The following is a 576,716-nucleotide window of genomic DNA, read 5'->3' as shown; positions in this document are numbered from 1 at the left end:
TCTTGCTGTCATTTAATACTTGGATGCTCTATTCTATAAGGAAACGTGTTCATTCCAGAGACTCCTTCATGGAGAAGCAGAGATGAAATAAAGTCCAAGAGAGTGCCAACATAGATATTCAAGTATGGATCTGAACTTTCCCTTCATTTGGAAAAGTTCCCAATTCAAACTTCTCTCAATGGCTTTGCTGTTTAGGATAAGACAAGGCCTGCTTGGATAAGCAAGGAATTATACTGTAACAGAATGAGTTCACAAACGATGACAACTCAGGTCAGTTCAACATGGGGCTCTCTGCTACCCAGAGGACTATCCCTAATCACACTGAGCTAGTGTGGGGCCATTTTATCAACTCTCTCTGCTAGTGTGCTCAAAAGAGGACTAAGGCTGTCCAAGAGACAAAGAACTAACAAACCTCAAGAAGATACTTGTTTTCTGCAAGAGGATTTCCTGGCTCTCACACCAAACAATATACTAAAACAGCAGTCCTACTCTAGCTAAAGTTTATGAAATCTGGGTACTCTAGCTGTGAAAAAAGTTGCAGCAGCACAGCCACGTAGGCTTGACATACCCCAGCCCTTGGGGAATCTGGACCCATTACAGCCCATTACAGTTCTTTTCTATCTAGACCTATCATGATATAACATGGTGACCTGGGTTCTGCTCTGCAGCAACAGTTCCCTCTGAATTCAGAGGAAACATCTGACAGCTAAGGATTCAGGTTTCTGGATTACCAACTGCTTGTATCCCTATGGCATTTATTTTTCTTATTCAGCATTGCTGTTTTCCATATGAAAGTGTAAAGTCATTCAGTATAATTTGACACTCTCTCATAGCATTGCTTTTCAAGGCCAAGTGGTAGTAAAGTCTTCTTCAAGTAGGATTTAGGATTATTTTTTGGAAATCACAAGAATTATGCTGCAAACTCAGATTATTTTTATAAAGAGTTTCTTTCCATATATGTTTCCATTACAGCTCTTGCAAACCTAAGCAAGGTGAAAATTACAATAGAACAACACATACAAGACAAGCTGGTGATCTGAGACAGCCAGCACGGCATCATTAATGACAAACTGTGCCTGACCAATATGGTGGCCGTCTATGAGGGAAGACAAAATGGTGTCATCTACCTAACTTTCTGTAAAGCCCACGACAGTCTCACAGAACATCCTTATCTCCAGACTGGAAATGGACATGAAAGTGAAGGGTGGGCTATTCAGCAGATAAGGAATAGGCTGATTGGGCACAGCCAGAGGGTTATGGTCAGTGGCTCTACATTCAGGTGGAGGCTGGTGATGAGTGGCGTCCCTCAGGGCTCTGTCTTGGGACTGGTGCTTTTTAATATCTTTATCAGTGGCACAGACAGTGAGATCAAGGGCAGCCACAGCAAGTTAGCAGATTACACAAAGCTGAACGATTGTTCTGTACCAACCCCAACCCCCCTAAAAACCCAAAATAAGTAAACAAAAAAAGGGACCATACCACTCACATCACCATCTCTCCCCTTATTTTTATCAATTCGGCAGTCACTGAGCTCCACAAGCCCAAGCAACACTCCATTGACAAATCAAAGGACAAGGAGATAGCACAAATAAAAAATTGACTTCTAACTTGAGACCAAAGTTCGTAATCAGCCTGCAATCAGAATATATTTTAGAATCATTTCAATGTTTCATCAACTGAATTTTCAAAGAATACCGGTGGATTCTTCATTTAGTTCTTGATCACGGAAGAGAAACAAATCCTCTTTTAAATAATTTATCATCTGCTTTTATGTGGGACTTCTATTCCTCAATGTAGAGATCACAAGAATGGTCAGTCAAAATGCAGTGTAATCAGGTAAGCTACACTTTCTCCAAAATTTATGTCTAGCTGGGAAAGCTCTTTTTGTTACATTTTTTGTTGTCACAATGTGGAACACTTAAGAATATACCTTGATAATTAATTCTGATGAAGTTTTTATTTTGATTGTAAACTCTGATTAGTGCTCCAACATATTGACAGTGACAGATATGTCATAACAGTTCATAAAATCATGGTTATTCTTAACTTACCCATATCCTGGAAAATACTTGAGTAACAAGCCTAAAGATCACTTTTGTTTTTAAAACATCTGTTTCTAAACCCATACTGTTTAACCTGAAAGATACAACTTACCTACTGAATTAGGGTTCCTTAGAGGTTAAGCAGGTAATCCATGGAGACTGTTCCCTAACTTTTCCTTAGCTGCCATTCCTTAAATATGTTCCATCTCAGGAACTATGAGTCATTTCACTTTTAAGCACTCTTATTTCCTTTAAATTTACCTAAAACTTTATTAGACCCAGTCAGTACTGCCCTGAAAGACAGCCCGCATACATTTAAAACATTCCCAATGGAGAAGAATACAACATTTAAAATCTATATTTGATCTGACAACAGTATTATCATGTTTAAATTAGAAACAGATTAGACATAATTGAAGATAAAGAGGACACAAGCATCACTCCCATTTTGGTGGAGTGGGCTTTAAATTATCAGATTCATTCAGAATACATTACGCAGAAACATTGAATTGTTAGCTTTAGACAGCCTTTTCTAAGAGTTTACAATTTCTCAGTTCAGTGAAGCTTGCCACTGGCTTGTTATCAGAACAAAAAATGAAAAATCATTTGGTTCAGAGCACAGAACTGATCTCACCTCCAAAAGTACACGTTTTCTTCTGATAGCCAACACTTCTTTGGACTGTAGAGGTACCGCTTCATGCTTTACAGTGAAGTCAATCTTTTTAAGATTCTTCCATGTTTCAGGTAATTCCTAACCACATTACAAGTAGATATTGTTTGTCAGTTTGCAGAGCCAACAATCCCCCCCCCACAAACACACATACTTTCATTCTTCCCAACTTTCCCTGCTTTTTTCCTTTTTTTGAAAAAATATTAGTTGACTTTGTGTAATTCCTTCCCTATTGTTCTTATGCAGTGATGAAGATGGACTCTTTGCTCAGAGTAATTTGCTAAATTCAATTTATGGAAAAGATTAAAGTTTCTTTACAACATCCTGCATTTTCTAGTTAGAACATGTTTACATGTATTAAATTTGGAAATTATCCTCAGCAGCACAAAAAACACCTCAGTGATGCAACTCATGATAAAATAGTTTGATAAATATATTATTTTGACCCACCCATAAGAAGGGTGCAAAAATGCACATAGTAACAACTGAATGTATTAGTAAACCCCAAACATGTTAAGTTCTTCTGCTTAACCTGCTTAGCTCTTAACAAGGGTGTGCTTGAACCCACTCTGGTCCAAAAAAATAAAGCCATATTCCTTACATTGCTCTTAGACATCCCAAAGGTTCATCTGCTCTATGACCTATACCTGTTGCTGACAAAAAGGTCAGCCACAAGTGTAGTTGAATATGGACATGGACTTGCTCACAAAATATAATTAGACATAGTAGTTCAAAGGCAAAGATACACAAAGATAAATGGGTTTTTTTATTGTTGTTTTGAAAAATTTACACGGGGTTTTTGCAAATATTTGTGTTTAGTCTGAATCTCATTCAACTTAATTCCACAATTCTGTGACACAGCTGAACCTCATTACCTCCTTGCAAGTTATATTGCTCAGAAAAGTTTCCTATCACTGTTTGAAGAAAGTGGCTAGAAGTTTAATAAACACTAGCAATCCTTTGACAGTATGTAAATAAGAACACTGTGAAATACCTGCCTATAAATTGTACTTTTAAATGGATATTTCCATGCAGGTGAAATTTATTTTTCAGCTGCATTAAGAGGCATGACAGATTAGAAATGAATAGTAAAGAAATTATTTGGAAAGATTCCCCATTTTCATATGCAGTGTAAGTCTTCGCATTTCCTGCAAATGATGCTAGGGAAAAAATAACTACAGAAACACATTTAGTCACTTGGAAAAATCAGGTTGATAGCACAGCTCTGATTCATAAAGAACCAGTGTTTTACAGACTAAAAGAGTCAAACATTATAATGGTGCTATTTTTACTGCTTCAATTTTTGGTCTGCCAACACTTCCCTAATTAAAGTTACATTAAAAAGCATGGCTCAAATTTTCAAGAGGATTGCCTTCAATCTGCATGCACCATCTCTGCACCATTTCTGCAGCTCTGTGTGCAAACAGGCACACATCATGGAGCAGCAAGAGCTGGCTGCTTCCCAAGGGAAGGTGAGCCAGAAGCCAAAGTTACCCCAGCAGACAACATCCTCATTAACCTGTCCCAGAGGGCCTTAAGCATGGCAGCAGTGCCAGCTGTTTGCAACTGGGTGCATCAATAGCCCCAGACACAGTCAGCAGAGAAACAGATCCTGGGTCCCACCAGCAAGTACAGCCAGGAGTGGTAAGACACAGAGAGGTAAGGGCAAGCAAGAGCATACAGACTCTGGTGTCCATCCAGGAGAGTACACCTGGAGCACAGGTCCAGAGCCAGGTCCAAGCACCCCCAGGGGGCAGGGCTGAGGAGAGGCTGCAAGAGGGGAACACCCTGTAGCTCAGAGAAAGTGAGACCCCAGGGCTGAGCTTCTGGGGCATCCCCTGGGTGTGGAGTAGAGCCCCTAGAGAAGCTGGTCAGGGCCATTATTACTGCACTCAGGACACTGATAGTTTGCACACCTGCACAGTGATTAAGCTGCTAATTACCTGATCTACCTGCACAAAAAAAGGGATGTCCTAATCCTGCAAGGTTAAGATTACTCTGTAGATTTTTACAGTGACAGAATTTAACCTGCCTCAGGTTATGCACAGAAAAACCTGTTAATTTTGGGGCAGAGGTGAATTGAGACATTTTCAGTATTTGTTTGCCAAATTAAAATCATGTGCTACCTGTGAGTTTCTTAGTTGAGATCATCTGGAAAAGGAATTTTCATTTACCAAGAAATGTTCATGTTCCAAAAACTATTTTTGTCCCAGCAGGGCAGTAGACAGAACCATCTGAAAAAAGGGAAAACCTTTCAACAGGTTTTATATAAAACTTGTATATATCAAAATGCAGCAGTGGATTTCCCCATGTTTCATGCATTCATCTCGAATATGAGAGAGCACCAAGACCAAGGTTCTGCTGTAATCAGACAGTGGATTAAGTCCACTATATCTCACATGCTGTGCTGAACCCCCTGACCAAGAATCTTTAGCTATTTGAGCCATGTGATCCCTATGTATCCTTCAGCTCTGCTCTTAGCGCCAAGGAGAGGCATTGGAGAGGAGAAAATGTTACATTTTTTACTTCATTTCAGGATTAACTGAAATGCAAGAACAAACACAAAAATAAAAGCAAAACCTTTTAGGTGGGCCTTCTAGGACATATTTGTGCAATGTGGAAATCCTATTTTGTGAAAGGCAGACCACATAAACTAATGGTCCTGTCTGGCCTTGAAATCTATGTTTGATTAATAAAGGAGATCCATAGTTAAAACCTGACATCAAAAATGCCTTTAGCATATGACTATTTAGTTGAAAACACTACCTTCCACTGACAAATAAGTTTTTCTTCTTATCATTTTAATTGATTCTTAGGAGGAAAATGCTGGTACAACATTGATAAACACTTCTTATTAAGTCTCTTGAATGAAACTTGAGGACACTAAGAAAAATGTCCTATTTTGGACACAATTAAGTCAACAGAATATTTACCTTAGAACTGGAAACAAACAGCAAATATCATTATATTTTTAAATATATATTCAGTAAAAGAAATGTCCAAGGAAAAGAGCTTTAAAAAAAAACCCAAATCAAATGCATTTAGTGTTATTTTTATTTCACCTATATAAGGGTGTACCAAAATTTAGAGCTGTTATGTTGCACCCTTACCTCCAGTTCTTCATGGGAACCTCACCCCCAGTTCTCCCAGCTGCTGTCTGAAAGTTCTCAAGAGGTCAGTTTCAAGACTCTGAAAATGTAATCTATGGATTACTGTTTCTACATAGACATTGGATCACTGAAGGAGTGGCTAATCATTGAAATAGACTCCCCAGGGAAGTAGTGGAGTCACCATCCCTGCAAATGTTCAAAAACCAAGTAGACATGGCACTTCACCATAAGGCTTAATGGGCATGGTGGTATTGGGTCAAAGGTTGGATTTAATGATCTTGAAGGTCTTTTCCAACCTTTATGAGTCTATGGATGTCCCATTATTTCACCCAGAGCTGTGTACTCTCCTCCTCACACTTTCTTAGTCGACCTATCTCTGGTTTCATGAGTGAGCCTCTACATTCAGCAACATGTAATGTAAGAAAACATTGAGGTAATTAGCACAGAGCACCTGAAAACTTAAAGCAAACCAAACACATAAAAATTAGTAATGAACAAATAAATTCAATCAAAACACAGAAGCATAGTGTTAAGGCATAGTTGGTGGGCTCCTTTTTCCTCTCTTTTTAAGCAAGAGGGAAATGCAATTCACATGAGTGACAAGTTATTCTTGAGAAATATCATGGACTCATTTACACTTGACCATCTCTTCCTTTTCTGCATCTACTGCACATGGTCAATAACCCTATTCAGGTTCTCAGTGCTGCAGAACCAGGGGCAGGGACTTCCTGTCTGATAGCAAGAAATAGTTTGGATGGGCATTTGAGGGGATGGGTACAGCCCTATGATCCACATCCGTCTTTTAGAAGAGTCCAGGATTGCTATTAATTTCAGAGTTCCTCTCCCAAAGAATGGATCAAAAGTCTGCAAAATATCTCTATTGTCTCATGGCTTAAAGGGATGAAAGGGGCTTAAAGAGATCATTCAATCCATCCATCTCAATATAAATATATATATATATACACACATGTAAAGAGGAGGATTTCGTATATGTACATATATATATGTATTTGTGCTTAGGTATATATAGATAAAAATCTTTCTTAAACAGAAACTAGAGAAGCTTGAATAAACCTGAGCTGTTTTCCTTAAAATTTCAGGTTCCTTTATAAATTAAATTCACCAATTAAATTTAAAAAGCTAATGGTCAACTTGATCTGAAACAACTACTAAAAAATTGTTCTGATTTGAAGATTTGTTAACTTATGTAGAATATTGGTCCTAAAAAAAAAAAAAGAAACATGATGAACAAGAGATTTCAAACAAGACAACAAAATAGTATAATGATTTACATTTCATTAATAGACACAAGAAATGAAAGCAAAGGAACCTCGGCAAAAAATGGAAATACCTGTTCTTTAGAATACAGGAAGTCTCATGAATATTTTAGAACCTCAGAATTCTAATAAAATTCCAGCTTCCCTTTACTAAGAAATTTTCCACAGAGCAGAAACTTCTTCACACATGCAATTTTATCATCAATCCATTAAGTACCACTCTTTGTTAAAGTGTTGTTCCAGAACACAGACAGTGACCAAGTCTCTCTTCCTCATAGCTACTTCAATTTATTTCTTCCACATCTGATCTACATCATGCTAAATGAACATCCAAAAGTGAAAAAGCAGTAGAGGCAAAGATTAAATTCAAGAAAGAAAAGACATCCTTAAAGCTAAGTCACATGCCAAGACCCAAGATATTGCACCGATGGCAGTGACAATTATAACTTGTCAGTTAGCAGCAGGTTTCCTGTCTGCTCCCTGAAACAACTTAATAGGAAATGACTGCTTGGATACATGTTTCTCAAGTATTATAATTTCTGTTTCATGCATCACACTAACATCAAAAATTTAAAGTACCTACTGTCATCAGCTAGACACAAAACACTGTATTTGTTATTACTCACATCCTCCAACATGTTGATTTAACTTGCAACACTTGCTAGTGAGGTGGACTGTGATTCAGATCCTTATGACCATCAGCGTCACTTTCCAGTAGAGCTTCAAAAAAATGCAGTATTGTGCCCAACTTTGTCCTTTGTTTCCTTTTCACTATTGTACAGTGTAACCAACTTACATTAAATTTATTTTTGCCTGTGTAAACTGTGATTTTGATATTTTTATTTATCGATATTTGTTTCCATCTCATATTAAAAAAACCTGCAAAAGGAAGCAATTGCATAAATTTTTGCATGTCCTGCTAGTCTGGCAAAAATACTCTTGCACAAAAACTTGCATTAACATTAAATTTCTAGCAAAATTTTTTCACTGTAGTTCACAAAACACTTTTGTCCGCTATCTGTGGACATAACTTCACAGCTAATAGAGAAAGAAATTATTGTGGATACATAGCTCAGCTGTACTCACAGATCTAGGAGCAGAAACTGTATCAGGTGTCCTGATGAAAAGTAGTCACCAAGAAAGCAAATATCCAACCAATAATCACAAAGAGACCAGCAGTTCTTGAGAAATACCCAGCCTGGAATATGTAGAAGTCATTTGACACCAAATGCTCAGTAAAACAGGCACTGTAAAGCCAAAGACTGCCTGTGCACAATGCACAAGTGAAAGTAGAAGGCAAATTCATGAACCAGCTTTGCAGAAAGTCCACCCAGGTGCAGATTTCAGTGTGTGTTAGAAAGGCACCCTCAACTGGGCAAGTGAACCAGAAGTTGTTAAAAAGAAGTTAGCTAATATCATTCAAAGAATATGTGCTGATGGCTGATGGAAATGATGGGATACATTCATAAAACAAGAGAAGCAGAGGTTAAGGAGAGCAGAATATGACAGATCATGGGGAACAGATGTGAAAAGTCTTCACAGCCTCTCTTGAGATATTAGCCTTCTTGGCATAAGCCATTGGATAGGGGTGAGTCAGATGGGAAAACAGTTACATTCAAATGCCTAGAGGAAAGGTCAGTTGTGACACTTGAAAAAAAAGGAAAAAAATAAAAAGAAAAGTAACAAAAGTAAGAATAACTGGAAAGGGTCTTTTCCAAAATATTTGACAATCTGTCTTCAGATGATGCAGTATCATAGCTGTTTTTGATTAGTCCCCCCCATAACATCACAGAAATTGCCATTGATATTAAGTCCAAAGAAGGTTTAAAAGTTATTTTACTGCTATTAAGAAAAAGCTGCACTTCAAATAAAGGAGTGGATTTAAATGTTGCCTCAGTGTTTTTATTCAGATACTGAAGAAAACACTTGATAGCTTTGAACAGCCCATCTACAATCATGTGTTCTATGTATTCAGGGTAGAGTTTCCATTCATCAGAAAGAGGATCTGTCTGAAGCAAATACTGATTGTCCTGGAAAGAGTAATTTAGAGAATCAGTAACAGGGGTTTAGAATTGCTCTTCTCAGTGTGTATTTCTTATTCCAGTTAACTGAGTCCAGGAATAAAGAAACTCTCACTTTGATGAAGAAAAGCATTCCCACTATTTACAACATAATTACCTTTTCATTGTAACTTTTACAAGTACATCTGGAACTAGTTACTGAAAACTATTTCCCTTTGGAGTTAGATTTGCATCAGCAAGTGCAAATGTTTGAAAACTGTTCTAGCTTTTACTTAGTCCTGGCTTTCCTAAAAGTATTTACACCTATTTAGTGACAATAGCTACTCCCAGAACAAAATATGTACTGGATCTACTATCATGCAGACTATCTGGCAAATCTTTTCCACTGTTTCTTGAATTGTACTTCGTAGAGGTTTTTTTTTTAAACCAATGGATAGAAGAAAGGATTTCTGTCATTTTTTTTCTTGACAAAAAAAATGTTTGACTCACTCTGTACAACATCGAGTTTCACATTATGCTTGAATATTCTGATTCTCTCATTCACATTTTAAGCAAGTTCTCCCTTCCTGTTCATTATGATCACAGAGATCTGCATTCTGCCAAGTCAGAAGCAGACATCAGTTGTTTGTCAAAACTCTCCAAATCATGTATTCTACTTGGCTTTGCAGCACAGTCTTTCACAGCCTCTGGCATAGATTTTAAATACAGTTAAATTTGCAGTATAAGAAGAGTAAGAAAAACTCTTTTCTTTCTAAGGTTATCAGAAATATCTTTAAAAAGATTCCTTCCTTCTTTGTTCAATCCATTCTGTACCAAACCCAAATTTACCTGTTATGCTGCAATAAACCATTAATCTTTTCACTTGGGAGGAAAGACTGACAATCAAATGTGCTCAGTCTTCTTGTTTTAAAAACACCTTATGCCAGGTTCTCGGTGGATTCAACCTTCTTATTATGATATATCAGCTGAGTCTGCATCCTATTTATACATTAGTAGACAACCTGGCTTTTAATGTAAACAAAAAGTTCCAGGATAGCCTATAAACCTGAATATTTCTCACTCTCCCTAAGATGGATGACTGGACAAAAGCAGGACAAGTTCCTGTTACTGCAGCTCCTCCTCTTTCTATCACAGCTTCTGTGTGACATACCCAGATTTTAGTTCACTGATAATGCAGCCAGACTGGTAGAAACATGAAGGTGAACATGACCCTGTTTTGAAACTGGATGATATCAGCTTGTTTGTATCATATAACAATGTGGTTTGACCCTACGAAAGTCTGTTTTACTGGTTGTCCATATGCAAACTAGAACCATTTTAACTAAAATCAATCCAACATGGCAACTTTGATTAAAAAGGTTCAAGCTAACTTTTACAGAGAAACGCAGTGTATCTGCCTGATACATGAGATGTCATTTCCATCAGCAGGAAGAAGTGCCATTAGATAATTTTTTTCTTTGTTTCTATGAGGGAAACTCCCACTACTCACCCCAGTTATGGCAGTAGTTTTGTAAAAATACATATCTGAGAACTGGACTAAAATCAACAATGGATTTTATTTCAGTCCCTGAAAAGCATTTTGCTCAACTTAACAGTGGAACTTTCATCATCCTTTACTAGGCTCATAAACCACTTTGGCTTGATTTCATAAATTTCCTGGCTGAAGGAACTAGTTTTATCCATTCATTTAATAAATGAATGCATTGGAGGTCAGCCTTTTGTATTGAAAGAAAAGTATACCTACACTCAGTAAAACTACAATGTATGATTAACTACAAACTACAGAGTAACAACCATCTCACAGACAAGATAATTCCAAAACATAGTTGATCATAGTTTGGTTTTGGTTTAGTATAGATGAAAATATGAGATTACTATGGTTTTGTCAATTTTCTACTCTGTTTTTATATTCCCATACATCTGTCAAAAAGAATCTTTTTTTATTTACCTTGCAAAGTGCATCTCTTGCGATATGAAAGCACCGCAACCTCTTGGTGTTAGAAGGATGTTGTAAAATCTCAACATATTACACCCACTGGAGAAATAGCAGAAAGCTACAGAATCACAAAAGATTTTGTTATTCAGAAAAAAGCGATCAGACACCAAAAAAAAACCTCTTTCTCAAGTTACCTCATTGTAACTACAGAATTTACTGAAGCAGAATTTATATCAGCCTCCTGAGAACAAGAGCTACAAGTGTTTGCCATCTGTATCCTGCAGTGTTGGTCTCTTCATTTAGATTTCATGTACAATATCCTTTTTAAAAAATGAAATCTGAATGGCATTTCTCTCATTCTAAGCCACTAATGCTTCTCAGGGAACATGTGTAGTATGAGCACACAATCCTGTTATACTCTTTTGGACCCTGAAGTAAAAATTCATGACATCTGATACATAACTTGTATCTTGTGCTTATGTCTAGAATGAAAGAGAACTTTTACCATAAAACAAAATAACTGCTAAAACAATTCAAAGAAACCCTTAATGTCATGCAGTGAATTTACTATTGGGTAACTTTCTAACTAAAATTACTTCATACCATCCAAATGCAGAGATACATTTCACAGAATCACAAACTATGTTAAGTTGGAAGGGACCAATCTGGATTATTGAGTCCAACTCCTGGTCTTGCACAGGACATCCCCAAGAGTCACACCATGTGCCTGAGAGTGCTGTCCAAATGCTTCTTGAGCTCTGTCAGGCTTGGTGCAGTAACCACTTCCCTGGGGAGCCTGTTTCAGTTCCCAACCACCCTCTGGGTAAAGAACCTTTTCCTGATACCCAACTTCAGCTTCCCCTGGCACAACTTCAGGCCATTCCCTCGGGTCCTGTCCCTGGTCACCACAGAGAAGGGATCAGTGCTGCTCCTCCTCTTCCCCTCACAAGGAAGCTGTAACTGCAGTGAGGTCTCCCCTCGGTCTCCTCTCCTCCAGGCTGAAAGACCAAGCGGCCTCAGCGGCTCCTCATACGGCTCCCCCTCAAGGCCCTTCACCATCTTCGTTGTGATTCTTTGGACGCTTCTCTGTAGTTTATTACCTTACACTGTGGTACCCAAAAGTGCCCCCAGCACTCGAGGTGAGGCCGCCCCAGTGCAGAGCAGAGCGGGACAATCCCTCCCTTGCCCGGCTGGCGAGGCTGTGCCTGATGCCCCCAGGACACGGCTGACCCTCCCGGCTGCCAGGGCACTGCTGACTCATATTCAACTCACCATTGACCAGGACCCCCAGGTGCCTCTCTGTGCCACTGCTCTCCAGCACCTCATTCCCCAGTCTGTCTGTACATGCAGGGGTGCCCAATCCCAGGTGCAGAACCTGGCACTTCCCTTGCTGAACTTTACACGGTTGGTGGTTGCCCAGCCCTCTAATCTGCTGAGGTCTCTCTGCAGGGTCTCCCTGCCTTTGAGGGAGTCAACAGCTCCTCCCAGTTTTGCATCATCTGTGAACTTGCTTAGTATCACTTCCAGCCTGCATCCAAGCCATTTATGAGGATGTTGAGGAGCACAGGGCTGAGGATGGAACCCTGTGGAACCCCATTAGTGACTGGACACCAGTCTGAGGTCACCCCACTCATTATAACCTTTTGTTCCCAAATTGTGAGCCAGTCACTCACCCACTGCATGACGTGTTTATCCAGCTGTGTGCTGGACATTTTGTCCTGAAGGATACTGTGAGAGACAGTATCAACAACTTTACTGAAATCCAAAAAGATTACATCAACTGGCTTCCCTTGGTCAGCTAGATGGGTTACTTTGTCATAAAAGGAAATCCGGTTTGATAAGCAGGACTGTCCTCTCATGAAGCTGTGCTTGTTGCAACCAGTGACTGCATTGTCTTTCAGGAGTTTTTCAATACGTCCCAGAATAATCTCCTCAATAATTTACTGGGCACTGAAGTGACACTGATAGGACTGTAGTTTCCAGGGTCCTATTTCTTGCCCTTCTTGAAAACTGGGATGATGTTTGCCAGCTTCCAGTCAGCTGGGACTTCTCCAGATTCCCAAGATTGCGCAAAAATTTTTGAGAGATTATGCAATGACATCAGCTAGCTCCTTGAGGATTCTTGGATGAATCCCATCAGGCCCCATAGATTTGTAGGGATCTGGAGCATCAGATCCCACATAATTTCAGGGTTGACTGGGAGTTAGTTGATCATTCTCACAGTCATGATCCTCAAGCTCAGGACGCCCTTGGTCCACCATCCACGTTGAAGACAGAAGCAAACAATGCATTAAATACCTCTGCCTTGTCCATGTCCCTGCAGATATGGACACTTACTTAAATAGCAGAGTGAAATCTAATTTCTGCTGTAGCTGCCAAGATAGCCAACTGCTCTTTTTTTATATTTGTGTTAAAGAGAACAAGTTTCTTCAAACTTTGTGCAGAAATTTTCCTCCTCTTCCACATGATCCCTGCAGAAATTAGAGACATCAGGAGGAAAAAAATTCAATGAGGAGTATACTTACAAGTATGATTCAATGCTCATTGAACAGATTTTAAAAATCAAAAAGCATCCTATGAGAACTTTGTGAGCACATTTCCATATTTTTCACACACGTCAAAGTATACCTTTAATTGCTTATATAAAGATGTGCAGATCTGAGCTTTTAAAGACAGGAAATAGAACCAAAATGTCACGGGCTACGTCAGCTTTCTTGTACATCTATGCAATCTCTGCTGTAATTATTTTCTATTGGGATTCTAAAGAACTGGATAAAGCCTGTCAACTTTTTGTCTAAAGTTTAAGTGTTTTGCTTTCACTGAATTTCATCAGAAGGTAATTTGGTTGTGAAGGAAAAAAAAAAGACATTCTAAGCATCTGCACGTTCATTTTAAAGTGGAAGTTTAATATAATTTGAATTTCAATGAAATAAGATGAGAAAGTGTTCAGATTTCAAGTATTTTTAAATTTCTCATGAACGTTTCAGAGCCTCCAGAACTTGTTTTTTGGTTCACAAGAGCATCTGCTTTTTAAAAATCTCCCAGTTTCCTGCTACTATTACTGCACAGTCAAGTTCCTTTTTATAGTATCGCGTTTCCAAAATCCTAATTCAGGGGGAAGTGATCTTCCATACTCCTGAGTGTCTCATTTCCACACAAGCAATAGATATCATTACAAACTTGATCAGTAAAGAGAGAATTTAAAAATTTCCATGGCCTACATTTTGGCCGGAAGGATTGGTGAAATACAACAAATCCTCTGAATGGTACAGTAAATATCAGAATGAACTAAATCGTTAAATTCCCATGAAATCTGCTTGTAATCAGGCTAAAAATACTGTGGGAAAACTGCCTGTCTCATGGTTTCTTCAATAATTCTAATTTTGGTTTTGTTTGAAAGTCAGAAGTGCCTAACCTGAAAATGCATGGAAATGTTCCAAAAGCCACGGCAGCATTTTGAGAAAATCAGCAAAAAACGACGGCAAGTTTATTTTGATTTCAGTTCAGCTTTCTCCTAAGTCATTTGACTAATTTCAGCGTGTGTGGAAATATGTTTCCTTACTTTGTGATTACTTTAGAAACAGTTATTACTTTAAAAACAGAGAACACAGAGAATTTCATCTCTCATAGTAATTGCAGGCTTAAAAATGAAGACACTCCTCCAATCAACTTCCTGTTTCTTTGAAGGAGAAAAGATTTTTAATTTCTATCACTGAGGTGTGAAAATGAACAGAAAAAAATTTGCTCTTCTAGTTATTATTTAACAGGTACATAAGTATGTACTTGTAGAACAGTCAGACTACCAAAAACACTGCACAGCAGGACCTATGAAAATACAGCATGTGTCTAATGGGAAGAGAGAAAATAGTAGGTATAATCCAGAAACAGGCAAAGAAAAGTACTGTGTTCCTGAGACTGCACATAAAACTGTGAAGAATATAGAAAACAATTGAAAATACCTAGCTAATTACATAAAACTTATTTCAAACCCCAGCTGAAATATAACATATCCCTTTGAGAAAAAAAAATATTGAACTATACTAATTAATTTAATGAGTAACAAAATGTAAGCAAATTAGTAATTTTAAAAATAATAATTAAATTAAGAAGAAGTGGGAGATTTTTCCTACTTACTGTTTTTTACTCTCAAACATCTCCTTGTATCAGGTAATTTCCTCATCAAACATTGACAGAACAACAGAAAAATTGGGATAAAAGCTAGAACTGGTGGCAAGCCTTTCCAGCAGATTACTAAATATCAGCAAATTTGCAGAAAATTCACTGAACAATAAATAAAGAATTGCAATTTTATTCTAAAACATTTTAGTCTAAAACCTGCATATTTCCCAGAAGTTATTCTGTTAAAATAACAGAATAATTTGCTGATTAATTATAGGGGAATTTTTTGTTTGTTAGTGGGGGTTTTTTTTGTTTTTTTTTTTTGGGGGGGGGTTTGTTTTGTTTTGCATGTTTGTTTGTTGGGTTTTTTTGTTGGTGGTGGTTTGGTTTAAAGTTTTTTTGCTTGGAAAGTAAATTAGGAATTGCACATGGGAAATATACATAGAATCCTGGTTTAGAGTTACCTTTCTTGCCTCTTCAAATGCAAGATTAACATTTTGTGTGAATAGTAATGGTGTTGAGGAAGAGATTATTAAGAACTGGATGATGGGAACTAATTTAATAAAGTTATGAAAAATTAAATATAGAAAAACAAAAATAGTGGAAAATATAGGTACTTTTAGAATGAATAGAAGACATTATCATAAAAGAAATATAACTATATATAAATGCATAAGTAGATAAGAAAATAATATATGCCTTATTTCTATAACTAATTATTAGAATAAACTTTATCTTTGCTCAGTTTGTAGGAATGTTTCTGAGAGGCAGTTAAGAATGGTGACTGGAACAGCTGGTGAAAGACACGTGTCTTGTGCTACTGGAAATCAGACCATATGCCAATCAGACAATATGCCCAAAAAATACCTCTTAAGAAGAAATGAAGTACTTGCATTATCCATTTCCAAAACAACACAGGACACAGAAGCAGCAGTCATAAAATGTGAAGAAACACTCTGATGTAGCATTGTGAAACAGTACTGCAGCCTGGCAAGTGGCACTGGCCAGGAAAAGCTTAAGGGCCTTTTTAGCCCTTAAGCTACAACAGTGGGTGAAAAAGCCAGCAGTACAAAGCTCTAAGGAAACCATGAAAACAGCTGTCCTAAAGCACTGGACACACATCTGTCACAGTTTCTCCACATACCCAAATAATGGAATGAGATAAGAAAAATTATTTTTTCCTCTGATCTGGTTGTACTTTGAGTTAACATCACTTGGAAAAAAAACCCGTGCTATAGAAGCCATTTCTAGAGCTATTGTGAACCTCCTGTTGAATCTGTGACAATCCAGTCTGTCCAAAATAAGTATTTTTACTCTAACAGAATCATAGAATGGCCTGGGTTGAAAGGGACCTTACAGATCATCTACATCCAACCCCTGCCGTGGGCAGGGATACCCTGTGTAAATGTAGTTATAATTATTTCCTTGACACTGTGGGAAATGGCACTGAAGCTACCACTTCTGCAGATGTCAAGTATGCAAAAGGCAAATTGCAGATGCCTAGAGGACAAATTTAAGAAATACAACCAAAAAGTTTATAGTGTGATTTTATATAATTTTTACCAATAACATGTTTGCTGCATTTGAATATGTATTACCAGCAGCAGTCTCAGTTTATGACAGTTCATGCTTAAATACCCCATAAAAGCTAACTCACTTGTTCTATTTTGAACTCGCTACACTCATGCTGACAGCCCAAATTACAGTATTTTATTATATTGCATCTTTACTGTGTATTTTATTTATCTCTGTTGTACCCTTTAGTATTTGGCATCTATTCAAAATCTTTACCTGTGTTCTCCTGCTGTTCTGGGGGTTTTTGTAGCTTCTTTTGATTTGTACTCAGAGCATTTTCTTTTACTTTCACACTGTACAAAGTTCATTAGTTTGGAGAGCTTATGCAATCTCTCAATGACACCAAATCCCATTTGTTCATCTGATTTGCCACACAGCTGCAAAGATAGCCTGTGTATTAAATCACCAGTTGTAACCACCTGTAAAACACTGCTTGTAAATATGCCCTTCAAGGCATAAAGCCAGCTTAATGTAGCAGTTAAATTTTTAAATGAAATGTCACAGGAAACACGTATGTTCCCTATAAGCAATTCACAATTCAACTGGTGTGCATACTGCCCGTTTACTGTTTGTTAAAATTCATGTCTTGATTTTTTATGTGTCTTCATAATTTCTGCTAACAGAGCATCCATAAAAACTGGAATTTTTCATAGGGCATCTAAGTCTAATCCCTGCTGCAACAGCTACATTGACTTCATTTTTCCTGAATTTCTTTGAAATAAGATATTTTCTTAGATCTAAAAAGTTCTTACAATGCCTTGATTTGGCAAGACAATTCATTGTGTAGCTCTACAGAGTAAGTACTTTGTCTTTGATTAACTTTGGTTTTCCTCTAAAGTCTGAAATTATGGCCTAATCTCAATATGGGCATAAAATAACATTCTTCTATTCAACAGTTGCATGGATATGAACAGTCAGTGAGCTTTGTTTGGTGACATTTAACTTCATCATTCTTCCATACCCATTGCAAAACCTTGCCTTCTCCCTAAAGTTCCAAAGACAGTTTTTATCAACAACTTTTTCTTTTTATGTATTTCCTTGTCTCTCTGGAAGACCATTTCTAAATAATAGCTTTTGAGGAGAGAGCTTTTCTCCATTTTCATTTGGGTGAGATTTTACAAGGGTCTTAAGCACCTTCATCTTGTAAAAGTGAAAGCAACATAGATAGTTAGTAATGGCCCTCTCTTTCTTTTAAAACTTTCTAACAGGTTTGAAATCTTAATGAATTAGAGAATCTACAACATTTGTATCAGAGAAAGTTCTATGTTCTATTGCAATACTTTTTATGGAACTAGTGAGTTATTTTGCTGAATGCAACTGCTGAATAAAAAAATCCATGCTGTGAAGAGTTAGTTTGTCCCTACAAGAATTACTCTGATCAGCATCACCCTTCTTCAACAGAGAGAGTACATGCTTCCCATGTTTCTCAGGCAGCCATATCCTATCAACTCTCTGCTTTCTTCCTCCACCACAGCACAATGTCCATTTTCTCCCGTATTTTCCTTCCCCCCCCACCCAGTTCTCCCTTTGTTCTGTCTGTTCTCCATTACGTGTGGTGTGTTTGTATGCTTATATAAACTCCTTCTCCTTATTCCTGATTTTATGATGCATCTATTTTTGTTTGTTGTACATGTTGGGATGCATTTGTACAGCGCTGAAAGTAAACCTCTTCTATCTCAGCAGGAAGCTGTTCCTCAAAGCAATTATGCCTGATGGCTCTCTTTCCATTTTCCATCAGCTTCTCAAGAAATTGTATTTCCTGAAACCCTACAAATTCTGCTTTAGAATCTTACATAACTCTATGTATTCATACATCTCTTTTTCATCCATCTTCTCTTTTTCATTATGTTTTTCATTTTGTTAGATATTTGGCTCATTTATTCATACATTATCTATTCTGATACTTTATATTTTCCACCACTATTTTGATTGCTATTTTCTTAGAAATTTACAGAGTTTACATAGGATCACGGCACACAACTCCCACTGACTTTAGTAACTCCCACTGACTTTAATGTGAGTTTTGTGGCTAACTCCCTGGTAACTCAGAAAATACAGGGTCTAGTGGGTATAATCTGAGTTTAGAATCACTTATTTAGAAGAATAAGCTTTTAAAAGTTTTTTCTGGTTTTGTGGTCTTGCATTATTACAACTTTTAATAGCTGAGGGACCAAAGAAGACATTTTCACGTAAATTAGAGTATTTGAGGTCTACATGTCAAGATTCAGAACAAATTAGGAAAGATTAGTCATTTTCCCCTGAGTCACCATCAAATTTTGCCCTTGCTTTTATCATTGCAGTCTATGGTGGTCTTCTCTCGTCTATTGCAGATGAAAAAACACGACTTGAATAATGAATGAGTCTATGATCAAAAATATGCAAATCTTGTTCTTCATTTCAGAATTTGGACATATCAACTTCAATTTCCTAAATCCTCTCTTCTAACTCAAGCTATTAACGATGCTAAGACAATTATCTAACTCTACCAGACTGCCTATTGTTCATTCAGCAGAAACCTCTATTTTTAAAAGAATGTCAAACTATTTCTGTAATATTTCATATATTATTTCATTTTTCTTTCACAGTCTGTGTCTTAAGTAGTAGCCAGGGTGTTCACAGCTACCAGATAAGGAAGCTTTATCTGAAAAAGTAACATATTCTTATAGATCATCTGATATAACTAAGAAAAAAAGGTGAGCTTTTAGACTCACAACCCCTTCATCTGTATCTTAATCTTGTGTTCTTTTCAACAGGACTAAAATCTGCTGTTACTCTTTGGTCATCTAAAAAATATATCCCTTTTTTCCTCTTTCTTCATGTATCTCTAAAGGCAGTTTCTCCAAACCTGGATATTTGTGCACCCATTTTCCATTCCAGACATCAAGCCAATTCTCACATAGCTACAATCTCTAGTGCAATTGAAGACAGCGGGTTTTTGCTGTTTGTTATATTTGCTTTTAAAGTAAATCCACCAGTTTACAAAACATAAATCTGAACATTAGAAATACCTACTGTAAATCAGAACATTAAGTCCTTATTCAAGGCCAAACTGTGATTATCCTTTTTGTAATTTCAAGGGTAAAAATAATACAAGTGCTTTATATCAAATATATACTGGCAGCCAACTACTGCTGTGGTCCTGAATACTTCCAGTGATCAAGGTGTTGGCAGAGTCCTGAGTCACCTTCTCAGACGAGTAAGGAAGCTGGCCATGAAAAAGATACTTCAGATTCCAAAATGGCCAGAGGACCTTAAAGCAAAAACCTTTTTGCATCCTGGGTTTCAGAGAGGTAGTACCTGCAGTATCACTTGCTGTGAGTAAACAACAGGATTACATTCACTGTCTACTGTTGCTCCTTTGTCAAATAAGCTGTGATTGGAGCCAGGGTCACTGTATTTCCCTGCGTACCAAGTGACTTGCAGCCACAACGACTGGCATGGTCTACATCTATCTGGTCTTCAAACTGTTGCAAGCTTGTGTTGTAAACACCTTAGCATTGATTTTAGTTGAGGCTAAGGAGATATATCTCATTTGTCCATATTTTCTTTTCCCACTTTTTTTTTACTGGGGAGAATTTTATTCCATGTGAAAGTCTTATGTAAAAGTTGATAGCATTTATCCAGCAATAAAAGTCTTGAACATTGAAAAAAGAATATTTGACAAAATTATTCATTTCCCAACATTTGCTGTTTAATTGCATGAAGACTAAAAGGTCTGCACATGAATCAAATTTAAATAAATCTTTAAAAATCAAGCTGTGCAAGTACAAAATTTAAAAATAAAAAAAAAGGAAAAGAAAATAAAGAAAAAAAAAAGAGAGAGCAAAACCCCCAAACCTGTAGCTGTGAAAAACAGGCTAGCTGCAGCATGATGTATTTTCATTCTGCCACCCATTCACACTATATTAAATTTTACCTCTGAGTCCTGAAAATTGCTCAAGGCAGCTAAGTTTTCATTGGAGGTTTGCCTAGAGCCTTTTTCAGGATCAAGGCCTGCCTCATCAGGTGTCCTACCAACATGAATTGCACTAGTTCAAAGTATAATTCTCATACAAATTAATCACAGCACGTACTCAAATATTTATCAAAATGTTTCTCAACCTAGTAATTTCACTCTATAGAATTTTGATATATGAAATAGATTAAATATTTTACCTTAGAAGCAGATTCCAGTCCTTTTGACTCTTGAAATGCAGGATTTAATATTGTTCCTAAGTGGTGACCATTCATTTGCCAAGTGAATCTCACATGATGAGAGAGCTTTCTGCATTACAAATGTATGGAAAGTTCTATCTCAAAATTCAATTACAAATATCAATACTTGCTATTCAGAGCAACAGCTCCAAAATAAAGCTCTCTAATTTCAGATTATAATTGAAAATGTAACCAAATTATTGTACATTCTATTGCTTTTGACACCACTGACAAATACAGGAACTAATCCTGTACCTGCTACTCACATTATCACTAATGCAAGTAATCCCATTCAAATTAAGAACGTGTAAACAAAAATTATTCATGTAAGTAAAAAGTACAAGATAGAGTGGATAAATCCCCTGAAATTGAATGATACAATCCATTTATTTAGTTTCTTTCTCTAAGGTATGTGGTTTCACATGCCCAGTTGGAGCTGAAAGTACAACTGAGACTACAAAAGCTTAAATAACAGATACTGCGCAAGCAGAGCTGATACAGATGTTGATCTTATGAAAAATGCAGCTCCCGGGATCTCCCTGCATTCCTCAGTTCATGATCTCCTGCATGCTTATAGTCCAGGAGGCTCTTGACTCAAGCAGAGGGCTCAAACTTATGAGCTACTACATAAGCAGGCATAGCCTACTTCCACAACAGTCCCATTAGAGGAAATGAGACAGAAACAAACACTGACAGGATTATACATAAAACTTTTTTCTCTACTTTCCTGCCTCAGTTTTAGATCCTCAGCCCACCACTACTCAGTTACAGCACAGATGACTTACCAAGAAATGGCATTATAACCAAGATAATAACATCAAAGGAGCATTTCAGTAAGGAAAAGTTTTAAAAGTCAACACCATTCTCATTAAAAAGGGCTGAATAAAAATGCTATGGATAAAATCACTTAGACTACAGTTGTTCAAGCTACCTGATATCTTCAAATATTAAAATCTTGCCATGCACAGCTCCACAAGCAGTATTGGACTATTCTAACCATACTTCTGCCACATAGCTGAGCTGATGGAGACAGGAATGAATTTCTCTGTGAATTTTCCATGATTTCTAGTCACCCAGAGCCATCAGGCATGATTCAATCTGCCTCTATTGCAGCTGGACTTCTTGCCAGCTGTTACTGACAGTCCAGTACTATATGAAAGTGTCAGTCCTTCAAATGGTAAGGTAAAGCCAATTAGTTCATAAGGTTAAAAGCAGAGTTTTGTGGAGGGACATCCTATTTTTATACAGTTTCTTTAAAAATTAAGCAAGCCATATCTAGATTGAGCATGTGTCTTCTGTGCAAGAGTAATAGTCACATTTCACCAAAAATTGAATAAGTCTATTGTGTAAATGAAGGACTCCCTAAGCACACATTAACAAGAGAGACCATAGCCATCTATCATCTCAACGATCCCTGAACAACAGGATCTGTAAGTAATTTTGATAGAACAGATTGTGACAGCTTCATAGGAATTACTGCAAGTTGCATAGGCAAAAATCTACAGAATAAAAGGAATAGAAATAGGATGTAGGTTGTTCTGTCAACTCACATATGATCAAGCATTGAAAGCAGCCTTGCTAAAATAAGTATTTTTCTCACTAGAATAAAAAGACGCAGGGATAGTACAGGAGTGCCTGAAGTGTCACATATGAGCTAACTATACTGAGAAAATCAAATAAAGATCTTGTTGCTAAAAGAAAATATAAATAAATGCAAAATATTTCTTTTCATGTTTCAGTAAAAGCAAAAATAAGCACTGTATTTCTCATCATATATAAAAACATTATACATATATATCTATACCTATATCTATATATCTTAGCTTGACTGGCTTCCCAATCAACCTATCAGTCCTATGAGTAAAGTGTAAGAACAGAAAAATCTGGATCTATTTCTTAAGAAGGTAAGGCCAAGTTATTAATGCATGACAGAGTCTGGTATAGGTGAAGTAAGTATTCTGGCATTATTTCAGTCATAAATCTTTTACCTCACCACCTTCATTTGTCCTTGTATATCATCTTATACAGAGATAGTCAAAAGAAATTTGACAAGTAGGGCAGTGCTAGAAAACTGCACTATCCTTTTCTTTGAGGAACAATTCTGATTTTCTCCATCTTATGGAACTCTCAAACAAGAGACTCACAATGAAATGCTTCAAAGACAGTGAGAGCATATGGCAAAATGCAGCCCTCTCATCTCAACTTCTCTGCAGAAGAACTAAGAAGTTACTGCCTATGAACGATTAGAATTTATCTGCTAGCCCATAGCTGTGAGTAGTCAGAAAAGAGATAATTTAGAATAGTTCAGAAATGCTTATCCATGTTAGTCTAGCCTTTCATGCCAAGACTTCTTTTACTACAACATAAGTATATCTTGTCAAAAGGGAGGTGTTTACAATTCAACAATTTTGCACAAACAAAAAGAAACAACAGAAAGTTTAAAAAGACAAGCTGAAAGGAACAAAAGGTAGTATGTCAATGCTCTAGCAGAAGGCCAGTTTTTTACTTACAATATGCTACCTAAAATTTAGCACCTACATGTTAAATAAATAATTTGTATTCTCTCCTCTGCTAAGAGACTGCTCTGTGTATAATGAACAAAAGCAATTCAGATTGATACAGATCATTTTATCAGTACCTCACTGCACTTCACAAAAGCTACTAATGACCCTTCCTCTCCCTTCTGTAAAGCTCAGTGGGAGCTCTGCGACAACGTTCATGGGAGTTGGAGGTGTCTCAATTCTCAGCACTGTTGTGAGAGGTATGAAAATGGTTCACAACTGCAACACATTACAGGAAACTTAGGCCACAAGATGGTGTTCTGAATGCACATTAGAAGCCAAACCAGCAGATCCCAAAACACCTTAATAATGACTGATTTATCTAAATTTTAACACCTCTTTTCCACATTTTTCTGAAACTTTGATGTCTCTCAGTGTTACTAGCCACTAAATTCAAACAACTTTTGTAAGTAAAGCACACTAAAAATGAAAAAAGGCATATAACTTAGAAAAATGTGATAATAGTAAAACAACACAATACATTGCATCTAACAGTTACAGGAAGAGCTCTATGGGAATGTTACAGCATTTGTATTTACTAACCTGTTGTAATCCAGTGGGCCGTGCTTACTTTTCTGTGTTTGTCTTCCAACACCAATGAAACTCCTCCCTCATGAATAAACTTCTTCACTGTACACTTTTGCTCTCTGACTCCCAAGTGCTGTTTTCTCCAGCTGAGATGAGTAGCTGGTGTGAAAAACTTCAGGGAACAGCAAAACAGTTTGAGACATCAAAGCTGCTTCTATCCTCTTTCACCAATAAAATGTTTAATTTGGGCTATTTCAGCAAAAGTGCCTTCAGTGACTATCAGTGGCTTCATTCAGTGTTAGTGTCACTAACACTGAAAAATATTTCTGGGTTTTTTTACCCAAGAAACAAGTGTGCTAAAAAATGCAGATTGAGACAACCAAAAAGTAACTGCCCACCTATAAAAGAGTTTTGGCTAGCTAAAACATTTATGCTTCCATAAATTTTGTTTCTAAAACAGCATTAGTGTTGGCAACCTACTCCTTGTATCTTCTATCATATGAAAACTAGAGCACTCAGTCAGGAATTTGAGGGTATTTGAAGTCACACATTTGTCCCCTGTCTGCCCTCCCCAGAGTGCCATCTCTGAGAATTTCCCCCCCCATCCCTGGGATTTCAGGTGGGAAATTTCAAGAAATCAGTTTTTCTCCACTTCCTTTTCCTCCATTAAGTTATCAAAACTCATTTTCCTAATTCAGGCAACCCCCAACACATTTACAAAAGGTAAATCTAACTGTAATGAATACAAAAAGCACAAAAGGTGAACACTACAGAATGCAAACCTGACAGGGTAGTGACTTTATCCTGAAGAGAGGATTACTTGGCACCAGGTCACAAACTCAGTGCAGACACGAAAGTGAGACTACAACAGTTAGGGTCAGACTCAAGAATTTAAGTTTTCACTGAAACACCTTCACTGAAAATCCAACTGTGTTTAATTTCAAGACACAAGTTCTTCTACTCTCTGCTTCAGGGCAGTCAAATGCAATTCAGCTTTTGATCCAAAAACCTTATATTGTCATAGCACATATAAGCTGAGGTAAAAAAGGACTTAAAACAGCTGTAGAGCTTTTGGTCTGAAGCATTTTGTCCAGAGCTCAGAACCTCTGGCTGTTAAAATCAGTCTGCACAGGGAGAGACAGCTTGATTCACAAGTTTATAGTTAAATACTCTTTCCAAGTAACTTGGAAACCAAATCCACTTTACTAAAGCCACTTTTTTGAAACAGCCCCAATATGATAATGGGATAATTTTGATTAATCAAATTTCAACGATTGCAAACAAGCCATTTTGAAAAGCAGAGTCCTTCTCCCCAGTAACTGCTAATTCCAACCAGAACATTCTGGCTTTCCTTGTCTCAAGTGAACATACACATTGTTTTTCTGACAATTAATACATCATGGACTACACTATGTTCCTAAGTCCACTACTTTTTAAAAAATATAGGACATAAAATTGTATTTAATTGTGTATAGAGCTTAAATAGTAAAGTGATTACCCCAGCACACAGCAGCATTTCAGAAATTTTATTAACAGAAAATACTACTGTGGAAGAAAAGTTCCACTGGGTAACAGCTGCCCCCTTTTCTAGGGTTCCAAGTATTTGTTGTCTTTTAAATACAAAAAACGTTCTTAAAACTTCTGAATGCATGCACTTTGCTGGACATTTTCTGTTCCTTCTTCTAGGTCTATTTTGAGAATCTCTGCATAAGCTCATTTCAATTTCCAAGAATACATATTATTATACTCACAAGTTTGAAATCTTGGCACCTCTCTATTTCTAAGCATAAGATTCTAGTTAATCACATAACTGTACAATATCAGCCTGTGATAGTGATGATGCTCCTGTAAAAAAAAAAAAAAGTTGTTTTGCTTTTCAGTGATCGGTGCATAAAAATTAATATCCATTTTGTTCTAGAAATGTATGAAACACAGAAAAACATGTAAGTTTTGACAGACAAACTGAACAGAGATGCATGTGCATTAGTATAACAGGGCACATACTTAGTGGTAGCAAGATGATCTGTGGTAGAGTAAACTGAACAAAGGAAACAAATATCTAGAGCAGAAAGGAAGGCAGAAGTAGCAGCTTTTCAGGTTTTGAGGAGAATCTCTTGTATGAATAAAATCCCCATGGATTGGCATCAATGTGCAAGTATTTTCTATCATTCTGAAGATTGTTATCCTCCTTCTTTTTCCAAATAAACAAAAAACACCAAATAAATTACCCCAAACCCAAACTAACCAAACAAAAACTAACACAAAAGAAACACTTTTAAGAAAATAAAATTTAAAAAAAAAAAAAACCAGAAGAAATACTCAATATCAGATGGTCTGAGTTTTTTCTTTTAATTTTCTTTTATTTCTTTCCAGACAAAATCCTTTGCCAACGTTGAGCAAAAGTTAGGAAAGGTTTGAGGTTTTAAGGGCTCTTTTTATGATGAGTACACTATGAACAGCAGTAAAAAACATCATCCTACCCTTCGAGCTATCTTTTCCTCAACATTGTGCAAGATGTAGTAAATATTTACATCCTCATGCTTCACTCTACTCCCCTGTATAATGATATGCTGCCATACCTACACTGTCTTTATCTAACGTCTGATTCATTAATGATTGTAAGGAACACTGAGAAGCTCACTTAAAAGCATAATATCAGAAACAGCTTTTGCAAGGAGCATCATAAATGAAGTGTCATTATAATAAAATTCAACTTTTCTATAAGAAAGGGTACAATTACATTCATATATATTTCCTACACACTAGAAGGAATGATATTGAAAGTTTCTAATCAACAAAAATGCACTGATATCCGTGTTTAAGTACAAAAAGGATCATTCAGTAATGACTCTATTTTTAATATCCCATATTTGTGAACTGGAAGCCAAGTACAAGAACAGGCTTAAGCTGATCCTTACCAGACACCAGGCCACTAAGGGTTACAATCTGCATCTCTGCTTTGTTCCTGCTCTCCTATGCCAAGGTGCAACAGAGAGGCCTAGCTCCAGGTGATTCCATGTGCCATATGTGCTACACTTCCTGCACACTCTAGGAGCTGGGAACAGGATTTCCAGATTTATAGCTAGTCTGTTTTTCTTGCTTTTTGCCAGTTAAACTCTCTCCTGTTATTTATACATTTTATTTAATTTGTGGTTGTTTTGGTTTTTTTCCCCAAATACCAAGGACAATTAAAAACATACAACAGACAGGCACAGCAGGGGAAATGGAAGTATGCTCTCAAAGACATACAGCCAAATTTAGCCCTTTGGAGAATCTGATCACAGAAGCATGAAATTTTCACAGATGTCTGAGTAGTGAAAGGATAGCATGACTGACATGTTCCACTGTCTTTGCTATCCAGAATATTTTTGTGGATGGCTCTAGATGTGGGAGGGGCTTCCATTCATTTCACAGCATTTGAAAATACATATCCACATAGCCGTTTCCAAAAGAGGAAGACATATACTAAAAACGCTGACCCACATGCCAAGCTTTAGCCTCTCTGAGTGGTCCTGCTGGCTTTGAAGGGGCCATTCATACGGAAAATTACATTATTTAGCATGGGCTTAGTTGTATGGCCAGATTTTAGGATGTGTGCCAGCTTTGCTGAGGCATCTCAAACTGATTAACAGCTCTGCCATGGAGGGGCAACAATGAACACAGGAGGCAGAGACACTGTGGGTCATGCTGCAGCTGTGCTCTAGAGAGCTGCAGCACTGGTGATTCTGGCATGGGAAGAAAAAGAATAGGGAGACAAGACCATGCAGACAACAGTTTTGAGGCTATTATTAGAGTGTGAGGAACTACCCTTTGCATTAGAGTGTTCTAGTAAACATGCAGCACATGTCTACTAGAAGAACACTAATGCAAAGGGTAGTTCCTCATACATAGACTCTTCATGGAGCAAGCATACTCACCCAGGTTTGCAGAGGCAGTAAGATAGCAATCACTGGCAGTAATTGTTCTCCTTCCAATTAGCATTTGGAGTGATGATGGTCTAAACACTGCCAGGAACAACAGAACAATAAGATAAACCCAATGCTACAGACTAATCAGTTCTCAGATTAATTTGTAAATTAAAAGTCTACAAAAGCAACAAGCATCAGTAAATATTTTTCATTTGTTACAAGTACCATGATCCAGATTTTGCCCTCTCCAAACATCCCTATCTCTTAAAAAAAAAAAAAAAAAAAAAAAAAGACCAAAACATTTTAAAATAAATTCCATGCAAAAGCCTATTTTTAGCAACTGAGTCTACAAAAACAGGGCTCAGGGTCAACGGCATTAATCCAAAAAACACTATTTGCTACAAAACAATATACTTAACATCACAACCCTATTTCCACGTTCTTGTCAGAAAGACAGTTTTCTGACCACATTCACATAATTAAATAACAGTGAATCTTTCATTAAATACAAGGCCTTATTCTCATCTCACAAGAATTGATGGCAAAGTTGCTAGCTGAAGTTTGAAAACAATCACACTCTGTTTATATCTAACATACATAACATGCTAAGTTTGGGGTGGGGAGAGGGTCAGTGTGTTTGTTGCTGTTTTCTGTTCTTTTTTTCCCCACAGGAAAAAGATCTGGCAGCGTACATCTATTTCACAGTAAAAACGAGATATTAATATTATCCAGTAATTCAGCTGCTTCCCAGCCTTTGGGCAAACTTTGGTGAAGAGAGCAGACTCCCTCTTTTCATACTTGTTAATCTGCCAGTTTCCTCCTCAGGAATTTACACGCGAATATGTTCATTTTCATGCAAGTTAGAGTCTGGTAGGTTTTTTTTTCAAATAGTTTACCAGAGTAATAACTATCATCTGGCTGTAAAGCTACACCCTGCACTATGAGTTAGGTGCTGAGTGTCTGCTTAGTAAAGAAAATATGGTAAATCAATATCATAATTGCACAAAATGGAATCCAGATACAATTCCAGAAAGTTACGTTGACTGCTGATCACTGGGGAAAAATTTAAATCTTTCAAACAAAAACTCACAGCAACACTAGAAAAAATATAAACTTATAAATAAACTGAAAAACAATTGCTTTATGCACTGAACTCATTTACCCCCAAAAGATGAGAAAGAGCTTTCTCGTTATAGGAACCTACACTGGGGTAGAAAATACACATTCTGAAATGCCAGATGAAACCCAGAAAATGAATGTTTTCTATTTCTCCTGGGAGACTTTTTAAATTATCAAGGTAGAGACTCAGTAGGAAGCTTTTTAACATGCCAGTTTTATCAATTTTTTCTGCCTTTGGAGTGAAATTGCTGTCCTTGGCTGCCTTGATTTCAGCCACTCTGACTCTCCTTTTGCCAGTTACCAATCATTCTTTCAGTGTATCAGCACAGGTCAAAAGATGAAGACATGCTTACATTCACTACTCCCACACTTGCAGTTCAGAACAGGCTATGGGAATGCAACATTTGTACTGCCAGGGCTCTGGGAAAGGGCCTTTGTATAAATGAAATGCAAGTCTTCAAGTTATGGCCTAGGGGAGACTTAAAGAGTGCTGACACCTTTCAGTTACCCTCCATGTGTATTCTCAAACCATTGACTGAACTCCCAACGTCTTGTCCCAGCACGCACAGGATTCAGTGCTAAGCCTGGAGCTCACTGCCTGAGTACAGTTGTTTCAAGATCCCAGTCAAGTGACTCTGACACAGCGATAGATCCTGAAAGCCAAAGGTTCACTCTTTCAGTTGAATGGATGAAAATCGCTTCTTGAAACCAGGACTACAGGTAACCTAAGACAGTTCTCTCTCTTGAGGAAAAAATGAAGCTTGTGTGATATATTCTGGGATACCCAGAGTTATTCTTCCGACAAGAAATTCTAACACTGTTCAGAGATGATCTACATGGTTCAGAATACAATGTAATATGCTCCTCCTAAAAGAAGTTGTCAGTATCTGGTAGGTTTTTATTACAATTGCTCACTATAAAATGCACTATTTAATTACTAGCATGAAAGGGATTCTAGGATAAAGGAAGAAGGTGAAATGAGACCTCTCCACCTTTTCAACAGTTAATGTACTTGTGCATGTAAAATTACAATGCTCTCTCATTTGCATTTTTAATGATGCATTGCTTTTTCTTAGATCTGTGGGATGTAATTTCTCTGTTAGTGTCCTTGGATATGATGTAATACCTAAAGGAATATATGACCACAATATATAATTTAAATAAATCTAGACTTCTTAGGATATTGGTCAAGAAAAGATTTGTGATTTTGTGCTCAACTTGACCGTCCATTAAATGGCACATGCCTAAGTGCTCAACTTCTAAAATACACTATCTTTTCTAAGACATTTAATGTTGAACTTCTAAAATTAGACAACTACTTCCAAAATGCTGAATTAACATTTCTACAATGCTGTGTATAAGCTGGAACTTTACATTTTTTTAACCAGACAACCAAACTTCAAAACATCCATTCTTCAGGTACTATAATAAAGTAGTTGTCAAAATAAGCAAACTTACACAGAACGTAATGATAGAAACCAAATATTTTTAACAGACAGTGTCAGGTTTTCAATAAAATAGAGCACAAGTCAGTTCATGACAAACAGGTATTTTTAGTGTGCATCTTAGAATCTACAAGCTGTAAGCATATACAGCCATTCAATATTTATATGCACTATCAAAGAAGCAACTGAACATAATGTGAATTTTCCCTACCCTGACTGAAAACTCTTGTACCAGGACAACCATATCCACTGGGAAAGCAGTATTATTTGGAAAAAGGCCAGATCAGACAGATGGCAGAGAAAAGGGAATCAGTAAAATGTACAATGTTGAAAAGTTTCAGTAGCAATGTAACATGCTAAAAAACAAAGAAATTGGTCAGTCTCTTCATCTTCTGATATTACTAAAACCAAACAAAGGTATAGCAGAAGCAAAATGTATTTTTCTAAATTAAATATAAATATAAACAAATAGAAAACCAAATAAATATAATCGTCTGTGATTTTGAGAAAATGATCTGAAATATTCAGTGAAATAAGGTATTAAACAGTAAATTTTTCTCTATACATGTAAATATATTCATGTGTTTTCCAAATAGTATGCAGTATATTAAAAAAATGCCACTTAGCTACCTTAATTTTTAGCATTAGTCTTTGAAGCTAGGGTAATTTGATTCTCACAGTTTTTATGAACTGTATGACCACCTGCAAGTTTCAAATTTATAACTTTGATAAAAAACCAACAGATTTAGTTCAGGTGCATGATCAATAGGCTATGCCCTTCAAGTCACTGCTCTTTATTTGATGTAGTGCTGCTCACAAAAAACTCAAGACAGACACTGTCTGCTTTCACGTTTCATGCACTGAGCTTAGGGATGCCCAGTGCAACCCCTAAAGAAAAGATTTAACCAGATCTAATTATCTGATCTAAGATACTAGACAAAGATTCGAGCAGATCTGCTTCTGTTGCAAACAACACACAAAATGTTGATGTGGTTCCATCATCCAGTCACTTTTATTTCCCACTTGAATAACTGTGGAAGGTTGATAAATTTGGGAATGAAACTCTTAACTACAACAACTGCATCCCTAGGGGTCAGGGAGATAGGTGGCAGTGAAGCACGCAACAGGCACCTGCTGAGACACTGGGGGCAATCCTGGTGAACTACAGCGAAACCAGTTATCGTTTGCAGACCCTCTGAGCAGTTCAAGGAAAATATTTTAGATAGCCACACTATTAGGGCTCCTGCAAATTTTTGTATCAACCACAAGTCATGTATCTATACATACTCTCTGTATCTGCTGCTATCCAGCACAAATACATGGACAATATGGATCCCACTGTGCCAGTCATCATGCTATTCAACTATTTTCATTTGTGCTGCCACAAATAAAGAATTAAATATAAAAGTGGTACCTCTGGTATGAAATCTAGCTTTTGTTGTCAAGATTATTTCCTTGCCCAGTGACATAAAAGTGATCAGTATGCCATTATGTGGATAAAACAATTAAAAAGTTTCTCAGAACTAACTCTGTCATCTTGGACAGCAAAATTACTGCTGCAAGGAGCCACCAGCACATTTGTTTTCATTGTAATCAAATGCATCATCCTCATCAAAATGGTAATTTGACAGGGATTTTTTTGTTCAACTCATGACAATTTATCCATGTCAGTATTTATTATCTTACTGTCATGAAAGCTCCTATGCAGACTGCCACTTCATTATCCATACATGAGTTTAAAGCAGTAGTTTGCCTGATCAGAAGTGCCAAGTAGCTTATCATTTTATATTTGCCAAAATTATTTTGTAATAGGTCACTGAGTTTTCCTCTTAGAAAGCAATCTGTACTGAGTATTTTCTTAAAATATTAGATAGCCAATGCCTCTACTGGATTAGTACAGTTCATTGGAGTACAGTGCTATTGCTTCAATTGAATGTATCTTGGAGTAAAAATTTTGGCTAGTTGTAATGAAAACAACTATCAATTCTCAACCATATTTTCTATTTAACACCTCTGTAAATTCTCAGAAGTAATCTCTTTTGTCCACTTATAAGAATATAAAGCTGGAAAAAGTGGATTTATTATTAGCAAAACACCAAGATTAATAAATGCTGAGTCTTGGCAAAAATCTGAACATTTTACATACTCCTCTGGGAAAGTAACAAAGGCACAAGAAAATGTACCAACAAGGATATAGCCAGGTAATGATATACAGAAAACTACATTAGTGATGAGTATTTCATTTATGAGGGAATTGGACTTCTGGCTGCAGTTTGTTCCTTCAAATGTTAAAATATTTTGTCTGTAAAACGCCTTCTTATATTCTCTGTAGAACATTTTCCTAACCACCACCAACCCTCAGTATGTTCACCTTTGTATGATGCTGGCATGTACTTTCTAAAGTTGTTTCCATCTCTTCTGTCTGAATTTTTTCTGCAGTACACCATCCCCTGACTTACTGAGTTGACCTCAACAGTCAGCAACAGTCTTCTTGATGCACTGGTCTTTTTTGACTGGGATTATTTCTAATATCTGCCTGCCTTTGCAGGAACTCCATGGATAAATTCCTGTGATTATGCCCTCCAGTTTGCCAGCTTTCTGTCAGGTGTTTTCTGTCCTTGTGTTCCCCTGTCTGCATCTGAACTCTCTAATCCTGTATTTACACTGCAACTTCTTTGGGACTCTGGTTAGTGTTTCCCCCACCCCCAGAAATCAGCTGTTTAAACTTCAAATATAGTGTACACATGCCAACACAAAGTACTTCAGTTCCCTAACACCTGCATCTCTCAGTACATGCATTCTCATCCTTCCTCTGACAGCTCTCTCTGGATCACTAGCTGAAGATCATTGTGGCTGAAGCAGAGCTGCTGCTATCCTCACCCTTCACTCTCTCCAAGTTAACCTTGCACAAGGTCTCCTGTCATAATACTGCCATCCTGCCAATCCTTCAAACTCGTAATTCAGATATCTTCAACTTAGACTTCTCTATAGGTCCTCTCCTAATAGCTATATACAATATTTACAGAGCCTTGCATCTTAGTGCAGGAGGTGAAGTTTTTCCCAACCATCCATATAGACAAAAGTCTCCTCCAAGCTCTTACCATCTTGGTTTCTTCAAATCCTGCCAAACGCCATCCTGTTGGATGGTCAAATAGTGACACGTATATTTAGCTACGCTGCTTTCCATGCTTGGGAGGAGATTTTCAGAAATAACTGTGCAGGACCATGTTATCTTCAAATCCTTCCTTCAAACGTCTTTGTTTTTTGGGCTTTTTTACCCCTATGTCAGTTAAATGCTGAGAAAACTGCTGGGAGAAAACTCCCAGATCTGCACTTCCATTGGGTCTTCTGCTTCCTGGTTACACCCACACTGCAAGGTCTTTGGAGCAGGGCCAGCTTCTTGTGTTTGTACAGTGCCACCCCCAGCAGAGCCCATTTGATGGCTCGGACTCGTGGAGGACGTTGACCAGTACTGCAAACCACAGCAAAGCATCACTGCGGTAAGAGCAGCTGGCTCTGTCAGTGTACCTTTCCTTGCTGCAGAAGGGAGAGAACCCTCAGCAGACCTCTCTTCCCACACGTGTCTACTGCAGCTTCTCTTAACAAAACAGTGTCTGCTTGACTTGGAGGCAGTTTCTCCGAGGGACAAATCAGTGTCTCACTCTTTGAAGCTTGTCTAGCAATCAACCAGCTCTTTTTTCTTCATCTGAGAAAGAATATAAGGTAAAGCTTTAAGAGACAGAGCAAACAAAAACTGTCAAAACAAGCAGGGGTAGATCCAGAACCTATTATATTTAAAGGAAATGCTAAATTTACTGTAATGGGCTTTGACAAAAGTCCCCTGTCACAAAGAAAAACAAGCTGAAATTGGCTGAGTCATCAGAGTAAGAGGCAGAGCTCTCATAGTCCCACCACTGAGTTATCCAGCCATTCCCAGCCACCTGCTGGCAGTTCACACTCCCTCTCCAGGCTGCCTTCCTGTAAAACTAACATATTCCAGCTGTTCTGCAATCCCAGGCCTTAACCCTTTCTTCCCCTCAGTGAATACTCACTGTCTTCCACTGCATCTTTGTTTTTCCAAAGGAATTTCATGTCATGGTCTTTATACAACTCTGTGATAAGGCCTAAGAGGACAGGTGAACTGTTTAGATTGCAGAGTAAAATAGACAAATAAATAAGCCCCAAACTAGGATCTTCTTCCTTTGAATTCAAGCATGGGAATTCTAAAGGGGCCAATGAAATAAAAATGGTGATCTCTTCTGGATCTGAACATTTTGCAATCACTTGGTATTTTAATTCTAATGAGAACATAAAAATAAATGATAAACAGGCCTTAAGCATTTCCCTTTCAAATTTCTGTCTCAGGAACAATATTATTCCTTGCCACCCAAGTTTTATATATATACTCTATCCATACTTTTCATATATATATATATGGATATAAATTTCCTTATGCTAGTTCTATAGGAAAATTGCTACTTTGGTAAATGTGTAAAAAGCAGATACAGCCTTAGTACTGTTGCCATGTGTTACTGGTCATCATGAGGACAAAGTCATGGAAAAAACCCTACAGTTTCTCTATAAAGACAAAAGAGAGCCTTATTTTGACTTCACTAAACTAAACAAAAAAGTATTATTAGAATTTCAGAGGTGTCTTCTTGTCATACTCATAACCAGATACAGTATCAAGAATGAGCTTCATCTGTGGTTCTCTCCTATTAGGGGAAGGTTAAGTAAGTTCTTGCTGCCATTAATTCTTCAAGAAGGTTGCTTTACTTTGCTGCTTTTCAAAATGTATTTTCACACCCTCAGGCACTGTGTGTGGCCAGCCATTTTAACTGTTTCAGTTTGAGTAGAATCTGTCAGTAAGTCAAACGCAGGGACATAATTTAGGTTCTATAATGTGAATCTGGGAGATGATGGGGGTAAAATACATTTCTGAAAGAAACCTCTCAGCAATAGGAGGTCTACAATGACTGTACAGACACCAGAATAACAGCAGCATGCCTTTAAACCCACCTTGCATGCCAGCTGTTCACATAGGAAGAGTCAATTCATAGTCTGTATGTAGTGTCTGTTTAGTGACACATTACAAAGTCATTACCTGATATACCTTACTGCAGGACCAAGGTACTCTCAAATGCTTACATTTGGAAAGAAGCACTTGGGGCTGCAGTGAAAATATCCATGAGGGATAGCATTGACTTGCACCTTATTGGAGGTGTTTACATGAGGCAAGCCAGCTATTAAAAGGAGAAAGCTGATTCAGTGCTCTCTAGAAGGACTGAAGACGTTTTGAGAAATGGCCTCAGTTATTAGGAACAACGAGGTTTTGGTCATCATCAAACATCCTAACAGGAGGCTAAAGTGCACCTGGGACTACATCTGAACTTTCATGTAGTTGAGAGTCCTTATCAATCAATAAAGCAAAAAGGATTGGAATAACAGTTTTTACTACAGAGAAATAAAGCAACAACATTCATTCCAATTTTAACTTTTTTCACTTGTATGCAGTGATAGATATCTACATTCTCAATCTTTAAAAATAATTTCTACATTATATATTACTTGTAAGGGTAACAGAAACAGTACAGCATGAAAAGCAATTAGAGCACTGTATATCCATAGGAAGTACTTCAACAGATAGATGTAGAGAAAGAGGAAGAAAATGGATTACCCTAAAGCATGCAGGAATTGGTTCAGAAATGTTTCAAAATTCTGCAATTGAATTCTGAAGGCAAATATGGGAAATCCTGTGCAAACAACAAAAAAAATTCCTGTGGATAAGAACTAATCTGCTCCACTAAGCCTATATCCAGAGCCTATTCCCTGCCCTTAAAAAAGCTAAACAAGGAGATATGGAACATAATTTGGATGTTTATTTCCAGATCAAATATAAATTACTCCTTAGTTCCTTTTGCCTTTTGCAATGTGGGGGGTTTAGATCCTGCCTCTTAGGTTTTCTAAACTCAGAGTCCATCTGAAACTTTTCACTGTGATATGAGCACCCTGTGAAAGAAGAGAACTGTTGGTGTCTATCAACTAGACTAGAACTGACTTTCAAGACAGCTAAGATGGCAGTCACAAGGGGCTTGGTATATGCTTCATTTGAAGATGCTAAAATTCTATGTCTGAAGAGTGGCTATTCGAGAATTATTGATTTTAAGTCTGAGTTACAAATCTCTCCAGTTTATTTTTGTATTTGACTCTTTAGGGAGACTTATAGGGAAAATGAAAATATGAATTTCCTACTTAAACTTCTTTTTATGTAAAGTGGTATGCCAGTAAAATAGCCTTCAATTGCCACACCTCTAAATGGCTGCCAGAGGTCCAAGATATGGGGACACAGGGCAAGAGACATAACTTTGTCTGGTTTTTTGAGTAACTGGTGACCTTACTCTAACCTGTGTCTATGTTGATGATTATATCCTTCTAATATACAATACAACAATAACATTTAACAGAGATTAAACATTAGCCAGCTTTAGCCAGCTCTTGCTAAGCAATGTATCAACTACCAAAAGCAAAAGCTGACCAGTCTTTACAAGTTGTTAAGTAAGATGTTTGGAAGTATTTAAAAGACACAATCTCCAGGCTAGCTGAAGATATTTTCTAATTTTTTTCTTACTCAGATAGCTTCAAATGGTGATTTGGGCAGCTGGAACCTGGGGGCATATTTGCTTCATTACATACATTATTTTGTCAGCTGGAGCTCATTTTTTGTTAGCATACAGATGGACACAAAAAACCTTCAAAGACCTTAAAAATATATTTTGTTTTAAATGTAAATACCACCCTGATATCATTAATAGCCAAGCTAGCTTGTTTCTCTTACCATTCTACACCCTATATGCCAATAATCTCAGGGCTTTATTTTGCCCTGATATAAATTTTCATTAAGCCTGCAGAGGGCTCTTTCTGTCTTTCCTGACTGATAAGGTTTAATTGGCCTCTAAGGATAGTAAGCTGCTTGAGGGTTCTTTCAGAATCTGTGTTCCTCTGCTTCTTTGCCAAATATTTTTTATTTCATCTAGTGATTTGTTTCCATCAGCCTCTTTTCTCCATTTTTGTTGCCAAAGCTGCTACATTTTTTTCTCTCATAATGTAAGCATTCCCCTCCATCAGTGTTCTTGGAAGAAGATTTTTCAGGTAGCTCCACCTTTTCTCTCGAAGTCCACTATGTTATGTCCAAAAAAAAAGTTTAGTTGGAAGGTTTTTTCTATTTGCCTCCACTCCAGTCTAAGTGAATCTCTGTAATAGATGTGTGGGCTGACCATGCCATTTAACTTCTTTCCAGCAAGGCCAAACTGAATATAAGGAAGTCAGAACATAACTGAATCTAAGATAAAGACAGGATGAAAGAAATAGAAAACAAAAAACCCCCCCTATTATATAAAAAATTCAAAATTATACAGAAAAGTACTGTCTTTCTCTTTCTTAATAACCACATAGTATTCTTGAAACTTTTTTTTTCTTCTTTCTATCAGGGAAGACTAGGATTCTTGTATGATTTCCTTCAAACTGAATTAAGAGCTTTGCTATCCTTCTATATTTTCCTGATTTTTCATTCTCTTCTGTGTGGATACAGAAGCCTCCATTTCAGCAATATTCTATTTCCATAAAGAGTACTGAATCTATTATTTGCTTGCTGTACCTCTAATTGTGCTTTTATAGTTTCAGAAACCGTTCCATTCTGCAACAGTAGTCAGCACATCTCTAAGCTGGTAGCTCAGTTTTTGGGCTCCCTTTGTAGCCCGTAGCCCTCTGTTCCTCTATGCAGCTTTATTTAATTAACAGATTTCCAGCCATAAAGTTTGTAGCAGTCAAAGCCATCTTTCTTTTCATAAGTGGGCACAACTTTGAAATTAATGGCCATTTCATACAGCTGAATACTCAGAGAGCCAAGCTTAGCCTGAGATGGATTCTGATTTTTCACAGATGATACTTGGTTTTTCACTAGCGCAAACCCCAAATTTTGAACCATGACATCCTCAAATATGGTCACATGTTCATGTCATATTCTGATGTTCAAAAGTCTTTTAAAATGGAAGAGATAACTGCTCCAGAATTTAGTGAAGTTCTGGATAGTAACAGCAGAAATTTTATCAAAAGGAATCTAGCAAAAGTCAGTAATGCACTGTACAATATTTTTTAGGTGTAAGAACTAAAAATTGCTCAGAAAGGCTAAAGCAATATACTCTTTATACTATCTAAAACAGGGAGAGAGAAAGGCAAGACTCCAGAGAGATAAAAGTCATGGGAAATAAATAATAGGAAGGAGATAGATAAATAAAATGTTAAGACAGAGAGATGACTGACAGAAACAGTCTGTCTGCTTCTGATCCAAATGTGGCAGATGCGCCCATTAAAGCAGCTGTCTCAAATTAATAAACACCTTGAATGAAATTCTGCATCTCCTAAACATCCAGGGGGAGAAGATTCCACACAATTCTTGACTGCCATTAGCATGCCTTCTGTAGTCCTTGAAATGAAAAGAATGAGAGAGAAGAGCACAGAAGTAAAGAGTTTAACAGTTTCATGCAAGAGTTTATGCTTACCTGGCTGAAGAGAATCAGGAAAGTATGTGCTCCTAGCTCAGGTGCTTGTTTGTAGCTAGTCTTGGACTTCTCCATTTTTCTTCCTTAGCACATACGAAACTTTCATCCTTCAAGAAATAGGGATCTGAGTTAACAAGCAATGATATATTTGCCTTAGTAAATTTACAGATACAAAGGATATATGTCAACAGGTACAAGATCTCGTTCATAAACAACAAAGCCCCACATTACCTGACAACCCTCAAATACAGTACCTGTTTCTCAGCCTGGTTTTGAAGTCTTGGGACTGTAAATTCATATTTCACTTGTCTGCTATGCACAGGTCATCTGCACACAGTAAATGGACATATCAAAAAGTGTGCTGTCAAACATAGAACCTAAATGAGAAAAGAGTAGAAAACTTTTGGCCTCTGTGGCATTTTCCAGTTATGCTACATCAAGTGTTCCTCAGATTAAGCACAGGTTAAAATATACTCAAAGAGAAAAGTCAGTTTAAATTGCAGGGATCACTAATATGTACTGAACAGTGCACTTGAAAAACAAATCACATTTTGCATGCACACTCCAGTCTTTAAACATTCAGATTACAAACTCTTTATATTTGACATGCCAAGTGGAGGGGGGGAGGAGGGTTGGTGTTAATTTTTTAATAACTTAGATAACTATTATTTTTAAAAGAAATTTGTTGTAATCTTTTACAGTTGCTTACATGCTCTTGTTCTGAAATCTACACTCTTCCTACAGTATTTGGTGCTGAGTTTCAAAGCTAGTCAAAAGTATGACAAAAGTCATGAACACTGGGAGAAAATTCAGAGCCCTCACTCAAAATAATAAAAGTGTTTCACTTGACTTATTTTTTGTGGTATAACACTGAACTGAGCTTTAATATGGCAATCCCTTTATGACTTTTGTCATAAAACTTACCAAAACAAAAGAATATAACTTGTGTGTAAGCAATAGATTATTTATGAACTTGTAAAGATAATTATATATTTTTTTAGAAGTGAGAATTTTCTCTAATTGTATAGGCTTTATTGCATGAAATTATATACATGGGATAATGCAGTCTTGAATAAGTTTTGAAATCTGTGCATGACTGAAGATTAACAAACAGCTTTTTTAACCTCAGCATTCCCAGATACAAAGATCTCTTGAAGTGACATCAGGCTGGTTAACTCTGCCCCCTTTTTACGTGTTCAACATTCAAGAACAGGGTCCTCAGTTTGTTTTTTCACACACTGTCGCACTCATAAGCAGGACAGAGCGAAGTTTTGACCATTTCTACCCCAAAGCTCTCTGCCTTCCAGAAATAAACAGGAAACATCTGTTGCTCTTGCTTGAAGAGACAGGAGGAACAAAGAGGATTCTAAGAAATTTGGAGAGCTGCAGAAGAGCCAAGTATTAAGTGAGACTGAAAATGGAGGCAGTGAGGGGATTAACACTGGGAAGTGACAGTTCACCTCCCTTACTCTGCTCCTGAAGTTTGAGCTTGTTCATGATTATTCCCACTCACTAATGTTCAGTATTGTACCTGTACTGTAAAATTTGCCACATCCTTCAATCCTCCCTCATTTGAAATATTTTTTATAGCTACTTCTTCCTCTGAGGATTGTTAAGACTTCCAGGGAAGCTGGAAAACACCCCTCTCACTCCAAATCTCAGATGAGCAAATACATAACTGTCACATAAAAAGCTAATTAGCACAACTGAAAATGGCACTATTTTACCTCTTCAGGTAAATACTGACTGGGAAGGTAACGTGTTTTTTTAAGGAAATGTAAGAAAAGTCCCAAAATGACATTAAGAATTAATATAGTTTTAAAAGGTTTGTTATTTACAGAAAAGACTTGAATAGCTCCTTTGGAAGCATTTCAAGCTGTTAAATAATTATGTATTTAGGACACATTGCATGGAGTAAAAACAGCTACAAATGTACATGGAAAAATTATGATTAAATCCCATTATCTCAGACAGCAGCTTTGGCACAAATAACCCCAGACAGAACTCTGGATTTAATTCAGGAACACAAGGCTATGATACCTATGAGTGCCTATGACACCGCCTCACCTCTCACCGGCATGGCAGGACAGCGGCCAAACATCACTTAAAAACAAAGGCTGCCAATGCCATACGGTTGCACCCATGCCTGTCGCCTCCACCCTCACCATCTGCTCGCCCTTCTCCCTCTCAGCAGGACCTGGGCAGCCCTTGGGGATGGTCCCCAAAAGCAATAATATTACTCGAACTGTGCTCCATGTGCGTGTCAGTGTGCACAGGCCTGTGGCAGCTGTGGGGCTGTGGAGATGGAGGGGTCTGTGGCCCCACGCCCACCACCAGCGTCCTGTGGGGCCTGGACCATCACAGGGTGGCTGCAAGAGCCTTGGAGACCAGCCCTCACCACAGCAGGGAAACAAGGCCTGTGGGGCTGGGCAGCTGAGAAATAACCTTTTCCTCAGACAATAAATAAAACCAACATGCAAAAGGACTGCAGAAGTGAAGAGGCAAGCAAGCCTGATGCTGGCACAGGACCAACCCACTCTCCCGTACTTAGTTCCTAAACTAGACACAGTATCCTTGTACTTCACATGAAAGGAATCAGCCAAAACATGGCTCAAGCAGCACAGTTCAAGCTTCAACGCATATCTGTTTTTCTCCATCATAAATCATTTATAGCAGTGCGTATTTCCAGATACAAATTTCATTCGTTCTCAAGCAATAGTGCATACTATGGCAAACCTCAGTCTAGCATGTGGGCTTCTGCTGGGATTATGGTATCTATGACCTCGCAGAATTACAAAAAGACAGAGAGGGGCACAGGTCAGTAAACAACCAAAAGGCAGTAAGGACTGCTGTGAAAACATAATAAGTGTTAGAACACTTTATGCAGCTCTCAATTTATTTTTTTGAGCCCCCTTTCCTTGCTTTATTGCATCTTGTGTGACTCATCAACAGCCCACCCACCACACAGCTTCAGTCACACTTGTCTGGAGAACTCAGACCCCAGAAGGTTTCAGTGGAGCACCAGGGATTAGGATCCATAAATTATATTAACTCTTACTATTGTGTGTCTCCACAGCCTTCTGCAACCCTACTCCAAGTCACTTATCCATCTGTTCCTAGCTCTTTCCGACCATCCTCACTTTGTCCTTATGTTCACAAGTCTTCCTACCAGTCCACAAGAGCACTCATTCCTTACCTGCTTGTTTGGTACAAGCTGCTTTTACCAGGTCATGTACTTCAGGTCTTCTTATGCACTTCCCCATGCTGCTCTTGGAAACTATGGCAAAGGGCTGCCATACAGCCCAGTGTCTGTCTGCTCCAGCCACATTTGAACATTCCATTTCTTTATGCAAGGCTATAGCTGAGGTCCCATCAAGGAGGCAATGATTACATAGTAAGGGATGCAGCTGTGCCAGATTAGCTTGTGCTCAACCCCTCTCAAACAGGCAAAGAGTATAACCAAAAACAGCAGGAGTTCAGAAAAGTGGAAGGTCCCAGTGCAGGTTGCAGCCTAGCTAACAAGATGGGGCCACTTCCCTTTCGGGAGCCATTGTTTTCACTACTAAACCTTCCAGCAGTACCACCTGTAGTACTAGAATCAGCATCTAGTACCTTCTTCTATGGAGAAGAATGGGTGACAGAATTAAAAAAAAAAGTTTCTGAAACCACAGTGGCAGAAGCAATAGGATCTTTTTGTATTCTACTATTTTCCCCATCTACTGATAATGATTCATGCAGTGGCCTAGAGAGAGGACAGAAATTAGGAATCAATTCAGCAGTAAATGTAGAACAGTCCTATCAAACATCATCATGATGTCTCCACCACAGGGTAATCACATGAACAGAATCCCATTGATTTCCCTGCAAACCTTATGCCATTTCTTCAGATAGCAACATAATGGAGTAGACTGTTAGATTCTCCCATGTTTGTCAAATCAAAACACATCCTGATGGAAGAAAAAAATCCAGTTAGGAAGCAACTGTGATGAAGCAGCCATTTGTGGTGCTTCTGCATAAATTATAAATAAAATTGTGTGAATACCTTACATAGAGGAGCAGGTTCCATAGAAACAGAAGGGAGGACTTAAGAATGTGGGTAGGTGAGTGGTCCAGCATACGTGAAAGTCAGGGACTCCTTTAGATGATATAAGATTTCAGTGATATTTTGTCCATGCCTGGAACCTAGCTCAACCACCTCTCTGATGGTTCTTCTCTTGTCAGGGGCCACAAGATTCCTTCCTGAAAGACCTTTCCAGAGAAAGGTGTGTTGAATTATGCGATACCACTTATCAACTGATTTTTGCTGTTTGAAAATTATTTGCTATGGTGATCTGTCAACCTACAATCCTTGCAAAGATACTTTCTTCAACTAGTTTTGTGAAAAATGCAGCTATGTTTAAGATATATAGAGAAGTAAATTTTGTTATATCTGTAGGCACGCCAGGAGCACGGTCAAGATTTGAACTTTCGGAGGCCATAAGAAAAGCAGTGCTCAAGCAACAAAAATAGTTTCAAATCTTGCTTTGGAACATTTTCCTGGTGGTGCCCATCTCATGTTGAGCTCAAAATCTGTGTAACTGAGTCTTCTGACTAAAGAGAAACCATAGCTGGGGAAAGAGGGTTATTCCTTGCAGGTAATTTTCATAGCATTCTTCTGCCAACTCAGCAATAGAGAAGGGTACCAACTTGTCCAGACAGAGGCTTGGTCAGTGTCAAGATGCCAAAACGAGCTCTGGAATTACACAGAGATTCTGTTTTGAGTCAGAAATGGCTTTTTTCCTTAGTTCCAAGATGAAAGAAAGAATTGTATGTAAAATGGCTTGTAAAAAATGCTTCCTTTTGATACCACCTTTTAGAAACTACAGCACAGAACAACACGATGCCAACCACTAGTTCCCCACCATTGTGGAAAATGGCTGCTATTCATGTCTAGTTAACTCAGCCACTCATCTTCTGCCCTTTTCTACAGTACATGCTCCACACTCCTGGTGTTAATGGTAGTGGTAAAAACCTGGAGGAAAGACAGACAGCTGCCCATTAGTTCTTTACTTAAAGAAGCCAAGAACCACTCTTGACAGGTGACTATTAGCTCCATTCCTTCATTCCCCAATATCCAGGAAAACTTGTGAGAGAACGTATCAGAGCTTTCCTGAAGCCATTGGGAAGGCTTATCTTATTGATTCCAGCTGCTCAAAATGCCTAAAACCAAGGCCTGGTATTTCTTGTTCAGACAAGCCCAGAAAAGTGCTCGGCAGTCCTGTGCCAGAGGAAAATCTGCATCATCAGACCAGAAATCCTGCTCCTCACAAGCTTTTCAGTGATGATATTATCCTTAGTCATATTGCTCCTTGACCTGATAAGTAACTGATTAAAAGCTCTTGTTCTCTGCAAGAATCACTGTTAGTTTGTAACTTGCAAGGATCAAACCATCAGTTCATTCAGGAATGAACACTTAAGACTATCGCAAGTGTACGGACAGGCCTTTTACTTACTGAAAGGTGAACCACTGAAATTGGTAACACGATGCTCTCAAGCTCACGCTCTCTTGCAGACCCAGTTTTAAGGTCTTCTTAATTAGTGGTTGTACAAGACTGCAAGAGATAAAAACCAACCAAGGATCTAAGGGCTCCCATACCAAGAAACTATACAAGCGAGAAGTCCGACATGAAAATAAAGATGTAAAATGATACAGACTGTACCAGTAAGAAGCAAGAAGCACACCAAGCAACCATTGTCATGAACCCACGAAGAACTGGAAAGCATTCCACAAAATGCACTCTTTTGTCTTGGTATCACATGAATGCCTGGAGGAAAGCAAGCCATGAGGTAGCAACAATCCTAGATAACCAAAGATCTTACACTTGGGCTCGTGAATCCTCGCCCTGGAGATGAGCAGGAAGCTTTCAGAAATTACTATCCCACAACACAAACACTATGGCTGTGAGCCATGAGGCAGACAGCCCTTAGGCTGCAGGCTTTCCATGACACTTCCAGAGTTACTTTCTTCCAAAACATCTACCTTCTGAGGCTTCTTAACAACTACATATCTTTTTTTAGAATGTGCTACCTAAACACTAATTAAAGTAACCACTTGATGTAGTGAGCATAAAAGTTCTGCGAAATAAAGCAATCTCATCTTCAGCAATGAGGCATCAAAACCCTTGACACCAAAACACCTTCACCCACAGATGAACATCAGTGAAAACGTCATTCCAAAAAACTTGTGAAAAGCAGTTTGAATAAGAAAGTAGCCCTCTTCCCTCCCACTTAAAATAATGCACTAATACAGCTACTGATGGCTAAGAGATGAGAAACAGAACCTAAGTATCAGAAATATATTAATAGGCTCTGTATACTAAAACAGCTTTTGAAAACCAAGCTCATTCACCTGCCTAAAGGAAGTGGATTCAGAGTATGTTAATATATTGACAACATCCATGGAACACTGCAAGTCTAAGCAGAACTGTCTTCCCTCAAGCTGCTGCTCTCATCCCAACCAATTTCATCCTTTCATTTTATTAAACAGACGATTAAACTGATGGTGAATTAACTCCCTTTTCTCTGTACCTGTGAATTCCTGTTGCTCTGAATCTCTAAAAGATTTGCATTAATTATTTTTTTCCACTAAACTGCAAATTCAGAAAATCCTTCCTACATGACTTCCAGTTCTCATTTTTCTAGGCTGAACTCTGCTGGGTTTATCCTAAATTATCCTAGTCTGCCCTCTGTCATTTGATACTCCAAGACGTTAGACTTCACAAATAAAAGCTTTTCATTTTAATTAGAGCATCATATACAACTATTACTCTCTTTAATCTCATAGTTCTCAGTCACAGCTCCTTATTAATCTCCAGGTATTGTGCATGTGTCAGAGGACTTAAACGCAACCTATAGGATGGGGCCTACATATTCTTCATGCCCTGCTCAGCAGAACACCAAAACGTCCCCACGACACCAACACAGCACATTCGTGTCCATCACATACAGATGGGGGCTTTTGAGCAAGGAGGTGGAAAATTACCATCTCTGTGCCCATAGGGAGAGGAAACACTGTTTCTGCTTCCCACCACCTAGTGCAATAATAAAACATCTCAGGCTATCAAAACATATAATGAAATTACACCTTGTTAGTTAACAAGAATCACAGTAAACTCAAGTCAAAAGAAAAAAAAATAGTGTTTTATTAACTACCACACTGTTATAATACACTTTAAACGTACAATAAGGTAGCCTTTAAATTTGAGGTGGTTTTAAGAATAACAAATGAACAGATTTCCAAATGTTTGTAAATAGGTGAACTGCAGTAATTATTGTTGTACATTTTTTGAAAATGGTATAGCACTTACAGACTGGCTATATAACTTCATTTTGTACATTTTCTATAATTGAAAATATAAACAGTAATTAAAAAATAAAAAGAAAATTCAGCATAATAAAAAACATATATGTTTATCAGTTAAATGTACTGGATACATACAATTTTTAAGGGAAGAAGCAAAAAAGGAAAGATGGCTGATATTTAAATGCAGATTGACTAACCAAAAACTAAACAACAAACAAATAAAAACCTCATAACCCCCCTAGTTCACTATGACTATATCCATATGTTTGGGAGTACTGTCAATATGGAAGTGATTTTTCTTTTGTATTTGCATATGTTATATTTTACTGGTAATTTACACGATGGCTTTTAAGGCCCTGGCAGACAGATGTTTTTTTGGAAAAAGGTTTCATAAAAATCACTGCTGAGACGCAATACACCTTATTTTTGGTCCTCCAATGTTCAAAAGAAGGGATATACTTCACTATAACATTTGCCTTACCACCCAAATGCTTCAACCTATACATATTTATTTTTCTTAACATTTTAAGCTTTTTAAACATTGGTTATATTGCCCACCTTGGTTATTGAAAGAATATTAACAAGACATCATTTTGGCAAATTAAATCTTAAACATGGCTTTTCAACAGGATTTAAAAGGTGACTATCCCTAGAGTTCCATGTTAAAATGTAGTTTGCAAAATCTTACAAGAGTAATGCTTAAAATATTGTACATAGTTAACCTAATTAAAATAATTAGCTTCAAAATGACAAGTTGATGAGCTAAGTAAAGCCTACACTATGTAACATTTGCTTGGAAACTTGATTTGTCAGTTATGCATAATAAAAATTCCAGTCATCAAGAAAATTACAAAATTTCTTTTATCATAATGTGATTTCTTTTCACCCATCAACTTCTTTTATCTTACAATAGATAAATACCAACATGTTCTCGTTTTTTTTACACTAAACCACACAGGATTGATGCATTTGGTTAGACTACCATTTCCATCGTTAAATTCTTTTTTTTTTTTTTTTTAATATAACTTGGTAAAATTTCATCTCTTCTAGATTCCAAAAGTACCTACAAAACCCATGCAATTTTACCATTTTAATATACTATGGAATATCATACAAAGTAAGGCATTTCAGTGTCATGTATAACCAAGTTACTGTCAATCCAAAAATTTTTGCACATCAATAAAAAGATATCTAAGAACTTAGGAACAATATTCTTCTCACTACTGTATAAAAATAACCACAATTAATAGGTATCTTGTGTAATATTTACTCCATTGTCTCGTTTCCCGAAACTGTGACAAGCTGTAAAGGTATTTCAGTGTTGGTAAGAATATCCTGATTGCTGGTGCCAGATGTATTAACAGTTCCTATTCCTGAAACAGAACCTTGTTGAATATTTGCAAGGATAAGTGTTGTTCCTCCTGCAGTAATCAAAGTATCATCAGATGTTGCTTCTACTGATGCCAGCACTGTACTGCTAGAGTGAATACCTTTTTTATTCTGATGTGTTTTAATGTGTTTGGCAAGGTGGTCACTTCTCATAAAGCGTTTTGAACATTCTGGACAGACAAATTTCTTCTCACCTGTCAAAGAAGAAAAAAAAATATTCAAGAACATTAAAAATTAAATTAAACTTACTGCTTTTTAGAATCAGAATTCTAACAAAAACTATACTTATACTGAGGAAGAAACTGATCCAACATGATAGACTTGTGTATTACATTTCTTGACACCCATACAAATCCTTTATACAAGAACTAATTTAATTTTCTGTGTCACCAAGTTTGGGGAGATCTTTCAGGCATGCTAGAGAACATAGCCATCTCATATCCTCAGCATGTTAAGTTTCACTGCAATTATTACCAATAAATAACTTCTAGGAGGAGAACAAAACCTACCAAATGACGGACAGGGAAGACTATGACCTAGAGCAGAATCACACTTAAAACTGACACACAAGCACATTGGGTAGTTCAGGTTTGAAAGGACCTCTGCCAAGTCTGTGCTCTGATCTCTTCCTAAACAGTCACCTATGAGATCAGATCTGATTGCTGAGGAATTTATCCAGTTTTCTTGAAAACTTTTAAGGATGGAGACTGCAGGAACTCTATGGGCATCCTCTTCCAGCACCTGGCTATTCCCACAACTATAGTTTTTATTTATAGCTGTTCTAAACCTTTCTTATTTCAACATACATCTGTTGTCTCTCATCTGTCAATGAATGCACCATCAGGGAAAGTAACTTTGCCTTCTTAAGGGTGGCCTTTGCAGGTAACTAGAAAATTACTACTAAGCTCCCCCTGCCATTACTGTTCTCCTTGTGCATCTGAATCCTACAGCCTTTCCTCATAAGGCAAGTGTTCCAGCATCCTGATCATCTTGGTCACTCATTACTGAACTCAATCCTGTCATCAATGTCTTTCTTATATTGGATGCTGAAAACTAGATGCCATGTTCTAGATGCAGTCTAACCAGAGGAGGGAGATAATCACTTCCCTGGGACTAGGGTCTTTGCTTCTGTTGATACAGCTCTGGGCATCATTGCTGCTGGCTCTTGATCATGTTCCACTTGTCTATCAAGACTCCCAGGTACTTTTCAGTAGAGCTGTTCCCAACCTCTCCATGCTTAGCCTGCATTACTCTAAGTGTTAATTCCATCCCAGGTGCAGTACTTTGTGACTATTCTTGCTGAATTTCCTAGGATTCCTTTTAACCCATTCCTTCAGCCTCAGTCCCCCTGAACAGCAGCCTTGCCATCAAGTGCATCAACTGGTCACCCCAGTTTGGGGTCATCCACAAACCTGAGAAGAGTAAACTCTGTTGACTCCTCCAGGCCAGTGATAAATATTTTAAAAGAGGTCAAAGGAGAGATCCCTGCAGTTCTCTACTTTTTACTGGTAGGCAGGCACACTAGGAGCCATTAACCACACCCTCTGAACTGGATCATTCAACTCGCCTTTTTTTAGAAACCATCAGTCTGTCCATCCAGACAAACTGTAACATCCCAGCTTGGCTTCAAGTATCCAAAATGTCTATACAAAACCACTCCATTAACAACAACATGGAATATTTTTCACAGACATCCAAAGACATTTTTCTAGGCAATGTAAATGCTGATAAGCACAAAAATTATTTATCTATGGGTTTTTCAAATACTATGATTTTAAAAGGTAAACATCCTGTAGAATGCAAATATGGATTTAGTTTGTAGGAAAACAGGTAAAACAGACAATATTATTTTAAATTAGCTGCTCCTTGAAAAGGTGGAATATCTACATTAATTTATTTTCTTCATATTAGACAGAAGGAGAAATGTGAAACTGAAGTTCCTAATGGGTGGTCTAACCATGAAACTAAAAGATGTAGAATGATGCACCATCACATGCTCTTCCTTGATCTTAGCAATGATATCTAATCTCCAGGCCACCTAGTTCTCTATTTTTCTCTTATTGAAGTTTTAAGATAAAAAAAGAGTTATAATCTGGTTCCAAAAAATGAACTGCATTGCTGAGCCTGAATCAAAGTATTCTGATTAAGCTACATTAAACACTAGCGTAAATGTCAGTTCTGAATCGAGAGGTGGCTGTTTTATCTCCTCAGTCAGACCTGCCAAAGATTCCAAAGTGAGTGAATATCAGTAAGTATTAGCTGATTTTAGAGAAATCACACTGCATTAAAATCAATTCAATTCAAAGAGCTGTTCTCCTCTTACAAGTTATTTATCCAAGCCCTGTCCATAGCACTGCTTTAGTTAAATACAGCAGAATCAAAGACTGGAAACCTGTGTGCGTTCTTCGGTGTCGCTGGAGCTCATCGCTGCGAGTGAACCTTTTGCCACAGAACATCCAGTTACAAACAAATGGACGCTCTCCAGAATGCCAGCGGAGATGAGCTCTCAAATGTGAAGTTTTCCCATATACTTTGCCACATCCTGGTATGTGACAAATGTGTTGCTTCTTTTTTCCCAAGTTGGAGCCTCTGTTTAAAAAAAAAAATAAAAAAGAGAGAGGGAAGTTATTCATTCTAATATATTCCTCCTAAATACTGGTCATACACATACAGGGGGCTACATGTACCACAATGGATCTGCAAACCAACCCAAGCCAGCTTCATGTTTTTGTTTCAAATACAACTGGATTCCAGTATACTCCATAAGAAGCTGAAAATAAATTCTATAATGCTATCCCAATGCCACAACAAACTATAAATTCATCTGTGTGTGAAATGTATGTGACAGAAGCATAATCTTTAAGAAGCATACATGTATATGAAGTTGGAAATACAGTTATTACAGCAGTTTGTACCACTTTGATGTTGAAGTGCCCATATTTTGCGTTTCTCCAAGTTTCAGGTTTTACCGTATCAAAGATAGTTTTGGCCAAGAAAAACACAAATTACTGCAACTGCTAAAACGGACACTGGAGATTTTGGCAACTGGGTAGAGAACAGATGGGACTTTTGGCATCTTGGGGAAACCTGAGAATCAGTTTGGGGTTTGAAGACAAGCATACTGACCTGAATGCTTTCACTAAAAGAGGTGGAAGCTGATCTTGCTGACATTTAAATTAATTCCTTGGGTTTTTTAGTTAAAAAAAAAAAAAAAATCCACAATGAACACTGAATTCACAGATTGTATAATCCGGACTAAACTTGATGCTTATTTTAAGATGCTGTCTCACTGAAATGGCAGGTGATTGATTCAGGGAAAGAACCTGATACAACAGCCTAATTTTTTTTTTTTTAATCAAATCACAAGAGATAGATAAGAGAACACCCAGAGAAAGATCAGTCTGGCCAGTGCAGGGCATCATGATTGATTTTAGCCAATTTAAGTGTTTGCTACTGCTGAAAGGGGCACTTGAGGGAATAGGTCTGGCTGACAACACAGCCACATGAACGGTAAATGCTGGTGCAAGGGAGGAGATTGGAAAATGCAGCCAGGCATAGGCCACCTTATTCATCAGCAACGTTAACTTAGAACACTCAAGTGGATTCTGAAATCACAGTCTTGGGCGCTCCATCCTCCATGACTGATTATACAATTTTCAGTTGCCTCCCTAGGGCAATTTTTTTCTTTAAACTGGGTGCTTTAGCTTCTGGTTTACATCTAATGAAGGTTCAGGGTAAAGTGCATACACACTTCATGGAGCTAGCAACTGCAGCAAGCATTTCTCAACATGCACAGAAATGAACTCACAGGATCTAAAGGGAATTCCAGCCTAATCACATATGTACCTAAAGCATTACAGACAGTGCAGGAAAGTAAGGAGATAAAATCCCATTAAGCCATAGAAAATGTTTCTAAGAATTCTCAATATAGAACAATCTTCATAGTGCTTCATTAGTCATTTTGTCTCAGAAGAAAAAAACATCACTTTTACCTACTAATTAATCTGTCATGACAAATATAAGTTTTGATTTCAGAACAAATTCAATGGCAGCAGAAGCAGAGTCCAAAAGGCTTTTGATCCTGCTTTTGTAGCAGGATAATCACATGAGGACTTCATCCTCACACCTTCTCCAAATATAGTATCTTCCCTTCCACAGTAATCTGCACAAATATTTTGTAACTTGGCATGATATAGTACACAAATTGGATGAAATCACATCAAAATTCCCCTAGAATGATTTTAAGATTCCCAAGTCAATAATTTGAAATTGCTTCATTGCACCTTTCATCTAGACTGAAGGAAACCAAGGTTGAACCCATGGTCGTTACCGAGCATAGGTGGTATAGAATATGTAATCCTAAATACCTCACCTAAGTGGTGACAGAATTCCTTAGCAGACTACATAGTTCAAAGTGAAGGGAAAATTAGGGATCCACAGAATGAAACCCACAAGACCACTGTGAATTAGCAACTAAGTGTATTTTTTCTACACAACTTCATATGGGCATCTGCATGTTTGCTTCATGTGTGCTCTAAACTGACAGGATATAAGCCAAATTCCATCTGGACACTTTGCAGCTGTGACAGTCTGGCACTATGCCCTAATACATCATGCTAAGAGGCCTTTCTTGCTGCACTGGCCAATAGCCATCATCACTGAATAAATGCATATTACTCCAGCCTACTCCTTGAGTGGAGTCTTAAAAACAATTAATATTAAAGTACTTCCATGGAAATGACGTTTCTCAACAGCCAGGCAGACTGCAACCGTTTCAGCAGGAAACACCTTCATCCACTGAGAAACTGGACTTTATATTCCACAGTATTTCCAGGAACAACATTAAGTATTTCAAGGGTAAAACACACACTTACAAATTATTTTAAGAATGTGGTTTTTAGAGTTACATACCTGAAGTGGTGCTCAGAAGCACAGTTCCTCTATAGATCAGACAGTAGTAGTTATATCTCAATGTAATTGCAGATGTAATTGTTAGGAAGGTGAAATCTCTAGACGTAACTGAGAAGAGACTAAACTTTCTACTTAACTTCAGACACCCTAACTAGAAGCTTAATATATTCTCCTTGGAACCAGAGTCATCCTTTGAGGCATGTGTCTCTCTCTCTCCACTTGCTTACTCCCCATGTACTATGTAAACTTGGGGCTAAAAGGTGTTAATTTACAAATCTAATACATCATCCTCCTTTCCTACTTTTCCTCCCACCAAGTAAGGCAAAGATAATAGTGGCTTCCCACTTCATAAAACTGGTACAAATCTGAAGACTGCAATGTAGTTCAATTCCAAAAGCCAACAGCAAAACCCAGAAAGAATTTTTCAACTTGTCCCTGAATCCAGAAAACAGCAAATGCAAGAAATACCAAAACCAAAGCTATGCAATAGATTAAATTATCATGAAGTCTGCATATGTGAAGCTATTTTCCTTTTCCTACTCCATTCAGAGCATAGGAGCAATAGTATTAATTGAGTGAAACACTATTCAGTTTTTTCCCATTGATTTAAAGTGCTTGTTTTACTAGTTACATATTATTTATGAACTGTGTTATTTGAATATGAACAGAATTATTTATTTCTCCAGGGTGTTTTTTCCTCATCGTGGGTACTGACAACACTCACTCAGAGTGTCTAAGGAATTCACAAACATAATGGCTTTATCATCTTAATGTTTCAGTATGGTGAACCTGAACTAGTACAATCACTCTGTACATCCAACTATGGGGTAGAAAGAGATTAAGGCCAAAATCATCAAACACCCACCAGAGCTTGAGGTGTCAAGTTCAATGTAGTAGAAGCATATATTTTTAGAGTACTGTAGATGTTGTTCACAGTCTGCTCAATCAGCCTCACAGGAATTAACTCAGTACTTCTGCAGTGGAAAAGGTGGGGTATATAGATATATACCTCCAAGACTTCTGAGCCCTGTTGCTGCACTCCTGTATCTCATTCCCTAAAGACCTCCCAATTTCAGCAATAAGTGAAGCAAGTGACAATCATTACACAGCCCTGATTCACTCCTGTGTATCAGCCATACCATCCACCAAATGGCACTGACAACATATGAAAAGATAGTATGCAGTCAAGTAATTAGAAGCCAACTGATAATGTATATGCACAGGGGATTAAATTAAAGTTGCCCAGAATATCTTAACTTAAATCATTTGCTCAATTTTAAATTTTGTAACTTTAACATCATTTTAAGAATTATGAATGCTATCTGAAACTCTGCAAATCATCATCAGCAGAGTTGAAAGATAAATCAAAACTTAGAATTCCAGCACTAGGGATAAACAGCTAACTCTAGCAGCTATGGAACATGATCAATGCTCAAATATTCCTCCAAGTGGGCTTATTCCTTTCTCCTAAACTCTTAAAGGAATTCTACATTCTGGTGGGAAAGTTGCTCTAGCAACTGTAAGCACTTTCACTCTTTTCTGTTTCCCCACCATTGTCTCCTTCATTATCCTGTTTCTCTTTCAGTTCTAATTCTTCTCACATCCTGACTTCTTGTCCTACTTTTCCTAGTTACTTTGTATGTTTGATGTGTCCAGGCCTTCCTTTACAGTGGATTTCAGTGGATCTAAACTCTGTCCTAGTTCTTATCTCAACTCTTTCCCAAAATCGCATATCTGAGTTTTCAGTCAGCCTACACCCTTCTCCAGACTTCCCAAACCATTTCTCAAAAAGATTCTCTCTTGGGCTGAAACTTTAAAATTTCATTTTGTAGCAACTGGAAAGAAGAGGATTTTACAGCAAAGATTTCTAAATTAAAGCCACTGTAGTTTGGAACAGAGCATGAGGAAAACCAAACACATGGAATCTCTGTTTCCTAAGAGTACAGGCAGTGCAAATTACATTTTCAGACTTTTCTCCTGAAATGAAACAAATCTCAACCCAGGGTGTACTTTGGGCAGATTTTCATGGCAGAATCAGAGTTCAGCAAGAACTTAGCAATGTCTGTGCTATGTTGCAGTGAACTACACATAGAAATTTAACAAGAGGAATCCAATAGCTGATGATGTATAACCCGCAAATATTATCACTAGCTTTGCTGGTGGTGTAAATGTATCAGAGTCTTTCTGTCTTAAACATTTAATACTTACTTGGCATGGCTGCCTAAGATATTATCTCCCCGTGCTTGCAAGGAAGGTATCTAGAATATACAGCAAGAACTGACAAGAGACTTGACAAGAGACGTAACTCAGCCAGTGCTATTAGAACTCTTAGTACCACTGGAGACTGACAGGTTCTTTACAGACATTTTACAAATTTACACTATAGTTCCCAAATAAATAAAGATTTCCATTTTAGTGAAGAAAGTATTATCAAAATGGACAAATTTTAGTGCATTGGAAAGCAGCCCCTGCACAATTCTATCAAGCACAAACACAACTAAATATTTTCACTTGTAAAAGGCAGCTTATTATCCCCCCTTCCCCTTCTATATCCATAATCAAGACGTTTAAAATTAAGTGTTTTGAAGTAGAATAAAATCTTTTTTATAAAAAGATGAGTAATATTTTAATGAGATGCACAATAATAAAGCATAGGTTCCAATGCAAGACTGAAGTTTAATGAATTGGAACTTAGTACCTCTTTGTTAGTCAAATCTCACCAACTTTGACTGAAAACAGTTCAAAACTTGTTATTTAGAGTTATTACACAAACCTTGTTTTTCCTAGGAAACCAGTGAATAAGAAAACTAGGAAAACTGTATTTTTGTAACACTCTAAACAATTAAATTATGGAAAAAATGCTCAATCATTGAGGAAACGCAGGAACACAGGATTTAATCAAGTTCTTGACATATGATAGGAAGCCAATCACAGATGTGCACATTCCAAACTATTTAATTTTCATATTTTTAAGGGCAATGTTTTATCCCCCTCACTTGTACTAGGTGACATCTAACTCCAGCAATGGAGTAACTCAGAAAGGATGGAATAATCTGCTTTTTCACCTGCAAATCCAAAAATGAAAGTGGTAGTCCTTTATTGCATAAACTCTTCTGCATAAGCTTCTACTTTCCTCTCACTGCAGGCAACAGAAGGTCCTTTTTTTCTCACTCATTATTTGTTTTTCATCATTATATGCATTATATGACACGGAATTTTACATACCTTCCACCACCTTCTTTGCAGTTGGGACATGTACATGCTACTCGTCGCAGTCTTTTTCCCTCCTGATGTGGTTGGTCCCCTTCATCATCTACAACCTGTACTCTCAAATGTGTTAGATCATTAGTATTCAGTGTAGAATCACCACTGAGCTGCCACTCTTCTGGATCAGGATCCTCTTCTTTAATCCTAATATCTGAGAAAAAGAACAAACACAGATCCATAAGTAGCCCATTAAATAGACAGAAGGAAACCAAAACGATCAAATCTTTTTACTCTTAAGAGCACTTTGTCAGTCAAAAGTCAACATCCTTAACCTCATACTGACATTGCTTCTGTGCCCTTGTAACCTGTAATGTATTTTAAAAGTTTATCTTACTATACATTTCAAAGTTGAAGATAAGCTATAACAAAATATTATAGTTTAAGTTTGAACTGTTCTTGGTGAGGAATGCTGTCACCAGGAAAATATTGTTTGCTTGAAACTTGGGAAAAACTAAGGAAAAAGGTTGGACACGGGTTGAAGAAAATGTAAACATATGTTTCAAATGATCCTGAGTAGCCATTCTGTTCCCACAGCATTTCTGAATTAGTGTCACATGCAGTAAAAACAGCCTTCCTCAATGGTCTTCAGAAGTTTTCAGTATGCACAGAGATATATAAAGTAATGTGAGAAATCAATCTAATAGAAGGTTTTCACCTGAGAAAGACCAAGATACCTAAGGAAAACAATTAAATTAATGTTTTTGTTCAATTTTCCCCTTTTCACCTGAAATTTATGTCTTTTGCACATTACACAGAAAAGAAAACATTTAGGAAGAGTGTTATTCAGCATTAGACAGAGATAAGCAACACATGAGCCACTTCAACATTTTGATATACCAGCAGTCAAAACAGGTCTTAGCAGTTTCCTGAATGCAAAAAGGCCTCCTACTTATTCCTTATAGGATGGACATTTGTAAGTATGTGTGCCCTCTCCATACAGAGCATTTATTCAATCTAATCAAAGAATTAATTACAGCATCATAACAACTGTTTTAACAAATTTACATTTTATTAGGAACATTTCCTCCTCAAACACTATTCTGTATTCCCAATGGGTTTAAAGTCTGGATTGCAAAAAAGAAAAAAAAAAAAAAGACAGTTTGTACTATCATTTTAGAAAGGTAAACCCCAGTGCCTTCTTTGGTTCAGCATAGTTTACTTTGCATTTTTTCTGTGAAAATGATTACCCACTAGCACAAACTAATAAGCAAACAACAATAATTGGGTGGGGAGTGTTATTTATTTATCTTATTTTGTTGAAGCTTTGAACTAACATCTGTGTGTCTTTCTGGATATATTCAAGAGATTGCTTTTTCGGCAAAACAAACTCAATTATCACGTAGACTTTTATCCTTAAACACTGAAACCTTAACTGAGCATTGTGCCCACTCTAAGCTCTTTCTGGGAGTCAGTGCATAAGCCATCATCTTTATAATAAAGACAAAGCTTCACAGATTGCATGATAAAACATCAGAAAAATGGTGCAGGGTCATATGATAAACAGCATCCTGTCCCAGTAGAGATCAGGAAAGAACCAATGAAAAAATATGTAAAGAGTAACAGTTACCTGGTCTACCTTCAAAATCATCTCCAGCATTCATCTGTTTAGAGACAAAGGATATTGCTACACAAAAATCTGCTTGATGCTAATAAAGTCTCAGCCCAGTCATCCCCAACACCACAGCTTGCCTTTCTTTTGCACACATATAACCATATGCAGGACAGTCCTGTACCCTACATCACTGATGTAACTACAGTTTAAGTAATTCTCTAGGAAACCACTGCCTTGGGAAGAGAATTCCAGGTCAAAACCAGGGAAGTCTAGAATGCTTATCTGGTTTGGCTGCAAAAGCCAATGCTAGAAATTGTGTGAATGTGATGCTCTGCGCTGTGGGAATCCAAGAGCAAGCACACTCACTTCTGGTGATTTTTTACACGCGTAGTGCTACCGTGGTAATCTTGCCCAAAGTCACCAGCACACTCAGCTTCACTGTTACCCTAACAAGTTCACAATTTCAGACAGCACCATAATAAATATCTTTCATGTGAAGTCCTAGAAAACCTGTGGTGATTTCTGGTCTTCTGTATAAGCCACCAAACTACCTTTCCTACCAAATTAAGCCATTTTCTGAGACTCACCTAAAAAATAATTATTATTCTAATTTATTATCTGTATGTTCTATATAAAATTAATTTTATACAAGCAAACATTAAACCACTATAAAACATAAAGTTTATAGAATTATCTTTCAAATAAGTATACTAATACATTCACTTAGAGCAACTTAAGAAAAAAGCAAAAGCTTGATTCACTCTTGCACAAAAGGGTACATAACAGGAATTTAAATATAGCAAGGCAGCAAGGCTGCCAGCACAGGCCAATGCAAGTCTCCAAGCAGTTCTTTAGGACTGCATATGTTACACACAATACTCAAAATTCTTTCACCAATCAAATGTAGCACAAATGTACACTGTATAAATTCTGGTTTTATTTAAAATAAGGATTAAAGGATTGTTAACAACATAACACAGTGTTTTAAGAAGATCATTTCAGTATGATCTCACTAACACTGGACAATGGTATATATAGTGTGCCTACAAACTCAGTAGCTGAATTCAGTTAAGACTCCGTCCATATACTTCAAAAGACGTATATCCTAGCAAAGGTGAATGGAACAAATTAGTGTATGGATCTATGCTGCCAAGACCCAACTCCACTACTGAAGTCAAACATTCCATGGAACATGATTTCTCATATTATACTGACCTCCAAAAGTCACACTCTAATAACAGAGATAACACCTAAGAGTAGAAGCATGTCCAAAAAGTCTATTACTACCTGCCAGTATCCATGACTTTCTACCTTCTATGCAATGTTTGTTCCACTTAACAAACTTTTGTCGTGAGTTCCTTCCACTTTTTCATTAGTATCTTGCTATTTCCAGTTTCTCCCAATCACCACCAGCAGCACAGAGATTTATTATAGTTTTATAATGATAAAGGCATAACTGAGAAACCTATCTGGACCAAAAAAAAAAGAGGAACAGACAAAGCATTCCTAACAGTTGAGGATACGGGAGAAGACAACAATTTACATAGATATACAATAGTTTATAGCATTATTTTTAAAAATGCAAAACTGAAATGAACACAAAGTAGTATGGTGTTTTTAATTTTGTGCTGTGTTTCCTGGTTATCTTGGTAAGGCAGAAAGTGTAGGTATTGCTTTAGTTATTCATCAGAAGGACTATCTTCTACTCCAGGCATACAGAAAAGTACCACATAAACTGGAAATTTACAGACAGGACTTCGTAATACTTATTTATGTAGACTATACTTTAAACAAAACACAGTTAAAAGAAATATCAACAGATAAAGTGTTTATCTAGCCTCTCCAGGATGCAGTATAGCAGAGAGTGGATTGCATCAAAACCCACAGTGAATGTGATTGCCTTAAATGAGGTCCTTAGAACCAATGAGTCTGTTGCTCTCCAAGTAGGTTTCACATTATTGCAAGAGATAAGGCTAAAATTCCACCAGTATTTTTTGGAGGGAGGAGAAGTGCTACTCATGAAGATGTTGAAAGGGCACACTATGGAGAACAGCTACAGATTAAGTCTTCTCCAATGCAATGGAATTTGAGAATATGAAAATTCATGTTGAAACCAGAGACTATGTTTCTCCCCTGGTGTTCTTCTAGATGTGCTCTGCTCTAACTCAGCCTCAACTGAGAGACTTAACACATATCCTGCAAAAAAAGGGGCCTAAAAGAATTTATATAATCCCTAAAGTCATGACAAGCTGATGCAAACACTAGCAAATTAGAGGCAACTTTTGTCCTCTACCAATTACACATAGGCTAAATGAAGGTTACATTTTCTCCACTACTCTTTTATTTCCATGCTTTCAAATTTCTATATGCCCTTACTTTTAAAGTACAAGACTTAGTTCTAGGTAAGTATGAAGGTGAATTTTAGACAAAGATACTGCTTCAAACTGCAAACAGATTCTGAAAAATATACATTGTGTTGAAGTTCTGCTTCCTGTCTAGTGTGCTAGATTTGGTTTAGGTTTGGCTTTTCCAAGATGGAAATTCAGATCTTGGTGTGCAACTGTGTTCCAAAAGTAGTATTTCATAGTCATAGAAAGCCCAGAGCTGGCTACAATATGGAATAAGATTGAGTGTATTTGGCAAATAAAACGAATAACTAAGAGATCTGTTTAAAGTGCTTCAGAGAAGAGTAACTAAATTGACAGGATTAAACAATGCAGATGTAAATGCAGTTTAAACTATTCTTGAGTACATGTGAACTAGGATCTAGTGTGGAGAGAAATACTGTTGTCCACTGCTATACCCAGGCCATTTACCAACTTCATCAGGTATCAGATGAATGCCTCAATTAAGCTTCACATTATGTCTTGGTCTGTTTCAACCAGGACTTAGGAACACATTATTTTCTTTATCTATCAAAAAAGATATTAGTTTGCGTAAGAGCCACAGAAACAGGGATAAAGGGAGAAGGGAAGAGCATGCAGATTTCTTTTAAATAGATCTGCCTTTGCAGAATGTCACAAAGACACACTCAGTATTACATTGTAACACTCTGCAAACTGCGAGCTTCTAGTTTAGCTGCTTCTCCTAGATGCTGAAAGCCACCCTGCCTTTTAACTCAGCCAAGCTTTACAAGCTCCTGATCTGAGATGCAGAAATATGGTCTTTGAACTGAAAACAGATTTGCAGCAGCCGTGCACATACCTTCACACCTATTTCCTCATAGAATCACAATCTGTCTGCCATTTCTGTTTCTAATAGTTTATTTTTCCAAATAGATGCTTCCCTTCCTACCTTTCCCAAGAAAACAGATCTTAATTCGCACTTCCTTTCCATCCTGTCCAGTTAATTTTGTTTTCTGTTTCCTCTGCAGTTCAACACACATTCCCTTGGAATCTTGACTCATCTTGCCTTAACCTCTAGATGTGAGGAAGCCTTAAGACATTTAAATTTCTTAAGACACTGTTCTTGTTCTTTTCCATCTAAACTAAACTATCTAAATTAAACTCTCTCTACTAGTTGACCAACTGTGCAAGTCTTTCAGACAGGAAACTCAACAGAATTAATGGTTTTTACTCTGACTTGCCCCCAAATCTTAAGTGTGAATTTACACATTTTTATTACACAATAAATTACAAGGTAACATAAGGTACGCTTCAAAATGTCATCTTGAAATACTGATGAACCTCAACTCAGAAGGAAGACTGTCACCTAGATTCAATAGTTCTAAATCAGATTTTAAGTTTCTGAGGAAAAACAGCTGTTGTGTACAAGTCTAAGAGCAGGACCTTACAGTACTCAAGCGGTACCAGCAGAATGAGTAAAAACACAGCAACAGACCTTTTCCTCGCAAGAAATACCACATACTGTATCTCCAAGCGATCCTATTCATTATTCTAAAGCAAATATTTAAATATTTGAATCATGAAAGTACTTTAGCCAGTGCTACCACAAGGAGCACATTATGCATCAAGGAACAGTTACTTGCCCTACAGTAACTGCACTCCCTTGAGATGTGCTGTCTACAGATTCAAGATTTTGGATTCCTACAGACAGTAATGCCTCCTGCAGCATGCACTTACTTTTTCTATTCTTCTCACAGCTGAAAATCTAAGAGGGTTTAACTAAATAGGGGGAAGAAGAGTTGCTCATGCTTAACACTGAAGAAGCCAGAAACTCCAGAAATATGTAAGGAAAGCAAGAGGACACAGAGAATTCTCTGACCAGCAGGGCTAAGTATTTCTACATAGAAGAATATCAGACTGCTACTAGGGTCAAACAACAACTGTCAGCAGTAATTAGGGAAGACAGAACTGTTCTGTAAGGGTTTCTGTCCTGTATTTAGGTAAAAGCCAAATAATTGCCCTACTACTACATGACAATGAAAAGCTTCCCACTGACAGTAAGTCAGGAAGATATAAAAACTGCTACCGAAGCAAACAATAAATCAACAGATTAGAATAATTTTCATTTGACACTTTTTAAGAGAAGGCTGAAGAGCCCTCTGCAGTTTTAATGCTGCGAGCCTTTGACCATGTGAATGCTCCAGTGGGTTAGAAAAAAGCTAGTACTGTGATAATACTGAAAAAGAGTAAACAAAGACTCAAAGAAGTAGGGACAGAATTAGTGCACTCAAAATGCGATTATGTGAACAATTAGATTAAAAACTAATTTTCTTATTTAAATCAACGATGCCACCGTTGTCGGTGTAATATACTTGAGAGTTCTGCACAGCAAGTGTCTTACTAGGGTACAGAAGAACATTTCGATTAAATGAAGTACAAAACATACTTGGAATACATGAATTAAATACTGGCATGAATTTAGATGCAGATTGAGAACTATCATTTCTGTATGGTAAATTATGACAACATCATTGACAATGTGTATTTTTATCTCCTTTTGCTCTTGAAAATTACTACTTTTGAAAAAAAAAACTGTGCCTTTTACAAGCAGTAAAAGACAACCCACCTACAACCCAGCCTGATCTTCAAGAGGGCAATCACAACTAAGGTCCTGGTGAGTATTCCTGGCATTATAAAAAGGCTGTCGTTGTCCTTGGTAGAAACTTCAGATACTTTCTATGAGCCAGATGCACTGACAAGTTTGGTTTTGATCTCACAGATCAGATACAAAGTATATGATCCTGCCAGGAGGTTCAAAAGGCAAGAAAACTGCACAGAGCCTGAAACAATGGCCATAAAGTGCTGAGACTGCAAAAAGACAGAAGACAAGTTTCCAGACTTCTTTTTAAGTTAGAGCAGTACTGGAAATAAAACTCCTTCCCTCTTTCACACCATGGATACTTGCCATACATCCCCAGAGGTGTATGAGAGTTTTCGTTTTGTGTCAGGAGTAGCTTGTAAAAAGGGTATTTGAAAAATGAAAAAGGAATGCGTACCTGAAACTGGGTAATACATTCTTTTGTGAACATCCTGAGGATATCTGAGACTAAGGTAACTCAGGCTCACCTCCTGAACTCTGAGAATCTAAGCTGCGCCCCCAGACACTCAGCATACACAACACACATGCAACAAACTTTCACCTTACCACCACCACCTGTAAGAAAAATCATTAATGAGCTGTTTTGGAGCAAAGGGCAAAAAAGCACATGAAGTACTAATGCAAAGAAAGAATGTGACAATTCAGTATTTTCAAGAATTTGAAGAAAAAATGTAATTCTATTCCACAACAGTAGATATTGCACTAAAAAATTAACCAGACTAACTGAAGTTCTGCAAACTTTAAGTGAGATAATTTACTATGTGCTGTTATAAGCATGACTGTGAAACACGTACAAGCATGATCATCTAATTCTTCTACAATTTATTAATTTCCTTTGAAAATGATGCTAAAATAAGGAATGTAATTTAAGCATGCTGACAGCAAACTATTTACACAAGATTGGTACATAAATAGCTCTAATTCCTGCACTAACTTAAATTCATCAGTTTCCAATTTAATTTTCATATTAAAAAAACAGTGGGGAGAATTGTTTTCTACTGTTTTAATTTTATAACATGCAAACTAAATGCCTCAAATGAAAATCGGATAGCTGTAGACAGATGTTGTCAGATGAAAATATTTACTTAACATCATTGCTTCAGTTTACTTCATGCTTTTCATAAGACTTCCTTATTTTTTAAATCAGATTCTATTTCATAATGATACCACGGCCTTGTCTCAAAGTCTTGGTATAAAGAATGCCTTAGACGGAAAAACTGCATAATTGAAACTAAAATTAATGAGGTTGAAAACTGAAACTTAAAGAAAAAAACTAAGCTGTGTAACACTGAAAACCAGCCAAAACTTTTAAAAATTTCTAGATGCTGGAAGAAAGCCATGCTTTAAGTAGCATTCTGCACTACTTCATCAGAAGCACTGAAACATTGAAACAACCATCCCAGCAAGTAAAACTGTGAATACTTAACTTTTAATTTTGTTCATTTCAGCATTTATACTGTTTTAGGAAACAGGTATTAGACCAAAGCCTTACAAGGTACCAGCAGATGAATGATAAACTGTCACTTGGGCAACTATTTACCTTGAAAACTGTCAGCCAATTTTTTGGCCAAATTTAGAGTAGCTAAATTACTCCAGCATGACAAAGATGTCAGATTCCGACAGGAATGGAATGAAGTTGCCAGCACAAACAGCCAACCACTCCCACTCACTATCAACTGGTGTTAAGTTAGTAACTGGCCTGACTCTAAGGTCAATGGCAGCAGGCAAATGAGTCCTTAAGTAGCTGTTAACACTCCTGCAGAAGAGGAGCTGGGAAGAAAGATGTAGAAATGAAGACCTCAGTTCTGGAGTGACACTTCAGTCAACTCTTGAAAGGAATCCCTTTGACTTGATTCCAGCTGTAGACCAACCTGGAAAACTATTTGTAGGGTTTTTTTTTTTCTATTCAAATAAATGAATCTTCCAGCTGAGTGTGTCTGGGTTGATAAGCAGCAAAGTCAATTCTCAAGCCAATGCTACTTTCTTTCGGGTGATTTGCTAGTGTCTTCAGATGCTACTGTAATGGTCAAAAGAAGTATATAAAAAAAAATTATCCAGCATCCTATAACAAGTTATGGAACCTATATAAGACCTAGTAAAATTGTCTTTTTTTTTCCCCAGGAAGTAACAAATCCCAAACTGGTTCAGTACATTAATAAATTAGCTGAGACACTATTACAATTAGATTTTGATTAACACCATTAAGTTTCCTTCAGCTGGACAACGGCTTGGGGGCAGAGGGAAAATCCAGTAACTTAAAAATTCTTCCAAGCTGACAAAACTTACAGTTTCAGAAACATGAAAGCCAAGTTGGTACATTTCAGTTCCTGACAATTTTCCAAAATAAACACTACTTTATATGAAATGTTTGAAGAAGAAATCTATATAAACATGCTAATAAAAAACTCCACCTTTCTTGATCAGGCAAATCATTAGAGTAATGTGAACTGAGCATGTAGTGGCTCTTTTTGTTACACACAACGCAGTATTTTATTACAAACTGCCAACAAAAGAAGTACACTACTAGAGAGCTTTCTCAGGTTTAATTTCCTCTCAAGACCAGAAGACCGAAGCCAAAACACAAGTGAGAAAGCTATCTCTCCACCAGTTCTTCCTATAGAGATACTATCTGATACAGCTTTTTGCTTGAAAAGCAATGCTGAAGAGTTTCAGTTGTGACTGACCAATACCCTCCCCTTGGTCACCACAACACTAAGCACAATGAAGAATACGAGCTCTAATAAACATCCTAAGACAAAACAAGCTCGGCCAAGACTTTTCAGAACAAACTCATTGCAATGCAGGTCTATGCATATGTATGCATGGTAAAATAGATATTTTGGTAGAAACATACTTACTGACATTTTTCAAAGAAAACTGTATACTTACTGGACAAAGCTGTTAGCTTTGTATTAGTCTTTCAATGGCTTTCCATTATGTAAACAAAATGTAGGATCTAGGTAAAGACATTTTCTTCTTCTCACACACTCACAAGCACAGTAAAGATGTCCTCTGCTGCCTACCTGGGGAGTGAGCCTTGGAAGAACACCTCTCACACAATGGGCTGTAGCAACAAAAACCTAAAACCTAACTGTTTTCACAGCTACGGTACTAACAGAACAAAGTACATTATTAGGACTTCAGATAATTACCAGCCATCTCTGACTCAAGACTAGGAATATGTTCTTTTTATTTTTGCCTCAGGTAGACAAATTTTCTTAAATGAAAACAGAAAATATAGCCTGACTCTACTTGGTATGAAAGGAGTGCATTATCCAGCTTGGGGGAGAAAAGACAGGGAAACCCTTCTTATCTTGCTTCAAAGCTTGTTGGTAGTTGGCAAAAAAAAGAATCAAGTAGCTTCACACCCTTTAACTTCTCTCATTCTGCTATCTCTTCCACTTACCTTCCTGTTTCAGTTTAAAATTAAACAGTTTTTCCTTATTTGCAAAAGAACAATATACTTTTGACTGAAAAAAGTCTATGATTTCACAATCTGCTTCTAATTGCATATTTATTCTCCAACCTGAAGAAAGGGTGCCATACCATATTGCAAGGGGTTATAAATAAGAAGGAAACACCACCGAGAAAGATGGAAAAGACACTGAAAGTCAATCAAGATAATTCAGTCTGATTCTGTTAGAAGCAGTGTCACACTAATCATTACTGTGGGAAAGTGAATTTCTTCTAACATAAAGGAGGGACCAATTACATTCTCCCCAAATTTAGGGAATGGCAGTTTTAATACCTTCCAATCCATTTATTATTCCTAGACAAGTAGGAAAAATGTCACTGTAAATCTCCATCTTATCTTTAATACAACCAGGTGTTTATAGCTATGCACTTCAGGCAATAGTTTCTGCTACTCATCTAGTACTTCCACCTATTTAATCACATTTCATATATCCTGTTTAAGTCTCTTGCCTCCCCATGTGGAATTCCTTATAGGAGAATACAGTTAAAGAATGCTTGAGGGAACTTCCATGCATCTTACTATAAACCACCATTGAAACATTCTTGAGAATGATCAATAGACAAAATTATACACAGCACAGACCAGACTCAACTTCTTTCTCATGTGCCTAGCTGGTTTTTTTGTTTCTTCCTTTCTCTCTTCCCAAGTTTCTGCTACATTACTCCACAAGCAATAACATTACCTACATGATCCTACACCAAATATAAATCTCAGAAATAATCCTCCTTTTATCAGCCAAAGGGCTAATAATAATTAGTAAAGGGTCCTTTTCCCAAGACTTAGATTCTGACATCTGAGTTTAGCTGCATTAACATGCAGACTACATGGTTTTGGTTACTGATGTCTATACTCTCAGAGGTAACAAGGTGTGATGGAGATAAACCAAGATTTTCTGTGGTCACTGTAAGCATAAAAATTTAAGAATCAAGATCAGCCAGCAGAGTAAATGCTGTGAGCAGTGCACATCTGTTTGGTGCTGTTGCCTACAAGCCAATGAAGAGCAGGCTTCTCTAGAGCTCAATAGCTTTACTTGGTGGTAAGTTCACAATACAGAAGTCAATTCCAAAACAAAATGAACTAAAAAACATCCCAGCGTATTATTTTCAATTCAAATTTTAGATTCCAAATGGGAAAGCAGGCTTCTTGACATAGAATACAGAAGTAACTATATAGGTATTATAATCACTAGCCATTTGAAACAAAACTCAGCAGGTCTTCTAGGCATGTTTCACTTAACATTGCATTCATCTCACAAGCTTAAATAGACAAAACAAACATATAATACAAACCATGTATGTTTTACTTAAATATTTATGCTTCAGTATCTCGATGAACCAGAGGGCTGGATCTCATGATGATAGTGAAACAGTGATTCCCAAGCTACTTTGTGCAACAGTTCCCTCCCAAATGACCTCTACTGCTCACTCCGCCCCTCATGATTAGCCTGGGCACAACCCAGTAATGAGTTTAAATGGCTCCTGGTATATCAAAATCTCCTGAACCACAATCATCTCTTATTCTTTTTTTTAGGTAGTTATGCCCTGAAATTTGGAATGCACTGTATCAAATTTACAAAAAATAAACAGGCATGTTTATTTTTTCTCACATAAGAAACACCCATTTTAAGAAGATAGTATTTCTTCTCCACCGAGATAAAACACTGAGATTAATTATTCTACTTTAAAACATAATGCAAGTAAGCAGTACTGAAAATTCACACATTCTTAAGCACAGCCTCCATTTTGATATTTACATGCTTGTTTCACTGCTGCTTACACAAGTTTCCTACATCATAGTAATACTGATAGTAAGCCAGTAGAAATTAATTTAACAAAAGAGCAGGGGGATAGAGCACCTCAGGGGCTCTGAAAATTTTCAGGGGAAAAAAAACCTGCATAAATAGAAGTATTTGGATTTTCCATAGAAACTTCACCTATTCAGGACTAGGGTATGTTAATGATACTGATGCCTTACAAGAGTGGCAGCTGATAGCCAGATCTCCCCCTTTTCAATTTAGTATACAGATCTTCTCCGTGGTAAGACTTATAAGCACAAACACTGAAGTGCTGTTAACAAATACAACCACTTGGGAGTTTCATGAGCTTATCCTAAAAGGAGTGAGGTAGGACTATGTTCTACCATTACAGTTTCTAATGGAACAGCAGTTTCAAATAAAATCTATCATCACTGTGTTTAACCCACTGTGTTTTGTCGGCTTCAATAGCAAGATGATGTTCTCATTATCACCATTTAAACCAACAACATGCAGTAATAAAAAACAATTTTCTGCAAAAAGAGTAAAGTAAATACCTGCAGGACTGCCAGCATTTTCTCCTTGATGCAGCTGAATACCAGCAGAATCTATAGAGTTTACTGTAACTGTCTGTAGATTTGGCAATTGAGCAGTGCTTAGACTAACTGGAGTTGATGTCAATGCACCACCTGCTGCAACTTGACCGAGAGTGAGAGTCTGCACAGGGGTCAGAGTTATCTGTTGACCAGGTGCATTCTGAATTTGCAAGTTCTGCAAGTTCTGAACTCCTTGCACTTGAAATGTCTGCCAGGTTATCTGCCCAGAAGGCGTCACTGTTTGTGCCTGAATTAGGAAAGTTCCAGGATTCAGCTGCAGTTGAAGATTTTGAAGAGCCTGTTGAGATATACTTTGACTTGCTTGAACACCGTGGATTGTCTGTTGCGCAATACCTTGTACAATCTGGGCTTGACTGGTTGGCTGCTGCGACTCTTGTAGCTGTATGTGTTGTACAATTGGCTGTGCTGTGGAGACCTGAATATTCTGAGCCTGTGTGTCATCAGAGACTGACGTCTGGATGTAATTTCCCTGAAGATCAGAACCATGAACTTGACCACTAGTTGTGGTCAAGTCATTTGCATTTTGTTCCAATATACTTGAACTGTCTATGGTAACGGGCAATTGTGATGAAGATGACGTTGGCACAAATAAGTCATTATCAGTGGCAGTTTCTGTAATTTCAGGAGAAACTTGCTCACCAGTCCTTTCAGAAGTATCTGAACTATCCATGGCCTGTCCAGTATTTATCAAGTGCCCATCTGCATTAATGCCTGCTGTCATGGTTTGAGAACCACTGCCAAGTCCCAGAGAATCTAGATCAACACTATTGATGGGTACAAAAGTAATATTTCCTGGCAGTCCAAGAGGGACATTAGCAACTACTTGTGCTTGGCCAGGATAAGATGAACCACCAATTGCAACTCCCTGAACCTGGACTTGACCAGACTGACCAGATAAGATATTCTGAATATTAGCTGAAGATGTTCCAGAGGCAATGATGGTTTGATTAGAGCCAGGAATGATCTGAATTTGACCAGTTTCTTGATTTATACTGCTATTATCAGAAGAGGCTGCAAAGCCAAGTTGAACCTGCTGACCATCCGCTGTCTGGATCTGGGGTATTACTTGGTATTGTACATTAGACACTGTACCATTCGATGAATCTGATCCTGGTGCAACAGAAAAGATTTGTTGATTTTGCAAACTCTGGATAGGAAGGACATACTGCGCACTTGAAGTTACTGTGGCAGCACCTGGAATCTGTACTATGTTACCAGCTTCATCCTTTATAGTGGTAGGAGCTGCAGACAAGACCTCCCATCTGTTTGGAGCTCCAGCTAATTGCACAGAAGCCAAATCCCCTGTCTGAATAAAAAGAAAAAAGAAAACACAAAATTAAAACAAATGTCATACAGACTATGTGTTAGACCAGTCATGTAATTAAACACTAGATATTGATACACTACTGGAAAATATGCAGTACAGCTCATATGACCACCAGCAATTGGATCAAAACTATGAAATATAGATTTTGTAAGTGATCTAATGCCTAAGTCAGGGTAGTCAGCCTGTGGGTCATGAGCTGCACGTTGCTTGTGAACATGTCAAATGCAGCTCTAATGTCATAGCTATGTCAGGTGACCAGCAATAGGGTTATTCTGGTGGCAGGGCTGCTGGGTGATCCAAACCCCTGGCTGTGGGAAGGAGGGAGCTGGCAGGGGCTGCTGGAGCTCTCATCACCAACTTACCCTGGGACTCAGAAACACTCTATACCCAGCCTGGCACCTATCACACAGAAGTGAAGGAATCATGGTGAAGCCAGTGTTGCCTGTATCTTCTGGAGCTCCACAGCTTTTCAACTCTCTGTTATATTTGATACAGGTGAGCATGTTGTGACTCTTAGTACAGGGAATGTTAAGAGGTGATGTAGTCACACAGTTGGAAAGATAGGACAGCCTCAGCTTGTTATACATATCACAAAGCTCCAGTATTTATAAGCTTGTAGGAGTTAGTGTTTCGCTAGGGATGAAGACTTCTAGACTAAGAACTTTTACACTGAAATCATGTTTGGATTAGTCATATGCATCAGCTAGGAGAGAAAAAAAAATCTTCATTAAGTTGGAACAATAGAAAAGGCCAGAGCAGACCCCCAGATGCTTAAAGAAACCATTATGCATTTGTTTGTTTTTCAGTAAAGAAAAGGTAAATTGCACTTACCTTTCTTTACCAAAGCAAGCTTTTTCAGAATAGACTATTAAGAGCTAGATTTAACATCCTGCAATACTTAGCACAGACTTGCATAGCCAACCAACTTGGTATTGTAAATAACCATTAATCTAAAAAATAGGAAGTGAAGTTTCTCCTTATCTGTTTTACCATACTACAGTAAACCAATGGATTACCTTAATATTAGCAATAAGTAACTAACTTGTCTTGCAATCAATTCAGCTCTGTGAAACAAATCTAGTCTCTCTGGCAGAGTTCAGAGGACATAGAAAGAAAAGCTCTGGTTTGTCCTTCCACACAGATCTTGTGATCACTCCTGGCAGGGAAGTTACCAGAACATACCGCAACTTCTTTCTGATGCTGCATTCTGACTTCCTTTAGAACAAAACCAGGACACGCAAAATACAGCACACATCTAATTCTTTCCTAACACAGCATTGAGACCTAGCCAGTCCGAAAGAATCCTGCAGGTATGCACCCGAGTGAATTTAGTCCACAGCATTAGATGGGACTTCTCTAGTTTCACATTCTTATCCTATTCCTATAGCCCATGACACTACAATGTTTACATGTATAAGAAAGATATTTAAGTCTGTGTACTTATTACAGAAAAGTTTTACTGTGCTTATCAAGCTTCATTTTCAATAAGGAAATGCATATCATGGTTCTAAATTCTTCTCAAGAACTGTAAAAATAATTACTGTGCAAAAAACAAAAGAATGCTAGCCTTCTTCAGCCCTCAAAGATATGGGCCATTGACTCTTATTAACAGTTGGACTCTGATCCTTCCAGCTCAAAATATTCTGTGGTTCTTAAGTGTGATTCATAATTTTTCAGGTAATTTATCAGTAAACAGATTTAGCATCACCAGAACAAAACTAATTTTATGGCCTTAATGCTTCAAGGAAAAGACACAGAAAAAGGAGAATAATAATTCTCTTTTATTATTTTCTTTTCCTCTTATACTGATCAACCTTTCATTTTAAAAACATGTTTAAATTTTTTAGTCTTTCAAGCTTGTAACCTATGACACTAGAAGAAAAAACATGTAATATTCCATATCACATATCTTACCTAAAAGAAGGCTAAAAATTCCATTTTCCTCTGCTACCACATTAGCTTTATACACTTGTGTTTAGTCTTGTTTTCACATAGATACCAGCTGCTGAAACATTGCTAAGAAAGTTCATAACTATTCAATTTACAAGCATATAAATACCTATTAACTGAAGGTTTCATAAAATATCAAAACACCCATAGAATTCATCGGTAAACATCAGTCAGAAAATACCTAAAGCAAAAATATGGTTGTTATATGCTTACAGTGTGTCATTATAAAATAAATGTATACTATAATGTGCTGACAGTAGCTGTTAGAACAAAAGAGAAAGGAAAAGTAATGTAAAACATTACAAGTCTGATATAATTTCTCACTAATTGAAAACTACGTACAAGCAAATGTTGAAAGCTTAGGCTAAAACTGGACTGATCTAATATGCAGTAACATGTCTATGTCTACTCCTATGTAATATCCTCCACAGAAATACTTCAAAGGGAGTCTGTCTGCTTCGTGATATGGGAATGACCTACTTTATTCTTCTCTCAAAACATATGTTGATTTCCATATTGGCATTTTCATGTTAGGCACACATCTCACGTTTTCATGATCTAGTGAAATCTTCCCTCAAATTCTGCTCTGTAATGATTTTAGCACAATAGAGCCACTCTTCTAGTAGATGCACTTGTCAGTCCATAGAGAAGTTCAGGGCAGCCATGCACAAGGATATGAAACTATACTACACATACAACATAAAATGCCTGTTATTCATATTGCTCTTACAGCTGGCTATATCAGACACCACCGGCTGAATCATGTGGAGGGAGGGGCAAAAAGAGGATGATGAGGCTTTCAAGAAGCTATCTGGCAGCTATCAAAATTACTAGCATTAAAGCATGAAAAAACCCCATATGGTAAAGAGTATTTGAGGATGATCTCTAAACTCAAATGGTCATTGGCCTCTCATAACAAGATTGACTGTTATGGTCTTTCTCAAAGTCTGTTGAGACAAGACATTTCTTGGACTTCTCTTCCTACTAACTGAAGAATAATAACCTTTCTCTACATCCACAGGCAGTTAAGCACTTTTGTAGTAACTCAAAATTTCTGCCACTGACACATGAGCAGCAACATCTGCAGCCCATTCGCTTACTGAGCTTTACATTCAAAATACACCAATTTGTTTGCTGTCTCAGCCATCCCTGAAAATTACTCATAGGGTAGAGATAAAGTAACAGTTTCCTTATCAACTGATACTCAAGCAGCAGTTATTTGGAAGCTGTTCCTTTAAGAGAAGGCTGGACTGTTTCAATCCAAAGGCTCTGTTTCAAGAGGAAGGGACAAGGATCTAAGGAAAGTTCAGCACTACTCAGCCAAGGAGGAGAGAACAGGAAGCAACAGGGAATTCACTGGAAGCAGCATCAGGAAACAAGAAAAAGAGATGGGAACAGAGCAAAGAGAGGAGCTAACACAACGCATAGGACAAATTAAAATCAATTTATATGTCCACCTGAAGAAAGGTCAAGCACCAACAAAGAGAAGAAGCAACAGCCACTGTTCAGCCTGTCTTTTGATTCTTTAACAGGCCTTGTATAATTTCCAGTGGGTAAAATAAAGAGATGTCTCTGAGACAAAAGTCTCATCCCTGAAGAATCACAAGCCATGATAAATAAAAATCTAGTCATTGTCTTGTTCAATATGTTTAGAGAAAATTAAAGCAACATTAAGTCAAATGTGGGAGGAGAAAAGAGAAAGACAGGAGATAAAATATCTTTCAGAAGTGATCTAAACCATACTGAATGATAGGACTTGAGTTAAAAAACCTAAAATATGCTTCACCAAAGTAAAATAGGGAAGAGGAGAAACACCCCTGTAAGAAATGCTATCTGTTGTAGACACCTGCATCTCAACATGTCAAATGGACACGTCATTAGCCATCAGTATTTTATTACTGAAGTCTACCACATATTTATCTGTGCTGGTGGACTGCTTTTTACTGCACTTTTCAGAAAGTCACTTTTGCCTCATTTAGTCCTGGAGCAAAAGCATCAGCCAAACAAGCAGAGGTGGACAGATAATGAGTCACGAGCTCCTAAACATTTAAAAATCACACACCTAATGAAGGAGACTGGACACTGCCCCATCCAAATTGTTGTATGAAAGAGTTAGGGTTCTAATGCACAGGTTTAATAACACCATGTGTTTACCAAGCTACAGTAAACTATCTGTGCATTCTTAGGTCGTTACAAATACAAGATAAAATGCACTTGCTTCAACTCTTTCATTAAAGTATGAGCTAATACATTCTATCTTGTATTTGCCATAGGTTAAAAACATGTTCAACATCAGCCACTGTGGTTCAGCTGACACAAAGCTGTTTCTTAAGGCAGATTAATTCTGTTGCATATTTGAGCCCTCTGCCAATGAAGCCACTCAATTTAGAGAAATACTTTTGCCGAAATCAAATGTTTGGAAACATTTAACCTTCAAATAACCTTGAGGGGAAAAAAGCTAGTGTTCAGAAGTAGTCAGCCTAGACTTAAGAAGGGGAAATAATGCTGAAATAACTAACCTCACAATGCTCTATGGTGAGAAGACTAGCTTGGTAGATGGGGTTATGCAAGGTATATATTTATCACTACATTAGTTAGGCTTTTGACTCGGGCCCCCATAATGTAAGAAAAAGCCTTTTTTTTTCATACCATGTGGGTTATCAAACACTGGAACATGCTGCCCAGACGGATAGTGGAATCTCTATCCTTGGAGGTATTCAAACCCACTGGACACAGCCTTGAACAACATGCTCTTGCTGACCACTTTGAGCAAGGAGGGGTAGACCAGACATTCCCCAGACATCCTTACCATCCTCAGCTTTCTATGAAATCTAAGACTTCTTACTAGTGTTTAATATTTGTCTGTGCTATTTTTAAATATGGATATGTTTTAAACTATACATTTCCTTCATTTTCCCAAAACTATAAAGAGAAATAAAACAAAATTTTTAAAGAACATCCCTAAAGCACCTTCTTCTAAAAGAACTTCTACACTTGGTTCTGATCCAGTACTAGAAAGACATAATTGGAATACAAAAACCAAAGAACATTTTAAAAGGTGAGCTTCTGGACAGCAGCAGGGCAAATACACTGTTAGACATCACATTCTACTGAAACTTCTTTGTTTTGCAAAAGTATAGAACAGAGAGAAGCAAGACAATTCCAGGCAGACTTTTCTACAGTGGCAGAACACATTCTGGTGCATCTGTGCACATCCAGAAACACAGCATCAGGAAGCTATCTTATCACCCACAAAAGTGGAAATGGATGTCAGATCAATTTTGAGCTTCCCCAAAATGATCATACAGGCCAGAATACCAAGTAGTATGGATAACTCTGACACATGGCATTCATGCATACTTTTGCCTAGTGGAAAACATGAAATTTGAAATGTCTTCATCTTTCTCCATCCTGTGAGCACTATTCCTATTTTCTCCTAAACTGAGTTTAAACTAGGTGCATCTCAGATGGTTAATCTTTTGAGGCATAAACCTACTAGAATTCCAGACTTTCATTAAGTTCTGTGAAGCACTGATACTCAATTCTAAAGATATGCCAAAGTAGTCTTAAAACGCTCCAACTTTTACTTGTAAAAGATACAAAGAAATGCTTTGCCTACAGCAGAGAAATGATACTCATCTTCCCCACATATGCTAACTATTAACCTGTCCAAACGTTTTCCACATCTTGTTGGTAAGCAACAACACAAATAAATCAAATAAATCATTCCTCCCAGCCTTTTTCTCCTTTTTTTTTATTTTTTTGACTAGCAAATCAGTGCAGCCCACATCACACAAGATGCAACTACACACCTCAACTGGGGCAGTCATCTCTGGCAGCTCCCATTCTCTGGCGGCTGTCAGAGCCAACAGCTTTCTCAGCCAGCCTGCCACTCTTCCCAGTTCAGCGGCCTTCCAGACCTCCCACACAACCCCCCCCATCAGTCTTGCACTGTATCCTAACCTATCCAGTCCCACCCAGCACAACCATAAAAATGGCCCTTGGCAGCATCAAGATTTCCAAGACAGCCTTTAGCTTTGCATTACAATGAAGTAAGAGAACATAAACAACTGGTTATCATCTCAGCTTTGTAGCTTCTTAAACAATCATCTGATCATGCTACAACCATGCAGCTGACCATCAAGGCTCTGTTTGACCTAAATCTGTCTGCTCTTTCGTTTCCTCCCTTATGCACATCTTTACCACCTTCTGCTTCGCTTCTCCTAACGTTAAAATTTTTTCACCTTTGTTTTCACCTAAAGTTAAAATCTTTGCAGATGTTTAAACTGGAATGAAACTAGAGTATTTATAACTAAATGAAAAAGAATCCTAAATATGAAAGTTTGAGGCAGAATTATTGGTCAAAGATAAACAGAGAAAAAGCAAGACCCAAACTAAAACTTCTCAGATTTTAAACTCCCAAGAGAGAGAAAGACATCCTGAGGGGTCAAAACATGAGCTGCCATTCTAGATCAGGCAGTAGCACATAGCATCCCAGCAAGACTCTCACACAAACCAGCAGGCAGCAATATTCAAGGCAAAGTTCCCATGGCAAGTGTTTGAACCAACCATGGATGCAGCAGTATGGCAACCAAGGAAAAGGTTCTCAGGTAAGCAAGTCACAAGCTCAAGACCATCTGCATTAATATCAAACACCATCAGGCAACACACTGGTGTTGGCTGATCATTAGGCAGAGTAAATCATAGTGTCAAAGCTGAAAGACTGCAATCTTCATCAATGCACAAAGACAAGATCAGCAGTAATGCCTGCTAGTGCTCTCATCCAAAAGTAAATACAGTTCTAACCAGAATCATGGGCCAAGCTGAAAACCTGCGGTCTAGAGACAGCCTGCCAGGTCATTGACAGGATGGAAAGGAGAAGAGGGTTGAGTTTAATTCTGCCAATTGCCTTCTTCACTTGCTTTTTATTACAAGCAGCTGCCATTTTCATTAGTCTTTTTACTTCCTCACTAATTCTTTCAGTGGCCTAACAGCAATGTCCATTCAAACAGTAGGCCTGGACTCAGATACCAATACAGAATCATAGGATAATTTCAGCTAGAAAGGACCTCTGAAGGTCACCTGGTCCAACCCCTGGGCTCAAAGCAGGACCAACTAGATCGTTACAAACACAGTCACATTTGCTCCAGCTCTTCCCCAAATCTCAGACACACAATATTCCCTGCATTCCTATGGGAGTTTCGCTGTTGCTTTTAAATCATACTGCTGGTCTCTTGGGGAGCAGCTGCAGTATACCACTTCAGCCAGGACAGCAGTATGCTAGCCCAGCATGCTGGCTCCAGCCCTGCCAGTTTCTACCAAGCAAATGTCAGTAAAACAGTAACAAAACAACCCCGAAACAACAGCATCGGTACCCCTTTACATGCAGGCTCTTCAACCGGTTCGAAGAGGAAAGATCTAGTTTGACTTCTACTGTCCATTTGTATGGATTGAGAGTTCTATCAGATGTTCAGCCAGCAGAACTGCAGTCCAGGTAAAAATACAGCAGGAAAGAGCTGCTTTCCCACTGCTACATTAGGCACCATCACCCATGCACAGGTATCAAACTGATTGATCTATATTCCTGGGAAAGGGAGGAGCATCACAAACTGCAGGAAGACAATTATTAAGTCTATGCATATAGACTTCATTTTCCATATGACTTATGAGGTACCTACAATTTAAGCCTTTTTAGCTTCTTCCTCCTTCTTCCACCCTCCAATAAGATAAACACAAGGGACCAGAAAAAAAAAAAGAATCTTTATTGCACCAAATCTCTTTTGCTCTTCTGTTTTTCACAAGGAATGTATTTCAGGGCCTTTAGTCCCTCCCTTCTCTTTATTAAGGTCATCTTAATTAACTCCAGTGTCTAGTTCAGCTACTGTTAGGTATCTCCTTCAATTTATATTTAGTTTCCACCCAAAATATTCTGAATCATTCAAGAGTTATGTTGTAGGAGTGTAAAAATTACCAGAATGCTATAACCTAACTCACAGAAGATATGTAGGAAGGGCCTATCTGCATGTATGGAAAGTAGTGAGTGAGCTTATAGTCATTTAGTTTTAACTAAGATTTTGGCTTCTCTTGAATTGCACTTGCTTTCCCCTGAAAAGCCTCTTATACATAAATACAACAACATATTAATTTAACAGGAGTAAAGAAGCACCACAGCAAAACTGCTTTGCCCATTTTGAACTGCTGGGAACCATTTGTCCTGCACCAGCATTCTAGCATCCTGTCAGACCTACTGCCCATCCCAATCAATCAATCCACCCCCAAGATGCAAAATTCCAGCTGTACAATGAGAACAACCTTAGAGGTGGATATAGGAAAGCAAGCAATCATTTAAACATCATTTATTTTTCAGTATGTCCACGCTTTTCAGCACTGCATGCATCTGGTATTATGAAACAAATCTTAGAGGTATCGGGCACTTTACAACATCTAGAAAGATTTTTAAAAACATACTGCTTGAGCAAATAAATAGGTTTAGCAGAAAGGATGCTTGAAAGGGGTCGCAATCTTAATACATTTTCAAGCTCTGTCATTAGTCTACAACCTGCTGTATGACCTCAGATAGCTATTTTGCTTTAGCTTCCCTTCATGTAAGGTAAGCTGTAATGTACAGATGAAAAGTATTTTGAAGTTTAGCATGCATTTAGAAACTTCTATCACTAACACTCTGACATTTGTTAAAAGCTTGCCACAGCCACTTCATCCACCACTACAATGTTTTGCAGTTTTTCTTCCTAGTCACAGAATCCTAAAACCACACAAGGGTGTTGTACAGCAAGTTTAAAAAACAAGACTTGCTTTAAAAGAAGAAAAATGTTTGGGGTTTTTTTGCTAATTTTAAAGATATTTTTGTAAAAAAAAAAAAAAATTAGAGGTAATACGTGTAATTTTCCAAGGGCTAAGGCCAAAAAATTACATCATGTCATTTTAGAAGATATTTTGGAACTCTCTTTTAATATACCAATATTCTTAGGTATCATTTATTTAAAAATGCATAATCTCTTTGAATTTTATGAGCATATGTCAACACGAGATTTAGCTAGACCAATTAAGGAACATGAGTTTTCATTAGGCTTTTGTTATGGGAATTGTTAAACTAGCTTCAGCAAGAATACGTTTCTAGTCTGCAGGATCCCTCTCACCACACAAGGTCCCAAGGTCATCAAGGCTCCTTTCAGAGGCGACGGCGCATAAGAGATAAAGACAGAAAATGCTACGAGGAACCGCATGATAACTCTCCCTAGAAAAACAGCGTCGATACAGGAAGCAGCCTTCCACCACCGCGCTCGCTTCTAAACAGCCATTTTACTTCACTACATCCTTCCCCACAGCCAGCCTTCATTTTGTGTTCCTGGCTGGCTGCGCGGTTCCAGGCTGACAGCCTGGCGAGGGTACCGGGGGCGCGCTCAGGTGGAGGTGAGATGCCTCCCAGCCTCGCCGGGTGCCGAGCGAGCCGTTCCGGTGCCAGGGTCGGGGGAGGAAGGCTTCCCGCCTCCCCCCGTTTTTGAAAGTAAATGAAGGCGCCGCTCCCAATGGCGGGGGAGGGGGGAGCTTGGCTCCCTCCTCCTCCCGGGAGCCCGGCTCCTCCTGGAGAGGCAGGGGAGCCCGGGGACCCCTCTCCTGGCAGGTCGGCCCTGCTATCGTCCCTCCCCCCGGGCGGGCAGTGCCGTGTGTCCCGTCCCTCCCCCCGGGCGGGCGGGCTGGCTGTGCTGTCTCTCCCCCCGGCAGGCCGTGCGAGAGCGGCGGGGCGGGCACTCACCGCTCCGGCAGAGTGAGAGGCAGCGGCGGCGGCGGCGGCCTCATCCTCCTCCGGCGACGGCGGGCCGATCTTGCTGCAGGTGGCCGCCAGCAGAGCGAGCGGTGACGGCTGCGCGTCCTACCCACAATGGGCGGGTTCAGGGAGAGAAGGGGGGTGGCGGTTAGTGCGGGACAGCGACCGGGCTCCTCGCAGACGCGCACACAGGAAGCGGCGGCGGCGGCACCGGCTCCGCACCCGCTCACAACGTGTCACCCGGGGGGGGGGGGGGGGGGGGGAAGGGGCCCGGCCGGGCCTGCGCTCACCTGGGGGGCGGCCGCCCCGGCGGAGGCCGAGGCGGCGCCGTTGCCGTGCTGGAGATATTCGCTGTGGCTGCTGCTGTCCACGTCTAAGGCAGCCATTTCCTCTTGTTTCACGGGCTTCTCGGGAGCTGCGGGCACAGCGGGGAGGGGGAGGGGAGAGTCACTGACGGGAGCGATCACCCCCCTCCCTCCCTCTCCCTCCCTCCCTTCCTCCCTCCCTCTCCCCCCCCCCTAACCCCAGCGCTCCCCCCGCCCTCCCGCACGGAGCCCTCCTCCTCCTCCTCCTCCTCCTCCCCGTGCTGCTGCCCCTGCCCCTCTTCTCCCTCCTCCCCCTGCTCCTCCTGCTGCTGCTCTCAGTGCCGCTCTCGCCTCGCTCGCACACGGACGCTCCGGGGCCGGAGCGGGGACGCGCAGGGCCGGAGCAGGAGCGGGGAGCCCCCGGGGCGGCTCGGTCGGTGCGTACGTACCGGTCATGGTGTGAGTGCGAGCGGCCGGCTGGCTGGCTGGCTGGGCGGGAGGCAGGCAGGCTGGCTGGCTGGCTCGCACACAGGCCCTGCTGGCTGGGGCTAGGCGGCTGCCGCCGGGGACATGCTTATTGTGCTCACGGCGGGCTGAAGCGGCGGCGGCGGCCCGAGCCTACTCCGGGTTTTTTTTCCTATTTTGATTGACGGTGCGGGAAAGCCGAAAGGTGGGGCTTGCCGCGGGAGAGGGGGCCCGGCCGACACCGCCGCCCGCCCGCCCGCCTGCCAGCCCGGAACTCCCGCCCACGCCCGCGCGCGCGCACCCTCATTGGCTGCGCCGCGCCGCCGCCGCCGCTCGCACGGGCCGCCCGGGCTGCCAGTCACCCGCCGGGGGCGGGGGGGGCGCCCCATGCCGGGGCGGCTTCCTGTTTGCCAGGGCTGGTGCGGGGAACAATGAGCGGGACCCGCCGGGAGCCTGCGGCCCGCGCCGGCCCGGGACCCGCCGTCCCGGGAGGCGGCCCTGCCGCCGCGCTCCCCTGACAGCGCCGGGCCCGCCCGCCCGCGGGGGTCAGCGCATAGACACAGCTGCGTGGCGGTGGCGCTATCCCCCCGGCCCCCGCCCCCCCCGCGCCCCCGTCGCTCTTGTGCCCGGGGGGCGCCGGGCCAGGGCTGCGATCTTTCGAAGTGTCCCCGCCGGGGTTGTCACTCACGGCTGGCGACAGCCGCGGCTCCGAGGCGGCGGCCGAGCACCGCCCGGCCGACACAGCGCCGCCGCGTTTTGTCCCTGCGGCGCTAAGATGTCGGCGCGCCGTACCCAGGGGAGCCGGTCCGCCCGGGCGGACCCTGCCCGGAGACTGCCGCTGGCCGCCCCCCTGCGGGACGGGGCGTCCGGGTCAGCGCCGGGAGCAGCGCCCGCCTCAGCGGGGCCGCTCCGCCGTGCCGCCGTTGCGTAAGCGCTGTGGCGGGCTCGCACCTGCCTGACCCGGGCGGGGGAACCTAAAACCTCCGCTGTCTCTAATGCAGAGCAAAACCCGTCCAGGATAATGCCGCGAGTTAGATCTTAACGCGACACGTCTTCCCAGCGGGAGTACCTGCCCTGTGCTGGGCAGCCGAACCTTGGCACGGATCGAGCATTTGTGCCAGGAGGCTTTATTTTGATCATGTTAAGGAGAATTAGTAAGATTTCCCTTAACGTCAGGCTGGTCTGTTTCTCATGTTACGCAACACAAAGGAAACTGGGAGCTCTCTGATTGTTAAACTAAGGCAGGAAATATGTTTAAATCGTTACATAAGTATATGATGATACAGGAATGATTATTAGTGGGGCCTGTTTCTCTGTTACACCATGTAGCTTGTGAAGGGTTCCTGTAAAGGGGAAGAATTTGGGCTTGGCCTTCCGTCCCATTTGAGTGCATGTGCAGGGTCATAGGAGAGTGTGTAGGTTGAGGCACTGATTTTGACCCTTAGCTTAGAAATTCTCCCGAATAATGAATTTTTCATGGTTACCTTTAGTGTGGTGTTCCAATGAGTGAATGAGGCCAAAAAACCCTCAAACCTACTTTCCTGTTACAATCTTTAATGTAATTAGAACTGAGGATTACCTAGGAGATACAGTGAGCACAGTCCATATGTCCACAGCTGGGCTGAGTATGTGAAGTTCCAGGCTCCTGAGATAAACTCATGGCAAAGTTAGTAACTTGGAAACCCAGCAGTATGGTCAGGATTTTCAACAGCCTCTCTGAGCGGAGAATAAACAGTGCTTTTTAATCAGTCCCAGCACTATGACCTTGCAGTAACTGCCCAAGCTTAGCTTAGACACTATTACAGAACAGGAAAAAACACACTCAGGAAAATGTGAATTTAATATCTGGAAGTTATGATGGAGGACGATTGAAGTATTTTGCTGTCAGTGGAAGATTGTTCTTACTGTGTGATGTTTAGTCTTATTTCTAACCAATTTACTTTTGCTGGTATGTTGAGAGTACCTTCAGGTGACTTAATAGTAAATTGTAAATTAATCCCAAAGCTTTTTGTCACAATTTATTTTTTCAAGGTAGTTAAAAAAACCCCAGCCAAATACTTCTGTTTGTTAAATGTCTGTATTTGTTTACATAGTCACTTGTAATTCTACTTTAGAATCAGTTGTTGGTAAGATAGATAACACAGCCAGAAGGAGGAAGGTTTTCTTGCCATTTGTATTTTTTATTTTAATAAGAAGCAGAAGTAACTTGGAAAAGAAGTCAGGGTTTTTTTAAACAGTGTCAGAAATAATTTTTTGCCAGTGAAAGCTAATATACACAAGATCTAAAAATGCATCAGTATACATACATAAGGACATTTCAAGAAAAAATGAAACTGCAAAATTACCTGACCATTGTAGTATTTTAAAAAAAAAAGTCTTCTACAACTAGTATAGAACTTGCAGTTTGTTTGGCAATATCAGAAGTTGCTAGTGAAACGTATGAGAGTCTGTCATCCTGGAACCAGAACTATTAGTGATTACTTTAGACTTTCAGTAACTGAGGTGTTCCTTTAAAGACTGATGTGTAAGAGAAATAATTCCTGTTTATATTCTGTGAAGGGGAAAATGATGTTAAAAACCTGCTGTTTAGCAGGGTATTGCCAAATGGCAATGGCATTTTGCTTTAGGAAGATTGTGTTGTCTAGGACTTAATCTAAATATGAAAGTTGTTCTTTCTTCTACAGCTGGGTGCATGTTGAGAGTTGTCTGACTTAAGTGGGATGTTGTCAATAGAGTAGTTTACCTACATGGATCTGATTGCAGGCCTGGGACATAACTGCAGTGCTTTAAGACAGAAAGATTTGAGTACCAATAATGGGATTGATTTTATATATTAAAGTTTTTCAGTGCAATAAAACTCAGATGTAATTAGGCTTGACACTAGTGGAGGACCCTCTTTTTCTAGTCAAGTATCTAAAATTAAGGGGGACACTGTTATGGTATTACTAAATTCATATAAAGAACTAAACTAGAATATTAACAGACTATTTAAAAAGTAGACAAAAAAATCAAAATAAATTACAAGAAAGTTGTAAAAAAAGATCTGCTATTATGAAAAAAAGGTGTAAAGAGACTCAGAATTGTTAAATAGAAACTGGCTGATAATAGGAATCACGTGTGTCTTATTTACCACTTCCCAGTGGAGATTAAGAACACATGAGAAGAAAAATAAGTTTAAAAAAAAAGACATTATTTGTAGGGTTTTCTGCTTATCGATATAGTAGCATTAAGACACTCACTAGAAAAATCCTGGATACATGAGGGAGATGCTGGTATCGAAACTGGACACCTGAGTTCCTGTAGGTGCTGGTCTTTCTTGCAGAGTTAACACTGTGACAGTATCCCCAGAGCCTGAGCTCTATGCCCAACTGGAGGAGCCATTGTTTTCTCTTTCTTGAGATTGCCCACCAGATGTATTGTATCCAGATGTGATCCGAATAAACTAACCAGGACCAGTTTACTCTAAAAGAGCCTTGCCTCTTTAAGCCCTTGCCTCCTGCTTCCAGGCTGTTCCTGGTTAACTGCAGGTCCTGGGATGAATTAATTCTCGATCAATTTGCTGAAAATGGTGTGTTGTAATTTGAGCTGTGTAGATACAGAGAAAGTAATACTGCTCTATAAATAATAAGAATACCTCTACCAGATACCAAAATGCAGCAGTTTCAGAACTAAGATGCAGCCTTTGGGGTAAGTAGCAGTATAATGTGGGAGAGGAAACAATGTCTACCAGCTTCTGATGAAACTTGAGAGAAGGTTTTGACAGATGAAATCAGATCCAACTTGGAAAGAACTGTAAAACTTAATACCTACCCTGTATTTCGGTTGTAAGCTCAATGCTGTATTTGTCCATTGTAACTTGTATCTCATTGGTGTAAGTCTTGGAGCTCAGTGTCTGTGTCATGCAGTACAAATTCAGAAGGAAGTGCACTGTCTAGCACAACTCCCATCCTGCGCAGTGTCTGCTATACTTGGAAATAGCTTTTCTGTCTCTATAATCCTTTGAAACTTTGGAGCTATGGCATGTTATTTCTGTCTTTAGCAGTCCCTTCTATTGGTAACCCTGCACTTCTTTAAAGGAACACATTATTGAAGGATTGTTGGTATGTGGTCCAGTTCAGTTTTCACAGTTGTGGTACTCCATTCCTCTGCAGAGTGGTGGTTTTGCCATGCTGAAGCCTAGAATGCAACGGGACAAGACGGACAGGAATGCATTCTGCTGTGACAGAATGTAACGCCAGGAAAACTCAGGCTCAGGTCACTTTAGTTTGAAAGGGTGGGTCTGAAATGCCATTGAAGAATTAGGAGGGATTCCATTCAACAGTCTACCTTAAAACTTGTCCTTTACTGGAAGGACAACTAGCAAGATTATCTGTAAATCTCATACCTCAGAAAATAACTAGAACACGAAAAAATCTAACCATTCAGGAGAGGTATATCTTTTTGAATCTGAGGTACCTTCTTCTGTTTCAGTAATCTGTCTAAAATTTTAGTAGAATCTGGAAAGCCATGTTTTCTAAGTGCTAAGCATCTACATGGTACTACAAAACCCAAGATAATTACAAGGTATTGAATCAGACTTCTTAAACTTCGTGGAATTCAACTTCATTCTGAATTTCAGCCTTCATTTGCAATTTGTTTAAGTCTTACCAGACAAGAACAAGAATGTAGCTATCAGTCCTGCACTCTTAATTTCTACATCCTGTATGGGTCCATTTGCTTAAGAATATTGGGTCATCTTTCCATAGCGCCACAGGCAGGACTGACAGGAAGTTGACCTGCGAGGTTTAGTGAGTCAGCATATAGTAGTTGAAATAGTTGCATGACTTGAGTTCATCAGATAGAGAAATGAGCCCTTGCCTGGTATAAAACCAGCAGTGGTTCGAGAAAACTGTTGGCTGGCATTGTGTCATCATCCTCCAGAAAGCACCTCCCTATTCTGACATGAGTGGCTACAAGAACACAAATTTTGCAGGGGGGGAGCAGGCTGTAGCAGTAGGTTTGGTCTACCCAGAAGCTGAGCCAACCTAATAGCTCATGGACATCGCTGTAAGAAAACAAATCTTGCAAAAATACTGCTTCCCATATTGCAAGGTATATTGAATCAAACTAGACACTGAGAACAACAGAGCTCCATGGGTGGGAGCAGAGGAGGAGACGTAAGGCTGCCTTCAGCAGCTGCAAGAAGATTAATTCAGGGTGTCAAGCTTGCTGGACAACACAGGAGTTTGCTTTTGGCTATGTTTTGTGTCAAGTGTCTTGTCAGTAGCCCAGGATTCCAAGCCTTTAGAGGAGCACGGATGGTACCTGAGAGCATGTGAAATACCAAGGCATTTGTATAGTCCGCTGCATAAGTGGGATGGTATCCAAGTGTAACCGTATGGAAGACAAATAATATGTGGGGAAATTGGATTTTAGGAGAGCATTTTTTCTGTTTTAAATGGGGAAGCAATTCTAAAAATACTGGTCTCTGCTTGAAACAACTCCACTAAAGAAAGGTCAAAGAGAAATCTGTGGTACCTGGATCCAGCTGTTAGCAGGGGAGACACTTGATTCCACTGGTCTGCTCCCATTCAGTAGAAGCTGTTGATGGGATAAAGGCAGGCCTAGCAAACTCATGGGCAGCACAGAAGCCACAGCAGGAACGTGCCAGCTCCAGGCTCTTCATGCACTTCACTGGAGGTCTGAAACATGCTGCCTGGTAAGAGGAAGAAACTGTAAGTAAGTAGCCTAACAACCCAGTCTGGGCACAAATCTAAAGGCTGTGACTCTTCACTGACACAGATGACTGATCTTCAAGGAATGGGGGCAACAGAAAGTCTGTCCAAGCTCTACATGCACCAATATGTGAGGACAGACCTCTGGAACATTGTTTTCAACCTAGTCATTGTACTTATGAATATTTTTGAGTAATTGGGACAAAATAAGTCATGTTCCTTTTTAGTCAGAAATTCTTCCTTGTTTGTTATAGCTGTAACTCTCCCCAGGTGATGTATTTTTTGTATATTTTGCAAATTTTCAAATTCTCTGGAGACATCTAATATTTGACTGGTAAACAGGTTCTGTTCTTAATAACATTAGAGAAAACTATTTCTGCTGGTTTTTCTTTCTTGTGTTAAACTATATCACTACAACAGGGAACAAAGTTTGGTGTAATTGCACAAGGGGTTTTTTTTCCCATTAATTTCATTATCTTGATTTTAGTTGTGTAAAGAAAGAAATAAAGAGTATATTAGTTAAATCTTCCTTGTAAAATATGTGCGGGTTTTATTCAACTGGCAGCATCGTCCATCTAAGAATTTTTTTCATTAACAGTATTTCTTACAAAGATGGAACAAAGTCATCTGATCTCCCTCCCCTTTGGGAAGAGGCACCAGGAAGAAGCAGATCAGTACATAGCTGAAAACTTGCCATGTAGCAGGCTAATCATTCTTTCATTTCATTGCTCTTAAATGAGAAATAATGTTCTTTTTTTCAAGCTTCCTAAAAGTTACTGCCTTTGGGCCCCATCATTATCCTGTTTGTTTATGCTTAATTCCTGCCCTTCAAGGTCATCACAACAGATAAAATATAATTATAGAAATAATTGGGGGAAAAATTGTAGATCCTTCAGGTAAGGTTAGGAAAATTGTTCAGAGGAAGAGGCTGCATAACCATGACTTGCAGAATCAGTAATACAGCATCTAAGGATCTTCCTCCATAACCCATCACAAAATTGGAATGGAAGTAAATAAATAGACACATAAAGTATAAAGCCACCCAAATGGAAAAAAAAGTCTTGTGTATTTCTTGTCTTGTGTAATTCTTTCTCACAATTTGGCATTTTATTTTTAATAGTACTGATAGAAAAATAGGCCAGTGAAATGAAAGAGACTAGCAAATTATATACATGCACATATGTTTGCTGAAAAATTGAAAACATAATAGCAGGAGTTACACATTCTGAAAGGAAATACTTCTGGAGGGAAGAAGTGACTTGCTTTTATGAATCTCAGTCTGAACTCCCATTCCCGAAACAAAAGCAAGCAGGACTCTGTGGCTCCCTCTAGGAGAAGGAAGTCTGGGGCTATAGTCCAAACCACATCATCCCGTGCTTTCTCTGGCAAGTCTCAGTTCCAGCAGCCAGAAGGCCACAGTGTGGTCTGAACAGTGAGAGATCAAATGAATGTAAGGTCATTTGGAAACGTGTATGACAGTTTTGAATTCTTACATATCTTCAGGTGAGGAAGGGTTTTTTTTCTTAGGGGGAAAAAAACCATCCCTGCCAGGATCTTTGAAAAAGGAGTTGTGGGTAGCAGCCTACAGAAGAGGGCTGGACAGGAGATGGTATGACATCAGAACCTTCCCTGAGAGGTGTCTGATGCAAGGAATAACCTGACCTCTCAGGGATTCTCAGCATTTTGTTTTAATTGGTGCTAGGGGATTACACACAGCCCATGTCATCTCGACTTGGGGGCTTAAATGCCCCCACAGTGCCTGGTCCACTCTCCCCGTGAAGAACCCCAGTTTCTGAAGAGAGTGGCATATAAAACTTCTGTGGTCTTTCCTAGCAGGATCATTTTATTAGAGTAGACAAAACCGTTAAGAGGCACAGAACAAACTAGGTTTGTGCCTTTCTACTCACTAACTTGGAAAGAGGTGGAAAGGTCTAGGGTTTATTTCACATTTTTCTGTGTCTACATTTCTGCAAAGTCAAAATATAAAATTTGGACAAGACCTTGGTAACAGAGGCATTCCCCTTAGCTCTTACCATCTTGCATTACCACAGGTAATACTCAAACTTCATCACAAATACCAAGGAAGAGAAAGCCAAGTGAGATACGAAATTCCAGTTCTGGTCATAAAAGAAAATTGTTTAGGGGGAGGGGGGAAGTTACTAATTAAAATTTATCTAAGAAATGCCTCAGTTAAAGAATCATCAATCTGTTTCAGCTTAAGTCTGAAAGAGGCACATTTGAGGCTGAAAATGATAATTAACACACTCATGGTGCTGACTTAAAACACCAGTGGATGCTTTTTAACTGCTAATTAACCTCTGGCTTCTATAAACATCCTTAAAAAATGCACATCTTCATCACCTTTATTGCAGCTCACTAGCAATCATATACTTTACTTCTCAAACGATGCTGCAGATCATTCCTGGTCCTTTTGACCTGTTTCAGTTTCCAAATTACTGCACAACCTTCCCAGTCTAATGACACTTGAAAATATCTGCACGTGCTGCAGGTGTCCTTCCTATTCCTAAAAATTAATTAACAAAAGTTAATTATTTTTTAATGTATTGTTTCTCTCTCTTGTGTCAATTAATATTTGAGTTATTGAAGTGGATCATTGCTATTAGTTTGTTTTCACAAAGTTGGAAAATTCAAACTCCACTATCATCTTAATTACTTACAAATGAAGGATAAAATTCCTTCTTTTCTGTGGCAGAGCTCCAAAAGACATAATGAAGATGGGATGCCGTGGCAAGCCTGCGTTCCCTGTGCATTCCTCCAGTCTCAGCAGGACCACTCTGGCACCGGAGGCAAAGTGTGCATGCCGTGCACAAGCATGACTGCAATTCCAGGACACAGAGCCCACTACATCTTTTACTTTTTAATAGTAGTGCCAGATTTTCAGCAACACACCTTATGTTTAAGCAAAGTGGTAATTGAGTATTCTGTCTGCTGCATAAAAAAACAGAATTAGTTCATTCTCCTTTTCCTCTCCCAAAGAAGGAGCATTGCAATACTTTTTTCCCTAGCCTGGATTCCTACAGAAATTAAGAGGGGCTTGAGATCGTTATCTCTTCATACGTATAATAAATCTCTGTGTGTGCACACACGTGTGTGCACACATAGGTGCAGGTACACACTTGCATGTTGTGCAAGAGAGAAGGAACAAGAACAAACAGTAGCCAATTTTAACCACATCTGACAGAACAATAAAAGGCTGAAAATGCTACATTCCTATACATTTCATAAGAACAAGCTGCTAAGTAAAAGGGGACCCACCGAAGTTTGAGTTAAACCCTTATTAAACACCAAGAAAGCTGTGAAGATGAAAAGATGTTATGAATACCCACCCACAGGAAAAGCTGCAGTCAGAGCTTCCAGCTGTACAGACCTAGGAGAATCCAAACAAGATTTGCCGAAGGGAAACCAAGCCCCATCAGATCTGCCCCTCACAGGTCCGTGCTGGATTTCTAATCCATCGCTATCCAGCTTTGATGACGGCATAGTCCACTTTTGCCCTTTAACTTTGGGGGAAAAAAAGACTGGTTTTTTTTCCCCCCCAGATTTCTCAAACCTGATGAGCTGAAACCCAGCATGAAAGAAAGGACCAGATTTTGTTCTTAAGGACCCCATGGGATACCCTCACAAGAATCTACATATGCAGCACACTAGACAAAGAGAAAACAGCATCTTCCGGTTCACAGCAGACTAGAGATAAAATTCATGCCCTGGCAGCCTGGAGTTTGATCTTAAGGTAGCAGGAACCAGTGCTGGTGAAAAGCCTCTCATCCCGCTTTCTGATCTGTCCATGGGTCTAACCATTCTTAAAAGTTTGGTGAGGGGCACACATCTTGAGCCTCTTAATGTTCCTGGTTGCTCTGTAATACAGCTGTGGTAACCATGCAGAAGACACAGCTGAAGGAAGTTAAGTCAGGGTTCTTGGCATTGCTCACCCTTGTCAGTGCAGTGTAGGGCCCTCGGCTCTGCTGGTCTGCCAGAGACACTCCTGCCAGTGTCACAACTCTCTGGCACCTAAATCCTAAAAGGAAACTCAGAGAGGTCCAAGCCCAGTGCTGCACTGTGTATCAATGGACACACAATCTTCAAGATACCCCTTAGCCACTACAGTGCTTGTCTTAGTCACATTTCTCCCTCTTCATAGCTTGGGAGTGTTTGACAAGGTTTGTTTACTTCACCCCAGGGTTGTGTGTTCATCACCTGTCAGCAACACATCTAGTGGCAAGCTCTGGCACTCCCAACATTCACAATCCCCTCTAGATGACTGCCTGACATTTTATGTTCTAGTCACAGTAACTCAGCTTTCATCTATCTCTCTCTTCTGCACTGTATATGTCAGACCCTCCTTGGCTAAGCATGCTTACCTCTCTAAAAATACAGTCCAGGAACTTTCTATTCTATACTGTGTAACAGGGAAATTTGTCTCTCCAGCTCAGCAATCTCACTTGTAGGTGCTGAAGTAATCAGTGCACCTAGGCTGCCTTGGATGCCTGTGGCCACATCTAGCAGTGCTCTGATTCACTGTCCTTCATACCCCACACAAAGGAAAGATAATTAAAGGATTCAGCAGCCAAATTCTGCTATTCCCCTCTTCTCCCCAAAAAGATTAACTCCAGAAAAACAGAGGTGCCCATTCTTGTCACAGGGTGACAAAAGGTAAGTGTGTAGCATAGTTACTCTTGCTGCTACATGTTTGTGATCTTATCCTGAGATTTTTAATGAACTTTTTTTTAAGCTTTTGTTGCTAAGAGAATAATAATGACCTAGCAAGGCAATAAGAATCTCCAAGGCTTGGAGCAATAAAGTCTTCCAAACTCTTAACTACTCTAAACTCTTACAGTCATCTAAACTAGCTACCTTTTGCAATTTTATGGGAATATAAATACCCATTCTATTCAGTACGGTATACCTGCCATTCCCTGTTTTTTCTAATCTAAAATAAACTAGGTGAGTAGCCTTCTTTTTGTGCTTTGTCATTCATTACTTAAGGATATAGGGAAGAAGTTAAGCATGTTTTTTAAATAAGTAAATATTTAACAAGTTGACTCTGATTTTAACAGTCAAAGGGAAACAGTTTTATAAAACCTCAGGAAGTTGGCAGTACTCATTGTTTACATGACACTCAAGTTCATCATTGGAGCCATTTTGTTTCCAGGACTGATTACACCATTTCTATAGTACGACATTCAACATAAACGCCTATAATAAAATAAGTCAATTAAATCTGCAAGTTATTTCTAGTCCAGAGGGAGAGAGCTGCCTTTTTCTTATTTACTGTTCCCTAAAGAGTCAAGGCCCCAGAGCAGTAGGATTCTGCAGAAACTCAAAGCTAAACACACACTTGATTTCTGAGATTCTGGGACCCAGACCCTCGCAGTTCTGTTGTAATTCACATTTGGAAGTCAGCAAACATTTCCTTATTCCCGTGATTTTCAGGCAATGGAGGAGGCAGGCTGGGAAGCAGATATCTAAAGGCCACAGGAAAAAAAAATAGAACAAAACCAAAAACCCACAACAAGTTTTAGGGGTTTACAAATTATCTGTGAAACTTTGTAATCTGCCCCCAAGCTTTCCATGGGGAGAAGAAACTTATTGGTCGAAGTCAGAATAAAGGACCTCAAATTTTGGCTTCAGTTAAACTGTGAGTTAGATACCACTTTTATCAAATAGAAATCAATAGGAATTAAAGTATGTTAAGGGTTTCGGGGCGGAGAGGCAGCCACTCTCATCAAAAATGAGTGGCAACCAACGTGTCAGTGAGCTGATGGTCCTTTCTCCCATTTCCTCATTGGGTTGTCCACCATTTGTCCACAGTTGCTACGTGGTCATCAGTACGAGGGTTATAAGCAGAGACTTCACAGAGAACAGAAGTGGCTGTATCCTAAGTGAAAAAGCCTCACCCTGCCCAGTATCTTGTGTTTAATTCAACTCCCCATTCCAACCTGTGCCAGACCATTTAGGGTGTATTAACCAAGTCTGAGAACTCCCAACTAGTGACTACACAAAGTAATTTCATTGCTGCAGCTAATCTACAAAGACAAATATTTTTGTGTTTACACTGTGAGAAACAAAATATCCTTATCTATCAATAAAAAACATTTGCACTTTGTTGGATACCAACACTGTTCAACTCCAAAACTGTTTGAAATCCTGCCTTGTTTCTAATCTAACTCAGCGGTGCCCATAATAGAAAGAAATCAGAGAACTCCCTCTGATACCACTCTACCTCTCTGCTTGAGGACTCAAACCATTGAGGATGTTCTTTTCATAAAATCTTTTTTGATCGTGGAAGAGATTATCCCCATTTCACAGACATGGGTGAGATGTGCAAGAGCATCAAGAGCCTTGCCAGAGGTTACATGTGAAGTCTCACAGCAAAACCAAGAAATAAATTCCCATTTTTTTAAATCCCAGTCCATCCTCCATTTCACCATCTTTCTATCTCAAAGAAGAATGGATCAACATTCTCCCTTGTCCTCTCTTCTGACTAAGAATCTAATTTGACTAGTGCTCCATTCTGTTCTTTGGAAAACATTTTTCCTTCCTCTTGTAGATTTTCCACATACCTTCACAGTTTGCAAAGTGCTGCCACACAGCATCGCTTGGCATTCCTGGTCATAGCAGACCAGCTGCAAACACAGCTTCCAAGTTCAACCAGCCCAGGTTCTGCCTGTACCATGCACCTGTAGTTACGCAGAAGGAGAACAACTTGAGGCGTTAATGGTGAGAGAGGCTCTGAATTCAGCAGCATCTCAGTGTCTTCTTGGGTGCCTCAAAGCCTGAGCCTGAAATCCTGCAAAGCCCCCAGAGATCCTGCTGCTGCCTGGACCACGCTCTCTGCTTTGGACCACTTTGCACATGCTTGTGTGTATGAAGTGCCTCTTTACAGCCCCATGGCATTAGAGCCAACTTGAGATTTTCAGCCTGGATGTTAATAGAGGCCATTCCCAACATTTTTTCAGTTAGTTCTACTGTCAAGGTACTGGCTGAAGATAAATTAGATCTGGTTTTCCACCTTTTTATTTAAGGTTGTCCTGTACTTAATGAAACACCAAAACTAATTTTTCCAAGCCCACCACCTCTGCAACATTAGTAGCTGTTTCCTTGTGGGACAGTGCTCCTCTCTCAGTCATTTCTGTATGGTTTTCAAGCCTTGCCACTCACCCATCTAAGCTGTTAATTCTCTCTGACATTTACCTGTATTTTTTTTTTGGAGTAGGAAGAGACCATTGAAGAATATAATGCAGAGTCTCAAGCAGTTCCCAAATTGATTCCTCAAGGCTCAGGCTGGTGTGAGGGCAGCACAACTCAGAGGCACAGCCCAGCAGAATTTGTGGAGAAACCTTTGACCAGCAACATGCTACTTGAAAAGCCTTTCTCCTTCAGACACATTCATGCCTTGAATCACTCACTACCAAACATAGAATGCATTCTTTAAAAGATACCACTTTCCCCACATGAGGTATCTAAAACAGTTGGAAAAAGCAAATCTGAAAAATGCAATACCCCTGGCCATATATGAGACGTGATTAAATCAAAATGCCCCCACAGGCTGACCTGGTGGCCATACAGACCTTCCCTTCACTTTCCCTGGTTGGCATACGAGATACACCCAGGCTCCCAGGGGTGCTGAGGCATTCCCACTCTGCCGGCTGCGTGACGGACCACGCAGGCACGCCTCGCTCCAGCAGCCTGTCCGCATCTAGGATGGGGCATTCAGCAGGATCCTTGTTAATAACAGGAAGATATTAAAAGTAACCAAAACAAAGATGCAACATTCTCTTGTCAAGAGGCACCAGCTGTTTCACAGTTGCTGCTCCCGCTGCCATCTTATCTGGCCATTACAAAAATGGTCTGTCTCAACATTTGGTCTCTATCACACAGAAAATTGTCAGCTCCTCTCCCAGGGCTCCAGTCCCAGGCACCCAGTGCTCCCTTGGCCCCTGGCTGTTCTGTCCTGTTGCTCTGTGGCTGCTCCTGCAATGCCAGCCCTGCAAGCCATGGGCAAGGCAGCAGCACATGCCTTAGGCACACACACTCACTCATAGAAGCCCAGAAAGAGCCATATGTTTTTACATTTGAAGTGCAATCATGATATTAAAAAAAACCAATTTGCATGGTTTACGTAACATATCCTTTAATCAGGAAATGTAGTTCCTAGGAAAAGGTAACGGATGAGTAGGAGAAGGATAAAGTTCCTCCTCCTACCTTTCAACCCCTTTCTTGCTGAATATGCTTCCTTTTTCCATCCCAGGAAGCAGACTTGCATTTTAGGGGCAGTTCTTACTCCAGAAAACATTTTAGATTCCTTCACACAAAGAAGAAGAAAATGTTTCTGATTCAGTGCTTACACTGGGTAGTTGTTTTAGTCCCCAACACTGTGCCCAGCAGGACCAGGGCAGTGATTGTCCCCTTGTACTTGACACTGACCACATCTCAAAGTCTGTGTTCAGTCTTGGGCCCCTCACTACAAGAAAGACATTGAAGTGCTGGAGCGTGTCCAAAAAAAGGCAATGAAGATGCTGAAGGGTCTAGAGAGTATGTCCTATGAGGAGCAGCTCGAGGGAGCTGGGAGTGTTTAGCCTGGAAAAAAGGAGGCTCAAAGAGGACCTCGTGACTGCACTAACCAGAAAGGAGAGAGTAGCTGAGTGGGATTCAGCCTCTTCTCCCAAGTAACAAGTAATAGAACAAGAGGAAACAGCTTGAAGTTGCACCAGGGCAGGTTCAGATTGGACATTAGGAAAAAATCTCTTCACTGAAAGGGTTATCAAGCATTGAAATAGGCTGCCCAGAGAAGTGGTGGGGGCACCCTCCCTGGAGGGATTTAAAAGCCATATAGATGTGATGCTTAGGGACATGGTTTAGTGGTATACTTGGCAGCAGTGGGTCAGTGGCTGGACTTGATGATCTTAAAGAACTTTTTCAACCTAATAATTCTATGATTCTAAAAAAGGAGGAATAACTCTCCCTCTCTTTGTTTATTTTTCACTTTTACCCAACCTCTCATCTACTTCCCCTGTGGCTGATCTCATCTCTGTGTTTTTCTCACATATCTTGTGAGATTACTCACTCCATCCATCACCTGTGTAGTTGACATACATTTATTTCCATGCTGAAGTCCCAAATGAGCTCTGTTATGTAGCACAAACCAACCCAAAGTTGCAGTCACCTACCTTGTGTGCCAGCACTGCTTAGACTTCTCTCTCTTCAGGTGTGTCCTTGATGGGGGTTTTGGGCTGATCGAGGCCTTGCTATGGGGGCCCAAAGCTGGTGATCCAAGCTGAACTCATTTGCTCCCATCCAGCAGTGCTGCCCTGAATCCCATTAAGGCACAGCATCCATCAGGAAACCCTGACCTTGAGCAACTTCGCTGCTGCTGCTACATGAAGTGTGAACAGCAAGATCACAAACACCACTCTAATAAGGTATTCTGGATTTTGATACACAATTCCTTGAACATTCAGAGATCCCAGCTCATCTCCAACAGCTTTCAGACTTTCAGTCAATGTTTACCTTGGTGTTTCTTTACCTTGTACATAAAGACTAACTCTACATAAGACAGTATTCAGGCCAAAACTGAAGGCTACACAAGCAAATGGACCCTTCCTTTGTTGCGTAGTGTTTAACCATGGTACAAATTGAGCCATAAGAAAATGACAGCCATTTACTGGAATTAGCACATTTAGAAATAGATTAGGATAGTCATAATAAGAAGATGCAACTGATATACTAGAAAAGCCCATGCTTTGGGTTGTGTGCATCTGATGCAAAATAGCACTGAAATGCTGCAGCACTGGGTGGTCAGGCTGCTTGGTTGAATGAAGGGAAAAACATGGAGTGGAGGAGGCAAAGCAAACTGTCCCCACTCCTCAGGTCAGAGCATGCCAGTCTGCCCGCTCTGTTGCTCCACCTGAACACCTGAACTTGATCACACTTGAACTCCTGGGACGTGACTACAAATACATCCCTTAGATGCTGGCCAGCTGATCATTTCTCTTGCAACATTTTGCACATTAACTTTGGTATCCTTTTATTATAATGCTGATAGAAGTAGTCCAAACATTGAGGAAGCCAGAAGACCCAGCAATCTTCCATGCTGACTTTGCATTCCTAAAAGGTAAATCTAGTTAAGGCAAGTCTTACCCCCCTGCAGGAACTGAAAGAAAACCCCACATACTCCTAGTTTATAGCTTTGATCCTCCAGCTTTACACATGGAGCACAGCATGTCTCCCACAGAATTCTGCTGAGGGCTATTTTCCCCTCGTGCTGCTGGTTGGGAGGTACAGTGTGCATCTGTTCCAGCTGCAGGACAATAGCTGGGGGTCAAGAAAATCAGAGGCAGAAGGGGCATCAAAACTATTTTCTCACTCATCACAAAAAAGCAATGGAGGAAAAAATATTTTAAATCCTCTCAAGATGTTTTAATATTAAACATTAAAAATTATACAGATGTGATACACGTCTCTCCTAAATAAACAGGAACTTTGCAAGCAGCTATTAGGATACTACACAGTTTGTAGTAACTCTATTAAAATCCCCAAAATATTTATGGTCTTCCCTTCTAACCCAGGGGTATACCAAAATGCAAAAAAATAATTCTGGTAACAAGAAGACATACAGACAAAATGGTCTTGCAACACTTCCCAAGCTGTGAATAGTAGAAATGCATTGGAATCCTGCTTGTTCACAGGCATCATTTGAGCAGCAAACATCAAGTTTCAATATCAGGTCTCATAATAGGAGAGACACTCTACAGCTCTTGTAGGCCGTATGCCACTGGGCATCTCCCACCTTGGTCTCAAAGAACTTAAAAGAAGCAAAGGAAACAACATACCGCACTTCATTAATGATCTGTTTCTAGCTGCTCTGAGTAGTAAGTTTCTGAGCATGAACCAATACTAATCTTCCCATTTCAGTGGTGCAAAGAAAAGTAGCTGCTCCAAGCTGGATAGGATTTAATGCTGAACACAGTGCTGACAGATAAGCAGAAGATATAATCAATCTATTTCATTTCTAGAATCAGACAAAGCGTGGGATTCTGGGGGTAGCCTATGCAGGTCTTTCCTTTGCAATGCAAGGCAAGGATCCAAGTATCTCCTAAGTGAACTCTGCCTTTTGGTGCTGATTTCTTAGCTGCTATACTGGATTAACCACTAGGGACTGCAAAGGAAATTGTCCCATTCTGCTGGAGTCTAGTCAAGCAGGCAGCAGCAGGACTACCACAGTCACATCCAAGCAGCGTGGCACGGACAGGCACCTCAACAGGGCTGTGCCATGGCCAGTGTCCCAGTGACCAACAGTGATCATCCTATCACGTCTTGTGGTTTCTTACATCCCACCCCAAAGTTCTTGCTTCACTTTCCTGACCCGGTATCATCTTTGTGTTCCCTGCATCCCTAGCTATTCTTGGTATTTAGAGAAGTTCTAATTCTCTTCCTTCAGCTTTGTTTATTTTGTTTTCTTATTTTTATCAATATTTCCACCCAAAGCTACATGCTTTCTCCTGTCCTTTCAACTTGCACACTTGGAACAAACAACCTCCCTGTGAGCTCTGTACTTATCCTTGCACAACCAAGGAGAAGAGAGGCATCAAGTAGAAATGAGAAACAGGGAACGAGGCTGACTTCATTGCCGCTGCTGTGCTGCCTCTGAGTGAGGCTAGTTCTTCCACGTGAGCCTAGAGCCACCTACCTGCTTCATACCAACAGCAGTGACTTCAGCAACCCAAGTGTCTCAAGGCTTTGCCTCCTCCTGCCTGACATTCACATAGTGGAAGGCACATGGGAAAGAACTCACCCTCTAAAATAACACCTTCAGTGGATCTTTCCTGAAGCCTCTAAAATGCCAAGCGACTGCAGTGTTTGCAACCATTCAGTGCAGAAAATACATGGCTCCCTGGGGTAACTTGCCATTGTTCCCAGCTCTTCTTTTCCTGAATTCCCATGAATCCTGGTGACCCCAGCATCCCACCCAGCCCAAGCACGGTTCCAGCTGGCACTCTCCTACTGTGACATTGCACTGGATCCTGCCAGGAAAGCTCCTGTGTAAGGTCCCAGTAAGGTCCACCATGCTGGTATGGAGGAAGTGAATTGCTGCCTTTGGCTGGCAGCCTCCAAGTGCCCCTCAAAAACCCCAGGGAGATGAATGGGCCTTGTGAACTCTTGCATACACCTTCCTTGATGTGACTGGAGGGTCAGAGACTTCAGAGAAAAACAGACCGGTTCCTCCTGTCTACCCTTCAGTCAAAGTAGTCTTAGAAATTCTTTTAAGTAACAGCAAGCTATTTTTAAGTGGCTGATGTCTTTCAAACACTGAGTGGTATCACATATGCAGAGAGCCACAGCAAGGTTTTTTGTCTTGAAAAAGCTTAATTTCCTGAAGCACATATCAAAATCCCACCCTATGAATCCCTTCAGTGCAACAGAACTCTCCTAGTTAAAATTCTACACAAGCATATTTCTTTCCTACCTGCTCCCTCAGGTACCATCCTCTCTATGTACACTACAAAAACAACTGCGCCTTTACTAAAATTGAACACAATAGCCAGGTCTTTGTGGAGGATAATTAACAGCCAGCAGTGAATCTTTGTGCTGATTCAATGGGATATGAATGGGTGATGAAAATTCTTCTTTGCTGGAGAGGTAATGGGATATTGTTACGTTTACATATGCTTTTCCTCTTGCATGATAGCATATTTATGGTGTTCCTAGTTTAAAGTCAGAAATACGTACACAGATATTCTGTGTTTGTATTCAGGCACTTATGTCTCAACATGTTTGCCTCTCTTTCTGTCATTAACGAAATCCCCGCTCCATCTGCATCTAATCCAAATGCCTCGTGTCCATTCTGAGCAGGATGAGTAGACCTGAGCCTCTCCAGCTGTTCCTAGAGATACGAACGTTCATTTCTGGAATTGAATTTCTACGGTCTTGCGTAAACTATCTAGGTTAGTGCCCTCACATGGGATACTTCACAGAGCACTTGGAGGTAAATACAGTGACATCACACAGTTCTGAAATATGTGGACCCCCCAGATTTTTGTGTGCTTTTCATTTCATGATAGAAAACTCTCAAGCTATTCTTTCCTATTGGATAGATAAGTATGTGGGGAAAAGCAGCAACTCTCTTTTGAAATACTGCATAAATATCTATTGAGTGTACTCATTCACTACATATATAGTACAGGAATATCTCTCAACTCTAAGACTAGAAAACAACAGTAAAATAATTGGAATGAAAGCATGGTCTTTCTAAAGTAGAAATACTAATGACCATTGTTAAAAAGGCAAAAGGAAGAAAGTATGTCCAGATATATTTAAAAAATAATTAGTAAATAAAAATTTATAATAAGTATTTTAAAAAAACAGCTCTCACCTGGCTGCAAATTGCAGGTGAACTCCTGCATCACCAGGGCATATCAAGACACTGATGCTTGAGTGCAATGGCCAGACAGAGACGTGCCCAGCTTTGTCACTGCTGTTACCTGGTTTTGCATAGCTAAGCACACAAAAAAAACTTGGGAATGCTGCCAGAAAAGGAGCCTTTTCATCTGACCGTAGGCCTGTGAAATGGTTGGAAAAGCAATAACACAATCGCTGGCACATCCACCAGTGTGCTAGGCATCTGGGCTGGTGTAGGAGTCCTGGCTGGCAAGGGGCCTCAATGGGGAATTTCCCATTGTAGGTCAGGGTTTGCCCAAACTGGAGAGATGGTTGCACCTCACACCAGGGCTCCTTGCAACAGGCCTCACACCATTTCTGCACTTGCTGCTGAATAGGTGGGGCTTTTCTTCTCCCCTGGAACCTCAAAATCCCCTTTCAGTCTAGTGAGATATTCACACTGAAGGTGTGTTTCCAAAGTGGAGAACTAAAAAGAGGGTGGGGAGTTAATAAAAACATCGCAGCCATTGGCTGCAGACAGCAGCCCTCTAAGGTGACCTCCAAAGGTGCCCTCAGAGCCTCTGACCTCCCCCACCCTTGCATCATATTTTAAAGAAGTCTTGAATTATATTTTTCTTTGAAAACTAACAGGGATATTTAAGAGCTTTTACAGGATGGTTCATTTGTTTGTTTTTCTTTTGAAATGTAGGTCCTGTCTCTCCCAGAAGGGATTCTGGCTAACTGGGTAACTAATGAAACAATAATATTGTCTGAGATGGGAGAGTCAAAATCTGGAGGGGAAACTTTTTGGTTTTGTTTTTAATCTGACTGCTTAGCATTCCTTCTTCCTGGATGATGTCTACTGGAGTTTGCTCATCAAGTGTCATTTTGGGGAAAAAAAAAGCTTTTTGTAAAATATTTAAGAGCTCCATTCCTCCTAGCAAAGCTTCCACACTAACACACAGCTGCCAGACCACAGAACAGTGTTTCAGGCAAAACCAGCATTTAGTACTGTGCGCATTTTAGGGGTTAAACAAAGCAAGAAAAGGGAATTTATCTTTTAAGTATCTATGCACTGCCTTTTTAACCATCATACAAAAGAAAACAATAAAAAGAAAATAAGAATTGCTCTGTAAATCACCTGTGGACAGGAGACATGATGAGTAGGAGAGACATTTAGTTCATTTGGAAGGATTTCTTCCACGCATCGTAAAACATGTGCTCTGTAGTCCCTAGCAAATGTATCCTGCTCCGTGGTATAAATGAATGTGAACAGTTTGAACTGCTGGCCAGAAGGGCAAACTCGACAAGTGCTGCACTTGAAGTTATTCATTGCACAGACGAGTTTAAAACGAGTCTGATTCTGCACAGGTGCAAAAAAAAGCCACTCTTTGTACAGGAGGGTTTTTTGACATTAAATTAGTTTCAATAGATGATGATGGAGATGCACATAATGAATTTGTAACTATGGGGAAGCAAAGCGTTGCTTCTGACCCAGATAAAATCCGAAGAGCTTTGCTGATGTCCGCTCAGGAGGAGCCCTGCCTGCCCGCCCGCCCCTGCGGCCACGGCCCCACAGCTCCCTGCCTGGGCTGACAGCGCTCCAGCACCTTTCCCAGCTCCAGCAGCCTCGTCACAGCCACAAACACAAACACGGATTACTACACTGAACACGTCAGGCTAAGTCAATAGTTTAATAACCACTATTAAGGCTTTTCCAAATCCATTTAACAACTGTAAATTATTCCAAAATAAAATAGCCTCAGCCAATCAGCTGTATAGTCACTGACCCACAACTATGTGCTTATTTCTCAATTAAGCAAATGTCCACATGCTGGTTGGCTTCAGCTGCTTTTGTGGTTTTGTATGTTGCAAGTTTCAGTATATAAATCCCCGTCCCCCGCCTGAGAGCCTCAGCTATTTCCAACAGCAGGTACTGCAGCTTCACCCTCGCTGGAGGCGAGGCAGGTGCTGGGATAAACCTCTCCGCTCCAGCCGTCCCCTGCCTGACCGCCCTGAAGGCCCCGTGCTTACCTGTGCAAGGAGAAGGGTCGCCCACTGGCTCAGGGAGCCATCCCTGAGCTCGCTGGGGCCGAGCGGGGCAGCTACCCTCACCTCTTGGAGCAGCACCTCGGCTCCAGTCAGGCTCCAGAGCTCGCTGGGTCCCGGCGCTTGGCGGGCACCAGGGAGCCAACCTGGCAGCAGCGGCAGCGCCGGGAATGGGGCGGGAGCAGCGCCGTAATGAGCCCGTGGCATCGCTCAGGCGTTCACAGCCAGAGGGTCTATGGTAGCCAATCAGCCCGTCGGGGGGAGCGGGGACAGCCCGGCAGGCACAGCAGGAATAATTGGAGGGAGCTCCTAATTAATTTGATAATAACCCTATCCTGTGTTAACACGCTCCACATGCAAAAATGGCTAAAAAGTGCCAATTAGCAGTGAAAGTGAAAGTGAAAGTAAGCACGTAATGGGGATTCAGGGAACCTCGCAGCCAAGACCTGACGGCACACAGGTGTGCCAGGCCCTCAGAGGCGCCGTCCCTTCTCCGGGACAGGAGCGACATGCCTTTACAGCCCTGTGTCTGCTGTGGCCTGTGTCTCCCATGGAATGAGTTAGGTTCCTTCTCCATACTTGCATCCAACAACCAGCTGTAGATGGGTTCATGATACATTTTAGGGGCGCTCTAAATTCTTTTGCTGGCTGGTTTTGCAAGGCCTAAGATCCTCATCCTCCTCAAATGCAGGGGAGTCTCTGGGACCTGAGTGGCTGCAAGCCCTGGGGAGAGGTAGAGTCAGTGTCCAGGGCCTCAGCTTCTTCGATAGCAGGGCTGTAGCTGTATGGCCAAATGGCATCAACAGACAATCTTAATCCTTCCACAGCCATCAGCTTTTTTATTTTTCCTGCCACTCATCCAATCCATCCTTTGGGAGGTTTGGGGGGAAGAGGGCAGAGCAGTCCCACACGAGCTCCCTGCCCAGCTGGTACTGCTGATGGTGCCAGCAGAGCCGGCCCGAGGACAGCACCTGCAATGCTCTGCAGAGCCAGGACACACATAGACCTCGAAGCTGCCCCTTGCCCCCTGCAGTACTCATCACAAGCTGCTGCTAGTCCACAAATCAGATTTAGGATTTAATTTCTAAATACTCATGTTGGCTTGCCACCAGAATTTAAGATAGCCTTTTTATTTCCCTTCTTCTATTAGTCTGTGTCAAGCTGTTTTGTATTTTTACTCCTGAATTATCTCAAAACCTTCTGTATTACAGTCCAATCCCAGGGCCAAAACTGGCAATTTTAATATATTTTCCAGAAAATAGACAACTTGGATGTCATGGTATGCTGTTAAAGTTTTGCCAGGTATCTTGTGATCACCACTTACAAAGCTTCCATAAAGCATGCAGCTATAATGAGTTCCAGCCTGCTTTCCAGGCAAATATGAAAGAGGAGTTTTTTACTAATATTTGTGAACGAACCAAAGTCCATGCTCTATGGATGCTGTTGTGATTGCTGGAACACACAGATGGCTGGTGTTTTACTTGTTTCCTAATCCTGCAAAGCAGAGGGCAGGTAGAGGCATTTGTGTATACCCATCACTGAGCAGTTCACAGAGCTAACAAGGAGAGGAAAGCAGGGAAGAGACAGGGAGTTGCTGTTGTTGGGAGTACAGCAGAAAAAGGGCACCTGAGTCCAACAGGCAACCTTACAGCAGCTCTGCGTTCACAGAGCATGAGGTAACTTCAGCCACTCAATACCCAGCACGTGTTTTCAGGCGTGGTTGGGATGAAACAGGTGCCTCCAACACAGAGTGTCCCACGTCTCAGATTTGCCAGCCCCTGGGAAAGCCAGCCGGGGGTAGACGGATGAGTGGACAATTGCGGGTGGGGGTGAGCCACACCCCAGCACCCTTGGCACACCCTCGTGTCCTCAGCTGGGCTGAAATCATGTTTAACAAAACCTCAGAGGAACCCCCACCCTTCAGGAGCCCCCCAAGCTGAGGAAGAGCTCAAAGAGGGAGCTCCAAGTCGCAGTGTGCACAGGAGTGAAAAGTGGGGTTTGCACCTGTGCAGCAAAGCCAAGCAAGACTCCTCTCTGCATGTGGCAATGTCTAACACTGGGGCCAAATCTTGGGTTTAAAACAAAGCCAAAAAGGAAAACTCTCTCCAAATATTCATAAGCCTCTTTAGAAAGCTTCAATTTAAGACAAATCACAGAGCAGGCACCTTGCCATGGGACTGCACTGCTTTTAGCTGACCCCATATATAATGGCAACCTGAGCAGTCTGTTAAATGCTTTAATGCAGCCCTCTGGCCCCCAAGGCAACTTCCTCCTGTGAATGCCAGAGCCAAATCTCTGCAATAGCAAGCTTTAAATCTGGAAACACAAACTACCCTCCCATCTCATGAGAGAATCAAAGTATTCACTGGGACACAGTGAACAGTAAATTGAATGCCCAAGTTAGGGACAAGGGAGGCTACGTCTCTCACTGCTGTGAGAGCACTCATGTTTGGGAAGTGTCGTTAAATAACAGTGGCAGCACTTGGTCACAGCATAGTCTGCCTTCTGCCTTTTAATTAAATAATGATACCAAGAGGCTGTGCTTCCTACCACGTGCAACAGAGAAGGCATTGGTTGGGAAAAGCATCCCTGCCACTGCTGTCAGCTCCTGTACCAGCACACTGCACAGAAGGAGGCATCTGCTCCTCCTTCCCTAGAAATGTATTAATTTTAGACTGCATTGCAGTAGAGCAGATTCACCCCCCAGTAGAAACAAGAAATAAAACACTCTTTCCTTAGAGCAAAGAGACCAAAACTGAAGCATGGGACAAAGTTAAAAAACCCCAACACACATAACTTTGATGTATTTGATGCAGGAAATGACATGGTTTCTCTAGCTACATTGCTATGAAATCTTAAGTGAAAGATTGCTTCCAGCAGAACACACTGATTAAATCTGAAGAGATTTAAGAAAAATTGAGATTCCAAGGCCCAATTAATTTTCTGATTAAAAATCAAGATGGGTAAGGAATTGGGAGTGGCAGCTGAGATGCAAGTCTTTCTCCTTGATTGTGCTTCTGTATATTAAAGAAGCTTTAAAAACCAAGGTACAGGAGAATAAAAGGCTGACCTTTGATCTATGTGATATGCCATAAACTAGAACCAGTCCTCCAGATTTCTGTTTGTCAGCTTTGCATTTATGAAACAGAAGCTGCCTTTGAATATATTTTAACATGATTACAGGTCTTTCTATGACCGGAGTTCTCTCTTAAAAGAAGTAGCCTACATTATTGCCCCTTCTTCCCTCATGGAGTTTAAAGTAAAAAGAAGGTCTGAAGGGCTTGAGAGCTGTTGCTTCCTACTTGCCTCTTTCCTGGAATCTCAAACTCATGCAAAATCTTGTCCTTTTTTGCTAGAGAAATTTATAGATTATCTTGGCTTCTCTGTGAGGGTAGAGGGGCTTCCTTGCTCCTGTGGAAAAGTAGGAGAAAGACAGTTCCTCACAGAGAGAGCTTTGCTTATAAATGTACTAGTAATGACCATAACAATGAAAAGAGTATAAATAAGAAACATTTCTGTGTGCTGAGCAAGGATATTGTGCACTTGGCAGAAGTGAGCCCATATCCTCCAGCCAGCCACAGAGTCTCGCAGAACAGATGTGCTGGTTCAGTGTTTAAGAACATACAACTGAAAAGCAAAAGCCTTTCCAAGATCTCCTTTACACATTAATAATAAAGCAGCATGTTATTTTCAAGGAATAGTGACTAGAAATAATTTCTGCAGAACCATGTTCCTAACAAAACCTAAACTTTTAGCTGAAAAATTTGACTACAAAGGGGGAAACAAGCCACACTTAACCCTGTGATGAGGAGTTTGAGAGATGTCTCCATGCCCGAACCAGCCACATGCAAATATTAGAATAAGGGTTTACCTAAAAAACTGGGGGGAAAGAGAAGTCACCCAGGAGTAAAGTCAACTCTAACTGAGATTCCAATGTACTGCAGGCAGTGAAAACTGTCTAACCCCCTGAAGTTTGCAATCCTCATCTAAAGTACTGTATACTCCATAAGTAAAACCTCCTGCCCCAGAAATCCAAGGGAGGGTGAAAGAACTCACTTGAAGGTTTGCCTCTTTGAAAAAGACCTAAGGAAAGAAAAAAAGGTCCATTTCAGGGCTCACAGAATAAGAGTATTTAGATACTCCTCCTTAAGAAAGGACCCAGATGCAAGCAAGGTTTGTGCCATAGTTTAAATCCAGGTTCCCAGGAAAACTTGCTTACAGAAAGATGAGAAGATCTGAGGATCATTACTGCAGAGGATTCAGAGAAATTATCTCCTAATACACAGTTGAAGACAGAACTAGTCTTGGTCTCTCTTTGGCTTGAACCTCTACTGAAATTTAATGCTGACAAATCAAAAAGGGATATATCCAGAATCTGTAACCCTGATAAAAATGGGAAATCTGTATCATCTTAATCAAAGGATATGCCACCCCGAGCTGGATCTGTGTCTTGTCCCTTGGCCTCATATGACTCCTGTGTGCTAGAGGTTAAGGGTTTGTTAAAGAATATCGGTTTTGATTAAGTGTCACATATGGTGTAAAACATCCTCTTTATCACTGGCAGTGAAGGTTGGGGGCCAGACAGTGCCTTTTAGTGAGCTTCTAATATAAATTAGGTGTCTTAGGTAATGGGTGGTTTTCAGACAGGATTGATCTTTCTATGGTCCAGTGAAAGTAGGTGTGTTTGGTGAGATGTCACAAAAGCAGCTTCCTGGCACCTATACTAATGGGCTGGTTACCCCTTTTGGAGTAGGACTTGAAAAATGTAGCACAGGAATCCCCCCCCTCCCCCTTCCTAACTTTTTCATTTTCTTGATGTAATGGGCAAAGGTCTATATATCCTTTACTCCTTTGGTATTTCAGTCCTTGTATTTGCAGTATCACTCAGTGAATCTTAAGCCACTCATCCTTTTAGTCACTTACACCTCCCTAAACTTGCATGAACTTAAAGATGAAGTGGTTATGAGTAGACTGGGTTACTTACTATTTTTATCAGTGTACAACCTTTAAAGAAAAACATACCAAGGACACCATCGCCACCACAACCAAATGATTTCTATTCCCCATTAAGTCCTTCTCAGAAACTTTGATGGCACAGAAGCCTAAGAAGAGCTGTGGAGATGTTAAACCCTAAGTTCCCCTGCCTCAAAAATAAGAGCAAACATGCATTTCTATAGACATCAAAACGTGTCTGTATTTTCCTCTTTATGAAGCAGAAATTCTCTCAGCTTTGTGCAAAGAGTGGCATGATCAAAAGCACAAACTGAACACATGAGATCCAGAAGCTGTAATGCAGAGTCCAACTATGGACCTCCGGTAAAGAGGGGATACACAAAATAAACCTTTCTTTTATAGTTCATCGACATGTTGTAGTTAAAACTTTTCTGAAAAGTTTCCATGGGTTTATGAAGAAGAGAAAGCATAAATGTTGGTATTGCAGGCTCATACACCCAGCTGCTGAACAAAATCCTCAAATCTTTAAATATGCAAGAATATGTCACAAACACTTTAATATTTCATTGCATTTCCCACATACCCACTCCTCGCTGGAGCACTGGTAAATATCACATTTGTTAAAAATATTTACATACAGAAGTCTATTCTGATTCTGGCCCAGAAAGGTTTCCTTGGACCCCAATTTAACTAACTGGGATAACAAAGATTTAAAGCATGACTACCCTTAATTTGGTTATAAAAATGTATTTGTCTTTAGGCAAAGATAGGCACATCAGTAACTCCAAGAACAGAGTAGTTTCACTGTATACAGTGAGATCATTATGATTAAAATTGCATTTGTCTGAAAACCATAACAGAACTGGCCCTAGATATGGCCTTCCTTTTTGGTTATTTCAGCTATAAAGCACAAAATCTCTTCTGTTAGCACGGGACACCGAGACAGCATTTTCTCTCTCCTATCTCAGAACCTCTCCTGCTTATTTTTTCTTATTTCCTCATTGTTATGATGAAGGAGCTTTGTCAAAGTGCTTTTGAATATCTGTCTTATTAGAGATACTTTCCAAAAAATGGATTAACTAGTTGAGGTTTGGGTTTGGGTTTTTTAATACCATCAGATGAAGGACACTTGTTCCTACATCCCACTTGGATGGGGACTCCTAAGGGAACCAACAGGCTTGCCAGGCACTGGGGTCCTCAGCCAGGCCCCCAGCAAGGCTCAGGCACCAAAACACCTTCGGTCTCCTGGGCTGGTCTTTGAGCCCCAAAAAGAAAACAGCTGTCTTATTTCGTAGGTGCCCACTGGGACTGTCAGGGATAGAGCATGTCTTGATTTCTAATGCATTTAAAGGTGTTTTGTCCCAAGTAAGGACATCTAGTGGAACACAAATAACATATGTATTCTTACTGATTGCTAGAAATAATCCATGTGTACTTCTAAGATACAATCTGACATAGTATTAAAATACAAGTCATGCAAATAGACCTCCACTGCCTTTGAAAATAGTACTGATTTCGGAGTGAACATACTCATCTCAGAGGTGCTGCAATGCCATTGCCCTTCCAAACCATTCCAGGAGCTTACTTAGAAGATAAAACCACGTTTTTCAAGCCTGTCTTAAATGACACCTCATGTTATTCCTCATAGAAGAACTGAAAACTGTTTCAAAACTGCAGTTTGCCAAAATAAGTCATTTGCCCCCCAGAAACACTCCCAGCCCTACAGGAACAGTGGCACAGCAGCAGTTCCTGCCATGCTGAGCACCACTTAGCTTTGCCAGTTTGCTGTCACTGAGACCATGCCATCAGGAGCACACAGGACACTTGTAAAAGCTGATGCCAGAAGCAGGGGAGGGAGGCATAGCCACTGCAGCAGAAGCTGCCTGAGCTCTGGCTCTGCCTTGGGAGCTGTAGGCAGCCTTGGGATCGCACCCTCTGACTCCCATCACCATCCTAACTTCTTGTATTTTTAATTTGTTTTTAATGCCTCAGGCATAATTTCAAAGAGCTCTTGTACCCTAAAACTAATGTTACATGTTAACAACGCCTGATTTGTTGCAGGAGCACCCCTTCTCAGTGGAGAAATGGAAGGTGGTGGTGGGATGGAGCACGACTGTGCCGTGCCCACTGCTCCTCTCCCAGGCACCGGGCTGGGGACTGGCACAGAGCCACAGGAGGTTGCTGGTCAAGTTGCTTCTCCATCCTTTCCAAATGTACTTCCATACAGTCTGGGAATTACTGAAGAAGAATGTTTCCAACAAGGATATACTGGTTTATTCCCAGCTTGCCCTGTGTGTGTCAGCAGGGCAGGAGTAAATTAGCTGTTTGCAGGACCAGGAGCAGCCTGGACCTCCCTGCAGCCCCATTTATCCAGTGGAAAGGGAAGGTTGCCTGGGGCTTACCTTACACAGCCAGGATAGCAGCAGCATCCCAGCAGTGCCTTCTGGCCTGAATTGCCATCCTCTGTTTCCCAGAAACATCACCTGTGTGTGGTCATGAGGAGCACACCACAGGATTCAGTGCCTGCCAATCCATTTCCTCTGTTCCACAGCAAAATTACTGCAAAGACAGATAATAGAGATTTATCACTGCTGCAAAGGATTACAGAAGTATAGGAGGCTCTCCACATATTTCCCCATATGGAAATTTTGTGCCTCCCTTCTGTTATTCAGATAGGCAGAGAGAACAAGTGCTGAAAGGGTAACATAAAGCAGAAGTTGCCTGAAGGAGCAGTTCTAGATTCATTACTCTCTTCTTTGTGCTGATGCAAAAAATAAAATTAATGAAATCTATGACCAAAAAAAAAAAAAGTGATTGGATTCCTAGGGTTTCCCTGTTCATCCTGTGACCATGAAAGAGTGGGCTGATCTCCTGGTGAGCTGGCTGCCCTCACCCAAGGTGTGAAGAAGGGGAAGTCCATTCTGTTTGGGAATGAAGCATGGAGAGAGGGGAAGATTTAAGACCCACTGCCATAAGAAGTTTATGGGGCCTTGCTGGTGGTCCTAATTTAATGTACAATAGCATGTCCCACTTGATAGGCCAACCAACTTTAATGCCAACACAGCTTAAAAAAGAGCAATTAAATGCAGCTTGATATACCCCATCCCTTCTACATACCCCTATAAAGGGACTCTCCTGCAGTCCTCACCAGTGCAAAATTGCTCTGTACAGAAGTAGCCCTTCCAGGGTCTGATGGTTTCCTATTTATGAATGGATGAGAGGAAAAATAAGGCCAAAACCCCTTGACCTTTAAAGAACGGGGCTGTCAAATTCAAGGGACAATTTTCATGAAATGGAGTGTTAAATTACTCAGCATTCTCCCAAAGCTCAAGGTCCCCCATTACTACCCTGCACCCACTCTGGGTTTATTAATTTCTAATTCCTATTAGTCTTTCTCCATTAGGTGGGGGACGAGTGGGTTTCACGTTCTGTGGTACAGATCCTCCTCTGCTGTGGAGGCAAACCAGAGGCCAACCCAGTCCCATGGGAGCCCTGGCTGCCCAGCCCAATCCTCAGGTGCCCAGCCCGGAGCATCGCTGCACAGGAGGCCTTTCTGAGCTGCATTGCAGCACCTCTGCTCCTTTGTGCCATTCCGGGGAGTGCCAGGCTTTGCCCGAGGCTCCTGTGGCACTGGTGACAGATGAGCTTGACAGCCTGCTCAGTCCAGGTGACTGAGCATTAGCTCGCCTGAGAGTGCAAGCGCTAAGTAAATCTCATTCCTAATCCAAATTGCTTTTGATAAGAACAAAAGCTGTGTGCAAATGAATATTTCCATCTTATTTCAAATTCTAGGTTTCAACTGCAATATTAATGCTATTTTACAGTGTAATTTACTTGTAATAATATGTCATTATTGTCATTTTACAGTTTTCTCTTAAAGTAGTAAAGAAAATGTTTTAAAAGGCACAAATAGCTGGAGCACAAATCTCCATTCAGCCTAAGAATCTGTGCTCTCCCATCAGAATGGCATGTAATTGAAAACAGTGACATCCCGAATGGGCTAAACACTCCAGTCATTAACTCGTTTTTATTTTGGGATAAAAGGGAGTGCTTACAGCTTTTTTCCCAAATAGTAAATATAAATTAAACATTTCTCTTTCTTTCCCAGAATGGCATCTGCCAGTGAAGCCAGAGATGACCTCTAACACTTTCCACAAGCGCATCTCAAACCAGCACCCTGGTGTTAGACACAAACCTCCTCCAAGTGAAGGGTTTCCTGCAACACAGCACGTAAAAGGTGGTTCACAATAGCAGAAGTGTCCTTATTACATGGTGACAAGTTCCTGAGCACCAGGTGACTGCACTGCTGGGTTGGAAGGAATTGCAGAAACCTCAGGCAGCCGTCAGAGGCCAGGCTGTGTGCAAGGGATGGTGGTGTCACAAGAAGGTGGCATCATTTAATGAAGGTGACGTGTGTCACACAGGTAACCGTAAACCAGCTGTGATTCCATCTCTCCTATATACCTGTGGATGGAAACTGATGCACTATTAGTACACTTGAGGACTGAGAGAACCCATCAAAGACTGTCACAGACTTCCTGTCCTTCTCCAGGAGGATTCCCACCACTCTTTCCCCATCACGACACTCCACAGACTGATGAGGTCAAGGCTATTTGGGATCCAATTGGTCAGGAGGTGTAGGTTACACATCAATTGTCTCCTGCAGGCTGGGAGTTTATCCCAGCAGCAACTATTGTTGAGCAGCTGTGAGATTTACACCACATTTCCAAAAATATTATTTCTCAGTGTGATTTCTGTCTGAATTGGGCAGAAAAATATTTAATGGCTGGCAAAACATTAGTAAATAAAAGCAGATCAAGATGATGTTGTTACAATAACAGATTACATTACTATTCCCTGTCCTTAGGAAAACCCTGATTAGACCAAGATCCTCACGGGGTCTTATGAATAAGTCAGGAAGGGGCTCTAATGACCCCACGTGAGAGTGCATGAGCTGCAGCACAGCCAGCAAGGTGCCAGGTGCCTCTCAGAGCAGGCACTAGCCTGGATGACTAACAGCACTCATCACAGGGGGGTTTTTGATTTTCTTTAATACTTTGGGACAGATTTTCTGCTAACATAAACTAGTACTGCTTTGTTGAAGCCAGGAGAATGCTGTCAATTTGTAACAGCAAAAACTGACCTATAATCTATTTTTAATCTCTTTATTCATCATTATCTTTTTGAAGAAGGGTACCTCAGGCTGACTACTTCCCACTAAAGAGAAAAGCAACAGACTTTTCTTGTTAATTGGTGTATCGGAAACTCCAATAGCTGACGTATCCTTCCACCTTTGCAAGCACACCTAGCATTGATTGCTGATCTTATATCTTGAAATGCCTAATATTACTGAACTAAGAGAAAATTACTTTTTGCTTGTGAGTGTCAGGACAGCTCTGAATCCATGAATGACTCACCCTCAGGCACTGGTGTTTAATTTATGAGTTATTTATCTCCTTGCACACACCCCAGCACAAACAATTATACTTAGTAATTTGTTGATCTTATCAAGGCTGTTTGATGTTAGTATTGCTACCTCCAATGACGCTTGTGCTTTGAAACTTAAACAGGATTTATAACCAAATTTGGATACTTCACACATGATTCATATTACAGAAAAGTTTAACTCTTCAGCAACTAGAGGGGTTTGCATGCAATTTTCAAAGAATCTTTTGCTGACAGATTTGGCAAGGTGGCCCTTCAGTGGCATGAGAGCCACTGGTTAGAGCTGGTTCTGTCCTTACACAGCATGGGTGAATGTTCCTAGCACAGGACAAGAGAGGGAAGTGAGTCCTGGGCCTGGGCCAGAGCAGCAGCACCAGCTCTGTGCCCCCGGCCCACGCCTGGGGCCGTGCAGTGGCCTGGTGAGATCAAACCCCGCAGTGTTCACATGCCAGTCTGCAGGGTCTTCCCTCGGCGCCTGTACGGCCCTGGCTTGCTCCTGGGAACCTTTTTATGTGGGCAACAGCCTTCCTCATTACTGAGCAAGGACTTTATTAACCCTTAAACTATTACATGTTTACTATAAACAGCTCTACGAACCCCTTTGCACAAGGTAACTCTCTGTTGTCAGGTGCAGGTACGGAAGCTGGGGCCGCACGTGTTCACCACGTGCTGTGCTTCAGGGGCAGGCAGCTCTTCTGTGGCCACGGCCATGGGGGGTGAAGGTTCCTCACAAACAGGTTTCCCAAATCACCCTCTTAAACCCTCCTCCCTCCCCCTAGCATGCTGCTGTGATCATTATGCCAAAATACAGCAAGTGAACTTGGTATCAGAGGTACAAGCAGTGCAGGGATTTCACAGAATCACAGAACTGGTTGGATTGGCAAAGACCTCAAAGACCTCAAATTCCAACCCCCAGCCTTAGGCAAGGACACCTTCCATTACACCAGTCTGCTCAAAGCCCTATTCAACCTAGCCTCGAACACTTCCAGGGATGAGGCATCCACAGCTTCCAGGGCCTAACCACTCTCATAGTGAAGAATTTTTTCCTAATATCTAATCCCAACCTCTTCCAGTTTAAAGCCATTGTCCCTTGTCCTGTCACCACATGCCCTTCTATAAAAACATTTACTTCAGCTCTTTTGATTCCAGACTCAAGTACCTTGAGGCGTGGTGATGCTGCCTGGGAGGGGTGGAGGATCTCTGCCTGTGGCTGTGGCGGGGCTCTGCAGCCAGTGCTCCCTGCTCCCAGCTCTGCTGGGGTGGGCCTGGGTCACTAGGGATGAAAACATGATCAACACAGAGCAGTACTTCTTCCATCCCCACTCTTACCAAATAGCCCTTGGTATGTTATCTGTTTGGAGAAATCCCCGTATCCAGTCTTAGCCTTGTCAATTCCCCTGTTGTGCAGAGTTCCGGCCCCTCGGGGCCCAGCAGAGCGAAGCCAAAGCCCTGCCCCTCCCACAGCAGCAGCAGAGCCGCCAAGGGCAGGAGCCCGCCATGTTCCTGCTCAGCCAGCCCCGGGCGGTCAGGCACTGACTTTCCGAGACTCAGGTGCATATATTTTGTTAACTTACACATCCCACACACTCTTGCAACAGCTGCAGATTTGATTTGCTGCGTGCTTTACCAGTTTCTGTGCTGAGCACGCACATTTGGCATGTAGGAAATAAAACGCTGCAGGCATTAACTGCGCAGAGGCACGAGGAGCTCCGACGGCAGCACCGGCCCGACGCCGGCTCCCGACACAAGCACGCACATGTAACACTCCTCCATCTGCAACACGCTGCCATACGGGCCTGTGCCCATGGATCCGGAATGGGCACTACCCGTGCAGAGAAGCCAAGAAATAACTGCTCCAAAGACAGCCTTGAAATGCAGAATTTACTGTAAAACTGTCTAAGCCCAACCAGCACACCACTCTTTCAATCCACAGGGATACCTGATGAATTACTTCGATTTTTTTTTGTTGTTGTTTTTTTTTTTTTTTTAAAGCCTCCAGTGGTTTTCCTGTTTTAATGGAACTGAAATTGTGGAATAGCATAATCAAACATTTGGAATTAGTAGGGGGCAGTAAAAGCTAAAAGAAGTGATTATTAGTTCTAAACAATTACAAATTTCTAATGACTTTCCCTGCTTCACCCTCTGTGAGTTGAGTTCATGAGTGGAGAGAAATGGTAAAATTTAGCTAATACTGTTCGAGCTGAAAACTTTGCCAGACACACGGAACTTTCAAAACGCAATTTTATGCTCCTATCCTGCAGCTGGTAGAACAAATGGTGTTTAAACCACCCGTTGAAATGGGGCATGCAGCATCCCTGCCTCGGTAAGGACCGCCAGAGCTCTGCACGGGCAGTTTGAACAAGCCTGGTTGCCACAAGACCATGAAACACTGCACCAGGAACGCATCTCCCTGATGTTTGTGAAGCTACAAGGGTGATTTGCTGGAGCAGAGGAGGGAGGGGAGCACAGTCACAGGGCTGGGAGCCTGGGGACACATGGCCTGAGCAGAGCTGTCCCTGCCCACAGCCATCAATGAAGTGCCAGGAGGTGTTCAGTGAGTGACCCCAGCTGCAGTGCTGCCACTCCAGCTGCAAGCCTGTTCTGTGGGAAAGGAGGGAAGGAAAATATGGCTTACAGCACAGCATTCCCAAAGCAGGCACTCTGTCATACAGAGTCCTTGACAGGCCCTGTGGGCTGGGAAGAGATCAGGGTGAACTTGGGTGATGAAAGAGAAAAGGTAGATGGCAAATTGCAGCAGGGAAGAAAGGATCCTTCAGGAGAAGTAAATCCTTTAAAACAACTGTGGCAATTCTACCAATCTCTACAGGGCTGGACACAGTCAATGAAAGTACAAATAGACATGAAATTAAGACAATACATCTATGTTTTATCTGATACATTAATCCACACAGAAAGGCCAAACCTGTTTCCGGTATGTTCTGGGAAATGCCTATTAGAGCAGAAAACTCTATCTTATACATGAAATACCTATGGGTACAAATAGTCTTCAAAAGTTAAATTTGTGGGGGTTTTATGCTTCTTAATGGTCTGAAATGTCACATCTTGGGGTCCCTAAGCACATCACCTTGATATTGCTACTGATTCTGCCAAAAGCCACCAGCAGTAAGCCCTTGGCTACAGCATTGTTTTTGTTTGACCAGGAACATACCTTTAAAAGTAAACCTCCTTATCACACCTCTTCACACACACACTCCCTGCCTGCTCTGCACCACACAGGACTCCCACAACAGGCAAACTGGCTACACCTTGGGTATCTTACAGCGAACTGGTTCTTTTGAGACTGAAGTGGAAACTGCCCTCAGAACTCCTCATGGGACCAGCCCTCCACTAGCCCAAGCAGCCCCTCCAATACCTGCCCTGGGAGCAGCAGCTTCCCCAGCCAACTGCTTCACTCTCCAGATCTATGCCTACAGAGTAAGCCCAAAGGGCAGTGCAGGCACAGCCACGTTCACTGACATCTCCACATCACTTTGGGGCACTCTCTTTTGGTAGCTTAGAGCCTGGTAGCAGCCTTTTCCCCGTTCCACTAGTGTTTGCTTAATCCCAGAAACATGCCATCAATGTTAGGCTATTAGGCACTGAGGAACGCCAAGTGAAGAGGAAGGGTTAGTACTCCTCCTCCCTTGCAAAATTCCCTACTTTCTGTATTTTGGAAGAGCAGTGCCTACAGTGTTTTTTCATCCTTCTCCAGCTGGAGAAACAACATGTCTCCTACCCACTGCCACCATGCCAGTGGCAATGAAAAGTGTGCAGGCAGATTTCATGTTTGTTTTTTTTTTTTAAATAGCAAATGTGAGTAGGATGGATAGGTTGCACCTGGAGTACCCTATGCAGGTTGAAATGCATAAATGATGTGTGCTTAGCTTACGCTAAATCACAATTCTATTTTAAAAAGAGTACTTTACATTTGCTACATATATCTGCAAGTTTTAAGGAGTTGTACATCTTGAATGCATAAACCCACTAAGGAGAAACATGGGCTGCACATATTTAACACGGCAGTTGTCACAAGTCACCAGTGACAGAAATAACAGAGCTTCTCAGGTTATTCTTTCTTTTAACAAAATTTGGGATTATTCTGGAATAATTTATTAGGTTCAGTAGTTAAAAGAACCTAGTAAAAACAGCTGAAGAGGTAACTATTCAGGCAAATTAATAAACTGAAACATAAAAATATATATATTCTATAATGTTTTAAGATGTGGTAAACATTTTTAATTCATTTTCTATTTTCAGGATATTGTAGCAACTTCAAAAAACCCTGTCTACCAAGAACAACTTAGTTTGATTTTTAATTATTGTTATTTTTAGAACAGGGAGGTATCATGAAGTACACACAACCAAAAGAAACAATTCAGGGCCACAGGAGTATTTCGGAAACCAGAACAAATTTCAGCCGGGACAAGAGAACACATTTCAGTGGGTATTAGTGCAGTAAAAAGGTTACTTCTCTTTCAGCAGCACACATACTCCACTTCTCACTCACCTTTCATTGTGTCTAAAACCCAGCATGAGCCCTTCTCTGTTACTAGCACCTTGCTGACTTCCAAGAGAAACAGGTAGGCTCTGTTTTCTTTTGGATTTGACTTTTAACACAAGATTTGATGGTCCTAATCTTTTCTCAATTATGTAACATCAAAATAACGCCAGGAACAAATACTAGCCACACCAGGGAGACGATACAAAGGAGAATTTCAAGTGTTCCAATACATCTGAAGCCCTAATTTCTCTGCTCTACAATACTGTCCCCACTCCTGCCACCACAAAAAAAGGAGATGCTCTTTAAAACAAAATCAACAACTACGTATTGAAGTCATCTGCCCTCCCTCTTTCTCCTCGGTGCAATTAAAGGCATGATGCCAACTTTTCAACAATGAGGCTCATGGCTCTGGCTGAACCATGTCTTACTCTCTCAGAAATGAGCAATGACGCTCAAAGGTGGGATCTCGAGGGAATGTCTCGGAGCAGGATGTGACCAGTGCTCCCAGTGCCTTACACACCACAGGTTTAGCCAGTGGCAAGCTGCCTTTTCAAAGTTCATCGCTAGAGAACTTATCACCGTGACACAAGAGGCCTGGCACACCAACAAGCCACAGGTAGTAACAGCGTCTCTCCCAGCCCTGACCCTACTGAACCTATGGCTGAAACCCCCAGTACATGGGCACTCAGAAAAAAGTCAGGCTGTTTTAAACACACTAAACATACTGTGAGAAAGGGCAGTTCTACGCCTCACATTAAAACAACAAACTTCGTTTTATTTTTGCCAACACCTTATTTTTCTGTTACCCAAAGTGACCAGCTCTCCTTCATGGTGAAAAAGTAAAGAGGTAAAAAGGTACTGCCAGCTGCAACCTCATTTCAGCAGAACAACTCACCTATCCAGCACAGTGTGACCTCTTCCTTCAGAGCACTATCTGTTTCACCCTCACCTGGCCTCAAAGCCAGACCTCAGAGGACAACACACAACTACAAGTACTACTGCTCCATCCTCAGTGATTTATTAATTTCAAGGTAAGAGTGAAATACTCTTTCAAAATTATTTGAAAAAAAGCGCCTCAGTCTCATAGATAACATCATTTTTCGACATATATTTCCTCTCTCCAGTAAAAATCATTTATGCTGCCATCATTATTATCCTTACTATCATCTTTCAGTGAACGTCCATCTACAAATTCATTAACTTTTTTGAGACAAATCATTGGCATCCTAATCTTCTGATTCCCATGAAAGACTCACTTTCAAGATACAATTGCAGCTGCCCCACACTGCCAGTTACTGTATCATACACGTCTTAAAATTCTGTAATCAGCATCCACCAGGTGCCGTATCGCATTCAGCACACCACAGTCAGTCAATACAGACATCCCCAAACACACCAAGGCTGGTTTTGTCAAATGTTTTATTGAGTGTAGACATCTGGAGTACTGTAAAACATGCATTATCTGTAGATTCAAAAAGGAGCAAGCCACATTGTCCTCACTGTCAAACGTGTCAGGCTTGGCATACATGATGGAGATTAATGAAGTATCATGAGAGTAATATGGTTCCCGAAAAGCTTCTACAATTTGGAGTAGGGTCTTAATCGTTTGAAATGCAAAGCTGTTCACATTTAGTGAACTTGCATGTTTGCTGGAGGTGCCATATTTTAATTCAAAACAAACAAGAATAATTTCACTGGGGGGAAGGGAGGTTCCCTAGGTAGAAACTGTATGCTTTTTGTTTCCAGATATTCCAATTCCAAATAAAAATTCATATGCTTTTTGAAGCAGCACAGTTCATTTCTGAGCAAACAACATCTGATACTCATTTCTTCTTGGGTTGTTGAGGTGTATTAAATTTAAAGAAGATAATATCTCCATCCTCTACTACGTAATTTCTGCCTTGTTGTCTGTATTTTCCAGCAGCCTGTAAATGGAACAGACAAAAGGAAAATGGGTTATTTCATTAGACATTTTATAGTATTTTCAAATGGCAATTATTTAAATACATTTTGTAAAGAAATGGTAATACTTCAGCTTTAGAGTTTGACAGTCACAATACTCCTCAGTTTGACATCACTTGGTTTGACATACATATAAAATATATATGAAAGTAATTTAGCCTCCACTGGATCTGTAGTGCTTAAAGTGCACCTGCATTATATAGTGGTAGAGCCTGGCAAGACAAAGGACACTAAAACAGTTCCATTTTTTTTTTTTTTTTCTTTTTTCAATTTGGCTTTCTTTTCCTTCATCTGAAAACCCTGCAGATGGCAAACACTGGTGGCAGGAATGTAAAGCAGCGTTGCTGGAAAGGGCAGTCAGCAGCAGCCCGTGCCATGGCTGCCCAGCTTCCCGAGCGCCGGACAGGAGGGCCCTGTCCCCACTGACCATGGGGACGCCCTGCAAGGGGCACAGCTGTGCTGGGCTCGGGCTTCGAGTGGGGCTCTCTTGTCTGCTTGTGCCCACATAATGAAGGGCTGAGGAGCACAAAATGCAGGCTCAGCTCTACTGTCAGAAATTTCCTTTAGAAGGAATTTGCTTCAGAAGGACAGATAGAAGAGGAGATAGGCTGTGAAACGAGGATACAGGAAAAGGCATATGGACCAAAGACATGAAAAGAAAATTCATTATTAAAATGCTGTACTTGAGGAGAGCAGAAAATAGGCAAGGAATCTATTAAATATCAGTACTTTCCACATTAGAATTTATTATTATATTTTTCTACTGTTATCTCATCATAATTAAACACAGTATTACAGAGGCTGTGGCATCAGGCCTGACAGGCTGGGCGGGAGGTGGTCTGCAGAAGCATTTATCTTGAAAAGTGTCTACAATATGGAAAAGTTGAGAGCTTCTGCTTTAGTTCAATAACCATTCCTGTTTTGAAGTTTTCTCTTGCAGGAGAAAGTGCTTCCATGCAAGACCTCACTGTGCCATTATTCTCAATGACACTATCACAGTGGTGGCATGCTAAGATCCCATTACAGGAAAGCTGTTAACTAATGACCTTAGTTGCTGTAGAACAGATCAGATTAATGGTACACAGTTAACTTGGACACCTTTCTTTCACAAAACCCGCTCTGAAAAGCAACACATTTCCCCATATTGCTGCCTAGAAATTTAGAGGCTTGATAACCTTGTTGCTGTCATTCCTTATTTAAATGTTGTTCCCAGTGATGCTAGCCTATGGAAAACTGCAGCTAAGATAGCCCCAACAATAAATATATACTGAAATAGTAATTGACCTTACCCCATGCGACATTATTGATACATAAAAAATAGTACTTTGCAAATGCTTTCCTATTTCTTTCCCCTGGAAATCTGTTTAGACTGTAAAATGTTCCCTTTCAAGTTCTTTCCTTTGAAGATCCTAATAATGCTTAAAGTCAAAAGTAATTAGACTAATTGATGGCATAAATACTAATAAAACAGTGCTGTAAAAATCATCAGAACACGTAAGCTGCAGGCACAGGTACAGAAACATTTTACAGCTGAATACATTTATTACTCACAAATATTTGTAGAAAAAACTGTCCTCCACAAAGTAACACAACAGAATTTTTTAGCACAGTAGTGTGCACTATCAATGTGGCATAGATTTCTTTTATTAAATACATTTTGATACACTAATATAAGTTTATGTATTTTTGTTACCAGTTTACAGTTAATTAAAAGTGACAGTGTTCCTTTAAATTCTCTAGAGACCATTTAATCCATTTCCATTGCTATCAGAAACACTGGTTGAAAAAATCAATACCCATTTGTGAATCTTGAGTATGTATTAAACAAGACACGTCTAACCAGTTCATTTGCACTTGAAAGCAGCCATCTGTAGAAGCCAGCTTTGCCTAAGCAGATATGATTGCTAATAATGTGATATCCCTGTAGACTACAAAGCCCACACAGAGCTATTCAGTGTATAGTTCACAGCACTGGCATTAAATTAGTTATGCTGTACTGGTGTTAAACACACACAAAATCAAACTTAAAAATCGATCAACTTGATAACATACAAAGCAAGCAACTCCCATTACCACTGTTATTTAAGATGACTCCTAAAACTGCCTAAATTTAATTTTAAAATTTACCAGCAATATAAAAGTAATTAGTATTGTCTACAGCATGAAACACTGTATTAAATGCAAATTAGAAAAGACCAGAGGAATATGACACTTTATTCCAAGAACTAGGTTTTTTTCCTAACCTTGATTTTAAAACTGAGTAACAAATGAAAATCTGCTTGTTTTATAGATACTTCATAAACAATAAAAATTTAATCATTAAATATGATTTTAGCATGGAAGCTTGATTTTTAGAATTTCACATTGTGAAAAGCAAATAAAAATATAAAGCAAAATACTGATTAATTTAATAGGTGTTAACTGATGCAGCCTCTCAAGGAAAACACTCATATTTGAGCATCAAAAACTGATGGTGGCGAAATTTGAATCTCAGTTATGTGAAGTGGTTTCTGACTGCAGAATATTAAATTTATTTATAGCTGTGGTTTCCCTTTACAACTACAACTCTACTTCCCTTTTCACAAAGCAGTTCACATGCCGCAACGAACCAATTATACAGGATTTTTTCCCCTCACTTCCTGGGGTTCAAACAAACCTATTAAAGTCCCGCTGCTCAGTATGATCTTCCTTAGTGATACCACTGAGAATAGGCTGAATTTGAAATCATAGTTTTGCATACCTTTCAAGCTATCAAATAGCAAACAATAAAGCTGAACCTTTTAAATTCTTTAACACATTATTGTGTGCAGGAACCTTCAAATACTGAGATTGAGTAAATCAAACTAATGTGCTTTGTAATTGCAATTTAATAAAATACAAATCTTAAGAAAACGTCAAAAATGCCAAATGAGAAATCAAATGTGTACGAAATAAAGGTAAGTTTCTCTCCTTAAAGAAGGAGGAAATAATGCATTAGCAATGCAGAGAAGAGCAGCTTTCCTTATGACATTTTTTGCCATGTACAAGTTCATTTCATACTTAATAACATTCAAATCAGATATAATTTGTCAGTTCTAAAAGGGCACAACTTTGGGCACCCGAGCAGTCTCTGCCCTCTAGTGTTGAGAAAGCAGATGAAACTCTTCTCAATACAAGTGTCACCACAAAGAAACAGGCTCAAGGAAAAAAGTTTTCCATTAAATATCTTCACTGCCTATTCAGCACATAGTAGCCACCCTGAATGATCAAAGTAAGGCATAGCATTTTTGAGTAAGACATCAAAGGGCAATTGAATGAAACACTGAAACAGTAATTTTTAAGGTCCTAATTATGCTTATCAGAGCCTAGAAGTGGAACCCACTAATCCTGAAAAAAAGGGTACAGTTTTATAATATAGTATTTTCTTAACCATTTGCATCTGACATTTATACCTTTATTCCAAGCTCAAAACAAGAGGACACATTTTTAGAAGAAACAGATTTTCTATGTTTCTTGTTTCCTTTTAGAAGCGATTCAAAAAATCTCTCTCATCTTAAAAATCTGACTTTTCAAAACCAAGTTAGTTTTAAAGCATATTTAATTCTGAACACTAATACGTAAACAGAGAGAAAAACACCCCAACACATTAGCATAACATTTGGTCTTAGTGCTGACATGTAGTCCATGCACTGTTATATCTTGGATACTGAAATAGTTGCATTCCTGTCCAGTAAGTTGTTGCATTTGAACTCTTTCTTAAGTAAAAGATGAAAATGGATTTTGGTCTATTGCTAGAGGTGACTGAAGATTCACTTAGCATTAAGAACTTTCCAGCAAAAAATCAGATTTGAAATGGAAAAATGGTACATATGGAGGGAGAAGAAAAAGATGGGGAGCTCACCTTGACAGCAGCCTCTGAACCTCCTTCTTTAAAATCTTCATATTTCATTACTTCAGCCATAATGAATCCCTTTTCAAAATCTGTGTGAATCTTCCCTGCTGCCTGAGGAGCCTTCGTCCCTTTCTGTCAAAGGAAAGACCAGAAGAAAATTAATTGCATTTAAGAAGATTGATTGCAGGGAAGAGGTTTCTCCTTTTTTATATGCTTTCAGGATCTGCTGAAACTTTGTTTCATATCAGCTAAAATGTCACACATGCAGCTGGGCAGTCCTCAATACCAGGACACAGACAGTGCCTTCGTCACAGATAAACCAACCGACATTAAAGAACAGCAGCTTTGTTTTTCCTAATAGCTATCAACAGCAGTATTGATTTTAGAAGCTATGACTGTGTTTGTTGTGAGATTCGCTTCGACCCCCAGCTTTCTACACAGAAAGTGAGGAAGATAAACGTTTTTAAATAACTTTGAAATCTGAATTACTCAAGAGTTTCGCTTACATCCAAATAATTTCAATTAAATGATAACATTCATGGCAAACAACATTTGCAATGAGAAATGACATATGGATGTCAAGCTGTACACATTAGCTTATTTTTATTTCAGAATAATTTTAGTAAGTTTGATATAGAACAAACTTGAGTATTCTTACCCAAACATCAACAATTGAATCACTAAAAAATAAAAAATGACAGACAACTATATGAAAATTTAAGTTTATGCAATAGAGGAGAATGCATTATAGCTGCATGCTTTAAATTACAAGGACATACATTCTGTGCACATACAACCATGGAAAGAAATTTGAGCAATAATGGTGACCTAAAGGCTGCTTAATAAAGCATGTTAAAGTGCTAAGGAGTCTGACACTGTAAAGCACAGTTTTTACAATAAAAGATGTATTGGGTTAATATGGCTACTCACTGATGCTTACCTGACTAAATATCTTTGCACATTAAATCAAAGATACTCACAATCAGTCTTAAGACAAACCAGCTTTCAAATTCTCTAATAAAGAGCAAGCACTTCTCCTACTGAAAACAGTGGAATTTCACAATGTGCTTTTAAAAACTACAGCAAGAATCAGAACAACAAAACTCCTGCTTTTATATTATTCTGGTTGCTATTTCAGGGACTTTAACAAGCAGTTATCATGTAAACAGAGATGAGGGAAAAAAACTAAAAAAAAAAAAAACACACATGCTTATAAGAAAATAAGTTTAATGTGCTAAAACATACACAAACATCTGTAGCAGTACTATTAAAAATATAAATTTACAGGAAATTATGTTGATTAATGAAAACAAATTAATTCCAGTGAATGAAATTAAATACAGCACTGAAACTCATTGCACAGCCCTAAATACACTGATGCAAAAAACAGAAGCTCAGAGACTGAACTGCACCTCCAAAAGTTGACATTGTTGTAATTTTTAAGTAAGTGTTTGCAACTGTACACATTCCAAAATATTTTTTCAGTATGAATCTTTATATTGCAACATATTTACATTCAAGGGCAAACCACTACAGCTCAGCTCTTACTGTCCTCTGGGAATAAATTAGTTGATCTCTATGGCTATAACCATTTTACATCAACATTTAAAATACATAATAGCATTTTAGGCATTACGTAAGTTCCCAGATAAACATATAAAACCACCAAAATAAACTAGGTCTAAATACTGAAGCCAGTAAAAGACCTGAATTACTGCACACTGATTTTAGGATTTTGAGCCCAACTGTGTATCCACGAGGAATATAATGACGTTATATTGCTTTTATTGCTGAAAATGTAATCCCAGCAAAGCACAGGAGGAATGAACCATCCGCAACCCAAACAAACTTAGTGAATACAAAATGAAAAGCAACATCAATTTCACTGCAGACAAACCCAGTCACACAGATTAAGCAAGCACAATACTGGTACGTCTTATCTCTGACCACAGGAGGAGGGTAGACAGATTCTACAGGATGAAGAAATTCAGACTATGTAATAGGCAGAATCAATTGTTACCTGCCTCAATCAATGCAGCTCCACTTTCACTGTTCAGCAGCTCACAAATAATTAAAGTTATCCTGGACAAAAACCTCATCTGTAATGACTAGCTAACCGCCACCATGACAAACTTCAAAGTCAGTGATATCAATCTGAATTCAATAGTGTGGAACTGGATATAGCTGATGAATAAGTATGAATCTTACCCTGATGGTCCATGCACGCACTTCATCTGGGCCTGCAGTGAAAAAGTATTCTAGTTGGAGTGCTGCATATCCAGCCTTAATGATCTTTGCTAAAGCACTGAAAAAAAAAGGGGGAAGGAATCCAATTCATTCAGCACGTACACATAAAACAGCTAAATGCGCCAAGTAATCAATTTACGTGGAAAGACATCACATATTTTGAAGATCCTAGGTCTACTTTTAAACAGAGCAATAATTGCAGTAGCCTTTTACTTTGAACTCTCCTCAGAAGAACTACTTTTTTACTGCAGAATTGTAAAGATAGTATTTTGATTTGTTTATTTGGCAGGCTACAGAAACATGGGATAAATATAAATCACCCTATGAGGCAGCACTCTTGGTCCCAGGCAATTTTCAGGACTCCAGGTCATGAAAGCGTATCTGTTTGACTGAAATTCAATATTGAAACAATTTATTATAGTACTTCAGAAAATTATGACAAAATTTTCTCCAGTGTCCTTATTCCCCATGGATGACGAAACAGTTTTGGTGATCATTCCTTCTCAAAAATATACATAACTAATACCTATGTTATAATTAAAACACTGTACAGAGATGACAGATGACAGTTAAAAACTTAATTTAAAATAAATCTTTTCACTCTGTCTCATGGTAAAGAAAGGAGAAGATTCTCTCTTTATAATGGTAATTACTCTGTCATTTATTATTCTATCAGCGCAAGCAATTAAATTACTGCAAGGAAATAGTTGATAATAAAGTGTAGGGAAAATGAATGCTAATTAACCTTTGTGTCATGTTCTCTTCCAGATACTTCTGTTTCTCCTCAGCACTCATATCTTGCAACTTGAGTTCCAAGGCCCCACTAAAAGGAATGACCAAAGCACCCGGGTCGTGCTTGTCCACCCACTCTTTAATTTTTATCAACCTGTAGACAACAAAGGGCACAACATTATCTTGTAGTGCATGCATGGCTGTACCACATTCATTATTATCAAGTAGCACATACATATTCATAAGAATCGCACGGATTTATGATGCCATCTTTTTGTGTATTGCTTTCCAAGGTCAAGGCATTAACAGGCAGCAATTGCTTCAGGTGTACTCCATTAACATTTCACTGTTTCTTGGTTTCTGTTTGGCATTTAATCTATCAGAAATAGGCATAATTTGGGACAATAACTAGGTGTTTGGTAGAGGTTAAGTACTTGCAATCTAAAAAGTGAATAAAACTTTCTGCGAGAAAAATGTACTTCCAAGAATGATGTTTATCAAATGCGGTAAAACTGAGGGCTTTCAGTTTTTCCTAACTTTTTTTTTTTCTAATTTAAAAAAAAAAGGCATTTCAGGAGGTGAGGCTGCTGATGTTAGAGAAAGAGAAGAACACCACACTCCTATACAGCAAGCTGCACCTGCTTTTTCTGGCTACTGATCTTGGAGTATGCCATAGCTGATCAATACATGTCCATGTTTCTACTAGTTTTTCCCACCTTTCTACTGTTGTCCCAGGACAAAGCTTCTGGACACTATAGTATGATTATTTTTAAATAAAGAAAAAAATTCCCTATTCCTCTTCATCTTCAATAACTGGCAGCATTCACAATAGTTTATTGTTCATAATTTTTTTTAGTTGAATGAGACAACAAATTTAGAGCTACAAATGTATGGTGTTAGTTCTTGAATGTTCATTATCCTACTCTAAAGTTAACAAAATTGGCAGCCTCCTGGCAGCCAGGAGGGCCAAGCGTGTCCTGGGGGCCTCAGGCACAGCCTCGCCAGCTGGACAAGGGAGGGATTGTCCCACTCTGCTCTGCACTGGGGCGGCCTCACCTCGAGTGCTGGGGGCACTTTTGGGTACCACAATATAAGAAGGTTATAAAGCCCTTAGAGAGGGTCCAAAGGAGATCAACAGAGCTGGTGAAGGGCCTTGAGGGGGAGCTGTATGAGGAGTAGCTGAGTAGCTGCTTGGTCTTTCAGCCTGGAGGAGACCGAGGGGAGACCTCACTGCAGTTACAGCTTCCTTGTGAGGGGAAGAGGAGGAGCAGCACTGATCTCTTCTCTGTGGTGACCAGGGACAGGACCCAAGGGAATGGCCTGAAGTTGTGTCAGAGGAGGTTTAGGTTGGGTGTTAGAAAGTTTCTTCACCCAGATGGACAGTGCTCTCAGGCACATGGTGTGACTCTTGTGGATATTTTGTGCACGGTCAGAAGCTGGACTCAGTGGTCCTTGTGGGTCCCTTCCAACTCAAAATATCCTGTGATTCTGTGAAAAATTTACAGCAATGGATGGTGTTTAAAAAGTCTTTAAACATAAGCATCATATTCATGACTGCAAGTATTTATTGTAAGTTTAAGGGAACATTTATAAATTACCTGCGAGGAGTTCACTACTGTTAATAGGACACTTTCTGAACAGGTATGAATGGTAAGAATGACAGCTCTATGCTCAGGAAACACAAGTGCCACAGGAATACTTCCTGTACACGAATAATCAAATTACAAAACATACTACTTTGGGTGCCAGCGATGTTTCAGACCTGAAGCACCCACCATACAGCACAGGGCTTTACGCTTGCTAAGTTCTTTTTCTTAGTCCTGCTAATCTGCAAGCTTTAGACTAAGGTTTTAACTGCTATTATACTAAAGTGCTTTGAAACTGTGGCCTGCAAGCCTTTAAATAACCAATGCAAATGTCACTTCAGAAAAAAATGAACTGAACCACAAGTTCATCAACACACATTTGTCAAAGAAAATAGCAGGGGATCAGAGCTATTATGAGATTAAGTGCATGGCCGACTGAGTAGGGTTTTAGATGGGACAAAGAATATAGAAGTTCACTCAACAGTTTTCACACGTTTGTTATATAAGGCTGGTCTTCTATCATTTACTTATGTAAATACCCGGCCAGTGTTTTTCAATCCTCATTATACTAATCTTTTTTTACCTCCAGTTATCCAGTGAAAACATAGTCTGGTATCCAGGATTGATACTGAAATACTACTGCCTTCAGAAACATCTGAACTGAAAATCACAATTAAGGTGTGTTTCTCAATGTGACATGTGACATTTAACAGCACTTCTAAGACTGACATTTATAGTTAACTAATTTATTTTGGCTAACAAATTGGATATGGAAGTTCAGAGCTTATAAATGCCAACATTTTACAGAAAATACATCTCAAAATGAATCTACAAGTTGTAAGTGTACTTCAACATGTGTGTACATCCTTTATAGATGTTTTTTTAAGGAATTATCTAACACTGGTCTCTAGACTAATTAAATAATGTGACAAGTGAAGAAAGATGGAATGAAATGTGTAAACTTGAAAAAGTGAAATGAGCATGAAAGTAATGTCAAAAATTGGATTCAAATTCTGTTTGGTAAATATGGTCATCATAACTAATAAACTAAGAACTATTGTGGAACAACAAGATAAGAAATAATTACTTTGGCTAAAACACCAATTCAGAATAGTAATAGTCTTAGACTGTCATTTTAACAGCTTTTCTATTGAGTCCTTAGAGGGATTATTTGCATTCCTCAGGTATTCTATTGTACGATTCAGATGAATAAAGACTTACAAATCATTCCTCTACCGCCAGTGTGAGACTTTGATCCAGTGAATACACCATTGTACCTTAACTATAATTGGCAAAAAACCTGACAGTGTAGAGCATCACAAGCTTAATAACAAAGGAGAAAATCTCAAAGTGTTGACAGACGATCTTCATAATGCAGGAGCAGAGCTGGTACATTTTAGCAGTAAATGAGCACTGAGGTCTAAAGGTCTCTGAAGTGACTGACATCAGACCTGCTACAGCCTCACTAAAAGAATAAGGTACTGCATCCCACTCTGTACAGTCAGGTTCTCTGCCCGAGTCTTTTACTTCTGTGACTTTCAATGTCACAGGAATTACTAAAAAGCACCAAGGAATTCTCCTAAATGTGATCAAAATAAAGAAAATCAACAAAAAAGTAAACAAATATAAATATTGATATATTTCAAAATTACATTTTCCCCAAAGCAGAATGCTTAACTAATAATCAATAAAATAGTGGACATTTGCTTTCCTGTTAGGGATAACCAAGTGTGCCAAACAGAACAAAATGGTCTCAACAAATAGTAACAATTATTGTCAAAGTCTGTTTTATTTGAGCACATAATTTTTCCAAAGAAAATTATGTATGTCTGTAAAAGGACAGCATTAGTACACTCATTTTTGGGCCTTTGTTAAGATAAGCAAATTCTGGAGTATCTCTCCGTTATTTCATGCTATACTTGAAAATGAATAATGAAGAGTATTGGATTTTATGCTTAAAGACTTTTGACACTTAAAAAACTCCACTGCACACTAAGATGTAACAAAATGAAAAGTAAAAAACTATCAAAAAGTAGAACTGGCAGCACCAATGACCATGATTAACCACTGAAACTACTTTAAGAAACAAGAAACTGCTCAAGATGAAAAAACCCTTCTTAACAAAGTAAACCGAAAACCAAGTGAAACAGTGTAACAGCACAGGATTTCTTCAACATCCAACAGACTTTCCTGACTGAGGTGGCTTGGTTCCTCCCTTCCGCATGGAGAAGAGTGTGCCAACAGCAACTACAGATGGTTCCTGAATTGAAATCTGATTGATGCCAAAAACCAGACAAAATATATTTTCTGGAAAAAAATACAGACCCAAGAGACAGCAAGACATCCATTCATTCTGTGACAGCAAGCAGAAAAGCATATTACAACTGTGTAAAAGCCTGACACAAGAACAAAACCAAGGCAAGTGCAAAACCAGATCTCATCAACTTGCAAGTGAAGGCAGCACTCAAAATTCTGATCAGGGAAAACACTGAATAGGAATTCAGATGCTCATTTCCACCTAACACTGTGACTGTTGTTTGATAAGGACTCAAGGAATATCAGCAGCATTATCAGCCTATCTAGTAAACCACAGGTGCCAGTGACTTCAAGTGCAGATGGATCAGGACAACTACCAGAGCTAACTCCTAATCCTAAATCAGGATGCAGAAGACCTTGTAGAAAGGTTTAAAAATGAAGGCACTCACTGAGAAGGCCAATAAGCAAAGAGCACCAGAAAGGGGAGCTGTGCAGAAGGGAGTGCCTTCACTTTAAAATGGTGATGCTTACTGAGGCAGAAGAAACCAAAACCTGCAGCCAACCAAAATAAAAAGGTATAAAAGTTGCAGAATGTACATTACCTACAAATCAATATTTGAGAGAGTTTCACATGAGAGATCCAGCTGGGAACAAGGACAGAGTTCAGATGGAAATCTGAAGTAGTGACGGAAGAGAGAAGCTGCAGAGAAAACTTAAGCTCAGTGGACACTTGTAAGACAAGATGATCTGAAAAACTGACCCCTGAGAAGAAAGGTGATTTGTCAAAGTATGCTTTTGTACAAGCAAGACCAAAAAGAACATCTAACTCATGGAAGAGAAACAATTGTTTTTCTGTTCTACACCTGAACTATGAAGAGAAAATGGGAGAAACAAAAGAGCATGGCAGGGAAAAAGAAAACACCAGGCAGCACAAGAAGGAAAGAAACAAACGTAGGTAAGATCAAACTAAATGATCAAAATACACAATAGAATGAAAAGAAATCCACAGATAGGAATGAGAACAAGAGGACTTAGAAATTCCAACAGGCTCTTCCTGTTGGCAGTTCTGAGCAATCCTGATTTTTAAAACCCAAACTCAATTTGTTTAGTGCTTGCTCCCTACTGTTGAGAAGTTTTCCATAGGTGTAGCCTAAGCTACCTTTATTTTAGTTAAACTGAGCCTATAGGCTGTGGACCTGGAATAAATGCTCCCTATTTATATCTTTAAAATTTTAGGCAGTTTTTATTTTGAGCTTTTCCACATATTACTTCTAACTTCAAACCTTTTTTTTTGGACTCTCTTCAATTGGTCGAAAAGTTTCTGAAAGCATACAGTATCTGATGCACTTCTCAGAGCTTTCAATAATGTCTTATAAACATAAAAAACATCTAGAGGATTAACTCATTTTTCAGGTGATTTTCCTGTTTATTAAACCCAGTCTACCATTTGCTTTTTTGTGACAGCACTGCAACATTATCTCATGCTCAGGTTTTAACTTATTGCATGACCCTGTTTGACTAGCTATTCTTAATACTATGTTTGCATAGTTGATTATTCCTGTATAAAATCCTTCTCAGGAGTTGCACTGTGGCTGTTTTTTCCTAATGATTCCTTCTATTTCTTGAGATGCTCCTAAATTCTAATTTTTTTCTACACATATATGGACATCTCCTAGATTGAGGGGTATCTACAGATTTAACAAGAGTGCTCACCATCCAGCTCATTAATGGAAATACATAACAGTATTCAACCAGTAGCTGCTTCTGCAGATCTCACAATGAGATATCCTTTGTTTGGAAAGTGTACCACTGATAACCATGCTCTGTGTATCATCTTCCAACCAGTCTTGCACATTCAACTTCCAGTAGTTTCCATCTAGCCAATATTTCCTATCTTGTTTTTGAGAATGTTGTAAGGCACTGAAGCCTTTAAAGGCTTAATAAAAATCCCAATATGCAGTATATTTTTTACTACATGCATTTAAATTTACCACAAACAAAATATTAGACTCATCTGACAATCTAGACAAGTAATGAACAATCAACATGAATTTGTGAAGACAACTGGGTTGCTTTTAGGGGATTAAGAAATTGAATTGTTCCAACATTTTTCTTGAAATGGAAAGCAAATACATCAACTCAAAAATACCTTGTTTCTTCTCTCTTCTTTGTGGATTTCTTTTTTCTTTTGAAACCTCATCCATTATCCACAAATTATCTAAAATGATGATGAGTTAGGCAACAATTGTTTCTTTTGCCAAGTCCCAAAACTGTGAGGACCACTAGGCTTAGTTGATTTGGTAGGATGGGAGAAGATCTAATCTACCTAAGCACCAGTACTGCATGGCACAGTGCCTAGGTGATGTCCTTCCCTTCTGTTCTGGTAGCATGCACAGACTCCACAGAGATTGCTGTTCTCAGTGCTATGCACAGATGAGGATAATACGTATATGTACTCTTACAGAGATCAGAAAGTCACAGCTTCAGTAAGCTTTCGTTCCAAATTTCTATAATTAACAAAGGATAGAACGGTAAAAATAACAGAACGAGTGTATATAATGACTCTGTATCACAGAAGTGGTCTGTGGCAGAAGTGAAGAAGGGGAAGTGGAAAGCACAGGTGGTTCTCACTCCTATGTATTGGAGCACTGTGCTCTAACTCTTTATTGCTACCTGCCTTTCTCTGACTATCCCTTTCTTCTTGCATTACATAAGGAGAAAGGATGACAAAACAGGAAAACATTATGGAGTAAAAAGGTACCTTCTTCCTCACCATGATAAGTTTTTTATGAAGATGACAAATCTACAGAAGGTTTGTGAGTACTTATTACAGACCTTGGCAATCACATCTAAACTCATCAGTGATGCTTGTAAGATTATTTTTTTATTCCCTGTTCCCAGCTGGCTAGATGAAACACAGCAATCCTTTGATTTCAAAAGGCCTTTTCCCAGCCCTCACCTGCAAACGCTTTCTATAACTGGTTCAGAAAAAAAACACTGCCTCCACACACTGGGCTGCTCTCTGGCCAAGCGCCTCCTCTCAGCCCCTCAGGACAAGAGCTTCAGGAACTCAGCACAGCCATTTGTCCCGCACATCCTGAATGCTTTAAGCTCAATACTTCCCCCAGTCCGATGTCCGTATCACCTCCAGTGTTTAGTCACTGCATCCAGCTGAACCTTACAAGAGGCCCTCGTGGAGAACCCATCTCACACATTAGATACCACTCCCATCTCCTAACACAGACTGACTTGAGCCTTGAAACAGGAAGTGGAACAGTCCTTAAAATTCTTTACCTTTTGGGGACTTGCCACACATCCAACGATCTCAGGAATCTTATGACAGAATGGGTATATAAATATTTCATTCTACCAGATCCAGATTTCACATTTTTTAACTTCATTGTAATTTCAATTTACACTGATCAAAAAAGAATCATAGAGGTTCCTGATCAACACTGTCATTTGACATTTATTATAGATGGGTTTATAACTCCTTAGCATTCTCCTTTGAAATGTAAGTAATCCCAGGTTCTCAGCCTCATGTGTGTCAAAGCAAGTTCTCCCAGAGCCTTGATCTCTATCATGGCCATTATTTTAAATCCCCAATAATTCTGCAAAATCATTTGTTAGACAGGGTGACTAGTATTGCACCTACTATTTTATTCATGTTGCATCCCAGATTTTAAAGAAACATTTTCAAAACCTGGACATGAGCTTCTCAGACCATTCCCTACTCGTCCAGATGTTACACTTGCTTTTCTGCTATCAGCTGCATGTGAAGCAGGGCCCCTACCAGCACTTGCTGTAGGCATATTCAAGCTGTTCACCAACAAAAATAATCCAGTAAAAAAGCAGCTTTCAGAGGGAGAATTTAGTTCTTTCATAGCCCCCCTCTCCAGCTGTTGTCTTTTAAAATGGACCAGTTCACTTTCCCACATATTCGTAGAACTGGCTGTGCCAATATAATGGAAGGGTGCTGCAGGAATGGGTGAAGACTATCAAGGACACCCTACAAGGTGTAGGTAGGCATCTTAAGTTAGCCTACCACCCAAAAGACACCAATGCCATGGAGCCAAGTTCAATCAGCAATTTTGTTATGTATTATTGAAGAATTCATATAAATAGCAGGACTCCTGAGCAGAAATTATCCCATATGAGACCACTTATAAATGGATTCTTCTAGGCAGAAAACACTGGTTGACAGGGGAATTAAAAAATCAAGCAAATATTCCGAAAATCCCTATCAAAGTACTTTATGCCCTCAAGACATAGTTCTGTTAACAAACTAACATAATATGGTAGTAGGAGAGGGTTCTCAGCTTACCTGGTCTAGAGAACTACCCAGAGACAGTAGCTGTTTAATGGTATGCTAAAAACACATCAGGACACAATACTTACAACTCTATATGTATGACCAACCACTTTTTGAATGTATTTCATATAAAGACTTGGCTTAACTGACACGAAACTTTTTTGGTTTGCAAGATGTGGTAACTGTGAAAGAAATAATACCACAGAACATGAACCTGTAAATCAAGTACAGACAGTAGTTAATGGACAAAATATTTCTGTATCTAGGAGATATAAAGCATGCATGACAAAAATCAAGTTCATGGCCTACAATCACTTTGAATTAAAAAATATCAAGATGGTGAAAAGACAGAGACAAAGAAGTAAAATAATCCAGGATGACTTTTTCTGCTGATATATACAGAGCTCCCAGTAAGAAAAGATTTTTCAGTACATTATACATCTTATATAATCTAACAAAAGGTCAGTCAAGGTAACCCTATTTTAAACATTTGTAAGAAGTATCATTCATGAAGAACAAATATCTTAAAATCCTTTCAAAAACCTTCATTTCCGATCTAATTTCCAAAACCATAGTAATATCTCTACCCAAATTATGGTCCCCACTAAAGCGATCAAAACCAATTAAAAATTGGTATCACAACCAGAATCAATTATGACTTAAACAATCAGGAGAATGGTACTACACTGCCACTGTAGCACCTGCTGGCATGTGAAAAGCTTACAATCCAGCTCTCCTTGGTCTGCCAATTGTGAAAACTAATTCTGTCTTAATTAAAAAGACAAAAAAGAGATGGCTGTTGCTGTCAGCAAGGATCAAGAACAGTCAAGACCAAACTACTGATATAGTATATATAACAACAGAGACTACAACAAACTGTGCATATTACATTTCCTAGTTATAGGCACAACAAGCTCCACTTGAGCACATATACTTTGGACCAGAAAGATGCTTTTAAAGTTAAATCTTGTCATTCCTTCTGCTAGCATTTATAAAATGCATAGTTTAGAAAGGTTATCTTGAAAACTGTAACAAAATAATTTAACAATTACTCAAACTATAGCAGAAGGAACAGATCACAGTCACAAGACTTCCGTGCAAAATGATGATGACTGAGATACTATTACAGATTAGTAGAAAGAGTTCCTATTCCACAGTCAGGCCTATGCTATGGCATGATAATTTTAAGTTTTGTCTCTTGACAGGACTTCTTTATGTCACATGGAAAACTGTATTCTTAAGAGTCCTGGACAACGCAAGACAACTTATATCAATGCAACTATAGTAAAGTCTCAAATATATAAACTCATAAAAAGTTGCAAGCCATTCATAAATAGCCTGTTGACAAAAAAACCCCAAAGAGGTGATGCCTTAACAAGAGAAAGTTTATGTGAAATACACGATGGACAACATAATTTTAAATTCATTTTATAAGTCATTTCATTATTTATTATTTTTAAAATTATTTTATTCTTTAATTCTTTTATATACTATGTGCATGCAAGCACATACCAAGCCATACTCCCAGACAAAAAATAAGATCTACATAAAAATCTCGCGTAAGGAAATAAATATATACTAACAATACTTGAAATAAGACACTATAAAGACTAATTGGTAATGTATTTCTCTATTGTTAATTAAAAATCTTGCAATGAGTAATACAAATGCAGACTGTGACATTGTTAGTTTTGGCTTTCACTGAAGTCACACAACAATTTAATGAAACCTAAATAAACTGTGTCAGCATATTTCCCCCTAGTTCTCTTACTGAAATATCCTCTCCTTCTCACAAAATATAGAGGGAAATGCCTTCCTCACTTCTTCAGAATTAGCCTGTGTGATGTTAATTGCAGAGCCTCTCCAGACCAAAGAATTCACATGAATGTTCTCTTCCTCTATCAGCTGTTAAAAATTACCTAAGTATTAAAATTGCAAGAGTCAAATATTACTACAATAAGAATATTTGATTTAAAGTAATAAACCCTGCTTACTCCCCCTGCCCCCTTGGGCCATTAGCAACTACTTACAAACATTTTGTGATCACACAATACTACAATTCTATGTTTTAAGAAACAATTTTAATGAGATGAGTAAAAAGAATCACAGAAGCTGGCGACACTGGGCTAAGTTGTGGGGTTTTTTGATGAAAAAAAAAAGATCAAACTTGCTATTAGGCTATTAGCCTATTCCATAGGCTACTCAATAAAAGAGAAATTAACTTTGGCATTTATCCAGAGAAAGAACATCCCCTAAGCTCTCAGTATAACAAAAAAAGTGTTTAGTTGAATGGTTAATATTAAGCCTAGAGCAACTCAAACAATGCAAGGCTTTATTTCAGACCCCTGATTTAGATACCTAATCTTGCTCTGCTCCTTATATAGTTAATGAAGTAGGAGGCTCTTCTGAGAGCAATTCAGACGACTTAAATTAGGGTTCCCTTTCTCATTTTCATCTTAAAGCATCTCCCCTCTCCTCTTTTCATAGGCTGCTTTAGAAACTAACCCTCACCTTATGTGCCTAAGACACTCACATAAAATTATGTGATGTGCCTCCATCTTGCCTCCTGCTGATAAACTTCCCCAAAACAATGTCTAATAAATACAACAGCATATACTGTACTGTCATATGAACATGTCCATGTCCAAGTAAAGCACTAAACGAGTTCAGGACTTTCACAGCATGCAGAGATGCCTTGTATGAATTGTACTTCACTAATTTGAAAAGCTGTCACAAAAATGTTCAATTCCACAGACACAGTCTGTTTACCTGTCTAAACTATGGTGAAATGAAAAAAAATTAACAATGTCTGAATCATGTACTAAAACATACTTGTCCTAGGGGAGCAGTAACTTTGATTTTTTTCAGAAGCCAGAATAAGTATCTGGATCAGTGTCATGCTTCATTTATCTGACAGACTAAAGGATCTGTTAGACAGAGATTTTTAAGGCTGAAAATGGAATGACAAAGTAAATTTCTATCAGAAGTAAATAATCTTATTCTGTGGATGGGTGTGCACAAAACATTTTTATTTGCAAGTACAAAACTAAAATTTGATTTATTATAAAACTGTTAGTTTACCTATCTTCATTTTTTCTATCAGTTACAGGATTAGGAAGCATTCAACACTGTCAGCAATTTCAACAATAAAAAAATAATTTGACTGAAAAGAACTCCACCTTGAAGTTACAGTGCTCTGTGGTATGTTTTACCCTTACAAACACTAGAACTAACAATAGGATCAAAAAGCCAAATCAAAAAACCAAGTTACTTTTATTTTTGTGACTTGGCCCAGAAACCCTTTTTCAATAGAAAGTCAGAACATAAGCCCAAAAACATACTAATTCATGTTCAGTCTCTTCCAAGTAAAGAAAAGGCTCCATGTGTGGTGGCAAACATGATAGTTGTCAACATAAATGAAAATGTTCATGAATAAAAAACAGGCTGTTATAAAGAGCTAATTATAATATTACTATCAATTGCTAGCTTGCGCTTGCAAATCTTTCATATCATATAAATGCATTGTTTTTGACGTTTCTCTGTAGCTAAACATCACATCATTTCACTTTTTCAAAGTAGTTCAAACATGCATGGGATATTCTATAAGGAATGTGATCTGATCTACAGTTACACTGAAAAGAAAAACTATGACATAAAATGCGTGGTCATTAAAAATGTAAAACATTAATCATCTCCCAAGGAAAAAAAAAAAATCTAGACTTCTAACAGCCTCTACAAAATGATTTCTACTTTCTGTATATTCATTCCTGCTATCCAAAACAGCAGTTGAAAACACTTCATCCAATTAAGCGAATGATGACTAAAATAATACATACATCCAAAGCACTACTGACATTGTGAATTATTCAACTTGCGTCCAGAGGCTTTCTTATCATTAGAAATGCTCTTTATTTGCTTAAGGCAACCACCCACACTCTTCTGGTACATACATTTTGAGAAATGTTTCAGTAACTATGAACATTTCAATGACATTTTCAATGAAAAGCACTGTTCCTATTTTAATGCTCAGATGTTTTCTTCTGTTTTAGAAAGCAGCATAGAATTTAAGTTTGGAAAAGACCTGCTTAACAGGGAAGAGCCCTAGTAAGTAACAGATGGTTAAAAGTAGGCCTAGCCAAAAGAAAAATACTAAAAAATCATACTGGGCAGTTGTTCCAGGACATGATAGTCTATACATTTCTCCACCAAAGAGTCACTTAATCAACATACACAATGCAATTTTAGTCGTTAGACACCATCAAATAAGAAATGATGACAGAAAATAACCTTGGGTAAACACAAGTAATTTGGTTTAAAGGAAAAAATAAAGCATGTCCTGATAAATTTATTCCCTCATTGGTATGACACATGATTTTCTGTGCAGGAGAAATACATCTATAAAGTACTTGATAGTGTGCTGTGTGTGAAACTACTCATTCAGCTGGAGAAGAAGGGAAAGTGGATTTGTAGAGACTGAGGACTGAGCAATGCCCTGGATATGATAATAGGAGAACAATTTGCTCTTTTAGGGTGCTAAATCAAACTTCATCAGGATCAAACAACTCAGGACTGATCTTGTTAAATACATTAATGACCTTGACACAAACATTAGTTGCATGCAAATAGTATGTTCAATACAGGAGCAAGTCATCATCATTGTCAATTGAAAGTGACATAGAAGGGAGATCACACTGGGTTAGTGTTCTTCAAAGCAACTCTAAGCCACCAGGACAATGCAACAGGGAAAAGGCAAATATCCTCTACAGATCCCACTGGAAATGCTTCCTTTTGCTTAACAGGATGCATTACATCTGCATACAAGGTATTCCTGAAAGCATATGGAGCACTACGTGCAGCTGTGGTCAGCTAAATTCAGAACAGGTCTAAGATTATCAGAGAGATGGGAACCTCATGTAAATGACAGAGAAAATTGATAATGCCTGCTTTAATTAACTACAGGAGGCAAACACCAATTAGATAAGATACTATTTAGTCTACAGGACAAAGCTGCCTGAACCATCAATGAAATAAGCCAGCCATGGAAAAACATAGGCTGTAAATTAGCAGAACATTTTCAACCCAAGGCAGCAGCAAGGTTCTGTGAACTGCTTCCCAATACTAAGTGCAGAACAATCACTACTGTTAAAAAAAACCAAAAACAAACCACCACCTTAATTAATTTATGTAAGTCATTATACTGTGTAGGTACCAACAATAACTGGTTCTGTACTGAATGCAGAGAAGGGATTACAGTAATTTAGGGATTACCATATAGTTACAAGGAAGCACTACACTTTGTGAATTCAGAAGTACTTAAACACTATGCAGAAACGCACAGGAGGACAAAGTGGTCTCAATTTCATACAAATCAAGTTCCTACACCTTTTGTAAGAAACAATGCCTTCACTGGGAAGAAGGCAGAAAGAACTCCACCCCCCCCACATACTTGACTTGGCTAGTGCTGGCCAGATGACCAGCAGCAGCAGGACTGTCAGACTGATGTGTTCAGTGTACAGAATATGATGCTACCTGTGTTCAATGCCTGATGTCACTGCTTTTTAAAGAAGGAGTATAAATTCGGGATCACTGTCCTAAGGAAACAAGACTCAAAACTCCTGGACAACCAGACTTCATGAGTTCTGCTCTTCCAAAATAAAATGTAAATAAAGTCAGAAGTAGCCCATTATACCATACATAGTTACCAATACCACTCACAAGGACAGCACAGGTAAAGCAGAAGAGGTGGCTGCAGTACTTGTATCATAGCTTGGCAGTAAGTCATCTCATAACTTGGACAAGGTACAATTTTTAAAATAGCACTAATAATAGCACTAGACCACCCCACTAACTGGTCAAACAAAGAAAATTAAGAGCAGTGTAATTTTAAAATGTGCAAAAATTTTAAATGAAATTTTCCTACTTGGTATCACAAACAGAGACCTAAAAGAGACAAAAGTAAAATCCAGCCCCTCATCACCAAATCACCAGGCGTGTTAAAATGCCTTTAACATAAGGCCTCCCTTCTACAGTCCCACATCAGTATCGAGTTTTGCTGCAGAAAAAGGGAATCCCATCCTCATGAGTCTTGTACCTACCAACCCTACTGCATCTTCAAGAGCAAGCTTGTCCTTTTCATGGAGCAAGGTTGGCTGTAAAGGAAAGGTACACCCCTAAGCAGACAACAGGACAGGGCAGGACACTGATTCTGAAATGCACTGACAACCTTCATTGTGACATTTTCTGACTTTGATGTGTCCCATTACAGCATTAAGACACTTAATACAGCAGCACGTAATTTCCAATTTATAAAAAAGCAACCAATAAACATGCTGAATTCCAAACTGAACGTACTCATTATATATCCATTACACAAACCTATCTTTGAGCTAATGGAGCTACAGTGAGCATTTGCCCCTCAAAAGACCAGAAGCTGTTCTGCTGCAAGGTATCACAGGTACTTGCTAAGAGCACAAGAAACAAAAAGACATAGTACCTCTGAATTTCATGCCATGCTTTCCAAGGAGAAAAATCTAGTGAGTACAGTCTCTTCCAATCCTTTTCTTTAAAACATAGCCACTTTCCCATCCAATAACTCTTCACATTCTGTTTCTCACTCTGCTTTCCTCTCCCAGTGTTACTCTCCAGTCTTCAAAGCTTTCCATCCTGGTCCAATGGCTCTTTAGCACGATGCTCCCAAATGAAACCCACAGAACTGACACTTCTTCACTGAATTCACACCTCCCTCCTACCCTTGCTTTGGTCACTCCACACTCCTACTTCCTTTTTTCTCATTTGCAGGGCTACCAGTTCTGATCCTAGTCACAGAGGCACTTCCTGCTCAGTTTCCTTCATGCTTCAACACACAGAGTACATCTGAGGAATTTCCAAATTCCTATTAGGTCTGCTCAATTCTTAAATTTAGCAACAGCTATTTCAAAGAAAAATTCCTTAACCCCTGTGTATCTCACAGTATTTAGCATGATGTTAAATATCTACCACTGTACCTTCTTAGTTTGTTTAAAAATAAATAATGCAAATACTGACATTTTGAAATTTGTTCTGCACAAATCAAATGCATACCGATGATCTTTCCCACTAAAAAGAGGGCAAAGTAGTTATGTATAGGCTAAAATAAACAAGGCTCAGGTATAAAATATCAATTTAATAAACAAAAAATCCACTGTACAGTTTAAGTACCAGAGACACAATAAAGATGAATCATACCAGATATATACAGTAATATATATTATAAAGAAATATTAGATACAAGTCCTTCAGTAGAGTCTAGAAAAGCACCGAGCATATCACTGTACTTCCAGTGCTTCCACTTAACGAGATAAAATCTTCTCTTCACACAGGAAAAGGACAAAAAAAAGTGGGAATCTAAATACAGCAATCTGAAACATGGTAACACTAACCAATACTGTATCTTTCCTTAAAACAAATATTTCTCTCAGAAAAAGATGCAGTTGAGAGTTTCTCCAGCACATTCACACTTACTGTATCTGCACTTCTGGTACAAACCTGTGGAGCCTGCAACAAGAAATGCCAAGAGTGCAAAAGACTTCATATGACTGTATTCTAGTCATAGCTGTGCACGTCCTCAATTTTGCTTCTTACCACAAAGAAAGCCTAACTATGCATTATAAACCAATCAAAAAGAGGACATCTTTTTTTATGCTTTAATAAAAATAACGCAAAGCATGGAACTTCACAGTGATGAGATGCCTAAACCAGAAGCATTTCCCCAGCTCTACTGCAGTTAAGAGATTACATAATAATCCTTTACAGAGAAAGCTCTTACTGAATTTGAAAAAAACCCTGTATGTTGCAATTTTCAGAAAAGCACCACGCTAAAAATGCATTCCGTTCATTCAGAAGCAACCCAGATTCAGTACTATAGAAGCTAAAGGTACTGCTCAATGCAATGATTCATAGTTTCTCTAATAGGAAGATTCAGCAGTTTTCAGACAAGACCTTTATTCCCTCTCTGAATAAATGATGCCTGAAATTTTTATTCTTGTTCTAATGGAATTTCAATGGCCTTCACTGCAAATCTACTGGAAATTTTCGCATATTAAGTGGAAAAAATTAAATGATGTTAACCACATTTTAATGTGATTAAGGCTGACAGGGTCATTATTTCTGCTAATCACTCAGTTTAAAAAGCTCAAACAAAACTTTGTAACAGCCAACATTTTTTTCTGTTTTTCTGTATGTCTGCTGTAGTTGAGAATTAAAGCCACTACTGGATATGAAACACAGCACGTATCATAAAAGGATATATCAAATGTTTTCTGCAGTTTGTACATGGATTTAATCATAATTTAAAATTTAAAAAAGGGGGGGGGATCATTCTTTCAGAACATATAGCCCTTTACTTCTTTTGTCTTCCTCAATCAAAAGACAAAACAGAACAAGGGAATATATATATTTCTTTTTCTGTAGGTCCTATTTGCTAGCGAAAAAGAGAAAACATTTCTGCATGTCTTTACTTAAACCAAAAGGTATGTGTAATCACAGAAAATTTCTTAGAGCGTGTCTGTTAGGCTCTGCAATAAGGAGAATGCTTATTACCATTGTGGGTTGGCGTAAGCTAGAAAATGGGCCTAAAGAAGTAGAACAGAGGCATGTAGCAGCAATGAAGAGCAAAGATTACATAGTTTTCAGAGTGTCTTGTAGTTCACTCTCATGAGGGATCAAGAATAGGACAGAAAATTAAGCAGACTGCTGTTCTGGTCACGAGCTCAGCTCAAGAGGTATAGCCTTACAGCCAGCCCTCTTGCCCAAAGGTTTGGCACCGACAGCAGCAACTGTCAATGGAGCAACTCCCTAAGATCACAGAAGCTCTGAGGGTGATTGAACAGGGCAGAAGGACTTCAGCTAAAAAACAGACATAAGTTTGTCTTGTTCATAGTACCAGAGGAAGGGACATGTTGTTTGTGGGATTTATATTTTGTTTTTTTCTGAGTGGGAGGAGGCTGTTCACAGGTTTTCTTAGGCTTGCATTTTAGGCTTTTTGAGGGATCACCATTTTCTGTAAAGATGACCACTGTAATGTTTACTGCCTGCTTAATAATTAATACCATCCCCTGTGAATCATCATTTCTGGATGACCTGTACCTCTCATGCCATGTTATCTCTTTCCTCACAACGCCCAAACTTACAGATTATTTAAAAAAGAGAGAGGGAAAAAAAAGCATTTCAGCATTCATATTAGATTTTTCTACATAAGTAACTTAAATATAAGCAAGTTACTTTGGAAGAAAAGGAGAGGCCAGACTGATTCACATTGATCATTCCCATATGGTTTAATAGATACATTTCAACTCTACTGAATCACTAAAAACTATAGTAAATAAGATCATTACCTTATTAACCTTAGGGTATGTGAAAAAGAATATTTTATTTCCTTCCCATTCCTTGGCAAAGTATCTGAACACAGAAACTGTTAGATTTACTTCATGATTACAACAAAAAATGCTAAGTAAAAAGATAGTAATTAATTACACGCAAGTCTTTTCACATAAGACTTTACTTCTACTTTACTTCTTCGTAACTAGCATGTACTGCTAACTGCCAGCTGCTTTTTTTCCTAACAAACATTTGCTTCACACTTGAATACTTTCCATAACATGAAAAAAAGTCCAATGACATTAGATGACTTACTATCAAGGAACAAACTATGTTAACATTGATACGTTACAACTGTAGTTTGTGGTGTTCTCAAAAAGAAACATTATTGGTATTGTTGCACTTTCTAGTTTTAGTGTGAAGCCATGCACTAGAGCATCAACTAACAACCCCCTGAATTCTTGTGCTCATCTAAGAAGGGACCCTGCTGAATGTCCTAATGCATCTTATTGTGAATCTTCAGCAAATAAAACTTCATGTATGAGCTCATGATGTGCTTTGCTGCTGGAAAGTCACAGGCTCTGTGGGAAGCTTTTTATCTTCCCAGCAGTCAGTTCTCTGAGAACATCAGTGCAGCTACTGTAGTTACCTGTAGATTACTTGTATTTTCTCACATCTGTGTCCAGCAATCTAAACCATGATGATAAAGGGTCATTAGGTTTTGAGTGAGGAAGGGGATGGACTAGACAATTTGCTCTGATAAGCTCCTTGTTGCGAGTGCCAGTTTAGAATGTGAAATGCGGGGTTATGCACATTCTCAACTCAAATCCCAGTACTCTCAGAGCGCCAATTAAAAATCATACTCAGCCCATCTTAAACTACATGAACATACCTTACCTGAAATTTTTACAATTGAAATATTGCAATAAACTAATTCTGTCATGGTAAGAAGGACATCAACTGTCTATTAGCCACAAAAGAATTCAGGTACAATTACTAGGATAACTGCTGTTTGGAGCACAGCAAAGCAATTTCCCACAGTAGGGCTTACAGTTCAATTTACCAGTTGGGCAAATATTTTGTGCTCTGTAGTGGTCCACAGAGTTAACAGTTACCTGTAACATTTGAGTAGTGTTATACTTGGAGAAAACTTTTTTCAACATAAACAGGTGTTTCGGCTTTATCCCTTCACATGAATACAGATTTTTTTTCCAACACTTTTCTAAGAACTCTTTTAAGATTTTTCGTTTAACATTAAATGCAAATTTTATGAAAGAGCCAATGGGTCTATTTTCCCATTCCAAGCTACTCACAATGACATCTTGTAAATGATAGGCTACTTGGAAGAGGAATGAGAATAAGCACAATGTCACCTATAAAATTATGTTAATCCTCAAGTAACTTGATGAGGTGGTAACAGGCTTTTTTCCTTTTTCCTTATGAGATATTCTTAACTCAGTAAAAAACAAAAAAACAACCAACCAACCAAACAAAAACTAAATTAAAAAACCCCAAGCACATGAACTAAACAGTAATGAAAGAAGGCTGCATTTTCTTATGAAGCAAACCCAGGTTATACCATGAATACAGTATACAGTTCCAATGACATGGCCAGTGACAGAACTGTGAGAAGCCTTTAAAATATTTATCATGAAGTTTTGTATCAAACTGCAGAGAGTATCATGGTATTATGTTAGCAACAGATAAATACATGGAAATACAAATTAGCCATTGAATACTTCTTGGTCAACGTACAAGCCATCACAAGAAATTCAGGGATTTAAGAGTATGAAGAATGTAATTCCTACACTTCTCTCTTCTTGAAGTTAAAGATTAAAATAATTACCATTCAAACACTAACTCATCAGCTTACATAGTTCAAAAGGGGTTTTCTCCATTGCCCTTGCAGAGATGATGATATCCTGCTATGTTGTTTTGAGTCTTAATTTCAAGTCAGTGAAGAAAAACAGAAGGCTGATATTTTACATTAAAAGGTCCATTTCCAAATTAGAATGATTGTAACAATACATGAGCTCATAACGGATTTTCTACCAAGATTCAAAGACAGCATTTGAAAAAGAGCTCCTTAATTTTATCACTTAATTTTATTTCATTCATATACATCTTTTAGTTCTGACTGCTGCAAGAGAACTAGCTATATACACAACACTGGTTTGGTTTTTTTTTAATCACTCCATGGTCTTCAATGAAAATGCATCATTGTGAGAACATTAACACTCTGCATTATCAGAAAAAATGAATCCTTAATAATTATTCATACACCAAGTAGCTGTAAACCCAAATCACTTCAGAAGACCTGAATGTGTCAAGAACTTTGACAATTATGACTGGAGCCAGGAAACTGTAGCACTGCAGAATTTCTTATGAATTTTTCTAGTTACTTTTTATAAATGCTGTCCTAGATGACAGCTTAATGTGTACCACATGCAATATTTATTCTTCTTCAGTGTCAGACTGTCTAGCCATCCAAGGGAATACAAAGAATGTCACTTATTAAGATAAAAGCACAAGGAAGGTAATCAAGGACATATGTAACATCAGCCAATCATGCCCTATTTCAACATCCTATTCCATTCATAACAGTTCAACAATTATTTGCTTACTGATAACTTGCTTTCAGGCTGTTTGTGTTCCCCATAATGGTGGTTTGCATTTATTTTGCTCTTTAGAATTGGACACTTGCTGTGCCATGCATGTTTGTCAAAACTTTCTATCTTCTGCCAGAAATAGCTTTAGTATATCAAATAATTTCTGTTTGTCAGAAATCACTAATAGAACAATCTAGTTACCTTCTATGTCAATAGGGTACTAACATAACTAGAAACCAGAAACAAAGGCTATCAGACACCACACACTACTGCAAGGCAGGCAGCTAAACCCATGTTTCTATTTACTGTTCTTTGATCATATAGCTGTGTCTTCATGAAAACCTAGTACAAAAAATTAGACTCTGAATGGAATGGAAATGTACTTCAATAAAATGTTGTCTGTGCACAAAGACATTAACCTTGCTTTTAAGCTTGAAAACTAAATTTCTTACTAGTCCTCCATGTCTCTTTACCCTATTTCTACTTATTTATTCATTTTACCAAATGCCTATATGAAATACTTGTAGACATCTTATCTGCTGACTCTAATCTAAATGATGGATCAAGTTATGAAAAAGCATTAGTTCACATAGACAAGTAGAGACAGGCAGATAGAGGGAGCCAAAGACAAACATTTACCCTCCATAAAGTTATTTTTAAATAATGCTACTAATAATAATTTTTGAAAATCCTATGGGAAACTGAACACACGTGCACATGCATGCACACTTCATTAATCTGAATATCCTGAGACATAAAGATTTTATTAAATAAAAAACAGGTATGCATTTAATGAGCGTCTGAAATAAAGCACAAGCTGGAAGTACCATCACATGTTTTAGATCGGCAACATTGTGCAGGTTTTCAATGTATTAGGTGTAAGATTTTATTTTCTTTTTTTTTCTTTAATAAAAGCCATTTGGATTTAAATATATTTTCGCTTCAGGAATGCACTACTGTGCCAATGCATGAGAACAAGAGGAAGACTCAACATACAACGAATCTGACTAAACCCAATGAAGTACAATGCCAGCACATGCACTGAAGTCTCTTTCAAATATTTATCTTCTAAACATCTCTTCAGGCTTTAGAAACTAATACCAGAGCACAGTAAATTCCAAACATTCTTTGGATTTACGTTCTATTTAACTCCTCTCCAAATTACTAATAATTAACCTCAAGCATTGGTAATAAAGGATAAGAAGATACCCATACCCAACACCTCATCTGACAGTTCTTCAATTAAACATATATAATGTACAAACTTTCCTCTCCAATTTAAACATGAACATGCATCTATTCCTGGTTTCAAGACAAGGATACCTGGTTCCATCCACTGTAAGACTAGTGACTATCAACATCTGAACATTAGTCATCCACATCAGTCATTAGAAGAAACTCTAGCTGTGAAAATAAAATACTATGCCAAAACTTTAGAAGGTAAGATATATGCTTCTTGGGAAAAACAAGCAGTTAAATGAAAACATATTTCCATATACTTAATACAAAAGAATGAGCTGTAAACCATAAAATTAAAAGGAAAACTATTTTTTTTAAATGCATTAGATTTCAAAAATAATCATTAATGAAAAATGTCTGTCAATTGTGAAACACAGAAGTCACTTAGAAAAAGGAAATTTTAAGAAAGGGTGCCAAAGCCAGAGGAGCCTACATTTCCAACCATGTAAAAGAATCATCCTTCTCAAACATTATTTTTCCATTTATAACAAATGTTTGACTGCCTGATGTTTCCATGTAGCTCCTATTTATAGAAAACAGAACAATGTTACACAGTATATTCCCTCAGAGGAGGAGATGTTGCAGACCATTCACAAAGAACAATTTCAAGATGAGTATTTTTTCCAGACCCTACAGGTATCTCAAATATCGTGCATCAGAGAAATAAATGGTAGGTGAAATAAAATTAGTTTCAACTGTGAGAACTTAAAGATATTACTGCAATTCTGTAGGAAGCGACAGCATGAAATGTTTCAAGAAATGAATTCAATAAGCAGAATTTTAGAGAGTTATACAGGTACTTGTCTGCAAAGCAAACACTGCAATACTGAGAAACACATCATGAAAAGAAAGATACTTATTAATTGGGACATTGTTTAAGAGGTAGTATTAGAGCAATACTGATTGCAGTGCCCAATTCAAAAAATCAAAAGCAATATGAGTGTATTCTCTTGCTATTTCTTAACATAAGACAATATTATCAAAGGGTTTTTTGCTTTAAAAAATGTCTAAAATCAAAGCTCATGTGCCAGTTATTACAATTGTTGATGTGCCTGACACGAGGGTGAAGGACTATCTTTCCTCTCAAAACCCACCAGTTACAGGCAGCAAGGAGGTATCAGATCCTCACAGAGAGGAGGAGCTACTCCCATTGTATCAGGTGAGACCACAGCCACTCACCTCAAAAGTCATTCAACAGCCTCCTCTCCATCTTCCAGATTCTCAATAGAGCCCCCCACAAAAACAACTGCTGGTTTTTAAATGCTCGTCAGATACAGTAACCATGATCCGATAGGTAGGGACACGTGCTCCTGGTATCTATTTCCTCCTCAATTTGAGAGAGAAATGTACTTGCTTTAAGGACTATACACTACTTCTATGTTGTCTAGTTGACAAAGACAGGCTAACAATGCCCATTCATTCTGAAAGGCACAAGGCTTACTAAATTAATAATAAGAAGAAATAAGTAACTTAATATTCCGTAACTTAAAAAAACCCAAATCCTACTTTCTAATGTAAGACCTGCTCATTAATGGGACATTAATGAGCTCATAAGAGAAACCACAGCATTGCAGATCAGTCTTTATACTTCTTTATACTTCTTTATACAGTCTTTATACTTCTTTCTCTGCCAAAATTTCCCTCATATCCAAAAAAGCAGAAAAAGGTAACCTGATAAACTAGTGCATATTAGGAGATAGCATTTTAACTCCAAGGAGAAGTGTAACCAGACCTTTGTAATTTGCATCACAAGTATTTTTGTAAATCAACAATAAACAGAAAAATGCAGTAGAACAAAGCTCAGTCTCCAAGAAGATGTAGACACTCACTTGCAATCAAAGAATAATCCTAATCCCTGAGATACTTAATTGAGGAAACTGTGTCACCTTACTTTATTCTCATTTCTTCATCACAGTTATAGCCAAAAATTACTGCAGTGAAGGTGGCTCAACAACCCAAATGAGTACTGAAACAAAGTCTGTTCTACTTCTTCATTACTAATGATGTTTCTCATCAGGATCTTAAAATGTGAGAGATTTTGACATGAGTATCTACAGGTTTACATGAACAGTCAAACTGCTTTACTCTATAATAAGTAAGAGTGAAATTCACTACTGAACTATCAACCATTGGAGGTAGGATTTGAAATCTGCATCTGAGATAATGATCCAATAATGAGATGACAGCATTGGTATTGTGGTCAGTACCCTAGTCTCCTCCAAACATTTCTGAGGACCTCTTGATGAAGTCGTGTTGATAATGCTCAGGACTAACAACCCTGGACTGAAACGTACTGTAAATTACAGAATCTGGTCCTCAATATGAAAGCTGGGGTCTTAAGCTGCTTACCTTCCTGCTTTCTTCCATTCTGTAACAGACAAGTGAGTAAAGCACAGTCTCTCCTTCATTTTTCCCATTTCAGTGTTCAGGACATCACTGTCTTGGAGTATTATGAAAGAGAAATGCCTATTGTCCTAAATATAAGCTAGTCTGAATCTAAAAACATAGGACGTAAAAAGCAAGATGAGACACTCTGAAGCTAAAAATCTCACTTAAAGAGTATTAAAAAGGTATCAAGCCACTGAAAATCCCCAAACTCATTTAGTTGTCAGTAAAACTAATATAGCAAACCTACACTACACTATGCACTGTCAAAACTATGCTCTAACCTACCATAAATAAGAGGGAAGCATTGCTTAGCCAGCTAAGGCTGTGACAGCATTGCTCAGTGAAGGAAAGCAGCTACATACAACAAACACTTAAATGACTGAGCACATTTGGATGGCCTTTGAAAAAGAGGACTGACAGAACACAGTGTCCTTGCAGACATCATTCAGGAGATAAACGACTGATAACATTCCAGGAAAAAATGCAATTATTAGACAATATCAGTATTTTTATTGGGTAAGTTGATTTTAAAGTAGACAACATTTCCCAAAAAATTTTGTCTACAATTTCATCAGCACCAAGACTTTTAGAGAAATAGTGAAGAAAACTGAGCCATGAAGCACAAGTTTCTCCACAGTGGAAAGTGAGCAGCAGAAAACTGAAGGAAGCTCTTTACACAGCATACTGGGAAGAAGAAGAACAGTTACCCACTACACACAGTAACAAAATTTATACTTAAAAGACATCTCTGCATCTCTGGTTTGCTTCTGAGCAATTTAAGCATTCTCTGGTTTTAAACAAGACCTAAGTTAAAAAAGGATTTTGTACCCCATTATGCACCCAGAGTCAGAAACGTCACATTGCAATAAGCAACAAAATTTACATCACTGTCTTTGAGAATGTCACCACACAGCATTTTTTAGTGGAGGTCCTCTTCTGAGCTGCTCATGATTTAAACACTGAACAAATCCAAGTTGTGTAATTAACTGATTTGGAATCTAGTGCAACATTATTCTCTCCCTTAGTATTTTGTATCTTAAGCAGTATGTGTTTATTAAAGAGACAAATACATTTATTCCAAGTACCAGTTGCAATGAAGACCAGGGAGAAACAAAGCTTCTAAAGTGTTCAGAGAGTACATACTAATAAAGATGCCCTTTCTTACCCTGCACAGGTTTGGATAATTTTTTAAGCAGTTACGTTTTTTCTTGTTGCAAGTTAGCATCTGCTACTTTAGATTGCGCCTATGAAAGTCCAAGTGTTTAAATAAAATATCACACAAATTACTTTATTCCTCAACTGCCATGGCAGATTAAAGGAAGCATCATTAGCAATTCGTAAGACTACACAAGCCAACTATAAAAGTGGTAGGGCATCTAAACTCATAGCTGCAGTTGATCAACACTACAACTGAACCCACAGAATTGTGTATAAACAGATCAGAAACTACAGTGATGACAGCCAAAACAAAACTTTAAAAACATTGAGAAGAGCATCTGCAGAGAGAAGAAAAGGAAGAGAGGATGGGAAGCAATGCCACACTTTTCAAAGGGAGGTTTGGATGACATGCAGCTGATAAAACAGAGATCACACACACAGCAATGAAGTTGAGAAGTTGCTTGTAGCTGCTTTCACTCAGCACAGCCTTTCTGATACGAAGTGTTAATACACAGCTCTTTTGTACTGCCCTGACAGTACAATCAGCCGGGTGCACACGGGTGCTCTCAAGAGTATGAGAGGCCTGGTGGGTCATGGCTGCTGTGCTGGGCTGTCACGTGTCACTCAGAACACCAGAGAGACTGCCCTTCATTTCCCTGCTCACTCTGCTCCCTACAGTCCGCAGCCTTTGATGAGTTCTAAGCATAGTGTGATAGTACCTTTATCTGCCCAGAATAGGCCTTCCCGAAACCCAGAAGGTTCCCCTCTACTATGACTACCCCTCTGTTTACCAGTTCAAGACTCAATGTATCCTAAGTAAATTACTGAGGTTTTATTTCCTGACTTTGCAACCTACACTTTAGATATTTACTAGTGCCATGTTGTAATCAGGTGGACCAGAATTTCTGAAAAAGCTTCACCATACAACACTGCCCATTTTTAAAACATACAGAAACAATTTATTTGAAAAATTTTACTGTCCTAATATGTAGGAACCAAGACATTTGGCACAGAGCAAACTTGCTATCAGAGATAAACCATCACACTTGGGCGAAAGGTGAACACTGAAGTTAGACTCCGGGAAGGTGCATTTGTGTCTGGGGCGAGGTTACACACTGAAGCTGAGAATGGGACCAATCTTTCCATGCTTAAAGACATGTCCCCAACACCTGCTATTACCCAAACAATATGCATTCACATTCAAACAGACAGGAGACTCCAGAGGGGTAGGCAAAAGAAAGCAAAGCAAAGCGGGAAGTCTGGTGAAAGAAATCATCCAGACCAAAGGACTGGACTGGAACTAAGCCAGCAAGAATGGGATGAAATCAAAGGAGAGGGAATTTGGCCAAGATCCATGGAGAATACATCAGCTAGGAAAACGGTAGGGAAAAAGTATGGGATAAACAGAACAACTAAATGAAAAGTCACTGGAATTGGTAAAACAGAAGACTACAAGAAGTCAATTGGCAATGTCAGGACACAGTGCTGGAAAGAAAACTGATGGACATTTGATTGATGGATGACTAATTAATTTGTATTCATTCATTCGTATCAGAAACACTAAAGAATAACTGTTTATTAAGCAAACAACATGCACTATCCCCTATAACACTAGGTAAACGCTCCATGAAAAACATATGCAATTCTCTAGTTTCAACGGCCTAAGCTGTAAGATACTCTCAGTCAGGCAGTAAAGATGTAGCAGGATGCCTAAATTCTGGATCTGGTTAACTTTAAATATCTGACTTCTCAACTTGTGTGTGCAAAACTTTACTTATGCCCAGATAACATAAATCATCTCCTAATATTCTTTTAAAGCATTTCAGTTGTAAGGCAGGAACAAGAGCGGTAATATTTTTTAAAATACTATTTTCTGAATTTGTCAGCATAGAAGACAACCTTAAAATCATTATGCAGCTATGTCAAGAAAACATCTCAATGCCACCTTAGCATTACAACTTACAATTTTAAAATTTCTACAAATAATTTCTCAAATACATTTACAGGAATAAAAAGTAACCACCTAAACATCCATAGCTGCAGAAATACAACCAAGAACTCCAAGTCCCCATTTATTACCATAAATGGTAATAAGTAACTCCATTTATAACTTTGTTTCCTACTAGTTTAAAAGTGCAAGACGCAGTGAAACAGATTAATTCATTCTCAAACCTATTGAGTGTTCCTTTTACTTGACCCTTGATATTTCTTTCTTCATGTCAGATTTCCCTACCCCCTCCATCTTTTTTTTTTTTAAATATTCAGAACATCTGAAGCAATATGAAAAAAGATGAATAGAAAAGGATTATTCACTCTCATAATACAAGATCTAAGGAGCATCAAATGAAATTATGATGTGGCAGATCCAAAACAAGCATAAGGAAGTACTTCTACATATAGCACATAGTTAAGCTGTGGAAGTCCCTGTTCCAGGATATTGGGATGCCAAAAAGTATACTTGGGTTCAAAAGGTCAATGGCTAAATTTATAGAATAGAAATCAGTCAAAAAGTATTAACCACAAGTATATCATATCTGGCTTAGTCAGTTCTACAATAACAGATTGCAAGAAGCCGGATGCATATACTCTGTTTGCTTAATCTGTTCCAATAATCTTCCCTGAACATCTGTTAGTGGCCTGTCAGAAACATGATATCAGAAAAGATAGACCTTTCATCTGACCTAATTATACCTCTTCTAGCTTAAGAACATTAAAAATGCTACAAAAATCAATGAGCAAAATTTTATTTATTATGACATACATGTCACTTCTCTAAATACCCAGGAGCAAAATACTAAGTCCCCTATCCTATCAACACCGATCAACATTTTTAACAGAATGCCTGCCATAACATTTTGAGAAACAACCCCTTAAAATAATGTTAACACACATTTAGATATTCAACAAGTCTGAATTATATTAGAGAAAACCATGTCCAAAAATCCATAATTAAGTCTCAGATTTTTAGTTACAATGCTATTAGCTACAATACTAGAAAATCTTTAGCAGCATAACTGCCTTTTGAACTAAAGTCTAGGCATAGGATGAAATTCACTTTATTGGACCTGAGAAGTTGAGTCAAAAGATCAGTTTATGTGGCATTAACATACACAATATTCCTGGTGCTTGCTGCAAGTCAGTCCAAAATACCAAACCGAACACGATGCTAAGCATGGTCCACTACATTCACTCATTAATTAGCTCAATATATTCCATAACTGGAATCCATCCTATGAGCCACTAGAAGCACCCTCTTCAGCAAGAGTAAAATGTAAAGCTTTAATTAGATGAAAGGCTGATAAATCTGATATCCTGGATTTATGTGACATCCTGTGACTCAGAATGCAGTTTTAACTGATAAACATTATTATTGTTATTGTTGCTATTAATATCATTATTTTGAATATTTTCATGGTAAAACTTGAATACATGTACAACATGGTTAAGGTACTAGATTCAGATAAAATACCAATTAGGAATTATTAAAAGAAGAGTTTAAATATTACTCTTTAAATATTACTCATTTAGAGTACAGCAATATGTATTAAGAACAGTTTCAGTGGATTCCCTCATAAACGTCAAGATTACTGTCATCTGATCATAACACAAGTGCAACTAACACAGCTGCCATGTCAGCTTCTCTTCAGGGGCTAGGTCTTAATCATAAATCAACTGAATGACTAATTCAACATTGTTAAAACCAGCAAGTAACTGCTTGGAGCCATTCCAGTTTTTACATATTTCAAAAGGTCAATACACCTACTCAAACACACAATAGTCCTATCTTTCACAGTGTTTTCTTCTTTTCTTGAATTGAAAAATAACACACTGGCACTTAAATATAAGTGTGTTTTAACTAACTATTAAAATATTCATTAATTCTGAAATAGTTACCCAGTAAAACAAAAACAATTTTAGTTTTCCTCTTCACCCAAAATCAAAAAGCCTCTCCTCTCCTTTGCTGTTTTAAACACTTTTATAGTTGCAAAAGTCTGATGAAAACATTTTATGGCTGAGTATTTCCTGCATTAATCTTACCTTTGTTATAGTAATATTACAAATTAAGCTCAGAAATAAACTTTTTTGAGAAAAATGACTACGACTTAAATGTGGCTTGCATTTCAAATATGAATACCTATCCCTCAAAATAATAAAAAAAAAATCACAAAGTAGCATCTAACAGTAAAATATATTCTAATAATTTACATCTGCTTGCACCACACAAATGACAGAAGCCTACCGTTAGCATCCTTCATAGAAAACATTTATTCTACTCTTAAATATAAAAGCTATGTTGCATAAACAGAGGATTTAAGGCTGTGGCAGAGCAGCCGAAGGAAAGGAAATGGCAATCTTTCTGGTTCTAGTAGATGCCTTTCCCTATCACACAATGTTTCCCACTCATAAATACATGACAAATACTTCCTCAATCATTTTTTACGAGCAGGGATGCACAGGGGGTAGTCAATGGCTAGCTTGAGGGAAAATAGGAACAGCAGGAGGCAGAAACTGTACTGAAAATGGCTATGTGGTAAATTCTCTTCTGGAACATCACTCAGATACCCAGGCTTTGATCTTTCAGCTACAATTACACTCACATCCATGAGATCTGGGTACACTTTTTAAAAACTAAATCATTAATTGTAATAGAAACAGTTAAACTGTTTCATTATATGACTCCTCAACTCAAACATCTGATTTTTTACAAATTAAAAATTGAAATTTATCCAAAGATTTGCTTTCAATTGGGTTTAACTATGTCATCATCACAACTAGTCTCACAAAAAACATGGGGTGACTGGCGACAGCTAAATCACAGACTGGCGTCGCCTAAGTAGTCTGGCTACCATTAGGGTCTGGGAAATGGTATTTACTGTACAATTAGAGCCAGTGAGCTCTACCTGTAATCATCCAAATACAGGTGTGAGGATCCTTTTTTTGGACAGGGAAACCGACTCATCCATTTTCACATAAACTTCCACGTCTGTACTGTAACAGCAAACCTTACGAAACCACAGCATCGGTACTTTGAAAAACGCAACACAACACAAACAGAGCAAATGTGACTATGCTGATTTTAAATACTTCCTTGGGTAGAACCACTTCTTATCTTTAAATTGTCATACCCAAAAAATATTTAGAGAAACAAATTAATTTAAAATTATAAAATTTGGCCAAACATGAAGAGCTTACATTATTATATTGCTTATCAAGTCTATTCTGAAGTCTGTGTTTGGGACTGAGAGGGTTTGCTATTAAAATACATTAAATTTTGTTCTTTAGTACCAACACAAAATGTCTTGGAGTATCAAAAGGACAGTTTTAGTTGCAGTAATTTCCCAGAATTTATTCTAATGATTTATTGGAGTTAACCATCTGACATTAATTATTGTTTTGGCTTCCAGTCTATGAATGTTTATTTTTCAGTTTAAAGCCTTCTCACTCTTTGATATCATATGGAAATGAGAATTTTTAATGGAAAATTGAAACCATGTGCATCTAAGTACTTAATGAAGTACAGGGAGAAACAGAGGGTGTACTTTAGGAGAATTCAGATATTCCGCTTTAGATACTTTTGATTTGTTTGGATGAGTTACATGCATATATCTGCTCACAAACATACATTTATACATCTTCAAAGTATCTCACAAGTACAGTGTTTAAAATTCTGAATTGTAAGAAAAGATTTGATGTTTGGTTGGGTTTATTTTAAACTAAACACACTGCTATATCAGATTTTCCTTCATCATATACTAACTACCTAATCTGTTCCCTCCTCCACAGAGCAATATTTATGCCATCTAGAGCTTCCAGAGACATGCTAAATGCTGTACTCTCAACAGCGGATTCCCACCATATGTCTACCATGTTAGGACTGGATCTTCATCCAGTTCACTGAATGTCTGATAGATTGATTCTGTAACCGTCATGTACTTGAGTCACAATACTGATGTCAGAAATACCTGACTAAAACCTGAGCTGTTCGTGGCATTAAAGCCCATCAAAAGAGGCCTGTAAACCACAAGCAACACACAAGCAGCAGCAAGAAAGCCAGGCACCTGGCTGCAAACAGAAGAGTAATGTTAAAATGTGCAATTTTGTTTGAAAGACTTCTGTGCAACTCACATAGCTTTAGTCTTCTGGCATTCAATTAATTCCTTAGGAATGAAAAATATGCTGTTCAGACAACCAGCATTATAGAACATGATAAAGCCATATGTTTATTTAAATTAGTAGTTCTAAATCAAATCTATTTTCTTCACAGTTAATGGATTCATGTTAAAACGTAAGGAAGCATACTCTTTTCTGCAGTTTCAGTTAAGGTTTCACCATATGCATTGTACTCAAGCAGCAGTCAATGGGAGCACAAGTAACAGAAGAGCACAATTACTTCATATTGCTATTTTAATTAGTATCCTTGGTGATCTAAATGTGCAAGGAATTACTGACCATGGAAAAAATATGAAACAGAAATATAAATTTACACATTTAACCTGTACACACTCACCACTTGTTTTTCTTTCTAATGTAGTCTTTTTCAGAGAGATTAACCAAGTAGATCATCGGTTTTGAAGTAAAAAACAAATGTTTGTTTAAAACATCAATCTGGAAGTGAGAATAAAGGGGGAGAATTTTTAAAACAGTTTATATCAACTTGAATTAATTTTACGATCATTTTCCTGATGGCATGTCTGAGAAAGCTACAGAATTCGAGTGTAATACATAAATCACAGATAAGCATAGATTCAGCTAATAAATTTAACATTTAATACACTACGAATATGAAATCAAGAAAACAACAATAACAACCAACTTTAAAAAGAACCAGTAACAGGTAGCAAAATTAGAAGTCAACTCATGGAATAATATTTATAGCCTACCTCTTTGTCATTCCAATCATGGTAGAAGCGGACAGCTTTCTTTTCATCTATTACCCATGTCTTGATTTTGCACATTACATCCTATGCAAGATCAAAAAAAAAACCAAAGTCAAAAACTCAGCTGGATATCAAGACTATTCTCTTCCATAAACAAGGCATATATACATTAAGATTCAAAACATACACACAAACTAAAAATTAGATAATACCTTTTAGAAACAAATTTTTACTCTCCCAGAAAAACAGAAATTGCTGCTTTAAAAGTCGCTCAAGAGCAATATGGATTATTAAAGGCATCCAAATCCCACAATTAGAAAGTTAAATACACAATACTCAAGTATCATCTCTTGTCACCCCAAACATCAGCAGAGCTCATAAAATACATGTAAAAATCAGTACATTTTAGATTGCTTTTCAAACTCAGTAAGACGCAACATTTCAGCATCCAGCGGGAGAGACCACGTACAATATAAACATGCCATTAAGAAAAGGGAATGGGTGGGACAAAACACAGCAAATATCTTTTTTTTTTTTTTTTTAAATTGTGAGCAAAAGAAATGGAGCCTATTATTGATGATCCACCCTCGAGAAATTAATTCAAATGGCCAAAGCCCTTTTTATTCCACATTAATTTTTCGCCAACACCTTCTCCCTCCCCCCCCAAAATGAAACCTGCCAAAGCCTCCATTACACAATGGCAAGAGCCTTGCACTGGTGACCTCCAACCAGCTGCATTCACTTTCAGAACATCTCTCTCGGCAGGAAATCTAAAGGCCTTTTAGTTAGCAAGCTAGTGTGCATTCAGAAGGAGTAACTGCAGGAAGAGCCCAATGTGCTTTGTTTCTCTGGCCTTTCTTCACAGAAAGATTAATCATCTGTGAAATGGAAACGGCAAACAGCAAGTGACACAAACTGAACCCTTCAAGCCTTTCCTCATCAGTTTTGTGGTCGTGAATCCGAAAGCTGCGTGTGGCACGGTTCTCCTTACAGGCAGGTGTTAATAAAAGGCTCTTGGGTCTGAAAGGTCAAACTCTGCTCTTCTAGGAGTAGTACATTTTAGAGTCGCCTATTTTTTGTTGTAGATAATTTATGATCACGCTTTAAATAATGCATTTTTTAAGTTGTAATTGATGCAACTAAGCATTAAGAACTTTAAAATACAAGGAAACATTCCCTGAACTGTTGAGCACACAACATTTTTTGCACTTAATGCTATGCAGTTGAAGTACATTTATAAACAACCACAAATAACATCAGTATTTACTACCGTCTTTTCTAGTCTTGCAGTAGCTTTAGTGGAGGAAAAAAAAAAAAGCTCTTCTAAATCTTCAGATCCTGATTTGAAACCCTCCAGGAACAGGACTCCCCACAGGTTTTAACAAGGAAGGGGCAAGCTAAAACTTTTAATGAAATCTAACATGTTCTGCCTAAGAATAATCACTTTTACTCTCCTATAACTGAATTTCACTCATAAATGTTTAAAAGTGGCTAATATAACACCATTTCCTACAAGGAGAAGATCAAAGTGCTATATTACAAATGCATTATGATTAAAAAAGCACTGTGCAGCTTTGCTATTAACTGTTCTTTAAACCCTAAAAGGCTTCCCATAGATCTCACTTGGCACTGCATATACAACCTTTGACAAGTAATGTAGACCATTTTTATTCATTGCCTAAAATTGTAGGCAATTATGTGCGTCACACTGGCCACCTGCAAATTCTGAATGCCTGCTCCAGTTGTCAGAGCAAAAAACTAATGTCGGAGGGGATTAATCTAGGGGGAGAGAGTCCTCTTTAATGGCTCCAGCAGGTGAAATGGCCCAGCTGGTTACTATGATGAGTGGCCAGAACAGCTTATGTAGAGACATGCAACAAGATTACACAAAAAGAAGAAAACAGTGGTACCATCTTATCTTTAACCCTATGTGCTTTTTATTTTTTAATTAATCAGTATAAACAAGATAAGGGAAGCAATTCTACCAGTAAGGACTTTTCACTTAAGATCTTTATCCTCAGCTTCTCTTTAAATAGTACATATAAAAATCAACACAAACACCAAGATTCCTGTTCAGCAGTGAAGGAATTCTGGTTACACGCTATTTTAGGTTTTAAACTAGTTCTGTAGGCACCTACCACATGGCTTTCAGCTTTACAGTTTCTCCCACAATAGCAACGCACTGTTACATATAAATTGGAGTCAATAAAAATTTGACAGAAAAAACCCACTATAGCACAAACAGCCAAACTTTTAGGCTTAAGCAGAAATGAAAGGAGAGCTACATAACACAGAACATCCTGAAAATTTCAAGCATCAACACAGCAAATAAAGTTTGGCCTTTCTAAAGCCTATCTAAGCACAGACCTGCCAATCAAAACCTTTTTTCACATTCATTTGCTACTTACAGTGACACACAGATCTAAATCCATTTTGGCACTTTGCTACTTACAGTGACACACAGATCTACATCCATTTTGGCACTGACCTAATTTTAAAAAGTTCTCGTTTACATACCTGACTTGATGCTGTTTGCAACTGTCATTCTAAAGGAGTGATTACAGGGACAATTTCCACACGTAAGGCTGACCTACAGCTGAATATGCTGGGGAGACCTGACAACCATATTCTTGCCATTTTATTTTGGTTTTATAGAGAAGCTGGCAAAGTATTCGAAAACTTTCTTTAGATAAAAGGATGGAAACCTGTAAGCAAATACAGCATTTTTGTATGAAGCTGATGAAGCAGTGAGACACAAAGAAGTTCTCTGATGGACTATCTGGGCAGCAGTCACACCATGCAGAATGTAAGGTAAACAGTCCAGAAACTTAAAAATGGGTCAGCTGAACTTAGATTCCCCTGCATCAGTGGTGGTGTTCCACTGAAAGGAGACTTTATATAACTCCTTAAACAAGAAATTGTTAAACACAAATGACAATATGAAGAAAGGCAAGTGTTTCCACATATCTCTTTTTAACTCAGCTGCCCCAATACTCTAAAGAAACACTCAAATAGTGCATTTTTAGGTTATTTCTCATCTAGCGCCATTTTTAGTTATTTGCTTCTATTTAGGACTGGTGAAAGAGTATAACCCAATCTTTTTATTATCTCTATCACTGTAACAGTCATTTAAACACATTTAATTACTACTCAAGTAAACTTCGAAATGCTTAATAACGGAATACAGAGCAATGATCCACTTTCTTTCATTAGATCTGGCCTCCCCAACTGCACACTTTGAGGTCAATCTGTCCCCAGCAGAATGATCCACTTCACCTTCTTTGATGAGAGGGGTACTCTTTGTTTTTCAGTTAGCAACATTATTACAGGAACCATTTAGAAAGCCACCAAAAATCCCTCCAAATTCCAATTTGCTTACATTTGTCAAGGCATATGAAATACAGCAAACTTCATGAATATCAAATATTAGTTTTAAAAATCAGTTAATTTCTGACTATATTAAATTAGCACATATGAATACAGTGATTTTAATTTATGTGCTGCTCTCATTTTCCAAATAACCACAAGCAGTCAATCCACAAATGCTAAGCAGGACATTAACAGTAAGTCCAGCAGTATAAAATAGGGAAATACATGTAAATTGCATATAGCAGATTTACCAAGACTTACTCATGAGACACTACTGTGTAGAAAAATGTGCATACATTAATAGACTTTCTGGATGAATGATAGTAATAATGTGTGCCAATGCCAAATTCTTCTTACAGCATGAGGGACTAAACTGAAGCTTGGAAAACTCACTTGCCTACTTGGCATCAGAGAATTGTGATTTTTTTGTTGTAAATTAGCAGGGCATGTAATTAACTTCCGCAAATTTAATAAAGAAATAAGCAGTTGTGAGGATTATCACTTCACACTTCAAAGTGCAAGCGAATTCCCTGTGATCTTGCAGGCAGTGCAGAAGTCTCCACTACTACAGAGTAACTGAGTACAGTAGGGTTTTTTCCCCCACCAAGGGAAGTATGGAGTGTTTTCAGCACCTTATTCAGTCCCTTCATAACTTCCAAGATCTAAAAACTTACCATCTCCCTGTAAAACTTCAAAAGCAGTTAAATCCGTTTTATTAAAATGCTTCAATTGTCTAAAATTCTATCATTTACACTGCTCTGCTGCTTGGAAAAGCCACAAGGAGTACCTAAAACATTATCTGCAGCTCTTAGTTAGTTCCCCTCATTTCATACTGAAGTCCAACACCATTGCATACCAATAATGAAGGTGGTAGTGTATAAATAACATATTCTGACTTCCCTAAGGAATCTGGCTCAGTGGCAGAAGGTATTTCTTTAATAAATCACTGCATACACCAAATGGAGTCAACACCACCTAACCAGTAGGTCTCAGAATACAACTGTAAATAAAAACCCCAGTGTGCATGTTTCTGGTGGCACTCCAAACAAACTCTTCGCATTTCACTGTTACCACCTTTCAACAGCCAAAAAAGACCATATTAATGACACATACATTCCGAGAATAGTAAATTACTAAGAATGGGAGCCTATGTAGGGACCAGGACTGCCACATAGCTTTAGTGAAAGCAAACAATGCTTTTCAATACAAAAACACTGAAGTTCATACACTGCTGGGCAGGGGACAAAGGGAAGATGGATACAGTATTTACCAGCAGAGGACTTCCCTCTTTGCGAGAGTGACTGAGAAGCCAGGAGGCTCACAAGCAAATGAACTGTACTGTAACTAGAAGACTAATGCAATCTTGGAGTATATAAATAGCCTAATGTCCAACGGGAATAATTCTGCACTGATCTCTGCTGAAATAATGAAAAACTGAGAAAAAACAGAGGTTTTGAGAAAGTGCTTATGCATGAAGACTTGATGTTCTTAAGTTCTATGCTTTTATTCTTACTGCATTTTATATACATATAACAAAAACTTCACATATACAGGGTTTTTCACACTAGCATAGGGAAATCAAACGACTGCTGAAGCCTGACAAATACAGACTAAAGCTGTGTTTTATTTCTAAACAGTAAAGATAATTAATTACTGGCATAGCTTATAGAAGTTAAAAGTAATTTATCTCCAGCGAGAAAACATTTCAATAAGGGTTAATTCTTCCCATAAGAGATACATTCCATTTTAACCACAGCTGTAAGAACTAAGTTGGGATATACGAGAGATCAAACTGGATAGTTATTATTCCATCTGGCCTTCAAAATTTCTGTCATGATTTTTCAGATACCGATAGAAAACAATGCTATCTGAGGTACTCAGCTAGCTTAATTGTGCTGCACCAAGAGCAATTTATTGAGTACACACATTTTTCCTTGTTAACATGAGGTGTATGGAGTGCACCACAGTCCTTCCACTCAAGGCTTTCCTTGGAAATCTTTTCACTTCTATTGAGCATAGCCTCAGCTCTCTGCTTTTCCTGGAGGTTTTCTGGCAATTTACAAAATTGAGGCTGAAGTGACACTGTAAGAATTTATGCTAAAAGCACTGTTTAAAAACAGTGGTATTTTAAAGGACAATTAAGACAAATTTTGCAGTTTAAAGAAAAGGCTAGATGATGTTTTTTCATTGTGGTAAAGCGCTTAAATAAGCTGTAGCTGCTGGGTGCAGGAAAGAGAACAAACCAGGTACTGCATCAACTGGAGTGACAATGAGCTCCTCTGTGGTACAAAACAATGTCTAATCTCGTACAATTCCCTTGATCACTGACTTTAATAAAAATACAATGGGACAAGTAATGGATTTAGGACAAGTGTATTATCCTTTCTGCTACTTAATACCTTCTCACAGAGCCAGTACAAGCTGTACATGATGTAAGATTTACTTAGAACTAGATGCCAATAATGTTTATGAACCACAACACGCACTGTCACCCAAAACATCCTACAGGCATTCCAGGCAATGTAATTCATGTCAATAATCCCCAAATTCTCCTGTGTGGGTCATTCTTGTGGGCTCTACAGCATTATACATAAAACAACCCAGTCACTTGTCGCTTCTCAAAGAAAAAAGCCAACAAGAATACAGAGAGCAGTCTAAAGCATGCTATCTACAAGTGATTACTTCCAGCAGTTCAGAAATTCAGAACAGGGAAATTGCACTGAAAAGCAAAATGAAACATATTTTGCGGAGTTTCACTCAACTTTTCTTATTGCATTAGCCTATACACAATAATTTCCAAATAAATCCATGTGTGAATGCATTTGTTGTAGATGTGAATTAAGCCAAATGAAAAAGGTGTCTTTCAGAATACAACTATTCGTATACAGTATTATTTTGGCATATGCACAAACCATTTAAAATGGCTTGGATCTAGACATACCCAGAGATACATGATTTACAAAATTAATTACTTTAAGCCACTTGTCAAATCTACACAGGAAAGATCAGCCTTGACAGAAAGTAGTTAAGAACTGACTTCTCTTTGTCTACTGATAATACCAAAAAAATCCAAACATGTGTTTTCACATTATGTACTTTTAAGTCAGGCTTTACTACCAATCAATTCACAAACATCTGCCATGCTACATTCAAAATGTTCTCCAGAATGAACTTTAATTTCCTCTAAATACCACATTAAGCACAGTAAATGGTCCGCTCAAGATTTTAGGCATAATTATATGCATTAAGAATTTAAATATTTTCTTGATTCCCTATGATTTAAGTTAACAATTGTAAAAGCCATCAGCAGAGAGTATGTCAACAGTGTACGTGTACACTGCTCCTTTCTTTCCACCTCTTGTGGAACAAACTGGCCTCTCAAACTCTCCTTGCGTACGGAGACCAAAGAAACTGGCAAAAAAAATTATACAATTCATCACTGTATCTATCTTCAACTCACAATGAAAGAAAGGTGAACATTCCCAACTGACATCATCAGTCAGAGGAAATAAGAGTTCAGCCATCCGTGACAACTCTGGCAAGCGCTTGCAGCAAGAGGTCAGTGAAGTCTGCTTGGCACCATCCCATTCATCAGAATATTGCAGGAAGGAAAGATTTTCATCTTGTATATATAGGTAAGAAGAAGAAACGGAATCTACCAGCTCTTTGGTGTATGTGAAGTATCTCCCATACCATATCGGTGGTTTTAACAACAAATGATGAACAAAAGAGCATCTTTCAAACAGTTACTATATTCTCAAGACAGGACCAAGACATTAAATATAAGGCAGGAGAATGGAAGGGATTAAAGCTACATCATTAGGAAGATTTTGCTTCATAGTACATATATGCTGACAAATACAATGACCATTGGCAGAGTGTGAGTACTCTAACAGAACAAAGCTTTCTTTGAAGTTGAATATGCACTAGATGGTTCTGGTACCATTACACTAAAAAGGAGTCTCTAACTGCTCTTTTCATAACTACAACTGCTTTTCCTCTTACAAAATGTGCTTGATTTGATAAACTGATCTTATTTTTAAAATGACAGACTTTACAATGGAATTCATGTATCTTGCAGGACTTGGGAAAGCATCCCGTTTAACCAAACACTGGAAGTTCAAGTGCAGCGAACGCTGATCTGACCTACTGCAGCAGCCACCTCTCAACTGAAAATTGGAAGTTCAAACACTGTGCACATTGATTCTGACCTAAAGATTTTGTCTTCATATCACTAATATAATTTTGTCTTCGTCAATAATCTGCATCAACTCAACTACAAACAATACCCTTGCGGTCAGATTTATATATCTCAATACTGTTAATTTAACAATTCTTGCACACTGGAAGTCAAGATTTTGGGCACCAACAAAGGGCTGAAGGAATAGCTATCTGTTGCAGAGCTATCAGTTTCTGAGGACTAGAACTGAATCAGGCTGGAATGGTATTGGAAGAGAATCCTACAATAATGTTCACCTAACTGTATTAGAAGATATTAACTTGAAGACTTCTGTCTCTCCAAGACTGAGAAATCCCATTAATTAAAAAATATTTTTTTAAATTTTATAATTTGAACATTCTGATCCATGAAGTAATACATATTTGAATTTTATTTTTAAATCCCCTGCTATCCAAAATGACAGATTAATAATAAGCTAATAATGAAGTTTAACTCAGTATCTCATGTCTCTGCATATACCAGCATCAGACTGATTTAAAATATAAAACCAAAATTACTCATATTGCTTTCTGAAATTATATTTGTTCTGTTTTAATACATGCAAATAACAGGAGTATTTTTATTCTATAACGTCTTTAGAAGGTTAGAGCCAAAATAAAGGTATACCAATCTGAAAGACTAGTACCCCTAGTAATAAAAGTCATTTCTGAGAAGGCAGAGGGAATACTTGCAAGACAGACAACACATGTGTAAAGGAAGCTATTCCAAGCTTATGTCAGCATTACATGTTGGTGATCTTGGACCATATTGTGCCATTGATTTTTAAGTAGAACTTGAAAATTATTTCATTGATAGCTCCTTAACAACAGTCAGCTATTTTATTTCTGCTGACAGGGGATTGAGAAATCAATTCTCTGAGAGACAGGACAAACAGTTAACACTATTCAACTGCCAAGCCAGGTCACTGCACTAAGGTGAATTTACCACCTGTAGGCAATGTGGGCTTAGACAGAGGAAAAATGATAATTAACAAGTTATAACACCATGCCAGAAGGCAGGCAGTCAAGTACAAACCTCAGATTTAAGTACTGTTGACTGATACACACGGTCAATTTTCTATTTTTCTCCTCCTAAACCTTTTGGAGATTTCGGACTATCAAGTTACAACTGTGGTAGCTTACTGATAAAGCGAATCCCCTAAAGCAGACAATTCGTATTTATGAAACAAGAGAAATGAATTCTGTAACTCTCAACCAGTTGAAATTCTTAAGTCATTCTCAAGTGTCTTCACCTTGAATTGTTCCCAAAAGAATGGGGGATAGAAAACAATAAAAAATGAGACACGAAAATTTTAACATTGTGCTTAAAAACAAAACCAAAACAATCTAAAAATACCAAGTTTTTTCCTTTGCAACCTCCTAGTTTTCCTGAAAGGAAAAATGACTGGTAACACTCCATGCATAGACAAGAGCTGTTTGTTCCACATCTCTGCTATAGAAGAAGAATACTGCTAAGAACAGAATATTAGCCATGGCTGTGCATTATACTGGCAAATATTTTAAAAAGGCAAATCCTGAGAAGTTCTCTCCCAGTCCTGTCCCATCCTCCCTTTTTCTGAAGACAAACTGTGTGGAAATAAGTATTAATTTCAGGCCATACTGTCTCTTAATGATTTTTTTGCCCTGGAAAGAGGAAGCCTTGAACATTAGCTGCAAGCTGCATGGAAACGTTACTAATTGTGCTGGAATGCAATGGATTTGGGAAGTGCAGACTGATCAAACAGCCAAAATACACTCCTAACATTTGACTACCACTTTAGGAAAGAGGCATAATCTTTAACTGCTTTTTTCACCCATCCCACATGGTTTCCCTCCTAGACCTGTAAATCATTTACTGCACAGTCAATCCCACTATACTATACCAGTATATTATATAGAATGCAAGCACAGGCCTTCTCTGCAACACAAAACGTGAAAGGGAAAGAGGCGAGGCAAACTGTACAGGAGTGCCTCACAACCCAGTGGATGAACATTTCCAGCCCAGCAGAGCTGCTGCCATAGTCTCACAGCTACACAAACCTATTTGTAGAAGTTGCATAACTGGACCTAAGGATTGATTTACCAGGAGAAGGAAAGAGCTTTCACAAGCCTTCACCATTAAAAAAGTCCATTTTATGAAGTTGAGTGTATACCTTAGAATTCAAGCATATAAGTCAGAGGGGAAGACAAGCAAGTCCAAGGTCAGCAAGACTCACAGGCATTATGCCACACAACACTTCCTTGAAGAGATTCCCTAGTGACTATAGCTCCTATGTGCAGACTTTGTCTCAAGGGAAGCATTAATTTGTGCCTCCCCACTCTGTTCAGCCACCCCTTCCCATGAAACAAAGGAATTTCATGCCTTTGAAACCTCTATTGTTGTTGACAAACTCAGTTGAGACTGGTCATGTGTAACAGCTATTATTGGGAACAGACCTGGCAGAGCAATATGACTCCAAAAACTTGATGTTTTCTGTGCATGTGTTTGTAAAAACAGTATTAAAAAAACCCAACAAATGACAGGAAGTTACAAATACAAGGTGACAAAATCATTTTGACCAGTGAACTACAGATGATGTAGTAGTAAGGAGACTGAAGGAAGAGGCAAAGAAATGGATGAGAAACTGAAGCTGGGTAAAGATAGACTAATAATAAAGATTTGAAATTTTTCTTTAATTAATCTAAATCGCATTCCTAGAGTTCAGGTTTTTACTTACTGTCTCCCTTAATATGAGAATAATCTGACATTTTCTGTTTTCAAACACATACCAACTTCCTGTAGTTAAAAAATGAATAAGAGTAACTTGTCATACAATCATAACTGTACCTACCACCCATTAAGTTACACGATCACTATTACAAATTCTATTTAAAACACACTTCAGCTATGATTCTTTGTAATCACAAAAGTACCAACTTCTTCCTTAGCACAGGAAGAACACAGATTGTGATATAAAATCCTCAAAGCATCCAGAGAGGTACACTCAAAAACTAGACAGGAACGTTCCATCACAAGGAGCTGAGCAAAGCTGTTTCCAAAGACAGCCACACAACAAAGTGAGTGAGAAGAGCTCGAGGCTGGGGCAGAACAGCATCACAGCACTCCTCATTTTCATCATGTCATACCAATGTAAAATTTAGCCTTAGGATGAACTTTGAATTCCCTACGGGCAGGATTTTTGCTTGCCCCTTTCTTTAAGATGAATTAAAAGGTGAAATACTGTGTGGATGCTATTTGAAACTGTAGGCATAAACTGCACCGTTCCTCTAAGCACGTGAAACCTTTTGTATAAGATAAAAATCACTGCCCACATGTACCCAGGGCTGGGTTCACACGACAGATAAGACCTTAAATGAAGCATGCCTGGTTCTCTCTCTCTGGGCTTACATGAAAGCCTTTAAATCATCCAACAATAGCTATTTTTTCTGGCCTAGACCAATCAAGGAATAAAATACTTTTCACACCAGATGCGGACTAGTTCTTCACCAACAGAAGCTACCAAAGAAGTGCTTTTTAACACTGCATCATGGAGCTGAACATTTTGGAGGGGGATGTTCACTTTCAGTTCCTATTTGTTTCCAAACACTAGGTAGGGCCAACAAATTTCACTGCACTTCAGTACTGATAAATTAACCAACCAGCACCAATATAACAATGTTTTTCTTACTACCTGCTATCGAAAAATCCATCTGAGAAAACAGTATTTTTTAATACTTACTTGCTAGACACAAATAAGCTACTTCATACTGATACACTGCTATAATAATTAGAGAATGCATTTTATGTACCACCTGAAATATTTATAGAATACTAATGACAAAGAAAAATGGATAACTAGACTACTGGCAAAGTGCAGGGGACTCAAAAGACAAGTGGCAGTAAAATAAAAATTAGCAAAAAACATACATTGAAGTTGATAATTATTGTACATCACCAATTTACAAAGAAACACCACTGCTACCCTGTGATAATTGAGCTCATTTAAGTAGCTTTCCACAACAACATCCTAAAATTAATTTCAACTAGCAGTCTTTATTTAACATCCACTAAAAGACATGAAGTACAATCACACCAAAAAAATACCTTCACTTGTTGGCTACAGGAATACTAGTATCAACATCTCAGTAGAACTTAACAGCAGGAATAAGTCAGAAGTGACTGCTGAACTTTGAATTACAACTAGACATTGATGTAAGTTTGACAAAGGATTGGCAATTCTCATACAAAGCTGTGTCAGAAAGAAAATAACAGTTAAATTTCAACACTTACAATTAGCTACATCTATGAAATCTTACACTGACAGTACAGCAAGTCATTCTAGTATTTTTTCAACTCCTAGTAACAATTACTTTAAAATACATATAAAAATAGTAGTAGTGTTTTGTATTACGAGTGGGATCAGTAAGAAAACCCAACAATACAAGTATTTCAATTCAATGCCGAGAGTACTTATAGGTCACGTACTTACATATTCAGGTTTTAATTTCTTGTCTCCTCCTCTTACAGCTACTTTTTCAAGCTTATCTATGCTCTGCATGATCAGCTCCTCATCCTTAAGTCTAAGTTCTTCATGTATTATTTCAATGTCACGAACAGGATCTACGCTTCCTTCAACATGAGTGATATCATCATCTTCAAATGCTCCTAAAACAAAAGAACACTTAAATTACCTATTAAGATAAAAAGACAAGAAATAAATACTTAGAACATAGTAATGAGTCAAAAAAGTTTGAAATTGAAGTCACATGGTCATACCACCCATGCACAAGTGTCATGTGCAATGTTTTAGATCATACTTGTTTAGTATATTAATTTACATATCAACTCCAGAATCCAAAGCTCGCTCTCTGTAGATACAAAGCATAGCACTGTGCCATTTCAGGACAGGACTTAAAGCATTTAAGAGTTTCTCCCACAAAGGAATAGGCTTGAGCAGTTTCCTGAAAATAGCTGGTGTGTTTAACAATATCTAACCTAGAAGTAGCAAACATAGTAGCTAAACTGAACATCGCAGAACATTTTAATACACACAGTAATGATTACAAGAATCATGGTAAGAAAACCTTACAAATCACCTTGGCAGACCTCATCGGCTGACCAATTTTACGCATTAAGAAATGAAGAAGTTCTAGACAAAGAATTCTGAAGTTCTGAACGACTCTTAGTGTTTCCAAGGGAAACAGGGCTTAGAAAAAAAGGCCTGAAATCATCTGGCAGACCTCGTCCCTGTTTCAATCTACTTTATCACTGTGGTTCTGACGGTGATTAGATAATGAACCACTCAGACACACAATTTACACAGCAGCTAATTTCATCGGCCTGATTTGAGGGTATGGTTTTTAGGGGGCCATCAAAGAAGCAGATGAAGGTGCATTTGTCATATATGAGTGACAACCATTCACAGTATCTGAACAAAATGGTGCTGGCCCTTATTAGAAACACATGCTATTATCACATATTTAAAGTGCAGTTGAAGCCATAATTTCAAATTGCCAACTGGCAACATAAGGTTAAAACAACCAGATATTACTGACGCATGTGTGCTGACTTCATGCCCTTCTGATGACAATCTGGCAACATAATTCAACTAGGATTGAAATTATCAGATAAGCAGCATTGCTTAAAAAAAAAAAAATCCTGCTCCCCCCCCCCAAATCAATACATGTTTTAAAAATAAAAATATTAACAGTTAAAAAGAGTTTATTACTTCTTCCTGGATCAATTTTCAGAGTATTTGCATGCCTAGCCTGTAATACTAAAGATATGTATGAGAAATCAACCATGAAAATAATGTTATTTGAACAATACCAAAATTAAAATCAACTGATTTCTTACACAGGAAAAAAATCCAAGACAGTTTTTGAACTGAAAAAGATAGGAAACAGGGTAAACAACAAACAATTCCTTAACTGATATACAGAAAGTTGTGGGAGCTCTTTGTCATCATGCAGATCTTAAACTTCATCTTTTCCTTTAACTAACTGAAAACCCTGGTTTTAGCAACAAAGCTCTTATGCTCTTATTTGTTTTATCAACAAAGCTCTTATCAATGCACATGGAACACAGATTTAAAATGCTGTTCATAGTTAAATATCAAAAACATTTTTACATAAACTTATGAATAGGCTTTCTAACAGTGGTTACCAGAAGTTCCCTCCTCTCTCATTAACTTTTTCTCTCAAAAAATGATCAGTGAGCTCCCTTGGTACAAGCAAAATTACCTCAGCAATAGATCCAACTCTGATACTGGCCATGATGGGAGAACAGGCTGCTAGAGCAGGGTGTGGAAAGTCAAATGGGAAATACTCCACACTAATCTATACCAATGCCAGGCAGTCAAGGAAGATACCACAGCCCTTGTCTTCTTTAAATCCTTACTTGCACACCTGACTGAATGAGATACAGGCTGTTCAGATGAGCAAATACTAGAAAACAGTTTAACAGCTCTGTTCTAATTTATGCAGCTAAAAGTTTATCTTTCTTCCTTGTATCAAGAAAAAAAACCTCCATTACCATGTAAATAATATATTCTAACAGCCTTCTGCATTTGGCGGCCATGGGTTTAAAAAAAACCAAAAATCCCCACACTGTTAAGTCAGGAGAATAGCTGCATGCCTATGAAGATCTTGCATTTAGAACACAAAAATAAAAAGTAGTAAATAGCTGGTTTTGGTCTTAAGGAAGAATGAGGCTTTTCTGAAAAAGCAAGTGTAAGGTGAATTAGTAACAACAAAAAACAGCTTATATATTAGTTATACTTTTCTATTTTCTTCAACAATAGCAAAATACTTCTCCAGCAATTATCTTCATTTCTTCATATCTTCCCACTCCTTTTCACAAAACCATTCTTTTTCCATCCAAACCCAATTAATTATGTTATTTCCACCCTGATAAAATTGACTCTATACACTTCATCTTTGCTCTCTTCTCAGTTCACTAAAGGCTTTAACCCATGGACTCTTCAATGTTCTGCCAGAGTTTTCTTCAGGTCTCCTCCTTCCATCACGCCTGGGTGTCATAGGTTAGCAAGCATAGTCCCGGAAGGGATATCCTTGCTAAGGGGTGCTTACAGCTTCCTCTGGGACCTGATAGAACCTATCAGCTGGCCAGTTTGAATATGGACAATTCTTTAAGCCACTTAAAGTGGTGACCGCCTCTGTGATCCACACTTAAGAATAGACAAACTCCCACCCCAGCTCTCTCTCGTTTCCGGCGCTGGGACAGGTGGCTGCGGGCCCCGTGCGGGGGCCAGTGGGCCCGGCCAGGCCCTGCTTGGGCCAGGCCGGGCCGGGCCACGGCCATCCTGGAGCCATGGGCCTGCTCCAGCCATGGAACCCCCCCCCCCCCCACTGCCTTGCCGTGGGCAGCCGGAGCGGCTCGGAACCCCCCCCCACTGCGGCCGAGATTCAGCAAAGCGGCACCTCTGTCCGGCAGAGGCCAGTGACCAACTGCGATAAGCCACATTCCAGCTGCAAGGCCGAGGTGAGATTAACCCTTTTATTGCTCTGAAGAGCTGAAAACCTGAGGGAAGAGAGAGAGGAGATGCTTAAAGCTGAAAGTCTGCTGTGAAGCTATGATATACCAGAGTATCCCGTTGTAATTTCATGAAGATATGGGGGGTGGAGTGTTCAACTCGTAAGCAATAGGCAGATGCTGCCACAGCTGTAATTTCATGAGAAGTTTGGACAGAGAGAGATGAACCAGATGAACCAGATGAGGACTTTTGCTCCAAAGAGGAAGGGAGAAAAACCTCAATTCCTAGAGATGCTTCCAGAGATAGTCTTAAAGATGAAGATGACCCTTGCTCCCAGGGAAGGAGAAGGGCCTCTGTTTTTTTTGTTTCTGAACAGCTCAACCTTAAAATTGTACCCCAGAAAAACTTCAAGAGTGGACCCTCGAAAGCAGTTGCGGGAAAAGCTGCAAGTCGGGGGAAGGGACTCACATCGTAAGCAGAGAGACTCCTCTTCCTGAATGGACTGAGCAATATTTGGAAGTGGGTGGCTGTCTTGGTGTGATACTGTTTTCATAGCATGAGCAAAAAGAGACTTCTCTTTCTAAATGGACTGAACAAGGTTATTATGGAAGTGGTAAACAGACTGAACATCTTAAAGGGTTGTCTTTACATTGTCAGTGGGAGAAGGGAGGAAGGTGGGGGGAGGAGGAGAGTTCCAAAGGTGGTATAATTTTTTTCTTTTCTTCTTTTAGGTCTGTTAATAAACTTCTTTATATTCATTCAAGTTGGTGCCTGCTTTGCATTTCTCCTAATTCTTATCTCACAGAAGATAAACAGTAATGAGTATTTTAGACCAAACCACTACACTGGGTCAGCAGCCATCCTGCAGCTCATTCAGGCAACACAATGACAAGAGACCTGTGTCTCTCAACAGGCGGTTGCTTGCTTGGGTAAAAAGCCCCTCTTACTGAGCTGATGATTTCCCACTAGAGGCAACAATTTTAACCTTCTCTCCTCCTCACTGGGTTGCTTGACTCTTCTCATGGAATGAATGAACACTAGTTATATATTCCATTAAAGCCATGGATTTTGAGTTTAAATTTCCAATTCTACATTCAGAGGAACTCCCATTTAGACAGACACAGTTCATAAGAAAGTGGTAGCTTTATACACAAAAGACCAGACTGGCAATAATGTCCACATCTCGGTACAAATGAGAGATTCTTCAAGGCAACAGGCACTGAGCTTTATTTGTGAATCTTGTTCAGAGCTTGTCAATGTCAACTTCAGTCATCAACCTAAACCAGACCATCCTCTGACCAACAGCCTAGCTAGAGACATGGCAGGAGGATACTTAAGAAGAAGGGAAGGAAAAGGCAGAGTGAAACTACTATGATGAAAGAGCCTTAGTTACAACTTTGTCTCAATATCCACGTGGGATGTATCTTGAACAATTTATTATGTCAGCCTCCGGCCTGCTTTGTAGTGATGGTCTGGTACAAAGCACACTGAGCACAGTAGGGAATTCAATTCTGGTCTGCAGAGCTGCATGCAGACATAGCAAGTCAGAACTGGCGGTAACCTTAGGAATTAGGCTTTGGGCAAGAGATGAGATCTCTTGGAAAAAGTACAGCTGTGAGAAATTCGCAGTTAAACTACTAGAAAAATGTTTTATCCAGTACCAGATTTTTATAACAAAATGCAAAGTAGTAGGAAAAAATGGAGTTAAAAAAACGAGTTTATAAATAAGACATACAAGAAAACGTGCATATTATTTACAACTTTCAATGATGAAAATAAGAACTATGACCTTATTCTATAAATCTTACCTGAAATAGATCGCTAACAGTATATTGCTATTTATTACTTTGTCTTTCTGCCTTTGTGTGAAATCTCCCTGTCAAGCAAGGCCTTTATCACTCTTTTGTTAGGGAAGATGATATGATAGCTCCACCTTCCCTGCAGCATACATAGCAGCAAAACAGAAAACCCAAAGGCTTTATTTTAAAGTACAAGAAATGGGGTACTAAGAATCCCATCACTGTCCAATTAAAGACAGTGCAATAGCTGTACATTGAACAAGATGGACAAGGTGGACACAGGCTATGAATGCTCAGTAGCACTAGCCTAAGTAGATGATACCGTGCACTATGTAGAAAAGCAGCCTGATGGAACTAAAAGCTGCTGAATTGGAAGAAGCAGGGAAAATGGGATGTGGGTCTTGAGATACAAGATGATAGCAAACAAATGAGAACTTTGTTTTTCTAAAGGAACAGGTAAAACTGTCTTGGGTATCAGGAAAAAAAACCCAATACCAGTTAGTTTATGGACACTGAAGAAGAAAAATGAGAAACAAACATTGACAAAGAAATCCTCAGATTGGCTTGTCTGATACTGCTCTCTGATTAGAACAGAATCCATGAGAAAAATAATGGGGAGAAGGAGAAACAGACATTTGGTAGTCTTGTTTTGATCTCAAGCTGATTATAGCTTGAGAGACAGCTTGGTAGAAAAACGAGGGAGCAAAGGTTCCCCAAAATTATACTAACAGGGCATCCAGGTGAGGAAGCAAGCAAAGGACTAGAATGGGATAGTTGTAAAATAACAGAGACAGCAAACATTGTCATATGTCAGAGGTAAAGCCCATTCTGGCAATGAGGAGTGTTTAAATTTGATGAACCTCAAACACACCATGTCTGTCTTCTTATTGACATAATGAGGCCTCAACTTCTGTGAACAGGAGGGACGTTTACAAGGTTAGCAGCTTGTTCACACAACATCCTCTGTAGCAGACTCACACCGGCCAGCTACTGGAAGCTGAGCTCTGTGCCCTAGCATGCAAAGTCTTCATTAAGAAATCAATTTTTTCAAAGTTGTGCTAAAAAATTTGTCTTTAAAAAAACCTGTTGCGATATTTTGGAATTTCAACCAACAACAACCTGAATCTAACTACTTCATTTATTTTAAAGTAATACTAATTAAAAAGTATATTTACAATTAATATCTCCAAAACTAGCCACACCACTGTGTTCTCAAGACAGTATGACCTATGGACAATGACCTTCCCCAATGAATATAATGAAAATCCATTGTACCTCCCATGTCGTCATCAATGCATTTGCTTTGAAAACATAAGGACTCAGCATTCCTTGAACATTACCCCAAACCACACCACCTTCCTTTTGGCTGCTTTCTTGAGTTATACTGCCTATGCTCCAAAACTGCCCTCTTTCTACTACAGCAAACTGTGGCATACTACTGTAAGAGGAAAAAGGAATTAATCTGCCCTGTGGACAAATAATACGTACATAAAATAGACTTACCCAAGAATCTCCCCAAGGAAGCATCTGTTTGTCAACAGGTAAGCTAACCCTACAGCAGTACAGGAAGGTCAACTGAGAAACCCAAATCAGTAATTTCATTATTTAAAAAATTATTATAACTTCTCTGGTGGTCTCATTCATGTATCCTACCAGAGGTAAACTATTTTACCAGAAAATTTTATCAGAAGTTTGTCAAAAGGAAGTTGAACAAAACCATATTTTTTATTTTAAGTATCCTATAAATATAAGCCTTTTTTCAAATAATCTCCCATAACATACTGATAGATTTGCACTCTATCTTTAAAAAACCTTGCCACTTCCTTTAGTGTAAAAGAACAAATATTACAGAGTTAGAAACATCAGGCTCACTGCAAGTAAACATTTGCTGTGCTAAATTCCCATAATGTTTTAGCAGTATCCAGATACTGCTATTAAAACAAGATAAGTATTTAGACAGGAAAATGGTAAAGCACAATACAGGAGGAGCAGGATTCACTTTTTCCATCTAACAGCCCCAAAATGATGATTTAAACTGAAATTATTAGAAGTGAGGAGCTTAGAAATTATCACTGCCACACCCAGCTCCCTCTTCTGTTGCCATTAGGTTCCAGCTTGAAATATTTTTCCGTTCTGGGGAAGGGTTTATCTTCAGCTGGGCACTTTATCTGGGATGTCTGGGTCCAAGTGTGGCAGGGCAAAAAATAATTTTTAAAGTGGCATTAAAGATATAATGCAGCAATAGCTGGTTCTGCACATTTCTTTCAAGTGACACTGGATTTAAACAAAATGCAGAAAACAGAACAAATGGATGGAGAAGATGTGCAACTTGACTCTGTTTTTTTCCCCCACAAAAGTGCAGGAACTGTCAATTTTGTAAAGTCTTGATGGCAGCCAGGACACACAGTCTAGATCTGCTCTTGACAAGCAAAAATAAGAGTACATAAATATGTATACAGGACAGCCGTAACAAATGTCACTTTTAAACGGTATCATCTAATGGCATGCACATTTCTTCCCATTTCTTTCAAAAATCAGCTTCAAAATTCCTTTGACAAAATTTACCTCTCAGCCTCCAGAAATTTTTGCATTGCTTATGTTATACCTGTCAAGATCTGATGACTGTATGTTATGTATTCATCTGAACAGAACCACTACACTTAGTTACAGGCTATCATCAACCAATTCATTCTCTTGCTAAAATCAAGTCATCCAATTACTCCTTGACTAATCAAGGCTGTTTTGGCTTTTTCTTTTTTCAAAAGGTACTCAACAGCATAAACAGTTCACTTACAAGAAATGGAAAGGGGCTAATCAGCAGAATTATTGTTTTGCTGCCACAATTTGCAGTATTTAAATGTAGTTGCTGATTGGACTGAAAGTTTTATGATATAGCATATAAAACTAGTTCCACATAAAAACGAAGAAGCTGCCTATAGCCTGAACCTTATTGTTTCTAGCTGCTCCAAGCTGCCACTGAGATGGTAAAATCCAAATCAAAATGCCACTTTTAAACTTATCTTATTCTGCTCCTAATTGCAATTATGGAAATTAATTAATATCTTAATTAATTTATATTTGATGTACCAGTTGCTTCACTTCTCTAATTATCCTTACCCTTAAAGTAAAATGTAACCAAATATTTGGCTAATACCTGCTATTATTAAGTCTCGCTATTACCAAGACATAATAGCATTCTGGCATCTTGCATTCATTCACAAAAGGTAAGCAATGTATTGGTATATGTTATGCTGTAATTAAGAGGGATATTTACAATTTGATCAGAATTTGAACTGCAGCACAAGCTGAAACTCTCATTGGTATTTAGGGTAATGACCAGCATTTTTGTCAATAAACTATAAGGGAATGTTTAATAACACCACCACAAACCAGACCGAGAGAATAATTGGTACTTGCACTTCCTCTCCCACATACGTTCAATGACTGTTATCAAAAAGAGCTGCTCGGCACAGACGAGCACATCACGGTACACACACACACACCCTGTTATAAGCCCTGAAATAAATGAGCAATAATATCTACCTGGCCACTTACTGGTGGGAATGGGGGAGAGAACAAAATGAACTAAAATACAGTAACTTGGGTGGGGAGCAAGAAAGAGGGTATTTCTTTGAGCTATGAAAAAACAAGACTAGAAGTGTCAAAAGAAAGCTAAATTGTAAATAATATCTATACTTAGACTAGCTTGACATGCTGTCATCAGTATTCCAAAAATTTAAACAGTAAAAGATACTGCTATTTCTGACTGAGGTACAGGTATATTTAACATTACAGAATGTACTAAACTTTGATGATAGTACATTTTACTATGCATAGTCATGATTAGAAGGACAAAATAATACCATCAGAATCAACATTTTACAGCGTCTTAAAGTACATGTTAACAAAAAACCAACAAATAAAGTAGGTTTAGTATGTTTTCCCCTTGTAAGCTAATTTCAAGTTAAATTAATCACCTGTAACACAAACCTAATATTCTTTAAGCAAAGTAATTTTCAGCTGAAGAAGGTGCACCTGCCTACATCTTCAACATAAGCAAAATCAAGTACAAAAAAACATTAAATAAAACACTGTAGTAAACCTTGACTTCTGAAGAAAGAATTTTTTCAGACATCTTTTGTGGCTTTGTTTTGTGCTACAGCCCCTTAAGTTTTGTCTTCATAAAGCCCTAACTAGTTGTAATCATTCGCAGTCTAATTGTGGACATTTATCTGCTTTTCTTATGCATAGAACATAGCTATTAAAGCTGAATGGTGATGGTGTGAAGTATAGGTTAAATTGGGTGAAATTAAAGCAAATTACTCTGGGATGTGGAACTCTGAAAATAGAAACTGCCAGTGATTTGCAACCCTCTTGATGATCAGCTTCACAGAACCCTAAATGACAAGAAAACTTACATATTTTAAAGTTAACTAGATTTTTAAAAATAATATGTATAAATTCATTTTAAATGCAAGCAGTCACTGTGGCAATAATTATTTTGTTTTATCTGCATCGTAAAAATATAAGAAAAGGTTTTCATTTCCATTTAAAACACTTGTTTTTATTCTCAAGTTTAGCTGATTTTTAGCAACAAAAAACCAGTTCAGAATATTAGGTGCAGCATTAATGACTTTGAACACAACATTACAGTTTATGTGTACCACATGGCTATACAGACACAGGATGGTAAAAGCAGCTGCTTTGGGCTGTCTTGAGTAGTGCAGTATTAGGACTTAATTCATTACCTATCTATATAAAAGATAAGCAGCTACATTTACCCTGCTGAGCTCTAAAACCCCACCAGTCAGGAGAGAGCAAATCAAGCACCGCTCCCCGAAAAGTCTGAAATAGCAGCTGAACAGCAGCTCTTTCAATATCAAATCTATTGGGAGTATTTGACAAAAAAGGGCACGTCTATTTCTGCACCAGCAGACACACAATGAGAGCATGGAGCAGCAATACAGGATTCTAAATGACTGTAGTATCAACTTCTTAAGCATACAAAGAATTTACATTTGCATAAAGGTACTCGTCAAGCAAGTACTGCACAAGGTCAGAGATGAGAATTATAATCTCTCCGGGAAACACTGAGGCAAAGCAATTCACTTCAGGACATGAGAGTCGGCAGAAGAAACCACAATCCAGTTCCTGATGGAAGCAGTTTTATCAGAGAAAAGTTGTTACCAAGACAGTAATTCCAATGAGCTTATCTGTAAAATCCTGCTCCAGAGCTCTTACTCTTGAGTGTGTCTGACAAATATTAGCAATTTGTTTCAGATGTAAAATGTGTTTACTTGCCACTGCTTTCATCCTGGCACCACTGGGCTGTAGTCAACACTCCACAGACAAAACCTTCTACCTGCTGAGATTTGCTATAAAGTTGGTCATGCTGGGTAAAGGACATTATTTGACAGCTAAAGCAATAAATCTTTGAGCCCTTTGTCCCTCCATTTGCCAAGGGCTTGCTCTGACCGCCCTCAATTATGTATTTTAAATACTATCACTGCACTGCCCACCAAATAGTTGGGACACAACTGGGACACACTCTTTTAATTTCCTTTCCTGCAATACATGTTACCCAAGTAATTCACACAGATTCGCTATCAGAAGACACCTTGGGAATGGCAGCACTCAATGTAAAACTTTTTGAGATGGCTGGCAGGCCACATAAATTATTTAAAATTCCCTAAGAAAAATAGCTCTCTCTGTTCAGATTTTTACAAACCACAACTGCGTTAATTGGAAGAAGGGGCAAATTAGGAACTTAGCCTGGTCAAAAGCCTCAAAGGCTGAAGAATGCAAATGCTTGCTTCAGAGACAAGTGCTCTTGTCACCCTGAGCTCAGTCATGTTCTATTTTATGTTACTTTCTGTTCTAATGACTGAAAACCTTCCTTTGTGAATTTAAGTCATGAAAAGAGAAGCAAACAGGAGCAAGGGGGATTCTCCACCGTCCCCAGCGAGTGTTCCGCAGCAGCACTGCCTGCATAAAAGATACAGCACGCAGGAAGGTCTGGTCACAAAAACACCAGTGCATAACTTCTAACATGCCTCTGTGTACCATATATCCAATCTTCCTACTCAAAAGTAAACTGAAACTCATGTCTTTGCAATCTGATGGCACCTACACCGTACAAAAACATGGCTCCTAAGCAGAAACCACCTGGAAAGTAGAAATACGCCCATATGTGTAAGCGGGCATTCATAGTACTTCCAGAAACACCATATTTCCGTGCTGCGTTTTACCCCTTCTTTCTAAAGGTCAGTCATCCTGGTCTTCTCTTTAGGAATACTCAGTGTCAAGCTCTATGGTGTCAGTCTTAACTGGCATCTCTGAGGGTCACTATAATAATGTAATTGCTAGCAATAACTATGTTTTTAAGACAATATATCCACAGAGATCATGAATAGCAACTAGCAGCCACTAGCAGATACCCACAGGGCAGTTCTACCTGGCTTTGAATGACCAGATATATAGAAAATATTTTAATTGTTCATTAACTATTTAGCTGGGTCACAGACTGATTATGTCAAAGATACAGAAATATAAAAACCCCAGTTGAGCTCTGAAGTTTTTACTGGGTCTGGAATAGCACTACTTAGCCATTACCATGACTGTACTCCTACTGAAGCACTCTGAACTCCTAATACTACACCAAAGTCCAAGCCACTAAACTCTGCTGAGCCCACTCTGACTCCTGTGCAGAGACAGCACATCTCCCTGTCCCACATCCTTCAACAACCTGGAAGGTTATTGGTCTTTGCAAAATAATGAACAGAGAATGAGTGGTTCAGTTCCGCACAGAATGCAAAACTACAGCCCTCCTGAAACCCACAACAAAGAGTATAAAATTGTTTCAATAGAGCAACTTCTTTTCAAAAGCATTTAAAGCAATAACTTAAGATATATAAATGCCAAGAAAAAAACTCAGAAGTTTTCAGCTACAAGAAATTAGTTATCCAAGTAGATTCCAAATATTCCAAAAGTTAAAATGACATTTTTGTTACGATAAAACAGCCCTACAAAACCATCAAAACCCGTTGCAGTGGCTTACAAAAATGCTATAAAAATAGATTATAGAATTTGACAGAGCAGGGAGAAGAAAGCCATGTTTACAGAGCAGTCATTGTTTACCAGAAGAGTAAGAGAGCATTTAGAAGAAGAGTACTTATAAGGAGCTGTAAACTCAGTCCATCACATGTTAACAAATAACCTTATTCTCCATTATCTCAGTGTTTCTCCTTTGAGGATCTATTTCGTTGCACAATGGAGGTGTGGAGGAGCAAACATACTTAAGGGAAGACCTGCCAATGTACAACAAAAATGAGAGTTGATAAAGACTTAAACCAGCAAATATTGTTTTATCAGTGCCATTAGGTATGCACAGGCCCTATGTATAGTTTGTAATGAAGTGCAGTGTTGCTAAGTGAATAAAATAGCTTTAAAAACAAAAGCAAAATGCCTCTCAGTAAATTTACCTTATAAAAATGGGCCCCATCATAAAGCCTTCCTTCTGGACATTCTGACCCACATTCATAATGTAAAACAAACTTAATGCAAAAGAAGCGGTACTATTAATCCAGATTTATCCTTTGCAAATCAATTCCAATTTTATAACAGTGCTGCCTATGGGTTTCTCGTAATAAAATTAATAATCATTTAAAAAATATACCATTAGCTACATCATAAGGTTAAGAGCTTACTATTATTATTTTCACATGTTTACTTTTCAACAAATTAAGAGATGTCACAGTTTTTAAGACCTCACATAACTGTACAGGCTTGGAATTATAAGAAATATCAAATGATCTTTTTAGAACAGAATCTGAAATACTGAAAACACAAGGTAATACGTAATTTGCATCTTATCTGAGATGTTAAAATTGATAAAGATTTTGCAACATTTCCTGTTCAATGTTCAAATCTTAATGTAACAGTTGACCACATAAAACTCAACACTAATATTTCATTTTGGATGTTAAGTCTCTTCCATTTCCTTTATAATCAAAAAAACATCCCAACAAAAATTTAATAAATTGCTTGCTATAGATTGGCTGGCCTGTCACATGGGAAGTAAAGAATTAATTTTGTATATTATTTCAGTAAAGTAATCCCTAGCCCTCCAGACATTCACTTTTCTTTCTAGCAACATTCTACTTAAATGGCAACTACACTGTGGAACATGTCAATTGTGTTCTGTAACTATCTGGCACCATCTAGTAGCCATTGGTGTCTTCTTTCCTAGAAACCATTAAGAGATTTTGTTAAAGGATTGTGAAAGGGTGATATTGAACAGCTATGCAAGGAATAGTAACTCAGACTTCTCTAATTGAACATTATATGGTCAAGAAAATGTTTTATGTTCAATTAGGTAGGCAGCTATAGTCACTACTTGTGCGCTGTGCAAATGACTTCTGCCTTCCTGAAAAAAGTACATTAAATACTTGTGCGTATGTTGGAATTTTCAAGTAATCTAAGAACCTGCTGGCAAATTTTATCAACAGTTGACAAAATGCATTGTTTTATACATGTGTGCAAACATTGGCCCGTTATTCCCTTTTCCTATCCTCAAAACACACAAATAAATTAGAAACTAAGAAAGAAAACATATCCTTTGATTAACTTGACTCCTGGATGTACAGGGTGTTTTTTCCACAACTGCCAGAGCAGAGTGCCTTGTAGGCCCTAATATTGGGGAGGGGGGATGGAAGAGGAGTAGTATGAATATATCAAGGCTACTTCATTACATTCCCAAGGTGTGACTGTGTAGAAATCTTTATTTCCAACTGTATTACTCCTTTAGCTTGAGAGCAAATAGAAATATGCAGCCCCGCCGTTGTGCTCCTAGCAAAATAAATATATAAATGATACTTTTGCAACATCTAACCACAGCTTTTTAAACTGAAACAGTTGTTCTTCTTTTACTTTAGATGTCAAATCCATCACAGAAAAGAATTTTGTTTTTAAAAGACCTCCTCAATGAAGCAGTTCGTCTCTCTGACATTTAGCTCACTATATTTTTACAAGCACCGGGCTGAGCAAACTATGATTGAGAGAAGCCATCTTATGCACATTGCTGTTGTCCCACATCATTCAGAACAAACCTTTTTAGATCGTTAACTACCACAGGAGTGCTGATTACACAGGCACCAGCAATTTCCTAACCAATGACCACCTGAACAATGATGTGTTCAGCTTCTCAGACCCTGAAGCCTTTCAGAGGTGAATCATTTCACAGTTTGGAACTAGATCTCCATAGCAACTTCCCTTTGAGGGTTTTAGAATCACCATCCCGTAATTCTATGATCATCAAGCTCAACCATTCCCAATGGTTCTTTTCACAGCAGATGGAAAAGGAAGCCTTGAAATTTTACAGTCTATTTCAAGCAATTCATCTGGCAGCCTATTAGAATTCAAAATATTTCGACCTTCAATCACAAAGCATGTTATCTGAAGCTGTGGTGATCTCAAGTCAAGACAAGCAGACGTTTTAGTCTAATCATCCATGATGAGAAGAGACTGACAAAAACTCTTAATTCAACCACCATCAAAATGCTTATTTTAACTGCATGAAAGTCTTTCAACAGGCAATGAAAACACACCATGTACCATTTTATCACAACCTTCCATTCAAGGGAAATACGAATTCTGAATATTGGCATGGATCTTTGCACTCTCTGACTGCTTTTGAACAAATATCTCCTCCTTGAAAGTCAGTATAAATCCAAATCTACCACATTATTTTTTTTTTCAACAGCTGTCAAGAAAAATGATAGAAGCAAACTGCAATTAAACTTCTCATGATTGAGTACACTAATGCTGCAAATTAGTTACTTATTGATAGATCCAGTTCGTTATAGGCATCTTCTAAGAAATACAAATCACTTACTACCCAGAAAAAAAATACCCATTAAATTATGAACATAGCATTGGCTAAAATCTTGATGCAAAGCTCAGTTTCATGATAATCATAATCAGAGGGATGTTTAAAGTTGGGGATTTTTTCCTTTTTCAGTTCCCGGTTCCCAACTCAATTTGGAGTTAAAGAAACATTTCCCTTCTAAATGTTTCAGTCAACCACTGAAATAATAATCCCATTGGGGCACAAAAGCTTTAAACTTGAAAATATTTTCACCTAAAACTCCAGGCTGATTAATTCATATTTATCAACCTTAAATACAAGTTAAATTCTATTGGTTTAAAATCTCACCTATACACTGCTATACACTATGTTATTAGTATCATTATCTGGTGACTAGAGAATCTAGAAGACTTCTAACTTTCTATATGTCAAAATGCCACTAATAGAATTTTACAAAATGAGCAGTAAGTTCACTTTAAAAAAAATTTTAAAGAATTACCATTTACTGACTTGGCAGTGTAATGCTGATACTTAACAACTGCTGTAAAATGCATCAAACTTAAAAGGAACAAGAGAAGGCTCCCACCTGCACCCAAGCCCCAGTATCCACTAAGAATAGTGAAATAAGGGGAATTAACATATATTTTATAATGTTCGTAGAGGAAGGAACACTTAATTGTTTTACTTTGCTTGAATGAAAAAAATGCATATTCAGTGTCTCAGTAGTTACTTAACTGCAAGAGCAGCCACAATTGAGACCCTCTCTACAGCACTTAAAATGCCACATTTTATTAGCCTACAGGGAAAAGAACAACAACCCTCTCCCCCTTTGCTGACCTTACTCTCCTAGGTATCAGCACTGCTGAGCCATACTCTTACTCTACTTCGAAGAAAAACTCTTTAAAAATTAGAAACTCATCAAAATAACTGCTAAAAGATCTTGAATATATGATTTACTGAGTGGTGGCTTACTTAAGAGTTAATATATTGGCAAAGTAATTTTGAAAAATTACTGTAAAAGAAATGTTGATGAAAATCTTTGGGGGAATGAATTGGCACAATACAGGATTTACCTTCATATATTTTGCACCGTTTGCAGTGTCTCGTGATCAGAGCTATACAGCTGCTCACACTGTACTACTCGAAGATCTGAGGGGAAGGATGTAAACATACCCACAACATTTAACTACGGATGAAGCCAGAAGTAAAGCAAATGAAAAAGTTGTGCATCAACTAAAAATGTAAACTGTTTACTTCTATGTACAACTGACTGAAATAAACACGGACTTTATTCTAGCAATCCGAGAAAGAAACACCATGGGAAAAAACCTTGAGTATGTTAAGTACCATCTCCTGCAAAGACCAGAGATTACGGCAATTACACATGAACAATATTAAAATTCTTAGTGGTTTCCAATGCTAGATCAGTTACTACTGCAAATATCTTTTTAAAGATACAAAGCAGTTACAGGATACATTTTACAATACTCAAAATTTTTGCTCAAGAAAATTTTCAACTTTTTTTATTTTAATATGGAAGGCAATCAAATACCTTTGTTATCAGATGTTTTAAGTCATCTATAAAGCTTAGCTTTCTTTTGTCTGTTCACCAAACCTAACATAACCATCATGTACAACCTTTCCTTTAGCATTTGTTCTAGCTGAAATTGAAAATAAAACTGCCCATGACCACCAAGTTAATTAAACATCTTGCTAACTAAAAAGTACAGCTGTCGCTGCAACAAAACCTACATGTGTAGACAGAACTACATATATGTAATTTTGAAATGTAGCTATTGCTAAATGTAATTTGAACAGGAGCATTTTTAAAAAATTTTAGTAATAGTAAATTAGAAGTATCTTGCATTGTACAATTAGACTGTCAGCAAAGGATGCCTACTAGTAACACGTATGCACATAATCCTAGAGTTACATCTTTACAGTCTATTCTAAGATTATGCACATGTTTTAAAGTATTTTCATGGTATTTTACTAGATATTTCTCATAAATAGTAATTTTCAAAACTAGAAGGCAGTTCTTAAAGTTGCCTTCGTATGTCTCTAAGAATGAGACTGCACTTCCAGCTTTTCCTCCTCCCAATATTCCCACCACCTTATCTAAAAAACCTCATCTTAAGCACAGTAGTTATATATTAGCTCACCGTTTAACAATCTAGAATAACCTTAAGTTTATTTCATAACATATAATCAAGCAACATACAGTAATTAAAGCACACTGAAAACAGCAGTTACTAGCTAATTAACATTACAGAAACACTTTTCTTAATGCTAGAAAAAGACAAAGATGTTGTAAAATACTGTAGCATAAGGAAGATTCTGTTATGAACCTTTTTGTTTAAAACATTAAAAACTTCAACTTAGGAATTTGAAGTTAAATTACATTTAATTCATGAATTCAAAATGTCACTGCAAGTTATGCATGATTAGGTAAGCCATTTAGGGACTACCCTTGCACCACATAGTTCATGTAGGGCAAGGACCATTCACATAAACTGCCGCAACCCTCAGGACAACAGCTCACCATCCACAAACATGCCCAACCTCTACATTATCCTTATTCATGCAGAGTTGAAGAATTAATACAGTTTCACGATTTTCATGGCAGTGGGAAGTATTTTGGCATCACCACAGCACCTAAACTGCAGCTAGGGACAAGCAGCAAAGGCGAACTCAGGCTGTGACAGTGACGAGCAACCTGGGCTGGAGATAGGGGATGGCTGCCAGACAGCCTCTGTGTTCTTCTGAACACACTGGTTTGCAACGCCAGTAGAGCAGGAGACTGTTAGATAGTTATTTTCTGCTGTGCTATTAAATTACCACTTTAAAACACTGACAATATTTTACCTCTACATGCTATTTTTAAACCCATCTTCTTTTTATTACATCATATTTTATATTTCATATCTGTCTGTAGTAAGAGTAATGCCTAAAAATGCTTATGAGGTAAAACTGTGTGCACACTCAGCTCTAGCAAGCAGTCTCTGTGGAGACCAACACTTTCATATGAAAATATACTCTGATTTTTTTTCCCCATTGTTTGTATCACACCATTATTTACCAGCTTCTATATATTCTTATCTGTTCTGATATATTTTTATCACTTAACAAAATTTTTCAATGTCAGGAATTATTTTGTGCTACATGACATGTTTTCTAAGCTTTCCAAACACAGTGCATAGGAAGGTGTATTATCTTTCCACTCTGTTTCATGATTACTAGATAGGCAAACATAAGGATTACAGCTTGTGTAAAAGTAGTTGTTGGTTAGTAGTAAATAATATGGCATGCAACTTTATGGTTGTGTGCCATAAAGCCTAGCACACAACCACAGCTAATTTTGTGCTCACATAGGGGCACAGAGCAGTGCACAGGCCAAAATGTGGCCAACACCAAACCAACAGCAGACTGCCTGTCTCAGCAGCATTGCCTCTGTTTCCTAGTCACTATAAGCTGGCAATTCTACATACACCTCTGCAGGGTTCTTTATATTTTGAAATCCAACAGATGTGCTTACATAAAGGTACACTCAAATTCTCAAAATTCTCTATATAGGAATGTCAGTATGAACATTTGTATCATGCAGCAAAGAAGTCAAGCAGGCCACCTCAAATTGCCTTTTAGCATGAGGAAACATGTAGCTTTAAAATATTTCCTCTCTGATTTAGAAAAAAAGTATTTTAAATTCAAGCATTCCAGAAAGAAACATAAATACTAATGTTATTATCCTTCACTAGATCCCTGCCTTTTTAAACATCACTGCTACTGCAACTTCTTCAATAGGCTGTGATACAAGCTGTCAAACTCATGGGCAGTGAGACACTTTCAGAAAAACACTGAAATAGACAACACTAACTGCTAATTCCAGAACAAAGCACCATTTGTTCACAGCTTGGTTTGACACTGGTCTCATTTTCCTGATAAAATAAACCTAAAAATCATTCTTAGACAGAATGAAGATTCTCTCCATCTCAAAGCACTCAAAGAAACTCTTCAAAAGAAAAGAATCATAGTGGCCATCATGCTTCTAGCAATTTTTGAAGTCTCTGAATCAAGTCCTTGTCCATCAGCACTTAAATCTATTAGAAAAAGCTTTCATCAAATTATTGTAGGAAGGTTCCTTGCAATTTTTCCACAAAAGCTATCATGTAAGCATTTGTTTTGGACCTTATCTACCCTGCAGCAGCTATCATTATTATAAAAAAAGACAATTATTTTAGGGTTCCTAAAACTAGCAGACTCTCAGAAGATGCTGAACCACAATACATGAAAGACGACAAAACTCCCCAAATTTCAAAGGATATGCAAAGGGCGTATGCAGTAGTCAAGCATTTCCATAGATGCTTCTAACACTACTGCTATAGATGTCCCCCAGACCAGCAAGTCAAGCACCACCATCACTTCATGCAGTTTGACTCAAATCACAGCCTGTTCACCCTTTGCCCACAGCACAGAGCTGACAGGAGCAAGCCAGAGGCCAGAACTGTTCTAGCAGACTTCACGCCCTTGCTAATTCAACAAGAAGAATCTGACAGAAAAGAAGATCCCTTAAGAGCTACATCCTATTTTTAAGCAACCTTGCAATTCCAAATGAGTTTGTTAAAAAATTAAAGTTCACTCCTTAATTTTTCTCTTTTTGTAACAACCCTGATACAGAATGCTGTGTGTACTTTTTACATAATGTCATGTTCTAACCTGAATTAGATCAGGGATTAAAATAAAAACCCAACTATATCACATAACACGGAATGAAAATGTTACTATTTCCTTTTGATATGACAGGAAAACCTTATTCCAGATCTTCTGAAAATATCACGCTTAAACTTTGAAAAGTTTAGAAGAGACACAAAACAAATCAGCAAGAGACTTTTCTGCTACCAAAAAAATAAAAGAAGAGTTTGAAGGAAGCATAGCTGCTGCAATGCTATGAAAACAGGATGCATTTTATTTTTCAGCTAGTCGATGTTAACTGAACACTTATTTTTCAAACAATTTCTGTCTATGAAAATTTTCTAAATTTTAAGAGATACTACTGCAGAAGAAGGAAACTTCCAAAAAGCTACGAAGCTGTTAAGTTTCTGTTACGACATTTATTTAGTAGTACATACACATATAAAATATTTTTCTTTAAATAAAATGGTAGGCAGTAGAGCTAAGAAAAAACATGTTAAGTGAACAGAAGATGAATTACCCCTGACTAGGCTTTCCATTTTGGTGAAAAATCAGAACTCTGATCACAAGCAAATTTCTCTGTGGTTTGCTGATTACTAACATTAGAAACATTCTCCGAATCATTTAAATCATCTGTTTCTTTACAATGTGCTTTCAGTTACTTGTTTTCAATTTTAAATACAACATTGCTGATAATATTACAATATCCCTTCCTCCTAAGAGAGGCAGTTAGACCCTGTTGCATTCCATAAAACACAGCCTTGCTCTCAGATACAGCTCCATCTGCTCTTCTCCCCCACACTGCCAGCCTGAAGCCCAGCTTACCCATCTACTCACTCCATCAAGACATTAAACCTGCTGGCACATGAGGTATATGAGACTGATTTATGTATTCAGACTGCATCAAAAATTCAAACTGTATTTAAATACAAGTAGTATTTTCCCTTACCAAAGATTTCCAAAAGGTTTTTTCTTCTCAAACTTGCTGACTATTTCATCCTAGTTACGTGGAAGTATTTCTGTGCAGTGCTTGTGTAACAGAATTAGTGGACTTCCACATAATTACACATGTTCTGAAACAAAGAACAGTTATTTGTTCTCCAAGGCAAAGTTTAAAACACAGGAAAATAAAAGTAACTTCAGTGATTTTATGGGTGAGATTTGAAATTGCTTTGTACTAACTTACCAAATTCCAGCAAATTTAACGTTTCAATTTAAAACAATTTTCCTACACCTGCAGTGGTCCCAGAGATATCTTTCCAGTCAAGAAGGTTTTAGTTCTCTGAGACTGCAAACAAATTATTGTTTCTCATATTTTCGCTGCTCTAATACAGTAAATTAACAACGTTCTAGTAAAAAGCACCACTAACACACAAAATCCTGTTAACCAACATCACCCTGCTGTTACACAGCAAGAAAACAAATAGTGGGAAGGCAAAAAACCTCAAATCAGCAAACCATGTGCAGAGGCATTCTGGAAAAAAAAATCCATAAACAGAAAGAGATGAGAGAAAAGCCTGAGGTTTTTAGCTGACAAAAGCAGCATTTCTCTCCAGCAGGGAGGGAATTTGGATGTTGCTTATGGGAACCAGATGAAGGGACTCCTTGCATGACTGCAACACACAAGCTGGAAACGCTGGTGTTCCACACCAATCTGTCCATACGCAGGCAGCTGAGGGCACCTTCCAGGCAGGCAGTGCCTGTCAGCCCTGCAGGCTTCCCAGCACCACTCTTCCTCAGAATCCCATGTTCCCTCTCCCAAATATGGCCCCATGTGTTAGCAACACATGAGAACAGCCGAAAACAAGGAAGTTGTCCAGCCTGCACAGCGAGGCCTGAGTGCAGGGCACACAGGGAGAATGTGTAGCCATCAGCTCATCCCCCTGCTCAGGGAACCCACACACATCCATCAGGCACCAGTGTGGGAACCACACTGTACCCATGCACACACCACTCCAACACACTCTTCTCCTGGACTCAATTGGTTCCCTTAATTCACTGAGCAGCAAGCTGCATGTTTCCATCTACAGCAAGACTAGGAAAAACTGTGAAATACTTGTCCAAAATGGTGAGTGGTTAGGAAAATCAGGATTATGATGTATTTACCTATAGAAGTGTCTAGTCCATCATATTATTCAACAACAATGCTCAAATGAGGTAGTCAAAATACCTTATCATGGTAACATTACACTGACTATATGGGAGGAAAATGAAAATTTAGTAACATCTAACACTTTTCTTAAAAATAGGTGGCTTCATTAAAAACAAATTATTAAATAATTCTGAATGTTTTTATCTTCTCTTAGTAACTGAAACCCTGCCGAGGTTAAGTGAGCAAGGCAACTGAAAAGCTGAGTAGCCAATTAAGCTGGCAGTACCTTTGCTCTGCTAGGCCTATTCACACTGCACTTCCCAGCTCCAACAGTGGCTAAAGCAAGTCAACAATGACACTGCAATACTTCTCTATAAGGAAAATATCCACAACAGTGACACCCCCTCCCCCCAATTATTTATTCAGAATGCAACTGAATCCATTAATACTCAAAACCACTCGCAGTGAACACATACAGAGAGGGGGGGAAATTAAATTTAAACAAGCATATGAGTGTTGCTATTTTATTTCAGTGTGGGACAAATCAACTAGAAGGAAACATTCAATCTCCTCATGAGAACAATGTGAATTTGTAAACAATCAATTAACTCATACACTAAATTATTCACTCTAAATGGCACAGTCACCTTAATGTCAGTCTGCAAAAGTAATCAATACAGAAGAGGGGAAGATGTTTATTTTTGTTTTCTATAAATATACACTGATTAGTTAGGGTTCAGACCAAACCATCTTTATTCACACTGAGCAGAACTTGACTGCAATTCATGGAATCTGAATCACACAGTATGACTAAATAGAAGAATTGCACCCCTGGAAAAAAATACAGAAGTACTTTGAAAGGTCACTTTTGTTCTCTCTCCCTACTTGCTTACATACACACTTTAGGAAAAATGACAACAGGAAAACATGTGAAAGGATAAGAACATGAATTAATAATCAGCCAGTTAGCAGCTTAGAATTATGCTGGAATAATAAAAGTATCTTAATAAAGTGAATGTTGTTAATGGCTTATCAGCTTAAAAAAAATCATATTCTTACCAAAGCCACTGTACGGAAGGAGACTATATGAGAGCTGTATTTTTTAATACTGTTTTGCATGGTCTTTAGCTTGCATTTATATCCTTTTCATATCCCATCCCTACAGGATTATTGTTGGAACAGTGCTGTAGTCATTATTTGACTGTAAGCTACTTTAAACTTTATTTCTATCTAAACCTCTAACTTGGATTATTCCTCAGAAGGGCAAGTTACTAGATCAGCGTGAAAAAATAGGAAAGTTGAATTTATATGGTCCTGTCTCAGTGTTTCAGGCCCAAGGAGGAGGGGTGACTGCTGAAGGGAGCCTTTAATGCTCCAGGACTAGTATGCAGCCACAGAGATTTTATCACAGATTCAGTAGAGCCAGTAACTCCTGCACACAAATTAATACAGAATTACACTGTCATGACGTATTCCTTCCAAAAACAGAGCAATTGAATACAAAATCAGTAATAAGGTAGCTTTAATATAGCCTAATTTCTTCAAATGTGAACTATGCCTCGCCTGACTTTAAGTAAATGGAAAATTTGAAGAGATGTTATGCCTTTCCTAAGGTTGTGGGGAGCAAGACAGGCCTACTGCCTGCTCAGCCAACATACAAAAAACTATACTAATTTCACCCACTTGGTTGAATTTTCCACAAAAATCACATTTTATTCAATACAATGTAATTTGAGAAGGAGACAGCAGATTTTCCACTAATTTCTACAGCACTGAATATCTGTTTTAACACAAGGAGAACAACTTTAAGAAATCATAACCAAGGCACATGCAAATTCCTCCCATTCACTTTGAAATGGGAAGACATGTAAATAAAAGAAAAATACAGCAAAAACAGAGGAACAGAACATCACAGATTAGGTATTTCCAACAGAGAAAGCCATTCAATAGGTATCTATACAGTCATTAGTACAGGAGGGTCAGAATCAGAAAAATGTGGTTTGCTTGCGGTTTTATTTTAAACCGTGCAAACAAAAACTATTCTGTTCATGTCAAAACGTGTTCATATGGAACAAAACATCTCCTGCAGTCCAGATCACTTCACTGCAAGGCTTTTTTCTCTGTTGCAATATCATCATGTGCCATTAATTTGCTAGTTGGAAAAAAAACCCCTGAAGCCTAGCATGTATTTTTATCTACTTGTTAAAAAAAGTACGAGAAAAGCTCTTCATAATGGAGAGGGAAGGAGGAATGGAGGGGGTGGGAGACAAGAACAGGACACAAAAAACCACCTTTTCCAAAGACTGTTCTAAGCAAAAGGGACATGTCATGTTAAACAGTAGTCAATAGCTGTATACAACCAGTAAACAAATTCAGCTCTATGAAAAAAGAACTACATCACCATTTAGTGGTTGCAATTTAGATTATTCTAGCGTGTAATACTTTAATTGTATAAAACAAAGCTGATGTCACAAACACAAAAGAACTTCTTGCAAAGCAAGCACCACAAGTAATTTTTATGCTGCCACTGATGGCTGACAAGTGATGAGCACTTTGTTCGAATTCATATGCATCTAAGGCAACAGGTGGCTTATAAAAAGAAAACACTAAGAGCTTTTTAACTCTTCATTATCAAAATTTTTATAATATGTTTTATCATAACGACTAAACAATCTCGACAAATAAAAGCTCAACATACTAACTACAAAGATGAACTCTGGCTCAGGGAAAATTATCTGTTATTTTCCTAAAAGCAGAAACTGAGGTAAGGTTCTGGATCCCACTGACTTGAGATCTGCCTACACTCACAACGTTTTGTAATTGCACAAAGCATTCAATATTTAAACAGTATCTTGTGATATATAAATTAAAATCAGCTTAAGACAAGAAATTTTATATTTTCTTGCTGACTGTCTTTTCTATATCCATCCCAAACACTAGCTGAATATTGTGGTACACTTGGAAGGAAATTTCTGGAAGTGTATTTTCAAGTCTTAAATCCAACTGAAAGTGATGCATTTCAGTTGTTGCTTAATGTAGTTTTGGGCCAAGAGTGGCATTACAGAAACGACATGTTTTTTTTCTAAATACTGCAGAGTCCAGTGAACAGTTTTGTTTTCTTTAAGCACGTGAAGAGTTATTAAAAAAATATTTAAAACACCTATGCTACTCACAATGGAGGAAAATACTTCATTTACATTTGCATTTAAGTGCAAAATAAAAGCAAAATAAAAGCCACCATAAAAACAGAGATAATTCAGATTAAAAAATTAAAAATAAAATAACCCAGAGCAGTATTCACTGATTTTGTTACATTTTTTAAAAACTGGAAGGTAAGTTGAGAAGACAACAATGCAAAAAGAATACTAAAACAATCTTTATATTCTGCCTTATAATTAAACTATGAAATAATAATCTGTTTATGATTAAAACATTTTAGTGTTTGCTGGTTTAGATACATTAAACTCACATACTACATATTAGACTTTTCCTCTGCATGGCAATTTTACCATGCCATCCCTAACAATTAAAAAATATTACATCAATATTTCTTATCTTGTACACTACACACACACACAAAATTTCTATGGTGATGTTCATTGAATTAATTTTTCTGCTTTATGACACTTCAGAGAACCCAAACAGAGTCTTAAACTGCCCAACTTTTGGATTCCCTCTGCTTCTTTCCATATTTTCTCTGAAAGCAAGTAATCCCTCTCAGGTAGCCTACATTCCTGTACTTCTACATTTCCTCCCTTTTCAAAGTCTTTCACACACTCAACTTCCCATTTCTATTGCTATTTAGTTTTGAGACATCAATTTTCACCTCAAATTACCAAAGCTGGGTGCAAAAAATATTCCATAAGCATCAAGGAACTGTTTTCTCAGTAACAGGTATCTAGGTAAGTACTGAAATGCAAACCCATGCTCAAACTTATTTTAACAGTTTAACTAGTAAAGTGAGTTTAAGGTACAGAAGTTTCTACCATCATCCTTATCAAGAGAAAAACCTGTATGATGGAGGGAGAAAATGAAGAAGGTAGAGAGAAGGAAGAAGGCATGTTGTTTGATTTTGCAAAGAAAATCTTTTGAACTAATTTTAATAGAAAACAAATTAACCATGTATTACTTGAATACTCAGAAATTTAATTACATACCTAAAGATAAACACTGAGGTTCTGAATAATCTTCTTGCTATTTTATCAACAACAGATGAAGCTTCACTTTAACTGTAAAACCCAAAATAAGAACCAAAAGTAGCATTTCTGAGGTATTTCACAAATACAAATAAACGTTTGGCTTGATACTTTGTTAATTGTCTCCGGGCACTGAGGCTCCAGGGTGCTGTTTGGGGCTAGAGAACCCCTGGCATCAAAACCTAAAGCAACAGTTTCCAAAGCAGCTCTAGCAACTACTGCTGACAAACATCCAGCACTTAAATCCATCCCAGTGCTAATTCTGTTTTCCGCAGAAGGTATCAGGATAAAAATTTATCTTGAAATACACTAAAAAATAGCTGGGAGAAACTGAAAGGAGCAAATACAAGAGTGACAAGTACCAAATAGAAAAAAAAACCAGGCCATAATAATTTCTGCTGAGATGCCATTGATAACCGGTTAATACATAATTCCGTGTAAACCCAAGTAGAGAAGTAAAACTTCATCTTCAGCCAATGTGAAGCTGGACTTCATCAGGACAGAAGAGAAAGTCTGGAAAACATATTGAAAACATACCAACTATCTTTATTAAAAGCTCACCAAAAGAAGCCAGCAGATTTCCACATCAATACTTTAGCACTACAACAGCACAAAGGCACATCTGCAACCAAACCCTGCATCTCAATAACATCTCAGCATAAATAACAGTCATAAGAAAGTCAGGTTTCTTCAGACTCCAGTGGACAACATGCAAGGTTTGAAAGAAAACATGCCTAAGTCTTGCAAACTTGGAAGAAAAAAAAAAGGGGGAAAAAAAAAAAAAAGGATACAACTGGCATCGCATATTTCCTATGGCTGCCTTTTTACAAACATTTTTCATTTTACCAATCTCAGATTAATGCTCCCTCAGCTAGAACAGCATGACTGTTTGCTGAATTACATATTAAATCTGATTAAAGAAATGACCTATTTTTAAAATAACCCAGCAAGAAGAATATGGTTATTTTTAAAAACCAAAAGCCCTTTCACTACACGGTTTCACAATCATTTCCAACAGCACAGAAGAAAGTGGCAGCATATCCATGAGAAAAGATGTCGGAGTACAGAGCTGCCTCAGCTCGCTGAAGACTTTCTCATCCAGTGTACAAGTCTGGCACAACATATGACTTGGACAAGGACAGACACCTGTTTTTCTAAAAGTGGCATTCTGGTCATCGTAGAAACCAGGCTGCTCCAATAAATAGCAATTCTGAAAGGAAACTGAACCAGAGGTTTCTCTGTCAGTTTATTAAACAGTCTCAGAAACTCTCATAGGCAAAGACAAAGGAACTCTAAACTGACACCCCAAGGATCTCAGAAAAATTTGCTTGACACAGAACAAAAAGGAGGTATACATTAATTAAGTCTTACAACAGCATATCTTAACTAACTTGGAAGCCTTGTTCAGTTTGTCTAGGAAAAGTAACTTACCACCAGAATAAGAAACTCAAAGCCCTCCTGGTCTTAATTTGCAGTAGTTACTCCACTGTTCAGTACACAGCAAATCACATAAGTAAACTGCTCCTTGTCTATTTTAATACTGAAGTCACATAAGCCTCGGAAATTGTCACCTCAGCTCATCTGGTATTGACTCAACTGCATATTCTACTGCAGAGCAATGAGGGACAGCAATAAGGAGCCCCTGAGCAGCAACAGTGAACTCCTACTGTCGTTTGCAAACCCAGGGCACACCATGCCCTCAGATGTGTTAGGAAGCATAGCCATCTATGATTCAACTGAGAAACAGAAGTGCTTCTAGGAACCTATCTAATTTAAAGTTTTCCTTAAAACTCTGCATTAAAAAAATGAAAGCACTTTCTCAAAAGCAACTTTATGAAATGGATGCTATAATATTCTCAGTTTACAGACCACTCACCTTTCTGATCATGCAGCTAATTAAAGTGAAAATACTCAGCCACTTACCTTTTCCTGTTCCTACAGTCTCGCAAAGAACTGTTACTTTACCTTTTCTGAGGTAACCTTCCTCTGACCAAAGGAAAACAGGCTTTCACATTTCACATTAGAAAAACAAATCAAATCCATCTGCAGTACTTTTCCCTTCAAACTTTCAAGAAAGTCCATGGAACAGCAAATAAAAAATTATTAATAAATTATCAAACTATCACTGTTTTTAAAAAGTCAGGATACCCTACACCATCAGCAAAGACACCCACTCAAACAGGTAAACATGTATTTCAGGAACAGTCACCTGAACACCCCAACTCTATCACACACTGATGATTTCTTTAAAGTATTACAGAGGAAAAACTCATCTGCATTGCCTAAATAGCAATTACACACTGCCAAATCATGTACACAGAACTATAATAAAAGTAGTTTAGGTCAAATAATAGCAATGACTCAATAAAGATAGCCTGCCTGGTCTTTATTCTCAGGGGAGGGAGGATTTACTGGTCAAGTACTTTATGACTCACAGTACAGTATATTAGAAATTTTCTATGTATTCTTTAGAATTGAGAGATTGCCCTTGTAGCTCAGTAGGTAGCTCTCCTGTTTCTGGCCTACGAGGTCATAGCTTTAAGTCCCTGCTGAGGAAACTTAACAAGTTCCATCTATAAATAGAACTGCATTAGATGCTGCTACGCTAGCAAGGGTGGTGGCCTTATAGACAGGAAATTTTATGTTTTCATCTGTTCTGATACAAAAAAGAAACTGGACATAAAAAGGCATAGGATATTATGCTAAAGATGAATGACAATGTGGATTCCAAAATCCAGTGTCACTTCAATTAGCGTGATACTAACAAATCTAGCATTATCAAACTACGATAAAGGCTAGGGAAGAATGCACAAACAGTAGTTTTCCTTCTCAATAAGTAATTAAATAAAATTACAGACTTTACAATATTTGAGACTGAAGAGAAACCTCCTAGGTACTATACAATCAAAATTCAATTTGTGACATCAAAAGGCAACCTCAACATAAAACAAATTTTGGGCTGTTTGATTAGTAACATAGTATTTGAACATTCATAGCTCTCATCCTTTCTGAAGAAGTAAAGTATATCCTTGAGACATTTGTTTAATTTTTATGGACTAAAATGATACATACAAACTTTTGCTCCTAATATCCATATATTTGTGGAGGCTTATTCAGCTCTCAGAACAATTACTTTTGAGAAATTGGAGAATGAAACCTATTTAAAACCTTACCTGAGTTTATTTGTGCTTTAAACTGTAACTACCTGGCCTTAGAGGAATATGGATTAAAGCTCAGGTATCACTTTCACTTAGTCTGGCAATGTAATTCACTGTTAATAAAGACAAAAGCTAACTCACATTTTCCAGCACTTGTTCCACAATCTACAACCACGTGCCCAGGAAAACAAATTCACTCCTCTGCTGGAGACAAAGCTCCAAACAACATACTGCAAACTGTTTTGGGGTACAAACCCACAAATTTTGTTCATGTATGCACACCAAAAGGAAAGAAACACCAGCAATAAAACAGGAGATGAGAGTGGTTTTACAATGTGATTTCCTGTATCTCAAATACGCTATGTTCAAGGACAACAACGGATCTTGCAAAGTTCTTCTGCAATTGTTCAGCATACGAGATTATTGCCCTCCCCATAATTATCTTCTCACCTAAGTGAAAAATCTGATTAGTTAAGTTTTCCACAGCTGGCCAAATTAAGCTAGTTGATCCTGCACTGGCACTGATCTATCGAACAGGATGCTGGTGTACAAAATGCCTCCCTCCCTCTTGCAGGTTTAGGTTTCAAGGTAGTAGTAACTGAAACTGCATGAGAGAAGATTCACTAGAATCCCATCCCGGTCCTTTAATTCCACTATCAACATTTTGGACAATAATGTACTAGAATCCAAAGCACACACAAGGTCCTTTTCTGCTCTTCAAATGCTTCTACAAACAACTGCTTTTGAGCATCAGCCTTCATCCTAAGCCTGTCCATGTTCTTGCATCGAAGAGTAGGCACATAAGAAAGACAACGGCCACTGTGATGCCTGCTCTGACTCATAATCTACTTCCATTTCATTTACATCCACTGCCTCTGCTGCTGGGTGCTGCACTAACACTCCAATCCTACATGGTCATTTCTCAAGAAGCTTCTTTGAGCAGACGTCTGTACAAATGTTTCTTCTCTCCACCAACATTATTTCTGAGAAAAAAGTCTGCTGTGCTTCCATCCTTGGATCCAGTGAGAAAAATCCTGCAGCACTAGACAGCATTAGCTCTCCAAGATGGCTTAAAGCTAGTACACAACACTAATGACAACTCCATGTGTTTCCCTGCAAGAAATCTTGTGTCAATGCAGTATGTCTAGAGAATAAGTCTTTGATGACTCATTGTCTCTTCAAATCCCTTTTTTATCAAGTGTTTTGTGGGGTCTTTTTGCCTCAAACTGAATACAGTGTTCAAACAAAAAAAAAAGTTTATTCCAACATGCTTCCTTTTGCTTCAGTTATCTAAAAGGGGAATGAAGACTCGTATGCTTATGGAATTCCCCTCTAGAACATTGCTTGCCACAGAGCTTAACTTCACCTGCTTTGAGAAGGGACTGTACCCAGCCTCGCTCATCACCACAGAATGTGGTAGAGTAGCAAGAGGGTTTGCAAAGGCCTGATGAGATGCAGCCAGGGATCATTCACTACATGTGCATTGTGCTTCTGCCTGAAGGTACAAAACTGCTACTGTAGGGAGGAGATCTACATGAATAAAAGCTCTGAAGTAAAACACAGCTAAGCGACCTCTGAAAAACCCTCCTCTCCTGCAACAGAAGCATTTCTTTAAATGAGGAAAAGCTAATGATAAACGAATTTGTATCCATCTCCATAAACTTGTTAATAACCTCCCTTCCTTTTCAAAACAGTGGGCTTAGTATCTGCATATGGAAAGGTAAAATTCAAAGACAGGTTACACATGGCCTAGGACAATCACCACTGGTTCGTTTATTTCTATGACCTGATATCCTGAAATTGCAACATGCAATGCAAGAACAGTCATGCAAATATAAATTATTTCACTTTTGGTGATGATTTTGCTAAAAGGAGTAGAGGAATGCCATTTTCCTAACTCTGTGAACAGAAAAATCTCCTATGCAAAGCCTTTTCTCAAAATCAAAACACTGTACAATATTTAACCAAAAAAAATCCTGAACAAACAAAACTACAAACAAAAAAACCCTAAGCATTAGGTTAATACACAGACACAACTGCCTGTTTAATTTGAAAGCTTTCACAATTTCTGGATTTAATATGGAGAAGTTACTGAAAGCCAACTGAAAGTTTAGCTGAACTGTGAGCCACTCCAAATATTTTATTACACTTTAATTCAGTTGCTCTAACAATAAATAAGAAGAGAAAATTTCAATAGGAACTATCATCTACTCAAATAGAATGCATGATACATCTTGATTGTGTAACACTAACAAGTTTAATATGTGCACACTATTTTTAAACTTCAGTGGCTTAGGAGTGAAAGGTTTGTATCTGTAAAGAGGCAACCCTTTTTTAACAGGTGTCAATTACACTTAGTAATATAAAACGAAACCAAAGCATCTTCAAAAAATTGAACAAAAGTATGTCAAAGACAACAATTTTTTTAAAGACAGATATGTTTACATCATTTCAAGGTGAATTTTGACCCATTATAAAGATGAAAAAAGAGCTTCAGATATTAGAAGTGACACAGCCAAGCTAAACTGAGCCACTGTGATTCCCAAAGCACAGAAGACACATGCTGAAAAGGATGAGATGTAACTCATACTTTTGTTCACTGAAATGCTAGTGCAGTGGAGTGTGGCTAAGTGATATCCTCACATCCCTCCTCTCAGTAGCAGTTGGATTTCAGGAGCAGCAATCAGCAGGTATGATTTCTTGTGAGAGAATATGGGGGAAAAATGCATCATGCCTCAAGTATATAAAAGCTACAGATGATTAGCATCTTTATATAGAAAATAGAACATTTTTATAGAAAGTCAAAAAAGTGAAAAAGGATGACGTATCTTAGTCAGTTAAATAACCTTATCATCACTCTGATTTTTGCAGGCAAATCAAAACACTGGCAGTATTACTGCGAGTTGCCATTAACACTCATGATGGTAAAAAATAAAATTAAGTCAACTTGATTTCAAATTCTGAGCAAAAATATGCAAAAATATTGTCAAACTCAGTTTTGATTGGTGCTTTTTTCAAGTAAGAATAAACTACTCAACTGACATGATTCATAGCTATCAAAGCTTTAAATAATGACAAAACAACTTTAGAAGTTACCTAAAACCCTGAAGGAAGCAGAACCAGGGGGTGTACTAAACATTTCCAGTTTTAACAAACATAAAACTGGAGTAAAAGCAATTAAAGCTTTCTAGGAACCCATTCACATTGGTCACACCAGTCACTTCTGTAAGACTGCAGGGGATGTTTACCTAGCTTCATAGTTCTTTCACTCTTATCACAAAGAACAAGATTTCACGGATTATCAGTTACCAAACTCCCAAGCCTGCTGCTAAAAGGCAGCCAGAGCTCCTCTGCTATGAAGTCAGAGCACTTCCAGAAGAGCAAAGCAGGAGCTTCCCAGCCCTCCTTGCCCACACTCCCCCAGCACCACACGCAGCTCACACCATCCTCTGCAGGACTGGCACACCAGGGGATGGCACAGGTGAGCTCTCAGGTTCTTCCACAAAACCCAGTGTCGCCTGCCCTACTTCAAACACTTGGCATCCCACACTAATGGTTTTTATTAATTGAAAAGGAGAGTTTGATAGCAAAGTACTTTTACAGACAAGCTTCCTCCCAATCTCTGTACCTTTGAAGAGAATGACTGGATTTCATTAAAGAAACTAAAAATAAGAGAAAAATGTGAAACATATTTTCTAGAAAACTAGGACTGCAGAATATCAGTGGGAAGAGAAATTCAAAAACATGAAGAGCTCTGGCTGTTTAACATCCAGTACGTTCAAAAACTTGACAGAGCTATAGCAGGGACTAAATACTGATATCTACCATTTTCCTCACTGAAGCACTGTTTAAGCGTAATTTGTAAATTTACACTTGTAACGAAGTTTCCATTTATAGTTCACCATACAAAGAAAGTAATTTTCTACAAGTACTTGGAACAGGTCTACCATAAAAGTTGAAAGGTGGTTAAAGCCATGAAACTGTGAAAGAAACACTACCACAACCTTCAAACAGCCTGCCTTCTGTCACTACAAAAAACATTGCTGCCTCAGTTAAAACTGCAGTACACCTGAAACATGGAGAATAGAACTGTCAGAAATGTTCCAACTTAAACCGTGAAACTTGGAAGATTAACAAAGCTGTAGGTACCTTAAGCACATGTCAGGTTACTATGGGACTGCAAACACCACTATCCAGGACAGACAACCATTTCAAAATTTCATCCCCCATTCACTCAGCCAGTAAGCAAGGAAGTATACCTGTCTCAGGTTTTCATAACTGGATGTGGCCAGAAGTAAATGACACCCTTACCCCTAAGAAACTGGTATAACCAGTTTCTTTTTAATTTTTCTTTAATTCTTTTCAATTTTTCTTTGTAAGTGTATGGAGACCAACTGGTTTAGTTTAAATACCAGTTAATCATTTTTAGTTTGTGCACTTTTACAGAAAAAAAAAAAAAAAACAAAGTATCAAAACCCAAGAATGGATTGCTCCATTCTGCAAGAGGAAGACTTAATTGCCTTGTTTGCTGAGCTAAGAGAGTCTACTTTATACTGTCACTAATCATGTATAAAAATAGTGGTGCTCAACACAAACTTACTTCTCCTTTTACTTGTCCTATTACCCTACCATGTGTGGTTGCCATGTGTCGCCTGTTTCTTTGCATGTATTAAAATATACTTTAGACATATAAACAATGTTTTTATTGATTTAATGAAAACCACTTCTCTCAGGAGAAGTAACAGTAAAACAAGGATATGGAAACTTGAAGGCTGAAAATTCACAGCCATTTCAAGATGGGGGTACTGTCTCTTTTTAAATAAAGTAAGGAAAGTAGAGAATTAGCCAGGTGGAAACACACCGCATTTGTCCTCATCTTTATGCCATGTAAGAGCTCACCTGTGTGCCTTGTGGTGGATCAACTGATAGGCAACATCCTTCTTCAAAAAACATCTCAGAACACAAAGAGGTAACAACAGTGTATTCTGTTATGGAAGCTAAAAAAACCCACAAATAAACCTTCTGTCCTAAAGAAAACACAGTTTAACACATCCTCAATGAATAAAGAAAACAGGATCAAAACCTTTAGCCTAGAATTATAAAATACCTTTGGTGAGCTACCCAAAGTTTGTCTCATCATATTCAACAAAAGCTCTCCTTTCTTGTCAGGCCACTTCCTTGCCTATTGTTACCTTAATTAATACAACTTGGTTAATTCTCAAACTGCTTACTGCAAAATTACCAACTGAGCCAAGCTAAGTCAAAGTCTAACAAGCTTTTCTTCAATATATTCAGGCATGCAGAGCTTGAAGTTTACAGCACAAATGCACAATGAGCTGCTTCTGACTTCCTGCCTGGCATCCATAAATAAGAAAAAGACCAATTCTCTGAAGGACTCTGCTTCCCATGCTGGCCATTACCACAGGCAGTAGCAGTGTATATCACGACAGCATAAAGATGGGGAGCAACACTTTCAGTGAAAGTGTTGAAAATTTGCTCCAGAGATTTGTTCCAAAGGTGAAAATTTGTTCCAGATCAAATAAAAATGAAAACAAACACTAAATTTTTCATGGTTTGAAAATGCACAGTCCCCAGATCAGTTCCTGCCACAGCTCTTCTTACCAAGATTTTATCATTATCTTCTCTTCATCTTCAGCAACACCTCCTTTCCAGCTTGCTGGCATACAAGTCTCACCCTCCAGTCCCCTACTATTACTAAAAGAAAAATACCCTAAGGTATTTTACCGTGTCCCACAGCCATAGGGAGGAGGAGAGAAGATCTAGCAGGCAGGAACTGTGCAGCAAGATTGATTTATTTAATTATTTTACAAACTCTTTTACAGACTTTTTTCTTCATAGTCTAATTGGACAAAGGATCAGCCACCCCTTAGGGTGATTGGCTAAAATCCTAAAACATCCATTGTCAAAATATTTTTCTACTATACCATTAACAAGACTTTTCAAGGCTGCAGGTGTTTGGTTGTTTACATAACTCTGCTACCTCTTCTGTGAGAGAGAAAAGTCTCTCACGGACTTAGAAAATAGCAAGAAAATCCTTGCTAGCAGCATTTTTGTATCCACACCCTACCTCTTGCCCTTGAATAGCAGCAGCTAGCCTGAGTTCTTTTAAAGCCACTTTCTACTGTGACTGCAGAGATTCAGTGTTCAGTGCCCACCCAACCAGGCTGAAAACTGATAGCTGGTTTCAGAGCACTGGTTCCCAAAGATACACAGTCCATCAGGAACTCGGACCAAACCCTGGTAAAAGGCAACAAACTTCATTCTCTCAGGAACTGGAAAGTTTAAGGATTCACAAAAGCAGCAGATTTCTACTTCCATTTCTGTCTTTCACTAACACATTCCATTCCTCTTTCTTCATGAAATTAAATAAACTGCCATGCACTGCTGGAAAAGAAAACAACACATCATTACTGCAGATTTCCCAGTTTAAGTCTTCAGCACAATGCTAATGAAGAAAGGTGTACCTGTTAGATAGCAGAGGATGAGGATTGTCTTGACTGGAAAACCTAAGACAGACCTGATGGCTTTGAATTGAATGGTAAAGGTTAAAACTGTAATGGATATTTGCTCCACAGTTATTAATTACAGTACAACAATGCTGTCCTTAAGCTAGAAAAAACAGATAAATAAGTTTACATACGCATCAGATGAAAGATCCCATCACAGGCGTTTATGTGAGACAAGAAGGAATTTCCTAAGCCTTGTCCAGTGTGGGCTCCTTTCACAAGGCCAGCAATATCCACCACATTCAGAAATGCTGGAATTTTGCTGAAATATAAAAGTCAAACGTTTCTTTACTAAAGCATATTAGCCAAAATTTTGGGCACAGAAATAAATTCAGAACATGAAAATCCAACACTTGTTTTTTTTAGAACAAGTCAAACATCACAGTATGGAATGTGTAAGACAAAATTCCTCCCATTGCACGTAAAACACCCATTCTCTAAGTTCTCTGTAACTATTTATGCAAAATTAAGTAAACTAGTTTTGAAGTGTGGAATCATACAGACAACTTAACAATAATCGAGCAGGCCTGGAAGACTGAGGCATAGATGTATCATGTGTAGTGCACAGCATTCCCAGGACCAAAGGGTAAGACACAAAAGGCCATTGTGCTCTGCTATTGCACACCTCGAAGGTTACCATTTAGTTCAGTAAGTTATGCAACTTTCTCAGAAGACAAGAGCAGGGGTTTTTTAATACAGTGGTGATTAAAACTAGCAGTGATCAGGGTTATGCAAATAATTTGGAAAAAAAGCAGATAAGGTGGTATTATAATGTAAACAGCTGTGATGTTTTCCACCAGACTGAACAGCAAATGGTTAAGCAGACATGTTCATATGACATTTTATATAGCAACAGAATAGACATTAAGTTCAAATTAACTGAAAAAAAACAGAAAAAAAGCTTTTAAAGTTATGGGAAATTTATAGACTTCAAACCTTCTATCCTCCACAAATCCTCAACTTGTTTTAAAATGAAAAAATAACTTAGTGGCATTAAACTTTACATGTACACCCTAAACCAAATTACTTCTCAAAATCCAGGCGAGTTGGAAAAAAAAACAGGAAATCACTAACACCTTGTGATATGGCATTTACTAAAAGCACCTTCATATGTTCTATGCAAATGACATCATCATCATGAACAGTGGCAGAGAGAACCACACTGAAATGCTGCAAATCCCTCACTTGTGAAAGACCAGAAACCACACACCACAGTCTCAAGATCTCCAGCTTGATGGCTTCAAAATAAGTAGCTGGAACAGTAGTTCATTCCCATCAAACACTTTATCACCATCACATTTCATTAGCACTACACTAGGACTAACACAGCAGCTCACTGTTTGTTTCACTGGCAGTAAGTACAGTGGCAAACACCCAAACCCAGGGCTTGCACACCCCCAGCGAGAGGGGTGAGACACGCCCTAGAGCCGGCGTGCGCGGAGAGAGCTGATTGGAAAGCGGAGTGTTCTGTTCTGTGGTGAGTGTTCTTCAACACCAGATTCAAATCCAAAAATATAAATTCTGTGGTGTACCTTAAGATGCCTTTTCCAAAGACCTACCTTTGCAGTGCTGCTCACAGACAGAAACAACCACAAAGGTGGGAATGAGGGCTAGAATGACCCAGCCAGTAACCTCCTGGGCAGCCCTTACAGAAACCCTCTCTGAGCACTATTACACTTCTGAAATCTTTACTGTCCACAGCCCAAAATGAGCTTTATTTTTATCAGTGTCACAACATGCTGATAAATACGTTTTTTCAAATACTGAAATATATGACAAGGCTGCTGTCAAATCTGTAACAGCAGGATACTCCACCAGCAGGAAAATCACCCTTCTCTTCTTATCCCAGTGCCTGGTATGGCAGCTATAGTCCAGACAGAAAAAAACATAGTTACAGAAATCTATGGATCGTTGCCTCTGCTCAGAGCAACTGACTTAGGTAGAACAAAACACAATTTCAACTTTTTTTCTTTGGTGCTACCCCACTTCCCTTTGATTGTAAATAACACATATCAGCAGATATGCTTCCTCACTTCAAATCAACTCCCTAATTTGGGAAGAGATGATTCACTAGAATCTGTTTGAGTATGGAACATCAATTATTTCTGGAAAAGTGGTGACCTAAAGGTTTTGTTTTCAATCTTGCTCTAACATTTCCAAAGAAAAATTATTTCTTTCAAGTAAAATAATTTCACAATACAAGATCTGGACAAAATCTTTTTGTTTACCAAGGTGAAGTTCAAAGTGTCACTAAACCTGTCAGGTGTAATAAATAAGGAACTTAATGACATGTTTCATCTAATTAATATCTTTGTGATGTACTTAGAAAGAAGCAATTTTGTAACATGATACAATAAGTTACTTAAACTCAGGTACACAGTTATGTTGACTTTAAACTTCACTAGGCCCATGAAAAGAAGGGCTCATCCTGGGGAAGACAGATATTGTGTGCTGCAAGTTAATGCCGTGGAATGCAGTCAAAAGAACATGACTGTCCCACTATTTTTTTTTTTTTTTACACAAACTCAGAAACAGCAAATCCTTATTTAAGGCACTAGCAATAGTAACTCGCAGTCTGAAGACAAAAGCCAGTACCTATTAGTGCATTAATCCTTTTGCCTGACACAAAGAGAACCAACATACTTCAAAAGAAACCGCGGCAACTTCCCAGTCTTTGGTTTTTGATGCTCACTCAAAAGCAAGACAGAAAAATGCCACTCTGTAAAGCACTTCTCCATTGTAATTTTAAACTCTGTTTTAAGGAAAACAAAGGTGGTGTAAGGAAGGTTCTATGCTCCCCTCTCACCTTTCTGGTAGGATTAACTTCCTGGCCAGCCATCAGAACAATTCACACTTTCACTACAAAGATGCCACATTAGAGCAAGACAGATACCTTCATATGCAAATGGTCACTCTATCACCAGAATCAACCTCATTTGCTACACAATGGAAAGAAAACCCCCGCACATTTCTTTCACAGTTGAGTAATACAAGCAAGAGTCCTTTGAAGTATGTGGGTTTCCAGGGCGCTTTCTCACCTTCACTTCGGGTATCACAAAGCTCACGTTCCAAGCAAATTAAAAGTATCCCCACTGGCAGACACCTTTCCAGGTCTAAATCTGTTTCATCATAGAAAGATGAATACACAGAAAAGCAGAAAAAGGCACAAGCTAGTCACACTTGCCTGTACTCTGAAGGACAAAGAGTAAACATTATGAAACAAAATAAACAGAGAACACTGCACAGAATGGGTGGAAAGCATCGTATATCTTGAATATGGTTTATTGAAGACTTAACTGCATTTTGCTTTTTTTTTCCTCCTCCTCTAAACAAATTAATTTCCATTTCCTAGGATTCATTAGTCAGCATTAGCATAATGTCACTGAGCCTCAAACGATCATCAGGAACAGGTGGCATCAACTGATCATTTGTACAAATCAGTGCAACACCAAGCTACCATAAAGCACGTCACAAGGATTTAATATGAAACAGAACACCAAGTCCAGAAGTATCTCTATATTTTAACCACAGGTATAATCCTTGGGCGGGGATTTTTTACCCCACTTTGAAAAACAGCAGCACTGTGTTTGTGTTAGTGTGCTACCTTCACTGTATGAGCAACCATGCAGTAAAGAGCACAACACTCCCTGGGCCAGACAAAGTACAGTTTTGCAGTCTGGTGGTTAGGGCACTTCAGGAATAAGAGGCTTATGCATCCATAGGGCTACATATTTTGCAGGGGGTAAAGCTTTTTTTTCACTAGCTTAGTTTTTTCACAAACTTAGTTTCAAATTCATTGTTTCAAATTTCAGTCCAAACCAGTTACTTAAACAGGAGGAGTTTCTTTACCTGACCTCTTTGTCCAGTATAGCAGTTCTGAATGGATTAATGCAACCAGTTACTTTTTTGCTTCTAAAATGTATATACATATGGTATCTGCAATTTGTTGTGCAAAATTTTTTTTCCAAAATTTGAGGGGAAGAGGCATACATTTATTTCTTGAGTTTCCACAAATAATTGCTTTGTTGAAAAAACTCACAGTCAGCACACACCTGAAGCTGTGACTTCAACTGAAACATGATAACTGAAATGCTGTTTCTCTCCCTGGATTTTCACTCTTCTAGGTTTCCACAGTCTCTCTTCTCCAATAAAACCAAAATCCCATTAGTTTCTCTGCAGCATTTAATACAGTTTACTTAAATTTCACCTCCACCAGGAAACCCTGGAAAGCCAAATGACAGCTTCAACTAAATTTAAACTCAGTAGTTTTCCAGCAAGCCTTGATGATAATACTCATAACACACTCACTTTTTACTCATTTCTTCAATAGTTCAAGAAATTTCTCTCAAACTCTACCTGATCCTAGGTCCCACAACCAAGAAGGCCAGATTCTTCAGTATGAAGGTAAAATGTCCAGCTCCCCTTTCTCTTTGGTAAAGCCAAAAGTATTACTCATCTCCTGCTTCCCACACAGGCTCTTATGCCTTTAAAAGCAGCTACATTAAGTCTGTTAGAAAAGAGAAATTCTTCTTCCTCCCTGAAAATTCATACAACTTCAGTCAGAGTCATCTGTTAGCATTCAAAATGACCCGAAGTAAATGTAGCAACATAGAAAGAGAACGTGTATATTGTGACAACCTCTTTGAGAGCCATTCAACTCTCAGTCTGTCCTCACTGCTATTTTTGGCTCATTTCCAAACAGTTCAGTCCTTCCCTCTTCCAGGAGACTGTACTCCCTATTACAACTCCTGCAATCAATCTTGCAAGCAGTTTTGACCAATGTAAGCAAAATCCCTCACTGGACAGTTAAAAGAATCTGCTTCCAAAGAACTAGGTACTGCAGATGAACCCTGGCCATTTCTATACAAGAATGATTTCAATAATAGCATTTTATCCATGGTACTGACAAACAAGACTTGAACCTAATGGCACATGAACCAGAAGCAAAAAATCTGCTAATTAAATTGCCTTTATATGAATTATAACAAGGTAAGAGATTCAATGTGGATTAAAACACATACTCCATGTCCTGTACATACCAAACACCTGCATTCTCAAACTATTCAGTAAGTTATTACACCAACAAAATACAACTAATTAAATTTTGCCTTCCCCCATCAGGCAGAAAAGATGGCTCAAGTCACCATTACTTGAAGTTTTTCATTCACTGCTGGCAAATATGCAGTGCTAGAACATGCATCACAGCCCAGCTGACTTAAGCAAGCTCAGAACAAACTGAAGAGCAGGCAAACTTAGTAACACCTAAGGAAAAATAACATTAACAACAGGATATAGTTACCAATTTTCAGTCATTTTCTGTAAAGAAATGGAATTCTTTTACAGATGATGATATGTTAGATTTACATCCTGCTAAGTTATTGATCTCTCACTCTGAAACTACAGGTGGTTTCCATTTACGTAAATGTTCCTCTTAAACATAGATTAAGTCCCACATGATGTCCCTCAGAAAGTCCCACTGCTGATCTGAATTCTACAAAACGCTTTCCAGCAGCTGATTACATAATTTTGACTTTAAAACTTTATCACGTATCTGAGTACGCTATCCTACAATGAGTTCACGGGAACTTTCATTTAATATTGCAGACTTTCATCTAGACAGCAATGGGACTAACTCAGATTTAGTACAGTAACCATCATTTGAGCACTAAAGATCAGAATGAATGAATTTTATCATCTGCAATGCAAAAAAACAAATCAAAGCAATCTGCTGACAAAAAGGATCGAGATCCTCAACTATAATGGACAGTGCTAGACTTGAAGAGGGGCAGTTGCAATTTAGATATTATCCTCCTTTGAGATAACCAAAATTGCTTTAAATTTTAAGTTTGAAAAGGACATCCAAGATAGATTAGAAATAGTCTAGGTGAAATAGAAATGTTTGTGGTTGCAATAAGCTTTGTGTTTGTGAATGCATGTGTGCAAGGCAGCTCACAGGCAAAAACAAGGAATGAAACAAATACTGACAACTTTTTAAGTAGCTTGATTCATCCTCTCTTGACTCACTCCTGCTTATAACCTCATTTGATTTTAAGCAAGGGAGGAACCAGAAACACCAGACTTTAAAATCACTTTTTTTATTAATATTTTCAGACAGATTGATTTCTATCAGCCAATGCAGTCTTTGGGTGTAATTACTTACAGTTAGGCTGTAGGTTAATTACCTTAGGCTTACTGTGCTTCTTCCTGAGCACTTCTTTTAGTCATGTAGCTTGGAGTAAAGTAGAAAAAATGCAAATAATTGCAGTAAGGAGATTATTGGGGCACAAAATAAATCAAATGAAGAGGAAATTGCAGTTTCCTCCACCACCTCAGTGAAAATCATTGTGAGGCTGGACTCCAGAGTCACCTGAGGCACATCTCCTGGTCAGGCACAGCACACTACAGCTGTGGCAATAGGCAGGAGGACATATGGGCTAAGAGTGGTGGGTACATGCACCCAGAGGCTTTCAAGCTATTTGTGAGTTAGGACACAAATCACTGTTCAAATTACATGAGTTTGACATACTTACACTAAAAAAAAAATTTTTAAGTTTAAGGTGATTAAGCAGCATTTTAATTAAATTTAGAACAAAAATACACAAGAAAATAGCTTCATTAAAGCTTTTATTAAGTTACTAAAATTTCTTCAGTTGCACTATACACACAGCTCTTTTTTTTGTGAGATACCCATCACTCCTAAACACACGACGTCCCATAAAATATTAACTGCAGTTAACAGAGCAACTGTTTCTGGCTTCCGTGTCATAATTGTCATGACAGGAGCTACTTGTTGAGATGAAAAACATCTCTTTTTCATTACAAAATTAGCGAACCTCATCCTCTGCTACCTACTTAGGATTCATAAATTAGGTGGGGAGGGAAATACACCTTTCTGCTTTAGTTCCTGCTGAAGTGAATCAGCCTACAGAAAATACTCTCTTTCCAATACTAAACTGGAACTAATCCAATCATTAGTCTGTAAAACCTTGCCTGAAAGTACCTATACTGGGGGAACAGGGGTAGGAGGACAACAAAATAAAAAAATAAACCCTCTCCTTTCTGAAAAAGCTACACATGGGCACAAGGTAACAAGTGAGTTTTCACTGAATATTGTATGAAATTTATAACAAACAAATAAATCGTTTAAATACATACATTCAGTTAGTAACATAATATAAACAAATACCTTAAAATAACAAGCATTCAGAATTGTGTTTAATATATTAAGATTTCTTCTTTTTTTTTAGTATCCACAGTTTCATTCACACCAAAAAGCAAGTAGTAGTAACACCAAAGCTCAAAGAAATAATCTATATCATTTGGCAACAACATAGCGGTTTTAACCGTAAGTTCTTAGAGCCCACCTTCTGTGTACAGTCTATATCACTCAACTTATTTATTGTCAACAGTCACATACATCCCACTGCTGCAGAAAGAAAAAAGCACAGGTTACAAGTTCTGCCAGTGTACCTTAATCTATTAAGTACAGATTTACCTGTAGGTAATAGTCTCTAAATTGTTGCCTATGTGATTTCATTTACAAACATTTATTTACATTTCCAATTAATACCAGTCAGCTTTCAGCACGGCCTAACAAGTAACAGCACACCAGTCCCAAGGAAGCTGAGGCTCTCCCCTTTTCGAGGGAGGAATGGATCTTCAAGCAACAAACAGTACCTGAAGATCCCAACTCTTCCTCCAATGGCAGAACAGCCACAAACTCATACCAGCAATGTCCCTGGCAATAGTCAGTCTAGCTGCAGCAGAGCAATCCCAGCTCAGTGGGACCGACAGCAACTGCCAGCCCTGTCCCTCTCCCCTGCCCTGGTTCACAGCAGGCACCAAGGCAAGATCACTTTCTACTGTCACACTTTTATTTCAGTTAAGACAAAGTCACCCCTTTTTTCTTTTCCCTATCTCCCAACAATGACTGCAGTTATGTGAAGACTAAGTGTAATATACGGGAAAAAAACCCCAAATGTTTTAGATTTTGAAAGACAAAATCTTGAGGCTAGACGAGAGTCCAATTTAAAGAGAATTCACTGTTTATAAAACATTCTGCATGCACAGATGGATTACGTCTACTAAACCAAACAAGTAGAAAATTACCACAGAACGTATTACATAAAGATGAAGAACAAAATCAAGACTATACAGAGAAATTAAGACATTTAAATTACAATTCAGTAGCGCATCTTTGTGACTACAGCCTTCTTTTCCTGAGTTAGTCTCAGGCAGACAAGCACAAGCAGCCCAGTAAGCTACTTCAGTCTACTGTCCTACTGGATTATCATTAATTATCTCTGCTTTATTGCTATTACAGTGAAATACAAAGATCATATAAGCAGCATAAGTGAACTCAGGAGATATAACTATCCACTAATGCCCACATCCATTGACTTTAAGTAACATATGTCTGTAGAAAGTCAAAAGACCATTCAAATAAAAGCTGATTATCCAGCTTATTATCAAACTCAGTATATTTACTGAATACAGATTCAGAAAAAGATACTATTTTCATTAACATTTTAGAGTGATAAGGGTGGAGGGAAGGAGAATTTGCTAGTCAGAGAACACACATAGAGGTATTTACGATCTTAGCACTCCTTGTAAAGATAGATGACCCAAGGCAGGGTGAGGGGAGAGGTAATAATCCCTTTGTCACTTCAACTATTAATTTGAGAGTAGCTATTCATAGCCAAGTGAGAAGAAAAGGGGATTTTTGACATGGCCAAAGCAGCACTAATAATACAATTTAGAAGAAAATTTCCAACAAAACTTCAAAGCCACACCATTATCTCTGCACAGTCAACAGCCTCAAAACTTTGTCTCTAATTCAGTTTAGTTTTTAAGATCCATGCCGTAACCATCATACCTAACACCGACTTGAGCAGGAAAAACAAGGTAACATGTTATAACAATCCACCTAAACAAATAGCTTCATATTAATGCAGTATTTAAAAACTGCACAATAGTTACAGACGGAAACAGCTTGTTTAGACCTGAAAATTAGGTTAGAAAATGGATTTTTTGATTAGCAACTAATAAATCTTTTTTAACTGTGGGTAAGATCTGGCTCTAAAACTGAGGCCCAAGAGTTAAAAAAAAGCATATGTGCATGCTAGTTTGCCCTATGATTTATGTACACTCACTTGATTCAAGATACCTCTGCAAGTAACTGCAAACTGAAATTAATGAGTCACAAGTTCCTATATAAGTTTCTGTTTCCTGGAAGCACCTTAAATTTTGCTGTTCAAGCAAAAAAAAGTTCCCACATTGAACATACAGAGCAGATTACAGACACAGTCAACAGCAAAAAAATTGATGTGACAAAATTAATACACTCCTAGAACAATGAAAGAATCAGGAGAGATGTAGTGTAGGAATATCCTTGAATATACCACAGAACAAGTAGCAGAGCCTATTAAAAGGAGAGAAAATCGGGGACAAAAAAGACTGCCCATAAAACTTATTGCCAAATAACTGAGAATGCAGGGATAATGACAGATATTTGTTTAGCTCCCTACAGCGCATACAATATTCTGAATGATACAAAGTATAGGGTGGAAATCTTACAAATTAGCAACCTTAGACACGTTAGGTACGTCCACTACTGTTCACTTTTCAAACCTCTTCAGAAGATCCTCCCAGTCACCTGGGAGCAACCATCTTCAAAGACAGGAACACCAATCACCAAATGGTGCTGAGCAATGACTGACAGCTCCTACATTTATCATTCTCATACAATAAAGGTCATACTGGGGGCATGGGAAAGGTATAATACAGGTAGACATATAATTTCATATTCTAAAACAGATGTCAATAACAAACTTGTCGATATTATATTTGCATTAAATTTTTATGAAAAGTTTTGGTTCACTAATACTGCTTCAGCTGCCTAACTGAAGAAAAATATTAAGAATCTGAGTTACCTCGGAGGTTTGTGATACTGGCACAGGAAGTCAAATCTGTCATCTGGCACAGGTACTCGACTCTCATTTGGATCGATAGTACAGAATGGAAAATTTTCTGCTGCCGCTTGACTCTTCGTTAACACATTGAAAAACGTTGATTTCCTATAAACGAAATACACACATTCTTTAAGTAGTTCAATTCAGAAGCATTTAAAAGTACTGGATAAAACCAGATCTTATTCTAACCCAAAGTGATACTGAGCTTTCTCTTTACTTCAACAGCAGCGACCATTCCCCTGATTACAGCAGAAGACACACTTATCTGTAATGCCCCACTGAAACCCAATGATGTTACCTCTCTCCCCTACCCTTTAAAATTCCCCTAAGTACGTATATTGCACACACATGCTAGCAAAAAAAAAATTAAGTCAAAAGCAATGCACAGCCCTACTGGCCATTTCTCATTTTCCTCAAGAACAGTGAGACACCCATAAGGATGCTTGAAACTTTTCTTTGAACTAGTTTTGCCATGACTCACCCATTCCACAAAGGTATTGTTCCTTCAGATTTATTTACATTGTAACACAATTTCAGTATCTAAGCAATAAAAGTCAACAATAAAAAGAGAAAAAAAGCGGCACAGAAAGCAAACCACATCAGTTAATCAATTACAAGTAATCTTTTGTTCATATGAAGATACACTTGTACCTTACCGAACTATTTTCATCCTTGTTAAATATCAGTGGAAAAAAGTACACTACCAGGGGAAAAAAAAGAACACTTTCCCTTAAACCAAGAGGCAGATCACTTTGGTAGCTGGCATTTATTAAACCAAAAGAGCAATTCTTGATTTATTAACTCCCAAATCTTCTACCATAAATATTCAGGTTGTTGTGTTTTTCAGAGCTGCTCTGCATACAGCCAACATGCTCAAAAGCCACTAACAGTTTTCTTTGAAAGTTACATCATAACGTAACTGAAAATGCTATTTATCCCCATTGACATGCCATACAATGCTACAGCTAATTATTTCCTTTATGGCGTACGTCTTAGCTACACCCTGAAAAATAAAATAAATTATAATAAAAAAAATAAGAAAGCAATGCTTCCAGCTTTAAGACGTGCACAAAGGTTTGTCCTCTAATTTGTTAAAGATTTAAAGTCTGAGAATGCTGAGACCCTCTCTTAGTAAACAGGATACACGAGTTAATACCAAGAGGTTTCACATGTGTATCTTCCAGGCAATCAATTCATCCTCCTTTTCAAGTACAGCTCCTGTGAGGAGCCATAACTACAGATGACAAGCATGACAGAAATCAATGATTAACGTTTCAGCATCTCTTCCAAACTGTCACTTAGGCTTGTCTCACTACAAACTCTGAAGAAGTTTCAAGAAAGTCCTCTTCACTGCCAATGACACGGAATAATTAACCCCTTCCTGTGCACATCATCCCAAAATATAAAAGGAATTTGTTGTTCATGGGTGCCTAAGTATTTGCATGAAAACATGCATTACACAAACACGACAGTGGAAATAAGGAAATACAAAGGACATAGTGTTTTAAGAAACTCAGCAATTACTAAGACTTTTCCTTCCCTATAATCTTGTCCAGACTCGTACACACCTGCCTATCGCTGCCAGTTTTGCGTCGCTCCACCTGCAAGTAGTTCCAGCTAAAGATAGAAGTCCATCACTGAGCAGTAAGACTTGTGTCCCTGAGCTCGCATCCGCACCTTTCTGCGCCCAGACAGCGCCTCAGGTCCCTGCCCGGCGCAGGGGCGAACGCGGGGAGAGCGAGGAGCCTCCCTGCCCGTCCCCGAACACCTACCCCACGTTCGGCAGCCCGACGATCCCGATCTTCAGGGACGTCCCGAACCTTCCGATAATCGGGTGCGACTTAACCCCGTCGCCTCCCTTTTTCGGGGGCATCTGCAAGCACAGAGGAGGGCACACTGAGCTCCCCGCGACACCCTCGCGCACCCTCCACGCCCCGTCCCCTCCCGGCACGGCGCAGCGGCCCAGCCGGGGCCTCCGCCTCCAGAAGGCCGAGGAGAGACACCCGCGCGGCGGCGGCCGCCGGGGCCGCGGCGGCGGCCGGGGATGGTGCGGGGCTCCCCGCGGCCGGGGCGGGCGGTCCCGGCTGTGGCCGAGGCCCCAGCTCACCTCGGCGCGGAGCCGCCTCGGAGCAACAAGCGCGAGCGGCCCCTCGCACGCGGATGCGCCGGCGGAAGGGGCGGGGCGAGGCGCGGCCATTGGCGGGGGCGCCGCGGGGGGAAAGGTCGCGCCGGGAGGGCGGGGGAACCCCGGGCCCGCCCCCGGCAGTGCCAGCACAGCCCGAGCCCGGCACGGCCGAGCCCGCGCCGCCCGCGGGTGGCAGCGGCGGAACGGCCGGGCGGCCGCAGGAACGCTGCGCGCAAATCACAGAACCAGTGAGGTTGGAAAAGACCTCTGAGATCATCGCGTCCAACGTATGACCAAGCACCTGGTAAACTAGATCATGGTACTGAGTGCTGCATCCAGTCTTTCCTTAAACACCTCAGGGGACGGTGACTCCACCACCTCCTGGGCAGCCCATTCCGATATCTGATCGCTCTTTCTGTGAATAAATCCCTCCTAATGTCCAGCCTAAACCTCCTCTGGCACAGCTGAAGACCATGTCCTCTAATCCTGTCACTGGGTGCCTCTGAGAAGAGGCTGACTCCCACCAAGCTACAACCTCCTTCCTGGGAGTTGTAGAGAGTGATAAGGTCACCCCCAGCCTCCTCTTCTCCAGGCTAAGGTCCTGGTCTTCTGTTTGCCCACCCATCAATCCTGCACCAGAGCAGGAAGCACTGGGAGGGTGAAACACCCAATGCCCAGAGAAGTGCCATGTGCTTTTTGAATTCAAAGGAGCACTGATGCTTAGGCACACCACTAGATTTTTGTTCGTGCTTATCTAGATAAAAAGGTGTGTGGTCAGGAGGAGACCCTTGTAAATATGTTGTGATTTATTTATAACAATTTACATAGAAAATAAATAATCTAGGAATAAAATAGAGAGGTCATGAAGAAAAGATGAAAAATTTAGAATCTATAAAAAATTAATTGCAGAATGTTACAGAAGTCAGATCAGGACTCTTCAAAAAAATTAGACATTTTCTTTAACTCAGGCTCTGCTTCTCTGAACCATTAAAGACAGGCACCATCAAGTGTTGCCTGCTAAGAAAATTGAAGGAGAGAAGGCAGTAAAAACTATTCTTATGGCATGCCCTATTTTAAGTCCATAAGATAAAATTCTCAAAACTTGAAAAACACCAGAGTGAAGGAGTCAAGGTGAGAGTATCATCAGATATATATCATCTCTATCACAGTAAAAGGAATATAATATTGAACATATTTTTAATTTTTTTTTAAAGAAAGGACACTTCTATTTAGCTTAATTTGAAATTATACATAAAAAATGTCTGTTAAAACTTCTATATTTTAGTGACATGAGATTTTTGCAACAATAATATTGAGGAAGAGAATGCTGTATCATTTCAGAGTTTTTCTATTAGTATAGTGATAATAACAGTTCTTGATAGTAATATATTTTCGTGGTCTTTCTACTGTCTTAAAATCTATCACTATACACTTAAGAGGGAAAAAAAGTATATCTACTTCAGATTAAGATACAGTTACTTAGCTGTTGAATAAATGTATTACTAATGTATTACTACACCAAACATTCAGTAATATTGAAATTAACAGAAATAATTTATAAATAAATTCAGCACAGACCCTGAATCCTTCACATCTATAAATTACAAACTTCAGTAACCGAATTTAGTTTCCTTTTCAGGAACAAATAAAAACACCACCGTTTTCCACCCTTCTAAAGCTCAAGACACTTTACTTGTCCTGACAGTAGTGATTTGCAAGACTGTTTCACAGCAACAGCACAGGATGGATTTGCCTAGCTCTATTAATAAGGCCACAAACTTTCTGAAAGACTACTTTTGGAGAGCTTTTCTGCTTATTAGATTTTCCCACAATCCAAACATTTTGTCAGACGATTTTGTTGTCCAATCTGAGCTCTCAGATAGCTCTCACAATAGCTCTCAGTAGATAAACTTCTTGACTGTCTTCTTAAAATAAAAATATTTAACTTACCAGTTATAAGCACAATATATGTATAAGGCATAAGCAGTTTGATACATGAAGTAAAGGAGTGTATAAGTGTGTGTATATACATACACAAATAATAAAGCCTGCTGTAGGTGTAATTTTCGTTTTAGCTGTTGGGGAAAACAGCTGAACTGGAAGAGAAAAAGAAATTAAAATCCCTGCCTACTTTTGTGGCTGTACTTCAGTGTGACTACATATGGTACCAAAGTCAGTGATGTGTGTACGAAAGTGTGCAAGTTTGAATACAAGTTTTTAATTTACGCTCTCTATTCAACATACTGTAATAATGGCACCCTTCTCCCCTTCCCTCCCACCCCCTCCATCGTCCCTATATCTAATTTACTGTTAGCATGGCCACTTCCCTAAATGCAGATACAGGACTTCAAAGCATTTGATCCCTTCAGCTAGAAAACGACTCACGGCCATGTAACACTTCATCTTATATGCTTTTGATTTCAAGTTGCTTTTAAAGTCAAGGTTTGCCTTATTTGGCTGAATGTTTCTATCCAAATCTGTCATAATGGTGAAAGCCTCATTTTAAACTGGCATACATAGTTTAAACCGTAATCATCTTGACCATATTACATACAAAATGTGTTTTATAAGTTTAACAGAAAAAAAACACAAACATCTAGAGAGCAATCATCTCCATGTCAACTCTCCAACACTGAAGTACTGCACAAATACAGCTTTTTGTACAGCTGGATCATGTGCAGAAGCCAAACAGCCCTGGAGCAACTCTACCTGATTAAAAACAATGTTTAAAGGACAGTAATAAAACAATCAGTTTGTTTCTGCCACCAACATAGTCTTTGCTTTCTGCTGCCCAGAACATATATTTACAGCAAAGTCACTGTTAACTGCAAAAATAAGTGGTTTTGTAGAACTGAAAGAATAAAGACAGAGCCCCTGATCCTTGCTGTGACCAGGTAATACTCAGCGCAGCCCAGGGGTGAGAAGAACACAGCTGCTTTTGTACACCCCAGCTCGGAATTACCTGGGTCCCTGCCACTTGAAGGGAGCCAGATGACTCCTAGTAATACATACACTCGGTACTAAAAAGAAACACTGCTCAAGGGCATGGTCTAAACTAAATGGTGTTCATCGAGTTCTGTGAAGTTTAAAGGTACTCATCACACAGCTGAACCGTGCTTGAATACAATATTTTAAAACATTATATTTGGTAGGGTTCAATAGTGTTTGTTCTTTTAGCTGTGGATTCGGCTAATTTCATAGACAATCTAACCTTGCCCCATTCTTTATACACCTATATTCTTACTCCCCCTTGCATTTTATATTTACGCATTTTCATTCTTCTGTATTGTGATAACTGTCCTGGTTTTAATGGTATCAGATTGTTAATGGTGGTAGTGCAGCTCCAAAGATGGTCAGGATTGGTGTGGTGGCATAGAGCATCTCTCTCACTCCTTTCTGCAGTATCCCAGACTTTGTCAGTCTAGAAGCATGTAGTGCTAGTGCAGAACAGTCTGATCTGCCACATATTATTAATATTTCTACATCATAACTCTGGATATATCAGCTGAATTTCATAGCTTTAACATGGACAATGCCACTAACAGGCATAATGCATACTGAAATCTTCATAGTGAGAATAGTGAAAGAGATTTGCTCACAAGAAGAGAGAAAGCCAAGAAGAGAGAGGTTCTATAGTAGGACAAATTACCAGTGAACTAATAAAATTTCAGTTCAATTTCCGTTCAGTTCAACGTCTACTTTGAACATTTCAGTACCTTAGCAAAATGAGAGTACCACTATAAAATAAAAATATTTTTATTATTTATACTAATAAAAACAGAGAAAAAAAATTAAATAGGGACTGATCATGAGGTGAGCAATACTAGGCTTTTTCTAGGCCTCCAAAGGCTACGACCATTCTAGCATGACCATTTATTTTTTCAACAAATAAACCATATGACATGAAAGAACTGTTAAAAGAAAAGGAATGGTAGTGGTCTAAGAAAATATGTTGATTTCACTTTATTTAGTGTTGTAGATGGCAGCACTGAATTGTGTCTTAATCAAGATGCTTGACAGCTGAACAGCAAACTATGAAAAAGGAACATAAGTATTAAATACTTCTAGTGCCTTAAAGGGTATTACTGAACATGAAAGATCCTCTAATTTACAAGTAGGGAGACTTCTGTCTCTGAATTTGGACTATACCTGTGTACTTTAAAAAAAGAAAGCAAACAAAAAATCCAAACCAGCCCACCCTGCAAGAACGCTGACTAGGAATAAACCCACAATAGGACTTATTCTTGAATCAGTTTTTTGCAATCTTTGAGCTATGTTCAGCAGCCTGGGAGACACCAGCAAGAAAGAAACCTTAGGGAAAATGAAATTACTTTTCTGTAAATGTCTCTAAACTCTACTTGTGAGGTACAAGTTTGGAGTTACAACATCAAAGGATAAAATAATGTAAGTTTTGGCATTTAGTCTAGATTTTTAACTGTGTGCTGTTAAATGTCTATGCAGGAATAGTAGACTCTTGCTGGATTTCAAAGACATTTCATCTTTCTCTTCTAGGGCACAAAAATGTTTGTGATGTAACGTCTTAGGATAGATAGAATGACTTCATATGTTGAACACAGTAGAAAAATGTATAGAGAGATCTGGATAGTTCAACTTAAAAACATGATCTCAGGAAAAAAGCCACACACCTCATCCTGGATCTAATGCAGATTGAGCAGTTATATTTTAGCCTGATAAGATACATTCTGTTTTGATGGAAGAAAAAAATGAGATACCTAATAAACTACGTTAGTTAGGTGATAATGATACATTTTATACACTACAGATTTGCAAAATTACTGTAAAATGAAAACCAAACAAAATATTGAAGGACATCATGCAGCAATTCTGGAAGTCTTTTAAATTTTTTCCATATTATATTTGTTCTACTTCTTAACTCAGATTGTAAAGTATTTTATAACCTGAAAAGTTCTGATAAAAGGGATTAATAGTAGTCATCTACATTTCTAGAGGCCTAGAAAAAGAGTTACTTATGGGAAACAGTTAGGACACTATTTGCAAAATATCAAAGAATTCTTTACACTCTGGAAAATCTGCAACCTTTAGGAGGTCATCCAAAGTGCTCACAAAAATTGCATGTATTGCTGGATGTGGAGCCTGGTGCACAGAAAGGGGGTGGGACACGTTCCTCTGGGCTTGTGAATGAAAGCCCCAAAGCGCATCACCCCTATGCACACAGAGAGATGGTAACAGGAATATAGACTACATCTTCAAGATGGGTTTGCATAGGAAAATTTCAAGAGTTTACCACTGCAGTCAGCTAGTTTTTCCTCATGAAGGTACACTGTTTAGCATGAACAGGTAAGTGTATACCTCAGTCCAATTCAGAAACATTGCAGGCCCAGAGAAGGTGGGGTGACAGTTTCTGTTCTACATTAGGATTGCAGTGACCTCTGTAAGTACAATGGAGATTTATTCTGTACAATGCTTCAGTTTACATGTAAATACTAACAGCATACTGCTGATATTGCAGTCTTGTGGTTATAATAAGAATCCAGTAATTTCTTCCTCATAACTCAGCTACTACATTACAAAAATCCAATAGAAATCAATTTAAAAACTCAGATCACATATATATTATTTTTCTTTAATTTCGTGGTAGTGTTCTTATTTATAAGAAAAAGGTCACAATGCAATTATCCCTCACTTGTGCATTCAGGAGAGGACCTCTTAGCTACTTTGTAATTTCATAATTCTCTATTCGGAAGAACTTAGAAGCTCAGCAAAGCTCCACTCAATGCCAATGTTTTCCCCATAATTTACTTGCAAAGTTGTTCCTACCTTTCTATTCTCAACTGTGCAGTACACTCATCTGTAAATGTGGGATTTGCCATATTTTAACTTAGGAAACAACTTGTATATGCACACTCTTAGTGGTGCCAGCATAAACCAAGAATCCACAACAATTGCAGAGACCCTGGCAGTCCTCATCTCTAAAGGTACCTTGTCACCCACCGTCATCTGGCAACAACTGGTCAGGTGCCAATGCTCCCAATACAAACCTGTTTAGCAGTCAGCTTCCCAGTGTATCCCATGCCCTGTTGTCCAAAACGATGTGATAATGTTACATTCACATCAGTATCAGGAAGAGATCACTGTCCTGCCCTGCTAGTTGCTGGTCTGGAGGATGTACACAGCAGAACAGGACTGGGCATGCCAGAAGTGCTTGGTGAGCAGCCAAAGCTTGAGAACACCTCTGCAGAGGAGTTCTGGAAAAACAATGAAATCCTATTCCAAACACTACGAAATTACTTATCAAATTGTAAAATTACTATCACCGTGTTAAGAAATAACACATGATCATAGAAATTCTGTTGCCTCACAGTTGTAATACTTTTGTGGGTGCAACCAAAGGTTGAATTAAGCATGAATGCTTGGACACAGATTTCACTAGGGATTTCAGAACCCAAATAAATTCTGGAGAGGGATTTTCAGCCAGAGTTTAACTGCTGGCTGCCACGATGTAATTCCTGCCCCACTGAAGAAGCACAAGAGCATGGCCTACCACAAATAACTATTTTTCTGCCAAACCTAATCTACATCTTTTTTTACACTTATTCCAGTATTTTTATCCCAGTCTCCCTTTTAAACCAAAACTTTGCCTTACAAAGTATTTTTATTCCTCTCAATAGCTTTATTTAGATCATCATATCTGTACTACAATGTAAAAGAAAGGTTTGCGCATTGGCAAGTGCATTGAGAACCCTGAAGTGGGGAAGAACTACTGCTGACCAGCTGTGGGAAGGCACTGAAATAACATCAGTGACCTGCTATGAGAAGAAAGATGTGGCAACTCTTGTGACAGATGAAAAAACCTTTAATAGTTTAATTTTTTTACGTAAGTGAAACAGATTGATTGTATCTCTCTCTCTTTGTGACACTGAAATTTTGCCTGTCACAATGAACATTCACAGGGAAGAGCAATCTTTATCAGAAAAGGTACTCACTTGCTCTGCTCTTGTGCTAAGGATTTTACAATATTTGACATGCCAGTCACAATTTACAGGACTCCTGACAACATCATCTGAGAAATTACACATTTGTGTTGGTCTTTTTTAGAAATCAGGTTTTTAAAGTGTGACCCCTTGTTTCTAACCATAGGCTATCTGATGAGAAGTGAATACAGTTGTCAGCTGGTGGGGCAAAAATTTTAATGTCAAGAATACGGGAATCTCTGAAAGCCCCATGGCCTGTGCTCATGGCTGTCCAATACGAGTGGGCAGCTTAAGTAATTTAGGAAGAAAAGTTTATTTCCTGAATGCACAGAGCTTTGACCATCAAGTTACCTATAACAGTTATTCTTTTTTCACTTCAAGGCAGGCAGTAATATTTCCTTACGCATTATATACACTTAAAGTGGAATATATTATTAAGGATTTGAGGTGTCTAGCTTTTTTAGACGGCTTTAAAAAAAAGAGTCAAAGACTGCTACTTGAAGTTATACAAGATCCCTTTAAGATATTTGTAGGACATTGGACATGAAAAAATACTCTTCTCTGCTTATTTTCCTAAATATCTCCTCTACGAATCCTTTTATAATAAATGCGCGTGCTGATAAATCTTAAAAAAGAACTACAGAAATATTAATTACATTGTGATTGTTTATCATTTTTCCCACAATAACATCTTTTGTGTATTCTGCTCATTTTTGGGAAGGTCTTATGATCTAATCTCCAACCTATTTAAAAGAAAATGCTTTGTGTGCCATTTTGTACTCATGGTCATTTGGAGTTCTATTTCAGTTTCATTAATATTGATGGAACTTGTCTCTGCACTCATTCTCAGCAGATTCTTTGAAATTAATCTTCAGCATTTACTGTGATTTGTTTCTGTTTTCTGCTTCATTTCTGAATCCAGCTCTTCTCTAGTTAACTTTGTTTTCTTTATTTTTATCCACTTGCTATGATGGTTCTACTACTTGTGCCACTGTGGTGTGTCAGTCCCTTTATGGGATCCCTGTTTCGTCTCTGCCTTTCACTGTGATTTTCCATCATTATGGGCCTCTTGAATAAAAATGTAGCCCTTGTTTCTGATAAAGTCCATGTTCCTTTTCTTTCTGTGTGATTTTCCATCATTATGGTTCTTAAATTTCTTGAATAATGATATATACTATGAACAAATGCATGAAGCAGTAATGGCTTCATCAGTGTTTTCTAAAATATATCTGCAGCTTTTAGAGCATACAGTGCTACAGCAGAGTTTGTGCCATGTTTGTAAAAGCATGATTTTTAAAGCGTATTTTGTAGCCTATTGATGACTATGCTGCTGTGCATTAATAATTTCCCTTCTTTCAAACATTATCTACTTTTCAGGATAGTGGTTTCAAAGAGATACTGAAGTTGAGGAATAAGTATTAGTACTGAACATCTTTTTTAAAAATGGTAAAAACGTAAACCCTTTGTAATGTTTACAGCAATACCACTATGTTATGGGACTAACAGAATTCTTGTTAGGCCTTTTACATGAAAGATGCATGAACAGATTTTGGAGTTCTTATTAAAACAAGCCAACATTTTAATTCGAAGCAGCATATCATAATAAACAAGTAATCAGAATAAGTGTTTTAAATATGTATCTGCAAAAACATGATAAAAGAAAAGTTGTACTCCAGTACTAATTAGTTACATTTGAGTTATGTCAAATACATGATGAAAACCAAAAGTATAAAAACATTTCAAGTTAAACCTCAGTTCACCGATTTGAACAATGGAAATCTTTAATATGCCATAATGTAAGTTGGGGTAAAAACAGGAATCAAAATATTATAAAATATTTCCTACCTCATTTGATAGTAGTGGCACAGTAACTTAGTCCACAAAGTGCTTTAGTGATTTCAAAGGGGGCAAAATGTTAATCACAAAACACTTACCAAGTATGTCAATGATTTCAGCATTACTTTTTATTTTAACATACTCTGTAAAATTATATCCATTAGTGTTTCATTTTGGATAACAGATGGAAAGCTTAAAGATCTGGAGAGGCTTGCAAAACATTTCCAAAAACATTTATAATGGTATTTACAATTGACTACAGTCTCTCCCACCAAAATAAATGGGTCTTATGGTATTAATTAGAGAAAACTTGGTTCCTATGTGTCCTGTTTCCTTCCATTTGAAATACAAGTATCAAAATTCCTTTAAGTTCTCTAAGGAAGCCAAACATGAAATGCCCCAATTGATGGCTCCAGCTCACCACCCAGGGGCTGGAAACACTGTCCCCTTCTCACCAGGGCAGCCGGTGGCCTGGAGCAGGTGAGCTACCCACAGAATTCCAACCAGGCACAAAGGGTGACAGCAAGACCAGTGGGAACAGCTTCCCCATAATACCCAAGCAAAAAGAGCAAAGCAGGTTTGGCAATGACAACCAAAATTAGCCACAAATCATTCACTGCCAGAAAAATCAGTAGTGACAAAACAGGTGTGTTTTGTCGAGCCACGTAGCCAAGTGAAAATAGACTGGATATCAGACCACATGATCTTCACAAAAGGTGACAGAACTAGGGGGTGGCACACCTACAACCTCACACCTGAGTGTAAACATAGCTCTCAAGCACAGACAAGTCCCCAGTGAGACTCTCTCACAGGTCTGTTCACAGCACCTGATCCCAGGTGACAGTCCTACCCTGAGCACAGGCAGCCAAGCTCCTCAGCAGGTGGAAAAAGGTTCTCATGCATTTATGCTTCGCTCGGGGTCCTGACTCAAGCAGCTTTCAATAATTGACACTCCTTACTTCAGTGCCTTGATACAGCTAAGAATGCTTTTATGTCCTTCTCAGTTTATCTTCCAAAGAATCAGTGACTGTTTAATAATGTTTGTATTAATGATTTCTTCTTACGCCATTCACTTACAATGTGAACATGGTGCCTCCGTGACAGCTATTTAGCTGCACTGCTGGTTCAGTGAAAAGCCTTGGGAAGATTGCTAATTTATGATATGTATGTGCCAAATGATGATCCCACTTCAGTTTTCTTCCCTCACAGTGTTTTGTAGATTGGAATGCATAGGTAGGTGGCCAAGTTTGAATAGCTGTGTTATGTTAGTTCAGTAACAATGAAGTGTCATTATTTTTGGCTAATGTTAACATGTAACTGGTGTATGGCCTGACAGATGCATCTGAAACATTTACAGATTTTGGAAAAGAAATCTACAGTCACTCACAGAGCTGTCTCCAACCATTCTAATAAGAAGATAAGATTGTTTTGCAGCACAAAGTGGGAGAAGACTTAATAGAATCAGTCACAGTTTTAGTGTTACCTCTGCTTCAATAACCAATTTATGTCAATTTATACCCAATTTTCTTAAGTAGATGGTTGAGAATAGTATTACTATTTTTTTATCTTCCAGGTAAAAGGTACTTCTCTTTTCATTTTATCTGGGATAAATTATGAAGTCATTTCTCAAATGCAAGTTTCAATCCATCATTAAATAATAACTTGAATGATTGCTTCTCTTTTCTTAACTCTTAGAATGGAAACATACTTGCCCTTTCTGAATCTGCAAGTTCCAGTCCTCATCATTCTTTGTTTCAGAGTAGTACTAGCAGAAATAGTAGGTGACTACTGTCCCTATCAACCTCAATTTCTATTACAGAAAACAAAAGTTATAAAATGTTTCAATGTATCCAAGTTGTTTTCCCTAATTCCCCAATTTAAGAATGTCATGATGACATTCTTAATTTTGCTATGCAAAGAGACAAACCATGTCGTTTTCAAAGCAAAAGAATAATTAAAATACACAGAAAATAGAAAGATTCGCATTGTAAAAAATAAGCTAAAAATGAAGGAAGTGTACTTCAGAACAAAAACAGGGGCTCACACATTCATTTCATGTTTCACTGAATAAAAATCCAGATCACTTCACAGATGAATCTGAGATAAAGTTAACCATTTTCACTACAATTAACTGTGACACTTCTCATGTTGGCTAATGTTTGCTGCATGGTCCCAGTGAAACACAGGCTACTTTTAAAGGCATTCAATAATCAAGGAAGATTCTGAGTCACTGAAAGTCCACCCAACAGAAACCTCAATACGCTTACCAGCTCAGACTTCCTCATGGGAAACCAGTAACATACTGTGCCTATATCTTCTGCATATTTTTGAGTTATTCATGTGTGGCAACACAGAAGACATCCTATCGGTTCACTTTCAGTCTCATGGATCACATATTCAAGGAAATTAGCAACAGCAGCAGCAATATTTGAGAACCCACCTACCTGCAAGGCAGAGTAAGAACTCCTATTGATTCAGGTGATTTCAAGTCTCTCCTGTTATTTCTTCTGTAATTTCTGTGGGGTTTTTGTTCAGTGCTTGGTGCCTCACTGGATTTCAATGAGACTGAAATACTATTTGCCTCAGGAGTCTTTTGAGCTTAAGATTCCCACTTTTCTGGAGAGGTGTACTGTGAAGCACAAAATGCCTAAGAACAGCATTCAGTCAGGAAAGAATGATGGTCAGCAGTACCTGTATTCACTTCACTGCTGTGGTAACACAGCGGGGTAAATAACCTCCACAGAACTGAAGCTATGTCTGCTGTCAGACTGACAGCTGTGCTAGCCACAAAAACTATCTTTAATAGACAGATTTAATAAAAAGAACATGTTGTTTACATTATATACAAATCCCAGCCACCTCCCCAGTCTGTACCTGAAAGTACAAACAGCAGAGTAATCATGATGCACTATCCACTTCCCAAAGCTAGGAGAGGAGTGAGGCAATTAAACACAATTGCTCTCTTACCTAGCCTTATTACACTTAGCACCTGCTTGAATGCCTTCTGTCCAGCTGAGGAACATCAAGCTGTCTTAGAAACACCCAAGCAAGGGCTTTCAGGAAACAGACAAAGCTCGAGAGATCTTTGGCCTAGAAAAGAAAATCTAGGAAGCTTCTCTAGTGTTCAGGAAACTACAAAATTAGTGAAAACCATTAATTGCACAAGTGATGTTCTGTGGATGAACTTAGTTTTTCTGAAAATTTCCAGAGATTCCTTTGGAAATAATCAGTAGTCTGTGAATCACAAACAGTGCCTGGGAGATGCTATGTCCAAGACTATAACATGAACAAATGCAATCATTATATTTACCAAATAAATATTTTTCTGGTTGGACTTTTTTCTTACTTCAGAGGTCAGTTTCATATCAATACTGTCTAGTATCCAACATATGCAATGCACTGAGTTTATAAATTAATTTCAAAAGTAGTTTTACTTCTTTTACTTTCTCTACTTAAAGTCAAATAAATATATATGCAGTCCATATTCAACTATCACAGAACTCAAAAATCCTCCAGAGCTGTCACCTCAACTTGAAAACAATAAGCATGTGTAGCATTCTGAAGGAGGGAAGAAAGGTAAACTGATTGCTTAATTTTTGATTTTTGGTATCTCTAAGGAGAGCTGATAACTCCTCTTTAAAAATTTCTGCCTTCAATGAATTTGTAAATATGCCTGGCTGCAGCTACAAGTGGGATGCAGAAGCTGTAGGATACCGAAGCCACTCCCATAACATTTAAGTGAGGGTGTACATCAAACCAGGAGATTTATAGTAATCCCCTGCTATTAGACACACTTTTCTTGAAAGTGTGAGTTCCCTTATTAGCTACTCAGCAGGGGACTCCATTTACCCTGCAAGTGGTCTGAGGCATGCAAAATGTTTAAATTTTGAGAGAATCACAAACAGCAATATCTCCAGAGTACAAAACATGACCTATATTTTTTAATTGCTCACAAAACAAGACACATCCAAAGTGACATGGATACAAATAGCTTAACTTGAACTTGCCTAGAACCAGCTCTGTAACTCACACATCGTGAGGATTTGGTTGTGAAGCCTCATCAACAATCCATCAGGTGAAAATCCGATGCCTCAGTATCTCAGAGACCAGTCTTTTGAAAAGACGAAATTTGAACAACAAGGCTGCCTCAGACTTTGATTAGCCTTCCCATACATGACAAAGAGCTCACTAGTAAAAGCATTTTGTCAGCAACTTCGGTACTGCAGTTTTAAATTTCTGTAACTCCTGAAGACTGCATGTGTTAAGCATTTTGAAAATACTTGATATTTTAATGCTTTTAGGGGTTTCCTCCTTTTCAGTATGCACCTTTCAGCATTACTGACTGAAGAAATACCAGCCTACTTAGTTTTGAAATTTGAAATTGCAACAGACTGTGAGCTGTGGTAGGTATGTGCATCAACAGATTGGAAATTCACCCAGGAAAAATATTTAGGGAAAAAAAACCTAAATAAAATGTATTTGTGCTTAAGAATCCTAAGAGACTATCTTCTGTTTAGCTGAGATTAAAGATGGTAATCTACAGTCTCAAAACCCTAACTCACAAAGATTTGTCATACTCCTGCTTATTAAAATGTCCTTTTAAAATCTTTATTAAATTATATCCGTGGTGGGGTGAATGAACACTAAAAAAGAAGTTCTGTAATGATTCTGAAGTTAGATTCCAGTCATTAGATAATAATTTGCCTATAAGACTCTTATTCACTATTTACATTTTAGTTTTGTAACATTTAGCTTCAACTCTTCTGAAAGAGATTAAATTGAGACTATTTTTAATGTTGATTCCAACAACTGCAAAATAATCCTTGATATTTACTAATACCAATCCACAATTAAACAATTTACAAATGCAGGCTAGACATAATTAGTAGGGCTTGCTGAATGAGCTATTTTCTTCACATTTTTAAGATTAATGCCTACATTGATCTGAAGACAGAATAACTTTAGTTTCATTGTCCATTTTACATAGTGCACTGCTGAAAACATATTCATATTGCAACCATTTCCCATCACTAAGAGAGAACTGCATTTGGAAGTACTTCCTTCAAACTGATAGATCGAATGCAAAACTGCTCAGAAATATAGGTTATGAATATTTTCCACTGTACATCTCTGTGGCTACCCACTACTTCCAACCATTAAAAACAACACAGAAATGTTGGCATCAATAAGAATTGCAGGTACACTTCATCTTCCAACAGTGTTATGTCTGGACAGTTGCAGCATTGTAATGGCATGGTAAATGGCAACTTGAATATTCTCATGTTAATGTATTCACATCAAATAGTTACTCAATTTGCATTTTGCTCCTGTAATTAATTTAAAAAACAAAACCAATGTTTTTGCCTTTTTTAAAATCCCTTTTGTCTTACCCCAAAATGGAAATTAAAGTTACAAAATTTTTCTGGTTTAGAATTTAAAAGGTATATATGCAAATGGGGTATAGATGTATGCTGCCAGAGTTGGGTAGGTCTTTTTCTCCTTTTCACTTAGTAAAATAAATACTTGTATGCAAACATCAGATCTCACTCTAGAGTGAGAATATATAGAATATATAATTACTATGGGATTAGATGTGATCCTAATTTAGTGGTAATGAGGGTATAAATGAGGTGGGATTTTTAAGTTAACCCCTCAGTGTAGGCTAGTACAGCATCTCTTAACATTAGTTCAAGTCCTGTCATTGGAAAGACTCCAAATACAGTAGTACTTCCTTAGACAGAGTAAAACTTTTGGCAGAGTACTCTTTTATGAGTACTCAGCATTGAGAAGAGTATGAAACTCTATAGGAATTTAACTACAGTGAAAGGTTCTGAGGCCCTAAGACTGATTTCAGTGTGAGCATTGCTCTTCAAGACTGTTACACTCAACTAGATTCCCTGAGTTGTATTATTCACATATTACTATACTAAGAAATTAGGCTAATATTCCAAAACTGTTCTCTGCTGAGAAGTCAATGTTAACCAAATCCAGGGTTCTGCAGAGTCATACAGTATGTACATTTGAAAAACAAAGCAACAGTATCCCCAACTCCCTATTCTGCTGAAGAAACATCCTCTTCAACCATGAATTTAGGGGAAAAATTCTGGCGCAAGTAGAGACGACAGTTTAATATATTCCTAAACAATAGTTTAATTGGCTTTGTAGAACTATTTCCCTCCTGCTCAGATATTGGTATGCCCCCATTCCCATTCTCCTAACCATGTGGAACACATACTCTTCTACCACATGTTAGATTTCAAACTTTATATTATTTAAATACCATGACACTGTATGTTATTAATCAAAATCTCAATATTTTGGAGCCGTTTGTTAAACAATTTTCTAGCATCAAAACCTTACACAATCACAATCTGAGGCACTCAACTTCCTTGAAGATCTCTTCAGAGAACACTTCAAAGAGGAAGTTTTTGTAGAGGTCACTTAACTATATTCAACCCTATAAATACAAAGAAACATTTTTTGTTTTAAAAATTGGCGAAAAAAAGTTATATAATTGTTTTAAATGGTTGGACTATTTGAAAGGTCATGTTAAAATCTTTAAGTTCCATGATGAGACTTGTCTTATACCTTTTAACATGCATAAGATATAAAGCATGCTTATTATTAATTTCAGGAATAGTTTTAGATACCTACACTGAATTAAACTGTCATAGTTGATGTAATTATTAAGCAAGATTATAGACCATGCTCAGAAGTTCAAATAGTGCCCATTTCAAAAGTCATCTCAGTAGTTATGAGCCCAAGAGCAACCTACCATGACTGGTCACACTCCTGGAGCAGGGTATGAAAGCTCTTTTTGTTTAAAGCTTGTCTTCTTGATCCTAGTTACAGCAGAGTGGTGTGAATGCAAGAGACTTTTGTTGTTAATAAATTTAATGCATCCCATTAACACTTTTTACATTCACATCCAACCAATACGGAGCATAAAAGAGGAGCATGTAGTACTTGTCACTTGATTCCAAAACTTCAGATTTGTTGCCTGTATGAAATGATCTCAGGCTGAGTAACCTCACTTCAGCCAAGCAAATCTAATGGACAACGTATGGATGAACATTCTTAACATTATCAATCAAACTGCAGGCATCTGTAGTACCACTTTCACCTTTTTATGTGAAATCATGTGTGATCAAAATGTGTTAGTTGAACCCGATACAGTTCTGTTGCTAAACCAGAAACTCCAGCAGACAGACTGATGCTGGACTTGTTGCATTCTTAAAACTGGAACTAGCATTCCTAAAAGTGGAAATAAATCCATGTGTGTATGTTTTTAAATACACTGAAATGTGGGGGGAAATAATTTACTTACAGAAATATTTTCAGCTACACACTGAAAAAAATAATCTGAACTTCACCCTACCTATTCAGAATTTTAAACAGAGCAACAGGATTTGTGATGCTGTTTTCAACACTGCTGTCTTCAGGTTCACTGAAATGTTTTATACCTTCACAAACTAAACAGAAGATTTCATGTTGTGGCAGTAGTCTCATTGGAGCCTTATGACCAGATAACCACTTTGTTTTGCAATGTCATTCACACCAGTACAAATGTGGAATGTCCTATCTGGAATTAATTTAAACTCCTCTTGTGAATGTAGCTTTATGTAAAAGAGTACAGAAATTAAAGTACACTGTTTAGCAACGCTTTTTACTTTTAAAGATTTTTAAATATTCTATTTAGCTAGTACAAAGAAAACACAGGTGCACACATATGCACACATCTGGATGGACACAGTTGCACACCTTCTCTAGAAAAGTAGCATGCCCTATGGGCTGGCTAGCTGCCACTCATTTTGATCCAGGTAATTAACATAGAAATAACAAATACTAATATTTTCTCCTCCTCTGAGAAATTTTATATAGCATTCAAATATTTCATGGAACCTTCTCTTATTCTGTGCTAAATGCTTTAAAAAAGACTCAAACAACTTACACTAAAATATGGTCCTAGCTGATTATAAAATAAAAAATCTGATTATAAAATAAGCCTTGCAAAAATAAATAGTTTTGTCTCTGTTTCCAGAAACAAGATGGTATTAGCAGACAAATGATTAAATATAATAATCCGGACATGTTTGCCACATTCAAGTGTGTAGAGGGGCTAGAACAGCGATTCTTTCTTAGTCATGCAAATTACTTGAATCCAAAATAAAATTGCCAGTGTTGCTGGGGCTGCATCAATGTTTAAAAGTGGATTCCTTTTCTTTCACTTTTTCCAATGGTTTTTACTTTTGTTTGATACAGATAAAACCCTTTCATCTATAGCATTTACATTAAGAATTTAGTAATATATGTGCTATAGAATTGGAGAAAAATACTGGCCTCCTAAAGGATTTTTACCTCCTTTCTCCCTCTTTCCCCTTTTCTTTTTTTTTTTTTGTTCTTGTTATATGTATGGCTCCAAGGTTTGTCTCTTGGTGCTTGGTACACTATTGCTATGTTATAGGAGAATCTTCACAGTTCAGTCTGAGATAGTTTTTCAGGGGTGGGTCACATTCTGCTGACAGGTATCATGTGCCTTGTCTTCTAGCAAATGATCCGTTTGGAATCTCATCCTAACTGATATTTGCTCTTTGGGGATGGATGAAAAACCACAACGTGTTCTATAAAGCTCAAATTGGCCTTATCAAGCAAAACATCTGCTAGATGTGTGAGTGACTTGTGACAGCAGGAGACATCAGCGCCAGCCTCCCCAACAGAAGACAGTGCTATTAATGGAAGCTATTATGGAAGAACTCTGGCAAGAATTTTTTTTCCAAACAGCTACAAAAATTTAAAGAAAAAATATGTTGTTATGGTAACAGCTATTTGAAAAATACTGTAACAATAGGCAATTTAATATCAAACTACCAAGCTGTTAGTTTGACTATTTGGTTTTCTTTTTAAGCAGTTTATTTACAGAAATCCCCTCCCTTTCCCTTATGCAGTTACACATGTGAGCGTGCAGACACTCACACTTGTAAGTACGGTAAGGCACCATCTGCAAAGAATTAGTGTTTGTAAAATTTTGGTCTTGGAGCTGCAAAATTCCAGATACTGCAGGTTTTTGCACACCATTAGAACATCCAGTTTTATATGGGCTCAGTCCATCCTCCACATGGCAATAAACCACATTTTGTAGCATCTCCAGTATGCACTTCTGGCACAAAGAGTTGTTCCTGTGCTCCTGTTGCTTCATGGAATGTGGCTAGTCAATTTGTGGCTACCACAGCTACTCCCTGGAAAAATGCAGTATTGCATCTCTGTGTTCTGGAAATCAGCACTCCCTCCCACTACTGGGAAAAGAGGGTTCCAAAACAGTTTTTGGAGTTAAAGCATCATACAACATATCTTTCCAAAGCTGTCCAAAGTATTTTACACTTTACACATTTTTAGAAAATTTCCTCTGAACAAGCACAAGTTTCTGTGTGCACTAGCTTCAACATCTTACTTTGAATAGGAACATGTAATCCTCACTCAGATAAAGCCTCTTTTGAAGTTAGTGCATAACATACTGGGTACTGGCTGGAAGGTCTGGCTGCTTGATTTTTCATACTGATGTATGTACGGTGATAATAGGAAAGAGCTGGAGGACACCGCCTCCTCTTCCTCTTAGAGCTGTGCTTTCAGACAGGATGTTTACAAAAAAACAGACAAACAGTACACATTTCTGTACATGTCTCAGGTGAACAAACCTTGGAGCTTTAAATTTCCTCCAAAATACATCATGGAGGATCAAGTTACACTGTGTTAAGTACTGCATGGGAATTGTGAACATCCTATTTCTTAATATGGAGATGAGACTTTAGAAATGTGAAACTTGCATTTTGTTTCACTGCTTTCAATCTCTCTGAGGTGTATAATGATCTGCCCCTACAGAGAATCACATTTCAATGAGAGTAACTAGCATGTTTGATCTAAAAACATTACAAATAGAGGGGTGTGGTGATAGAGATTTTGGCTTCTATTTGTTTTGCCGTAACTGGGAATTTTGCAGTCATGTTGTTTTCTAAATAGACAAATATTTTTATTGTCAATATAAAAATTTAGTTATGTTCATGTGCAGTAAAAGCCATGGGAAATACTAGATAACAAAAATCCACTACAGCTTATTTTGCATCATTTTCCAAAAGAGAAAGTGAGTTATTTGTTCTCAGTGACAATCCAAATTCAGCAACAATGTGCTCCATAGGTCCTACCGACACTCATCTGCATATATGGGAATGCATTTGGAAACTGAATGCAAGTGGTGGTATTTTCTAACCTCCCCCCCACAAAATCCCTTGAGCATTTCAGACATTCCACTCAAAATGATTTTTTAATGTGGAACCTACTTACCACATTTGTTTTACATTACAAAATGCTGTATAGGTTGTTTACATATGGAAAAGTCAGTGGAGAGAAATTTCTGTAACTGTTCAGAAAGAAAGATTGCAACATTACTGTAACAAGGACAATTACGGACAGACACAGGTAATAGCTGTTTAGAAAATGTTAGGAGCATTATTGTGGATAATAGACATTCTTCTCTTAGCATTGCCCTTGCCCAAGTTTAATTTTCCATTGGTGGTGTCCACCTAGATTGCTTAAGACAGCTGTAGTCTTCTCATTTACATTAAGGTAACAAAGAGTTGACTGCTGAGTTGTCCCAGGTGGAGTTCATCTGTACAAAGGTCCAAAACTATGAGGGAATACCTAAAATGTCAGATATGTCCAGTATCTACTGCTGCAGCAAATTATCACCTCTTCCAGGTCACAAAGGTCAAAATAATTTCCAGCTCTATTTTTCTAAAAGCCATTTTCATCTAATCTGTCCTTTACAAATGGTAAATTTAATGAGAACTTCAGGAATAATTCAAACTAAAATTAAGAAAAACTACCTAGATATATATGTGTTAAATTCAAATATATTTTAGTAAGCAACAACGTGGCCACTATTAAACTAGTTCTCAAATACTATTGAAATAATAAGTATGCTCGCAAAGGAAACCTACTTTCTTTTAAAGTGACTGCATGCATTATTCCAGCTTCTTCTGATAATAGCACATTTAATACTGAGGCCAAGATGCAATTTTTTGTTGGAAGGTGTTACATTGCACCTGTATGCTTACACTCACCTAGGAGTTCCAATCCACTAAATTAATCCAGCCTGAAGTTCAGGAGGGCTGCTGCTGGCTTGGCCTCCACAGCATTCTTCTTGCTGGCTTTGTGGAGCAGTTGGGAGCAAATCAGGTGAGAGAGGGAGCAGGGGAAAGGAAGAGGCCTGTCTCTAAAGAGACACTGGATTAGACTGGAGTGAATAGCTGACGTCCTCTGTAATTATACACACATTGAACCCTTTATAGTTGACTTAAGTTACTTCAAACTGCACTGGTCTGGCCCTCCATACTGATTAAAAGCAGCATCTATTTACCTTAACAATAAATGTGGAGATTAGTAAAAATTCACTTGATCACAATAAGAAGACAGATAATTAAAGGGCAATGCAAGCCAGATTGGAATGTAAGGGCCTGAAACAGCATATTAGGAAGCATGGGCTGCTTTTGTGTATGTGTAGTTAAGGATTGCAGAAATCCCTTCAAGTAGACTGTTTTTGTAGCAGTACTTAAAGTAGAGGAAGGCCAGAACATGTCCTGAGGAGATTGGCCCAGCAACACTCCTGGGCAAAGTGACAAATACAAAGCTTTGGAAAAGGAAAAGGACTTTAAAGCACAATGTGACTAAATGGACAATCTCTACAAAATTTTTGAAAGAGGCCTCCAGAACTTTTATTCTTCTTTGATGTCTCCTCCATGATAAAAAACAAGTTTAAGGTAAGCAGGACACACTGCTGATTCTATGGGTTAAGCTCTTGATAGCGTAGGGTCTACAAGAAAGGGAAGAACTGGGTTTAGTATGTGACAGACTCAAGAGAAATGGTCTTCTCTCAACATAAATGCTCTTCTTTATGTGGGATCTCCTTTGGGAAAGGGGGAGGACAGCTCTTATTCCTATTGAAACTATCATTTGGTTTTACATGGTTGATATTTTGTTTTACTAATCCTTTCTAGCAAGAAAGCAAGCAGCTGATAACTAAATAAGTGAATACTATCAATCCTATATGGACAACTTTGAAAATCAGGAATGGCTGTATCCACGTTTTGTAGTAAAAGAGCTGTATCTCTTGATGGAACTTAACACCCATCCCTTGTTTCTTTTCTTTGCACTGATACTGAGGAGCTCTATGCTTACATCCTTGCAGAAAATTATGGGACAAAACAGTGACTTATGACAAGCATTGCAGCAATTTCCAGAGACCAGATTGTAGCTGAAACACAAATAATAATTGGAATCTTAAATTAATAACATTCTCTCTCATATGATATTCCAAAATAAATCTCCAGCTGAACCAAGACTTACAGATGTGTTGGCTTTTTTTCTAACAAACACTGTCACCAGTTACACTGGTCCCATTAAAGTCTCATTTTAAAGAATGGCTCAGTTAGTTCACATGTGTGGGGTTTTGTTTCTCAGCAGTTTCAATTTGGAGCATGTCAGAACTGTTTAACACCAAGCCAAAGATTCATTAAGTCACTTGGTATGTATAGAGAAGACTAATTTTGGAGTGCTAAGTATCAAGGTGAATAAGCTTAGCAAAAGGGTAAGGAAAATGCAAGAAACAGAGGGCATCTGTTCAATGAATAGCAAATCATGGTCCTGTTCCGTCTGAACTGAATCTCTGTCCCCCATACAAATTGGTGGCAAGTGCAAAGTCACCAGTCTCTCCCAACCCTTCACTCTGGGGTTGCCAGGAGCTAGGAGGAATTTTCCAGGTGTGAGAGGTTCCCTGGGTCTTCAGAAAGGAGGCAAAGACAGACCCAAGGCCTACAGGGTACCAGCTCTGGCTTTCATAGCAGCTGATATTTTGTAATTTCTTAGTTGTAGAATGGTTAGAATAATCATCCGTGGTGGAGGAGACTGCACCTACCCTGTCCCTCCATCAGCTGGCACATCCCAGCCTGCTTTCCACTCCTTAGCTGTCTTGGAACTTCCAGGGATTGTGGTTCTGTGTCCCTGCTGTCATTAAAAGGCTACAATAATCTAACCAAACACTTTGTTGAATATATGTGTAAGCCACTGCTTTCATCCTTGTGTTGCGTATGCACAGCAGATTAGTGTCTTCTTTAGGAAGTAGTCAGGGATCTCTTTGTTTCCTTCTTTCAGGTACAAGGTGAATTAATTAATTTGGAAACCAGCAAATCCACCCCTCCCTTTTTCCCCCACAAATCTGAATTCCTCCAGCCTACATCTCTTGACAATAAAGAGATAAAGCTCAGATGCCCTACATGACGAAGAACTGAGACTGTTTCTTTGCATTTAAGTTTTTCTAAATAAATTGCTTTTGTTGTTTAAAGCTGTGATGAATGGAGACACAGGGCCAGGTTGGTCGCTGGAACAGTACAATGGATGTAAGAAGGTTTTTTTCTCTGCCATATAAATCATTCACATTGTTTAAGGTACATTGATCAATCTAATGGCTTGTAATAGGCTCCTAATTGCCACTAGGAAAGTATTGCAAGCTTGCATCTGAACGTGAAATGGTTCATGATCTGAGCTGAAATTCACCTTAAGCCTGAGTTCCAGTAATTACAGAACACAGAAAGAGCATAATGAACGGCTCCCCTTCTTTCCTTGCCCTAATCCCAGGACAGGGTGAGGGGGGAGAAGGGAACACAGGAATGGGGGTTTGGCATATTTTCCTCTGCCAAACCAGCAATTCATTAAATGGCAAAAGCTGCAGGAGGATTTATTGGTCATTGTGGACCGAAGGGAACTTTGTAATGTCAATCATCCTGCCTATTACGCTGCCACATATCTCTATCTGTAGATAGACAGCTTGCTTAATCACAATCAACATTCTGAGTCACGCCTGGCTAAAAACGTGGTATGAAAAGCTAGGAGGGTACCGGAAGCGGGATGCTAGGAGAAATGTGGGGACAGGAGTCCTCCGCGGTGAGGCTGCTCCGGTGAGGCACCCGGCCGTTCCCCTGCTCGCCCGCCCGGTGCTGCCGCTTCCCCGCGCCCCGACCGGCGCCGCCGGGGGAGCCGCGGGGCGGAGGAGCCGAACGGGCCGGGGCGGGCCGGGCGCTGCCAGAGACCGCCGAGCTCGCCGTCCCGGCCGCCGCTGCCCTGCTCACCGCACACACCTCATTACCGAGTCAGCAGAGCTGCTTTAATGGACTTGGGTGGAAAGGCGGTTTCACGCTCTATAAACGTTGGGTGCAAGCGTTTACTAATTAAACTCTTTCTATTTAGAAACACCTGCGTTTTAAGAAAGCTTTCTGAACGCTAGCACTGGCTGAATTTCCAACCTGCTGCAGTCTGAGCTTGTCATGCCTAACCTATGCATCGTAACAGCACTGGAAAGCATGTGAACCAAGAGGTAAAATCCTCGTACAATGCTCTTCGCACAGTGTTCCTCAGACTTTCCTACCAAGGCAGAAAACAAATCTATGATGCTGTTGAATAATCTCCCAATAATTGTAGTAATTAAAATCATCATCCAGTCTGCAGTCACCTTCCTTCCTTTGACACTAGTCTTCCCTTGAATTGTTAACGTGTCTCCGGCTGAGATAAACAGAACAAGGGAGCTTTAAAATACACGGTCCAAATAAATTTAGCGGAAGAGAATTAATTCCACAGACACGCTTTTGACTGCGTTCAGTAGGCGACAGGATTTCTGAAACTATTGTGTAGATTTTTTAAACACAGGGTAATATGGGTCTCCCTGCTACTCCTAAATAGTGTCACCTTAAAGATCGAGGAAAAGATGAAAGCCCAGCCTGATGCTCCACCTCGGGGCTCAGTGTGCAGGGGGCAGGAGGAGAGGGGAGTGCACCATGTAACAAACATCATATGAAAGATCAAGCAGAAATTGTGGGAGAGTGCCATAATTTTCATTTAATTTCCATGATCTATTTGATCCCAGTGTTCATCCCCTTTTTATTAGCTATAAAAGATTTCCGTCTAATCAAAAGCTGCACTTCTTCTTTACCCACAAATTAAAAACTCTACAGTGGAAAGAATTCAGTGGACTCAACAGGCACCAAGGTCTGTATTTAAACACTATCTCTATATATCCTTCCCTCTTGTAGTATCTAGTCTTGGGCAGAATAGTGGGGAAGCCTTTTCCTAACTGAAGTTATTAATTTATCACCAGGTACCCCTCTGAGTTGCTCTGATAATCAATGCTGGTTTCTAGACCACGTAAATGAAGAGTGTAATTGAGGGGGGGAGGGGGTTTCGCACGGAAGAACTGTTGCTAAAAAAAAAAAAAAAATCTGGCAGGACGCAATCATTTATCTCGGCAATGAGCAGTTTGCCTGTTTCCTGCCCACATCCCTTCTGGTTGGCAGAAAATTAGGCTGCTTCTCTTAAACTTGGAAGGGTTTGCCCCTTCCCACCCGTAACACCCTTGGGTAAAACTCCGTGCCCCTCCTAGGAAGCAGGGGAGATTGTACAGCAACCTTATATTTAACTGCTGCTAAATCGATTTATTTGGAAAATATTTGGCAGCTCTTTCCCAGAGCTCTTTTTGAACAGACGAGCCATTTCATCTGATGCTCTTGAATATAAACCCAGGAGCTTCCCAACCATCTGTAATGAACGAATTGTTTCCCAGCTCTACCTCCTAAAGACAGCAACTTTAGTAGTTGCACAGATCAAAAGACACTCGTAGAGAGAAGATGGCAAACAATATTGTTCAAAGGAAGTGAACTGTTGCATTTAATTAGGCTATTCTTTATTAGTATTCATATTGAGATTTTCTTTTTTTTTTTTTTTTAGATTTATGTTGATTTAACTGTAATGTATTTATGATGTAAATATATTCCAAGATGAAAACGTCACGGATCAATTGTAAAGGACCCGGATACATAATTTTAAAAAATCAGTTTCAGTTTATATGAGGTTCTCACCCCACTTTCGCTTCTTAGTCAGATTTGTTTATGCAGAATCGACATTTAATAGTGCTAATTGCACTCCAGTTAAATTGCCCTGATTGCAGAAAGGGAAGCAATTTTCGTGCTCTCTGTCTGGGTTTGGAAGAAATTGTTTTATATTCACCTCTTTATAAAGAAGTGGAGATAAGGCACCGAGCCTTTGCACAAATTGCACTTATGGGCTGACTGGCAGCATTCAGGCTCTATAATAGAGCATTATTTGGCCGTTTTGAATAATGTAAAGCATTTGCTGAAAGCTATTCTCCTGAAAATTGCTTTAACTTTTAAAAGGGTGATGATTCACTCCAAACCAGGCCTTTGTTACATTGTCATTATCCCCCCAAATGTTTTAACAGTCAGCTCAACACTTTAGCATAACACATTGATCTTTGTTTAAAAACTCGATTTTTGGAGTATGAAAAAAATCTGTCAGAAAATACTTGACCCCCTAAAGATTTTAGCAGCGTTCCCCCTTTCGCCGCCATTCGCTCAGCCTTTCCACCGCCTGCCTCGTTCCTGCGGGTTTTAGTTACTTTTCCGACTACAAAGGGGCGAAGAGATGGATGTGCGGCAGGCAGAGCCACCCGCCAGTCTTCAGGCACAGCAGAATCCCCACTTTGCTGTGGGAGCGCAAGCGGGCAGCGGATGCCTTTACTCGCTGATGTAGAGGCAACATTTTTAAACGTCACGCTCTCGATCTGCCTTCCAGCCGTATTTTATTGATGACTTTCCACAAGATGAGAGGAAAGACCCTCTCCCCCCGCCGCCCTGGGGTTGGCCAGAAGCGCCGCGCTGCCACTTGACGACCACCACGGCAGGCTCCTGGGAAGGGAAAGAGCGGGTTCCCCCCCCGGAGAAAAGGAGGAAGGAAAGAAGGAAGGAGGGAAGGAAGGAGTCACCTGTTGGGCGACGGCTCCCGGGTGCCCCTGTCGGACTCCTTGCCTCACCCGCGGGGCTTATGTCGCTCCCCCCGCCACCGCCTTTCTGCCGCCTCCACCCGCCGAGCGCTACAGCCCCCCTGGGTACAGCCGCCGCTCAGGATCTGCTCCGGGCAGACCTTTCGAAGGAAGGGTTTGCCATGCACTACCCGGACCCCTGCGCCGGCTGCGAGTCAATGTGGAAAGAATTAAGCGCAGAACAGTATTTTCTCCTACTGCCCCGACTTTGTTTAATATGCGGCAACAAAAAGGCGAGCGCCCTTTGAAAATAGCCTTAGACGTTTAAATAAAAGATAATCTCCAGGGACATCCTTCCTAGCGTGGCAGTCGTCCTGCAGATTGCATAACACAATGTAGAAGAAAACGCAATGCCCACCTTATTTAAGCACACACATACAAAAAAAAAAAAAAATATATATATATATATATATAAAAACATTTAAAGGAAAGCGAAATCATAATCTCAAATTCCCGGTTTTTCCATCTTGCTCCTCAGGGATGCCTATTTTGCATCTGCTAGAAGGTTTTACACTGGATGGCTGAGGCGGCACCGAGAAGAAGGAAATATTGACTGAAACGCAGAGCAAGGGCCCGGCGTTGCTTGAACGCACTCATCATATTTCTGGTTCAGAATTGTACTCAGCTGCACTGGGAACGGCAAAAAGGAAGGGGAAAAGCTCCTGTTCCCATTCTCACAGAGCCGACCGCGATGATGAAAAGTTGCACGCCTATTGATCTTCCGCGGGCACAGTACGGGCAAGCTCTAGCCAATTACTTAAGAAGCCTCCAATAATTACAAATCAAAGGGACTAGCTCGCAAGACATTGAGGAGCCGAGGTTTGGACTTACATTTCGCACATGCAGAGAGCAGGTAAAGTCTCTGTCGCTCACTGGGTGCGTGGAGTGTGCACAGTGCAGAGGCCACAGGCAAGTGCTAGGGAGGCTTATTCCAGCAGCGCCCTAGCACTGCTAGGAGGGAGCAAGCCTTCTGCCATTAGCAGCACTGCTTCCACGGGAGTATATGAGGCTTGAAAAACGTGCTGCAGGCTGCGAATTTGACTTTCAAAGTGTTTTGCTTTGCTGGCGATTACTCTGTAAAATAATATCCTCTATCTTAAGAGACAGGATGTCAAATGCCCCTCGTCCCCTCTCCCGCCCTGGTACGAGAGCAAAGGGATGCCTGGCGGTTCCCTGCCTTTAGAATTTTTTGGCACTTTATATAACCACAAAGCCTCCTCAGTTCCTTTTGCAATGAAAGTAAGAAATACGTTGTGCACGAAATCACTTCTAGCATTTAGTAATGAAAACAAACAAAAAAAAATTTAACGTGTTTTCCCAGAATGTCATTAGGTGCTGTTAGGTTATTTGTATCCAACACGGACAGCTCCCAAACGGCCAGAAAAGGAGGCAAAGGGCCTGTTGAATAAAGGCGACACAGGTATGGTTTACGGGTCGCGAGGATCGCAGGTGACTACACCAGCAGCGGGGGCATCGGACGCCTCCTGCACAGTTTACAGGCGACGGCGGAGCGGCGTCAGGCGTGACACCAGCCCTCCGCCGGCGCTGACCTCGCTCTCGACTCCTGCCCTCTGCGGCTCTCCCCGCTTCCCCGGCGGGCAGGCGGCGCGGGGGCGGCGGGAGTCGCGGCCCGGCGGGAGGCGCGGCCCGGGGCGCGGGGCCGGCGGTAATTGCGGCGCGGCCGCCGCCGTCGCGGGCCGGAGCGGGGAGTTTTCTCTCCGCGCGCTGACTGGCACGCGCCCCGCGCCCCGGCGCCGGCACCTCCGCGCAGCCTGATTGGCTGCCGAGCCGCTCCGGGCCGCTCCGCCCGGGCCCTCATTGGGCGAGCGCCGCCGCCAGCGGTACTTCAAAGCGGGCGCTGCCCGCACTTAGGCAGAGTTTGGCCCCGCCGCGCCGGAGTGTCCTTAGTGCCGCCGGGCAGCGCGGGGCGCTCACCGAGCGCCGTCCCCTCCGCCCCACCGCCCAGCCCACGGACGTGCTATGGCTACGTCTATCCTCGGGGTAAGTCGCACCGCGCGCTTCCTCGCGGCTTCCCCCTGGAAAAGCTGTCGTTGCCGCCGCAAGGCTGCCCCTTGCGCAAATCGCGTGGACCCGCGGATGGGAGGTGATCCCGGCCCGCCTCGGGGGATTTCATTGCGGGCTGCCCATCGGGTCGTTCCCAAAGAGTTTAGCCTGAAAACTCGTTGGGCCGGAGAGAAGCCGCGCTGCTTCTTCTTTCTTTTGTTTTGCTGTTGGTTTGGTTTGGGATTTTTTTGTTTGTTTTTTTTAACTAGAACTACGCTCGGTTTCCAAAGATTTTCGCCGGCCCGGCGTTGCGCGAGGCGACGGTAGGAAGGCTCCGCACACTGTTCGCCTTGCTGCCATCTCTTTTTTTCCGTCGCTCCTGTACGGTTGCTCGAGGAGACGCCGCATTTCGTCCCCACGGGATTTTTGGTTTAACGGCGGTACGCTCGAGCAGCCCTCTCGGAACACGCGTGTCGCTTGTCTCCGTCGGGACCCGCTTGCGATGTAAATCTCTCGAGCGATCAGACCGGTCCCCGGCGGAAAACGAGTTGTGCCGAGAGTGGCAGGGCTGGAGCCTTCCTCCAAAATAAGAGAAAACTTTTCCGCGGTACCGTTCGTTGAGCCGCGGTTCTACCCACGCTGCCGTGTCCCCGCGGGAGCCTGGCGAGGTGGCAAGGGCTAGGCTGACGGGCCGGCTTTGTCTCTTCCCGCAGGAAGAGCCGAGATTTGGAACGACTCCCCTGGCCATGCTGGCCGCTACCTGCAACAAAATCGGCAACACTAGTCCCCTGACCACCCTGCCCGAGTCTAGCGCCTTCGCCAAAGGGGGCTTCCACCCCTGGAAACGCTCCACCTCCAGCTGCAACCTGGGCTCCAGCCTCTCGGGCTTCACGGTGGCCACGAGCAGGGGCTCCAACGGACTGGCCAGTGGCACGGGCACCGCCAACAGCGCCTTCTGCCTGGCTTCCACCTCGCCCACTTCCTCAGCCTTCAGCAGCGACTACGGCGGCCTCTTCTCCAACTCGGCGGCGGCGGCGGGCGTGTCCCCGCAGGAGCCCGGCGGGCAGTCGGCCTTCATCTCCAAAGTGCACAGCTCGGCGGCCGAGAGCCTCTACCCGCGGGTGGGCATGGCACACCCCTACGAGTCCTGGTACAAGTCGGGCTTCCACTCCACGCTCTCGGCGGGCGAGGTGGCCAACGGAGCGGCCTCCTCCTGGTGGGATGTGCACACCAACCCGAGCTCCTGGCTTGAGGTGCAGAACCCGGCGGGGGGGCTGCAGAGCTCGCTGCACTCGGGCGCCCCCCAGGCCTCGCTGCACTCCCAACTGGGCACCTACAACCCCGACTTCAGCTCCCTCACCCACTCCGCCTTCAGCTCCACCGGCCTGGGCTCCACGGCCGCCTCGCACCTGCTCTCCACCAGCCAGCACCTGCTTACCCAGGAGGGCTTCAAGCCCGTGCTGCCCTCCTACACGGACTCCAGCGCGGCGGTGGCGGCGGCCAGCGCCATGATCTCGGGCGCCGCCGCCGCGGCCGCCGGGGGCGGCTCGGCCCGCTCCGCCCGCCGCTACTCGGGCCGCGCCACCTGCGACTGCCCCAACTGCCAGGAGGCCGAGCGGCTGGGGCCGGCGGGGGCCAGCCTGCGGCGCAAGGGGCTGCACAGCTGCCACATCCCCGGCTGCGGCAAGGTGTACGGCAAGACCTCGCACCTGAAGGCGCACCTGCGCTGGCACACGGGCGAGCGGCCCTTCGTCTGCAACTGGCTCTTCTGCGGGAAGCGCTTCACCCGCTCCGACGAGCTGCAGCGGCACCTGCGGACTCACACGGGCGAGAAGCGCTTCGCCTGTCCCGTCTGCAACAAGCGCTTCATGCGCAGCGACCACCTGAGCAAACACATCAAAACGCACAACGGGGGCGGCGGGGGCAAAAAGGGCAGCGACAGCGACACGGACGCCAGCAACCTGGAAACGCCGCGCTCCGAGTCCCCCGACCTCATCCTGCACGAGGGGGTGGGCGCCGCCGCCCGCGGACCGGGCAAGGAACCTACCGCGGGGCCCGGCGACTCCTAGGGGCAGCGCCGCCGGAGCCGCTCGGACTGTGCCCCGCGCCGGCCGGAGGGACGCGAGCCGCCCCGCCGCCCACGGCGCCCCGGGCCGCAGCGGGGGCGGGCCGGCGGACGGCGGGGCCAGAGAGGCGCGGCCCCGTCCCGCCCGGCCAGTGGGTACCGAGTGACACTTTCTTCCGTTTCCCTTTTCTCTTTCTGTTGGAAGGCAAGCATCCTAAGAGAGGCTTAAGGTGAGAAATACAGCTGCAACTCTGAGACGGTCCCTCTGTATCTCATAAACATCTGTATAAATAGGGTTCAAAAAAGAAGAAAAACAGAAAAAAAAAAAAAAGAAAACCAGATCGTGTTCCCTTATTTTTCTTGTAAATGTTGATCTGATAGGGGGTTTGGGGATTTTTTTTTTTTTAATTGGTGAATTCCTGAAATTCAGGGAGGTTTTGGGGTTCTGATTAATTTTTTTTAATTTTAAATTTCTGATGCACTTTGTGGAAGTCAGTATATATGTAAAAGATATTTAAAATGTTGAGTTAACACTTCACTCAAACACACATAAGTTAAGGTCTCTTAAAGAAATTAAATGCGTTTATCTGTATGGAAAAAATCTTGACATATTTTCATTTTGGTATTATTAAAGGACTCTGAACAATATACTCACGGGTTTGTTCTTCTTCGTGTCCCCTCCTTCCCCCCGCCCAGTCCTCGCAGGGGTCACTTTTTCAGTGGGAGCCCTCGCACCCCTTTCCATCGTTCTTACAGTCACTGTGATTAAAAATACAGCCAGCAATTATAGCTGGGAGGGGATGGGACCGGCCCCCGAGCCGGGCGCACTGAACCACTCTGCTCGCTCTTTTCAAACCGCCTTTGCTTTGGTTTACTTAAAAAAAAATATCAACCCCCCCCCAAAAAAAAAACCAAACAAATTTTAACCGAGTCTGAGCCCTGCTACAGCTGGGAACCATGCTGAGACCTAAGCGTCTTTGGTGAAACCGTCCCCAAAATCGAGTGAAGGCAAACTGTGCTGAGGAACTATTTATTTAATTTTAAAAGCCTTCAGCGCCACAAGGCTGCCTAGGCTGGGAGGTGATCTCGGGGGAATAAATCGCTAGAGTCAATACTCCGGAAAAGACATTTCATGCCTAAATGAAAATCTTGTTAAATGTTATTAATTTTGACTTAGAGCACACAGCAGCCCCCTGTGCCTTGTATTCCCTTATTAGGGATTCATGTCTTATCAAATATCTAATTAATCTCCTAGACATCATTTGTTCTGGCCAACTTTATCTCAGCTGGTCCACGGGGAAAACTCCGAATATTCTCGGTGACAAAGCTCCCTTGAAGATCCTTTTAATTGTCCAAATTAACTGCACCAAATTTGCATGTCAAACGGTAAAGGGCAACCTAAGATAAAATGTAAACGTTTTAAAAGCCCCAAACTAAGCACTTGATTTGATAACTAGGCTTTTTAATGTTATGGAAGACAACTGCTCCTTTCCTTTTCAAAGACAGTTGATCTATGCAAATAGTGAATTGGAAATGCTTATGTCCCCATGCAGTCAAATGGTCCTTGCATGTTATTTGAATATCAGTGGCTCTGCTATTGAAAAGGTTCAAGGATGCTCTCTGACTTCTTTGTGATTACTCAGTGCAGCGTCTTATTCTGAAGAAAAAAACTCAGGAATAATTAAAGGCTGGGCTAAGGCCTGGGAACACATTTGGGACAGGAATCTCATTTAGACAGGCTCTTTCAAAATAAGGCACAGTTAAATTGACCAGAAGGCAATTATTGAAATGAAAATTATTTTCACTCCCTTTGTCTCCTGACCACCAACCTAACAGCCACAGTATTTTTTAAAGGCAAATTGTTAAATGAGATAATTGTGTTATTAAAAAAAAAAAAAAAAAAGAAAAAAAAAAAGAAGAGGGTGAGGAAAAAAAAGTTAATTTACTCTGCCCGGTACAGATTGGATGAATACAAATATTTTAATCCTCCATAAAACGGGGAATGCTAATAGCATCGGGAAACGGATTCTGCTGTCGACCACCAACTGGAATAAAGACGTTGCGTTAAAGAAAATACATCTGCCGTGAATACTAATAACCGCGTCCCACCTCCTCCGCGCCACTGTTGCACAAAAGCGGCCGGGCAGTGCCGACACCGCCTGTGCCCTGGGGCGGCGGCGGGAGCCCGGCGGGCCGTTCCCCGGCCCGGGGGAAGGGAGCCTCCCGGGAGAGGCACCTCGCATCCCAGCTGCCGACAGCACCTTCCCCGGGAGCCGCTCCGGAATTTTCCTGGCCAAAAGCATCCCGGCAAGGTGTCTCTCCTCCCGCCCCCGGGCGGGTGCCGTCAGGTTTCCCCGCGGGCAAGGGAGGGGAGCGGGCGCGGGGGACGCGCTCGGGCGGCGGTAACACACAGAGCGGGCCGGCGGCGGGACCCGGCTCTCCTCCCTGCCGGGCGGCCTGGGGGCTGCGCAGGAATGCACCCACGCGGGGTGCCGGGCAGAAGTCAGCTTTGTTTTCGATTTATAATAAAACACATCAAAGGACACCATCCAGGTCCAGTTGCTGCCAGGCCGGGGTTACAATTCTCAGCTCAGTGATCAAGGACCTCTTTGCATTGCCTTTGCCCCTTCGGGTCAGAAAACGTCCATCACTTACAGACTCCCCAGAAACGAGGAAAGGAGCATCTCTGGGCCGCAGAGCCGGTTTGTTTAACCGAGAAAACAGAAAGCGTGTCACCTTTTTAAAAAATAAATGACACCATTCTTTCGTAAATGTTGGAGATAATTATATGGTCTGGGGAACTTCTACACAAAAATACCTAACGAACAAACGGTGTGAGAACCGAGAAATAAATCTGATTTCGGTCTTTGAATCACCTCTTTAGTAGTTCACCTCTTTAGTAAGAGGACGCTAACCCGAGAGCGGGAGAGCACCGGGAACAAGAGGGGTGCCCTCCCGGGCTCTGGCGGGAAGGGAGGCACAGGGGAAGCCGGGCTCCCCGCCGCCTTGGCCCCGCTCGCCCCGGGCTTGCTCGTGAGCTGAGCCTAGCTCCCATTTACATCCTGTTCCAGCTATTGCTGCCCATTCCCACACCTCGCGGACAGCAACTTCAACCCGGCTCCGCGAAGCCGTTAAAACACGGCAAACAACCAACCAGCCACAGCAACCACCACAGACGGGAGAGAAGGTAAAATGCCAGGAAAAAATTATCTACTACATGTCATTTGATCGCCAGGTCGCCCGTCCGCAGGAAGCGTGTCCCTTGCCCCCTGCGGCGAGTTACAGACCCGGCGGCTCGTTTTACACTTAAAAGGTAACATTAATGTTTTTGTTCTAATGAGATAATATATAAACACCCGATCTCGTGCCCGGACAGATTCTTAATTGAGTCTTTCAATTCAAATGGAAACTTTATCGGCGGGAGCTGTAATTTATTTGCAGCCGTTATCTGTTCGCCAGGATCCTCTCCCACCCTTTCAAAACGCAGATGAAGGGAAACTAACAGACAGCCCGCCCCTTTGAGTAATTGGTGCGCTAAGTGTTTATTTTAAGTAAGAATAATTTAGCTACAAATTTCCTCAAGGAATAACATCCTTCACACATTACAAAAAGGAGAGCAGAACAAGCCTGAGCCCGCACACCGGGACGCTCCCGGCGCTGCCCCGCGCGGGCTGCACGGCGGCTGCCGGGCGCCACCTAGAGGCGCTCCCGCGGCGGCCGCGGGCTGGGGGCGCGGCCGGGGCGGCCGCGGGGGCGGCGGCGCTGCGCGGGCCGGGCCGCGGCGAGGAGCCGGCAGCGGGAGCGCGGGGGACCGTGGCGGCTGGGGCGGGACGGGGGCGCGGCGCGGCAGGGCCCCGGGGAGCGGGCGGGCTAGCGCGAACTTCTCCGGGAGACGGTGGAGGTGAGGCGGGCCCTCCGCAACCGCGCGCACACCCGCCCCGGGGCAGCCGGCCCGGCCTCGGCGCTCCCTGAACCCCCGCCCGGAGGGGCGGCCGGGCCCTCGACGGTCACCGCTCCGCAACCTCCGCGCGGCCCCGCGGGACGGGTCCGCACCTGCGGCCGGGCGCGGCTCCCGGCGGGCATCCGCCGGCGGGCTCCGGGCGCGGCTCTGCCGCCGCCGCCGCCTCGGCGCCGCTGTTGTTCCACAAACGCGCGGCAGCGCTGCTCCCGAGATGTGCTAATTGGTACCTGGCTGGCAGGGCGCGGGGTCCCTGTCCGCTCCCCGGCACAAAGTAGGCTGCTAGAAAATTTGAAACTGCCTTTCAGCCTAAAGCTGCCTTACCTGAATGTCATAATTACAGTAATTATGTACATCCAAATTACATGCTAATTAAATTAGAATCAAATCGTTCTAAATCGAAATCAAATGAGGTAGCGAGAATTAATCAATGACAACATAAATAGAGAGCTTCCTTCAGGGATATTTATTGTACCGATCCGAGCAGCAGCCCCATCTGGGAGTCACCCGTCTATTTGCTTTCGGAGTAGCAATAATTTATTGCTCAGCGTTAATTCTAAGCCACGGGTCCGGCGGGGCGGCACGCCTGAAAAACGGCCCGGGACCCCTCGCCCGAAGCTCCCCGCCGCCCCTGCCCACCCCGAGAGCCGCCCGACGGACCCGGCTAGCCTGCCCCGTTCCGACGCAGCCCCAGCCGCCGGGCCAAGCAGCAGGAGAGCACCCGGCAGAGCTGCCCGCCCGCCCCCGGAGCGCCGCCGGGCCCCGCTCCGGCGCCGGGGAGTCCCTGCCAGGGGCCCTGCCCTCCCCGCCAGGCTGAGGGAACCATCTCACGGCGCCGCGGCCCCCACCGCCCAGCCCCGCAGAGGGTTAACCCTATTCCGCGGCTTTTACGAAAATAAATAAATAAATAAATGACGGTATCGCTGGAGCTGCTCTTACCTCCATCTGCGGAGCGACAGCACCTCCTGCCGGGCCCCGCCGGCTCTGCCGAGCGCCGCGCTCGGCCCGGGGCGGTGGCGCCCCAAGGCCCCGCGGGCCGGGGCGGGGCCGGGCGCGCGCAGCCGCCCCTCACCGCGGGCGGTGCCGGCGGGGCCCGTGAGGGCGCAGCGGGCAAGCACCGCCCTGGGCCTGCCCCGCCCGGCCCACCGCGGCTCCAGCACAGCCCCTCTGCCCGCAGCATCCCGGCCGGGCCCCGTGGTGGCGAAGGCGGCCCCACCCTCCCGCAGCCGCCGTCTTGGGCCCCGAGGGTCGCTTCCGTACCGGTGAGGGGACACAAACTGGCCTAGGGAAGGTACGGGGAGCAGTGAGACACTGCTTCCACAGCCGCACCAACCTTCCCCTGGCAGGATGACTGGTTTGTTTCAAAGCTCTTCCACACGTAGTCTGAGACAGATACATCCAAAATGCCATGATTTTTCTGCCAGTCTTTTCCTATGTGAAAAGGCAGGATAGACATAGTACACTGCTTAGCTACATGGAGAGCAGTAAAGTGCAGAGCCCACAAAAGAGCGTAGAGCTGCGGATGTCGAGCTGTCCACTCTTCTTCAGGTGGGAGTCAATTGCTTTGTGGTTGGCAGATTCCTGAGCCAAACACAAAACAACTGGAGAGACCCTCCTTTGGAACAGAGGCACCTTACAGTTATTCCTATCTTTCCTGCTGCACTTAACATGAAAGTTTTCCACCAGAATATGCCTTTTCCCCTATCACATTACTCTGGTCCTCTCTTACACAGGATAATAAATCCTTCATGAGAAGTTTTGTTTAGATTGCTAAAACAGGTGTTTTGGCAGTCTCCTGTTCTTTCTAAATCAGAGCTTCCACACATCAATATAGGGGGGCTGACTCTACTGCAGGGGCTCTTTAACTCCCAGCTACTTCAGCAAGAATGCCCAGAGCAACCTAATGCAGACACATTGAAAAGGTGACATCCCTTAATGGTTCATCCTTTCAAACTCTTCACATGCACTTAAACGATAAGCCAGGTCACTTTCACCATGTATTATTATACTCTGTGCAGTGCTGAAAATCTTCTCAGTGAAGTAGAAGTGGACTGGTAATAAAAGATAGTCCCATTTGTCCTGTGAGTGCGGAGGGTAAGAAAGTTGCTGGAATACTGAGCACAGTTACTGTTTCATGTGTCCACTAACTAATGTACTTCCATCTGCCATCCTGAAAGGGCAGAGAAGCCTTTCCTTTGCAATAAAAACCTTGTGAAGTGTTGCCTTGTGCATTTGTACTGACTCAGAACTCTGAAGAAGATGGCAATTATTACCAGTTTTAAAGAATAAGGTATTTTATTAGGCAAGTTCATCTTCGTAACAATGTATGCAGAAAATGACTGACAATCACTAAAACAACAAAAAGGTTCAGGAAAACAAAAGGATGACTATTTACACTAACTTACTACCACAAACAATGAAATACCTGAAACAGTTGAGGCAGTAAATATTCCTTTCATGTCTTGAGAGATTATTGAACAATAACTTGACATTGTACTGACACATACCACCAGGGGTTCAAGATGTTTAGATAGCCCTGACCAAGCTGTACACTGCAGGAGGCCAAAAAATGTTGGCTATACACTTATGTGAACTATGTCTCTCTGTTGTTTTAACTCATGAAATTGATCTCTTACAGGGAACTTTAGGAAAAATGTTTCAGTATGAAAAAAACAAAACCCTCTACAAGACAATGCTTTGATATCTGAAGCAGTGATCTTATCCAGAACTATCTCAAATGTTTGTTAGCATTCAGCATATTGCAGGCTTCTTCCCCCTCACAGATGCATCTAAACAGAAATCATCATGGATGAAACCAAGAGTATCACATACTGCTTTTAAATATTTTAAAATCCTAAAATCAGGTCTATGAATTACTGCATGTATACAAGAGGTATTTGCCAATAAGCATATTTAGACGGTAAAAAAATACCTTAACGTTTATACCTAATTTACAAATATTCCAACACGATAGAACTGATGCTGTTGGGTTTATGTAGGAAATATGCTAGTTACAGAGGTTGGAAAATGAACAGCAGTATGTAATTGAGCCCTTGTTAAAGGTATTCATCAAAACCCAGAGAAATTCTTGTTTGCACCTGTCCTCTATACTATCTATTTTTTTTCCTTTCTCTGCTTCTGCTTCTACTGCGTCTGCTCCTTTCTCTGTGTTCCACTTTACTGCACTTGTCCCTGTAGCCTTCTCTACATTTTTTCTTCTCTCTGTGTACATCTGTGCTGGGGCTTCTGGTTTCATTTTTCCTGTGCCGCTCTTCACCAGGGCTTTGACTTGGACTTCTTCTTATGTGCCTTTGCCTGGAACTGCTGTGATTTGAGCACAGGCTTCTCCTGCTCCCTTCATTCATGTTTTGGCTTCTACTATCCTTCTCCTTTCTTTCAGTCTCTCTCGTGTTGGTGCTATGGTATCTGCTTGTGGACTTTCTTTCCCCCTCACAGGAGTTCCATTTGTTGTTCTCTGCAGAACTATCTCGCTTTAAAAGCTCGTACTTCTCCCTATCTTTGTCCTTGTTACCGTGACTACTGGAGAGATCTTCATAAAGTTTTTCCTTCCTCATTTTTGCCTTTCCTTCTGAATCGCTGCTGCTGCTAGCCTCTGAAAACTTGTCTTTTTTTCTTTTCTTAGAATCCATCTTCTTTTGTGCTGCTTTATCTCTGCTGTCAGTCTCGCTGTCACTGCTGCTTACTGAAGTCTCACTGGAGGATGAGGAAGAGGATCTCATCTTATGTTTCTTGTGTTTACTTTTGCTTTTTTTCTTTTGCTGCTTTTTCTTCTTCCTATCTTTCTTTTTCTTTTTCTTCTCTAGACGATCCAACTTCCTTTTATTTTCAAAATAAAGGAGCAGCACAATCAGACATGTTAAGATATATTCGATTACAAAGTTAAGATATACTAGATTACAAAGTCATTGTCTTTTAAAGTTCACTACTTCTGATGACCTACACAGTAATTACTTTCAGTTCCATAAAAATACACTGAATTATTTTCCTTTTCCAGCAAAGTTTCACTTTAAAACTTCTAACTTGACATTACCCATAGTATGTAATCCACAGCTGCTCCCTCAAAACAGGACTAATATGATTTTTTAATTTTCAAAAAGATAAGTAAGAGGTGTCAATTTGGGCCTTGTAACTAGGAATATATACATTCAGTAGTGCTTTTTTCCCCTTGTCAGGCTGCTCTGGAGACTTCAGAAAACCACTGCTGCTTTAGCTTGTGCATTTTAAAAACGTATTTTGAAAATGAAAAAATGCAAACAGTACTCATTTTCTACTAATGATGAAAACTGATACTAAAACATACATCTTCGAGTTCTTTAGGCAAATAATACAGATATTCCCAGTAACCTCTTTTTTTCACAACTAGAAACTTACATTTGCTATCTGTAAATATACAATATTCCATCATGCACATGCATTCACTGCTGTTTGGCTACTTTCAAATAGTTTTTATTTTGCTTTCTTATTTATGCTCAGAAAATCAGAGACTGAATAGTGAAACTGTTTCCAGTGTATTAAAAAAAAAATCCCTTCAGACTAGGAACGCCTAAAGGACCTAAATATTTACTAAACTTCAACTTCTAAAATATAAAGGATTATAAAAATTTCAATGTGTTGGGCCAGCAGAAGTTCAAACAAAAATAACATTTTAAGTTACTCTAACTACATACACATTCCTTACTTAAAAGGAACATAAAACATGCCAACTATTTTCAGAGAATTATTTATTACATATGTGAATACCATATGTACCTACCTACTCAGGTACCTGCTTAGCCATTCACCTTCTCCCCCTCCTCCCACTCCCCACATATGTGACATCTTTTAACCTAAAAGCTTGTTTTATCTGTATGCTTGTACGGGATCTACATGTCAGTAGTTAGTATTTTTGATTTTAAACATTTTGAGGTTATTTCAGGATAACGTTGCAAATTAAGAGAGAAAAAAAATGTAAGTCACCTGGCACACAAAATCAGTTGGATAAAAGCAAAGCACGGGAACCTCATTAACTCATACCCACAGGGAGCAGTGAGCTGCAAACCCTGGCACAAGCACAGGGTGCAGCTGGGCCAACCTTGGCCCTGGGGCACAGGGTCAGGTTCAGTTCAGCCACAAGGAGAAGATAAACTTTGTCAAGTTGTAAACCAGTAAACAAGAACACAGAATTTTTAATCATAGAAGAAGATACTGTAAACAATGGAGTGCAGAATAATATTTTAAAATAGCAGCACAGCATCTTTAGTGAGCCAATTAGTAGTTCAGCATCCCAGTTAAATTGGAAATGAGTCCCAGTCAAAGGCATCAAAACTAGATTAAAATAAGCAGATTAAAAAATCATGCTACATAATGCCATTTGTGGTCAAGTGTATGTTAAACTAAACTGATTTTCTTCTGTACTGATGGTGCTAAATGGCACCAAAGAGTTGCAGTGGCAATGATGGATGTAGTCAGAACTACTGCTGATACATATCCCCTCCACTAGGTACCACACGTACCTTAGAAGTTTCTGTTTTTGTTTGGTTGACAGTGATTTTAAAAATTCAACTTCTGGATCATCATCTCCTTCACTTGTAACAAACTCCTAGAAAAATGCAGTAAGCCATTAAGTTCTTATGTATAAAAATAATAACTTAATTCAGATTTCTGTTTTAAAAGTGGTGCTTCTATGTACCTTATTTTTGCACAGACTGAAATATATTTGTATTACTAAGTCAGCCTATGACTCTTTGGTTAGAGCAGAATACCCACTATCAAGTGAAAAACCCCGACATTCTCTCTCAGAGCTGAGTAGGTGTTATAATGTGGGGGTTATACAACATGAGTTATTACTAACATATGAAAAAACCCCTGCTAGGGAAAGAAACATTTCTGAAATAGTTAATAAAAATGAGCCAATTTTGGAGCCCACGATTCCCCAGGATAAGTCACTCCATTGCTATCACACTTGGATGAATAGGTTAGACACTAGTCCTGCTCAAACTCAGAGTAATTTAAGCAAATTACTTTTCTGTCTCGGTTTAGTCATTAGGAAAATGGGTAACACATCTACTTCACTGTTGTGTTATTAGTCTTTAAATGTGCACAAAGTCTTCTAGCAATGCAAAATACTGTAATCATATAATCTACATACAGTAACGCAATCAGCAAAGCAAAACTACTTTGAAGACCCTGAATTCCTCAAATTATGTGCATCTGGTACACTACAGTTCTCCACAGTGATGTTTTTAATTTTAGCCACACTCAGAAGACGAAAGAAGAAATAAAGATTAAAAAGCTCTTACAAAGAAACCCCAGCACACCTAACATAAAGCAAACATACTGATATCAACATGATTCATTTAACAGTGCCCATATGCTACATTTTTCGGGGTACATAGCTTTTTAAAGGCAAAGGTACATCCATCTGCAGAGGCACAATGAACTGTTGATTTACTGAAGATTTCAAGACCAGCTTGTAGTCATCCCCTCTTTACTAGTGGTTTGACTATCCTGCCTATGAACAAAGGTTATTTCAAGGAGTGTATATTAATCTTTCATTTTATACTTTTATCAAAGCACCTCATTTAGTAGTACACTTTGCGTAGTCTAAGTAAAGGCAATTGAACCATTTTCACCCCCGGAAATAATAACTGGAACAATAGTGAATCAAGTAAAAAAACCCCTTCAGATACAGCATTCCTGGCAGTAATTATTTCTGCATATTGCCTCAAACTTTATCCTAAGGGTAGCACTGCATTACAGGTATGCAGCAGAAGCCCTAACCACCCCTTTATAAAAAATTCAATTTCTAGTCACCAAGAAGAAGGATTTAATTTATTATAAGTGGTTTTAAAAGAAGTAATTTATGATTCACCATTCTGTATGAAACAAATCTGGAAAACTCTAAGTTTTTTGTCATTTTTCTACTGGTATAACTATTCAGCTTTCCTACGGATATGCATATTTGAAAACATTAAGTAACAATTCACAAGCAATCACATTTAGATTTACAGACATTTTCAGCTTACTGGTAAAAAGATATTACCTGTGATGGATCATTTGCGGTCAAGTTTCTCCCCAGTACATTTTGTTTCAGTGCAAACCCACTGTTTCTCATCTCCGCTATTAGCTCCGAGGGGTGCATTGATGGCCCTGTTCACAAAAATCACAGTTTGAATGTATCATTTATATCTCTCTACCTTTTTTGGACTCCACAGTAGGAATTCAGTTGAAGCTTTGTTAAGTAAAATCACAGCTAAATCAACTCAATAATCTTCTGCTGAGCAAATAATCAGATATGATTTTCTAAAACAGCAGTCTGAAGATTCAGAATGGAAAATAATTGCATTTTTCTTTAAGTACAAGGGGATTCTCTTATGTAACTTTGTAATGTTGAAAACAATATATCAGATAAGTCTAGTAATATATTTTTATTATAGCAAAAAAGCACAGGAGATCGAAATAAAGCACATTAAATAGGACTCAGGTGCCTCCTCTCCTTTAAAACAATGGGAAAATGCACCTCTAACAGGTCACTAATAAACACATTTTTCATAATGACACAAATTCTTGAACTTCAATGTAAAAAGTAACATTAGAAGAATACATATGGAATATAAATAAACACGTGAAAAATATCTATGTCCTTACTTATTCTAGGGATTGCCAAATGTACATAGCCTCTAGACTGTTATCTCCTCAGAGATTTCTGGTTTTATTAGCTTGAAAACCATGCTATATTTTTCATTAAAGTAAGTGTTTAGCATTAGGCACATGATTTCTTTCTTTGCAAGAATCTAACAAGGAGTAAAAGATGGGATGTATTATGTATCATTCAGACTTGACTGCATAATTTACAAACCATGTAACTCACTCTTATGCTTTAATTGAATCCCTGTGATCATCATAATGTCATGTACTTGTCTGATTAGGTATCTTTTCTTCACCTTAAATATTCACTCTCTTGTTAGGTCACTTCCAGTAAATTTCCTTCCCAGTTCCTTCACTAACCTTACTGTCAATGAACTGTGTAAGGTAAATCTAAGTTAAAAGCAATGTAAAACAGGGCATGCAGCACATGTTTACTACTACTTCAGTAAACTACTGTAAATTATAAGATTAATTAGCCTTATGAAATGTATTGTCCTGCTTTGTGGTTTAAGAGTTTCTTAGCTGTGAAGACTGACAAAACTCATAGATTTTTAACACAGACAAGTATGTAAAATAAAGTGAGATTTTTGTTATAGAAAATATATGGAAAGTAATACAGAACTTTCTCAGAAGAAGTAACATTTTTCTTAGTTTTCCTGTATAATACATTACCTTGCAGAAACAAACAGGCCTACACGTAAAGCAGGAAGGAATAAAACAAAACTTGGGAAATGGTTTAAGGAGCCCCTACATTAATGACTTCCTTTTCACAAGTTCCTTATTTTGCCAGGCAAAAGAACTTTCAAATGAGATACCTTTTAGCCTTCCCTCAAGTTTGCATTTTTCTTAAGTAGGGGATTATTTCCCATCCCCCCTGTCATTTACCAAAAGTGCTTTTTCTGTGTTATAGTGTAATTGTAAACTCACAATTAATCAATGTATATAGGCTCCAGTGTCTACATTTTTGCATATTTCAAATTTAAAACCTTGGTCTGCTTGCCGAAATCTACTCTGGCTGGAACAGAAACTAACATCAGACAAACACCTAACGACAGAATTTGGTACCAGAAAAGGCCTTGATTTGCAAAGTCCATATAAAACAGCCATATAATTCAGTCAAAAACCCTGTATGAGGAAGCCAAATGGAGACAAAGCACAGAGTCATGAAAGAAGATTTCTCCATACCAAAGAAACCAAAACACTTGACCAATTTAAGCCTAGAATACCCCTATTACTCAAAGGCAGTTCCTCCCTATTATTCAAAGAGCCACTGCCTAATGAAGTAACTTAAGTGTATTCCCCTTCAGTGTTTCAGCATTGTACACATTTTGGTGTGTATCTGATACCTAATTATTCTCATTAGTGTGATTAGACAAACAGAGGAATGCAACTTGTCCAAATCTACACAGGAGACTTGCTAAAGAATCAAGAGAGAAGCCCTAACTTTGTGGCTCCCTCTGAGGACTATGGTCAGAATCAAGACCAGAGAGACATGAAGGCATATTGGCCTTCAAAAGCACAGTCCAAGATTATTTTCCAGAAACAAACTGTTTCGGCATTCTTTGTGCATAACACTGGAAAGAGGCAAGCAAAATAATTTCTTCTTTTTTAAGTAAAAGCTTGTAATGAATGCACAACACTGTTGAGTTTTGTGCATCTGTTTTCTTGTATATTAATGATGTCAGAGAAATTCATAGCTCCACCGATAGTATTTTAGTTGCAACGCACTATTACCATGATAAGGACAGTTACCAAACTACTGTTATTCTTATTTTGTGGACGTATACAAGCTGCATCAAATGCATCCACAGAAACTTGAGATTAAAGTGGTTTACGAAATAAATTATTCCTGTTTTGGTCTTCCTACAGTTGTGAAGGAAGCAGCAATTTATGTTCTGCCTAGCTTGTGAGGAGATGCAGGAATCTCCAAGGAGCTTTATCAAGTACATTATTTTTACTGTAACTAAAGGTTTTAGAAAACACTAGGAAATGAGATTGTGAAAATAAACCAACCCCATAAATGGAAGTAGATTCAAAACACAATCCTGTTTCACAACCTTTCTGTGGGCAGACCCCAGCCAGGCATGACATGGGCAGCTGTCCAGAGCTGGTTGATTATGGAAGACACTTCCTTGCAGTATGGCATCCTTGCAGTTTGAAAAACATTAACATTTCTGAGAGGATGACACAGATGAACCTGCTCACACTTTTTTTACAAGAACTGATGCCATTGAGCTTCTCAGAAACTCTTGCTGTCATTGGGCAGCAGGAACTTCTCAGAAGTTCCGCTGCTTAATGACAGCAAGAGAGCTGTAGGGACACAGTAGGGAGAAAACAATCTCTGACCTGGGAAGTCTAGAGAGACTGTTTTCTACCTGGTTACAAGTCCAGGCTGATAAGTTCAAGTAAGACATCATATTTGACAATGGCTGCACAGCTTAACTGCAAACCTCTATTACTATCTACTTTCTGCAACAGAACAAGAATCAAGAAAATGTTTATCCTCATAATTCTTTTGCTTGGAATCAAAGGAATCAAATGCTTGGTGACTTTCTTCTCCCATCCATACCTCAACAGACTGCTTTTGATTTATATTTTAATGATGTTGAAAAGCAGATCTGATTTTCTTTGAAATATCAGTGACAGGTTGAGGTCTCTCAGGATTCCTGGGCACAGCTATTTTATGTGACAGCATTGAGGCTTGCAACATACTTCCTTTTGAGATGCTTTTTCACAGAGTATTAAAAAATGCCTAAATCTGTGAGTAAACAACCACATTCCCATTTCCACACTATAGAATTAAACTGGGGATTTCTCCTGGCTAATGTAAATGAGAGAGACAAAACCTGTAAAAGAAACCCTAAAAACTGAACCTCACTTAACAGAGATTTGAAAAAAGCAACTTCTCAGAAGTGTCCTTGGCTTCCCTATTCCCTGTTCAAGTTAAAGCTTAAACCTTGATGCCACCAGGTTGCCTGGTAACCCAAAGTGGTAAATCTTTTCAGCCTGCCTTTGGCTTATGACCACACTTGTGTCTTCACTCTCCAAGATTGTCAGACAAAGCAGTACTAGGTATACCTGGCAGCCCTATGCTTCAGCTGACTCATCAACTATAAAACAGATAGTAAGACTGAGCTGAGAGGCTCTCAGTTGACTAAAATCTTCGGCTGTGATGATAGCTTATTATTCTTGAACAGCACCCATCAACTTGCAAAGGGTCACTCCTACATCAGGCACAAAAATCTTTTACGTGCTATGAAAATCAATCTGCTCATATACACATTTCTTACAGACTTGTGAGACTGCCTGTGAAGCAGCTACCTCAGTGACCTCATGCAGGTGAAAACATCTAGAGATATTATACCATGAGCTGGCAGAACTTTAGATATAGGAATCCTGTAAAAATAGCTGATTGCAACAACTTCTGACAGCTAGTCTCTCAGCATTCTTTCATCATCAAGCTAAAAATAAGTTCAAAGTTACAATGTTTCATCATCTGTTTCTTATTCTTCCTGAGACAAGTCAAATACAGTACCTTGCTATTTTTGAATATGACTGTCACGGTTATTTTCTGAATTTTGCATTTTGATAGGAAAAAGAAAAAAATATTTTAAACTTTCCCAGATGCCACTTGGCTAAAACTAAAACATTGATCTGCTTTAAAACCAATTCATAGTCTTGGAAAAGCTTTTTGCCATATAGTGTAATTAACTGCTTGTAAATATGACATTTATTTTTATGCATTAAGACAACTGACAACTGCTTACATTTTCTAGTTACAGGTACTTAAAATTTTACTGAGGGCTTGCATGAAAAAGTCTCTATAGTTAAAGACCCACCAAAGGATTTTTAAACTTTTTTTTTGTGGCTATTATAATCCTCAAGAAACAGTATTTTCAAGCAAAGAGGTTACAGTTTCTTCCTGCTTCTCACTTTCCACAGAAGTTCTTGCAGCATTAATTCTCTCTGTTATCTTCTGTCTAAGATACTATTTAAGGATACAATTCAGACAGCTCAGTTGACTCAAAGAGTTCGGGCACAAAATCTAGAAACTCAAAACATGCAATGAAGTGTGAAAAGAAGGATTTGAATCTTCACAAAGCACTACCCAAGTACAACCTTAGCCTGACAGCTGTTGGTGCATCTTTATAATACTTGTACAATTAAATAAACAGAAGAGATGTAAATAGATTTTTTCTTAGGCATGTATGACATAATTACAATGCACTGCAGAAGAATATCGTATTAGGATTTCTATAACATACTGTATATTTGCTTTTTTAGAACAAAGAGCACTCCAATTTCTCATAACACAACTGAGATGAATTTAATGGAATAGTTCTGCCTCTATTAAGCAATCAGGAGGGGAACAGAGTTCTGGATTTCAATTACTTAAGTGCCTACCTTACAGCAAACTCTCCCACCCTGCATTACTGCCCCACTCTTGTCCCAGAAACCAGAGAAACCTATAGATGTAATTAATTTTCTATTCTGTCTGTACTTCTCTTGAAGCGACAAATGCAGAGTGCATGGAACACCATGTTGTTGCCAGAATGTTTCCTCTAGGAGGCATGGGCACCCTTGGGAGAGCAATGCCAGCTGTAACACACCATCTAGCAGGCCTCCATTAGGATGTGTAAAGCACGTTTTTCAAATTATTCAATATGAGGGAACAGTATGCTAAAACATCTTTTCATAACAACTGTGATTAAATACCACTTTTTCTGCAACAGCTTCAGTAGCAGTGAGGACAGACCATGAAGTCATTCTTGCCAGTATCAACAAAAACAGCAGTTTTACTTCTACCTACTCATGATGCACAGTCTTGACAGTATTTGCCCAATTTACCAATAAAAGCTTTCACTACTGTCACCAGTGTAGATAAGTAAATTGAATTATTCTATACAATCAGTCAAGTTTTAAATTATTTTTATTGTGGAATATAAATGGAAAGCAAAGACATAAGAAACAATAATACTGTAAAAATTATTGCCATCTGTGGCAGGGGAAATTGCAGTAACCAGTTGTACTTACACAGTGCCTGCAATTAACAGAACTATGATATTTAAGGTTGTATGTATGTTTTGTTTTGTATTCTATGTATTGTTATGAAATTAAAGAGAGTACACTATATAAAAGTTACTGGAAAAGGCAGCAGACTCTTCATAGCGTCATTTTAATTGCAACTATTTACTTTTATTTTAACTAATGCTCATTTTCTGTATCATCAAAACAGAATATTTAGAATATGGCTTTTAGAGAAGGCTTTTCTCCCTTTCTGAGAATGTGTTCTGGCATGGGATATCTTTTAGTTTACAAATGTGATCATTTTAATCTAAAAACATCACCATCATCACACCATCACACTTCTCCTGACTTGGTAAGAGAGTACAATCTACATGAATAAATGTAAACATAGCACACTTGTGTATCTGCTATCAATTTGCCAGTATATGTGGGGGTCAGTAAACTCCATGCTACCATGCCTAAAACTTAATTTATGAATCAAGGACAAGATACTCTCAAGGCCTCTATTGCTACACTTATTTTGTTAACAAAGTAGGCCCAAAGCGTGTTGTCTTCACCCTTTCATATATGCAGCTTAGACCACATGAGGCCGTAACTCCTCCAAACTGAAATTTATTTGGTTTTCTATGTAACAGTGGTACTAGAGCCATGCTTTGCTGTGGAAAAGTACATAAATAAATACTTAGGGAGTACAAAAACACCCCTTTTGAATTAACTAGGCTTTAGAAAACATTCTGCTGGTGGGTTTCAGTCCAGCACATGAGGACATGAAGGATAAATATACTCTGAATTCAGAATGCTGCCTTTTCTGGGTGGTAGCAAAGACATAACATACGATAGAATGCTTTTCAGGTTTTGCTTTAAAAGAGAAACTAACTTTAAAATTAGAATAGACAGTTTTGTCAATACATCCATATACTTTCTTGTTTTGTCCTCCAAGTTTTCTATGGCTTTTGTTAATATGGCTTAAAAGGAAATTGAGCAAAAATAGAAAAAAATTACAGACTGAGCTTAATCACACTCCATAGTCTGTGAACTTTTACTGAAGTTGTGACAGAGATGAGAGTAGACACTTATTTTATCTAAAGGACAAAGAACTATTATCAAAATTATGTGATCATGACACATAGTAAATTTATGCTGCCTCCACTAATTCAGAATCAATCATCTTCTACTGATAATTTTTCCATCTATTTCAGAGATGAGTGCATTCAGACCATATTTACACTTCAAAGCAACTGCTGCAGTTGGCATTGAGAGAAATCAATGACTAAAACCTCTGGCTTTTAATTAGCTCTTTTTCAGAGGGCCTGCAGTTTAACTGTATTTAACACTTTAGCACAGAATTTCACTGTAATTTGCCATGCTTTTGTTATATGGTATTTCAGAGAAACCTGAGTTTCCTTTTTACTTTTTTGGAGTACTAAAAACCATTTAACATTATCAAACTCCTATTGGAATCCATATTTATTGCTTAAACGCTAAGCACAAGATTTCTAATAGAATCGGTATTTTATGCATTCACACCAAATACCAAAGCTTCTGAAACATAAATGGAGGATTATTCTAAAATGTGACAGTTCTTAAACTATGTGAAGATTTAGTTAAGGTTCCTACTGTTCACAATCAAAGGTCTCAGCTGCAGATCATAAAGGACGGTTTCACACACTGTATGTTTCTACAGATGACCATTTATACAAATATTCACAGTTAACATATTCAAATACCTTTTCTTTGTTATTACAGAGTCAAGAGAACATTCTAAAAAATTTCTGCATTCCCAATACAATGGAGAATTTTCTCTGTTGGGAAACAAGGTACTATATTTGTCACTAGAAAACTGCAGTGAGATACAGACATAATGTAACATAAACAAAGATTTCATTTTTTGCTGTCTCCACGTGACTGATAAATTCAATGATTACCCTGGAAAGGTAGTTCACCTACAAGCTAAAGATCAGTGGAACACACTAAATCATAGAAGATGGAAACAACATCCACAGTTAGTTTAGGGGCACTCAGGTGATGAAAAGAGAGGGTGCAAACTCCAGAACTGGCTAATGAGCCTTTAGAAGGCTGCACCTGCACAGCCATACCTAGAGTGGCTTTATCTTGGGAGACCATAAGACACTAGACACACATACATGTTGCTCCATTAGACTTTTACCTTTATTTGCCTGAATTTTCCACAACATGCTAAGCACTTTACAGTACTTTTTCCTTAGTAATTCCACGGCAAGGATCGCATATGGAGCCAGTCTGCTGTAAGACATCCAAAGTAGTCCACAGCAGAGACAGATGCCCAGCACCCCCCAGGCTTAGTTTTCACAGGCCACGGGTGCAAGAACATCTTTTAACCTTACCATCCCCCTTCTAACTATGCTATTCATACAATTTGAGCCACTAGCCTCCCTTCCTAAGATGGTAATACCTTTCTTCATAAAAAAGTAATAGATCTATAGTGTGTTCTTTGTTCTAAAAACCATATAATAAAATTTGTAAGCATTCAAGCTTTCATAGCTTTTTAGTAATCCCTTCCCCCATCTGCCCAAACCATCATTGAATGGGATAGATTGTTTGCAGGGAAGGAGGGAAAGAGGAAAAACAAAAAAGTATTCAGTTTGTCCTAACTTCACCTGACCAAGAAAGTCACAGGCAATTTTGAGGTGAAATAACAGCATTATTTCAAAACATTTTGCACAGGACACCTAATGATCTCTGTTCCAATCAAGTCAATGGCTTTTCAGGATTAACAAAAAAACCTCACAAACCCCAATAGATGCTGCTGGTTAATGATAAAAAAGGATTGTGAAAACAGGCAAACTTTGAGATGGTAGTGAGCTGGTTTTTTTGCTGGTATGCATTCTGTCTTTTATACATGCATATATATATACACTGGCATGTTAAGTCAGAAGCACAACCAATATTTTCATCTTATCTGAACTTTGGAAGTTAGGATTTTATCAGTAAAACACCCTGTAAATCAGTTTAGCCCAAAGAAGCACTTTGATTGCCTAATTTACCTTTGTAAAGGCAAAGTAAATCTTCTAAGTTGGTCTCCATAAGCCTCACAGCTGGAACATTCTAACACTACTTTGCAGTTTCCAGCGATCAAAGTAAGTTACTTTATATCTAAAACTAAGAATTTCATAATAGAAATAATGCAACACCAGGGGGTGCAGTTATCATGCAATAATTACACTCCTGGGAGATTACAGACAAGGCTGTACCCCAGGGGTGTGATTATCCCATGATAACCACATCCACTGAAATTGCCTTATTGCAAAAATAATCTCTATTCACTGGTGAGATATTATTCAATAGGTGCTTTTTTAATGGTAAGATTATTATTTTTTTTGTATGAATTACCAGCTAGATTAGTAAAATGGTCCCAGAAGCAAAATAACCAAGCCACCATGCCCAAGTTAAGGTACTGATTGTAACTTTTTGTTTGCTGAAGCGCTGCAATGTACGTCAGATCTTGAAAGCCAGCAGAACACAGGTGTGTGCCACAGACACCCTCTGCCCTGCAGCAGTTTCACTGGAGGAAACTGAAGGCTGTGACTGGTCTCTGCACACAAAATATTCAACACTGAATCCGGAACACCAATTGCCAACCAGTTTTATGTGTCAAGAGGAACATTACAGTGTAGTCTTCACATCAGATTAAAAGGCAGCTATTCTTCTGCTGAAATGACAGAATCACAGCTTATAAAATTCATGGGAAAAAAACCCCTACATTGGATATGATGGGGGAGGGGAAATATCTCAGTTGATAACTCTTCTTTTTCTTTATGGTGAAACAGAGCAGAAACTTTAGATAAGTCAACTAAATCAGACATGAGTTTCATTTTCATATATTTGCAGTCAAACTTTTCCTCTGATGCTGAAAACAGTCTGAGTCCAAATAAAACATTTTGTTTCGCTCTTTCTGAAGCAGGAAAAAAAACAAAACACAAACTAACTTGTATCAAGGCCTGCTACAAGTATTTGACACCGAAGCCAGACCATTTTTTAAAACCTACCTCTGCAGAAATTAGTGATGCCAGTGCCCTTAGCATACCAGATTCAGAACCATGAAGGCCAGTGCTCCCACGACTGACTGGGCAGATTCATCACCAGCAGCACACGGACCAGTCTTTGGACACTGTGCTGATGCATGGTGTGCTCTACCAAGGGAGAGTATTTGCAAAGTTTGAAGAATTCTAACCTAAATTTAGCTAGGGTAACTACCACGCACTGCCTAAAAAAAATTATTCCATTCAATTTGCATGAAAAGGATGTAAGATCGACTTCTATTAGGATGAAAAGATCATAAATCAGAAGAAATAAAGCACTACCAAGTAAGTAATTTCAAAGCAATAGAGCTCCTTCCAAAGAATATAAAAAAATTCCAAAGATTTGCTCTTTAAAAAAAAATTTCAGTTACTTAGAACTTAAATTTGCTCCTTCTAATAAAATTAATTTCATAAACTAATCAGAATCCTTGTACATTGACTACTAAATTGTACTAATATTTTACTCTGGTTTCACCTTTCTTCCTCATTATATCTGTATTTCTCAGCTGTACCCTTTCATTTATGAGACAATATTTATATTTCAATTTCCTGAAACACGAGCTAGAAATAAATATCCACTTTCTAAATATGGCAATACTTCCTGACCTTTGAAAGTACTATATGCTCTAATAATTTAGTCCAACATTTTTCAACTCTTTGAGAGTTCATTGTAAACATATTTTTACACATTGAGTTATTAAAAAGCCCAGTCAAATAAATTTAATATACATTCCAGACCTGCTGTATACTACCAGTAATCACTGCCTACCCTTGAAATCCCTATTCATTGCTCTGTTCATAGGTATGTGTTTTAACCTCTACATTTTAGAAACAAACAAACAGCTTCAGAAAAATTGAATGAACTTTACCTGACCTTAGAAGCCAAGTAGTTTTGTACTTTTTTCTTTTTCCTGGTGCTGACAACAATGGCAAATGAAAACTGTGGACTATTAACATGCTTTTAACCAGCTTTCTAAGCATGAGGAGACACTTGTGACACATGGAAGAGGGGTGCTTGGGAAGCAATTCATGTACAATTCAATTTGTTTCCAGTGCAAGGGATTTTTTTAAACCTAATCATCAGTTCACAAAACACAGAACGGTTTCATAAAAAGATGATCTCATAAAAAGTCTCTGTCCCTTCCAAACTAGCATTTTCTGGAGTTCTAGCCAGTCTAAAGAACAGTGTGGCAATGGGCATTTTTGCAGTACTATAAAGCAATAAAGAAGAATCAGGAATTTAGTCTAGAAAGCATCCTAGGAGTGCATACAATAACCAATAAAGAGAAGCAGGAAGAAACAGAGCTTGAGGCGATGTACTGTACAGAGCAACAGAAGAAGGTTCTTGGAGGTGGAAACAGATGCAGCAGAGCAAACTGTGGATCTGCAGCACTGTAACAACTGGGCAGAACTCTCAGCAATGCAAAGTCATTACTTACTCCCATCCCAGCCAACACAGGATTGCTGTCAGTGTTTCAGCAAAAAAAACCCAACAAACCACACTTTTTAAAAAAAATATGTGGCATAAGCTTTAACAAACCATGTGGATGAATTATGAGTCTTAAGAGAAGCAGTGAATTCAAGAATTTATGTTCTCACTTAACTGCAGTGCTTCATTTACACACATTTCCAGAAGCCATCAGAGGAGTGGAATTTAACTTGTTATTAAATCAGACCAAGTTTTAGAAAAGTTGATTAAAGGACTGTATTCCTGAGGCTAGAAAAAGCAGACAACCTTTTATATGATGTAATTAATATTACCACTTTCTCTAAGCCTTGTATTTGCTATGAAATCAAGAACTCTAAACTTTACCTACAGTGTTTACATAGTTTCCCTGGAAGAAAGAGAAAGTAGCAGTTTATCATTACAGCTGACTATTCAAATCCAAGAAGAGTGTCTTACAAATTATATATACAAATCCTGATCTGTCGCCCATCCCTATTCCCTAAAAATCCCTCCTCAGCCTACAAGAGTGTAAGCTCAGCACAGCACACTGCCTTCTAAGTTCCAAAGTTGAAAATGAGAGGGCACTGGCACAGTCTGAGAACATCTAAGTACTTTTACACCACTTTCCTTCATGCAAAATTCATCATATATGCTAAATGCTCTCTTTAGGCTTAGAAAGATAGTTTGAAAAGCCACCTGGGGGACATCTCTTCAAGTGGGAAACACCCGCAGCAGTCAAACGTTGCCTACACCGAGGTCGTTAGTTCAGTAAGGTTTGAAACAAGCAGTTATTCTTCTACTGACACTGCCAAGTGTCTGCATTACACTGTAATGAATAATAAGGAATGCATATTGAGGTTTGTGCAAGCACATAAAAATATTTTCTGCTTTCTCAACCAAATACTCCTAAAATTTACCCCATATCATTTGAACTGAAGCGTGGACAGTGAGTTCTGCAGGACAAAAGCACCTCTGACATGCAAGAGCTGCACAATATAATTCTACCGCCACCAAATGCTCTAAGCACAATTTTTTCTAAGATAAGAATCATACAAGAAAGTGATTTAATTTCATAACCTACTGAATAGAAAGGCTGAGCAAGTCAACTACAGGATGAGTAATACAACAGCATAATCATCAGACAATGCCTAAAAAAAAAGGAGAGTAAGAGGCACCATTTTCTTTAACTGAACTCTTCCAGGCCTCATCCCAAAGAAAATATGTATCTAAGTGACCTAATTCTGAAAGGCAAGATTATTGGTAGGCTAAGTATGTTACAAAGCTAGGAGCTGCTACATAAAATAGATAACCTGAAGGAAGACAGAAGAAAAGCAGAAACCACCAAGTGTGCCACTGTAATGATATCCCTGCAAAATCCAAGGCACAACACGTGACTAAAGCCCAGTAGAGCAAGGCTGAAGACTCATCCACACTACCTGATGTTTCTTTAGCATGCCCCAATTTTAAGAAACCTAAAAGCATTACAACTTGGGTTAACTCACAGAAAAAAACCCCAAAACTGTAGGAAAAAATATTGTTCAATTTGAATGTTTATACCCACTTCTTCAAACCTAATCTAGCACTAACTGCTGTGTGACTTCAAGTAACAGGAAAGCTAATAGAAGAAAAAAAATTATAGTGAAAGAAGCAACAAGAAGTCAGATGAAAGGAAACTAGGCACTTGGAAATCTAAGCTTCAACTGACTGTCCTCTTACAGAAACACAACTACATATTTTTTAAAAATTCACAAACATCTCCTTTCTACCAAGTGATCAACAAAGATATAGTGATATATTCCAGCTTATCCAAGCAGTTTGCTTGAATTTGAACAGGGACAGTCTTTAACAATCCACTCATTTTTTTGGGGACACAGATTTTGTCATTCTGATCTAAAGTCTTGTTGCAGCTTTTCAGTTTTTGGCACAGATAGGATCAAAGCAATATGGAATCTTTTTCAAGAGTTACTAATTGAAAATGAGGTCCCTGCAATTTGAAATAATTAACTCAAAATTGTGGATCCTACCTTTGGAATTAATTGTTTTCTAGATTTCATCATCTCTTTTAAATATGATATACTTAAACTTTCTAAAACTAAACATGATGAGCTCCACCCATACGTCTAACCAGAACCTTTAGAAACCATTCACTGCCTACCTGAACCATCACTGGAGACTGAACTTGCATTGATTCCAGACAGGCCAAATAAGGGACATTCTCGATCAGTGTTTATATGTCCCCACTTGTGGCATTTAATACACCTCACATTCCGCACCTAAAGGCAATGAAGCCAATTGACACAATTTAGTCAACAATACAGCCTGACATTTACAGAAATGTCTGTGTATTAGGCATAAGAGAAGCTTTTAAACTCACTGAAAAAGAGATGATAAAATTAAGAGAGTCCATGTGAATGTTCTGCAGTTAGACAACATTTGAAATATACCCAAGACATCCACAGAGTGAAATTTATGTAACTTGCCTGGATACCAAATGGCTGATCTCTGATATTCATATCATCCTTAGCATATCTGTTACACAAACACAAAAGAAACAAATACTCAATTCACTATTATTTTTTTTAAACATCAGATACAAAACTACCTTTTGTTGTTAAGTGTGAACCCATTTCAGCGGTATAATTCTCGTAAACATTGTTTGAAATGCATTTTCAAACATGCATTAACTGTCAAACAAAAATAAAGCTAAGCAAGGAAATAGTTCCAAGTTTACAGGTTTTACTAATTAATTGTCAGGACATGACAAGATCACACAAGTGACCCGCTCAAAAATAAAACAGGGAAAAAAAGGGTTAAAAAGGAAAGTATATGAAAGGTAAATAATAAGGAAAAAAAATTATTCAGAGAAAATCCAGATATCTTACTTTTCTCGAGGAGCAACTTTTTGCCATTCAAATTTGTACTCAGTCTCTCCCTCTTGCTATAAAACAGAAAACATGGTAAGTTTGAAGTTTTTCAGATTACATTTTAAGTAAGCAAGAAGAAAACTTAAAGAAATGATGCAATGAAATACCTCTTTTGTTTCCTCTTTGAATTTTCAGAAAGCATGCAAAGAAAAGAAATGATGCATTAATTATACATGCAAAATGCAGATAGTATCCTCCTCTAAGCTAAAGACAAAACATTTTATGGTTTATACTAATCAAGAGTGCAAATACTCAGGAAGTAGCTTTATTTAAATAGAGTGCACTTACAAATAACCAGCCTCTAGTATCTAGCTACAAATTCTGTAAATCTAAAATCATCTCCTAAAACTATATTCATTTATTATATGAATAAAAAACTTGAAACATTTTTGCAGGAGTAGCAACAATACTTACTTTTAAGATATTTTTAAGAAAAAGTTTAGCAGTAATTGCTACTTAAGAGATTACTCTTAGAGCTTCTGAAGTTAAATAATTGCAAAACTTGGTCTACAAGAATGAGTCCATCCAAGCATTTGCAAGTGATTTCATGCAAATGGGAAAGATGCATTTTAAAGGGAACATGTTTTCTCTTAGTGGGAATATATTTTCTTAGTTCTGCTCACAGTCACACTTTGCTAAAATGATACAAGTGTCCAGCATGTACTTAGTAACTTCCATTTATGACACTGCTAAAAACTCATAGACTCACGAGACACAGCTCAGGCAGCACTTTTGACTACTGAATCTCAGCATTTATTATTTTTATAACTTCTGATAAATAATTTCTTGCTCTTGTATTTTCTGTGTTTGACAAGCATCAAGCTGAATTATGGGCATAACTTTTAAACATAAGCAATCTGCTATATCTGTAAAGGAGAGCAGGCCAAAATACAGGTTTGTGTTGTCTGAGTCATTGCCTTGGTAAGGTCCAGTCCTCCTCATCCAATGGCTTTAGAACTGGCTAAAGAAACACCCTTGGTCGAGGACAGAATTCATGCTGTTTCCTGGAAAGATATTTTAGCTGGTCTTTCTCATCAAATTGAACTGTTGCTTAAAAAACCCCAACCATTCTCTTTGAAAGAAATTAAAGTTTTGTGAGATCAAAATTATTACATATCTATCTATCTATCTATCTATCTATCTGCATATTCCCACAGAAAGAATTAAAAAAATCATACCTCCTATCATTACCTCACTATGAACATGTTATTTTAAAATAAAATCTACTGTGCTTATTTCATCAAAAGGTTTTTAGCTTTGCAGTACTGTCTGCCCACAATCAGGAAACTGCAATACCTTTCTTTGCTCCAGGTGGGGCTTCATACATGAAATTAAGACCATTCTTCACACGTTCATCACCCATAAGCAACCTAAATTAAAAGGGCAGTTTGGGGTGTTACACGCAAAACAGTCACATGGGTAACACAAAAAAAAAAAGAAAAAAAGGAAAAAAATCTTCAGTATGAAATTATTGTGATAACTAGCATTTTTTCATTTTTTAATGCGAGTAACAAAATGTGAGTATCCAAAAACCTGAGAGATCAGTCAATGCTTTTGCATGCTCCATTATGTACTAAAAATCACACATTTCAATCTCAACTGAAAGGTAACATGTCCAGAGTTATGAAAAACAGATTTCTGTGTGATACAAATGTATTATCATACAAGGTTACCTAATGTCCTGTGCAACATGATATATTTTGAAATTAATTAGAGGACAGGCACAAACCACTTTAAAAAGTTCTCATGACTTCTCCTTAATCAGACATCACTTAATGAGTGACTGTCCTCTCCTACTACTACAGTCAATGGGAGACAGTACTTCAAATTGCTCACAGCAATATGACCTTCACTACCATGAAAACAAGACAGGAGAAAGAAGCATGTGATCTTAAGCCAATTCTCACCTGTTATCATAAGATTCCTGTTCTTTCAGATACTGTTGCATTAATTCTTCTTGTTTCTTCTTATCATATGAGATTTTCTGTTCTGCCATCCATACCTAGTTAAAATAATTAAGTTTCTACTCTAAACAAATACAAAAACTATTGCAAAATATATTCATATACAAATAACTAACTTACTCAGTTTAAAATGCTTAACGAGGGATGATCACCATTCTAATTGCATAAAATACATTATTTTCACACAGTATTTTAACAAATGAACTTCCCGAAGCAGTAATTTTGAGAAATTCCAAGTCACAACAACACTTGCACACTGAAATGACAGGAGAAAATTTGGTAGCTGAAAAGGAAAAGCAGGCTCAGAAAACACCCTGTGGGTGCTTCCCTGTGGTGACCTCGGTGTAGTCTCAACACAGCCCAAGCCCCAGGTCCCCTCGGGGGTTCCTGGCATGCGGCACGGTTCTGGCCAGGGAGGACACCTGCAACCAGCTCGAGGCAGGTATGAAATACTGGGAAAACATGAGCACATCGTGACAGGTGGGGTTTTCCTGGACGGCGTACAGTGCCTACTTATCCTGAGAATCAGGCGTTCAAAGGCCTGAGCCAGGAGAATGCGACAGTCGTACACACCTAAGAGCAAGAAAACCCGAAACTTCCAAGTATTTCTTAACTATTTTCCCTGCCTCCTCCTTCCTCTTTGCCCCAGCCCGATGCATCCCAGGACGGTGAGGAGCACTACTAAGGCCGCTGCGGTACCGGCAGCCCGTCCCCCCCGGGGCACCCCCGGCTCCCCCTCACCTTTTTGATGTTGGACTTGGAGGCGGGGTGAAAATCCTTCTTGCACATGAAGTTGGCGAACGACTTCCCCATGGCGGCGGCGGCGGGTTGGGAGCCGCCGGCCCCTACACGGACAGGGACAGGGACGCGGACGGAGGCGCTCCGGGGCCGCCCGGGCCGGGCCTTCCGGGTCGGCGGGCGGGCCTTCCGCGGGCCCCGCCCCGCGCCGGTGCTGCCGCTGTCCGCGCCGGGCCCGCGCAGGGCGCGCAGCTCGCAGCCCTTCAGCTCTCAGCATGTTCCCCCGGCCGCCGCCCCGCTCCTGCGACACCTTCGTGGCGCTGCCGCCCGCCGCGCCCGGGGGCCGCGTGGTGTTCGGGAAGAACTCGGACCGGCCAGCGGATGAGGTGCAGGAGGTCGTGCACTTCCCGGCCGCCGCGCACCCCCCCGGCGCCGCGCTGGAGGTGAGGGCGCGGGGCAGGACCGGTCCTGCGGGAGGCGGCGAAAACACCGCTGTCAGCCCTTATCTGCGTGCTTAGCCCGCGATTCGGCCGGCGGATCGGGGACGGTGACTCGATGTGTGCTCTGACCTCTTGCAGTGCACCTACATCAGCATCGAGCAGGTGGAGAGGACCCACGCCGTGGTTCTGAGCCGCCCCTCCTGGCTCTGGGGGGCCGAGATGGGCGCCAACGAGCACGGCGTGTGCATCGGCAACGAGGCGGTGTGGGGCAGGGAAGAGATCGGCGACGGGGAAGCTCTCCTCGGCATGGACCTCGTAAGGTCTGCACAGGCTTTTTTCTTTTTTTTCCCTCGTTTTTGGTAAATGGTAGCGGATTTGGAATTTACGTGGAAACGTAGTTTGAGTTATATGGGGATATATGTGCTTTCACTTTCAGAAGACACCTCTTTCCCTGTTCTAGCCCTGGTTAAAATGAGTATTTCTTGGCACAGGCGTTAGGTGTCTGCCAGGAGCCCGTAAGAAGTATCAGGCACTGTACCAGAATCTGTCAAAGAAATTAGCAAACGTTTTTCTTTCTATAATATTTATACTAAACTGAAACAAGATTTTCAAGAGCACAGGTGGACTTCAGGTACTACTGTTTGGGCCTTTTCCTAGGGTCTGTACTCCTTTCCTATTTCCCCATCTTTCACAAACTTATTTTTAAGTTTTGGTCTCAGCTGCCCGTTTCCATGTAAATAACAAGTTCATGTTCCTACCCTATGGATGCCATGGTAACTCTCATTAACCTGCAGCAGTCAGTCCATTCTTTGGGTACAGTTTCGCCCCAGTCCAATACCTGCACAGGACTTGTAAGCATTTTGTAGGATCCCTCTCCCTGCCTTTCTGTATTTCCATTTGGTGTTTTTCCCCATGTCAAGTACATAGAGGACCCACTTCAAAGAAGCCCTTTACCTGACTTGTGCTCCTCTTACCAGATCATACAACTGGCAGCTACACATAGAAATATCATTCCAGGTCAATCTGAATACAGGCTGAATAGTTCTATGTAGAGTTCATAGTTCCAAAAATAACATTTTCCCCCTTTTTTTAGGCTTGGACTTGAGAGAGCAGACACAGCTGAAAAGGCTCTTTGTGTCATAGTTGATTTGCTGGAAAAATATGGACAGGGTGGAAACTGTATGGAGAGCCACATGGCATTTACATACCACAACAGTTTTCTGATAGCCGACAGAAAGGAAGCATGGGTGCTGGAGACATCAGGAAAATACTGGGCAGCAGAAAAAGTAGAAGGTATGGATGATGCTCTTCATTCTAAACATTTCAAGTGCAATGACCACTTGTAGTTCTCCAGTTTCAATTTACCATTTCATTAAGGCATGGAACTAACCTCGAGCTACATACATGTGCCTGTAAACGACAGGAGTTGCTTCCTAGGGCATCAGTGTGGAGTAGCTGGCAGTTTGAAAAGGCCCCTGTCACTCAGCTCCTCTGACAGAGTCAGATAACCACTCCTGCACTTGGAAAACAGAGGACAGCAAGAAAGTCAGCAGGAGAATGACAGCAGTATGTGTGGTCTTAAGGATGGTAGCCATCCATGATAATTTCATTTGGGGACAGGATTGATGTACTGGGCCCTGAAGTGGCTGATTCTTCCAGTGGACTTAGGAGGACAAGCTAGATCTTTGGAGGTCTCAGAGGAAGAATGTAAAGGTGGGAAAAATCAGGATAGAACCTGAAATACAATGTTGGCAATAGAAGCAAATGAGTCAGAAGTGAGTGGCAGTGAAAATTCAATCAGAAAAATACATATAGTTGGGGAGAGAGAGCCAAAAATAAACCACCACACTCACTCATCTTGTAGGAAATTCTTCAGGGCTAATTTGCTTTACTAAGCTAATTGTAAACAAAAGACCAAGAAAAATCATTCAATGTATTAATACAATTCTTTCCACAACTTACAAACAGGAGGTGTACGGAATATTTCCAATCAGCTCTCCATCACAACCAAGATTGACAGAGAACACCCAGAATTGAAGGAATATGCCAAAAGCAATGGCTGGTGGGATGGGGAAAAGCAATTTGATTTTGCTGCCACGTATTCTTATGTCAATACTGCCAGAATGACCACATCTGGAGGCCGATATTGTGAAGGCTATAAACTTCTGAACAAACACAAAGGTATCCTTTTAATTTTTTTTTCAAGATACGCAAAGTATTTAGTGATTTTTAGTGATTTAGTGATAAATAGATATTTAATGATTATACATCTGATGCAGGCAATCATTCACATGACTTGGTGAAACAGAACTTACTGGAGTAATTTTTTGCCTGAAAGAGAAGCTCTGAACTTGAAAGTTTCTATCCATTTTTACTAATTTATTGAGGAGGAAAAATTAAAAGAAGGGTCAAAACAATACAGAGCTACAGTAACAACACTGAGAGGTCACATTATGACCATACTACTAAATGCCCTGCAAGACCTGTTCTGAAACATTTTGATAGCTACTATATTACTGTATTGCTAAGGAAAAAACCTAGAGGCTAAAACAGATTCCCAGAAGTATGCAGCCACAAAGAACCTTATGAACAGCTTCAGTCAGGTACCATTTATGTAAGACAACAGTACAACATTCAGATACATATCTTGCATTTATTTTTGACATGAATTTTTAAATCTTTGTAGTTTCACTGTAATGGCTACTCTAAACTTGTGTCGTCTACTAAAACACACAAGAGCAGAACAAAATAATTTTCTGTACTCTAAGCAGTCACTAACTCATACACTTACTTTTCAGACTTCTAGAGAAAGAACCTGTTACTTCTCTTCTAACTGCATCCATCTATCAGGTTTTTGCTGTAGCTGTATTCACATGCTCATTTGAAGTAATTAATCTGAACCAAGATTACATTGCACCCCTTTGTTTCTTTTATTTATTTGGCTGAACTCTGCTAGACCAGGTTTAGCATTTACTTAATGCATCAGAGTGAATTACTTTTGCTATCTTGCTCTAGTGATCATGTAAATCCTGCATTCATTTTGGGAATTGCAGGTTCTGAAAACTGAAAGCATTTTCATAATACCTGTATTTACTTGTATTATAACAATGCTGAGATTGTATCTGTGTTTTCATTCTAAATCCCCATTTTCAGGCATTTTACCTGAGCCATTTTAAAAATCCCACTAGGTGTTCATGTTATCAGCCTCATATGGTTCACTTTGCTTAGATTTATTTTAAATACGTGCCCTAACTAAAAGCTATTTGGTTTACACCATCAGTAAAATCATTGGTTTTTTCATCTATCTTCCCTGCTTCTTCACTCAGTGGCATAGCAGTTGTGGGGTTTTTCCAGGCTGCCTACTATGTGAGGGCCATTCCTAGAGACATATTATTTATATTTCAAAAAATAGGGAATGTATTTCAGGCATACAAAGTAATAAAGTCTAGTGGAAAATATGCAGTACCTTCTTCCCTGCTGGACAGGTTGCCAAGTTGTAGCTGACAAATTGACCATTGCTTCTTCTAATTTCTTTGATTCATCTAGTGCCGATTTCTTTAATTCTCCAACCTTCCCAGCCAAATGTAGGAATACTTAAGAGTGTTTTCTTGCTGAAATGTAGTGCTGCATGCCTGTCTACAGGTAACCTGGGTCATGTATGGAAAAGTAATATTGGAGACATCTGACTTAGCAGCAGAGTAATTATTTCAAGAGGAAACAGCAAGGCACTTTAAAAAAAATTTTTACACAGTTATAACTCACTAAGGAAAACACTAAAATATTAAAATGGTAGATGACACCTTCAAATAAAAAATAAAAAGAGTGAGTGAACTAATGGTTTTCTGCCATAAGCATATCCTCTGCTGGTACACCACATGTGAAAAGAAAACCATTCTGTAAGTGCTGCCTGTTAGAATATTGGGTGCTTTGGTGATACCATGCCAGTATCTGAGCTTCAACATACACTATACAGCAACAGTGGTATCACCTGAACAGGCATATGTGGAAAGGGTTTTGTTCCTCCTGAGCAGAAGGAGTTCTCTTCATAGACACTTGGCATTATACCTCACACAGGTTGCTGATTAAGACTTCTCTACAAATGGATATACTACTGTAGTTGCTGAGCATAGAATGTAATGCCACTCTACTGTATCCTTGAAGAGGATTAAAATTAAAAAAAACCAAACCACCCACCAACCCCCCTCCCCCCCCAAAACAAGTGACAGTCCTGGTGTTTCATTTTCAAAGGTTCACACAAAATCCATGCATAGCTGTTACTATTTTTATATTTTTATAATTTCAAAGCAACATAGGGGTATTAACTCTGTTCAAATACCATTCAGTATTATAATGATTTATCTTAACTTCCACAGGGTGCTCAAAGTTCAGCATTTAATCCAAGCTATAATTTTCATCTGAAAAGTTACTTTGTGAATGACCATTTGCTTGCCCTATGTAATTTACCTTTCCGGGAAATACCATTTGTCTTTCTACTCTCCCTTTTTTAAGTCATGTTCTTATCACTTTTCTTTGAAATAAATACTTGGGGGAAAGCAATACAAGTATATTACATATTAAGGTATGCCATTAGGATGATATTTTTTCCCCTGCCAGCACAGACAAACTAAAACTGGCATTGCCTATTAAAGGAAAAAGCAGCCATTTGTAGGGAACATGTCATTCAGCTGGTATTACAAGTAGCTCTGTGGCTAAATAATTGTATTGTATCTTGAATAGGCTCTATCACTTCTGAAATAATGATGGAAATTCTTCGTGACAAAGAGAGTGGCATTAACATGGAAGGTGGATTTATGACAACTGGCAGCATGGTGTCTGTACTGCCTCAGCAGCCTAATCTGCCCTGTATTCACTTCTTTACTGGAACTCCAGATCCTGCCAGGTGATGTAGCAGCAAGTAATTTGGATAAAAAATTGTAAATATCTAAATGAAAAAGTGTTGCAATCTGTGTAATTATATTCCTTTTTGCTTAGGGTTGGGGTTTTTGTCCCCCTGAAAAAGCACAATCAGAACATAGGAAGAACATAATGTACATTATGTACATTAATGGTATCTACCAACCTACTTAATGAAACACTGCTGTGACAATACATCAGTTAGATGGTTTTTTATAATACTTCTTAAAAGAAGCAAGTAGAAGAATGGGAAAAAATACAGCAATTTACTGACTCAACAATTTTAACAAAACCATGTCAGTGAAGGATCTCTGTGCTATTTTTCTCTTTCTAGGTCTGTATTCAAGCCTTTCATTTTTGTGCCTGGTATTACTCAGTTATTAAAAACTACATCCCCTACATTTGGTCACGATGATCCAGTTAAGAAGAAACCACGTTTTCAGAGTAAGCCAGACCGAAGACATGAGCTCTATAAAAAACATGAAAGTGCTGCTGTAGTTATGGAAACTATCAAGGTACGTTGATTAAATTAGAATTCAATGCAAGCAGGTGGTTTATATAAGGTCCTTGCTCACATTTTGTTAATGTGATACCATTTAGTGCCCTTTGATGGATTGCAAAGAGCAGTGCAGTGCCCCAGAAGCCCAGTGCATTGGCATCTGGCAGGCATGTGTTTCTAACACTGAAAATTGCAACCAGCACTGTGCTGGACTGGCAGGCCAAGCCCCAGGTGAGGATCTGTGCTGCTCACCTTGCAGAGCAGCCCCCTACAGACTCCCACACCAGTCAGATAATGGGGAGATGCTTGAGCAGCCACAGGCACAACTCCTGCTAGGAGTTGTTACAACTATTCAGGCCCCTGGTCTCATGTGGAAAGGAGAGCTTGCCATTGATCATTGCTTGGTACAGACAGGAAAGGAAACAGGATGACAAAGACAGCTGAACAGAAATGTGAAGCAGGAAGGTAGCTGCTTACTTTTAGCAGTAACATCTCTCCTATTTACAGATACATGTTCTCAAAAATAAGTCATAGCCCATTTAAGTTTTGGTAACTAATATCTAAAGCAGCTTTAATTTTTCTTCAATCCATTGGACAGGGAGATGAAGTGAGTGCTAGATATTAGGAAAGATACCTAAGAAAACTTGTCATGATACTGACTTCTACCAACATAAATGTGTACCCTAGAAACTCTTAAAAGATTAAAATAAGGACAGTAGAACAGAATTTTGTTAGGGTGATCACTACATACTCTGTATAGCTTTTAGTGAAATAAATGTTTCTTTTCACAGGACAAAGGTAAAGAAATGCTCAAAGAGATACAGGAGTTGGAGAAACAGAAGATAAATCAAATGGAATCAATCCTGCAAAATGGATGTCTTGATGTTAACCAAGTGGTTAATCTTTTTTCACAGTGCGTAGAAGAAGAACTCAAAATATATAGCTAAGAATATTTTTTGAATGTGGTAAAATTGGGATTATAATTGTGTTTTCTAATGAATAGGCTATATAGATTAACATCCTGTTTTCAGTATACCACATAGCATGGACAGTTTTAAAGATGCAGATTCATATTCAGGGCAAATGGCTTTTATTTGAAGAAGCAATGCTGAAAAGACTCCTAAGAGCCAGGCAGTGGCTTTGTACATGGCACAAAGCTGTCAGCAGAGCTAGATTCTGCCAACAAACAGATGCAATTAGAATGCAATAGCTTGACTGGATTGGAGAAAAAACCCCATCTCTGAATGAAGAATGCTAACACAGATTTGGAGAACTCAGTTCTCCACACACACGTGTAGCTTTTGTAGTCAAGAGAATTGCAGCAGAATTTCAGACTACCTGAATTAAAATGGCCATGCTGAAGACTTTCTAAAATGTAGAAGCTATGATGAACACTGAAGAAAAAGGGAAGTGATATACAAATCAAGTAAGATTGATACTCAATTGTTTGGTAAAACCATTCTAAGATACATTTCATATATGAACCTTCTACTCCTTCAATGTTAAACGAGGGTAAGAGTTCAAGGTATATTAAAAACAAATCATAGTTATAATTTTGCTGCTAGTGATTGTGAAATCTTATTACATGGAATTCAACAATGCAAGCATCCTGTAAGTTACCCACAGATTTCACTTCCCTGTCTATTTTCCCCACCCTGATAGTGAAAAATAAACTTATTTATGTACAAGATGATTATTGTCAAATTAATTCTGCAGTGCACTTTATAACATCATGGGGGAGTTCTAAAATGTTTCCTGAATAGTTATCTTTTAAAATTGGGCAACTAGAAAGAAGAGGGTGGGGTACACAAGTATATATATGTACTCAGCAGGACACTTAAAAGTACTTTTAATTTTTTTCATTTCATATAAAGCCTTTTAAACCATGACTTGTTTTGCCAAAGTTAATAGACTATGGACTTAATTTAATCAAGCTTTTTACCCTGCCATGAACTCTTCCTTCCTGATCCTGTTTAAAAGTAATGATCAATATATGATACCACTTTTATTATCTGTGGCAAGGGACGAACTAAACAAACAACAAAGAAGATTCTGATTTTACCACATGATCAATAAATCAGAATAACAAGCATGACTGTAAGGAAAAACGAAAACAGCACTTCTGCAAACCATCAGAAGAAAACATGTAATATGAAATTGTTCATCAGAGCTGCAGCAGCAATGTGGGACATGACACTGCATCCCCACAGACACAGCAAACCACAGAAGGATCATTCTTTGATGATTTTTCACATGCAGTTTTCTCATTCTGTAAACTGTTCAATACCCCACTGGTAAATAAAAAGTTAAATATAAAGAATAGATAGTCAATGACGTTTGCAGAATTAATAATGAAGTTGGCAGAATTTATTCTTTCTGATCCTACAATAAAAGTAGAAATTAATTTGCGGTGCTGTGTTCAGATCCACAGCAAAGAACGACTGAGTTAGGAAAGGCTTGTGAACTTTCTAGTTCTAGTGACCTAACATGTACCACATGGCAGTAGCAAGCAAGACTGAGTGGGAGGTAAGACAAAGTGTTTGAGTTGACTGAACATTTTGTACCTCTGTTGACAATAAAATTTCTTAGAAGTTCAATAGCACAATGGTGCAATACAGAAGTTAATAGTCCCGTTTGTTCACTGGAAGATAGATTTAATAAAAATTTGCTGTATTTATCTTTGTTGTTTTCCTTATGGGATGTCTGGATGCAACAACTATGTATCTTTTCCTATTTTTGATCACGGGCTGTTCTACACTGACTCTTTCATAGCCTCAAAGCATCAGTAAATGCCAGGTGAAACTCTGCTGGAAACCAAGGTATGAATCAAGTTTTCAGACAGCACAGCAAACCAAGCGAAACAGTTTTATGCTACAGTGCAAAGATTGAAGTTATACAGGAAGAACAACAGTGAAGTTGGAGCAGGCCTTTAAGTAAACTTCTTGGCCACTTAATTCTAGGGTGGCAATTAATTACAATTAAGCACATTGATCCAGTTGTAATGTAGGCAGATACAGTCCAACCGTGCCCCTTACTTATGTGTTGCTTTTTCCTTACTGGTCTACAGGATACAAAGTAAAAACAATGTAATGTGTGGAGACAGTTCAAGTGATGGCCAACAGAGTACATGATATTTCAGTACCTTTTTCCTTGGGATTTCATCCTCCTAGAAGACATGCAATGTAAAAACAGAAAATAAAGATGGGATCAGAAATAAATAATCCTCCCTCCCACAACCATATATTAAAAAAACCCAAACAACCATAATGTCCCCTAGAGGGCAATGTTTGCATGGGTATTCACCTAGGAATGCATCTTACAGCAGACTTTAAAAGGTCTAGAGTTTTATGAAGGATGATTATTGAAATTAAAAAAGTACTAAAATTTCTTACTAGAAAAACGAAGTGTTATATCCATCCCTGTTCATTATGACAATTATTTTGAGATTAGTCCTAGAAAAAGGATCCAATTTTTCACTGCACATTCCTCCAGACTTGTTCAATAGGTGTTTTCATGGAACTTAGCTTCCAAGCTAAGAGATTTATCCCAAACTAATCCACCTTCAAAATAAAGGCAATCATTGCACCACTGACCACTTCTTTAAACCAAAACTGTTTCTAACTACCAGAAATTCACACAACAGGGTATCAGCTATTGACAGAACATGAGCTTGTCAACTATTCAAAACTTGCCAGTGCTCCTTGGTGGAAGCAAATATTTACCAGATAAAAGCGATACTTAACTTTCTAAAGCAATTCAAAGTCTATTCTTGGCTCCCAGAAGTACCCAGTGATTTAGAAACAAAGTATTACATCCGTGTATTTAATTTCTAGTTTCTTTAGTCTATTTAGTAACCATCACAGATTCATCATAATGGGTATGATATCAACATCACAATGTTGTAGCAGTAAATCTAACAGAATTTGGTGTTGGTGGATAATTAAGGGTGTTCTTGGTATTATATTTGTAACAGCCTTTTCTAAGCAGAAATTTTGAGCAATTTCTTACTTAAAACAGGTATGTTGTGTTCAAATCTGGGGACAGCAGAGCCATTATAAAAAGGGAAGCAGGACTTTTATGATGAAAATGAGAAGACAAGAGTGCAAGAACAATGACTATAAATCAAACTGTAAGACTACCCTAAGATCAAATTCTTGAATGTTTGAAGAATTAAAAAAAAAAAACAAACCAATTGTATTTGTTAAGTAGATGATAATGTGAAACTGCTTCTAGTAGGGATGTATCTTTGGGTGGACACCATTAACAAGTGCTCTGCTTACTTATAAAGCATCAAGGGTGGATTTAAGAAATACCAGGACTGAAACCCAAGAGCCATGTTAACAAATCTCTCAGAAAAATACATTTGTCGTAAACCTTGACACGCACACATAACCCTCTCACACACCACATCACAGCTCAGAACTCTGAAATCAAGGAACAGATTTATTGACAAATTGCAGTATTTAGAAGCCAGACGTACTTGCAGTTTCTGCTCTTAAGTCACACATATCTAATTATTTCAAAATATTTGATGCAGCTGTCTTCAACATTCATAATGGAAACACGCTATTGTTTTCCTTTGTGGCCACAGACTGACACAAACATCACTTATTTTGTTGATGGAAAACATTAAAATATACCAGGTTGTATGGCAGCAGATGTTATATTTCTGTGCACACTGCAATCAGACTGACAGTAAAAGGAATTATTTTTTCAATGTAAGTCTTGCAGGGAATTATAGCAACCATAAAACAACTGCTTCTTGAACAGTAGCTTACGCTGCTAAAATAAATTTAATTCTTAATACAAGGTAGATGCAAAAGTAGCTGTAATAAAAATCTGGGTACTAAAAAAAAGGAAAAATAGAAGGGAAAGACTTTTTAAAAAATGGATGAGAAGAGTTATTCATATGCTTGAGCAAATAATTTTTAATACCTGGATTCCTTTCCCTCGCAACATCAAATTTTTATATAGACATATCAATGCTGTTCTTGCAGTTTTAAAAGGGCAGAATAATGGCTATCAGATACAATACTTTGTCTTTAACCTTTTCAAAATATTGTAGAAGACACACAGGTCCTCAGATTCTGCCTTCACTGCACAGGAATCTGAATGACACTAAATAACTTGTAGGAGGATAGCTGAGGTTTATTAGAAACCTGTGTTAGGCAATCTAAATTAGGCAAAAACTAAAACCTAGGATCTTTAGCTACTCTAAACCCTAATCTGGATGTTCATTTAGGTTTCTTTATATAATAGATTTAAAAGTCATTAATTTAATTTTTTAAGTTTTATGATTTAAGAATTTTGTCTTGACTTGCACATGAGTCCAAGGCTTCCATAAAATCTTTACTTGAGGCTGGCACTTCTGAATTAAACTGTAAAGGCTAATTTCAGAACGTAAAAATCTGCTCTTGATAAAGCTGTTACTACCACCAAAAGGCAAACTTTCAGAACAAATTGTGTATTCCATTATATAATTTCCTATTTTGGGAAAGTGCTGGATATATTTATGGTTTTAAGATTTGGTAGGTTTGTACAAAACTGTTACTTATTCCACTCAATATTTGTTCAGCTTTAATCCCCTGTCACAACAATTCTGTCTTTATAAGTGGAGTATTTTATCTTTAAGAGAGAAAAAACCCACCTGATCTGAGATGTAAGCAGCTAAAAAAAGTTCCTGGTGTTAGACAAGAGCAGAGTAGTAAAAACTGAGGTATGATAGAAGAAATCCTACTTCTGTGAAGTCAGGGGGAAGCCTGACTGTCAACAGGCATCAATACTTCATCACACTAAAATATGGAGAACATCCAGCACCATGAAAGAGACCTTTCATGGGTTTTTTTTTAATTGTGGTATCAGTCATTAAAGCTGCAGTTATAATGCCTCTAAAATACAACAGTGACACATATCATTTTACTACTTGTTTTGCTCAAAATGGAAAAAAATGCTCTAAATCCAGAGCATCTGGTTTTGTTTAGTTGCATTCTGGTTGGAATGCTGACTAAATATAACTTGCTACTATCTTCTTCAGAATAGACACAAGTAGAACCACATCTCTTAATTTTACAAGGGAAACTTAACACAGTTCTCTGAGAAAGAAATACTTCCAATTTCAGTGGTGAAGGCAGAGGAGGTGGTCCCACTCACCCCTACCTGTCCTTTGCCTGCATGCTCAGGTCAATGGCTCTCAACTGCAACTGATTTCTTCGGAATAAAGCGGTAATACAAGTACTCATCCCGAAATTCAAATTCATTTGTTATGTGCTGGACGATGCCTCCTTTCAGCAGCCTGTCCCCATACACCACAGCTTCTCCTCGGTCAGAGGCAAGGCCAACTTGCATGAGCCAGTTCACCAGGTCACAGCCAAAGAAGATGCCAGTGGAGATCTTTGCACCACACCTGTATGTCAAAGGAATGATTCACCCACATGTTCTGTAAATCTGGTACCATCACTGCACGATGGGGAAGGGCAAGGAAAAACAGCAGGAAACAAGGAAAGACATTGTGATAGTTAAGAGCGTGTTAGAAGAGAATTTGCAGATTTTGTATATTAGGGACATGCCAATGTTCACTACCTTTTCCTACAGACATTTCGATGAGAAGCAATATGTACATACAAAGTTGTTCTAGGCTTGTGCAAAAAAAATTCAGTGGACATCAGTAGCATTTTTCCTAAAACCTCACACAATGTAACTCTTATTTCTTGGATACTTACTTCCCATGTACTTCTTACCATGATACCAAAATATCTGATCTGAGACCAACCTGTCCCCAGAAGCAGGGATTCCGTTTGAATTTTAATTCTTTTTATAATTTCTGAACACTTTTAAACAGACACTAACTGCTTACACATATTGTAAACAAATCCCATTTATAACTTGCATATCCTGTTAAATATTTACCCCACGGGCAGTACTAAGAATAAACAAAACCTTTACAACAAGATTATCTTTTTTAAGCATTTATGAGGCAATGATGCCATCATCCACCTAGTTTCAATAGACATACCATGCAAAAATTTACCTGCAGCAATGAATGTTTCTGGTTATCTAAAATCTACTCTGTGGAACCCAAGCACAGGATTTCTAAAGGTGACTAAGAGCTAAAAGACAGCATAAGCCAAATCTTTTCCCTGTTTTTTTTTAAAGTTAAAAACAGCAGTAACACAGAGCAAGTGTTAAAATCTATTAGCAGATGCAAAAATGAAAATAAATTAAAATCCATGGTTACAAGGTCTCAGTTACAGCACATTCAAATCAAAGAGGATAGGATCAAGTTAGATGAATATTTAAAATGAGAATATAAATGCATTGTTTTAATTCACAGGGAGAAATAAGACATGAACCAAGTTCTGCACAAACATAATATTACAACAATAAAGCAACAAATGTCATATTTTCATGTATCCTCAGGTGTTTATATGATTAATAAAAACCATAAAATCCAACTAAATGAAGAATCCTAAGCCCAAGAAACCACAACAGCAGCAGAGGCATGGGAAACACAGCTGTAAAACCTGTTCTATTTCACAACAGACATTTTCTGATACATCTTTCTTATGGAACATTACTGGCTTCTGAAAAGACTGAACAAAATCATAATGCTGCCTAAAACAGTCTTGCAATGTGGTTTTGGACTACCTGACCATTAAAAGACCACCCCACCCTGGCCAAACTAGTCCTACTTAAAAGCCTACATGTCAAGAATAGTCTAAGTGTCCTGTCAGAACAATTCTTCATGTCTCCATTTCATATATTTAAATAAAGGCAGAATCTTCCTCGTGTTCTTGCTGTTTCTGTCTGCATTTCTCTTCTCATCCACCTACACATATCTGAAGGCATAATCCTTGATTTAGGTATCATAATTTGCCCCTGAAATCTTTACTGATCTCATAAATTGAGGCTTAGGCCTCATTAGAGGTATGAGCAAAAGAAATGATATAAAGTCAAAAGTTGTTGAAGCCCTAGACCCACTATAATCTCACACACTGACTGGCCTCTGAGTACACACTAAAATCAGTTGCAACAGTTTTACCTCCTATAAAAGCTACATATTAGTAAACATTTAGTTACAAATACAGACAGCATCTTACTCTACAAACAAAGCAAAGGAAGGGTCTCAATGCATTATTACAGGTATTATCACATACATTTTTTTAGAAAGATTTTATCCTCCAAACTACAGTTAAATGCAAAACCTGGGGAAATCCCTTAATGATACAAAACTTTTTATAATTTATTTAAAACCTAGGCAGGATATTACGATATTGCACCTCAACATTTCAGTGTGAGGCTAGAAACATTTCTCTGTTAAGAGTTACATTTTTAATCTGTATCCTAAAGTTTGAATAAATATGCCACAACAGGAATCACCCACAAAATTAACTGCATTTCATTATTTTCAAAAGGTGAGCTATGTGCTTTGTAACAGGTTGTATGTGCAGGGAAGAACCTTACCTTCTGCCTCTGACAATACTTTTGACACAGTGATCTCTATGATAACGAACAAACTGCTGACAGGTCATCCTGATTTCCTCAGGTACAGAGGCATCTGTATGCCCTGCTGCTTCTCTTCCACCCCAGAAAAACTCAAGTCTAGGAAAAAAAAAAAAAAAAAATTAAACACAGCAAATCAAGTAGGGGCATTTTTTTGGAAAATGCAAATAACAGAATGGAACTCCCAGGAAGCTTATCACAACCTCTTTTTGTGCCCAATACTTCACATATAATCTTCCTAATGTATCTGTATGGCTTTTGAACACAGAGGTGTTATTCTAGGCTTGGGCAGAAAAAGTCAGAGAGTAGCTGGGAGCCAGCTCTAGCTGCTGGATTCACATGGCAGCCACTTAGCTCGAAGGTAAAGGCAGCTTTGTTCGACTCACTCCTCCACTGTGGAGGTGCCTGTCCACACAAAGCACTTGCATGAGCTTATGAACACAGGGCTTTAAAACAGTGATGATATATTCTGATTCAGCATCCATATCTAAGTTTAATGTATCAGCTGAAATTATTCCTGAAGATCCATCATTTGGCAAAAATTTCACCTCTCGGGAGCCTGCAGGATTTTTGTCTTTGAAAGTGTCATGAGGACAGCAGAAAGACCTCACACACAGTGAACTGCAATTACCTCTCCACAAGTGGGAGAGAAAAGAAATTTGAAAGATTAACCAAATAGGAAATGGAATACTATAGCACTGAAAACTCAACACCCTTCAAAAATGATTATCAGTAATAATTAAGTTTATAGGTGTAAGTGTAAAGATTCTCTTTACCTTCGCTTGAATGGTAGAATGATTAAATGCTTATCTAAGCCAAAAATACCAAAGCAAATGAAGCCCTGGAGAAAAAAAATATAGAAAAAGCAACATTAAGCAAAAACTTTGGTTTCTATAGAACACAAGTTAAAAACTCAGTGTCAAATACATTTCACGTATACATGGAAAGTACCCTTCTTCTTTAAGTATCATTCAAAATGCATTTTGTTTCTGTTTTGATTTTTCATTTGGACCTTAAAAAGACATATCAATACCTAACAATCCATCATCTTAATTGAAATACTTCAGTAAAACTAATGCTGTGACATGCCACTTGACACTTTGGGATAACTGACAACCTTACACAGCCAGGTATTAAATCATTGTTAATGTCAAGGAAAGAACAGACAGTGTAATCTGAGTGCTAGAATGCTCTCTACTTAATTCATTTTTCTGTGTAGCTTTTATGTAAAACTACTATCATTAGTTGATAATGCAGTGCATCTTGTAGGCACATGTGCCCATGGAGCTGTAAAATGTTCCTGTAGTATGTGTATTAACACTGCCTGGCTTCCACCTTCGTGGGTGACAAAGCTGCCGTGTGTCAGGTGCACTGAAATAGGCCACATGCAGCCAGAACCAGCATCCATCTTCAGCTCTTTGCTGTGGTGCTGTCACTGAAACCAGAGAGAGGCATTTAAACCTTAGACAGAAAGCTGTCTTGCAACTGGTGTAACTCCCCAGTGAAGCCTTGGTACAAATAAGGCTAAATTCCTACTCAGTTTCCATGAACATTTGGCATTCAGTTGTCATCTGCACCTTTGAAAGTGTTCATGGTCATAGAAGATGTGCATTATCTACTGCAACACCCACCAACAAAGTCATTTTCAGAACAAACATTGATAAGTACCTGACCAAAATTAAACACAGCACAGAAGAACTGCAGTTCCACATACAGCCTTCCAGGCTCTTGGTTGAACAGCCACCACAAACAGCTGGAGAGATTCTGTAAAGAAAATACAAAAACAACAAAACCCACAAACATAACCTGGCTGTTAAAAATCAAAAGCTTTCTTCTCTTCACATGCTAATAATTCTTGCACAATTTTCATGGTCTCCATTTAAGGAATGATTCAGATAAAGACAAGTAAGAGGGAATAAACACCTTAAAACAATTTTAGTTAGGCTTAATAGCTTGGTGGGAGGGGGATGCTTGGTTGTTTTAAACATCATAATGCAAAACAGCAGTGTAAGAGGTCCTGCCTCTTTATATGTTTATGTAAGGAACTTGCCTTAAGCATACTTAGCTTTCCAACACAACACAGACAATATTAGCCCAGACAGATTTGCAGTGTTTGTCTTCAGGCTGCTTAGCTGAGACCAGGGCTTTCTACATATTTCCTGCAGAGTTAGGATTATGTTAAGCTGAAGCACATACCACTTCAGCTATTTGAGATGCCTGACAGAAGGAGGAAACATCCAAAGTTAACCCATTTGGGTGTAAAGGCTAATTCTTTAAAGTAAGTGATCTTGTTTCATAGTATCTATGTAATCATTCAGATACAGTTAAAATATAGGCTACTCCGTAAATATAAAAGAAGTAAGAAAATATACTAGCATGGAATATTTGATATAGAAAATTTGAGAGAGGGAAACATTTCATCTTGTAATTTAAGAGAACCTGAAAAGCAACAGCAGTAGCTATTAACCCAATTGATGTGCTGCACTGACCTACTTTGTAGTATTACGTATTTGTGCCACAGTATTTTCCATTTCAAATAAAAATACTTCCCCCAACTGTCATCGACAAGAAAGTCAACTTTGAGCATTACACATTCAGAGAGAGTGGTTTCTCACCTTTGTCACAGTTAAAAATTAAAATTATATCCCCAATGCATTACATTCTGGTATTTCACACTTGTACACAGCAGCAACCACCAACACACCTTGGAGTCAGTAATGGCAAGTGCCAACACTAACTGAGCTATGTTGCTCCAAACACCACTAAAACCAACAAAATTGCATTTTCCCATTTAAAATAATCTTAGATTATTCTTAACACCCCAGAGAAATCCAAGTTCCAACATAAGCCTCATCAGATGGAACAATTTTTGTAGTCTCCTTTGGAAGTAGAATTCAGTTCATATTTTTAATTGATAATTGTCTAGGGAAAAAGACCAACTGTTGAGAAAACTGGGAAGAGGGGCAGTAGTGATGAATGATATAATGATATAACTTCACTTTTTTTCCCCCTTTAGGGTTCTCTGGTGTGTTTTGCTCACTATCATCAATCTTAACTTGCTTTTATGATGAGGCACAGAAAAATTAATTTTATGACATCCCTCTTCCAGTGAGGAACCAAAATATAGCCTCTATTTTATTTAGTTAATTGTTCTTTAGGCAATTGGAAGATTCTTACTGGATTGTCTACATTGCTTTCCTAAAAATCATTCTACCTCAATGAGTTAACATGGGGAGAAAAAATATTTACAGCAAATAGGCCAACAATAAGAAGTAAGCACAGCAGCACATGTCTGGCCAGCTGTTTGTCTCCAGTCTGTAGAAGCTGTTCTTCCTGAGCCAATACACATGTTTGAGCACTGCAGTGACTCACACACTGATCCACTGAAAAACAAATCAGAAATTCTTCATTAGGCTTCTATCTTGAGAACTCCATGATCAAATTTGCTAATGCAACTTGCTGAGCCAAATTACCTTTTAAGTATCTCTACTGAAGTGACATGCACAAAATTTAATATTGGCTTTGACAATAACCTGTTCAGAAATCTATTCTCAAATGAGACAGCTTACATGTGCTCCTAAAACAAAAAAAGTCTTGCAACAGAGATTTTCCTTCAAAGATTTAATTCAAACTGAACGTGTTGTTAACATTTAGAAAACACTACTAGAAATAATGAAAAAAATTCTCTGGGTAATTCTTAAATTTTATATTTATTTCTGAAAAAAATCAAATATACTGTCAGCTCCAATGTTTTTGCTCCACACCTTAGTGTTGTTGAGCTCTCCATCAGACAATCATATTTCTTTCAGGTCTGTGACTATTTTTAACATAGTATATCAGAACTCCATCATAATAGATGCTTGTCTTCCAGCTATAAAGGTCTAAGAAATTCTGACTATCTTCCTCTAGATGGCAGTGAAAAACTTCCTGGCAAGGCCATACCTAAGAATTTGCACTAGATAACTCGCAGCAGTTCAATGAGATAGTAGAGGAATTAGTAATTACTGCAGCCAAAGTTACACAAGGGTATGCACTACAATTTGCTTTTACTGATTTATAGTTTTGAAGTGTTCACTCAGGAGGTCAAAATAATTTCCACTCAACCATAAGGTATTTTCTACCTTATCTTTTAAGATAAGAAAATTAAATCTGCCTTCCTCTATTCTTGAAGACATTCTTATGGTGCTTGTCTGAATTACTTAATAGATAAAACAGTTGGCAATAGGCAGAAAGCAAGTATTTTGTGAGAGGAGACACAACTGAAGTATGCTTCAGTGTAAAATATTTAGATTTATTGAAAATTATGTTGCATGCAAACAAAGCATAAGGACATGAACTTCTTGTTAAGAATGCATGAAAACAATAAGAAAATATGAAAAAGAGCAAGGTTGTACTGGCAGCTAGGTTTGATTACTGACAGTGATACACAGTGAGAATGAACTGGGCAGGCAGTTTTCCAACAGGTGCTGAACAGTCAGTTTGATCTATTTTTTTCTATTTAAGTGACTCCTAAGGCCCTCTTAGTCGATTTTCTCCATCTCTCTTCTCTAGACATAAATAGTACACAGCAGCACGGACATTTAATCTAATTTGCAGTAAGCACTTGCTCTTCTAGATCTCATTTAGTGTTCAAAACCTGTGCCTGATTAAAACAAAGGCTTTTTTAAAAGATGCAAGATGTGAGTATGAGAATGTAAAAAAGTAGTTTATGCTAAAAGCTTGATGCAAAGTAGGCTTATACATTTAACTTCCTAGCATCCAAACAAGACAATGACAGAGAAGTAAAGTCTGAATGCTCAGAAGACATCAAAGTAGCTTTGTGGTAAAAAAGTGACATCCAAAACAACTGTCCATCTTGAGCACTGAAAGGCTACAAACAATTATCAGCAGAAGAGAACAAACACCTATAATATTGCCTAATAATTGAATTTAATACAAAATGTCAGTTATCCAGGTAGAGCTGAGAGAACAATAGCTCCAACAGTTTCTTTGTGAGAACAACACACAGATGTTAAAGAAGAACCTGTAGTATTAAAACAGAGAGATACTACTGCTTTACCTGTCTCAATTGGAGGAACCTTGCTTTCAACAGCATTTGACTCTGCTTTGCTGTCTTTACCACAGGATAATTCACCGTTTGTTGTTTGACAAGAACAGCAACCTATGAAGTATATACAGTAATAGAATAGTTAGCTTTCTTCACTACTATAATTTATTTTCAAAGTTTTAACTATTATGCTCAAAAATAACCCAAAAGGAGAAGACAGACTTAATTTTTCCAATTTGCTGAGAGGGTAAATGGGTTACAATATTTATACATAGAAGTGTTTAATGTAACACTACCACCATGGATGCAACATAAGTACTTTTAGTTATAGGAAAAAAGATGGGAAGTGATCAAAAAGGCTACATACAAAAAAAGAGGGATTAGAAACACATTGAGTGCTTTTAATTCATTCTCAGAGAGATGGTTTAGTGGGTAAACAATCTAAGATGCCTAGTGGGCTGCATTTATCACATCCCTTTCAAGATGCCTCTACTTACATAAAATCATCCACAGGCTTTTCTTCTTGTCCACTCCCACAACTCTTACAAAGGTAACAATCAAACTTTTCTTAGAAACATAAACCTAAATACTTGGGCAGTTATATCTAGATTTTCTTCTATCTTAGTCTAACACCTGAAGCTGTCAACTGTCCTTCCCAGGTCAGAATTACATTTGGAATATTAGTTTACAGCACCCTAAGCCAATTATTCTTTATAAAAATCTACTTTCTCTACCTCTTTCTGCAGATATCTGTGCAGAAGATCCTGGAGAAGACTGTGCAGAAGATTCTGGAGAAGACTGTGCAGAAGATTCTGGAGAAGACTGAGTCATAGTGACTGAAATGGGATTCTGTTCACTCTGTTCCACTTCAGCCTCCTCCACTGAGCTACGTGGTGAGTATGGGTTCAACACCCCATAGCTTGACCCTTGCCTACTTCTGTTCATGCACATAAGTGAGATACCTGACATCAATATACTGATGAACAGTATCACTGCTGTGGTAATTATCTGTTAAGAAAGCAAAGAAAATGCACTTAAATACAGGAAAATAGTTGCATGTGTCTGTCTTTCTAACTTCTGTACTTTTCTAAATACACTTACAAATGCATCTGAACAAGACTATGTTTTCTATATTTACTGCTCTAGCACCTCATGGCACTGAAAGAGACTAATTTTCCTTGCCTGAGCAACTCAGCTTTTTTGTTTGTTTGTTTGTGTGGACCCCTATTTCCCATGCAATCCAAAAACATCTCCTCATTGTCATTCCCTTTCCTCTCAGGATCACTAGTGTTCTGGGTTAAGTTCTGCTCAGATACCTTTAAATTCCAAAGAGGAATGTGCTCTAATTTACATGCTTTAGCCAATGGGGAGTGCCCTGTTGATTACTTCTAATCATCTGCCCCTGATACCCAGATTCCACTCTGAGGCTACTTAGTACTTGGTGAAAGTGCCACGTGAACAATCCCGAGTGACTCATGCATTCTCTGTCCATAAGAAAGAGAAGGAGAAAACATGACAAATACCTGTGCTAGTACACATTATATCCTCTGATAAGAGGAACTATTTACTGGTAAAAATAGTAGTTCAGGGTCTTTCGACCCATGACTGTGCAGAGAAGTCTACCATAGTGCAAGCAGTTACTGCTACACAGGTGATGTATATCCTATCTATTACAGGCCAAAAGCCAGTATTTAGCTATTGGATAATAACAATTTTAGATAACTATCATGCTAGAATACAAATTAGTCATCAGGAAAAGGGCTCTGCAATTCATCACCACTCCTAAGTTTTTCTTTGAGAAGCCTACTCCCTCTTTTTCTTAGTCATAGCTGCCTAAACATGAAGGTCCTTCTCCAAACAAGTGCTCCTAATGGTTCATTACAGAAATACGTTTTTGCATCAATCTATGAGCATTCTACAATGATACTTTTATTACAGTAGCCTGTACTTTGACTGAAAGCCACTTGCACATGTAGCATGGCAGAAGTCTGAAGTGATGAGGACAGAATATGCTCATACCTGATGTTTTCCATAGAAAAAGGCAGAGTCAATGCTAGTGCTGTTACGTTCACCAACAATTAGTAAGATTCCTACCAGAACTGTTGGGACTCTGAAAGAACAAAATAGGAAGTATGTAACATATTGAGCATGCTCACACTAATTCAGCAGGGAAGCATTTGAATTAACTTACCCCCATCCAGCTATGATGATAAACCCAATGGGAATCTTTACTGTTTCTCTCTTCTTCAACAGAAACAAAGAGAAAGATAGAAAACCTAAAAAAAAACAAACAAAACCAAAAGAAATACCTTGTTTATAATTAAAAAGGGAACTGGTAAGTACAGAGCCTAGAAACTCTATGATGTGACCTGCTCAATAGCTTAAGATATTCTTCTCAGACCTTTAAATAGTCCAAAATCATTTGTCTGGTTGTATTCTGAGAAAGTAAATTAGAAACACCCATTGCCTAAAAAAATCATGTTAATAGTGAAACACTGAAAAATTCCAGGAAGTTTTATATTAAATATTCACTTCTAAATGCTAAGAAAGGTTCACAAGAGTAAAAAGATGTCATAAGAATATTTAAGATACAAGTAACTAATTTCTTTAGGTATTAACAGCAGATTTCTATCCCAACACTCTTTAGTAAGCAACAAATAGTGTTGTATTCAGTTATAACATTTCTTTAAAAACTGACTAGTCCTTTGTAAAGTCAATGATAAATTTAACAAAAAAGTTTTGCATATTTTTATTTATATAACTCTTTCTGGGAGTATCTTCTGGAACTGCCTATCCTACTCACACCTCAGCAGCTCAGCAATATTCTCATACTGAAGGAAAACTAGTATTTATGTTAGGCCCTACCAATCAGGAGCAACGTATTTCAGTAAACAAATACAACTCGCTCCAGAAGAACAGCACAGAAATTAAACTCATAGATTCTGGACAAAAATATCTTGAATGCCCAAAGTCTCTTTTTTTAAAATTTTTAATCATATATGTAAGGTTCTCCAAGCTTCTTGATGCATCTTTCAGTTCTTTCTATTTCAAATCCTGCATTAATCATACACACACATACTGGTTTTGTTAGGCACTAAACCCTGTGTTGCCAGCACTGCAGCTTGGCACAACCTACAGGTATCCCCATTTCCAGAACTACAAACAAGTGAAAGGAACAAGTACTTCGAAGAATATAATAACATTATTTCAATACGTTAATCTTTTATTACAGTACCTGAGTTCTGCCTAGAAAAATCATACCTGTCCATAGGTAGGTGCTATAAAGTGAGCTGTAGAGGAATATAAATACGAGGATCTGTATGGTGATGTCTTTCTCTTTAACAGTGAAATTCCATGCCACCATTCCAATGCAAGCAATAAACTGGAAAGAAAAGTAAGATGCCATCATTTAAATTGGGAAACTCGGATGACAAGAAAAACTGAACACGGTGCTATATACCTGCAGTAAGTTTCAAAACTCCACCCTCAGATACACTGGAGGGTGATTTTATGCATTGGATACTTCATTTAGCAGTAAAGCACTGCCACAGTAAATTCAGTATTACAGTTGTGTCACTTGACTACTGTACCTTATTTTCAGGAGGGGTTTTTTGACAGGGAGTATATATACACTAGGAATAAGGCAAATCAGGTAACTCCCCAACTTTATATACCTTAGAGTAAGTAAATGGTGATGGTTTTGGTAAGTACAAACCATTTATCTGAAATCATTTGCACATGAAACTGAGATCAACAGGTATTATTTCAGCCAAGAATTATACCAGTTGTCACCCAGTGATACTGCATATGTGATAATTTTAGCACCAGAGGAATCTGAAAAGATAGGCTGAAGTATCATGGAAACAGTAACACAATAGTTCTTTTTTTTTTTTTGAAGATGAAAGCTAGCTTCGTTGTTACAGAACAGAAGCACCTCATATATGACATTTTTCAAATGTGACTCCAGGATCAGAGCTCAGAGAGTTTACTATATAGAGAGAGAGATATTTAAAAAAAAAACCTACAGAACACTTCAGAAAGCACTACCACACAGATGCATTACAAGCACAGGCTGTTCCAGTTGTGCAGCTGACTTCAAGGGAATAAGGAGCATGTACTCTGTAGTTCTCTCTCATATTAAATAACAATTAAAATTAATCCAGAGATATTTGGCCTTGGCCTTCCCTAGCTACCAGCCATGCATTCCCACACACCCTCCTTGCACCAGCACTTGCACCTGCTGATCCCTCAGCAAGAGCTTCAGGGGCATAAACCAGTACAGGGATTACTTTTCTATTTAGCTCCTTGAATTGAGTCACTACAGAGTCAAACACAGGCTGCTGCTCCTGGTATTGCCAGCTTCATATGGGTATAAATTGAAACAGAACCACACTCAAAAGTATTGGGCAATAACTAAGAAAACATTTCAGAAGCCACTCTCCATTCTGATTGTTTATAGTTCTGTTTAGGCATCATGGTGCCCACATTAACTATCACTTTCTTCAAGGGTGTATTTTGAGGCACAGAAATTATTTAGGTAAGTCACACATTAGATTCACCTGACCTCCACAGTTGGCTATAAAGATCTCACGGTAGAAACCAAACTTCCAAAAATGTTAAAAAATACTTAAACCCTAAAACTCACACAACAGCATTCTCCTTACTACTGACCTGAGCAACAAGTAGATTTGCTGTAATCATATGAGGAAGCTGTTTGTATTTCTTACTCAGAAGAACAATAGTAAGAGACCAGGTCTGTAACACACAAGAAGAAAAATTAATTTAAGACTGAAACAAACCCCAAAAAAACAAGATAAATATTCTGGCAGACAACAGTGAAATGAAATATACAACAGATATTAGCAACATGACTACTGTAGGCAGCTCCATACTGCTACAGTATGCTGCCAGCCCCTTTGCCTCAGCAGCTGTAGTCAGAAAAAGCAATGCATCTTTGTCTTCTTATGATGGTGAAGTATTACCAGGAAAGACCAAGAACTCACATGGAGTATGCAGAAGCCTGTTTGTTCCTCAGGACACAAATGACCACAGAGTAGCTTGGCAATTTAGAATTTTAAATCCACAACCACCTCCCCTGAATCTCCCAAAATGATCTGACAGCAAGACATTCACTTCTGGCCTCCCTTCAGGCACAGTTTCAAGACAAGAGGACTTCAGTGAGACAACTTCAGAAAATTCCAACTCCTTCCAACATGGATGTTTTTATTTTAAAAAAGCAAATAAAATAATCATACTATCTGTACTTTCTATAAAACCAAAACAAAATTCACATTGGACTTCCGGATTATCAACTGAATTTCTAGTAAAGGAATTTGATAAACATAAATTTTTCAGGTTAAACTATTTCATTAATGGTCATTAAGACTTCATTAAATAAATATGCACTGACATTTCTGGAGCTGAAGTTTGTACACAGACTTCATTACTGTGATATCCAAGCACCTCACTTGGCTTGATGCAACTAGTCTCTGTGGTGTAAGCTAGTACTTTAATTCCCTCACACCCTGTTATTAAAAAAGGAAAACAAACCCAACAAAAAACCTCTCAAGCTCTGTATTAAATTCAGTCACTCATCTTTCTCTAAAGTGCAGATTTGCAGCAGACCCACTGCTAAATCAAGATTTTTAACTCCTTCCTCATCCTTCTGCAAGAGGATATGATGAGGAAATACAAATCTTAACTGTGACTCAATTTACTGCTTACGCACTCAGGCTGCCCTGACCAACAGGGCCTTTGTGTCTCACCTGGGCAGCACCTACCAGAGAAATGAGGCTGACGATGCTGATGTCAAAGCTGACGTTCTGGAGTGCAGATGCCAGGGGGTTGGGGTCCATGGATGGGATGGTCAGCAGCCATGCAGAAACATACATAATGGGGGCAGACACAAACGTGCTTATCACCATGCCTGAGGTAATCTGCAAAGAGTCAAACAGAAACAACAACAAAGTTAATCACATCTCAAGTTAATAATAATCTGCTTTCAGGAATACAACCATGGGCAAAATTGCACCTTTGAATTAAACATACCTAGACCTTTAACAAATAATGAGTTGTTTCTATAATAAATTATTTAGAATTTGAGCCAGAAAATATCTGGCTTATACATAGAGCTAAGCTGAAAAGTTTAACAAGCTTCTGAAATAGCAGGAGTAGAGAGTTCCCTACTGCAGATTTCTACAGAGCTTTTTCATGGATGTCAAATATACTAATGACTACAGTCTAGGGGTGAATTTACACTGTCACAATTTGCTTTTGGATATAAATACTCACACCATAAATAACTAAAAAAGCATGTAGCTATGCAAATATTAATATGAACCAATTCATTAGAATAAACCATATATATTTACTGGTGATTTCTAGTTTGGCTTCTCACTGTCTTTGTACTTTCTAGAATTTACACAGTGATGGAAGTGTGAGTTGCTACTCATACTAGAGACTCTACTTTAAAGAGATTTCCTATGTTTGTAGGCCATAAAATTCTACATGCAAGATTTACTTTTAGTATCCCTTTTTCTTTAAAAAAAAAAAACAAGAAACGAAACAATTCCAAAATAGAAAACATTAAAAACAATGAAAGTCAACAAAAATGTGTTAATGTCACTTCAAAGGGAAGAAACAATTCTAAAATTTCTATTTTAAGTTGAAAAGATAATTGGCACCCTCACCTATGTATATATATATATAAGTAAAATGCTTTTCTATCACAAGATTTAACGAAAGGGCAGCACAACTGAATCAGTTAAAGCTTAAGATCTTTCTTAAATTTTCAGGTTTAAACTAACACTATTCCTACTGAAGTCAGTAACATAATTTCTTTTTTTCCCCCTACAAAAACAGTATCTCAAAGATAAAGTCTTTGAAAAAAAACAGAAAAAACACAACCCCAAACCCCAAAAAATATACAACTTCTTTATAGCTAAAGTTATCCTAGCTCTTTCTACTAGAGTCACAAACAAAAAAAGGATGAGGACTTATTTACAAACATATGCTATCAAGACACTTAAGACGTCAGGAAAGATCCTGGGAATCCAAGTAATTCTAAGATATCTATGCTACAGAGAAGCAAATTCTTCAAGCCTACTTATTTATTTATTTAATCAACAAAGTTAAACTCAAAGTTAGGACATATTTGGAAAAGTTTAACTACATACAATTCCTACTTCCATATTGAATTGACTTGCAAATATTGCAACACCAGGTGCTGCTGGAAAAACTCCATACAGAAATGCATAGTTTGATAAACTGGTGTGATTGATCACGCTGTCACTCTTGTCCAAGAGCTCCACCATCTCTCTACAGAGAAATGGCATCATGAGCCTGAAAAGAGAAGGAAAAAAAGTAATTGAAAAAATATTACTCAAGCTATAACAATAGACTCTTCTTTAACCAGAAAATTAATAAAAAGGAAACTTAAGGCTTGTTTGAATACTACTTATGAAAAGCAAAATACCGATGTCACTTTGAATGATTGCCTCTACTGCTATCAAAACATTTACCACCTGCTTAAAAATCTTTTGTCACAAATTACACTTAAGGACAAAAATGACAACAAACTCAGGCATATAAGCAGCTTCCCTAATTGTGCAGACACATTCTTTGTACAAACTTCGAATTTAGAATGGCAAAACATAAAAAACTCTCTCCTTTTTCAACTGTTACAGTAATAGTAGCTTATAAGCAGTCAGCAGCTCTGAAATTCAGTCCACATTTCTGCAAGCTGTCTGAAATAGAATAAGGGCTCAAGCTTAAGTATCCCATGCCAAAAGCTTTGGCCAGCAAACCCCCTGCATCAAGGCTATTTTGTTCACATTCAGCAATAGCCCAGATCTCACACAGACTTAATGTAAGCCTTACACAGGCTTACAGTAAAGCAAAGTGGTAACATTAAAACCCAATTCTTTTCATGTTCTTACAAAATTTGTCATTGAGCTGGTTTAAAGACTAGGTCTTTAAGTTTGCTAGTTAGTTGTACTGATACTCAAATTTTACAATATAAACTTAAAACATTACAAACATTCTATTATGTTAATTGTAGTTCTGTAGGAAGTAAATATTCCCTGAGATATATTTGAGGGAAGATAATGATAGTGTAAGTTCTAAACAGAGCTTGCCATTTATTCATGCTTACAAGTCAAGCAGTTTTAGAGCATAAAGTGACCATTTTTAAGCTCTTCCAATATAGCAGTTTCAAAGATTTATAGATAAAGCAAGGAAAAACAACTAACTTAGAGATGCATTGTTTAAGCCAAATAAAATACAAATACTAATCAAATAAACTTAAGCTCACTACTGTCTAACTACTTATTCAATAAATTTCAATTCAAGCTACTAATTCTCCAAACACCCAGTTCATAACAGATGGCCTGCAGGCAGTCCATGAAGGCACAGTACCCCAATTTTCTTTCTCTGCAGAGCCGGAAAACAGGTTTGTAGTCTACTAAATTTCCTTTAAAAATTAACAGTTGTATTCTATCAAAGAGTTTGGGAAGCACTCACTCAAAATACTGGAAGTGAAATGTACTATCATTATAATGTTTTTGAGAGAAAAGCCATCTGACCAGCGTATTCAGAGCTTAAGACATCTAAAGAACAAAATTATAAAAATATATAAATTGAACTTACAGTTTAGCTGTGATGAGAAGGATCAGTGCAACAAACATACCCTTTGTCAGTTTTTTTGTTTGTCCCACCATAGTCAGTCCAAGGTAAAAAAGTGCAGAGCCAGAAAATGAACTGCCCAGTCCATCAAGGAAGTTTTCAAGGTATTCAGGAATTTTCTGGCCAAGAATAAAGTTGGAGGCAATTCCTATGAAGACCATGAATACAATTGGGTTCTGCAAAACTCGAAGGAGTGCTAGGCCCACTATTTTGATTTTGCTCTGTGACACAGTGCGATTATTCCTCCACTTCTGGATTTCACAGAAGATAAACCCCAAGGGGTTTAGCATCATAAGAGATATTGGAGCCACTAGGTAAATGTACTGGAGATACTCTGGGTAAGTGGTTTGATATAAAGCTTCAACTAGAAGACAGGAAATGAAGAGTTATGAGTGATAACATTTCAGCAGAAAAATACATTGAAATATTGAAATTAAATTTTGCTGTCTGAAAACTAAACAAAATTATTTCATTTTCCTCCAGAAGAAACTGAAGGAATCCATTTAATTAGCAATCAATATAAGATGATGCAGGAAGAGAAGTATGTCCAATCATATTAGGCCACAGTCATCTAAAGAACACATTAAAGACCAAAGATTAACTATCCAATACTATTTAATTATCCTACAATTAGTCAACATTTACAGAAAAAAAGGAAAGAAAACAATATAACAATTCTATGTTTCCTTTGAGTCATCCCAAATGCAGGAAAAATTTTGACTTTATTTCTGACTTGCTTTTCCTGCCCAGAAACATGACAGCTGTGGAGAATTAAATGCACCTTCGCAGGATACAAGTTGCTTCCCATCTCAAGGGAGTCTCACCTCTCTGGAATTTAATCAGTTTTCAGTGGGTAAGTCAGGTGTGATCCTTCTACATTGATTCAATACAACACAACAAAGCAAGAACCAAAAAAAAAGTTTATCACACAATTATTGGTTCATTCTTTGAGACTACTTAGAAAAAGAGTTAATGCTATAGTTATGGTCCCTCAAGGAATTCTAAATCATGAGCCTTTGTTTTCATTACTACTACATACTTCTGAGTCAAAGTAGAATTGCTTCTGATTCCAAGTTTGGAATCTAACAGCACTTCAAAAATAATGAAAATACTTTGGAAACATATAAAAGATTCAATTCTAAGGTGAATAGAAAAAAACCCTGATGCTTTAAAAGTAGAATGTTCTCTTCTACCTGACTTATAATGTTATTATATTCAATAATTTTCTTGTTATTAGTAATTATCAATAATATGCCATGGGTACTAATAGCATGTCCATTATAATACATGAATATATAGTTAATTGTATCATTATAATTATTGTATATACAATCTAATAGATATATACTATCCATACAATTCATAATTCTTAATAACAACATTATTAACCTTTTCTGAAAAGGTTTTTCCTCGTGACTACATTTTTCAAAATCCGAAGAGTTTTACCTTTGTATTATTTAAGCCTCTGGAATGGCAGGAACTTCCAAGTGCTAAATCAGCACTCACTTTGAACAGTCTCCTCTTTAGACCAAATCAACTTGACATTCTCAACTAGCTGATTTCTCACATATATAAGAAAAGGCACTAAAGGTGTTTTTACTTTTACAAGCCATTATTAGAGTACAAGAACTACTTGTACTAAAATCCTAAAAAAAACTGCTGAACAGAAGTGCCAAGTTTGGGGTTAGTTACTGCATTTAACAAGACAGTTTTAAGCACTAAATACATCCTGGTAAATAAAACCACTTTAAACATGCTAGACACTTTTTATGTAAATAGTTTTTTTCCTAAAACCTCAAACCTGAGACTGATACTTTATGTTGTTTTATACAGAATGGTCATGTCATTCGAACATAACACAAGTCACAAGTAATGTGTGAGTGAAAAATTTAAAAAAATCTTTACTTTCTGGCTAAGTGAAGCTGCATACTTAAGACAATATATTAAGGTCTATAAGTACTTTAAATCATGTATGATGTCAGAATGTATTTTCCTGGGTACAAAAAGTGGAATTAGATCACTGAGTCAGTGGGTGAAAAAAAAAAAGAAATCACTCTTAAGGAATCATTAAGACAGTAAAAATAATCCACAACTTCTATCACCAATGAAAAGTTTTCTTTTTATTCATATCACAGTACCTGCTTGCTGATCATAACAAAAAACTGAAATAAAGATACTTTAAATTTTTAAAAATCAATTCTCCATGTCCCAGCTGCTCAAAATTACATATAAATCACACACTAGTTGTCCATGCTAAATACAATGAGTATGATTAAAGTCACAGTAACTGGCACCCACACAACACTTCTGCTATACCTGTGCTTCAACACACAGCTCTAGAGAATACGTGAACCTGTTTGTCAGAGTTGTATCATTATCCCCCAGTAATAAAAACCCCCAAAGCTTTCTATCATAGTAATTCTGTCTACATCAGCGGCGTGCTAACAGCTGTGCCAGTCTGTGACCGTTGTTTCTTTTTCACCCCAACATCACTTTTTAAATCTAGAATTGTCATAACCATGATAATAGAAAAACAGTGATGATCTTCAAAAATTGGACCTGCATTTTGATTTTCCTATGTGCAAATCTTTTCAAACAGCAAAAAATAGCACAGTAAAGAAATAATAAATAGTAATAGTAATGTATTAAAAAATTACATGGGATGAAGACTCAGAAATTATTAAGAGTTCAAACTGCCCTTTTAAATAGTGTTGGTTTAGTACACAATTTGTCAATATTGATTTTTTTCCTTCACAAATTTCCACTGCTACAGCATTTAAAAATATATTTTCATTAAAAGATCAGGCATTGTTCAAAATACTACCTCTGTCACATAAAACACAGAAAGGCATTCTTTGTTGACCAGTCCTGCAAGCACTTCAGAGAAGCTTAGGTAATATTTTACTAACAGTAAAAAGTTTGTACAGGTGACAGCATGAACCAAACACTAGGGATGGGAGAAGGGAATGGACAAGAGGAAACAAACCTCAAGAGCCTAAAATGTTTCTGTTGCAGTAACTATTCCAGTAAAGCTCTAAATGGTGTAGATTTCAGCAAGATCATACATAGAAAAAATATAAATCATATCTTATAAATCATGAAGTCTTACAAACCTGAAGAAATATGCAGTCTGACAAGAAAATAAAAGTAGAAAGAATGTTTTAACCAGGATACAATGCAAATACATTCAGAAACCCCCAAAATACATATATTAAAAAAAGAGAAACTCTAATTGGCATCTAAAATGAATACCAACAAGCAAAGATATAATCCTCACAGCCCCATTTGTGGCATACTTTCAAGAGGAATAAATCTCAGGAGATGTAACTGAGGAAAACACAGTATTTTCATCTTTAAAAACTATGCATTTGTCTAAATTTTATACATATCAAGCAAATTTGAAGAGAATAAGAAAGATTGAGGATTCTCCTGAGCATGCTGCCCCAGAATAAGGTGAAAGATAGTTAACTTGTAAAGTAATCTAAAATATGGATCTGCTTGTCACATATAATCAGGAATTGCATATTTGAACTTTTGAATTTTCAATTCTGTAAACAAACATCTTGCTTTTTGTTTTGCTAGAACCAACTTGCTTTCTTTTTTTGTTTTTAACCTTTCCTAGATGATAAGTCATCTCAGAGAATTTGAGAGGCACTTCTGAAATTACTTCAATTGCATGGAACTTCAGTTCAGAAGTCAATTTCAAATTATGGAAAAATAAAAACAAACATGTCTAGAACAGTGACAACTAATTTTAAAGAAGAAAGCATACTTACCTATTGGATATCCCAGTGCAAAGTCATTGCTTTGTGTAGCAAAAATAGGGAACAAACCTGCTTTGCTAAATCGGTTCTCAGGACTGGCTACTAACAATGTTAAAACACAGACTAAAAAAAACACAGCAGCTTTGGCAACTAAAACACTGTACAGGAAGGACCAATTCACATTAGAAAAATTAAGTACCACCATGTTTTTGAACAGTAAAGCCGGGAGTGCAAAACGGGACACAAAATTTCCCAGTCCTTTGGCCTGAGTTGATGTGATAATGTTGGCTCTTCCAGCTATGTAGCCACAAAGAATTATTCCAAAGCATTCCAACAGGGCTGGGAAAAGCCTGCTTATTGACATAGAAGGAGTACCGCTGGTGGTATTGAGTCCAGCTTGTCCAGGCAAAGAAAGAGACATATTAGCTGAAGATGAGAGGTTCTTTGCAGCGAAGTCTGAATAGCTATCCATTTCCTTTGACCACCTCTTCCAAAAGAAGAGTATGAAATGATCTCATCTGTAAAGGGAATAAAAGTACATTTATTAACTTTATTCCTTTAAATACAAGCTTACTCCCTCTTAAATTATTACAGAATAGGAATAGCCCTTACAAGAACTGAGCACCGAGAAAGGAAGATAAATTTGATGAAGAATCAAAGCTTCTCCACTCTGGTACAAAAACGTTTGGCAAGGTCCTCTCTACCTTTCAGAAAGATTTAGAGTTTAAATCATCATATCACCCTTGAAATTTGTACCTTGCTTTGTGCAACTTTGACCTCTCCCAGCATTTCAGTATCATGTGCCAATGATACACTTTTCAGTTAGCAAAGAATCCACATATGACACAGCAGCCAATGATCTAATTCATTGCACTAGAGAGTCTACCCATACTTCTACATACAATTCTTTAGGTCTGTAGCAGTGAAGTTTAAGCATACATTACATATTTATGTACAACAGAAATATCTGGTGACCCCCGTTCCTCACTCATTAGCAGTGATTCCCTTTGAAAGGGCTGGTTACAACACCGCAAGTTCTATATGCAAGCACACATGTAAAGTCTGCAAATCAGATGAAGACAGTGGACATCAAACACAAATATTCACTGGTCAATAGCAAGGTCCTGCCACAGACAGATATGGCTTTGGCAATACAGCTCTGAAACCTGTCCATCAGCTAACTCTACACATAAAATTCTGACATGACTAAATCCTAAAGTACTCTGTTTAGAAAGTCAAGATTACTTACCCTACTTTGCAGGGATAGAAACTAAGGCAAAGGTGAACTGATTTCCCCTAAGCCATTTAACGTACCAGTGGTAAAGGCAAGATTGCCAAGTCCCACACAGTCCTTTGTACAGCACAATCTGTGCAAATTAACAACTGGTTTAAGAATCTTCCCAGCCTCTTTGTATCCTATCCACAAGGAACACAGAACATAGCAGCTAGGTAAATAAGCAAGTAAATCAAGTCAGTGCAAAGGTGAGGTCTTGTAAAGTCTATTTCACACCCTGGCATCCAGCATATACATATTCACAAGCATCAACTCTTTGACTCATGACTTTTATTTATGCCTGAGGCTTTTGGTAAGCACTTCTACGATGCTGTTGTAACTCATCTGGACTGAGCTGCTGCATCATCCAAATCTGTCCAGTAGCCTTGGCTATCCCTTCTCCCAAGGAAAATGAGTCTCACTCCAAGCAGGGCTTATTTCAAAGGCTGTACTTTTCTTATATTATAGATGATACATTAGCTTCGATGTATTTGGACCAGGAGCTCAAAGCATTATTTGCTACAGAACAATGGAAAAACTTGCAATAAATGAAACAAACAACAAACCATTTTCTTCTACTATAAAAACTTAAAGATGTTGTTGGAATTTGAAAAATGTCCAAAAGAGGCTCAGAGACTAGTTTCCAACACTGAATTCTTGAAAGAAATCAGCCATATTCTACATTAGCTGCAAGGTAAAAAGCAGGTTTTTGGCATAGACCCAAGTAAAATTCTCCAAGCTTAGAGCACTGCATAGAGAATAAGGCTCCTGGCAGTGCACCGTGTTCAATCTTCTCACTGCTCTCTCAAGGTGGTTTTTTTTCAGCGATAAGATAGAGATGAAAATTTTTTAACCAAATGCAACATTTGATCTGTAGTGGAATAGTATTCCAGCCGTATCTATCCCTAAATTCTAGCATTCCTTCTCATCGCCTGTGCCTTCCTATTCCAGGCCAATGACAAGGCTCTCTTCCTTCTGCATTAAAATCATTATTTCTCCTCACAAAATTGATACAAAATACAGAAGTGCTCCTGTCCCCATTTCATAATTCAGGACTTAAACAAATATACAGAAGACTGACTCTCATGTTGTATCAGTCAATAGCACACACTTAATCCTGTATCTTCCTCACTAGATCAAAACTGACATGGATACACACCCACACATCCCAAACCATCTTTTGTAAGAGATAGATAGATAGATAGATAGATAGATAGATCGATAGATCGATAGATAGATAGATTCCTGCAGCCTTCCTTGAGGCTTCCTTCAACTTCATTACAAGGGATCCTGTCAAGTCATACAGGAAAAATTTTTGGTAAACCAGAGGAGTTTCAAAGAGAAGAACTGCATCACAGTAAAAGCTGCTACTGGCACTCCTCAGAGGGCTTTAAGAGTGAATCATCTCTTCAGCTCAAGAGACATGCACATCCCAAACCCTTCACATTTAACACAGACTATCTATTGCAGAGCAGTGTTTTCCAGAAATGCAAGCTTTTGCATTGTTGCTTAATGCAGTGAGTACGTCTCAGTGCTTTTTGCTCTATAGGATGCAGACATTTATATAACTGTTGTGAGATTATGTAATGACTAATCACAGATTTAATATACAGCCTTGTTATACCTCAGGCTTATCTCAAACCAGTGTCTCACAAGAGTGAAATTATTTTCAATTCACAGTTCTTAATGAAATCAAAGATAACGATCTCATGCAAACCCAAAACCTGATCTATTCTACACAGAAATGAGATTGTTCTTATAGTAGATGTAGCAAACTAACAAGACAAATGACACTAAAATAAGGAAATATAATACAGTTGCAAGGGAAAGCACTTAGTTTTGACTCCATAGAACATATGAGTTGTAGTTATCCCTTCAGGGATTGAGGATTGAGATTTGAATCCTTGAGAACTCAGCCACAGCTGCATTGTTGGGAACTGCAGGCCAATACAGACACAGCTTTTAGGACTAATGCTGCTTTATCTGCTGTCCTCTGTGCCAAGCATAGCTGCTTGCAGCCAGACTGTCGGCTTCCACGAGAGGAAGACTTGTATGAAAACCAACAATAGACACAGAACAAGTAACAAATGCAGTTTAAACTTCCCATGAAACATTTCTCTTGTAGGTTGTCAATATTTATAAAGCCTTAAAATTCACCAGACCAGAAACTCAGTTCTCCAGCAGTTGTGAGTTAAGCAACATCAAGATCCCGTCCGAGTACAGAAATAGAGAAATTGTCTCCCTCACCATAGGAAGGCAAAAATCCCTTTCATCTTCTTTTTCTAATGAAAGTCAAAGACAGCATGAGAGAATAGAAGAGATAACTTCAATGTGTATCTTCCCTCTGTGGTCTCTCACTGTTAAGCTTTCAACTGATAATCGGTCTCAGGATAATGTGGTGACACTGGCAAGACCATGCACACTGTTCATAAATTATATTCCACAACATGACCTACTTCAATGCAATGCAGAAACTCTCCTACTTTATTGCAACGTGGAGACATCCCAAGGATGACACATTATTTTACTCAGGAAGATTAAAATGGAATTGGGGTAGGAAGAGTTACCACTGGTGGCACCTCTACTACCCCATTTTCAGATAAGGTAAGTGTGTACTACACGCATTTTCATGTAAATTAGTGAAGTAAGTCAAAGAGGAAGCAACTTTAGGGAGATACAATGATAAAAGTAAGTGGGAAGAAGTGATTATTGCAGTTCCTATTCTTGCAAGTTAACCACACTTTTTACTTTTCTCTTCATTGGGCTAAGAACCCAGAGAGAAAAAAATACTGCAACAGAAACTAACACAAGAAATGGGCCACATACATCTGGAAATATAGACAATGCCACAAGAAATATCACACCCCTTATGTATCTCTGAGTAGTTGTTTTTCAAGATTACATCTCCTTTGTCATTCTATTCCTATGATGCCATTCCAAGAAAGCCCCTGGCTGTGGAGCAGCCGGGTAAGCCACATGCTCTGGACACCTGGGGAAGCCGAGGCCTGCCCTGAGCACACGACTGGCACAGCTCACACAGCAACACTTCAAGCTCCACAAAACTCTGGCAGCGCAGGAGCTCTGACAAGACCAAATGAAGCAACAGTTGCCAGCGGCACAGAATGTCAACTCAGAAAATGAATGGAAAACATGCCTCCCCTTAATTTTCACTTAGTTTGATCTTTGGGCTCGTCAACAAATAGATACATACTTCTGAAGAAAACAAGCAAGCATTTTTCAGAAGGCAGATAACATTTTCTTGCCAGCACCCCTTAAAAAGCACCTCACTTGCACTACTTGCCAAATTGGGATGTAAAATCCTTTGACTTGCAGCCAGGAAGCCACAACAAAACCAACGCCTGCCCCTTCCCGGCCCATCACTGCTCTCCTTCCCATGGCCACCCCAGCTACGAGCACACAGCATTTTCAGTCAAAAATAAAAAAAAACAGCTGCACCGCCCTGTGTGACAGCTGCCTCAGTAGAAAATAAAGCCAGAAGCCGGGGGAAGGAGCGGGCAGCTTACCTACTTAGCTTTCGGTAGGCGCCTCCGCACAGGGGTGCGTGGAGAGGGTTTGTACTCTGCCAAACTGAGAACCCCTCCAAGGCCAAGGCCGGCGGTACCGAGGCCGGGGAGGGGAGGGCTGGCCCGCCCCGGCCCGCCCCGCCAGTGACAGCCCCGCTCCCGCAGCCGGCTCAGCGCCCCGGGCGGGCGGGCCCCGGGCAGCGGCCGCGGGCGGGCCCGGGCCGCGCGGGCGGGGAGGGAGCAGCCGCAAGATGGCGGCTCGCCGGCCGCCGCACAGGGGATGCCGGGGTGCGGCGGGTCTCCCCCACGGGCTTCCCCCGCGCTCCGGAGCCGCCTCCCCTGGAGTGCGCGAGAGGAACGAGCTCCTGCCGCCTCCGGGGCGCCCTGGGCGGCTGCCGCCACCTGCCCGCAGCCGGCGCTGCGCCCCGCGAGGCTGGAGGCCGGGCACAGCCGCCGCTCGCCCCGTGGCTCGGCAAGGCCGGCGCGGGGTCGCCCCCGTTATCTGCCCGAGCCAGCGTCACGCTGCAGCTCGGCGGGGCCGATAGCGGCGCTGGCTCCCGGCAGCAGCCCGTCCCTGAGCCTCCTACACTCATTCCAACTTCGCTAGCAGTCAGAGTGCTTTGGAACAAAACGCCGTGTTCTCCACGTGCCATCGGTTCCACAAATTTGGTCAGTCAGTGATTTCCCCAGTAAAAACTGGTAATGACCAAAGATTCTCTGGGAAAAAAACGAGGATACAGCTTTCTCAAGGCTTCCCCTTTGTAATGCAATTGAGGGCACAGCAGTTCCAGCTGCCCTCTTCGTAAGAACCAAAACAGATACCGCTGCTGCAAAGAGAACCGATGTGAATTCAGTGTACTGCATTCTCCTCTCCATAGCTGATCAGACTCAAACCAGCTTGCCTTACTTGTTAAGGGTGGCAGACACATGGCTACAGGTGTCCCAGCGGGAGTAAGGCACTTTTCCCGACTGGTAGAATGTGATCCAGTCTGTGTGCTCAGTAGTTTCCCATTCCAAACAGGGAACTTCCGGGGCGGGGGAGGAAAGAAAAGGACCATTCCTCTTTCCCTTCCAGATAACACCCAAAAAAGACCAAAACAGAGCAGAACGGAGAATTATCTCAACCAAAAAAGATGTATGTGCTTGACAATTTATGAAGCGCTGTGTCAGGCATGAATTTTGCCCATAGTCAGTTCTGTTCACAAGGCCTACTGTTGAAATGCTTACCAGAAACAAAAATGATATTATATAGTAAGAGCAGCAATATAACAGAAATAACACTTAAGGGAATTAATTGTAAGTCCAGAAAGGGTTAAGAAAATCCCATAAAAAATGCAGACAGGGATAGAAACTTGGGATAAACATGGCTGTTAGAAACTTCTAGAAGGTACTATGTTGTTGATATCATATGTCTGCTTTAAATTTAATTAAAAGGTACTGATGCTTAAATTTTATGTTTCTGCACTAAAACTGTATACACTTAATAGAACCTTAACTGACATGAAGCAGCAGTGTCAGTGCTTGACTCCTCACTGCCTCTCATTCCTGTCCACATCCTGTCCCAACTCTGGGCCAACACAGCCCAAGCAAAAGATCAGGAAGGGATTGTTCCAAAGCTGTGCTAAGGTTTATATGTATGTTTATTGCTGGAAGGTGGTGCAGCCTGTTGGGTAATACTCACCCACTGTAACATTAGGGTAAGATTTTGTTTTGATGCAAACACTAATAAAGAAGACTCTTTTGTTAATTTTTTCACTGTCAAAGGTTCTCTTTGGCACCTGACAAAGACCCCTTTGAGACGGATTTGGATTTGTTTTTGGAAATACAGTACAATAAGGTCTTTCCGATTTTTTGGCTTTCTGTCTTTCATTCTTTCTTATAGAAATGACACACCTTAGAGGGACATGCTCTGGGCAGTAGCAAGGGAGGTGTACCAGACCATACCAAGAACTCTTGGTAAAAACATATGCCTACCCTTCTCTTGAACTGATTTTTTTTCCCCTTGAAAAGATAACTAGTGATTTAGCATTTAATGAAGTATTTAAAATATGAGAATCCTTCAGTTGTTTTCAAAGAGCATACATTTGGCTGGATAGGCTGCTCATTGACTGCTATGGATATCCACCAACCACCACCATGATTTCCCAGGCAATCAGCAGTAACAGGACAGGGCTGAGTTTCCATCTCAGGTCTAGCATGCACAGTATACTAAATCAGGTAAGCACACTTGACCTGAGTCTTGTGTCTTCTTTTGGGGAACACAGAAAGTGTAATACTCAAAAAAAGTAAATAGTAAAGAATCCCTGAAAAAGTAAAATACTCAAAAGTATGAAAATGTAGTATCAAAGGCACATGATAAGGAAAAAATACAATGAAATTATTACAGCTGCTGTCAAAATAAAGGAAGTGAAAGTGATATAAATAGGAGTCAGTATAGCATATTTCCTCTTGCAGATTTTAATCTTTTTAAACATAAGCAGCCCAGCAACTATCTCTCATTGACATGTAGCCTCTTCTGAGATGAACAAAGAACACTAGGGTCTGACTCCTTGCCCTGTTAAGAAACGTGAAATCATTATTAACCAGATCGTACCACCAGAACAGCACTGTGAATAACTCAAACACTGGATTACAGGACCAGTTCTCCACTTGGCTGGGAAAGGCTAGGAACACAGTTTTCTGGCATTTTTCAGTCTGGATAATTAGCAATGATAACAATGTTGGAGTCAAAAAGTCTTTCTAATGCAGTATTCAATATACAAGATACTCCTGACCATTTCCAAAGACCATACAAAGTCCTGCTTCCCAGAACAGCAAAGGACAGTATTTTCTCACTGCTTGACACCTCCTCTCTGCTCCCTCAACGCTTAATCAAAGCTCCATAGGCTCTTTTTATGAGCCACATGTTCTCTGGCCTTGAACATACCCTTGTGCTCCATGGAGCATCTTTATGTCCCAACATCCTAGCTTTATAATACAGTTTAATTTCTTTTTCCTTTTAAGATCTCTGTAAGCTAAGGGTGACAGCCCTGGACATCAGTTCTCGTGGAGTCTCACTCAACCCACAGAAGTATCAAAAAGCCCCCGTGCATTAATTAAACCCAAACATAGCAATGCCCACAGCTGTAATACTGTAACTAATGCATGGGAAAGGCAAGTTTTTTGTAACAAACTCATGAGAGGACAAGTTTACAGAGTCCATCAGCTCTTGATCACAGCCATCCTCTACCACTGGCAACTCAGCTCTGGCACTTGAACTGTAGATCACAGAAAAAACAATTACAGGCATTGCAAAGCCAAGCTTTCCAAAAGCCACTAAACAAACATAAAACTGAAAGCTGTCCCCAAAATTTTAATTCAATCCTCTTGAGCATTCCCTTAACACTACGTAATATTGTATAATCATGAACTACTCTCCCCCTTGATTTTTGTTCTGTTTCTCACTCAAATTGGATGTTTCCATCCCCTTATGTGCCACCAAAGTAGTCAACAGATTGTATGACAGACAATTTCTGCTTTCTGATCTGGGCAGCAGCTTAACCAATGAAAAGCAGCTGGAGCAACCATTACATAAGTCGTCCTGTGGCTTTCATCATACTCATTTACCTGCAACAATTACACGTACTCAGGCTGGCCCCATGCAGGAACTGCAAGAGGTTTACTCTCTCAGTGAGAGCAGGTTTCAGACAATGTGGCTTTTAAGAACTGGCAGTAACCACACGGAAACATTTTACAAAGGCATACAACTGAGCGAATTTGGAAAGGTTTTCTGGAAAGTCAAATATGTATCTTTGTACTTAGTGTGAAGGCTACTTCACTGGTAAACATAGCAAGGTGTTAAGGCTACCAGTAACCTCAAGCACTTGTTGCAAAACCTGAAATGCTGGAGTATTCTGAAGAAAAGCACTCAAGAATTTACTGTAAGCAAGTACATTTCTCCAGTTTGTTTCTGAAAATAGTAAAATTGGCTTTTTTTCTTTTCCTAGAGAGCTAGCATGGAAGTTGTAGTCAAATTGTTCAGGTATGGTGATAACTGAAAGACAGCATTACCTTACAATAGGAAGTGTCAGGTGAGCTTCAAAGCAGCATTATTGATGAAAAATGTGCAAAATTTCTCTAAATATAATAAAAACATACCTTTTCTAAGAATAGACACAAAAAAAAAAGAATACAGAATATGAGCAGACAGGAAGAACATTGGCAAATGCATCAGGATTAAATCTGTCTGGAAATTTACAGGTATAATCTCAGTGCAATTTCCAGACAGCTGCACACCTAGTTTTCAACAGCATGGAAAAATCCAAGTATCTTACCAACACAGTAATTGCAACAATGGGTAGAGACACTAGCACTTCTTAGGTAATCTCCTTATATTCAATTACAGGAAAAATACTTCCTCAACGCTCTTTGGTTATTGACAATGAGCTGAACCTTATATGAAAATTGGATTTATACCTACAGACAATGTGGCCTTGTAACTCCAGTACTGGAAAAAATACCCTTCTCATACTGCTCATTGTTTAATAAGTAAATGGATTATATAATGCACAAGGCAGGGACTCGTGCTCAACTTCTGTTAAATTTCCTTAGCTGATTCCATCCAAAAATGCATGTCTAACTTTGGTTACCTAAAACTGTAGTTCAGGGTTCAGAAAGTTTGTTGGTTTGTGATGTCTGCTCTCTTACAGTTGTACGTAGGGCGTTCAGGAAGAATGTGAAGTGCTTATCTATACCTAGATGTGTCTGGTCACTTACACTGACTCACTGGCAAATAAACTATAGCATACAATACACGGATGTTTGATAAGGCTGTTAAGCAACAAGGGAAACCTGAGGAAAATTAATCAGGAAAATTAAACAGGAAATAGGCACCTGGATTTTCTCTCTGGAGGGTGGTGTCAAATGAAAAGCGCTTGTTCTGTGAAAGAATTTCCCAAACTTCTGAAGTTTAAATACCAGAAAAAAATCCAACACCTGAGAGGAATTCTGAGTGTCATGAAAGCAGTATAACACAGAGACCAGGAGAATGTCAGATACTGTTACCCATAAGCTTGAAGCTTGTTAACACAGAAATTATGAGGGATGCACTGGATGTTTACATTCGCCTCAGTTACCTTGGAACACTTTTGTAAAAGGTCTTCCTTCTTAAGAAAGCAATTTATCAGCTCATCTATAATTTCGCAGTAGTCCACCTCATTATCTGTGTTGGTTACGGGAACTTAATTGGTATTTTTCATATAGCATCTTTTGTAAGACAGTGTGTATGTTCAAGCTGGTTTTGAAACCATGTTTACTGCACTGCACTCATTCACTTCCACCTTGTTCTGTGGCTGAGACAAGGGCATGTGTTACTGGTATGCCACAGAACTCTAGGTGCAATTATAGGCTTCAAAATACTCTATCTGCCAAAAGAAAATACATGAAGCTAGTACAGTCAGCTTGCAGAAAGTCAAACTAACACTTCAGCAATAATTACGTATGTTCAGGTCTGTTGAAATAGACTGCTCGAGAAATTAAGCCCAGTAAACATTGTGCATGGTGAAATTCACATCTCTAAAGCAAAAAATAAAGAAAAGTTCAAATTAAATTACATTGAATTCAATAAAGTTCAGAATAACCCCATGTGATTTTAGTACTAGAAGTTTTTTTCTGGAATTGCTTTCAAGGGAGACAAAACAATTTTGAAGAGACCTCCTAAATGTACAAATTCCATCCTTAGTGCTAGGGCATCAGCCTTTTACTTGGCTCAGCAAGAAGGTAAGTGTGCTAAACTCAAATGCAAGTACTCAAAAATTAGTTACATAGTTAACCAGTCTGACTGGGGGAAAAAATATGCAAAAGTCAAACAAAGAAATCAGTATTTTAATTTACAGATTACAAATGCTTTATCTCGGAAATCATTATCAAGTCTTGTCCATTTGCCTCATATTATGGTTTGAGCTGTATCTACTGTATGTAGACACTTAAAACATTAAGTATTTTTATAATACTATAATAATATTATATTATTTTCAAGTACTAACAGTATGTGGTGAAATTATTAAGAATAGGGCATAAGAGCTAGCCCTTGCTCGATCTATGAAAACCTATTCACTCATTTTGGGCTAGGCAGTTTATTACTTACACGTTCTCAGTACTCTGAGTGTTCAGTCACTGGAAGACTACTCAAATTTGGCATGAATCTTCAAAAAAAACCAAAAACTTGAAGTCCCAACCCAAAAACCCAACAGAACCAGAAGATCTATCAGTGCTACACACAAGTTAGCAGATGCTGCTTTGCTCAGGAAAACCATATTAAAGAAAGCTGCAGTGCTTAAATAAGCTGTTTCTGGTGTGTGACCTGCTGCAGCTGTTGCTTATTCAGCAAGCAACTGATTAGTAAAGAAATCCCACCAAATATACCACTCCCCTTAAAAAACCCCAGCGAACAAACAACCCATAAAAACAATTTTGGTATCACAAATTAAAAGCTTTGGAAATATTTTCAGAATATGACCCAAATCTCCATAAATTCTCTCCCCACACTAAGTTTCTATTTGTGGTCACACCATATCCCACCATTCCACAAGCCACTATTTATTGCTTACACAAATATGGTTTAAATGTTGTCCATCAAATGTATTGACTGCAGTGTACTGTCTTTTGTGATAGAAGTCCAATTGTATTTTGTTTATTTATTATTTATTTTTATTTATTTCTTATTCATTTCACCATTGCTACACCACTCAGTCCTTTCTGCTACTGGGTCACAAGACTGAATTAACAAACCCTCTTATTCCTGAATTCTCCTGCAGAAAGCTATGGTACCTTTTTCTCATTATGTTCAGCAATTTGTCATTACATTTAAATTCATGGCCAATAACAAGACAAATTTCTTCCTTCTCTTAACTCTTTGAGTAAGCATTGATTTTAAGACTGCAAAATTGACAGAGTAACTTTCTTACAGCTCCCTGTTACTTCTCCTTGGCATTTTCAATTTAAAAAGGTGTTTTATTTTATTTCTTATCTCCTTCTCCAGCTGCAGTTAAACTTTATTAGCTAAAGACTTTTTTTATTTAAGTCTCGTAGCATGCTGCTTTCTGATGAACTGGAGTAGAGTCAGGTGTATTATTCTGTTGCGTCATTTTAATGCCAATACTGGAATTTGACTTGCCCAAGAACTGTGTAACTGCATGAAGAGTCAGGCCGGATGCACCTGGAGTGAAATCGCTGTGGTGAAACAGCGCGTAGTATTCCTAAAATGCTGAAATGCGCGCAGCCTCCCAGAAGGGTTTGGGTTGGAAGGGACCTTAAAGGCCATGCAGTTCCAACCCCGCCGCCGTGGGCAGGGACACCTTCCACTAGAGCGGGCGGCTCAGCTGTGGGTAGTTAAGCACGAGCAGCAGGGCTGAGAGCCGCGGCTCTTGCTCGCCGTGGAACGGCGCTGAGCGCTGCCGCTGCCCCGTGCCCCGGTGCCCGCAGCCGCCGGGGAGCCGCTCCCTGCGGAGGCACCGCGCGGCCACGGCGACACCGCGCGGCAGCGGGACCCGAGCGGCGGCAGCCGGGAGCTCCCCCCGCGGTGCCCCGGCAGCAGCGCCCGGGCTTCGGGAGCGAGCATCTGCTGCACAAAGAGAATTGCCAGGCTGGGGGCGTATCACACCTGTTCCCACCTGCTTGGTTAAAAGCAAACACGAACACACAAAGCTTCTCATTTTCTGAGGCATGCTCGGACTCGGACTTAGATTAGACACGTTTGCAGCTAAAAAATGTATGTACAATTCCTCCCCTTGCTCACAAGTGGCCAGATGTATAAAAGAGGGAGGAATGAAGGTTCTGGCACAGGGGGTAATTCTCTTATAGCACACAGCAGGGCATTGTTTTTAAATCAGCAATAATCTGGAGTAAACACACCAGTCCCACAGTTGATTGGCATTTGGATAAAAGCACAGCAGCAGTCCTGCAGGCACAGTTCAGGAGGTGAAAGTATGTATTTAGAGGAAAGGAACACGTATCTCTGTGTTTTCAACCAAAGGTTCCCAGGTTTCATAAGTTACCAAAGCTCCTGGTCAAATAGCAGAAGTGAAAGTTTCTGTTTTATGGAAGGAGGGGAAAAATTTTAACAGAAGGATTTCAGCAGTTTGCAGTGAGGGCTGGTTTTGAGACAGCACAGAAAGTACTGATGGGCTCTATAGTCTCTGACAAACAGCACAATGATGTTATCTACAAGGCACGCTAGTTTCAGTATCAAAATACCTATGGACAGAGGCTGGGGTTTCAGCCTGGACTTCTACCCACAGCCTTTACCTTGTTCTCTTCACAAGTGCTCTGATTGCTTCAGCTGCCTTTTGCTCCCATGGCTTGGTAGTGCTCAGCCTTCAGATGCAGGGGCTCTGCTGTTCCACAGGGCATGCGGGGGCTCACCAGTGACTCTGAATTTACTAAAATTTCTGCTAGAAAGGAGAAGGACAGGAATGACTCATTTTCACAGCCCTGTATACATGAATGCTTCCTTCAAGTTGGGTAACAAGCAACACCCACTGCCTAAACATCCATCTTTGCATGAATACAGAAACATTTTCAGAATGGAACTGGTTACAGGCCTTATCAGGTATAGTGTTCACACAAGCTTGGAGCCAAAAAATACATGCACATAGGCACATGCAAAAGGTAGCCAAAGTGGTCCCCCTTGGGAAGGGCACTGCACAGGGATAAAGCCTTGCCCCAAATGCAGAGAGAGATAACCAGTTCTTGTTTTGGAGAGAGAAAGGATGGACAGCAACCAACGGCCCCTCCATCTGCCTTTAACTTAGAAGTGCTTAGGTAGAGGTATCTCCTGTATTCTAGGGGAAAAAAAAAACTAAACCAAAAAAAACCCTAAGAAGAATCCCATTTTGATTTTGAAAATGAGAAATGTATTTATGTGGGCTAAATCTCAGCATTCTTGAAGAAATAACTTTTTTATTTGCAGAAAGAGTGGAAATAACAAAGAGGAAAAATTATGAGAATGAGAAGAGTCTTATTGCACTATCATACAGACAGCTTTCATGATAGATTGCTATTTTATATTTTGAATGTAGCTTTTGCAGAAGTCATCTATCTTAAGCCACAAATATGTTTTAAGATTAAAGAAGAGATTATCTGAACTCATGTTGTTGTTTGGTAGACAGACAGATATTGAACACAAGTAATGTTAGCAGCAACCACCCAATTTATTTTCTGTGTTTAATCAAAGTATTTTTGTGTCATCCTTTGCTGTTGAAATTTTTAGATACGTTAAAAGCTTGATTGCCAATGATCTATTTCATTAGTTAGCCTAAATAATACATTAAGTGTTGTACAGAGATGTATGTGCCAAAATTTGGTTCCCAAATCAGTAATTTGCTGGGACTAATTTACTATGTTCAGTGTAAAATGGAGTCAGACTGGGTGAGAGGGCAGAGGGGAGCAGCCTGTGCATAGGAGGCAGGAAGGTCACTGGACATTATTGAACCATGATCAAAGGAGTTGCATATTTCTATGTGTGCTGTGTGCAACACATGAGCCTTCCTGCAACTGCAGGGAGCAGTCAGAACTGTTTTACAGGGTAGTCCATGGGTTTCTTTTAAATCAACAGCATTTTTTGAGTTAAGTGAAGGAAGAACTATGTTGTGGTTATGCGAAGGTCACAGCATGCTCAGCTCAGTTCCCTCTTCCTGAAGCCAAGCAAGTAATATGATTTCTTGAAAACCAGAAAAAACATGTTTTCTTTGGTAAAACATGCGCTAGACAGTCCTACTAGCTGATCATTAGATTCACACCTCTGTGTTCTCCTTCAAGGCTATTGCCACTGAGATCTGCAAACAAAGGTCTCACAGCCTGCTGAGCCAGCTCCTTTAGAGCTCACAACCTTCCCCCCCGCCCCGCTTTCCATCATGGTTTCTCTGTTCCTGTAGCCCAGGTACCAGGACTGCTGGGTCTCCAGGCTACATGAGTGTTGGTGGCCTTCTAACAAAGCCAGTCTGTAAATGAAGGTATCAACAAGCAGTCCCCAGAGACGTCAAAGACGTCGCCTGTGTAAGAGTAAACCTGATGTTAAAGTCTTTGCAAGACAGATGAGTTATAGTACAGAGCTTTTTAGCTCAGGGTTTTAAATGACGCTTCTAAGGAGAAGCTGGAAGCGTAGCCTGAAGTTGAACCTCCTCTGGACTTTTATCAAAGGTCTTTCTTTGATGAGCCTGGTCCAAATTATCTGAAAAGCTTAACACCTATGATCAAGAACAGGGCTCCAAAGTCAAAAGGAGGGTTTAGTCTATTTCATATTCCCTGTCAGCCTTCTGCCTTGTGAGTGGAGACACAACAAACCTAAAAAATTCACACTTAACTACAGTGATTTTCCTTGTCATCTCCCCCAGCAAGTGCCTAGCTTGCCCTGCCAAGAGCCAATGGCCACAGCTCACCCAACAGCCACTGCTTTTCAATCATTCTTTATCCTAAAGTAAACTCATTATTTCTCCTTATCTGCAGGTGTCCTTCATTGTATGTAGGACCAAAGTCCTCTGAGCATTATTGCTGTGCTGCTGTGCAATGGCAGACAGGAGAGGAGGAGAACAGCTCACCCCAGCTCATGCCAGGCTCACTGCTACACTCCTGCTAAAGCCAACACATGCTTTTGTCAAAGAAGTAACTGTGGTTGTCCTCAATGTAACAGTCTGCACCACCAATTAAATAAAAGTAAAATTTATTTGGTATAGGACAGAAAAATAAGGAGAACAAAATCACTTACAAAATAAATGTTAAGCAAAAAATTTCACAGAACCAGATTAATATTTTATAAAAAGCTCAAACTTTAAGCATCTGATAGAAATGTTACTTTCTGCTCAGCCTGTTTTATGTTTCCCTCTCTCTTGTGTGGCTTTGAAGTCCAAATTTAGATGTCTTCCTCTGCATTCATTAGTTTACACTAAGGAATATTTATCACAGACAAACTGTATTTCAAAATGGCAACACACAGAAACGGTTACTCCCTTTTTTAAGACATGCAGTTTCCATTTTTTCTTTTTTAGTCAGCACACCCACCTGCTGCATACTCACTGAGACTATATACACATGCCCTGCTTCTGCCTGAGTTACTCCAATACTCCCCTCTTTGCCAATGCTCCAGTTTACATTTTAACTGAATGGTCCAAACACATCCATCCTACAGGCTACAAGGTCCCTGTTTTCTTCCAATGTACATGAAGAACCATTCCATGAATTTGCTCCTGGATATCTTAGGTGAGAGAATCTCCTTATTTTCTGGTGAATACTGTTTGAAAGATTAAAGCTCACACAATCTGTGTTACATGGAGTCAATGTACCGCTGTAACCGGTTGTTTGCACCCAGCTGTGAGACAAAGCTGTTGACACCACTGTGATGTGGAACTACAAACATGCACATTTTATACCATAATTTTTACTCTAGTACTGGTAACAACATTCAGCCAATTGGTTTTTATTTCCTTGAGCAATCTTCTCTTTTCCAGCGTCCTGTGGCCAAGGGGCCCTCTCTAGGTCTCTCAACATTTGACATTCTGCTTGCAATAATCTTGGTTTGATCACTTAACTCCATTCTTTTCTTCCAAGGCAAAAAGTACCCTTTCTATTTCCATACTTCTGCACAGAAAATTGTTGTGTTACAATACATGTGATGCATGATGGCAGTTTAGCTCCTTTATCCTCTGCTCCAAGACAGATCTGCTTCTACAAGTGTCCTGTAAACAGTTGATGCTGCAAGGAGAAACTACCCGTTTTTAAAATTACAATAAAAGGAACTTCTTTCACAGTTCTGTCTTGCAGAAAAAAAAAAATCCTTATGATTCTTTTAGTGTTGGGAAACGCTGGCTTTTAAACAAGAACTTTGCGATGTTATTTATTTCATTTACAGAAATATACACTTCCTGAATCACAAGCTGAGTTTCCTTTAACAACTCTGAACATTCATCACTGTGACCTCTTCACACAACAGCTGGTGCAGAAAGTCATAACAAACATAACATGTGCTTTTCTTCCAAAAATATAGAGCAGAAATTATTTTTACATGGTACAAAATTATTCTCATTTTATTTACGGAATTGAATTAAACAAAAATGAACATCTGTGGCTGTTATCACACAGTGTGAGCCTTAGCAATAACATTAGAAGATAAGTTGAGGTGTGAAGGTTTGTAATACAATTCCATTGAAACAAACCCAGCAAATCTGATATGCAAGCAGTGAACCAAATTTAGTTCTGTAACCTATGCAACCACACTGAAATCAGCTGGGCTGTGTGGGCAGCAGTGTCAGACACTGGTTTTGGGACAGGTCTAAATTTTCAGAGCAATCCCAGCAACTGATTGTGAAGCCAGCCAGGGCCCACATACACCTCACCAACACACACTGATCCAGTGGTCTCTCCACATACTGAGCTCCACCTGGAGTTAGCAGATCAAGCACATTACAACTCAAACACTGTAAAATGCTACTGTCGCCACTGTTTATGTTAGGACCTGGAAGAGCAACATCTATTAATTCTTCTATTGAGACACAGAAAAGTTGACTAAAAAAGTCATAAGGCACCATTGATTCAATCTGTTTTGTATTATTCTTTTTTAACACTTCATAGTGAAATAAATATTTTAATACTGATCATATTGTAAATAGCTACTGCTACATGAAGCAATATATTGAATGATAAAAGGCTGCATTGTTCTGGAATATATCTAAGGACCTTTACAGCAAAACATATAAATGGAAATGCTGCTGTTATGTGAACAAAAATGCCTCTTTCTGCAGTGTTAAGATATTTTACATGTATGCCAAACATCTCTAAAAAAAAAAAAAAATTGCTAAAACCTAAGCAGCTCAAGATTCTTGGCTTGTTAACTGGGGGCCTTTTACACGGCACATTTTAAAGTGAAACTGAAGCTGGTTTTCCAAGTCTTTGGTAGTGGTCCAGATTTCTGGTCAGAAAACCTTGCTGAAAAGATCAAATACAGGATAATTTCTATGATACAGAGAATTGGCAGAACACTGGGCAGCATTTTCATTGACTTATCAAAATAAAACAGTCATGTTGGAAGCAGCTAAGTTATAAAAAAGATATAATTTCTGGAGGGTCGGGGGTTTTTTTGGCTGCATAGCTATTTGGATATTAACAAGGATTTGGCAGGTCAAGGTATTGAAAATACCATATTCTTGAATTCAAAATACTTTTCCTTAGAAAGTTATTATGTACTTCGGTTTAAAAATACGAATACAATAATTTATCCTTTAAGTTATTATCCTAAAAATCTTATTTGGACTTCTATTCACAAAATAATATCCAAAGAGATAGGCACTTTGTTTAAGTGACATCCATAAAATACATATACAAATTCAGCATTGTGCCAGGTTTGATCCCAAGGTGCACCTGTCACATGGAGGTCCCACCAGTATCTGTTTAAGAAACTCTTACAGCCACGATCCTGCAACTGGATGCAGATACATCCCTGCGCCTGCGCATTTAATTGCAGGTTCAAGACCATAAACAGTAACTTAAAATAGGTCATTAGATATAAAAACCGTAAAAAACAGGTACATAATCAAATGCTATCACAGCTAACAAGATTTTGTAAACAAACACTGAAAAGACCAAATTAAATTTGATCTGGCCAAATCCGACTCTGGTCTCATCCCCTTCAATGTGATGTCCAGGCTGCCAGGCAGAAAGTGGATCTGCCCCTCCCCACTCACAGACAGAGCAAAAAGCCCTATGCACAGACATTTCAGCAGGGTCCAGACTCTCTTTGGCTAAATTCCCTAGATTTTCAAGGACTGACCTCATTCTAGCCACAGAGTGTACTTAGGATCATGTCTCCCATACTAGAGAAACATTTTCTTAACCTACATGACTAGTTTTTATGTTTTATTTTGTTTTTTTTTGAGCAACACCCTGTGAAGCATGGCTGCTGACACAGGCTTGGCAGGGATCCCAAGGAGCACACTGAAGAAACATACTGCTGATGAGACTGAGGGATAATTTTTCAGGGCTAAACTTCAGAGGTCCAATTAACAAAGAACTATCATTCACCAATATTTCAAATCCAGAACTCTAATCTTCCTTAATTTCCAAAGGCGTTTTATACACGCTTAGATCCACTTGTAAAATTCACTCATACAATGAGCTCTTTTCTCATACACAAATTCAAAAGCCATTAAACATATTAACCACTTGTCACAATGTTAGAATACTTTACTCTGTCTTCTATTAATGTAAGCCTTGCAGCTCTCTGTAGAGACTCCTTTCAGCAAAGTTTGAAAGGACAGGCTTCATGGCCAACTCAGAAGACCAAATCTTTCCATTTCTCTTGAACCAGTGCAGACACCAAATTTTGGATGCTCCCACTTGAATGCACAAACCTCGGACCCCCTTCACAACATCAAAGGGCTTTCACTTAGGAACATTTTTCACCTTGGCTGCTCTACCATAATGTAAGTCAAATACAAGCTCTCTGTTACCTAAGTGCCAAGAAGCTTTATAAGTCAAACCCCATCATTTAGTTGTACCAAAGAAACAACTGGAAAGCAGTCTGTGGAGCACTGGCATTAGTGATGCTTTACAGGAGGAGCCTGAAACTGCAGGCTGCGTTTACACCCAGACTACTTTCTGAGGACTCTTCACATGCAGTATCAGGCAGAGGGCATTACAGTAATCCAGGGTACAGATGACATGATGTGGGTTGGTCCACATAAGAGTAGGAAAGAATTAGGTCACAGAATACATAACATTAAAAAAATAGGAAAGAGGGATAAAAAAATATACATATTTTTATGCTGATGAATTCTTCACTTGTGCTTTTCTTTGGAAGATTCTCTGCAGATAAAAACAAGGCCAGAGACACTCCATCCTTGAGGCAGGATGTGCTGTGCATTGCTTAAGATTTGCTTGACTAAGTTTAAGTGAAAAAGTTAAAGATGAACTCTTTGTCACCATGTAGTAGGTCTATGGCTTGCAGAAGCAGATGGGCTGAGTTAGGCATGCAAAGAAGGATCCAGGGGCCTCCTGGCTATGCTTTTTACCCAGCAACTGTTTTTTTAAACATCAAATACTTTATCATTAAAATAACACAGCTACTGTACCCAAAGTGAGTGAAACAGCTTCGTTCAAGCTCTATCAAATTCAAAGCCAGACCTCCCATGGAGCTCTCCAGGGGACAGGGTTGGATGCAGTAAGCATGATGCACATACGTTGTGGAAGGTCCACAAAATGCCTGCAGTATAAGCGAATAAAACTCATAGCTTTGAGCAACTATAGTCCATAAGCCACATCTATTACTTCTGTAATAGAGACTGAAGTTTGTTCCAGCTGACAAGCCAAAAGTGGAAATCAATGAAGACAGACAACTTTCCAGTCATGTGGACAGGAGAGCTGACCCGAAGGAAACTTGAGAACAGATGTCACCCAAAGATGGGCCAGAACCCATTTCACCTTGGTATCGGTGGGAGCGGGGGGGCACCTCTTTCTTTTCGGACAGACCCACCTAAAAGAGAAAGAAGGTTTTTTTGTGTTACTCTTCCTGGAATGTTCCTTCTTTTGAAGGAGGAGTTTACATCCAAGCAATTAAGTAAAGCAACTGGTGAAGATCTACTAATTTTCATGCCTGGCCATTAAAAAAAACCAACTTTGTAGAGTTTCTGGTTAGTTTATTAAACAACATCAGAACTTCAAACACTGTAAAATAATGTTTTTAACCAATGCTATCCCTAATGTATGGAAAGCACACGTATTTTGGTCCACTGTCCCCTTCTCTAAACAGACTGATAGTTCTTGTTAGCCCTACTAACTTACGTGAACACACAACTTCTCAGTGCTACTTCCAATACATGCAAATCTCAACGAAAAGTGGCAAGCTCTAAACACAGTAAAATTTCAAAGCTCTTAATGTTTTTCCCTGTATGAAGATTTTCATAGCAAACTCATGAAAGGAAACACAAAAAAATGCATATGTTACTTTGCCTTCCTTTGTGGACCAGTACAAATGGGATGAAAGCCAAAAGGGCAAGTGAAGGGTCAGAGACTAACAGGAATCTCTGCTTCAAACCAAACCTTCATCATCTGGAAACAGGAGAGAAACATCTGAGTGTACAGATGATTACAGGACAACTATGAGCCATCAATGTTGTGAAAGAAGTAATTGATCCTTGGGTGTATCAGGCAAAATACCACTAATGAAGATAGGAAACATTCATGCTGCTGGAGAAGATGTTTGAAATCTGAACTGGAACAGCATGTAACACCAATTGGAAAAGAAAAAATCAAACTGAAATGTATACCTAAGCAGCTCTGATGATCAGAGAACATGGCTTGGAAGCAGAGTGTCGTACATCCGGACTGAATCAGCCCATCAAAACAAGAACTGAGAGGACTGTTGTCTTAAAAAACATGAGGAGTTTAACACACAAGAAGAGAGAAAAACTAAACTCAAGGATGATGCTGGCACAAAAATAAATGAGTTGTGCATGAATTTAAATGGGAAATGAGGAGAAAGTCCTGAGGGATTTTGTGGTTCTGGCTACCTAGAGCAGAAGGGCTGATTATAATGGCAGAGCTGGTCACTTACAGTACATGTTTCAACTTAGAAACCAAACAATTCCCCACTCAAATAAAAGTTTAAGAGGGCTTGTACCTGTGAAACTGCATTTAGCTTTTCCTGTGTGGTGAGAAAGAATGACCAGACTGTTAGTCTGAGAAGTCTGGAAACTTCAGCATCCAGACTCTTTCCCATCCACATTGGTTTTAAGACAACACCCTGAAATTCCAACTTACCTCTACTTTCATTTCTTGCTAGTTTACTGGGATAACTTCTATTCATGGGTACATACGGCTCTGGAGGTGGCAAATCAGATATCGGATGAAAAGAAAACCTGCTTTCCCATTCATCTGAAAAAATTCCATGCAATTCACTCATTAGTTTTCTGACATAGCTTAAGAAAGTGAATTGATACTAACATCATGTTTGATGCATGTTCTATGTTGCAAAATGCTTACACAGGTGAGAATGGAACCAGCATTCTCTTAGGAAGTCAGGGAAGATGATGCTTTAGGTTAGTTTGGGAATGAAATTTTTTTTTAACTTTGATTGATCAATTTGCCAATATAATGCAAAATCTCGTATCAGGAAATCAGCCATAATTCCACTAAAATAAGTGTTACTCTCCCTTTCATGTATAACAGATCTGCTTTTATATATATATATACATACATATATATATATATATATGTGCTACCAGAACTGCCTAGCTTCTCCTGCTTCAGAACAGCATTTTGTTCCTGGTATAGAATTTCCTGATACTCATGTGTCATTGATATATAGAGCTCAAAAGCATCATTAAAAGCATGCTCCTATAAGCATGGGTTTTTCTCTCTTAATATTTATACTGGAAGAAGAAAATTTGGGGCCATTATGCTAAAGTTTATGACAGAGAATCCTATATATAATTACTATCAAAAATTGAAAAATATGTGACTTGAAGCTGTATCTCTTTAGACTACAGAGGCCCTTTTGCTGTACTTACTGAGTCTATAGAATTCTAAAGAATAAAGCAAGCTGACCGGTTTCTCCACTGAAATAATAGGAAATGTTCCAAGAGCTCTGTTCTGCACTTGGTTTTGAAAGCTTAAGGAAGAAAGTGTGGGCTAATTTAAACTTCATCATTTCTTCACTTGCTTGCTTCAGGACTCTGCAACCACAACTTTCTTGTGATATTGTGATATTTTACTGCGTAATGTAATGAACACCCGAGTAAGTTCTACCTGGCATTTGTACATGTGCTTATTTGCTGGCATCCACTTTTTCTATGTTTACTCCCAAAGCTGCAATCAGAAACTGGTGTGTAAAGGAGCTGCATGTTCTGAACCCTGCAAATGACTTTTGTAGGAAAAAAATATGCCTGTGATCCTTCTGCCATACCTGAGGTGTGAAGATGTTTCAAAAGCGTGAGTTACAATTTCATTTTCTGTTTGCTTTTTCTAACCTTATAAATGTCAGAAATACCAATTTTGGCCTCCCATAATTAACTGAAGGATTTATGTGTTCTATGCAAATAGAAAACAATTAAAAAGAAAAGCACGATGAATCTTTAAAACACAGCAATCTTGGACCTCATCTTTTCAATAAACACTAGCAGAAATAGATACTTGACATTTTCAGCAATGTTCTGACAATCCCTTCCTTCATCTGTTTTTCAGCTTTTGAGTCATCTAACTTGTTCCAACTTCCAAAGTGTCAGCGTAGCTGTGGTTTGAATTCATATTAGAGTTGAAACAATCCCCTTCCTTTTTTGAGGGTATTTTTCAAAGGGTTATTTTGGAGATTGTATTGATGACTTTGCAATTCTGCTCTAGGTAGAATATTTATCCTGTTCTTACTTGCCAGGGTTAACTGAGACCCAAGTGACACCTCTGTTGGTCAGAAATCAAAGGCTGGCACTAGAAACAAAGTCTCTATCGCAAACCTTGTTTTGAGGTATTAAGGCCAAAAGCCACTACACCTTCTCTGTGGAGGACAAACAGCTGGGAGGATGGCTCACCATCACCTGGATCCTGGAAGCCGTTTCTGACAGCTGCTGAAGGTGGCGGTGGTGGCGGCGGCGCTCCTGAGCCTGGCCGGTCAGGGGGAAGTGGAGGTCGTGGTCCAGCTCTCTGGCTGTCCAGCCCTGCTCGGGAAGGCAGCTGGGGAGTAGTGGGCAAAGCCCTGGAAGTGCTTCCGTTCCTGCTTATGGGAGGAGGTGGTGGGAGCGGGCCTAGAGCAAAGCAAGAGGCAAGCACACAAATGCTGTTAACACCAGGGGTTACTATACCAGTGGAAAGCCACTGCCTGCATTCCAAGGCCTCCCACTAACAAAACGGGCCATTTTAGGACCCTTGGCCCCAAGGGGTAATGGACCTCAGCACCCACTTCCCTGCTCTCCAGGGCTCTCTAGGGATTTAGTGCTGATTTGGAGAATACAGCTCAGAGGAGCAGGATGTATCTAAACATAAATACACTGCAGTGTCCATGTTCCCCTTTCCCTCAGCTACAGAAGCCTCTGTAGATGTGCTGGTCCTTGAAGCTACTTTTAAACCACTCTAAATTGACAGTGGCCACAACAAGCAGAAGTCACAGCTGGAATTCAGGGTGCTGTGGAGGTCCAAACCATAACACATTTCCTTTCTATGTACCACTGAAGGCAAGAGGACGGAAGACACTTGCTACCCTCAGAGGCTTTTTGTCCATAGGGGTGGTCCCCTGTGGGTGTGACAGCCAGCGTCCGTGGTGGTGCACTGGGGAGCTCAGCCCAGGAGCGGCTGCATTAAGCAGCAGCTCATCAGCTCACTCATTTATAAACAAATGGGCTGCATGACAGGTTTTTCGGTAGAGCATATCCATCTCCCTCTAAACTGGAAACAGACCTCACACATAGACTGGCATTTCCAGTGTTTGTGTATCTGTAACTGGCAAGGATGAAACAGGTCAAATGTGAAGGCACAGCCCATGTAATACAGACCCAGGGCTGTCCTGAGGGTAGGGGAAGGGTGCTTCTACAAGAAAAGTAAATAAAGACAGGAAAGCTGCTGCTGCCAGGGAAAGGAGTGCCCATGGTTAGGACACAAGAAGGTGAAGCAGAGGGTGTGGAGAGTTATGCATGTTCAAAAGTCTCACTACCTCTGTTTGGCACAGTTGGGCAACTGACAATTATGCTAATTTTGAATAAATGCTTCCGTGTCCTGATGAAATCTACTACAGACATGAACTTTGAAAAAGAGACCAGTAGATATTGTGTCTCCAGCAACAAGCATTGAAACATGTTTCAAGAAACATGCTGTACTTCGTGTATTTTTGCTCCCCTTCTTATTTTACAAATTACTACAGTTTGCCTTCAGGGAATGGTTTCAAAGAATGAGAAGCGTTCAGCAACCTTCAGAATAGTTTTGCTTGCTCTCTCTAAACCTAGCTAAACTTAATTGTCTATACTGAACTGCTGCAGAATAGGCGTATTTATGTTTAGAACGTATTGCTACAACTTCCTTCTACTTACTGAGCCAGAATAAAGTTAGTGCAGGTTTGCTAAAACCATCTGCAAAGAGTCAACTAGGAAAGCACTGGTGGAAGCCAAGGCTATCACAAAGCAAACTCTTGGAAGTGACTGAATAACTGCAGACACTCTCTGCAACTTTGATCCATCCTCCCGGTCAACTGTCATGGGATTTCTCTGATTTATTTACTGCAGGCTGCACTAGCATTGTGCCATCCTCTGGGCGCACAACAAGCTCTACAAAGCGCAGTTTCAGGACCACTATTTTCTGTAGCTGCACAGCTGCTGAAGGTGTTGGAGATCCAGGCTGGTTCAAGGAGCTGGAAACCAACATAGATAGCTGTCTGTGGGAGCTCCCATGACATTCAATTCTATTGTCTAGGACTGGGCAGGCTAGAGATGATTTCTGAGTTTATTCCAAAGGATGAAATGAAAGGCAACTCTATGGAGTTTCCCAGCAGTATCTTCTGTGCAATGCTTTTCTCCTCCTGATGTTACAGGGCCTGACTGTGCCTAAATTCTCTCATCTCCAAAGGGACAACTATCAGGTATTAGACAGCTGAGTTATGATGTGCAATTCTTAAAAGTTATGAACAGCTGTCACAGAGGACAAAGTACATTATGAAATAACTCAAAGGAAACAATTCTACTTTTAGTCTAATTTCATATCTACATATGGTAAGTAACACCACTTAGTCACACTGTAACAACTGCAATTACATTTAACAACTGCTGGCTAGGTCTTTTATTAAACCTGTTTGTATTCGACTGTGTTTGTGTCTCCCAACACGTAGAAGGTCAGGTTCCACAAACCTCCACTCGCGAGAATGCCACCATTAACTCACGCTGGTTGACTCAGGAAGTCAGATGCTGTCACCTTACCAGAAGCTTCTTTGCATCCAAGAACGTAATGGGGAAATCCCGTTTGCAACCCTTTTCAATTACAGTGACTATAATCAAAGTTACCGAATCTGCAAAAGTACACGTGAGCACACTGGTGATTCGCTGTGACTTTCCTTAAGCCACCGCGATGCCCATCAACCCTCGCTTCCAACTGCAGAATCCCTAGTGCCTAACAGGGATGTCATCCTGGGATGTGTTTGTTGAGCACGTAAGCCGGTGCGGGCATGGCCAAAACGCCCTCGCCCTGTGCCATCTGTCCCGGCCGAAGCACCCTGGCCCCGTGCCACCTGTCCCCGCTCCCTACCTGAGCGGCCGGGCGGGTCTCTGACGGGCGGCGGCGGCCTCTCGCCGGGCGGCGGGGGCAGCGGTCCGGAGCGGCCCCCGCCGGGCGCCGGGCTCGACCCCAGCGAGATGTTCCTCTGCGGCAGCCGCGGCATCTCGTCGCCGCCGGCGGGGGCGGGCGGGACCGGGGGCGGCCCCGGCCTGCTGGGGGGCAGCGGGGGCGCCGGGGCGCCGAGGGCGGGCCGGGGGGCGGCGGGCACGGGCGGCTTGCTGTTCTGCGGCGGCGGCGGCGGCAGAGACGCCTCCCGAGCGGCGGGCGGCCGGTGCCCGGCGGGGGGCGGCGGCGGGGGCGGCGGCTTGTCCTCCGCCGGCCGGCCCGGGGTGGGCGGCAGCGGCGGCCGACCCGAGAAGGGGGACGCCGCGCCGGGGCCGGGCTGCCGGAGGGGCCCGGCCGACCCCGCGCCCCGGCTGCCCGGGAAGGGCGGGGGCGAGGGCCCCAAGCTGGGCTGCCGGTTCAGCCCCGGTACCGGCGGCGACCCCCGGTTGTGCAGGCTGGAGGCGATGGGTCGGGGCGTGCTGGGCACCGGCGGCGGTGCCGCCTCGGGCTTCGAGCCGGCGTCGGGCCTCGGCGGCGGCACGCGGCTCCTCTGCGGGTCCGGGACGGCGGTGCGCGGCCCCGAGGGCGGCCCCGGGAAGCGCGGCGGGCCGCTCGGCGGGCAGAAGGGCTTGGCGGCGGCGGAGCGGCCTCCGGGCGGCAGGACGGGCGGGCGGCTTCCCCCGGCGTCTGTGGACACAGGTGAGGGAGCATCAGCACCGTCGCACCGAGTCTGCGGTTCCGAACGGGCCGCGTCCCGGGACTGCGAGCGGCCAGGGCGCCGCCACCCCTGCCTTGAGGCTCGGCCCCAACCCCGGTACCGCTGGGGAGCCACTCCAGGTGCCAGAGTAGCAGGTGACATCCTGATATTGCTTATGAGGGACGAGTTAAGTGGCCACAAAGTAACACAAGTGGTGCAGCCGTCACACAGCAAGCAATAGAACAGGGAGGGAAGAAATGGTGAAGAACAAGTTCTGAATACTATCAACATGAGAGCAAATAAATCCTAGCTTTAAAATTATGTATAACAACAGAAGTCCAGCAAAAGGCTCTTTTCAGCCCTTTCTAGTAGCTGTGATCTAAGGATGTAGTTGTGCACATCAGGAAGAAGACAGTTGGCCCTGCAGTTCAGAAGTACTGTTCTGCGATGCCACGAACTTTTGTATTAATACAAGTTCCCAAAATAGACTGTGACACAACAAAAAATACCAGCTCTGAGAGACTGTTTTGTACACACGTGCTGAAAAATTATGTTAGGCTATAAAATATGTAATATTTGTAACACTCTACAACTCCCATTGCATAGTCATTCTTCAACAAGCATGAAATCCTATGTTCTTAAACTTAAAAAACTCAGTGGCCCCAGATGTCCTTCATTTAAAGGGGCATGAGGCTTCGGGCAGCTGTTTTGTCAGCCAGAAGCACACTGCCTGCTCCAGACAAGTCTCCACCTGCAGTGTGCATACCAGCCAGCTGGGAAGCCTCACCACTCCATAAGCAGCAAATCATGCTGTTGTGGAGCTGACACAAAAGTACTTTCCATTTGGAAAGTAGATCCTTTTTCTTGGTGCACAAGAAAGAATTAGCCTGGATCCTCCTGTGTTCCTCTCTGGTCCTGTACACCAGCAGCTAAGGCAGGATGTAATCTGCCTGACTGTACTTTGCAGCAATTCAACACTACCAAGATCTTTAGTTTTCATCAATAATGAGGAGGATGGGTGGAAAGGGAGTCTTGCTTCTCCCTCATAAAACCTAACAGTAAGAATAAACCAAGATTCAATCTAAAAATTACATTTCCTAAGAGCCTACAATACTTGATGGGTTTTTCAATCCCAGCAGGTAATTTAGTTCTATGAAGGTTTAAAGCAATGTCATTTTTTCCCACTGAAAAGTCAAGGTCTTTCTTACCAGCATCTCGACTTGCAGCAGATCTGAGCTTTGGCATTCCTGCTTGAAAAAGGCCTCCAAGGCCAGGTGGTCCACCGCCACTGAAGCCACCACCACTGCCACCACCAAAACCCCCGCCGCTGCCACCGCCACCTCCTCCAAAGCCACCGCCACCACCTCCACCAGATCCTTTGGGTTCTGTTGGGAAAAAAAATCCCCCATATTAGTGAAGCAAGATCGATCCTGCAAAGTCACCTCTTTCATTAGAGTAATGCTTGTACCTGGGGAAAAATGGATGAACTTTCAAAACACACAAGGTTTGGGTCATCAGAGCTACCATCATCACCACCGCCACTGCATCATGGAGGTGGTGGTGGTGCAGTAACCATAATAACCATAGCCTCTCTGTTTTATTAAGCCATCACTTTAGTCTGCTATAGACTGGAGAGCAGAGCAAATTGCTGCAGAGAATTTGGAACTGAGCATGGATGGGACTTCTGAGAATATCATGTAGTCTTTGTTAGCATCTTAGCTGCTTATTTCTGTTTCTTCCTACTTTTGCTCTCTTATCCTTCTCCTCCACTTCCCCATAAGCAATCAGGGCAGGGCAATCAAAGACAGGGCAATCTCATGGGAAAAAGGGAAGGAAGGCAGAGGGTCCTTCCTCTTGAAGGTGTCTCTCGGGATCACTGCTGGGAATGCACAGAACTCTCTCATTATTGATGACATTGCAACATATCCACTTATTTAAACAAAGACTAGTAGGGATGGAGATGCCATTCCTGTAGGTTCAGAAGTGCAGTGACAGGATCATTAGCTGTTAATGTTTCCAATAGGCAGGAATTATTTTAACAGCCCTCCCCCTTTCTCTCCCATTTCTCTCTAATGTCAGTATTTCTGCTGTGACAGCTGAGTTGCCAAAAGTAAAATGAAAGTGTTTCCACAACTACAATACAAAGAAGAGCCCCATTCAGAGCATCACTGCAAAATGAGCAGGTGCACAGGTTGGGGTATCTTGTGGTGATCCGCTCTCAGATGCTGGGCTACATGGGCTAAGATCAGTTGCTTAATTTCTTGGAATCTTGATTTCCACAACTTTGGGTGGGTAAAAATTTCACTGACTTCAAAGTAATTAAAACCTGTGGATGAAAAGCACCTGTAAAAATTTCCCTATGAAAAAAGGAAGATTGTATCCATGGGGGAATGTTTCACATTATCCTTCTCTTTCTTAAGCATGTCAGCTCAGTTCGGCTCTGACTCAGACAGGGTGTGAACCTCTGGAGAAATGCTGTTTAGTCTTTCATCATTATTTGTTAATTCATGTAAACAAGATAATAGGCTGTATCACTTTTATCTTACTGTTTACCCCCTCCTTTAATCCCCTCCAGCTCATTACAATAACTAGAACATGTAACTTGACATTCAGAGATAATCTTTAAAAACTAGCTGGCTGATAGCAGGATTGTATCTAATTTTTTTAAAAATTATTTTTATTTGGTCACACTCCTCTGGGCATTTCTTTCTTTCCTCATCATGTTCCTATTACAGTCCAGCCTTTAATTTCATGGCCAAACCTAGACTGAAGTATATCACATTTGCTAATCTGTCTGTAGAAGAGTCTTTTCTCCTTACGTCATGAATGCTGTTCCTCTGTCAGCACAGGCCTATGTTCCTGTTTCTATTCTGTCTTCCCAATACTTCCCAATCTGCTACATGGGCTTCCCCAGCCTCCTCTTGGCACCTACCAAGATGTGCTGTGAGACACAGCAGCAGCACAGCTGGAGAGAGAGCTTATTTCCATTCAGGTAAGGAGAGTCACTGCCTTGTGCAGTACTGCTGGGCAGGCTGAGCAGCAAGGCTCAGCCAAAAAGATAACACCCCTGAGTCGCTCCAGGAGTGGCACAACTGCATGCAGCAGTGACACACAGGTAGACCTGTGGCTTCTGGCTCTGGTTTTGCTCTAAGTGGTCCTGGAGGCAATGGTGTCATGCCAGGCACGCATTTATTCTTATATTGTTTATACAAAAGTAGAGTCTGACATTCCACTTTATTCTCTGCCCTCTCCTCAGTCCTTATGGGGGTTTTGTTTGCCTGATCTGCTGCAGGTCCTCAGCAGAACTCCTGGTAGGGCTTACATAGTTTTCTGATATAAGCAAACAGCAAAATAAACCACTTTATGAGAATTAGCAAACAAATTAGCATTCACATTTCATAAGCAGTACTTGATTTCTCAGCTGACTGTTCATTCATGATGAACAGAATTTATTTCCGTGCACGCCAATTTCTGGTAGTTTCTTTTATCTACTCTCATGGCAATTCATCTGATGATATACAAAATAATTTTCTGCTTTCAGATATGTAGAACCATTCATGCCTACAGAAATTCCAACATGCAGAATCATACTTACTGTCTAGAATTGGAGCACTTCTGTCATTAGTAACAGTCTTCTTGAGCTTTTTTCCTTTGGTAATATCAGATAATAGAGCATTTCTCCCTGCTTGTTCTGACCTGCTTAGAGATGGCTTTTCAGTATTTGCCTGCAAAACAAAGATTAAAAATAAGGAGGCAAAATAAACCTCAGCTTCTACATACAAAGTTCTGCTCAAATAGGAGTGGGTAGGTAGCATGTCACGTCTAGTTTTGTGAATGATATTAAAGGTACGTGGCCTTGTTACTGACTCGAAGTCCCCAACACTACTGCTATTCTAACCCACATTATTCATCAGAAATAGAACACTTCTATGTGAATTCACCTTTTTTAAACTCATGATTTAGAGTCTCTGATTTTTTAAAGCCAAGGCATATCTGTGGCAAATTGCCATCTTGGAGACTGAACAAGAACAGTCTACACACATAACTTGATTATACAAGAAGGTGGACATCCTTGAAAGTTGTAGTGAAATACAAATTCTAGATAAGTCAGAGCAAAGATGGACCTTCGTTTACTATTTTAGCTTTGACAGAAATACTTCAAAATGGCAATCACCACTTCAATAATATTGACCTCTCCATACAGACAAAATAAAACCTTTGGATGTAAGAGGTTTGTCTCAATGGTCCTCTCTTTTCATTTTATGTTTTGGTGACACAGTTTTTCAAGAAAGGACAAAAAACCTCCAAACAATACACTTATATGCACATATACATGCACATATATATGGCTCTTTCTTCTAGAAAATGGTTCTGGAGACACTTTCTAACTTATCAGATCAGTGTTATGGAGATTTCCTGAAAGGTGGGAAGAGTTGTCATGGAGAGACCAAGCAGAGTCCATATCCTGTTTGTGGTGGAAAATGAGGGAAAGACTCTTGAGAGACGCAGCCCATTCTGTGTAATCAGCTAGGGTTTTTCACTGAAAATATCTGGGTACTTTAAAATGGCATTTCAAGAAGCCTCTTCCTTCTTGTCAGTGAGGTGGCTGACTGTTGGGAGGGCAAGCACAGCACAAGCCCTATTCCAGTTTAAGCTTAAGTCAGGTCCGACCTAGTTTCACCTACCATGTTGTGTCAGCAGTGGATCCCGTGCTCTGATACCACAGGCTGGCTGAGGGAGCTGTGCTAGCTGAGAGCTATCCTTACCAAATTTAAACAATAGGATCGAGTTTTTCCATCTCAAGTCACATAAGTACTGGAGCAGAACAAGAGACAAGGTGGGAGTACAGGTCTGGAGAAAGGCAAGGGGATAGCAAGACTTCAACTTCCCTGACTTAGACAAGCTTTTGCCTCTCCACCAGATCAGCCACCAGTATGGGAGGAATAAAAGGATGGAGAATTAGAGTGGATAGTGACATCCACATGAGCACTGGAAGGCAGTGGAAGTGATGGTCCTTCTCACAGGATCAGTGATCAACCATAAACAAAATGTTGGAGAGCTTTCCCCAAATATCATGGATACCCTCATCCACACCTCAGTATCTCTGGACATCCTATTCAATGTGACAAGCAGCAGCAGAGAACAGTGCATCATTTACCTCCTGTAAAACTTACCAAGGCTAATGTTGGGGGTGGAGGGGGAGCTGGAGGGGGAGGCACAGGCATGGTGGAAGGCTGAGTTCTGTCTGCTCTCGCTAAGAAACCTGCACAGCAAAACACAAACACACAAGGTCCAGAGATTAATACATCTTAATAAATAAATTTCTACTCGGCTAAAAAACATCCTTGCAGCTAACAGGTTTATCTTCTACATTTCTGAGTCTAAATAATCTGTAAAAAGCACTTTATATTTAATTGTAAGGAAACCAGCTGCATATTTAAACAGGGGTTCCCTACATGATCCCCACTGCCACATAAACTCATAGATACACACATCCAGTTTTGAACACTTACACAATCCATGCATTGCTATGGCAGTGCACAAAGTGCAGTAACCAAATTGAACTCTGTTAAATCCAACAATCTTGTTCCCATGGAAGTGCTTCGGGATAGTTCCATAGCTACGCCATCAACCCGTACTTCAAGAAGGCATCATACTTTAAGATCATACTCAGAAGATGCTGACCTGTTAAATCCCTCCAGTTGCTAAAAGAGTCCCACACCTACACTGTTATGGGTAGAGTGGAACAGCAGAGCTCCAGGACGGACTCATGCTTCTTCCTCTCTCTCTGCTTGCTCTGAAGATCCCAAGCTCCATCATCATATCTGAATGCACCTTCCTCCTCCTCAGAAGCAGCACATAGAGTCATGTTCTGGGTATTCTCCCTGAGGAGGAAGAGCAAGCAGGCAGCCTGGCCTCTCAGCTGCAGGCTACTGCAGACAGAAAAGCCTGGCTGCTAAAGCTCAGCCTTTTACAAGCTTCCCTGACAGAGACCAGGCTCCCACTCTTCCCCACCCCAAACTGAACTTTCAGCCTCAGGCAGTCCTGGGAGGGTCACACCTGAGATACAGAACTTTATTGCAAGAAAATTATGGAAGAACAGCAACAACAACAAAGTCCAAGTGTCAAGGACTATTTTTTCAAGTCACAAGGGCTTTTTGTGGCATTTTGGCACACAGCCCCTATCAGGGGCTTTAGGGCATTTCTAATGGTGCTATGGCATTTCAGCATGTGCTTTATTCTTTTATCTGAGCTTTCACCTGTGCTGGCCATTCACTTGAGCCACCTTTAGTAAAAATGATTTGCCACCACTTTTATAATGTTTGCATAAGACAGGTAAAGACAGTGGGAATAGGAATAAGGGTAATTCTCCAGACAACCCCAGGCTGACAGCTGAGGTCGCCAGGGCAGTTATTTACAAGAATACACAGCTCTTACTTTTTAAAGTAACTTAATTGTTTTTGATGAAACCAAGGGGAAGTGTAATAGCACAGTATCTGTCACATCAACAATTAAAAAGACCATTAGGAAAACGTGCTGACTTAAACAAAATGGCATTTGCAGTGAGTCACCACCTACGAAGTAATGGCTCTGACATGATCCATGACATCTGTGTCAGAAAAAACTGTTAGAAATACAGATTTATCTCATCAGATGCTCATGCTTCAAAAGAATTAGAACACAGCTATAACCCCCCTTCCTCGCCAAAAAAAATTGCTGAGCTACCTTCCTCAGAAGAAATATTTTCTGAAATAAGACTTTAATGGATATTGTGTAGTCTTTAGGGAGAAAGGAGTCAGACACATCACCCATAGCTCTGGCTAATTATCTAGAAAAATCATGGAGTTCAAAGTGGTGTCTGTAGGTTTTCTTCTCTTGTACTGCAGAAACTGTTTCCAGTTACTGCGAAAGAGCGAGCAGAGCAGAGGGGAAGCTGGCAGATAGACAGACTGACTGACAAAGAGGAAACTGTGTGAAGCCAAGCCTACACAGTGCTGTGCAAATGCACACATTCACAGAGTCCTGCAAACAGACCAGCCCGCTCTCGTCAGTCCTCTGCTGCATTACTGAACATCCTAAGCTCCTCCAGAGAAACAACAGCTTCATATTCAGAGCATCTGCTTGAATTAATTTATATTCCCATCTTCCAAATTTGTAGCTCTCAGTTGTTACATAAAACTCTGCACAAGGTCCTGTCCTTTTCCAATCAGCATATTCTAAATGCAATATTTGAAATCTGAAACCTATTAAAAGCACCAAGACTAATGCTGCTTTGTTCTTAAGCTTGCTGTTTAAAAAAATAGTCAACAGGAAAATTATTTCTTACAGTAGACCACAACCATCCTGTTTCTTAACACAGTCTTTTCACAGCTGCGGTTGTCTCTAGCTTAACTGTGCCATGAGGATATTTCACCAAGCTTTTAACTGCTTCATCTGATTAAAAAGAGAAATTCTGCTTTCCTGCACTGCTTTGCTAAGAGGTCAAAGCAGTCTAGATAATGTACCATGAGTCTCCTTGGCACTTCATGTGTCACAGGAAAGTTTCTGGAGCAGGCAGAACACAGTTTGGTTTGATACCAGACTTCTAAACGAATCCCTTAAGGCAGCTCAGACTCGAATGCAGCAAGTGAGCCAGGTGGTCTGTGAAGCACTTTCTGACTTGTCTACCTCCCTGTCAGTTAGAAACTCGTTCCTGCTTGGGCTGCTCTGTTCTACTTTTCTTCCCTTTTAACTGGGTTCTTTTAGATCAGCTTTGTTGAAGAATGGAATTATTGGGATCAATAAAGGAACTGTGCAAGCTATTGAGCTGGAGGTTTTTGGGCCTGTGTGTGTGAGACACTTTCCGTGGGAAAGTCTCTGTTGTGAAGCTGAACAGTTTCAGCCTGAGAAATTCCAGGGAGTAACGTACTTGCAGGTGTGATATCTGGGAGTATAAGGGAGGCAAGGACAAAATTCTTTTGAGCATAACAAGACTGTGGAAAACTGCCAATGTAGTCCGACTGTGTAGAAATAGAAATATGTCCTGATAAGTGTTAAGCCACTTAGGAGCTAACAAGCTGGTACACTATATAAGTGCCTTTAGACTGCTAATAAATCAGAGTGTATTTTTCAACCATATTGGCTGGTGTCTGTTTTTCTCCCCCCGCTGGGGATCCGAGCTCCCCGTCCCGCCGCGGTTTCCGACACAGCTTCTTAAGGAATTGGTGGCATAAAGAGGAAGTAAGGTGATGCTTGAAGCCTGATTTTTCTAACGGGAAGCCACTACCCACAGACACATCCACCTTTCTCCAAAACCCTCCCTGCACACATTATTTGCAAGGAGGCAGTGGGGAGAAGGGCAATAGGTGTTCCCTCCTTCCCTATCCCATCTTAATGTACCTGTAGTCAACTGCAGCACACTAGCTAGCACTTCTGGCACTGAAGGGCTCTGTCAACAGAACTGCCATGGAAATTAGGTACACACTGGTAAGCTTAGCATTTTGCTACTGTTGAACAAGCTCTATGGCCCTCAGAGACAGGCTGGAAAACAGCATTTTGGAAGCACAGGACAAGCTTCTGTAATAAACCAAACTCTAGCAAAACTGGCCTGAAGTTTAACACGAGCATCCTGAAGGGTTGTTTACTCATGGTATTCTAGAGCACACACTTCCTTTAGGAGCCATCAGAAAAGAGATCACATGGTGTGATGGAGAAATGTGTGGGCCCACACAAAAACATTTAATTCATACACTTACAGAGCCCGTAAAACACCCTAGATCATCAAATTTTAGTTTAAAACCAAAGCTGCTTCACTCTTACTTTTGTCACTCTGACTCTGCTTCTGCTGATGAAAAAGAAATTTTTAGAAACTCAAGATGAAACTTTGCAGGAAAAAACAGCACCTCTGTCTTTGAAGCTCTAACTCACCCTTGCTGTGCTGTTGTTAGATTTTGTACAATCTATTTCTTTGCCTGACTTACTGTAAGCAAAAATAAAAGAGGTGCTCTCTGGATTTTAAAATTTGATCACTATAAGCCTATATGAAGAATAATAATGTTCTGAAGAGATGCAGTGAGCTGGTGACTTGCTGCCACAGCACATGGCACTGCTGGGGGCTGCCCTTGGGATGAGCAGCACCTCTTGGGCTGCAGAACCAAAGCAGCTGAGTCAGCACACTGCTGAACTCAAACTGTGCAGCTGCTTTCATAACCAATTCACAGGATCACTCTTTCCCACAGAGCATAGAGATGTCCTGAGATGTTAAGTGTAACTCTGCAATTAGAGGAAAGCTTTGGTTACTGTTCTACACTTCTGCAATGGACGCAGATAATTATTTGTTCTTGGTCAATGAGAAAGAGCCGAATTTAAGAAACAGACCTTATGTTAAATTGCTAACGGCTGGCACTATAAAATACCCGAAATAGTAACCAATCCACCTGCTAATAAATTTTACCCACCAAATCTGTTAACAACCAAGTTTCTTATAATGCTCGGTACTGCAGGGTGTTGAAAAGGACCTGGTTGCAAAAGACCAAGGCTGAAGACGTATTGGTACTTGGAAACCGAGGACACATGTCCTAGCATATTTTCTAGACAGCAGTGTAAATTATCACAGGTGTTAAGAAGCTCTTTAGAAGTGTTATGTCCAGGTGAGTGTTGGAGGTGCAGCAGAAAGGATGGCAGTAACTAACCTGCGGATGTACACCGCAGCATCAGCCACTGAGCCCCAAGCACAGAGCTCTGTATTGTCAGCAAGAGAGAAGGATTTCCGCAGCTGGCAGCGGCAGCTGCTCTCCCACTGTGTGGCGGGTGCCAGCAGCACCGTGCCCAGCGCCGGGTCCTCCGAAGATCCAGCCCACCCACTCGCTCTGGGCTGCCAGTGCCATGAGCAGGCACCACCACTGCAATCCTCACCCTCCCTGCCTGGCCTTGGCCACAACTCCGGGGCTGGGGCAGCCTGCTGCAGCCTTCCCAAGAGGGGAGTGCACAGAGCCCGTGTCTGCTGCCTCTGGAAAAAGCCATCCTCGCTGCTAGCAAATGAGATGCTCCAAAGCTGCCCAAGTAAAGAATACCTGCATAAGAAACTCTTAATTTCTGCAAACTACCAGGCACATGCATCAGTCGCCATCAGGAATGGTATTAAAATGCTATGCTATGCATCATGATAAAGACTCCTTTCTTTTAAAAATCAAAATAGAGGAGAGAGGAGGTATACATCGTGTTCTGCAAAGAACCCCTTGCTCTGCAAAGTAGTCCATAAAGAGCAATGAGCAAAAATGGCACTACACTGAATCTTGTGAAACACAAATTTTGGGCACTTCACATTTAATTTGGTATTTCAGAAATCATTTCAGGAACATTACAAATGCTAAGAAGAAACGTGACCTTTATTGTGGGATGGACAGTGTGAACAACCAGAGTGCAAGTGCATGGTTTGTATCTGGTCAGCTGTTTTGAGCTGCTTGAAGGCCCTCCCTCTTAAACATTGAGTCAGAGGCAGACAGACACCCACTGTGATTAATCATTTCCTGCATGATTAATTTCCAAGCAAAAAAAAGAGGAAGGAACAAACAACTGTAGAATTAGATAGAATTGATAAATTTAAGGGGAAAAAACCCTGAAGTTGCCAATTAAAATGCTGACTGCTTCCCTATGCAAAAGGACCCAACTTCCAAACCAGTGTTGATTCGGTCCTTCCAAAATGCGTTACTTTCTCCGAATCAAAGAAGGGTTTGTTTGGGTTTTTTTACATCTGAATTTGAGGAAATTGGGTTGCATTACCAAGTACTTTAGTAAGGTAGGCCTCAAAACAAAAAGGACAGCTAACTGTAAACACATTACAAAGTAATTGGAAAATCACTTACAGTCAGTTTTATACAGACCACAATATTTTTCATGAATCGTTTTTTTAACAGAGTACTGAGCTATTAAACTTTTTTGCCAAAAACAGTTACAGTGACATCAGGAAAGCTGATCGCCCCTGCTCCCACTTTCCTTGGCAGACCTGAATGATTAGGAGGTCTACATGTCCCACATTCTACCACCACATCCTCCCAAGGCCAGAGGGGCTGCCTGCCCCAAGAGTCAGTCCAGGAGTGTGGCACAGTGTGAATGAGAACTTTAGAGGATGCTGAAGGTGCTCCTCCCATGCAACACCATGCCAGTAAATCCCCCCTGAAAAAAATCAGGTATTTTTCTTCTTCTCTTTTTATTAGAGTTTCTAAATATATATAAATCTATAAACAAATCATACAGGCAGATGAATTTAAGTCCCTAAAGAGTTCAAGAAGGGTACCAAACCAAATTCAGCTGAGCATGAAGTTACCAGAAGATACTGAAGAAGAATTCCCTTATAGGGTGAAGAAAGAATATTTAGAAGACTCTCTGGCCTCAATCACTTGCACATGGAGGAGTGAAAGCCTGTCTGGCACTCAAGTAACCTGATACAAGTTTTAATTGAGACACTGGGGACTGCTGTATAACAAGCCTATACTCAGCAGGAGAGCCTGGATTTTCATTGTCCTGAGACAAAACTTTTGAATCTGAGGAGCTCCTGGGAAACAAAGTGACATCTAAAACGTTACTGTCAGTATTTTTGGGTCCTTTAACACCAATGACTGGTCTTTTAAGAATAGTTTTTGGCTGAGAAGACAATCCTTTTGGCGCAAGGATTATAGACTTTGTGCCTGAGACAGGACATTGCAAGGGTGTGAGAATGTCAATTGTCCTATCCTGTCTGGAGGAAGCTGTGGTAGCAAAAGGAGGCCCTAACTTTTCACCCTTAAAACCACTTGCAGAGATCTGGACAACCAAAAGAGAGATCAACAGAGAAGAAGTTACTCTGGATGTCTGAGACCCAGGGAAATTCTGGGGAGCTGCCGCTGCAAGAGAGAGGAAGCCTACTTTATTGGGGACTTTTGGCATTTCAAGGAAACTCTCTGCGGTACCCGAAATGAGTGGTTTGAGCATGCCTTTCCATCACACCGAAAAACACCACCCCTTACACACAACGCCAGGGCAGAGGAGCTGTACCAGTCAGCCATGGAGAGCTCTTGCCTAGACCCAGAGCCAGAGGTGCCTTTCTTTTTCCACAAACTGCCATTGGAGGGATGGTGGATGACAAGCTTTATTCACATGCACATGTGAAGTGGATGAGGCCTACGTGGCCCTGAAATAGGATTTGGCCCAAGCTGAACAACATACAGGAGAATCTTCCATAGGGAAGCGGACCTTTCCCAATTTGGCAGTGATTGATGTGGGGGATGCAACACCATCCTGCTGCAGGCAGGGACCAAAATGGGAGAAACAGAAGGCAAAAGCCTGGAGGTCTCTGGCAGAAGTGCATGGGGTAGTTCTTGGGAAAGAAACAGACGTCAAGCCAGTCTCACACTGAGCATTTTTTCTGCCCTGTTCAGGCTTTAGAGAGAGGATATGTTTTTTTGTTTTGTTTTAGACATACCTTCTGAATAAACTGCAGAGTTAGTTTAGCTCAGTTACACTGTTGTAAGAGGTGTGTGAAAGGTGAAGGTGTTGGGGAGCTAGTGAGGACCATTAAAGATAAATAACAACAAGAGCAAACAAACAATATGACTAGTTAGGATGAAAAAATGCGAGGATGCTGTGAGGGGCTTTCACACCTCCATGTGTGCTATCCCAGGTCCCTGTGCTCTGTCAACCCTACAGCATCTCCATCTTCCTCCACACGCCTCACGTTCACCTCCCTCATCCCAGTGCATCCAGCCAAGTGCAGTGATCCTCCAGGCAGCATGATCTGCAGCTCACACTGGGCAATTCCCCAGAGACCTAAAACCCTCTAAACACTTTGCAACTACTTCCTACCACTACAGGAATACAGTAACAGAGCAGGTTACTGTGTGTGTCAGTGATGAGTCAACAGACCCCTGAGCCAGCACATGACTGCAGGGTGCCAAGGGCAGTAACAGCCAGATGCACCTATGATCCACAGCAAACTGCATCCAGAAAACCTCATCTGCCAAAAACAATCGAGAGTTATATGGAGAAAATCCAGTGGTGCTGCATCCATGGAAAATTACAGCTAAGAAATAGGCTGCTATGGTGTCAGAATGTTGTTTTAATCCAAGTATTTAAAAAAGACTTTTATTTTCAGTGAAATATTTTTCAAGACGATCACAGGCAACGGCTAGCTTTGGAGGACTGCCTCTAGTAACCAATATAATCCCTGTTTGGAAGAAACAGTTAAGCTTTTGGTCAGTTTAAGCGTTTGGATGTTGACTTGAGAAAAGCTGATAATGTAAGAGCAAACACACTACAGCAGAAAGTATCTGACTCACTGAAAACAGAAATTGCTTACATCTAATCCATACTCCCATAATTTCTTTCAGCTAGTGTGCTCAGAGGACTTGTACAAAAATATTCCTGTTTGCTCAGACAACAAGGGTCAGGTCACATTCCCACCACAGTGACCTGGTCCTGGGGAACAGGACCTCAGCCCTGCAAAGGACACCTGGAGCAAAGCCCCTGCCCCCGCCACCTCAGGAGGGAGTCTCCACAGTGTTTTAAAACAGGCATGTGTGTGTCATTCCTCAGCAGGAGGCGAGGACCAAATCCAGCAGAAAAGTCTAGTTACTGGGCTGTACCCCAGTCCTCAGGACAGGAGGACACATGTTTAGACACTGCAACCTCTGACAGCTCCATCCTCATCCCCACTGGTGCCCCCACATCAAAAAATGAAGAGCCCTTCCTCCAACCACTCTGCAAAAAGCCCTGCAACAAAAAGGCTTCACCTCCTCTCCCAGACAGAAATGATGGTTAAGGACGAGCTGTTTGTGCCTGAACTCTTCTTCAGCTGTCCAGAGCAGAGGTGCCCACAACACTCCACCATCTACCATCCATAGCAGCCTTTAGTCAAGCTGAGTGTTGGAAACAACACACGAGGCTGTTATCCAGGCACACTGCCCCAGCAGAGCCAAGGAGGATTCACCCGGGCTGGAGGCGACCAGAGTCAGACCTAAAGAAAGGCACACTTGACTCCCAGTGCTCTGGAGAGGCCACAGGGACAACTTCTCCACACAGGGACAACATACTTTCAGCAATGAAGGATCTGATGTCTCTCGCCAGCTTATTCCTCCTCGTGAGCATTTTGTGTTCACAAAATAGCATTCCTAACACATAGCCCAAGAACCTCTCTGCAATGGGGCTCCTTTTTCCAGTGTCTCATCACTGTAGTAGAGCTCACTCAGTGTCATGTGGCTGCTCTGTACTGCACAGCTTTCTCCCCAAAAGATGAGGCATTTTAAGCTTGAGGAGCTGTTGGTAGGGTGAACAGGCTCATTCAGAAATTAAGGATTTCTGAGTATTGCCTCCAGATTACTCAGTCCTAAACCAGAACAAAAAGAGCTGCACTTAAGAACAGGACTTTTTCCACCATCTTATCCTCACACATGGCACCACTCATCTCTGACCAGACAGGGTCACTCACGGCCTGGCAGTGGCAGGCAGCAAACAGTGAGGGGCAGGACAGGATGTTTCCCACAACCCACACCTGGTGACCCAGAGGCAGAAAGACATGGTCTGGCCCTTGGAATCCCCAGCTTGTTACCATGGGAAAACAGCTTTTGTTTACATGAGCATATCCACCCTTTGCCTTTCCACCTATTGCTCCACTTTTATTTCTAGGTTGCTACAGCTCTGACCACTGTTTGCTTTGTATTACATGGCAGCAATCCTGCTATTTGAATCAAATGGACAGATCTGGAGAATTTTTTCCCTTCTATCCACTTTTTTTGTGGCATGACAGGCCAAAAGTACCATAAATTAGTCTGAATCGAGGTTTTTTTTGACATTTGAGCTGTTGCAACTTTCAGTATGCACAGAAAAAAGTCAAAAAAGCAATCAAATATGGAGAGCAAGCTCTGGGATTTGCTGGTAAACTTCTGCTGCCCACAGCTGCCAACTGGTGTGCTGCAGTCCCCTTCAGAGAAGTAGTTATAAGGAGAGTGGCTTCTCTCTGCAAATCCTGAGGCTGGGATGAAAAAAGACAGTTTGGAGCCACAGATTACATCGCAGGAGCTACGGGACACCCCACACCACACCCTCTCCTTACCCAGGACACTAAATTAATAATGATGTGACCTGCATAACACCATTGCTGATGGTGCCTTCATTCATCTTTCTCTTATCAACAGGATGACATGAAGCTGCAGTCAAAACCATTTTACAATAATGGATACTTATAGAAAAGGATCAAGGATCTCCCACAGTGTCAGATTGTTTTATTTCTCAGTAGGTGTAAGTTTAGAATTCAATTGGCTTCAGCATTCAAATAGGCTTTTTTAACATAAAGTATTTTCTTCATCACAATCAACTAAGTCTTACTAAACATGCAGTGAATTGTGGCTGGTCTACTAAAGGCAGCATCTATAAAAGGATATTAAAGTAGTAACTGCCTCTAAAGGGGAAATCTGAGGCATATAAGGGCCAGACATGTGGAATGAATTTAAAGCACCGTTTTCTAATCCCTGTCTCTTATAAATATTGCAATATTCCTATAAGAATGTTGAAAAACTACAGTGCACAGAGATCAGTTCAGATTTCACATCAAAAGCCCAAACAAAAAGCTAAGTGGCCTGGGCAGTCATCAGGGAAAGACCAACTGCACAAGCAAGAGTGCATTAGAGCTTTTACAGCCCAGGTGTTGACGTAAATTAGAGTAACTTGAATACCTGTCATTAGAGGAGCAATCAAAGACTGATCTGCCTGGAGTGTGGGAAAAACAAAACAAAAGCCAGCCCCAGATCTGCATAATGTAAGGGAGCCTGCTCCACCATAGACAGTGCAGAAAAGCCACCACCTCAGAGCCAGGTTACTGTCAAATAAGCCTCGGTTCAGCACAGCAAGACCCATAAATCAGTTTTGTGAGAAACAGGCAACCAGGTCTGGTAGAGATTTCAATTAAAAAAAAAAAAAAAATCTAATTTTCCATTCTGAAAGTTAATTTTGAATGATTTGAGGCTGCAAAGTGCTGAGAAACCTCCACCAGACTGGGTGGAGATGGAGAGCCTGAATTTGTTCTCATTAGAGTTCATGGAAAGGCTCAGGCCAGTTTTCAGAGGAGACTGGATGAGACTCATTGTACCTTCTGACTTTGCTGAAGCATTAGAACTTTTTGAGATCAGACTTTGAGATTAAGAAGAGTGCATCCTGTGAAGTCCCTTGATGTTCTCTCCTATGCAGGGATTTGCACTGTAGCTTGGGGTTAGTCATTAAGTCAGACAATTTGTGAGGCATCAAATCTATTTGCACGTAAGTAATGAATTTGAAAAGTGCCACAGTCAGCAAGCAAGGCTGGCATTGACTCCCACAACACCATCCTTTGGATCAGGAAGGCTGGTGGAACAAGAACCACATCCATAGTCTGCACAGAGATGCCATCCCTTGTGTTCAGCACTGCTGGTACCTTGCTCCATGAACTTGGGGAGAGCAACCAGCAAGATATGCTGTCATCTGTCTCCAAGGATCACAACCTATTGAAAAACTTCCCATAACTCACCCTCTGTGCCCTGCTCACAGACCACAAACTGAACAGAAACTCACATCACATCTTACTAACTGACTAGGTACTAAATGAGAACTCATTCTGCGTATGACTTGTATCCCCTGTGTTCACAAACCTCTGATCTCCACTCCAAAAAGCTGTAAAACAGCATTTGATCTGCAGTGTAAATGCTTATTTCAGTAAGGTAGCCAGGAAAAGTGAAGTTTCTTGTAGACTCTGCTGGGCTGCTACAAAACAGTTACTTTTTTACAATTCACATTCCCTAAGGAATTAGTACAAGTTTGCAAACAAAGCAATTGAAAATTTTCAGTTTACCGAGTTATAAATGAATATACACAAAATATACCATTACTTTGCATACTTTTAGTATTTACCAGGGTAGGTATGTTATCTTAGATCCTCCTCTGAGAACAGCTACAAAATGAAACTCTCTCTTACAAATTTTACATGTTAGCTCACAGTAATTAAAAATACCACTTTCAACTCCCCAAAATGCTGACATACATGAAGCTGGGCAATGTATGCTGGGCATCCACACACGCAGAAGCTGGACAATAAAGCACCCATTTGCACAAACATCCAAAGAAACTCTAAGTATCCATTTTTCCTCGCTTGGAAAAGAGCCTCTGCCCTCTGAGGTTTGGCCTGCTCTGCAGTTCATACTGCGTCTCGGAAAGCTTTCAGATGGGCTGCTATGGTTTCAGTAATTATTTTTAAAGGTTCTCGGCAATACAAAAACAAATCTGTGGAAGAGACTTTAAAATCAGGATGGAAATAATAAAGGGGAGGGAAAAGAGTGGACAAAAAGTAATCTGAAGCAAAGAGAGGGTTTTCTTGAGCAAACAACCCCTCCCCAAACTCAGGGACTTCAATCACCCCTTCTTCACATTGGAGCCAACCTTAGCTTACCTCAAACTACTCAAGATACTGTGGCCAAAAGTTCATAATCTGTTCTAAATGGTCTACAGAACTTTAGAAACTGCATCCAAAGCAATAAAAAACCCAACCAAAAGGCAAATAAAGGATAAGAGATTAAAATTAATCTTAAATGTCTTACCATAGATCTTTCGGTCTGAAAAGGATTAATTTAAAACCAACAAAAAAAAAAGCAAAAATATTACTGAAAACACATTATTACACATGTGAAATTACGTGATCACCTAATATCCTGGCAGTACTGGCAAACGATGCCTTGTTCTAATCCATATTAAAAACAAAGCCAAAACATTATGTTCTTGCACCACCAAATTACCTGCCTGACTGGAATCCAGCAGTAAACTTCTCCTGCAACTTCAGAGATATAGACAGAGGAAGCAATACATTACTGCTATTGAAAAATGTTCAGTAAGACAACTCAAAAACTATCTTTAGATGGGTTGTTTGAAACTAACAAACCAGATAACCATTAAGGAGCCATTAAGTTGACTGAAGGTTGCCATTATCTCTACATTGTCTGGTTCTTTGTATCATATATAAAAATCTACTACATCTGACCATCATTTGCTCTATTTTAAAAAAACAGATTTTATACTCATATTAATTGTGTGGAACTACAATAAGAAAAGCTCTATTTTAAGAGGCTAATTTTTTAATTAAAAAAAAAAAAGTATCAGCTGTCCTTGGCTGATGGGAACTGCTCCGGTTTCATTCCAGACCTAAGAAGTCTTCTACCAGAGGAAGATATGATCCAAAAGTAGTAATCTGTATGACAAATGGTGAGAGCTGCCAGTTGAAGCTCTAGGGCTAAAGCAGACTACCAGCAGGGACAATAAAGATTCATCTTTTCCTCTTGAGTACTGAACTGCTGAATCCATCATATGTCTTATCCTGAGCTGACCAGCACTTCCCTGCCTCCACCATCAGCTCCTGGACAAAAAAGAACTGCTACCTAATGGAAATATGTATAGAAACCCTGCAGAGGATCTCCTGCTCTAGATTCACTCCTTGGGAAGAGCAGCTCCAAAGGAAATTAGTGGCCTGGTGAGTGCCCTGCAGAAGGTCAGCTCCAATGTAGGGGCTTTTGGAACCTGTGGACTGGTGTTTAGAGAGATCCCCAGGCAAGGAGTCAGACACCCTGGTGGTTGCTCACTCAGATTCCCATCCACAGCTGAAGCAGTGGAAGGACAAACCTGAAATTCTTCCTCCTCTGTTTGGATTTAATTTGTCTCTTTGCAAAGCAGTCAAAATCTAACCCACAGCACACTGAACACCTCTCCATGGGTAATAGGAGAGACCTTAGCCTTCAGCATCTGAGTTTGCATGTGTGCAATCACCAGCAATACTCATGTGCTGTTCCTATCACCGGCAATTTCCATTTGGTCCAATCTGGAAAACATCCTGAGTAATACAAGGATGAATTTTTCTGTTAAGTATTTCCAACACTCCCTTTTGGCAGGAAAAAAAATGTCAAAAGTCACTTGGAAAAGAAAGGTACAGCTAAGAGACATTTCAATTATTTCATAAATAAGCTGCCAAAATGCAAAGAACAAAATCCAGGCAATACTAATATTCTTCATATTTATACCATTATAAGCCAAGCTGAGATCTAAGTATTGACCAACCACAATTACACTTTGTTTCATTTACTAGAACAGAGCTACAATAAAAATTTTACTCAAAATAGCTTTGTAAAGCCAATTTTACATAAATCCTTTCATCTACTTTTGCAGCAGGACTTGATATTTATGCAGTATAGATGTTTATGGAAGATAGGTGAGATAACACTGAATCGGAGGCTTCGGATTATACACCTGGGCCTTTAGCTGAATACTCAGTGATATTGGGACCATGAAATTTGCACATATGCATCTGAGTACGCAGCACACATCTGCAGCACATGATGCCAATTTAAACACCTACAGTAAGGGCACACAGTTAAGTAGTCTATAACTAATCCAAGGTTTCATCGTTCAGTTGGAAGCCCTATAAGTAAAGATACCTTCTGAAGATTTCATTTATGAAACAGGCTGCTCTACTTGTTTTGGCAATTATCTAATAGATGGCAAGGTACCAGTTCTTCATCAGCCTGCAGTTCTTCCAAACTCAAAGCAATTCTAATGTTACATGAAAGACAATGCAGGAATTTAAATTCCCTGAGTTACCTGGAGAGGCACTACAATTTGTGTGTGTTTAATAATGTGGGGAAAAGAGAGAGAGAGGGAAACTATTTTTATGTCTTGTCAAAGTTTGAGACTTGGAAAGGTTTCTATCTTAGTAAGGAATTAAAAAACAATACAATCATTTTATTGTTCGAAGTGCAAATTTTAGCAGATTCTATATTTGGCTTCAGGTATCCTGGATTTCTTTAAAAAGTTAATTTTAGAAATTTTTATTTATGAAATTTAAATTTTGTGCCAAATTCACCTTTGATCTTGGGGGGAAAAAAGATTTTGATAAACTGATGGTTTTAATTAGAAAATATTTTCAATAAAAATGTCCTCAAACACTGTAACTGCCAATCAATAACTTTGGTATCCAAACTACATTTTCCAACTTAGGCACCTAAATCCAGTTGCTAGATGCTTATGTTTTCCAAGCTTCCCATATGTATTGACATGGCACTGTTGAGGGCACAGGGCTCTCTGACTGATGCTGACTGCCCCAATTATCCCCTGGTCCCACGAGGGACACGAGCGAATGGGTGCTGCTCCAGCTAAGACTGGCAGGACACAGAGGCAGACAAGCAAGGGGGCACACAGTCCTGTAAAGGGCTCTAGTTCAAAGCATGGCACAAATCAAACAAAAAGCAATCAAGGACAACAAATTGAAAACACCCTTCTGCTTTCCTCCCCATCTCCAGTTACAGAAGTTTTTGTTCCAGTTTATCTCTCTTTGGAAACAACTTTTTACAGCTGCACATGGCAAGTACTTAGCTAGTGAGCAAAGAGGAGAAGCTGGAAAGAATGATTTTTTTGGCAGAATCCATTAATAACAGGCAAGGCAAAGTCTTTCACAGCTCAGGACACAAACTAGTTGATTTTCCCCTACACAAAGAGGAGGTATGTCCTGCACTGCCTACCTGAGAGGGAAAACAGCACAGTTCCATTGCCTACTGCAGCTACCCAGGCTGGAAACATACAGCACCCCTCCACTTAATAGTTATGAATCTGGTTCAGTCAACACACATTAAAAGAGAGCGTTTGCTCAAGTCATGGTGAGTAAAAACCAAGAGGTTCCATTCAGTTATCCGCATTTTATTTTAAATATTTTTATCTCTTAACTGTTTTCTATGACCTTCAACAACCAAATATTTCCATGCAGCAAGTGTAACCAAATGCAGTGTGCCAGGTGGGTGCCTGCCCTGGAGGGCATGGCTTTACCAGGGGGCTCAGGCCACCGTAGTGAGGCCACATCTAGTGACTGCATGGGTCAGACCCAGGCAGACGTGCCAGGAAGGTGAATATGCCAAGAGAGACAAATCCACATCTTGCCTAAACTCGGTAGGAGCCACAAGCCATTGCTTGAGAAGAGACAGGGTGCCTCACCCAGCTGCTCCAGGGTCAGCAGTGGCTCCTGGCTCTTGCCAGTGTTTTGGAAGTGATGCCCAGTCAGCACGGCATTCTGTGTTAGCTGGCAGCTCTGAGGCAGCCTGCCACACAGGTAGTGCAGGAACTCACTGGGACCCAGAGGACAGCTGGGTTTGGAGGCTGTTGACCTCCATTCAAGATAGCAGGTCTAGCTGAGCTCTTGCTGGTATTCCAAATGCAGGTTTATTGCATAAAAGTAGTAGTTTAGTGTAGTTCAAGCTAAAAAAAAAGTATGTATGACATACCACTGCCATGAAAACATACCCACAAAACCAAGAGAAGCCACATAGCATCATTCAGCACTTGCATTTCCTCTTTAGAACATTCAAAAAATCATCTTACTCCACAGGACTGCTCTAATTTGTCCTTGCTAGTGCCAGTCTACCAGCAGTTCAGATGAGAAAACAAATTGGTCCCTGCAGGCTGTAGTGCTTAGTGCACGTGCCCTGAAACAGCAAGTACTGGAGGGTGGCAACCCACTTCCCCTTAAATTTATTTGTAGAGTGGCTGTCACAGTTGTTGAACCCTAGCTAAAGTTATCATCACATCTGCTGAATCCTGCAAATACAGCCAAAACCCTGGTCAAACTGGCTGAACAATTTGGTTAGCTTGCAGGGGTAAAACCAAGCTTTATTTTAAGTAAATTTGAAGGCTAAGTTTAGCATATGGCAGACTGACATATAACTCCTAACATCTTTGCTTTCAAAACCAGAATTTGTAATTAGATGGAGAGTTAAGAGCCACTTCAAATCTGAGGCCACAGGCTCCCATATAAAAAGAAAATTTTTTTCAAAACTCAGAGAGCTGTAGCATCTGGATCAAACTCACAGCTGAAAGGAAGCTTTGTATTGGTTTTATCAGGTCATAAGACATTATTACTCTCATGAAGTCTACTTTCTCTTTTAGACTGCAGGCCTGATGACTGGCAGTCCTCAAAAAATGATAGTGCAGGGATCATTGTTTCCTTTCACATCGGCCAAGGCCCTTGTGAGCAGGCAGGCTCACAGGAGGCTGGGTCACAGGGAGTGCCAGTGCAGGCACCACCACACAGAAAAAAAGCCCTGCTTCTGCACAGAAAGGGTACAGCTGCTGCGTGAACAAAGCCTGAACTCTGCAGCCAAATGCTTCTTCAGGTGAGCCTTGATCCATCAAAACTTGCAATTAGGGAATGCTGTTCAGTGCAGACCAAGCTGGTTTTGCGCAGCCAGCATGAATTTGAAGTTTGCCATTAGCACCAGACTTTGGAGATCTGTGATACAAATCAGCAGTTTTCTGGCTTCCCACAACTGTTCACCTGAGAAAGCAGCAGGGCCTGCCTTTTCAGGTCTCCCTCTTATGCCAGGAGCAGACCTGGTCCTTACCTTGCCAGCTGCTAATGATAACTCAATGCTTTCACACAGTGCAGAGTATAATGCACTCATTTTATCTGTTTGCTTCCAAGAGGAAAATCAGAAACAGCATTTTCCATTCCCTCCCTGCAAAGTGGAGTATGAAATATACTGTACCATCCATATGGAAACGTTTATTGCCGTTAAAACAACTATTCAGCTTTCATCAATAACCAGAAAAATTCAACGTCACTGTCAACAAGGAGAACGAAATACAGAACAACAGGAAGCGGGGCTGGAAGAAGGCATCTACTCTTGCCCTGAGTCACTACAGATTATATCATTCCTGGCAGTATTCAGCTCTTTTTTCTCTAAAAATCTCCACTGATGGAAATCCTGCAATATCCTTAGTCATCTATCTTGTTATCCTAACAGCTAATGAAGCTTTCCCCAGTACTTTATTTAGACCTCCATTTGCTGTGATTTCATTTACTATTTTTCATACTATTTACAAGTGATGCATAGAAGAATTAACTCCTCTCCTCCTCATGGCTATTTGAAAACCGGTTACATGTCTCTTTGAACTTCTCCTCTTTAGGCTAAGCAATCATATTTCCTCCAGTCTTTCCTCACAGGTGGTATTTGTGCTGTCATCATTACTGCTGCTCCTGGGACCTTCCATAATCCCATATCATATGTGAAATGGGTGAGACTGACACACTGCACCATCTTTATCTCAGTATTGCATTGTAAATTTATAAATGTCAGTTTAAAAATACTCGTATTTTCCTTATCTGCATGTCTCCCTTCTTCAAACAGGCCATCCCTCCCTACCCAAACAGGTATGTTTGACTACTGACCACACAGTAGTTCTATCTTCTTTGGTCCTGTGGAACAACTCTCCAAATGATAGTCTTTGCACCAACCCTCACCCAGCAGCAGTCCATCATGCCTGATAAGAGTTATGGATCCATGAATGAAGTGAGACACTTGTCTGTTCCTGGGGCTAGCTCTTCCCTCTCACATCTCCCAAGCCTGGCACCCAGATTTCTCCAGACTGTGGTTTCCAAACAAGTGCACTGCTGAAACTACACCAAAGCATCAACCTGCATGGACCAGCTATAGACTTTACATAAAAGAAACCCTGAATGATTTTGTGCTCATGCCTACAGAGAACCAAAATCTCAAATGCCTCTGGGACCCTCCCAGCATCACAGTTTCTACCTGGCCCACTAATCTTAAAGAAGTCACAGCTGGAGCTTATAACACAGAGCATTTGAGATAGGAAATACTCGATCTGCTGCACTGCACCTGCTGTAGATCAGTACATTGCAGTCTATCTACAGCACATGCTTTCTGATTGAGCTCCTGCTGCAACAACAACAACCACCACCTAAAAATTAAATGAAAAAATAAAATTTAAAGAAAAGTAAAATCACTGTTCCTTCTTTCTTATTAACCACGTGTCTCAGTGAACCTTTTCATACTATACCTGTTCATTAGCACCAAACTGTAAACATTGCAGGCTTCACTGAGCAGTTTTCAAGTGTAATGTTATCTGCTCTAAGTCAGGACAACCACAGATTCATTGTTCCTGATCATAACATACCTTAGGTCTCCTGGCCTACTTGCCAAGCCTTAAATCCTTTCACTGTTAGCCTTGTACTACTGGAATGGAAAAAAAACAAACAGAAAATAACCCACTGCACATGTTAAAAGCTTATGGATTTGGCATAAAATCTGATGTGACCTAAGGCACCTAAATCTGACATGAGGAAAGGTGTGGCACATCAGAGCATGCCCATAAACTGGCACTGCCATTAATCCTGCCCTGGAGAAGAATGACTCCTGTATTGTCACACTGAAACGTAAGACATGAGATGGCTCTATGGCATCCAACTCTTACAGGCCAGGAATGACGCCAGAGACACTTCCTGTGCTGCTGCTCACACCATGACTCCCACCCACTCCCATCCCTCAGTGCAAACCCCACAAGCTCTTACCTGGTCACCAGAAGGAGATGCTTGCATAGAAAAGGAGGTCTGGTCAATTCAGTCCAGAATACACTTTCTGAAGTTAATTAAATTGCAATAACATTTCCCAGGTTGCACAATCCTGCAAGGAAGAACGAAAAAGAACTATTAATTGTGAAATGTTGGGGATCACAGAGCCTGAGCATGTGTCTATCGTGTATTTCCTTGCATAAGTAGAAATTCTGCATGAGAAAGTGGCAGCGTGCTGTGAAGAAGAGCACCCCCTCCTTCTAAAGAGGAATCAGAACAGGAAAACACACTGGCTGGGCTCTCCATATCACTCCCTGAGGCCAAAGGATCCAGTTTGTCCTCCAACAAATTTAAGACAATTCTTCCAACTTCAGCATAGCGTACATAGTAAAAGTCAATATAAATGGTGGAAGGAAAACAGAAAGGCATAAAAAGCCATGGATGTGATGGTAAGACTGAACAGAGTTACCCACTACAACAGCTGCTCCTCGTAAGAGACATGGTTCAACTACTAGCTTCATAATAAGGAGGTTTCTATAGTTTAGGCTAGAGACAAACGCAAGCAAAAGCTGAAACAAATGTGTGGGGGGAAGAGAAGGGGAGGGAACAGCCTGGAAGATGTGACAAATGTGCTGCAAATAATGTCCCAGCAAAAAATACACTTGTCCATTTAGTATTAGAACAAAATAAAATCTTTAAAAATCCAGTAATTTAAAAATAAAATGTAAGAATGCTAGGCATTTAGCATTTAACAGATTTACTTCTGTTTAGAAATCAGTCTCAAGACCCCAGTCCCTCACAGCCATGCAACCTTTGCATACACCATGTGGTGAAATGAAATCCACAAGGGGACTCTGCTATAAACTCTCTGAAGCTGGCCTATGCAGTTCAGGTTTGCATTAGCTGGTGTTGCACATCTTAACTCCTACTTTTTCCCTTGCAGAGAGTAGAATAACCCTGTGCTATGGATCCAATTGCACAGTGGACACAAGTTCAACAGTGCAATGCAACTGAGTAGTTCTTGGGGAATAAAACCAGCGAGTGATTAAGGTGACATTGAGTGGTTTGTTCCATTTATTTGCAGAACTAAAGATCCTTTAATTATGCTTTCATCTAACTCTGAAGCTCCCTCAAATCAATAAACTTCTATATTAACACTGCTGAAGGGAAAGAAACAAACAACTAAAAAAATCATACAGAAAAATGAATTTTTCTTCCATGATATATATGCATGAATACATGTACACAGTCTCTCTTCCTTCTGAAGTGCAGCAGAAGAAAAGCCTTTTCTTCATGAGCACAGAATTTGTCCCCATCTGGTTCCATTTTTTATTTCTCTTTTTGGTTTCCCTCTCTCTCATTCCAATGCATATTTAATTCATTTTTGTTTAGTCTGTACTGTGTAGTCCCTTTCCTCTTTTTGCAGATTTCCTTTTTAATCTGTTAGAGGGAGAAACATTCTTTCCCTGGTTTTCGTAATACAAGCTGCTGGAAAGGGCCCATTCAGAAATCCCCCCCTTCAACAACTCTCCTGCTCTTGCATTCCTGGTTGCCTGTGTTCACTCCTGTAGAGTAGAAGTGTTAGGGTTTATTTATTTAGGAAAGTGTATCAGTTTATTTTTTAATTCCATTTCAAATACCTGGTACAAGCAACTGCGTGGAGGAACAAATATATTATTTACGAGCCATTATATTTAGCTTAAAACAACTCCTAATCTATTTGAGATGAGCCACTATAAGACAGGATTAGGCTGAAATGAAAATGTCTGCAGTGGGATTTTACTAAATTGCTTTTAAATCACATCCCTAGTTAAACAGTGCTCCAGTGAAGGCTATAAACCCTAATACATCAGAAAGGCTGATTTGGGGCAGAACTTCGGCTCTCTGAAAACTTGCCGGTTTTACAGAAGCAGAGGAGCCCAGCTAAGGCCAAAGCCTTCTCCACATATAAAACCCCGAAGCTCGAAATATGAGAGCAAAGCTGTGCAAGGCTGAGCCACAGAGCTGTTTAACTGCCCAGAAACAGGGCCCTGCTATTCCCAGCTTGCCAAGACCCTCCAAGCCCTGCAGCAGGGCCAGGTGCAGCATCCAACTCCATGTGCAGGAGGTGATGGCAGCCTGGTCTGCCATGAGCCACTGTGTTGATCTTATGCAGATGTTTTTACGTGGCAATCAGGATGAATGCACTAGGTGGCATGAGGAGGGTGAAAGAGCTGTGCAACTTAGTCTGGTTTTCTACAAGACCAGGGAAATATTTTAAAAAATATTTTGAAAGAAGTATGGGCAGATTTAGGACTATTTGCCTGATGCTCAAATGTCCGATTTTAATGCCTGGCACGGCCTTGTTACAGCCCTGTCATCCCCAGCAGCTGCATTTTGTGCTAGATTGCTGCCACTATCCCTGTCCAAGCTCCTCTGCCTCACAAGCTGTGACCCTGGGCAAGCAGGGGTGTTCTCTGTGCAGAGCCAGCACCTAGGCCTCCAGCCACCACTGCTGGAGATGGCTGTGGGGCCATCACCTCCTCTTCCCCATGCTGTCCCAGCAGCACGTGGATCACACGCTGGGATTTAATTTTAGTTCACATTCTGTGCACTTACTACTATATTATACATTTTATCATCCTGAACGTTGTTTTATTTGTAACTTTCACTCCAACTTTGCATTTAAGATTTGTAATTAACCACAACTGCCTAGTATTTAAAAGTAACAATTTGTGCAGGAGTACAAAGCATACATCCCATTAAAGAGTCTCCCTCTGAGAGCTACCAAATTCTCCAGCACCAACCCAGCTCCATTTCATTCCTGATGCAATGTGCTCCCAAGCCAACACCCTCCAGCACAGAAAAGCTGTGATGCAATTTCTCAACAGAAATCACCAGGAATGAGAGAACACCTTAACAAGAAATTACACCAGTAAAATCAAAGAGAAAAGCTATATACTTGGTACAGCCAAAACAAACTAAGTGAAGTTTTCACTACATTAAATGATTTTAACCTGTGCTTGGAAAAGTGCTCTCTGGTATTTATTAACACTGAACACTTCTATTAAAAATCCAGACCTTTAACTTATTTTATGAAAGTCTTAACAAGATGGAGAAGATTTCATTCACACTTCTAATGTGACTCAGGTCCACACTGCTGTTGTACTGCAAGGCAGGCTCCTAGCTTCTCACAAACCAAACTAACTCGCAGATGAGCTTCCTAGTTTTGCCCTGTAGAGTTCTGCTCTGAAATCCCATGCTACTAACTACCTGCTGCCTCAATTGCCATATAGACCACTCCTTATCCACTGCTGCAAAAAATCACTGAAAATACATGTGCAAAACCCCTGTAGGACAGCTAAAGAGATGTTTTGAGAGAACTAACCTGTGCTATTTGAATCCGTTGGAGGTCGCCGAGTTCTGAACTTCCTCAGCAGCTTCAGTCTCGTTTCCTGTAGAGGAACATGTGACACACACTTTCTCACCGCACCTTGCTAGACTCACTTTGCTTATGTTTTAACATAGATGAAACAACTAACTGTCCCTCACAACGTGTTAAAGAAATTTCTGATCTAATGTTGAACCACTGACATTTCTGCATAGCCAGAAATCCCTCCTCTACTGCCTTCTGAGTCACTCCATGATTCAATGGACCTTTTTGTACTATTTCTTTATATTAATACCAAATGCTGAATGTGATTCTGTCACAGTATGCTCCATGTCCCTCCCTCCCTTACTTTAAAGGGGAAACAAATGCAGTAGTGGAGAATGTAATTACACTGCAGGCATGGGAAATTTCAGTTCAAGGATATTTGTTTATCAAATGTTCAGAGTAGTAATGAATTGATGAATTCAAACAGATGCAGTCATCAGCAATTTTCAGAAATATTTCCATTTGAATACAGCAAACAGAAGTTTCAGTCCTATGAAAAGTAGTCTATGTCTTCAGAAGAGTAGAGACTTTCTCAGTTGTAGCAGTGTGCATCCACATATTGTTATCTAGCACTGGGCAAACAGGCCTGAACATATATCACAGAAGGAAGGACAGTAAAGTCCTGGATTAGAGCAGTATGTTTACAGGACTAGTCAATAGGTGGTGCTTTATCAGTATTTATTTTTTTTAAAGACATATGAATTTTGGAAAGGCAATCTAACCCTAAGAGCACCACCAGAAGAATACTGACACAGACCAGAGATAAAGTTTGAGGACTATCACATCAGAGTAGAGACAGAACGGTCACACCAGACTCAGCAAAGAGATACTGCTCTGCTGGAAGATGCTCCTTGTGGAAAATGCTAAACACTCTTCAATCAAGCTAATGGAGGGGGTAAAGATAAAAGCCACACTCCTTTATTTAGTGAGAGCTGAAATAACAACAGACCTGTGCCTGGAGGACTGATCAGCCTGTCAAGGCCTGTGTGAAAGCGGTGGGTTACAAACCCAGAGGGGGTCCCTTACAGACTGACTGCAAACATCTGTGCTGGGGCAAAGATTTGCTTTAGCTGTACCTAAGTGTGAATGTGAAAACCTTTAAGGCAGGAAGAGAGTGAACAGCCAGTGATGCTGCAAATTTGCGATGCAAAGCTTTTGGCAGCAACACTCATTCATGGCTGTCCTGCCACCACCATTCAGTTCTCCCGCCAGGTGTGCTGGCACAGTGGTTCCACAGCCTGTGCCATGGACCACACTGAGGAGCTGACCTAGTGGTTGAAAGCTCATCAGGTTTTTTTCCCCCCTTTTTCTCAGGCAAAACCAGACAAGTGCTAGCAGGAAGCTGGCTCTGCCACTACCCAGGCTGTCACACAAAACCATGGCTACGGTGAGAGACCCAGAGCAAGCCAATGGGAGCTGCTTCTTTGCCCATGGGTGGATGAATTCCATGCAATTTCTACAGAAATTAAGAGGTTTTCACTAAAATGTCATCTTTAAAATTAAACTGTGCCAGATGAAGCCATCAAAGTTGTGAGCAGCCTCCTGGTGACCACCAGCCAGGGATTACATTCCCATCTCCTCCCTCAGGGCTTCTTACCACTGCTCACTAGTTCATTACCATCAAATAAGCCAAACTAGCTCAAATAATTTTTATCGGGGGTTAAAATAACTGGAAACAGAGTAGCAATGGTTTTGAAAATCCCTCCTACCCAGAGAGATGTGAGAGTAGTGACCTCTGGCAAAAAGGCAGCAACACACAGGATTTACAGAGAAGCAGCTAAGTATTAAACAAATTACCCCCAGCTAATAAAAGACGCAAGCGTTTTATGTGTAAACATGCATAGGACACCCCATGCAAAAGGAAATACATGCATGACTGAAAAAACCCACAACGAACTAGCCCATAAAATGGATGCTTTTGCATGAGACTCACACACACCCCCTACTTGTGCACGCACCTCTGAGCTCCTGCAGCTGTAGTAGGAAAGCATGTGCAAACACATGTCTGCAGATGCACCTGCTCTGCCCCCGCTGACGGTTTTGGGCCAAATGGCCAAGGTATTATTTACACTGGAAGACACTTGAGAGCACTGTGAGGCTCATGCAGCTTAAGCATTTTCCCCTCGGTAAGCGTGCAGAGACATGATATGCCAGACCCCGAGGTTCAGAGGCGCTGAGGGGAAGTTGAAGAGTTCAGGAAGTGGCCATGCTTGCTCTCAGCACACTGCCTCTTTGTCCTTCCCCCAGCTGCTCCCCCAGGAGCTTTCAGACAGCCTGGATCCCTCACAAGAGATGGGTTATTTCTCTCCATTTTAAGAAGGGGCTACATTTACAAAGTCACTTTTAATGTGTCAACCTCTCTGCGAGGATCTAGTCACACATAATGGACTGTGCCAGAGCTGTGCTTGGAGTTGCTGGTGGGGCAAATGTACTTTTATATCCCCCCCAGACATTTGGGGTTGTTCAAGATGGGAGGAATTTGCTCACCCAGCAGGTAATTCGCAGCAGCCTCCCAGCCACTTTTAATCTGCGCCCAAAGAAAACAGCCTCGCAGGGTGCTGCTCCAGCCAAGCTCGGAGTGCGGCAGCGCCTCGGCGTGCCCTTCAGTGGGGCCGTGGAGAGGCACTGCAGGGACAGCCAGGGCAGCTGTGGGACACCGCGGGACCCACCGTGTCCTCAGAGCTCTCGCACAGCGGGCTTTGCTGAGTCACCACTGACACCAGAGCATTTGTCAACTCTGACTGTGGACCACTAAGATGAGAAACATCTAAAGCCTGATAAATTCCATCCCCTGTAAACAAACCATTTATTTCTCCATCCTTGTCACAGATGAGAAATCTGTTGGCTGGCATCTTTCAGAGGAACAAAGCTCCAACGGGGATTTTTGGCAGTATCTTGTGTAAGCAAACCACTTGTAACTAATGCTATGTCTCACCTTACACACACATATAAATATATATATACATACACACAAGACAAAAGCATCTCTTTAGTTTCTGAGTGGAAAGCATACCTGAAGCTCTCCTTTATGTACACCTGGGTACTTAATGGAGACGTGTGTTAGTAACCCTGCAGATGGCACAAGTTGTTTTTAAAACCATAAAATGACTTCCCCTCAACTTGCCGTGGGATCAAAAAGTATTTGATTTAAGAATAAAGGACCACCACAGCAGCAATAACAAGCTGCACAGTGGCCTGACAGATAAGATACAGAGGGATGTTAACAGACACTGATGTAAAGCTATTTACACAAATGATTTGCTTGTCCTGTGCAATGGGGATAAGAATGCAATCATGGGCTCTGAGGTTTTTGGTTTAGAAACTTGCACTATCTACACATCTGAGTATACTGGACATGATGATCCAGACTAACAGAGCATGCTGAAACCCAGCATTCAAAACCCACACATACTTTTTGCCTTATAAAAATGGGCCATATTTATTCACGATATGAAAACCCACCCCATTCACCAATATGGCTATGACTATACACACACACACACACAGAGAACAGTGGATATGGTGGGGACTGTCTTCTATCTGGTACCTGTCACCAGCAAATTTGAGCAATTAGCATCTCAGTGCTTGGGCAAAATGATCTGTACTGCCCTGACTCTGAGCAGGCACAACACAAGCAAGTGCAAGAGTAAACCATCGTGTGGAACTGTGAACATGAAACTACAAATAAACCAACCATGCCCAGATCTGTCAGCCAAATCACCAGAGCCAAACACTAATACAGAGGTGTTCAAACTTCAAAGCAGGAGCACAGTTGGCAAGAGTTTGTTGAAAGAATTACAACCAGAAACTGGGACTTCTCAGTAGCATATAATCCCTGCTGTTTCCATTTCCTCTTTCTCATTATCGGCACAGATGGGGGCTGAAGATTAGTAAACAGTGGGTGTTTGGGGTGAATTAGAGCATGTGTGATGTAGAGCTAGGTATCCTGGTGGCATCTGTGTGACTTCAGAGAGATGTAAATATTTAATGTCGCCCACTACATTTCTTCAAAATGATAAAATATTAACACATTCCTTGGGGGTGGGAGAATCATACCAGATAAAACAGAGAATCTATTTTGTCCTTCATCCAGGATGTGGACAAAATCTGATGATCAAAAATGTTCTGGCAGATTCCCACTTTCTAGTCATGTCTATATGGAAAATGAAGAGTTTTTACACTGTTCCAGTCCTGTCTGAAAACAGTGAACCCCCTCCTCACAAACTCAACAGCTTCTGGGGCAAAGCCCTTTACATAGCTATGTGCATATGAGATTACACTTTCAGCTAGCACTCTTGGGTTTAGCCACAGGCTATCCTTTCAGAGGACAGCCACATAAATAAAAGGCATTCGTAAGAAAACTACTTTTGCCTAGAAATGCCTATGTATTTCTTGAGTAAAAACTGCTGAACTGCCAAACCTCACTCTCAAAGTTACTTGTCCTCCCTGCTCCTTTAGCATTGACATTAACAGACTCTTGAAGAGGAGTTCTGCAGTGCATAGGTATTATTATATATATATAAAATCAGATATATTTCTAAAATGAGAACTCTGCATGGAAGTCCCTTCATATCATTATACATACTTCTAATAACCTTAGTATGTTCTCAGGAACCAAAAAGGAAGTTTTATTAAAAGTAAGAGTGCTGGTTGTGGCTTCCAATACTTATTTTCACATAAAACTTGATTTCTTAGTTTGTAGCTTTTTTATTCAATAAGTCTGGGACACAGTTTCTCTTTGACCCTATCAAAGAATATGGACTTACTCAGCAGGTCAACCAAGAGAGGAAAAATCCATGCTATCTTTCCAAAGGGTATTCCAACACTCTTTGTCCAGTAAAATCTGCATAGCTGTTTTTCTAGAGCAGTGTTTGCTATACTTTTCCAACGACATGCCTAGGCTTCAAGTACCTTTTCTCAATACATGAGAATTGCTATGATAGCAAAGTTATTTATTATTGAGAAACTTGTCTTCAGCTATTCACAGGAGTCAGAAAATTTTCAAAGTATTCAACTGAATATTTGATGACGAATTTTTATATACTTGGTTATTTCAGTAGAAAACATCAACAGTTTTAAAAAGATCACACTTGAATCTGAGTAATATTTTATATTCAAACTTCCCATTAACATTTGTGTACGTATATATATGGATACATGCAAATAAAGCTAAACAAACCTACATCTTAGAAGTCATGATCTTCCAGAACATCATACATTTTAAAGCCACACAACAATATTCATTAGTAAGAGCAATTTTTCATCTGACACAGGCCATACAACTTCAAGCTGTTACTGATGCTTAGCTTATTTCCACTTTACATTTTAAATCTCCTAGCCAAAGCTCACAACCCTTTTAATTTTTCTTTAAAAGGAAAGCAACTCCCAGTCTTTGGGAACTTTAGTCCATTTCTTGCATTCTTCCTGTGGGTGATATATTCCACATCAGGAATAACTGAAGCCAAATATAGCCACAGATGGGAACCTATGCATAGCTGCTGGGTGATTATAAAATAGAATCAGCTTCTCTGCTTTATAATGGATGAAATTTTATTCTTTGCTTAGCTACAAGTGCCAGCAATCCCATACTGATCTGAACTATATCAAAGTAAGGTAAGCAAGACCAGGTCATGCACAAGATCAGTCATGTGGTTTTGTTTCATTGATATTTATCGACAATTATATTCTCCCAAAAATAAACAGGAGAAAGGGAGGTTCAGTATATGAATATGTACATACACCACATACCATGTTATCATTTAATTATCTGTGCAATTACTATGAATTAGGAGAGTTTGCCACTATGATTTCAGAGAGCAGTAGTTAAAAAAGTGACAGAGAGTCCATGAAAAGCATCCAGATTAACAGCCTTGGAGACTAACATTCTCTTTCCTTAGACAGTGAAGAAACCTCAGCCCTGTTGTGAAACCCTACATCTTGCCTGCATGTGAGGCGTCACCACATGGGACACATCCAAGAGAGACTGCTCACACCACTATGCCCACCTTGGGCCCTGGTCCAAAAGGGTCACTCATGAGCCATCAGGAGCAGCCCAATTCCCTGTTGACAATCTGACTACTTCATGATGGCTTTCAGCATGAAAATAATGTAATGCCATTTTGAGCAGGAACTTTTGTCTTGCAGACCTGGAGTTACCAACTCATTGCACATAGACTATGCTAGATCTGGCAGAAAGCAATGTTTAGCCACAGCTCACCTGGCTTAGGGAGTAAACTGCTGGTTTAGAATAAAATGCCCTGTACTGCCATTCACCAAAACCTGGTTTAATCAGCTGCTAAAACTGAGTTAGTTGTCAGAAGACTGCACTCACAAGACAAAGCAACACCTCTACCTCAAAAGGGTATGGGAACAGCCCACTGTACCTGCAGCCAGACAAATAAAAGGAGCTGGACTTCTGATGCAAATTCTGATGGGAACTGACAGTCAGGATAACCCAAATATGCAGGTGGAGCTTGAAAGCAGAGGCAGCAGTATGATATTCTGGCTCAAAACAGCTTGGCACCTGGTCTCCCTCATTAGCAGAAGTTCAACACACAACTATCACTGAAGATGTAATCATCTGTCTGCATCCCACTACATGTGTTTTGTTTCTTCTTTTTTCTCCCACTAGCAAAAGGCCAAGTATACAGCAGAGAACTGAAAAATTAAATTTACAGCTAAGTTTATGGCTTATGGCTCCAAGGGCATTACCTATGCTCAACAGAAACCTCAGACTGTGTACTTTGAAGCATGGCTGCCCGAAAGAGTGCTGCTAACAGAGCAGAAATACCTTACAGTCCAATTTCTAGACTATTCAGCAAAGCTGGCTGGCTGGCTTTCCTGAGAGGCTACACCACAGCAGTGACTTAAGAGAACAGCACAAAGGAAAGCAGCAAAGACCTCCTAAAAACCCTCCTGCTTGGCCTGAAAACTTAGAGCTGCCCCACAGTAAGCGGGACACTACAGCATGGGTCCCTTCGGGTAGGAAAGATTAGTCATGGGCATTTTGGTAGAGCCAAATGGTTCCAGTTGGTCTGTGGGCCAAGTCCCAGCAGACCCAGCACAGTTCCTTACAGAGGATGAATTGTGAGCTGATACTCCTGGCTCTCGTTGGCAATGCCTCAAAGCATCCCCAGGCACTGTGGGAGTCTAAAGGTGTTTCTTCACCTGCTGCCAGTCAGCAGGGGCTCAGCTGCACCAGCTGTGATACAGGCTATATATACCTACTTGAGGTTTCATGATGTTACTAGTTTGGATTTAAGTGAACTTACTGACATATTTAACTTCGGGCTTTTTGCTGGTAAATGGGACAAGGACTGTTCTATCAACCTCAAATGCCAAAGCCAGCACTTTGCATCACTTTGGGAAATTCTGATTTTGAAGACCCTTGGTTGTCCCTAAGGCTATATCCATAATTATACCCTTAAGAACAATTTAGAAGTTCTCTTTTACACTTGTCCTATACCAGACATTATTCCTTAGAGGCAGGGTCTGAAATCCTGAACTGATGCACATTAGAGGAAATGACAGCGATACCAGGGGTCACATGTTCCACTGAGAAATTAAGAAACCAGAACCTGCACATGCCAGACTTAAATACAGAAACTTAAGCTGCAATTTTTGCCAATGTCACTTGACAGAACTCAGGTTTATGCACCAAACAAGCCTGCAGATAATCTGGGCTTTTTCTTCCCCAGCACAATCACGTAACAGTGACCCTGCAAAACTTAAAAGCAAAGATGTCAAGGGCACTGGAGTTCTAGAGCAGAAGAAAGAGTGATCCTACCTTGAGAATGGTGATTTCCAAAAACAACCAGCAGCATCTACCAGACAAGAGAGGGAGCAACTCCAGAAGCCTAAGAGAAAACAGCTCAGAGGAAAGTCCTGGAAAATGCTGTCCTGACCTTGTCTGGAGCAATCCTACTCCACTGCTGTCATCTCAGCACTGATCTTCCAAAGCAACCTCACATCAAGGGTACAACTGGACCCCAGTTACACCTATCAACGCTACTGCTAGTTCAGAGTGATTTGAGTGATTTTTTTGTTTATCTTTGTTCCCACTTCCTAGGGCACAAAGCCTTGCCTCATTAAGAAATGGCAGTGGGACATCTCTATTTCTATCTAAAGGGAAAAAAGTGAAAATACAGTTTTGGGGTTTTTTTGGTGTTTTTTTTTTTTTTTTTTTTTTTTTTTTTTTTTTTTTTTTACTTTTCTTCTTGCAAGTTTTTCCATTCTATTTTCATTTGCTTCTATCCACATCTCACAGTGGATGGCCTGGAGCAAAGGCCTTGGAAGCCGTAAATGCTGTGGTATTAGATATCATGTGGTATAATTACTATGGTTTCTTTAGTGCCTCCTCAGTCTGATCAATTAGTGAGTGGATGGTGAACAAGCATTTTTTGAGAAGTAGAAAAGCTTTCAAATAAAAAAGAGCAGTCATAAACCATTATTACTATAAACTCCATTATTCCTCCTAAGAGGAAACTTTCTTGAGGAACTTCAAGTAACACAAAACAGAAGACAACAATGACAATTCTTTCCCTTGGAAACACAAAATCCCTCAGTGTTCTCATTTAAGTACTGCACATGGTGACATCCAACTGGGTTTTACCCTGCAATTCACTCACATTATCAGGGATGTTCTGCTAAACAACTGGCACATTTTAGATGAATAAAGAGGGAACTTGTCCAGTCATCTCAAGCTGTTTGTCAGTTATGGAACACTTCATTTTCTAGTTCCCTATAGTAGCTCAAGTTAATTTGTCTTCCTCTTGACATCAGTCAGCATGCACACTTTCTTTAAGGACGCACAAACCAAAAAAAAAAGGAAAAGCTATAATAAAACTTACAGACACTGATCCTGCAGAGAGCTGCTAGGAAAAGGATAACCACTAAATGAGAAAATAAATATTGCTCTAGTTCCACCTAAGGGTACAAGTAAGTATGCAGCAACTCCTCAGAGTTTCACTTTGAAAAGAATTATCCGGTTTAGTTTTAATTTCAAATGAGATAAAAACATGAGTTGTTCATTTACACCCAAGGGACACTGGTCAATTCAATTAATAATAATCTATTTCAAGTAAATTGTGCCAAGAAGCAATTATTTGGTCCCTCACTAAGTCACCTTTTAAGATCAAATGAGGAACTTTTATTTGAAAATACAGTAGGAAGTTCCAAGTGATAATTATTTGTCGCTTGTTTCTGCCTACTACTAAAACAAAGTTTTGGGGCTGCCTGCTGCCATTTGAGAGTTTCAGATTCCAAGATGCCATCAGGACTACAGATTGGAAAATAAGGAATATCGTTTTCTGTTTCAAAGTAGTCTTAGTCTGGAGTGGTTTAAAATGTAACCTGCAGACATACACAATGATATACCAGTAGGTGTTGCCTGTGTGCCTCAGTTGAATGGCATTCTCTCTAAAACTGAAATAGTCACACATGGATACCTTCTTTACCACCACATTGCTAGCATTTGATTTTTCATTTTATCCCATTGGAATAAAAAATGTATTCTACAGGGCACTGCTCAAATGCATTCCCTATGTCAGCAGTCTTAAAATCAAAGACAAGGCATACAGTCATATGAAATACACAAAGGAATATCTGACCAAACAGAGATCCATATAAAGACAGTCTATTTGAGTCATGCAAGCTCACTTACGGTGAGCAAGTGGCTTCTTTACTTACAACACACACAACACAGCAGCCTTTATGGTTTACATTTAATACTTCCTTTAAAAACTGTCTTCAGTAACTTCAAATGTGAAAGTAACAGTGAAAATTCTCTATTTTGCATTTCCATGCCAGAAAAATAGTTTTGGGAATATGTTAGGCAAAGTAGGTCAGTCAGTGCTGGGTAACCAGGGCATGAGGAGAGCAATGACGGATGTGATGGTAATCGTGATGGAGGACTGATGAATTGGGGTAAATTGAAGAGCAGACTGTAGAGCCCAGTACTACATGACTGACTGATACTGTCCATGTTTGCCAAACTGCAAATCAAATTGAACCAAAAGAGCATTGAAGTAGTATCCTTTAATTATTAGCTGAGGAATCTTTCCTCAGGTAGGAGGCAAGGGGGGGAATAAGCAATCCTCCCTTCCCCTCACCACCGAATACATTTTATCCTCCATGTCTTTCTGCTCAACAGCTACCTAGCTGCTGCTAGTTACAGTTACCATCCTGTTCAGACTCCTAAAAAAAGAAGGTTCCTGATTCACGCCACGCTTGCAGCTCTAAAGTGCTACTTCAACTGGAGCTGCAATCTGCCTCCAAGCACCTACAGCTTTCCTCAGGGACCAAGGCAATTTGAGGACAGCTAAAGGTCCCACCATTTTCAGAGCCTGCTGGTGAGGCGAGCTAATGAAGCACTGCCTGTTGTGCCCAGCAGAAACACCACTAATCTGGGGAAGCACCCTCATTTAACTGTTCATATCACTGCTTTAAAAATGGCAGGGAAAAAAAGGGGAGGGGGGGGGGAGGAGAAGAAAAGGTAAAAAAAAAAGAAAAAATATACAAGGGTTGGGGGGAAAAAAAGGGAGCTCAGCCAAACTTCTCTTTCAGTTCTTGAAAGAGGGGACAGGGCTTAGTTCTGAGCCACGGGGTGCATGGACTGGTCTAGAGGGACACTATCTGCTGAAACTAGTTTTACCTTCTTAATTTCCAAGAACAAGTATTGTAAGGATCATATTTTGGTAACATTGTACTCACCCTTTCAGAGTCTTTCTTGCCTGTGGAGATTTTTAAACCAGCAAAAGAAAAGATGAAAAAAACCCTCTGAAAATAAAGCCAGAGTCTGGACGAGAAAATTCATTACATATTCTGTGACTTAAAGTCAGAACCACAGGAGATTAAGTTCTCTGTAACCTCAGGTTCAGTGGGAAGAAATGCCCCCTGCTAACCAAATCCTGCAGTGTGCTGAGCCAGTATCATAAACCTGGGGGCAGAGGCTGGACCTGCCAGCCTCGTGCTGCTGCTGCCAACACTCACATGTGCACTGCAGGTATTTCCCTTGCTAAGACATTCCAAGTTCTCAGCTCTATATGTGTCCCCATTGTAAAGATGCCTTTTCTAACACTTAAAAGACACTGCTGTACTCAGCCATATCACTAAGCATGGCTAATTTGGGATACATTTGTGAGTACTCACACTTGCCTTGCTTCCACAGCAGCCACACATAGTGGCCATGCCCATCTTCCAAGCAAAGCTGCCCAGACAAAACAGGTTTATGTAGCTGGCAGGCTCAGCTGTTGCAGGGCATTACTCTGACACACAGCTCTCTTCACAGACCACCAAGGCACATGTCTAACTGGACAGCAGGTTGTAGCAACAATAAAATAACGCATTATCCTACTTGATTTCTATTACCTAAAGGATTTCCCAATTTGCCATGCTTGCTGATGCCCTCTTAACATTTAGGGATTTGTGTCAACTGAGCTACACAATTCATCTGTTGTTGAGCATAAGCAATGGATAGATCTGCAGAATGATGCAAGGCTCCACTGACTTTTAGTTATGCTTATGCAACTCCACAGTTCCACAGCTGCTAATAATTAGCAGATGACCTGCATAAGTGCTAGACAAAAAACCAGAATCCTACTTCATCACTTAAAAAACAAGCTACCAAAACAAGAGTAATGATTTTTTTTATCTGACATGATTTTCTTTTTCTCCTCTGAACAGAATTCAAACAAATGCAGCATAACGAATTCAGCATAACTTATAACTGAAGATCTGAATGGTGCCTTGTTCGTTGCATTTGGATTTGAAACACAGATGCAGTTAACTCACAGCTTAACTCCTTCCATGATGCTCTTTAAAATGCTGATCTGTGTTCTTGTCAGCTTCCAGATTTTTAAGAGTTTTCAAGTGATTTTTCTCTTTTAAACAAATAGAGGTTCAAACTTGGATTCAGTGTACAGCTTTGTCTGCTATTTTCTGCTCTTACAAAAAAATACAAGATTAATTGTTGTGCAACTAGCTGGGAATAACATCACTTTCTAAAAATTTCCTTTGCAGCTCTTGTCTTTATTTCACCAAATTCTTTTCCAGATAAAATTTTCTAGGTTTCTGAAAAAGTCAATGCACTACATTTTTCTTTAGTACTGAAACTCCCTATGAACATGACAGATAAGGCGGGGGGGGGGGGGGGGGGGAAAGATATCTCTCAGCAGGTAAGTGTAGTCTCTGTTGCCAAGTGATCTGAAAATAGTTGAGTAGGGAAAGGAGGCAGTTTTATGTGTAAAGACAAACTCTTTTAGCTACCAAGGCACTAGTCTGCCAGCCAGGAGATTTATGATCCTCTCCCAGCACTATTACTGACCTGCTGCTATGAGATTTTGGGCAAAAATTACTTCCTTACGCTATGCTTCTCTACATACTTTAATTTTTGAAGTCTTTCTTCAGAATTCTCAAGGCCATTTTCAGATATTTGAAGACTACATTTATTCCCACTGGTTTTGGGGACAGACAAAGGCAGCCATGCTTCCCCCAAATGCAAAAACATGGCACACAGCCAGCTGGATGGAACTGCTGGATCTCATCTAGCTCAGAGCAGGGCTAACCTGGCTTCAAGCAGATTGCTCAGGCCTTATCCAGTTTTTAGACCATTTCCAACAACAGAGACTCCACAATCCCTCTGGACAATCAGTTTCAGTGGTTAGCCCCCTTCACCACCAAGGACCTTATTGGAAATTTTTGTAGGAAGTAGGACAATATGCTAAAGAATGCAAATTTCTGTTTAGGGCTCACTTCTGGCCCTGTTAAGTCAGGGCCCAGAAAAATACAGAGAAGCCTGCTCCACACTGCCTGCTCTTCATGGCAAGAGGATTTCAGCATTCAAAATATTACAGAGAGGGAGGAAGAGGGAATCACCCCATTTCCTGAACTTATCATAAGAGAAACATGCAGAAGCTATTTTGGGCTCACTGAGGCTGCTAAGACCATTTATTTTAACATCTGTACTACTTCCCGTTAAAGAATATCCTGTAGTTTCTTCATCAGGAGTTATGTGCTCAAGCTTAGCACAAACAGAAAGAGGGCTCTCAGGAAAGCATGCATGGGCAGACAGGACGGCCCTTCGCTTGGGCTTTATCCCAAGAAGGAAATGGTGGGAAATACATACATACACACACTGAGGAGATTAAAGATCAGGGGTGCTACATAAACACATTAAAACTTAGAAACTTTTGCTTCTATAACACTGGTAGTTTAAGGAACTACAGAACTATATATTTTAACTCCGAAGCATACCTATGTGTAATTGGATCCAAATTAAGAACACTAATGAGGTTATGGCTGCATTAAGTGTTACAAAACAGACTCTCAAACTACTCCTCGTGCTTCCCATTTATCTCCTTCCAGGAATTAGGAAAAGCTTTCTATTCGGAACTCCTCTGATCTCTCAGTTTTAGATGAAACTGCTCCCCCGCCACTTGCAGCTCCAGCCTTAGAGACACTCCTCACTGATCTTTGTGAACTGTGTTGGATGAGGCCCAAGGACAGCTGCACTTGCAGACTTGTGTGCCTGCAAGGATGAGGAGCAACTCCAGTACTTTTCAGGGCCTTAATGTTCAAGGTTATTGCCACTGAAAGAAATAATCCTTTTACTATTCAGATTTCACTCTCAGCTCAGTGACACAGTCCTCACAGAGAACCACAACAGAGTACTAACACAGTAAACAGTTTGTTACTTCTTCTCCTTCCCCCTCTTCAGATACCCAGATATTTGCATACATGTATCTGGTGCCTCATGAGAACACTATGCTATCATTCTGGTCACCACAAGCACACAAAATACTTCAAACGAAGCCTTCTACTAAAGCAGGATTATAGACATCTTTATTAAATTTACTTTTTAATAATGCCTTTTCTGGGCTATTTGCCAACTAACAGTTCAGCAGTTATTATTCAGTAACAGATTTTCACATGCCTCTTTGAAGTAAGAAGCTAAACAAGTAGGTGTTAATTGCACACAGGACAGACAGCTGCCTTGAAGATTTGTGGCTACTTACAGTATCCACTCCTTTAGTACCACCAAAATCTGTTCTACCATCCCAGAATTTAATTATCTCCCCATATACTGGGTCTCCACACCCCTACTCAAATAGCAGCTAGCACCATGGATTTTGAACCAAGACAGTAAACAGTCCCTTTTTATAACAGATCCCACAGACCAAGTGTTAGAGTGCATCACATGAAGAAAATGAGAAAGTGTTGGAGTCAAGAATAAGAGAAATCAGTAGAAAGATCACAGACATATTTAATTAGATTTGAATTTTGATAACACTTCATTATTGTGAAGAAGCCATAATTAAGATATGTTTACCATGGTAAAAGCATAAACTTTAAAGAAACCCTCCTTTCTGCTGCATCATTATTTCGTATGGTTTCTATAGACAAGTCCATTAACCAGATGGAGAGCCAATGTAGTTAAAAGCACAGAACATTTCTCAAAGCTGCTGCATAAAGACATTTAACTAAATTGTACATGTACACCATGAACAATATATGTGCTCCAAAGGAAGCCTATGCCTTCCTGTCAGGTCACAATTGTCAGACAACACCAACATACACTCTCCTCCCTACAAAGCAGCTGGGTGTTTGTACAAGCAGAGCAGAAAATTAAACAGCTGTTAGAACTTTATGCAGTGTAGGTAATGGAGACAAATACTGCAGCATGCTCCCTTTTCAAAGGGATTAGCATGGCTTGTGCTTCTCAGTGGCCTTTTTGGGGTCTGGAGGTCATCAGATGTAAAGGTCATACCTGTTATCACAGGTGGGAAACTGCTCCTTCTATAGCCAATACCTTTTCTTAGATGCACACTTTCAGTTCTGACTGTAGTACACAGGTAAAAAAGCAGTGAAACCCTGCTGGGGTAGGTAACTGGGTTTTTCATGGAAAAAAAAAAAAAAAAAAAAAAAAAAAAGGAAGGTTTAGTAGTCTTGTAGTCATGCAGTCCCCAAAGACAGGGCCTTACTACCAGATGCCATTCAGAGAGTAAACCAATCCTGGAGAAAGTTAAAAGTGTCATTTCAGAAGAAACAGCAAGGCAGCAGCCGCAGTTAGGACAAAGTTAAGAGAGTTTCAACTGCTTTAATTCCTAACTGTTGGGGTGAGTGATCTCAAAGCAGGATGCAGGGGAGAGTCAGCACAGGCCTGAGAGGGTACTTCTCTACAGACAAGGGAGTAGCTGCTCTCTTTTACTCCTTACTCAGACTTCTGAGCTTTTCAGCACAACCCCACAGATAACTCAGAGAGGCTGAAGCAGATGCAGCACAGGCAGAGGAACAGGTGAACAGCAATAAGACATAAGAGAAGGGTGGGAGAGACAGGAGCAGAGGGAAGAATCCCTAAGCTGCCAAGGGATAGAGTAACCACAGCCTCCAGGCACAGCTCCTGTCCCAAAACGTCTGCACTCCAGTCAAGGCCAGCCACAGGAACTGGCATGCCTCTTGCTTCACATTCCTCGGAAACTTGCCTTAACCAACTATGGAAATAATCATTTCATGTACAACACGGAGAACTACATATTTGACAAGCAGATGCTAAGGGCAACATCCTGCTCAGCTTGAGGTCAGAGGATGCTGAAGAGCCTACAGAGTGAGGCAGAAAAACACACACAATACTCAAGGAATGAAAAGATGCACTTTCTGGAGGAACAATGACAGGGACTCGTGATACAATTTCATAATTTTAGGCTATTTGCTCCTGCTAAACAGATCTTTAAATAACATTTGTGCACATATAAAGAGCTTTTCCTTTCCATTTGTAGCTTTCCTCTCTTCCCCTCGTCCCTCCCCAACCCCCCATACTCTCTTCCTGAATCTCCCTTTCTGCGTCTGTCCTCCCCCCTCACGTGCTCCCTCTGGACAGAGGGCAGAAGTGCTCTGGAACAGCTGTATTGCTGTATTTCCTCCCTCATATGCGCCTTCCCCTCACAGCAGAGGGGAAAGTACATGCCAGCTCAGCTTGCCTCGTGCTTGACAGCGCTTGAAAAAGTGCACAGCCAGAACAGCACTGCCATCCCTCCTGCCTTCACTGAAGGCAACGCTCCCAAGCTGAGGCTCTGAGAGGACATCTTCTGTTTTATGTGGCCTCCTGGGTCTCTGCACTGTCCTCCCAAATTGGGCTTGGAAGAGCTAGTGGACAGAAGAAATTGAGGCGAAGGCTGACAGACAGAGTTAAAAAGGGTGTGAATGAGAAGCAAAACACTGCCCATCCTCTGGAGGTCAAAACTGAGAGCAGCTGCTTATCACAGCCCTGTCTTTGAGAATGCACTTCAGGAGTAAAGGAGCAATTTGGAAGAACCTCATGATGAGTTCCCGAACAAGCACACCTTAGTGCCAGAGACAAGTGCTGTTACCGCGTTTGTTCTGGAGAGGCCACTCAAACAGGGTACATGCTTAGCTGAGGAACTCCCTGGGGAAGGCACACAGCCCTGCACTCCAGAAGGTGTTCATTAGAAGATGAAACAGAGCCATTAGAGTAGCAGAGGCAAACAAAATGCAGGACAAGCTAAAACTTGAAGACTGGTTACTTGAGGTTCCCTAAGCTGATTCCTTCAAAAAAGCCCCCAAGAGCCAGCTCAGAGGGCAGAGACCTGCTTTGTTGACTCCACCATAAAGCCTAACTACACGGTCTACCTCAACATTCGCTGCAGATGAAAGCACTTGAGGGAGGCTGCAACACAAACATCTGCGAGTGTGCCCTGCGTGGGTGCCACGCGTGTGGGCAGTGGTGTGTGCCACGGCTCCAGCGTGTGCCACAGCCCCAGCGTGGCTCTCGCCACCCTGACATGCCAGCCAGGATTTCACAGCCGTGGCTGTACAGCAGCAGAGATGGACAAGGATGCCACCGGGCACCTCCCTGGCAGCCCGGGCAGAAGCACGGTCCAAGCTGCCGAGAGGGGCCGGGGGCTGCGCCCAGAGGCCAACACCGGCCGCCACCGCGGGCACGCGCCCAACCCCGGGGGAAGCGGGAATGCGAGGGGAAGCAGGGAGCCTGCCAGCACGGCTTCGGGAGGCAGGAGGAACGCGTCCAGCCCAAGACAGAGCAGTCTGGAAGAAAAGAGAGAAAGAGCAGACAGGCACGAGGCGAGACTCAGCTCCCGACCCTTGTACCCGCAGGGCGCTCGTCCCGTGGGGCCGAGGGTGCCGAGCTGCCCCAGCGCGGCGGCCGCTGGAGCCCTGCCCGTCCCAGAGACCCCCGTCCCCCGCCGGGAGCCCCGCGCGGCTCCCGCAGCCCCCTTACCGCGCTCCGTGCGGGCTAGGCGGCGGGAGGGCACGGCGGGTCCCGCCGGCGCTGCAGCCGCTGCGGCGGCCGGGACATGTTGGGCCGGGCGGCTATTTATAGCGGCAGGAAGCGGCGCGGCGCGGCTCTGGGGCGCCGCTCCCCCGCCGCCCGCGCCGCCGCACATGCCCCGGCCCCGCAGAGCGCCCGGGGCCGGGCCGGGCCGCCGCGGGTGGGTGTCCGCCCCCTGCCCCCGCTCCCGGGGCTGTGCCCCTCGGCCCGGCCGGCGGAGCGGGGCTCCCCGTGGGGTGGTCCTTCCCAGGTAGCGCGGGGTGCCGGTGATGGCCGTGCCCCCATCCCTCTGTGCCCGGTGGGAGTTCACACCAGTCAGAGTTACAGAGAGCCCCCTCACAGGGAGATGGGTTCCGGTCCCCAAGTGCCAGCGGCCTGAACTGTGACTTTGGTAGCTCTGCCGAGGACACATCCCGTTCAAACCCTCAGCGGTTCCCCGGCCGTGACCTCGCCGCAGGGGCAGCTCTGCTTTCCGTGCCGCCCTGGCCGCCCCGCACTGCCCGGCCCTCGGCACAGCCCCGCTCCTCTCGGCCCTGCTCCCGCTGCTCCGTTTGGCCACGGAGTTCTCAACACGCTTTGTTTTCCCTACCTGCCTCCGATGGCCTTGATGGCAGCCAGCGGGGAAGGGGTAGTGGCACCTGAGGAATAGCAAGGCACCAGGCAGAGACACACACGGTAGAGAAGAAACGTAATTAAACAGTGGGAAAGAGGTGCTTGCTTTTTCCCTGTTAAGGTTTGCAGTATATCGAGATGTGGGGAGGTCAATTAGCCCTCTCTGCAGGATGCCCCAAAAGGTATTTGTGCTTCATACCTCAATTAACTCCCGCAGAGATTGCTTTGCCAGGCAAGCAATAGATTCTGCTCCCTTTCCCCCTGCAGCTTGACTAAGTTTTCTAGAAACAAAATTTCTGTTAATGTTTTTATGTCCAGCACTGAGGTTTTGGATGGAAAAATGCCCAAGTATATGGAATGGCGTAGCTTGTGCAGATAGGAGCAAAGTTAGAAGTGCAAGAGCTGTGTCCTGAGTGTCTATTTGAGCAGACACTGATCGCACATGCTTTTGTCTCCATAGGCTTTCACATTTTGGAGGTGTTGAGATGGTTTTTGTTTACTCCATGCATGGACATGGTCCAGCTCAGCAGCTATATAACACTGTTATCTAAAATAAAAATGTTAGGGACAGGTGTCCTGAAGAATTTAAATATGCTCTTGATTCACTTGTAGCAATGTGTCCCGGCAAGGTCAAAGACTGAGTGTGCTAAGTTAACCTGCTGCAACTTACTTTCATGTTTTCACCAGGAGATGAGCAGTTGCCTGAAGGCACCATATTACGGTGAGACATGCTGTCATAAGAGCAGTGGCATTACTGAGCTGTCTTCAGTGTAAGGTTGGCAACCTTGGCAGGCTTTTATGTAGGTCATTTCTCTGTTTCTGTGTCATTGTATGCTTGGAGCATTACAAGACAAATGCAAAAACTGGAACAATTTTTTATGTTTACCCTTTTCTGACCCATGCACACAACGCAGATGAGCTTGCAAGCAAAAATTTCAGTCCTCACAAATTGTAAAACTGCAGGTACTCTGTGTTTACTGTCTTTACAGCCCCAAAGCTCTCTAAAGAGGGTCACAAATCCACATGAGGTTCCTAAGCACGGCAAACAGCATTTGGGTCATTGGTTAGCTGAAAAGTCACGTAGAGGCAAACAGCTTACTCTTGTCTACGTGCTGGGGAAATACCATGTGATGCGTTCATTCCAGGCTCCATATGGGATAAATAGCAAACACTGATACAGATCTGCTCAGCTTGTAGAAGCTTGGAAAGATGTGCTGCAATGGGAGATCTGTGCTGGGATCACAGGAAGTGGTTACAACCCTTGCTAGGAAAGAGTTGTCCCTTTAGGGGGAATCCACAGAGTGATCCATCATCACTGTGCTGCAGTAACCTACAAACTCCTATGGCATTTTGTCTGCTGGTCAGGCTGGCCTGTTGCATGGTAACAAATGAAACTGTCCTGTCCTTGCTGTAGATAACCCACCTGCAGCCAGCGGGACTCAGCATGGCTCTCACAGTGAGCATGGAAATGCTTGCCTACAGATTGGCTCTTTTCCATAGCTGTGTCAGTCTTTCATACTTTATCAGGGACTGAAGTACGATCATTTTAGAGAATCTTTTGCAAAGCAGTACATGATTGCCTTTTCTGTATTTGGGATTTGATTCATAGAAAGAGACAAATGCTCCAGACCTTTGTTAGAAGTCAGTGCCTGTGCAACATTCAGGTGATAGAAGCTTGGGAGACTTCGAATCGGTTTCACAATTTTTAAGAACAGAAAGAGAAAGGTAATTTATAGCCAGCAGCATGCCCAGGGGCCTGGAGGCTGTGCTAGACACTATATAGCACTAGTAAACATATGGAAAATGTGAGATCTTGTGACTGGAGCCAAGGACAGCAACCTTCTAAAAGTGTCCAAATTCGAAAGCATTTCTACTGTGCTGAACTATCAGTGACTTCAAAGGTGATATGTTGCCTGCCACCATACCAGAAAACAAACCTTTCAGGGAGGTAATGTGCTCCCTTTCTCCACCGGCAGCACAGTGTTTATGCACTTATATGGGTCCTGTGTTACACATTCTCTCTTGCCCTGCTGTCCCTACCCGCTGTGGTTTGCCTCAGCTGTGGAAACAGGAACTGCTGAGTCAGCACGCTGATGAAACTCACATTGCTTTCACACTTCTCTGGGGAGACTGCCACAGCAAGGAGGTTGGCAGCAACTTATATCCTGGAGAAAAAAAAAGAGTACTTAAACTGTCTTACAATTGCCTGAAACAATAATCTGATTTTTAAAAACTCTCAAACTGAAGGAGCAGGACCCAAGCACTGGTGGCAGATGAATGCTCACACCTGGCAGATGCAAGCTCATAATCAAGTGCTTGGAGTTCAGCGAGTGCCATTTTTCTGTTCTGTCTCTTGATCAGCTCCACTACAAAGCCAAGATCCAACTGGCTAAAGAGACAGAATAAGGACATCGAGTTCAGCTCAGCTGTCTGTGACGGTGGAGAGCAGCAGCCTGTTCTGATTATAGACTCATGCTGAGGTGAAACTGCTCTCTTGGAGCCAGTACAAGATAAGGGACTTTAAAAATTCTCAGAAGGGTCAGGTCTCCTGAAGAGCAGGAGTGCCAAAGAGGAAAGACATTTGGGAGTGACTGCATCTCTGAGAGCAACATATCCATGGCACAGTAGAGAGTAGTTAAGGTCAGCTAAATGGATGGGAAGGGGAAAGTTAACCACCAAATGGTTTGAAAACTGGAAAGGGAATCAAACTGAAAAAGATGGAGACATTCCAGGAAGCCTTTATGTTAAGGACATAAGTAGGGTGTTATCAACAAGCTCAAAGTGAACAAAAGCAGCTTTAGTAGCAAGAAGATGGCAGTGAAAAGAGGGACAAGCTAACTTCTCTGGGTACTATCATTATAAAAGCAACACCTTCCCACCCAGATACCCCTGGTCTACCTTCATTTAAATGAGGTCTGCTTGCATCAGCACCATGGTGTTCACGTGTCATTATTTTTTACACTTATTAGAGAAATTTAGCAATGAGTGTGTGACACCTGTTTCTTGTTTTTCTTATCATGAGAATTGCTAGTTGAAGCTCAGGGCTGAAATATATGCCTGTTTAAAGCAATGAGGCAGCAGAGATGCATGTGTGGGTTGCACGAGTATTATCCAGGGTCATGTCCCTGGGGCTGCTGATTCAACCCATGTAGGAGAGAGTTTAGTGTTAAGATTGCAAGGGGGGATTACAGAGCTGTAAATGAGAAATCATTAGACTATACATACTTACATGTTAGCAGCAGATTATTTGTGACTGTGACCGAGACACAACATTTACAACCTCCAAAGCTACTATTTTAGTAGGTGCTGACTTTAAGAGGACAGTAGCAGTTGAGAAGAAATAGTTTGCAGGTAGGTAAGGGTTTCTGTCAGTAGATGGATACTGGCAGCAGGGGATCCTAGTGGTATACAAGTGGTATGCAAGAAAAATGTATCACAAAGGTGATCTAGGAACAGAAAATAGAGGCTGGTACAGACCAAGTATTCAAAGCAAAGCAAAGCAAAGCAAAAAAAAAAAAAAAAAAAAAAGAAAAAAAGAAGAAGAAGAAGAAAAAAAGTGTGCTTAGCTGATGCTTGGAAAACCCTGTTTGGAGAGTCAGAGTACAATGTTGTTAGCATTTATTTTTGTCTGCTGTCACATCACTTGAGACACAAGTAGTTCATCAAGAGTCAGAGTGACAGAAAGGCAGAAGATTTATAGGCTGTGCCTATAAGATGGGTCAAAACATCACAAATGAAAATTTTTGAACAAATAATTTGAAACCTTTTTCTGAGGAAGTGGAAGGAAAGCACTGGCACCTAGTTGTCTACAAGGAGATCTGGAGAAGCAAGCAGGCAGGCACACGTGCACACACTCACTCTGGCACACAAATAGGGGGAATCTGGAGGCCAAGACCTGGCTCTGCCTTGGGGAGGCTGAACAAAGATGCTGTGGATGCTCACCATGAATCTTGTTCCTTGATGTTTATATTTAATGCTAAGATTCAACCACATGCTACTCTAAGAGGATTGTTCTGTCAATTTTAGTGCCAAACACAGGCTCTCAAATTAAGTTCCAGGCACCATTACGCTGCAGCTTAGCTAATCGTGAGCAGGGAGCTGCTGACTCCCCCCAAGGGCGGGGAGCCGGGAATCCCACCCCAGATAAACCCAGCTGCAGCGAACACTCCCTCTGTCAGCAGAGGTGCCGCCCAGCAATACATCTTTGTCCTTCGCTTACAGGGTTAATGATCATCCAGAGAGGCAAAGATTATCATTCTTTAAACCGTAAGAGCAGAGAGCTACAAGTGATCCATTACCCCAGACAAACTGTTTGCTTAGGACTGCAGCTCACCACAGCACTGTCCAACAAACACTACGCAATGATGGGAGCGTTACACAAGTGCCTCATTTTCCCTATAGGGCTTCAAATGCCTGTCCTCTGCAGGCATGACACGTTTCTGTAGAGCATTCACATAACACGAATTATTTTACTAAACTCACAGCAAATTGTTTACAGCTGTTAGCAAAGTACTGCTCTTGGCTTGGACAACCAGCTGGAAAAGATGAGTAACTTGTCGCAGTTGCCCCACCTACCCTTATTTATTTTTGAGAAGAAGAGGCAGCACTGCTGGAATTGCCACACCGCGTTATTGAAACGCAGAGAGGCTTCTTGCGTACGTCGAATGTGGAGTAAACAAACTCCAGCCGTGTTCGGCCAGAGGCAGCACTACTTTGCTTTGGCCACCAGATAGAGCTGCTGCTCAACTTTTGAATAAAGCTCGGGCATTCCTGGCGCTGCTCAGAGGAGGAGAGGTCCTGTCACCGTGTCACGCAGAAGTGCAGCTGAGATCCACACCTTCCCCCTGGGAATGAGCTGTGTGACGCGGTGCCTGACTTTAATGCTCACGGTCTATTGCAGCAGGGCAGGGGACAGTTGTCAGGAAACAGAGAGAATTGTGTTCAAACAAACACCCCCAAGTTTGAAGGTGTCCCCACCTTAGTCATCACTCCAAATGCAGAGTGGAAACCAACCTTCCAAGATCAGAGTAGGTTGAATATGGAGATTATCCAAGGAATAGGTTGGATCCTTCCCACAGTAAGGAACAAGTAAGTCTCTTCTCTTTGCTGCAGCAAGACCTTCTACGGGTAGAGTCGTGCATGACTCAGATTTGTGCATGAAAATCAAGTGCTTAAGCATGGAGTTTGAGACATTTCTGATGGTTACATCTAGTGTTATGAGAGGAGTGACTCTGCTAATACAAAAGCCATGGAGCAGATATTAAAACCAGCTTGAATGCTAAAGTTGGATACAGATTAACAGCTCAGCTAAAGCTTATTACACTGCTGTTGACTTCACTGGACTAGTATCTGTTGCTTACAAAGTCAGACAGTCTTATTAATACATTAACATTTTTAATAAAGGGTAAAACGGATCAAAACCTGGCAGACAGCCATTGAAGTTTACCTGTAATGCAAATGTTTCTTTTTGGCAATTAAATGCTACTGAGCAGCAGCTCAGAAGTGCTAAGTATGGAGCCTTACATTTTATTATCCATGCTTTTTCCCAGCGGTTACTGATTCCTGTCAGTGAACCTTTCAGAGGCTGGCCAGATTTTCATGGTTATGATGCTTTCAGATGTTCAGGGTAGCAAATACTTTCCAGCTGACATTCATCCTTGCTGATTTAATTCAATAAGGCGACCAGCAAATACAGCTAATGTTCCTATAAAACAAACTAGCATAAATATGCCAAGGAGAAGATGATCAAGCACCATTGCAACAAACTTCCACTCTTCTGCAGCCTGAGAAAGAAACAAAGGAGATGGTAAAATCTCTGCAGAGCCCTGTTTGTTACAGCATTCTTGTAATTTACTGTCTTGAACAAGGGGAAGGCTCTTCCATAAGTGCCCTTATTGTCATGCAAAAAATGCTCATTCTCTTGTCAAAAGCAGGTCAGTGGTTAAGAAAGCCTAAGCTACCTAGAAATAAACGTTTCAATGCTAAACTGACCAGAAACCCTAGCAATATGCTGAACAATTTCATTTTAAAAAATGTTGAAAAGCTTAATTGTTAGGCCAATTGTTGCTTCTGAAAGAGAGTTTAAAACCTTGAAAGCAAAACGCTTAGTTTGACCCAGCTGACTTGTTTTTCCATTGCTTTTTTGTTCTCATGGGATATCTAGGCAATTGCTATTAATCTAACCCTAATCCCTGCTTTCCATGCATTCGAATGTCTTGTAAAACCTTCTTGGTAGCTCCATTAGTATTTTTTTCCAGTTGTGGGACACCGTGAACCACTTGCCCTGTGCCTTTTCACTGGATGCTTTTGGTGGGAACCCAGCACAGTAAGAACATGCAGAGTGCAAGGCACCAAGTACAGCAGGGCTCAGGATTTCCACCCTGTAACTCTGCTTTAAGGAGTGACACATGCTGGCCCTAAGGCACCTTCTGCTTTTGCCTTGGTTCTCCCACAAGTAGAAGAGGCTGTTGTAATTTATCTAGAGAAAACCAATAATGAATACTGTTTTGAGGTGGTTCAGAAGTGAATGCAATGAAGTGACAGCCCTCAGAAGCCACAACCTTCAGTTTATTTGGGGAACTTGACTTTTGAAACCCCCTGGAAGTGATATATCAACAGTGCCCAGATGACACAAGCAGCTGGGCTCCACTTCCGAAGGGGGCATTTGCTGGTAACCTGAAGACCCTCCTTGTGAGCCAAGGAGGAAGTGAAGCCCAGAGATGCTGAAGCCACGCCAGCCCTGCTGAGGACAAGAGTTTGTCTGCAGAGAGGCAAAGGAGTCACGGGGAACATGAGACTACAGCCAGAGCCATTTCACATGCTCCAGGAATTTGGTCTCAGGAACAAACACTGTGGTGTAAATCCTGTCCGTGGGAAGGAAGCACCTCCTTTTCAAGAGCATGGGCCAAATAATTTTCTCAGAGAACCTGCCTGTTTTCAGACTAGTCTGCAGCTCAACAGGAGAGGTCTACGACCACTTAGGTGAAAGGAAGGTGAAATACCAGGACTGAATTACCCCTGCAAAAGCTGTGTGATCTGTGAAAGCTGAAATAAAAGAGGGGTTAATTGTACTGAATGTGCTAGGAGGCGGCAGAGCTAGGTTTTCCTAGGGAACACTGCCATGTGTGACTCTATATGCTTTTATCCTTCCTTTGGCTTGCAATGTGGAAAAAGTCAGTAATCAGAGTAGCTCATGACATACTTCATTTGGAGGGACTACTTGTAGTATTCACGAATAAAACAAAACCTTATCAAAATTGGAAATATCATTTGTAAGTTACATTTAACACTTCTCAGATAACACTACTAGTCTTTTGGAGTTTGGCTTGCTTCCTGGGTTTTCAAAAGCAGTAGGATCTTACCACAGGGGCAAGATGCCTGAGCTGGAGACAGGAGAAATGTGTTTTGGAACTTGCTTAGAGTTCTTGAAACTGCTTTCCTACTCACAGACACTCCATCTCTATGGCTTCACATATCACATTAAGAAAACCTTAGCACTGACACTTTTTCCTTTTCTGTTATTTTGGGAAGCCAATATTCAGTTAACATCTGTGACAAGTATTTGTTGCTCCTTGTTGACTCCATCAAGGGGAGAAGACTGTCCACTGCTAGAGCCAAACCAGGGCTTGGAGTGTTTTTGTAAGGCAGGGATATTTTGCCAAAAAAGTAAGATGTAGCAACTTGAAAGCTAGAAATGGATCATGCATAAAAAAATGCCTTACATTACTGGCTTCTTGGTCCGATTTCATCGTTTCTGCAATGTATTTGATTCCCTCTATAGCATTTTTCACATCTGGATTTTTGGTAAGCGGCGAGTAGAAGTTGACAGGCACAGAACCTGACTTCCCAGAAATGTCAGAAATATCAATATCTTCTGCAAAAATATTTTTGTCTTGTTTGGCTCTTGATGGTCGTTTCATTGTAGAGAAAAACATGACGTTTGGGATTGTGTCAATAAAGATCTGAAAACAAAGGGAGAAGACGACAGTTTCTGGGGCTGTGTTACAGCTGCAGCTGTGTGCTGAACAAAGACAAGCCTCTCCGCTCCCAGATCGCTTCCCGTGCTGGAGCTGCTGCAGATTCCCTCTCCGAGTATGTCACAACCCACGCCTTACTTACACTGGGGCTTTTGTCAGCCTTGTGTCCCGGGGCAGAGGGAGTCACCCACAGGCCTGCCACACGTTTTCTGAAAGCCATTTCCCCTGCCACGCACCCAACATCCACACATGAAGTGGGAGGCGATGCTACAGAGCAGATCCTCAGCTAGCATGAGCTGACAGAGCTCTAGCCATCTCATCTAACTTGAAACATATTGCCTACAAATCTGACTTGAAGAATGGATGACAAAGAACCTCTTTTGGCTACTTAGGTTTGGTTCTGCTATTACGAATGTTTGCTATACAGGCATATACGGTTTACAATAAATTCCTTTGGAGTCACAGAGACTTGCTGCCAGAGCAATGTTAAGCACATGCAGTGTTTCCTGTTGAAATTTCTCTTCTGCAGGGATTGATTGTGCTGCAGAGGGAATCCTATATAAATTGTAACCTTAAAAGTAAAATTAGAAATACACAGAACAATCCCCTTTCATGTCATGGTTTAGTATGAACTCAGGCAGGCTTCAAAACAGCAAAGATTACTGAATAAATCAGATGATCTTTGATACTGTGTCCCAGGCAAAGAACTTGTAATGACAACCAATTTTTTCTACATCTTATGATTACCATTAAGACTCCTGTGCAAGGATCTCCTTTACTCCCAAGGGCTGCAGACCAACTCTGTACAGGAAAAGTACAGAGAGGATTTTTTAGCTTTTGCTAAACCATATTTTGCAAAATGGGATGCTGAACTCAGGGATTCCCTGTGGCCTTTGTGCTCTGCACTCACACAGGCTGATGGACTTGGCCACTGGCAGGCAGCAGTGCCTTGCAGTCAGATGGAGAATTAGACCAGGAAATGTAATTTGAGTCTAGATGGACATTTTCTTTTCCCTGTGCCTTCAGACAAAACCCACATTTTGTCTCATCTGTTCCCTGCAAGACTCTACCCCAGTGGACAATTTTGTTACTTAAAGGAGCACTTCAGCAATCTTGCTGACTTTATGCACAGCTAAGAAGTAAACACTGGCTCTTGTGCCTAGAGACCTTTAACATGATGCATTCACTTCCCCAATTCTTTTTGACTTTTATTAGAAAACCTGCCAATAAAATATGGAGCATTCAGTGGAAGCCAGCAAACGTGCCAAGCCATAGAGCTCACCTTCCTGACCCAGTGGGGCATGGTGTGAGTGCTGGGGGAGCGGTGGTGGGTGTTGATGACGATGACTGTGATGATGATCGAAGCGATGACAAACACCATGGTGAACAGCATGTACTTGCCGATCAGAGGCACTGCGCTGGAGGTGGAGGGAATCAGCTCCACGATGACCAGCAGGAACACAGTCAAAGACAGCAGAACAGAGATGCTGAGAGTCATTTTCTCACCTGTCATAAAAAAACCCCCAAAATCATTGCTGCTCCTATCATTCAGTACAGAGAGCATTTATTGGAGAAGCAGGATGTGGGTGATAGCTGTTCACTCAAACACGTGTGCATTTGCAGTGCTATTGTCTCTGCCAGCATCCAAAGCAGTAACTAGGCGGGACAAACCTGAGCGCCTAACACCATCAGCTCCAGCACTCAGGTGGGAATTACCAGGAATGACTGGGCTGAGGTGCGGGTGGTGGATATTTTTACTTGCCAGAAGCATTTCACGGGCTGTGTATTTTGGACAATGAAGCATTATACACCTGATTAGTGCTTGCTCCACTGCCTCCTGAGGGTTTGCTTGCCTTATTCTCTGTCTGTGGGCCGAGGGAGCAGACTAAAATCACATCTGACATCAGGTCAGTTGCTATGCGAGACCTCCTCACATATGAAGGGTGTCAAAAATTAACCATAAAACATTATTCACACATTTTTTTAATCCAGTTCAACTTTGTAGGAAGCTTTCCACTCAAAACACGCATCAAGTATTTCATAAGAAGGGGCTTGCACTGAAATTAAGCAGTATGAAAAGCTGACAAAAGGCAAAAAGAATGAAGAGGAGAAAATGGTTGTAGGGAGCATGAGTGGCTCAGCAGTGACAAAGGAGGCCAGAACAGGTCAGGATTGCTCTGTGTCACACGAGGCAATGTGTGCGAGCAGGTAATGAGCTCTCTGCTCTGACATAATGCAGAAGGGCCTTTGTCACTCCTGTGTGCTCATTTACTGCAGGACATACTAACACAATGACTACCTGTGGCAAAACATAAAAACTAACCAGCTGAATCTTTAGTTTGCAGAAGTTAGCTGGATAGATAGTCAGCAATTTCCATGGGAAAGCACCCCAATTTATTTATATCAACAGTTTCAGTTTTCAGCACTTATCCTTTCTTTGCAGAATATTTAAAGCCATTACTTTCAGTGGAAATGTCCAGTTGTAATATGCACCGGCTTTCAAGTTGGCTGATGATTTCAAATACTGGGAATTTCTCAGGAACATTTTAGAAGAGCAATTTCTATATTTCTATGGCAGTAGAATGAATAAATTTACATACCTGAATCTGTGGGTAGGTAAAAAACTAACCCTGTTAAAAAGGAGAAGAGCAGGCAGGGGATGATGACGTTCACGATGAAGTAGAGAGGCAGGCGTTGCATGAGGAAGTGGTAGGTGATGTCCAGGTAAGGGGTGTCAGGGCAGCAAGCATAGTAAACCCAGTGCTTCCAGCCACGGTAATCCTTCATCACCCACTCCCCACTCTCCATGAAGTTACTCAGATCTGGACGATCACTCTCCTGGCAGCAAAACACCCAAACAAAGTCTTAATACTGCGTATTCTGAACCAAATCAAAACTTGGCAGGTTTGGCTCAGGAAGAGGATTCCAAATAATTCATGCACTTTGGGGTTTTTTGTGAGTAAACAACTCTTGTCTATGTTATTTTGCCTTAGAATATTAGCCTCTACACAGCATTCAAGTAAATATTATAGTCAGGGATAGTAGACTGAAAAAATATTACAGATAGGAGACATACCTGAGGGGACAGGGAAAGAGTCCTTAGCAATGGAAAGTCATGAGCAGAGAAGATATACCCCCTCAAAAAAACCCCAAACCCAAGAAAACAAGCAGAAGCAGAACAGGTAACACCATAAAAAGTGGTGCAAAGCTGTCAGAGCACAGACAGGAGACTGTTAGGGCACAGGGATAATATGTATGCAGAATTTAGGAGCCAAACCAGGAAATCTTGTGCTAGATCTACAAATAAGGATTTTCTATTTTACAGGTAGGGTCTGCTTGTTTTTCCAGTCAAAACTAGGCCATATTCCATTTTAAATCTGAGATTTCCCTAAAAATACATACAGGTCTTTGCTGCTTTTCCCCATTACAAACTCCCTGCTTACCGGGTTAATGACAACCACTGTACCATCATATGTCCAGGTTCCCAACTTCATACTGCAGTTCTGCTGGTCAAATGGGAAGTGTGTGACTATAATTTCACAGTAACTCTTAAAAATAGCTGGTGGTGTCCAGGTGATCAGACCTGTGTGCTCCAGAAGGACTTTGGTGTATTTTACAATGGCAAAATCACCGTCTGCACTGCAAAAGGAACAAGGACATTAAAAGCAATATGGGCAGCATAATTACACAGTCACAAAAGGATTTCTCTGGCTTGCAGGTCAAATGACTCCCCAGTGCCTGCTCTTGGAGAGGCTTACTCTGAGGAATTGTACCCACTGGAGCAGATGTCATGGGAAAACTGTCCCACCAGAGTGCTGCCATGAGGCAGGGCTCCTCCTGCCTCCCTCCCTCCCGTGGCAGCTGGCACCCCTTACTTGTTGTAAAGAACAAGGTCTGGCCTCCAGATATCATCTGAGGGGATGCGGATTTTTTTTACGCCACCGTAGTCATCTGGATTCCATCTGAGGTTGACGTCTGTCCATTGCTAAAGAGGGAAGATTTCAGCCCCTGAGAACCTCTCCCAGCGCTTCTGGGGGTAGTTTGAGTACTTCCCAGAAACAGCTCCTTCCTTGTTTTGGGACATGCATGTAAGTATAAACATATGGGAGTGGGACCCCCAACTCATTTTTTACATTACCTTAAATTTTGGTTTAAGAAGCTCAAGAAAAAAAAACAAAAATCCCCAAAATAAAATAATACAAGGACAAATATATCAGAAGCCTATTGTTTGAAATACAACCCCAAATGCTTTTCTTGAGACTCTTAGTGTCTAGAGCATTTTATTCTTGAGATCTCAGTAAGAAGAAATGCTCTGCTACCTGACCCACCTGCCCAAACGTATGACAGTGTAGTTAATTCCTGACTGTGCCCAGTGCATTTGTTTGAATTAGATGAAATGGGTAAGAATTTTTAGAGTTACCTGTTTCAGGCGTACGTTGGTTGTCACAATCTGATTTACTTCATCCTTAAAAAAAAAGGAAAGAAAAAAAAAGAAGGCAGTATCAGCAAGCATCAAGATTAAAAGATAAAAATTGTTTGCTTAGAAAAACACCACCACTTGGCACTATCACACGAGCCAGCAGATCCCCATTACCCGCGTTCCTACCGTACCACGCTAATGAGCTGGATGAGCTGCAGCCCCACGGTGACAATGACGGCGTCCCGATGGTCCTCCACGGGGCGCACCACCTTGTTGTAGTCCTTGAACAAGTCCTCCACAAGGCGAGTCTCATCTTCATAGCACAGGGCCAGCCCAGCTGCAGAACATCAGGGGTGGCACCAGTCAGATGAGGCAGGGAACAGGCTACAGCACCGCCAGTCTGAGGCTGGCATGGAGGAAGTGCTGCCCACAGCGAGCTGCTGGTGGGGGATAACACCAAGCTCTCCCTGTGACTCTCGCTTCAGACTTGCACCGCGGGCACTGCGGGTACCGCCAGCGGGGTAACTGCCTGTCTGACCTGGGTGCCAGCTTAGGAGTAAGGCAACAATGGCCTCCATCCAGGAGATGAACAAATCCAAATAGCCAGGATCATGGACATCAGACTGAGCATCAGGAGTCTCCCAGCCTGAAACTGTGCTAACAGGCAATACTTATGGGCAGTTAAACACAGAGGATATCCAGTATCAGGGATTTCTAATGTTGCCTTTTCCACCTTCAATTCCACAGACCTTCCTGTGACAGTAACATTAAAGGAGCAGGCTAAGCACACCAGTCACTGAGAAGAAATCATCACCTAGACTCCTTGCAGCCACAATCTAAGTGGAACAAGAGCTCCTCTCTGCAATGGGAGTTGCTCAGGTTGTGCAGGCGGCGAGAGAAGGAAACCACTCACTGTGCAGGGTAGGTCCATGGATAGCTCTGCCCACAGGCTGCCCAGCATGACTTGGCAGTGCTGTGCCAAAGAGCCTTGTAAGAAGAGCTTCACAAGTGAAAATGGCAGGGAGCAGCCCTGTTCCAGTGGGGTCTTCCCAGTGCCTGTGCATGGCACTGCACTCCCAAGAAGCAAGGGCACTGGAAAACAGGTGGGCCCTGCTTCCAGAGAGCCTGTGGCAGAACAAGCAGGCACATGATGTCCTCAGACTGTAGCTGCTTCACCGTTCCAGGGGAGGAAAGCAAATGGAAGGGGTGCTTGGAGGTGTTTTTTTATATCTCCCCTCTTAAAGGTAGTGAGAAGGAACAGAACAGTTGAGCCTCATTGCAAGCATTTTTGGCAGATTGCACCCTTGTCTCCCTCTCTCTGTTGAATCCTGGGTCACAGAAGTCAACAAGAATTTTGCTGCTGACTCCAACTTAAGCTAGGATTTCCCCTGGTTTCCTAACTGACTTTTCATCAACTCCTTTTATATAGCTGAGCTGAGATTGCCAAGGATTCTGCCTTGGCCTTGTCCCGCCATGAGGTTATATTAAAATACTTGGATGCCAATGAGAAAAGCTGTCTGTTGCAGACAGGCACTGTTTGCTTCCCCTGCCAGGAGGCTGAGCAAGGGTGGGCAGGAGACATCTTTCAATTTTTAAGTTATGATCACAGCATCACGTCTAATTGAAGCTCTATGCTTTATTAATCCAATTAAAATCCTTTCACATTGCTCCCTTCTGGTGTGGCTTGGTAGGTATTTAGTGTACTGCTTGAATTTTTTGAAAAGCTTTTAGGATCACAAAATATTTATTCTTTTAAGGGACAGTTTAAAAACAATTATCTCAGTACAACTCATGCAGCTGCAAATCAATTCTACCTCCTTGTCAGTCACCCCACAACTTAATGAAATTTCTTGTAATGATTTTTCACCTTCCAAGCCATGCTTACTAGATCCTTTCACGTATTTTGAAATACATGTAGCACTAGGGTAAACGGGAGCACGAAAAAAGAGATTACCGATAGAAAAAACACAAACTTCTCAGTTCAAAATATCTGTTTCCTGAAATTACAAATATCTGAGCTGCTGCTAATGCACTCCAAAGGTTTCCTTTAAATGATTTGGTGTGTTCATAAAACCTCACCAGTAGGACAGGCTGCTCCCAGAACACACACTGATGTATATACAAAGCCCCAGTCCCACACACTCAGGAAGGAGACAACCCCCATTCAAGGCCATGGCTGGAACACCTTTACCTGTGGAGATGAGGAGGAGGAGTATGCAATGGACCTTCATCATCCCAGCTCCCTCTTGCTACAGTCATACAGATGGGGGCACACACAAAGCACCGCTGAGGTCCCTTCAGAGGGGGCTGTGCTGCCTCCGCCAGGGTGCTGCCAAAATATACCCACCAGGGTATTGATTTACAGCACCTGTTCTGGGAATGACAGCTGAGCCCCATTGCACCACCGGGCTGGAAATGGGAGCAGAGTGTGTTTCACCCGTCAAATGTCTTCTGCAGTTTACAGAAGGTAATTTTTTTTCTGAGTGTCAATGTGATCTGTGACTTACTAAACAAATAAACACACAAATGAAATTAAGAAAGAATTACCTGTAAGTAACTGAACATCTTGGTGAGATCTCAGAACCTCTTTGTGAACAGAGAAACTTGCCAGGTTTAGGGTTTTGTTTCTCTGAGACAAAACAGATCCCAGTAATTTATTTCTGAAACACCCTCGCCAGAGTACAGACCTCATGCTGGGAGGAGGCTGCTCCCTTGGCTTCACAGAGGGATGGGAAATCTTTGAATAAGTGAACAAATATTCTCGAGAGTGATCCATCTCCTTGAATCTACCAGTCCCCACCTTGAAAGCTATTAACTAAGTAAGAAGAGAACCCACCCCCCTGGCTGCCACCACCTCTGTCCTTACTGAACTGAGAAAGTCAAGTGGTAGAAACATGACTGGTTTGTTTCTGTAGCAGGGCAGATCCAGTGGATTTCTGTAGGGTATGCAAGTGCTTGCTCTTTATTGCCATAAATCACCTGGAAAGAAGTGAAAAGTGATGTGTTTAGTAATAACAGTCATTTAGGCTATCAAAGAAAACAAGAAACTGTGGAGAATTTTTTATATATCTATGTGTATATATATACACATATATATATACACAATTATCTACTCTGGAACTCAACGATATCACTCAGGAACAAAACCTTGAGATAGTCCTGTGAAGTGCTCATCAATTTCTAGGAAAAGAAATAAAGCAAAAAGGAAAGATGTCACTATAAATCCATGAATGTTCTTTGCAGTTCAGGTAATCTGGTTTCAAAAGACTTGGAAAAGGCCCAGGAGAAAGTGACAACAACATCCACAGCACAAACTGGCTTCTGTACCTGGAACACATAGAGAGTATGAACCATCAGTCTGAAAGAAAAGCAAGTGAGAGAGAGCTTTGGTAATGTCTGTAAAATCCTAAATGGTCTGGAGAAAGCATATTTGGATTCACTTTCTGTCCCCATGCAAAAAAATAGAGGGCATTGAGGGTAGAGCTGTCAGGCTTAACCAAGACACCTCTTCACAGAGCGTGTCTGCAGTGGAGTTCAGTGCCACAGCAGTGACTGTTTGCAGAGGTTTATCTGTATTCAGAAAAAACACCTTGCTAAATAATTTCATACTATTGAATGTACACATGCACCCTCCCCCTAAGAAGTCTGTCACAGAAGTCCCAGAGTCACATGTCTCAGGACTGGGGTGGTGTCCCGGGGATTGTCTAATGGTAATGGTGTTCTTGCATTTTGCTCAGGCAACTGCCATGTGGAGATAGGACATGGCACTGAGTGACCTGCCACTACCATTCTTACACAGTGTTCCAAATTCCCTTTTCCAGAAAACATTCCCCACAAAAACCTTTCTTAGCTTTGCCTCTGGGTGATACCAGATGTATTTTCTATTCTTGCTGGACAGCCTTTGTGCTGTCTGCCAGCTGGCTTGGTGTTTCATGCTGGATGCCTTTATTATTATTTTAATTATTTTTTTAAATCACTCTCCCTCACCCACCCCCCTCCAGTAAGCATTTCGCCCTGCGTTTACATTTATCCTCCAGTACAAACTCTCCATCTACATAACTCTGGCCTCGTTCCTGGCCTATTCGTGGCCGGCAGCTCCCATTGTTGGGGGGATCTTATTTCAAACCCGCGTCTGACTGCTTCCACCCTTTATCCCAGGCCAGGCAGCTGCCCCGACCAGCGGAGATACAATTGCATGGAGGCATCGTGGGAATGCTGACCACAGCCCTCCGGATCCTCTCAGGGTCTCAAAGCATTGCTGCCCACCCCAGGCAGGGCTGCCAGGTTCGCTCCAAGGCGGACGGCGCAGAGTGCTTCCACACTCTGGCAAACGACAGCTCTTGGGTAAGAAAAGTGTCTTCCCTCCTGACAAGGTCTGGCTCCTGGAGCTGGCAGGGTGCAGAGTTTGTAGGGGCCTCAAAAAGTCTGTGGCCCCAGCAAGGGGTTATTTCTCTTGCAGCTGAGCCGACCCCCCAGCCTGGGAGCCAGCCTCCCCTCACTGGCTGGAAGTCAGAGCTCAAGTTGGAAGAGGAAGGAGCAGGTATTTGGAGAAGGCCTTTGGGGAGCAACGGCCTGGCTGCGAGAAATGTTCCCTGGCAGAGGCACAAAGCCTTTTCCCTTGCAAAAAACGCAAGGCAACCTGAGCTACTGCAGTTAAATATGGACAGAGAAGTGAATGCTGCTTGTTGTTAAACTGAGGAATGTGACCCATCATGACCAAGGTGAAAAGGCAAGGGAAGGGGTACACTGAGTGCCTGAATTTGATCCATTTCTAGGATGGGTATTTTTCTTTTTTCCTTCAGAGTATTCAGAGAATTTTTTGTCAAATGTTTCATTCCCACACAAAAACCCCTTTTTACATCTATCTTGACTCCAACCTTCCTGGCTTGTTTTTATGAGCCCCTTCCCCAGCCCTCAGACAAACCCACTACACAGCATGCTAATGGCAGACCAGCCTCATTGAGATTGATTGGAAAGCAGTAGAACTCACTGCTTGCTGAATTTAGGGCACTGCTCCTTCCATCCACGTACGAGGAGCAAGCCCTGCTAGGGCTCCTGCCCGGAGGAAGTGGGCCATAAACAAGTACTGCTGCAGGTGAGTCTCTTTGGCAGGGTGATACTGTACAGACACGGTGCCAGTGAGCAGAATGCCTAATGCTTTTGACAGGGTGAGGAATACAAGAGTTTAACTGAAATTTTGGTCACAGAATTGCGTGCAGAGAGGCAATGCCCGATGGAAGAGAGCAGATGCCAGAGGCTCCAACAGATACACGGACGACAGGGCCTGGGGGGGGGGGGGGTGGAGGTAGTGAGAAGCAGAAGCAAAACTAATAAAAAGAGCAGAGAAAGGTTAGCTAGTACATCAGGGAAATGAAAGGAACAAAAGTTTAAAAGTCCAGCAGCTTTAGTTTTAGTTTTCAGATGCAGTACATACCTTAATGCATTTTTGTATCAGAAAAATGGCATTGTTGGCGACAGTAGATTATGGCAGCACTGAATAAGGCAGATGGCTAGACAAGTATTTGTGCGTTCGCCATGTGCTTGTTCCCAGATTGCCCTGGTCGCAGTCATGGCACACATTCCCCGCTGGAAGCCCGGCCGCTCGGCTCCATGGCCACCAGATGGCAACAGCTGGACGAGGGGACGAGCCGGAGCACGGCGGCGCTCGGGAGCGCGACCGCAAACTGTCCCAGTGGCAAGAGAAAACGGAGCAAATATTTTCCAGAAGAAATTAATTCAAGGAATTAGTGACAGTCTTGAGATGCTGAAGGACTGTACTTACCCGGTTTATTCCAGTGCCCATTAGAACATGCTGGGCATGAATATACATGTCAGTAGGTTTTGATAAGATTAAAGTCCTCAAATCAAGAAATCCAAAGTTGCAGTTTTCCATACTGAGACCCACCTCCACCAACCCACAAATACATTTTATCCCCATAATGTTTGTAGCAAATTTAGTTTCAGCACATATTTTCTTTGTTTTCTATTGCATCACCCAAAGGAATTGAAAATACCAAAAACTTGCTCAAAAGTGGTGATCTTAACCTCTGCAATTACAGAGCTTTCCTATCATGGCAGAGACATGGTGCACAGTTACCTAATCTGAAGGATGCTTCTGGAAAAAAGAAAGAACTTGAGTCTGGAAAGAAAGAGTAGAGCAAGGAAAAGGCCCCCAGTCAAAGAGAGAAACCACAATCACAAAAGACATTGTTAGATCAGTAGCACAAGTGTTAATCTAATGCAGGTGAGGAGACACTGCTCACATTTAAACTGGCACTGGCCCTCATGGTCACACTTCTCAGACAGAAATGACACTGTTAACAGAGACTCATTCTCCCACGCTGGGCAAGGCAGGCACAGCAGCAAGAATGGAGACAAGAATAACTGAAAACAGAATCAGGAGAGGTGACAGGCACACGCTGAGCAGCCACAAAATGCCCAAGGAATCGGTAGGCAGGCTGCAGCTTCACATTTCTTTTTGTTATGGACATGCCAGGAAACCAGTCCTGGAATTGAACAAAGCTGCTGAATAGAGCAGTGGCAAATTTAACTCCAGCTGACATCCCTGACATGGTTGCTTCTAGGGCTCCCATCCAAGTACAAGGCTTATCTCTGGGGCCAAGGTGAGTCATGCTGGAGAGCCAAACAAGAATCAGAAGAGGACAAGTCCATTAGCCATGAGGTTTGCTCTGCCCTGCTGCTGTGGGCCACCTTGTCAACACAGCAGCTTGTGTGAGCCATGCCAGAGTGGTGGGGACTGCAAAGGAGCAGCTTTGCTGGTCCGTCCCCTCAGGAAGCCCTTCCTGCAAAGCAGGACTCTTGAGCTACTCTGCTTCTGTGGTCAGGAAAATCTCATAATTCTCAGATGCAGCTAGGTGACGCCTGTATTTATTAAAGGCTCTGCCCTTCCTCAGCAGCACAAGCTGAAAAATGCGCTCATCTGGCACAGACCACTGCTGCTACCTGTTCTGAACTTTGTCTATAATCACCAGCCATGAGTTTTCTCTTTGCAGAGGCAAAGAAACTCCACAAAACACAAAAGTCTGGCAGCTGATAGTAAAACTGGGCAGAAAGGGTGGGTGGTCTGGATGTCAAAGCTGGGAACGAGTTCTGCTGCCAGTTCTGCTGCATCCTGATGGTGGAGACATCCAAAGCAGTGTTTAAATGGTTGTTAGGTACCCAAGTGCTCTCCTAGGAGTGTCTGCCTCTGGATGTGACATTATTATATTTTAAGTGCATATTTAGATGCTATTTGTAAGTATATAATTGAGTTACTACCAGTGCAGAAAGTGGAGCTCAGCATTACCTGGCTTCTGGAAATACATGTGTCATATCCCTACTGCACTCCATACAGTGGCTTTCATGAGTGGGCCCACAGGAGCATTTAGCTTGAAGTATTTGTCTGGATGCTCACATTTACCTGTTTAGATACTTCTATCTGTTTCTAAAGGCAGATGATTCTCCACTGGAGTAACTGCAGAGCAGACCGTTCAAGTTTAGCTTCACATAAAAGCTGCTTGTTCAGCTCCCATGAGGTCTGACTTATTTTGGCCAGTATTCCATAGTTCACAGCTTTCCTGAAGGCATTTTGAGGGGGGCTCCACTAAACAGCCAGTGGAAAGAAGAGCTGGCAGTGCAGGGAGTATGTTTTAGTGCTTAAAGCTGCTGTACAGATTGACTGACACAGGCCCTTCTCTGATTGCTGCCACAGGGATATAATTGACTACAACCCTTCTGCAACGTCATCACTCCCAAATACAAAACAAATCCTGGAACACGGAGCGCCTCACGGCACATTCCCCATATAACCCCAGCTATGGGATGAGAGCATAAATATCCATCTGGATGTCACCTGCTTCCCATGGGACTCCTGTGCTGTGGTGAAAGGCAGACAAGCTAAACCATCCCACGTCACATCTGCGGTGAGTGCAACTAAGATGAACTTTTGTGATCCTGAGAACACCTCTGTAACCCTGTGAGAGCCTCAGGGTGCAGGTTCTCTCATTGCTGGTATGATCTGGATAAATACATAGAAATAAGTTTGTTTAATTTTTAATTCTGCCAGTAGGCTGAGTGGCAAAGCCCTCTCCCTTCCCACATGGTGCTTCCCCTCCAAAAGCCCTCACTGATCCTATAAAACACTTAGATATCTGCAAAGCATCCCTCTCACCTGGGGCTGCAGTGTTTGCCTTTAAAAAGTCAACATCTACCTCACTGTGCTATCTGATCCTTCAGAGTGTTTTAAAGCAGGAAATGTCACCCTCTAGCCATGCTGTCCATTAGCTCCCAGAGACAGATTTCTGCTCCTGCACACAGCACACTTGGAATTGTTGATACGTGCTTTACCTGGGACTGACCTCGTGCCAAATACTCACTTTTATTGCTTATGTTGGGATCTTTGCCAACACACACAGAATTTTCTTGGTAATTAGTGGAAAATACTGACTTCTGTGGCTCCTGGTGTGTAGCTCTCACCTGTCACACAAAGTTTATTTTGCCTCCTTGGCAGCCTGGAAGATCTTTGCCATGTTCCTCTTGTGTTGGACAACAGGGAACTTACAAGCTTGTGTTGACAATTGATAAAACAGAAAATCAGAAATCTACCCTACACTCCAGAAACACCTTCAGAGAGATAAGTGGGTCCCTGCAGGAGGGTGGGGGCTGGCAGTGGCGAGGCACACATGGGTAGAACACTGCACACTGGGCAGGAGTCAGGGGTGGCTCCCACTCCTCTGACAGCCCCACAGACTTTTACTCAGCATTTCACATGAAGCCAAATTCCAGATTTCCCTGCTCATCAATATTTGGGATCTGCCAGGAGTTCAATACACCATATTCAAGGCAGCTGGGGGAATATCTTGGTAAACACACTCCACAGCAAGGGGAGCAATGTGAGTGTAACCCGAGCTGTGCAGGAGCCAGAGAAGCAGCCTCATAAGAGAAACTGTCACTGAAACAGAGTTCCAGTTTAATGATTCTTAACAAAGTCTAGTTCACAGATTAGCCTGATTGTGAAGTTCACCCTCCTAGCAGACAAAGGCTACATCTATGCTGACTTGTCACACGGCCCTGGAGTTTGCACACAGCCCGTGTTCACACATAAAAGGCTTCAGCACTGAAGTGCAGCACAGCAAGTGGCTTTGTGGTGTGAGCAGCTTAGCAGTGTCCAGATGATACACGTCATTCCATGCACCATCCAGCCCAACCATACTGCCGTCACTAAAAAGAATATTCCATGTGACCAATTTCCTTGGTCACTTTTCCTGGCTACTTTAAGTAACCTGTTCCGAAAACTTTTTATCTTCCCTTTCTTCTCTTTCTGTGCCCCCTGCACCTGGAGGTCACTGCTGGTGTACTGGGCTGGGTATCAGGAAGGCTGCTGTGCTGAGTGCTGGCTCTCCAGGAAGCCTATGGACAGCAGCAAGAGCCTCATCCTTAACTAACACTCAGCAAACTGACCATAGCTTAGGTGTGAGGCTCAACCTGACATCAGAGCTGCAGATGAAAAACAGAACATCAGCAGCAGTTTTCCTCCCACCCATGCAAGAGAAAGAGAATGTCAGATCCCTCCTAATGCTGGGGGAGATTTCCAAACCAAGAATGGACACAGACCACTGAACAAGCCAGTCCACACTTTCCATGGCAGTACCTCTGACTCCTCCTTTAGCTTCCTCCATTGCCAATACCCTCACCAGTCACTGCCAAGCCGCTTCTTTGCTGCAACTGCAGACCAACCAGACTGATTTAGGCTGCAGAGAAAGAACTTCACAGTAAGCTGTGGGCAGACCACAACTCTTCCTCCAATGACGGGGCATGAAGGAGCTGTAGAGACTCAGCATGGCACTGTATTTGAAGTGATTGAGAAGAGTGAGCACTTGGATTGCTGAACATTGACTGCTGGGGTTTGGGATTTTTTTGAACAAAATTTAAACCCAGTGTATCCACTGTACTGTAACACCTTTGGAAATGATGCCTTTTCTCCGAATGGCAAGGAGAAGTACTTCCAGGAGAAGCTCATAGTTTCCATGAGGAAGTGATTTGCAAATGTCAATGCAACTGACCTTGCAGCAGCTAGCAACAGATGTTCCACCTCCCCCACACGTATTTCATTATTGGCCTCAGCCTACTTTAAATAAAAGTGCTCAGCTGGATGTTAAACCTCCTTTTTGGTGAGGTATCTTGTCCTGCACCATACTGCTGCAAGGTGAGTTAGACACCACCAATCTCAGTGTACCTGAATTCCAGTAGTTTACTGGAAGGTGTCATATGAGAGTTATTGCATGGTATAAACAACATATGTCCAGCATCATGATGCTGGAAAACATGAAAGGGGATAAAATAACAGATAACAAATTATAGAAATCTCTCCCCTTCCCTTTTTTGAGAACAGAGTAGGTGTTGGAGATGAGCAGTGAGCAACAGCATCGTGCTAAATTCTTTTGAGTTTAGTGAGTGATCCTTCAAGCAAGCTTTAGGATACACTACCTTATGAATATTATTCTACAAAATGAGTAATTTTAATAGTTTGTACAATCCTATTTGCATTAGCGATGCAGTTAGTAATGAGACAGAAAAATAAGAGGTAAAGAGAAAAAGCTTAGCATTCAATCTTTAGGCTTGATAGCAAGAAAGAAAAATTACAGGCAACATAGTGCTTGAAAATAAATCCTGGTTGGCTGCCAAACATGTATTTCAAAATAATGCCTAATTGCTTCAGGAAATACACTAATCAAAGGCTCCCAGAGGCCTAAGAACCATTTGCTCCACTTGACCAAGGCAGAGTACTGATAAACACCTGAGTGATGTAAGGAGCTATACATGTCCTTGAGACAAAATACATGAGAAATAGAAAAGGACATCTAACTAAAAGCTCTTAAACAAGTTCCTTGAGCAGCTTACTGACATCACTCTTGGGGGAGATCAAAGTAAGATGTTGCTCTGACCATGAAATCAGCAACAGACATTAGACAATCACTGAATCACACTGTCCAAATTGAGAAATAGAAGGAGGCATCAAGAAGAGTATCCCTGTGGTGTGGGCCAGATCATGGAGAGACACAATCAGGCCAGCATGAAGAAATGATCAGATTATGCAAGGGCTCTGGTGAAGAGCATAACTCCAATGTCCATGACCGAGGCACAGGAAGAATGTGCTGAAAAACTGAAGAAGAGCTGGACCCCTCAATGCACAGGTAAAACTTCCTCCTCTCAGTACATCCGCCTGGGATTCAGCTGGAGGCAGAGCTCAGGGTACCAACCAGTCCCGTGCTGCAGGGAGGGTACCCTGGGGAAGTTTGCTGGAGGGGCAGTGGCAGCCCCAGCCCAGCTCCTCACACCCCTGCCCCTTGCTTGCAGTCCTGCCAGCACATGGCCAGAGCACGAGGCTCTCTTCTTGCCTTACACGGTTTCTCAGCAATCCCTTTGATCCAGGACGTATGTCCTGGCCCTCCTCCTCGTGCATTACATAAGCTTTCTAGGGCTGAGGTGTAGTTGCTAAGCAGTAATTTTGCACGACTAAAAAAGAAACCCATGATTGCTAGGTTCACTAAATGTTTTTCTCCCCTATTGCAATATAATTATAGCTATAATAAAAACATTGCAGAACATTCACCAGCATGCAAAAATTAGGTCAGGAACAAAGTGAGTATATAATACATGCTTTTTAGAAGCCTTTTTTCCTTCCTTTGCCATTGGAGGGGGAAGGACCAGAAAAGTTTGTTATTGCATCAAATCATAAATAACAGGTTTTTCCATCCAGTCAGCTAACCTGACATGAGCTTGTGTTCTTTTTTCAGAAGGCAGCTTGCTTCCCTCATCACAGAGCTCTCCTAAAGCCTCACCAGAGGTTTCCTGCCTATGGCCTCAGGACAGTGTTTTCCCTGAGCTCTGCAGCCTGAAATGGGGATGCCAACACATCCCTCCAGTGGGGAGCTGCAGTTTAATCCCTTTTTTCCCATCCTTTTGTACGTCCAGCTGCCCTTTGATAAGGTGTTGCCAGTGTCTCTGCCGTGCTGTCCACGCGTACCCCACAGCACTGGAGACAACAAGATCAACTGAACTAGAGACAACACTTATTCCTCAGGGAAATCAATTCCTTCAGAGAAGAAATCAACTTGGTTATAGCCCTTGCTTTTCATAGCCCTAGATTATTTATTCTATTGTCACTTAATTAATACAAATATTAAAAATATCCACTTTCCGTGTTTAATTAAAAAAATTGAATAAATGAAACTTAAATCATGCAATTGCTTCTATGCCTATGCAAAGCATCTTCTTGATTAGCAAAAAGAAGTATCAAATCCACTCCAAAGACAACATTTTTTCTGCACTACCTGTTTTAATGATTACACTCAGGAAAGATAAGCATTTCATTACAATAGTAACAAAAGCAAAATTAAAATGGAGGCTTTTGCCTACACACTTAATAAAAAATTGCTATTAAAGAGAATAAGGAAAAGTCACTGCATACAGATTCCAAGTCAAGAAAGCACTTCATTGACTGTTAGGGTCCTCCATCCCTCATTCCTGACCCTAATGCAACACGTGACCCACACACTTGAATCCAAGAGATGTGCACTCTGTAGGGGCAGCTCTGTTCCCTGTAGGGTGAGCAGGGTGGTTAGCAGACAGTGTCAGCCTTAATTAGTTGCATATCGGTATTATCTGGTGTTAAACACGTTCTGAAGCTGAATCATCCCTTGGCATGCAATTTCCTTCACAGCCCGTCATGGGAATGGGAGACTTGGGGAGAACAGAGTGTGTTAATGCCCGCAGGGCCGGGCTGCCTGACCCCGAGCTCCTGTGCCTGCAGCTGCTGTCACTGCTCACTCGGGCAGTGGGTATCAGGAAAAAGCTGCGTTTCTCAACATGGGTTTTTTGGGGATGGTTTTATTTACTTTTGGGTGTGGGGGGTTGCAGAGCCTTTGCTTGCTCTGGTTTGGGGTTTTTGTGTGTGTGTATGTTTGGGGTTTTTGTTTGGTTTTCTTTCAGCAGCGGGCCCCCATTTAGATTTTTCTCCTTTCCTGCAGAAACTTTCATTACTATAATCACTTGTTAAACTCTGCTTGAGAGGAGGCATCTCCAGCAGGAGGCTGATGCTCACTAGTAGCTAACAAACCTTGTTTGCCCTGTGTGCATTGACCATCCCCAGAGCAAATCTAGGCTTGCTATTTTCGGCGGTCTTCTCTCTCTGATCCACTTCTCAGTGGCCAGCCCTGCTTCCAAATGCAGCTGAAAGCACCTGTAGCAAAGCAAGGGGAGCAGCTGTGTCAGCAGCATCCGCCTGCTGTTGCACCGAGACGGAGAAGCTGGATATTCCACACCTGAGGAAAATGTAATTATCCTAATTGCTGCTATTTACTACGTCCTTCCTGCTATAGGCTTTAGAAAGGGGAACTACAACTTCCCGACTCACGTTTACTTGCACAGCGCTGGGGAACAACAGATGCCTTTTGCTCAGGTAAGCCGAGGGCTCCTCTGGCTCCCCAAGGCTGCCGAAGGACACGGGGTGCCACAGCCCGGCCCTGTGTCACTCCCGCTGGGCGCTTTGGCAAGAGGATGCTGCTGCCACAGCACCGGCTGCCAGGACAAGCACGGAACGGGCACTGCAAACACCCCAGCGGCGCTACCTGGAAAAAAAAACATCCCTTCTCCTGGCGACAGAGCCGAGGGGCCTTGAGTGCTGCCACGGCAAGGGGCTGAGAGCTGAGCGCAGCGACAGGACACTGCCGAGGGCCAGCCACAGCAAGGGAGCCCGAAGGGAGGGCAGGAGAGATGGATGGCCCGAGGAGCCATCCAAAACACGGGGCCGAGTGAGGAAACGCATCGCAAAGTGTCAGGGCAGCGGCAGGAGATAGAGCACGTTTAGGAGTCAGCTTGGAGCAAGGTAGCGGTGAACACGTGTGGCTGCAGGAGCGCACGGCAGATGTGACTGAGCAGCACGAGGGCCACTCCTTTTGGGCTGGGGGGAGGCAAGGCTATGGCCGGAGACATAGAGCTTTCCATCTGTGGCAGTTCATTGCCATAAATAAAGTGACAATGTGCACTAATTAGTACAGGAGTTATAACAGCAAGCCACTTCTAGTACTACAGATGACTGAAAAAAACCTCAAACCAAACCATACTTCAGATTCTCTCAAAACTTCCCCCATTCTGCCCCCCCCCCCCCAGCCCAGAGCACCACTCCCCACACGCTTACCAGTGTGCATCCCCAGCTTCACCCTTTCTTTCATGGGATCCCTCAGTCCCCAGTTCAGAAGAGCTGCAGAAGAGCCACCTTCTCACCTCTCCTCTCCTAGCCAGACATGCAAGGCAGGGTGGGATGCAGGGAGGCACCTTATTGCTGACAGGAGTGAGCACAGCTGGTTGTGATCACTAGGGGAGTATTCCTCCTTGTTCTCCTCCTGCTCCAGGTGGTGTTTGCAGGGCAGACCAAAGTGCTTGCACCAGAGCTGAACATTTGAAGTGCAAAGCAAATGTTCTGGGATGGGTCTGCATTTGAAAGTCAGTGGTGTATCCACCTACTCTGGGCAGCTACAGCTGTGTAACTGTAAACTGCCATTCCAGTTCACATACAGGCCACTACAACAATAGATACATTTTATCAAGTAGTAGATGGCTTGACAACACTTTTCTTGGTTTATTTAAGAGTTCTGAAGCCTTCTTGAAAGGCATCTTGGACAAAGAAGAAAGGAATTTTCAAAGTAGACAGAAATTTGGGGGAACCTTAGCAAAGTGTCAGGACCCAAAATATTTAGATCAGAATGGTCTTGTCAAAACTGGTAAAATGAACTCACTTCTTTAAGTCAGAGGTTGTTCAGTGTTCAAGTGCCAGTGTAAGAAACAAAACAAACAGTATTTTTGAAATAAGTTCCATACGTAAAAATAAAGAGCTTAATGTTAGAGTTCTAAAAGCAAAATTTAATAAATTAATATATGCATGCCAGATAAAAATACAAAATTACAATTGAAATAGCAATAATAATAAAGGAACACTGTTCAGTATTGCAGATTTCACTGCAACCACCATAAACATCATGGAGAATTACTTAAAGTAACATTTAAAGTACAATTTTGTTTCTGTTAAAAACAAATTACTATATGATGAAAAAATGGAAAGAAACCCAAGAAGAAATCAGCCCCAAAAGTGGAAGAGAATAATATGAAATGTCAATAAATGGCCAGAGGCTCCATTTCACATAAGTCTGCCTTCTTTTTAGTATCAGAAACCAATTACATAGAACAAAAAAGCAAATTCACAACAAGTTTACACGGAGAAACATGCTGAATTACAATCACAAACTATCCAGAACAAAGATGCTGCACCAGTTCAGTTGTTTTCTTCATGGAATGAGTCTCACCAGAACAGGGAGAACAGGGAGCAAATCATGCAATAGCTTTAGGCTTTTTGTTTTTTATTTTAACATGATAAACACCCAGGATTACTAGTACTGGAAAGTATGTGTTAACCTTTTTCAACATCAGCTGAATGGCACTACAGAAACGACAAAGAGTTCCTTCATTTTTATCCTGAATACATCAAAAGCTCTAGCAAATATGGAATTCAGTGACAAGAGCCATTAAATTACTTTAAAATATTCCTTCATCCATAGAACACTGTTGCTTCCTTTTTTATTACAAAACCCCCAAAATATTCAAAATAAAATGTCTTCATTTTTTATAAGCATCTCCACCACAAGTCTCTGATAGCGGATGTCGTTCAGTGCAGCCATCGCATCCAGCTCCGGCGCTCTCATAAGAGTTGGTCCAAAAACTATGCCCAGGTTCTCTGCACTCATCAGGTTTTCCTTTTCATGGAGTGTTACTCTGTAAAGAAACCCCAGTGATTCTCACATTTCTTCTGTGCCAAACCACGCCCGCATACCCTTGAAAATTAGGGAAAATGGACAGAGAAACGTGTTCCTTTCCCAAGGAGAGGCCACTGTTACCAGCAGGTGACACATGGGAGTGTCAGGTGAAACACCTGGGAGCGTGTGAAAGCAAATGCTGTGGGGGTTTGTGGTGAGTCAGTGTCTCTGTCCTCCTTAGAGCACACAGACTGTGCTCACTTGCACTGCATGAACAAGTCCTTTAATATACAAAAACTATAAATTCAAGATTTTTCTTCCACTTCTCTCTTTCTGCCTTAATTTTTATTTGAAAACAGGTCAGACTGATGTTATACCAAGCTGCTGTGTCTCCAGTCTGTAAATATTCCAAATAAAGGAGCTGTGTCTGATTACCTGAATTCAGCAGTAAGACAACGGCCTGTTGAACAGCACAGCTCCTTCTAGCAGAAGTATTAAACAGAAGTTTAAAAATAGTGAATTTTGTCACCCTTCTACCTTATCATTCACCTATACCAGAAATACGATGTGCAAAAGCAACTTGCTAGGTAGAGCACCAACAGCTAATCTTGAACAGGGTGAGGGAAAATTCACTTCACACTTCACAAGCTGTAAGGTGGAATTTTTTGTTCCAATGTCTCTCATCCCTTTGTCCGTTTTAAAACACCCACTAGAAATGTCACTGAAATAAAGGGACAAATCAGGCAGAAACTGTAGCTGAACTCTGCCTGAGGCACTCAGCAGTCAATGCAGTCCTCCTTGTAGAAGAACTACAAAATGAAAAAAGGCAGAAGAGAGCTTAAAATAAAGTATTTTTCCTAAGGAAAGGGAATGATTCTTACATATTGACAGTAAATTCATGTTACTTGAGAAACTAAAATGGCCACCCTATCATGCCACCTTGGTTTTGCTTTGCAAGGAATAATCCAGTGTCTGAGTATTTGCTGTTGTGCACACTACCACTCCTGCCACAGTCCCTCTTGAGATTTGGCGGGCCTTGACCAGACTTCTCTGGAGGTGCTAACATGGACTTTTGCTAAAAATGAGTGTGGCTGAGAGTTCTCTGCAGCTCTTCCACCCACCTCTTCAGATGTGCCATGAGATACCGTAATGTTTCACAGTGTGCAGGTGGCAGCAGCTTCAGTGCCTCGTGGAGAATTTCCAGCTGTTCATCCGGATCCGTGGTTTCTGAAACACAGATGTTCAACTGTCGCCACACAGACAGCCAGAACTCACACACAGAAAGGCAACAACTGGTGGCCTACACAGGAGGTGGGGTCTCACAGCTCTGCTGGATTGCTCATGGAGGATCTGTCTGTCCAAAGAGCTGCTCAGAGCAGCATAAGGATGCGACTGGTTTTGGACGAAGAAGACTCCCCAAAGCAAACTGCACTCCACTGAAAGATTCCCTGCAGCCTACTGAAACAATTCCTCTGGCAATCCTTGCTGACAGGACTAGTTTTACAAAAATAATCTACAGGTGCAACTCTGGGAGAGCAGAAGGTACTGGGAACTTTGCCATCAGTGCCTTTGGCTGTCTCCATATGACTTGGAAAAAGCCTTCTCCAGAGGAGTTGTAAGGCCAGCATGCAGTCCTTGTTTTCTACCCACGGCTACCTCACACCTTTCCAGGTGTGGCTGGTGTGAACACATCACAGAGATGCTTCAGGCAGCCAGGATGTTTGGGAGAGATGTTCCAGCTGGGTTTACTGTCGTGCTTGTAGACCCTCTTTGTGCAACACCAGCCCCAAAGGTGGCCTTGGGATGATGAGTGGTTATCAGCTTATGAAAACACTCAAAATGGACAATTCCAGAAACAAACAACATCTTATTTCTAAACATTTCCATAAATCACCTTCTTTCTGGCAACATAAACCCAGCAGACTTTAAATATCACTGTCAAGTACCCGGGACTCATGCAAGACACACAAATGATGCAATCCATAATGTGTGATGAAAAGGAAACATTCCTGGTGACAAAGGCAAAGGAAAATGTGACCATGCTCACGTAGCATCACATGGTCAGGGCATAACGTGCACTGCATGTTTAGTCCTGCAATCCTTACTAAAATGGGCATGCAGGGTAAGAGCTGATGGGACAGCTGTAAAATGAACAGGACAGTCCTGCACAAAAAGAAGAAGAAAAGGCTAAGAATGAAAAGCAGATGAAAAATACGTTATACTTACTTGCAGACTCTATAAACTTTGGGTAGGCATCATACGTGATGAGTGGAATTGGCAAATCCCTGAAGTACAGTTTAAGTGCACCAGTGATAATATTGATATCTTCATACATATTCACAGAAATATCAGCTTTTTCCCCATCTGTGGAGAAGGCACTGACATTAAAGCCTTGGAAATGTAAACGGATGTAAAGCAGCATTCAAAAGAAAAATAATAACTTGCTTAAGCAAACATTACTGAAAAGGAAACAGCTACAGATTTTGGCTTTTGTAAGTAAAACAGTGTTACTGGACTGTGACATTCAAGGTTTCAGGGTGAAAACCTCAATCATTTTATACATATCCTTTCTTTCAAATAATTACTAAAAAACACAGTTTGGGTTTTTTTAAAACCTGCCTGCCTGATCTAGCAGTATCTGTCTTGTATTAATGTGTGGACGTTCAGTTATTTCTGAACACACTGGATTGCAAAACAACACATTCATCAGCACTGGATGAGAAATCAGGGAGTCTGGGAGAAAAAGGAAAAGGCAGAAAACCAGCTTTGTCCACAGCCCCTCTATTTTATAGGAAAAACATGTGTTCACCATTTAACTACAACATAGTACCTACTCCGAACTGCAGCGGACACAGATCCAGAACTTGGCTTCTCCAGCACATCCCCACCCTGCTAACATTGCAGATGTTGTCTGAACAGGTCCAGTCCTCTGGACAAACAGGAAAGAGAGTTTCCAGCACAGATTCTGGCCTTGATTTCTACTGGAATAGAGGGACTGCAGCTGGAAAGCCTTTAATTTTCCCACTGTCTTTCCTCAGAGAGAAGAGTTTGTTCTCAGTGACCTTCTTTTAGTCTGTAGTAATTCAAACTTTGTTTGCACTATTGCATTCATCTTATTATTTTGGAGCTTTCATCCAGAAAGATGGATTTAAGTTGCACAGCCTTCTTAAGGCACTTCACCACTTACCCTCTCTCCCTCCCCCACCCCTCCGAGCATAGTTTGACTTGCAAACTAGGGCAGTAGTTCAGAAAGCTTTGTCCTTTCCTACACACATGGTTACTGGAGCACAGATACTGATGGAAGGAGAAAAGTAGATTTTTGTAATAAAGGCCAAAGTGAAGCTGATATGCTTTTCTGATGGGGAGTCTCCCCTCCTGCCAGCACAGCCGTCGGACTCCTTCAGACCACTGGTGCAGTGGAGCGTGAGACAGAAGCTCTGCAAAAAAACTGTGTATATTTAATACATCAGCACCAAGTTCCAGCATGCAGGAAAGACTGTACCTCTGTCAAATGCCATTTTGACATCTTCGATAAGATCACTAAATCCTGAGACTCTGTACAGTCCTTCAGAATTAAGACCTGCAATGAACATTTTAACAAGATTAAAATTAGTTCTTATTTTTACAGTTGCCTTCCACCTGGTTCTTCCCTTGGCAAGTTTTTAATTTAAGGCAGAAAAAGCAGACATGCTTTAAAAGCCTTATCAGGTTTTTCTTCCAGAATGAAACCTTATCCTGGGTTTTTAACCCTGACCATTGCAGCAGATGCCTTGTACTATCAGCACTGAACTGTATTTATGCAATGAGCTGAAGAAACATATTAAACCAATTACAACTCATTTAAAAATAACTCAGATTAACATACTTAACGATCAGTCATTATTTCAGAATGAAAACAAATACCCTAATTCTAGAAAAGGATACTCGGTGTGGGCTAGGGGAACTAGCAAAAGTGAACACATTAACATTAACCCCATTTGTTTTGCCACATTCACTTAATTTTTAAAATAAATATATTATTGGAAAGATAGGCACTAATATGCAACTACAAACCAGTAACTGCCCATTAAGCAATTTCTAGCAGAATCTATAAAAATTATAAATGGTATGAACCATGAAATAATGCAAAGTATAATACTAGCTGTGCAGGGTAATTGGCAGTCATAAAATGTCTTGTGCAAATCTGTTCTGAGCAACCACACATTCAGCAGAAACCCAGATGACCCAGATCAATCTAAATGGATTATCAGTAAAGCAACAAAAGTCCATTAACGATGCCTTACCTCTAGATTCAATTTCCCTAATGCACATATCTACTACCATTGGTCTCTTGGTGAAGTGTGCTTTTACAAGCGTGGTAAGGTCACAGCTGTACACTTTTTTGACATGCTTCAGGTCTGGCTTGCAGTCATTTGGGACCATCTTGGAACATTGCTTGTGCACATTTAAACCACAATCTGAGGGAAAAAATGAAAATACAATTAGGCTGGTGTTTGCTGAAAATGTATCCTGAGGTCAGTGCTGTGGAGTACAAATGGCTCCAGCAGGATCTGACTTCAGCTCACAACTGCTCCTTCTCTTGAGGGCCCTTAACCATTAAATACCTGAGGCAGGGACAGCCCTGAAGTCAGAAGGATTTCCTACCCAAGACATTTCTGCTGTTTCTAGAAGGTCTAACAAGTGACAAGCTTTCCATATGTTTGTTGAATCAGGAGCTAAGAGTCAATTATATTCCCAGAGTTCCAGTTACGTTCACACTACTACATACATTGCTGTCACAATGTAGACTTTCCTCCCAAGTTATTGGGGATTTCCTACCACCACCATCTTCAGTGTAGTCCTGGATATGGCACTTTAGATATTTCCCTAGGGGAGATAAAGGTAGGGACTTGGTTACAAGCAGCCTACGAGCCCTCTGCAGTGAGCTGGCAAGGCAGTGCCAAAACCTGAGCCACCATGGGGACCTCTAAGCTCTGGGCAGGTGTGGCAGCCCTGCCCTGCCTGGAGGGGAGCTCAGAAACAGACATGGGGGCACCAAGCTGGATGGTGATTTCTTGCTACCAAGCAGCTGGCAAAAAACTTTGCTAAGTCAAAGTGACAGGCATTTTGATGCTATTTCACAGAGTGTTTCTGTAATAGTGTTGTAGGGCATCAAAAGGATTCTTTTTACTCTAAAATTACTTACGAAAAGCTTATTTTTTTTTTAAACAAAACCAAACAATTCCACAGCTTTATTGTAAAAACAGAGAACAAGATTTAGTTTAAGTGAAACTTAATTGAAATCAGTTCTGCCTAAAACCCATTAAGAACGTAACATTCAGGGTTTGGGAAAGAAAAATCTGTGAAACCACCATTTATACAGAGATGGGAAGAGCAATACAGCACCCTTCAAGCTAAGCTGACACTGTGATCGGCACCACAAGGCAGCAGAGCTCTGGCACTGAGCCCATGACTCTGCTTTTGGTGCCATCCCTCCTGTTCTGCCATGCAGACTCCCAGGTGCTTGTCAGGAAGCAGCTGAACCCAGCAAGGACAGCACCACATCACAGTGAGGGCAGCTGCCACGCTCTGATGTGCACTTGGTATGCACAGGGACTCCTGTTCTGCAAGCATTTCTGCACCTTCCTGCACTGCCATCCAGAGTGCCCTAGACTGTCACAGGATTTAAGGGATGTAGGAGCTTGAAGGATCAATGCCTTGATGAAAATCTGTACTTTCTTCTCTCACTGCAGGACTGGGAATCTATCTACTGAGAATCCCTTTGTATTTTGTTCCTGCTCATTTTGCCAATACTTGTACTTTCATTAAAGCTCCAAGTTATTTGACTTAGATAATTCCAAAACAGTAAACACCAGAATTCCCGGCTAAGTTTCATTTCCACTAAGTCAGCTGCAGCCTGCTGCTAAAAGCACTTTGTTTACTTAAAAGGCCTATAAAGCAACCAGAATTGTCACTTAGGATCCTCTGGTAGCAATTAAAGTTTGGCATGTCACCTTCACTCAATCAAAACTTGCACAGATCCTGATCCAGATGAAATGGCTGATTAGAATTCTCTAGAGGTATTTCTGTGCAGGAGTGACCTCCCTTCCTCATGAGAGGTGGGGAATGCACGGGCAGGGAGCTGCGGATGCTGAGTTTCCCTCCTGGATGTGATTCTGTGCTGTGAACCCCACTGTGGGCAAAGCCACACAACCCAAAATGGTGCCAAGACACGCTGCCCCCGAGGGTCCTGGGGGCTGCTTTGCCCCCAGCCCTCCTGAGCTCTCCCCAGCAGCTGCCTGGTCACAGCTGGCTGTGCAGGACCCTGGGCAGGCACAGACCCCACTGCTGCCCCTCCCCTGTGGGGAAGTGGGGTTTGGTCACCCAGGTTCTTCAGTGTTTGCAAAGGCATCTTGTTCCTGACAGAGAGGGAGCAGTGACAGCCTTGCTTTCACCCAAGCACTTATTTCAATCCCACTTTTAGTCAAGTGCTCCAAGACCCCAAAGTGACCCCAAAGTGACCACATGCCCAGCATCTCCCTACCTGTAGTTTTTGGGCACAGAACAAAGAAACTCTGAGCTCGCCAGCCAGCAGAGGCAAGGGGAGCTCTATGCACTGAATATCTGTGTCCTGTGCCATACTTTGCCTGAACTTTGAAAAGGCAGGTCTCTCTGTGCTTTAAATAGGGAACCCACATTCACTGAAACACGTGACCTGAGCCCTTTAGTGAGTTACTGCTTCAGCTGTAACATGGCAAGGAGAAGCTGTTCTTGCCTCCTCTGGGCCTTGTAGAAACCAATCAATAAATGCTGGTGGAAATGCAGAGGTAAAATTATTCTTCTCTGGTGTAAGGTTTGAATAGTGTGTTGTTAGTAAGACCAGCACTTTTAAAAACAAGAAGACAAAATACTGAATGGGTGCTATTAAAGCAGACTGCTATCAAAATAAAGACAAAATTGTGGAGTAAAAATAATAAATAGTCAAATAACTAGAGGCAACATCTTAACACACACAAAGGGAAGCAAATTGAGACCACATAGGAAATCTTAAATCTTGACTTCCTTTATTTAGGAATAAACCTTAACATTGCAATAATAGTATTTACAAAAGCTAGTAAGATTATTGTACATACAATTCCTAAAACTGCCTCAAGAAGCACCTCTTCCAGCAAGCAAGAAATATCTGTCTATCAAAAATGATGTCTACAAGACTGGAATGGCAGCACCTTACTCAGGAGAACTCATGAAGGATTCTGTGAGTACAAATTAGCTGCTTCACACAGACAGCAACATAGCTCAGAGTTATGTTTCTGGAAACCCAAGGGTCATTAAGAATAAGATACACAAAAATAGGAAAAAAACCCATACTCCCAAATATCTTACACTTGACTTAAACCAACTATTGCCTTGACTGAGGTAATCTCAATTGTATTTATACACAAGAAAGTTTCAATTCATTAAAATCTCAACTTACAGAGATGTTTTCATTGTGAAAACCTTGCTTCTGACAGTAATTGTGTTATTGCTAATCCCATAGTTGGATGGGCTTTGAATCTGACCTCATTAATCCTAGAATAATAATTACAAATGCAGAAGTCAACATTTCTCCTCTCTCTTTTGTTCTTCCTTCGCATTTGATTAGATTTTATGTACCAACCCACTGCTTAAGGGCTTATCAACACCCCTGAGAAACACTTAAAACCTTGAAATACTTCAGATATTTCATGTTTAGAAAATGTGCAAGCCTTATGTTCAGTACTACTGGGCTGTGTGGTGTCCTTCTAATAACTAAGACTTCTTGCCTCTTGTGTAAGCACAGAAAATCACCTCACTTTAGCAATTTCCTATCAGTAAGTATATCAAGGTGATTTCAGTGGATTTGCTTCAGAAAATGGTACTTTTTTCCAATCAAGAACCTGAAACTCATCCTTGCTGTGCTTCCTGAACCAAGCAGGCTTCTAACCCCAGCTGACCCTCTAACCCTTCATAAAAGGCAGACTATCCATGTCTCAGTCACTCATCTCTGGTTCAGTTGGTAACGAAGGATGATGTCTCACTAACTCCAGCAAGGTAAGAAGCACCATGGCAGGAGGTCAGTCCTCCTCTCCACAGAGCACTGGGAATGTGCCAGTTTTGTACTTAACTATACTCAAGTTACCTGTTAGTACTAAAGGACAGGAATTATACTGCTAACTGAATACTATAAAATAATAAAAAAAAGCCCTGTGTTCTCATTGCAGATGCTTTGAAAGCTTCAAAAGCCATTATTTTAGAATCAAGTAGGAAAGAAGAGGAAAGCCAAGTCCTGAATCTCCCTGCATGCTGCCGCAGGGTGAAGTCTCAGGACTGCTTGCCTTGTTTGCACATGAGCTTCATAATTTGGCTGAATTCATTAAGACCAAGAGGTTTACTTTCATTTCAAACTGAGGGTCTATTTACTTTTCATTCTGTCAAAAGAATTCCAGAATAGCAGCTTTACTCTGGATCTAAAATAACCAGGAGCTTTATCTATTTCTTACAGAAATTCATCAGCACTTACCTGCTGGCTGGTGAGGAGCTTCAGAGAAATCCCCCTAAAGCTTTGTATCTGCTGAAAAATCCTATAATAATATAGGATAGATGTAAAAAATGCAGTCATGAGCTCTTGCAGGTCAATAGTAAAACTTCTGCTGACTGCAGTTAATCAGTTTCACCTTATAGAGATGATCTCTCTGAAGCAGAATTATAAGTCACTCTTACTATTCCTTTTACAGCGCTATCAAACCGTGGCCACCTTTCAAATATACCACATGGACCAAAAACAATGCAGCCATAAATTCAAGAGTTTATAGGAAGTTTGGAAATTTAAGGAGGGTGGGCAGAAAGTAATTTTAGATGACAGGTTTGAAAGTCTGTGATAAGCTGCCCTGGCTTTAACAGCATATTGATCTAGGAGTTCAGATGGGCTGTGACATTACTTCTATGAGAAGTATTCAATTTAAAACCCGTGTGACAATAATTTCCTATGATGCCTAGAAGAAAGTTTGGCAATGTTATAGAAACAGCTAATACTGATGTTAGTCCACTGGGCTAAAAGAACAAATAACATGTTCATATTAAATGCATGAGCAGAGCCAAAAGATATATGTATGTTACTACTGCCCCATAAGCAAACATAAATATTTGCAGAGACTAAAATATACTTAGTTGTCACTTTTTGTTATACTGTTGATTTGACTTCAGTCAGTTTTAGATTTCCTTTGGTTTATGATTTACTGGCCAACATGGCTGCTGATCATGCTCCATCGATACCATGTGCTACATACATCACTCTAATTATATGTCCGAATTATGCCCCCCAAAATTGATGCATTCTATCACTCTGAAGAGCAGCTTTAAGAGCTAAAGGGTACCATTTACATTATCTGCAAGAAGTCTTGAAGGACTCTTTGTGGTAAGTGTAGGAAGATGGGAAGCATGGAGCTGGAGTGCTGGCAACGAGCGTTGCCTTGGGCCGGCCCATTGCAGCACCAGCCAGACAGGGCAACACCCTCACACCTGAGCTGACACAGGAAGACAACGGCCTCTACACAAGCACCAAGTACTGGCATAGTTCCTTCTGCAAGGGTGAATAGGTTAGAAAGGAATTTGCTCTCATACATCACTCATGAGCTCCGAGCTTTTCTTTAAAAATGTAAAAGCTCTTTCTGTAGCAGAGGGAGCAATGTTTTGTTTCGTGGGATGCAGCATGTTCCAACAGGCAAGTGAAGGGAGCAGCCCCAGGGGCCCCATGTGCTGCACTCTGTGTTTCTGAGCACAATCCAGCGGGGTGCTGTGAATGTCTGCCCTCTTCCTCCTCCTCAGCTTGCAACTTGGGTGGCCACACTGGAGCCACCAGAGTGTCTCAAATATGTGCTATGTGTTCATGTGCAACGCACATCTGGAAGCAGCCTTGGTCCCACCAGAGTCTTAAGCCACTTCACTAAGCAGCCCCATGGCAAAAATTGCTTCCAAATATGTGAGTATGCTCCCTGAAACCTGCTTTCATCCGCACCACTGTTATCATGCACTACAGGATACATTATTTTAAGAAAGGAATTTCTAGAGGGCAGCTAGTTACTTGGCAACAAAATTACCTAATGCTACAGAAAAATTAGGGCTGATGAAAAAAACAGCCCATCAAACCAGCCAATATTCCCTTATCTCAAATCAAAAGAATATTTACGTTTGTGCCTCCAAAACGCTTAGTGAGAATGGTTCAATTTTATGGAGGTTTTGAAAGATTAGACCAAGTCTGTTCAAGAACTTCCCTGGCTTTCTGCCATGATACCTGCCTACCTCCTCCACAGCTCCCTGGCTGGGCCACTGGCTTGCTCAAGGCTTCCAGGTTTGTGTGGGCTTGGAGATAAAGCTGCTTTTAGGACTTAAGAGTTTCAAGAATACATAGCTCCAGAATAGCTTCCCCATGGGAACGGCTCTGAAGCAAGGCTCTGCTGACTGATTAGCATTTCAAAATTCTGGAGCTCACTCCTCACGGGAACACCACCAGATCCCGAGCTGGTGGAACAGCTTGTCAGGCAGCACACATCTCCAACAGCATCAGCACCTGCTGCACTGGGCAGGGGCTGTTGTCCAGTCCCTTTCCCCCAGCCCTGACCTCTGTAGCTTGGCTTTGCTCTTCGGATCTATACTGGGCTGACCACCTGTGCCCTACATTGTGCAACCACCAGAATCTGGGTGCTCATCTCAGAAGGAGCTTGGATGTGTTTTTAAGGCACAGGCGTGGGCAGAAGGGAAGCTTTCCATGACTGAGACATGCAAAATACCTTGAGAGTGGGCAATGTGATGAGAACACCTTGCCTTTCCCTTTGCTGACTTTAGTCACAAGAGCATCAGCCGTTTTTCCAGGCACGGAAAGCGTGAGCACTCTGCCTGCGCAATTAATGCCTGAGGACGGACAGGCTCCTTTGTGCTCGCCTTTATCCTTACACACCAATGGAGCAATACAGGGTTGTCCAACACAAAGTATTTCATAGCAAGGCAAAACAAATAGCAAAGGAAATGGGGCAGCTGTACATCTTTCAATTGCTGGAGAAGGAAACAGATGACATGGGGAAATTAAATACTTAAGGAGCAATTCACAAAACAATCCTGCTTTGAGACTGTACTTCAACTTTTTTGAAAATGAACTCCCAGGGCTTGCTGTGGTCAGGGCTGGCAGCGATATTGCTCGGGCTCATTACCTGCTCCAAGGAAAGCAGAAGGTAGGAAGCACTACATGGTAGCAGGCTGAGATAGTCTGGAGCAAAACTGTGACAGGAGCAGAAACGCTGCTTCACGTACAGCCTCAGAGGGTCATGCTGCCTGGTGTTCCTAGGAGAAGCCCAGAATACCATCAAAAGCATCCAGTGAAATAGATATATAAAAAATTATCTTTAAGATAAGCTAATTAATGCTTTGTAACCAGCCCGTTCCAAAAAAAATCTTCTGATTCAACTGCTTATTCATTAAGACACACAAGCAAAAGGGTACAGAGGAAGGACTTGGAGAGTTCTGATGGGCTGGATACATGTGGCAGCTTGACAAGTCTACTAATCTGCCTGTCCACCAGTCCACTTGGGCAGCACACAAACAGCATCATTAATGCTCTAGTCTCTGAAAACACACTATTCTCTTAATGCTACTGCTAGTTACGTGTTTGTATCATTCATAAAAAGAACTCCCTGGTGCACATCTGCAAATTTTCTTTTAATATTGTTACAGTTTCTCTTCTGAACACATTCTGGGCAGTGGGATGAGCCCTGTGAGCACGGGAGAGCTTTATATAGGAGGAATGTAACTAAGAATAAAGGAATGTAACTAAGAATAATTTTTTCTAAGTTCATGCATTGAATTTTGATCTGGGTAAACTCTTATGTCTCCATTAACAACTTCTGAGCTTCAGTGTTTACACAAAGTGGTGGCATTATAATTTCAAATACTTCTTCAGTCATTTCTACTTATGGCAGAAGCCTGCAGGAAAGCATGCTAGAGATGGGGCATGCCATCAGAAAAGGCAGATTCCTTGCATACAGATGTGTCTTCATCTCAAAAAAATTTTAAGGGCCTGTGGCTTGGATGCAAAAGTTGGAAGTATGACCCTCCGAGGCAGTAGGGCAGATATTAATTACAAGGATTCACTCTAAGGAAGCAAATCTGTCTTTAAAGAAGCTGATGAAATAATGATCAAATTTGAAGGAACGACATTTAAGGAAAAAGAAACTATTTCTGCTTTGCTAGATACCTTAAGCAGAAGTCAGGCTACATACTACGCCCACCAATTAATTTCCTACAGGATCCAAATCCCAGACACCACCCCAAGTTCTAGTTTTGGGAGACAATGAAGTTCATCTCGTGTTTGGTCGTTTGTAACAATCCCCAAAGCTTTGCAGTCCAGCTAACACCCAACATCTCATTTCAACCAACAACCATCCATCAGGTGTCCAATGTGGTGCCTATGTTTACCTTTCACCTTTAAGGAAGGAAAAGACACAGTCCTCCTTGTCTACCATAAAACCCAAACAAGGATAAGTTAGGGAGAATCCACCTTCCAGGGATTAATAATACAGGACTGCACCTGACAAGATCCTGAATACACTCAAGTCTGTCTTTTGGCAGAGAGGGACACATTCAGCCATGCTGGACTGAAACAAAGCACAAATCAAGTTGAAGTTGCTAAGGCATCCTTGCTGGTTGCTATGGCATGTGTACTGTTATGAATGTTTAGTTCTGGTTTATTATTTTTTAAAGGATTGGCTTAGTTTGTGTAACATAAACCATCAGCCATTAGAAATAAGCTGTTTTTTCTACTGGCTCTTCCTCCTTTCTGAAATGGGTGACATTTATCTTTGCTGTCTGGTCGCACTGTCGCACTCTTCTTGCATGTTTTTGTGCTTCTGCAGAGAATAAGATTTAAAATGGTCGAGAGTAGCCCATGCAGTAATCCATTTCTATTTGTTAAACTTATCACTTCTGTACAGCAAATAGAGTCCTCTTGAGATGTGTAACTGTCTGCTATAAAAAGCAAATGCTTTAAAAAGTGTAAAATGACGTATGATCCATGCAGTTTTGCTCATAGGTGTTTTCAATAAAATAATTGTACAGACCACCAAACAGATTTCCTGGATTTCCCTGGAGTGGCATTGAACCCCACCTGAATGCAAGTGGGCAGCATCCTGCTAAAAGCTGTAATTTTTTTTGACTACAAACCCACTCTGAAAAGCAATGGCCTCATGTGACTCCTGGTTTATTGTGCCTCATTGTCTCCATATTAAAATGACTCAGTTCAGAAGCAAAATTATCCTTTTTTTTTTTTTTAAAAAAAGCACTGCAAGACCACATGAACTCAGCCAAACTTACAGCACTCAAGCCTGAGCTCCCCTACACTAGCACATTAACAGTGGCTATGCAGGCCCTGGTTCTGTGTCTGTGCACCTCCAATGCTTCTCTGAAATGCCCAGATCTGTGCAGCTTCTGGCTCTGTTGGCTTGCACAGCCTCAGCTGTGGGAACAGGCTGACACTGCTGCAGGTGAGGCACAGACAAGGCAGAGTGGGGAACTGCTGAACCTGTCCTGCCGTCTCCACCTCCGTGGGGCTCTGCCCAGAATCCTTCTCTGCCCAGCTGCTGATTTCTATGAAAATTATGAGAATAAAATCCTCCAGGAAGCCCTGGGAAGCTATTGCTTAGGATGGCCAGTGGCTCAAAGCCAGCCCTGCAGTGAGGGGAGGACGAGCCAGGGGGGTGGGCTGCATCCCATGCCCCTGGGAAAGCCTGACCCTCCTGCTCCTCATCCGCAGGGAAGCCGGGCGGGACAGGGCACTCTGCATCCACCCGAGCTGCAGGGCTGGGGAAGCACCTCACACCTCAGCTGATGGTGCTGCACATCAGCAGCTCAGCCAGCCTCACCCCAGCCCAAATCCTTGCTGACACTTCAGCAAGTATAGTCGTACAACATGGGATTTTAAAACACAAATAAGATAATAGAAATTACTGGAAGCTACGAACACTGACGTGAAACCTCCCACAAGACAGAACACCCTAATTATAGTTCCTGAACCTATGAAGTCATCTAATACACATATGTTCCTTACACTGCAAGGAGGAGAAAGGATACATGCAGTACTTACCACCATCCTCATAAGGAGGAAAGAAAACAGATTTTCGAAGCTTTTGGAAACCCACAATTTAGAAAAATCTGCATAAATCCATAAAATCAGCTCTACTTCAGTTAAAAAAAAAAAAAAGGCAGTACAAAATAATAAGCAATAATATTAATTCCACAGTGCCATGCAGCATTGCAAGCCTTCATACCATTTATTTTTATTGTTTTTCTGGATCAAAGTTACCTAACATCGATCTGAAAAGTACTTGATATCTCTCCTAAATGCCCAAACTGAGGAATCTAAAGAAAGGAATAAAGATGGCACACTTACTAATTCAAGTGCCATCAAAAACTTACTAATCAGAAAACAAAAATCAAGCTTTCTCTTCCTCTCCTAGCACTGTACACCCTGTGTAAAGTCAACAGCAGTAAAAAGTACTAACAATCTTAATTCACAAGTGGAGGACATGGCTGCAATCCTATATTCTTAGCAGAGGCAAAATACTGAGAAAGGAAATGCCACTTCTACACAATCATGTCTTAAAACAGAGCTGCACTCTCTAATGCGTCCTGGACAGTGCAGACTCTAATGGAAACAACAAAATACTGCATTCAAATAATTATGGGTGAAGAATTTAAAAAAATTTCAATCCTATGTGGCTAGAAATGATGTTACATTATTTTGCAGTTCTGTGATAAAAAGCCTTCTTATTGGCTTGAGACAAGACTTCAGAAAGCTTTAGACAGAGCAGATTTTCTTAAATTAGCTTGAAAATTCAGTTTCCAGGGCAACGTAAGCAGGTCTTCATACATCAACATCTCTTTGCACCATTTTTATAAATGCGGTTTGCTAGAATGTCATAAAACCCTTTTTAAATACAGCAAACTATTTTGATCACTTTGATCCTTTTCTTTGCCTTTGAAAGAAAGCCGACTGTCCTTTCCTTTCAGAAGAACCTTATCAATAAAACTGTCAAACTGTTTTCCTTTGGAGAGGCTTTATCCCAGAAATGCCTGCAGTGACACCAATGCGTGTAATACATTTCTACCAGCACCTGAATGTTTATGTAACATTTCAGTAGGCACCCCTTATTCATCATCCCTTTTCTTACTTTCCTTTCAGTTTGCAAGTATGAGACATGACTTAAGGTCTATGGCACGCTGGGAGTCTGCTGGTTTATAAATAAAATTAACCTGAATGTCTGTTTCACAGAAGCAACATGAAATTTGCTGATGCCCACCTTGCACATCAAGATCCTCAATGACTTTCTCACACCTACCAATACATGGAATGGTATAAAAGAAATAAAGCTAACTATGCATCTGTTTTCTCCTCCCTTCCAAGTGGGTGGAAAAAAACCAGTCTCTTAATGATGATTATTGTCTCTTCTCTGTGAGCACTTGAGGGGTGCTCTGCAGTTACTGTTTCAGTGAGTTACTGAAACAGGTACCTGAAACCATCAGCAGCAGAGTAGCCATGCTTCCTCCTTCCATTGAACAAGGAGCAGACTGGCCCCTGGCCCCGCGGCGGAGCAGGCTGCACATGAGTTACAACATGAGGACTGACTTAGGAAAAGAACACTGAATGACTGTTACCTGCACATTTTACTCCCTGAGCAATGAGGCCCCACATGAAGTTGGCACAGTATTCACACCAGTGAGGGCCCCTGAACGTGTGCACCTGCAAGACAGTAGCAGAAAGGAAAATTACAGAAAGTTACCCAAGCATTTCACAGGCATCAGTATCACAGACATCAGTATCAATGCATTTAAACAGTGCAGAATTCCTCTTCTTTGAAGGTACCACATGCAGTTTCTGGAAGCTTCCCTATACCATGGCAGGAAAGGAAGAAAGGAACTAAGACAGATTTAATAACCAAGACTCTTGCAGACCTGTGGAAAACCGGAATCCTCCATCCTGAGCCATCCAGAGCAGAAGAACTGGGTCTGTGGGGGTCTGCTCCAAGACCAGGTCAGGCAGAGAAGCAGGCACAGCCCTTCTCCCAGTTCTTGGCATCCCTCTGTCTGGGCAGGATTCTGGCCACAAGGCAAGGCTTTTGCAGCAACTGTGCAAGAGTTGGCTTTTCAATTTAAAATGCCTTGTGCTATGGCCTTGCCTTCATAAGGCACTGTGTGAAATGGGTGGGGGGCTGCAAGATTTCACCTCGCATGGAAAGAGTCCTGCCAGGCAAAAATACCAGTGCCACACAGAAATACTGTAAATTTGCCTAGAGACTTTCCAGTTTAGAGTAACTCCAAAAGGAAATTAATTTTCTTCAGACTAATGCTACATATTGAAAATCCAAAATCCAAAATAAAAAAAGAATCCACTGAACCAGGAAAAAATTCAAAGCTAAAGAAGAGAAAAACCCCAAAGCTGCTTTCATTCCTGGCTCACATGCTTGCTACAAATCCTGCAGCCACCATTAACTGCTTCTGATTTTATTCTGATAAAGCTCCTGCTGTAGCAAACCACAGGATTCTTTACAGACAAAATCACTACTTCCTTAGCCAGCGTAAAAGGCTTTGAGCTGCTATTTAGAATAGACAGGCTGAAAATAAAATCTGGAGCTGATGATCATAAAGAAATGAAATTTGCAGTGAAATATAGTAAAAATGCTTTAGGCTGAAGTCACTCTGTCCCTCAGAGGTGCTGAGCAGGTGTGGGAGCAGGCAGTAACCTCACGCGTGTGCAGCGCCCGGTCGGATCAGTGATGAGCAGGAGAGAGGAGGAGCCGGTGGAAATGTGTGCTCCTGACATCTGCACAGAGCTCTGGCTATGAACACTGAAAGGCAAAGTGGCCTGACTGAGGTGGCAAGTGTCCCCCATGCCACTGATGTAAGAGGCAGCTGGATTCAGCTGACACTGACCCCCACAAGTGGCAACCCAGAGCAGCACCCTGAAATTCAGATCACAGTCGTTCTGGCTAAACGAAGGTCTGCAACCTCCTGGGCTTGTGGTACCAGCAGAGCAGCAGTGAGATAGATTGCTGAGACACTCTGGAAAGTCACTCTTGAACTCACCAAGTAATTCACATGCACATCTATGCTAAGGGAGACCCCTGACTGCCTGTGAGCAGAGGCTGCCTGCCCCCAGCCCTTCCTGTCCCCAGCATCCCCACCCATCCCACACGCCTTTGGAAGGTGAGATGTGCTCCACGAGGCCTCTTCTCCCTGCAGCTCTGGCCGACTTCCACAAAGCAAATGATGACAAGGCTGTCAGCACCTGTACTCTCCATTTTCTTTTTTCCTCTCACCACAGAGATTTTTCACACCATTTGTTCCATTACCCACCTGCATTACCCACATCCTTTTGGCTTTCTTCCTCAGCCTGGTGGTTTTTATCCAAGTTTTTGGCAGTGCTCCCTTCCCAGAATAAGAACATTCCAATATCCTCAAGCAAAGCACTATGCTTTAATGCCTGCAGGACTAACAGAACTTCTTCAGGGAAAAAGGAAGGCATCATTTCAGTCACCCTTTTTTTGGGGGGGGGTCGAATTCCCCCCAAAACATACTTCTTCAAAATACCTCTCAAAAATTCTCTTGAGGAAAATGGAAACAAAAAATGAGATTTCAAAAGTCTGGGTAATAAAGAATTTCTTTTCAAAATACTTTTCAGTTTTGTAAGTTGTTTTGTTTTTAGTATCTCTGATTGAAAAGGAGGGGGAATTTTGTTTTGTTCCTTAAAATGATGACACATTAGCTCTTTCTAAATAAAAAGAATTATAGTATCCTACCTTGTGTCTCTGTAGATGTTGATTTCAATTCATCAAACATCAAATCACCGAAGTGCTATTTGCTGAAGCATTTCTAATGCTGTCCTTAGGTGCTGGAGACCCAACTTAGCTTCTCTAGAGCTGTCCCCAATGCTGATACGCACTAAACCTCAGACGTCCAATCTCTAACTGGCTGTTTTAGCAGTGAACATCTTTCCTTCTTGGGATCTTGCTCCCCACCACGGTCTGCGTATTTCCATCTCCTCCTGAGTCTCCCTAGAAACTCTTCTGCAGGGTCTATCACATCCCAAATCTGCCGCTCCAACGTTTTGCCTCCATTTTTAATATTATGAACTTTTTTTAGGAGCTCAGTTTCTCTTACGTGTAGTAACTATGATGCACCTGGATTCTACCACAGCCAGTTCCCCTGACATCACCCTGGCTCTCAGCTTGCCCCTCAGAATACATGACTCATTATCAACTTAAAAATGACAAGGACAAGGTGGACTCTCTTCTTCCCTGCCAACACTGCATGTACTGGTCACCCTTCACAAGCCCAGGATTGAGTTTGTCCTTCAGAACCACTGTCTCAGCAGCACTGGCACTGTTGTCTCATCCCATGCAGCCAGGCTTCATCCAAATACTGAAATGCCTTTCCATATCATCAGTTAGATTTACCCAGAGCCCGCTATGCTTTATGCTGCCCCATCCAAATTACTATTCCTTATCCATTATTCTGATTGCAAACTCAAAACAGATTAAAAGGTGAGGGTAGGTTTTTCTGTGTCCCATGATGCTCTGCCTTGCTTCATCCTTTATACGAGATGCAACGGGGAGGGTCTCTGGCAGTATTAATCAGGAGGCCCAAAGGTCATCATGTCCTTCCAGTCCTGCTGTACATAATCCCACAAGATCAGCTCTGAAGCTTCTGTTTCTGAGGGGTTTCTGAGCAGTGCTGTCTTTTCCCAGAGCATCAATCTTCCTGCTGCCGTGGAGTGGAACAGGACACCTAACACTGCACTGGTCTGAGTACACACCCTCTCTGGGAACTAAATCAGACACAGTAAGAGATGCCAGAAAATACTGAAAAATTGGTCTTCTGAGGTAGGTCAGAACAGCCTCTAATCCTAGTTCACCCTGGAGGGTGGGGTCTGGCAGCTAAAAAGAAACACCTTAGCATCCCTTTGATAGTTCAAGGGCCAGCACCTGCAAACAATACTGCATTTATTACATGACACTGTTTAATACAGCATTCTGATTTTTATATTTAATTCCCCATTCTAAAAATCTGCCAAGCAACTTTTTGTTTTCAAAACTGAAAGATGCTTTCCAGAAAAATTTCTAAAAACACACTCAGCAGAGTCCCAGAGATCCTGACTTAAATTACAAGGGGTTTCTTTCCCCTTGTAAAAAGAGCATCTGCCATATGCAGATTTTACTGTCTTATAAAATGTGAGAGAGCAGGATTGCCAACTGTGGTTTTATATCTCCCAATCCTTCCATTCTCACTCCCACCCAAAAATCTTCTTCTCTCTCTTTCCAAATGGGAGTAATTTTTAAAAATAATCTGGAAAATGAGTGAGTGGGAGAAGAAATTAAACTGGTTTTAATTGTAATTTGTAAAATTCCAGGAGAAAAAAATAATTTTAAAAGAAAAGTCTAGATAATTTTCAAGGACAATAGCTTCAGAAACTATATAAAATACTATTACTAAGCTGTCCTGCAAGTCTGAGGTAAGAGGAGAGCCTCATGTTAGGTTTACACCCTAGGCATTTCTATTTTGAACTCTCCTGCACTATCAACAAGGTATAATAAATATTTAACTACTGTGATCTACGTAGGAGAACAGTGTTTTGCTGAGGCTTGAAAGGCATTTTCTTATACACAAGGAAAAATAACTTAACTCTTGTGATTAACAACTCTGAGTGTTAGAAAATTTCACTTGTTCTTGTTTTGCATTTAATTAAAATTCTTTTAGAAAAGACAAATTTTTAGGAGAACCAAGTAAAAAATGACCCAGTGGCTCTGACAGCAGATTATACCACAAGCTGTGAACTCCTCAAGCAGATCTCTCCCCATTATTTCTCAGACTCTATAAAGGTCACTGTTGAAGTTAGTTACCCGTGCATCTTGTAACTCCACTTATTTTTTATGCTTTTGGTTTTTCTGAGGCAGTTATTCAGCTACCCTTGATTGCTACCTGAAGACCAGGAATGAGCCAGCAGATAATTTGTATTCTTAACTGGGAGGCTTAGATTTTATCACTTGTCAAGGCAGGGAGGAAGAGAACGAGAAAATATCAATGAAGTGCTGTGCAAATGTGATATGAGGGAAGATGGTGGATCAGCAGAGCTTTAGTGAAGCCACTGACAGGAAGAAGACAGGACTGGATTTGAAAAACTATGGTTATAGAATACCAACACCAAACACATAAAACAGAAGTGTTTGGGACAGTACCCAAAAAAGGCTTCCTTTATTGAGAGGCTGCTTCAACAGTCTCAGTGAATGCTTGTTCCATCAGACCCCGTTCCCTACAGAGCACCTCTTCCACAGCCCTCCACACCAAACTGCTGGTCAGAGTAATTGGGTTTGGAAAATCCAAGCATTACCATCTGTTGTGGGATGGGATACATGACCTTGAAAAAGGAAAAAAATACTGTTCATCTATACTCTTGGGCTACCAGAGCCCAACACTTCAAGCAGAAGCCTTGTTGGTAATCAGAGAGGAGACCAAGTCCACCAGGGACTGAACACGTGGCACACCCCAGCATTGGCACCACGTGGTGCTCCAAAGGTTCAGGTCTGCTGGCTAGACTGTTCTTCAAACAAATTCCCAAGGATGATGAGACACTGCTGGATGGAGACTGTCAGCTCAGTGGTCCTAGCTGATTTGCAATTCCATCGGCTGAATTCTGCCTGTTGTGACTTTACCAAGCTTTTAATTGAATACGGGAGACACTGTAAATCTCAATCAAACGATGAACTCAGCCCGTATTATTAATGTCTGTTTTCCCTGTCACAGTTGATTTTATCAGGCACTGAGTGCACCCATGCTAGCATCCAATAGGCATGTCCTTTTCATCCATCCCTGGTCCAGACAGAGACTGCCTGGATGTGAAGAGTAGACAAGAAATACGAGTGAGAAACTCAACCATCAGTTTGGGCAATGCTTCAATTTATCCCTGTATATATTATGATGATGATTAGATAGTGCCTCTAAAACAAGGGTCTCAAAGCACTCTGAATATTCCAGCACACAATAATTCTCCTGTGAGGAAAATATTGCTGCTGACAAGTAACCTGAGAAGCAAAGAGACTGCCATGACAACCCACACGGCAGAGCAGTATCTGCAAGATAATTGCTTTCATGTGAAGGTGTAACAGAAATGAACGTAACTGAGGCCAGTGGAACAGACCTTCTCCAGAAATAGAGCTGGCTCTGCCTAGCCCAGCTGGGGTGTTAACCATGGGGAGCCAGCCTGGGACCTCCCCAATGACTGTGCAGCAGCTCTGGAGAGGAGAGATGCTGTCAGAGCGCTGCCTTGCCCAGAGCGTGGAGTATAAATAGCATTGCTATCGCCCGTGGGGGCACGGAGAATGTGGAGCAGGACAACCTCCCTCCATGTCCTCACCCACTTGGAGCCAGAAGCGCTGTCAGATCTTGTTTACTCTCTGGTTTGCCCTGACTGTGTCACCAGAGATGGGAACAACTGGAAATTGAGGTTAGTCTGTGCTCTACAAGAGCCAAGGCGGAAAAGGAAAATTGTTGGCTTTTTTGCTTGTAAAATGAGTGAAAATGGCCACCTTTCTTTCAGGATGGAACAGCAGATTTTCTTTAAACTGACATCTGGAAACTGGAACATTTTGCATTTTATTCCAGGTCGAACTTACTTGATACATGCCTCCATACAAAAAATTCTGAAACTAGAGGTGAAAATTGAATAAAATCCATAGAATTAAAATTGTATATACATACGTACTTTATGCGTTGTATGTAATGATGTAAACAGAATACAAACCCCTGAGAGATTCCTAAATAAACGCTTTTGTCAAGATACTAAGGCTAATTTGGAGGAAAAGCTGTTGATGATGAGAGAGCATAACATGCACTACAAATTTCCAGAGGCAAAGTCCCAGTCCTCCCCAGAAGAGCACTTCCTAGCCTTATCACAGAAACGAGCTGGTCTGGCTTTGGGCTGTGCACAAGGCAAACTCACAGGATCCACACATGGGGACTAATAAAACTGTTGGTGTGGTGGGGAAGAAATTACAGACTAAATAAATTAAGGATTTTGAAAAAAGGTTTTCTCTCTCTTTCTTATTTTTTAACAGTGGCAAAGCCTGAATTCAGGGACCAGCACTAGGAAACCAGAAAGGTTTAAGTAATATTGTGCTATTTGCAATCCGCTTTGGAAAAGCCCTGGCTTTCCTCAAAAAAGTGAAAAAAATGCAAGTAACATTAAATAAATACTTAGGAGACTAAAATCCATCAGTGGCTAAAAGCTTTTCTGGATTGAACTGTCTTACAATGTAAGTTTCAGAAGGAAGAACATAGAGCTGATGAAGTCTCCTCAGAAGTTTTGTGTAAGTTTTTTTCCAGTTATGTTCTCCAGGTATTTTCCCTGCCTTTCAACAAATTTTCCCCTCAAGTCTTAGGAGTCTAACAGAAACATCAAATTTCCTGAGGTTTTCTTATCTGTGGGAACACAAACTGACTCTCCCCAGCGACTATACTAGAGGCACCCAGCTCTCTCTCTGAATATGCATATCACTGCAGTGGCTCAATTAAAGATATTTTGAAAATAAGTCCAGTGCCAGTTCTGCTCCCAATAAAAAACCCAGCATCCTCTTTTCAGTGGAACTAGATCAGTTTACCCCAAATCGGCATCTGCTCCAGTTTTTAGAACATCAGAAATAGAAATGAGTTCCCGTCAGAAGTCAGAAAAATGGCTCTGCTTAATATAGTAAGAGTTTGTTATAGTTTCTGGTCTTTTTGCAGCACTTCTGCATTTTCCATCTCCCAGTTTCCCAGTGTTTAGGCATGGCTCTACTGAGCAGCTCTTGTTAGAATAACATGTGGCATGGAAGTAATTTGCTATGATTTTTTACACTAGCAAAGCACCCAGCACAGATGCAATTACTCCAGTAAAATTTGGGCCTGTGCCAGGGCCAGGTGGGTTTATTTGTGTCTAAGATGTGGTAAAAGTTTCACTGCCAGAGTAACTCTCGTTAAAATCAGCAGTGTCTCCATTAAGGTGATGCTTGAGTCTGTCTATACTAGCAAAGTCTTTCCAGCAGGGACTGGTCCTCACTGAGCCTTCACTCCTTGTGCATATTTAAGGTTATATTCTACCTCTAGTTACTTCTGGAAAAGCATGCTGTCTCTGCTCTGGAGCTCCCCATGTGGCCTTTCAAGTGGGTCATCCTCAAAGAGAAAGCCAGGATACTGCTTCAGTTGAGGAGGGAGATGAGGAATCTCAACAAACAAGGCTCATCACCATCTTGGCTGACTTAGTTTAAGCAACCATGGAAAAACATCTCTCTGGAAGAAGTGTTGGCTTGAAAGGGAATTATGCTGTGAATGTTGACTCATTTAGCAAGCTGCTATTTATTAAAATGTTATTTATTAAAATTGACTGTGCCGGCAGCACTAGTAAGATAGTGACTAGGAAACAGCATGACAGTACCATGCACTGCACAGAGATAGCAAAAAAAAAAGTCTTCTGGAGATAGATCTATTTTGTGAAGCTCAAAAGAGAAACAAGACAATATCCTGGGAAAAATAATGCATGGAAGCACAGGTTTCAGTCCAGCCCTGACAGGCACAGACACCTTCTTGCTTCAGTGAAGCACCATGGCACTAATCTAGGCAGAAGAGCGGGTTTGTGCCTTGGACTACTGGCAGTAAGAGAACGCCTTGCAGGGTGTTCTGTTGGCTCAGGTCATCAGGAGCCAGAGATGTCCAAAGGAATACCTGTAACCAACCAAGGGAGCTAAAACTGCCCCAGGGCCCATGAGTCAGAAAAGCTGGAGGGGAGTGAAGACCTTTAAGGTGTTTTGTCCAGGCTTATTTTAAATTTGCCAAGTGATGAAAAGGTGATTGCTCTGACTAACAAGTGTCACTACACAGGAGATTTCTTGCTGTTAATCTCAGATTTTCACCTTCCTCTTCCTTCTAAAATATCACCCCATAAATCCCAGCTCCTCTTCCAAAACTGCCCTCCTTACCATGAACATTTTTCAAGCACAGTTTTATCTCTTTCCCCAGCCCCATGCAAACAGCAGGCAAAGGAGTGAGGTCAGTGCCCAAGTCCAAAAGCACAGCACCAGGTGGTGAGGAGATGCAGAAGATATTCCATGTCAGATAGGGTGGACTCTTGGCAGAAAGTACCTCATTAGATGTATCTTTTTTATCAGCAAAAACTATGGGATATAGACAGACGTGGAGAGATGAGGAGATGAAGAATGGGAAAATGCAGAAGACCGAGCAAGGGGAATCCCATGTGTCCACCACTCTAATAAACTGCCTCACCAGAGAGGGAAGATGGAGAAAACCTTAAACCCAACTTGGATTACCCTGCTGTCTAAGTCTTTTGGCCTAGAGCCCACTACACCTCCTAACCCAGAGCTTCCCCTGGTCCTCCTCTCATTTTCAATCCACATGGCACCTTGCCACAGGCCCCTTTTCACCTCAGATTTGTGGTTCCTCTATTTCCTCAAGCCCCTCCTTCATCTGCCTGCCCAGGAGGTGCCCAGCTGCTTCGTACCCTTAAACTTACTGAATAGATTAAATATCAGCTGGGTAAGAAATTTTATTTTAATTTAAAATTATCACAGTTAATTGCCTTTTGGGGACAATATAAACAACTATGAGAATTGTAAGGGACAGTAAAAAGCGCTCTTATTAGTAGGGTCCAGGGGTAGAATAAATTTATGGGAATAACTAGGTATGAACCTATTCTGTCCACTTCTATGAAGTTACTGAACTTTGTAGCTCTTCTGCTACAGAACTTTCCCCTATGATTAAGTTCTTTGCCTAAGAAAATAACACCACTGGCTTCAGCTATGCTCCTTGTCAGCACTTCAAAGAGCACAGGTCTCCCAGAGCTTCCGAATAGAAGATGCTCTTGCTCATCTACACTGAGTGGAAGAATGAGCTGGATATCCATCACACACACACACCCCCCTGTCCATATAGATACATTTGTGGGAGACTGTGGGATTTATTCCCCATAATGGGTAAGTGAATGGAAAGAAAGAAAAAGCCTTTCTGTGAGAAAAGGTGGGGCTGAAACTTTGAGGATGGTGAAGTGACTGTCCTGACTTGGTCTAATGATTCATTTTACAAGAGATCTCATTCGGTGTGCTGGATTTCAAAAAAGCACAGTAAACAGAGGGAAAGCAAAAGTAATCCAAATATGCAAAAAGATAGACCCAATCAAGTCACACTCTCCTTCAAATTCCGTTATTCAATTAGAGTTAAATAAAATGCTGTATCAAACAATGTAAGTCTCTTTTGTCTGATATATTTGAATTACTAGAAAATGGATCTTTTCTATTAGATTTATAGAGAAGAACACAGAAATATTAATTTATTTTGTTTATAAATTAGAAAAGGCAAAAATATACTTAAAATACTTTTCATACCTAGCTTTCATCCTGAAGGACATGCATTTAAAACTCAGTCAGAACTAACATTTATAAATAATCACCCCTTTCTTTACTTATGGAGATTAATTTAAGAGAATTCAGGCACTCTGTATTTGCATTTGACATGTGCTCATGAGACACCAGACTTCCCCAACCAGGAGAACATTACAGAGTTGCAGATCATTACCAACCAGCTCTGCTTGCAGAGCTCCCTGTCACCCTGGCTACACAGCCTGTTCCCTTCAGGCAGGAGACAACTCACATTCCAGGAGATTTAAGTAAGATTAAATCCCCTCAAAACCCCTGCCATGTCAGCACTCCTAGTAAAACTGTCTTTACATTCTTCTTTCAAACAACCCTTGGAGCAAAACATAGGTTAACAGATTTATTCAGGAGACCTCTTGATGATTTAAAAGCAGCTTTCATGTTCACTCGTCCCCATGGCACTGCACTCCTGTAATGACGATCCACTACGCTGCTCCTCTGCCACCGCATTCCTCTACCTGAGCTTTGCTGCAGGCAACAGTCTGAGGGTTCAAACGGCACCTGTGTCCCCACCTACCCAATCCCACAGAGACAGGAGGTGCAGGGGGAAGGAGAACTGAGGTCCCCTAGCCTGGAGTCAAGCCTCTGGGATGTTTGCTAATCCCAGCCTGCCTCTGGAGTGGCTGCTGCTGACATCTTCCCCTCTCCAAGAAAACAGTGCTGCTTGTTGTGAATTTGCAATTCTCCATTTCTCCCCTCTCTGCTAGGATGCTGCAGCATTTCCAGTATAAAAGGATTTTTGAGACCCCTTCATTTCTGTGAGCAGTGATGTGACTGATCCAAGAAGCAGCTGGGAGAGGGTTAGGGGTCCCTATCTGGTGCCTTGTGCCTGCAGCACAAAAAGCAGATTAGCACAGAGGTACAAAGCAGCGGACACCCTCCTGTTTGCTGTGGAGCCTCTGGGGACAGCAGTCACTGTTGATTAGCTGAACTGGATAAATTTATTTAATTTCTAAGTTGTTTTTCCTTGTTTTGTCTCAAAAGTCTAGGTTGAAGACTCTGGACCTGACATTCCCTTCCTCTCCGCATGGGTGACAGATTTGCTACTTGGCAGGCAACCTAGGAGACTCATGCAGACATTTTAAATTATGACATCTATACATATGAGGAAAAAAATTTGACAGATGCAAAGAAATTATAAAGGAAAGAAGCACACGAGCTAATGATGGCCATCATTTTAAAGCCATAACACAGAAATTACTAAGACCTTATGTTTTTGCTTTTTATTCTGATGGGAGAGTGGCCACATTTAGAGTTCATGAATGCCAGCAGCATTCCTTCAGTGGGAAGGTTGGTTGAAGCATGTCCTGTAAGAGGCTTGTCCCCTGCTAGTTTTTTATAGCAAAAATTATCTGGGCCGGGGTCACCTTTCAGAGTGACTTGAGAATAGAGTTACTTCTCAAGGTGTATTTTTCTGGCAACAGTATGTATAAAGGAGCTACAGTACAACTATTATAAAGAAAACAATCCATGTGGAAAGTCTGGGCCATGGCTATGACCTTGGAGCAGACACACAGTATGTTTTTGGAAAAGACTGGAAAAGTCACAGCTCCTAAGCTTTCCATAAACAGTTTATGGAATAAAAAGATATAAACAAACCCAAATGAATGAAAATCAGGGTATCGGATTATTTTCAAAACAGATGTGTTTCAGGCTGTTAAAGAAAAGCAACTAGGGAACACAGATGTGCAAAATTAAATACTTATTATCCTACATACACTGTAGTACATGGAAAATCATGATCTGCTGGCATCTGCAGGAATTATCTTCAAACTCTAAGGAACAAATGGAAATTGCAAGACATTGCAGATATTTAGGACACCTCAGGAGCCTGTGAAAAAATGCTCTGCACTGAACTGACAGCCAGCACAATTATGTTATGCCAAGCATTCATATTAAACACTTCTTACAAACCATTTTGTACATGGTTTTTAAATTCGTGCTTTATGGAAGAACTCAAATGAAACAAAACATCCTGGTCACATAACGTTTCCACTTTTGGTGATTATCTGCACTCAAAAGCCAGAAAGTGGTTTAAATAAAATCAGATAGAGAACAGGTAAATTAATGCATGGACATGCATGTGGACATTCCCACATTCCGATGTGTGTGTGATGGAAATCAAACCTGAAAATAGGAGACATTTAGCAGATGCTTATATTATCAGATGCCCATATTATATTAACAATCTCTCCTTCTCTTAAAAGAAATAAAAATTAAGACTGCCTATCATCAAATGTATTTGACCGCCAAAAGGTTACACGACTGAGTCCTTAGTGGACACTTATTACAGACACAAAACACGAATATGTTGTACTGACATGTATCTCTCTTACCAAAGAACATTGGTTATTTAAAGCAATTAATAATTAGAACCTACACAGAAGACAAAGTAAATTTTATTAAAACACAAGGTAGCTGCCGATGCCAGCATGTCCAACAGCCCCATGGTATAAGCCATGCCGGTTTCAACACACTCAATTCATTGACACAGGAGAAAAGCCAGGAACTAAGGGAAACGCAGACCATCTGCTCAATCCAGATGCAGCAGAACACACTTCGTACCTCCAAAGCTATTTACCAGCGACAAACTGAGATAAGATCAATTTAATATTCTAACTATAGATCTAAGGCATTTTTTGGCATTAATAGTAAAACTGGACTACATTCGAGTTGAAAGAAAACTTTACCTGTTTTTCTCACTTTTAGCATCTCAGTACAAACCGATTCTAAATAAAAGAGATAGCCTAGATATGGCAAATATTATCAAAACAAATGTGTGCACACAAGCAGCCAACAACAAAATCCCAGTTCTGCTGTATGTTCTAACGTGCCTAATTGATGCAACCGGCATTTAGGTTTACTCGCAGCTTTTAAGTTCCTAGAAAGTCAGTCTGCATACCTATCATTTCCTTGCAATACCTGACCCATTTCAAAACACGAGATAAAGCCCCTGCACCTGAAAAAGAAATTAGGTAGGAAAACGCCTTACCTTGAAATTATGAACCTTCTCGTATTTTGGAACATGTTCATTTTCCTTCAGAGTTGCTCTTCGGACGAGCGACGTCAACTGCGAATAAGCAAAGAGTTTAAGAGGTTGCCAGATTGTCACAGACGCCTTGCGAGCGCCCAGTTTCATGCCCAAGGCTGCGAGCAGCAGATCGCGCTGCCGGCCCTCGTGCCCGGCGCGGTGCCCCGCGTTGCCGCCGCCTCGGTGCGCTGCCCAGGGCTCCCTGGCCGGCATGCTGCCGTGGAGGCGGCGGCCCGCCCGCGCCCGGCTGTGTCACACTCAGGCTGGCGGGGCGGCGCGGACCATGCCGCAGCCTAGGCTGCTGGGGCGGGCGGCGCGGCCATGGAGGGCACGGGCTCGGCGGGGCGCGGGGCTCGGCGCTGCCGGCAGGCGGCCGGCGGGCCGGGGGCGGGCGGCAGCCAGCGGCGGGAACGCGCAGCCCGCGGCCGCTCCCTCCATCGGCGGCCGGCTCGGGGGGCGCGGGGACGCGCACGCCTCGCACCCTGCTCCCGCCCGCTGCCCGGCGCGGGGGCGTCGCGGCCTCGCGCGGAGCGGAGCGGCCCCGCCCCGGGGCGGCCGCAGCCAATGGGGCCCCGGCGGAGCGGGCGGCGCGGCCCCTCCCGGCCCGGCCCGGCCCCGCCCGGAGCGCCGCTCCCGGCACGGCGGGCTCGGGGAGGGGCACCCGCCGCACGAGCCACGCACCGCTAGAAAATGGCCCCTCTGCGCTCCTGGGGGTTGCCGCGGGAGGTAGGGCAGCGACCTGCAGCCCCAGGGCACGCGGCGGGAAGCGGCTCACCGCGACCTCCCCGTCTGACATGGCCTGTACACCAGGAGGTACGGGCAGCAGCGGGTGATGTGACCGCTGATAGGCACCACTCTTCCCTTAAAAGTACGTTTTTCAGTGCTTTTCGTGTGGAAACAAGCTCACCAGTCTCACATCTTGTAGAGCTGTGAACACAAATGTCACCCCAAGTTCATTGCACCACTCCATCCAGCAAAGACCTGAACCTCGAACTGCTGGTGACGCCTCTCTTTAGGAATTTACAGATCCTAGCAGAAGGCGAATGACCACAGTCTCCCATTGAACCAAAACCTGAAGTTGGACGGATGCAACTGACGATGAAATGTGCACAGGGCAGTCGGGTCCTGGCCAGCCCTCACACAAACCAAAGGAAACTATTTCGCACAACCATAAAAGCCTTGAACTTACTGCCACAGGAGCCAAAATCAAGGGGCTCACAGAGGAGCAGGGCAGACTATGTCACATCCACCCGGAGCTGCCCAGCAGGGCAGCCCAGCTCAGGCGGCTCCCTCAGCTGAGCACTGACAGCCGGGAGGATTCACCTCGGTGGCCACTCGATTCTGCCCCTTTCCTTCTGGTGCTCTCCAAGGATGTGTGAACAGTCTTTGTCAGAGATAGCAAAAACGGACCCTTGATCTGACTACAGCAAAGCTTTACACCGTGGGGCTGACCACCCTGCTGAGATGTAGGGTGCCAGAGGACCTTCCCTTGTGCACAGCCTGCCTGTGCAGACAGCCAGCGCGCAGCCCTCCCTCCCCCGGCACAGGCTGCCGCACTGAAACCGCTCTCCCTGCTGCAGCAGAGGTATTTTTATCTCTCCTGAGTCAGAAACCAAAGACAAGCACAGTTTGTCACAAGCTTCTGGGTGGAATTGGTATGTGCTTTGCAGCTGGATCACAGTGTTCCAGTTTAGCTCAGTCCTGCCAATACAGCTGAGAACAGTGCTCACTGAGAGCCCCTCTTCTGTTCTCTTGTGTGGCCACCCGTACCTTCTCAACAGATTTTAAAAATTTGCTGGGTTTCAGCATAGGGTCATGGTGCAGAGATTAAGGATCAAGGCTGGTGCTTCAGCAAACACTAATCTGCCATAAAACTAATAATTGAAACACTGACTACAGACTACACAGGATGATGCTGTCAGGCATTATTGGCTCATACAGGGGTCTGACTCAGTTCCCAGTTTCAATGCAGGCAGGGGGCTGCTTGATCAAGAAATACTTTTCCAGTGACTACCTCAGTCTGCCTGTCTTGCTTTTAACCACTCCATTCTGCTGCAGGTGAATGCTCCTTAAGCATTTTTCTGTCCATCTTCGCAAGTGTGTTAACACTCCATGGCAATAGGAGATCAAGAAAACTGAGATGATGAGTAAGAGATGACAAAAACTGACCACTTCATCTACATGAAGTGTGAAAATAGTATGGACTTGGGAGGAGGAAGCAGGCAGACTTGAGCTCATTCTTTCCTTTCCTTCTAGCTAAAGTCACTTCACAATTTAATTCCCAAAAACTGTATCATATGAAAGTCCTCATGGAAAAAGGTGGACCTACACCTGCCCCAGAGGAGTCATCCTCTCCAAAAAACCTTGAATGACAACAGGCTCAGGAAGTAAGTAATGAATTCTAAAAACATTTCATGACACTTTTCTCTGGAACCCAAAATCCCTCATTTTTTAAAGGGAAAAAATGCATCACCAAAACTTCATATTGGAAATAAAATATTTGAAAACTGAATTTGTTGGAAATAAATAATGCAGTGATTTTCAACAATACATTTGCTATCAGAATCAACTCTTATTATTTTGTGTAATTCCACTTAAGAAGCAAGATAAAGCAGGCTGAATTTCCCTTTCAATTGCTAGTAGAGCACATATCTGGTTTTTGGCATACTTACTCCTTAATTGTCAGCTTCCTTTTTCCTAATTCTGAAGAACTGAGTTATTTTCAATGGCACTTTAGAGTCATGATAGTAGAAACAGATCTCTGGATCCTGGAAAATTAAATCTAAGAATACCAATAAAAAGGTAAGCAAAACTACCCAACAGGGAAAGGTCGTATCTCATGGTTGTAATTATGAAAACGTGTTATAATCTGGAAAGTAGTTACACAATTATGAATTTTAATTTTAACACTGCTTTGTGTTACAGTACTCTAACAGAGACCGCTTACTGGTTTCACATAAATCAGCTTCCCGTTGTTCAATGCAAAGCATTTTCTGCTGTTTACAAATCAAGGAGTACTGGGCTCACCACCTACCCTTACAGCCATTCACCTCGGCTATATGCTCTACACTACTGTACACCAGAAACAGAGATTGAAAGGAAGTTAAAGTCATAAAGCTAGCAACTGAAAAATTAAAATTTATACAACTGCTTTCAGATGATACAATTTTATAATGTGTATGCTCACTCTTCTGCCATTGCCTAACTTTGGGAGTTTGGCTTTGCAAAGTAATGCTCACAGACCAAATCCCTTCTTTTGAAAACCAAACTGAAGAATGAAAGTTCTGTTGTACACACCTTCCTGACAACAGTTTGGGTTATCAGGCAGGTCCAGATCTTTAACTTTTTAGTGTGTGAGGCAATAAAGTAAGAGAGAGTAAGCCACTGTCCTCAGGTAGCCCTAGTCACTGCAGAGATGAGTCATCATCCCTGAAAGCAGAGAAGTGAAGTCACAGCCTTGGGGCTTAACTCAAATCCTGCAGGAATCTCTCCACTCCCAAGACACTCTCCTGCTCCAGGCTCTCTGTGCTGTCTCTACTGCCTGTAGCCTGCAGGTCCTGCCCCTCTTCTTACACCCTTGGCTGGCTTTTGATTCAATACCTGCTCTCCACCAGTGGCTCCTGCACTCCCACCCGCCAGCAAAGTCTCCTCTCCAGAGCCCTCTCATTTTCCAACAAATTATCTTTATAACTTGCTCTGCCTGAAGATGCTGCCTGAAGATACTGTCTGCTACATACTGGATGAAAAAGAGGTAGAAATCTGAAGAGGAAAGTAATTTCCTTTCCACTTTCCTAAGTCTTAATTTTATTTTTTCCTTTTAGTAATTGTTTGTGACAAACATTTGCAATCACAATTGCACATACAGGGAGCAAATATGCTGTGCAGACTCCATGAGGAAGAAAACTGCAAAGCTGTCATTCTTAAATTTAATTTCAGGATGTGATTTCACAGGACTGAGGTGAACTGAAAATGGAATGACTGGAGCAACAGCCAAGCAACTTCTCAGCAGAGCATGCAACCAGGCCAGGTGCAGTCCTGTACATTTCAGTGATTTAAGCACTTGAAAACCAAACCCAGCAACACAACAGCCTTTAAACCACGACATCTGTTTAGAGGTTTACATTGTACATATGGACTGAAAGGGGGAAAAAAAAAAGGAAAAAAAGACTGTAACATGCTATTTCAAATGTTCCCATTAGTTGTAAAACCTCAACCATAAGAGTGGTTCAGTCGAGCTCCTACTGGGACTCCACTTTCCTCACTTGTCCCTGGAGCAGTCCTTCAGGGTGCAGGAAAAGCAGCTGTTCTCTGGAGCACTATTTGCTCTCAGTGCTAGCTGGATAATGTATGCATGTTTTCTGGTACTAATCTCCCAATCAGTAGGTCTTATTATGAAGCCTTCACAGAATTGATTTTAAAGTCATCCGCAACTTGCAGTAAATTCCAATTAGTCACTCTCTGAAAGACACATTATGTAAGTTTAATCCAGTCACACAGTTCACTCAACATCGTACAAATTATCTTTTTAAAAAGGGGAATCAGTGCGTTCCCTTTGTTGAGTAATAAAGTAAAATTACTTCAGGAAAAACTCCCCCAAAACCAAACCCAAACCAAAACAGAAAAATTCAAGTCAGGTTAAGATCACAAGTCCTAGAATAACCAGATTAGAGTTGGTCAGTTGATCCTGAAGCCCGTGTGCATTTCCAATACAATGGAATGTTTAGTTTTCTGAGCACCTGGCTCCACTCTCAAACACATTACCATGTTTTCTTCAGAATGCATGCGTAGCACACTGCAGGCTTTTCATTCTCAAATGGTATTTTCATGTTTTTATGACTAAATATGCCTTTATTGCTTCAGAATTTATATATGATATGATCCCTTCCCTGTATTTTAATAATAACCAGCAGTTATATTGCATGCATTTTTTTAAAACATCAATGATGATGCCCTATTGTACATATATCAAGAAAAAAGACATTTGGTTTACTATGCAGTGAACCACTGTACACTTTGCAGTATTCTATTTCACTGTATAGCTAACTTAGCCAAATGCAAATGTTTAGAAAATCCTTGCTTGTATGAACACTTTATGAGCGTATTTTATGGCCCCAGAACATGATTTTCAAAAGCTAATCAGTCAGATTGTGAAACTGAGACAAATTTCCTCAGTGCTGCTCTTAGTGGAAGTTTGTTCCATGCTAAATATAACTTTCCCAGTCATATCTTTCATAGGATTGTTCTGAAGGGGAAAGAGGAGCCTAAAATTTTACTTTTTAAATAAAAGTGGTGATAAGTTGCTTTCAGTGAATTTTCTTCACTTGTAGAATGCTAATGCCAGGCATAGCCTCTGCCCACATGGTGTGAGCAGAGGGTAGGAATGCTATTAAAAGAAAAGTTCATCCTGAAAGTCGACATCTCAGAAGCTAGGTGGGAAGGACCATCCCACAGTCTCAGCCACCAGGGACTTCTCTTGCTGCCATTCCAACACAGCCACATTTACCTGGCACGTGGACACCTTCAGGCTCCCACAGGGCTCAAGCAGAATGCAATCCTCAGGCCACACAGAGCCCTGCTTTCAGTCCACAGTTACCCACAGGGGAGTTGGGTTTAAGTCATGGTTAAATGATGAAATCGTACTGCTAAGAAAAGTTCTGGGTTTTATAACAAAATTTTCCTAATGGACTGACTTCTAGTTAAATCAGACCTTCCCCACTCCCTCCAGTGAAATACTTATAGCAAAATCTAAAGAAATGGCTATTTATATTTTTGATAAAAGCATATATGATTTCTATAGCTGGTAATGAACATTTTTATATCTAGAATTTTAAAAGAAGATTTAAAAAAAAGTTTAATTGAAAATTTAATTAAACAAATTCAGCCAAAACGTTAGCTTGACTTAAAGTAAGGCTGTTAAATTAAAATAAATAAATAAATAATCTAATCCAAAGATTAAATTATGAAAAAATTGTTGCCTGATATTGCTGCTAGAAATTACTGCATCAAAAGTGAGTTCCTTCAGTACTGTATCGTGCAATACAATTAGAGTGTATTGGCATTATTTGGGAAGATTGCATGTTCCCACTGGTGGGCTTACCATGTGGAGCATACTCATGAAAAAGCAGAGAGACCTTAAGGGAAGCCAACAGAGAAGTTTTTCTGTAGCTTTACTCCTGTAACCTACTGGTCACTGCAGCTGATGGGGATCTGGATTTATTTTGTTCCTAGTGGCTGACGGGTTGTAGATTTGCTCCTGGCAGTTACTGATATGGCCCTTTGGAAATGACAATTCCAAACTGTGCGCCAGCAAAAACCACCCATGGGCCTATTCCTCTCTGTCAGTAACTGGGCAAGATAAAACTAATGAACATTTACTTTTTTGGATAGTGGCACAAACGCAAGGCACTTTTCAGTGGGAAATACAACCCATTCTTTTCCTTGGGGTGTGGGAGATGTATTTTGGTATACAACTATGGATCTAGACATGGCAAAAATAAAATAAAAAATTCTCAGTACCTTCAGGAAGAAGTTCTGCTTTTGGTCTAGTTCTGGAGGACTTTGTTAATATCAAGCGACTTAGCTTTCAGGGAGGTCAGCAACTGGCCCGCCATGTACAGGTAATTCCAGGGATTTCCTCCACACTCCATTGGTAAAATCCCACTGCAGGGGTGTATGTGGGCACATGGGAACGTGCACAGGTAGGGGTGTGACACTGCAATCTATAATGGTGCTAACTGGTTTTATAAGCTATAGCTACAACTTCCTTTATGCAGCATAGTGATACGCCTCCTCACAGAGTTGCATTGTGGATGAGAAAGTGTAGTCCTGCCCTTATCCCGGGACCAGCAGGAGCCACAGGGCTCTTCCCTGCACACACCAGTACAAGATGGCCCCATGGCCCCAGCTGTCTCTGTTAAAATAACCCCCTGCTCCAGCCCTTTCCTTACAGAGACTGCCCAGCCTGCGTGCAAGAGGCAGGCAGGATGTGACTGCTGCCACCAAAAGGAGAGCTGCCACCAAGCTGTGTGATACTGAGGCAGGAGCTGCCAATCAAACACCATGATAAAAGCTATCCAAAAAGCTAAGAAATGAGCTCCTAACTCTGACTGTGGTGAGGAAAGCAGTTCCCATGACTATGAGTTCAAGCTGAGGCATCAGCCTCAGTGTCTCTTTGCTTTGTAGCAGCTCCTTATCACAGTCCCACTCTTCGGCCTGAAAAGAAATTGCTTTAAAAGGGGGCCAACCCCAACCAAACTTGGAAAAAGTACAGAAGGAGACCAAGAACTGGTAGAGGACAGAAGGTATCACCTCCCTGCCTCAGGGGGCTAGCAGCATCACTGTTCCCCAGGCAAACCACTCAAGATGATTTGTGAAAAAGAACAGAAGTATCATTAAACACTGGAATTTGTCTCCAGTAAATCCTCCAGACAAAGACTGTCCTTTACAATTTTGCTTTCTGTCCTTCCCATCCACCCCTCCATCCTTCATAGTTTTGGTTCATCTTATCTTCCTCTCCTCCTGCCAGGAGCCTGGGTGGAGGTGGTATGCTAAATAGTGAGTTAAAGCATACGCCTTGGTCAGGTACTGCTCTCCCTGGGCAAGGCAGGAGCAGAGAGACTGGGAGGACTACTCACACAGTTTAAGTTAATTATTACACCATGACACATCGCTAAATCGGAGCTAGAGAGATCTGTCTTGCAGCTACAAGGCCTTCAGGAAGGCGAGCTGATGAAACAAGGAGCTCTGTCTAAGGGAGCAACCCTCACCCTCGTCAGCCACACAGAGCCTGTTCCTCAGCAGCTTCTCCATCTTGCTCTCGTTGAGTCAGCACTTCCTAGTTCAGCTGACAGTGTTGCATTTTCTTCCCATCCCTTTGTCTGGGATGTTTCCCTGCTGGTCTGCAGAGACTGAGGCACGACTGACGTTCACTGCAGTGAAGGGTCACTCCAGCAAAAGCCTCTTGACTCATGACATGTCAAGGCAGACTATATTCCAAAAAGACCTTAAAAGTAATTTATAAATGCCATTTGCTCTTTAGGAATGATAGCAGTTAAAATGTAATGCAAATCAGCAGTGGCATGAATGCTCCTCTTTTGGCAAATGCTCTTTATTACTGATACACTAAATTAAAGTATCGTAAGAGAAAACAGGCTATTAAGACTAATCTTTTGAAACCACAAGGGACTGGTGGTTTTACTCCTCATCTGACCCATACTGTTATAAGGATATCCTCAAATAAAAGGAAAAATAAAAATAAAAGAGAAGTTTAGCCATACCCTTTGATGAGGAAATATAAAAGTTACATTTCCTTTATAATATCCATTTAAGAATCTTATTGATAAAAGCAGTTTTTACAATCAACCTCTGTTATCTTTTGTAACTGAAAATGTATATACACTTAGGGATAATGAAAAACGTGTAATCCACAAGGTCTTTCTCTTTCTATATTTACTAGGTGTTTTTAAATTTTTTCCTTGTGGAATAGGAGTTTTGGCTACTGGTATAACATGGGCAAATGGTATGGAAATTTCTTTTTATGTCTCATCAATATTTTCTTATCTGATGTATAATACTCATTTCATGTTAGTCTTGACTGACAGTCTAATGTATTTAATATTAGCCTTTTTTTGTTCTACATGGTAATTCAATTTAGACTAATTCAATGTATGTTATAATTGAAAACCGCAGCTCATTAATTTCTAAACACTCTTTGTATTTCAGACTACACCTGCTCCTTTGGCACAGCCTCTATTTTGAATCCATCCACTCCTTCCTGAATAAGCTGTGTTGCTATGATACATGTGCTGTCACAGTTTCTTTCTTAATCATACTTTCAGTCCATAATCATACTTATTTAGCATAAATAAGAGTAAGAATGCAAAGTCTCCTAATCCTTCCTGAATTACCATTTGATTTGAACTGAGTCAAGGTGAAAACAATGTTTAACCTGAAGGAATACTAGAGTTGTCAAATGGATATATGCAATGTGCTTGCAAAATTTATAATGGTGAAAACCTGCTTATGGACCACCTCACTGCAGAAAATTAAACAATGGGGTAACCCCCAGTGCTCACCAACACTCCTCATGGACCCTGACTACCAGTTTTGAAGGTCCATGTGTGTCCATGGGCATAGCTGCACCAGTGGGTCAGGGTCTGTTCATTTTATACAGTGCAATTAGGCACACTTGGAGAATCAGATGGGCTGATCATCCTTCAAATGAGTATCATGTGGACTCGCTTGCATAAATCTCTATTTAAATCAAGACTGCTTTGAAACCTGCAATGAATGAAAAACCAGAGTGGAATAGGCAGTGGAATTAGTCTGATCCCAAAGTCATATTATCAGTTATTAATGAATTATCAGTTTATTTCCACCCATAAAGTCCTCTAATCCCTGGTCACATTCTCAGAAAAGGCTCATTTCACTTCTGTTGACCAGTGTTCCAATTTTCTTTTCTCTTCTTTTACACATATGGTTCATCTTTCCCATTCATTCCCTCTAAATTTCCTAATTAACATTTTAAAATGCTTCTGTCAGGAAAATTTTTCATAAAAGGGCAGTAAACATCCCATTTCCCTACAGAAAACTATGACTGTTAAAAATTCTTGAGACAGGCACTCAAGAAATCATCATCTCAAATGGTCAAACACAGCATCTTTGAAACAAATTTAAATAACCACTCGATTTGAAAATTGAATGATTTTGAATGATCCAAAATGGGGCTGGCAATGCAACTCCCCATCATAAATCTTGGCTATACAGAATATTTACCTCTCAAGGGAGAAGCACTGGCACATGGATAGATAATACAACCTCTTACACAGGAGAGACTCTAGGGGTTTTTATTTCTTTCCCCCCAGCAAGTCAGTGGTTTCTTACAACATAACATTTAGCAGATGACTATTTTCAGTTGAAATACTCTAGTCCCAGGTCACAATCTACACCTGGGATTTCAGATGTGTATGGTCTTTGACCAACGGCTTTTATTTTGAGTACATGTCACATCAAAGATAAAAGACTAAGTTTAGGGTATATTTGCATTACTTAAACTCAGTGGAAATGAACAAAATGTTAAACCACCACAACTTCTTCCTTCTTTCTTAGCATGCTTTTTATCTTATCTTACAGGGCAATTTTTCATTTGTACTGCCACCATCAACTAGCACTTTAAAAATGACACTGTTTGTAAAATTTCTAGCACTGAAGTTGTGTGAATTTTCAACAATAAAAACAGCCCAAGAGAATTAATCCATAAGGTCCATAAAAATCATCCAGTAAGCTCTCAGCACGATCAGCTTACTGAGCAGTGAGTCTGCCTTGGGAACTTCATTGTGGCAGAGTGATTGGAAGCTCCCAGGCACCGGCTGCGACCAGTGCTAGCAAGGATTTGGATGGAAGCTTGAGGGAATGAGAAGCTGTCACTTAAGAGACTGAGCACTTGAAATTCTGTGAAACATAAGAACACAGGATATTTTCTGCAATTTTTGTGCCTTTGCATTAAACATATTGCTACTCTAATCATCATCCAATTCACAGAAACGCCTGAATGCAAATGTAATTCACTACCATATTAACTTTGGGAAATGGCTTCAAGACTTTTCCAGCAATGTAAAATCATCAGAAATCTTCTACCAATAAACTATTTGACACATGATAAAAAGCATAGAGCTTTTAAAATGTTTCACCATTACATGCAAAATGGAAATTGGGAACAGAGCCTTTTTGTATTTCCACAGAATTCCTCCAATCCCCTCTCAGGAAGGGTAAAAGATGCTTGCCTTTAAGCAAGATTACTAAACAAGATTAGATAATTTATCTAATTCACAAGTTGGAAAACATGAAAAAATTTATTAAATCACATACACAGATGACTAAGGCTTAATAAAGGATATTATACTCTGTGATACTAGCTCTAAGGTTCCTTAGGCAACTTATTTCTAACTGCTTAAGCTCTAAGAAAATGCAATAATAATCCCCACAACACAGCAATATAATCAAAGTGCATTATAATATGAACTTCACTATTAGAAACACATCATCCTGTACTTATCTTGGAAGTTGATATTGAGGAATATCAATACTAACACGATGATGATTAGAGCAACAACTAAGAACTGAGAACCAGATTTTCCAGCACGGTGATTCTTACCTTACTGAAACAGTAAGATTGTAGGAACACTAAATGCCAGAAGCAACACTGTTTCTAACTGCTGATGCTATGCAGAAGAAAGGTTAAATATGGAAAAGTTTAATGTTCTAAAAGTTAATGATCAAAGGAAAACTTTGCAAAACTGTCAAGAGTTGCTGTCTTTGCTGATGACAAGTGTGACAGGTTTGAAATAATAGGAGCAAGTAGTTTGTTGAGCTTAGTAATAAAACTGCTCTCCTTACTTCGTTCAAAGTCAGAAAACATTCAGCTAGAGACTAAAATAAAGCATGAGAAGTTTTAGCTGAAAATATCTTTTTTCTTGTGAAAGATTAAAAAGAAAGAAGGACCAGAACAGATCAGCTTCTGTGGCATTAACCGCAGGAAAAACGTTATTTTTTTTCTTTCACAGTCTAATACTTGTTTTATGAACACCTAACTACTTATTTTTCTGCTATCACCTCTAAAACAAGCATTTCACTCTCCATGGGTCTTGAGCATTTGGTAACCACTTAGGAATGGGCAATTATTACTGGAGCAGATGTGCCTGCCTATCAGGGCATTCTCTAACTGGATGGAGGTGACACATCAGACCACCACAGCTCCACATCCTTTCCATCTCTGTACAGAAGCCAAAAGACATGTATTTGCACTTAGAAGCATGTAAACAGTGATCAATGTAAAATGCCTTCCCTGCTCCTATCTAGACATACACAGAGCAAACAGTAAGGAGAGAAAGGAGTTTATCTGAGCTAAGAGAGAGGTAAGTGGAGAAATTCCCTGGTAGTCAGACTCCTAACACAGGTTTGAACTGGCTACACAGAGCTGCAGAAGGCATAAAATGCAAGATATTTCAGATATTAGTTCACAGCCAAAAGTGCTACCAACTGCACTACCCCAGCTTCTCCTTGGGCCTCTCACATTCTACGAGTGACCAGACCTGACCCTGCCCAGTTTATGAGATTGGACACAATAGTAGCCCAAGGTGATTATCACCAGCTATACAGTGTCACATTATAAAGTTTAAGTGAGGTAAGAAACTTGTAAATAACAAAATTATCCCTTTATAGGGCTCTTAATTCAACAGTCCAGTCTGTTTCCTGTAGAAGTGATTAGTAATAGAAAATAATTAGGAGCTGCCAGATGGGAGGAGGAGTTAAAAAAAAAAGACCCCAAACTCACACAGCTAAGAAATGAGAACAACAAACGAGGGAGCTGCCAGCTAGCAACCCACTGCAGTCCCTCACCATCCAGAAAGCCCTTTGCACAAGCAATAAATCAGAACGACACACCTGCTTTAGAGGCTTCTCTGAGAGAGACCCACCCTTTCCCTTCTGTGGCCACTACATGGAGTGAGAAGGCATAAAAAGTCAAGAGTAGCCACAGGGTTTTTTTTTAAAAAAAAGGGGGGGAAAGAAGACTGTAATTTACTTATATGTGTCTCTATGGCTTCCCCAGTGTACATCTAGGTGGCCTGTTTGGAAACCTCAAGTGTAAGGCCCTAGGGAAGGTCAGCAGCAGACTCCTATGGCATGCTGGGACTGAAGTCACAACAGCTCTCCATTGCTCATCCGGGGTTGAGCTGGACCTCTGTATTTCTATGTCCCAACTACTAAAGTGCACTAGGTTGGGAAAACTCATTCTCACCCTGGAGAAAGCCCAAAGAAAGCTATCCTCTTTGGCTCCTCAAGAGGAAAGGGAGAGTCCTCCCTCACTCCCTGTGTGTCTTCTTGCACTAGCCTATTCCAGTTACAAAGAAAGGAAATTTCTGCCAGTACATGTGAGAGAGGCTAGGGCTATACAGTACTTTTTGAAGGGCATTAAAAATGTAGCCAGATCCAAACCACCAAGCATTAGAAATCCTGAAAAGAACCGAGGTGGGGGCTTCACACTAACTGACCTCATAAAACCAAGAAACACAGGAAAAGAGTAACAGTTTATTCACTGCTAATGGTTTCATTTTATCAGTAACAACACAAGCATTATTCTTTAGAATTAACTGCACAGCAACTGTACTGCTTTACAGCCTTTTTAACAGTTCTGCACACTATTCATCTTACAAAGGCTCAATCAGGCACAGGGCATATGCTGAGGGTAATTACTCATCACACTTTTGCTGAGGGTCTGATGTGTCTAAAAGACTAGCCCCACTCGATTTCACATGGCAGCTGCCTGTCTCAGTATAATTTGACACCAAACTTTCTGAAGACTATCTTTGTGTATACATCTCACATGTCAGATCATAAAAGAGCCACACTTAGCTGAAAAAGCAGAAAGTAACTTGAAAGGTCATCTCAGCAAGCAGTGAGGTGACTTGTATGCATGGCAAAAGGCTGAAGCAGGATGCTGATCCTCAACTGCGTTTACCTTCAGAACGCAGGGAACACCTCTACAGGAGAGGCATAGCAACGGGAGGTGCAGTCTCTGCTTGAAATGCAGGCTGACCTAAGGCACTCCTTACTGTCTGCAGGCTGTGGAGCCTTATTTGTTCTGACCCTTGGTAATACTACATCAGAAACATGCAATCAGGCTACCAACACGAGCACACAGCTCTTACGTCACATTAATCCCCCACATTATCATGTAACCATTACATTAATGTGTTCTGGAGGTGCAGACACACACACAGAGGCAGGCAGGCAAGTCCTGCAGGGCTCAGTGGAATCAGCCAGGAGGCCATTTGTAACCTGCAGGAATTAACAGAGCACAGCTGAGCATGAACCAGAGCTGGCATCAACAGAAGAAGAAAGAATTTGGCCTGGGAGAAACAGGAGAACTATGGGACAGTGTTCAGCACTGGAGGTCCAGTCAGAGACTCTTAAAAAACAAGTTTTGCTTCCTAATTTGTCTTTTATAAGCATGAGATACTGATAAGCATAAACTAGATATTCTGTGTGTGACCTGGGGTTTAAATTAGCAAAGTGCATGCTTCATTGGGAAGCTCTGAATCTTAAAACAAAATCAGTTTATACAAGCTTTTTTAGTGAATCAATTTTACTGCCATAATGAACACAAATAAGGGCTTGGGTTACTCTTGGTGAGTATAAGTAGAAAAAGGACTCTGCAGTTTGGAGAAAAGGATTTTCTTTGTGCTGATGTCTGTACACTGGGCAACATGTGCACTTAACTCTCCTTTCTTGGGTACTAATAAACACAGGGTTAAGTTAAAAACATATATATTTTTTAAAAGGCATTGTAACAATTTGCAATCTTAGCTTGAACTGTACGTGCCATATACAATATCATACATGACATTGGTTCCCTACCAGCAGAAATGCTAATGCACAGAAAGGACAGATGAAGAAGACTGAGGCTGGGGCAATCTCTTCTGAGCACGATGTTGCTGATATGCTGGAGCAGCTACCTAAAAAGTAGGCTTGTCTTTCATCCTGCTAAGAACTTTCTTGGTATTGACAAAATTGTCTGTGCTTTGAAGTCTCTGCTGAAAGATGGGCTAAACCCAGAAGAAATAAATAGAAGTTTCTGCCTTCCACAGAGTTATGTTTTATTTATAAATTACATTAAAGTTACAGAGTGATTGTCATGGACACCCGCGCAAGGACTGGAAAGGAACATTTGTGAGAAAAGAGTTGACAATCTCCTCAAGTTAACCCATGGGATTCTTCAGTGCTCAGTCTCCTGCATCTTTAAATGTACTTTAAGGTAAACATTCATTAGTGCACTTTTAAAAACATTACTGCTTCATCATTACCCTTGTTACAGCTATGGCTTGTTTAGATGTTGTATACATTATACACCCCTCTTTTCTTTAAAGTTAATTCAAGTAAATGGAAGTATTTCAAACAACTTCCAGCATGAAGATTGCTTCACCTCTCAAAGCATACTTTCCTTCCAGTTATTAAGACCATATCTTCTCTTTAGCCCCTATCAGTTCCAGAATTGGCATTACTGGGCACCCAACAGTGCCATTCAAAGCTGTCTTCCTCCATCACAGACCTCGATAAGGGTGCCTGTGCTTCTCTGACAGCTACTGCAACTTCCTCAGCTATAGCTTCTCATGTACTGTCACCAAAGACAAAATAAGCCGTGGTGAAGGAAAGGTTTAAGCAGATCTTACTAGCAGATTTGACTGAGAGCAAAAGTAGGAAAGTAGTGGTGTCATTAATGAAAATACCAGTGTCAGTTTAAGGTTGGAAAGTAAGATTGGTCCCTCTGCAAACACCAATAAGTATCACCCTTGATTTTGTGTGTGGAGTCTATTATGGATTCATTACAAATGTACACAGATCACACTTAACTTTGTGATCTGAATTATCTTCAAAGGCAGGTGTAAAAAGCATGTTTCCTACTAAAATGATACAGATTTACATTTCCAGATCTCCTTGCACAGAGCTGCAGAAAATCAGCTTTCTTCACTATGGAGGAAAAAATAGTTATCACCGGCTAAGGTAATTGAAAACAGAAAAAAAGATTGCTTTTGTTGAGTGACTCCTGCCACAAACCTTCTCTCAGTTCTTTCCATCTACAGGAATTGAATGGAATGTAGTACCCTAGAAGGGGTCTTCAATTGATTTGCAGCCACTAAAGTTTCTTGAGGAAATAGCACATACCACCAAAGTAAACATGAATAAATGTGATTCAGTTGCTATCCTAACATTAACCCCAGCATCTCATTTGAAAGACAGGCTAACTCATAACTAATTATTTCATTTTCTCATAACAAATATTAAATCTTGAATCAATCACTCATATAACTTCTTACACATACATATAAAGAAATCAAAAACATGTCAGAATAAAAAAATGTTTTGCAGGGCTTTAAAGAAGGACTTTGATATGTTTCTAGGTATTTACTAATTTCTGAGAGCTACCATTTTTATAAGGTGTTTAACTGAATCAAGTCATCTGCTCTAAGGCCATAATTGTCTTTCAGAGTAGAGAATGCTCAGAGACCCATCAGTGTTCAAGGCACAGGAGGAATACTAAATCTTATGATACTGGGTATTATTTCCACTTTCACACTAGGTCATACAGATTGAATCCACATGGGAAGCCCTCTTTTAAATCATTCTTAGCCCTCTCTTAACACACAGACCGTGATGGCCCCACAATTGAGTTCCGAACAATTTGCAGACTGTTTTGGGAACCAGCATCACTTTTTCAGCGCAGCAGCTAAAACGTCTGTTTGGGACATTCAAGCAGGACAAGCACTCTCCTGTTTTCAGTCTCTCCTCCTCCCGTTATCTCTGACTATTTAGTAATTCCTTCGTAAGTTACAAAAAAGCATTAAGCCATTAGTCAAGAATTTTGACTTTTAATGTATACTTGTACATGGTATGCAGTCATATTCTTTCTCATAATCATTGAAGCACACGCTGTGCAGGGGATTATATTCTCATGCTTTTGCCATTAAAAACTGCATCTTAAATCACGCCACAATACGGTCTCTTGCACGACTCAGGAGTATTGCAATTTGTGTCTTACAATCCTTGTCTAATGATTGCATAATTTTTGACTTTTCATCTCTTACAGTCTTTAAATCTTTCCCCTTTACTAGGGCTCATTTTTAATATATTGCATATGAAAAGTGTCACCCAACATATACTCAATTCTTCCACCATACGTTAATTGCAGAAAAGAGCAAGGAACAACTGAAGTATTACAAGTGCCTGATGGGAGGCATCTAACACAAAATGCAGCATTTCCTGCTACTGCCCCACACCAAACTGAAGACTGGGTGAGTGCCCTTTAATATTTCATTCTCAAGCTTAGGGTGTATTCTCTAGCTGCCCAGTTTCCATGGCAGAAAGTGAAACTCCATTCCCACCAGCTGTTCCACAGGCTCTGTGTCTTTGTGTCTCTTCTTTCCTTGTTCTGAAGGGCTTATATTCCATACACCACCCACACATGATTGGGCAACAGTCACAGGCACAAAATTTAGATTTGTATCTGAACAGCCTCAGAGTCTACAAATCTGGGAATGTATTTTGGCTCAGGATCACATAAAAGACCTGGACTTCTTTCTGCCTTTACAGAGGAGGAAGCACACTGTGCAGGGAGAATTTGTGTGACTACATTATAAAACTGATAAAGATGCATTAATTGCCAAATGCTGTACACACCGAGGAAATTTTCATCCTCACCATGGGGCTAATGGGCACACAGATCTTGCTGCTTGGATCATAAGACAATATTTTTTTCACGTTGAACTCTGAACAATTTTCTTTGGTTCATTGCAATTCAATGATACTCTCTTTATACTGGACAACAGGAATCAATCTGCCACCCCTGACCCCAAAAAGAAAGAAAAACTACTTGACCTATTTATAAATGGCTGCTTGTTCCAAATGCTGAGGTTGCTAGTGAGATCAGATGTTGGTCATGGGGCTGAATACCTTACTCTCCTTGGAGGTTTGCTGGGTGAAGTGACATGCAGGAAAATCTGTGCCATCTTCCCACCAAAATTCTGAGAGGCACAAAGACAGCCAAGATGTCACCTCTACACCACTCTACGGTGAGAAAGATCACACTGTATTGTCCCCATGCAGCCACAGATAGCAATCCCAACTGGATAATGACTCAAAAAGTAAATTGAAATCCCCACATTTAATTATCCTGCGATGTCTGTGTGCCTCAGTACGTTCATATCAATGCAGTTACAAGACAAAAGAAAGAAGAGTATTAAAACCTGGGCTTCAGGGCTGAAAACACCACTACTGTTGAACCGTTTTGTGGCTGAAGTCCCTCTAGTCGCTCGTAAGCTCCAGACAAAGAGGGTGGGATACTGAGATTACATGACTAACCTGTCTAAGGGTTTTCCACATAAAATTTCAATCTTTGAGAAATATTCAATAGTCCTTGAGCTATTTAATGAAAAATGTGTCAAAACAGTATGTATACCTCGTTGAAGGTGAGTGACATAACACAATGTAATACATGGAAAAAACAGCATTCTTCAATACTAATCACTGAAATCCCTCTACTATGAACAATTTTTCATCAATCTAAAAAATGTAACAGAACATAGTTCTGCTGTCACTTGGAAGTTTCTAAATGCAGGAAAAGTTAATTCTACCAAAGAAACTCAAAGTGGTGACTTTCAGAAGACTTAGAGATTTTTACCCAGGCTTTGCATTATAATAAACTGTCTATGATACTATGCAAAAAAACACCTTTTGAACAGCACGCTGGAAGTAGCAGCTGTCAGGAACTGTAAGTGATAACTCACCCCTCTACTACTGGTACCTAACAGGCAAGAAATTGGATATTAAACATGGTCAGCCAGCTTCAATATCCCAGCAGTATTTCTTTCGTCAAAATGATCTGATAACAGTGAAGATTCATACTTTAAACTAAGTTGGGTGCTTCATCTCTCAGCAAATTCAGTGCAGAATGACAGATTCTGCTGAAGGAGGATTTGCAGGACCTCCTATGAGCCTCTCTCTCTGTGGACTCTGTATGGAGCTTAGTTTCACTACAATAGTCATGTATGTTGGAAATCGTCAGTCAGACCTTTCCTCCACATCCACAAAAACAAAAATCACGTATTTCTGATTGGAGAGACAAAAGATCCCAACTAAGGTGAGCGGTTCTTCTACGCGCTATAAGCGTGTTAGATAGTCCTAATGGATATAATTCTGAAGTTTGTGAAATAGGGGAACATATCAGACTATTATACATGCATTAACACCTACATGTATGTAAAAAAAACTTTTTAAAAGACTTTCATTTGTCAGATTTTCAATAAACAAAGTATTTCATTTAACACAACAGAATTTACATTATGCTTTCCTTTTATGTTTAGTCTCTGAAACACAAATGAAATTTCAGGCAGCTGCTTTGTCTGCCCAGTACATTCCCAGCCTCCTTTAATATTTTTATGTTCACTGGTTCGAAGATTTCTTTCTTCTTCGTTTTTCTTTTATAATCCAGGATGCAATTACTTCTCAGCTGATACTACAACTCTCTGAAGAGAGCAATCCTTCTTTGTAAGTCTGGCTGAGGCCAAAAATAGCTCTGTCAGCTTCTGACAGGCTGAACTTAGCCAAGTGAAATGTTTTAACATTTTATCAACTTAATGAACAGTCTTATTTATAATGCGGACAACTTTACTGTAATTATATGCAGACTGCTGAATAGATTATGGAATGAATTTGTTTGGGGAAAGTTGAATATATTAAGAAATAAAATACAATTGTCTTATATACTGTAAACAATTTTAAGATTAAATATTCTTTGCCCATTTGAAATAAAGGAGTGGCTTAATGGTAACATCTATACTGTAGAAACACCTGAAGAATCACAATGACAAATAACTAACCTCCAAATCATGAAAATTTGCAATGTGCAAAATTTACCATTACAAAACTCTATAACCAGTTTAAATATTGTTAATGTAACACTGGAAATAAATAAGTAGACTAAGTAGCTGCAGAGACCTTTAATATTTTATAGTAGAGGGGAAAGGTTAAAAGTACAAAATAAAAAGTCTAACAAAAAAAAAGTGTGGGTTAACAATTGCTTACCCTCTTTTCTGCTACCTCATCCTCTCCTGTAGACTCTTTGCCATCATGTTCATCTCTCAGGGTTGGCATATGCTTTTTGTGTGCTGGCTCTCTGTTTAAAGTTGTATATCCTATGTGTTCATAAATTGGATTAATTGTCATCTTGGAAATGTATTCAGCTGCCTTCGTTTCAATATAAAGAGTAATCAATCCATCTGTCACCAGGTCATGGATGGACTCAAAACGTTTCTCCCCAACAAAGTGTTTTCCATCGTAGTAGAGTCTGAAGTTTCTGGTTTGACTTCCAAATCTGCCTCAATGAAATGGGAAAGTTTTTTTTTTTAAAGAACAGTAAGCAGAATAATAAGAGTAAGCAAGCCTTTGCAAACAATCAGAAACACTTTATCACTTAAAGCTGTGCCTATGCTCTGTGTCTGATCCAGCTGAGCTGGGGAACCACTACTTAGCACAGATAGGAAGAAGAGATCAACAACAACTGCAGATAGATAGCCAAAACAGTTACTGTCCGAGAAGGAGCTGTTTGCTCTTATATTCTTTTAGCCTTTCCATTATCTATGGAAAAACTGAAAAATTAATTCACACTCTTTATGGCTTTTTTTAGTACTTCACTACTATATCACTATAGTCAATTTGCTTGGCTCTGATATGAAGAGTTCTCATAATAGAGTCCTCTATTACAGCCGATCAATGCGGAGTTTTGATGCCGTCTCGGACCTCTGCTCCCCTGCTTGCTTGCAGGAAGAGGCCATTCAAGGTTCAGCTGAGCTCCAGTGCCAACAATTACACTGAAGCAGAACTGCTGCCAGAACCGGAGCAGCACAGGACAAAATGGCACAAGGGCAAGCATTCTTTATTCCTGGCCAAAGGCCCAGGACTAACTCTTCAAGCTTTGTACAAAAGTCCTTCTGTGTTATGCTTGTTAAGTCCCAAGCTTCAAGCAAATCTTTGTAACATACAGGATATATAACACGAAAGCAATCCAACACCAGCCATTTTGCATCAGGATGGAACAGCATTTTGATACAGGCTCTCAGCAACCATAAGAATGCTGAATTTACCTGAACAGTAGCATATTTTAAAAAACCGTACTTAGAATCTACAACCATTTTGTGCCTCAAAGCAGTCTAAACATGTGAAAACACAGCAGTGTTTGCACTTGGCAACATTTCCTGCAGAGAAGATGGAGGCAAGAAGCTGCTTTCACAGCTCACTCCAGTGTTGTTCCTTAGTCAGACAGCAGCAAGGGTACTGGGCCCCCTTATGAGGTCAGATCTGCCAAATAAGTATTAAGAACTAAATCTGAAAGGATGGATTGGTTTCACTTTACAAGCAAATGCTTCACTGGAGATGTTAAGGAACACAGTAAATAATGATACTTTGCTGAAGTGGCTCCTCTTCTCAGCAGGGCCTCTCCAAACAGGGGGAAGCATAATTATAGACCTTGCTTCAGGTGAAATATTGCATTCTTCTTGCAAATATGGGCAAAAATACATGGTTCTGGAGTCTGTATTTTTTTCTCTGTTCTACATCAAAATGCAAAGCCTTCCCATCGCCCTATCAACAGTCTCACAATGACAGTAACTTCAGAAGCCCCTATTTCTACATAACACTCAAATATGAGGGGGCCCTCAAGAATCTGCATCCTGCTCAGTAAGGAAAGAGGACACAATGTGTAGGAATTATGTGGGCATTTTCCTGCAAATTAACTGGTACTTCCATGCATATTTTTATGCCACACAAACTAAAGGTTCATTGAATCAAACATGAGAAATTACAAAATGACAGAAAGAAATACATTTTTACCCAACACTAATTTCATCACAAGATGCAGATCTGAGTGAATACAAGTCATTCAGAAGGTAGAAAGATAATGTCCTAAGTCATAGCAGAAGGGGTGGATGTATTCAGACTTACTCTTCAGGGCACCTTTATATTCAGCACAGTGTATGGCAAACAAGCTTTGACCACGAGACATCCTCCTTGTACACCCTTGACTGTCAGAGAAGTCATCATGAGCCAAGAGTGCTCAGCACTCTGCAGTGCCAAAGTGAGCAACCTTCACTGTCATCTGTTCAAGTCAGTGGGAATAATGCACATTGAGCACATACAAGCACCTTGATGGTTCTCACTTCATCGGGAGAACCAAATAAGTTTGAAGGTGAAGAATAATGGGCCTTAAATGACAATATACATTATAATTACTTATATTAAGAGAGGCAGGTAAACTGCTACTCTAATCAATGATATCTGCTCTGACTACTTAAAGCAGTTTTAAGCAAGCTGGAGAACACTTACTGCTCTTAGCTTTCTAGAAGAAAAAGTATTACACTAATTTTATCAAGAGAGAATAAGGCACAGAAAAGCATGGCAAGGCCTATTACTAAGTACACGTAGTGTCTTGATTTTAGCAACATCCCTCAAAGTCGAAAACCAGGTCTGAAGAACAATATGACCAAACGCAGAAAGCAAACAGAACTTCTTAAAAGATTAGCTGTCTTTCCATCAGGGTCAGAAAGTGCACCCTCCTATCCCAGGTATGCTTTACTGAGCAGCCCCTGTGCTGTACACATCTGTTCAGACTGATGCACGTGAAGTGTGTCTTTGAGAGATACTACAAGGAACAGAGTTTCCAATAGATGAATGGTTTGCCTTCATCTAATTTCTCATTTGTTCCAAATAAAATTTTTTTCTCTATTCCTTTCTAATTGGATATTTTGTGGAGAGATGTACTGGTTTTCAAATAGAATCCTACCAGTAACAAGGAGATAAGCCCCCAAAATCCCCACAGATCAATGAAACATCAATCTTTTACAAAGACTGTACCATCAATAACGTGTCTCAGAATCCTGTTTTATTTCTTTCAAACTCATTTAAATTTTTTCCTGACCACACAATGACACTATTTTTATCAAATTACAATATAAAAACAAACACAGATTTTCAGTTAAAAATTATTGATAAAGATACTAAAGATTAAATAAAGATTTAATCGTCAGTTCCTTCAGTCTTACTTAAAACTATGGTTTAAATTTTTCCATTAGCAAGACTATTTCCTTATGTTTACTTTCTGTAACATTCCTGCAGCCTGGTTAATTATACATCACCGTGGCAACTAAGTAGAGCCAAGATTTGCTATTTCAACTTCCTGATGCTCTCCTCCTAAAGGCAAGTACTAGTACCAGCTGCTTTTTGTTTAATAAGTAGAAAGTGGGACACAGATAAACTATGTTCTCTTTTGGTTTAAACAGGGGAACATCAGATGTTTTTCCAAGAAAAATAATTAGACCTCTGACATGTCAAACAGTCTCACTGTGTCCACTGTGCATTTGTTTGCAAGCAGCAGGACTACAGATAAAAGACTTTTTTATTCCAAGTTGTCTGAAAAGCAATCACTTTGTCTAGTTCCTTTGGTTGCCAGTGGGGCAGAGTAGATAATGTGGGAAAATGTATTAAACAGTAGAGCACATGTGTGATAATAAAGGATAATAAAGGATAATAAAGGACTGAGGGGTTGAATTCGGTATCATACCATGAGAGAGACAGGCTTCAGAATCAGCCACCTACCTGTATGCAGCAGTCAGTGATAAAACAAAGGAAGAAGTGATGGACTGAGAGCCCAGACACACTCTCTTACCATCTGAGAAGGTGGATTTTATAGTCCATATACAGAATTGTACAGTAGCTTTTCACCACTTCTACAGGCTATTTTATGATGAGAAGAGTTTCTAGACAAAGGCATTGTTTAGAATGTGTAGCTGCAACCAAATGACAAATTTAATGCCCCTCAGGACTACTCGTGTCCTCCTTAGCTTCAAGCAACTTCATTCACTGAACAGGGAAAACTTAAGTCTGAGCCTAAGGGTCACTTGGACTTAATCTTCCCTTGGAGAAAGAGTCTTAATGTGCTTTGCAGCCAGAAGGCAGAAGTCTTGCTTAAAATTAGGTGCCAGAATTTCAGTTCTATCTTCTGAAAACTCTCAACCAACAGTTATGACTAGAGTCTTGACACTCCATAAAAAGCCACAGCAATATAAGCAATCTTGCACTCACGAATGTCTCTTAATCAAGCTGTGTTCTTGGGAGTGAAAACAAATTATTCCACAGATCCTCTTTTGGCCCATTTCCTTGTCAAAGAAGCACAAGCCTTGCATGCAGCCAAAACCTCTTCTACACAGTTATCCCTGAAGGTCTCCAGCTCCTGAGAGCAGCTATTTTTTTTTTTTTTTAACTTTCATTGGCAACAACATTTCTGACGATGGCCAGGGAAGGGAACTCTGGAACTTGCCAACTTCCCAGAATACCTGCCTGACAAATAACATCGTTTTCAAAACCTGAGCAGTATTTTACAGGAACACAGTGTGTATAAATGAAATCAAATGCACTAGGGGTTAATGCAAATGGAGACAAAAAATCCTCACTGATATGGCTGGGAAGGGTGGCAGAGTACAGTCACTATGGATAGTTTTCCAGAGCCATTTGGAGGGGCAGTACTGGCTAGCTGACTGTTGCTTGATGAATATTAATTTAGTATAAACTTATCCCTAAAACCTGGTAAGACCCATGCACTGGCTGAATCCATGATACTTCAGCATGGAAAAAAGTATGGCATCTTTCAAAAAAGAAAACAAATTCTAGAGCTGGTACTGCAACATGTCTATCCCCTGACAATGCAGACACAACCTTTGACTCCCTCTTTCTGACCTGGATCCTATAAAAAAGTTCAGAGCTTGTATATTATCACTGATAACAGCTTCCCAGCAGACTCTCTCTACTGAAGCTGAAGACTATTTACCTGCATCACTGCCCAAACTTCCTTGTCCAAGAGGGAAAACAATACTGTGTAAATAGTGTGCTGCCAACAGCAGGCAGTGAGGACCACAGCAATGGCACTTCCCTGTGGATCATAAGCACTGTCAGGGACAAACCAACTGTTCTAGGGCATCAGCAGTAGGCAACAGTTGCTGAAAACAATGAAGAAAAAGTGTTATCGGCCCTTGGTACCTGTAATGGAGAATTTCACAAATAAATCTAACAAAATAAGAAAGTAATTCTTTTGCCTCAATGTATTATTTTATTATTAACAGCTGATTTTCACTGTCTTAAAATTTTGAAAAAGTATCAGCTGATCAAGGACTATGTATGTTATTAATATGCAATAAGATCACTTAATACCTAAGGTAAATGTTACTGTTCTTGATCAGTGGTAAGACTTTGAAAATAATCTGTTTGGTTTGAACAGATGCATTACCTCTTCTTAGTACTGTGCTTGCACGGCTTATTCCATTTTAAACTTGATATAAATTGCTGGGATTGATTTGATGATTGAATCAGAATCAATACCAATGTTTTGGGCATTGTTTTTCTTCCTTTTCTACCTGATGAAAGTTCCATGCTTCCTGGAAATAGACTCACTGTGGTTAATGGTTAAGACACTTTTGAATTCTGCATGCACATGGGAACGTATTAAAAGCCTGGTATCTTCTCTTTACATGAAGGCAATATTTGGAGACCTATGCCAGCTTGCCTGGATGAAGATCATCTGGACATGTTACTAGCAGGAATGTTACTAACTTTCATAGTTTCCTACTAAGTAAATAATTATGTTCACCAAAATTTTTAAAGAAATGTCCTTCAAGAGTTAATTTTACCATGTGACTTCATGCTACAAAAAGCTTTCATATTACTTTAAAATAGAACTGTGTTTCAATTCATCTGAATTAAGCTATCAACCCTACCAGTGTCTGCTCAGCAAACTTCAAAATGTGTATGTAAATTTTACTCTACATATAACATTTTCATTTTAGGTCATATATGATATTGTTTTTCTGGTATATTTTTGAAGTAGAACAACATCAGAAATGTAGCAGGAATTCCACTGCAATTGTGTATTATGGAGAGAAAACTGCCACAGCATAATGTTCAATCACGTTCGTTTTTGCTTCACTTAGAGCAGCTTTTCCTACAAGGGCTAAAGTTCATCGAGACAAAGAATGGTCTGGGTTAAAAGGCACCTTTAAAGGTTGTCTAGTCCAATCCCCTGCAATAAGCAGGGACATCTCAGCCTAGACCAGGATGCTCAGAGTCTCATCCAGTGAATCTTTCCAGGGATGGAACATCTACTACTTCTCTGGGCAGCCTGTTCCAGTGTTTCACCACCCTCACCACAAAAAATTTTCTTTTTTATCTACTCTAAATCGACCCTCTTTTAATTTAAAAGTTACTAGTGGCTGCCGTATTTCTCTTTTGGTTCTAGGGATTTTCTCACACTGAAAGTAACTTGCTCTTAATTTATCCTACTAAAACAATATAGATACTTTAATTCAGTGTATCAAGGAAACCTGAGTGGAAGACATCAAGTGAAAAACCAAAGAAATGTTCTCATTGTAAAATAGCTTTGCAAGTCCAGAAAGGGTTCTTGGAGAGCAGAGTGGAGCAACATTGTCTTAGTTGTTGCTCCTGTTTGTTTGGGGTTTTTTTAAATGTATATGGCAGGTTGTTGTTCAAGGTCTCAAGAAAACCCAAATTTACTTAGACTAAAAAAAACTACAGTAGGATTTCTGTTCCAGAGAGATTTTGTCAAAGCTGATTTGCCTTAAGCCACTGCTAATGCAAATCTTACAATGCAGGTTTACTTAACTTACTTAAAGGTATTACAGAATTTGCTATTCACTTAACTTGTTTTCTCAACATATTCTACCTCTAATCTTCCAGTACTCACTCATCACTTTTTTGCAAACAGTGAAAGATTCACCAATATACTCATCCTGCTCTCTAAATGGTTTTTCCTCAAAGCTGCATTCCTTAACAATAAACAAGCATAATAACACAAAATGAAATGGTTCCTGCACACATAACATGCATTATTAGAATTCTTGGGGCTACTAACAGTTCATCAATGAAGATTAATAGCTTTTTTACTATTATATTCTGTTTTTCTAGAATAAAATTTCTTCTTTCATGCAAGTGCAGCAATAAATTGGGCAGATGTCAATTTATTACTGAGACTGTTAGAGTTCATCTACTCAAGATACAAAAGAAAACAAAAATTAGCTTGATTCTCTTTCTAGCACCTATCAAATCAGGAGGAACCATACTCAACTCAGCTGAGCTTCACCAAGTATAAAGGAGGGAGAGGGAAAAGGAAAACTGGGCCAGATAACACTTATTGCTGTCAGTTGTTTTGGTGTTTGAATAATTAATAAATATTTTGATGAAAACAATAATGACATTAAACAACAATGTAAGGCTACTGTGTGTTATCTTGGAAACATGTCTATAAAGCATCCACATCTACAGTATCTACAGCTGATGAAGTACAGGAATAAAGGTGTTTCTCCAAATAAAAATTTCCTAAATATGTATTTCAAAAATTACAAAAGAAGAGGCCAATCAAAAGGACTAACTTGAAGATAGATTTCTAACTAGCATTTTCTAAAAGCAGTAGAGAAAAAGAGGGATTCCAATAGAACTTGCAGAAGACAGAAAAGATATGTATGCTTTTGACAGGAGAGGAAAGCACTATGTACTTGCATATACAATTTAATTATCAACTGATTGCATTACAATTTGATTTTTTCAATTATTATTTCAACTCCGACAGTGATTAGAAGCTTTCAACCAGGCAGACATTATGCACCATAAAAACAGCAAAGTCCAACACATTCCTGCTCAGGAGCTGTGACAAGGGGTAGTCTGAGAGATGGGATGCAACTTTCAGTCTGTCTGGGCCATTTTTAAGATATCCTAGGCTTTTGTACTGAACAAGCATGTGAGACAATAGAGAAGAGAAAACATTTTCTCTAACTGAGAAATGAGGCCTTCAAAACTTCATGGCCTAAAGCCAAATCATATATGAAACCAAGAAGTGAGCCCAGACCTTCTGAGCTCCACCATGGTACCTCACCACAAGTGCAGTGCCTCTGCTGTTCACCAGATCACAGCAGACCTTTGTGGCACAGCAGGAACTACAGCCAGGATGAAGGACATGGCATAAAATGAGCATGAGCTGTGTACACTGAGCACAGGCATCTCTTGGACAAGTTCTCCCAAAAAAAGTTCACAACACGTTGAAGCAGAGAGTATTCCTCTGAGAAATGCTGAACTTAACACGAGCAGGAGAAAGACTGCAGCAAGCTGAATTGCCAAAGATAAATTAGACACTAGCCAAAAGAAAACAGAGCTGACAACAACAACAGATGGGAAGAGGAGGGAAGGAGAACAGGAACACAGCAAGAAGACGTGAACCATAAGGAAAAAAGCATTCTAGTCTGTGGGAGGACCTAGGTAGCCAGTTAATTACTCATTAAGGTTAGTAGCTATTTATTATTATTCTAAATACTTAAGTGAAGCCATCTCAGTAGTGCCCAGGTGCACTCACATAAGGCAGGTGACAAGCTGGATACTTAAGCCATTAACTGGTAGCTGAATCTTTCACGTTATTGACAAACTAAGAGAGTAAATTATTTAGTGTGAAATTTTATGCAGGGAAAGAAACTTTTTACATGGAAGACCATTTAAATAGAGGGCCAATTGTTTTACTTGAGAGCAGAAAAGCAAGCTCCAGAATTTATCACCACCTTTTCCCCTGGTTTTCTTCATTTAGCAACCAAGGAATATTGTATGAATATTTTAGAAAGGTTTCTAGAAACTGAATTCAGCCTTTGCTACTGCCAATCACTGCATTTGCAAATCAGGTAAAAAAAAATACACAGAAAGATATGCAAAGTTTAGTCTTTAAAATGGTCTTTATAATTTTTTCCTACCAACTAGCATGATGTCAGGATACTGTTACCATGGTAAAGTGAAGAGATGCAGTTAGCTACCGCTTTGCTGGGCTCCTTCTGACTACTTATAGATCAGCTATAGATACAGGATAAACTATGATCAGATTTTGATGCATTCGTAATTCAAAAAACATAATTCAGCTATTATCATGTAGAAAGTAGTTTCAAACAATTCTTCTTTCTCCAACTGCTCTCCCTTGTCCCAGTATGTACAATGAGGCTTTTCAGCAGAATGCAGATCAACAGTTTAATCTCTGAATTCAAGAAGCCTTTTGCAGATGTTAAATTCTACACATGTAAGTGATCCCACAGCAACCAACACATGTTCTGGAACAGCACTACATGTGTGTCCCAAAAGAGCCCACGGAAAATAAACAGCATCCAGCTACCAAAGCAGTCGTCCTCTGAAATTTAAAAGGTTCATTTGCAGCATTATGCTCTAATAGCCTAACAATTAGGTCTTCTTTTAAAATGCCAGTGGCTAGTTTCTTAACAAAATTTCATAATTTAGGGATAGAGAATATATGTATGAATTTGCACAATACATGTAATTTGTTGACTAAAATAAAGATTACTAATTTTTGACATTTATTTCACCTGAAGAATTCTTTCCTGGTGCTACATAATCTTCAGTGTGTCCAAACCCCCAAACATAAAGAAAACATGACTCATAATCATGGCTCACATTATTACCTTTTTTTTCTAAAAAATCATGCTGCAGAACCTTATTTCAATTCATTCTCAGTATCACAACAACAGAATTTGCAGGAAGGGAAACCATGGTAACCAATTAAATGTGCTACAGCAGCTATCTACTCAAAAGAACATGCAGTACCATCACACTTCAACGCCTACCACTAGTACAATCTCTACCCATTTCCTCTTTATCCTCATCCTAATTATTAAACAAGCTCTCCACCACAAAAGGCTACATTGCAAACCATGTCTTACTGTTACTGTCATTTGCTATAGGTCTTAACATTAAGCAGTGTACTACTTACTCTTTTGCCAATCTAAAAGCAGATCTAATAGCTCCAGAAGTGAGTTAGGAACTTTCATTCTTTTAATTTGTTTAGAACATTGAATTCACATTACAATGTATTTTAAATATTTTTATTCTAACACAGACTTGCTGATATGTATGGACACACACACATATCTATGATAGTTTTCTCCCTTTAGTAATTTTTTTTAAACCTCAAGATTGCAAAACATTTTCAGTGGCATTCTCTGATTAATTAATTAGTAAAGATTGGTGAATGCATCCATAATTAAGTACAGGCATTATATATAGTAGGGTGCTGATTTGCTGCTCTCAGTTGTGTTTATGCTTCATTCTCCTTTATATGGTATCTGAGCTGACACAATTTTACAGGCCTTCTTAGGCTCTAAACATCAATTTTCTTTGAAGGACAGCTCTGAATATTTAGTCAAACTTACACACTTAAAACAACATTTAAATTATCATTTTCTTTTTCTTTAAGAACATACTTCTACCTCTGTTAGAAATTCTGAGAAATTTATTTTCTGAAAAAACCTTACCATCTTTTGTTTCAAATTTAGATTTAAAAGGTAGTCTGCCTTTAAAAAAGTCCTGATGCAAATTAATTGCACAATAATGGATGAAAGTAGGCAAAAATAGCTCATCATAAGACGAGCAAAATGCAGCTTGTTATATAAGTGGAAAGCAGATTTTACAGTAAGTCAACAGCAACTTTAAAAATGGAAAAGTTTTTTTGGATAAGACTCACTTTCCCTATCTTACTAAGAAAAAATATTAAAAATCTTCATTTTGAACTCAACTATTTCACAGTATTGCACAAAGAACAGTTGACCACCTTGCTTAAGCTTGCAAAAAATATTATTTTTCCTGTCCTATATTTGGTCATTTAAGTGGTGCTAGGCTATGTCTGTTGCTATTGCAGCTCAGGAACAAGATCTTTAGATCTACTAAAGCTAGTTCCATAAAAGTACCACAGCCTAATGCTTCATAGTGGTCAAAAACTCATTTAGAAAGGTTTAGAGAACAAAGAACTAAAACATGTGGCACAGTTCATCTTGAACAGGATGTGCAGTCCTGGCTGGTATGAATACTGAGATTTTGGACATCAGCTACAATAGCTGGTGGACTCAAATGTAACACTGAAAGTGTTCCATGATGATTTGAGGAAATGTCTGGCTTGGATCCTCAGGACAAATCACAAAAAGCTTGTTCTTCTCCATTGCAGAAAAGATGACTGGAAACATTTCATTACAGAGACATCATACCTTGCCACAGGAAGGGATATGATCCTGTTTCACTAAACTGCTCTTCACGACTGGATGCACTGGGTTTTTCAGGATTCCCAGGCACGCTGACACAAACACAGGAAGAAGACATCTGCCAGAGCTGGACGTGCTGGGCCGTCTGTCTCACTGAATTGCCTGCCTCCCCAGCAGAACCATCGGCAGCTACAAGCCAGGAAACAAACCTGTCTCAGTCTCAACATCAGCTGCTCTACCCAGAGCTATCACAAGACTTTTATGTCTCGATGAACTGGGATTTCACAATGCAATCGCACTTCATAGGCAGTTTCCAATTTGCCCTAATCAGAACGGACAGGCCGTCAAAGAGTGATGCATCAGGCAACAAACAGCGAGAGAGAGATTGAGTAGAACACAGAAATACAGAGGGAACCAAGTATTTATGCCAAGAGTTGATGGTACCTTCAAGAATCTAAATTTTACTCAATTTTTTCCATTTTTTTACCAAAATGTGCCTGAAAACCAATCAGAAAACAAGGATATTTCATTTTATGTTTGGTCACTATTGTTATTGCAGAATTATGGCACCTGTAGAGAATTGCTGCGTTAACTTAATAAAATTCTTTGAAATCTGTTCTGTGTCTGTTTTTCTATGTAACAGCTGACCAAGTTTTCTTTCCTCCCACAGCTTCCAAGGGGTATAACAAAGGTAAAGAAGGAAAAGCGAAAATCATACTGAAGTGATCCTAAAGTTAGCATGACTGCTTAAGGGAGAGAGGGGCACTTAAACCTAATATGAAAATATCAAATTGGTTCATACAGCTAGAAGAGAAAGGGTAAAATTAGAGACCCTGAGCTCAATCGAAGCCTTCTGTTGAATTTGGAAAAGTTTTGCTCATACATACCATCCTACTGACAAGCTCCGTTTTTGGCCGTGGAAATTACATTCTTAAATTCCTGCTGGGATTATCTAAACTGCAGACAGGGCTATCTTTGCCATCTGGCAGTGTAGTGACCCAAACACAAGGGATGCTCTCAAAAACTGATAAAATTACATAAACTTATCATGGCAATCACAGCAAACTTCTCACAGTCAGGATGCACAGAGAGACTGCAGAAAGGACCTAGTCTTTTTAAAGAGAGGCTACAATTTCAGAAACACAGTCAGTGGGCATTTTGGCTAATGGTTGTATTCTGCATCTATAATTCCAGGAAGAGGAAAAATAGAAACTGAGCAAAACTCTCCCTCCAGTCAATGGAAATGCAGACTCCTGCTACACTTCCTAGTAGTGATTGAGAAGAAATCCTAGTGGTAAAATTCCAATGTGTGAAAGACACAGCACTGCAGTTCACAGAGTTCCACCTAAGGTATGAGAGTAAACACCCTTATCCATACACTTTGAAGGCCAACAGTGAGACAACAGAGCATGATCTGCTGTGGGCAGGGAAGCAGCCACCTAGACCTTCGATAGCCTTTGATACATAAGTTATTCAGCACTTCAACATAATGAAATGGCTGCAAGATGCTGCAGTTTCAGATTCTGATGTATATTCCCAAACACTGAATTTCATTAAAATAAATCAATGATAACAACTTTGCTATCATTTGAAACTTTTTCCTGAGCTGATTACGAGCAACTATCCATTCTTTTTTCTATTTGGGATAAAATTGATTTTATTGCTTTCAAAGGGGTTACAGCATCATCTTAGTCTATAGGCCCTGTGCCTTCTGCTCCATTAGAAGCAAGGGCCAGGAGCTCTGCCTTCAAGCCAGGTGTTACAACTGATTTATTTTTACCTTTAAAAGAATATTACAAGAGCAGATGATGAAATTGAGTATTATTTTAACAAGAAATACCAAATTTACACTGTTAATGCAAGTCAGTGTAAATGTCAATACTGTTTCTCTTTGAAATCTTATTACTACAGAAACAAATATCTCATTAAAATATACTCTTTTTCCCCCTGAAAAACTAATTCATCACAACCTATTATTCCAAGATATTATTATTTTAATTATAATCTTATTTTACCCATATAAAACTTTCAGTAACTGCATCTTCTCCTTCAATGTTTTTCTGTCCCACTTAGATTTAAAACATTGCTAATAATCACCATCTCCCATCTGAGTACTTAGGTGTACAGCACAGGCCAAAATAACCTCCGATACTTTAAAAGCAATTAAGCTATTTAAAACTTAGAACTATTTTTTATTTGAGTTTTTTATTTATAGCTGATCCACTTGTCAGAACTTTGCAGAATGAAGAAGTAGATCTGCAAACGTTGGTAGCTAACAAGTGTTCAGGTGAAAAAGGCCTCCTGATTTGTTGCCATCCCATGGAGAGACTAGAGAGAACTAAGTGTTCTTCAGCAACAGCTACCTAGCCAGCACCCACATGGCAGACTAGTCAGGGGAACTCATGTCTTTTATTTCTTGATCACCTGCTCTCCCAACATCTGCATGGGGTCACATCTGTAACACAGTGGCAGAAGGGCAAAATGAAGCACCACCAGCAAAACCACAATTGCTGTTACCCTGATGGTGCAAACAATAAGGAGTGTTAGCACCTCAAGAAGGGGCAGAGAAGGTTAAAGATACCAAATTTGTAACTAGGGTGAAAAAGTACAATGATTTTAAAAAAATGAAAACAATCACAAGAGATTTAATGACCTGAGGTCAGCAACACAGTAAAATCTTCTGAATATTTTATAAATTTTTAAATGAAGTATTAATTACTGACCTTAATGCCAAAGTGTAGGTTCCAGGTTGCCTTTGGCTTTCACGAATGAGATAGCTTCCCTCTGCAACACTTAATAATTGGTCAGCTTCCTCTCTTGAGATCATCCCATGGAATCTAAGGAACAAAAATTTTTTTGAAACACATGCCTCTTTTCTTTTAAATCACCTTTGGGTCTTCTTTAAAAAGCACCAACAATACTAATTAAAAAAGAAGCAAACATAAAAATTACTGATTTGCAGGAATCTACAGTTTAAATTAATCTCCCTTTCTGCCTGTATTTGAAGTCACTTTAAATGGTTTAGAAAGGCTTCTAGGAAAGAATATCTATGAAGCAAGTATATTGTTTTTAGATCTGCATCTGTCAATTTAATATGTAGAAATAAATCTGTTTTCTCCTGCTGGCTTCACATGTTTTTGTGCTAGTGGCATGCAATCAAACATTTTGAAGCATTCAAGGATATTTTATGCAATCCCTGAGATTTTAGCAAGTTGCCATAATCTCAGTAATTGCTGATATAATAACCCAGCAACACTACACATCTTCTACCAAAATAAACATAAATAAGATATATTTTGTTTCTCCATCTAGATCTAACCATCTTTACATTAGCAACCTGAAAGAGAAGACACATGTAGACTGAACATACCAATATATGTTTGGGATCCAATTATCTTTTTTTTCCCTAAACAGAACACCTTTTTTTGCAAAGCCAGCTGGAGAGGGAGGTAAAAAACCACAATCCTTTCAAAGTACAGAAACATATGTATGTTTTTCTCACTTAAAGTAGCACTCAGTGATATCCATATCCATCAGAAATTGCAGCTGTAATTTTAGGCAGGCAAAAGTGATGGCACTGTAATAATGATCTGATGGTAAGACACACTGCTGTAAAACACACAGAAGAAACAAAGGGCACAGAGTAAACACTTGCCACCTTTTCTGTAACTATTATCAACCAATATGTCAGGATAAACCACTTTCAGAGATGTTTGCTACTTACTCTCTTCCATAATATTTGGGTCTGTTCTCTACCTAGAAGAAACAACAGAAACTGTAATGTTTCATAACAAGTGAAGCTATACAGTAAGTGGACTGTTTACAATATAGTATCAAAACCAGAAAGGGATATAATCTGAAAGTGCAGGCTAAAATCATCTACTGCAGAACTTCTCCTGTGATTAGAACATAGGGAAACCAAAGGGAGACCTTCAGAAAACATCACACTTGTGAATGGTTTAAAACTGGGTGAGAAAGGATGAGCCACTTGGACCATGTCATCCTCAGGACTGCATATACAAACTGATGGCATTCAATATTGCTCCTACAAAGTGCCATGAGTTTGAATTTCATGCATGTAAGTGCACCACGCTGTTGAGTGCACTAATACAGTGAAACATCTACAAAACTCTTAAATGTATAGGTTACCTTCCATCACAGAGCTGTTGGTGCCACTGCTGAAATAAAGGCACTACTATACAGCCCCTCAGAGAGAGGGCAAATCATCAGGTGCCTAAGTCTTGTACTTCTCGACTTCATTAAACTGTGTGATCTGCAGTATCTAAAGACCTAAAAGTACCTAAAAGTACCTAAAAAGTACCTAAAAGACTTCAAAAGCAGGTGTGCATGTGTTATGTAGTGTAACTCCACCTTGTCTGTGCTCTAGAGACCGTACAGTGTAAATGCAAACAACAGGCGGGGTGCCAGAGTACGATTTGCCTGATAATTATTTTAGATTAAGGAATGCGTTTGCATTCATCCAGGAAGTTTAGAGCCAAGTGAGGAACAGCAGATCTCACAGAAATCAGCTAATAATTTAAACCACCACATTATCCTTTCTTGCTAAATTTAAAAGAGGAAACTCTTTGGGGAGTAAAAGCCTACAGTTATACAACCTGAACTATGAAAGTATAAAACAATCCAGGTATGCTGAAACACGGAATGCCACTTTAGTTTCTTTTTTTCCATGTTTTCAACAAAAAGCCTATTAATATTAGCACGTCCTTCCAGTTATTTCAGTGGAGTATAAAGATTTCAGATGTCCAAAATAACAAAAAACAACATACATCCTGATGTACAGTCTAATAACAATTCTTCCACATTCCCAGCAAATAGAAAGCTATTGTAATAGTTCATCACTTTGGAAAAAACATTCCATCATTGGAAAGATTTATCATGTTCTAAAAGATTTCCTTTTCCTTTATAACAGAAAACAAGAGTTGACTGGTGTGATAGCTGTTTTCAAAGGGCTTGAAGAGACTGGATCATTTCAAAAAAGAAGAAAGGTCTTAGATACTTTTTGTTAAATGTAGGCTATTTCTTCAATAAGAAGATAGCAACATAAACAGAGAAAAAATGAAAGCATTTTATTGCTGTTGTTACAGAAACTTGAAACAAAACTAGCCAAAGTACTAGTTTTAGGGCAGTTTTTAAAAGAAGAATCCTTGAATAAGATTTTGTTGTCTGTCTAGTGAGATTTTATATTTATCTCAGTGAATTTATAAGACAGAACTGGAAAATTTATATGAGCAAAACATTCCTTTTCGGAAATGGATTAGTAACTTGACAGGGCATCTTCAGAGCACTTGCAAATCCTAAGACAATTTATGATATACCTTGTGTGCAAACATTTGAAAATGTGAATGGGAAGATGACTGGAACAAAGCATCTGAAAAAACCTCCACAGGATTTTCAGGCATTTTTAACTGGGCTTGCAGTTCATTTGGTGGATGATGAGTTAAAGAGGAAAATAACCACTTCTGTTAACACTCTGTCTCTACTGATCAGTTTTACCAACGTGCAAAAACTTCAGTATAAATGTCGATATGCAACACTTTTTGCTTGTATAAGACTCAGTGCAGCTGGAACCTCAATTCACTGAATTTTATTGCCTGTTTATTTGTGTTTTTTTCATAAGTTTTTACATTTATGATAATATTAGGGGGTTTTCACATCTATAGTAACATATTTTAAGACTTTAAGAAAATTCCATCAGAACTCAGCAGGGGCCTTCTAATTCACTCAGAATAACTGGGCTACATACCCAGCGCAGTTTGTGTGTACTGAGAAAACCACACAGACTCCCCATAAGCCAAATTTACCATGTAAGACAGTAAACACTGTTCTCAAGCTTTCTATAAAGCTTCTGACAGGTGTTGTTAAACCAACTGTACCCCTTGCAACTTAGACACAGTGTTTGTTCTTACTTTAGGCATCCTTAACTGAACTGGAACCAGAAGCAACGTGCAGCTTTCTTGGTCTTTTGTGTTTGCTTGGACTTCAAAAAGTTCCTGCCAGACTGTATTCTACAAAATTAATCCTACAAATTACAATCACAGGCACCCGTGTATCCTCCCTTTGCACATGAGCACTGAAAGCCAAAACAGTTTAGCTCAGAAGCTTCATTAGTCTAACTTTCACAGTCCGTCATCCTTGAGTTAAGGAGACAAAACCAAAACATCTGGACTGGAACTAAACCCACCTAAGAAAGGAAATACATTTTTAAATAAGATGATAGTAATAAATCGGTCCTATTAGCTAACGCTGATAGCTGAAAATACAGTGTGTAATTATCCTCTGCAGAGTTTCTTTCTGATTTGGCAGTATTTTTGGACCAAAGCATTGCTGAGAGTAAGGACAGCCTTAGCTGCTTCTTTTTCTCTGTATTCAGGAAAGATCAGCTGAATGCTGCCTTTTGACTTCTCAGGATTTTTATTTATGGGAAAAATTTCCTATTGCTGTTTTCTTGGCAAGGGTTTAAAAATTGTTTCTATCTAGGAAAAACAAAGGGAAAAAAAGCATGAGATATTTGCTTTCAATGTGTTTATTTGTGTATCACTAATGTAGAGGCCATGGGAAAAAATTAAGGTCTCCCTATAATACCTGCAAGAAACACAAAGGTCAACAAGATACCTACCATTGCTTAATTTCCCCTTTTTTTTTGAAACGGAGGTGTGAAGGCAATGAAACCAAATTTATGAACAGGCAAATCAGGCAGACTTGGCAAGTACCTTAGAGTAGACATGCGTTTGGAAAGGAGCTTAGCTACCATGGAATTTGGGAAGTCATCCTGATTGACTATCATGCTGATAAAGCCACCTTTACAAACAGCTCTAAGAAGGATGTGCATTATATATGCCCATCTATTCCGTGTTCCTTTACCATTTTTACAATACTACACAGAGATGCTGGTTAACAGGCTTGTTAACTATTAGCACTGAATCAGGATGAAGCCTCCTAAGAGGACAGAAAAGGCCAGTGATTTTAATTATCTCCACAATATGTATCCTTTCGTATAGTTATTTAAAATTTTTCATGGAATGCTTTCATTCATGAATGCATTTCATTCATATAGCAGTCAAGGCTGTCCTAAATATCCCTTTACATGCACACATGTATGTAAAATTAGAAGGACAACAAATATGAATGTCATGGAGGAAATACAGTATTAATGGGACAAACAACATTATAATTTGCAGGCAAGCCTCATGCAGAAGTCAAATAACCTTAGAATGTTATGGAATCATCAACTTTAACCTCATGGAGTATTAACAGACTTGGCTCTGCTACAGCTTCACAATAAAAAATCCCAAATGAATGCAATGCTCTTTTTACTTCAGCATCTCTCCACTGATCTGTGTGTTGCTGTGATATGAAACTGGTGTAGCAGAGCAGAAACTTGAATTCTTTGTATTTGAGAAGCATTTCATGTTAAGTAGGTCATTCTGTTGAATACACCTCTCAGTATCAGCACTTGTACAATGTGTGCCTTTGCACGTGAAATAAAGGGCTGGGGTTTTTTTATGGTGTGATTTCCAATTATTCTTTAACAAGAGCTTTTCCCCCTAATCATCACTCTTGCTTTTGTCAACAGGTGGATTACAAAAAGGCAAGAAGAGCAATTTATGTGCTAATACCTCACCAAATTACATATTGTTCATTCTCACTGACCTCTTTGATGTTCTCAGGACCAAAATTCTCTTCCCAATATTTATGAATTTGTTTATACAGCTGAATAATTCAACCACTTAGGAAAAGATTCTGCTCCCCATTGACTCATGCATGGCTGCTAATAGAAACCCAGCTGAGAAAGAACAGATCACAAAGCTCAACACAAGCAGGAGAGGCTGAGACCAGAGAGAAAGGTTAAACAAGTTACTGCTTGCTGAATATATTTTCACTTCAAATCAGCTCAGCTGCATAAATTGTTCAACACTTACAATGAAAAACTGTTATCTGCATTATAAAGAATTAATGCAGAAGTACGAAAATGCACAGTGATAATGTATTCTTTCAATTTTACCTTTATTACTTAAAAATAAGCTTCCAATAACTTTTTTTTAAAAAATAAACTAATTCTTCAATGATAAAATGTGTATTTAATAAGCTCTGTTCTGCAGCTAAATACCTGACTGATTCTTTCACAGTTTTGTGTTACTTACTTCAATTCTCACTAGCTTCTAGATCTGCAGCTTTTATTTCTCAGTTTCTACAACAATGTTCATGGTACAGACACCAGTTTACTCAGCAGAGTTCAAGAAGCTATTTTAAAACATAGAATGTATCATTTTTCTGTTCACTCTGACACAGGGATAGTTTTACACTTACTTAAAGTTTGTCATATGTCATAATCTTGTTTTGGAATAAATTCATAGGAATATGACATTAGAGACACCAATGTGCTGCATTTCTTTCTCCAGTCATGACAGGACTCAGCAGAGTGTTTTGACTGTGGTACTTTTGCAAATCCCCCATTGACTGTAACAGGCTAGAGGACACCACTCACCCATAGCAAACTTTCCTTCATAAACCAGTCCAACTTTTCAATTTACTATCTCTATTACAGCTAATAAAACTTTCCAATTAACAGAATTTAAATTCAGTGAAAAAATGAGGATGACAAAGTTGTAGTAGTCTCTGTGATTCGTATTTGAAGAAGCTTTACACAGATACTTTTATACTTGGCTGGCAAGTTTCTTGTTTTGTTCTGTTCTAAAAAGAGGACAATTTGTATCTGATCAATAGCTGAACAATTTCCATCGCTCCAGAGGCAGGAAAAATTTTTAATTTTCAGATACTGAATACACATTTATATGTCTGCTTATTTGACTGGATTAGCTAATAGCTAAGAAATACTATGAAGAAGAACTTAGTATGAAATTTGCTTGTGAGTTCTTACCACTAGGGCAAAAGATCCCCAAGCCCTTCTCTGCAGTCAAACTAGCCTGGGATATAGTGCCAACATTTCTTACTGAATATCCCAGACTACTTGATCAGTTTACAATATCTCCCTGACTACAGAGTACATATACTTTGTGCAGCCAAATAATTACAAAATAATTACAATTGTCATCTTAAGCATTGTATGATTTCCTTAACTGTGCTGGTACTTTCTATTTGTTTGGGTTTGTTTGGGGTTTTTCCATTTCTTTGTTGGTTTTGCTTTTTTTTCTTTTAAAGAAATCAAAATATATACAAAAAATGAAGGTTCTAATTCTGTGGGAATTAAAATATTCACAGATGAGGTTCTCACAGCATCTAACTAAAGAAACAGAAAAATTTTCACCCCTCACCACAAGAGTCAGGCTACTTTATGAGCATTACACTTTAAGTCTGTCACTACAGGAGTAAACAAGAGCAGAGCTGAGCAGAGATAAGGCTCAGAAAAGAAAAGGCTACAGTGATCATACGTGTGTAATGTCAGCACCTCAAGAAATGGGGTCAGAATGCTACCAAAAATCCCTTCAATGTTTTACAATATGCCTGTGTACCTATAACCACAAACATACTACCACTTCTTCCACCAGTGAAATACTTCTGAGGAGAGGAAGGAAAAAGCAACTATCCAACAGCACATTACAACAATAAGCACAATCCATTGGAGGCAAGGAATAAAATACTTTATCCTATCCAGGGCACTCTGAATCATAAACCTGTATTGTAATACTAAGCTTTTACAAGACTTCAGACACTTTGTATATTAATGTAATGAAAATATGTACCATAGAGAACACTCAAAATAGAACAGAACCTTCTTAATAATGTTGCAATGGGACTAAAAAACTGGAAAAACTTCAATTTTTTCACAGCTTGGATCTTATCTTCTGTAACTGTCTTTCCTTCAAATGTCCATCTGACCTTATTTGATGTACCTAAGGTACCTGCACAACAATTTTAACCAGACTACCTCTTCTTGGACACTCATTAACAGTAGAAATCCTTGTCAAAACAAAAAATTTTGCTATCATTCTTGCAAAATTCATGTATTGTTCTTTCCTGTAGCTATATCTTGCTTAAGTGCAGTAAGTTATAACTATACCTTTTTGAGAAACATCAAATTAACAGAGGAAAATGAGTCCTTCCATTAAACACAGTACTTCATTTCTGTTAAATCTCTACATTTTATTTTGAAAATTGCCAGACTACTTCATAGAATTATACTTGGACTTTTGAAAAAATGACAGAGAAATGCCTGCTTAATTCTATCAAGAATTCCTCCTTGTGATCTAAACTACAAGCTATTAATGTTCCCTCCAGACAGTGCTACATCCCTCTGTATTTAACACTACATTGAAGCAAATAACATATCTCAGAGATTAATTTTCTTTCTCTTGGCACATGACAAAAATACTCAGGTTTTATTGCAGCAATGTAATAACTTCTAGTTATTCAGTAAGAGCTGTGTTTTGTAATACTGCCTAACATTTCAGCATTTTTGAAATTGAAATTAATGTTTCCCAGGTTCTTCACTGAAGCTGCAAGATGGATGTAGTTATGACTAAATCTTGCTGGCACCAATGTTTGGTGTCAGTTAAACCCTCCAACACCACAACCCTGGAGAGGTGCTGCTCTGCTGAATGGCAGCTCAGGGCACAGTAGCAACGTGGGGTCTACCTCAACAGCTTATCCCATGAGCAGGTGCTTCTGTATCACTGTCTATTGAGGGGATCCCATTGTTACCACTTCAGTCTGTAAAATCTGTGGCTCTGCATAGCTCAGCTCCTGCTGTTAATGAGTCTGAAGTACTGTGACTCAAATAACAGCACCAGGGGAGGTTTTACTCTTCCCTCTGATGATTTATTTTACACACCTAGCAGTGATGTCTGTACGAACAGGTGCATAGTTCCCCTGTACAGCTCTGCTCTTGCTTCTGTGAATTTCTGATGCAAAAAGGAGGAGAAAAGGTGTGTTTCCATGTATCTAGGAATCGAAAAGTAGTAAATGATTCTCAGTAAATGATGATACACATCAAAATCCTTTAAATTTCATTTTTAGAATAAATGGCTTTCTGAATATCAGCACCCCCAAGGCTACTCACTCTAATCACAGCACAAAGTGTCCCAAGGAACCACTCTTTGGGCTGGACACAATTAAGTACAGACATGGAATTGCTGGACTGTATAAAACTGAACTCTGTGATACCTACCTCACGAGTGCAGGTTATTCTTCTAGGATGGGGAGCTTCCTGTTGTAACTGATATACTGGGAGGAAGCAGAAGTTAAATTCTAATTAATACAGAATCATTGTGTAAGGTAATCATTTAACATTAAACACTGCTGTTTATATCAAGGAGACATTCTGCAAAGTCTAATGCAAGGATACCAAGGATATAAAAATTGACTAGCAAGTGGTCAGAAAAAAAGAATGTTGCAAGCCAAAACGGGATATTGATTTTCTTTACAATCAATTGATCAAGTAATATGGAATAACTAGGTGAGACCAGACAAGTTTCCAACAAACAGATTAGAAAAAGAATCATAATAAACACAAATTAAAGTTCATTATATGCCAAATCAGGCAGCTGTCAGACTTTCTTCAGTAAGCAGATGGAGCCCAATCCTACTATGCTGGGCACACATCCAGTCACCTTCAATATGTCAAGACTTTACAAGAATCACTCAGAACTGTGTGGTATCAAACCCTCTGCCTTTGCCATTGCTCAGTGAGGACCTTTCTGAAGAAAGAGAAAGATAGCCTTTGCATTTGCAGATCTGAAGATCTGCAAAACATAACGAGTTGAGTAGCAGCATAAACTAGCTAAGGCCCAGATTATGACATACACTTACTTACATTTACATCTTCCCTCCTCCTTTTTCTCTATTTTTAAAATAAGCTCTATCAAGGCAGAACAGATTTTTTGAACCAGATGTAAATTTAATGCTACCAGTATGTGCAGACTTTTTAGTATAATACCAAAGGAATAACTTTCAACTTCCATCCCAACTGAATCTAGTTTGGCAAGCCACCTTCAAAATGAGGCTGTCAACACTAAGTTAGTATTTCAATAGTACATTATAACTGGCAAAATGGACATTTGGAATTGTAATCTTTCAAAATTAAATTATGCTTCAATCATTAGTACTAAAACCAAGGTCTAATAACATTTGCTATCACCTTCTTCAGATAATAAGACCACACATTAATTCAACTGATACAATTTGACTTCATTACAATTCTCATTTGATCCCAAGTCTTTTCCACTGGCAAATGCTGTATTTATGTATCAAGCTACATGGGAATGGAGAAAATGGCAAGATGCCCAATGATCACAGAATCATAAGATAAACTGGAAAAAATACTCTCTCTGTTCCAAATAAAAAATCCTAATGGTTTTTCCTGTTGTTACTAAAATCAGTCATTTCCATACTGTACTGGTAATACGAAAATTATTTTTGCAAGTGATGAACAACCCCACATTGGTATATAAAACTGCAAGTATCATTTTAAGTATAGCATGACCATTTACATTGCCAGCACACAGATTCCCTAGCTTCCATTGTAAAAGTTGTATCTGATGGCACTGGACCTCGTCCATATGTAACTCTGAGAACTGCAGCACCAAGTTCAAAGGAAAAAAAAATAAAATCAAAGAGCAAGTAAAGACTTTTCTGAATTTCAAAAAAGAGCAGTGGAGACCCACAATCAGCATGCTCCACAGAAACTGGCTGAAAACAGTTTCCCACCTTACTTCAAGCCAGGATGAAAAGATTTTCTGAAAGGAAACTCTTTTTCACCAATGGCAGTACCTTTCTTCTCTTCTAGTAAGAAGCACAGCAAGTTGACTAGCTAAGTTACAAAACAGGACTCCTACCCCTCCTCCTCTAATTGATGTATGCAATTCAGACTGTTCAACACCAGTTTCCTTGCTGTAATTATTGCCAGGGAAGTCAAACAAGACATTCCTCTTCATCTGCCATGAGACAGAAATCTAATCAAACCTCAGGATTCAGAGCTTACTTCTGAACCACAGGAAGGTTCACCATGGCAGGCAAACCATGATGTTGTAGGAGAGTGGGTGCACACAAACCATACATGCAAACCATGTTGGAAAGTGGGTGCACATGCATTTGCACGTGCCCAGGCTTTCAGCTGCTGTCAAGCTGCCAATAAAGATCCGGTATTAGAGAGGTTGAACCTCCCTGTTATAGATTATGGCATGCAATAAACTGAACAAGGAAGCAGTAGTTCCCTGAGTTCACAGAAGGTACAGAGCTGAAAAAAATAATTGAATCTGCCCTCTTACACTTGCTGTCTTTCTAACCATGGTTCTCACCAAGCCTTTAATTCCACATCTCTAACTGAAAAGTCTCCCACAGCAGGATGGAAACCTTTTGAAATAACTACATTTTCTCAAGTACTAAATCTCCTCAACCTTTAGAGAGCAAACATTTTCTTGATGTGAAATGTTGCTTGAGTAAAAATCTCTTTATCCAGACTGAAGACACCAAGCTGAATATATACAAAGTAATGCAAATGTAAGTCTGACATCCCTAAACTGTTAAGTGTGTTATACACACAAACATTCTGTTTTCAAAATCTGCTTTTCACAGAAGACTCTTCTGTCTTGCTGTGGTTCAAGTCTCAAAATGCCTCACATTTTGAATTTTCTATCTATAAAGAACTAGAATTTAAAGGTGAGGCACTGTGGGAAGTTACAATGCTCTTTTACATTTTTCTCATGCTGTCTTTCATGTCACTAAACCTCCATTAGCACAGCCAAACTACAGGTCATTCCTTTACACGGAATTCCTTTGCATTTAAAAATGGCTGTTTGCTTTTTTGTGGGTGTGGTTTATTTGGTTTGGTTTGGGTTTGTTTTTTGAAATGAAAACAGCAAGTTGTGAAGTTCCCAAGAGAGTGGCACTCTGATCTCAGGGCAAGGCACCTGGACTGCTGCCCTGCACACCTGACTAAGGCAGCCTGCAAGGCCAGCTCCCCCTGGGCTAGGGCACACACACCAAGAACTGCAGAGCACAGGCAGGTTAGAAGCAAACCAGGCCCTTCTAGTCAGGGCTTCAAAAAACCTGCTTGTGATTTGTCACACCAGGCCAAACAAATGCTCTCATTTTAATACATCAGCAAATTCCTGAGGAAAAGAGTTTATTTTGAGGTTTTTTAACCAGCTCAAGCTCAGCTGTAGTGATGCAAGGTACTAGATCACAGGAGCCCTAGGAGTTTGCAAGGATACAAAATTTAAGGCATGAATGGAGCTTATGTAAGCCCTGGTCTAGACAGACAAACTACTATGAGTGAGACCAACCAGGAGTGGGACAACTTATGTTAATAAGGGGCAGAGAATCTACTCCTCCAAATAATCTATGCTGACTTGTCCTGGAGGGTAGTTCGACTGCACCTACCTCTAAACAGAAATGAACCCCTTTGAGGCTTAAACTCACTTTCTGATGAAAAGAGAAATGAGTCTTTTAAAGAATCAAACTGAAAGTTTTCCAGCTCTGACTTGGAAAAAAACCCCAAAACGCTGAGATACTTACAGTAAGATTTCCAAACAGGTGGTCTGTATTCATCAGTATCTGAAAGAAAACAAAAAATCTTGATGTTTTGTTGGAAACACTTCAACACAGAAATAACCGCAGAAGCACTTGCAGAATTATTAAGATAATATGGCACCTAGGTTCTAAACTTCCTTTTTACTATTAGAGTATAGAACAACTTGTTAAGATTTCCCCCTTTTTACCTAAACTAAAAATGTGAAAAGGTATTTTCTTTATCTAGCTAGAACTGAAACTATAGAAACACATTTGAAAAATTGCAAACATGCAGATCAGAAGCCAACATACTGTGAGGAGGAAGGAGAATATATATTATTTTGCTATGTATATATCTATAAATTCCATTTTAAACTACACCAGAAAGATTTTTTCAATCTCAATTTAAATTCCAATAAATGAGTTTCCATGCAACTTATTCCTGCCATTAGGTTTTTCCTCTTCTGGATGGCAATTAACACTGCTAAAATAAAATCAGAGTATGCAAGGACTGCAAAATATTTTGGAAAAAAGGAGGTTGTTTTTTTTTTTAAACTGAGTACAAGCTCTTTTTGGAAGTAGTGAGTATATATTAAAAGTACCAACATATTTCTAATCCCAAATTTTAATTCTCAAATCAAATTTTTAAGAAATAAAATCCCAACATCTTCTAAGTTCTGTCACCCTTATGACTTGCTTTACAACTGATCTGACATTTTGAGCTCAGGGCTATGTTGCAAACTTCGACTCTGATCCACTGTTTTACTGCTCTGACCAGCTTCAGTTCTGATGCCACAAGTCAGCGAGGCTTTCTGCAAGATGCTGTGCTTATCTGCCTTGGAGCTGATGAGTTTTTCCATCCTCATCACACCACAGGGTCACAAGCTGAGCCACCCACACAGCCAGCATTGCTGTCTGAAGCCACTTCCGACTGCAGCGTTCCTGCCTGAGCTCTGTTTGCAATTGTCTGCTCACTGGAACTACCTGCTGAATCCAACAAAACACGAATTTCTAGCTTTTATTGTAAGGTTACATAAAGATCAAGCAATCTGGGAAACTGTTGCTTGAATTTTGGCCTGAGTGGCATCTCCACTTGAGAGTCCTTAAGGCCATCAAAATTGAGCCTGAAGCTGGGAAAGGATTTTGCTTTGCTTCCCCTTAGAGTACACAATCTGTCTTCTTCAGATACTTGCTGTAGTCCATCTCTCACACATAGAATCTCTAAAATACAGCTTAGTGGAATGAGATATTTTCCAGCTTAATTGGCACAGACTTTTCCAGACCCTCCCAGAACACTCTCTGCCCTAACTGCACTGCAATTTTGTTCAATTTTTTACCCTGTATTTTAGCTCTACACATGAAGAGGGTGCAGTCCTTGCAGACTACCTCGGTGGCAGTGGGTTTTATAAATACAATTCATTATGACTTTATTATTGAGGCAGCACTCAGTTAAACTGCCATCCCCCTGAATATGATGGGGTTTGATCTTTGGAAGGTCCTGCAGATGCTCTACCACATCCTGCAGATCAGCAAGAACACCTTGAATCTGCAGAGAGACCTTAAGCAGCTTGTGCTTCACTGTGGCAGTAAAACCAAATCAGCAGCAACAGATGCAGCCAGGGTTATTCATTCCTGCTTTGATACCTTTAATTAAGGCAGTGCAAGTCGATTCATTCCAGAAGCATTGTAACATGATCGCTTAGCAATGCAATGTCACATGGAAAAGGGGCCAGATTTGTAAGTAAAAAGCATTACTTTGGTCCCAGAAGACAACTCTTCTACTACCTGAATTTGCTTTTGATGTGCTCTGGGTTCTGGCAATATATGCACTAGTTGAATTTACAAATAAATAATTTAAGTAAAGGACAACACATACTGTATTTTTAAAATATGAGCTGACTGTTACGAAAATACAAACACCTTGGCAGTCTAATCTTGCTCACACTCAAGCCATGCAATTGTTACAACTAAGGGCAGTATGGTTATAAAACTAAAAAGCGACAATATTTGTGCCAAACAAAATACCTCAAACCTTGTTAAAGTCAGGCAAGAACAGCAGTTACTTTCATACAACAAATATCTAACATTCAGAAATGGGAAGGAATGATTTATGTTATGCAGCTGTGCACAAAGATTTTGTTAGAAAAAAATCTGTCGGTGAGCTTTATTGCCTTTACAGTGTGAGAATACCCTCCAGCCATCCCACACGAGGTAATGAAAAAACAAAAGGTCATTTCTATTGTGATTTTAAAAAAAAGTTATCTAATATAAACCAGTGTAGTAGCAAGTACAAGCACAGTGAAACAGTGAAGCAGAGGGTCTGTAGTGTGTGTTGCTGAGCAAGAATGTTTCTATTACAAAAACTAACCTACTACACTGGATGAAATAGAATAAGCATAAACACCAACCCTGTCTATTAGTTAGCTGTTTTTAAAGGTTAACTGATGTGGTCTTATCTGATACACAAAAAGTATTTGGAAATGCATTATCAGGAAAAGGGTTTGATTTTCAGATAGTACAGGCTTCCACGTATGGCATCTCCAATTAGGCATCTGAAAAGCACTTACAGGCCTGATTAAAAAACCCACAGAAAATGTGGAATCCAAAATACATTTTCTCACTAATGCTGCAGCACTTCCTAATTAATGCAGTAAACTCTACACTGTCAGTTCTCAGATTTTTTCACAGTAACTCAGCTCTGCTAAATGTTTCCACGATAAAATCATTTTCTACAAGCTGTGCATCAGGTTCTATCTTAACGGTATTTTCTGGCCTAAGTGAGATGCAATTCAGCTTAAAGCTGCTCTTCTCCAAAGGCCTAGAGCACTACAGAAAACATAAATACATAAGCTGATGCTATCAGCTCTGTCCAGATGTGATCCTACCAGCATTGGTCAGATTTTTGTCAGTACAAAGGCACTCCCATCAGCAAGGACATTTTCGATCAGAGACACTGTCCATGTACATAAATTGCAATTTCAAACTGAGACCAGTTTCAAGCTGACAGATACTTTCACTCAGAATTAGCTGGGTTACATACACAGTGCAGATCATATGTACTTAAAAACAACACAGATTTCCCACAAGCCAAATTTACCATGTTAAGACAGTAAACACTTTTCTTCAGCTTTCTATAAAGCTTCTGACAAGTACTGTTATACCAACTTTACTCAGAGCAACTCAGACACAGTGTTTGTTCTTACTTTGGCAGTTTATACAAGCAATATTTAATGCTGTCAGTTCACATAGGTCGAATCCTGAGGATGACGTGATCCAAGTAGCTCATCCTTTCTCACTTTGTTTCAATCCATTCAGAAGTGCAATGTTTCTTGAAGATCTACCTTTCCTTTCCTTATATTCTGAGCACAGGAGAAATTCGGGATACTCAGCACTTCCTTGCCATCATCTTCTTTACTCACAAACACACTCCTGTCTCTTCCAGGACTTTGCCTTCCCCCAGCCTTAGCAATCTCCATCTGCATGCAAGACCTCTCCCCTCATCCTTAAGCTGTGCTTTGGTTTGCTTCCCAATGTTGTCCTGTTAGGACTCACCTATCCATCCCACTCTATCTGCTCAGCACCTCATTCTCAAGCCATCTTGTCTCATCTCATCTCTACTCAAAGGTTCCTTGCAATTTGCTTAAATTCAGAGAAAACAGAGACAGAGAGCCCAGAAAAGCAGAACAGGCAGCTTCTGGCAACAGCCAGAAATGTCACAGTGGGCAGCATTGCTCTCTGGGTCCAGCAGGCCCTGCTTTGAGCACACCAATTCATGAAGGGGGAAAAAAAAAAGGAACCTATGCATCCTGAGCATGAATCACCTGCAATTAAGAATTGAAAAGCACAGACTGACCATCAGAAATACTCATTTTCACAGAAATGGGCTTCTGCCAATAGACAATCATACAGCCATTTAGAAGTTCATATACAGACACAAACACTAGGAGAACACCTCAGATTTTCCATAAACACAAATGTGACTAATTGTGACATTACAATGTAGCATTTCCCTTCATTATTTTGCTTCTTTCTTACCCACTCCTACTTTATACACTATATAAATCTGGACAACTGCAGTACTTTCAGAGTGTACACTTTAACTGCAGATATGAAAACTGTTACTTATTGCCTCAAATTGTTTAGAGTGCTTGTCTTTGTGTATTCCTTTTAAAGAAAGAATAAAAATGTTTACCTCTGCTTGAAATGGCTGTTTCTCTCCCTATGGAGATTAGCCAGCTCTGCAGTAGAGGAGCAGCAGCAGCTTAACTCTGCAACATAGGACTTACAGAGAGATTACCTGTAGAGAATTCAATTTTAGTTTTCTTTTACTAGCCATCAGTACCTGCAGCTTGGTCATCTCTAACATCAGAGGTTAATGCTGTCTGGGAAGAAATAATCATCTATCTGCTGACACAGCAGCTCTTATGCCAACTTTTAATTTTATTTGCTAATATCTCTGTTGAATACAGGTGAGGCCTCAGGTGGTGAACTTTGTGGAAGAGGCCAGTTCTCAGCCATGTGGACCAAATACCAACATGATCAGGAGAAAAAAACGTCTGATTTCATGCTCTGAACTGATCTAGGGCCAAAGACTGGTGTAAGTCACAAACATTAAAAGATGCAAGAAAGTATAAACATTCTCCTGTAAGCTGCAGCCTAGGCACTAACCAAAAAGTATGTGTTGTAAGATGCTAATCTTGCTTTGTTTGGCAGCAACATGTGTCAAAAATTAACTCCTGGAGAGATTCACAACCAGCCCAGCGGATATGGCCAGTTGCTGACCCATACAACAGACTCCTTTTTGTGCCTGAAAAGCAACTTCTAGAAAATTCCTCTTCAGCCCTCAGATCTTCCTTATTAGCACCTTTTCTAGGCCCAAAGGATGCACATTAAAAAATCACTTGACTTAGAGAAACAAAGCCGTGATTTATTTGCTGGTGAGATTCTCAAGCCACAAAAAACAGTGCAGTTGAACAGAAAATGTAATTTCTTCTCTGTCTTTCAGAGTACAAGTGCCAACAGCATTTCAGAAACTAAACTCAAGCCATCACAAAATGTTTTCAGCAGCAGCCAAGCAGGCCCTAGCAGTTAGGGCTTTTACACACTCCAACCAAAATAAAACTCAAACAGCACTGAGTTAATTGAAGGACGAATACAGCCACTGCCCTAGGCAGCAGCACTAAAACAGATGGGCTACAACTCCATGGTTTCAGGGTAAATATGAGAAGCTGATCCTTGGCTGCAGCAGCACTGGAAGTGTTTTGCAGAAGTCCCTGTGCAGCTGGCAGCAGGAGGGGAAGATGATGCCAGGTAGCTTCTGGAAAGGGGCAGCAGGGTGGAGGGTGCAGAAAACACCAAACCATCCCTGTCTTTACCATGTGTGCTGAAGAAGTAAGGGGCACACACCAAACATCCTTTGTCACTCCCAGACAAGACCTTAGGATGCCCCTTTCTTTCCACAAAGCCTCTTTCCACCCCTCTGCTACCAGGAGCAGTAAGTTAAATGACAATCGGTAATGGGGTGGTGGGCAGGAGCAGGACCTTGATGCAAAGAGCAAGTGTCACATGCGTGGCCACTGCCCATTACATGAGGTCCTGTGGAAACCAACTCACCCCCCCCCCCCGGCTTCAGGGGGCCACACACAGCTGCCAAAGGCTGCAGAAAACTGCACTTCAGTCGGTGTCAATAAACAACACAGAAAGCTGTGGTCAGGCTTTCTTACCTGGCAAGGAATGTTTTCTTAGAAACAAATACTTTTTCAGCATTTAAGTCCTCCACATGAATACAAAAAAGGAAATGATCCTCTGGCTCAATTCTGTCCTGCCTTCACTTTCCCAAAGCAAAGGGGCAACAAACTATTTCTGACCAAAATATCTTGCACAGACTTACAGAACATTTTTAAAGATATGTCATGCAACTTTTTGGAATATTCCTTTTCTCTTAAACAAAACCTCTTACACTGTTATTTTACAAAAAAAGCCGGGGTTTAAAAGTCACTGAATAAATTATGTTAACCCAAATGTAACGTTGCTCTGTTAGTGCCTTAAAACAAAGACATTAATGACAAGAACCTGATGGCACATATGGCCTGGGGCCGTGCAGAAAACACTTAGGGTTTCACAACCAGGGCATCACAGAGTTTCCTTTGTTTATGGGAAGATCCCCGCAGGGCTGAGAACACCCCAGGCAATAAGCACCACATTTCTGCCAATTCCTGAATGTACAATATACTGTATGACACTCAGCAATGATGATTAATACCTCTAGACTGTTACTGAGTCTTTGATGCTACTTTAATGTTATTTTTGGCATATGATTTCCTTTGAATTAAGAAAAAAAAAAAAGCTTTGAAAACTTTTAGACATATCAAGGCTCCTCCTAAGACACCATTGCTGTAAGGAGCTACAGTGCAAGTCTCCAAATAAACCACCACAGATTTTCTCCACCTTCTCCACGTAGGGAAAAGACATCAGACAGGCATCCAGTTTAACATGCTGGCAGATGTTCGAGCTCAGCATGCACCCCAGTGGTGCACAGACAGCAAATCCTCCCAGCAGAACACCCCCTGCTCTGAGCCCAACATGGTGCTGACACAACCCGCCGTGATGGGGAGCTGGAGTGAGGTAGCTGCTAAATGCCAACTAAATCCCAGTCTGACTACAGAGATGAATTACCTCTAGGTCTAAAAAGGAGCTATCGCCAGCTTCCATGGTTCCTCTCCTCCAGGAGATGGCAATTTGCCAGCAGAGGTCACAGGCAGCCAGCTCAAGCGCACCCAGCTGCTCCCAGGCCAGCCCTGGGAAAGCTGGCACACAAGAAAGGCACTCCACCACTAAAGCCATCCACCCACAGGGATGTGCCCAAGCTTGTGGGTAGAGGCGACAGCCACCAGCGACAACTCTTCCTACACAAAGTCTTTTACTCCTTTGCCTTGCCCTTTGGCACAGGTAGCTACTACACTCCTCAGTGCCCATAAATTACAATGCATGTGGTCTTTTAAATGCTTTGGACTTTTAAAATTAAATGATGTTTCAGTTATCTAAGCAAGAAAACAGTTCAATGTATTTTCTTTTCTTTTTCAAAGGCATTCCCATCTGGGAGGAGAGCAAGAGCAAAATTCAGTCTAAGGGAAAGGTGCAAATCCCTGAGAACAGGCATCAATAATGAAAGCATCCCTTCAGCTGCAAGATGGCACCACGTCACACACACTGTGCTCCAGGAATTTTTAATAGGACATTTTATTTTTTATTTGCTCTTTTATCCTCTCATGCTTTTGCTTTTACCACTCCAACAAAGTACAATTAGGTTTCTAATTATTACTGGAGAAAAAATGATTAAGAGAAAGTCAGTGTGAACAATGCCCCAGAAAGCTACACAGGCTAATGGCATTTCTCTGATGTGACCAAGGGGGAGACAAGAAAGCACACTCAGCAAAAGTGAAGGGGGTTAAAGAAGGGCATGCTCTGATAATTACATCAGTCTTGATGGGGAAAAAAAAGGGATCACATTGCCATCCTGTTTCTACAAAAGTCTGATCTGGCAACAATAAATTCTGTGGGAATGCTTCTAATGGGGTTGAATGAGAGACCCACTGAAAACAGCCAGAGTTCAATGCCTTTTATGAGCAGGTCTATTATTATTGCCTCTTTATGAATGATGGGAAATTTTAAGAAGTAATATCTTGCTCATCACAAGCACTGCTGCAGTGAAATGAATTCATCCTCTAAGTGATTAGACCAGGCTGCAAATCATTCCTTTCTAGATTTTCATTTAACCAAATCAAGGGAAGCAAGTATTCATTTTTTCTCCTCTTTGCCAGATAGATGGCATATGACTGCATGAGTAATGAGAAATAATTTTTTTAAAACTCCTTTACAGCAAAAAAATGAAAATTAATCTCAAATTTTAAGGTGAAATTTTCACAGATGCAATGACAACAAGCAAAACACAGCTGTTTTTCTCTAGGCAGTAGTTTAATGGAGGAGTGGGGAAATACCCCCTGAAAGCACAGGTAGCTTACTGTTTAAGATAAATTTCCAAACATCTAGTATTATTTCTTAGTGTTGCTGAAAGTGTAAAAATTTGGGTCTCAGAGAGATAAAAAGATGACAAGAGCCACCTTGTGGGCATTTAATAAAGACAGAATTTAACGTTGCTTTCTGTTTCCAGGGGGCTATCTCAGTCTCCAGACAACAGGCTGCTGCTGATTTTCAGTATTACTGGGAACACCACCTTTGCTCTCTAAGACAAGACAGACACGATGGGAATTGCTTCCTGACATGGCTCTGCAGGTCAGCTGCAGGTGTAACAACTGAGTCAGGCCAAAGGCTGTCTTGTAACCCTCTCATTGACATCACCACCAGGAGTTATGATAGCTCGCATATATCCTGAAATGTCTAATTTACACAGCAAACAACTTCCAACTGATGATGTTGTCAAAATCAAATATGCCCCTCTAATTATCTATTTAAAAGAAAAACAGCCTGTCTTTTTTTTTTTTTTTTAATTTATTGTGACAAAACTGTCTCTGACTGCAGGCCTGAAGTGCTGGATCAATGACTTTGGCAGTTTCCCATCCTCCCTATGGGTTATTTAAAAGGTCTATTGCAAACTAATTTTGCAAGGTCAAAATTTTCAGAAATAGGCCTTTTTTGGATGAATTACCTCTATTAGATTTAATAGGAAATTTTTCCAAGTATCTTTTAGATCAGCACAGCAAACTCTTGTTTACTGTAAATTCAGATTAATGTCAGGTAACACAAACTTGAATACTGTAATCAAATTTTGCTTTTAAATCCAGACTGGTTTTTTGTAGACACTGTTTTGGTCATGGCCAGTGAAGTTCACAAGGAAGGCTGGAGAAATATCTATTGAGGCTATTGCTCTTATTCCAACCCCGACAAGGGACAATACAGGAGAAAACATCTACCCTTCGACATTTCCTTTCCTATTGTTTCTTTGGCAAATCCTTCTGTGTCTCCTATTTTAAAAGTCTGCCTGCACAGAGACAAAGCTCATTTCCCACTGCTTGCTTCACTTTTTCCAAACATTAATAATACTAACAAGGGAACATCAGTTTTACCATAACTTCAAGCCAGTGACAATTGTTATAGTCACAGCCTCACAGCATTCACAAAATTAGTTTTTGTCTTCATTTCTCTAACACATCTAACAGGGAATATTGATTGGAGCTTGATTACACAAATATTCTGAACAGTTACCCTACTAGTGAAAAAGAACAACATGATATGGTGTAAAAGTATCTTCTAGCTGTAAATTAATCTTCTCCCCTGAATACAATGTCTGTCCAGTCAAAGTTGAGCAGAAAAGACCCTAAAAAAAAGAACAAGCACTTTTGAAATACAACCCCTCCATCCACTGCATAATGCCCTAATTTGCTGGATGGGGAGACATGCTTTGTCACTGTTTGCTTGGTTGCTTTGAATTGTTTTTCCACACACAACACCAAGATAAGGAATATAAGTTCACTTTCCTGATCTAAAATACACCTTTAAGTAGTGTTGTAGCTTTACCAAAAGCTAAACCTCAATAAAAGAGCACAAGACTGACTCTGCCACCCTATCCATTGCTAAAAACCTGCTGAGAACTTGTCTACCCTTGCATTTTAGACCAAGATAGCTGTTGTGCATTCATCAGCCTCCTGGGGTAAGAAAAAACTAAGCCAAACCACCCATTAGCAGCCCAGGCAAAAATCAGGGCCTTCCACAGAAAATTAAGAGCAGCTCTGATTTCTGACTGCTGTTATAACTGGCATCAAGACAGACTCACATGTTCCAAAGCATGTCTCTCTAACTGTGTCAGATGGTCAAATAGATGTAGCCTCTCCATCCTCAAACTTGACCCATTTAAACTCTTAGACCATCAAGTTATAACGAACCTATTATGATTCCTATTACAAACAGATTTTTCATTTTCTAAAACAGTTGTCAATAACACACGCCACTAGCTCAGGCAAAAATATGGTTTGTATTTACGTCCTTATTTCCAGAACAGATGCAACTACCAAGTGAAGTACCCCTGCCCAGGATCATTATTGTTTTTCATAGTGTCATGAAGTTAAGTCCTAAAAAAAATTATTGGCAGGGTCTGAGACAGGAAATGGAAACAATGTGGTGGGATGCCTTTTCTTTTAATTTGAATTTAAGTTTTTATTCCAAAAGGCATTCTCCAATTGCTGTAAGCTTCTCCCCACTCTGAAAGATGTATCACTCTTTACCTCTTCCTAATCTCATAGAGAACATCCAAGAGACGTCCAATGAAACGAATTAGGATGTTCCAGGGAGAAAAGCCAAAAACTTCACATTACTTTTTGGCAATTCCATGGCTCACTATTGTAACTGCAGTCAAAGAACTATGGTGAAAGGTATTCACCCAACAGCACCTCCCCGTTTATAGCATTACAACCATCTTTTTCATAATGTTTTCCTCCTTGGCAGGCTCATCTGCTGCACTAGGCAGGAACCAGACAAAGAAGAGAGAGCAGGACCAGTCCATGGAGAACCTGTGCTCTGGGAGCATTCCTGCACCACCCAGCACACTGTGGGGCTGGAGCAGCAGCCAAACAGTCTCAGAGGTGCTTTAGCAGCTCTGCAAGCACTGAGAGGTTTTCTGTGTGAGGGTTCCCATTTGTCCTCAGTTCCTTCTGTGCTTGGGAGGAGAAAAGCAGATCAGCGGAGCTGGGAACAGGCTGCTGAGATCATGGAAGCAGAGCTAAACAAAGGTTTGCTACTGTCCTGAAAAATGGAAGAAATAGCTGGAAAGCTTAATGTGATCAATGCTCAGAGATAACCTCCAAGTCCTTTTTCAGGTAACTCCATATGTTTCTTTCCCCCTACAGGAGATTAATTCATGGTTTTCTTGTCTCTGTTTTGAAATTGTTTTCTTTCTCCTTTTTTCCCACTAATTAGAAGAAAGACAAATTGGTCCACAAATAATGGAAACTTGAGTTATTAGCTCTCATGTTATCATGGCAGTACATTAAACAGGTTTCCAACAATTATTAGCTACATTTCTAGGATATCAAAGCATCCTTACTGGAACTAAGATCCCATGGAATGTCCACAAGTGAAAAGCAGACTTAGTTTTACATAATAAGACATCTAAACAGAAAATAGTAGCTGGCGAGAGAAGCAGAGGTCCTCCTATAGATCAAAGAAAGATCAGTATCTCTGTTTCCAAGTCTTACTAACCCAGTATTCCCCCAGCCAGCATTGTCTCTCTGGATAACAGCTTTTTTGGTGTCTTCAGCTCCACTTTGACTTTATAAAACGTACCCTATCATGGCAATTGACAGCACAGGAAAACACATACAGACAGATGCAAGGATAGTGATAGGATGTGACAGACCAAAAATCCATTTTATAATTTAAAAATGGTCCTGGCCTGACTACATGGCTTGGTGAGAACTACTGTGAGGCAGAACATTGCAAGCAATTGTCAGAGACTCTGATACACAAGATTTCTGTACAGAAAGAAGGGCAAATGCTAAGACAGCTCTGAGATACAGCAAGCCCTGCCTGTGTCTTCCCCAGCTGCTCTTGCACAGCAGTGGAAGAAGGAAGATGCCATTTTTTTACATTTAAAAGTCATGACTACCAGCAGCACCCCACCAAAAAAGCAATAAAAAAAGATCTTTCTGCTTCTCACAGACCTTTCTAAGTGAGAAGAAAGCTCAACAAGCAGAGTTAGCCAGAGTGAGCTCTCCCCCTGGCAGAGCAGTCTGCAACTCACCCATCTCAGAGGCTGCTTGGGAGGCATCTCCCAAGTTCCCGTCCCAGGAGTTCTGCATGCCCTGTCCCACCCTGGGGTTCATCTCGCTTTGGGACAGCTGTGACACAGGGGCTACGGTTCAGCTCCTGCTAATTCTGAGCCTCCAAAAGCGCAAGTTGAGACAAAATCATCGTCTTTGGTCTAATGCAGCTGGAGGTGGATTGGGGTGGGGTATCTTCTTATATGGTACAGCTTCAACAAAAGCTAAGGAATAAGAGATGCTCCATCGAGTTACTGCTGTGCTTGCTGCTCTGCCACCGAGGAGGGGCGCACAAGGATGCTGGGAGGGGACTGTGACCACAGCTTGCTTTGACATGATGTGGCATTGGAGAGATACATAGGAGCTCCCTGAGCACCACAACACAGCACCAGCACAGCTATGGGCATATGAGCTCACCACTGGAAACAAATGCTGTGACAAGCTTCCTCTCCTCCTGTTTCTATTAAACCAGTGAAGATTTTTCTCAACATTTGTTAAGTCCCATTTATAAATATACTAAAAAAAACCAACCAAACAAACAAACAAAAAACCACGAAGAAAAAAAACCAAAAAAACCCCAAAAGGAAACCAGAAGAATTAATTGCTGTGTCAAAATCATGCTTTCTTTATTGGAAGGATATACCCACGTATGCTTGTTCTGCCTGTAAGGCAGAGGTGAGGAAGAAGTACATCCTGTATAGGTATTTTTTTGTAGGCTGCTTTTTTTAAATGAAAAATGAGCCAAGATTGCACTGAAACATTGCATCCAGATTCACATGGAAACCATAAAGCACAGCTGAAAAACACTGGAAGACTGGCCCTACCAAATAATGATCAGTGACTTTTATAGTCTGTAGTCTGCTCTGGACTGTATACGTATCAGATACTAATTCAGCATTGAGGAGACTGACTTGTACCCTGCCAATGCGAGCAAAAGGAATGGTCAGGTACTGTACTAATGCACTGGGGTTGTTTTTCAGAACTGTTCTACTTTTTTCACAGTCCCCTATTTACACCACACAAGAAATAATTTAGTCTCTCCTTATCCATTGCTGCAGCAGTACTCTAAAATTTCCTACATTAAATACTTTACCGTGAGGGTGCTGAGGCACTGGAACAGGTTGCCCAGAGAAGCTGTGGCTGCCCCACCTCTGAAAGTGTTCAAGGCCAGGTAGGACAGAGCTCTGATCTAGTGGAAGGTGTCCCTGCCATAGCAAGGGGTGTAGAAACTAGATGACCTTTAAGGTCCCTTCCAATTGAAACCCCTCTGTGATTCTATGACACTCTATTGTACCTGCTGTTTAATTTAAATGGTTGCAATTGTGGTTCTCTAGCTGTGGTAGCACACCACAATGCAGTGGGCAACAAAACAATTCTAGTGTTTAGGAAGCAGAGTTTTACCTTTACTTTTACAGTGAAATTTCACACAAGCAAGCTGCCTTGGGAGATTCAGTTTCTGATCAAGAACAGAATACATGTATTTTTATTTCAGCTTCTTCAATGGCAAGACTGCTCTTGCAACAAAGGAAGCAAGAAGGAGATGAAGATGAGGACTGTAGCAGAGAGGAAATCACCACTTCCCATCAGCACCAGGAGTATCCACACCCAACCATGTGATGTTTTCAGCAGAGCCAGATCCTGCCACCTGCTCCAAAGCTTGATGTGACAGTGGGCTTCCTTGTAGAACTGACAGAGGCCAAAAGGAAGTTACCTGCTCACTGTGAGCAGGAAGGTCTAGCCTGCAGCTTCTTCAGAGGCCCACAACCAGAGGATGCAGTTTTCCTAATGCATTCTCCCAAGGGACTAAGATTCAGTCACATGAAAAACAGACCACTTTATCACATCCTGTCAGCATTAACAATATTTTAACCAAAAGCAAACCAGCCTTCCATGATGCTTATCACAGAACTGCTAATAAAGTTACAAAAATAAATTCAGGTATGAATGTATCAAAATAGATCATGGAAATTAGACTCACACAGGAATAAATAGAATTTTATGAGCACAATTTCCAGCAACTGTGAAATCATTTCATAGATATAATTTTCATTTTATATACCTTTTTCATTCAGAGTGCTGTAAATGTCAAATGTCAGCCAATTCTTACACATTCTCAGAGGCTGCTGCACACACAGCAATACTATTGGCTTCCCAGCTAGGTGTGACGAACATTCCTCCCTCCCCCTGACTAGAATCAGGACATTGACCAATCACTCACTCTACACACAGCCAAACCCTCAGAACAGCATGGAGAACTGCAGGAACTCTTCCCAGCTTCTTCTTGGGCATGGCCAGTGAGGGTGCTTGAGGCCCAGATGTCATACAATTACAAAGTCCTAGCTATATTGTTAAATGCTTTAGAAGACCAAGCATTTCAGAGACTTTAAATGGCATTTTTCCTTGTTTCAACACAGACTCAAAAAAGCAAAATCTAGAGGGTTTTTAATTTTCCGCTATCATTTGTGAAGAGTTACAAGACAGATACAATCCATGCCACTGAAAGAATAACCAAGCCAGTTTATGATTTTATCAGGGAGAAGGAAGCATCTCACATTCTGCTAATAATCACAAAAGTGCCCTTGGGCCAGGTCTCGGGTCTGTTTTGTTTCATTTGTTTGCAGAACTGTACAATCTCTGTCCACAGGGTGGAGCAGCTCAGTAGCCTGAGCTGTGGATGCTACACCCCACGTTCAGAAAACAAGAATTGTCCAACAATGCACATTCAGCTTAGACTGCACAGAGCAGTTACCTGTGTCTGCATCCCTGGGGAAACCTGATTAATCTGCCTTTATTCAACAAAATAGCATAAGTCTTCCTCAAGGCTTGTACTGGGTTTACGCTTTGAGCTTACTGATTAAAGCAGTATTTAAATTATGACTGTAGTACTGCCACTGAGAGTAAACACAATCTTTTCTTGACACCGAGATGTGCTTTCTATCAATGGAAAACTTTTCGAACACCTAAAAAGCCAGTTAAGACCTCTTGGAGAGACTTAGTGAGGGAATAAAGTCCCAAAACCTGACAAAGCAAAAAGCATCAGCTGAGTCCAAAACAAATAGAAGAAACCCCACATTTACACCTGAAACACCAGTCCTTGGCTGACATGAAGCGTGCATTAGGAAAGCTGGGGAACTCCTCCTAGATCCTCACATCCAGAGTGTCTTTCACTTCAACATAATCAGAAGAGATTCTGTGTTACACAGACTGTCTCCATTCTTAGTGGATCTGGAGGCATCAAGGAGGAAAGGGATGCAATTGTTCAAGGATGTCCCTGAGCTGATGATAGCACAAGAGAATCTCCTTTTTAAATTTTTAAATCTCACCTTAATTCATTACTTGAGCACACAATTGGGCACATCTTTCCCAGATGCAGCAACAACCCTCAAACTTCTGATTTCTTTAGATTCTTATACAATACTCACAATTGAAAGGAAATACAATTTTATACTAGCCACTGTGTGAAGCACACTTCTAAGCACAAAGCTGAGAAGCCATGACTCAAGTTTTTTTCATCCTTGTCTATACCGTTAGTGTCACTCCTCTGATATTTTGATCAATTTGTACCAACATACTAGTTAATAGATCCTATACAGGTTTTTATTTTGATTGCTTTGCTGTCAAAACCTTTTCAAGCCTGCTCTCCTTATTTTTTTCATTAGGTTCTATAAATCATGAAAGATTAGCCCAGCACCTAGGAGAAGATATTCTTAGGACTCTCAGCACTTGAATACTTTTCCTCCCAGAGGCATGAATGCGAGTTGGAAGGTCTAGTTTCTCTCTAAAATGGTTTCAATTTTTAACAAATCACCTTCATTTTTAAATCCTGTTAAAAAAAACCCAAACCTAAACATTGTACTAATATTCCTAAATCATTTCATCTAATTAGACTATTTGTAGTTCCCATTGTGACTAGATGTTAAATTGCTTAAATGTCCTCTAAAATTAGCTTGGTATCAGTCAGTATTGAATGAAGCCCAAGTATTTTAGGCAAGGGCTAACCACTTCAAGAGAATCTATTGCCACCAGGTTAAGAAGATCACTTTGAATTCACTGCTTTTCTGGTGAAAAAGACCCAGCACAGGCAGTGCCACACAGGGTATGTATTCACTTTGTTGCTCATCTTATGCTCTGAAAAGTTTTCAAAGTTCTTTACACTTTTTTGTTTTTGGCCTAGAAGCATCTAGTACCTGCCTACAGGTACCGTTCCTATAGCATCCTACATTTATGTTCCCTGTAGTGACAAAAGCCCTATCACAAATGTCCCAATTCCATGAACAACCATTACCTACATCAGTTAAGGATCATATTCAGAGAACACTTTTCTGGTATGACTGGACTCTTTAGTTAAGGGGCTCTGTCAGTAAACTTTACCAACACAGGTAGCCACAAGTTTTAAGCATAGTTCAGAGCCACATATATAAATATAGAGAAGAACTTGAATTGTAGGCAATCTGTTTATTTCCTGTTCTTAGAAGGCTCTGCACACAAGACAAGAAACAAGCAGATTAATTTTTGTGTATTCCTTATCCTACAGAGAATCTGCAGCATTACCTGTTGTGAGCCATTTTTAGAGGCTTACTTACTTTTTATGTACCTGTGCTAACCAAGCACTCTAAAATTTAATGCCCTTTCCCAAGCAAACAAAAAATTTATTTAGAGAAAAATTTCTCTTTTTAAGACAGACACATTAGAAAATATGTGCTTGAACCAATATAAGCATATCTTACCTTTTGAAGCAGCCATGAGTCAGTAAGTACAGTTTGCATGGAGAACAGTAATCACAGATGCATAGAACTTGAAATAGTAATTTGTTAATTAGTATTTCAAGTATGGAAGAACTTATTTTAAAAGGTTCACTTCATACCTATTTACTAAACAGAGTCATAGAAAATTAATTCTGTACAGTATGACATCAGAGCTCACAGCCGTGGAAGCAATTCTGTGAAGTGAGCAAATTAATATTTATGTGCTCTTTTAGAAATGTATGGACACCTGAAATGGAGGTATCATTGGCTTCTTTGTCGCTGCCCTTCCTGCCTGTAGCAGTGTATTGCTCGTTTCTTTCATTCTGGTATTTTCCCTATAGATTTCTCTAAAAACTGCCCTTGTTCATCATCTCCTTGTAAAACTGTATCTGTCATGCTGACTACAGCTCTGTCTGTAATCCTATTCATCTGTAGCCACTCATCAGAGTGCAAGCACTTCGAAGATTAAAAGAGAATTGCTTCACTTCTCATTTCTTAACCACCAATACTCAGGGATGAGTTTTCATCCATTGGCAGGCTGTGAGCAAGAAGGCAAGAGCATGAATAACTAATGACAAATATGTCCATGAAGATCTCTCCTGGCTGTTTTGAAATGTCTTCCTTTGTTCACACAAGAGAGTTGATGAGCAAATAAATGAACAGGAAGGGAATTCATAAAAGACAAGGACAACTCACAAGCACTAAACATAACAAAACTATTTTTCTTTCAAAGTACAGTGTTGACTTTCTTTAAGCACTTTTCAGGATATTCAAAGACATAAGCAAACAGTGGGATAACTTAATACTTCCCCTCCTTTTCCCTCTACATTGTTTGTTATCTTTCCAATAGTTGAGTCATCCAAGTGGAATGACAGCACACACCTCAGCCGTGTCCCTGTGCAGTCTCACATCTTAGGGTATTAACAGATGGCTTTAGGAAGTCTAGCCATAGAAACGTGACTTATTGCTCTTCCTGCCCCTAGGAAGCTGCTACCCTGCAGGGATTCAGCACAGCAGGACTGGTGGGCATCCCTGAGCCACCTCTCTGCTAAACCAGCAAGTGGCTTCAACCCAGCTCCCCGAAGGCTGGGCATGCAGCCACCGGACTTTGCACTGAGACGGCAGAGAAGGACACTGGCTTCAACACCATTCCAGCTGCTGCATCAGGCAGGAAGAAATAGTCAGAGAGAAAAAGGAGGCTACACCTGTAACCACCACAACATGACTGTGCTGTAGGAGGAAAAACAGCACTAGAACTGGACATCTGCTCAAGTTCCAGACATTTACACACACTGCATGTGAAAATGTGCACTTTGTGTGGACTAAGATGTTTTTAAAATCCCCACCAACTCTTAATAAGCAATTCACATGGATATCAAACTTACTGCATCTGTTATTTACAACAAACAAAAGGATCAGACAGCAATTTTTTTTTCCACTTCTCAGAGAAACTGACTGTCTTCCAGTCTTTTGCTGATGCAGTCCATGTGCAGAATCTGCTTTCCACTGTTAGATCAAACTTGCATTGCAAGTGCTTGGCCACTGGAACACAGACTGAATGTACTGGTGAAACCCTACTACCCCTACCGTGGTACCCTACTGGTACCACAAAAGACATGGCACATATGGGTGACCACCTATGGTCACAACAGGCTGCGTCTGCCTCTGTAACTTTATCACATAATCATTGAATATCCTGAGTTGCAAGGGACCCAAAAGGATCATGGAGTCCAAGTTCTGGTCCTGCACAGGCCAAAATCACACCATATGTCTGTGAGTACTAACCCTGTGTAACTATGAACCCTGCTGGTTTGCCTCAAGTAGCCTGCATGATTGAGGTAACAGAGGTATGTTTCCAGCTAACAGCTTCCAGGCTCTCCCCTTGCTGACCGCTTCCAACAGGGGCTGCTCTTCCTCTTCCCATCTGTGGCGCAGCTGAACTCCTCTTTCCCATAACCCACACCACAAACAGACTCATCATCTGTACCACTGCACCAGGGGAACATGGGCAGCCCCCTATCTGTCTTCCATACAGGCAGCTGTCAGCACAGGGTATCTTGGAAAGTCATGAGTGAGAGACAATGACAAGATGAAGAAAAGAATTTCGAAATAACTAAAACTGAGAAAGTGAAGAGTCTTAATGTTTTCCTCCCTTGTACTTTATTGTTGCATCATAATCTTGCCAATAAGCTGTAACTGAAAAGGGGTAAGTCAGGAGGAACATAAAGCCCAAGGGTAACAGCCTTGTTTTGTAGCAGAAAAATGCTGTTAATACTAAAAACTCTTTTCACAACTAACTCTCCCAAGAGTCTCAAGGTGCCACCTCAAAGGTACAAACTGCAGACAGTACTCCTGTGGCAATGTGGGGCTGCTCTGAGGACAATGGCAAAGGGCAACCTCCAACAGGACCCGACTTTCAACTGCCTGGTAAGTGCGTGTCCCTGTTAATCCAGGATCTGCAACAATGCCACCCTGATCTCCAGGCCTGTCCTGTTCTAGTAGTGTCTTTGGACTATGAACCAAGAGAGTCATAAAACACTCCCAAGAGTGTGGAGAAACCACATTATGACATTTCCCAACTCTCTCCTCTCCCTTGCTGTGCTCACACAAATACACACTAATTGAAAGGGACCCAGGAAATCTGGTGAATTTTCTCCCCCCCCCCAAGTCGACATGGCAATTTATCTCAAATTTTACATGCTTTTGGAGCACAACTTATTAGAAAGCAGCCTGAGAATGCTAAAATTTGGTTCAGTGTGATATATCATTATGGGCTAGGGAAAATAAAAATGCAATATTGCGCCTAGAATTTATGAGAGTGAGCAGAACCAAAGAAACCACTCCCCTGAGACCTGTCTGCTCAGGACAATTTTACCAGTATAAGATAGATGTGAATTTAAAATTGTACAATCACAGCTGCTTAATGCCTTCAAACAGACACATTAATTCAGACATTTATTTTGCCTTTCCTCAGATTCGCTGATATTGCTTTGGTAGGGGGGTTGTGTTGAAACAAAAAAAGCCCACTCTTTTGTATATTTTTAATGATTTACTATGGGTCAGCTCCGGTGCAGTAACTGAAAATGCAACTATCCACTGGCAGCCAAAATTCAAAATAAAGGCTGAACACTGTTCCTGAAGCTCAAAGCAAGCATGTTGTAGTCTGTCTTTGTTATGTGCTGAGACAAAGTGTGGCAAGCTACCTCAGCTCAGAGGACTCACAGCAACACAGTAAGCTGTGCTAGCTCAACCATAAATTAATCACAACCACATCTGCAAACGTATTGCACTCCCATACATTTCTGCATTTACACAACTCACACTCTCGCATTCATAGTTTAAGACATGCTCTAAAGCTTTTACATTTGTGAAAGGCACCACAGTCATTTGTTGATGCACATGAGCCATATCTGTTGCATTGTTTTATCGTTACTTTTTGTTTTCTTAAAAGGGTGCAACCCTGAGGTTTTACCATCAGCAAGATAATGTTTAAAAACTAGACAGACACAGCAGAGCACCCCACTCTATCTTCTCTTGACTCATTAACACGTATCAATCATTTACTGTAACAACAGATGTGATAACACAAAAAACATCAAGTTACTTTGTAACACAAATTTGTATTAATAGACTACGTCATGCAGTCGATCAAACACACGCAAATTAGAAAAGAATCACATAAGTTTTAAAAAAAGGGTACCTGATATAGGAATGCCACTTCCTTTTAAAGTTAAAATTAAAATATTCTTAGTTTTTGCAAAGATTGTAATGACACTCAGCATGGAGAATGTGTGTATTTCAGCCTAAAAATTTTTTTCTGTTAGGGACAACTACAATATTTATACCTCCAGTGCCAGTGTAACAAATGACATATTTCCTAACAATCTAATTTAAAATGATACAATGTAGCATGTACAAAGGTTGTTTTAAACCCGCCGATCTGCCATTTGATTTCTGTGTTCACTTTCACTTCTCAGTTAAAGAGCTTGATCCTCACCCTGCACCTGACAACCTGCAGGGCCCCCCTACCTGCACCGCCTGAAGTCCAGAGAGCTCAGTGACAAGATCAGGCCTATAATGACAGAGACAGTTTACTGTGACCTATGAACCTTTTGCATCCTGAAAAGGTCGAGCAGGAAATATAAATATGGGAGAAAGCACTGTAGCTAAATCCAATATAGCATAGATTTTATTTGCAGAGAGCTATCTTGCAACATGTACTAATCTCATTTTTAGATGGGGCTCAATATGCCACAATAATATAGCAGGTGTCAATGTTTAAGAAAACCCAAAAAAACTGTTTTTATTCTTTTAAGAAATTGTACCAGTGCAGGAATCAGGAGATGAATGAAAGCAAGCCGTTTGTTTACATATGAAATAAAATCCACAGTCTAAACAGAATGAACAGACTTTGCCTCCTCAGTTAAACCTATTCACTAGAAATCACTTGTGCACGAGCTTCTTTCAAGAAGGGGTATCCCGATTATCCTGTTAACTCTGTATTGACCTTAGTTATACTAATTTCTGCTTTCCTTTGCATTGCTGCATTAACCTAATGTTGCCAGACACAATTTTAAGCCGTTCTTTTTGTTGTTTGCCCGCTGTAAAATTGCACATGTTAAGCATAAGCAAGCCTAATTTAAAAACGTTACTTAGGAGAACCCACATGTTCAACAGTTTGAACTAGAGTTTTCTCAAGCCGGTTCCCACCACGCCGTCCCAGGCTGTGAAGCACGGCCAGAGCAGCACTCCCAAAACCTCCTTTCCCGGACCTGCCCGCGGCAGGAAGGCACCGGCTCACCGCGGGGAGCTGCGCCCGGTGTGCCCCGACGCTCCCGGGGGTCCCCCCGAGCCAGCCCGTGGCTCCGCCGCGCAGCCCCTCGGCTGTCGGGGCTTCCCGAGGCGCCCTAACTTTCCCTGCCCGTCGCAGCCGAGCCGCAGCCGGGCCGGCGGCGGGGCTGCCCCGGCGGGGCGTTATTCCCGCAGCCCCGGGCCCGGCCCTGCGGGGCGGCGCCCACGCCCAGGCACTGCCGCGCCGCAGACAATGGGGGCGGCAGCCCCGCGCCCGCCGGGCCGAGGCGGCGGCGCTTTACTCACCGAACAAGGTCAGAGCCATCGCGGCGGCGGCGGCGGGGCGGGCCCGGGGGGCGGCGGGGGCTGGCCGGGCGGCGCGGCGCTGGCATTGGCGCGGCGGCAGCTCTCGCATCAGCGGCGGGGCGCGCCTGCAACACAAGTTGGGCGCGGGGCTGTCAGCGCGCCCCGCGGCACGGGCGGCCGCTGCCACTTGCTGCCGCGGGGCGGGGCGGGCGAAGCCCGCAAGGGAGGGCAGGGCCGGGCGGGGGAAGGTGGCGGGGGAAGGTGGCCGGGGACGCGCGGCAGCGGGGGCAGCCCGCGCCCGCCCCCCGCCCGCTACTCACGCTGCGTCCCGCCGCCTCGGGGAGCCATCTTGCGCCGCGCACAGCCCGCCTCCGCCCGCCGCGGCCGCCGGGACGGTTCCCATGGCAACGCGGCCGCCCCGCCGCCGGGCACAAAGGGAAGCGCGTCCGCTCCCGCGGGACGGCCGGCGGGGAGCCCCGGGCCCATCCCCGCGAGCGGCTCCGGCTCGGCCCTCGGGCACCGCTGGGGCCGTCCCGGGCAGCGGTGCTCCTCTGAGGAGATACCCTGTGGAAAGCAACGCTCCCCCGGCCGGTGTCTCCTCAGCCGTGACAGGACAGGGCTGCGCCTGCCTGGTCCGGCGGAAGAGCCAACGGTCCTGTGAAAAACATGACTCTTTTCAAAACGAGGGGGAAAATTCCACTTAAATGCCAGCAAGCATGAAGAGAGCAAACCCACAGATTTCCCCTCAAAATATTTCGTGTGAGAAATTTCACTCAGCCCAGCTGTCATCGTTTTTCGCTGTCCAGGACTGTAAATTTCAGCGCTAAAAGCAATTGATGATTGAAAATACAACACCGTTCCTGGTGTAACTCTCTTGTGCAGCTTGCATTTTTAACCCGAAAGCAGACACCTACCACAGAGGTTGGCGAGCACTCGGCAGCCCCCCGGCAGAGGCAGGGTGGCCAGCCCGTGTCTCCTGGCGGCAGAGCAGCTCCCCACCCGCAGGTATCGCTTCCCCTCTCAGGTGCGAGTTGTGCGCGCTGAGAATTCAAATCCAGCCCCAGCACAATCCACGCAAATTGAATCCGCTACAGCTGTGCGAATCCATCGCCTTCAGCAGAGGCTTCGGAGACCTCAGCCAGGGCAAGCAGGCTTTGCAGGTGTTGTGGTGGACGCCATGGAGCCTGTTCTACCTTCTCCTGGGGCACTGTGGTGGCGGGCGCGCAGGGGGAAGCCTGCCTTCAAGGCAAGGCTTTTGACAGAGAAGAGCCTGAAGGAAGAAAAGCATGTACATAGGCTGCAATTAATGGTTCCAGTTCTGTGAACGCAGCTCAGGGTCAGCAATGACTGAAACACCTTTCCTTCCACAAGGCAACTAAAGCATAAAGGTCTGTCTTAAAAATGGGTGGTGTAGGCAGTTAGCTGCACTCAGGTTTTCATGCTCAAAATTCTACCCAATCTTTGTTGTAGAGAACCAAAGGAGAAGATTGTGGGAGTTTTTAATATTTCTAAATATTCTTTAAGACAAAAACATGTCATTTGTTATTTGTCAAATATTTCAAAACGTAGGTTTTTTTGTTGATAGACTTTGCTTAGTGTGCAAAGTTAAAAAAATAAATGGAGAGTGGTTGTTTCCTTCTTTTTATTCCTTCCAAAATTAATTCTAGCATGATGGACCGAATTTCACAAGACTTTTCATTTTGCATGTATCAAGTGCAAAAGTTTATTGAGCAGATGGATTACCAGGAAACAATACTTTAATTGCAGAGCTAGAAGAAGGTTAAAAATATATGAAAATGGGTTTGGAATAAAGCAACACAAAATATCTTTGCAATTCTGCCTACGATTTGACCTTTGTGTGTACAGAGTGTTTTCCTTGGCTTTTTGGAAATAAGTTGGACCTTCAGATTTTTTTTCCCCTTACATTTCCTGGAATTAAATCTCAAGCTTTCATTTGAGCTTCCTTCAATTAAATGGTCAACTTTTACTCTTCCACTACTCCCAAAGCTTTTTTGCTAACTATTCAACTGGATGTTTACATTAAAAATGCTTTCCTGTTCAGAGTGTAAAACTGTTTTCCATAATAGGCAGTATCAATACTACAGTTAAGATCAGCCTGAGTGATTTGATTAGTCATTTTAATTGTCTAATAATGCCTTTGCTATTAGTGCAGTTATTGCTAAAACCTAGGGAAGCGTGTTGGTCATTTCACAGTTAGTTACTGGAGCTGTATTTTACTGTGCCTGGAAGAGTAGCCCATCAGAGTTTTCAAAACAGAGCTCAATCGTTATTTCTGATTAGATTCCTTGCTTGGATGTTTTGGCCCCAGCTCCAGCAGCCTTCAGGAACACCAGCAGCTTTTGGAAGGACTTCACTGTCAGGCTCACATCCAGAGCCCTCACAGGTGTTGGCAAGCGCCGGGGCCAGCATGGAGTGTGCCCGTACACAGTATGTGCCATGTAACCCAGGGCAGCTCTGGCTTTACAGGGGCTGATAGCCTCATCACAGAGGGAGGAAATCAAGGGTGCAAAGCAGAAAAAAATTAGCCTGAAATTCACCAGGCGGAGGCCCCTGCCACCATATCCTGCTTTTGAATGGACCTGAAATCCTCATGGAGATTTCTGTTTAACAACAACATTATCTTAAAATTACGTAATGCCTTATCAAGCCAGCACATCTTATGTACAAGTGATAACAATGATTTAACTACAACTCTGGGAATTTCATTAGCAAAGAGCTGGAGCTCCCCAAGCACCAGCCCTGTCACTGTGCACGGGGACCAAGGGAGGAAATGTGGATGCTCGGGAGCAGCCGGCACACAGCTCCCACCCGGCCCTCTTTGGCCAGAGGGGCTGTTCCTTCCAAGGCACCCCAGCTCACAGGTTTGCTCTTTCGCAGGGGAGAGCACAAAAGAGAATCCCGGTGTGCACGACCTTGGTTTAAATGGCAGCAAGGATGAGCTTGGTGTTTTGTTGCCCTGGTTCTCTAGCCCTTGAAAAGCCCTCCCTTGCAAAACTGGCTTGTTAGCATTGCTTTGTGTAGCAAAGGTGCTATTATATTTGCCACCTGGTAGGAATATTTGAGGGTGATTTACAAAGTGCACCTCAAGGATAAAGGCTCCAGAAGAGAAATACGTGTGTGACATGCTGTTTTCTGGCCTTCTCATTGTCCTTCAGAGGTTTCTTGCCTCATCTCTCAAACCTCAAAGTTCTTTAGAAACTGCAGTCAGTTACTACAGCTTCATTATTCATGTCAAATTTCATCACTAGGATTTGGGGTTGGTTTTTAGTGTTTAGGGTTTTTTTTATTTTGGCCCCTCTGCTTTTACTGTCTTGCTCCGGGTGCTGAGCACTGTGGGACCAGTGGCCCATTTTCCAGTGGCTTTTCTGTGATCCATCACCTTGTCTGAGAGTCTGGTACAAAATTGCTTCTAATTACTTGACATTTATTCTTCAAACCTTAACTAATTCACTAATCATATAGTGATAAATGAGATGTTAAAATTAATCACTGACATTTTTAAAGATTTATACACAACTGTAAAAACTGGTTCCCAGCTAGTAAATATAATGTTGTGTGAAGGAAAAGAAAACCCAACCCACCATAAATTAAAGCTGTCCTGTATTAATGGGAAGCAGTAAAAGTGAAGACATGGTGAGATGTCACCTGATGAATAGGGGTAGCATCTTATCACAGTTAGTGCCTCCCTGCTACAGATCCCCTTGACAGCAGGAAAACAGCATTTGTAGAAGCCTTGTCATGTACAGAATTTAATTTAGCTTATAATATGTAATTGCTGGGAGTTCGTGGGGCAGGCAGGGAAGTGGCCAAGGGCTGCCTTACTGAGCAGATTTGGAGTTCACAGTTTTTGCAATGGAACATTTACTCCTTGGAAAACAGCAAGGCAGATTTCTACCACTTGTTCAGTAAAGTAAATTCAATTATTTTAGCTAATTTAAAAGTCATCAATAAAAAGTTTGAAGGCTGACTACCAAGCTTGCTAGTTATAATTAATATTTATATAGATGACAGTTATTTCAACATAACATCCAGCCTATCACCAAACCCAGAACTACCATTGCACATTGCCAGCATTTTGGATAATCTTTCTCCCTTTGATGAGAGAAGTGCCATTTGAGCCTGCTTTTTGGATGCTGCTGTTGTTCATTATTAATGGCAAAGTCATTTAAAAAACCCAATATTACCAAACACTGTACAGGCATAGAGGGAGAGAGAATCCTGCATCAACTGCAGCAGCTATGAACAACCTTCACAAATCAGACATAATCAGTGTTTTACTAGGATTTATGCTAGTCTGTAGATTTTGGAGATAATTTTTTTCTTTTATCTACAGGGTACAGACTAGCAAAGTAACAGTTACTAGAAGGAGCTTGCACCTTGAATTTTATGATCATTGCTAAAGAAAGTGAGATATGTATAACACCTACCACAGCTCCTGTTTTAAATCACAGAATCACAGCTACCACATTAGAAACTCACATTTGGCATCCTATCCTGATCTAGCACTACGTCCCATAACAACTGAGAGCAGTTTGGTACACAGTGGATGGTGTACATCAGTGAAATGAAAAATGGGCTTAACACACCTGCTTTTGGCTCTCTGGGTCATGAAAAAATGTTTGACAGAAATAGGTGACAATGACAGCCTTTAGAGTTGGACTTTTTTCTGGTTACAGTAGAAGTGAATGCCACAAGATCTAAGGGGAAGAGCACACAAGAACAGTCTTATTTTTAAAACTAAACTAATGGTGTTTGCTTGAGGTCTAAAGAATGTGCTGTGTTTAGACTGATGTTACGAGACATCACGCCATTTTTGAATGGAACTGCATCAGAGGAAAAAAGCTCCCTCTTGCCTATGTTTCCTGAACAAAGTCCTCCATGAAAGAACTCTTAAGGAACTTTGCATCATGACTCTGCTTAATTGGATTTCCAAGATGTGCATAAATGTGGTGAGAACTACATCATGAACAAGTACTATGGATAGGATATAGTTGATGCTACCTATATATCTTGGCAAAATCATATGATCTTAAATTTTGATGCTGACATGCACAGCATTTCTCTTGCATTAGGTTCCAGGTGATGTTTAGAGCTAATAATATAAAAACTATTTATAATTGCAAAAGGGCCTCTTTTTTTTTTTTTTAATTTGCAGCTGCTCTGAATGCATTTTAACACCAGACTTTTTATGAGCTTTCTTATTGCTCATGTGCACACTTACTGGCATATCCCCTAAGCATAGACTCCTAAAGTGAAATCAGCTAGTAACAAAATTATTAAAATACTAGGAAATTTCAAAATTGCTTGCACTTTTGCTCAGATGTAAGAGCTACATACTCTTAAGTTACATTTTCTAAGAGTCCTGTGTAAGAAACACAATATGGTTTTGATTTCTTGTTTTATTAAGTGAAATGAACAGGCTAATTAAAGAAATTCCAGGAAGTTTCTGCTTTCTGTCTGCTAGGGACAAGCCTCAAGTGTCAAAGGAGATAATACTGATGGCTATAAAACACCCAAGTGTGTTTATACTGGCTGTAAAATGCAGCTTATACCTTCTATTTAACTTTCATAATATTTTGTTTTATACCATGCTTAGAAATTCATATTAGGCATTAGTTGAATTGGTGCTTGTACATATTTGGAAAAAAGCTTGGTAATTGCAAATTAAAAAACAGAAGGCAAGCCACTGGCAAAGCAGTCTTAGGAATAAACTGTTACGACTATAGTTTCCTCCATAAACCTAAAAACTAAGAACAAGCTAGCCATCAAAAAAAAAAAAAATCTGCAAGATACTTCTAGTCCCATCTTTGAAAATGTCTTTAACCCTGAGTGATGATCTCCTACTTGAAGCCGTAAGCTGTGCCGCAGAACTGGCAGTGGCTCTGCATGCAAGTAGTTGAGGCTTCTAGAACTACTGGCTCCACTTCTAGATCCCCTGGATGGATGTGAGGAATTTTTAAAGAAATTGAACCTTCTCATAACAATTCAGGAATTCTGAAGTGCTGTATAGAACTGACACACTGTTGGTGCAGTTATTGGATATTCTGATATCAGTCCCTCCAAGTAATTTCTACATTCTTAGAGAAGCCAGTATATGTGTTACTGAAGCCAGTCAAAAATAAAGTTTTTAATGAGGGTATGAGCCATCCTGTGCAACCTGCTTCTCAGACAGAGTTACACCTTCTAGAATATTTAGGGTTCTGGGAGCTATGTCCATGATTTAGATCACATGAAACATCTAAGGGTATTTTAAGGCTCAGTAATGCACTTTACATGAACAAGGATGTGTGGGCCCTGGTAGGGCAAACTGCATCAGATTTGAAGTTGAATTTTATGTAATAGTTTAGGAAAACAAATAAGAAATTAAGTCTAGAAACATTCTGATAATTTCCTGCTCTATTCTATTTGCAATCAAGGTATCAAGGGCCTTTGTAGAATGAAATTTAATGACTTGAAGATGCTTCTAAGTCCAAGCCTCAAAGTGTTGAGATAGCAGAAGCACGGGATAACTAATTTGAAGTTCTAAAAATCTCTGATATTTCCACCAGGAAGACTTTTGAAGGAGAATATAGAGCCTTCCAAACTGAGCAGGCAGGCACATGCACTACTGGTACCTCTCTGCTTCACTGCACAGCTAACTCTGTGAGCAGGCAGGTAATGGCAGCAGGGCACAAAATGCAAGGGAGAATAATGTTGGAAATATCTTTCAAAAACATCATTAGCTCTTCAGGATTGCAGAGAGATGACATTAACCAAAGCAACTTCAAAGAGCTGAAGGAGATTAAAGTTTTTCCTCTTAATGATTCTAAAGTGTTATCAAAGGGATCAATAGCTCTTCGTGTTAAACAAGCTGTTCAAAACAAGTATTCCTGAAGAGGAGATAAACCTGTCCTGGAAGTAATAGTGGGATTTAATTAGGATTTGAGATTTTTCACTATTCATTAATTTATCTGCCAGTATCACAATAGTTTTAGTGAACTGTAAGTTTACAACAGTAAGATTCCTTATGAAAGGAGAAAATTACCTGATTCCTTCTGAGCCAAAATACATTATTTACTATGTGGCACATACAGAAATTTCTCTTTTCTGTACCTGATGTCACTGTTTTTTTTTCCTGGGGGAGGAGGAAAGAAGGAAGGGAGGACAAAAGCATTATTTCCTGTTTCTTTAATAATAAAATAATTACATCCCATGGTGATGCACATTTTGCTTATTGTTAACCAAGACATGTGGAAAACTCCTAAGCAAATCACAACTAAATTAGACTATTACTAAGACTTGGCAGCTTTTCAGCTGTGCAAGCGGAAGTTTTATTTTAAACAAAATCGGAGATAACTGATGTTGAAACCTGACTTGCACATCCCCACACCAAGCTCAGATCTGGAATTCAACCTCATGTATTCAATTGTAAAGTCATGCAATCCTCAATCAAGCAGATACATAGGAAACTAATTCCTGGTTTATTCCAACACCCAGTTTCTAGTGGTTTTCTACACAGAGATGTGATACCAATGCTTTCAATGTCAATACAGTGACTTCAGAATTCAGAGTTTATCTGCACCAATGAGTCACTGATAAGGGAGTACTTTCCAAAGAAATTTGGTTTTGTTTATTGTTTTTTTTCTTAAAGTCTAGTAAGTCAAGAAAATACATTTTGAAAAGACAAAACCAAGCAAAGCTCTTTGGCAAACCCTGTGCAAAACTGCAGGAGCAGAGGGACCCAGACCCTCACTATTTCTGTGGGCATTGCAGCAACGTTTCAACTGCCACTTTGCTGCTTGTTGTCAGAAAACAGCTTCTTTGGTCCCCCACGGGAAAACTGCTCTCCTTCTGCTCCCACATGGATGCATTTTCATGACAAATGTGTCTTAAACTGCTTTAGGAGAACAAGGGCCAAAAAAAATCCAATTAGCTTATTGTCTGAGTGTTTAAATCAAAAGCAATAATCCAGACTATAATGTTATATAGCATTAAAATAATTTCCTCCTTTTAGCATATAGCCATTAGCCATATAAAGGCAAAAAATCCCCATTAAAACACTGGAAGTAACATTATCTGCATTCTGCCCAGTTCTTTGAAGGAATGAAAAACATTGTGTAGGCACTATATTCTATTTCACTTGTTTTTGTATGGAGCTAAACAGCTTCAAAAAAAGATGCAAAGTTCAGGTGGATCATTACTGATCAGTTGTTATCCCTATTCTTACTCCTTTGTTTCAAGGTTTCATCGCAGGGCCACTTGCTCTTAAAATTTCTTTACTGTGTGCACAACAGAATGCCTTTCTTCTGACTGTGGAGAATCATACCCTCCTTAAAGCATCCTGCTGCTCTGTAAACTTGAGAGTGAAGGGCAGATGCAGCTGCAACAGCTGCAATGCAAGACTGCAGTTGTTACTCAGAGAAAGCCACTATTCTAGCTTTAAGAAATTGTCCCAGATCCAGGGATTTCCTCATCTATTTTTAGCAAGCACAAGCAAGACAGATTTCTTGGTGCTTTTCAGTCTGCATTTGCCAGTGCTCCCCAAATTCTTCTTGTTCTGCCTACCTAAACGTGCTTCCATGACAATTTACTCCCACCTAAACCAGCGCTGCTCTAGTCCTGTTTCTGCTCCCTCCTCTTTCTCTGCAGCTGCACTGGCTGTTGGCCAATGCCAGTGTCTAGGAAAATAACCCGCAGCACTCTAGAGGGACAGACGAGTGCATGAGTGCTGCATCACAGCAACGGCAGTGACTGCAGAGCAGCCCAAACTCTCAGATGACCCTCTTAAAGACCTGTGCTGGCAGTGCCCTTGTTAATCAGACTCTTTAGTCTGCTGCAATTTACTTTAAATAGCATATAAAACAAGAGTAAAGGTTAAGGATTTCTTTAGCTAGCCACGAACTCCTTCCCAGCCCAGCAAACTGATGCCATGCCATCTTCATAGACTTCTACAGTGACGTCAGTGGGACAGATTAGATTTCTGCACCAGCCTGCAGAACGCATCCCAGAGACCCGCGGTCTGATTACAGCCCTGGCAACTGCTGCTGCCAGCATCTTGCAATGGAATAGGGCAACAGGGACCAGCAGATGGAGGAATTCAAACAGTGCATGGAAAAAGCAGACCCATAAACAACAACACAACCTCAATCACAATGAAGCACAAACCCACGGTAAGATGAAATGCTGCAGAGCTCTCCTCAGTCGGCTCCATGTGTAAAGCCAGATTATCTCCATCAGTGCGCTCATATCACATGCAGGCTCCTATGCCCTGTTTACATTAATGAATATATTTAAATAGAACCATAAGGTTTTATTTTTATTATTTATTCTTGCTGTACAAATAAACTCTGTTATTCAATTCTAAAAGCCAGTTTATGGCAGTTAGTTTTCCAGGAGTCTGTTCTAGAAGCCAAATTTTAGTGTTAATATTTTTTAGAGTTTATCTTCTACTCTGAGGAGTCAAGTAGGCAAACTACGCCATGGAGAAGCTTATACCATTCCCTGGTAGTTCACTGGAAGAGCAGAAGAGATGGCTTCCCCTTAGCTCCTTGGAGAATGACGACCTAGAGGGAAAAGCCTCCGACCAGGAGAGACAGATGAGCAGTCAGTGAAGCAGAGGTGGCTTTCAGCTCTTTTTGTACAGCGATGGCCAGATTGTATTTTAGTATCAAGTAACAGTAAGGTGTGGCCTACCAACTAGGTATGAAATTTTATCCAATGTTTGGCAGGGGAAACCTGCCTGACCTGCCTGAGGCCAGCTGCAGAGGCAGAAAGAGAGCTCCCAAGCAGCTGGGAAGCATGTCGCCCCTGCTGCTGCTGGCCCAGCTTGGGGGGACTGTACCTTCCCCCCAACTCTTTATCTTCTTCTCTCAAGACCTTAATGTGCTGTAAAATATAGAATACCAGGAAAAAAATATGAAAACTTGATGTCAATATAAAAAAAGTATTTGCTCAAAATATCCAGCAGTTACCACTAGATGGCATTTTGTTCCTGAGAAATTAGAAAACTCACAGGTTTGGGATTATTTGTTACACACAGCACGAAACAGTACAAAATGGATTTACTTACCTCATTCGGTTAATAATTTATTATCCATTGTCTTGTATAAGCAAACCATGACTAACAGAAGGCATTTCATTTGCAGATTGATAAAGCCCGTTTATTTAACTATAGCTTGTGACTCTTCAACCCTCCGTTCAGTAGGTAGGGATTTGAACTGTTGTCAGCACTTACCAAAAATCTCTTCCACACTTTAAATGAGAGACAAATGTAGGCCAGGTCACAGACTTTGAGCATGCCATGACAACCTGCCAGAAATGCCTTGCTCCAGTAACTATATACAGTATTTCCTGTGCTATTTTTGGATAAACCCTTAACACAGACTGCAATATAAAAAAGAGTTTCCATGCAGGAAGAGAGCTGTTACAATTTGCTTGTTATGAAAGAATACTTTAATAATATTCAATTATTAATACTATATTTTTCTGTGGTTCATTTAGTTTCAGCTTGTACAAGCTGTGATGATTTCCATTCTTAATCTTTGCAGGGTACAATGTACCATACCCAGAGGTGCAATGAAGCTCTACTGGGCACAACCTGGGGTGACATGCAGGTGGCATTGTTTAACACGACATTGTTTGGCACCTGTAAGCCTCTCAATGTCAGATTAAACCAAGCAGGAGTATTTCCCTTACTCTGCAGCAAAACAGGAGACTGTACATGATGATGTACACCAAGTCTGTGCACTGCTCAAATTTTCTTTGACTAAATTATGCTTACTGACAGAAGCATTGATGATCATTAGGAGTGGCTAAATCAGATCCTGCTCTCATACTTGCTTAGAAAAGACTTATTATAGAAGGAACCTTACTTCACTAGGATAAAATTAATCCTCACTTCTTCATAAAATAGGCACAAGTTTCTTTGAAGTTGTTAATGTAAAAAAGCTCTGCTTTAAGTCAAATATTTTAAGAAATAGTGTGCTGCAACACTTTAAATGGCTTTATATAGTTTTAGTAAGTATATACCTGCCCTTTCTTTTAGTTTAAATTTAGCTTAATACTATTCTCCAGCAACATAAACTGGACTAGAATAAATCACTAGACATTTCAAACTGGAAGTTTTCAATCTGTGAAAGTTTGTAACAATGTAACTCTGACAAAGTGGTGACATTTTCTTCAACAGACAAGATCTGTGGGATTTATGCACCCTCAGGAACATACCTAAGTGCCTGACACATTATAAAGCACAGTTCCATGAAGGTGGGGTGTGTGCCCTTATCCAGTATGTGAAAACAACAACAAAACCTAAACTAGACATGAAATTACAAGAGCGGTTAAAGATCATGAGTTTCTTTCTTGAAACAAAAGGACTTTGCTAGACCTTTGTACCAAGGAAAAGTACAGAATTTATATAACAAACTGGTACTTACAATGTAAGGGAAGCATCCAAGTCAGTATAATGTGTTTCCATCCCAAGAAACCAATGCTGCACCGCCATATGTGACAAATAGAACCCTGCTGTCAACTCAAAAACAGCATTCCAGTTCTATGATAACTGGGAACAGAACTCAAGGCTCTATGGCCAGCAACCTTCCTACACAGCATTCAAGAGAGTGCTGCATAATTTAGAGAAGGAGAAAGAGTAAAGTCCCATTAGAATCAGGACTCTTAAAAAGTTTGGGTAAACAGGTACAGGATAAAGAAATATTTTACATATTTACACATATATTGAAGTCATAAATTGTAAACTTAATAGCTTAAGAGTCATTAAATAGCAAAATGAGCAAGTGCTCAAAACGTTGTCATCCAGCGAAATGCACAGCATCTCCTTGGTATTTACAAGGATTATGTATTTTTTTTCAGCAAAAATCATTAGCCCTCTACAGCAATTCTGCTGAAAGAAAGGACAGAAAGCAAGAAAACGGAAGTATTAGCCTTTTGCTTGTTTTCAAATCATAGCCAGGCTGACTATAAAGTCTCTTGGCATTTTACAGGCAGCCAGAATGACTGTACTATACATTATATCACCTTTAAAAGTATCTCTCTCAATACAGCATTATGAATAACAGGATGTTTATACTACTTACCTCAAGTGAGATCAAAACATTCCCAACAATGCTGTAGACACTTGGAAGAAACATCTTCACAGAATGCATCTTTGTGGCAGAGGAAAGGGCTGCTATAACTGAGCAATGAAATGCAGCACCTTCTTGGTGCAGACGTTTTCCCCTTCGGTTTCATTTTCTCCATTTATTCAGGGCAGTTTATTTTGTTTGCTGCTAAGGCAGAGGGCTCATTCTCTCCTTGCTCATCTCCTTTTTCTTTGGTTAGAATCCCAGATGTAGGACAGATGTATTTTCCCATTTTCTTTTTAAATGTAAGCAAATTAGTAGGCTTTTTGAAATCACTCAGTTAATAAAATGCAGCAGCCCAGTCATTTCTCAAAAGCAGTATTTTTGCTTTCCATAATGGTCTAGAACAAGTGATTCAGCTAAAAGGAGGGAAATACTATTCACCGACCGTGCCAGTACTAGCTTGCAGCAAAACAAGAGCAGAAACATTTTAGGCAGTAGGAAAAAAATAGACCTTAACTTCAGTCTTTCAGGTAGCTAAACAGCCATCAGACAGGCTTTCAGCACATTCCATCCACCTGGGCACAGATGGTGTTAAATGGAGCTGTAATAGCTCATGTTTGTACTTTGATATATTGAGATAGCCACAGGCAGGAGTGAGGTGAGGAAAACCTGGCTACCTGCAATCCCCTATTCCTCTGAAAGTGTTTCCCTGGCAGGGCCCTCATTCCTGAAGCTCATCTCAGTCCGGCCCTGACAGTCCCCCCTAAGCCAGAGTACTCTCCTTTAGGCTCATTAATTGCAAACTGCAGTAGCACCAGGCCCTGCTACCCAAGGTTACAAATACTGCCCACTCCTTACCCCACTGAGTTTCTGCTATTGGTATTAAAACCAAAGGAAAGTTCCTAGAAGCATGACTCCTTTTCTTTGCTTCAAGCTGTTCTGCACTTTCTATGCTTGTTATCATTTCTAGTCAGTCTATGCAGCTTAAGCTACTGTCTCTTTGCCTATGGACTAAAAATAATAATTGTCCTTGCGTAACGATTTTACAACACTCTTCTGATTAATGATTCACCCCGGATTAAATTAAGTTACAGGTAGTTTATCTAAAAACTTAAGTACCTCCTCTCCTGTCCCTCCTCTTCCCCCAAAAACGAATAGGACAAAGTGCTTATAGCACATCATTATACAAATGGTAATAGAAGAGGGATAAAGACTTTGAGCAAGGTTTAAAATACAGTAATTACAGAAACTGGATCAAGTTGTGTGTCTTACTGTTCTACTGACAGCCATGTGATTAGATGATAACTAACCCCACACCTAGGAAGTTAAAAACTTTTTTGGAGAGCGTTGCACTTTGCAGAGTTATGAAGCCACAGCATACAACCTGCACTCATTAGTTGTGCACAGCATCTGTAATGAAATCTTTTGTAACACTCAGAAGTCCTTCCATACCTAAATATGTATTTTATAATGTATCTTGGTTTAGGAAGAGGTAAATATAAAGATAACATAAACTTCTTATATCTATTTTAGCTGAAGACAAGGTACAGAGTGTGCAGAAATTCCTTTTCTGACTTCTAACTTCTAGAGATGGAAATTTGCTATAGAGGGTTAACACAACCAAGGAGGGAGCAACATGAAAAAAGAAAGAATTCCACACTGAATATGTAAGCACTTCCTGGGGCTCATCACACAAAGAAAAATATTTTGAAGAGGAAGAAAGTAAAGAAAAAGAAAGGTCATGAGGTCATGATCCTACATTCCATAAAAAAGGTCATGAGGTCATGATCCTACATTCCATAAAGGGGAGGAAAGAAAGAGAGAAAGAAAGAGAGAAAGAAAGAGAGAAAGAAAGAGAGAAAGAAAGAGAGAAAGAAAGAGAGAAAGAAAGAGAGAAAGAGAGAAAGAAAGAGAGAAAGAAAGAGAGAAAGAGAGAAAGAGAGAAAGAAAGAGAGAAAGAAAGAAAAGAAAGAAAGAAAGAAAGAAAGAAAGAAAGAAAGAAAGAAAGAAAGAAAGAAAGAAAGAAAGAAAGAAAGAAAGAAAGAAAGAAAGAAAGAAAGAAAGAAAGAAAGAAAGAAAGAAAGAAAGAAAGAAAGAAAGAAAGAAAGAAAGAAAGAAAGAAAGAAAGAAAGAAAGAAGTCACATTAAAGCCTAAATGAAAAGGAGAGTTACCACTGAAGAATATGAAACTTTGAAAATTTCATGAGAATCATCCAAACCTACCCTACAGAGCATTACAGAACACAGGTTAAATAAATCATACCTGTGTTACTTCTGATACGATGGTTAAAACCAAATGTAAAGACCACTGCAAGCCAATCTTACACTCAGTGTTCTGCAGTATAAATTAGCACAGTTCCAATTATGTCTCTACTGAGGGAAGCAACAGGCAGCATATAAATGCAAACAGCCTTCATTAGACACATTGTCATGAGTATATTAATCATGTCAAGAAGCATTGCTCAAGCTTCCTTCAGTGCAATTTAACATACCTTACTTTATTAGGATGCACTTAATTTCACTATGCTTTCTCCTCATTATCATTTATGATGACCAATTAAAATGTTTGTGTCTGTCTCTAAGCAAATTACTCCTGTAATTCAGGTAGCTGAAATCACCGCTCATCCCACACTTCTATCATCTCCTCCTCTCAATGTAATACCTTTCTTTGCCCAGCCTCTCTTACCATTGTAAACAGAAAAAAAGCTTACTTAGATTGAATAGTTAACATATAAACATGTCTTTTTACAGCACAGACATTAAGAAGTGGGTTGGTTCTCTACCTCTCACACCCCTTGCCTTGAGTACCCCTGTTATACAGCCTTGGTTTTGTTCCCTTGGGGTCACAAGCGTAGCTCATATAGTCAGAAAAAAAAATGTAATGAAGCAAGCGAAGCCTCAGGCATTGTTCTCAGATTGGGATGAAAGTTGTGTGCAGCTTCACTTCATTTGGTCCATAGATGGAACAAATGCAAACATGCAGCAACTTTACCCTTTTGCTTACTCCCAAGCCTGCATATTGGGGTTCTGTCATGAGCTTTTCAAATGATAACACAATGTGCCATTCCACACGTTTCCAGCATCCATAAAAAAGCCCAAACCATTTTCACTGTTCTAAAATGTATCAGGCGCAAGAGCATTTTTTCTGAACCTTTGACAACACAACTGCAAGCCATTCATTTGACTACAGCTGTTATTTCTGGCTTCATGTATACTGAAATAAGATTAAAATAACTGGAAGTTAGGTGGAAATTCTGATTACACACAGTGCTTCTGCTGTGGAACTCAGGGCAAGCAGAAATGGCTGAGCAACATCTGGGATCACCAAGCTATGCTTATGAACTCATTTATCTGTGGATTACCTTGGGCTCCTGGAACTAATGATACAAGGCTTGTTCCTCAGAAGCTGCTGGAACTCAGCTGCAGAGCAATGGTATTTGCCTTATTTTCTAAAGAAACATACTTGTTCTTGTTTACATAACTACTTTGACATTACAGTAATGACTTTCGGAAAAACGCTGATAATTGCAAGGATGAAGAAATAAGTCTGAAGACAGTGCTGCCTTTTAGAACAATTATAATTTCATTAAAATAGGAACATAACTTAAAGATAGATTTTATTCTCTTTGATGATTTACTCATGCAAACTGCACATAAAAGAAAACAGTACAGTTTGTGAAACATGTCAAATGTAAAGACCCAAAATGCTAAGTACAGAAGTAGTGTGACAACGTCTCAAAACGGAATCCATGGTAGTACGGCTAATACCTTTTCCTATTTGCTGAACACAGATTTTAATGGTTCTTTTGCCAGCCCCACTGTTAAATTCATGAACTGTTTACACATCTCCTATACACTTATGTAGACTTATTTTACAAGCGCAACAGTTTTGTTATAAAAAAACTCAACGTATATGATTTAAAAGCCTTTGTGTTTAGGAGAGCAAATTATAGTATAATCAATGAGGCCTCATCTAGTCCACCAAAACTACAATGAAAAGTGACTGTAGGAGCTTTCTTGCAGAATTCACATTTTGTGCCTTAGCAATTCATTTCTTTCTCGCAAGAGGTCCATTGTATTTAACCATCCTGGAAACGTTCAATAACTGTTACAGATTTTTATCTTGAAATTGGGAAAGTAAGACTTTCAAACACATGAGGTTATCAACACAACTTTCTTAGTTTTAAAATACAAAATATTTAGAATCCCTAATATTTTCATGCTTAAAGCCCTGCAATGATACATATAAGACTTAGATACTTCTTTGTCCAGTTTTCATTATAGTATGGTTGTATATATATTGCAGAAATTATATTTTCCTGTGGATCAATTACATTTTTAGATTTAAAACTGAACCAAATAGAAATTTGATGGCACTGACACTTAAAAACGCATGGTATAGTGTGGAGAAGGAAGAGCAAATGAACTACACAACCCATTATAAATGCATTAAATCTTTGTTATATACATAATGGAATCCTGCTTTACTGCCAGTTGCTACTATGCATCTGTTTTTCCTATTATACAAAGTTTTCCGACCTGAAAGCACACATCTACTTTTTTTAAAACAACTTAATCTATTGTAAAATATTGTACTGTATTTTGAACATGAGTACAGAATCAAAATAGATAATGGCACATTTAAAAAACTCAATATCCTACAGATGATTGGATAATGAGAAAAAGTGTACCTACAATCATCTCATCAGAAACAAACTACATCATGGAATGTTAGTTATCCAAGTTCGCACAGTAAATAACATTTTAAAACTGCAATCACCTATCAGCCAGCATCACATTGAAGGCATCTTTAAACATTCAAGCAAAAGACTGCTGGCATTAACTACTGAACCATTCTCACACACACACCACACACACCACATTATAATTACATTGTTTCCAAGATACGGTAGATACTGATTTTTTTTTTTCCACAAGAAAGGTATCAAAATTTTTGCTACTAAAAGATGACAGTGCTTACACAAGAAATAAGTACAAGTTAGCTTGCAAGTACAAGACAATGACAAAAAAAAGTCGAGTTGTCTGAAGAAGGATTTTAGGCTTTTCTGGCATCCAAAACCATGAGTAAACTCCTTAGTCTGCGACTCAAAAATCCACAAAATATCATCCTACTTTGGAATACTAAGTATTCCATACGTGATAACCCTGTATTTTACAATATGCTTACTGGTTTTAGCCTAGCAACAAGGGGTGGTTATAGATATCTATTCTGACTGGAGAATTAAAGCTCTCCTCCCACCAGAATCAAGTGTTAGTGTGGGGAAAAAACCCACCTGACATCAATTTAAAATTTAAAAAAAAATCAAATCTATTTAGTAATGATCCTCACCTAGGATTGGTATGTGCATAAGTACTGTATGTCATATACTGTACTGGCCCTATTAAACAAATTAAAAACCCCAACAGTTAAAAGCCAACCAAAATGCTATACATAAAAACCCAAGTGTTTTTCTTCCAATGTTCTTCCTCTCATAATGTGCAAAACAACAAAAAGGCAAAAAGACTAAAAGCAAATTTACTGTTACTGTCTTTCTCTTGCCTAGTGCTTTATGACCTTGCTAACATTACAAAGTCAATAGGGACTATGCAGAACTTTGGTATAAAAATGTCACATAATATTACTATCACAGTCTTGGGGATGACCTTCAGTAATTCACCCCAAAGTTTGTTAAAATAATACCAAATTAAAAATGAAATAAACCACATTGTACTGTACACACACTTTACACATTAAGCACAAAAAATAACTAGTAAAACTAATACTTAAAAAAAAAAAGTCTTTTGCAAAGAGACTAGAACTGGTGTTCTGTGTCATCTCCACCTGCCAATCGTTAAAGCCAAATTTGAGTTGGATTTTTAAAAATGAATCATTTTAAGCTACAATTTCTCCTAGATGGAGACTGGTCTGTTGTTGGTTTCCCTTTAAAGTCACAGATGTGTATCTAAGGAACTGATGCAACCAAGTTTTTAATCAACTTCCTGACGGCTGGGCCTGGGAGGGAGGCGCCAGGACGATCTGGGACAGCACGGGCTCCGTGCTCTGGTCCGCCATCTGCGTGAGCACCGAGGTGGCCACCGCCTCCGCCTTGGACGTGGAGCTCACGCCGTTGGAAGTGCTGACAGAGCTGTGCTGGATTGCTTCTGTGTGCGGGCTGCTGGGCACCGAGATGTCTTCGGAGCTGTCATCTTTATCTGCAGCTGAACAGGAAAAATTCATTTATTCTGTCCCCAGGAACACACACCACCTCATCCCAGTAACAGCAGTCATCCCCTCAACAACTAAAATTCATGGTGTAATGCAGCACAAATTGTAAAACAAGCTTATTTCCATTTTTTTTAAAGAAAATACTACTTTGTGAGCAGAAAAACCGGACTGCAGTATGGAATGTTCAGGAAACCAGAACATTTTTGTGTCTTCAAAGCCATGATTAAAATTTCCTGCCTAGTAAATCAGCCAGTGGGTACCATGCCTAATTCTAATGATGCATATTCACATCAGCTGCTGATTAATCAAACAAGAATAATTCTACATTCAGTAATGAATATTTGTGATCATGAGTAAGGTATCTGAAAAAATATTACTGACACTGCTATATTTACTGGACAATACTTACGTAAGTTTTCAGCCCCCATTCTTTTAACAGAATGAAGTCCCATAACTTTACAAATGCCTCTCAACAGAGTTTAAAATTGTTAAAACTGGTTTTAAAAGTATTTTCAGAGTATTTCACATGTTCTTCAAAAAACCAAAGTTAATTAGCCAGAGTTACATCATTTTTTCCCATGACAGAGTAAGCAGGTCAAAAAAAAATTATCACTGTGCAAAACTAGAGTTTCCAAAATGGTCACGACTTAAAATGTCCTTCTTGCACAGACACTCTAAGTCATGCTAGAATAATTCTTTTTTCCAGAGTTGCAGAAGTTAGCTAAGGTATTATGCAAACAACGCCAAACTAAAAGCTGAATTCAAAACTAAAAAACCAAGAACAGAAAATTATCCTACTGTTTTTCACTCAAAAATAGAAATATGAATGCTGAATTTCATTATAACTTTTTTGTATCACTTTGTGCTACTTAATGTTTGCAAGTACTTTTCACAACAGTTTTATACACTGACCCAAATCAGTACCCAGCTGAAATACTGGAAGTCCCTTTTAAACTACTACTGACTATCATGAGCCACACCAACACAGCCAGAAGCAGGCAGAAGCTATTGCTTGGGACAAAGCAATGGAACAACGCTTGATTTTCTCTAGTCTTGTCTTTGCAATCCCTTTCAGATTTGCCTGAGATTGGCCTACAAGTTCAGAAGTGTCTCAGGGGAAGAGAAACTATGGGAAAGGATGACACTAACACGAGGAGACAAGCAATGCTGTGGTATCACATCCTCATTTCCACAGAAAGCCAGGCTAACAGCAGCAACTAAAAGGAACATTAAGTGTCAAAAAACAATAATGAAATAAAGTTTGTGTTTTACTGTGGTTTATATGACATGCTAGCTATGGGTAAGACAATTTACAAACTTAGCAAGTTGAGACCCCAAAATAAAGATCTTTGAGCAGCCCTATGCATACTAAGAACACACTCCTCTTCAAAGCTTGAGAACAACCATTCTATTATTGACTGCTTCTAGAAAAGAATGGTAAGGTCAAAAAGGATGGCTATGCAAGGAAACTGCTTTCTTTCTTTTTAGAAGTACTGCCTACAAGAGCAAGGTGGCAATCTCTCCTACAACTCTACTAAAAGAGCATGGACATAATAGCTTAAAAGTTAGAATGCTCTTATCCACAAGGCCAACTGTTTTACAGATTTGCACTTTTTGAAAAACATATCTTTCAAACATTAAAGGAGAGACACTGATGACAGTGAGCTAGATCTGCTGACAATTACTGCATATCCAAAGGTTTCATGGTAACTGTATACAGCAAGTGCAAGGAAATTAAGATATTTCCAAAAGGCATTTGTAACCCTTAGAAGTTTGCCAACTGAAGAACAGAAAGAATATGAACAAGTATCAATTCAGTTAAAAGTATTCAACAGGGTGTCATCTTTACCGTATCTCTATTGAGACCTACAAGATCTCATGTAAAAACAAGTAAGAAGGAACACATGCAAACTTTGTTAAAAATAGAAGCTCTAGTGCCACTTCCTGAAAAATACTCCATTACTAATTATGAGTAGCATATTCTTTCCTCAGACAGAATGAAAAGGCAGCAAGTAGGACAACATGTATCAAATACCATCTCTCTGCTGTAACACCTGCATCTTCAGAGCTGCTGTTATACTCCTATGAATCTCAATCTTCCTTTCAGCTTCTTTTGCTGATTCTCCATGTCTGTGTTGTCCAAAACCTCCTCATTCTCAATAAAAATGGTTAGTTTTAAATGCTAGAGAGGAAGTTAAATTAGATCACTATCTGTCAGCCAGAGAAGGAAGGTCTTCCACTGTTCTGTCTTCCTTAACATGTATTTCTTAACTCAAAAGAAATGTCTGTAATGATATCACAGTGGTAAAGAACAGGAGAAAGACCTGATTTTCTGACTTTGACGGGCTCAGGAAGATCCTATGAGCAGTGTAAGAAACAGTTACGAGTACAGAGATGACCACCAATGTACAAGAGCAGTGTTCATATTGTGGAGCAGATAAACAAACATGCTGTGCTGAAGACAAAAATGTACATGATTGAGGTATTTTCAGATGCCAGGGGCTAGAGAGGGGAAGTTTACAGCAGGCAGGTGATTATATAAGACACAGACCTAACACTAATTTATGGTAATAAAATGGACTGGAAGCGTAAATTCTTGCGATAAAATACAAACTGATACTTAGAAATGAGCTGACACCCTAAAGAATAGCTATTTGGATTTTCTTCAATGTCCTTCCTTATGTAGCCCTAACTTTACAGGAACAGTGGTCAAAAACTGAATAAAAAACTCCATTTGAAGAATTAAAACCAAACAAGAAAATCTATGCAATGATTATACAAGGTATTTAAAAGTCATCTTATTACAGAGGTGACTTGTTTTTCTAAGCCTGAAGACTGGGAATGAAGAACAAAGGCTTCCAGAAGAACACAGAAAAATCATACTTAAATTCAGAAAAAAAATCTGTCAGAATTCATTTTTTCTTAGTTGACCAGAGAATTGCCAGGCACAGGACTGTGATTTCAAGAGTGCAACGGATTCATAACAGAATCATACAGTAGATAACAATGTAAAAAAAAAAAAAGCTAAAGCATTTTAGCTTTTTAATGGCTCCCCCAGCTTTGCCTCAAATCAAGGAAAATGCACAGTCCAAATTAGAAATTAATTCACAGAAATAATGTTTGCTGTATATTAGAAGGGTGAAAATTTACAGAGCTACATCACATGAACTTTCCAAGGCTACACAGTTTCTAGACAGGCTGTGTCATGAGGAGCAAGCCTTTGGATACAGAACACAATGTGGGCTATAGGAAAGATTTAAAGAACAGCAAAACAAGCACAGACTTTTGAGGATATACTAAAAAGTACCTTTTTGGAGTAGTCAAACATTGCTGCTATTTGCTTCTTACCAACAGTATTGGTAAGCACTGCTTACCAATAGCTTTCAGTAAGGTAAGCAAACAAAGAAGGAGGGATTTCAGTCTTCTGAAGAAAAAAAACACCTACACCAAAATGGGAGTGAGTACACAAGCACTGATATGATCCTGAACTCTTTTCACTCCCCTGATAATCACTAACAAGGAAGAAGCCTCATGGTAATTCTCATCAGTCCATTCAGGGACTATAGAGGGACCTAAGCCTAGAAATGCTTTTTTCCAGGGAGTTGGCCTTTGTGAATATCCTCTGCAGTCACTGAAGTACCATTGCCTGTCCAGAACAGGCTGCAGGAACATAGTGGTTTGAGAGGTTCAAATCATTCAAGGTCTGAAACTGGTTAGTCACCTTCTATCTTCTTTTTTAAAACTAGCTACAGAAAGAACACAATCCTCCCATTTAACGCCACCTACACCACAGCCTCTATTTATCTTCTTTTATATTCAAATTTGAACAAATGCTCTTGAATATTATGACATTCTTGTCAAAAATATGAAAAAAATACCTTAAAAGCCCTTTACCCCTTTTTTTTTAAAAAAAAAAAACAACCTCTGAATACCACAACATATTTTCTTCTCACAAGTTTTCACTTTTGTCCTACTATAAAAGTCCAGAAAAATCCTGACAAAATACAGGGAGTATTGTAGAAGACTTTTTAGAAATTATCTAGTATGGAAGATAATACAAAAAATAAATGAACAGCATCTAGATTTCTTGTATACAGAGCACTTTTGCCACCATAGCTGAAGATGCAGTCAGAACCAATAGCATCCTTCTTTGGAAAATAAAAGTGTAAGCTGGCTGAAAACTAAAACTGCAAGAGAAATTCATCCACATTGACTCAAAGTACAATAACCATTTTTCTGGTTTCTCTGTCCTGATGACACCCTCTTTTGAAGCAGGCACAAGACTTTAAAATAAGGAAAATATGATCCCAAAAACAACTTTAGAAGGAACGGCTACCTGTGCTGTCGTGCTTTTCACTTGGCTTGAGAAAAATGTGTCTGGGAAATACAGAAAACCTTAAAAGATATGTAAAAGTAAAGGCCAAAAATACCCTGAAAAGTGATAGATTATTTGTTCCTATTTAAGTGTATAATACATGAAAAGCCATCAAATTGTGGACTTGGCTGTTAAAATCTGGTCTACTCGGTGCACAATATTCAGCACTGCAGGAGCTCTTAAAACTAGGGTCTTCAATTTCTTCCACAGAGACAAAACTGTTAAACCACTCCCTACATTTTGAAAGCAATTCAACTTTGATTATTTGGTGAATATAATATGCTTAATTAAATATACTTTATAGGAACACCACTTTCATGAACACATTGACTGAAACCTTTTTTCCTCCCATAAATTGTACTGTGGGTCTGTCACTTAGCCAACATGCTTTCCCAACAATATTCATGCAGAGATAATGTGACAAAATCCTTTCAGAGGGATGGCATTACAACTATCATTCATGAGAAGCTTTTGCTTTCAACAGACTTTTCAAGAAACCGAGCTTTGCTTCCATTCTCCTTGCATAATATTTTTTTTTTCTAAAATGTAGGCTTTTGCCACTGATTAGTATTTTAGGTCTGATTCATTCTGTATTCTTTACTGAATCAGAAGCATTATAGTCCTTTTCTGAGGGCTGAAAACAAGCACTACTAGACAGGCCATTCACTAATTCTTCAACAAAGAAATCCTTGGCATGTAATCACTTTGACAGTTTATGACTTATGATGAAATATTTTTCATCTCAATTCAGGAACGCGAATCCTCAAAACATTAAAATTCAAGAAACCTAGGGTTTGTTTTTTGTGTGTGTGTTGTTCTTTTTTTTTTTGTTAAAAACCTTGCATGCATAATGCTATCCCCTCGTAGCTTCTGTATGAAATTATGTTGTTCTGTCAGATGGGAGCCATAATGGCCTCATCCCTGCAGCAATCATTGTTAATATAAATCCCAAACGTATTTCTATACTGTTCCAATTTACTCCAAGATGCTATTTTCTATCTTGTCAAAATGACTGGAGATCAAAGGACCAAGATTTATAAGCTCAAAACTGACAAAATCAGTATTCTAAATATATATGGCAATACAGAGTTGCTAAATCTCCTGAATCTTTTAAATTAAAAAATATTGCCCATTCTGATGAAATTGCTTACAATGACTACAAGTAAAGATGGTGGCTATTAAGTTTTATCGCAAGCACCTGAGGATCTGTTTGCATGCAGTACAAAATGTTCCTTTATTCTCCTGAATTACTGACACTGGCAAATTAAAATGAAGTGGCTACATATGGCAGAAACAATCTTCACATTTACAAATATCTTGAAATATCACTAAATCATAAAAACGAAAGCTGTGGGTTATATATTATGAATGTTGCCTAATGCGTTCCCAGCTCAGTTATTTGTAACAAATTTGTGTACAATGGACAAAATTGGCCATTTATTCTACAGCAGCAGCAGCTGGTTCTGGCACTGTGTATCACAGCCAAAAAGGAAGCTACAAGTCAGGAAAGCATAATTAACCTTTAAAATGCTGGAAGGATGAAAAATCAAATGAACAACTTAAAATAAAAATATGAATTAGAAAATACTGGTATTGACAGTGTCAGTATTCCCCTCAATACTAGAACTGTTTTTAAAAACACCCTCTCTATAGAAAAGCAGTCACTTAATGTGGGTATCAAAACAATCTAGAAGACATTGTACAGTAGGAGCCATGAACCTGCATCTGATTATTTTAATGGCTCAACTGATCCTGGATGTTATGGTAAATGAGGACAGCTGTTATAGTACCTCTACTGAAATCTCATTACAATGAAAGAAAAACACCCACAAGGACCTTTCACTGTATTAGGCTATGATAAAGTGTAAAAAATGGTTTATCGTGTGCTCTTAATACTTTAATTATATTTTCCAAAGCAGGTGTAGTAACTGATAGTTCTTAAATGCTAATTATCATATACATTCATTAAACCAACAATGTTTAAACCTTTCAATGTTATGCAACAATTCAATTTTGACCTAAAAATACATTTTTAAATATCACATATTAATTCCTGTCTTCTAATCACTTCAAGATTTAAAAAAAAAAAGGATCTTTCATGTAATATGTGTAATATTAGAACTGCACTTCTCAATTTTAATGCTCATTCACTTCACTTTGGCAGTATTTCATTGATGCAGCTTCAGGCTATAGGTAATGAAACATTACTCACTATGATAGCCAGATTTCTTCTGCATGGCAGTTACAGGGCAATCTTTATGAGCCAGAAGAAGCTGTTTCAGCTGTGCCACTTCATTTCTCAGCAGGGTGACTTCATTCTAAAGGAGAAGAAAGTTATGTACTTTACCAGGCTCAAACTACACACATTTTGAAGGTAAGCATTAAGTTTTATAGGATTTTCAGTTGTTCATTTAGGGGTAGCTGAAATACAAGAAGTTTCCATTTGGTATATATTGCAAAAATGTATACATTTCTTTTATCTTAGAAAATGTAAATATTAGCTGAAACTTGGCTAGCTTTATTACATTAACTGGGAAATGCTTTGAGTTTTTTTTTTTTAAATGTAACATATGTTTTTCAGTTTGCAGATGCAGAGTCTACATATAGTCTCATTCACATGACCCAGCTACTGTGAGACTCTTCTGGAAGGTTTTGTGATGAATTCTAATCAGAGTAAACCTACATTTAGCTATACACATTTTAACAGATGTCACAGCCAACATTATAAAGGGAAAATACAAAAGAAAATCCAAAAAGCCAATGCAGAATAATTTTTCAGTGACTATTTATACTTGGACTTCAAAAAAGAAAATCTCATGTACTGGAAAACAATTTAGCAAATATTGGTTGATCTCCAGACTGATTTTTATTTTGGCAGCCATACATAAACATGTTCTATGAAGGAATCATTGATAATAATGACAAAATCCGGAGATGTCAGCTTGTGTCACTAAAGCAGAGTGCAATCTAAGAGACAGCACCTGCACTATCCAGCAACTGGGTGCATTTCCAGAGTCTGCCTTTCCACTATTGGGTGACCTTGAACAAGGTCATTTTACTGCTTTGTGCTTCACCTTCTCCATTTGTAAATTGGAGGACAGCAATACTTACCTCCCCTGGAAAGCAGTTTGGTGTCTATAGATGAGAAGTACTATGTAACCGTGTTACACGGGATAATCCAAATTAAGAATGGCAGGGCACTTTGATAGACCCATTTTTACTTTATAGAGTAGAAAAATATTTATTAATCAAATTATCTGTAATGCTTTGTGATCCCCATATCTGGACACAATATGTGTTTTTCATGGGTTATTTTATTTTGAATATAAATCTTTTCTATTAATACCAAGTTACTTCAAGTATAAGAACCTTTGCATATTTGTGTAATATACTACACATGTGACATAAATATTTAGTAAATGCTTATGTTTATACATTTAGGAGCAAGTTAAAGGAGAAAACCAACAGAAGAAAATTGGATTGCATTTGAAATTATCTGAAAAAATAAACTACAAGAAAGTCACCTTATTTACTTGCAAGCAAGAAATAAAGCAATGCAGCCAGAGATGAGATGAATTACAAGTTAAAGGATTCCAAAAGACAACAATTCTTTCAAAACAGAACTTATTAGGTTTAATTACACAAAGCAACTAAAACATCAGACTGTTCAAAGAAAAGCTCCTCTTCTGTGCTCTCTCTATTTAGAACAACAAATTTCAAGCCTTTATACATGCAAAATCCTCTTAAGGTCTCCTTTTCTAGTTAGTCCTTTTATTGTGTAAAATACCCTTTAGAAACTTTTTATTAAAACCAAAGGCTGGAAGATGCCAAAAATCTGACTTCACAGACATTTATAATGGAAGAAAAATGTGATCGCAAACAAAAAGGTTTGTAACAAAAGAAACCCAACCAAAAGCCCCACAAATTCTCTACCAGGTGGCATTACATGTCCTGTTAAGAAAGCACAGGACTACTGCCCCAGCTCTGTCTGCCCTTAGTTCACCATGTTATTTACTGAGGAGCCACAAATCTTGATGCCAAGCAGGCAGCTGCACAGCACTGACATAGTTTGGGTAGAAAAAGAACACACTGATGTAGTTTTGAGACACTTGATAATCTACAGAAGCAACAATGTAATGAAATATAGTTCTGTTAGTTCAAAGGAACTCTGACAATCAGGAAAATGTTTGCAGAAATTTTCTACCTTGTCTCCCACATTTTAAGGAAGAGTTTTATATACAAACAGCACATGTAAGTATGAAGTTGCTGTTCATCTGTGGAAGTAAAAATATATGCTTCTGAAGAGTTTTTGTAAGACAGTTTATAGATCAGTGTCAGCTGTATTAAAAATATTAAGACTGCTGCTAGCATAAATACAAAAAGGAAATACATTATCCTAAATTGAAGCAAACTTGAAAAACATGGATCAGCATTCCTATAAAAAGAGGTTGAGATTGTAATCTCTAGAACAATGCTAGCTGTATATTCCGTAACAGGAACACTTGTGCCAACAGTACTATATGCAATGAACACATCACTCGTGACACTAGAACAGAGTTCTGTTTGCTAGACACATGTGTGGGGAATGCCACAGAACGACAACCTATGGTTGCCAGTTCATATTACCAGTAAGAACCACTTCTGACTGGTAAAGGGGACTGTTAGAACCAATTCTTACACATATTGCAGTTAATTATCTTGTATGTGACAACAGCAAGTCTTTCCATCTCATTCGAAACATGTGAATGTGTGGTGGTCATTTAATATGTGGTTAACATGTTGAAAACATGGCTACCAAGAAATACATGACACAAACACTTTTAACAGCTGGCATGAAGAAAGATTATTACAAGTTTTCACACTGGAAAGGCTCTCCTCATTAGTGAGATAGAGGCAAGCGCAGGCATCAACATTTCTTCAAAGAAGCATGTAACATAACTCATAGGCTGTTGAGAAGAATTTATATGTTCCCACATTTTGAAATGTGCTAGCATTAGAAAGCAGGTTTCTGGAGAAAAGCATATTGACTTGTACCTGCACTCCATCTTTCAAAAGATGCTTTCCTTTCTGTATTCTTATGAAGGGAGGACACGGTATATGACACATTCTTCTGTATCTGCCTATTTCTCCCTGCACCCAAAATGCAGATTAACAGTGGGACCATTAGCCCTTACTCAGCATGGTGTGGGACAACATTTGTGATACATTTACTAGAAGTATCATCAGAGGCAGATAAATGTGACTTCTGGGGATAGGGGATTGTCTGTGGCTGAGTTAAACAGCATTTTTCCCGTTTCTTTTTGGACAACTTCCTTTATGGGAAAGGATCTTTACTTATGGGCATGCTTTCATAATTTAGCCTTCCTAAACAGTTCTGCAGCATCTGTACAAACTATCACTTGATTGCTGCTCACTGAAAACCCACTGTGACCTCACAAGGAAGACAGGCCATTCTTCTAAAGCTTCACCCTCTAAGATTAATAAAGCAACAGGGACCAAATACAGACCTTATAATGCACTTTGGCATCTGATCCTGCAACGTGGCTCGGTGGCCACTACAGACATTGTCAATACCTTCTTAATACATTATACAGCACCCCATATCCTGCAGGATTGTGCAAGGCACAGAGGCCACACAAGGTGGTGAATAAAATTTAAGATCAATAAACAGGTCAACACATTAATAGAAAACACAGTCCACAAAAATTGAAACAGTAAATAAACTTCAAAATGTTGGAAGCATGAAAAAAACTTACACAGCAGAGCCTATAAAAGACAGCCTACCTAACCTGTTACTAGTGAGGTAATAGATGGAAATTTTCCCTTAATCAAATATTTGAAAAATACTGCTTAAAAATGAAGTTGCCTTCAAACATTTAAAAGAAGAACTTGATAGGAGTTAATGTACAGAACAAAATATATACATCAACCAAGTAAACCTTTTCAAAATCCATACATAGTGTTAGTGAGCTTCCAATCTTAAAAACTGACATCAGAATCTCTGATGCAGACATTACAAGAAAGCCAGTGTTGAAAGGAGTCAGAATTGTTACATGAAGCAATGCAATGCAGTTCTTTTGGTAGGAACAAGCTTTTGGAAATGTGACATCTTGGTAAATTCAGCTGAGCAGGCCTCTTAGATATTAAATAAAATATGAACTACTAACCCAAACAGTCTATAAAACTGCACTACCGCAAAACTCCAAACTTATTCAGTTTTCTATTAAATACAAAGTCAGTAATCATGGGTCATTACTACCCACTCTGCTGATCAGCTGTGTTAGCCTGTCAAGTTATTATTATGGAAATATAGGATTGATTAATGTTTTCACATAAAGTACAGTTTAATTATTTCTCTGACATCCAATTTTCTTTAAAATTATTCTGTTCTTTAGAGTTAACAGTTAACAGTTTTGGTAGACTGCTAAGAAAATCTTTCCTGAATTCACTATTACTGAATTAACTCTTGGAAACCTTTTGGTTATGGTATTTATGTGATTTTTTTTTAATTATAAAACTTGTTATATATATGTGAAAGGCAGTTCACATGATACCAAACACTACTTTCACAAAAAACCTGAATTCTGGCTGATTTTTTTCATTCTCCTTCACTCCTTTCTTTGATTATTTAAGCTACAGTGCTACATATAATTATGTAATTAATGGACTTAATTGAGGACTATGCATTAAAGGAATATGTCTAAAGACTGTGAACAGGTATGAGAAGAATACATATTTCCAAGAAATTTAACTAATGCTGGTGCACAGTGTTATGATTCTTGAAACACAGGAAACCATTTCACGTTGTGTGCTTAGGTAGGAATTTTTTTACGTTTCAGGGTCTGGGATGCTGAGTATTTTTAAAGACATGAACACAAAGACAACTGATACACCGTAATTTTGATTATATGATAAAACATAACCTCAACATGCCCTACTTTCCTGTTGGTCAAACTGTGATGTTTTCTATACCAAACAGCACGAGAGGTGAGTTTTCATAGGAAGATGATGATTCTGTGAATTTGACTCAGTGAACAGCTCTGATGAAGAAAAACAAGTGACACTTTAACATATCAAAATACATTTCACTGCATTTTCTAAATGAATGCTTCCTTTAGGAATTACATAATTTTTCCTTTCAGCAACTTCCAAAACTAAGCTTTTAGACTATTTTGAAAACAATAATTTGTGCCAATTCTTACATGCTGCTGGAAAACATTAGGAAAGTATGCTTTAACATTTAATAGTAGTTCAAACAAAAAGGTCATGGACTGCCCTATGGGGAAAAAGTGCATTCACACGAGAACTTTCTGAGACTGACAACCTCAGATGAGGTGGAAAAGTGATTTTCAACATACACTGGCCCTACCCTCTTACAGCACACTTTTGTTTCTGTAGGATTTAGGCGGCGGTGAAAATTCGCCCTGCCACTGCTGTACCCATTTTGTGGGCAAAAGAGGCCTTCAGTATCCACTGATGTCAACCTGACACCTGTCATGAGCACTTCATTCACTTTAAAGGAAAAAAGGTGAAGTTAAAAAGAACCAAAGGAAATAAACCCAACACTTACTCAAATAACTCAGCCTGTGATACAAATTAAGAGCAAGATGTGTTCAAGGTAAGACTATTTCTTTGCTCCTAAGTGTTTATTCCAACACATCTTGTCATCTCAGTTTAGTATCCTAATCTGAAAGTTATCTCAAATGGAACAAAGGATAAAAAAGTTATGATCCTAAAGTTTACACATCTTGAAATATGAGTATGCTCTTATCCTCTAGTTTTACTGCTATATGCAGCTAGTTCTAAATTTTCAAGCCTGAGCTGAGCTACCAGCTATAAAACCATTTATATTTCAGATTTCATGCAAAGTTTTAAGTTCCGCTGATCAAGGATCACTGTGTAAGAACAAAAAAACTTACTAATTTTTCCTTGAAATAAAAAGTATACCTGTAATTGGCCATTTAGTGAGCTCAGGTCCTCAGCTTTTTTCTCCAATGACTGCACCCAGACTTTCCGTTTCTGTCGGCACCTGGAAGCAGCAGCCCGGTTTCTCTCCAGGAACTTTCTTCTTTTCTCATCAGGGTCTTCATTGGCAGCTCTTCGTCGCCGACCACCTGTATTTGGAGTTTGTGGCGTAGGCTGAGCTGGTGATGCCTGAAAACAAGTCATGACTTAACTTACAGCACTGGCATAAAAAGTCATCACATCTTGAGAAAAGCATTCAGGGCATTTCTAAATACATTTTGGTTATACACTTTTTTTTTTGAAAGCTGTGCTCATTTAACTCTACTGCGATGTTTTAAAAACTTTTACCCGTACTTACACACTCATGATCATCTTACATTAACATATTACACCCAAAATAGCTTTCAAGCTACATTTAGCAGGAAATGAATTTTCTATTTCTGACTCTTCCCACACACCTAGTCACAACTAAAGGATGGCACAATTGCTTATGCCCACTCAACAGAAGCTGTTTGACAAATGCTGGCAGCGCTGAGACTCCCTGATCCCTGGATCTCCAGATAGCAATTTCCTACTTGTTGATGTGTTCCCCACCACTGAGTAACAATTTCCCTCAGTCCACCCACATTATACGACAGTATCAAAATACTTCAGTACTTTAACTTATACATTATACTCATTTCACAGTTGTATACAGACCCTAGACAAAGATTTAATGAAGTATGATGACAATATAACAAATCTTAAAATCCTTTAAAGAGATAGATAGAATGCAACTGTCCACATGACATATTCACACATGCACCTCCACATTCCATCTAGCACAGCAAGAAACTTTTTAAACTAGAAACCCCAAACACGTACCAGTTGGAATAAATTCTAGATAGCTAATAATAATAAACCCATGGAAACTCAAATCAGTGTCTTAAGAATAAAACACTTGCTATTTTTGATTAATACTAATTGTAAAATAACTCTAGAATAATCAAACAGCAATTTTCATCTTGAAAATTCTGCTATGTGATATTATGAAAATATTCCTTAAAAAAACAGTATTCAAGGCAGTGTGGGGGAACAGCAACCTTAAGAAGGAGATCCATTTATGATGGGTCACTTTTCTCCCCTCTTCTGTTCCAAACTATTTGTTTTGATACATTATTTGATTTCACTGGGCAGTGTAAGAATCTGAGGTTTTCATTACAGATGCAGGTCCTTCCAGTTCTGGGCCAGGTGTGTAGCTTTTATAAAATTAATATTCTGCTATGAATTCTGAAAATAACTCTTCGAGATTTTTAAAAGTGTTTTGAAAACACATTCCAAGAGGTTTTTAGACACAGAACAGCTGCAATCCTCCAGGATTCACCAGGAAGTGTCTTTCCTCCAGCAGCACTCCCACTTCCAGTCTGACTCAGAGGTTTTGCCTTTTACTCCCCTGTTCTGATCTATCATCCCAAAAGGACAACACACTACACCTAAAACCAGAGCCCCCCTCCCAGAACCTGAGATGATAAAGTACACTTAAGGACACAGCTGAAACTTTTCCTGTGGCAGCCCAGGAAAGATCCTTCAAGCAAATTAACATAAAGCATGATACCTGATGTAATGAAAAAATTTCTAAGCATATTTACGATATAAAATATAATAAACATACAAGAGATGCAACAGAAGCACAAAATAAAAGCACTTATTTTTTCAAATATATATACTGACCAGCTGTAAAAATCTCAGCTACCACAGAATCTCCTATCAATGAACTCCAGAAATCAGGACTTAGTCCGAAATTTGAGCAGATAGATACTACCTGTTTTGGAATCATCATCTTGGATAATAGATTTTAGAAGCATTTAAGAACATGGAAGACCTGGAAACATTTCACATGCACAGAACTACTGACTAAAAGAGGAGTCTGTTAACGTCTACTTTACAAACCAAGAGTATAGAAAAAAGATATTTATTTGCAAAATAAAAGGAGGGGTAGGAGGCATATGTCCACTCTTGTCATACCGGTGTTTCAGTTGTTGAAGTTGCAGGCTGTTGTAGTGACTGTGGTCGTGGTTCCTCTGACTGAGTCCTAACCAACCCACTTGGATGTCCCTTGGCAGTATCTCCATTTGTTACCTGAGGGTGCTGCTGGGTCAAGGCTGCTTTCAATCTCTGAAAGCAGAAAATAAAGAAGAAAAAGAAAATAAATATTCTCTCATGCTAACTTGAATGTTTAATCATTTATATTAGCAGTTACTTCCATTTTGGAAACAGGAACTCTAACTCTTAGTTGTTTCTTTTTACAGGCTTTCAGCAGTGACCTAGGCATATACCTACAAATAGGTGGTAAGTTTCTGCAAACATGACAATAGCAAGGAGGCTTACATAAGATCCCAGAAAGGGAAGGAAGGCAAACTGAATGGAGACATAAACAGAAAGCCTCATCTGTGGTGAACTGTGCCCACAAACAGGTGAGTGGATGGCCATAAACAGTTGCTGAAACTGGTAGTACACAAGGGTACCAGAAGAGTAACGAAAACACATGAAGGAAAATAGGTAACAACCAGAACATAAGCACCTTTCCATTTAAAAAATTCTGGCATTCTCTATCTCTATCCATTTTTAAATACCTTGTTATGCCTCCACTAATTCATGGTCTTTACAATACTCACCTCTGCAATCCTTCCTATGAGTAATTAGATAAAAGCCAAGATCTTTGCTGAAACATCTTAATAATGTACAAAATACTAAGAAGCTTCAGGTTTTATGTAAAGATTATTTATGTAGAAATAAGCAAGGTAACTACTACAGCATGCTACTTTGCAGTAAAAAACTGCTAAAAGGTTTGATGTTCTTCTTTTATTGCACACAGCCACTACAAAGAACAGTAATGTGGAAGTTCAGCTGCATATAATACACCCAAGAGTTACTGACAACCTGATGGATGATTTTCAAGTATTTTGTTGACTGCCTCTTGAAAAATATTTCATTCAACTTTTGGTGAAACCTATTAAAACTGCAATATAGTACATTCTATTTAAAACAATTTCTTAATCTTAAGCGATAAAGTGTCCAATTTCACTAAATACAACTGCCTGTAATTCCAGATTCTTTCTTAAAATTTCATGAATACTGTATAATTTATCATGAAATTTTCAGTTTTACTGAAGAATGTACCTTATGGTGTCAGAAAATGTTTTTCTACTGAGGGCTGGATTTTTAAAGAATCCAATACAAGTTTAAGAAAAGATTAATGAATTAAACATGACAGTTTGTGGAAATTCTGATAACTTGTTTCATCATATTTTGGAATATGAACAAAGTGTCACCCACATACTAATATTAATAGAATGTCTTAAGAATGCTAGAGAGAGGCAGCATTTGGCCAGCTCAAAATAAACAGAAAACTTTGCACCTATTTATGTAGATATTCTGTATAAACTGTAGTATCCAATGTCTCCCAACAATTAAGTCACTGGAATATAGTAACAGCTCTCTCCTACCCTCCATGATGACAGGCTTTCCTGGATCCTATGCTACAATTAAAACAACAGATTGCAGATTACCTCTGTCAGAACTGCCAAAAATCTTCAGGTCTGAAATATGGCAACTTAAGTCAACTACACGGATTTCATAGCATGTAACCACCACCAGTAGGTATCCTAACTGAGGACTACAAAGACAACCAAGAAACTCCAACATTCCTCTACTGGCTTGCTATTAAGGAATCTTTAGCCAGTGACTTCTGTAGAAAGTCTGTTCTGTAGTGATTGCTCTGGATTTAATTAACAGCACATTATACCAGACAGGAACCATTCAAGTGCACGTGAAAACTGGGAGCTAATCAAGTCCTGTTCCTCACCTCATTTATTGTATCAACTTCATAAGTTTCCCAGAATGAAGAAGACACTTCAGAAAAGTACACAAATCAAATTTACGGATCTGTTTCCCCAGTGCTCAACTTTAACAATAAAAAATTTAGGATAGCTGCAATCATTTGGGCAGGACAACAAAAATTTTCAAGATATGTCCATAATTTTTAGTATATGTACAGCACTCTGGAAGTCCTTAGGTAGTTAACACTTTAATTAAACTCAAGAATTGACTTGTACCTTCCTAATCCTCCTTGGAGGAACAAGCTAACAAAAAAAATTTCAGTCCCTGTCTCCAGCAGGCTTAAGTGTTCTCTAACTGTCTAATTACAATTACTAAAACCAAACTCTATGATCTACCTGCCAACAACTGAAAAGTTCATGATTGCTCTCTCTCTTCAACTAATCCTGGTCTCTAAATTGTAAAACTTCCTACACAGCCACCAGGACTACCAGGGAGTAGTTTTAAAGTCAGTTTTAAAAAAGTATTTTGTAAAGAAAGTAGCAAGTATTTAACATCAGTATGACAATATCCTTTCCCTATGTTATTAACATAAGATTTTTCACTATTTATTTTCATTTATGACTTGAATTACTTTACAAGTATTTCTTTTATCATAACTTGCTGTTAGGCAGGATTTGACAAATTTTCATCAGTGCTAATCAAGAGAGTAGTGACAGTAGAAATCAGTTAAAGGATACGCTCTCTTTTATTTCAAGTTGTCATACTATGAGAGTTTTAAAAGTTACCATCTAAAAATTATGTATATTGGGTTTGCATGGCAAGGTTTTGCACAGGGGTGGGGTGGCAGGGGTGGCTCCTGTGAGCAGCTGCCAGAAGCTCCCTCCTTGTCTGACAGAGCCAATGGCAGCTGGCTCCAGGACAGACCTCCAAAGAGAGTTTGAGGGAGCTGGGTCTGTTCAGCCTCGAGAAGAGATGACTGAGACGGGACCTCAGCAGTGTCTAGGAGTATCTGAAGGTGGTATTTGAAGTCAAGAGACTGGAGCCAGGCTCTGCTCAGTGGCACCAAGCAATAGGACAAGAGGCAATGGACAGGAACTGATGCACAAAAGTTCCACCTGAACATGAGGGAGAATGTCTTTACTGTGCAGTGACCAAGCACTGGAACAGATTGCCCAAGGGAGGGAGTCAGGCTTCCCTCTCTGGAGATAGGCAAGAACTCTCTGGATGCAATCCTATGCCATGTGCTCCAGGACGGCCCTGCTGGAACAGGGGGGTTGGACCAGCTGACCACTGTGGTCCCTTCCAACTTGACCCATTCTGTAACTGTGGGTCCTCCCCAGCAGGGGAAGGAGTGGCAGAGATGTCTGAGGAACGGACCACAGCCACCATTCCCCCTCTTCCTGTGCTGCTGAGAGGCAGGAGGTAGAGAAGAGTTAAGCCCAGGAAGGAAGTGTGGAAAGGTGTTTTTAAGTTTTGGGTGTATTATCCCACTCAGATGCGACTGGTAATAAAAGAAACTGATTTCCCCAAGACGAGTCTGTTTTGCCCATGATGGTAATTGATGAGTTTGCACTGGGATGTGCAAACAAGTTGGACTTAACTCTACTTACTGTAATGCTAACATTTAAACATTATATCCTGTAAATTCATAAGTAAACAAACTCCTTTTGAGAATTACATTGTTAAATGTAATGTACTATGAAAACAGGAATAGAAAATAATTAGATTTCATTTCATATTGCAAAATTTTAAAGTTGAAATTAAAGTAGTTAGGATTAAATTATCCACAAATGCAGACATATTGTGAAAATCTGAGGAATATTTACAGATCTTCACAAGGAGACTTCCAGCTCCTGTGTTGAACAAGTTTCATATTTTAAAAGGTAATGCTGGAGTAAAATACTATATGCATGTTGTGCTTCTTGTGAGTAGGGAGATAGTTACTCCAAATTCAATGACAATCTCATCTTTAACAATCAAGTATACAGAAACATATATTAGAATAAATGTATACAAGCATTTTTATCTTGGGAAACCTGATGACAACAGAGGTTGCTTGATATTATTTGCTTATAGGCAAACTAAAACTGGTATTTTCAGATAGGTTAATAGCTTTTAAGATCTTGATTAGCAAGGTTTTATCATTCATGTATATCCTTGAAAACAAATCCTCATCACATCTGTCAAAATTTGGTAGGACTAGATCATTCTATCAAGAGCTCACAGAAACAAGATAATATACTCCAGAAACAATTTGTGAAAAACTCAGATCCATATTTCATATCTGCCACAAAAGCTCATCAGAGTAATAACCCTCCTTCTCCTGGGTGTTATCCTACCATCTGCTCCTCTATTACTTATCTTTATTTTGCAACTAATTAACAGCATAATCTTCTAAATTCAGCAAGTTAATTATCATTATTGTGGTCTTTGCAGCATCATCAGTCCTTATGAAGTCTTGTCTCTCCACCCCCAGAGAATGTATGAAAATGAAGTAGGTTGTGAGAGGGTCTGTTTTTTTAGAGTAGGCTCATTAGGTGTTTGCTGATTAGCTTGGCATGCAGGGAGACAGGTCAGAAGAATTCTGCTGAACACAAGGTCCCATGCCAGGCTCCAGCAAGTTAATGTCGGTTTCTGAACATTTGCCAAGATGCCCTCTGTCACTTCTCAGTAGAAACCTCCTGCTGAAAGTCTACTGGTTGCCTACTGAGTGCAAGGTATTTCTCAGATTGTGACAGAAAGTTTTGTACGGGAAGGAGGAGACTGAGGGAAACATTCTGTATTAAAGCAGTTCTGAAATTCTTCAGAAACTTCCACAATCCATGCTGAAGAGTCTGAACACTAAGTTTGCACCCACAAGGTGCACACTCAAAAAGGATGCTTTACAGCTGCAACTCAAGGCTCATGTTTCATACACAGAAAGCATACAATTACAGAACTTCTCATAAGAAGATGAGAAACAATTCTACAGTATTTAGAATCATGTATCCTTATCTTAGTAAGGAAGTTTTTTTGGGGTTTTGAGGCTTTTGGGTTTTTTTAAAAGACAGTTATTTCATCTGCTTCTAACCTCTCTAAAATACCACGAAACTGACATACATGTGATTTTACTTAAGTATGTGAAAGTTAAGTTTCTTTAGCATGTCAACAAACGTGGAATCATGTCAGAAAAATGGACAATTTATATTAAGTGATCCACAGAAATCTGAAACTCATTTTCACTCCTACTGAATTTCATTCTCGGTATAAGATGTAAGGATACTTTCAAAATAATAGCAATAAAAGACAAGCCTGTGTCTGAATAAAATATCTAGTCATTTTTTACTTCTAGTTCTACAAGCAGTAGAGAAAGAGGATCCAAGAATGTTCAAAACTACAGTTACAGTGCCTTTCACAGCTGTGAATGGACCAGCTCTGTTCACTACAATACATTCAATATTGGGGCAATAAAATTAAAATGCAATCTGATTTCATGCAATTCTTCCACAGCACTGAAACACATAAACCACTGTACACGTTACTGTGGTGAAGGAGACCCTAAGACTGTGCTTAGTGCACTCTTTCACTTAATGTCAACTGTTTCAGTCGAGAGCCTCTTGCACTAAGGGCACCAATCATAAGGATTTGGCTCACTGCACAACTACTTTTAAAATTTTTGTCTGTCATCACTTTTATGTATTCCTTTTTTGCTTATTTTTTCCTCCCAGTTATTAGTCCTTGCAGTTGGTATACATTTTTCTATCTGCTATTCCACTCACAGAACCTGTTCCTACATACAGCTGTTCCTCTGTGGAATTCATAAAATCATTTAATGTCAGGCAACTTGAACAGTAACCAGAGAAAAGACTATTGCAGCAAAGACCGAACAGAGTTCTAGAGGTGACAGCTCAGTAGCTCTCTTCACATCAATAATCAAAAGTGCCATGCTGAAGGAGTTTGATGCTTCAGACTGAAAACTTTATCAAACATAGAAATAAATACACAGTTTTGATTATTATGCATTAAACTTGGACACACTAATATAAAATACTTTCAAATGCTGTAGGAGAGATACATTTCCCTTTACAAAGGGAAAAAGTCTCCAAAAGCTGTCCACAGCAGGAGAAAATTCTCAGCAAGTATCTTAGTTCCTTTATCCTTAAAGGGTGTTATGACTTGAAGGACAGCTGAAGAAAAATTTTAACTATGCTATCAGAAGGCATCCTATGTCCATTAGCAAAGATGTCTCCTGCCAGTTGTTTTAAGTTTTAGATTTTAGAAACAAAAATATCAATTTGTTTTACTAAAGTTCTTTCATGAACTTAAAAAGAAGAAATAAATTTCTTCTTTGTACAATTTGGCAATTTGTTAGGAAACAAAAGGTATGCATCAAAATAAAAATGCATTGTTTTCATGCCAATAAAAAAACAGAAATGAAGTTTTCTAAATTGATATTTAAATAATTAAATTTCAGATCATTAGGAAATAATGGCACTACAATCTCTAATTTGACTTTTATCTAATTACTTCTCACATTCACTTAAAAAAAAAATGCCTACACAACAGTAGCCTTCTGTAAGCAGTAAGAGTGAAATGAATGACTGCAATGAGGAATGAAATCAGAGCACAAAGTTTTTTTCTTACTATAAAACTCTAAAATGTGTTAGCTCCTTGAAATATGCAGAAATAGCCTCTGCAAAGAAAGGCACAAAGCACAAAAGGAAGTGCCTTGGTTTGTGCCAGGTATTTAACCTCAAACAAAAAGTTGTACCTTCTACACAGGACAGCTCTAGATATGATAACAACTCAACAACTTGGTGTTATTTCACACTGAAGTTACTGCAACCAGTTCTTCAGGAATTTTACTCAATCTCAGAAGTTATTAGATCTGTGTCAACTTAGAATATCTTGAAACAGTATTGTGGTATGATGGTAGAAAGTACAAAATACCATCATAGCAAGTATGGTCTTTCAATACAGGAAAGGTTCAAACAACAGCCAAGAGCAGATATAATAAACCCCTTCAGAGATAGAAATAAACCATGTTAACTTTTCAAACTCTGCAGCCCATACAGTACCACACTTAAATACCCAAGGAAGTTAGGGAAGTTAGTTAGGAATCTATTCCAGCACGTTTTTTGTAGTTGCCACATATTCTATTCTTACATTTTATAATGCAATATGAAAAATTCCAAGAGATTGCAAGGTCCATCTACAAAGAACAACAAAAACTTTCCTCAAATAATAAGTAACAAATAAAACAAAGCAACAGCCAAAAAAATTCCAAATATCTGTACTCCTGGGAATGTTGTGAAGGGAACATCACAGCTTCACCCATTCATCTGGCTTTTTGTCCAAAAGACTAAGAATACTATGCTGACAGACTCCATAGGCTCATAAAATTGTTTAGGCTGTTAAAGACCTTTAAGACTGAGTCCAACCATTAACCCAGAACTGCCAAGTCCACCACAAAACCATGGCCCTAAGTATCACATTTCCATGTTGCTTAAACACCTCCAGGGATGGTGACTTTACCACTTCCCTGGGCAGCCTGTTCCAATACTTGACAACCCTTTCCGAGAAGAAATTTTTCCTAATATCCAATCTAAACATCCCCTGGTGCAACTTGAGGCTGTTTTCTCTCATTCTATCAGTTGTTACTTAGAACAGATTGAGTCCACCTGGCCACACCCTCCTTTGAGGTAGCTGTAGAGAGCAAGAAGGTCTCCCCTGAGCCTCTTTTTCTCCAGGCTAAACAGCACCAGCTCCCTCAGCCACTCCTCACAGGACTTCCTCTCTAGACTGTTCACCTGCTCCACTGCCCTTCTCTGGACACGCTCCAGCACCTCAATGTCTGTCTTGCAGTGAGGGACCCAAAACTGAACACAGGACTTGAGGTGTGTCCTCACCACTGCTGAGTACAGGGGAAGAATCACTACTCTGGTCCTGCTGGCCAAACTACTGCTGATTCTGATACAAGCCAGGATGCCATTGGCTTTCTTGGCCACCAGGGCAATGCTGGCTCATGTTAAGCCAGCTGCTGACCAGCACCCCCAGATCCTTTTCCGACAAGTAACTTTCCAGCCATCCTGCCCCCAGCCTGTGGTGCTGCCCAGGGCTGTTGTGGCCCAAGTGCAGGACCCGGCACTTGGCCTCGTACAAATGGTCTCAGGCCATTGATCCAGCCTGTCCAGATCCCTCTGCAGGGCCTTCCTACCCTCCAGCAGACCAACACTTTTGCCCAGCTTGCTGCCATCTGCAAACTGACTGAGGGAGCACCCCATTCCCTCATCCTGACCACTGATAAACATACTAAGCAGAACCAGCCCCAACACTGAGCCCTGGGGAACACCACTTTTAACTGGCCACCAACCACATTTAACTCCATTCACCACCACTTCTTGGACTCAGCCATCCAGCCAGTTTTTTTACCCAGCAGAGTATATCTGTCTAAGCCACGAGCAGTTTCCCCAGGAGAATGCTGTGGCAAACAGTGTCAAAGGCTTTAGTAAAGTCCATGTAGACAACACTGACAGCATTTTCTTCATCCCTAAGTAGGTCACCTTGTCACAGAAGCCAAGCAAGTCAGTCAAGCAGTCTGCCTATCATAGATCCATGCTGGCTAGATCTGATCCTGGTTGTTCTGTCTGTGCTATGACAATCAAGATCATCTGCTCCATGACCTTCCTAAGCACAGAGGTCAATCTGACAGGCCTGCAGTTCCCTGGATCCTCCTTCCAGCCCTTCATGAAGATAAGCATCAAATTTACTAACCTCCAGTCACCTGGGACCTCCCCAGTTAGCCAGGACTGCTGGTAAATGATTGCAAGTCGCTTTGCTGAGCTTCTTCCCCAGCTCCCTCAGTACCCTTGGGATCCCATCCAGCCCCATAATCTCATCTGTGTTCAAGTGCTGTAGCAGGCTGGATTACAGAGGCTTTGTTCTCCTCCACATACCTGTCTTCCAGCTCAATGGGCTGGGAGGAATGATAGAGGAACTAGTCTTACTATTAAAGACTGAAGCAAGGAAAGCATCAAGTACTTCTGCCTTTTCCTCATCCTTTGTCATTATGCTTCTCCCCATATGCAATAAAGGATGGAGATTCTCCTTGGACCTCCTTTTGTTGCTGATGTACTTGCAGAAATATATTTAGTTGTCTTTTACAGCAGTAACCAGATTAAATTTTAGCTGGGCTTTGGCTCTGCATAACTTCACAACATCCACATAGTCCTCCTGAGTTGCCTGCCCCTCCTTCCACAGGTCACACACTTTCCTTTTTCTCCTGTCTTCAGCCAAGGCTCTCTGTTCAGCCAGGCCAGTCTTCGCTGCTGGCTCATCTTTCAGCACATGGGGACAGCCTGCTCCTGCACCTTTAAGACTTACTTCTTAAAGGATGTCCTGGACTCTTTTGCCCTTCAGAACTGCCTCCCAACATGAAGAAATGTGGCCATAGTAGGCAAAAGGACACAGGACATGTTCCCAGGGTTCTGCTAACTTAACCATACTAATAAGTCCACAAATTGCAGTATACCATTAGTGCATGAAACACACACTGTTCATTTACTAAATTTCAGTGTAATAGCTTATATTTCAACATTAAATGTGCACTATTAATAAAATGAAAAGCAAGCTGTAAAACTAAATACTGTCTTCTGCTGGCTTAACCAGGAACACCAGTGAAAAATAAACCTGGTTAGCAGACCTTCACAGAATTTAGTATGCAGCAAGCAAAATTATTTTTAAGAGAAACATGAAAAGAAAGGTATCACAAAGATTTAAATTTTAAAAATTAAATGGAACTTTGCAGTTAATAAGCCATCACATATCTGCCAACAATGCATCCTGTGGCACAGAGAATTAGTCTTACTCTTGGAGGCTTTTCTACGTAAACATTAAGCTTCTCATTAAATTGCTTTTACTTTCAGAGGGATAAGAAATTAAGTTTTTTATTTTTGTGAATAGGCACTATATAAAAGTAAATGAGCGTAAGAAATATACATAATTCTGATATTCTTGGATTCTGCTCATGCTTCATATTAAGTAACAAGGAAAGAGGAAATACTGCAAATACCCTTTTTACAGTCTCACTTAAAAAAAAAGATAAGCAATCACTGAAGTGCATATATTAGCTAACTTGTAACGAGAAGGCTAATGAGACTGTTAAATTTTAAGTCTAATGATCTTTGTTTTCCTTTGCATTTGAGTGATTGCTTCTTCCAATGTGAGATCAAAGTCTTCACCACATACACGTATTTCCCTTCTGCCTTTAAATCATTCCAAGAGCCAATCACTCAGCAATACACTTAAAAACCTCATTTCTTGCTCAAAATTTATTTGGAGCCAATTCCTCCTGGATTTCAAGCAGAATTCAGAGCGTGAGTCTCCTGACTCTAAAAACATGTTCAGTTTCTGAGAAAACAGTTCTTGCTTTCATTTTTTTACATTCTTCTCTCCTGGATTTAAGGTACTCTAATTTCATAAGAGCTGGTTACATTTAAATATTTTCCAAGGTATTAAAAGATTCCTTTTCCCATTCCTTGGGGAGCAAGAATGCACAGAAACAGACCTCCTTCCCTTCTGTCTTTCTCTATACTATTTCAAAAGTCATCACATTCAACAGAGCAGGACAATGAAGGAAGAGCTGACAGCATTAGGCAGAGCCAGTGCACTGGTAACCACCTCTCCACAGCAGTCCCAGTATTTGGTGAATGTGGTCTAGGTGTGCTCATTCTACTGCAATCCCATTACTCCAGAAAAACCAGACTCACTGTTTTTCATACTATGGCTTGAGAAAACAGGTAAGGAAAGAAAGCCCACAGGTTTAGATCAAGAGAAATGAGGTATCTAAGAATGCTAAGGGCATCCTCGCACTTATCAGTATCAATGCAGAAAAATGTATTTTATCTAGGTGTTCCTGATTCTCTTTTAGCACAAAGTAAGAGTTGAAGGAAGAGGAACACAATTTCACACATACTGTTTACGGAGGCATCTTGTAAATATATAAATGGGTTAATTATTGTTTAATAATAGATTTTCTATTCCTTTAGAACAGTTGGAACAAACAAAGACGACAGAAAAAAAGAGAAGCAACTGCCTAATGTTGCATAAAATTTATCAGTAAATTGATTAATTCAAACTACCACTATAAATTATCACTAATATTAAGTAAAAAGAACAGCCCCCCAAAAACAAAAACCAAACCAATTTTTCGCTTGTTTTAATCATTTTCCAAATAATCCTCATCCCCCACAAAAAACACCCAACACAACAGAAACAACCTCCACACAGAACAATTTGTTAATTGTATCATCTAATCTACACATCTAATTGCAAAACTCTTGCCAAATGGACTATATTCAGTTGAGATTCTAAAAACATTTTTAAAAAACACAGTTTTCTTTCCTCGCTTTAAGAAATATCATTCCTTTGGGAGGAAACATTCTGCTTCTCTGAAGGAAATGTTCACTGATAACATGCTACTAATCTTGTCTGTCTCCCAGCTAACATTTCTGATTCTCTGATACAAGAAGCAAGAAGGAGTTTAGTTAGAAATCGAATTAATTTAAAATAATGACTAAAAATAAGGTCAAAATGGCCATTAAGAACAGAACTAACATAGTCTGGAATCGGAAAGAACTGTAAAATAAATGCAGCTGTTATTTTTCTATTTTTATTAAATTTGTTCTTGCAGAATTTAGACTTACAAAAGAAAACTAAAGCCGTTTTAAAAAGCAATAGAATTTAATTAATTTCTCAAGTTATTCTTCTTGAGGAATAATGGAGTTTTTCACTTACCAATTTAGCCTCAGACTGCACTGGCTGTGGGGAGGAAGGCCCTGGGATTCCTGGGATACTAGGCACCATGGTGACAGGTCTAACAAGCTGACCAGATAAAGTATAAAAATGAAGAAAACCTGAGTATGTTATCATAATAGAGAGCATTTGACAGCACTACCCTCTGAAGCCAAAACAGCTATCAAGGTGCTTAAAACTAAGTTCTATGCTGCACTTATGCAAATCTGCTCCACTTTCAAATTAATATAGCATCATGCTTACTTACTGGAACTGCAGCAGGGACATGCACATTAGAATTTGTGATAGATGCAGGAATAGCAACAGGCATGGTTTGTCCATTAGGAAGATGTAACAGCAGAGGAAAAGGACCTGGAACTGGACTGAAAAAGGAATGAACTATATAAAAGAAAACTTATCCAGAGAAGAGAACAAGTTTACACATTATTTTAAATTGGTTTGTTTCTTTACAGGTGTAATGTAATATTTATCTGGAGATCAAAAATATGAACTTAGTGATGTGGAGAACATGGCATTATATCTCACATGTAGTGAAAGTCCAATGTTTCATGTGTAGTAAAGCACCACATTACACCAAAGCATCTCAAATTCATATATTAACTGCAGAAACAGTAACTGAAAGTAAACAAGATTTTCAAATTCTCCAAGAAAACGTTTTACTAAGACTTATGTAACTTACACTATTGGTCTGTTAGATGATGGAGCTTGGGTGATAACAGTACTAGAAGTTGGTGATGGTATTGCCTGCTGAATAATAACACTCGAGTCAGAACTCGTAAGCAGTACATTAGGAACCTGCAGCGATGCTGGACGAACTATTGTTGATGTAGGCTGTGCAGTCTGCTGCAGTGACACTTCCTGAGGAAAAATAAAGGTTCATCAGTTTGCAAAATACAATTACAGACTACTAATTCCAACTGTTAAATGAACACCGTTTGATGGAACAAATCAGAATTTTTGTAACATTATGCAAACAGAATCAGTTATAAAATTAAAAACATTCCAAAAAAACCCCTCTGGATGAATCATTTAAACCACCAAAATAAAATCATTTCAACAACAGTGATTTTAGTTTTATGAAAAACCTGGCTCAATTTATGCTAAGGCTACTACTACTTCTTCTTGCTTCTAATTCAGTTTTGATCAGATTTTAATTTTTTTTTCTAAGAAACCCATGGTACTATCAGCACCATCATGTTTACCCACACTGAATAAAGAAAATGTTTTATGGTGTCCTTATGTACATTTCAGTTTCAGTCCATTGTTCTGGATTTAAACAAGAGAAACAAGAGGTTTATAGTTCAGTAAAAACAACAGCAACAACAAAAAATTTTAAGCCTTTATCTGTAGCTCTCTAACTAGAGTGATAAAAGTACTTGCGTGTTATATTCAGAGCTCTGCAAAATATATGTATATCCTGATGCAGAAAAAATTATTTGATCACAGAAATTAAACTTTCTCAGGTGCAAATAAAGAGTAGACAGAAATCACTATAGCTCAGCTTAGCAACCAGGTAAAGTACATTATCAATTGAACTCTCTATCTGTATTTTCTGTTTCTGAAAACCCAGAAAGGCCTTACTGTAACCAATGCCTTCCTTCTCAGGAGACCCTTAATATTGTCAGACTTCAAATTTACCTTCAGACAGGCTTTTTTCCAAGTTATTCTTTTGACAATGGCTACTGCAATCAGTGACACACAAAATCACATTCGTAAGACCAGCAAATTTCAGTTGCTCTGCTGGTAAACCGTAATTCAAAGATAACATCTCTACACCTGTGTCACACAGGCTGCACTGACTATTATTTCCTTTCAATGAAGCTTAAGTTTTGAAAATTCATCCACAAAGCTGTAAGTAGTAAAGTCTGAGCTCTCTTAGCAGATTGTTTGTCTTTTTATATATTAATGCACAAATGTGTGTGAGCCTCTGAGCAATTAATAGAACTGTAAGTTTGCTGGCAAACTATGGGCTTTACATAAGAAAAGACTTTAGATGAAGAAGTTTTCTCCCTCCAAAAGCTCACAGGCTAGATTTGTCATCAGGGTGTACTAGTTCATTCAGGCTTTTTCCCAAGGGACCTGAAAGACTATTTACAGTGAATGAGAGTTTTTGGAGAATAACAGTGAGCTGTGTGGAAGAAAGTGAAATTGTTTTATTATTAATCTGGGGTATAATATCTGAACACTGCACTTAGCATTACAGATGAGCTTTCAGTAAAAAGAAGACAACCAGTACAGAATTGTGGAAACAGAAAGAAAAAAAAAAGCCCAATGTGTATTCTCAGGACAGGATTAAACATTTCTTTGGAAATACGGAATTTGGTGTAACAGCTTACAGATCTTATTCAAGTGTCACAGGGAAAACATAAATGAGACTGAACTGCTTGACTGTGGCAAATTCAAAATTCAGAACACCAGCTGAATCTGTATGCTAGCATGAACAAGCTGCACAATTCAGGCAACATTCAAAATCATGATGGTTCTTACATGTGAACAAAGATTATATGTAAGAACTGCAAGATTATATGTACACTTGATAAAGAATGGACCCTTGGAAGGATTTTTACAGAATCACAGATTGCTTGGAGCTGGAAGGGACCTTTAGAGACCATTCCAGTCCACCCCTTCTGCCTTGCTAACGTCTTTCACTAGATCAGGTTGCTCAGAGTCCCAACCAGCCTGCCTCTGAGCACCGTCTGAACCCTGCCTAGAAGTCACTGGCATGTCAGTACCACCTCCTACCTCTGAGCGAGCAGCTGGGATTATCTCCCAGCTGTTGCTGCAACCATGTAACTACGTACAAGTGAGCAAGTCAGTTGTGGCATTCTGTGAATACTTCTTTGCTGTTCATAGCAGGAGCTTAATTAATGCATGTTCTAATAAATACAGACTGTAAAACGGGGTCTCTTCCCGGCTTGAACCCCTATTAGGAAAAGGGCAATCTGAAATTTTTAGAGACGGTGTTCTACGGAAACCAGATTTCAGCAATAGTCAAAGATTAACGTACAAAATTCTGAACTAAATCTAAAATTCTGAAAATGGAAACCTCACATACAATTGTTTGTGTTATTAAAGACAGCACTTATTCTTTGTTTACAAGATCAGAAATTATCTTCAGCCACTAAAAAAAGAACATGTTTACTCCTGAGTGTGTTTATACAGCTGAAAAAGTATTTTCAACTTCCTCTTTACACTAACTTGCTCTTTACTACACTGAAAAATGCATTCAGGTGCCTGTTACTGCAACAACATGGCAAAAACATAAGCTGCAGATTTAAGAAGTATGGCTTTAAAGGAAACTGACATTTAAAGAGTATATATAAACAAAACCATAGCCCCACCAGTCTGATGGAAGATTCCAATTGGTCACCAATGCATTGCACTAACGAAGTATAAATTTTGTCTGGAATAAAATACTTTGTAAATATATTCTGCTAAAGAACAAGAAAAATAGAGTTGAATTTGCAATCATAAGATTAAGTGAAAGTGATCTTGCCTTTACCTACCTTTCCTTATAGGACAGAAGTTTAAGCCTACCCAAAGGTACTAGACTTACTAAAAGGACTTCAACTCCTATAGTCTCAAAACTAAAACCCACTGAATTGGAAATTACAGAACAGGATAGTTACTTTAAGTGTTCTCAGATGTGCACATTCACAAGTATTTTCTATCTAAAAGCAAATTTCATGCAATAGCTTTCTAATGCTATCAAAAATACACAGAATTCTTTATACAGAAATATAGAGGGCCAGAACTAATACTGTATTTGATTATGACTGTAAGAAAACACCTGGTTTTAAAGTAATTAAATTAGGCAATTAGCTACTTGGCAACAACTAAGCAACTGCTAAAACTCTGTTGAGGGTCACCCTTTTAAAGTACTGTTAATAAACAACTACAATGTTTGAAAGCTCTTATTACTATTTTAAGGCTTAAAGACTTTCTTCCAATGGTATCTTGGTCTATTCAAAGCAGAGTATCAGCTCTTACTGAAGCCCAATAGAACTCATGGAACTCTTGGAAAAGAATTAAGCATACCTTTTTAAGAGTCTCCAAGAAATTCTTTTGACAACTACAAGGAAAATTAGAACTGCCTTGCACATACATTAATAGCGTGTAATCACTAAAGGCTACTTAAAATATATGCAGCCAACAAAATAGTTACAGTGGCACATATATTTTAAAAACAGCTATACCCTAAAAAAAAAACCCCTTCTCGCCTTCAATACATCTGTAGAAGGAGAATACAAAAATCTAACTAAGCAACACTCTGCTCACATTTCTCAGCTTCTGCAGGTCATGTTCAGCTGTACACTCCAAGCAGCACCCTCAGCCTTGTTCAGCTTGTCTCTACAATCACACATCAGAACAGCATTGAGCAGCAGCACCGTTACAGTGACACACTGGAATTACATCATCACTGATACAAGTTTATAAATACTGCCAATTGAGATACATTTTCACTTGTAATGATGCTAATGAGATACTGAACCACTATTGCATGAAGACAGTAATATTATCTTCTGCCAAAATTAGATTACTTGGAATAAGTACCTGCAGCAAAAAAATAAACTAACCTCTGAAATAAAGACGACTTAAGATTTGGACTATGATTCACTTAATCCAAGCAGGTCTTTACATATATTCCTTTAAAACACTTTTACTATTTTTGAGACTGCATGATTGCCTTGATTACCCATGATTACTCATCCTTGCTAACTAATGAAACTCAGAAAAGCTTAGTAAAGACAAATCTGAATTGAAACTCTCTTCAACTTCTGTCACACACTTAAGGTTGTTCTTACAGCAGCCTCTCTCCCACAGAGGTTTCAAGACCAGACTGTGCAAAGCACTGAGTAACTTGGTGTGATCTCAGAAGTAACCCTGGCTTTGAGCAGAAAGCTGGACCAGGAAATCCTGCAGTCCCTTCCAGTTTGAATTACCTGTGATCCTAAAAGGTCCTGCTGATCTCTGGGAATAAGGCAGCTAAGCCCCTCATACAGAGACTGCCCACTAAAGATGCACATAAAGACTGACCAGAGCAATCTCAATGCTTTATTGTGGTCTGCTCCTAATGTTTTTATTTACTGACTAATAGAAATAATTAATTCACTAATATTGCTTCATTTTCTGTACTTCAAGAGAACTTCACAAGATGAAAACACTGCAAGTCACATATTGAAGTGATCATTGCTAAAGATGATGCAAAAACAAGAATAAAGAGGCCTTTTAGTCTTTTCTAAGATAGCATAAATCTTAAATTTTATTTCCTTTCTGGCTTTACTGCATGCAAAGAAATAATTCTAGTGAACAAAGCTAACTGAAGAACTGAACAAGTAACCTATATATCCACTGGAATGTGGCAAATGAAAGCTCTTTTCCTTTCAACCAGCTAAGTAGTGTGACTATCACCATATACAATAAATTTACTGATCATCAGAAAAGTCAAAAAATAAATTCCAAAAAGAGAAAAATAAGGGTTCTGACCTTTTCATCATTGGTAGTAGACTCTGGATGAGGTAAAGGACTATCTTGGTGAGTTGTCTCTACAACCGAAGGTTCTTCAATTTTATTTCTTATAATTGGCGTTGCAAGAGGAGACAGATCTAGAGGCATCTATGAACAACAATGTAAAACAAAATTAGTCGATGTTTAAAAAATTCAACTGAGCCAGAAAATGTAAGTAACTAAAGAGAAATATCAGCCCATTACGACACACAGGTGCTGATGTTTGAAAGATCTTGATGCAGATGCGTTACCAGTCAAGACTATTTTACCAGCACCTACATGAACACCAATCTTCAGTACTATCAATGTCTTTCAACACCAAGGTCAGACTAAGTATTTTCTTCTTGAGAGTTAAAAACATTCCTAAACTTTTCCATTTCCAAGAATTACAAGAAAATTATAGCTGCAGGAGTGTGCCACAGTTAAAAAATTACAGCTAAAATAAGGTATTATCCTTGTGTTTATTATTCTATCTCATGCCACAAAGCACAAAATCCTAACTACATTTTCAAACTGAGAAAGTTAGTAGAGACAAATAATTTCAAGCTCATATTGCAGCTAATAATTATTGAAAAAGCAAATTTTATACTACAACACAGGTAAAATTCACCAGGACATCGGAAACGCCCCAAAGAAATTGAGCTACAAAAGTACTTAAAACAATACCATAGATTTGAAAGCCTATATTCCTGTCTAGTCTGCTATCCAAATACTTTTGGAAGAAATTTCCCCCAAAGAAGTTTTTCCAAATGTTTTTTTTTCAATTAAATTCCTAGTTTTCCTGTGCAATATATTACTAATAGACAGGGAAGACTGTAAGAAGTGGAATCTCTTCTCATATCACAAGTAACTATGAAATATTACAGAAAAAACTCAACTACAATCCCCTAAAATGTGCTATTATGGAATATTTTTCCACACTTTGCCATTATTGCTTACATATATAAATCATACAGAGATATGGCAGGACTGTGTTTTATCTTGTAACACAGAGGGCAGCTTGGAAAATTAGTATCAATTAAAGAAACAGACAAAATATTTAAAATAATTTGCAATACATACAACCTTCTCCAAGACAGTGGTGAATGATACAGAAAATACAGTCTTGGTAAATGAAAAATTGGTTTTCCCATGTGTCATGTTATAAAAACAGCCAGCATACAGCAACTAAAAAAAGTAAACTTATAAATCCATGATACAGTTGTTACAAAGCAAGGGTGAGGCTTGGTCAGGAATGGGTAATAATCCATCCTATTCACAAGTACCTCTCAAAATCTTTACTGAAACAAAGAAAATGAAGCTACTGATTATGAAAAACTTACATAAATGAGTATAAACCCATGTTTTTAATCATTACCTATGGAAGTCACCTGGATAATCAACTAAAGACAAAATTATTCAAAGGGGACATTGAACAAAATTTTTTATTTGCAGAAGTATTTAAATGTTTAGGTTCTTAACCAGTTATGACTGGGAAGCACTGAAATAAATAACAAGAGTAACACTTTAATGTATGGCAAGTTCCTCACAAAAACATGAAGTTCCTAAACAGATATAGTTCAAGTTTTTCTTATATTTCCATCTGTACCTTAAAAAATAAGTAGATCTTTATGTTGTAATCAATAATTTCTAGGCAAAAGTGATTTCAACACATAGTGAATATAATCAACCAAATTACTGACACTTCTTTAAATTTAGTCAGTACTTAATTGTCATTATTGTGATGATTGATTCTTAGAGTAACATCAGTATTTTAAAACTAATCAAAAGGATCAGTGTTCACATACTATTGTTTTCAAATGGGTTTTTCTTTCTGCTAAAAACTCTTTACTTTTCAGACTTCTTTTTTCTTTATTCAGGACCTAATGAAATTTCAATCAAAACTAGTGGTTAACTTCAACAGACATGGACTAGATACTTACATGATTAGGACAACATGTCCCGTTGTCAATGCTAACTATGCAAAATGAATCAGGTAAACTAACCTTCAGAAGAATAATCATACATACAACACATATAAGCAGTTAACACGATTATTGCTATAGTTTAGAAGGCAACATATAAATCCAAAGTTTGCTTTTTCAATGGAATTTCAGATTTAAAAAGGTAAAATCTCTGAGGAAAAAAAAGTTTCGAACATACTTTCTTAATGTCATCTTCAGAAGCCTTTTTAAACTCATTTTCAAAAGGACTTGCTAATTCATTGAATAAGCCCACTTCTTCACAGTTCTTCAAGAAACGAGTTGGTGTTGGTGTCTGATCTGAAATGAAGTGGATAAACCCCCCACAATTTTATTTTTACAATACCATTTATGAACCTGCTTGTTGCAAGTATTTTTCAAAACACAAACAAACAGAAAGAGACGAGGTGGTGGGGACCCCTCGGGCTCTGTTCTGCCCTGCGGGGAGGCAGCCAGCAGGCAAACTCCACCTGCTGGAGACAAGCACCCGGAGCCTGCAAACACCAAGCCCCTGACAACTCTGTCAGGGAATCACAGCATTTCTTCTGTGTCTGTGAACCACAGGGAGCTATTCTCCAGTGCACAGCAGAACACTTCAATGAGCAAGGAGACTCTATTTTCAAATAAAGATAACGACTACATAAAGGCTTTTATTTAAAAAAACAAATGAGAAAACTGCATAGCTCAAAGCCAGTTTGCTTCTGTCTTTTCATAATTTGACAACAGTAGTGATTACTTCCAAGTGCATGGAACTTCCAAAGGCAAGTAAAGTGTGACTCTGTACACAAGATTGCACTGGCTTCTCTGATGCCTCTATATCAAGCTGGAATCATAAGACTTCTGGCATCTGGGTGACTATTCCATGAAGTAGTTTCAAAACCATCTTTATATAAAATTTCTGTTAGTATACAAATTTGCCTTATTTCACTGTTATTATCAGGTCAAAATCAACCAGACTTCCCACAAAGTTACTTGCATTTAAAATATTGTAAAGTGGTATGATTGTCTGAACTTTGTAATGTAGCCTGGTGTTTACAACAATTCCTACAATGGAATGTGGCTGCACAGAGACACTGTCATGGTTTCATTTTTAAACACCTGATTATTTGAAAGGTCCTTTTTCTTATGGTGTAATTGACAAGAAGCAGATTTAGAATTTTAAAATTTGTAACTGCTAGTTCAAGAGCAATCTTTTTTTATCTGCTCATTGTAACAAATTAGCCACTTACAAGGAAAATAATAATCAGAAAACGTCTGAAAGTCTTCATGAAATTCATTTAGGATGCTCCACCACTGAAAAAAAACCCAGACTGACTGTAACTACAGAAACTTAGCACATGCCATCTTCATTAAAAAACTCTCAAATATATAATGCAATCAGTCATCCATTGGTGATTACTTCTGATCCTGGACAAAAGTTATAATTACTAAGGGTATAACATTAATTTAGAGGTGGAAAGAAAGTATTTTGAATTTAAGCCAAAATGAAAACAAAAAATTTGATTTTTCTTCTACTATCCCATCAGAAAAATAATCACTGATTGATTCTTCTAATATCACTGTGATACATAAAAGATGCTACATATTTTAAAATTTAAGAGACAAGTAATATCAATGAATAATTAAAACAGAAATACAGCTTAATTTAGTTCCAGATCCTCTTAGGCATAGCCTTTATTAGCATGTTCTTAGAGAATGCTTACATAATTTAATCAATTATTTAAGTATTGATAATTTAAAAATATTTGGATTACATATCAGATCCAAATAGAAGTAACTTATGGAGAATAATATGGCTTCAAATTCTGACATGAATTATGTAAGAAAACACTGCCTAAGCACACACTGCAGACAAGTATAGTGAAGAAAATGTATCACATTCTCTTAATCTGTGCATCACGTACAGAAAATGCATAAAACATATGCCTATTCCAGCAGAAAAGTGAATAAACTTAACAGAAGTATATACTTACCAGCCACAATGACACTATCGTTACGAGCCGGACCAAATTTCAGTGTCATCTCATGTTTATGTTTATGGACAGCCAAATGATCCTCATTGGTAAAACGCTGCAGCAGAAAGTTTCAAGAAACAGTTGAAACTGGGAGTGTGAACACAGCAAATGCCATACCACAGAAAGCAATTTTTCCAACATGTAAAACTATCATTACTACATTAAAAGACAACCCTCTAATGCAGATGTATCTTGTTCCTTGGTCAACAGTACCAAGCAGAAATATTATAAAACTCAAATGATGCTCATAGTAACTAAGTATGATACCAGGGAAATTGTAGTGTAAGTACCTGCATATATCAAAAGTCCAAGATAACATCTTGGAGTGCTGCCTCCATCAACCAGCAGCAAACAACCATTTGCTGTATTAATGGTTCTTGACAACGTCTAGTAATTGATTACCACTACTTGACTACTTCATTGTGTGTATAACCACAATAATGACAATTGATATGTAATCACAAACTTCACTGCACTTAACAGCATGAAGATAAAATATACTATAGCTCCTGCCCCTGACCATTTACTACATAAACAAGAGGCAGGGAGAATGGGAAACACTAGAACCATGTCAGACGACTGTAATGCTGAGAATGAACTAAACCTACCAGCACTTTAAAAACATCTCAGGTTTGCTTGTTTCATGCATACTTTCCCCAAAATTTGGGGTCTATGCTATAAAAAAGCAGTGAGCAAACTATGTGCTGTAAAAGAGATATTCTTACTTTCACTATTTGTTTACTTTCACCAATTTACTATGCATCTGTAATTGTGGGTGAAGTCAGTGTTTCAATTGACATAATCTAAAAAAATGTTTCCCAAGATGCAGCTTTCCTAAAAAGAACACATTTTACACAAAACATAGTAATTCTTAATGAGTTTTGTGAACATTTGAGCCACAAACTATGTTTCTCTTATGCCTCACTAATTTAAGTCAATCCACATGTATCTTACAACAGACACACACCAAGAATCACCTCTCAGGAACTAACATATAAGCTGAATTGACCTCAGAGTACAGTAACTCAGAATGTTTCCATGAGTAAGGACAGTGTGGAACTGTGAGGGAAATTAAAAATGTGGGATCACTGTAAGACAGGGTGAAACAGGCAAGGGACTTTTTTTCCCTTACAACTCTATTGCCCAGGGTTGCAAATACCCAGCTCTCCGTAACTCCTGTGCCTTATCTCTGCATACAGAGTAAGTCAGAAATTTCTGTGTTCTATCACACCAAAAGACTTAAATGTGGCTTTCTGTCCTCACAAAGTGGTGCACCAGCTCTTCCAGAGGGAAGAGGATGTCCAGATCCTGACTCCCTCTCTCCATTCAGCAGCACAAAGCTGGCATCTGGAGAAGCCTTGCCCATTTTCTGGGACACGAACTTCTCTCTTCACCTTCCCCGGAAACATGGACTGCTGTAAACCCATGATATGTCTTCTGTGAGATTTAGTTACCAAAACTTCTGACAGTATACACTGCAATGAGATTCAGTTAGGATGGGGACAAACACGTTGCTTAGGAGAAAGCAATCCTCTTCTGTTACTTTTCATATCTCTGAACATACTAGACATAACAGGAAATCTTAGTCCTCTCCTGCTTTAAATACAGAAGACTACATTAATATAACATTAATACCGTCATTCATCATAAAAGCTAAGTTTCCAGAATAAAAATGAGAGTATTTTGAACTCAAAATCCAAATAAATTGAAGTGCACAAATATAAGGAAAAACATCTTGGTTATGAAATCGATTCTATATAAAGGCAGCAACCATTATATTATGAAAAAAAATCAGCTTATGAAATAATTTTATACATAGGATGCAGGGATGTCCACCACACACAGCAGATAATGCAAATGCACTTATTTTCAGGATACTAAATAAAAGTGTTAAGACAGCTTCCTTTTAAGCAACCATCTGCTAAAATACTCCACAATATTTTCACTTTTCTGTTCACATTCACATATATATATATATATACACACACACACACTAATGCTATTTACTAGAATACATTAAAACTACAATAGGAATTGGAATATATTCTGTGGCATGCATATTGTTATAATCTTCCTATACACAAAAACATACATAAAACAAACTTATTCCAATAAATATCTGCAGTCACCACAGCTATGAAGAGTAGTGACAAGGAACCTTCACATTGAACTCCCCACCAACACTGAAATATCCTAGAAAATGCAGGTTGCCTCATACAAGTTAGGTCTTGATTATTTTCCTAATAAAAGCAAGTAAAGCAGGGCTAACAAATGAAATTATTTTTAGCTCAGAAAGAATAATTTAATTAGTTTTTTCTTCTGTGGATAGCATTTTGGATAAACACATAATATGCTACAAATTCTTGCCTTTCAGCAAAATAAAAATACTTTCTAGCAATTATCATAAGCCCCTTTCGTCAATCCCTAAAAATACATTTCACTGTTTTACTTTTATTTGACCAATGCTAGTAACTTCAGTTCAGACCATTACCTGGCCACATCCAGGGGCAGTACATAAAAAGGGTTTGTCATCACTCATATTCCACAGGTCGTTGTGCTACCTGTATTAAAATTAGAATGGAACAGATTTTACAAATATTGCAACAAATTATCAATACATCAACATCCACAGGCTATTTCAATATCCTATGGGCAAGAATTTCTACCTTCTGACTACACTAATATTCTAAATACCCATGATTCAAACGGAGTATGGATTTTCAAGCTCTGTCAGGAAGGTACACAAAATCCACCACAGCAGTTTCTGAACATTACACCTCAATCAGAAATCCACATTTCTATGTAACATGACTAATTGCAAAAAGTATCTGAAAGCATAGTGAGAATAACTTGTCACTGAAATCAACTACATTGTATTAATGATCCAATTCTCACAGTCAAAAAGAGATCAAAGCAGCAGACAATACCACACAGTCAAGGTTATGGTGCCAACAGATGAGGAAGAAGAGTTGATTACTTAGCCTTTTCACCATCTTTATTTAAAGCTCATCATTAAAGGTAAGTTGGCACATAGCCCTTTGTGTAAACCGTTACAAATTTAATTCCAAAACCATGTACTATACTAATGTTTCAGCTACTAAATTATTGACAGGCTAAAAATACTTAAGAAAGAAGTAAGATATTAATTATACTTAGCACTGTTTTGCATACTCACCCCACATACTAATACACATACCTGCCAGATTTCACATATAAACCTGTTTCATAGGGCAAACTATCATATCCTCCTTTTCATGGCAATGAACTGTAACTAAAAGAAGATATTAATTACTATGCATGCTAAAAATGAAATAATGCATGATTTTGTAAAGATAAATGATAAAATGTCCACTATCCACCCATGAAACACAACAGTTTTTCAAAGAAATTGTTTACTTCAATACATCCTCTAATTAGTTGTGGCATCTGTGGCTTTATGCTGGAGGAAATACATTCATCTTTAAATGAGTATTTGTATGAAGAACTAACAGTGTTAGTTCTGAACACTACTTAGACTGATGAAGCAAATAAAGATGAATAAAGATGTTTTTATGATTAAATATCATAGGCAGAATAAATCCATCTCTCCCCCAGCATGCTGGTCATGTAGAGTTGCAAGGATTCTCAAATTGTTTAACCATCCTAAGAATGCACACTTCTGGTACACACCTGGGCACTAGACAAGACATTTCAAGTAAGCATAAGCAAACCATTTTAGAGGTATTACCACAGAGATCTGCAGGGAACACAGTACCTGATCCTTCTGGATGTACCTGTACAGTAAAAAACTACTGTGTATAGACTTTTTGGATATTCCTTCAAGGAGGAGGAGATCCCAGTGTCCTTTGTAATGTACACCCAACAGCAAAGAAAGGAAAACATGGCATGGAGGAGATTTTAAACTGTCACTTCTAAATATATACGTTTAAAGGAATGAGGATACTGAGCTGAGATCAGAAGTCGGGAAGAGACGAACGGCTGCCAGAAAACTTTAGAGTCTTTGGCACTGACAGCTCAGGGAAACATTTACATCCCAAAGGAAGGATGCCAAAGCAAATCAGGGATGAAGACTGTTCCACTGTTCTTTGCAAGGAGATCACAACCTGTCTCAAGTTTCTGAATGAATGAAGTATTTTTTGAACCGTTCAAACTGTGAATTTGGTACTTTCACTAATAAGGCATATTAACGAGGTTATGGGCAAGTCTGAATACTCATGACTAAGGCTCCAGGGAAAGAAATAAGGTCCTTATCCATGACACTTTAGGAATATATCCTTACAATATGTGGAACTTCAATAGACTTAACAGCTATCCCACAAGCTTACTACTCTTCTTCAGCTATGCAACAATCTTATTTCTTTAAATGTAGGCTCAAACTAACAGAGTTAGTCTCATTTAGATCTCAAGAGGAATTAGTTTTGTTAAACCTGTGATCATAGGGCACCATATACTTATATAATGGCTACATATGCCAATATGCACATATGGATATGTATTATGAGCAGATGAGTAATATCCATATCAGAAATGTCTGATGATGTAAGAAACAATTCTGATTTTTTTTTTTTTTTTTATCCAAAGGATGAAGATTTTGATTAACCAAAGGGCATGTAGGACATTTTTTCTACTCAGTAACTGTATCCTGTTGCCAGTCTCTGAGAGATGCAGTTTTGGCCATAAAACCTACTCCCTCCCTGCTGTTAGTATTTTTCCTAGGTGAGAAGACGTAAAGATCAATTTTTTAAGTCCACTCATTTTCTCTTTTAAAGGAGTATTACCAGAGCTCGTATTTGCATGTGAAGTTGTTATCTGGTTCCATGTTTTGGTTTGTAAAGCCTGTGAAATTTGAATGCCTGATGTACAAGTTAAAAAATCAATCCTTGTGAAAAAGAAAAGCAGCGCTGTCCTTCTGGCAAACTTACTGGAAAAAATTTGGAGATAAATTCATTTCCTCATCTTTGTAACATTATTTGACTGCAGACCACATGGAATTTTGTGAGGTAATCCCTTGTAAAGAGATTCCGGATAACATCTGAGGAAAAAAAATTATGTTGAAGCACTGAAATTTTTGCACCTAAAAGAGAAAAGAAGTTCACTCGCATTCCAAGCAAGACCTTGGACATTTAAAATCTAAACAGAAACTGGATCTGACAGGATGGGAAAACAAAGGGCTCACATTCATTAGTGCAGCCAAATTGGTTAGAATTGTATTTACCTATTACAAAGATAAATGCAAGGCTTGCACCTAGAACAAAATAACTCCATGCAACAGTGGAGGCTGAGGGCAACTGGTGCCAAGCAGCTTTGGGGCAGAACCTGTAACTCCTGGTGGACAACAAAGCCAATTCGATTCAGCATCATGTCACTTGCAGCACTGAAAAACAAGAGGCTACTGGGATGAATTAGCAACGGTACAGCAATGAGATGAAGGGAAGTGATTATCCTCCTTTATCTGGCACCATAAGGCTATAGCTCAAGTGCCATATCCAGTGTTGAGCCCCTCAAGACAGCTGATGAACTGGAGAGCAAACATCTGGGGGCCCCATCAAAACAGTTAGGAGGCTGGACTATTACATAACAAGAGGAACATCAGGAAGCAAATTCAGAATGGAGGAGTGCTAAAGAAGCATCTACTTGCTGTCTTAAACTATCTAATGTGCTGATATAGAGAAGTCAGATCCAGACTTTAGGTAGAGTATAATAAAAGGATGAGATGTAACATTCACAAGACACACCAAGAAAGTTAAGGGCAAGTGTAGAGGAAGAGGAAAACACAGTATTAAAAAAAAAAATCCCACAGTGAGGGCTGCTGAACACTGGAACAGGTTGCCAAGTGGGGCTGTGGAATCTCCACCCTTGCAGAAATTCAGAATTTGACTGGATGGCATTCTGAGCAATCCAAGATAACTCTGAAATTTAAAGCATACCATAAAGATATCATAGCAAGGAACAGAGGTGAACAACTGCAATAGACGATCCAAACCTCTGGGTAATATTCTGACACCTTTAGAAGACTCTGCATGATCAAAAACCCGCTGCTGCTACAAAATACACACAAACCCCATCCTTTGCCTCGTCTTTTCCTTGTGGATTGCATGTTGCCTGACAGGCATCACAAAACTAACACAGAGAAGGCAAATTTTCAGAAAAAAATGTTTGTAATTGCCACTCTAATTTCAAAAGAGTCTCTCTCTGTTGTAGACTGATTGCTCCAAGGGAGAATATCACAGTAAGAAAGAAAAATTTAGGAAATACCTTTCCCTTGAAAGCCAAAATAGCAACTTAGATGCCATCTTGACAAAAATGTTACTCACAAAGCCAAATGAGAAATGTAATAGATGAAGTGATAACCCTGTCACTAAAGGGGAATTATAGACACCCTGGACTGTTACCTAGGCAACAGCTAACACCTTGTCCCATAGAAAAAAAGACAGTTCCTGAAGGAATCCAACATGAATGTGAAACTCCAGCCTTAACTCATCTCTTCAGATAGAATGAACATTCAGTGAAATGATTCTTACTACAGTCCACTGAACCGCAACTTCTGTAAGCTTCAAACCCTACATTCCTTTCAGTAGCATAGAGAAACCCATATGTAGAATTCCAGTCACACAGTAACAGGATCAGAGCTGAACACAGGAAAAACTTGAAATAACCTTGGCAGGATAATCAACTTCAGTACTAAAATCAGAAAATAATCTCAGTTTTTTGGTGTTTGTTCCATACTTTCACCACAAAAGTAAAATACATTCACATCATGCCTATTTAAAATGTAGCAAGCCTCTTTTATCATGTTTGGAATGTAAATGATACAGTAAATATATAAATAAGTATACATCCATCTTGAAAATATATATAATATGGAGAAATAAAAATGAGTTTGCAGGTAATTCACTAATATTTAGAGCAGTGTGCTTATTTAAAAAATAAAGATGTCTCTACAAAATGTCACCTTAATATTTATCTAAATTTGCTACAAAAATAGCTTCAACAATTATCTGAATATTTCCATAAGATTTTAATTAAACACCTTGGGTACACTTTGTGGAAACTATTATTACATAGTCTGAGGCTTGCTTTCAAAATACCTTTCTGCAAACAATGTTACAAAGAATACAATCATACACTGACTTAAGTCATGTCTTGTTGGCTTATTTAACTGCTACAGATTCTTCTGTTTTCTCTTAATTGCCTACATACAGGAGCATGGAAAACACAACTGACACTTTGTTTCAAAATTTTTCTACTGAACATTTAAACAGCTGTTTAAAATGTATATATATCGATAGTCCTTGCAAAAAATTATTCAAATCTGCTGAGAAAAGTAATTCTTCACACACACCTACTAAAGACTCACCAAACTTGCAGCTAAAGCCTCTACTTTACCATATGTAAATGGTACCATATGTACCTGTAGAAAGCAAGGTGTGTGCAAAAAGACATCCATGCACAGAGCCACTCACAGGCTGTGCAGTCTTACCCTGTGATTACTTATTTTAAGCACTGTAGCAATGCAGAGACTGCCCTCCTGTAACATCAGGGCTGACACAAACAGCACAGAAGAACATAGAAAACACAACTATGAACACACACAGCCCCAAGAACAAACAAAAATGTTAAAACTTTTGATGACAGCATTCTTCTTTTGGCCAATATGCAAGAAGAGATACATGTTATACAAGTGTGCCACCCTCCTAAACTGGGTAGTCCACAGAGGACAATCTGTCAGTCTGCAGCTACAGTAGCAGCTGATTTATCTCCTACTGCTTACATGAGAAGCACACCCAAGCCTTGCAGCTACACTGACCACTTGCATGTGGCTCCAACCCAAGAAACATCTGTACATTCTGGTTTGAAAAACATGAAAAGTTAGACAAAAACTGTATCAGGCCACTGAGACAAGTAAGAATTATAGTAGTCCATCAGTATTTGATCTCCTCTGCGTTCAAACATTACAAAGTGCTTATGTTACAGTAACAGTGATGTATTTTCCTACGGATGTTTGCATTTCCTCAAGCCTGATCATGTCTAGTCAACATTTCCTTTTATTCATTACATTGGATCTGGGATTGTGCCCCCTTTTACTGCAACATACAAAGCCTTACTGTATAGAGAATTATTAACTCTTACTAAACTTTTCTGTTGATCTCATCATAGTGTATAACTACTTTAGGTAATGTAAGTCTTTACTTTAAAGCTTCATTTTATAATAGGAAACTGAAGCATAAAAGAACCAGGTCAAAAATTGTAAGTTTTATCAACTTTTACAAGTTCTACTTAGAGTACATACTTATTGAAAGTAAAGTGAACTGAACATATTTGCCACAGTAAAGAATAACAGCCTCTTAATGGTTACCTGAAGAGCTGAATTTAGTGTTTTGCTTAGCTCCTTCCAAGACTTCTTTAGATGGGGGGAGGCAGCTATTTTTGTTTTCTAAATTTAAACACCTCACAATTAAGAGATGGCTTTCTTACACAACCAAACAAATATCAACAAAAATCACAATGAACACGGCGCCCTTATACTTTCAATGCTTGCATACAGCAGTCACATCACACATTTCAATCACTTCCCACATTTGAGTCTACCTTTATTTCCACAATTTACTATACAGGTAGATTTGCAAGTTGTGATTTCAGTAAAAATCCGATGTTAGGTAGAATACACCACTTAATAAGAAGAGACATAAATTTGAAAAAATTAATTTGTATTTTAAAAGGAAGAAAATCCCATTGCTCTACTTACCTGGAGGGACTGGAACAGCTGTATTTTCTGTTTCCTATAAAGCAAAAGAAGAAAGGTGAAGCAAAAGTGGTGTAGTTAATACTTGACCATTACAGGACACTTTCAGAAGTGATATGACTCTATTTCCATAACACTGTTGAATTTGGCATTCCTAAAAAATAAAACTGAACAATGAAGGAAATGGAGGAAATAAAACTCGAAAAATTAAAAGTGGGATTGGCAGAAAAGTAACTTAATAGATTCTGCCATAGTCCAGAATATTTAAAGTTTGTAAATAGCAATAGCTGGCAAACAGGAGCTCCTTCTTCACACTACGCTGCTAGCATAATGCTCAAATTTTTTCTTCTAGAAAGTCAAATGTTAGGCACTTTTTGCTGATATTATTAATTATCTGCTTGTATCTGATGTCTAAAATTAATCCCATACCTTCCCCGATTTGTCTAAATTCTATAAAGGGCAGAGCATCTGGACACGAAGGAAAGATACAAGTAAGGATGATTGACTTAACAAGTTGCAATAAGAACAAGAAAGCCAGTTGGACAGATAGTCACATATGCAGAAACAAAGCAATAAATTCCTTCAGCTGCAGGAGTGGCTTCTTCCACAAGACGACACATTTCTGGTAAACAGAGAGCACAAATGGTATAAAGGAAGGTCCTTAGGCCTAACACTTCCTGATGGCTGAACATGGTGGCTTCTAATTCAACCCTCTGGCTTAAGTATTTTTCAGAGATACCCCTGATCTTTCTTTAACTTACTAAAAATTCAGGCTATGTGAATACAGCTCTTGTAGATAAGCAAAAACTGAATGAACCTCAGAAAAGAGCACAGAGGGGTTAATATTCCTCCCATCTTTTCACAATTTGCTTAGAGATATTAAGGCTTACTTGCCCCAGTTCACTTATCTAGGTTTGAACATCTTCAACCTAACACACATTAGAAATCCAAGCTCATTTTTACACACTAGTTTCAACAAATTTAAAAAAAAAAAGCTTAACAAAAAGTTACTTCATTTTTACATTTTCTTAGATGGCATCCCTGAAGTCTAAAATTGAATTAATTAATTAAGAATTTAATTCTAAAAATCTTTAACTATATCAAATATTCCACTACAGAATGATCTTTTTGTTTCCTGTAAGCACTTATATAAATGACCATTGGATTTACCTAGAAAGGAAACATGATATATTTCTTGGAATGCCTTCGTGAAGAGAAGTTCTTATCTGAAGGGAAGCTAATGGAAAAGTTCTCAGGCTGAACCAAAGCTGACACTGAACAAAGTTGAAAACAGTACAGCATAAATGTGAAAAAAAACATTTATTGCATAGTTATTAAATACTGACTAATATGTCTGTTACTAACTATATTCAATGCCTCCTTAGAGTGCATATTATATGTGAAACAAATATAGTTCAGTTATGCAGAACAATGGTAACTTGAAATCTATTCAGTATCAAAATAAAAGTTAAAAGTATTGAGTCACATTTGCTTCTTTGAAAATCGAAAATGCGTAATTTTTATGCAGAAACTCAAGACTATGTTAAGAAACCATTAGGAATGTTAATATTATAAATAACTTTAAGTTAGGAAAACTTCATGGAGGTAAAAATGTATATTTTTAAGTTAATTAAGAGTAGAAGAAGAAAAAGCTGATGACAGAAAAGGGATTTTTAGCACATTCAAAATTTCATGACAAAAGAATGAAAATAATACCATCGTTCATGCTGTTCAATGTGGTCATAAAAGAAAAGCAGCATGAAAAACAAGATTATTAATAAAAGTAAGTATGATTAAATTCAAGATCTGAAAGTGCTTTATTAGATACTACATAGTCTAGAAGTTTCTGGAAAAAGACCTACCAAACATATTCATATTTCTAGAATTCAAGTCAGGATAGAAATATCAACAACATTATGAAGAAGATCAAAAGCTCAACTACTTGATTAAGCATTAGCATGCAACGTCAGTACTGAAACATAAAATCCCAATGGATTTTTAAAAGAGCTGCTTCACTTTATGTACACATTAAGGTTTCTTATTATTTGACAATTCTTTTGAAGCATTATATAACAACCAGTCCCTGACAAAATTATTGTTTTGTTTTTTAACAAGACGACTTGACAATTTTGATTCTGGATTGCATAATTATAAACACTTCAGAGTTAATCCAAGTGAATGCCAAACTGGACTACAGTTTGTCCCTCTGAAATTACGTCTGCAATAGGATGTCTGTTAACAGACAACAACCTGTTTCAGCAGATGGCTCAAGAAATCCCACCTAAAACACCTGTGAAAGACCAGAACCACAAGGACTGGTCCACATCCTATTGGAGGGGCTGAATTTAGCATCTAACACAGGCCTAGCAGTCTTATGACCCAAACTTCAGAACGTTTGTTTTTATTACCTCTTATCTGGCTTTACGCTCAGCAAGAAGTAGGGATGTGACATTCACTGCCATGAGCAGAATATGTCAAAAAGAAAACAAGCCCACTGTTTTAAAAGGTTGTATATAAAATACAATTTAGCCATGTTTGTGGTCATTACTTGGAAAGTAGAGGATGATTCAGAATATTCAAGTCATTCAAATTTCTCATTTCAGTGCAAGGAAACAGGTGACAGCATCACTGTTGGAAGATAAACACCTCTGGGAGAAAGCAACAGAACGAAAAGCAAATGAGGGACACAGAGTGCATGAACAGGGCATAAAAACACACGAATGGATCTCCCTCCAAGAACAGGGATGCAAAAAGGCTGCAGAATGAGTAAGACTGCAAAAGCAACATGGCAGCACACATATCCCCTAACTCCAAACATGAGGTTGCATCTTGGCATAAAACATTTGTGCTTAAAGCACCGTGCAGCTACCACTAATTGAGGGTCTGTGGCATGTTTTTTCACGTGAAACCTTCAGAGACCTTTTATTAGACAACTCGAGAGACATTATGCACAATAACAGGCAAAGTCAATGAGGCAACTGGTCCAGGAGGTTCAGCTCCACGGCCAAACCCCAGGCAGGCCAACACCTCCCTCTGGTGCAGAAAAGCTGTTCTTACCCCCGCGCCCAACATCCCCCACACCCGTACCCTTCTCCGCACCCTCCACTCCAGCACCGGCACGGACCAAGTTCTCCTTCCAGAGACGACGATGGATGCAGACGGAGGCCTCCTTGGAGCAAAGACGAGGCGGAAAGGCGAGGCCCGGCTGCTCCCTCCTCCCGCCCTCCGCGCCGGTCCCGGCGATGCCGCCGTGGGGCACCCCGCGTCCCGGATGCGCTGCAGCCCCCTTCACCCCCCCACCCCCTCGCCTCGCCGCCCCGCGTCCCGGGCCGCCCGCCAGGCCCTACCTCCAGGCGGGTACCGGTGTCCGCGGCGCCGGCCGGGCCGCCCCGCCCCGCTCTAGGGGCGGCGGGAGCCGCAGGCCGCGCTGGGGGAGGGGGCTGCCGCGGAGAGGAGCAGCGGCGCCATGTTACTGCCTCCCGGGCATCCCCCGCCTACCGCCGCGCCGTGCCGCTCCCGCCCCGCCGCCCCCGCCCGCCCGGCGCCGCCGCAGCGCGGAGGGAGGAGGAGCCACCGCGCCGGGCCGAGCCGGGCCGGGCCGTGTTTACAAACTCACCCGGAACGCGGCCGGACCGCACATTAAAGGCCGGGTCCCCCGCGGGCTTCCGTCGCCTCTCGCGAGAGCTGCGCTGACACCCCCGCGGGGGCGGGGCGGTCACGCGGCGCGGGGGCGCGGCGGCGGGCGGGGCCGTTCGCTGCTCCCCACGGCGGCCATGGCGGAGCGCGGCTGGGCAGCGCCTCTGCTGCGCTCGGCACCGCGGGCAAAGCTCGTGTGGTAGAGCAGGATTTGTGCGGCCGTGGCGGACGGGAGCTCAGGATGAGGTGCCTATCCTCTGCGGCGGGATCTGCAGGAGGGCCGGCAGCTGCTGCCAGGGGAGGACGGCAGGCACCACGTAGAGACTAAACCACCGCAAGGCTTCGCTCAGCGGCAAGTCTTCATGCGCTTGTCACATCTAACTTTTGGAATAATGAGCGCTCCAAAGCCCTGTACTGGCGAGATTCCTCATCTCTCAACACAACCGCATTCAGGGCAGGAGCGAGATGTGTGCCTGAAGCCATGGTTGTGCTAAACATTCACCTTAGTTAAGGTATCAAAAATGCTGCAGCACTGTAGAATAATGGCAAACGCCTATATTTTACACAGGAGGAGCTAAAAGAGTTTTGGATTCGTTAAAGAAGTAGCATAACCCCATATGGCAACACAGTTTAGCTAGTATGTGCTCTGAATCACACATTAAGCTTTAATTCTGTACATGTGTATCATTTGGTCTTGTTCTGAGGGTGATCTGAGAGTATAAGGCCATAACAATAAAGTACTTCTAAAAAAGTAGTATTAGTTCCAGTAACATATATTTTGTCCAAGTTTCTCTGAACTTGCACAAGACAGTATGGTATGTTTCATTTCTTGTGTGTTGTTTTGGTGGGCACTGTACAGCACTTTTGCAAAGTTCTTTAATACATGGGAGGATAGAAAGCACCGCATAAAAGTACCCTGTTTACCTAAAGGTGGAATTATTCTTTAAAGTAGCATGTTGCAAGGACTCAATTTTAAGTGCAGAAGAGAGGAATAGAGATCTTACTTCTTTGTTCAGGGAGCAACTAAGAGCTGTATTAGATGTAAGTATTTTTTGATGGTTTAGCTTCACCATTACATAGCAGCAGCAGTCCTAAGCCTAGACTAAAAAACTGAACTGCAAGTGCCTTTCTTCAGTCTGAGATTGATGCAAACAGCAAACAAAGGGAAAGCAGGAAAAGGGCAAAAAACAGCAGCAGGATGTTCACTTTTACCTGCAGCAAGGGATTCATCACTTTTACCTGCAGCAATAACTTAAGAGCATAATTGGTAACTTTAACAGTTCCTTCATTTTCTATTAAAATAACATGGCTATTTCAGAGGTGGTATGATGTCTGATCTACTGGGACAGCAGGCAGAACAGTTATTCAGAGACAATGAAGATCTCCGCTTTAGCTGCCTTCAACAACAAAACATGAACAGTCCTTCAATCTAGAGAACCTACAAGACAAATTTTCATGAGCTGACAATCTCTAAGTTCAGCATGGTCCATATCAGAAGAAACTGAAAAAGGTTTCAGGGAAGTGAAGCCTACAGTAACACCTCATAAAACTTAAGTTTGGTTTCTCTGACCTACAGGAAGATTTCTTGATGTAAACTCTTACAGACAAGATCAAGAGACCTTGGTCTGTTGCTGCCCTATTAATGCAAAGAGACTGGGTTGGATGTTTTTTTGTAAGAAAAATAATTGATCTTTTATACATTCATAATGGTTACTTTTGTGAGCATTTTAGGAAAACTGAGTGTAGTCTCTGTCAGACCACTCAAATTGACCAACTAAACTCTGTTGGAAAGGGATTCCATGTTCCCTGTAATAGTTCACTGGTCAGTGTCTGCTCATTGCTCATTAACCCTAAGCTCCTTATTGTCTATAAGGAGGATAATCCTCTGGGTGAAGGTTTGTTGCCGTGTTTTGAAAAGTCCTTGATTAATCTATCTGTAGAACCCAGATCTGATTTTTTCATGACTGGTATAACTAAATAGCCACTTTTCCTGAGTCTGGCCTATGCTCACCAGTCTAAAAGCGAATTAAAAGGAAATAAGCTTGGGGAGATGCTACTACTAAAACAACCTTCACATCCACATATAGGATCACCCAAGATGTCCACTGCCTTTCAGGCAAGGCTGATCACAAGAAAAAGGGTTCATGTTGATAGGGTGGTGCATGTGGTAAAAGATGGGATGTAAATCCACAAATTGTTTTTCAAACCTGATTCAAGTAACTCACGGTGACTCGGTGGCTTTCTTACTGAAGTTACAGAGCAATAGCTCAGCTGGGTCTTCTATCTACACCAAACACAATTACAGTTTAGCAGAAACATTTTATATGCAAATTCCTAAGTAGAATTAAAAGAGTGGGAGCTGGACTTGACCAAGAGAAGTCTGAAGATACCTGTTTGGCCAAATCCCAGTGATATGGAAATCTGAAGCTTGAATTAAGATAGTCCACTAGACTGTCCATGATTTTAGGAAATAGAGATTGCAACCTCAGATGCCTGTAGAGATCTCTGCTGTACTGAAAGAAAAACAAGTTCACCACCTACCAGGACAGCAGTAAACAGATGAGCTTTAGAGTCTAGGATACCTTTCAGCCAGGACAAATGCACTGTCAGCTTTGCAAATCAACAGCTTCCAAGAATGCATAATAGCAAGTCCCTAAAGTCACCACTGCATGAGCATAAACCACATGGAAGGTAGCTGCAAAATGCTTCACCTCCTACCCCCTCTCACTCCTCAAAACCCCCACTTCCTGATCTAGTCACTTAAGCCACTAATATTGTTCTAAAGCTAATTTAAGATGCTACATATTCTACACTCCTCAAGTTCTTTATATTAGAGATTGCTATTTTCTACTAAGAACATGTGGGGGAAGTTATTTCTCATGCTGGGTTCTAGAATTTTGTTACACAAATTCTAGAATAATTTAGGTTCGGAAACACCTTTAAGGAAAAGTCTTTTAGACCTTTAAGATCATTAAGTCCAACTGTTAACAGTGCAAAGTCCACCATAAACTAGAGTGGACTAAAGTCCACTAACTTTATGAATACCCACTTGGTACTTTTAAATTCAGATTAAAACAAAATCTTACCCACACCTTGCACTTATCTGAGTCACTAATCATTTCTCCATTTCCTCCATTAAAGTTTCCTGTATTTAATTCAGTAATTACTTAACAGCAAGATGACAAAACATTTAACAAGTTTGGCTTACATTCTTACAAAGTTCAGCTTGTAATTGTTGTTATATGATCAGATTATTTAATATTCTGAATAAAGTTTGAGATGCTATCAACCCCCTCACCAGGTTAGTATAGTAGCACACAGTGTTTTGCTCAAAGTATAGATGACACCATAAACACATGTAGATTGTTACAAGACAGCTACTACAAGGAGCAAAGGTAGATACTACAAGGAGCAAAGGTAGATACTGCAGCATTTTTTTTAACCAAAATGCTTTAATCCTAACCCTCTTAAAAGAATGTGCAAGATACTGTGAGGCTGACTAAAACATTAGAAAGCTGGAAGCTCTCCTTTTAATTAGGTGATCCCAAAAATGCAGTAACTATTTAAAATGTAATGTCAATATATCACAACTAAATGCCTTAGACCAATCAAAAGCAGTTTATTTAGCTCAATGGGGACACCCTCCAGATCCAAGTGGAAAACCTACCACGGGAATCAAAACATCTAGTGTACTTGAAAACTGATACGAAGTTTCCTATCACTTTCATGGATTTGTGTTTAGCTCCTTCTATCAAGAGGTGCCAGAACGTGTGTCAGCTAGCTTGGGGAAAAAACAAATTGTGTAGAAGAACAGCTCTGGAAGTTTAAAATGCAAGTGAAGGACCAAGGCCAGCAGTACAGCCTTTCACACCTAATCTGCATCCTTTGATCTTTCAAGTATATGCCACAATAATTTAAACAAATAAGATGTTTGACTGGAAGGGTTCTATGCAATATGTCATTATCAGGAGTGTGGGGAAACACAAAAGGTGCTCCCCGTCCTGTTTGTCACCGAAAACACCGACAAGGAGTAATCCATGGAGACTGAATTACAAAATGCCACCTTCCAGATATCCCAGTGACAAAGACAATAAATGCAAGCAACAAGTTGACAGTTAAAGTTGTTATCTTTAATGAAATGACTTTGGAAATAGCATCAATTTCCATGACACCAACATTTTGGGAGTCCCATAAAATGCAGTTACATTCCAATGCCAATATTACAGGCAGATCTCCATTCACATGGCAAACAGGATCAAGAAAGCAACCATCAGACAGAAGAGACCCATAGCTTCAGACAGGGCGAATCCCAGGATAGCATATGAGAACAGCTGCTGCTTCAGAGAAGGATTTCTAAAAGAAAGAGAAGGTGTAAGACCTTTTTATCCTTACAATTAAGTGTTTTTCATACAGTTTAACCTCACACTTCCTTGCCACAGATTCTGTAATAGGAAAATCCAATAAATCCAAGCAATTCTTTTGCAAGGCTTTCACTCAAGATAAACTAGCTGGCAATTAAGACTAGATTCAGGTTATGCAGATGGTGTAACAGTTTTCCAAATGAGCACAGTTTTTGTGACTATACTAATGTAACTTTTGAATTTGACTTGCCTGCATCCTCCCATGCATAAACTATCAGCACTACGGTTCAGAAATTTATTTCACATCTGTGATATGAGAACTATACTCCAAGGAATTCTATGCATATCGTGTTTTAAGCAGCTCTCAAGACAAATACAGGAACTGAAACTACGTAAGAGCAGGACAAACAAACAAAAAAAGAAATATGCAGCAGTTTGTTGCAAAAATGCAATGACTATACCTTCAAGAAGTAAGAGGAGAAAATGTCCATAAAACTATGAAGCAATGTTCTACAACCTCCTATTGTCACATTCATGCCAAATTCAAAACTCAATATATGAATTTTTAGTGAATACCCTTGTTTCTTCAGGTGGAAAGCGAACTTCCTTGTCTTCAGAGGGGCTTAAAAATCTTTATTAAGAAGTAAGATTTAACTGGTTGGAAAAGTAGTGAAGAACACAAAACCTTTTCTATGCCTGTGTAAGTTCTGCTCTTCCATGATGCCATGTGAACTACTTCTATTACAGGAATGTTGTAAAATTATCTGAAAGCTCATCCCTACTACAAAATCCTCACTCTTGCCCCCTTAAGATTTCTAGAAGGAATAACTCATTTGCTGAAGTAACTGCATATTCTGAGATGCAAAGCTGAATGTGTTAGAAAAGCAAATCAGGCCTCTATTTCTATATGAAGACTAAAGCATAGAGTCTCATTCCTTACTACCAGTTCTCACACTGTTTTTCTTTAGGATTTTCACCCTTACACAAAAAAAGATCCAGTCTGGATTTTTAGTTCAGTTCTGGAACCAAATGCTCAAACACTGGACTTCCATGACCATAAGACCGACCAAGTCTAAAGATGCAATTTCTTTCATGGCTCTCCTCCAGGAAGAGTGTAGAAAGTTCTGAATTTAACAACAGCCATCCTGACGAATATGGTACAGTTTCATACAATTCTCTTCAGCCATGTTTATCAGTAACAGCAATCATTAACAGGATTTATTACTGTGCCATCATCCTTTCTACAGCTCAGCTGTCTTAAGATACATCTACATACAATTCAAGAGTTTTTAAAGAGAGAGATTGATTACCTGGCATAACCAATGATTAGACTACCGAAGACTGTTCCAATACCAGCACCAGAACCAGCCACACCTACTGTGGCTGCACCAGCACCAATAAATTTGGCAGCAGTGTCAATGTCCCTGCTGATAGCACTAGTCTGGAATTCTCTAAGTGCTAGTCGGGAGACAGTGTTTTGGGCCCCGTTAACTGTTGAGTTGCCCTAAGAAAACAAAACATGAAAAAGCATTATATTCAGACAAAAGACCAGGTGATAGTGTTATTATGCAGTTTTAAAAGTTGTATTAGATCCAATGTCTAGTTATTCTTCAGAGTGATGAGACTGTAAGAGTCATTAACTTCAGCATGTTACCTGTTCCACCTGAAAGCATCAACTTTAAATGTGAAAGACTTCTCAGGGGAAATAGCAAGACAGCAACGAGTATTATCAGGTGTTTGACTTAAACCAAGTTTCACACTATAGGTATTTGAGTTAGTACAAGTGAACTCTAAGTTGAGGACATTTAGGCTCACCAGGTAATTTAGGAAGATACAGAATTTTGTTTATAAGGTACCTCTCCATTCTTGACCTCTGGCCTAGACAACACAGATGCCGAAATTGGTCTGTACAAGACTCTTGATCCAGCACGGATCTGTAAGGAAAGGAAAAAAAAAACTATAAAAAAAGAAACACTTTATCATAGCTATTCCATACAATAGTCTGTAAGTGAATAAGACTATAAGCTGCTAAGCCATTTGTCTTCCTTGAAAGACAGAAATCTCTGAACAGCTGGATATACAATAAACGATACAGAAGCAAGCACTGCCATGCAATCTGACAGCACTGTTCTCAGGAAATATTATTGTAAACAGCCTCATCATTCAGTGAACATATACATGCATTATGCTGACAGAAAATAGAGCAAAACAGCGACAAAAAAGCCCGACCGACCAGTAGGCAGTGAAACACATTTTGTAATGAATAAATAAAAGTCATCAAAATGAATTTCAAAGTCGTTAAATGCACAGATGTAACCTAGACTTTTGGATTTAGCAAGGCACAAATGAATGAATCCTTTTTCACAAGCGGCCTGCATGTGTCCTTGGGCTCCCAGCTGTCTAAGGTCATACCGGCTCTTGCACAAAGCTCTTCCTGCAGGGGAAACCTGGGCCTGCACCATGCAAAATGAGACCTTCTGCAGGCCAGAGAGGGCATTTTCATGCAGGACAGCCTCTTATCTCTGCAGGGGCAAAAAGTCCCGGCCTTGCACAGGACAAGCAACAGGCTGGAGTTTGACCTACAGCGAGGCACAGAGCGCAGTAGGCCCAGGAGCTGTTGGCTGCGCTGACCTCCCCCTGCTCCGCCGCCCGTGTGGAAGGCCCCTCACCTTGGCACAGGGCCCCGGCCGCGCCAAGGAGGCGGGAAGGAGAACGCGGCCCTGCCGCAGTCCGCCCGACCCCCACCCCTTCGCTCTCGGGTGGGCAGCGCTCGGTACGGGCTCGTCCCAGGGCGCTGCCGCGGGGCTCGGAGGTCCGCCCAACCCGCGGCAGCCTCGCGGCCGTCACCGACCCTGTCGCCGACAGGGACGGAGGCGGTGAGGAGGCGCAGGCGACCCCCGCGCACCCCCACTCACCAGGGAGGGCGAGGTGGCGAGCTTGGCGCAAGCGAACATCTTAGCGGGCGGCGTCCCGGGGGTCACGATCCAGCGTCTCTGCGGAGAGAGGGAGAGGGTGAGGGTGCGGCGGGCGAGAGCGGCGATGGGCGCGGATGGCGCGGGTGGCGCGGCTCTCACCGTGGCGGTGCCGCGCTCGGGCCGACGGGCGGGCGGGCTGGGCCAGCTGTGCGCAGGCGCGGCGGGGCCGGGCGGCGGAAGGGGCGGGGCGCGGCCAAGGTCACTTTGTGCCGGCGCCATTGGCAGCGGCGGGGGGCGTGAGGCGCGCGCCGCTTTCCCGCGCAGCCGCAGCCCGCCCGGGGGCGGTGCGGGGGCGGAGCCGCCGTGAGGGCGCCGCCGCCGCCGTGAGGGCCTCTGTCGCGCCGCCTCCGTGGGGCTCGGATCGCGGCGAGGGAAGCGGGCGTGTCGGAGGACACCTGCTGTGTAAAAAGCCCCTACTGTTCAATTAGTCATTGCTGCACGACGAGCAGCTTCACACCCAAGTAACGAAAAAATCCTTTTTAATCAAGATTAACCGAAATAGGATTATCTTCACTGAGCTGAGCATGTGTTCCCGAGATTCCCGCTTTAATCACTTACATGTGCTTTGATGTTTTTCATTTGATAACGGGATTATTATTTTAATGGTCATTTGCTATTGTAAGTAGTATTAATGCCAACTAGTAAAGATGCTGAAAAATCGAGGTTTCGAGTAAAACACTGGAAAACATATATTTAGGTTATAAAATTTTCACTTGATATAATCTGTGCTGTAAAAATCTAAAATTGTGTGCTGCAAACGCTCTCCTATGGACCAAGTAAGGGGCTGTGTGTGCTGTATTTAGGGATGGGAACAGTCTCTTAGGTCTTAGGTGCTGGGCTCCTGCAGACTTACAGACAATTGATATTGCTGTCACTGATTAAACCGCAGGTGCCACAAAGCTGAGACAGCGTCCATATCAGCAGCTTGAACACCCCTCAACAAACATGGTCAATAGGTGCTTTCAACAGCTGCATACTAATGTTAACCATGATGTTGCTTTTATAACCTACAGCTTGGTGTCTTCTGACCATTAGGTACCTACAGCGTACTCAGCTGTAGGTCTGAAGGTGAGAAACAACAGTACAATTTGAATTTCCCAGCCTTCTGCTCCCTGCCTCAATCCAGCAGCAAGCTTGGTTTGGTCTTAGTAACAGAGCAGTAAAAATTCAGTCTGTAAAGGCCAGCAAAACAGTTTATAAGTTGCCAGTGGTTTTGGTTTTCTGGGTTTTTTTTTCTCTCTCTTCACAGCTTACACACATTTTTTGGGAACTGAGGTGCATGGGCAGATCTGCATTGTCTGCCACGTCGTTCTTCCATAGGCCAACACTAAGAAATAAGTATCAATGGCAAAACCTTTTAATGGTTAGGCCGAACTTTTCACTAAAAAAAAAAAAAAATTCAGTCCATATGCTGTTGTGGGAACAAGTATTTCCATCACCATGAGTAAAACCACAAAGCCAAGGTGAATGCTGTAGTGTTGGAATGACTTAA

The 576,716-nt window shown here is 40.0% G+C and overlaps 11 protein-coding genes and 2 long non-coding RNA genes across 40 annotated transcripts; 2 read left to right on the top strand and 11 right to left on the bottom strand.

Moving 5' to 3' along the window:
- Positions 1-46,220: 46,220 nt before the first annotated feature.
- On the bottom strand, positions 46,221-80,800 carry SP3 (Sp3 transcription factor). The gene is made up of 7 exons (XM_069020639.1): positions 80,191-80,800; positions 79,727-79,851; positions 79,425-79,541; positions 68,314-69,679; positions 55,931-56,123; positions 50,187-50,383; positions 46,221-47,988 (listed from the first exon to the last, which is right to left on the bottom strand). The coding sequence occupies exons 1-7, from the start codon at positions 80,195-80,197 to the stop codon at positions 47,672-47,674; spliced, it is 2,322 nt and encodes a 773-aa protein (XP_068876740.1). The 5' UTR covers positions 80,198-80,800; the 3' UTR covers positions 46,221-47,671.
- A 31-nt stretch (positions 80,801-80,831) lies between these two features.
- On the bottom strand, positions 80,832-101,555 carry LOC138112965 (uncharacterized). The gene is made up of 3 exons (XR_011151942.1): positions 101,350-101,555; positions 92,502-92,618; positions 80,832-85,901 (listed from the first exon to the last, which is right to left on the bottom strand). It is a non-coding gene; the product is annotated as an uncharacterized lncRNA (long non-coding RNA).
- A 7,169-nt stretch (positions 101,556-108,724) lies between these two features.
- LOC138112966 (uncharacterized) lies at positions 108,725-110,769 on the bottom strand. Its single transcript, XR_011151943.1, has 3 exons — positions 110,513-110,769; positions 109,435-109,517; positions 108,725-108,876 (listed from the first exon to the last, which is right to left on the bottom strand). It is a non-coding gene; the product is annotated as an uncharacterized lncRNA (long non-coding RNA).
- Positions 110,770-117,665: 6,896 nt separating this feature from the next.
- OLA1 (Obg like ATPase 1) lies at positions 117,666-228,058 on the bottom strand. 4 transcript variants are annotated; one of them, XM_069020635.1, is made up of 12 exons: positions 228,003-228,058; positions 227,573-227,775; positions 215,987-216,087; positions 214,176-214,319; positions 204,378-204,505; positions 168,912-169,087; positions 156,859-156,939; positions 156,486-156,583; positions 125,089-125,229; positions 124,305-124,401; positions 122,106-122,228; positions 117,666-118,188 (listed from the first exon to the last, which is right to left on the bottom strand). In XM_069020635.1, exons 3-12 carry the CDS (start codon positions 216,085-216,087, stop codon positions 118,087-118,089), a joined length of 1,191 nt encoding a protein of 396 aa, XP_068876736.1. In that variant the 5' UTR covers positions 227,573-227,775; positions 228,003-228,058; the 3' UTR covers positions 117,666-118,086. The 4 variants fall into 4 exon arrangements, with proteins under 4 accessions (XP_068876736.1, XP_068876737.1, XP_068876735.1 ...); XM_069020636.1 differs by lacking the exon at positions 227,573-227,775 and having other exon boundaries at positions 228,003-228,021; XM_069020634.1 differs by lacking the exons at positions 227,573-227,775; positions 228,003-228,058 and adding an exon at positions 216,322-216,401.
- A 15,892-nt stretch (positions 228,059-243,950) lies between these two features.
- SP9 (Sp9 transcription factor) lies at positions 243,951-246,185 on the top strand. 3 transcript variants are annotated; one of them, XM_069021514.1, is made up of 3 exons: positions 243,951-244,062; positions 244,335-244,388; positions 244,779-246,185. In XM_069021514.1, the coding sequence occupies exons 1-3, from the start codon at positions 244,042-244,044 to the stop codon at positions 246,132-246,134; spliced, it is 1,431 nt and encodes a 476-aa protein (XP_068877615.1). In that variant the 5' UTR covers positions 243,951-244,041; the 3' UTR covers positions 246,135-246,185. The 3 variants fall into 3 exon arrangements, with proteins under 3 accessions (XP_068877615.1, XP_068877613.1, XP_068877616.1); XM_069021512.1 differs by having other exon boundaries at positions 244,335-244,505; XM_069021515.1 differs by lacking the exon at positions 244,335-244,388.
- A 6,179-nt stretch (positions 246,186-252,364) lies between these two features.
- CIR1 (corepressor interacting with RBPJ, CIR1) lies at positions 252,365-274,052 on the bottom strand. Its single transcript, XM_069020632.1, has 10 exons — positions 273,898-274,052; positions 273,100-273,194; positions 272,489-272,562; positions 271,300-271,313; positions 271,151-271,206; positions 270,749-270,797; positions 270,424-270,541; positions 257,131-257,237; positions 255,602-255,687; positions 252,365-253,925 (listed from the first exon to the last, which is right to left on the bottom strand). Exons 1-10 carry the CDS (start codon positions 273,967-273,969, stop codon positions 253,199-253,201), a joined length of 1,398 nt encoding a protein of 465 aa, XP_068876733.1. The 5' UTR covers positions 273,970-274,052; the 3' UTR covers positions 252,365-253,198.
- A 34-nt stretch (positions 274,053-274,086) lies between these two features.
- On the top strand, positions 274,087-282,403 carry SCRN3 (secernin 3). The gene is made up of 7 exons (XM_069020633.1): positions 274,087-274,337; positions 274,473-274,654; positions 275,428-275,627; positions 276,303-276,515; positions 279,072-279,234; positions 279,583-279,763; positions 280,539-282,403. The coding sequence occupies exons 1-7, from the start codon at positions 274,170-274,172 to the stop codon at positions 280,692-280,694; spliced, it is 1,263 nt and encodes a 420-aa protein (XP_068876734.1). The 5' UTR covers positions 274,087-274,169; the 3' UTR covers positions 280,695-282,403.
- A 146-nt stretch (positions 282,404-282,549) lies between these two features.
- GPR155 (G protein-coupled receptor 155) lies at positions 282,550-316,836 on the bottom strand. 4 transcript variants are annotated; one of them, XM_069020630.1, is made up of 17 exons: positions 310,537-310,679; positions 305,752-306,257; positions 301,940-302,339; positions 300,469-300,634; positions 299,074-299,229; positions 297,965-298,048; positions 296,555-296,675; positions 295,485-295,569; positions 295,313-295,403; positions 294,028-294,301; positions 293,306-293,407; positions 291,496-291,629; positions 289,915-290,010; positions 289,023-289,087; positions 288,208-288,345; positions 285,904-286,150; positions 282,550-282,913 (listed from the first exon to the last, which is right to left on the bottom strand). In XM_069020630.1, exons 2-16 carry the CDS (start codon positions 306,209-306,211, stop codon positions 285,928-285,930), a joined length of 2,595 nt encoding a protein of 864 aa, XP_068876731.1. In that variant the 5' UTR covers positions 306,212-306,257; positions 310,537-310,679; the 3' UTR covers positions 282,550-282,913; positions 285,904-285,927. The 4 variants fall into 4 exon arrangements, with proteins under 4 accessions (XP_068876731.1, XP_068876730.1, XP_068876729.1 ...); XM_069020629.1 differs by lacking the exons at positions 282,550-282,913; positions 310,537-310,679 and adding an exon at positions 316,661-316,836 and having other exon boundaries at positions 284,171-286,150; XM_069020628.1 differs by lacking the exon at positions 282,550-282,913 and having other exon boundaries at positions 284,171-286,150.
- A 4,379-nt stretch (positions 316,837-321,215) lies between these two features.
- Positions 321,216-377,670, bottom strand: WIPF1 (WAS/WASL interacting protein family member 1). Its single transcript, XM_069020626.1, has 9 exons — positions 377,585-377,670; positions 356,919-357,030; positions 337,720-337,808; positions 336,141-336,270; positions 333,754-333,930; positions 331,774-332,535; positions 329,082-329,294; positions 327,319-327,432; positions 321,216-326,032 (listed from the first exon to the last, which is right to left on the bottom strand). Exons 3-9 carry the CDS (start codon positions 337,768-337,770, stop codon positions 325,977-325,979), a joined length of 1,503 nt encoding a protein of 500 aa, XP_068876727.1. The 5' UTR covers positions 337,771-337,808; positions 356,919-357,030; positions 377,585-377,670; the 3' UTR covers positions 321,216-325,976.
- Positions 377,671-382,260: 4,590 nt separating this feature from the next.
- Positions 382,261-405,474, bottom strand: CHRNA1 (cholinergic receptor nicotinic alpha 1 subunit). 7 transcript variants are annotated; one of them, XM_069020620.1, is made up of 11 exons: positions 404,841-405,474; positions 393,510-393,622; positions 392,835-393,149; positions 390,835-390,980; positions 390,644-390,688; positions 390,099-390,208; positions 389,667-389,862; positions 388,824-389,061; positions 387,506-387,729; positions 385,969-386,208; positions 382,261-384,030 (listed from the first exon to the last, which is right to left on the bottom strand). In XM_069020620.1, the coding sequence occupies exons 3-11, from the start codon at positions 392,875-392,877 to the stop codon at positions 383,899-383,901; spliced, it is 1,374 nt and encodes a 457-aa protein (XP_068876721.1). In that variant the 5' UTR covers positions 392,878-393,149; positions 393,510-393,622; positions 404,841-405,474; the 3' UTR covers positions 382,261-383,898. The 7 variants fall into 7 exon arrangements, with proteins under 7 accessions (XP_068876721.1, XP_068876720.1, XP_068876725.1 ...); XM_069020619.1 differs by lacking the exon at positions 392,835-393,149 and having other exon boundaries at positions 393,191-393,622; XM_069020624.1 differs by lacking the exon at positions 392,835-393,149 and having other exon boundaries at positions 393,515-393,622.
- Positions 405,475-405,541: 67 nt separating this feature from the next.
- CHN1 (chimerin 1) lies at positions 405,542-504,251 on the bottom strand. Of its 5 annotated transcripts, XM_069020613.1 has the most exons (15): positions 502,686-504,251; positions 502,092-502,426; positions 501,772-501,896; positions 480,165-480,203; positions 476,818-476,873; positions 469,396-469,427; positions 468,395-468,508; positions 454,627-454,915; positions 434,953-435,030; positions 422,146-422,230; positions 410,733-410,906; positions 409,952-410,029; positions 408,676-408,813; positions 407,571-407,676; positions 405,542-406,468 (listed from the first exon to the last, which is right to left on the bottom strand). In XM_069020613.1, the coding sequence occupies exons 2-15, from the start codon at positions 502,172-502,174 to the stop codon at positions 406,297-406,299; spliced, it is 1,569 nt and encodes a 522-aa protein (XP_068876714.1). In that variant the 5' UTR covers positions 502,175-502,426; positions 502,686-504,251; the 3' UTR covers positions 405,542-406,296. The 5 variants fall into 5 exon arrangements, with proteins under 5 accessions (XP_068876714.1, XP_068876715.1, XP_068876717.1 ...); XM_069020614.1 differs by having other exon boundaries at positions 502,092-504,251; XM_069020616.1 differs by lacking the exons at positions 501,772-501,896; positions 502,092-502,426; positions 502,686-504,251 and adding an exon at positions 476,482-476,591 and having other exon boundaries at positions 480,165-480,197.
- A 13,197-nt stretch (positions 504,252-517,448) lies between these two features.
- ATF2 (activating transcription factor 2) lies at positions 517,449-567,937 on the bottom strand. 10 transcript variants are annotated; one of them, XM_069020609.1, is made up of 15 exons: positions 567,869-567,929; positions 564,256-564,289; positions 560,432-560,541; positions 558,706-558,780; positions 558,001-558,070; positions 555,468-555,564; positions 553,676-553,794; positions 551,513-551,641; positions 546,705-546,883; positions 546,273-546,387; positions 546,008-546,094; positions 534,419-534,568; positions 532,397-532,603; positions 526,662-526,767; positions 517,449-520,067 (listed from the first exon to the last, which is right to left on the bottom strand). In XM_069020609.1, the coding sequence occupies exons 5-15, from the start codon at positions 558,046-558,048 to the stop codon at positions 519,841-519,843; spliced, it is 1,464 nt and encodes a 487-aa protein (XP_068876710.1). In that variant the 5' UTR covers positions 558,049-558,070; positions 558,706-558,780; positions 560,432-560,541; positions 564,256-564,289; positions 567,869-567,929; the 3' UTR covers positions 517,449-519,840. The 10 variants fall into 10 exon arrangements, with proteins under 10 accessions (XP_068876710.1, XP_068876707.1, XP_068876705.1 ...); XM_069020606.1 differs by lacking the exon at positions 567,869-567,929 and adding an exon at positions 567,340-567,494; XM_069020604.1 differs by lacking the exon at positions 560,432-560,541 and having other exon boundaries at positions 567,869-567,937.
- A 4,059-nt stretch (positions 567,938-571,996) lies between these two features.
- Positions 571,997-575,380, bottom strand: ATP5MC3 (ATP synthase membrane subunit c locus 3). The gene is made up of 5 exons (XM_069020600.1): positions 575,324-575,380; positions 575,165-575,242; positions 574,106-574,183; positions 573,560-573,753; positions 571,997-572,241 (listed from the first exon to the last, which is right to left on the bottom strand). The coding sequence occupies exons 2-5, from the start codon at positions 575,201-575,203 to the stop codon at positions 572,127-572,129; spliced, it is 426 nt and encodes a 141-aa protein (XP_068876701.1). The 5' UTR covers positions 575,204-575,242; positions 575,324-575,380; the 3' UTR covers positions 571,997-572,126.
- Between the last annotated feature and the right edge of the window lie 1,336 nt (positions 575,381-576,716).

The sequence above is a fragment of the Aphelocoma coerulescens genome, chromosome 7, assembly GCF_041296385.1.
Source record: "Aphelocoma coerulescens isolate FSJ_1873_10779 chromosome 7, UR_Acoe_1.0, whole genome shotgun sequence".
Classification (NCBI taxonomy): domain Eukaryota; kingdom Metazoa; phylum Chordata; class Aves; order Passeriformes; family Corvidae; genus Aphelocoma; species Aphelocoma coerulescens.
Note: the sequence above shows the minus strand (reverse complement) of the source record. Positions and strands in the feature narration are given on the sequence as shown.

Excerpts from the sequence above, each read along its gene's own strand:
- WIPF1 (XM_069020626.1), bottom strand. The coding sequence starts at position 337,770 with ATGCCTGTGCCTCCCCCTCCAGCTCCCCCTCCACCCCCAACATTAGCC. Across the intron at positions 333,931-336,140 it reads AAGTGCTCCAATTCTAGACA|AACCCAAAGGATCTGGTGGA; the intron begins GTAAGTATGATT and ends TTTTCCCAACAG. Across the intron at positions 326,033-327,318 it reads AGCAAGAAATGAAAGTAGAG|GTGGGTCTGTCCGAAAAGAA; the intron begins GTAAGTTGGAAT and ends TTTCTCTTTTAG.
- CHRNA1 (XM_069020619.1), bottom strand. The coding sequence starts at position 393,419 with ATGGATCACTCTCGAGAATATTTGTTCACTTATTCAAAGATTTCCCAT. Across the intron at positions 389,062-389,666 it reads CAGTGGTTGTCATTAACCCG|GAGAGTGATCGTCCAGATCT; the intron begins GTAAGCAGGGAG and ends TTTTGCTGCCAG. Across the intron at positions 386,209-387,505 it reads TGCCCCACTGGGTCAGGAAG|ATCTTTATTGACACAATCCC; the intron begins GTGAGCTCTATG and ends CTTTGTTTTCAG.
- ATP5MC3 (XM_069020600.1), bottom strand. The coding sequence starts at position 575,203 with ATGTTCGCTTGCGCCAAGCTCGCCACCTCGCCCTCCCTG. Across the intron at positions 574,184-575,164 it reads TCGCCACCTCGCCCTCCCTG|ATCCGTGCTGGATCAAGAGT; the intron begins GTGAGTGGGGGT and ends CTTTCCTTACAG. Across the intron at positions 573,754-574,105 it reads CAGAGGTCAAGAATGGAGAG|GGCAACTCAACAGTTAACGG; the intron begins GTACCTTATAAA and ends TTGTTTTCTTAG.
- SP3 (XM_069020639.1), bottom strand. Across the intron at positions 69,680-79,424 it reads CCTCTCACTCTGCCGGAGCG|ACAGGGGATTTGGCTTCTGT; the intron begins GTGAGTGCCCGC and ends CTTTTTATTCAG. Across the intron at positions 56,124-68,313 it reads AAATGCTGGCAGTCCTGCAG|ATATTAGGATTAAAGAAGAG; the intron begins GTATTTACTTTA and ends TCTTTTTCTCAG.
- SP9 (XM_069021512.1), top strand. The coding sequence starts at position 244,042 with ATGGCTACGTCTATCCTCGGG. Across the intron at positions 244,063-244,334 it reads TGGCTACGTCTATCCTCGGG|AACTACGCTCGGTTTCCAAA; the intron begins GTAAGTCGCACC and ends TTTTTTAACTAG. Across the intron at positions 244,506-244,778 it reads GGATTTTTGGTTTAACGGCG|GAAGAGCCGAGATTTGGAAC; the intron begins GTACGCTCGAGC and ends CTCTTCCCGCAG.
- ATF2 (XM_069020604.1), bottom strand. The coding sequence starts at position 558,048 with ATGAGTGATGACAAACCCTTTTTATGTACTGCCCCTGGATGTGGCCAG. Across the intron at positions 553,795-555,467 it reads CGATAGTGTCATTGTGGCTG|ATCAGACACCAACACCAACT; the intron begins GTAAGTATATAC and ends ACTTCATTTCAG. Across the intron at positions 532,604-534,418 it reads CTTCAACAACTGAAACACCG|GCATCACCAGCTCAGCCTAC; the intron begins GTATGACAAGAG and ends ACTTGTTTTCAG.
- CIR1 (XM_069020632.1), bottom strand. The coding sequence starts at position 273,969 with ATGGGGAAGTCGTTCGCCAACTTCATGTGCAAGAAGGATTTTCACCCC. Across the intron at positions 270,798-271,150 it reads AAAGTTGCTCCTCGAGAAAA|ATATGCTAAGGATGATATGA; the intron begins GTAAGATATCTG and ends TTTGTGTAACAG. Across the intron at positions 257,238-270,423 it reads AGTCTCCAGTGATGGTTCAG|GGCCATCAATGCACCCCTCG; the intron begins GTAGGCAGTGAA and ends TTTTGTGAACAG.
- SCRN3 (XM_069020633.1), top strand. The coding sequence starts at position 274,170 with ATGTTCCCCCGGCCGCCGCCCCGCTCCTGCGACACCTTCGTGGCGCTG. Across the intron at positions 274,655-275,427 it reads CTCGGCATGGACCTCGTAAG|GCTTGGACTTGAGAGAGCAG; the intron begins GTCTGCACAGGC and ends CCCTTTTTTTAG. Across the intron at positions 279,235-279,582 it reads GGAACTCCAGATCCTGCCAG|GTCTGTATTCAAGCCTTTCA; the intron begins GTGATGTAGCAG and ends TTCTCTTTCTAG.
- GPR155 (XM_069020629.1), bottom strand. The coding sequence starts at position 306,211 with ATGGATAGCTATTCAGACTTCGCTGCAAAGAACCTCTCATCTTCAGCT. Across the intron at positions 300,635-301,939 it reads CTTCTCATCACAGCTAAACT|GCTCATGATGCCATTTCTCT; the intron begins GTAAGTTCAATT and ends TTCTCTTTTCAG. Across the intron at positions 298,049-299,073 it reads TCGTCAGCCTCATTTCTCTG|ACCTGGTCTCTTACTATTGT; the intron begins GTAGGTGCTGCC and ends TGTGTGTTACAG.
- CHN1 (XM_069020614.1), bottom strand. The coding sequence starts at position 502,174 with ATGGGAACCGTCCCGGCGGCCGCGGCGGGCGGAGGCGGGCTGTGCGCG. Across the intron at positions 422,231-434,952 it reads AGAAGGTTCATAATTTCAAG|GTGCACACGTTCAGGGGCCC; the intron begins GTAAGGCGTTTT and ends ACTGTCTTGCAG. Across the intron at positions 407,677-408,675 it reads AAAGTTTATAGAGTCTGCAA|AAACCACGGATCCGGATGAA; the intron begins GTAAGTATAACG and ends TCTGTGTTTCAG.
- OLA1 (XM_069020635.1), bottom strand. The coding sequence starts at position 216,087 with ATGCCCCCGAAAAAGGGAGGCGACGGGGTTAAGTCGCACCCGATTATC. Across the intron at positions 169,088-204,377 it reads TGGGATCTTTCATCTGATGC|GAGCATTTGAAGATGATGAT; the intron begins GTATGTAAACTT and ends CTTTTGTTTTAG. Across the intron at positions 156,584-156,858 it reads ATGATTGGAATGACAAAGAG|ATTGATGTTTTAAACAAACA; the intron begins GTAGGCTATAAA and ends TCTCACTTCCAG.